This window comes from Pan troglodytes, chromosome 21, assembly GCF_028858775.2.
Source record: "Pan troglodytes isolate AG18354 chromosome 21, NHGRI_mPanTro3-v2.0_pri, whole genome shotgun sequence".
Classification (NCBI taxonomy): Eukaryota; Metazoa; Chordata; class Mammalia; order Primates; family Hominidae; genus Pan; species Pan troglodytes.
Genome location: NC_072419.2, coordinates 43,713,864 through 44,219,909, shown reverse-complemented (window position 1 = coordinate 44,219,909; position 506,046 = coordinate 43,713,864). Strand labels below are relative to the sequence as shown.

The window sequence follows — 506,046 nt, the reverse complement described above, 5'->3', positions numbered from 1 at the left end:
TTGGCACTTCTCCATAAGTGGTGTTACGTACTTCCATCAGGAGGTATGTAAGTCTGATCTTACTGTGTTATTAGCAACCATGGTGATCTCACTGGAATCCACACACTCATTAGGGATTGCAGAGTAATGCTGTTCTAATTCTGCCATGCTGGCTTGCTGTTAACCAGAGTCCTTGTGTAAGGGGAACCTTCCCTTCATCAACCATCTGGTAACCTACCGGTACAGTTTGTATAGAAAAGGCAAGATGGCACCTGCCTGTAATCCCGGCTACTCGGGAGGCTGAGGAGGAGAATGGCATGAACCAGGGAAGGCAGAGGTTGCAGTGAGCAGAGATCGTGCCATTGCACTCCAGCCTGGACGACAGAGCAATACTTCGTCTCAAAAAGAAAAAAAAAAAAAAGAAAAGGCAAGATAAATACTCAATTTTTTTCTAGCTGAGAAATTTAAAACACACAGATTATGTAAATTGAGGTGCACATCCCACCCCAGGGCTCCCATGTTTGCTGAAGGATCCCAGGGATGATGAATGCTTCCTCACAGGTGCATGGTGAGGCACCGGCTAGATCACAATTCCGGTGACATAGATAATCCCCAAACTCTTAAAAAGCCCAGAGGGTGCCTGGCATGGGGACATGGTGTGAGGGTCCCCAGCCAGCTCTGGAGAGGCCCCACTCAATTCCTTCTCCACTCCGCCCTGCAAGGGCCGAGTTATGTCCAGCTCCAGTCTCGGCGGCAGCAGCCTGGCTCTGTCTGGCTCCTGAGCCCTCAGGGAATCCTTCTCTTGGGGCTTTTTTCAGTTCTGCAGCCTGTAAAGTGGAGGGATTGGACCAGAGGGGGAGCTCTTCATCTGTTGGGATTGTGGGGACCCACTCCCCAGAAACTTGCTCCCTTGTTACCCCCAGGAGGGCACTGCATCCTCCAAGACTGCAGTGGGCACTATCTCATCTGCTGAGGATGCTTCACTGACCTCACAAGATTCCATGTACAATTCCAGAGGCTTCACCTGTGACCCCGCAGGGACCCCAAGTTAAGAACCCCCTCAAAGAGCAAGATAATCACTTAACTCTCTTTGAGCTTTAAAATTCTGGGATGATTTCCTTTGGAAAAAGGGAGAGAAATGCCTCTAATTACGGAGATGGTAAAAGCATTCACAGCATTGTTCCTAATTCCACTGGGGACCCAAAGTGATAGGCTAATTCAGTCTCCAGATTCTGACAAATAAGAAAACAGGTCAGGGAGGTGGCATGACTTGCTGAGCATTACTTAGCTCTCCCGGTGAGATTAAAGTAGCCTGCCTTCGCAGAGCATCTGGGTGTGGCAAGCCGCGATGCTGTCCTGAGAGGCCAGGAAGATGTGCACACGCATCCTGATAAAAACTTGGACTCTGCAAAAGCTCTCCAGGAGATAATCAGCATAAGAGGATACACCATGGCTCTCCGAAAACCCACTTCTTCCTCAAAGAGTTAAGCTATCTTGAGTTGCTTTCAGATTGTTGCACTTGATTTAAAAAAAAAAAAAAAAATCTCATTAGAGTGCATCTCCAGTTATGATTATATTCAGGCAACTTTAATTTTGAACCTGTCCAGCTGACTCAGTCTAGTCCTTGTTAACATAAGCTTTGCAAAATACTCCATTCCCCCTGTTAAAACTTGTGGAGTAATAGGGGTTTCTTATTTCACTCAGGGCGCACCAGCACTTCAAGTATTGTTTGGGCTGGGGTTAGGGGTTGGTACAGAATGGATAAGTAGATACTGCAAGGCCTTGAATTTCAGCTTGAGATGTTTGAGCCGTGATCTGCAGGCTGTAGAAGGCTCCTGGAGGATGCAGGAAAGTGTAGACCTGGACCCAGGGGATCCTTGGAGATGGCTGGAGGGGGGTGGCTGTGGTCTTCAGAAGGCACTGTGTTGTGGAAGGAGCATGGATGATTTGGAGTTCCTCAGCACTGGGCTTCATTTCTGACTCCGCCTCTCTGTAACCGTGTGACCTTGGGCAAGTCATTTTACTTCCGAGCTGCATTTTCCCATCTCTGAATTAGAGCTGTTGCCACTGCCTCTTCAGGCAGCTGCATCAGAGGGGATGAATGCGGTAGTGTTTCTAAAGCATCTGACACTGTGCCTGGGGCTCCAGCAACATCTTTCCCCCGCTGCCCATGGCTTTGTTATGGCTGCAATACACACTCCTCTTGACGGTTACAGCCGAGGAAGTAGATGGTTAGGTCTCAGCATGTACCACCCAGAAACTAAAATAGAACCACGGTAGGGGGAGAGAATCAAAGAAGGCTTCTTGGAGGAGGTGACGTCCTAGTGGACAAGTAGATTTCAGCAGACAGAATAATGGGCATTCCAGACAGGAAAAATAACATGCCCAAAGAGCTGCGGGCATACCTGCCAGTATCTGTACACATCATAACTCGGTTGGGAGTGACAAGAGACCCAATTCAAAATTGGCTTGAGCAAAAAAAAATACCTTGGCACACAGAATGAAGAGGCCCCGCAGGCACAGCTCCCCCAGCCTGTCTGTCTTCTGATGCTGCTTTCCCCAGTGGTGGCTTCACTCTGACTCCAGGCTCCTGTTCCTTCAGCGTCACACACCCAAGTGAATGTGCACCTCCTAACAGCTCTAGCCAAAGGCCTAGGATTGGGTTGGATTTTTAGAGATGGGGTCTTGCACTGTTGCCCAGGCTGACCTGGAACTCCCGAGCTCAAGAGATCCTCCCACCTCAGCCTAAATCCTAGGATTTGCTCTCATTGGCTCAGCCGGTGCTTTGCCCAGCCCCAAACCAAACTTGGTCCATCTACAACGGGTGTCAGCAACTTTCTCTGTAAAGGGCCAGAGTGAATCTATTAGGGTTTACAGGCCATACATAAAGGTCTCTGTGGCATCTTCTTTGACTTTTTTTTCTTACAATCTTTTTGTTGTTGTTGTTGTTGTTGTTGTTGTTGCTGCTGCTGTTGTTGAAACAGGGTCTTACTCTGGTAGCACAGGCTGGAGTACAGTGGTATGATCTCAGCTCCCTGCAGCCTCAATCTCTCTGGCTCAGATGATTCTCCCACCTCAGCCTCCCAAGTAATCTGGGTTTACAGGCGCACACCCCCATGCCCGGCTAATTTTTTGTATTTTTAGTAAAGATAGGATTTTGCTGTATTGCGAACCAGGCTGGTTTCAAACTCCTGGACTCAAGCAATCAGCCCACTTCAGCCTCCCAGAGTGCTGGGATTACAGGTGTGAACCACCGTGCTGGGCCGCAATCTTTTAAAAAATGGAAAAATTCTTTTTTTTTTTTGAGACGGGAGTCTCGCTGTGTCGCCCAGGCTGGAGTGCAGTAGTGCAATCTCGGCTCACTGCAAGCTCCACCTCCTGGGTTCATACCACTCTCCTGCCTCAGCCTCCTGAGTAGCAGGGACAACAGGCACCCGCCACCATGCCCGGCTAATTTTTTTGTATTTCTAATAGAGATGGGGTTTCACCGTGTTAGCCAGGATGGTCTCGATCTCCTGACCTCGTGATCCGCCTGCCTCGGCCTCCCAAAGTGCTGGGATTACAGGCGTGAGCCACTGCGCCCGGCCAAAAAAAAAAAAAAAAACGGAAAAGTTATTAGCTCAAGGGCCTCACAAAAAATAAGCCAGGGGCATTTGTTTTTTTGTTCATTGGTGGTTTGTTGTTTTTGCTTTGCCCTCGGACCTTAGTTTGCCAACCCCTGAACTGCAGCAATCTCGGGGACAAGTCTGGAGACACCCACACCATATGGAGAAAGAGTTGAGGTGGAGTGGTTTCCCTAAAAGAAAGCACTGTGTTTGGTTACCAGGAAGAGAGATGCTGGGATCGGGGAGGGCATATATGACAGGCACTCACCACCCTGTATTTGTGGCCTGTGACACGTGTGGTGTGGCAGTCTGGGAGAGTGAATGTGAGGAGGTTGTGGGCGCTGAGGCCACATTTATGGAAGGCCTTGAATGCCAATCTGAGTATCCCAGCCTTAAGGGATCAAGAAGTGGCCTTGGAAGGTCCTTGAACAGGTGAATAATGTATTGAAAGCAGGAGGTTAGGAATATTCATCTCGTGGCAGCATACGGGAGAAATTGGAAGGGAGAGAGACTGGCAATGAAATTGTATTTCTGAAAGTCCCAGGACGAGAAAATGTACCTCTTCCATCAACCCCGAACTGTTTGACATGCCGTGGTTCATGGGCAACTTGAGGCACATAAATATGTGCTTTAAAGTTTAGAAGTAAGAAGTCAGATGAATGGAACCTCTGATGAGGCTTCCTCTGGCTTGTTCCGGAGAGTTGAGGAGCCCTAGAAATGATTTTCCGCAGCTCCAGCTGTGATGAGCAATGCAGGGTCCCTCTCCTTTTGTGTGGCTTACCCAGTCCTGTGCGTCGGGCTTGATTGGAAGCCAGGTGCCCGTACTGCCTTTCCTCCAGAGTAAGGAATAGAGGCCAAATTTCAGAAAATAATTCTGAGTGATGGTGGACTCTGTGGAAGCGTTGATTGCTTTATAAATGGCATGCTCCTCTCTGCGCCGCCCCCCCACCGCCCGTCCCGCCCCCGTCTCTCCCCCCCCCCCCCCCCCCCGCCCCCGTCTCCGCCACTCCACAACTGAAGTTTGGAGGCAGCGGCTTTTCAAATTACGCTTGAAAAGCAGCCTGATTTCCCACAGGAATCATCTCCTAGATTAGGAGCTGTTCTACCTTTTCTGACAGTTTTACCCAGAGTACAAAGCCAGTCTGCAAAGGACAAGGAGGGAGCAGTGCCCTCCTCGCTTCAAAGCTTTCAGCACCAACCGTTTATGAAAATGTCTCTCTCACTGCGGCCGTATCCCGGCATCTGGGGCTGCCTGCTTTTGCAGCAGGAAAGGGTTAAAAAACACTGATGAATGGCTGCCTCCACCACCCGCTTCCGTTTCCCCTCCTTATATAATTTGCCATTCTTTTTGCACAGCAGCTCCTGGGTCTCAACCTGCTCTCTCAATCAGTACCCTCACGTCCTCAGCTTCCTCCCACACAGGCGGACTCAGAAGTAAGGAAAGCACCTTTCAGAATCTCTGAGGCTGTTTCCAAGGAAAAAGATGGGTGGGGGGAGGCAGGGAGAAGAAGTAGTGGAGAAGAGTCAGAAGTTCCTTCATGAAATAAAACATGTTGCGTTACCTGGGCGTAGGTGTGGGGGAGGGATAGGCCTCAGCGCACCCCACCTCTTGTTAGCCCTCCTTCTCGTTGTCTCATGGACCCCACCGGGTGCACTCAAGTGTTTCACCCCAAACCCTGCCCCAGTGCCCTGGAGGGAATCGAACTGTGCCACAGCTCACAGGTGACCTTGGGCGCTCTCTTCCCCTGCCTGTGCCTCAGCCTCCCCATCTACTAGGTAAAGGGTTTGAACCAATCAATCCCCAAGCATCGTTCCACCTCCTCAACATCTATAATTTGATAATATAATGTTGGAAAGTATATGGGGAGACAGGCATGTACATTGGCACAAGGTCTTTGGAGGTCAGTTGGGCAGTATCGACCAAATTTGAATGCACACACTTTCGATCAGTAATTCTGCCTCTTAAGTATTTCATACTCACACATGTGCACAAAGATGTACACGCCTAGGCAGTTCACTGCGACATTGTTCCAAATTTTTAAAAAGTCACAAATATTGAATGCCTAGTATGTGCCAGGCTTTATGCTTGATACTCTTCCTTAATATCCAAAGAATGGAAGCAAAAGATAGGAAATAACCTAATCATGGTGCTGAGCTCTTCATCCAGAAGAGACTGAAATGCCCCCCACAACACAGAAATTCTACTGAGCTATACTGAAGAGTGATACCTCAAATGTCATGAGGCCAGGCATGGTGGCTCATGCCTGTAATCTCGACATGTTGGGAGGCTGAGGCAGGAGGATTGCTGGAGCACAGCAGATTGAGGCTGCGGTGAGCTATGATTGTGCCACTGCACTCCAAAGTCATGAAATATTACTGTTAACTATTCCTCAAAGTAAATAGAAAATTAGAGGCCAGGTGCAGTGGCTCACATCTGTAATCCCAGCACTTTGGGAGGCCGAGGCAGGCGGTTCACCTGAGGTCGGGAGTTCTAGACTAGCCTGACTAGCATGGAGAAACCCTGTCTCTACTAAAAATACAAAATTAGCTGGACGTGGTGGCACATGCCTGTAATCCCAGCTACTTGGGAGCCTGAGGCAGGAGAATCACTTGAACCCGGGAGGTGGAGGTTGTGGTGAGCCAAGATCACACCATTGCACTCCCGCCTGGGAAACAAGAGTGAAACTCAGTCTCAAAAAATAAATAAATTAATTAAATAAAGGAAGAAAAGAAAATTACAAAGAACAGGGGAGGGAGGGAGGGATGGACTAGTTAAATGATCTCCAGTACATTTATATAACAAAATACTGTGCAACATTTTAAAAGAATAAAACAGGATGTAAGGGTGATCTGGCTGCAACATCCATCACCCCATTGATTGCCAGGGTTCATTCGGCTGATCTGGCTGGCTAGGCAGTTGTCCCCTTCCTCCCTCTCCGCTCCATGTGTGTCCCTCCTGAAGCTGCACACTCTGTCGAAGAGGACGACCATCCCCAATAGAGGAAGACTGGTCTTCAGTCAAGGGTATATAAGTAGCTGAGCCCCCCTGCTAGAACCTCCAAACAAGCTCTCAAGGTCCATTTGTAGGAGAACATAGGGCTCCAAGCTTCCAAGGCTCCGGACACATTCAAATGAGGCACTACCTGTGGTAGTCTGCCTTTAAAAGAATAAAAAATAAAATAGCAATAGCTATCAGAGTTTTAAATGCACATACCCTTTGACTCAGCAGTCCTGCTTTTAGGAATTTACTTGCCATGATCAAAGATGATGAATAAAGTGTTGATGCATTGTTTGCATTAATGAAAGATTGGAAACAACCTAAAAGTCCATCAAGAGAGTACTGGCTAAATAAGTGCCTCATAAACATGGGTAGTGTACCACATAGCCTTTCAAAATAATGAGGTAGTTCTCTGTATAGCTCCAAGATACATTATTAAAGAAAAAGACAAGCAGTGGCCGGGCTCTGTGGCTCATACCTGTAATCCCAGCACTTTGGGAGGCCGAGGTGGGTGGATCACCCGAGGTCAGGAGTTTGAGACCAGCCTGACCAACATGGCAAAACCCTGTCTCTACTAAAAATACAAAAATTATCTGATCATGGTGGCAGGTGCCTGTAATCCCAGCTACTTGGGAGGCTGAGGCAGGAGAATTGCTAGAACCCAGGAGGCGGAGGTTGCAGTGAGCCAAGATAGCGCCATCGCACTCCAGCATAGGCAACAGAGCAAGACTCCATCTCAAAAGAAAAAAAGAAAAAGACAAGCAGAACAATACTGCTGTGTATGGGGAAGGGGGACACCTGATGTGTGGATTCTCTCTTAAAGGACACCCAAGTGGCAGCCTTCAGCTTCTAGGAAGGGTGACAGGATCAGTGATGAGAAGTCTTCTCACAAGTACCCCATACACCCTTGACATTTTTTTAAACCCTATTCATGTGTAGCTTATCCACTCACACAAAAAAAGTTATCAAAATAGAAGGTGTTTATGTGTCTATAATCCTATGGCAAACTCACATTTGGTATTAGGGTCCTAACATCATCTTGGGCCCCTCGCTTGTGCTTTGTGTTTCTCGAGGGGAACCAGGGCTGGGAGAAGGGGAAGCAATGCTTAATCCAAATAAGTAGCTGGGCGCAGTGGCTCACGCCTGTAATCCCAGCACTCTGGGAGGCCGAGGTGGGTGGATCACAAGGTCAGGAGTTCCAGACCAGCCTGGCCACGATGGTGAAACCCCGTCTCTACTAAACATACAAAAAAAAAAAATCAGCTGGGCGTGGTGGTGGGCGCCTGTAATCCCAGATACTCAGGAGGCTAAGGCAGAGAATTGCTTCAGATCACACCACTGCACTCCAGCCTGGGCGACAGAGTGAGACTCCGTCTAAAAAATAATAATAATAATAATAATAAGCAAAAAATAAGCAAAGGAATCTTGGAGAGGATGCCTCTCAGGGAATGGGTTGTATCCCTGTGGGCATGCAGGAAGATGATCTCCCGCCCATGCCCTAGCTCATCTGAGCCCCCTCAGAACCCCAAGAGAGGCAGGTCAGGCCTCGGAGGTTTTCCTGACTACCCATGCTGAAATCAGGGCACTGCAATGCCGCCCTCCTCGCCACAGCTCTGCGTGGGGCTTGCAGCCTTTTTCTCGTGTAGGAGTCATATTCCTTTCTGCATCTTCAGCACCTGACAGACACACGACAGGGTCATGACTTGCCGCTTCATCTCATGGTCATGATGACTGACATATCCAGTGACTCCTCCAGAGACATTAAGAGCAAAGACAGGATTCTAACAGGAGGCTACTGATCAGTTGCATGATCAGTTACAACAGGGTTTATGGAACAGGATCTGAAATCTGCTGGTTGGAAATTTCAACAAGTATTTTTTGAGGCTTTCTATGTGCCAGCCCCAGAGATAAAAAGACATGTATACTGCCTCTTAGGAGCTAGGCTTACAGGAGAGCTAAACAAGGCAAGTTCGTGTGAGAAGACAGCAATAAGAGTCTGCATTGGGAGGAGGTAGGGAGCGACAGTTAAGCTCATGGGCTCTGGAGATAAGAAGGCCTGCCATGTGGCCTTGGGAAAGTCTCTTCAGGACTCTTAGCCTTGACGAAATGAAAATAAGAACAGTACCTCCCTGGGAGCATGGGACACCAGAGTGGTAGAGTGATAGACTCAGGGACCGACTGGCCCCTGGGAAGTGCTCTATCAGAGTTGGTCACCACCATGAAGATGATGATATTCAAAAATATAAATGGCAGCCCAGAGGTTGAACCAAAAGGCAATTGGGAGGCTTCATGGAGGAGACACCACCAAGCTGGCATTGCAGTATTTGCCCATCAAGTACACAGGGAAGGCCTGCTCTGGACAGAGGGAACAGCAGGTACAAAGGCTCAAACAACACATTTAAGGTGTTGCTCATGTTGATGTAAGGTGAGGGCAGTGGGCAATGAAGATAAAGAAAAAGGTGAAACTTCAGGAAAGGAGGCCAGTCTGTTCAATACCCGAGAGGTGGGCCTGGGCTGTACATCTGGCGGGCACCCAATAGGTGCGTGAGTAATGGGTGGGTAGCATTGCCATAGGGAAGTTGTTCTCTGGGGCTTTTCTGCAGGGTGGAATAAGGTGGATGAGGAATGATGGGCAGAGCTCACCCTTGCCAGGCCACTCCCAGCCAGAGCTGAAGGGCCTGGTTCCTAAGGTCCCACTGGCAGCAAACACTAGGGTCCTAACTCAGGGTATTTCCAGCTTGTGAGCACCTGCTTTGCTGATTTCTGGAAAGTCTACACAAAAGAGGGGGTGCAGTCCTTGAGTTTACACTCCAGTGTGGGAGGCCAGACTTCCATGAGAAACATTTTCATTTAGTAATGGATTTAATGAGTGCAGAACTTCCTGTTTTAAACAAACAAGTGATTAGCATTGACTATAGATGTGAAAATGGATCCTAATGAATTGCTAATTAGCTGCCTTCTCTTCCTGGGATCTTTAGCTGGTAAATTCCCTCTCTAGCTATAGGGGGCCTTAGTCAATCAGACTGGCATTGATTCATTCATTCATTCAACATACATTTTTTGAGTCCCTACTGTGTGTCACTGTAAACAAGAAAGGGAGGATCCCTTCCTCACAGTCTGATGAAGGAGACAGCATTAATCACCTAAACTTAAAGACCTATAATGACACACTTACAGGCCAGGGAGCTGGGACAATGTGCAACAGGAGGACCTGATCTTGCCCTGGGGTGGGAGGGGGCAAGAGGAAGGGGCATTTGAGCCAAGATCTGAAGAATAAGTAGAACTTAACTCATGGAAGGGGGAACAGAAAGAGTAGAAGAGTGGCTCAGACATCCAGAATGGCATATGCAAAGGTCTTGTGTTGAGAGGGAGCAGTGTGAGTCAGGAAAAATGAAGCCAGTGTAAGAGGTGTGCAAGGGGCATGTGTGTGTGTCACAGAACGAGAGCATGTGTAATTGATGTTGGCTTCATCCTTTGTAGCAGACAGTAAGTACCCAGTGCCCACTCCACATCCGTCAGGGCTTACCACCTCAGTGTGCTCCAGCCAACTTCCAGCTGCCCTGAATTTGATTTCTTTGACTAAGGATTTTCTGCAGGTAAGGAAGGCCTTCTGTCTCCACGCTTGGCAGGCCAGAAGTCCTGGTGAATTAAGCAGGTCTTGGGAGCAACCCTCAGCCAATAACTGATGTGTAAAAATCACAGCTCCCCAGTGTAAGAGTTAAAGAAAGAGGAAAGAAACAGGAAATGAGGCTCAACAGTCAAAGACAGGTTTATCTTAGAGAAATAAACCTGAGAGGGGCTTCTGGCCGATTTAATGTTGAGCCACAGTTCATCTTTCTTTCCTCTTTCTTAAACTCTTAAACCCAACCCCTTGGGCAGGGTAACTTCAAGGTGTGTATTCTACACTGGCTCCCACAGTTCCCTAGTAGGACTGAGCCCCACTTGGGCACAGTGGTATAACTTCCTTGACCCTGCACTCTTTCCCTGTCTCACTTCCCCATGCCCCTACTGGTGCTTCCTGGGATTAGGTCCAAATGAACTACCTGCCCTCAAATCTTTGTCTCAGTACCTGCTTCTGGAAGAACTCATGATAAGATATCCTGGAAACAAAACACAGATACATTTCAAGCCCCTTCCACATCCTAGTTACCCTTGCCTGGATCCCCTCCTCTCTCTCACTTGCTTCCCTTACTGAGTGTATCTGTAGACCATGGTGGCCCAGCTGGGGTCTGCTTAGCACACCAGAGCTTCTTAAGGTAGGTCACTCAGAGGGAGCCATTTGGTTCCCAGAGAGGCCAGTGGTATATGTCCATGTCCCCATCCCATCATTAGCTCCCCCTTCTTTGAATGCACCATCCTTCAAATGCTCCCTGCCCCTTGTAGCTGAAGCAGACCACCTTGAGGAGGAATCCAAGTGGCTGGCCTGTGTGGCCAGGGGCAGGGACAAGAAGTGCTGAGTGAGACACCTTCCGTACTCACCAGCCTTGCTTTCTTTTGTGTATGAATTGAAAGGATTCTCCCTAGAGTTGAAAAATAAACATGTTTTCTGAATAATATGGCATATTGACCTCAAAGTCCCTACAGCAGTTCTGGACAAAGCCAGGCTCAGGTTAGGGCCTGCCATTATTATCATTCATTCAATAGAAGTGATTCATTGTCTGTCCTCCCCTTCTTCTTAGCAACAGGGTCCTGGTATTTAGGCATACAGCTGATCCAAATAAAGACCATGTTTTCCAGTTCTCCCTGCAGCTGGATGTGGCCATATGACCAAGTTCTGGCCCATGACAGATAAGCAGAAATGATCTGCAACTTCAGCCAAGTCTCCATAAAGACAGGGTGTGTTATCTTCCCATGTCTTCCCTTCTGCTGGCTGAAGTGCATACGCAGTGATGGGAGGCAGAGTGGCCATCTCGGGCTGTGAAGGGAAGCCAGACTAGAGTCAGCAGATATTGTAGTAACCAGGTAGAAATGCCAACTAGTTGAAAATTAAGTGTCTTATGAAACTTGGGGAAGGAGAAACCAGGGCTCCTAAAACTTCCTTTGATTAAATAAGATGCAGTAGGTCCCAACTTTGACCCAACCCTTATAAGCTGTTAATGTCTGTCAGAGGCAAATCTTTTATTCACTGATTCATTTATTGAGCGGATGCCAGGAGCCAAGCCCTGTGCTAGTCATTGGGGATGCAGCAGGAAACAGGACACTTGGAGTCTGTGCCCTCCTGGAGCCTTCATTACCATTTCTAGCATTTTATTCTAAAGTGTTTCTGCCATCACCTCCAGTCAAGACGGCATTGGGTTCATGCTTTAAAAATAACCTCTGCTCCCCAGCTGGAACTTGTACATTGCGGATGGGAATGCAAAATGGTATAGCTGCTTAGAAAAACAGTTTGGGAGTTTCTTATAAAGTTAAAGCAACCCCACTCTTAGGTGTTTGCCCAGGACAAATGAAAACATGTCCACACAAAGACTTGTATATGAATGTTCATAGCAGATTTATACGTAACAGCCCAAACTGGAAACAATTCAAATGTCTATCAATAGAAGAATGGTTAAAAATGGTTAAAAAATTGTAACATAACCATACAACAGAATACTACCCAAAAAGGAATACACATATTAAAAGGAATATCCATATTACTGGATATACATAGTAATATGGATTAATCTAAAAATCACTACATGTGACGAGATTAAATGGCAGATAGGAGGCCAGACTAGCTTGCAACTCCCGCTCGGATGGACAGAGCAGCCAGTGGAGACTCACATCGTGAACTTTTGCTCCAAGAACTACTACAGGAACATACCAGGAAAGCCGAGAGAATCCACAGACCCTTTAAAGGAACTGGATCACTGCTGCAGGCTCCCTGAGATGCCAAAAACCTGTGAGTCCGCTTGCTTTCTCAACAGGGAGGCTCGTGGTCTGGGGCAAGTTCTCAGCCCTGGGCACCGGCTGCCTGGAAATCGACTCAGTGCTGTTGGAGGGGCACTGAGTAGGAGTGAGACCAGCCTTTAGGACGGCAGGCTGCATAGGAGTGGGTGAGGCCCATGACTGCCAGCTTTCCCCCATTTCCCTGGTGACCTGTATGACTCAGCAGAGGCAGCCATAATCCCCCTGGGAATATAACTCCACTGGACTGGGAAACAGTCCCCTATCCCCCACAGCAGCTGCAGTAAGCCCTGCCCAAGGAGAAGCTAAACTCAGACATGCCTATCCCTGCCCCCTCCTGGTGGTCTTTCTCTACCTGCCCTGGTAACTGAAGACAAAAGTCGTAATCTCTTGGGAGCTCTGCAGCCCTGCCCACTGCCTGAGAATCCTAAATACTTAACCAGTTGTCTCTAGGGCAAGTTTGCTTCCTCCGTGTAGGACCGCAGCTGATGCACTCTTGAAAGCACCACCTCCTGGCTGGAGGCCAACGAACTCAAAACCAGCACTCTAAACAAAAACACAACCAAAGACCCTCACAGAGCCCACTTCACTCCCCTGCTAGCTCCACAGGAGCAGGTGCTGGTATCCATGGCTGCAACACCTGAAGATGGATCACATTACAGGACTCTGCAGATGCTTCCCAATACCAGCCTAGAGTCCAGTAGCTCCACTGGGTGACTAGACCCAAAAAAGCAAAAGCAATCACTACAGTTTGGCTCTCAGGAAGCCCCATCCCTAGGGGAAGGGGAAGAGCACCACATCAAGGGAGCACCCCATGGGGCCAAAGAGTCTGAACAGCAGCTCCTGAATCCCTAATCATCCCTCTGACATAGTCTACACAAATGAGAAGGAACCAGAAAAACAATTCTGGTAATGTGACAAAACAAGGTTCTTTCACACCCCCAAAAGATTATACCAGCTCACCAGCAATGGATCCAAACCAAGATGAAATCTCTGAATTCCCCCCAAAAAATTCAGAAGGTCAATTATTGAGCTAATCAAGGAGACACCAGAGAAATGTGAAGTCCAACTTAAAGAAATCAAAAACATGATACAGGAAGTGAAAGAAAAATTCTTCAGTGAAATAGCATAAGTAAGAAACAATCACAACTTCTGGAAATCAAAGACACACCTAGCGAAATGCAAAATGCTCTGGAAAGTCTTAGCAATAGGATTGAACAATCAGAAGAAAAAACTTCAGAACTCAAAGACCAGGCTTTCAAATTAACCCAATCTGTCAAAAACAAAGAAAAGAATTTTAAAAAATAAAGCCTCCGAGAAGTTTGGGACTATGTTAAACATCCAAACCTAAGAATAATTAGTGTTCCCGAGGAAAAAGAGAAATCTAAAGGTTTGGAAAACATATTTTAGGGAATAATTGAGGAAAACTTCCCCAGCCTTGCTAGAGATCTAGACGTCCAAATACAAGAAGCTCAAAGAACACCTGGGAAATTTATCGCAAAAAGATCATCATCTAGGTACATAGTCATTGGGTTATCTAAAGTCAAGATGAAGAAAAGGATCTTAAGAGCTGTGAGACAAAAGCATCAGGTAACCTATAAAGGAAAACCTGTCAGATTAACAGCAGATTTCTCAGCAGAAACCCTACAAGCTAAAAGGGATTGGGGTCCTATTTTTAGCCAGCTTAAACAAAACAATTATCAGCCAAGAATTTTGTATCCAGCAAAACTAAACTTCATAAATGAAGGAAAGATACAGTCTTTTTCAGACAAACAAATGCTGACAGAATTCACCACTACCAACCCAGCACTACAAGAACTGTTAAAGGAGCTCTAAATCTTGAAACAAATCCTCAAAATACACTAAAATAGAACCTCCTTAAAGCATAAATCTCACAGGACCTATATTACAATAACACAATGAAGAAAAAGGTATTTAGGCAACAAATAACAGGATGAATAGAATAGTACCTCGCATCTCAATACTAACATTGAATGTAAATGGCCTAAATGCTCCACTTCCAAGATACAGAATGGCATAATGGGTAAGAATTCACCAACCAAGTTTCTGCTGTCTTCAAGACACTCATCTGACACATAAGGTCTCACATAAACTTAAGGTAAAGGGATGGAAAAAGATATTCCATGCAAATGGACACCAAAAGCAAGCAGGAGTAGCTATTCTTATATCAGACAAAACAAACTCTAAAGCAACAGCAGTTTAAAAAGACAAAGAGAGACGTTACATAGATAAAAGGACTAGTCCAACAGGAAAATATCACAGTTCTAAATACATATGTACCTAACACTGGAACTCCCAAATTTATAAAACAATTACTACTAGACCTAAGAAATGAGATAGATGGCAATACAATAATAGTGGGGGTCTTTAATATTCCACTGACAGCACTAGACAGGTCATCAAGACAGAAAGCCAACAAAGAAACAATGGACTTAAATTATACCCTACAACAAATGGACTTAACAGATATTGATATTTACAGAACATTCTACCCAACAACTACAGAATATACATTCTATTCTTCAGCATATGGAACATTCTCCAAGATAGATCATATGATAGACCACAAAACAAGTCTCAGTAAATTTAAGAAAATCGAAGTTACATCAAGTGCTCTCTCAGACCACAGTGTAATAAAATTGGAAGTCAACTCCAAAAGGAACCCTCAAAACCATGCAAATACATGGAAATTAAACAACCTGCTCCTGAATGATCACTGGGTCAACAATGAAATCAAGATGGAAATTTGAAAACATTCTTTGAACTGAAGGATAATAGTGACACAACCTATCAAAACCTCTGGGATACAGTGAAAGCAGTGCTAAAAGGAAAATTCATAGCATTAAATGCCTACATCAAAAAGTCTGAAAAAGCACACATAGATAATCTAAGGTCACAACTTAGATTATAAGATCTCCTAGATAATCTAAGGACAAACAAGAACAATCCAAACCCAAACTCAGCAGAAGAAAAGAAATAACGAAGATCAGAGCAGAACTAAATGAAATTCAAACAAACAAAAAAATACAAAAGATAAACAAAAAACTGGTTCTTTGAAATGATAAATAAAATTGGTAGCCCATTAGTGAGATTAACCAAGAAAAGAAGAGAGAAGATCCAAATAAACTTAATTAGAAATGAAATGGAAGATATTACAACTGATACTACAGAAATACAAAAGATTATTCAAAGCTACTATAAACACCTTTATGCACATAAACTGGAAAACCTAGAGGAGCCGGGCACGGTGGCTCACGCCTGTAATCCCAGCACTTTGGGAGGCCAAGGTGGGCGGATCACGAGGTCAGGAGATTGAGACCATCCTGGCTAACATGGTGAAACCCTGTCTCTACTAAAAATACAAAAACAATTAGCCGGGCGTGGTGGCGGGTGCCTGTAGTCCCAGCTACTCGGGAGGCTGAGGCAGGAGAATGGCGTGAACCCGGGAGGCGGAGCTTGAAGTGAGCCAAGATCGCACCACTGCACTCCAGCCTGGGCAACAGAGCTAGACTCCATCTCAAAAAAAAAAAAAAAAAACCTAGAGGAGGCCAGACACAGTGGCTCACACCTGTAATCCCAGCCAACGCCAAGATTTGGGAGGCCGAAATGGACGGATCACCTGATGTCAGGAGTTTGAGACCAGCCTGGCCAACATGGTGAAACCCTGTCTCTACTAAAAATACAAAAATTGGCCAGGTGTAGTGGTGGGGGCCTGTAATCCCAGCTACTTGGGAGACTGAGGCAGAAGAATCGCTTGAACCTGGGAGGCGGAGGTTGCAGTGAGCTGACTGTGCCATTACACCCTAGCCTGGGCAACAAGAGCTAAACTCCGTCTCCCAAAAAAAAAAAAAAAAAGAAAAAAAAAGAAAAAGAAAAAGAAAGAAAACCTAGAGGAGATGGACAAATTCCTCAAATTCCTGGAAATATGCAATCCTCCCTGATTAAACTAGGAAGATATAGAATCTCTGAACAGATCAATAACAAGCAGGGAGATTGAAATGCTAATTTAAAAACTGCCAACAAAAGAAGTTCAGGACCAAATGTATTCATGGTGAATTATATCAGACACTCAAAGAAGAATTGGTACCAATTGTATTGACACTATTCCAAAAGATAAAGAGGGAATCCTCCATAAATCATTCTATGAAGCCAGTATCACCCTGATACCAAAACTAGGGAAGGACAAAAGAAGAAAAGAAAACTATAGACCAATAACCCTTATGAACATAGATGCAAAAACCTCAACGAAATACTAGCGAACTGAATCCAACAGCATATCAAAAAGATAATCCACCATTATCAAGTGGGCTTCTTACCAGGAATACAGGGATGGTTTAGCATACATAAGTCAATAAATGTGATAAACTACACAAACAGAAAAACAAAAATCACATGATCATCTCAATAGACACATAAAAAGCATTTGACAAAATCCAGCATCCCTTTATAATTAAAACCCTCAGCAAAATTGGCATAGAAGGGACATAAGGTAATACAAGTCATCTACAACCAACCTATAGCCAACATTATACTGAATGGGGAAAAGTTGAAAGCATTTCCCTTGAGAACTGGAACAAGACAAGTATGCCCATTTTCACCACTTTTATTCAACACAGTACTGGAAGTCCTAGCCAGAGAAGTTAGACAAGAGAAAGAAATCAAAGGCATCCAAATTGGTAAAGAGGAAATCAAGCTGTCACTATTTGCTGGTATGATTTGTATATCTAGAGAACCCTAAAGACTAATCCGAAAAGCTCCTAGAACCGGTAAATGAATTCATCAAAGTTTCAGGATACAAAATTAATGTACACTACATCAGTAGCTCTGCAATATACCAACAGCGACCAAGCTGAGAATCAAATCAAGAACTCAACCCATTTCACAATAGCTGCAAAATAAAATAAAATAAAATACTTAGGACTATATTAATACCTAACCAAAGACGTGAAAGACCTCTACAAAGAAAACTACAAAATACTGCTGAAAGAAATCACAGAGAACACAAACAGTGGGAACACATTGCATGCTCATGGATAGATAGAATCAATATTGTGAAAATGACCATACTTCCAAAAGCAGTCTACAAATTTAATGCAATTCCCATCAAAATACTACCATCATTCTTCACAGAACTAGAAAAACAATCCTAAAATTCATATGGAACCAAAAAAGAGCCTGCATAGTCAAAGCAAGACTAAGCAAAAAGAACAAATCTGGAGGCATCACATTACCCATCTTCAAACTATACTACAAGGCAAAAGAAATAATCAGCAGAGTTCACAGACAACCCACAGAGTGGGAGAAAATCTTCACAATCTATACATCTGATGAAGGACTAATATCCCGAATGTACAAAGAACTCAAACAAATCAGCAAGAAAAAAACAACCAATCCCATGAAAAGGTGGGCTAAGGACATGAATAGACAATTCTCAAAAGAAGATATACAAATGGCCAACAAGCATGTGGAAAAATGCTCAACATCACTAATGATCAGGGAAATGCAGATTGAAACCACAATGCGATACCACCTCACTCCTGCAAGAATGGCCGTAATAAAAAATAAAATAAAATAGATGTTGGCATGGATGTGGTGAAAAGGGAACATTTGCACTGTTGGTGGGAATGTAAACTAGACAGTGTGGAGATTCCTTAAAGAACTAAAAATAGATCTACCATTTGATCCAGCAATCCCACTACTTAAGTATCTACCCAGAGGAAAAGAAGTTATCATGCAAAAAAGATACACACACATGCTTATAGCAACATAATTTGCAATTGCAAAAATATGGAGCCAGCCCAAATGCCCATCAATCAATGAGTGGATAAAGAAAATGTGGTATATATATATATATATATATATATATATATATATATATATATATATACCATAAAAAGGAATGAAATAATGGCATTCACAGCAACCTGGATGGAATTGGAGAGTATTATTCTAAGTGAAGCAACTCAAGAATGGAAAACCAAGCATCATAGATTCTCACTTATATGTGAGAGTTAAGCTATGAGGCTACATAAAGGTGTAAGAATGATACACTGGACTTTGGAGACTCCAGGGAAAGGGTTGGGGGTGGCGAGGGATAAAAGACTACACATTCAGTATAGTGTACACTGCTCGGGTGATGGGTGTACCACAATCTCAGAAATCACCACTAAAGAACTTATTCATGTAACCAAACACCACCTGTTCCCCAATAACCTATTGAAATAAAAAATATAAATAAAAATATAAAAAATAAAAATCACTACATTTAGAAAAAGAAGCCAGACACAAAAGAATACATACTGTATGATTTCATTTATATGAAATTCTAGGAAAGCAAACTAATGTATAGAAAGCAGATCGATGGTTACCTGGGGCTGGAGAAGGGGATTATTAACTGCAAAGGGCACAAGGGAAGTTTTTGGGTGATGAAAATATTCTTTTTCTGATTTTAGTGGTGGTTACATGATTGTATGTATTAACCAAAACTCATTGAATAATACGCTTAAATTGGTGATTATGTTGCATGTAAATTATACTTTAACAAAACTGATGTTAAAGAAAATAAGTGTCCTGCTGGGCACTTCCTTGTTTTTATCTAGAATTCTGGTTCCATTATTTATCACAAAATTGAATATGCATCTAATCAGAAATTAGATTTACCAATATTTGAACACCTTCTGTACTTAATGTTTTTCTTCTTTCACTTTTCCTTCTGCCAAAGTATATGCTTTAGTAAACTTTTCATGATGGTATGGGTAACTTGATTTATGAAACTTTGAAAATGTCTTTAATTTTTCTTCTTCAATGTTTATTTAGCTTTGTATTGAAGTAGGTTGATAGTATCTTTCCCAGAGCGAGACTCCGTCTCAAAAAAAAAAAAAACACCAAAAGGAAACAGTTAATTTTGTCTGTTTTTGTTTCATAACTTTTCTCTTTTTACAAGTCATTCCTTCGTTTACCTTTGCTAAGATCTTAAATGTATTTTAAAGTCAGTTCCACATTATTTATCTGGAGCAATCTGGAACTGAATTTATGAAATCACTTATCACTAATGAATCCATCTGTTCAGAGTTGAATTTGTTGGCTTTCTTAGTGTCAGTTTTCTTCCCATGCTTTAGAATTTTGGTTTGTAGGCTTATTTTGAAGAGGACTATTTCTGTCCTTTTTCTTTCTCTGCACTTGTCTAAACCAAGACCCTCAGGACCCCAGTCCCAAACCAGGCTTCCTATTGGCAGCTCAGAATTTCCAGTCTTTGTGATATCAGAGGTATCACAGATACAGTTAACGAGCCAGGGTGGCTTGGCTCAGGTCCCAGCTGCCAGACCTGGGTCTGCACTCTCCTGTTACCTAAGATATGGTTTCAAGCTGTGAGTTTGATGCTAGACTCCCAGCTCTAAAGAACTCTTTTGCTCCCTATTTACTGTGTAGGACTTGAATTCCTAGTCACTTCTGCCTGTCTCCAGATCCACAGCCTGTAGGCCTTGAGGTTTCGATCTCTATTTATCTTAATGTTTCTCTTCCTTTTCTGTTCCAGAGAAGATTGTCTTGTTTAGGAGTGTGGGTTTTATTTATTTAAAACATAAAAATTATCTGTTATTACAGTGTATGAACAAATATTATTTTCCCCCATTAATTCATGGACATTTATTTTTTTTTTTCTTTTTCTTTTTTTTTTTTGAGACAGTTTTGCTCTTGTCACCCAGGCTTGAGTGCAGCGGCGTGATCTCAGCTCACTGTAAGCTCCGCCTCCCGGGTTCGAGCGATTCTCCTGCCTCAGGCTTCCAAGTGGCTGGGATTACAGGTGCCTGCCACCATGCCCAGCTGATTTTTTGTATGTTTAGTAGAGACAGGGTTTCGCCATGTTGAGCAGGCTGGTCTCGAACTCCTGACCTCAGGTGATCTGCCCACTTCAGCCTCCCAAAATGCTGGGATTACAGGCATCTGCCACCATGCCCCGCTAATTTTTGTATTTTTAGTACAGATGGGGTATTGCCATGTTGGCCAGGCTGGTCTCGAACTCCTGAGCTCAGGTGATACACCTGCCTTGGCCTCCCAAAGTGCTGGGATTACAGACGTGAGCCACCACACCCAGCAAAATTAACTGTTGATGTGAAAAAGAGACTATTTGAAATCCTAAAAGTGGGCTGGGTACAGTGGCTCAGATTGCACCGAGATCATGCCACTGCACTCCAGCCTGGGCAACAGAGCAAGGCTTCGTCTCAAAAAACAAAAAGAAATCCTATGGCTGGACGTGGTGGCTCATGCCTGTAATCCCAGCACTTTGGGAGGCTGAGGAGGGCAGATCACAAGGTCATGAGATCGAGACCATCCTGGCTAACACAGTGAAACCCCGTCTCTAATAAAAATACAAAATATTAGCCAGGCGTGGTGGCAGGCGCCTGTAGTCCCAGCTAATTGGGGGGCTGAGGCAGGAGAATCGCTTGAACCCAGGAGGCGGAGGTTGCAGTAAGCCAAGATCGCGCCACTGCACTCTAGCCTGGGCAACAAGAGCGAGACTCTGTCTCAGAAAAAAAAAAGAAAGAAAGAAAAGAAAAAAAAGGAAAAAGAAATCCTAAAAATAAAAAAAAGATTATAATTGAAGTATCAAATGGGATAAGACACAGTTAAAGGGACAATTAGTGAATTAAAAGATATTTCTGAGAAATTCACCTAAAGCAACGCAGAGAGAAAAAGAAATGAAAAACATGAAAGTGCAGCTAAGACACAGTCAACAGATTAAAATGTTTCATTATATACATAACAGAAATACTGGAAAGATAGAATAAAGAATGAAATGGAGATGTAATATGTATGAGATAATGGCTGAGACTATTTCAAAATAAAAAAGTCCTAAGATGGAAAACACATACCGTGTGCTAACATTGCAATGATGAAATCAAAGATAAAGAGATAAATCTCAAGAGTTACAAGAGATTAAAGACCAATTGCCTACAAAGGAATGCCAGTTGAACTGAACAGATTTTTCATTAGCAATAAGGGATGGCATACACAGAGAAGTAATATCATGAACATGCAGAGGGAAAAATACTATCAACCTACTTCAATACAAAGCTAAATGAACACTGAGGAAGAAAAATTACAGACATTTTCAAACTTTCATAAATCAAGTTACCCATACCATCATGAAAGGATTACTATAGCATATACTTTGGCAGAAGGAAAAGTGAAAGAAGGAAAACATCAAGTACAGAAAGTGTTCAAATATTGGTAAATCTAATTTCTGATTACATACATATTCAATTTTGTGATAAATAGTGGAACCAGAATTCTAGACAATAACAAGGAAGACAGCTGGGCATGGTGGCTCACACCTGTAATCCCAGCACTTTGGGATGCCAAGGTGAGTGGATTACCTGAGGTCAGGAGTTTGAGACCAGCCTGACCAACATGGTGAAACCCCATCTCTAATAAATACAAAAAATTAGCTGGGCATGGTGGCACATGCCTGTAATCCCAGCTACTTGGGAGGATGAGGCAGAAGAATTGCTTGAACCTGGGAGGCGGAGGTTGCAGTGAGCCAAGATTGTGCCATTGCACTCCAACCTGGGCAACATGAACAAAACTCTGTCTCAAATAAATAAATAAATAACGAGGAAGACAGAGTGAGGGGAATTCAATTGGTAGTGACATTAGGTTCAAGGGATTGTCTTGTCAGGAGGAAAATAGAGATACTGAATAATTTTACACTGTTGGGAAAATGTATAGCCAAGTAACTATGTTAAAAATTAAAACAAAACCACTAAAAGAAATGTGATATATAACAGCAGTCCCCAGTTTTTTTTGGCCCCAGGGACTGGATTCATGGAAGACAATTTTTCTGTGGACTGGTGGGGGTGGGTGTGTGTGTGTGGGGGGATGGTTTTGGGATGACTCAAGTGCATTACATTTATCATTAGATTCTCATAAGAAATACGCAACCTAGATCCCTCACGTGCACAGTTTACAATAGGGTTTGTGCTCCTATGAGAATCTAATGCCACTGCTGCTCTGACAGGAGGCAGAGCTCAGGCAGTGATGCTCCCTTGCCTGCCACTCACTTCCTGCTGTCTGGCTCATTTCCTAACAGGCCATGGACCAGTACTGGGGGTTGGAGACCCCTGATATATAGCATTCAAATCAGTAGGGAGGAAAAGGGATGGGGTGATAAGGAGCTCTATCCATCAAAAGTAAAGAAGGAAGAAAAAAATTAAAGTAGCCACATATGCCCTCCACCCTCCACCCCCCAAAATATCACTGTAATAGAAAACATACACACACAGAAAGATGTTAGAAAATAAGTTCAAACAAATCAGTAATCACAATAAATGTAAATGGATTAAACTTGCCTCTTAGAGACAGAGACTATCCATGAGATTTTTAAAAATCAAAATCCAGCTGTAAGTGGTGTGTAAGAGATATACTTAAGATGATCATACAGAAATACTGAAAATAGACAGAAAAAGATATCCCAGGAAAATACTAACCAAAGAAAACTAGACTAACAATATTAATGTCAGGCAAAATAGAACATAATGCAAAAAGCACTAGGAGGGATAAAGTGGGTCATTATATTTATGATAAAAGCAAGAATTCCACAAAGAAGGTAAAAAACCATAAACTTACAGGATTCCCTAGCATTTGGATGGAGTTCTTTTGTAGCTACCACTTATTGAAGGATTGGTTGTTCATTAAACTGAATTTTAATGCAAGCCCAAGTCCCTTAATGTGGAAAAGGATGAGGTATGAGGACAAAGGGAGATTAAAAAATAAGGTTGCTTACTAAATTATTAACCATAGAGCTATGGGCTAAATCAACATAACTGCAACTAGAACAATAAAGACCCAGCACACGCTAAATCACTTATGGTACATTTGCATATTAAATTGGAACATTTATATAGATGTAGCCTAGAAAATGGCCTTTATTAAAATGTGCCCACAGTTAACACTTTGAGAAACCAAATTCATGTGGCTCCAAAGGCAACTCAGCAAGCCTCACCTTCTTCTGCTTGGGAGCAGGGGTGGGGGCAGCGAAAGGGATGACTTGCAGATGAAGGAGATAATGGAGGCTCAAGAAACCTGGAGCATTTGACAAAAATCACAAGCAATGACCCTGTGAACAAGAAAGAGAAAGGAGCTGGATGAGGCACAATTAGGTAAATTTGTCTTGAGCCCCGCAGGGCAGCTGATTAATAGATGCTGTTAAGCAGGAGGAATGTTCTCAACTGTAGAGTTCTATAACCCAGACTCAAATCCTGCTCCTGTCACATATTTACCAGCTGGATGACTTTGGTAAGTTTTTTTTCTTTATTTTTATAGTTACCAGTCTCTCCAGAAAGGGATCATCGCCTGTGTCAAAGGTTATTGTGAGAATCAAATGATATAACTCATAAAACACTTAGCACACCATAAGCACTGACAAGTGATAGCCCCCTATTTAAAGAACAGAGAGAGGGTTTAGAAGCCACATGTATGAAATAGGTTTCAGAGTTTTGGTTGGCATAGATTTCAGCAGCATAAGAAAGTAGCTTGTAACTTGGGCTGCAATAATAGGAGCATGCTATCAGTATTGAAGGAGGTGATAGCTCTGCTCTGCTGAACTTGATTAGTGGTTTTATCTTGAGGAACTATGTTTTCATAGGGACCTAGACCAGTGGTTTTCTTTTTTTTTTTTTTTTTTTTTAGACATCGCTCTGTCGCCCAGGATGGAGTGCAGTGGCGTGATCTCGGCTCACTGCAAGCTCCGCCTTCCGGGTTCACACCATTCTCCTGCCTCAGCCTCCTGAGTAGCTGGGACTACAGGCACCCGCCATGACACCCGGCTAATTTTTTGTATTTTTTAGTTGAGACAGAGTTTCACCATGTTAGCCAGGATGGTCTTGATCTCCTGACCTTGTGATCTGCCCGCCTCGGCCTCCTAAAGTGCTGGGATTACAGGCGTGAGCCACCACACCTGGCTGACCAGTGGTTTTCAAACTGTCGTCTCCAACACCAGCAGCATCAGCATTATATGGGAATTTGTTAGAAATGCAAATTATTGGACATCACTCCAGTTCTACTGAATCAGAAACTCTGCAGTGGGTCCCAGAAGTTTGCATTTTAACAAGCTAATTTTAACAAACAGCATGATTCTGATGCATGCTAAAGTTTGAAAACCACTGACCTGGATAGACACACGTAGTAGGGATGGATAAAGGTCTCAAAACCATGCCTCTTGAGTCTAGTTGAAGGACCTGAAGATGTTCAACCTCAAGCAAAAAAGATCTGACCAATCTGAGTAAGGATCAGATAAAAGAAGATGCCAGCTTTGTTCTCTGTCAACCCAGAGATAGGACCAAGAGTGGAAAACACTGGGCAACAAAAATAGCACGATGGATTAGAGAAGGCGCTCTAGGCTGCAAGTAACAGACAACTGACCCAAACTGTACTTCATTGTGAGGGATGTATCCATTGACAACAGGAGTCCAAAGGTAGAGTAGTTCTGTGTCTGGCTAAGCCACCAACTCAACTGTGTCCTCAAAGACCCAGGCTTTTACCATCAATCATCTCTGCCGTCTTCAGTAGGTCAGCAGCTCTCCTCATGGGTGCCTATCAGTGGAAGAAACCCCCAACCTAACATGGTCAGACACCAAGAAGCAGAGGAGGAAAGCATGTCTTCCTTGTGTCTCCTTTTAAAAGTTAAGAAACTTTTTCCACGAGGGACTCCCCCTTCCCTTCAGCAGATGTCCCCTCAGATCACAAGAAACCTTTTCCAAGAGGGACTCCCTTTTCCTTCCAGCACAAGTGCCCTCAAATTTCACCTCAGGTCATATAACACTTGTAAGCCAGTCCTTAGAAAAATGAAAGAAAGATGAAAAAAGCAAGAAAAATGAAATTGTAGGATTGGCTTAGACCAAGGCTTATCAATCTCTTCTGTTTAGTGGACCCGTTGGCAGTCTGGTGAAGCCTATGGATGGATGCCTTCTCATAATACTGTTTTAACTACATAAAATAAAATGAAAAATAAATAAATAAAATGATAGAATTGCAAAGAAAACTAATTATATTGAATACAGTTTTCAAAATATATTTTTAAAAGTATGTTACAGGAACAAATATGCTTCTTTATTAGCATGTTAAATAAAATCTAGCAGCTGATCTAATAACTATAATTTTGAAGCAGCAATGAGGGTAAACAGTATTGTGAGATACCTGCAACAAATGTTTTGTGATATGAAAAAATATTTCACTTCTTTTGGTGACAAAATCACAAGTACTGCTAATGCAACTATGGTTTGTTCCTTACATTCATAAGAGAAGCAAATGCTAAATTTCAGTTAAATGTTAGTGAAAATAAAGGTGTAGCTTCTTTTCCTTTTCCCCCATCCAAGTTTGTGAATCCTATGCATTCCATCCACAGACTCCTTGGTTGAGGTAGTCTGTGGACTGCATGTTAAGAGCCCCTGGCTTAGACCAATCAAGATACACACGCTGAGAGACTAGGCAAGTCTTTTCTGAGACAAGTGGTCTGAAAAGAGTGAAAAAAACCTAAACTAATGGGACTAAATCAAGAAGAAAAAAAAAGAGGAGGAAAGGAGGAGAAGGAAAAAAAAGAATTAGGATTGGGGAGAGGGTGGGAGAGGCTGGAGGCAAAGTAGGACATAGCTCCAGGGTCTGCTCTAGGTCGGGTCAGCAAGGGCTGTTTTCAGAAGGAAAATGCATCTCATCCCTGAAGGGAGAGACATTGTCAAAGGGACTCAGACACCAGATGGTGCACATACTAGGATTCCTGCCAACCCTGGCATTCTTTCATTTCCCCCATTTTATTTACTTTTGTTTCCCGATTGGTTCTCTTTAAATATTTATAGATGTTTCAAGTTACAGATGTAATCCTTGCCCTTTACAAATAGTCAGCCTCCTAGGATGTATGTATTTCTTCTATCCCACTTCTCAGAAATGACCACAGTGCTCAGCGTGGAGTCTGTCTTTTCCAGTCACTTGTTATGCACAAGTGATTTCCAATACCTCACAAACTTTAGCATGAAGGAAACTTATCATTAATGGCCAGGCACAGTGGCTCACGCCTGTAATCCCAGCACTTTGGGAGGCTGAGGCGGGAGGATCACATGAGGTCAGGAGTTTGAGACCAGCCTGGCCAACATGGTGAAACCCCCTCTCTACTACAAATACAATAATTAGCCAGGCGTGGTGTTGTGAACCTATAATCCCAGCTACTTGGGAGGCTGCGGCAGGAGAATCACTTGAAACCGGGAAGCAGAGGTTGCAGTGAGCTGAGATTGCACCATTGCACTCCAGCCTGGGCAACAAGAGTGGGACTCCATCTCAAAATAAATTAATTAATTAATTTTAAAAAAGAAACTTATCATTAATGCAGATCCCCCAGGCCCTGCTCGTCCCACTCCCCATGCTGGTAAATGAGAGCAGCCTTACTGTGCTAGATGCTGAGCTCCGTGTCCCCTCAAATTCTCCAAGGAAACCGAAGTTCAAATGGGAGGAAGTGCATCAAATGCCATCTACCTCAAAGGTGGCAGAGCTTGGATTCGAACCCATGTCTATCAGACCCCAAAGCCCCTGCTCTAAATGTTATACCTGTTGGCTTCCAGGGCTACTCCTGAAGGTGACTAAGGCAAAGTACTGAGTGTCATTCCAAAAATGTTTTCCTTTTGTCTGGAAGGTGGTGGTGGGGTGGGGTTGAGGTGGGGAGTACAGACATAGTCCTAGAACCTGGCTTAAATGGTGCCAGCTTGAAATGAACATTCATACTGAAGTGTTTGTGTGCCTCATCAATCGGGTTTGAGTCTCCTAAAACATTCACAAGAGACTCCAGAAGTATATTCAAAGTCAGCATTACAAACAAAAGAAGCATTCTCATTAAAGTTAAAAGCAAGACAAAGATGTTCTAAAGCAGTTCTATCATTTAACATTGTCTTGGAGATACTGGCCAATTCAATTAGTCCAAAGAAAGAAATAAAAAGTATATAGATTTGGAAAGAAATGAGGGAGATCATCTTGCTTGCAGATATCAGGTACCTGGTGGGGGAGGGAGGAATCAAGTGAAAACCAGTGCAAGCAATACTGAGTCAATAAAGTGGCCGATACATAAGCTAAAATACAGAAGCCAATAGCCTTCACAGTTATACAAAGAACAACTAGTTAGACCACGGACCGGTACCAGTTTGTGACCTGTTAGGAACCGGGCCATATAGCAGGAGGTGAGCAGCAGGCAAGTGAGCATTATCGCCTGAGCTCCGCCTCCTGTCAGATCAGCAGGGGCATTAGAGTCTCATAGGAGCGTGAACCCTATTGTGAACTGCGCATGTAAGAGATCTGGGTTGCGTGCTCCTTATGAGAACTGAATGCCTGATGATCTGAGCTGGAAGAGTTTTATCCCCAAACCATATCCCACCCCGTGCCCCACCACCCGGTCCACGGAAAAATTATTTTCCAAGAAACCGGTCACTGGTGCCAAAATGGTTGGGGACTGCTGAGTTAGAAGACATAATAGAAGAAAACAGTTAATTATAATAGTAACAACAAAAAGTATTTAGGAATTAATTCAACAAAAATATGCAGGGTGTCACCCACAAGACCACCAGGATGGCTAAATAGGAAGGAAAGCTTTATTGGTGATATCAGTTTGCATACCAGGAAGAGAAAGTCTCTAGCACAGGCCAAAGGTGCCCTCTCTTCAAAGAGAAGTACGGGTTGGGTTTTACGACTCACAGTGCTGGTATTGTACATATTCAGCAGGTTTAGGGGAAAAGCTGTACGTATTTATGAGGGGAGCCGAGTGCATGCATAATGGGTAAGCATACATATAACATACATCCCTTGTTCACTTTAGGGTGGGTTGGTTGTTTGTTTGAGATGGAGTCTCGCTCTGTCACCCAGACTGGAGTGTAGTGGTGTGCTCACTGCAACCTCCGCCTCCCAGGTTCAGGCAATTCTCCTGCCTCAGCCTCCCGAGTAGCTGGGATTTCAGGGGCCCGCCACCACGCTGGCTAATTTTTGTATTTTTAGTAGGACAGGGTTTCACCATGTTGGCCAGGCTGGTCTTGAACTCCTGATCTCAAGTGATCTGACCACCTTAGCCTCTCAAAGTGCTGGGATTACAGGTGTGAGCCATCGCACCCAGCTAGGGTGGGTTTTAGCATGAAAAGGAAGTGGAATGTGGCTCTGTTTATCAAAAGATGAAGTATAGGACACAAAGACAGTATGTTTCTGTGTTTGTTTGTTTGTTTTTTGACATAGCATCTTTCTCTGTCGCCAGGCCGTAGTGCAGCGGCGCGATCTCAGCTCACTGCTACCTCCGCCTCCCGGGTTCAAGCAATCCTCCTGCCTCAGCCTCCCGAGTAGCTGGGACTACAGGCGCCCGCCACCATGCTCCGCTAATTTTTGTATTTTTAGTAGAGATGTGGTTTTACCATGTTGGCCAGGATGGTCTCGATCTCCTGACCTTGTGATTCACCCGCTTCGGCCTCCCAAAGTGCTGGGATTACAGGCGTGAGCCACCGCGCCCTGCCTGTTTCTGTATTTTAACTTATGTGTCCAGCCACTGTATTGAATTTGTATTGCTTGTACTGGTTTTTCACCTGATTCCTCCTTCCCCCACCAGGTACATGGTATCTGCAGCCTCTATAAACTGCTGAAACTGGCTTAAGGTCTGCAGATGCTTATCAGAAGATAATGATTGTAAGCTGGGTGCTATGGCTTATGCCTGTAATCCCAGCACTATGGGAGGCCAAGACGGGCGGATCACTTGAGCTCAGGAGTTTGAGACCAGTCTGGCCAACATGGCGAAACCCCATCTCTACGAAAATCACAAAAATTAGCCAGGCTTGGTGGCACAGGCCTGTAATCCCAGCTAATTCGGGAGGCTGAGGCAGGAGAATCTCTTGAACCTGGGAGGTGGAAGTTGCAGTAAGCCGAGATTGTGCCACTGCACTCCAGCCTGGGTGACAGAGCGAAACCCTGTCTCAAAAAACAAAAAACAAAAAACAAAAAATGAATGATTGTAAAGCAGATCCTCTGTCCAATCAGAGTTGCAGTGGTCTGAGTTGTAAATCAGAACTGATAGCTCCGTTAGTTAGGCAGTTTAGCCATAGGAATTTAAAATTTTGCCAGGCCAGCCAGCCCCTGAACCCTCAACCCCTAAGTAACTGTTTCCTTAACCTTTGGGTGCGTCTTAGTTGATGAAGGGGCGCATCACAAAGGGCGATAGGAAGAAAACTTCTAAATGCTCTCTCCTCTGCATCATCTTATAAAAAATTTTAAACATGCATAAAAGTTGAAATAATTTGGTAGAGAGAACATTCTTATACTCACCATTTTGATTCTAAAATTAACATTTTCTATATTCCACACATACTATTATCAATCCATACCTCTATCACATATCTATGCATATCTACTGCCCTCTAGTCATGCAAAAATTTATCTTATTTTTAAAATACTCTTTGGAGAAGCACAAAAATGAAGTCTTTTTTTTTTTTTTTTTTTGAGAGGGAGTCTTGCTCTGTCACCCAGAAAGCAATGGCATGATCTCGGCTCACTGCAACCTCCGCCTCCTGGGTTCAAGCGATTATTTCACCTCAGCCTCCCAAGTAGCTGGGATTACAGGAACCTGCCATCATGCCGGGCTAATTTTTGTATTTTTACAGAGACTGGTTTTCACTATGTTGGCCAGGCTGGTCTTGAACTCCTGACCTCAGGTGATCCACCTGCCTTGGCCTCCCAAAGTGCTGGAATTACAGGCATGAGCCACCGCGCCCAGCCAAGAAGTCTTAAAATAAGAGGGAGTACCAAGGAGGAGAATGTTGAGACAACATAGAAAGACATTGTTATAGGCCAGGCATGGTGGCTCACACTTATAATCCCAGCACTTTGGGAGGCTGAGGCAGGCAGATCACTTGAGCTCAGCAGTTTGAGACCAACCTGGCCAACAGGTGAAATGCCAGGTGTGGTTGCAGGTGCCTGTAATCCCAGCTACTCAGGCGGCTGAGGCAGGAAAATGGCTTGAATCTGGGAGGTGGAAGTTGCAGTGAGCCAAGATCACGCCACTGCTCTTCAGCCTAAGTGACAGGGTGAGACTCCATCTCAAAAGAAAAAAAAAAAGACATTGTCATAAATATATAAGTTTTTCCTGTGTTAATTTATGAATTAACATGATCCCAACTGAAATGACAATTTTTTAAGTGGATAAGATTATTCTAGTTCACATGGAAAAGCAAAGATGAATCCAGGCAAGTTGTGGAAATAAAAATTAAACAGAAAGTGGAGTCAAAAACAGCCTTAAAATGTATTAAAATAAGTTATAAAACTATAATAATTTAAACAGTGTGGTACTGACCTATGAATGAGATCAAAGGAGTAGGAAAGAAAGTTGAGAAGTAGTCCATTTATATGTGGGAGCTTGGAATATAATAATGGTAGCATTTCAAATCAGTGGGGAAAAATAAATCATGCCAAGATGAGATAGAAAAAGTTTAAAATCTAGAAAACAATAAAATTGGGTCCCCCCTCATACCTTAAAACAATTTCAATTCCTGAAGGATCAAATTTACATTTATATAAATGAAAGGAAACACAGAAATGATAAAATGGAAGATTAATATGTACAAACTACTTAATGATTAAAAACATTTACTTGACAAATACAAAAAGACACTGTAAACAAAGCCAAAAGACCAAAAAAAAAAAAAAAGTTTTCAATTCATCTCAGAAGGAACTCCTACAAATCAATAAGATGGCAATCAACAAGCCAGTAAAAAAGATTATGAGGTGTCAGTTCACAGAAAATGGAGCACATGTGGTTTGGTTCTTAAACAAGCAAAAAGATGGCCAATCTCACTCCCAGGAGAAATGTAAATTGAAACCACTGTAAGATTCCATTTTAGGCCTGGCGCAGTGGCTCACACCTGTAATCCCAGCACTTTGGGAGGCGGAGGTGGGCGGATCACCTGAGGTCGGGAGTTCGAGACCAGACTGACCAACATGGAGAAACCCCATTTCTACTAAAAATACAAAATTAGCCAGGCGTGGTGGCACATGCCTGTAGTCCTAGCTACTTGAGAGGTTGAGGCAGGAGAATCACTTGAACCAGGGAGGTGGAGGTTGAGGTGAGCTGAGATCACGCCAGCCACTGCACTCCAGCCTGGACAACAAGAGTGAAACTCCGTCTCAAAAAAAAAAAAAGATTCCATTTTAACCAACAGAGAACTGCACCAACATGTTTGATTCTGGGGTTGAAGAGACTGGGGGAGTCAGGGATTAGGTGCACATTCTCACATATATCTTGTAGGAGTATAAATTGGCCCTGCGTCTGTAGAGAGTAATTTGGCAATATTGACCAAGATTTAAAATGCACAAGTTGGCCGGGTGCCGTGGTTCAAGCTCATAACAAGTTATTCTCATAACAAGAGTAATATTGTCCAGTTACTCTTGGTTGATATTGCCAAATTGCCAAAGACCAGCCTGGGCAACATAGTAAGACCCCTTCTCTACAAAAAATCAAAAAATTAGCTGGGGATGGTGACACATGCCTGTGGTCCCAGCTACTCAGGAGGCTGAGGTGGGAGGACTGCTTGAGCTCAGGAGGTTGAGGTTGCAGTGAGCTGTGATTACACCACTGCACTCTAGTCTGGGTGACGGAGCAAGACCCTGTCCCCTCAAAAACTTAAACATTAAAAATGAAATGCATGACTCTTTGACCCAGCAATGTAACTTCTAGATATTTATCCTACAAACATATTTGCATATGTATGAACAGATTTATCATCTACGAAATTCACTGCAACATTGTTTATAATAGGGCAAAATTGGAAACAAGCTGAATGTTCATTATTTGGGGACTGGCTAAATGGATAATCATTCATCTATGTAATGGGTGATATTAGTTTGGACATTTGGCCCTTCCAAATCTAATGTCGAAATATCATCCCCAGTGTGGGAGGTGGGGCCAGGTGGGAGGTGTTTGGGTCATCGGGGCACATCCCTTATGAATGGCTTGGTGCTGTCCTTGCAATGGTGAGTTCCTGTGAAATCTGGGTGTTTAAAAATGTGGGCACCTCCCCACTCACTCTCTTGCTCCTGCTGTTGCCACATGACGTGCCTGCTTCTGCTTCACCTTCCGCCATGATTGGAAGCTTCCTGAGCCCCTCACCAGAAACCAAGATGATGTTGGTGCTATGCTTATAAGCCCTGCAAAACTGTGAGCCAATTAAACCTCTTTTCTTTTTATAAATCATCCAGTCTCGAGTATTTCTTTATGGCAATGCAAGAACAGCCTAATAAAATGGAATATTCTATAGCAATTAAAAATTCCACGTGGAACCATCACCAAGATGTATTGTCATCTTGAGGGCCACTAGTTAACTATAGGTGCTGGCAGGTGGGAGTCTGAAGGCCAAGATGGGGTCTGGACATCTGAACTTAAAACAAGCACCCCCGGCCCATGCTATTCTTATGCTGGGCACAAAGGGGAAAGCGACCCACAGCTACTCTGGAGGTGCACTGAGGTTTTTCTGAGCCTTCTGAATAGGGCCTGGGGACTCCCTTTAAGAAATTCCTTCCCCCAGCCAGGTGCGGTGGCTTACACCTGTAATCCCAGCACTTGGGAAGCCAAGGTGGGTGGATTACTTGAGGTCAGGAGTTCGAGACCACCCTGGCCAATAGAGTGAAACCCTGTCTCTACTAAAAATACAAAAATTAGCCAGTTGTGCCTGTAATCCCAGCTACTCGGGAGGCTGAGGCAGGAGAATCGCTTGAACCCGGGAAGCGGAGGTTGCTGTGAGCCAAGATCACACCATCCCAGTCCAGTCTGGGTGTCGCAGCAAGACTCCGTCTCAAAAACAAAACAAAAAAGGAATTCCCTCCTCCAGCCTCATGTTTCTCTACCGCTCCCATCTCCACTCCCACCAGCTGCGCCTTGAGGACAGGCAGACTTCGCTCTGGCTTCACGTAAAGATCACAGAAAGGTTAATAGAAGCCAGAATTTCCAAAGCGTCTCCCTATGCCCGATGTGGGCACTGTGGTCAGGAGCATCTTGTTTCATTTAGAATCTTTATTTGGATATCATTCACGTCCCACACAGTTCACCCACTTAGAGTGTGCGTTCAATGGCTTTTTCTATATTCACACAGTTGTGCAACCATCACCACAATCAATTTTAGAACATTTCCATCACCCCCAAAAGAAACTCACACCCATTAGCAGTCACTTCCCACTCTCCTCTCCCCTAGTCCCAGGCAATTACCAATGTGATTTCCATCTCTGTGGATTTGCCTATTCTGGGCATTTCATATAAATGGAATCACACAATATGTGGCCTTTTGTGTCTGGTTGCTTTTGCTTAGCACCGTGTTTTCAAGGCTCAGCCACAGTGTAGCATGTAGTGTCAGAATGTCACTCCTTTTTATTGCCAGATAATATTCCATCGTCTGGATATACCACTTTTTTTTTTTTTTTTTTTTTTTTTTTTGAGACGGAGTCTCACTCTGTCTCCAGGCTGGAGTGCAGTGGGGGTGATCTTGGCTCACTGCAACCTCCAACTCCCTGGTTCAAGCGATTCTCCTGCCTCAGCCTCCCTCTCTTGCCTCAGCCTCAGCAATTCTTCTCCTTCTGAGTAGCTGGGATTACAGGTGTGCACCACCACATCCGGCTAATTTTTGTATTTTTAGTAGCAACAGAGTTTCACCATGTTGGCCAGGGTAGTCTTGATCTCCTGACCTCGTGATCCGCCCGCCTCGGCCTCCCAAAGTGCTGGGATTACAGGCGTGAGCTACTACACCCAGGCTGATATACCACATTTTATTTAGCCATCCATTATTTGATGGACATGGGGGTTGTTTCCATTTCTTGGCTATTATGGATAATGCTGCTATAAACATTCAGGCACGGGTTTTTATGCGGTCATGTGTCTTCAGTCCTCTTGGGCTGATACCTAGGAGCAGAATTGCTCGGTCACTTGGTAACTCTATGATTAACCTTGAGAGGAGCGCCAGACTGTTTTCCAAAGCAGCTACATCCTTTTATATTCCCACCAGCAGTGCATGAGAGTTCCAATGTCTCCACATCCTCGCCAGTATTTGTTAGTGTTTGTCTTTTTTATTCCAGCCGTCCTCATGTGTGTGAAGTGGTAACACATTGTGGTTTTGATTTGCACTTCCCCAGGAGCATCCCCCATGGTACAGAACAGGGAACTGAGGCTCAGAGAGGTGAAGAGCCCTGCCTGCGGCCATGGGGCAAAGATGGGCAGAAGCAGGATTCTAACCCAGGCACCTTCTTCTTCTTTTGTCTGTCTTCCCAGTGGAACAAGAAAAATCCCTCTAAGGAGGTTGGGGGGACCCCTCTATGGGAGTAAAATGGCCAGGGATGGGACAAAGACCCTTGGGAGGGTTGGATGAGACCCTGTGGAATATCAGAACTTCCTGTGGAAAGCCCTTCACTAGTGCCTGGTGCATAGGAGGTGCTCAGGGCTGGTGAGTATCGTTATCACTCTAGCATGACATAGATCCTCCCACACCCTCCTAGAGGGACCTGGGCCTTCCAGAACCAGCCTTGTACGTGGAGATTTCTGGAAGAGACCATATTCATTGAGTTCAGGCTAGCCAGTGGCCTGAGAGGACCACAGATCATAAGACCATCTATCCCTGGCATACCTGGATTCTGCTGCAGGAGCAGAGTCCTGACTACTTCATAGCCTGGTTATTATTCATGTCCTCATCCATCCATCATCTATCTATCCATCTATTCTCCAGCCCACCCTTCTCTGAACCTCATTGTCCTCATCTGAAGACAGAGGATGCAAGGCCTGCTTCAGGGCTACTGTGGTGATCAGCACAGGGCCGGGACACGGGGCCCAGGGCCAAGGTCAATCATCATTTCAACAGTTCCCAATCTCCAAGGGGTGCCTGTGGTTTCTGCATGTTGCAGAGCAAGGACCAGATGGCTACTCTGGCTATGAGGGCTTGACCTGAGAGCCCCAGGTGGACACATCCTCAGGCAGATTCTCAGCAGGACCATAGTGGGTGGGACACTCGGCTGGAATAAGCCAAGGGGAGTCAAGAGCCCAGGGTGTAGTATGGGATGGCAGGGACCGGGGAGGTGGTCCAGACCTGGCAGAAACAAGACAAACAGACTTTACGGCTAAGGGAGGTCTGAGTTCAACAACTCTGTGACTTTGGGCAAGCTACTTAACCTCTCTGAGCCTGTTTCCTCAACTGGAATAAGGGGTTGTTGATACCTCATAAGAGAAAATGAGATCCCAAAGTAAAGTGCCTAAGCCTCTGACCTGATAAATCCACTAGGAGAATCTCAGGCTCATGTGCACCAGGAGATCCCGACCAGTGTGCTCACAGCAGTGTTGTTGGTAAGTCATAGTACCCAGTCGGGAACACACTCCAATTCTTGTCAGCAATACAATGGATAAGTAAGTTGATAGATGGTGAGATAGTCATACAGTGAAATATTATACACCAATAAAGGTGAACAAATTACAGACACATGCAGCAACACAGATGAATCTCACAAATATAAGACATGAGAAATACAGTATGATTCTGTGCATATGCAGGTCAGACAATGGAGGAAACTCACATACATTGTTTAAAATGACATACACAGGGGAGGGCAGAGGAGGGGGAGAACAGTGGGAAAATAGCTCATGCATGCCAAGCTTAACACCTAGGTGATGGGTTGATAGGTGCAGTAAGCCACCATGTCACACATTCACCTATATAACACACCTGCACATCCTGCACATGCACCCCGGAACTTAAAATAAAAAATAAACACAATGACATAAACATAGGTAGTAAGACTACAAAAAGAACATTAAGAATGGGATTATCAGCTGGGCACAGTGGCTCACACCTGTAATCCCAGCACTTTGGGAGGCCGAGGCAGGTGAATCACTTGAGGTCAGGAATTTGAGACCAGCCTGACCAACATGGCGAAACCCTGGTTCTACTAAAAATACAAAAAAAAAAAAAAAAAAAAAAAACTGCTGGGCACAGTGGCTCACGCCTGTAATCCCAGCACTTTGGGAGGCTGAGGCGGGCAGATCACGACGTCAGGAGATTGAGACCATCCTGGCTAATGTGGCGAAACCCTGGCTCTAATAAAAATACAAAAAAATTAGCCAGGTGTGGTGGCACATGCCTATAGTTCCAGCTACTCGGGAGGCTGAGGCAGGAGAATCACTTGAACCCAGGAGATGGTGGTTGCAGTGAACCGAGACTGCACCACTGCACTCCAGCTTGGGTTGCAGAGCGAAACTCTGTCTCAAAAACAAAACAAAAAAAAGAATGAGATTACCTTAACTGTGGGGACAGTGGCTGCCTCTAAGAGGGAGGAGAAGGGATAGATGGAAATGACACATCAGGCTTGGGGAGGTTCTCTTTTGGGGTGCTATGTTTGGTAGGTAGTGGCTACACAAGTATTTGCTTTACATTATTTACAAAACTGTGTAAACATGTTTTATGCAGTCTTCTCTGTAGGTGATTATCTCAGAAGCAAAGAATAATTCGAGTGCCTGGTAACAGGATTGGAGCTGAACAAAAGTTGGTTGTCTCCCACCCTCTCCCTCTGCCCCCACCGGTCCTGTGCTCTGCACTGCGAAGCCAGGCGCTGCTTGGGGTGCAAAGCAGGAGAAAGATGCTGAGTGAGGCGTGGGTGTGAGCTGGCCACCTGCTCTCCTGCCTCCACCCCACACACCACCCCCAGGCACAAATGCCCCAGAAAGACACTGCCCAGAGGTTTTTTTTAAAACCGCTTTATTCAGGTTGGCTGGTAGTCACGGACTGGATCATGTATACAGGGCAACCCACCCCTAGGCAAAGCCCTCGGCCTCTCCCACCTCCCCCACGTCATCACTGAGCTGCGGCAGCCAGAGGTGCCAGCCAATTCCGAGGAGAATTGGGTCCAATAGAAATATTTACAAATAACCAGGGTGCAGGTGTGCCCGTGATCGGGAATCGTGAGGGAACTGAGTACCAGGGGGCCCTTGGCTCCCAACAGCCCCAGGCCCTGGGGTGGACTTGGCACAGGACCCAAGAGGGAGCTGGGGCATTGGGGGGCCGGCAGAGGGGGACTCCTGGGAGAGCCTTGAAGGCCCTCAAAGGGGTCCTGCTGGTGCAAAACTCTGCCTGGGGCCATGGGTCCGAGGGAAAGGCCCCTCCCTTCTGACTCGCCGTGTGACAGGGCAGAGAATCCTGGATCCCCTGCATCCCCGGAGGGTCGCACAGGGAGCTGAACAGGAAGGACTCGCCAGGAGGTGGTGGGGCATCTCGCTGTTCCCCTAGGCCTCCATGAGTGACCCTGCAGAGCCACTGCCCCAGAAGGGCCCTCCTGGGTTCCCTGGGTCTTCACCAGGGGAGAGGCCCTAGTTCTGCTCAGAAGATTCAAGTCCATATTCAGGGAGGGGTCACTGTCCACACCCCCAGGTCCAAGTGAGGGATGGTAGGAGGAGGGAGGCGAGGCTGGGGGGCCCCGGCTCAGGACAGGATGGGGGACAAGCAAGCAAAGCAAAACACTGGACTCCACAGAAGCTGGTGACAGGAAGGGGGTGACCCCGGGCCCCAGCATGGTCCCTGCCCCAGTGTTCAGGGCGGTTGGCCCCTTGGTGCCCAGGGCCACCTTCTCCGAGCCAGGTCACCGCAGGGGTCTGAAAGGGCAGGGGTGGGTGGGGCTTACATGCTGAGCAAGGGGTGGTGGAAAGAGGGCCGACATGATGGCCACAGGCGGCCTTGGGGATGGGGCGCGGCTGGACGCAGGCAGTCCGTCCCCGGTGGTCTGGCGGCTCCTCATGCACTCTGTACAGCGTGGGGGCGGATGGGCGGGGGCAGGGGCATCAGTCTAGAGGCTGCAGGCTTCCTGGTCCACCGAGCGCTTCCTCAGCTCCTTGCCTGGCTTGGGGGGCGGCGGGGCGGGCGCGGCGGGAGGGGCTTCGGGCAGATGCAGGACGGAGTTCTCCCCTGGCTGCACCCGCAGGTAGGCCTTGACCTTGTGGTGCCGGGCCTTGCCGTCGCTGAAGTCGATGACGCGGCACTCGTAGGTGCCTTCGTCCGTGGGCTTCACCCGGGACAGGCGCAGCTTGTGGGAGATGTTGCTGCCCACCACCTTGACCACCTGGGGGTGACAGAGAGACCGTGACCTGTCCATCCAGTGACAGCGGGGGAGAAGAAGAGTCGGGGGGGGGGGTCCCAAGATCGCATGCTAGGACGGGAGCCCCAGAAACACTCCCACAAGGGCCCACCGAGGTTTGCACAAGAGTGAGTTAAATAGCAAAAAAGTAAAAGCAACTGCCATGTCCACCAACAGACCGCATAACTAAGCAGTGGCCGGTTCCCTGCATGAAGCACTGCAGAGCGGTCCGAAAGACGGAGCTAGAACTAGGCACGTGAGCTCAGTGGCAAACAGCAGAGGGAAAGCTCTCACTGCTGCCCACCCCCAGGGGATGCCATTTATGTAAACAAACACAGACACCTACTCTATACTGGTTTTGGGGTCTTCCGGGTGTGGAAGTTTAAAATAGACAGGAGGGAACACCAGGGCCTCCTCACAGCAGTGGTAGACTCTGGGGCAGAACACAGGGGAGGAAGTGGACCTGGTGTAGACTACAAGGCAAAGTCTTCGTTTAGTCTGAAAGTTTACATTTCCTAAAAAAAAAAAAAAAAAAAAAATAGAGGCGCCTGCAGTCCCAGCTACTCAGGAGACTGAGGTGCGAGGACTGTTTGAGCCCAGGAGTTTGAGGCTTGCAGTGAGCCGTGATTGCACCACTGCACTCCAGCCTAGGTGACAGAGTGAGACAGGTCTTTTAAAAACCAAACCAGGCCAAGTGCGGTGGCTCATGCCTGGAATCCCAGCACTTTGGGAGGCCGAGGGAGGCAGATCACTTGAAGTCAGGAGTTTGAGACCTGGGCATGTTGCCTGGGCAACATGGGGAAACCCCGTCTCTACTAAAAATACAGAAACTAGCCGGGGGTGTGGTGGTGCATGCCGGTAATCCCAGCTACTCGTGAGACTGAGGCACGAAAATCACTTGAACAACCCAGGAGGCGGAGGTTGCAGTGAGCTGAGATCGCACCACTGCACTCCAGCCTGGGCGACAGCGCGAGACTCCGTCTCAAAAAAATAAATAAATAAAATAAAATAACATAATAAAAAACAAAACAAAACAATATAAAGGCTGACGACAAATATATCAGGATGCTAATAACTATTCACTCCACTTGGGGGGAGCAAGGATGTTTGTTATATTCGTCTTTGTACTTTGACTTTTTGTTTTATTTGGTTGGGTTTTTACATCTCTATTTTAAAATGGGAGTATTACTTATGTAGAGTAAAGTGCACACAGCCTGAGGAAATATTTCCTGTGTGTACACCTGTGTAACCACCATCCAGAGCAAAGCACGGAACATTCGTGACCCCCTAGAGCACACCCTTCACTGAACAATACTCCCCCTCTGGGGTCCCCCGCTTTCTGACTGACTTCTATCACCATAGATTCGTTTTTTTCTGTTTTGGAACTCTTGTATGGGTGGCTTCTTTCCTGTGCCTGGCTTTTTCGACACAACCTGTTATCGGTGAGATTTCTCCATGTTGCTGCCTGCATCTATTTGTTTGTTTGTTTGAGACAGAGTCTCTGTTACCCAGGCTGGAGTGCAGTGGCACGATCTTAGCTCACTGCAACCTCCACCTCCTGGGTTCAAGCAGTTCTCATGCCTCAGCCTCCCCAGTAGCTGGGATTACAGGCACCCGCCACCATGCTCAGCTAATTTTTGTATTTTTAGTAGAAATGGGGTTTCACCATGTTGGCCAGGCTGGTCCCAAACTCCTGGCCTCAAGTGATCAACCCACCTCAGCCTCCCGAAGTGCCAGGATTATAAGTGTGAGCCACCATGCCCAGCCATCCATTTGTTCTTTTTCATTGCTGTATAGTATTCCATCACATGCATACTGCACGATTTGTTTATGTGATCACCATCGATGGACATTTGTGTGATTTCCAGATTAAAGCTCTTATGAATAAATCTGCCCTGAATATAAAGTTGCTGTGGGTGTTTTTTCAATTAAAAAAGAAAAAGCAGACGGACAGTTACATAAGATACACCACTGGGGAAACTGGCTGATGGGTACAGGAGACTTAATGACCTATTTTTGAAACTTTTCCTGAGACTATAACTCAAAATAAAAGATTAAAAAAAAAAAAAAGGAGTTGGGCCTATGGAGAGGGGTGGTGGTGGTGGGAGGGGGCTTCTTTCATTTCCTGGCCCCTTCTTCTTAGAAAAAAAAAAAACCTTCCTGCAGCCCCTGTCCTGCCTGGACAGAACAGTGGAGATCAATTCTCAGCTGCCAGCCACTGACCTTCTTCCCAGACAGCTTTGTAGGCTCAGGTGAGTGGGCCTCAGACCTGTGGACTACTGGTCCGTCTCTTCTGGAGGGACAACGAGCTGGCCTGTTCCTGCCAAGCCCCAGCTCCTAGAGAGGGAAGCCCAACTTCTGGCTCCAGGTGGGATGCCCCTGCTGGTCACCCCTGCAGTGAGGGGGCCAGGATGAAAAAGCACGCCCTCTGCATGCAGCCTGCAGATGTTTCTGAGCCTGTGCTGGGCACTCACACGTGTGACTTCTAATCGTCTTACCAATCTGCCCTGGGGAGGGCTCTTTCGTCAACACCCCAATGGGAAACTCTTGCTGACCTCACGGCCTTTGCGCGTGCTGGGCCCTCTGCCTGGGTGGGGTTCCCTGTTCATCTTCACCTGCCTGGTTCCCATTCATCCTAAATGTCACCTCCTCCAAGAAATTGACCCCGTCCCCACTCCCTCCTATTTCCTGCATAGCAGTCTTCTCATTTTGAACCGTGTATTTGTCTGTTGACTTGATTTTGGGTTCTCTCCTTGGCTAAACCGTACCCCCCATGAGAGCAGGGACAATATTTATTTTGTCCATGTGAGGGGTTATCACAGAGCCCAGCACTCCATAAATAATCATCAACATTTGTTGAATGAAGGGACCCACCCCATGACCTTCTTTCTCCAACTGAAGTCGTACTCAGATGTCTTGCTTTCTAATTTTAAGTCACATGCACATGATGATATGGTTTGGCTCTGTGTCCCCACCCAAATCTCATCTCAAAGTGTAATCCCCACGTGTTGAGGGCGGGGCCTGGTGGGAGGTGATTGGATCATGGGGACAGTTTTCTCCATGCTGTTCTTGTGATAGTGAGTGAGTTCTCACAAGATGTGATGGTTTAAAAGTAGCAGTTTCCCCTTCGTTCACTCTTCTCCTGCCAACACGTAAGACATGCCTTGCTTCCCTTTAGCCTTACACCATAATTCTAAGTTTTCTGAGGCCTCCCCAGCCATGCAGAACGTTGAGTCAATTTAACCTCTTTTCTTTGTGAATTACCTAGTCTCTGGTAGTTCTTTATAGCAGGGTGAATACACATAATGATATCCACTTTGCAGATGGTGAAACTGAGGCTCCAAAAGAAGTGACTCGCCCAGAGGCATGGAGTCAGTGAGTGGCGGAACTGGGAACAGGCTCCATGCGCTCTCACCCTTCCAGTGGTGTGACAGGCTCACCGAGGGCCACCAGTGCTGGCAGGGCCACAGGGAAGGGAAGAAGAGAGTGTCCAGCAGCAGGGAGCCTGATCTTCCTCCCTCATCCTGAGACTTCCCGGCTGCCCATCGTCCCCTACATGGAGGGAAAGCCTTCGGCAGAGGCACGGAGGTGGGACCCAGGCAGGACTTCCCCATGGCAAGCAGTGGGAAACCCTCCCAGCTGCCCCTCTGGCTGTGGGGGTGCCCCCTCCCTAGCGCCAGGCCCTGCTGGAGCCCACCCCGTCCCTCTGACTCCATCACCTCCGCCCTGTGGTCCTGTGTGCTCTCTCTGGCGAGTTAGGAGATGCTGTTGCAAATGCGCAGCGGGAGCGAATTACCTCAACATCTGCTTCCCTCACGGATATTAATTATCCTTCATTTGTCAACCCTACAAGGCGCTAATGGAGTAATAATGCAAAGTGCTGGGAGCACTCGCTCCTAGGGAGGGAGCACCAAGCGAGGCCCAGCCCTCTGCCCACCCGCTCCCATCCCCCAGATGGGGCCACGAAGGCCTGGACGGCTCCCCAGGCAGCCAGCTCCCTCCTCCCTGTCACCCCCTCTGCCAAGAGACAGATGTGGCCTTCAGGAACACGAGCTCTTCCTCTCTCAGAGAGGAGGAGGGCAGGGAGCACTGCAGGGAGGGATGGGAGGCCAGGCGCTGACCGTGACAAGTCACCAGCACTCTGGCCTCGGTTTTCTTGGGCTAAATTTGTCCGTTCATTCAACAAGCACTTAGCGAGTGCCTACCACAATGGGCCAGCCAGATCCTGGTAATGCTGGCACGAGCTGACAGTCTAACGGAGAACCTAGACCCCTAACCCATAATCAAGCAACTCAGCGAGTGAACTTCCAACAGGATGAAGGGCAAGGACACACGTCAGACACGACTCCCTCCCAGTCCCTGTGGTCCATGCCTCTAAGCACAATCTGGAGAAGGCAAATACGATATTTTTAATAAAAATAATAACAGCAACAGTAGTGCCAGTGGCTAATGTTTATGAAGTGCCTGATCACTGTGAGATGATGTGATAAGTTTCATCAATCTTCCTTTCTTTCTTTCGTTCTTTCTTTTTCTTTTTTTTGAGACAGGGTCTCGTTCTGTCACCTTAGGCTGGAGTGCACTGGCGTGATCATGGCTCACTGCAGCCTCAGCCTCCTGGGCTCAAGCAATCCTCCCGCTTCAGCACCCCCTCCGACCTCCTGAGTAGCTGTGGCCACAGGTGCGCACCACCACTCCTGGCCAATTTGTGTATCTTTCTGTGGAGATGGGGTCTCACTATGTTGCCAAAGCTGGTCTTGAACTCCTGGGCTCAAGCAATCCTCCTGCCTCGGCCTCCCAAAGTGCTGGGATTCTAAGCGTGAGCCACCGCGCCCAGCCAAGCTTCATCACTCTTATTTAAACCTCACAATAACCCTATGATGCAGGTGAAGAAACTGAGACTCAGAGAGGTGAAGCGATTTTCTCAAGGCCACCCAGCTGGTGACAGAGGCCACACCTTACCCACCCCTCTGGGAGCCTTCTGAACAATAAACTACAGATCGGTCTTCTCATGTCTTTCCGAGGCCCCCAATCCTCCATGTCTTGGGAAAACCCAGCCCCAAACCTCATCAGAGGCCTCTCCCACAGGAGGGGGCCCAATATCCCACTCCAGGAGCAGCCTGTTGGATTTCATCCACCACACATTATGCAGAAAGCCCTTCAGCCCAGCCCTCCAGGGCGACTGGAGAGCCCACGAAGAAAGGAGACCCCCGCATGGCGACCCAGCTGTAAATCATAATCACCTCCGCACAGGCATTGACAGGCCTTAGCAGTGCAATTAAGCACCTAATTACGCTGAAAGAGATAAGGCCGAACCCTGGCCAGGGCCAAGTTCAGCCTCCTCCCTGCTCGCCCCACAGCTCAGGCTTTTCCGGGCACTGCAGGGATACTCCGAGGCCAGCTCACATTGGGCAGGCTGGGATCATCTTCCAGCCAAGCCAGAAGAATGGATTTGTACTCATGATGCCAACCCTTGCCTTCACGTGGCCTCCTGGCAGAGGTGGAGGCCCCAGGGAAGGTGCTGGGGTGAGGAATAGGGGTCAGATGGCTCCTGCCCCAGGCTGGGCCCTGCAATCAGCCTCTATCAGCTCCACCCAGCACTTCGCTGGCCCCTCAGCATGTTCAGAACCCAACTCAGGGTCTCCCCAGACCTGGGCCCCAGAAGGCCTTACTGCTGTAGCCAAACTCTGCAATCACCACTTCTGTTTTCTTTCTGCACTCCGCACACTCCACCCCTGAACCCACTGACGTCCTCTAAACACCTTGGACCCCTTCCCCTTCTCTCCAGAATCCACATCCCCCAGCACTGGCGAAAGCAAGGTCCAGGGCTTCTCCCATCCGGGCCATCACCCCAGCCTCCTCCCAGATCTACACAACCTTCCAGCCTCTTCTTCCACAACAGCCAGACCAATTTTTTCAAAATGTCCCTAACTTAAACTCTTCGATGGTCCCCACGGTGGCTGACAAGGCCCTTTGAGGTCTCATCCCGGCCTGCCCCTCAGCCTCATCGGCCACTAGCAATTCCTCCAGTGCACACACCCAGCCAAGTTCCCCACCCTTTGTCAAATCCTCCACACCTCAGTGCTCACTTCAAATAGCACCTCCTCCAGGAAGCCCTCCTGGCCCCCCAGGCTAGATCAGATACCCCATTATGGCAGCTCTCCTCATTTTGGTCACAGTTGTAATTGTATTTTTTATCATGCATGATTATTGGATTAACACCCGTCTCTCACAGTGGACTGAGAGCACCCAGAGGGCAGGAGTGTGTATGTGTGAGACCATGGTCTTTCCAGAGTCATCTTGGTTTAACTCAGCTTCCAACCATGAGCGATTTACAGTGATGAAGTCCCCCAGGAAGGAGGGTATGTGTGGAGAATTTCACCTCGTCTTAAAATTAGGAAGTTGTGGACTATCTTGGTTTGCAAAACTGGTTAAGGGGGAAATTAACCTCAATTTTAGCACAAATGACTTTAGTTAGATCGAAAGAAAAACTTCCAGAACTTGAAAAATGGCCAATAAGCAGAAATGTTTGCCTGAGCCACGGAAATGATTCCACCTAACGGTGGAATCCTTAGCAGATGCAAGTTACCAGCGGAGATATTTTTAGGCCAGGGTCCTTCCCTGGGCCCAAGTTAAACGAGATAATTCATATAAAGTGCTCGTCATGGCTCCTAACATATGGTAAGCACTCAATAAATGTTAGCTGCTATATTATTATTATCATTATTATTTTATTACAGATGCCTGTCCTCCCACATAAATGATCTCCTTATGAGAGCAGTGGTGCGATCTCGGCTCACTGCAGCCTCTGCCTCCTGGGTTCAAGCGATTTTCCCATCTCAGCCTCCCAAGTATCTGGGACTGCAGGCGTGCACCACCACACCTGGCTAATTTTTGTATTTTTAGTAGAGACGGGGTTTCACTGTGTTGGCCAGGCTGGTCAAGAACTCCTGACCTCGGATGATCCGCCCACCTTGGCTTCCCAAAGCGCTGGGATTACAGGTGTGCACTGTGCCCAGCATCTGATTTTTTTTTTTTTAATTCCCTTGCCCACATCCTGCTCGCTTGCTAGGAACAGGAGTTTTACGAGTCACAAATTCACGTTAACAAGTTTCCACCCTAGGAACCACTGTCACTCACATAGCCTAATCCATGGCACTTTACAGTTTCCAAAGCGTTTTCATATATGCCTTCAACAACAGCTAACTGAGGAAAAGGGAGAGTCAAGGAGGTGGCAGAGCTGGAACCAGGACTCAGCTCCTGGGACGCTAAGTGCTGGCCCCACTGTGTCCTCACAGTCCCCGCCTGGCAGTCAGCACAGCCGACTCTTAGAGTCTGAATCTTCACAAGGCCAACATGGCCACCCAGGCAGGTTCACGAAGCCCTCCCCCCACCAAGCCCCTCGAAGCTGACAGCACTTTCTTACCCTCAACCTTGGACCATTATTATTTGATCACAGATGCCTGTCCTCTGACGTAAATGATCTCCCTATGAGATTCTGGGATTCCACCAGCCTGTAGACTGCACTATTTGGCTTAGACACTGTTTTTCAAAAGATCTAATTAGGTCCCAACAGTTAAGACTCAGGAGACATTCCACTAAAATCGGGATTTTTAGAAGTCACGGGAATATGAGGCCTAGGTCCCTGCCTGGCTCAGCTGTTCCCTGTAGACACAGGGTCTGGGTTTCCCGGGCCCCCGCAGGAGCTCTTTCACTCGTTCACGTCATGTCACCGGTACGCATATGTGAACAGACATGGGATCCACACCGGCCAGGCGCGGTGCCTCATGACTGTAATCCCAACACTTTGGGATGCTGAGGCAGGAGGATCACCTGAGGTCAGTAGTTCGAGACCAGCCTGGTCAACATGGTGAAACCCTGTCTCTACTAAAAATACAAAAAAAAAAAAAAAAAAAAAAAATTAGCTAGGCGTGGTGACCTGTTCCTATATCCCCAGCTACTGGGGAAGCTGAAGCAGGAGAATTTCTCGAACTCAGGAGGCGGAGGTTGCAATGAGCCGAGATCTCGCCACTGCACTCCAGCCTGGATGACAACAGTGAAACTCCATCTCAAAAAAAAAAAAAAAAAAAAAATCTGTGTATGGGTTCACACACACATTGGCCTGGGCGTATGTCTGTGTGTGTGATAATTATTCAACAAATATTTATTGGGTACCTACTACACCACGCCAGGCTCTGTGCTGGACTCTGGAAATGCAACAGTGAGTCAGGCAGGCTCAGTCCCAGCACCCCTCATCTCTAGGGGAGACAGTCATGAAGCAAAAACTCACACAAGCGGATAACGACAACCAGAAATACAGCCAGCAGGGAAATGGGAGGGGCACCAGCTGGGTCACAAGTTCAAGGGACGCTTCCCGAGCTGAGCTCTGTGGGAAGAGAGAGAGGAACAGCTTTGCAGGCAGGCGGACCAGCCTGTGCAAAAGCCTGGAGGTGGGAAGGAGTGGGAAGGTGGAAAGGCTGCCAGGGTCGGGAGGGGAAGGGGGGTGAGGTCAGGCAAGAGGTGAGGCTGGAGGGTGGGCAGAGCAATTGTGCAGAGTTCTGAAGGCCATGGAGAAAAGTTTGGGCCACCTCCTCAGACTGCAGGAATCCAGGGAGTACCTGTGTATTAGGAATGGTTTTTCTTGTGGCGCTGTCTGCACGAGGAGCTTGGCCCATGCCTGTTTCTGCATTTCCTAACCAGACCCTCGGAGCCCCAGCTGGTGCAGGAATTGCAGGCGCTGGGGGTGGGGGGCTGGGGGTAATTGCACATTCATGCTGAGCACATTTATTTTATTTAACTAATTAGCATCGTCGCATTTCCCTCATGTGGGACCCAGCAGCCTGGAATTCGAATCCTCTAAATCAATTAGATTATTCTCTCCTTTGCCAGAGCCGCTCCTTAAACCCCAGGCAAAATTATAGGAGAAAGGGTTGTGATGAACGGGGTATTAATATGCACACAGATCTACCTGCCTGGGCTTAACGGATGGGTATTTGGGCCAGAAACGGGGTGTTCGATATGGATGTGCCCTTGGCAGAGGGTGGGGGGTGGACCCACAGCCACCCTGAGCTGGATAAAAATGGCTTGAATTTTCAGACCCCAACTGTGCCCTGGGCCAGACGGCACAAATGATGCTTTGAAGATCCTTGCTCTCTTGCCCACCCACTCCCGCCTGAAGGGGCTGCAGAAGCCTCCTCCCTGGCCTCTCTGCCTCCATGATGCCACCTCTGATGCCCGACATGGCACCCCAATGACTCCCTGTGCCCATTCTCCACATGGTGACCTCGGTTTGGGGGTGCGGCTCCTCTGCTCATCCCTGTCAAATTGGCCTTGGGGTCCTGAGCTCCCCTACAAGTCCTTGAAAAGTTGTGGAAGAATCAAGCAAAAAAGGGTGAATTTAGAAAGGTTTCCCCGCCATGCGCATGCGAGGACACACAAACACACAAGCATGCACGCACACACGCACATTCATACTCCCACGGGCACCTGCCTTTTCTGAGTGTGTTGCTGATAGATGTCTAGCCTCCTGCCAGGCTGGCCTCACGCCCCTGCCAAGCTGACCTCATGCCCCATGCACAAACCTTGCCTCGTTGCATGGCCACATGTGTCCCCGGGCGGGTCCCCTCCACTCCATGTTCTCTCCCCAGTTCACCTCCTGTCTCCTGTCTGCCTCTCCCAGGACTGGTTTTGGGTGCCCCCTCCTTCACAAAAGCCGTCACTCCCTGAACTCCCCTGGGCCCCAGCTGCACTGGCCTGCAGCACAGCCTGGTGACAAAGAGCTTGAGCCCTGAAGCCAGGTAGCTCAGCAACACCAGTCACCCTTGGCGTGACCTCTGGCAAGTCCCTGACCTCCTGAGCCTCAGCTGCCCCACCTGCAAAATGGGTGAATGCTTGGCCCTTCTTACAGAGTGTGGCTATTAACAAATGAGTCAATAAATAAGAAGGCCTGGCCAGTCCTGAAATCCTTTGGCTAGGGTGCCCCCACCCCGTCCCCGGGGCCAGATCACCAAGTGACCCTGAGATGGCATAACACTCAGTCATGATAGGCCAAAAAAAGCTGGCTCAGGCTCATCAGACCTCATTGGTTCCCCAAATAAAAAATGCTGCTGAAACAAGCACGAAGGCACCAGGATGCACACAGCCTTGGCCCTGACAGGAGCAAATGCATCTTCTCTCCCCTGTCATTTTTTGTGCCCATCATTGAATGAACTTGAAAAATCTCCGGCTTTTAAAAAACAGAGCAAGGCCATTTTTTTCCCTTCTCTTTTTCTTCTCTTCCATCTTCTTGCCCAAGTTCCCTGCTGAACTGGACCCCAATTTTTTTTTTAAGTCACAGCTGTGCCCTCCATTAGAGCCCTTTCGAGAAGTCATTATCAAAACTCACACTTATTTTGGTTGCCTCCTTCCCTGCGTCTTCCTGCTGAGATGCTTTTAGCTGTTGGGAGCGGGGAGGGGCGGAGAGAGCAGAGACAAGGTGTTAGCACAGGGTGGGGGTGGGGTGGCAGTGTGGGGAGACACATTATAGGGATACGGACAACCGCTAAGATTCTCACGACAGCAGATGAGGCTCGGGGGCCATGGAGTCTGGAGTTGGGGTCCCTTTCTGTATCCACTCAGGGGAGGAGGGGAGGTCAGAGCAAAAGAAGATAATGGAGGTATGTAGAAAACTGACCACATTTGTGCATTTAGATACACAAGGGTGCTTTGGTATATATTGGAGGGAGTGTGAACAGGCAGAAATCTAAGCATTGGCTTGGTACGTTGCTAGGAGCATGTTTGTACCCTTGAGTCACTCTATCTGAGAGTGTGTTTGTACCTTCAGGTGTGTCACCCATGTGAACGTCTGTGCAGATGCTGTGGGAACCCTGCCCACATTCCCCACCTTTGCAAACTGACCCTGGAAGCTTCCAACCGCAGATACCTGCAACGATTTGCCTAAGGGCTTTCTCTGGCCACTGAAGTCCTCTAAGCCTGCATGTGGCAGGGCTGGAAGTGTCGGGGAGCTGACACCCCCAGGAGCAAGACAAAGTTTGATATGCCCTTGGGCACATGTGAGACACTCTTTCATGAACATGGGGAGTGTATGATGTGCCAATGTGTGTTTGTGAATGTGTGCAGATATATGTGTTCATATATGAATGGGTGGGCAGATCTCCATGTTTGCGTGTTCATTAGTGTATACATACGTGTAAGGATGCAAATGATTCAGATGGGGTTCCTCCAAGAGCTGACCTTGAGACAAAGGTCAAGTAGTTTATTTGGGAGGTGATCCCAGGAAACACAAGTAGGGGAGAAGGGGAGTGAGAAGAAAAAGGGAAGAAAGTTAATAATGGGGGGTATGTTGTTGGTTAGTTACCACAGTAGGCAATTGGAGCTTCGTCCCACTGGGCACTTGGCGAAACAGTGAAGAATATGCTTCGGTTGTCCCAGCTAAGGGCGAGGGAGCTGAGGCATTCATCCTCCAACTTTGCGGGTCATTGGTGGGGGCTGCTCCTGCCTATTGAGTCCCCTGCTCCTCCTGCTTGCCTTGCTGGCCAGCAGGCTCTTGTGTCCAGAGAAAACCCTCAAGCAGAGCCAGAGGAGCTGGCAGTTGGCTGGTCCCAGGGCACGCTGCACACCGGGCATGTGGCAGAGCCCCCACAGTATCTGCTCTACAGGTGTGTACATACGAGCATGCACGTGTAGAGGGGTGAGCCCATGTGCAGCCAAGGGTGTGCTGGGAGCCTGGTGCATGTATGCGTGTGTGCCTGTGAATGAACTCAGCATTTGCAGAGCTCTTTATAAAAAGGCTGCTCGTGTGGCCTGGAGAAGTGGTGGGAAGTGAGTCACAAGACCCACCTTGCTCCATAACCTGAAGCCAGCTTGTCCCTCTGGCCTCAGTTTCCTCACCTGTACCCCGAAGGGAGGCCCTCTGTGCCCTGGAAGGCCCTTCTTGCTGTGGCCATTTCAAGTGCTCAGCCTAGCTCTGCCTCCTGCCCGTTCCCCCAAATAAGCCTCCATGATCACCTAAAACCCCCACCCCAGGCGGAAGAAGGGAGGGAGACAGCTGTGTGGTGTGGAGAACAGCGTTGGAGCCCATATCCCTCAGAGGAGAAGAGGGGCAGAGAAATACCCCTACCCCAGGGACCAGGACTTCCCCAGCCCAGCTTGGGCATCTCCCCAGGGGCATTACCTGGTTCGAGGCCCACGCCTGCTTGTCGGTCCAGTCCCGGTGGCTCCGTACATACCACCACTGGATCTCCAGCGAGTAGGAGGGGGAGCCGCTGCCGCGGAAGGAGCAGGCCATCTCCACGTCCTCGCCCGTCCGTGCTGTCATGTCATGGGGTGTCTCTGTGAACAGGGCTGTGCAAGAAACAGGGGGAAGAATGGCGGGGCTCAGGAAACCACGGGGCTAGTGGGTGAGGGAGGTGGAGAACGTAGGAACAGCTGGCCCTGCACGGTGTGGGATGGGTGGAGGGGGTGGGGTGACCTGCAAGCCCGCTGGTGGGAGTGGTCTGGCTTCAGCTGGGCACCCAAGAAGCTCAGCAAGGCAGGCCAAGGATGTGTGCAGCAGCCAACATAAGATGGCGATGAGGGAGTAGGTGTCGGCCCTGGAGCCACACCAGCAGCCGGGCGCTGTGGGAGAACATGCCAGGGATCAGAGAAGGCCTGGGCTGGATGTGGACAGCAAGAAGGCCAGGAAGGAGCTGCCGCTTCCATCAGCTCTTCCAGGTTCTTCCAGTAACCCAGCTCAGTTCCCCTCCTGAGTTACTCCAGCATCCATGTACAGCGGCCAGCGCCATCTTTGCAAAACCAAATCAGATGTGGCCTCTCCCCTGCTTAGAACCCTCCCCTGGGACCCCAGGTATGGGGATCAGCACCCATTCCCCTGGCTTCCTCCCTGTCCTGTGGACACACCTCCCTTTCTGGCCTCACTCTTGCTCTGGCTGTTCTCCTTCCGGAATGCCCTTCCCTCCACCCCTCTTTGCCCGGCTGGCTCCTTCAGATCTGGCAAAGCTCAGCTCAAATGTCACCCCCCGAAAGGTCCTCCTTGAGGATCCCGAGAAGGTCCCCCACCTCCTGCCCTGCCCTGTTGCCTGCGGCAGCTCCAGGAGGACAGGGACACAGAGCTCCTGCTGCTGGCAGTTGCTGGCGCAGAGTAGCTGCTCGGCGGATGGAATGGGTACGGAATTCTCCACCATCTCAGGGCACCCAGGGTGAGGTGGGAGCCACTCCTGCCTCCTGCCCCATGCAGAGCCCAGCTCTCCACCACAGCCCAGGGCATACGGTTCCCCTGGCCCAGCAGGAGCCCTGCCCCATCCGTCATCCTCCATCCCACCAGGTAAATGAGAAAACATCCCCACTTCATGTGGCCCAGCGCCCCTCCCCACCATATGTTCTGTCTCCCGTCTCCCCAAACAAATATTGTCCTGAGATGTAATTAGAATTCTTTCCTCTTCTCAAGAGAGATTATCGCCCTGGAAAGACGCCTGGCAACGTGCAGGTCACCCAGGAACATTGTGGCTGTCAATCCCCTGGCCCCCACCCTGTCCCTCCTGGCTGCTGCAACCTAACAGGGTCCCCTGGCCCAGAGGGGCAGATTCCCAGCCCCGGGAGTCCTCACCACCCCAGCTCAGCTTAGGGAAGGAGGAACAGGGAGTCCTGGGCTAGGAGGTGAAATCCTAGATTCAGGCCCCTGCTCTGGGGCCACCTCTCTCATCCCCCTGTCCCCAGGATACTGAAGGTGATGCGAATTGACAAACGACTCCATCTGGAAACTTCTGCCGTTTCTCCTCTGCTCATGGGGTTTCCATGTGCAGCCCTACTTGAACAGTGGGTTTCTGGGCTGAGAGCAAGTTTGAGATGTCCCTAATCCTCAAGGTCAAGGGTTTAGAAAGCAGCTCATGGAGGCTCCCCGCTTGCTGAGGCTTGGAAGTCCCAGCCGCTGTTCTGTAAACAAGGCCTGGTTAGTTAATAGGAATAAATGTCTGAGTTCCTGAACATTTGTGAGGGATGGTGTGGGGCGTCATCACACATAGCCCACTTCAAAGCTGTGACCCTTCTTATCCCCACTAAGTAAGAGGCAATGCAGGCACCTGGAAGGAAGATCCCTCCCCCACATCACCGTGAGGGCCACCCCCTCCTTCCAGGGGATCAACCCAGAAACTAGTCACCCTGGGCTCCCTCCCTCCACTCTCCCTTCCCACATTCAGTCTTCAAGGAACCCTGTGGGTCCTGCCTCCCGACACCTCCAGAATCTGGCCCCTTCTCCCCACCTCCCCTGCCTTCCTGGGGCCAAGCTGCCATCCTCTCTCACCTGCAACAGTGGGGAACCCTCACTGGCCTCCCACTTCCACTCTTCCTCCCCAACAAGCTATTTTCACACAGCAGCCAGACGTACCTTGACAAAACATAAATCATCCCTGTCCCTGCTCTACTCACCACTCTCCCAGGGTGTCCTCCTACCCACAGTAACAGCCACAGTCCTCACTGCCTCTGCTTCCCAAAGTGCTGGGATTATAGGTATGAGCCACCATGCCCAGCTAAAAGGATTGCTCGTGCCCAGGAGGTCAAGGCTGCAGCAAGCCTTGAACGCACCACTGCACTCCAGATGGCTGACAGGGCCTTCCATGGGAGGCCATTCCCTCTGGTGTTGGCCTCTGCCTGACTCCCTGCTCCTACTCCTGCCACAGTGGCCTCCTTTCAGCTCCTTCCCCGGGCATCCCAGTTGAGATTCCACCTCAAGACCTTTGCACCTGCTGATTCCTCTGCCTGGAACACCCTTTCCTCAGACTCCCCTGGAACTGCCTTCCCTCACATGGCTCCCTCCCTCCCCTGCCAGAGGACCCTGCTCAAAGTCTGCTTCCTTAGGGAGGCCTGCCCTGACCACCTCATTTAAACCCGGCACTTCAAAACACCCTTCCCTCCAATGCCATCATCAGCACTGGCCAACAGGACTTTCTGCCATGAGGAGGGTGTCCTGTACCTGAGCTAGTACTGTAGCTAGCAGTCACCCGTGTCTGCTGAGCACTTGAAATGTGACTGAGGACCTGAATTTTAAATTTTATTTAATTTTAATTCATGTAAACATAAATGTTAATAGCCACTTGCAGGTAATGGCTACTGTATTGGACAGCACAGCTAATATGCCTATTTTATGTATGTTTATTGTCAGCCTTCCCTCCCAGCTCCTGCGGCAGTGCCTGGCACATAGCAGGTGCTCAATAAATGCATTTTATTTTTGAGACAGGGTCTCGCTCTCTTGTCTAGGCTGGAGTGCAGTGGTGCATTCAAGGCTTGCGGCAGCCTTGACCTCCGGGGCACAAGCAATCCTCTCACCTCAGCCCCCCGAGTAGCTGGAACTACAGGCATGAGCCGCCATGCCCAACTAGTTTTTCAAATTTTTTGTAGAGACACGGTCTTGCTTTTTGCCCAGGCTGGACTTGAACTCCTGGGCTTAAGCAATCTCCCCACCTTGGCCTCCCAAAGTGCTGAGATTACAGGTAAGGTATAAGCCACCACGCCCAGCCAATAAGTGCTTTTTGAATGATGAATAAACAGCCTTGGCTGGGCAGTGGTGGAGCAGGGTCCAGAGCTAGGGGGACCCTGCCCTGAGAGTCCTGGGCAGGTCTCGCCCTTGGAGTCTTCCCTGACACCCACTTGCCACCTCGAGCGGAACACAAGGAGATAGTGAGGAGCCTGCACGGGAAGAGCCCAAGAGGTGATTCTAGTGGGTTGCTTGTCCCTCCCCCAGGATGGCGGATTCTGCCTTGATTCACATCCCTCCTGCCCAGCAGCAGGGCACCAGGGCACTAGGGGCCTTTGCAAACATGAGGAGAGGGGTGAGGACCCTGGTTGGATCTGGTATGACCACCAGTGTGACCCTGGCTGGTCAAAAGACAGTGGAGGGACGTGGCTGTGGCCTCTCCAGGTGCCATTGCCTGAGCCACGGAAATCAGAGAGTGCCTCCACTTCCCCTCTTCCAGTGGGGAAATGGCTCCAGAGCTATCAGGGAACTTGCTCAATGCAGAACACAGAGCAAGAAAGGCTGAAGCCAGCCCTCGGACCCAGCCAGTGTGACTCAGCCACCGCATGCCTCCTTCTCCCAGACACGGGTGAGGTGGGAACCATGTGTGGTGGGCGGGGGCACGGGAGACAATGTGCGTGGGTCTCATGAGTGGGAGGAGAACAGAGAGGGCCGCCCTTGGGTGGAGGCTCCACTGGGGTCTCCTCGGAAAGGGCCAGGCCTCCAATTCATCCCCACTCAGTCTCCTCCTGCCCACGGCCCCCCCGCCCCTGCCAACCGACAGAAAACCCTGACTCTGGCCCACCAGCTCTTCCTACTCATGCAGAAGGCAAGGCTCAGAGAGGGCAGGGGCTAGTATAGGGTAACTCAGCAGCCCGGGTTCAGCCAGGAGAGACCCTCTTATCCCCAAACAGACACCTTCTGGGCCCTGGCATGGCATGGCAGCCTGGGGTGGGCAGGAGCACAGGGGAGGACCCCGCCACATGGCCACTTCTCCACCGGGACACCAGAAGTGGCCATCTAGGGCCTCGCACTCCAACAGAAACAGAATGCAAGCCACACTGCAAGGCGCGCATGGAATATTCCATCTCCTGGGAGCCACATGAAAGGAAAGTAAAAAAAAACACGTGAAATTAATTAATTTTAATAATGTATTTTATTTAAGCCAAGATATCAAAAAATTATTTGAACATGTAATGAAAATTATTAATGAGGCCGGGCACGGTGGCTCATGCCTGTAATCCCAGCATTTTGGGGGACCGAGGCGGGCAGATCACCTAAGGTCAGGAGTTCAAGACCAGCCTGGCCAACATGGCAAAACCTCATCTCTACTAAAAATACAAAAATTAGCTGGGTGTGGTGGCATGTGCCTGTAGTCCCAGCTACTTGGGAGGCTAAGGCAGGAGAGCCACTTGAACCCGGGAGGAGGAGGCGCAGTGAGCCGAGATTGTGTCACTGCACTCCAGCCTGGGCAACAGCAAGACTCCGTCTTGGAAAAAAGAAATTACTAATGAGACATGTTCCACTCTTTTTTGTGTTAAGTCACGGAAAACTGGAGTGCATTTTACATGTTCATGGCACCTTTCAGTCCTGCCATTCCCAGGGCTCAGTGGCCACATGTGTTTGACGTCTTAGCAGGTGGTGAGTGAGCTCTGCCAGCTTCAGGTCCCCCCATCACATGTCTGCATGGCTCAGACCAGGCAGCCAAGGCCCAGTGCCAGGGAGTAACCCTTCCACGGCCACATAGTAGAGTCTGGATTTGAAACCAGCCCTCTGTGACGCCCAAGTCCATGCTCTTCCCAGAGTGTCCAAATGCCTTGTGCTGGTAGAGCTATAGGTTAGTGCAAAAGTAATTGCAGTTTTGCCATGAAAAGTAATGGTCAAAACCGCAATTACTTTTGCGCCAACCTAAATATTTCTCTTTTTTATTTCTTTTTTTAGATGGAGTCTTGCTCTTTCGCCAGGCTAGAGTGCTGGCATGATCTCGGCTCACTGCAACCTCTGCCTCCCGGGTTCAAGCGATTCTTCTGCCTCAGCCTCCCAAGTAGCTGGGATTACAGTGCTGGGATTACAGGTGTGAGCCACCGCGCCTGGCCCTAAATATTTCTTTAAAAGGCTCAGTCCTGCGGCAGGGCACAGTGACAGATGCCTGCAATCCCAGCACTTTGGGAGGCAGAGGCAGGAGGATCACTTGAGGTCAGGAGTTCAAGACCAGCCTGACCAACATGGTGAAACCTCGTCTCTACTAAAAATACAAAAATTAGCCAGGTGTGGTGGCAGGTACCTGTAATCTCAGCTACTTGTTAGGCTGAGGCAGGAGAATTGCTTGAATCTGGGAGGCGGAGGTTGCAGTGAGCTGAGATTGCGCCACTGCACTCCAGCCTGGGCAACAAGAGCGAAACTCCATCTCAAAAAACAAACAAAAAAAGGGCTCAATCTCAAATGGCCAACCTTGCAGAGTCCTGTGGGGCAGGGTAGGGAGTCTGTTTCATTCTGAGTGCAGAGGCCTGGGCAGGCACAGCAGAGGCATTTCACCCAGCTGGAGGCAATCGGGAAAGGCTTCCTGGAGGAGGTGTTGCCCTCGCCTTAGCCCCAGTAGGCTAGGTAGTAGAGCCGGGAGCAGGGAGGGGCTTCAGGTAGGAGGACAGGGAGAGAAGCAGGTTCAAGGCCTCATGGGAGCCAAGCGAGTTAGCTGTGGGTGTGGCCACCAGCTCTCCCACTCCATAGAGGGGCTGTGGTCCCAGGGCTTCTCTGATCCCCAGAGCTGGCCAGGAGCTGCCTACGGGCAGTGGGTTAGGGGAGGCACCCTCAGGGACCTTTTGACTCTGACCTCGGTAGTGAAGGAGGCAGTGTGTCCACAGGACAAGTGGGAAACTCAAGGCTCTGGGCATCTGACGACAAATCTGGGCCTCCCTGTTCACAGTCAGCAGCACCAAGGCCTGTCCCGACCTCCACCCCAAGCTGCCCCGGAGGGAGAAGCCCGCTGTGGACGTAGGTAAGTGCCGGGAGCATTGGACTGCGAGCCAAGGATGGAGGACGGAGCCTGTTTCTGCCGACAGACTTCCTGTGTGACCTCCAGAGACTCTCTCCCCTCTCTGAGCCTCTGCTCCTCTGTACAGTTCGGGTTAGTCCTGATGGTCCTGAGAGCCCCACCAGCTCAGATCATCAGAAGGAGAAAGTGATAGATGTCCTAAGGGCAGAGCCTTGGGCATTGGGAAGGGAAAGGGTCACTTCCACATGGGAGAGGAGGGGCCTTGAAGGATGGGTGGATATTGACAAGCAGAGGCAGGCCTGAAAATGTCAGGAAGCAGGAACCCTGTGAGCAAAGGTAGGGAGGCAGGAAAGAAAGCTTGGTTTAAAAAAAAAAATCCATTTCCTTTCTTAAGCATCTATTGTGTGCCCAACACCATGCAGACATTGTCTCTAACACTCTCACCCACTCCCACTTGACAGATGAGGAAATTGAGGCTCGGAAAGTAAAATGACTTGCCCAAGATTCACACAGAGATGGATTTTAAACATTGGTCTGACTGGCAGTTGTGACCAAGATCCACGGGTCTGCCAGCCCCTACCAGGATTTGGTCTGAGTTATCAGGTAAAATTCAGCTGCTAGGCTCCACACTTCCGCATCCCACTTGCACACCTCCAGAGATGGGGAGCTCAGTTCCTCTCACCCCCACTGAAAGCAGGCAGCTCAATCAGCAACAGGGTCTTCCTCCCTCTCCTAACTCTGAGTGAGGATACTGCACCAGCACCAGAAACCGGAAAATACACAGATTGATGTGTATTTTGATGCTGCTGCTGCTGCTGATTATGATGATGTACTGATAATCTCTAAGAAATAAAGACTATTTGTTTTGTGCCAGGCACCGTGCCTAGCTCTTTGTTTTGTTTGTTTATTTATTTATTATTTTGTTTTGGTTTTTTTTTTTGAGACAGAGTCTCACTCTTGTTACCCAGGCTGGAGTGCAGTGGTGCCATCTCGGCTCACTGCAACCTCTGCTTCCCAGGTTCAAGCGATTCTCCTGCCTCAGCCTCTCGAGTAGCTGGGATTACAGGCACACGTCACCACGCCCAGCTAATTATTGTATTTTTAGTAGAGATGGAGTTTCTCCATGTTGGCCAGGCTGGTCTCAAACTCCTGACCTCAGGTGATCCGCCCACCTCGGCCTCCCAAAGTGCTGGGATTTCAGGCATGAGCCATCGCGCCTGGCCATGTTTATTTATTTTTTGAGACAGGGTCTCACTCTGTCATCCAGGCTGGAGTGCAATGGCACGAACATGGCAGTGAGCTGAACATAGCTCATCGCAGCCATGGACTCCTGGGCTCAAGTGATCCTCCTGCTTCTGCCTCCCAAGTAGCTGAGAGTACAGGTGCATGCCACTACAACAAGCTAATTTTTAAAATTTTTGTAGAGACAGGGTCTCGCTATGTTGCCCAGGCTTGTTTCAAACTCCTGGGCTCAAGCAATCCTTCTGCCTCAGCCTCCCAAAGCACTGGAATTACAGGCGTGAGCCACCACACCCAGGTGCAAGCTCTTTACATACATTTTCTCGTGTTCCCACCATGATGCTATAGAGTGGGTGTGATCATTATTATCCCCCTTTTCAGATAGGGAGGCTGAAGCTCAGAGAGGGTCAGTGACTTGCCCAAGGCCACAGACTGAGTAAATGGTGAAACTGAACCCAGTTCTAGAGGGCTCTAAGTGGAAGCCTGTAACCCCGCCCCCTACCCATACTCTTTCCCTCCAGCTACCCAGACCCTAATCCCCATGTGAGCATCACTGCTGAGCCTGGGACATAGAATCCATCTCTCCTCTTTGACTTACCCTGCCCCTGAGCCCCCCTCCCTGCTCAGGTAACTCCTTGCAGCCAGTCCCCAGGGAGGCTGGTATAGTTATAGATTTTTGAGAAGGATGCAATTGTCTTCTCCAGCCTCAGGGCCTGAGCTGGGCTGGGCTCGCTGGGAAGACAATTAAAACTGGTGTCCACAAATTAGGATTCTGCAGGAGAAGGAGAATGGGACTTGATTGAATGCAACATCTTCTTTCTTTCTGCTTTTAATTGGGGGTGCGATGTATTAATTAACCCCAGGCCTGATTATCGGTGCATCAGCTGCAGGAAATGGCTCTGTGGCTCTGGCCGGAGCCACTGGGTTTGGCTTCTGGGAAAGGCAGGAGATGACCTGGAGGACCTGGCCTGCCGTTTGAGACCAGGGACCTGACCTCCCTAACCTCCCAGGCCCTGGTTCAGCATGAACCGCTTAGAGCTTTGCCTTCAGGCCTGGGTTCAAACTCTATTTCCCCTACTCCCTAGCTGTGTGACCTGGGCAAACCACTTTGCTTCTCAGAGCCTCAGTTCCTTTATCTGGAAAAAGAGGAGAATGAGAGGGCTGATGAGAGGATGACACAAGACAACATGTGCCTCACGCCTCACGGCACATAGTAGGTGCTCAATAAACAGCACTCCTTTCTCTCACCTCCTAGCTCAAACACCCTATCATCTCCAGAAAGGTGGCTAAAGTTGCTTACTTGTCGCCTCATCAGATTATGCATTGGGCGCATCTGTATTTTACTCACGCGTGGGCCCTGCAGCCCCTCACCCACCGGTCCTCTAGCTCTTCTCTGTGCTCATTTCCTCTGGTGCTCCCATGGCCCCTGGGAGCCAGTGGGACTCAGGCAAGCCACAGGGGCTCATCCAGCACAGGCAGCCCCCAGCTCCCTCCATCTCTGAGCCCAGATTCCCCATCCCAGACCCCCTGGTCCAGCCCTGAATCTCCTGTCTCCCTCTGCACAGCCCTCCCTGCCCTTTCAACCTTCAAATCTCTGGTGGGAGGCTGCCTCCTCCAGGATGCCTGCAGAGATTGGTCCTCAGCACACCCATCAGAGTGAAAGCAGGACTCCCCTTGGGGACTGGTGGCAGGGGCAGCTCTATTCAGGAAAACCAAGGCAGAGCTGAGGCTAGAGGGAGGCACAGTGAGAACCAACGTGGCCCCACTGACCCCTTGGTCACCCCTCAGCCCGGCCCCACCTCTCACTAGATCACACTGTGATGCTCCCTACTCAGAAACCTCCAGTGATGAATGGAGTAACAAAATCTAGTCCATCTGTGCAATGGAGTAGTATTCAGCCTTAAAAAGGAGGGAAATTCTGACACACGCCGCAAATAGATGAACCTTGAGGACATTATGCTGAGTGAAACAGGCCAGTCACAGAAAGACAAATATGGTGTGATTCAAACTCACAGAGACAGAAAGCAGAATGGGGGTTGCCAGGGGCTGGGGGCAGGGGAAGGGAGTTGCTATTGAACAGACACAGTTTCTGTTTCGGATGATGAACAATTTCTGGACTGGATGGTGGTGATGGCTGCACAGCAGCCTGAATGTTCTTGATGCGGCTGAACCATATACTTACAAATGGGGAAAATAGGAAACTTTCTGTTATGTATATTTTACCAGAATTTTATTAAAGCCTCTACTGGCTTCCCTGGGCTCACTGCAGCAGTGGATTTACAATAAAAATCTCCTAGAGTGGGAGGATCGCTGGGGCCCAGGAGTTCAAGGCTGCAGTGAGCTATGATCACGCCACTGCACTCCAGCCTGGGCGACAGAGCAAGACTCCGTCTCAAAAAAAAAAAAAAAAAAAAAAAAAGAAAAGAAAGAAAGAAAGAGAGAGAGAAAACAAAAATCCCCTGAACTTGTTCCCAGAATATCCCTCCCCGCATCTTCAACTCCTTCAAACCTCGGCTCCAATGTCACCTCCTCAGTGAGGCCCTCCCTTCTCCCCCACCCTCTCTCAGTTCCCTTTTCTCTACCTCATATTTCTCTTTACCACTCATCACTTCCCTATTACATGTTTGCTCATTTTATTTCTGTGTATCATCTGTACTCCAACTAGAATTGAAGATGGAGATTCTAGTTAAAGGCAGGAGATTCTAGTCTGTTCACTGCCATGTCCCGGCAGCTAGAGCAACACCATGCACATAGTAGATGCTCAGGGAACACTCTGCTCTAGCAGCTCTGGTGGCAGGCAGGGGAAGGATCCCATTTTCCCTACTCCGGGCTGCCTGGGGCCTTTAGGAAGCTCCTGTACTTGGGCCTCATTGGGAAACTACCAGCCCTCAGGGTCAAAATCAGGCTCCCAGGCTCGGCATCCAAAGTCTGCAGGCTCTGGTTCTGCCCAGACCCCAACTGCAGCCCCTCCTGGCCACTTACATGTGTCCCCCTAAGGACACAGCCTGCACACTGTCCCTGGAATCCTGACTCACAGGTAGTCCTCTGCCTAAAGGTGCCCTCCCTCCTCAGGCTAGGGTGGAAGCCCTGCTTGGTGCCCCCAGAGGTCTCCGAGGCTGCCTCTCCCTGCCCTGGAGTGTGTTATATGACAGATGCTGAGTGTGTTATATGACATCTGGAGTGTGTTATATGACAGATGTTATATGACAGGTGTCTGGGTCTCCTGCAAGCTGGGAACTCTCCCAGGTCAGGGACCCTGCATTGCCCAGCCCAGATCAGGCACACAGGAGGTGGCTAGGCATGTACTAAACACATGAGTGAATGAATGAATCAATGAATCAATGAATCAATCAATCAATCAAGTGAGAAAGGAAGGTCAGACAAAAGCCCAGAGGATTGAAGTTCTAAGGAAAAAACCAATAGGCATAGAAATCATTCATTCATTCATCCAGTTCATTCATTCACTCAACATTTATTGGGTACCTACTATGTGCCAGATTGGAGTTTCCTGGGGGGACTGTGCCCACAGGAGCAGGGATAGGGACAGACATGTGGACACTATGGACATGCACAAGCAGGGAGGTCCTAAGTGAGGCTTGGCAGGCTGGCTCCCTCCCCGCTGTCCCTCTCCTCCTGGCCCTTGTGGCCACTGGCTGCCCAAGGCCAGCCTGGCCCACCTGGCCCAGCTGAGGGGCCACCCAGCCAGACTGACAGGCAGGCTGGAGGCTCCCCTGAGATGGCCCATAAAGTCATCTTGTGAAACGCAACCAAGAATGAAACAGGGCAATAAATAAAGGCTGACAGTGCCAGGAGGGGGTGGCTGCTTTGCCAGTAGCTCCCCAACCCTTGTTGGCTACGGGCCAGCCCAGCAGCCCCGTGGCATCATCTTTCTGATTGGAGCCCACGATGCAACAGGAAGGTCATGTGCCTGATCCCATATGATGCTCACAGTGATCCTGCTGGGCAGGGATCATTGTCCCTTTATTGCAGGCAGGGAAACTGAGGCTCAGGGACATGTGTCACAAGGTCACACTGCAAGTCAGGAGCAGGAGCTGGGATTCAAACCCAGACTTTGGGACTCTAGAATTCAAACACTTCCCTGTTTCTGCTGGCTCTGTTGTTGCAGTGATGAAGACAGAGTAAGGGGCATCCACAGCCTCTGCAGCCACTGCCCGCTTCCATACCTGGCCCTTTTCCAGCAGCGTGAGAAAACCAAAGCTCAGAGAACCTGGGGGCCATTGGAGCCAGTCTCCTGCCCCGGGGTTGAAGGAAGGAAGCCCCTCCTCTATGCCAGACACTGTACACAGGACCCCTTTCATCCTCTCAGACTTGATGAGATGGTACTATTATCAGCCCCATTTCACAGAGGAAGTGCCAAGGCTCAGAGAGGGAGAGTCGGTGCCTGAGATCACACAGCATCAAGGGACAAGTTAGAGTTCAGCCTGACTTCAAGCTGGCTGCAAAATTTCCCCCACTGAAGCCTAAATCTTATCTAAGCCGCATCCTTTTCAGCTAGAAAAAGTGTGATTCTCTGGGGCCATTTCCAGGAAGCCTGCTCGATGCCCAGCTCAGCTGGGTGGCAAGGCCACAAGGGTGTGTGTGCTCCAGGTTCAGGAAGGCCTGTGGCCACCTTGCCTCCCAGCTGGGAAGCAGAGTAAGAGCTCTCCCGGGGAAAGGGCTGGAGAGGGAGGATTTAATGAGGTCCCAGCCCAACCGCCTGTAAATCTCAGCTGGCTTCTAAAATCAGGAGACATAAAACCCCCATAAGAGGAAAACCCAGATAAACAGGATGGAAAAGCCCTCCAGAAACAGAGAAGCCTGGCTGTGTCCAGGGCCCTCTCCTCCCCAGGGAGGCACCCGAGGGTTCTCTTTGTTTCTTTCTGGGCAGCCCTTGGCCCCTGACAGGTGCCTGCGGCAGGAGGAATGGAGGTGTGAGTTCATGAAGATTGCTTCACCTTGGGACAGGCAAACAAACGCAGATGGGCTTTCTTCCTAAGAAGCCAAGAAGAAGGCATTTTGTAAGAAAGCTTAGGGAACTGCAGCATGCCTTGGTGGGAGGTGTCTGCCTCAGCATGCAGTAGGAGCTTAAGTCCTCCCTCAAAAGGAATGGAAGAGATCAGCTCTGATGGACCCCCTACCCTAAGCCAGGCCCTGTGCCAGGCTTCCCAGGATGCCACAGATCAGGCCCCTGCCCTCAGGGAGCCTGCAGTCCCCAGGAGAGACACACATGCCAGAGACTGCTATAGGAACAATGGCTGGGATTGAACCTGGACTGCCATGTACAGTTGTTCAGAATGTGCACTGTTCATATGGCCATGAATCATAGTGCTGCCCAGGGTTATGTAGGGCAAACTGCATGTTGGAGCTATGGAAGGAGGTGCAGGTTCTAGAAGATCCTAGGAGAAAGATAGGCTCGTGTCTGCCTGGAGAGTCAGGGGAGGTTACCAGGAGAAGGGGACATGCTTGGACCTGAAGGCTGACTGAGGTTTGCACAGTCAGGGGGGACTCAGAACAGAAAAGGGCATACCAGAGAGGGGTCTCCCAAGCCCAGCCTTTTAGCCGCCATCACCATTTCCACAGGGTCCCTGTACCACATGCACCATTATTTACTTAATATTTATTTTCAAAGCATCTTTCCCCTTTTACTTAAATAAATTCAGGTTAAAAGAAGACTTTTATTACCGCCATAAATGAAAAATCAGCATCACTTGCCATAAATAGAGGGTAACTGTAAAAATAAATGCTAAGAAAACCAAACAGCATTCGTAAATTCTAGCCAAAGAAGCTTGCCTGCTGAAGGCTATGAGCCTCAATCTCCGTTTTTTTCTCATTAACAAGGGAGACTGGCGAGGGTTAGGTGTTAAAGTCGGAGAGGCACCAGCAGAGACTTTCTTCTTAATCACAAGGGGCTTGGGACGCAGGTCCTGCTCAAGTGTGGACACCAGCGGGCACCCAGCACCAGCCCTGGCTTCCGATGGCCATGGCCCAATCTCACAACCCATCACTAGTTCCCACCTCCAAGCCTTGCTCCTGCTGGGCCACATACCTGGAAAGCTTCCCTGCCACTTCTCTATCCCAATCTTGCCGATTCTTCCAGTGTGGCTCTCGGGACAGCATCCTTGCCCATAGTGAGAACTAACACCCACTTAAGGAATGAAAATACCTGAATTGCATACTTGGAGAATGAATGAACAAAGAAATGAATGGATGACCCCTTTATGGTCTGTGCTGCTCAAACCAGGAAAGCAACTTCCTGAGGCATTGACTTCACTCCAGAAACACGGGACAAGAACGTTATTTCTGTATTAAAACAAACATGAATATATTATGGGATAGAATATAGAAGTCATAAATTTTGAATGAAATAGGAGACATCAAAGAAATGTTGCCCCTGGTGAGAGCTGTTTACTCTCCTGCGTGGGCCGCACGCCGTCAACGGCCTCTTGTCCCACCCAGTCCAAAGCCTCCTTCTCTGCAACCCCAGGCTCCGCAGAGCTCAGACTGTGCTCTACCCACAGGAAGTGCTGGTGTGGTGGCTAACAGGGGAAGGGGCCAGGGGGACGGTCGGGCACTAGGGCGAGGGGGAGCCCAGGATTTACGGTGAGGATGCAAGCCACAGCTCTCCCTGACGTGCTGGGTGGCATTGTGCAAGCTGCTTCACTCCTCTGAGCTCTGGTTTCCCACTGTGTCATTGATTACAGGCTTATTTTGAGGATTAAATGCACAAATGCAAGTGAAGAGCCTGTTTCGGTGTGTAGCACCCAGAAGGTCCACAACAACTGCCGTTCCCTGGTGGAACCCACTCCTTGCTGAGCCTTAGACACAAGCACATTCACCCAGGTGGGTCCTTGCCTGTCTCTGGCCGATGGAGGAGGGGCCGCCCTGCCTAGTAAAAATTTAAATAGCTAACATTTTTTTTTTCTTTTTTTCTTTCTTTTTTGAGACAGAGTCTCACACCGTCGCCCAGGTTGGAGTGCAGTGGCATGATCTTTGCTCACTTCAACCTCCGCCTCCCAGGTTCAAGCAATTCTCCTTGCCTAGCCTCCCAAGAAGCTGGGATTACAGGCGGCCTCCACCACGCCTGACTAATTTTTTTGTATTTTTAGTAGAGACAAGCTTTCACTACATTAGCCAGGCTGGTCTTGAACTCCTGACCTCGTGATCCGCCCGTCTTGGCCTCCAGAAGTGCTGGGATTACAGGTGTGAGCCACCGCACCTGGCCAAAATTAACCACTTTAAAGTGAACAATTGAGTCGCATCTAGTGCATTCACAATGTGATGTAACTAGTCCCAACATGCTGTCTTCCCCCCAGAAGGAAACTCCTCACTCCCCACTCTCCCCTAACCCCTGCCAACCTCAAATCTGCATTCTCACATTTGCCTATTCCGGATATTTCATATCATCTGCATCATATAATATGTGGTCTTTTGTGACTGGCTTCCTTCATCTAGCATAGAGTTTTTGAGGTTCATCTACCATTGTTGCACATATCAGCAATTCATTACTTTTCATAGAGGTGTTTCTTTAATACAATAAAATATCCTACCTAATCCCCAAAACAACCTGGGAAGTGGCCACTATCATTGTCCTCTTCTTACAGATGGGGAAACTGAGGCACGGAGTGGGTGGGGACTTGCCCAGGTTCCCTGCCAGACACCCCGACATAGCTGGGCAGGAAGTGCTGGAGCCGGCAAGCTGGAAGCAGGGCGCCTCCCAAGGCCACCAGCACATATTGAGGTAGACAGCAGTAGAATTACAAATCTAGGGAGATTTAAGGAGAACTAAAATATTCTGGCACTTGCAGGATTGTGGGAGTTGAGCAGGTTTCCCCAGTGGAATTCCCGCCTCCTCTTCCCACATGTCTGGGCCACAAGGAGTGAGAGCAGGTGGGAGGGAGAGAGGAAAGCGCGGGAGTGTTCAGGGAGCCAGAGATAGGGCAGGGGCGGGGGCAGGGAGCCAGAAGCCGGGAGCAGGCACACAGGCGTCCCGACGTCTCTACCGATACCATTTATTTTCATTCTCCCCAGTACATCCTGCAAAGCTAGTGGGGTGAGCCCATTGCACGGATGCATAACGAGGCTCAGAGAGGCTGGAGCGGGGCAGGATTTGAGCCTCAGTGTCAGACCCCAAAGCCGAGGCGCATAGCCATCCCCTGCTGCCAGGAGGGGCTAAGAGGGAAGAAGTGGGGTAAGCAAAGGAGGCTGCATCAACCACAGGGATGGAGGTGCTCCAGCACGCCAGAAAGGAGCAGCCTCAGAGCCACTGAGGAGAAAGAAGAGTGAGGGCTGTAGGGGGCGCTGAGGGTGGAGGCAGGAGGGCCAGGGACATGAAGGACGGGGCAAAAGGGGAGGCAGAGACCAACGGACAGGGACAGATGGAGGGAGGCACTTGGGATGTTCCAGAACAGAGGTTCTGAGGGTGCCCAGTGGGTAGGGTGGTGGTGGCCCCACCCTGACCAGAACCTGGCCTCGGTCAAACCTGACCCCCCACCCAGGACCTAGTACATGCCCCAGCCCCAGCCCCTGCCACCCCTGCCCAATCGTGTCTGCGAAATTCAAGGAAGCAGCAGTAAATATGTGGGCTCCGGAGTCAGGCTGACCTGGATTTCAACCCCAACTGCACCTCCTCAAGGTAAGTGAATCTCTGAGCTTCTAGCCCGGTTTCCTCATCTGTAAAATGGGTACTGTGAGCGGTGCTGCAGTGAGATCACGCAGGCACACAGTGGGCTCCCGGACAGGATCAGGCTGCTCTCCTGTCACCTCCCCACGTAGTCTGGCTCTAGCTCCTCCTTCTTCAAGGCTCCGGGCCCCTTGGACTTATTAAACCCTAGGGCTATTCTAGAACCAGAGAATTCATGGCTGAAGGGGTTGGGCCCCACCCCAGGACCTTGGCACTTAGTGTTCCCAGAGCCTGGGAGGGAATTTCACAGGCCAAGAGCACAGAGCAAGAAGGCAGCAGCGCGGGTGGGGCCCGGGGCTTCCCGCACTAGCTGGAGGGTGTCTGAGGGCCACGGAGAGAGGAGCTGGTGGATCTGGGCCCTGTCCCAGGGGCCCTCAGCCGCTGTCCGCCCGCCCCTCCCTCTCCTCCGCTGCCTGCCGGGAGACCATTAGTGAAGCTTTGTTTTGAGCACTATTTCCACTACCCTGCGCTCTGGCCGCCGGGCCTCCATTAGGGACCCTTTCCCGGACCGATGACAGGCGGCAAACAGCTCCCCAGCGAGCAGGCCCTAATTGCCGCCGCCTTCAACGCCGGAAATGATTTTTTTAAAACCTCACAAAGCAAAACAGACACCCCGCCGTCAGCTCTCCGCCTTCCCCACCTCGGGTCCCAGCATGGGGGCTCTGAGGAAGGAGGGGTCAGTCAAGACCCCACCCCCATCCCAAGAGACACCCTTAAAATGCCGGGCTGGGGGAAAATAGGGTTGGGCTCTGCACCCTTGCTTTGAACTAGGTGTGGGGCCCCAGCTCACCACGCCTCTCTAAGCCTCAGTTTTCCCCTCTGCAAGGTGGGCGTGTTGAATGGGAGCCCGATGCCTGATGCGGGCCGTGCGATGCGGCTCTGACAGGTCATGTGCTTCTGGCTTCTCTAAGGGGTCCGTGGAGCACAGGGGAGCCAGGAGCCGGGAGACGGGAAGAGAGCACGAGCGGCAGAGGGAACAGCCAGGGAGAGAAAAGGTCTGGAAGGAACTTGGTGTGTGCAAGGACTAGAAAGGAGGCCAGTGTACACACACAATACACACGCATACACACAATACACACACATACACACACACACAATACACACATATACACACATATATATACACACATATACAGACATACCCACAGACATGCACACACGTACATACACATACGCACACACACCCACTCCCCCCACATACACACACCACATACACACACATACACACCCAAATACTCCCCCCACACACGTACACACACCCACACCCCTACACACATATATACACACATACACAGATACACCCACGTACACATAAACACACATACACATATACTTACATACACACACATATATATACACACACTCCCCCCACACATACATACACACACCCACACATACACCCACACACATATATAAACACCCCACACACACATGCACACATACACCCATACCCCACACACACACAGATGCACACATCCACACACCCACACATCCACACACAGACACCACACATACACAGATATACACACACATAGACATATACATGCACACCACACAATATACACACATACATGCACACACCACACATACACATGTATGCACACACACCACCCACACACATGCACACACACATGCGTGCGCGCGCACACACACACACAAAATTCCCTCTTTTTCTGAGCCCTGGTTCCCACTCTCCCTGGATACCGGCCAGCCCCAGCATCCCATGAACCACAAACTCAGCAAGGCTCACACCAAACTCAGCGCCTTCCCGGGAGCAGCCTCTCCTGTCCGTGCACACCCCCATCCAGCCCCAAGTCCTGCTTCGGCTCCCCATCTCCACTCACCACGGCCAACCCACTCCGACGCCAACCTGGCCGTGCGCCCTCCCCACTCAGAAGGCTTCCAGGGCTGCCCCCTTCTCCAGGGGATAAGACCAAACTCCAGAGCCGATTCTTGGAGGTTCCAGCTGCAGCCTGCTTTTCTAAATACATGCACATGGTTCTCCACATGAGGCCTCTGCCAGACCCAGGCAGCCAGGCACAGCTCCACTCTGGCCTCTGGAGTCCCCTCTCAGTCCCAGCAGTCCCTGGATACAGGCCCAGAAGGAACCTGCCTCCCCCAGGAAGTCTCCCCTGACTGCTCTAGGACACAGTGACCTCCCTCTAGAGACCTCCCTCTCTTGGCCCACCTGCCTATGCACTGTTCCCTGGGATCCTGAAGAGTCCCCCATTATCTCTTCCTGACCCCAACTCTCTGAGTATGCTTACCAAGGACTTAGGAAAAGTGAATGAAGTTTGTTCCCACCCAGCTCGCATGAGAGGGCTGCAGGGAGAGAGAAAGGACTCCAGGATCCAAGCCTGTCCCTGCCACAGACTTGTCCCATGTCCCAGGGCCAGCCCTGACTGCTCTCTGGGCCTCGGTTTCCTCACCCGTGAAATGAAGGCTACTTCTGCCTGGGGCCAGAGACAGGCTTTGGGGGCCTCAAAAAACCCTTTGAAGCTTGTGGGCAAAACTGTGGCATTTTTTTGAGGAAACAATCCATAGTTTCCATAAGCTTCTCAAGAGGAGTGTGACTTCCAAAAAAATTAGTAACCACCAGTGTAGACAAGCGTCAGTGTCCCCTCCAGCTTCGCCATTTGGTCACTCACTCATTCATTCACCTGACATTTACTGAGTGCCTGCTCTGTGTGGGTGTCACCATGATATACGGAATATATGTATGTGTAATCCTGAGATGTCATCGAAGAGAGCTGTGTGCATACCGGAGAGAAAGGAAGGAACGGATGGGGGCGGTGAGAAGAGAGGGGAAGATGGATCCAACAGACACAAAGGAACAAAGAAAGAGGAAAGAGATCGAAAGACAGAGATAGAGAGGAAAAGAGATAGAGAAAGATCAGAGAGACCCAGAGAGAGAGGGGGAGAGAGAAAGAGAGAGACCCAGAGAGCAGTAAGGCAGGGAGAGAGAGAGATCCAGAGAGTAAGGGGCCGGTGGAGGGCACTTCCCAGGTACAGGTGGGCACTGCTGCCCTGCTCGCTGGTAGCTTGCTGGAGAAAGGCCCCCTCTCCCGGCTCTGACTCCTGCTCTAACCTTCCAGATGCTCCCATAGCCTCACCTCCAAGGGCACCAGTGTGCAGGTGGCAGGGAAGGCTGGTATTGAGGCAAACAGGCACAGGGCAGAGGGCACCAGCCCAGCCCTGACCTGCCCCCAGGCTCCCTCTCAGCCTGCACTGCCCCTTCAACCACACACAGTCACCCCCCAGACACAGCCCCCACGCACACAGTCAGACAGAAACACCACTCCATCCACCAGAACCCCCAGGCAGGAACACACAGGGTCCCACACATGCCCCCAGGGCCCCACTGCTTCCCACTAACAGTGCTGGACTCAGACGCAGAGCCTAGACTTTTGGAGCCATGTGCTTGTAGCCAGAACAGGGCATTCTCAGCATTTTGGCATCACTGACCCCTGTGAGAATCTGACCAAGCCAGGAGCGCTGCTCCAGAACAAAGCACCTGCCCACACACACAGCTTGGCAGCCAGGAGCAGACAGATGCGCAGGCTACGAACTCTGGCTCTGTCGTCCCACAAGCTGGGCTCAAGCCCGGCTTTGCTGTTCAGCATCTGTGTGTCCTCAGGCAAGTCGCACCACGCCCCTCAGTGTCCTCCTCTGTAAAATGGGAGTGCCCGCCTCCTAGCGTGGTGGGGAGTAAATGGGAGGAGGCAGGGGAAGTGATGGAAACACAGAGTGCTTGATGAATGCTGGCTGCTGTTTGGTCCGCAGATGCCTGCAGGCCACTGATAGTTAAGGTGCTGATGGAATCCTACCACTCCCACCAGCTCCATCCTCACCTGTACACATACACACATGCACACACACACACACACGCACATACATGCTGGCTGCAGGACAAAAGATGTGGTTTCTAAGTATACAGATGGAAGAATTCTACAGGCTTGGAGCTCAAGCAAACTCACCATTGTTCAGTGGGGAAACTGAGGCCCAGAGAGGGGCAGGGACATGCCAAGTCACCCAGCAAGGCAGGCACAGGGTGGGGGAGAGGGGAGTATAGTAGACAAAAAACAGCATTACCCCAGCCCCTCTCCCCATCCTGGCACTTTAAGAGCTGAAGTGAAGTCACCGAGGAGCCACTGTCCCCCACGCCTCAACACAGGGGACAGAGAAGGCCCCATCCCTGCCATGACCCCTGGGTAGGGCCAGGGCATCCTCGGCGTTGGGTGCTCCACCCACCTGGGCCCTTGTGCCAGCACCATCACTAAATTGCTGTGTGACGGATCTTTATTAGCCGCCCGCTGTGTTCTGGCTGCTCTGCCTACTTCAACAGTCTTTGCTCCTTTGGGAAATAAGGCAGAAATCTCCTCACTAATATCCCCAGCTAATAACGGGTAGGGCTCAGCTTGCACACCTCCTGTGACAGGGAGCTCACTACTGGGTACCCTCACTGCCCCACAGGTGAGTGTCCTTCTCTGTGTTTCTGTGTTTAATATCATCCCAGCTTCTTTTTTTTTTTTTTTGAGATGGAGTCTCACTAGGCTCACTGCTATCTCCGCCTCCCGGATTCAAGCAATTCTCTGCCTCAGCCTCCCGAGTAGCTGGGATTACAGGTGCCCGCCACCATGCCCGGCTAATTTTTGTATTTTTAGTAGAGATGGTGTTTCGCCATCTTGGCCAGGGTGGTCTTGAACTCCTGACCTTGTGATCCACCCGCCTTGGCCTCCCAAAGTGCTGGGATTACAGGTGTGAGCCACTGCGCCCGGCCCCAGCTTCTTAAATCTTATCACAATACGTATATATTCTTCTTCTTCTTCTTCTTTTTCTTTTTTTTTTTTAGGAGACAGGGTCTCACTCTGTCACCCAGGCTGGAGTGCAGTGGTGCAATCACAGCTCACTGCAGCCTTGAACTCTTGGGCTCAAGTGATCTTCCCACCCCAGCCTCCCAAGTAGCTGGGACCACAGGCATGAGCCACTACACCTGGCTAATTCTGTATTTTTTTTGTTTTAGAGACAGGGTCCACTATGTTGTCCAGGCTGGTCTCAATCTCCTGGGTTCCAGTGACCCTCCAGCCCCAGCCTCCTGAGTCATTGGGATTACAGGCGTGAGCCACCGCACCCAGCTCTATACTTATATATTCTTTATGGGTTCAGTTTTCTGTCTCCCCTACTAGACTGAGAACTCTAAGAGAGCAAGAACCTTAGCTGTCTTCTTCACTGATAAGTCCCCAGTGGCTAAAACAGCCTGGCACATGACAGGTGCCCAATTGATATTTGTTGAATGAATAAAAGAATGAATGAATGACCAAGCTTCCCAAACATGGCAGCAGCCTCATTGGGCCAGTAGCTCCCAGTATGAAGAGTATGGAGCATGCAGTGTGACGGGGCAGCCTGTTGGATGCCCCCGGGTCTCCAAGTCATGTCCGCACTGTGGATCCCCACGGACATGCCCATGCACCGCCTGCGCTATTATGTCCTTAATGTTTTTCTATAAACGAACCCACCATTTTTTAATACCCCCATTAGTCTCATCCTAAGCAATCATATCTGTGAAATCGCAGTTTTGATGTGCTAGTTATATTTTTTCAGTACACATTAAAATAAACGCTTAACTATTAAAATGTAAGAGGTTTCTCTAGGTTCTGCCTAAAATCATCTCTCAGGTAGGACCCAATCTTGTTGCGGGCCCTGGGGGGTTTTGAAGAGGGTTGAAACTGGGGGTGAAGTGGAGCTGAGTCCCAGGGACTCCCTGATGGCTTCAAGGAAGCGAAGGGAGGCCTGGCTGTGAGAAGGGAACCTGGATGAGCAGCAGCCCCTCTCTGCCTCCCCACCCCCACCTCACTTCTCTGGAGCAGTGGGAACCAGGGGGAGCCAGTTGGGTGGGCTCTGGACCCCAGGACCAGCAGCTAGGAGAGGAGCAGATTTCTTCCCCAGCTGGACCACTGCTGCTTTTTCTGATGCAAGTGCCTCATCAGGGTCGGGGGAGGAGGGCGCGACCCTTGGACTCGCCCATCCTCATGGCTGCAGCATCGCATATGCACCCCAAGGTCAGAGCCTGGGCCCACCCACTGCAAGGTGCCATCAGCCTTGCCCACTCCAGGATGTCCTTGCTCTGCTCAGCAGGGATAAGGAGGGGGCTCCAATTTTGTGATTTTTCCCCCTATAAACATAGATTCCTTAAGAAATTAAAATCATTTGAATGTTTAAAAATATATTGGAATGAGCAAAGCTTTAAGAATTCAGACCTCATCCCCCGCTTCCTCCTCCTCGTCATCCATTCATTCATTCCCTGCCACCTCCCTGGGCCGGGCATTGTCCTGGGTCCCAGGACACAAGGGAATCTGACCCCAGTGTGCCCAGCGGGCCCCAAACTCCTTTCAGGACTGAGAGAGTCTTCCCACAACACCATCAGCAGCTGGTTTGGTCCCCAAAGTCCAAGGTGATGGCCAAACACTCTCACGTGGGCACCTGTGCCGCTGTTCACACTACACACTCTCCCCATGCTTTCGAAAATCGAGGGAAGTTGGAGGGTCGCTAGGATAGCATTCTGTTCCCACTGCTGCTCGCCCTCCTGGGTGTGGAATGCGGAGGCCATTGCACTCCTTCCACCCCGGAGCCAAGCCTCAAGTCCCAGCCCTGCTCTTCCCCTCTGTGTGATGTGGGCCTCTTCCTCCTCTTTCCTTGGACTCCCAGCCCTGAAGCCAGATACTTCAGTTCAAGTCCAGCCTCTGACACTTGGTAGGTGTGTGACCTTGGGTAAGCCACTTAACCTCCCCGAGCCTCATTTTCTTCATCTAAACAGTGGGCCCGAGACAGTCTTTCCTCTTGGAGTTCTCGTTAGAATTGAATGAGATGATACCATTCAAGGCCCTGGCATGGCACTCAACACACACTTGCTTCCATATGTTTATCTCTCCTGTTTTTATTTTTATTTATTTATTTACTTTTGAGACAGGGTCTCACTTTGTCAACCAGGCTGGAGTGCAGTGGCGCGATCTCAGCTCACTGCAACCTCCGTCTCCTGGGCTCACGTGATCCTCCTGCCTCAGCCTACTGAGTAGCTGGGACTACAGGTGCGTACCCATGCCTGGCTATTTTTTTGTAGAGATGAGTTCTCACTGTGTTGTCCAGGCTGGTCTCAAACTCCTGGGCTCAAGTCATCCACCCACCTCAGCCTCCCAAAGTGCTGGGATTACAGGCATGAGCCGCCGCGCCCAGCCAATCTCTCCATTTGTACAGAGTTGGATGAGGTAATCCCAAAAGCCAAGAAGTACCCTCCAGGACAATTCTGGGCAAATTCTCCCTTGCCCCTGGGTCTCTATCTTCTCATCTGTAAGAGAGAGGCTTGGGACGATGGTCCCAAGGGGCCTTCATGATTCATTCCAAAAGCTCCATCTCCTGCCCCCGCAGCCGGTGGATCAGAAGGGGTCACTTACCCGACTCCCCTCACCCAGCCCACTTGTTTGCCGCAGGAGACTTTGCCCACCATCCTTGCTGTCACCATGGCAAGGAGCCAAATTCCCTGCGTCCTGCTGGCCGCCTGCGGCTTCTCTTGTTTGGGGAAAAGGCTGCAGGAGCTGCTGATGGGCAAGGTGTCAAAACCAATTGGTGTGAAGGACTTGGGGAAAACCGCTTGTGAGGGCCAATTCCCCACAGGAGGCCGGGAAACCCTCAGCCCAAGGCAGAGTGTTTACAGGCGTAATTGATAGAATAATCACCAACGCCCGAGACAAAGACGAACACATTTTTAACATCATAACCTTTGGAAGACAGGACTCAATTTTCTTCATCTTCCAGCCACCAAACTAGCCAGCTTATTGATGGTGAGATACCAACAGTTCAGTAAGGAACGCAAGGAAGCCAGAGTCATTTTTCAGTGCACAGGCTGCTTGCCAAATGGCCTGGTGCCCCCTCCCTCCCCCAGCGCCCTGCTGGTCCCTCCTGGCAACAGAGAGAATCTCAGGACAGTGAATCACTCAATGGACAAAGCCCCCGGCCAAGCCAGGATCTTTGTCTGCATTGGGGTATATGAATAATTGAAGGTGCTGGCCTAGGGGTGGGTGTGGGTGTGTGTGTGTGTAGGGGTGTGTGTGTGTGGCAGGGTGGGGGTGGGAGGGGAGTTGTCTGCTGCAGTGTGAGGCTTCTTGGAGCTCCTCTCAGGGACCATCCACCTGCCCCTGTCTGGACCTCTCCCTCCCCTGTGAAACCAAACCAAGCCAGTCCATAGCGTCAGACATTTCCTGTCCCTACATCTCCCACCAGGTATGGGTAAATACTTAGGCAGTGGCTTCCAAACCCCAGGCTGCATGAGAATCCTCTGGGGAACTTATTAAAATGCAGATTCCACTAGATGCGGTGGCTCATGCCTGTAATCCCAGCACTTTGGAAGGCCGAGGAGGGAGGATGGCTTGAGCCCAGGAGTTCAAGACCAACCTAGGCAATATAATGAGCTCTCATCTCTACAAAAAATTTAAAAATTAGCTGAGGGTGGTAGCACATGCCTGTACTCCCAGCTACTCGGAGGCTGAGGTGAAAGGATCATTTGAACCCAGGAGGCAGAGGTTGCAGTAAGCTGAGATTGTGCCACTGCACTCGAGCCTGGTCAATAGAGCAAGATCTTGTCTCAAGAGAAATTAAAAAAAAATAATAAAATGTACATTCCAGGGTCCCATCAAATAACCATTCTGGCAGCGGGTTTGGGGGATCTGCATTGTAAAAAATTCCCTGGGGGACTCTGCCATCTGAGGCTTCTTGCAAGCTGTAGGGGTCCTCTGCAAGCTGTAGGGGTCTACAGAGATCTTCACAAAGACCCTGCCCTCTGGATCCCTCCCCTGGACAAGATCTGGAAAGATCCTGGGGTCCAGTCCAGCTGCCTGTTTCTAACCTACAGGTATCCTCAGCAAGATCTTGCCACCTTTCTGAGTGGCTGGTTCCTCTTGGTGGAACCCACTGCTTTACTGGTTCCCTGAGAGGCTAGAAGGGAGAAAGCTTGGGTTACGGCTACAAGAAGGAAGACGCCATGGCCAAGCCTGCCTCAAGGCTGTTCTGGAGGAGGCAGTCCCAGAGCTGCCAGATGCATCTTCATCTTAAACACAGCTTTCCAGCTCTCTGTACAGACTCAGCACCCTTGGGTAAGTCACTGGCCCTCTCTGAGCCTCAGTTTCCTCCTATCCCCAACACCAACCTTGCATGAATGGTCAGCCTGAGTGAGTTAACACTGGCAAGGGCTTGGCAGCACGGGGCACACAGTAGGCATTTCATCAATGCTTGCACCTTTTCCTCCCATCCCTGCTGTGCCTATGGGCAATGAGTTAACATTTTCTGATAAGAAAAAAATCAAAATCACTCCTGTTTATTGAGCACCTACTAGGTGCAGACACGGACCATCACCACCCCACCTCCCAGTGCCTGATGCCTCCTTGAGATACATGCTCCCCATTCATTCCTCACACCTCGAAAAAGCCCTCTTCCAAGTACCTTGAGTGGAGGTGGGAGGGAGATGGGAAGCAAAACAGATGTCCTTTCTGACCCATCTGACCGCAGGCTTTCCCTGTGACAAGCTCCAGGGCAGGCAGGTGGAAGGCAGGAGCCCGGCGGCCGGGCTGGGCTCAGATGGAGCTGGAGGGGTGAGCAGCCACCAAGCACTTGGGGTCAATGTGCCCCTCCCCAGGAGCCCCTGCTTCCAGCCCCCACCCCCCACCCCCAGACACAGAGACACCTTCCCGACTGGGCCACATTTCCTGAATCAGCTGAGGACACACGGAGCCCAGGAATAATGAAACGATCAGGCCCCAATCTGCTAAACAGCAATTTCTGAGCTTTTTCAGCACACACAGCTTTTATCAAATTGGTATTCTCCTCCTGAACACAAATGGCTTATTAGACATGACCCACTTATTCGCCGCGTCTCACTATCATTAATAACAGTTTCTTTTTGTGATTAAGTGAGTGGCTCCAAACCCTTCCTGTGGTGGCGGGTGCTTGGCACGGCAGAGGGGCAGCTGTGGGGGCTCCTCGGCAGTCACTACTTGGTGACTTTGAACCTGGCAATGTCGGGGGAAGGCAGCCTGGCCCCTGCAGAGCAGCCTGGCTTCTTTGTTTCTTTAGGGACACAGGGAGACCCAGAGGGGTGGCTCACTTGCCCAGAGCTACACGGGGGTTTCAGGAGAGAAGCCAGGTTCCCCAGCAACTAGGGGTGCCTCCTTCTCATCTAGCCCCTGCCCTGGGCCTTAGCTTGACCCTCCAGGGTGCAGAGGGGAGATTACAGCTGGTTGGGCAGAGCTGTGCCCCTCAGCTTACCTGGCACCAGGGGACAGGTAGAGACTGTCACACAAAGGGCAGACAGACCCTGCTTTTCTATGGGGGGGAGCCACCTTGGGGCCTTGGGAATAACAGACTGGCACCCAAGTCCCTGGGGTCTGGTGCTCTAGGGACAGAACGACCATAAGCCTCAGAGTCCCATTCCTCATACCCCTCGGGACTGCAAACTCAGGGAAGGCCTTCCATGGAAACCCCTCCTAGTGTAAGTTCCAACTGTGCCAAGGGACTGAGTGGAGCGAGGAGAGGAGGGGTGGAGAGGGAGGAATTCCCAGTTTCCCTAGAATGGGAGGGAATCTGACAGGGAGATGAATGTCCTGGAAAAAAGCGCTGTCTTTGCCTGACAGACCCTGGGGCCTGTCCTGGCTCAGTCACTCTCTTACTGTGTGACCTTGGGCAACTTCCTTCACCTCTCTGAGCCTTGGTTTCCCTATCTGTAAGTTGAGGATCAAAAGAACCCTTTCCTTATTTACCACCACTCTAGCCAGGTCGGTAGAAATGAGGTGAGGGGTATGAAGGGTATGTAAATGATGCACACAGCAGTTACTACCAAACATGGTGAGGCAGAAGGGGGCGGGGAGTCATGGTTCCCAAAAAGCAGAGACCCTGAGGATGGCTTCGAAGCCCCCCTCTCCACTGGAGCAATCCCACTCATGTGTCATACCCCAGCAAAACCTTCCCTGATTATCTACCCTGCCTTACCCCCACTCACTCCCATCAGAATAAATCATCCAATTATCTGGCCTTTGTGCAAACCTCCCCACAGCCCTGGGCCCACAGTGCCCAGCACTGGGGCTGCAGCCTCCCCCACAAGGCTGTCAGCCTGTCTAGTGAAGGGCTGCATGGAAGAAAGGTCTCCTTTGGTTTCATCTATGCTCGAGCCTCCATCTCAGAGCCAGGCTCACAGGGGTCAGGGGGAGCCCCCACAGCTGCCGGGCTCATACAGTCCAACTCTGCTGTGCCAACTTGGGCTCCTTCGGGGCTAGCAGGAGCTTCTGACACTCAGCCAGCCAGTGCTGGGAATGCTTGTCTGCTCCCCGGCTTCCACAGCGGCTGGAGTTGAGATTTCCCACATTTCAGTCCTCTAGGGCCGAGGATGAGGATGGGGGTACCCTATGGAAGGATGGCAGCGGCTTCCTGCCCATCCCCAGAGGCAGACAAAAGCACCCGGCATTCCACTTCCACTCCCACTCCCATGCCTCTGGCTGCAAGCAGCAACCCCAACTACTCCGGTGGCTCTGAGGGGCTTCCACCAGGTGCCACCCGCCCAACTGGGAGGCTGCAGCCCCAGGCGACCAGTTCTCAAGAAACAAGGTCTTCTGCCCCCAAGGACTTTTCCAGTGGTATAGGGGTGGGTGTGGAGAGGAAGAGGACAAGGGCCTCTGTGCGGTTAAACCCAGAAGAGTAAAGGCAGATGGGCAGAGAGGAGTGGGTGAGCAAATTGTGTTCATGTGTGTGTATGTGTGTGCCTGTGTGTGTGTGTGCGCGCGCGCACCAGTGTGTCTGCAGGTGGGCAGGCAAGAGTTGTGGCGAAGCGTGTGCGCCAGCTGGCAGAGTGAGCCCACCGGCGCAGTGCCTGATGTGCTTGTGTAGTGGGCATAAGTGTAAAGGCTTGCAGTGAGGAGGGGGACCTGAGGTGTGTGGAGATGTGCAGGGTAGTTGTGAGTGTGAGAAAGCAGCGACTGTGGCTCTGAGTGCGTCCGCGGCTGTGCATATCGGTGTGGCCATGCAGGTGTGCGTATCCGCGCGAGTGTGTGGGGAGGAGGTTCGGGGGTGCGCCCCGGGTGCCCCCTCCTCCGCAGGGCCAGGGTGCCAGGGCGGGTCCACCGCGCCGGCAGGGGGCGCCCCGGGATTCCCGCCACGACTGGCGCCGGTTCGAGCCCCGGGGCGGCCAAGTTGGAGTGGCGCGGCCCGGGTTGGGGTTTGGTGGGGAAGTCCGCGGGGGCGGCGACCGAACTCACCGTGGCCGGAGACGTGGTTGTCCCAGGGCGCGTGGCCGGCGGGCCGCGTGGCGCCGCCGAGTTGCAGGAAAAGTGCCAGGTAGTGGAGGGCGCCCAGCGCTACGGCGAGCGGGGCCCCCATCGTGCGCGCTCGGGCCGGGGGCGCCGCCGCCTCACATCGGGGCCCCGGAGACCGCAGACCCGGCGCCAGCTGTCCCCTGCCCTGAGCGGCCTGGCTGCCCGGCTCCGGCAGCTGCCCCTCGCCCGCTGTCCCCGGGCCCGGCCCAGCTCCCAGCCCTCGCCCGGCTCCGGCCCAGCCCCGGCTTTGGGGAGCGAGCGCACGCCCAGCCGGCCGCCTCCGACTGCGGGACTCTTCCCTTCCGCGGAAGGCCACGCCGCGCCGCCGCCGCACCCTCCTCCCTCCTCCCGCCTCCCTCCTCCCCTCCCTCCTCCCCTCCCTCCTCCCGCTCGGAGCAGGCGGCGGAGGGATCTGCCGCTTGATTTATCATCAAAGTTTTGCCCAGGCTGGGATTTTTAAAGCGGTACCCGCAACTTTCCCCCGCCCGAGTGCGGAGGCGGGGCCGGGATGGGGCGGAGAGAGCCACCCCAGGGACGCGGTTCCCGCAAAGCACGACCCAACGGGCTTCAGCCACAGAAATGCCGTCCAGCGGGGAGAGGGAGAAAAGCCAGGGCACCCGCCGCCAGGCCAGCGCACTCAGAGGCTCCTAACTTTACCGGCAGGGCGGGGCCGGGGTCAGGGGCCAGTGGGGCTGGGGGTGAGGGCGAGGTAGGGTGGGAGCCTGGGCTGAGACCCAGGGGACCTGGTGATAGCTCTGCCGCCGACCTCGGCTCGCTGTGTGATCGCGTCCGGGTGTCTACCCCTCTCTGAACCTCGAAGTCTTCATCTGAGAAATAGGGGTAATAGCTGTCTGCGGGGGTCCTGGTGAGGATTTGCGAAATCGTGCATGCAAAGCGCTTAGCATAATGCCGCCTACGTGGTAGGAGCTCAGTAGTTATTATTGTCGGTGTTCCCCTCTCTGGGACTCAGTTTTCGAGTCTTTGTAATGGGAGAGAGACAGGCCAGTTGTTGCGGCTCCTGGCTCTTGAAGATACTGGACCTTATGTGGTGGATGGGATCGCCCCCTTCTGGACTGTAGGCTCCTTCCCTAGACCAATGAGCCTTGATGGTGTGTGTGTGCATGAGTGTGTGTGTGCGTGTGCGTGTGCGCGCGCGTATGCGTGGGTGTATGTGTGTGTGAGTGTGGCAGGGGAGGGGGATAGGGCACCATTCCCATTCCCAAGAGCAAGAATCCAACAAAGTCCTCCAGTTCCTTCCCAAACCGTGTTACTGGGGCTGATGGGACAGACAGGAGGGCGGAACTGTGGTCGCATTTAAAAGATAAGGAAGCACCTGAAATCAGGTAATTAGCTTCTCTGAGGTCCCACGGCGAGTCGGGCGAGGCCCCTGACTCCTGAGCGGGGTCCCTCCTGCTCTCATCCTTTGCCCTTCCCCAGGCCTCCCTGTTCACACAGCCTGGTCCTCCCGGTTTCAGCACCACGGAGGAGGACAGCGCCAGCCCCCCCCCCGCGCCCGCCCCACCCGGGCCCATCCTTTGGGCACCGCGGACAGCGTCTCAACTGGCCCTTTGATGCTAGGGTTCACACCGTGGACAGACCCTCAGACTTTCTTCCCCGTCCCCGTCGAACAGGGTCAACCCCTCCAACAGCCCACTCCCCACTCCAGAACACAGGTGGATCCCGCGTCCAGCCGTGTGTACAGCGCCCAAGTTTGAGAACAAGGTTAGAGACCAAGGAACATAGCCCCTCGCCGTCTTCCCTCTGTCTTAGCGCCCCCCTTCCAGTATTATGGGGGGGTAGCACACCGGATGGGGCCCGTGGTAGCTAGCAACAATCCAGCTCCTTCCAAACTAAGGACACCTCCTCCACGATGTCCCGCACTTACAAGCACTGTGTTCTAGCACCGTCCACAGCCTCCGCGCTCCCTTCAGTACCGAGGACAGGTCCCAAGCGTCGACCGCTTCCCCCACCCCCCGAACCTTCTGGACCACATGCCTTGGAGGAAGGGGCCGTGTTTGCCTGATTCTCTCACTTCTCACTTTCTTCCCACACAGAGGTGGTGTTTAGGTTATCCTGGGCTGGCCAGGCGTCTTGGACTCTATGCACGTGTTTTCTCATTCATTAACTACCCTGAACCCCGCTCCCAGCGAAATGAACTACTGCTTCCATCATAAAGATATGGAAACTGAGAATCCTCCAGATCACATAGCAGCCACCATGTTAGCCAGACTAAAACCCAGGACTCCTTCAACCCCAGCCTGAGGCCTCACCAGGAGACTGTGGTGACAGAACTGGGACTCAAACCCGGGCTTTCTCCTCTTAAACCACAGATTGGAGGGAGCAGACACAGGCAAGGGGACAGGGAGGGAGAGGAGATTAAAGAGGAGTAAACAAGAGATTGCTCAGGCCTGCAGAGGAAGGGGGTCTGGCGGGATGGCAGCACATTGCTGCTGTGCCCCTAGCCCACCGGCTGACCTTCAGAAATCTTTTCTCTTTGAAGCCTGGAACAAGGTCAAGGTTCCTTCAAGGACAGACATCCAGGGATTGTATGCCTTTGAAAATGCTCGTGATTGGCCAGGTGTGGTGGCTCACACCTGTAATGCCAGCACTTTGAGAGGCCGAGGTGGGCATATCACGAGGTCAGGAGTTCGAGACCAGCCTGACCAACATGGTGAAATCCCATCTCTACTAAAAATACAAAAATTAGCCAGGAGTGGTGGTGGGCACCTGTAATCCCAGCTACTCAGGAGGCTGAGGCAGGAGAATCGCTTGAACCTGGGAGGCGGAGTTTTCAGTAAGCCAAGATCACACCATTGTACTGCAGCCTGGGTGACAGAGTGAGACTTCATCTCAAAAAAAAAAACAAAAAAAGAAAAAAAGAAGAAAATGCTCATGATATAATGGTTCTGCTCAAAACCCTCTGATGGCCTGTTTATGTGAGAAATCCTGACTTCTCTAGTTTGCATTCAGGGTCCCAGACTCACCTCCTGCACATATCCTGTGCTCTCTTGGGCATGCCTTGGCCTCATTACATCCTCAACCTTCCCAGTGCTTCCCCTGTGCTTGTATGCCTTCCCCTCTGTCTAGCTGAGTCCCCATGGGAAGAAATGCCTGCTGCCTTCTCCCAGTCCCCAAGCCTCTGTTGGCTCATCACTGTATGCCCAGCATGGCCCTAAGAACTTTCATTATTCCCCTTAATCCTCAGAACCACCAGGCCATGTAGGGTAGGATGGTGTGGTTAGAAGTGTGGGCTCTAGAGCCATATTCTCTGTTTTGAATCCTGCCATTTGGTAGCTGTGTAACCTTAGACAAGTTGCTTAGCCTCCCTGTGCCTCAATTTTCTCATCTGTAAAATAAGGGTAATAATACCTCCTTCACAGCAGGGTGGTGGGGATTAAATGAGTTGTTACATGGAAAGCACTTAGAACAATGCCAGGCACATAGCAAATACATGATACATGTTGACTAGTGTTCTTGATATCTACAGATGAGGACATAGGTTCAGAAAGTTTAGGTATTTTGCCTAAAGCGACATAGCAAGGCCATGATGTGTTTGATTCCAGAGCCAATCAAACATTTCATATGTTTGATTCCAACCTACCCTCTTGGCACCTTAAGAAACTAAGACCCAGAGAAAGTAATTCACTTTCTCAGAGCCACACAGCCACTCATGACAGAACTGGATCCAGGTCCTTTGTCTCCCAACTCAGGGACCTCCCACTATACTGTACTGTCCCACTTGTATTTCCTGCAGCACCTAAACTACACTTTACAGTTTACAAATCACATTCACACCCATGATCTCCTATAATTCATACAACAACCCCTGAGGCTGCTATTATTCCCTTCCTTCTTTTACAGATGGAGAAACAAAGCTCAGAAAGATGATGTAACCTGCACAAAGTTGCACAGTGAGGTAGGGCAGAGGCTGAATGTGAACGGACACATCCCAGCCCATCCTCCTCCCCTGTGTAATTGTGCCTCTTGTCTGCTTCCCAATGCAAGTGTAATCTCTGGGCACCGTGGAAGCCGAGAGCCTAGTGGAGGCAGAAAAGTAAGCAAAGACTAGCCCAGGAAACAGTCTCTAGGAATTCACTAGAGTGGGTGACGCCTGTCACTCATTTCATTCTGGGAATGCTGCAGGAGATGGAAAGCCTCCCATCCCTGGAGGCAACTAACATGCCTCTAGTGGTCGTGTGGATGCCATGAGGCAAATATCACTGCTATTTCCATTATATAAATGAGGCTCAGAGGTGAGCATCACGTCAAGTATTTCAATTGGGAAAGATGATATTTTTAAACTTCCCTCTAAGCATGGGATCTTGCACTGCCCCTTACTGCTAAGCCAAGCTCCCTGGAGAGTCTCCATACCCTCCCCTTGACTCAGACAGGCCACCCTCCCTCCCCTCCTTGAGAGGTGTCACTTGAGCACTGTGGCTCTGTCAGTGGTAACAGCCGTAAGATTTGTCCTTTTAATCCAGAATCAATAACAAATTTCATTTAAAAATAAATTAAACCAGGCATTGGAAATCATTCACCACGTGGGCTGGAGCCCTATATAGCACCGTCTAAATGGCTTCCTTTCGCTCATCTATCAATGCCAAGAGTGGGGGAAATACCTAGGCTGCCTGATTCATGGAGAAACTACTTAAATGTATCAGCCCCTAACAATGAGCAATGTAAGCCTGGAGTTGCACCTTTTAGCACACCAATAACATGTGGAGTAAGGCTTCATGAGAGCTTATCAGAGCCCCCATGGTCACTGGCTTTGAGAGAGCCCATTTATAAGGGGGAACAATGGCTTTAGTATGTAGCCGCCTAATTTCCAGAATGCATTACTGAGCTCTGAGGAGCAATGGAATTCTATTAAAGTCTTATCTGCCATGGGAGGGTATGAAACCGGTGCGGAACTCCAGGCTTGGCATAGACATGCCCAGAAAGCAGCAGGGCTGACCCTAGGAGGTGGGTGAACAAGCCCAGAGGGAGAGGGGGGAGCAGGAGGGGCCCCGGATGTGTGAAAATATGTGTGTTAATAAGAGCTCCGGTTTCCAGCGATTACGTTTACATCAGTGAATAAAACTTGGCAATAAAACATCGGAGCTGCGTCTCAGACAGCATTTCCTTTTACAGCCTGGTGTATTTCACTCATTATAACAGGAGGCAGGGAGCGCGAGGTGTCCCCATTTCTCCCCCTTTAATTAAATTTTCTAAATTACTGCCCAAGATTTGGATAAAGCGAAAGACTTACAGCTCCCCTAATCGCCATCGAGGCTCCCGCCCCACCACTGTGGTGGCCCTGACTGTACCGGTTTCCAATATTATTAAAGTGAAATACTGTGGGCATTGCCTGCCTGGGCTCTGGTTTTTAAAAAGAGATGCAGCGTCAGGAAGAAATTGGCCCACGGTCAGGAAAGAGGCCTGGGTTTCAGGACGGGCTTTGCCATCACCTCCTTGTGTGACCTTGGGCAAGTTATTTCTCTTATCTGAGACTCATGACTTCTCCTTTTCCCCAGATGTTCATCTTGAGGCTCTTAGAATTGATCTGGAGCTGGGGCAGTCCTTGGACCCACACTGGGACGACTGGGGAGCTTTAAGAATATATGGGTGCCCAGGGCACACCCCAGAGATTCTGACATAATTGGTCTTAGGTGAGATCTGGGTATCAGGGTTTAAAAAAAATTCCCCAGGTGATCGCAGTACACAGCTAGGATTGAACACCATTGGCCTAAACACAGAGTTATTAGATATTACTGGACTTGAGAATCTCTGGAGAGGCTGGCTGTGGCCAGGCCCCACCCCTGGGTGTTCTCTTTCAGACTGGCTTTTCGGGGTGGGTATCTGGGAATCTGCCTGCTCACTAAGCACCCCAGGTGTGTCTCGTGCAGGGATCCAGTGGGCTGCAGTGAGGATTCCAACAGAGGTGGGAGGACAAGGGTTCCTTGAATTGAGCCCAGCCAGCCTCGTGGAATGAGGAGGCCCCTCTGCCCCAGTTCCCCTCTGGAGGGCAGCACAGGGAGCCGACATGTGACCTCCCACTCCGGTCTGGGGTACTTCTCTCCTCTGATGACTGATTTCTTTATCTGTTCCACTCACCGCTGGCAGGAGCCTTGACTGGCCTCCACAGTCACATCATGTTCCCATCATAGGAACCCCAGGTCTGGCCCCTCTGCCCATGTGGTTCACGATCGCCGCAGACCCAGGTTTTCCACATGGATGGACTCTGAGCCTTTATCTGCACTCTGCCTCCCGCAGGGCTCCTGGGCCTCCTAGGAAGGCCTTGTCTAGGCTGAGAGCCATGCTTGGGCCAAGGGCTAGGAGCCAGGGACAGCAGGGGGGCCTGGGCGCAGGAAATTCATTCATTCTGGCTCCTGCCTTTGCCAGAAGTCCTAGGGAGTGTCCCTGACATTTTTCTTCTGGATTCCAGTCTGAGTGGACCACACAGAGTGAAGACATAATCTAAAACCTAAAACTTAAATTTAAAGCATCTTTTTAATTTATTTATTTAAGACAGGGTCTCACTCTACTGCCCGGGCTGGAGTAAAGTGGCAGGCACTATCACAGTTCACTACAGCCTCAAACTCCTGGGCTCAAGCAATTCTCCCGCCTCAGCCCCCGAGTAGCTGGGACTACAGGCATGCACCACCACACCCAGATAATTTTAAAAATATTTTGTAGAGATAGGAGTCTAACAATATTGCCCAGGCTGGTCTTCAACTCCTGGCCTCAAGCGATCCTCCCACTGTGGCGAATGGAATTATAGACGAGAACCACCATGCCCAGCCAGCATCTCTAATTTTTAACGGAGAAGGCCATCAAAGATCAATCCTCATGTCCCTTTTGTGCAGACAGAGGAACTGAGGTCTAGAAAGACATGGAGAGAAGCCTAGGATCTCACAGTGAGGGAACGGCAGAACGAGGCCAAAGACCCAGGTCTCCTGACTCTAGGCCGGGGTCCTTCTTCCACATGCCACTTGCCTGAGGAGGTCAGACAGGATCCATCATCACCTGTGCAGCCAAGCAGCTCCTCAAAAAACATCCAGCTCTGTGGCTTCCCAAAGAGGGAACTTCTCCGAGGCCCAAAGAACCTTTTGTCCTAGTCTGCTCAGGCTGCTGTAACAAAACACTGCAGACTGGTTAAGCAGAAATTAGCAGAAATCTATTTCTCACTGTTCTGGAGGCTGGAAAGTCCAAAATGAAGGTGCCAGCAAGATAGGTTTCACTCTGAGGCCTCTTCTCCTGGCCTGGGGGTGGCTGCTGTCTGGCTGTGTGCTCACAAGGCCTCTTCTTTGTATGTGCAGAGGAAGAGGGTGGGAGAGGGAAGAGGAAGGGAGAAAGGGAGTTCTCTGGTGTCTCTTCTCATTATTTATTTATTTATTATTTATTTATTTATTTTGAGACAGAGTCTCACTCTATTCAGCCCAGGCTGGAGTGCAGTAGTGTGATCTCAGCTCACTGCAACCTCTGCCTCTCAGGTTCAGGCGATTCTCCTGCCTCAGCCTCCTGTGTAGCTGGGATTACAGGCACCTGCCGCCACACTCAGCTAATTTTTGTATTTTTAGTAGAGACGGGGTTTCACCATGTTGGCCAGGCTGGTCTTGAACTCCTGACCTCAAATGATCTGCCTGCCTTGGCCTCCCAAAGTGCTGAGATTACAGGCTTGAGCCGCTGTGCCCAGCCTAATATCTATTGTCTCTTTTATAAGGATACTAATCCTATCAGATCAGAGCTCCACCCTTCCTACTTCATTTAACCTTATTTACTTCCTTACCCCAAATACCGTACAGCCACATTGGGAGTCAGGGCTTCCACATATGAATTTGGGGGACACATTCAGCCCATACTATCCCTCCAGGCTTTGGCCCTCAGATTTGAACCTAAACCCACAAATTGCACCCTACCAAGGCCAGTAAGTACATGTGGCTTGTATCTGTGTTGTCCCAGCAAGAAGCCTAATGACAATCCCCATCAAAGGCAATTAATTGCATCAGGGAGGGGCTCCTAGGGCCCTTCACCCTGCAAACCAAGTGCTTATTAAACACCGCGGGACAGCAGGGTCTCTGCCAATTACAAGGCCCTGCTTGTAGGAGTGTTTTTAAAATCCTGAACTGACTTTAATGGCGTGGTTAATGCCAGTCTAAATATTCCACGGTTGTGAGTAATTAGCTAGGCCGATGCTGTCCAACAGAAGTAAAATGCGAGCCACCTGTGTAATTTTAAATTTTCTAGTAGCCACATTTTAAAAAAGTAAAAGCAATCAGGTGAAATTAACTTTCATAATCTGTTTTATGTCACCCAATACATCAAAAATATTATCATTTCAACACATAATCAATATAAAGCATTATTACTGAGATATGTTACGTTCCTTTTTCCATACCAAGCCACCAGAATCTGGTGTGTGCATTTTATACTTAAAGCACATCTCAATTTTGGACAGCCACATTTTCAGTGCTCAATGGTCCGTGTGGCTCATGACTACCATAGCGGACAGCACAGAGCTAGATGCCTCTAAGGGAGGCCTGGGCCTAGTATCTCCATGGACCCCACACAGGAGAAGGGGATGAGCATCTGTTGAGCGCTTCCTGTGTGCCAGACACCAGGATTTATCTCACCAAATCCTCGTGACAAGGATGGGACTGTTCATTCCATCTTACAACTGAAACCACGAAGATTCAGAGAGATGAAGTGGCTGGGCTGAAGTCACACAGTGGCTGGGACCAAGGTCCACTGCCCCCAGCCTCTGCCATCAGAGCCCTCAGGTGGAGGCAGGCAGAAGACAGGGCCTCAGGCTTGGGGAGGACCTGCCCAGGTGGCTGGTAAAGCTGGGCTTGTTCAAGGATGCCTGCAGCCTCAGGGGTTAATCCTCCTTGCTTTCCCCTTGGGTGACAGCGTCTTCCTGAGATTTCCTGCTGCAGAGCAAAGGGAGCCTCTGAGGGCTGCCCAGCCTTCTCCAGCTTCAGAGAGGAAGCAGGGCCCCAGTGCCAGGGTGGTGGCAGCAGCAGCAGTAACAGCCATCATCCTGGTCACTTTTTTTTTTTAAGTGATGGGGTCTTGCCAGGCACAGTGGTTCACGCCTGTAATCCCAGCACTTTGGGAGCCCGAGACAGGAGGATCGCTTTAGCCCAGGAGTTTGAGACCCACCTGTACAATATAGTGAGACCTCGATTTTACAAAAAAAATATAAAAATTAGCCAAGCGTGGTGGCACGTGCCTGTATTCCCAGCTACTTGGGAGGCGGAGGTGGGAGGATGACTTGAGCCTGGAAGGAAGAGGTTGCAGTGAGCTGAAATTGAGCTGCTGCACTGCACTCCAGCCTGAGGGACAAAAAGACTCTGTGAAAGAAAGAAAGGAAAGAAAGAAAGAGAGAGAGAAAAGAAAAGGAAAGAAAGGAAGAGAAAGAAAGAGAAGAAAGAAACTGAGAGAGGAAGGAAGGAGGGAAGGAAGGAAGGAGAAAAGAAAAAAAGAAAAGAAAAGAAAGGATCCGGCTCTGCCACCCAGATCTCGCTCTGCCTCTCTGCTGCCTTGGAGTGCAGTGGCTCAATCATAGCTCCCCGTAACCTTGAACTCCTAGGTTCAAACGATCCTCCCACCTCTGCTTCCTAGGACCACTGGTGCACACCACCATGTTCAGCTAATTTTATTTTTTGTAGAGATGGAGTCTTGCTATGTTGCCCAGGCTGGTCTTAAACTCCTAGCCTCAAGCAATCCTCCCACCTCGGCATCCCAAAGTGTTGGGATTACAAACGTGCACCACTGCACCTGACCACAATTTTAATCAAATAAGTAGTTGTGCACCTAGCTGTTTAGTTTTTATCTCCCCTACTAGTTCATAAGCTCTATAAGGGCAAAAACACCACTCTCATTCTCTGCTGTATCCTCAAGGTTGCATGTGGCTCCTCCTTTGGCCGGCTGCACCCTGCAGGGTGGGGCTAACTTCTTCCAGGACCTCTCCAATCAGAGGGAGCCCCATACCTCCAGAGGCATCTCCTTCCAAGTCTGAAGCGCACTGTCCCTTAGAAAGGCAGCCCCGGGCCTGGGCTTGAGACCTAGCTCTGCCGTTTACGTACCTGGTGGCTTTGGGCAAATCTCTTAAGTTGGCTCAATCTCGATTTCCTCTTTTGTAAAATGGGGGATAGAAGAGCCAATTTCATGAGGTGCTTGGATTAGAGGCGACGGCGATGGGAAATGCTCTGTCCTCTGCCGTGTCTGCGTTCCTTACCACACACACCTTCATTATCATCATTTGGCTGAAATTGCCTTCCTCCCTGGGACATCCATATGTCGGACCTTGGTGGACCCTCTGGGGCCAGAGAATAGGGACCAGGCCTCCATGTTACTTGTCTGTGCCCTGGGCATCCCCAGGCCCCTCCCCCACCAGAGAGTGCCTTTCTAGATTTTCTTTCCTTCTCTCCTTCCAAGTGTTCTGGAGTGCCCACCATGCTGCATGCTGGAGCTGGGCTGCAGGGGTCCCGAGGCAGATGGCAGGCTCCCACCCTGGCGCCCCCCTTTGCAAAGCTGGTCTCCTCACTCAGGCCAAGACCAGGGTGCTCACCACACCTCACAAGACTTGCCGTGACTGTGACCTGGGCCTGTATCTGCCACCTCTCTGCCTCCTTGCCTCTCAAACGCTCCAGGACCATCTCATCTAAAATGCAGCCCTCATCCCTCTGAAGCCCCTAACCCTTCTATATTTTCCTCAACACCTACCCTTCTCTGCCACATTACATGTCTATTTCTTGGCCGTGTCCTCACTACATGTAAACTCCACGACAACAGGGCTGTGGCTCCTTGTTTCCTAGCAGAGGTCCTGGCGCCGAGTGGGAGCTCCAGAAATAATGATTGAATGAATACACAAATGTGATTTCTGAAACGTGTTTGTGCTGGTCTCCTCCACAGGACTGAGAGGCTTATGAGGAGAGACTGAGTGGATTTTGCTCGTCACTTTGCCACGGCAGAGCCCAGTACGTAGTAGGCCCTCAGCTATGGTTGGCCGGGTGAAGCCGGACACTCCACATCCTGGCAGGGGTTATTACTTCCTCATTGCCACGAGCTGCAGCCATCATTTGCTGAAGGCCTAGAATTTATCAGGCCACGTGCCAAGTGCATAACCTGTTTTTTCATTCAATGCTCACAGCACTGACAGGTAGGGATTTGAATCTCCATTTTACAGATGAGGAGACTGAGGCCCAGAGAGGTGCCCAAGGTCTGACAGCCGGCAAGTGGCAGATCCGGGACCCAGTTTGGATCTTCCTGATTCCAAATCATAAACCACACTTCCTGCATTGGCCGCAGGCTGGTCCCTGAGCTGGGCTCTTGCTCATGTTTCTCCTTGAAGCTTTAGAGTGACCCTGTGAGTGTGCACTGCTAACACCACCCTTTATACATGAGGAACCCAAGACTCAGAGGTGCAGAGGCGGCCCCAGCCTCCAGTCTACAGAGCTGGAGTTTTTAACCACAAGGAGGCCCCTTCGGCTCCAAGGGCATTGTTTAGGGCCAAGATCTCAGCTGAGTGGAGGGGAAAGGGTCAGGCTGGCTACGTTTTTTTGTTTTTGTTTTTGTTTGTTGTTGTTGTTGTTGTTTTGAGACAGGGTCTCACCCTGTCTCACCCAGGCTGGAGTGCAGTGGCATGATCATAACTCACTGCAGCCTCGACCTCCTGGGCCTGAGCTATTCTCCCACCTCAGCCTCCCAAAGTGCTGAGATAACAGGTGTGAGCCACCACTCCCGGCTTGACCAACTTCTGATGCTGGGATTCAGTTTCCTCCATCATGTGGGCTGGGAACTAGGCACACTGAGCCCTAGCCAGTCTCTGCTTCCTCTGCGTTCCAGGTCACCTCTGGTGGCATCCTCTCCATGCGGCTGCTTCTCCATCTCTAGAATGGGAGGGCACAGCTTCCTCATCACCGGGGAGCATTTCCAGCTCAGTGCTCTAAGGTGCAAGAAGGAGAAGAGGGGTAGTGACTTGACCAAAGTGCCCAGGGTTCCAACAGGGGTCTTCAGAGACCCAGGCTAATGTTCTCCCCACTGAAGCAAAGGCTCTTTAAACCCAGGGCTGGGGCATTAAACCAAAGGAATGACATTCTAATGGTGAAAGTTCAGGCAAGGGTGGGGGTTCGGACAGGCTTGACCCACTTGACCCCAGATTGCTGGGCCTGGGTGGGGGACGAGCTGTCTTCTGAGGCTTCAGTGGGCATCCCGGGCCCCCTGTATTCATGATCTACTGGCAGAATCTGGATGGAGGCACCGGGTAATTATATTTAAATGGCTGGAACCTGCTCCGGTCTTCCACGGAACTCGCCAAGGCCTGTAAATCACGCCACAGCAGCTCACGGAGGGGATAAATTCCCCTCTAATCTGGGAACATCTCCAGCTGTGATCCCGAAAGCAGCGCAGCATCAGGGGCTTTCCCAGCCTCTTCACCCGCCCAGGGTACAACAGCCGTCCAGGAGCAGAAGTGGGTGAGCAGGTGGCAACAGGCCCAGGCGCCTGGAGCTGCAGGCCTCCCACCCGCCCTGCCCTCCCTCCATGAGAAACCAGGTAGAGGGCCCCAGGGCAGCTTTGGCAGGAAGAGATTTCCCGGGACTGTGTGCACATTTTCATTTTTCTGGCCATCCACTCATCCATCCATCCGATATTGATAATCTGTTTGATATCTGCTCTTTGCTAGTGTGGGGTAGTGGTGACAGCTCCCCACTGGGTTCAAATCCCAACCCCATGTGGCCTTGTGCAGCTCACTTCTCTCTAAGCCTCAGTTTCCCCATCTGAGAGATGTGCACCTCCCCTTCCCCAACCCCAGGGCTGTTGCAAAGAGCAGATGAGATAGAATCTTCACACCATTTGGCAAACAGGCACTGTGCCCATGACTTTCTCTCATCTCATTTAAACTGCCTGAAGTGGGGGCTGTGACTATCCCCATTTTACTGATGGGCAAACTGAGACTGGAGGTGATAAAGAAACTTGGCCAGAGTTGCATGTTTGCTTAGTCTCGCTTCCTTCCACCCACATTCACTGCGCTGTTCCTCCCATGCTCTGGTGCACCCTTTTCCCTCAAACCCCACTTCTCACACACCTTGCAGGGTGCAGCTCTGACCCAGGCATACACAGCGTCACACACGTGTGCAGTGAGCTGTGGATGGCCTCATCTGAAGCCGGGGAGAGATGGGCATGAGTCCAGCCTCACTGCATCCCAGCTGCGTGATCCTGAGAATCCTTTCTAAGTGACTCATCCTTTCTAAGCCTCAGTTTCCTCACCTCTAAAGTGAAGATTATGATACTTATTTGACTACTTCATGAAAATTATTCTTTTCTTTTTTTTAAAAAAACAGAATCTTGCTCTGTTGCCCAGGCTGGGGCACAGTGGTGTGATCTTGGCTCACTGCAACCTCTGCTTCCGCCGGGTTCAAGTGATTCTCCTGCCTCGGCCTCCTGAGTAGCTGGGATTACAGGCACACACCACCACACCCAGCTAATTTTTGTATAGTAGAGACGGGGTTTCACCATGTTGGCCAGGCTGGTCTTGAACTGCTGGCCTCAAGCGATCCACTTGCCTTGGCCTCCCAAAGTGTTGGGATTACAGGCATGAGCCACAGTGCCTGGCCAGCTTCATAAAAATTAAACGAGATACACATGAGAAGCATGCATTCAGCACCTGGCACAGAGTAGAGGCTCAATAAAGGTTCGCTATTGACTTGTTTGTCCTCTCTGTCTTGGATAATCTATAGCTGTGAGGAATCTGGGCATCATCTTGATGCGCCACCTCATTGTATAGGAGGGGTAACTAAGGCCCAGGGAAGGGCAGGGATTTCTGAGATCACATGTCTCCTAATTTAGGCAGAGACAGGCCTGGATCCTGGGGCTCCACTCCACTCCATCAGTCCTCCATCCTGTGCCACTAGCAGCCAAAGGAACTAGAAGCCCAGCACTGGCCAGGGGAAGAGGCTGGAAGGCCTGTGTCCCAAGGAGGCCACCTCTGGCCAAAGGTCCAGTGTGCATCCTCTGAGCCCCAGCTCGGCCCTGGCCTCAGCATGTCCTGCGTCCACTATTCAGTCACCAAACCTGTGCTTCCCTGGTCCCTGGTGTTTCCAGAGCAGGAGCCAGCTGGGCAGTTCCTGAGGTCACCATTCCTTTGTTCTGCGCTCCTGTCCCCCTCCACTGGATGGGATGTGTAAGGCCCCACTGGCCCCTGAACAGGGGCGCTCTCCCACTCCTCACCCCCACCCCAGTGAGGCTGGAAAGGCCCATTCGGTCGTCAAGAGGCAGCTGGAGGACCCCCCTAGTGTAAGCAGGTTTGAGTGCCGACTGCCTCGTCCAGCCTGTGTGACCTTGGGCCTCTTCCTTCTCTGAGCCTCTATTGCTTCATCTGTAAAATGGGAATAATAACAGTGCTTATTGCAGAGGGTTGTTGGACAAGTTAAACATCATCACTTACTACATATAGCACCCGGCTCGGTAAACGGGAGCAGTGACCACTACCAGCCAGGCCTGATCAGAACCCGGCTTCGTGTGCCACGGGCCTGATTCGGTGGATGTTCTCCTGCTGAACTCCAGCTCAGGGATGGAGGCGTCTGAGGAGTGAGGGAAGTCAAGATGCTGGGCCTCGGGCCCTCGGGAGGACTCCAGCTCCACTGACAGTAGGGACAAGGCCCCTGGCCAGGACATGTGGACCCTGGTGGTGCTGACAGGAGCGCACAGCCTGGAACAGGGGAGCGGTCTCTTCTGCTCCACTGTCTTCTGTCTCCCCATTTAAGAGGGACACTGCTGCACTGACCTGGGAAGGTGGCACCAGGCTGGGAGGGGCCCGCAGACCAGGCACGTTCACCTGGGTGAGCGCATCAGCAGCTGGGGCCACAGTGAAGCCCAAGGCTATGTCCCACTCTCAGCCCTGACCAATGCACCACCCTGTCTATCGCACATCCTCTCCTGACATGCCCCCAACCAAATTCCTGACCTTTCCCATCTCACGAGGGGCACCCCCATCCATCACCCACCCACATCCCCAGATCTAATCCCTCCGAGCCCTGCCCATTGAACCCGGAACTTCTTTCTCATCTGTGCACTTCTTGGGGCGCAGCCCCCTGTCTCTCAGCAACCACAGGAACCTCCTGCCTGCCCTCTGCATGGGAACCCACACCCCGTGGTCTGTTCTGCTTCCAAAGCCAGAGGGTCTTCTTCCACAGATGCAAAACCGACCGCCCTCCCTTGCTGCAAATTCTCAATGACTCTCTCCCATGGCGTAGAATAAAATCCAGACAACTTCTTCCATGACGATCTGGGCTTCCTCCTGTGACCTCACCTCCCACCAGCTCCCCCTCAGGCTCTCTTCCAGCTACTTAGTCTTCTGGCAGTTTCTAGAATGTTCCATCCTCCCTCCCACTACAGTTCCCTCTGCTAAGAACACCCTCGCATCTCCTCCAGAGTTGGCTTCAGTGCCGCTTCCTGGAGGGGCTGTCTCTCCCTCTCACAGGTCTCTTAACCCTCGGCCTCCTTCCCCTTGGCCTCCTTCTTGGCAGGCCTGGCCATCCTGCCTGCCCGCCCCTGACTGAGCTGTGAGCACTGCAAGGGATCCTTCTGCTTTTCTCCTTCTGTCCTCTCCAGCCCTAGTGCACAGTCGGGTCTCAGTAAATCTTGCAGAATGAATGGAGGGAAGTAATGGATGAGCGAATGGAGAGCAGCAACTTCGGCCTGGGGGAGACGTGACGCACAGTGAGGCTGATGCCTGCACTCCAGCCACAGGGAAGGCCCACCCATTAGTGACACCGGCACACTGTGTCCCTCTGGCGTTTTGTATCCCTCTCAGCCTCAGTTTCCCCAGGAGAATGAGAGAGTTGGGTAGGATGACTTCTGAGGCTCCTCCTCACCCTGGAGGTCTGTGTTCTGACATGTGAGGGAGGTAGGGGAGTGGCAAAGCAGGGGCCCTGGAGGTGGCTCTGCAGGGAGTTAGACCAGGTCCACACAAGGACAAAGCTCCCATAATGAGCTATCCTGCCTCTTTGGGCAGAAGTGAGCTCACCACTGCTGGAGGTATGTAAGCAGGGGTGCTGTTGAGAGGGCTCCTGAGGTTGGACCACGTGACCTGGCACACAGCCTGGAACTCAGAAAGGCAGAGGCTCCGCTCTAGAGGTCAGTCTCTCTGTTCCTGTTAGCTGTGTGACCTTGGTAAGCTGGTTCAGCTTTCTGAATCTTGATTACCTAATCTGAAAAATGGTGATACAGCATCAGCCTTGCAGGGTTTTGGGAACATGCACGGGGCCTGGAGCAGCATCAATGTTTAATAAGCACCAGTGCCTTCCCCAGCCCAGCCCGCAGCTCTAAGATGAACGTTCTGGCCATATCAGGGACAGGTTGATGCTTTGTCCCCAGAGTCTAGCAGGGGCCTGGTCGCTAATTATGGGGTTTCATGAGTGCCCCAGTTGGGGCTTCGTACCTGGGGGCCTGGCCTTGACCATGGAGTCCAGAAGAAAGGGCAGCCTTGAGTTGGCCCCTTCAGGTGCTGGGCACCCCTGCAGATCCACCGGCCTATGAATTCTACCCCCTCTCTTCCTCATCCCTCGCCTCCACCCGGGGAGCCCCATCCTTTCCACGCCTCCCAATCACGGCAAACTGCCTCATCAATCATGTTCTCTCTAATTAACTTCTAATTTACCTCTTTAGTCAAATCTGTTTACAATCAGAGACAAGAAAACACGCAGCAGCCCAAGGTACGGACGAGGGGACCAGCTCCGGGGACCATGCAGGATCAATCAGCCCTTGACCGGGGTGGGAGCCACGGGGCTCCCCTCCCTTCCCAGTGAGGGCTGAGGGCACTGCAGGGCAGGGGAGAGGGTTCACGTGGCTCAGTGCCCTGGCCCGTGGCAGCCTGGCAGCCAGCATCTCCATCCCGCCTCCCAGCCCAGAGGCCTCCCCTGCCCAGCCCCCCAGCGCCAAGTCGCCGGCCCCAGCCCTCCCCAGCTCGTTTCGTGTTTTTTTCTCTCCTGACCCTCCCACCTCTCTAGGGAAAGCTCCTCAGGAACACGCATCCTGTCTCTCGCTGGCTGTGTGGACTCGGAAAATGGCTGAACAACTCTAAGCTTTTGTTTCCTCGTTGGCAAAGTGAGGAGTAAAATCACATCACCCGCCCCTCAGGAGCCAGTGAATACAAAACGTGTGTCCATCGGCAGCCCGGCCAGCTCCGTGCCTGGCCTGGGCACTGACCCGGCATGGACGGAGCGCTGGTCCTTGTTTACTTTTATATTTTGGATGTTTTAATTTTTTTTAATTTCCAGTGAATCTCAAACCTATAGAAAAGTTGCAGGTACAGTTCGTGATACATTCTCATCCCTGAATATTTTACTGTGTATTTTCTACAACAAAGACATGCTCTTACATAACCAGAAGACAGGGACCAGAATTGGGAAACTCATGTTGAAATAGCCCTAGTGTCTAGCCCAGCGAAAGCCTGAGTTGTTTTTAATCCCACTGCACCACTTGCTGGACACGTGACCTTGGTCAAGCCACAGTGTCCCTCCTAGGCCTGGTCTCCGCATCTGCGAAGGGTGGTCCAGGTAATGCCCCCATCGGCAGGGAGTTGTGAGAATTGTGAGCCAATGCCTGGGAAGCAGCATGGGGTGGGGGGCGTTGTTACTCTCTTCCTCTCAGGTGCAGAAACAGAGGCTCAGGGCCAAGCCTGGTGGCTCATGCCTGTAATCCCAGCACTTTGGGAGGCCGGGGAGGGCAGGTCACCTGAGGTCAGGAGTTTGAGACCAGCCTGGCCAGCATGATGAAAGCCCGTCTCTACTAAAAATACAAAAATTAGCCGGGTGTGGTGGTGTGTGCCTGTAATCCCAGCTACTTGGGAGGCTGAGAGGCAGTTGAATTGCTTGAACCCAGAAGGCAGAGGTTGCAGTGAGCTGAGATCACACCATTGCATTCCAGACTGGGTGACAGAGTGAGACTCCATCTCAAAAAAACACAAACAAAAACAAACAGAGGCTCAGGGAGAGTGACCACTTGTTGCAGGTCACACACAGGAAGGCTGGAGTCAGAGCCCACGGCCCAGAAGAGGCAGAACCTGGCAGGCGTGGCGGGCACGTTCTCCATTCAGAGAGAGGGAACCCGGGCTCAGAAAGCCCATGGACTTTTTTCTCAGGCCTCCGCCTGTGAGCAGGGAGTCAGGAGGTGGTAAGAAGGGAAAAAGCATGGAGGAAGGAGGATAAAGATTATTCATGGTGCACTAATAACACCAGGAGGAGGGAATGGGCACCTCAGAGGAGGTCACTCGTGGAGGGGCTGGAGGGAGGACACCCCCAACACTGGGGACCCTCAGAGGGGCCTGTGGCCCATCAAGGTGAAGGACCCCGGCAGAGGGGGGCAAGACCTGCCGACTTGGCTGTGGCCCTGGCCTGTCTTTGAAGGAGACCCCTTCTGCCCGCATTTCCATCTATCTACTCGCTGGCTGATACATCCATTCACTGGCTTATTTGGTTTGCACACAGTCTTCCCTGTTTCTGGAACATTCCTCCAGCTCCTCCCACAGCTGTTCCCACTCACCGTTCAGGTCTCAGCTCACACCTCGCCTCCTCAGAGAGGTCTTCCAGGACCATCTGGCCTTGCACAGACCTTCCTACACCCACACTCCAATTTGCTCGATCTCATTAGCTTGTGCATTTGCTTCCTATCGTTTTATTTATTTATTTATTTATTTTTAAGGCAGAGTTTTGCTCCTTTTTGCCCAGGCTGGAGTGCAATGGCGTGATCTCAGCTTACTGCAACCTCCACCTCCTGGGTTCAAGCAATTCTCCTGCCTCAGACTCCTGAGTAGCTGGGATTACAGGCACATGCCACCATGCCTGGCTAAGTTTGTATTTTTAGTAGAGATGGGGTTTCACTATGTTGGCTAGGCTGGTCTCGAACTTCCGACCTCAGGTGATCCACCTCGGCCTCCCAAAGTGCTGGGATTACAGGCATGAATCGCCACGCCTGGCCTCCTATCATTTATTTATTATTTTTTGTAAGAGACAGGGTCTTACTCTCTTGCCCAGGCTGGAGTACAGTGGTGCCATCATGGCTCACTACAGCCTCGAACTCCTTGGCTCAAGCAACCCTCCTGCCTCAGCCTCCTGAGTAGCTGGGACCACAGGCATGCACCACCATGCCTGGCTAATTTTTAAATTTTTGTAGAGATGAGGTCTCACTTTGTTGCCCATGCTGGTCTTGAACTCCTGGGCTCAAGCTATCTGCCCGCCTTGGCTTCCCAGTGCTGGGATTACAGCCATGAAGCACCGCGTCCGACCCTACCATTTATTCCTATCAGAAATCGTATCATTGGATTCCCTCCCTTTGGTTGGTTGGTTAGGTTGTTTAGTGTCCATCTCCTCTTCATGAGTTCTTTGAAAGCAGAGATCTTTGTCTGATTTGCTCATTTCTGTCTCCCTAGAGCCCAGCGTCATTACTGGCACATTCCTTCCTGTCTGCCCTGGTGCCGGCCAATGTGGGGAACACGGAAATGGAATCAGACAGGGGCTCTGCCCTCACCTGCTCGCATCCTCCTGAGATACAATAGCAGAATCTCGCAGCAGGCAGGGACGGCCAAGTCCAGCTTCCTGCCCGTGATGCTACTGGATGGGACTAACCCTCCTGGGGACAGACCTCCAGGTGTGCTGGCCAGAAGAGAGGCAGCACCCACAGGAGGCACCCCAGGCAGAGCCCCGTCTCCAGGGTCAGCAGGTGTGGGCTCAAGCCCAGCTCTGCCCAATCTCGCTGGGCCCCAGCTGGGCTGCCCTGGCTGTCAACCTGAAATGACACCTGAAATGACTTCCACGCCTCCCCATTCATCTCTGGGAGCCCTGGATCAGTGCTGTGGGGAAGAGGGGAGGTCTGTGTGTGAGCCTCCGCCTGGGGAGCGGGGATCTTATTTGAGGACTGGGAGACACATCTTGTCGCAGAGGCTTGAGGGGGAGGGGTGGCAGCTCTGGTGGTGGGGAGGGCGCCCCTGTTGTCTGGCGGTGCTGTTTGTTCATATTTCTATTTCCCTGCCTGTGTTTCTCTTCCAGACTGTGTAATTAGGTGTCCGGAGTGCCTCCGATTCTGTTCCGATAGAATTTGCCTTGTTTAATCGGTAACAGGGTGGCTGCCTCTGACAGCTGTTTTTTCCTGGAAAAAAATAAAGGCAGCTAGAGATGGAGTGAGTTGGGAGACATTTGGGAATCGGGTTTCTTGGCTTCACTCCACCTTCACCATAGACTTGTGGGTGACCTGGCGCCTGTCTCTTCCCCTTCTGGGGCCTCAGTTTGCCCATCTGTAAGACAGGGGAGTTGGGCCTTGTGATGCCTGAGCTGTGAATTTGAACTTAAAGGTTGGCCGAGCACCTGCTACATGTGCTGTGCTGTGACAGGGTGTGGGGCTGAGCTCAGGAAAAAATCACTCACTCCGGTGCCAGAGAAGAGGCATTTAAATCCAAGGTGCCATTTTTGTCACTGTGTTCTTAATTGTAATTACCATTTAAATAGATTAATGATAATTAATAACACTAATAACGTACGGTCCTCTGTCTGGGAGGATGACATTTGCAGACCCACTGTCCCGAGGTGGAGCCGGGCTGCGCTGACCCCTCCCTCCTCTCACCTCCCGCTCTTCCTCCCTCCTGACTCTGTGTCCCCGGTCGCGTGTGCTCGTCACTGGGTTGGGATCGTCTCTTAGCATGAAGGTCTCTCCCATGAGACCATGAGCTGCTCCAGAGAGCAGGGGTCAGTTCAGTCACTCTCAAATCCTCCAAACCAGGGAGGAGCTGCCCCGAGAGGGGACCAGTACACGCTGGATGGATGAACGGCTAGACGAAAGGCTGATGGGAGAGGTGGGTGAATGAATTCAGGAGTGGCCTTCATCTCTGGCCAGGTGAGGTGACTGAGCTGTCTCAAGGATCCCACCTCTGCTTTGAGCCCCCTCGTCTCCCCCTCACTCACACACCCATCTGGCTGCTCCTGGAATATGGGAGGCACACTCGAGGCTTTGCCTCACTGTTTCCTCTGCCTAGAATATTATTCCCAGCTTCCCCCGGCGGCTGCTGCACGCGTCAGTCCACTCTCAATCCGACATCGTCTCCTTCGAGGACCTTCCCTGACTGTCCAGCCCGAGTGGCCACCCTCCCTTCCAGTCACTCTGTTATTTTCAAGCTGCCTGGCTGTGTGTCTGCCTGCCTATTTACTCTGGGTCTCCTGCTCCTCAAAGGCAGCAGGGCTGGGAGCGTTCTGCCTCGTTTGCTGTGAAATCCCCATAGCCCTGCCCAGGGCTGGCTCACACGCTAAGTGCTCAGAAGCGACCTGCTGCAGGCGTGTTGGAGGCACACCTCCAGGGTGGCATGCCCTGTGCTGGGCACCAAGTGCAGAAACGGATGAAAATCAGCCCCGTCGTCCTCAGGCAGCAGGGCCTGTACTCATCACGACCTGGCTGATGGCGGGTTGTGTCTGCATCTGTCTCCCTTGCCAGGGCAGGACTTATGCTCCTGTTTCCCAGAGAGGGCTGCATCCAGCCCAGAGCTAGTCCTGAGCAAGGAACAGAATTGGCCAAGGGGAAATGGGAAGTAGCGGGGCCGGGGAGTAGAAACGGAGGTGGGTGGCCTTGTGAGCCGACAGATGAGGGAGCATCCATGGGGGCCGGAAGCCGTAGCTGGAATCCACTAGCGGCTCAGGCCCACAGCACTTTGGTTTAAAGAGCACTTGTTGTATATATAGGCATACTGCTCACTCTTTGCTCCTAAGGGACTTTGCCTTGGGTGGTTGCTGATGATTGATGTTTTACAGGTTTGTTCAGTTGTTCTGGTATAAGTAATGATGAATCACGTTGTAGTCCAGTGGGGAACAGTCTAGTCTCATCTTACAGTATTTCAAGAATATCAGTAATGACGACATGAGCCTGGATCAGCACTTTATAGTTGGTCAAGCCCTTTGCGTGCATCAGCTTGTGGCAGATCTCCAAAGTGAGGGGTCCCCCCATATCACAGATGAGGAGACTGAGGCTCAGGGAGTGAAGCAACTCACACAGCTGGGGAGCAGCAGGGCTGGGATTTGAGCCCAGGCAGCCTGGCTCCAGCGTCCACGTCCTGTGCTCACTCACCACACGGGTCCACGTGCCCAGCCCGGAGGAGGTCAGGCAGCAGGTGGGCCCAGAGGCCAGCCTGGGGAAGTTCGGTCCGTGTATCTTTGGATCTTCCCCCATGACAGAGAGACTTCTGCTTGCAGCTGCTGAAAGCAAGTGCCTGTCATCAGGCCCTATTCCCAGGAGGGCTGGAGTGGGGTGGGGAGGAAAGACAGCTGGCCCAGGCCATGTCCTGTCACAGCTACTTAATGAGCTTAAGTGATAACCATGGGCCCTGGCATGTTGCCAGCTGGGCCTGTCCATTTGGCCAGTGTTCCTGGCCTCACACTCACGGGCTGGGGGAGGTAGCCATGGGGCCGAGGGAGGGGTCTAAGGGTCTCCAATTCTTTTGAGTGCTGGCAGCCATGGCCAAGGTCAGAGGCAAAGCTGTGTGACCTTGGGCAAATTCCTTGATTTCTCTGTGCTTCCTTTTCTTATCCGTAAGATGGAAGTGAGCATGGCTACCTTGGAAGAAGCTACAGGGATGCAATGAAGTGCTAGGGACAGCATCCTTTATTCAGTTCAGAGACTACCTGGCACACAGTAGGCACTTGGTCAGCTCTTTTTTTTTTTTTGAGATGGGGTCTAGGCTGGACTGCAATGGCACGAACTCGGCTTACTGCAACCTCCGTCTTCCAGGTTCAAGGGATTCTCCTGCCTCAGCCTCCCGAGTAGCTGGGATTACAGGCGCCCGCCACCACACCCAGCTAATTTTGTATTTTTAGTAGCGACAGGGTTTCACCATGTTGGCCAGGTTGGTTTCGGACTTCTGAAGTCGTCCACCCACCTCAGCCTCCCAAAGTTCTAGGATTACAGGTGTGAGCCACTGTGCCTGGCCAGCACTCAGTGAACTTTCTACCCCAAGTTCTTCCAAAGACTCTCACTTTGACAATTTGTAGGTCCAGGAAAACATAATCCCAGCCTCACCATACTTGAAAAAAACAGAAAAAGGCTTCTGTGGCAGGGCAGAGACCTGAATACTCATCTGTGTCTGTCACTAACTGATGGGAAGGTGTGGGTCCTCGTTCTCTCTGAGCCTCAGTGTTCTTATCTGCAAAATGGGCTAGTAATAAGACTCAGTGAGATGGTGCATGCCAAATGCTTAGTATAGAGCCAAGCATTTGATTAATGCTAAAGACTGGAGCTGTCACTTTGGTAGTTTCTGAGTGCCAGACCTGCAGACCCTGTGTGATCTTAGGACAGTCACCTACTCTTTTTTTTTTTTTTTTTTTGAGACAGAGTCTCACTCTATCACCCAGGCTGGAGTGCAATGGTGCAATCTCAGCTCACTGCAACCTCTGCCTCCTGGGTTCAAGTGATTCTCCTGCCTCAGCGTCCCTAGTAACTGGAATTACAGGCATGCGCCACCATGCCCGGCTAATTTTTGTATTTTTAGTAGAGATGGCGTTTCGCTATGTTGGCTAGGCTGGTCTTGAACTCCTGACCTCAGGTGATCCACCTGTCTCCCAAAGTGTTGGGATTACAGGCATGAGCCACTGTGCCTGGCCCAGGACAGTCATCTACTCTCTTGGGGCCTCTGCTCATTTGTAAAACTGGATACCTGCAAGGTATGCTTTGCCCCAGCTCTGCTGTTCCAGGAATCCCTGTGTTGAACACTGCTTCCCCTGAAACTCATCTGCATTAGGTGGGGGCAGAAACTGTCATGCCCATTTCCCAGCTGAGGGGAGTGAGGCCCCTGGTTTTCAGTGACAAGCCACAGCTCTCTGCCACCTCTTGCCTGTTCAATGTGGGAGTGGGGCAGGGAAGGCCCAGGCTCTCCTGGGCCCCAGGAAGGCCTGGGGAGAAGGGTCTGGGTCTGGACTCTCCAGCGAGTGGGGCTGAGCCGACTCAGAGTGGAGGCAGGGCTGAGGGTGGGCGGGCAGATTTATTACAGCCATTCCTCTCCCCTGCAGCGCCTGCTTCTAATGAAATTTTACGGCAGGTGGAAATGATACGACTCCGCCAGCCCTAAAAGCACTTCTATTTATTCATTAAAGATATTTATATACAGAGCAGCTCTCTCTGCTGGCTCCACCCCACTCCTGCGGGGCCAGTGAAGTTGCTCCCAGCCCTCTGTGCTGGGGGAAGGCTCCCAGGGCCAGCCAGGGGCCCCTCTCTGCAGTGACTGGTTGGCTCCGCCTCAATACATCCCAAATCCCCTATCTCCAACCCATGCCCATTCCTGGTCTGAAGCACCAGTGTCTGTCTCCTCCTGGTCCAGCGTGCACCAGACACTTCTTGGATCTCTGCTTCCACGCTGGTCTCCACAGTGTCCTCTGTAGAGCAGCCACAGGCATCTTTCCAAAATCAAATCATGTCCCTTCCAGGCTCAAAACTCCCCTGAAGCCCTCAAGGCCCTGTAAGATCCGTCCTCTGCCTCACTCTTGGGTCCAGCCACAGTGGCCTCTTTGGACTCTTTTCCAGAGGACGGTGCTCTGCCTCAGCTCAGGACCTTTGCCCCTGTGCCTCTGCATAGGCCCCCTCATTCCCCGGCTCTTTGGCTGCCCGACTCCTTGACGTCATTCAGAGCTTAGCTCAAGTTCAAAGGCCCTCATCAAAGAGGGCTTTCCAGGCCACTCAGCCTGAGGTCCCCCGTTCCTTGTTGCATCCCGCTGCACCTTGGTTGCTCCTTCATAACATTCAGTTGCCACTTGATGTAACTGTTTGCATGTTTGTCTTTTGGTCTGTCGCTTGAGGATGCACGCTCCCAGAGGCCAGGGACAATGTCTGTTTTGTTCCCCTATGTGGCTTATGAGGGGTGTTTAGTAACTGATGGAGCCATGAGTGGTGGAGGATCGGCTGGGTACCGTGACCCAGCCACAGGTACTGGTCTACGTGGGACTCCCCAGGCTGGACACTCGCTGTCCTTGAGTGAAGGAGAACCGAGACTGAGTGTGAGGGTCATGCTCATGGCTCACAGCAGCTGGGCTGAGGGCAGGTGACCACCCCTACACTCCTGGGGGTTTCCTGGATGGGGCTGGCTCAAGCAGGCTCCAGGAGCTGCAGGCAGATTGGAGCCTTTTCCAGCCTTTTCCCTGGCCCTGGCCTCTGTCAGTCAGTCCCCTGGTGGCTTTTCCCCAGCTGCTCCCCAGGGGCTGTGGACTTCCTGCGGCTCCTCAGTGCTGCCCGGATGGCCCTGCTTGTCACCCTGCAGTGGAATCTGCTTCCCCCTCATTCAGGGACTGAAAGAGCCTAGGGGAAGTAGACACAGGACTTGTCCAGGAACAAGCTCTGTGACTCTGGACCAGCACAACCCCAGAGCCTGTCACCTTCTGCCATGGCCGGGAGCTCATTGAACCCCCATGCCGTGCCAACGTCAAGGTAGTTGGGGCCTCCAATGAGGCAGCTGAAAGCCCCAAAGTCCCCAGAGCCCTGTGTCTTATTGTGCCCTAGCCTTCTGCCTGGGCAGTTCCCTCTGCCTCAAAAGACTTTCCACCTCTAGCTTTCGAGGCTCACGGCCATCATTAAGACTCTGGTGAAAGTTGCTCAAGACACAGGGTACGTGGTCCCCCAGGCATGGGGCCCTCCTCTGTCCTACAGCCTTTGCTCACCTCTATGAAGCCCCCTGTCACTCTACGGTGATGCCCTGTGTGACTATGCTGAGAGCTCAAACCGCATCTCAAACTTCAGTGTACCCCTCAGCACCCAGCCTGGGCCTGGCACACAGTAGATGCTCAGCAAGTGCTTCCTGGGAGGTGTATGGAAGGAGGCACAACATGGGGTGAGGAGAGCAGACTGATGGGATGATCTGGACGAGAAGGAACCTGGGCTCTGTGCGCAGGCAGGGGTGGGTGGATGGGGTGGGGGGACAGGCAACAATCCTCACTGCAGCAGTGCCAAACAGTGGCTCTCCTCACTGCTGCAGATGGAAAGCCCCACCTTCCAGATGTTTCTCAGATTTCCTCCCTTTCCCATGGGAGAGCAGCCAGGGCCACATCCGTGTGACTGCCCATCCCTAGCCAGGAAACCTGGCCTGGGGCCTCCATGCAGGTGAGGATGACAGCCAGGCACCGAGATGTGGCAGGGACAGGCTGAAGGGCGCTGGGCCTCTGCAGAGCCGCACAGGCTTCAGTCATGGGGTGGGGGAAGGGCTGCCTTGCTGGGGCTTCTGCTCCCAGTGTATTCTGCGCCACCTTCTCCAGCCTCACCAGGCCCTCTCTAGCAACCAGCTGGAAAACAGGGTGGCCCTGAGATTAGGAGCAGGGGTCTGCTTGGGTTCCATTCCCAGCTGTCACTCTAAACCACTGACCCCCTCAGTCTGGTGTCCTCATCTGTGGAATGGACTTGATGAGGCAAGTACCTACACGTCAGGCTGGGTGCTCATGCCTGCAATCCCAGCACCTTAGGAGGCTGAGGCAGGAGGACTCCTTGAGCCCAGGAGTTTGGGACCAGCCTGGGCAACAACAACAAAAGGAAGTACCTACACGTCAGGAACGAGGGTTAAACAAGCTAATCTGAGGAAAGTACTTAGCTCAATGAGTCAAGAGCTCAGTGAATATTAGCTAATATGGTGCACGCGTAATTCGATTCTAGCGCACTAAATGACCTCACTTATAGGAGAAACGCAGATTAAAGCAACAAGCAGGCCACACTGTTCACCCACCGAGGCGAAGCACTGAGCTAACAGCGCGCTGGTGAGGGTGCGTGTGGGCAGAGGACACTCGTGCACGCAGTTGACAAAAGAAGGTCAGTGTGGCAATATATATCACAATGAAAAAGGCACACTGTCTTTGACTTGGCAATGCTACTTGGGAGTTTAAACTCACACACGTGTGAAATGACGCCCTACACAGGATGATCACTGCAGCATTGTAACAGCCAAAGATCGGAAACAGTCTGAATGTCCATTAACGCAATTAACAACATCATGGTACAGCTCTGCGATGGAGTGAGACTATTAAAGGAGTGGGGGCAGCTGTGTGTGGTGACGGGGAATGAGAAGCAAGGTGCACGACAGAGGACACGATGCCACCATTTGTGTTAAAAATATTTTTATTAACTTGAAAACACATAGGAGTCTCTCTGAAAGGGAAAGGGTACTTCCGCTCATGAGCCGTGGTGGCTTCTGAGGAGGGGTGCTGGGCGGCCAGGAGACACACCTGGCAGGGAGATGCGTGCACTGCGTGCCCTTATGCACCCTCTGAGGTTTACACCAAGGGCACGTTACCTAACCAAGGTGACTGAGAAACGCCTGCCATTTTCCCCAGCACAGATAACGAAGGCCCACCGCTGTGCTACCAGCCACTTTCCATGTGTGCCAAAGAGCAAGACAGATTGAAAAATGTGGGTCTACTTTTACCTCTACTGTTGGGTAAGGAAATCTAATCAAGAAGCCTTGCCTTTAGGAAAGCGAGTCTCGTCTCCCTGTTGACACTAAATTGACGCCCTCAGTAATGGCAGAAGATGCCACCTGCGCACTGGTGCTACCGTGGGGGTGACTGAAGGATGCCTTCCAGCGGCCCTGACAATGCGTTTCCCTGGATAAGGAAGGCACGCACCCTGCATGCAAATCTCTGTGAATTAGAGACGGCCCATCTTGCTGCTGCTGATTCCAGGCGTGCGACCACCACAAACGGAGCAGCAAGCAGCCATGGAAAATGAGGGTGGAATCCTATTTCCCCTGTGAAGAAACCCTGGCGAATATTGCTAAAAGGCAATCTGATTGCCATGTTTGGGTTGGAAAAGGAATACTGCCTCTCTGGATGCTATGGTCTGGTCCCACTCAGCTATGGACATGAGGATGAACATGAAGAAGCTTTGTTTGAAGGGGCAAATTTAGACTGAACCCTTTCAGTGGGCAAAGAAGTCAGGTTCGGAGCCACAGGCCAAGGGCAGCCTTTCCTGGAAGCCCAAGAAGTTCCCCCAGAGGAGAGATGCTGCTTTGTGAGTCAGAGGGTTTTTTAGGCAGACAGCGAGCTGCCTGAAAGCTGGGACCATGCCCCAAGAGCCCAGGGTGAGCAATGAGGAGCTCTACCTCGCCCTGAAAAGCTTTGCGGGGCCTTGGGTTGTTGAAATCAGGGAGTGGTGGTGGCTGCTTTCTCCTTACCCTGTCTCCTTGGTCCCTCGGGCCCTGGAACCGTATTCCCCTGCTGCACCCGAAGGGACTACACCTCACATTGCCCCAACCCTCCCCACACAAAACTAATGGAAAAGGGGACCGCTTCCTCAGCTGTCAAGAGAAGAGTTCCAACTTGCTTTTAGCAAAGGGACAGAATCTCAGGAGGCTGCCACATGCGAAGCAGGGCAAGGTGCGGCAACCATGGAGTGCCTGAGCCGCCCCGGCCTTCCCTTCCTATGCTGGCCTCTGGGAGCTGGTGGGGAGGCCTGGGCTTCGAACACGGCTGGCAAAACGCTGGACAGAACTCTGGAGGAGAATCAGATGGCAGCGGCTGCCAAGTCCTAGGCGATGGGAGAGGAGTGGGTGGACTCTTCACTGCCTCGCTTTTTGTTAAATTTTGAACTCCTGTACCGTTTGCAAGCATTACCTGGTTAAAATTAAAATTGAAAAAGAAAATCAAGGTGAAGGACTGATGACGTCTAAAGTACCGATCTTAGCTCTAGAAGTCTGCTTCTCTACGTTACACCTGGACATGCTCTATTTTTTGTGAATTCATTAAACCACATAACAGATGAAAGGATCGGAGCACGGCGTCAGCCGGTACGGTGTGACTCTTCCAGGTAGAGGAGCTCGGCGGGAGAGGGTGTGAACTGCGCCGTCGGACAGGCCTGGCTAGAATGTGCGTTCTGATGCTTGTTGGCCACAGGGCCTTGTGCAGCTACTTACCCTCTCTGAGCCCTCACCCTCAGCTTGCATAAATCGGGGATAACAATGCCACTGGGCATTCGATATGTGCCAGCTACTACAGTTACAGAAAAGTCAAGGAAGAATTAGACCCAAAGTGACGGCACTGCCATCTGATCCTGTGACAGGCCCTGTCGCGCTCTCCTGCCCCTCTCTGTGGGGACGCTTACAGTTATGCATTGTTCTCCCACCAGGCTCTAAGTGAGCACCAGCGGGCAGGGCCTGCCTTACTCTCTGTTCCGTCACCAGCCCAAGGCTGGACACAGAGCAGGTGCCATCTTCTTCAGGGACCTCTCGGTGGCTTCCTGGGATGGCAAACAGGTTTCACCCAGCATGTCAACTCTGGCCTGATGGCAGTGGCCGCTTGGAGCCCTGTCCCTCAGGGTCTAGGGAGCAGCAAGAGGGGCAGGGACACAGTGCGAGGCGTGTAGCATCCCCAGCAGCCTGTCTGTGACCCTGGGCTGCACAATGCATTGGAATGAAATGCTGCTTTCTTCATCTGGCCACTCTTCTGCCTCCTCACTCATGGGGACTCTGTTCTTTGAGGATTGATTAAAAACATGCCAAAGCACTGCTGACTTCTGAGGGGGAAACCAACCTTCTCATCACCTATGTCGAATGAGTAGAATCACAGTTCTTTTTTATTTTTTGAGACAGGGTCTTGCTCTGTTGCCCAGGCTGTAGTACAGTGGAGTGATCATAGCTCACTGCAGCCTTGACCTCCTGGGCTCAAGCAATCCTCCTACCTCAGCCTCCCGTGTAGCCGAGATCATAGGTATGTGCCACCATGCCTGGCTAATTTTTCTATTTTTTGTAGAGATGGGGTTTCACCATGTTGCCCAGGCTGGTCTCAAACTCCTGAGCTCAAAGATCCTCCCTGCCTTGGCCTCCCAAAGTGCTGGGATTACAGGCGAGAGCCATCACATCCGGCCTGAAATCACAATTCTGAAGTCACAAATGTGTGTGGGAAGAACCAAAGGAAGCAGCAGCTACCAAGCCACGACTGTGCCTTCATCACTGCGCTGCAGGCTCGCTGAGCATGCCATCCTCAGCAGCAAATGGGTATTATTGGCCCCACTGTGCATGTTTAAGATGTGAGATTCAGAAAGGTGAAAGTCACTTATCCAAATGTACAGCTAAATCAGCCAGATGTGGTGACACCTCCCTCTCAGCTACCCAGGAGGCTGAGGTGGGAGGATCGCCTGAGCCCAGGAAGTCAAGGCTGCGGTGAGCTGTGGTTGCACCACTGCACTCCAGCCTGGGCCACAGAGTAAGACCCTGTGTCTTAAAAACAAAACAAAACCAAACCGGCCAGGTGCAGTGGCCCACGCCTGTAATCCCAGTACTTTGGGAGGCCGAGGCAGGCAGATCATGAGGTCAGGAGATCGAGACCATCCTGGCTAACACGGTGAAATCCCGTCTCTACTAAAAATACAAAAAAATTAGCCGGGCATGGTGGCGGGCGCCTGTAGTCCTAGCTACTCGGGAGGCTGAGGCGGAAGAATGGTGTGAACTTAGGACGTGGAGCTTGCAGTGAGTCGAGATTGTGCCACTGCACTCCAGCCTGGGCGACAGAGGGAGACTCCATCTCAAAAAAAAAACAAAACCCAAACCAAAACAAAATGTACAGCTGGTAATGATGCAGTGGGGATATGGACCCAAACCTGTCCACTCTAAAGCAGTGGCTCTCACCCTGATGCATGGAACCACCGGGAGCTTTAAACAGCCCAAATGCCAGGGCCTCACTGAGAGACTGGATGCTATTTTTGCGGTGGGGCCCACGTTGGGATCTGGTAATCCTCCATGCAGCCCCCACCCGAGTGGTCTGACACGTGGCAGGGCTCTGCATGCTCTGAGGGCTGTGCTGTGTGGCTGGTCTCCCCAGGGAACTGGAGCATGAGGCCAGGGCCTTGGGTCCCACATCTAGACTCTAGGTGGGTCCCCAGTCCAGCCTCACAGCAGCACCACCTGCGTAGCCACAGTGGCGAAGTTGTCACTGCTACACCCTCTGAGCCTCAGCTTTCTTGCAGGTGGAGTGAGGCTGCCCACGTGCCTTCCCTGGGGGAGTCCTGAAGTAGCTGCTGTGGGGAGGGGGGCAGGGAGGGTCAGCAGGCGAAGCTTAACTACAAAGAAAACTGGCCCGGGGGTACCAAAACTAGCTTTAATTTGTCCAAAAGCCACACAGAGTTGTGTAGAAACTGATGCTGGGAGGGAAGCTGAGTCCACGATGCGCAGGGCCAAGGTGCCTCTAGAAGTTCTCCAGCAAGCCCAGGATGCGCTTTTGCTCGTTCTCCCGGAACTCCGGGCTCCGGCCGTCCCCGATGTTCTCTGCATACTCTAGGGGGACAAAGACAGAGTCAGGAGTGGATCCCAGGCATGGCGTCCACCGTGGCTGCGTCGCTTCATACCTTTCCCAGAACCCCAGCTCCCACAGAGGCGCAAGTCGCCCTAATGCCCCCACTGTAGCCAAATTCCTTGGGGTCTTGCCTTTGAGGCCTCAGTGGAAAGGTCCCAACTTACCTTTCCATGCTTGGATTCCCCTCCTAGCCACACCCTTCACTTCCGCCCTCATGTATTTATTCACTCAACACACACGGCATGGATGCTACTAAGGTCTGAATGTTTGTGACCCCTCCAAAACTCATGCTGAAACCTCATCCTCAACGCAGCGAAGGCCTTTATGGGGTGATTAGGTTCTTACCATCTAATTATAAGATTAGATTAGGTCTAGATTAGGTCTAATCTAGGGGGATTAGACCCTTGCAAAAGGACTCCAGGGAACTCTCAAGACCCTTTGCCCTTCCCCCTTCTGCAATGTGAGGATGCAACAGGACGGCCCTCAGCAGACATCAAAGGTTGGTGCAGTGCTCTTGGACCCCCCGCCTCCAGAATTGTGAGGAAGTACATTTCTGTTCTTCATAAATTACCCAGTCTCAGGGATTTTGTTACAGCAGCACGAACAGACTAAGACAGACACCAGCTGGGCAGGCACTGCTCTGGGCGAGTGGTTCTGAGTGTGGACCCGAGCAGCAGCAGCAGCAGCAGCACTGCATGGAAACTTACTAGAAACACAAATTCTTGGGACCACCCTAGACCCACTTAACAGGAAACAGGTGGGGCCCAGTGATCTGGGTTTTACTGAGTCTCCAGGTGATGCTGATGTATGCTCCAGTTTGAGAACCTTTTTTTGGGAATGGGAATAAAGCAGTGATAGAAACAGATGCAAGTTTCTGCTTGTGTGGAGCCTACTTTCTAGTGAGGGTCACAAACCAAAAAGTGAACAAAATACACAGGTGGCTGTCAGCAGGGAGTATCTGCTTAAAGATCAGAAGGAGATGAGTGTGGAAAGGTCTGGAAGCGAGTGGCAGGGCAGCCAGGGCAGAGGATCTAAGGGGAGGCACTTCTTTGGTTTATCTGAGGGTCAGCGAAGAGGTCAGCGTGGCCACAGTCTGGAGCCACGGGAGGGGGCCATACCCAGATGGTGTGGGTCTGTGCACCACGGTAAGGGCTGTGGCCTCTCTGTGCGGTGGGTCCTGAGCAGAAAGGAATGACGTGATTTGACTTTTGCCAGATCCCTCTCAATGCTGTGTGGGGGACACCATGGGGGAAGCAAAGGCAGGGAAAGGAGATGCGACGTGACAGTGGCCTGGATTGGGCAGGTAGCGGTGGAGGTGAGGTGACGTCTTCAGCTTCTTGATGTTTTCTGAGGGTGGCTCCAATAGGATTTACAGATAGACCGGAAATGGGGTGTGAGAAAGAGATATGGACGTTGCAATCACCAAGAAATATGACAAGAGCATTGGGGAGGCTGACAGTGAGCCCAGAATCCCCACAAGGACTGGGGGCACAGGTGCTGGTGCCAACAACAGGGAGGGGCTGTCGGGGGGTGCAGTCCCCCGACACAAACTTCGACAGCTGGGTGTATTCGGGGAAGGGAGGGAGAGAGAATAGTCTAGAAGTACTGGAGCATGGAAGACCCCTCCCATGTCTCCAGTGGCAGGAGGGGTGTGGGAGCGCCAGGTTTCAGTGAGACCAGGAAGAGAAAGGAAATATTCCTGAGGAGGGTGAGGCTCTGGGCACAGTTCTGGCAACAGATCGGCAGAGGATGCCATCAGAGAGTGTCATGGTGGGCAGGCTTGTGTTCTTGTCTCCCCTGTTGTCCTAGCGCAGTGATCCTTAAGACGCCATTTCTTTTTTTTTAGTGTCCTCGGCCCCCAAAATAACATGGTCACCCTGGTTTTTTTTTTTTTTTAGGAGATGGCGAGGGGTGATTTGGTGACTCTGGACTTCCTGCGGTGGCTCCTAGAGCAAGTGTAGGGGATCTGGTGGGAGGGGAAGGGGGAGGATGGGGTGGTCCAACCCCTCACTGCCCTCTGACTGTCCCCTGCCCACAGCCAGAGAGGAAAAGGCGATCAAATCCTAGCTCTGACTCACAACTGTGCCCTTGGGTGGTCCCCTCTGAAAATGTTCAAATAACAAACGTCCAGGGAACATTAGTTCCCTCCCTGAGCCTCCTTCGCTCAGGCCAGTAATGGCACTGGGGAAGTCCCACACCCCCTCCGGGTCCCCTCCTGAGATGTCTTCTCTGTGAAAGCCTGCCTGGTCACCTCTCACTCCCATGCCCGGCCCCAGGCCACTGCCTCCAGCACATGTGGGCCTGACTGCTAGACCATCCTCCACCCAGCCCCTCTCTCCCTAGACGGAGAGCTGCATGAAGGCAGGGGCTTTCGCCTTCCTCCCAGCTAAGCCTGGCCGAGGGCCCCCCAGCAGAGTGTCGTGCTGAAGGATCTCCTGCAGGGGGTGACTAGGATGGCTGCCTGCACTTCGGCCCCCTGGTCCCTTACTGGGGCCTGGCTTGAGAAAGAAAATGGAGAGAACTCTCTAGTAAGAGGCTTTTGCATAATAAAACATCTGCTGATCCAAACCAGACAAAGACTGGGGAGACAAAACAAAGCATGTGACCTCTCACCCCTCCCCTGTCAGCCCCACCCCTGCCAATGCTGGGGAAGTAATTTTGCTCCTGCTACCTCTTTATTTTGCCCTGTTCCTCTTTATTACTTTGGACGTGTGCCAGAAAATGGGATGTGGGATTCAGGCATGTGCCAGCTGTGTGTCTACCCCCAGAAATCCTCTTCTGTTAGGCCCATCCATCACCTCCAACAGCAAGTGGTTGTGAAGCCTCCTATTAAGGCCCCTTAGAGAGAGGGCCGGGGTGATGGAGACAGGAACTGAGCTTCGGCAGAAGGCTCTGGGGCTGTGTGTAAGTGGTATCTCTTACTCACATGTGAATGATATAGTTGCTGCCCCAGGAGAGAGAGAAATGACCATTATGGCATCTAATATCCCCGGAGGCATGGTCTGGAAGCAGGAGTCTTAATGGATTGAGCTAACACTTTGCTCTCCTAATGTCTTCTCAGACCCAGGAGGGAGGGAAGTGGAGAAACAGTCCGATGCTGTGGGGCAGTGATTTTCCAACAGTAAAGCCGGCTTCCCTGAGTTCTTTCTAGGGATGTACGAAGCAGAGGGAACCCATACCTGCATCAATCCCTTTGCCGAATCACCTGTGCCGAGGCCTCGCTTACACATGCCGACGATACACAGAGCACCCATCCTATGCGCAAGTCTCCTGTGTCACTCCAACTGTGCTAAGAAGCAAACAGTCACATCACCCATTCTCTGGAAAGGGGATATCCGACTGGCCCACAGGCAGTGAATGGCTTAGTGTCCCCTGGAAGAGGGCCTGTCCCATACAGAGCAGAGTGGAACTAACATGTGCTGTGCACTGCTATGTGCCTGCATTTTCTAGGTTGTCTCACATGTAACCTTTGCATCAATCTCACAAGGTAAAGAACACCATCCCTACTTACCCAGGGGGAAACAGAGGCTATCAGAGAACTGAAGCAACCCGCCCAAGTCTAGGATGTAGAGGAGCCAGAATTCAAACCTTGAAATGTGTGGATAGTAAAAAAAAAAAGGCCCCTAAAAAACCACTGGGAGGGGGCCGGTCCTCACAGCAGCATCCTGTTACCTAAGCAACAGGCTACCCCGCCTGGCCCCTGGTCTTTGGGAAAAAAAACTCTGCTCTGTGAGCATTCCAAAACAGGAATGTCTTATGGCACAGGGGCCCTGGTGGCCAGGACAGAGGTGGGTGTGGCTGGGGTCACCCTCTCTTATGCCAAGTTACCAAATATCAGAGTTGGAAGGGTTCTCAGAAATTTATTGCAGCCCTGAGGGGGCACGTGGATGGCCAGGGACCCACAGCGAGCTGGCCACGGAGCCAGGCCCAGAACCAGGTCCGACGACCCGGCCTAGTACTCATCCACTGTCCGGGGAAGCTGCACCCTCAGGCACTTCACCCTCACCCTTTGCCCTTGCTCATTCTTTGTTTCTATGGCAGAGTCCTATTTAGAGCAAATCTTGGTGGCGCCAGCTACCTCTGGTTATTACAGCTGCTGCAGCAGTTTATAAATATTGAACAGAGTCCTCCCAGAGGTCTTGGGAAGGCGTTCTCTCTGCTGCATGTGTGTGTGCGTGTGTGCGTGTGTGCATGTGTATGTAAGAGGAAAAGAGACTGCAGGATGAGGGAAGAGGGAGAAAAGGATGAGGGGAGAGAGGGAAGAGGCTAAGTCAGTGGAGAGTGAGAAAGACGGCATACACGTCAACTCCTTTCTCTACTTCCCCCACATTTTCAAATGCTCTTATAATAAAGGCTTTGATGGAACTCAGAAACAGGCAGCAGTGCTGAACGCATAAATATTAAAGCAAACTTTAGACAGCAGGTTTACTATTCAGACATGGAATACAAGCTGTTCTGTTTATGTTGAGAGGGAGAGGGAGGGGGCACTGGGGCTGGTGGATGGGGAAAAGTCGTCTTCCAGGGCGGAGACCTGGACGAGTATTCACAAGCCTGGTTCAGATCCATGAACCTTAAGCCTTACATGTTCACCTTTTTAAAAATGCAGGAGGAAGAGGGAGGAGAGAGGAGGAATGCCCAATATTTTCACATGGAAAACCCTTGAAGATGTACATATAACCACAAAATAGAAACCGAGAAAGGAAAATCCTTCAGGTCTAACAGAGATTCCTTGACAACAACAATGAACTTGGAAGGTTGAAAGTTGCGCTTCTCCAGAAGTAGAATATTTTGCTAGGCAGTAGGTTCTCATTTCATCAGGGATGCCATTCAAATGAAACCCACTTACAGAGAAAGACCCTTGCTCTTGCTTACAATGCCAATGGTCATGTTCTCAGAGTCCCATGGATGTTTTACACGGTTGGAAAAGCACCCACTGACACCCACCCACCCCCACAAGGCCCCGGGGAAGTCGAGCCTGTGTGCTGGTCCCTGCTTTTCCTGGTGGCATCTCAGTCCAAGCTGCTGCTAACTCCAGGCGAAAGGATTAGGTCAAGGAAGGAAGGAACTTCCATTTACTGAGTATGTAACTTGGTCCCAGGCACCCAACTGAATTTTAACTTTGGAGGCTTCCTGAGAGAGGCAATATTTATTTTAGGTGTTTTTTTGTTTGTGTTTTTTACAGAGGAGGAAACTAAGACTTAAATATGTTACCCACTAACTTGCCCAGAGTTACATGGAGATCCAGAATTTATGTTAGTCTGAGCATCTCTGTTCCTGGGTGAGCTTGGACACTAATTATAACAATAAAGACAGCTAACATGTAACAGGCACTTTCTTCTAGGTGCCAGCCACCATGCGAGCACTGTACATACAGCACTTCACCTCCTTCTCACAGCAGCCTTCTGAGACAGGTTCTCCCCATCTTACAGATGCAGGAGCTATGGCTTGGAGAGGGGAAGAGCTGCCTGAGGTCAGACACTAGAAAGCGACAGAGCTGGCTTGTGAACCTGGGCAACTCACTGCAGGCTCCATGGTCTTAGCACAGTTGGCTCTCCAAGAGTGGTTCCCCCCGACCCCTGCATACCACCACCACACTACCCCGGGCAGCGCTTCCCAAGAGCCCTCTTGGGTGAACTGGGTGTGAGGCCTGGGGGCAGCAATCCTAAGGCAAATGTGACATCTTTGCTGAAAAGCTCTTGAGGTGTCCTTAAGATGCCTCTGAGCCTTGTCAAGGCCGCTGGCTACAGGGCTAACATACTGGCCTCTCTCCATGATCCTTTCCTGCCTCCAAATACCCTGTGGGACACCGTATCCATGACCAGGTGCAAGCCACACACACGCCAACATGTCATCCAAAGATAAATCCTATCAGCCTCTGCAGCTTTAAAATCACACAGACAAATTGGGTTACCAAGAGCCCCAAATCAATATGGAAATACATGTTTATGAGCTACGAGGAGGAGATTTTAAACCATAAAGAATACTCGCAAATCAAAGGGCCATGGGCCAAATTCTAAAAGCATTTAAGTTTCTGGCTCATTCTTTTTGCCCAGCAGTGAGACAGTTTTGAGTCAGTAATCCTCTAAGATTTTCTCTGCAAACCAGCTGCTGTGCAGTAGCCGTGGCTGCTCCCGGGCATCTGTGTGGTCCTCCAACAACTTTCGCCAGGAGACTAAAACATCGACAAGACTGGCCAGTGGCTTCCACTGCAACCCTTGGCACAAATATTTGTATTTCGAAGCATTCTCGGGTCACAGCTCCTACGCCACAGCCAAGGTGATGACTGCTCAACAATGCCCATGCATAGCTGCCTACGGAAACCCTTCCCATGCAGGCAGCCACAGAGACAGAATGCAGAATGGTGGCTGCCAGGGGCTGGGGGGAGGGAGGAACGGGCAATTCCAGTTTTGCAAGATGAAGAAAAGGCCTGTGGATAGATGGTAGTGATGGTAGTAATGGTCAAAACGATAAATTATTACTACAATAATAAAAAATAAAAAAGAAGCCATGCCTTCCGTACAGCTTCCCTGGATCTTTGGGCTCCTTTTCATGTCCAGCCGGATTAACTGTGAGTTAACTGTGCCGTCTTCATTCCCCTTGTACCTCTGCATCCCAGCACTGGCTCCATTCTGCTTTGCGCTATGGTCAGTCACCTCACTTGTGAGAGACGTATGCCTGTTGGGGACAGGGTCTCCTGAGTGTCTCACTTATCTTAGAAGCCTGCCTAGCACCCTGTGATGTCAAATTGGTGCTCTCTAAAGGTGAGTGCCCTGCATTTTTCTTCTCTCCTAAAAGCCCATAGGAGCATATGGGCCAATCAGCAGTTGGCACATTCCTTACCACTGTGCATAGCTCCTTCTGAGTCTGGATCCAGTTTACATCACCAGAGACCCAGGTACCCCCACTAAGCTCAGTGAGTCTCAGTTTCCTTGTTACCCCACTTTCTAGGCCTGTTGTGAGGACCAGAGGTAATGACACTGTACCCCAAAGGCCTGACCCAGAGGAGGTAGGAGCTCGGTAAGTGACTACTCTACCTACCGTGGTCCTGGATTTCTGGAATAGAACAAAGAAGCCTACAGCACCACCTCAGCACGCAGCCCAGTCAGCAGTAACTGACTCCTCCTCTCTGCCAGTCAGGGTGCCGAGCACCACAGAAATAAATGGCAGTAAGTCTGCTGCTGTTCTCATGGAGCACACGGCCCCATCTGCCCTTCTCTTTGTGGGCATCTCAGTCCTCAGACCACGGTTCCCTAGGAGGGCCCACAGTCCTCAGGCCAGAGCTGCTGCTGGTTCTGGGGAAGGCTGGACGTCGGGAGCACTGAGTAAGCAGTGTGCAGAGACAGGGGCTGTAATGAGCCATCAATTATTCCCTGTGCTCTTGGCACCCCCAACAGAGGAGGGAGAAAATTGTGAGAGTGGGGGCTGAAAAATAACGGGAAAAGTCCCCCGCTGGGCTTGCCTCATCAGCGTTTTCCTGAGACCTCAAGGGATACATCAGCTGTCATCCTGCCAGCAAAACTTAGGAAATATGTAGGCCATAAAATCAAAGAAAAAAGCTTGCATCTAATTAGTATGTTAAAGAAAAAAAGGAAGCAACCCAAACTGAAAAACAAAATTAAAATCAAAGAGGACAGACTGATGAGCTGGTTTTCTTTATGAGGCTTTGTTTTCTTGGGCTTTTGATTGAAGGAAGGGTGGGGGGGGGGTGGTATGAAAAGGAGAACCAGATGGGCTTTTTGGACTGGGGTCCCAGAAGAGCCCAGCCTCCCACCCCTTCCACCTCCATGGGAGTCTCAACCTTGTCAACCTCAGCACCACCCTCTCCACCCAAGTGAGGGCTCCTCAGGGTCCTTGCAGCACCCTGTTCAGGGGGTGCTCCCAGAGGCAGGCCACACTGCACAGGCTCCACACCTTGCTGCAGACTGGCTTCCCCTGCCGTGGGTGAGGCAGGACAGGGGCACACCAGCGGGAGGGCTGAGAACTCTTTATGACAACGTTCCATCTAGAGAGAACTCTTTTAATTGCCAGCGTGATGTTTGGGGCCTCTTCAACCTGAGCAATGGCGTTCAATTCCCAGGCTCTAAATATCACCTCCACACTGATGACCTCAAATTTCCCAAACAATTCCCGGGGCACTAATGAGAATGCCCGCTGTCTGCTGGCCAATCAAGGGATGCAGTCACCCCTTGTACCCCAAACTCACTGTGCGCCTAGGAGAACTCAGGAGCCCTGCCCAGCCACACCCCACCCAACACTACAGCCTCCTGCACCTCTTCTTGGCCTCCCTTGAAGGGGCTATAGTCCTCCCCAAGGCCACTGCATCCTGCCCTGTCCTCCTCCAGGCCTCTGCTCCCTCTGTCTGGTTTGGGTACCAGTCCTAGTCCTGAGGAGGAGAAGTGGCTCCCTCCCTGCTTACATAACTGCCTCCGTGCCACTCCCTCCCTCAGCACACTGTTCACAACTTGACGGGTGCTTAGCACGTTCTAATTAGTTTTGAGCCTCTCCCCCTAGACTGTGAACGCCTCAAGGATAGGGATCTCGCTTATTCCTTTAGTATCTCTAGGACTGGACACAGAGCCTGGCACTGAGCAGGGCCAGCTGAGTAGTTCCTGGAGCGTGCATTTCACTGGGCTTGGATTATGGTCAATCATTTATACTCTATGTCCCTGGAAGGCTGTAAACTCCATGAGGGCAGCTGCCGTGTGACACCTCCATAGCACAGCACTTAGCACTGTGCCCAGCTAGTCCCGAAGAGAGTCACAGTCAATGTTTGCCACGTTAAATTCATACAAGGGTAGGGTTTCATTCCGCAATGTCTGAAATTGTTACTGGTTCCCATTATTTGCTTGGCATTGCTCTGGGTGCTGAGGAGACACAGTGAACAAGGCAGACAATGTCCGTCATGGAGCTTATATTTTAATGTATGAGACAGACAAAAGGAGTAAACAAACACATAAATAAAAACAATCATAGGTTGTGATAAGGGCTCGGATGGAAAGAAAAAGGGTGCTACCATGGGAATAATGGATGCAGAGAAGTGGATGGATTCAAGGTTGAGTTCAGAGACAGAAGAGGTGGGATGGACTAAGGAGCTGGCTATGAAGGGTGACGGGGAGAGAAATGAAGGGCTGAGCCCAGGCCTGGAAGTATGGCTGCGAGGGTCTGCATGGAGGTGGGGGAGGTGAGGGTGGGCAGAAAGCAGCGGGGGAGAAAAACAGAGGGGTGGGAATGAAGATGGCGTCTGTGCAGACCCTTCACCGGTTCGCTCACCTGCTCGCTTGCCCAGGCACTCACTCAACAATCATCCACTCAGTATCCAGTATGGGGTCAGCACCTTAAAAGGCACTAGGGAAATAAACCAGGATCCGAGGGAGACAGAGGCTAGGGCTCACAACAATGGAAAACTGTGAATCACTTAGGGTGTGTGTGGCAGGGTTTGAGAAAGAAAAACATCCAACTACTACTACTACTACATGTCAGCACCCATTAAAAATACTTTTCCTTTCTTGGAAGATCACTGTTTTGATTACAAGGATGGAGGTGCAGGGAGAAGGCTCAATGCAAGATAGTAGAGCTGAGGGTAATAAGAAGTTCTAATTGAACATGTGGGCATTAGAAGTAAATGCCATTTAAAGGCTGGAGTTGCAAATCACCACAGCTACACCTTAGGGAGGAGGCGAAATGAGGCTCTGAGCAGTAATTCACGCGAATCTGACACTGAGAATGAGAAGAAGCCCCCAGGGTGTCACCCCGGAAGGCATGAGTGGGGCTAAGTGTGTCCATCAGACCCCTTTACTCTCTTTTTCTCTGAGGAGAAAACAACAGATTCCAATGCCTCATACTCTCCATCTACAAAATGGGTGCAATGGATTTACCATTCCCTGATGGGGAGGGCTGAGCAGACATGAGATTTCCAGCCCCTATGCCTTCACTCACACTGCTGTTTCTTTCTGGACTGTCTCTGTCCTAGCCTCTCAGACCAGCTCAATGCCACCTCTCTCACAAGGCTTCCCACAGGATTTTGGCCATGCCTCACTTAAAATAATAATGACAATGATCTTCCTGGTATTTTGTAACACTCACACTAACGTTCACTGTTAACTTGTGTCACCTCATTCAATCCCCTTGCCCTTTCTAGGAGGTCACAGAGCAACTGGTATCTTGCTTGAGGTAACAGAGTAAACAACAGAGCCAAGATTTGGATCCACAAGCCTCTGACCCTAGAGCCCACGCTCTTAACCGTGCTTCACTTCACTGTGTAGACTATGTTTATCCTCACATTTCATCTGCCACCTGGAATGGGAGCTAAAAGCAACTGAAAGGTAAGCTCTCTGAGTAAATCTAGCCTAGTCCTTCATCTTAGAAATGGGCAGAATGAGGGCCCGAGGTGAACACTGATTTGTCTGCAGTTACCCAGTCCATCTGGACACTCCCTGAACTCCATCATCGTCAGTACTGGAAATTCCCACATGGGCCTCCACTGCCACACGTACCAGCCAGCGCTCTCCAGTTAGTGCCTAGGTGGCTGACGGTGGGGCTGCATTCAGAGCTCAGAACAGGGGCCCCGCCTTGTGACTGGGGGCTTGCTCACCGACTGGAGGCCTCTCCAGCTGAGTCAGGTCCAGTCAAAGATCCAGCAGCATTTGGGGAACTCCATGGGGTGGGTGAGGAGGAGGGAAACCCACACTGACTGAGCACCCGCTGTGTGCCAGGTACAGACTGGATGCTGTAGTACCTCCTGTAACCTTTGCAAAATTTCTCCTAGCTGTGACAGGCTCGCAGCTAGAGGAGGCAGAGCTAGGCCCAGAAGGCAGGCATACTCTCCACCATTCCACATTGCTTCAATTCACTACAGAATTCCAGTTACAGTAGTCCTCTGCATCCCGACGGATGTTCCAAGACCCCCGATGGATGCCTGAAACTGCAGACAGTACTGAAACCTATGTACACTATGTTTTTCCCTATAGATACACACCTATAACTACACAACTATGATAAAGGTTAATTTATAAATTAGGCACAGTACGAGATTAACAACAATAACTAAATAAAACAGAACAATTATAACAATATACTATAAAAAAGTTATATGAATGTGGCCGCTCTCAAAATATCCTATTGTACTGTACTCATCTATTTCTGGACAGTTGACTGTGTGTAACTGAAAGCAAAACTGTGGATAAGAAAGGACGTTTGTATTTCTTGTCATTTCCTTGCTTTTTTTCCCTAAGAAAGCAACTTCCTTCCACTATGTGTAGTTTGGAATTGAATTTTTTGTTTTGCTTTTTAAAAAAATTTTAACAACTGTTTCAAGCCTTTGTGCCTCTTGTTTATGGGTGTAAGTTCTGGAACTGGAGGGTAAGAGGCAGAGAACAACGAGGCTAGTCTTCAGTATTCTGACAAAGACGACCTGGACACACAGTGAAATGGACAACAACTTAAGCTTTCAGTGCAGAAAACGCTCCACATCAAATACCAGGGATACTGACAGAGGCTCAGAAAGTAAGCATCATCTAATCCTCTGGAGCCCCAGACATGAGTAGCATCCAACTCACCCTTGATGATATGCCTGACAATTTTGATGGAGCTTCCTCGCATGTTTAGGATCTGGTGAACCCTCTGGCGAATCTAATAAGGGAAAAAATGGGTAGAGAAAGAAAGACAACCATTTGTCCTGACACACCAGAATGTATCACCTTGAAATGATTTACTTCACCCCATCCCTGAAACAAAAGGCTGATGTAGAGAGTAAAGGAATTCAAGGAGAGCGTGACCCCCTTCTTTCCCTGAGAGTCCACCTAAGCAGCTGGCGAGGAAGGAGGCAGGGATGGATAAGCCCATCCAGGGGAAGACCCTCCTACCTGGGGGACATTGGCATTGCAGATCTCGGCCATGATGTAGCAGATGTGCTGGAGAACAAAGAGCCCCGCATCCAGGCGCCGGAGGTAGAACTCCTCCTCGGTGTCATTGTCGATGATCTCTCCTCGCCGGACCATGTCCTAGAAACAAATGAACGTTTAGGAATAAAAGCTGGACAGTGAATGGGAGGAAAGAATGGACTCCTAGTCTGGCCATAATACACACAACAATAGCAACTATAACAACAGCAAAGGAAAACCACCTCATCTTTCTGATTTGTCTACATCTCCCTTTAAAGTACCTTTCATGTTCTTCGTTCTTAATGGACTATAGAGGCCCCAGGAGGCAAGCTTAAAGCCTATTTTTTCCTATCTGACGAATCAGGGCCAATATGATCTCATCCACATATAAAAAAAGCTAAAAAAAAACAAGCTGAAGGGACACAAATCCAAGCTATTTATCTGCTTCCACTCATTTTTCACTCTTTGGTTTGGGCCTCCATAAATAATCTCTCTGTAAGATACAGTTGGCCCCTGACCTACCATGGATCGACTTTATGATGAGGTAAGAGTGACAGGCATGCAGTAGAAACTGTACTTCTCCTGCAAGGCTGGTAGTGGCAACGAGCCTCAGGTCCCAGTCAGTCAAGCATTTTCTTTTCTTTTTTTTTTTTGAGATGGAGTTTTGCTCTTGTCCCCCAGGCTGGAGTGCAAAGGCGCGATCTCGGCACACTGCAACCTCCGCCTCCCTGGTTCATGCGATTCTCCTGCCTCAGCCTCCTGAGTAGCTGGGATTACAGGCACGTGCCACCACGCCCAGCTAATTTTTGTATTTTTAGTAGAGACGAGATTTCTCCATGTTGGCCAGGCTGGTCTTGAACTCCTGACCTTGGCCTCCCAAAGTGCTAGGATTACAGGTGTGAGACACCACGCCTGGCAGCCACGCATTTTCAACTCATGATATTTTCAATTTATGGTGGGTTTATCAGGATGCAATGTTATCGTAAGCCGAGGAGCATCTGTATACTTAAATCTGCCTTCCAAATCAGGTTAAACACAGGGGAGAAAGGTCCCCTTTCTCCACAACTCTGAAACCAATGGCACAGGCACCCAACTTGCGTACATATGCCCTCTGGCTTAGGTATTTTGTCAGAGGGCATGCTGCATTTCACACGTCCAACACTCCTCAGGCCAAAGCCCTAATTAAGTCACAGAAGTCTCCTTTGTAACCCTAGACCTCTCAGACTTGCTGTCCTCATATCCAGTCCTCCCTAGTAGATTCCTTTAAAAAAACAAAAACAAAAACAAAAAACCCAGCTTTACTGAGCTATAATTCACATACTATACAATTCATCCACTGAAAGTGTACAATCTAACAGCTTTTATATATTGAGTTGTGCAATCAATTTTTAACATCTTTACCATCCCCCAACCCCAATCCTCTCGCCCCTCATCCTGGGCACTGTGAACACTTCTGCCAAGACAGCTCAGAGCCCTACTGCTTTCCCTCCTTGGGATTCTGGGGTATGGTTCAAGTTTACATCATTTTTCAGCTACGTCCATAACAAAGGCTTTCCTGATTTTAAGGCTAACAACTGCTCCTTTCTAAAATTGCTGAGAGCACCTTGACAAACCACTCTGCAACATGACTTCCTCTCCTCCCCATCATCTTCATACTGACTTCAGTCCCCACCAGCTATCTCTGTCTGCAGCCTTTATTTCATGAGAGTGGACTGTGAGCTCTGTGAAGGTAGGGCCCTAGCTCAGTACACATCTATGCAGCCAATGAGACAATGAGAAGAAAAAAGACATCTCTGTTTTTTTGTTTTGTTTCTTTGAGACAGGGTCTTACTGTCATCCAGTCTGGAGTGCAGTGGCATAATGACAGCTCATTGCAGTCTCGACTTTCTGGGCTCCAGTGATCCTCCCACCTTAGCCTCTCAAATAGCTAGGACTACAGGTGCATGCCACCACACTCAGCTAATTAAAACTTTTTTGTGTGTGTAGAGACAGGGTCTCACTATGTTGCCTCAGCTGTTCTTTGAGCTCCTAGGTTCAAGTGATCCTCCCGCCTTGGCCTCCCAAAGTGATGGGATTACAGGTGTGAACGATTGCATCCAGTCAGACATCTGTTTTGGGCTATGAGCTCTCAGGAGTGAGAACTCGGTGTGGGGACTTGTTCTGCGTGACTAGCCCATGGGCCTAAGAAGGCAGGTGCTCAATACATGCTTCTGATGGCAACAATCCATTTCATAATTCTGTTGGTAGCTTTATGGCCACCGTTCCTTCTGACAACTTGGGCTCCTGTCACTGATGGAAGCCCTTGGGATCCTGCTTTCCACTCTTCCACATTCAAAGAACTCACCACTATGGTCATCAATCTCCACCAAGAATCCTTCAGAGACTATTTAGACACAGATAATGCACTTCTTTATTTGCCCGGGGGGCCAGCCTGTAGCAACACAAGGCTACTTTTCATCTCAGCTCCTATGAGGCCTCTATCTTTGATGTGGAAATGAGTGAATCTACTTGGGAGGACTGGATATGAGGACAGCAAGTCTGAGAGGTCTAGGGTTACAAAGGAGACTCCTGTGACTTATCAGAGCTTTGGCCTGGGGGGTATTGGATGTGTGAAATGCAGCATGCGCCCCTGACAAAACCTGAACCCTCTTTGGCCTGCAGACTGCTAGGCCCTGCACTGCCTGGCAAATCACTAACACTAATTCCTAGCTTCATTTAGTAGCAAATTCATTGGTAATCTGGTAATAGCATTAATGTTCACGAGGTAGTCATGGAGCACTGGACTCATGTCCAACGAGTTTAAAAATAGAACGTTCTCTTTAGTTTCTCATTTGCTCATAATCATGACTTCCTGCTCGAGAACTCTGAAGTGTTCAGCAGTTACTATGAAATTTTAAAAGGGCAGAGAAGGGATTATTCATCCCACTGTATGAATTACAAACCAAAGCACACAGAGGTTAAGTTGCTCATAATTACCAGTTGCTAGAAAACGGATTCCCCAGGGATAGGAATCGTGTCTGATTCATCTTTGATATGGAAATGAGTAACTTGGTACAGTGTTGAGAACTCTGGCCCTACTAAGTGCCTAATGGCAAGAACACTACCCTAAGCACTGAATTAGGGCAGAAAAATAAGGAAAATGGAGGTAAGGGAAGCCCTGGTTTTAACCACTGAAGAGGTCGGTGGAAGTCACAAACTTCTTTCTAGGAAATGGCCAGAAAGTAAGTATAGCGTGCCCACATGTTAAAAAAATTGTAAGTGATAGGTGCTGATTGGGGTTGGGTGAAATGTAAAGACGTCCTGGAAGAAGTGACTTTTGGGTAAGGTTTCAGGGCGAGTGATGGGCAGAGACAGCAGAATGGAGCACCTTAGAGGTATGGTCTTCGCGTTGTGTGAGGGCCCTACAAGAAACGACTTGTGTTGGCCATACTCTCTGCTCACTCCCCCTCACCCCAGCCCAGCCCAGACAGGCCTGCGTTCCCTTCCTGGTCTCCTCGCCTTGCTCCTCATCTTGGTACCGCCCACTCCTTAGTCTCTATCATCATATATTGAAAGTCTACAACGTGATGTGCCTCACAAAATGTTCCCTGAGAACCCCGAGCAGATACGATTTTTCAGTCCTTCAACCCCCTACACCCTGGATTTGTATCTCTGTTGTGGTACCTCCCACGGCCTGCCTTGAACTAGCCATTCAGATCTGTGCCTCTTCCTTGTGTGCGTTCCTTGAAAGGAAGAGCTGTACTGTGCTCATCTTTGTACCCTAGGAAGCACCTTGTGCAGCATTTTTTTGCTTAGTAGGCTCTTTTTTTTTTTTTTTTTGAGAAGGAGTTTTGCTCTTGTCACCCAGGCTGGAGTGCCGGGTTCAAGCGACTCTCCTGCCTCAGCCTCCCAAGTAGCTGAGATTACAGGTGCCTGCCACCACACCCAGCTAATTTTTGTATTTTTAGTAGAGATGTGGTTTCACCATGTTGGCCAGGCTGGTCTCCAACCTCTGACCTCAGGTGATCTAACCGCCTCGGCCTCCCAAAGTGCTGGGATTACAGGCGTGAGGCGCTGTGCCCAGCCCTCAGTAGGCTCTTGGAAAGCATTTGCCAAACAGTATTGAAAAAAAAAGAAGGGAGAGGTTCAAAGCTATTTAATGAGCTGTGTGTGCTGAGATTTGCATGGCTGGGGCAGAAGTGAAAACATCAGGAAACGGGGAAGGACTGTGCCTTGGAGGGTGAGCTGATGGTAGGCATACAGGCTGGTCAGAGAAGTCAGATATGATGGGCTACAGAGTGTCAGCCAGCACTGTGCAGGAAAATGTCATGAATCAGAATATGCAAACAGCCAAATGATGAACACATCGGCTTAGAGCATCGAGAGGCAGGTAGAGTGCATAGCTGGAAGACCAGGGCATCAGCCTACATGAGAAGGGGAAGGGAAGAGAAGAGGCCCCTGGAGGTCACAAACACAGGAACCTGGAGTGGAACTCATTCATTTACCCACTCAACAGAGATGTCTTGAACAGCTAACTGTGCCAGGTGCTGTGCTGGGACAGCAATGATAAAACAGTCTACATAATCGAGGTGCTTATAATCTAATGAGGTTAATGAATATGAAATTATTTTTGAAAAATGTAATAATGACTATTATAAAGGACCTTTCAAACTGTACTGAGTGCTGTGGGAACCCAGAAGAAGGCTGGACTAAGTCTATTTGGGGGGTGGGGTCAGGAGTGCTTAAAGAAAATGTAACATCTGAGCTGGATTTTGAAGGAGTTTGACAGGCTGAAAAGGACATTCCAAGCAGAGGAGATAAGAGCATGCACAAAGGCACAGAAAAGTCAACTCGGAGAGAACAACAGTGAGACATCAGTATCACTAATGGAAACGTTAGAAAGGGGTAAGGGGAGGCTTTTTTTTTTGGCTTATTAGATCACAGCTTTCGGTAGATCATATTATTTTTGATTGATTACTACATACTAGGCATTGCGTGAGGCAGTCTGGATAATAACTACTGCTATCATTACCCACCTACCAGAGAGGAGCAGCTAGTGTTACTGGGGATTTACTATGTGTCAGGATAGTGCCAAGGGCCTTCTGTATATTAACTCCTTTACTTCTCAGAAATATTGAGAAGCAGGGGCCAGGCGCTGTGGCTCACACGTGTAATCCTAGCACTTTGGGAGGCTGAGGTGGGCGAATCACTTGAGGCCAGGAGTTTGACAGCAGCCTGGCCAACATGGCGAAACCCTGTTTCTACTAAAAATACAAAAATTAACCAGGAGTGGTGGTGCACACCTGTAACCCCAGGTACTTGGGAGGCTGAGGCAGGAGAATCACTTGAACCTTGGAGGCAGAAGTTGCAGGGAGCCAAGATCACGCCACTGCACTCAGCCTGGGGGACAGAGCAAAACTCCGTCTCAAATAATAATAATAATAATAATAATAATAATATTGAGAGGCAGGGATTCTTACCCCCATTTTAGATGAGGAAGCTGGCTCAGGCAGAACAAGCTCCTCAAGGCTAGTGGGTGGCAGAACTGGGACTCAAACCCTAGTCCATGCTCTTTTCATGCTACCATGTTTGTGTGGGTATAGATTTCGGAGCTGTCTGGAGAACAAAGGAAGACATTAAATATTAGAGTGATAGGGAGGCTCAAGAATGGAGCTTAGCAAAATTAAGTTTCTCTAATTAGGTCAGAAGTACCCCTGGTGATTTTTTCCATTTTCATACTTTTCTCCATCATCTGATCTTCTTTTAACCAGGCAGGTACACACTGCACCTTCTAGTTTCTCTATATTGTCATTTAGAAAGGACAAACTCAAGAGAGCAATGCCAAACTCCACTTTCTTCTCTTTCCTCAGAACTTCAAGACTCTGACAATGTTCAATGCGACATTCTACTTTTAGCCATATGGCCACATGATTTGAAAGTGAAATTTTCAAATGTAGATCTGAGATACGACTATAGCTCATCTCCAAGAAAGGCATCATCATTGCTGCATTGAACATGCACAGAGATGAAACAGAGATTGGCTTCTGAAGATGAAGTTTCTGCCCTGACAGTTTTAGAAGTGCCATAGAAACCAGCATGCAGTGAAGTTGACTGTTGTCAGAACAGCACCTTATCTAGCCTGTTACAACTCTGTGGCATGGAATATTTACTGCTGAATGGATTCAGGGAAGCCAAATATAAATGTGTACTCAGTGTTTAAAAGGAAATAAAATAAGCAGAATGATTACGGAAAACAAGAAAGTGAGAAAGTGTGGGCAGTCCTCTATCTTCTCAAGTTTTGGTCTGTTTTAAAAAGAAGATGGCATCACCTTTATTCTCTGCCCATCTTACTCCATACAGACAGTGTCAACTTCTAAATGGATTAATACACTTCTGACTCCTTTTATGGGTCCCCAAGATGCCACATAGAAAGCTGATCTTCAGATAAGGACTCGAGATGATTCCTTGGCTATCTGTGTGTGATGAGGTAGAGCTGGCCATCTGAAAGAACTTCGAAGGGTGCCTGAAACTCCAAAATGGCTGTTGTCAACTCCACTCATGATCGGATGGCTAGGATTCAGTCTCTGGAGAAGCAATGTAAAAGTTCTAGAAAAAAATTATCATCACAAGCTTCTTCCTGCCTTATATCTTCCCTCATCAAAGGTCCTGGAGGAAGTGAAGGAGTCTGATCTATAATACTCTGACCATTATGCACTAAAGATATATAAGTGGACTTGTTTCTCTAGTGGTAGGGAAAAACTGAATTATGCCCCACTGACCAATAAGACATGTTTTAAAAATGGCTAGACAAAGAACAGAGGGAAGTTAGCTGGCCCGTGTGGAGATCATACCTGCAGCCCAACCTCCTTAGCACATGGGGACTGAACTAACAGGTTACAAATATCCCATTCTAAAGATGGCACCCAGCTTCCCCTTGCCTCCTTTCCCCCTCAAGAGACCTTGTGTGAGTGCAGGAAGCATTCAAATTAGATACTGGAACTCCTCTAAACTATGATATATATTATACATTCTACAAATAAGTTCCTCTGCCAAGGTGGAAAGAGTACTAAGAAGATGGGATCAGATCCCAGCTCAAACACTAATTTACTAGTGTCCTTAGGCGAGTCATTTAACTTTTCTTGGCCTCAGCTTCTTCGCTTGGAAACAGGAAGCCTGCACGAGATCAGGGAAGGCAAACAGGGTTCATCCCAAGTGCCAACTCAACCCACTGCAGTGAGTACAGAGTATGATACAAAAAACCGTCGTGAAGCCGAGGCGAAGCTCAGTGGGAAACAGCCCTGAAATCACTAGCAATGCCCACCCTGACTGCAGGAGGGGAGGGTGGCAGTGTGCCTCACCCCTGTTTCCCTGATCCGGTGCTCTTGAAGGTCCTTTTGGCTTTGATAATCTGTGGCATGTCTAGCCAGCTGTAACGGATTTCTACCTGCATATGGGTATGTGGATGGATTCAGGATGTTGGCTGATGGCGTTCCCAGAGAGAGGAGCCGCTATGAGAAATGCCTCAAGCTGGAGACACACTTCACCACCGCAACAGGACATGATGGCCAACACTGATGATTAGCTCATCCTTTCATCAATAAATTCATCTTCCCTGTGACAAAGACACAACCCCTGGATCTGCTGTGACATTAGGCCATTTTAAGACAACAGGGGCATGCAAATCACGTACGCTTCAAATGGGAATATGATGAACAGAGATTTAAGGGACGTTCCAAGAATCCAGTAACTTCCTTAAGTGTCGTAAATATTTCTCACTTTACAAAACTTCAGAGTGAAAATCTATATGTACGTTGGACTGTATCTGAACAAGACAGGAGAGTTAAGATTTAAAGGGAGTCTTCCACAAATCAATTCACTCAACTCTCACCTTTGAAGAGCCTGAAGGTGACTGCCTTCTTTGTGAAGCAATGACAACTCAGCATTCATGCAGCATTTTTTACTGTGCAAAGCAGGGCACCTGCATTAATCTTACCTGCTGTACATGCCCTGTGTTGGGTATGTACAACAAATACCATTTTCAGATTTCACAGATGGAAAAATTGAGACAGATACCAAATGACTACCATTGGGTTTCAGCTGGAGACTTGAGTGGAATGTGATTCCATAGTCCCAGGCCTTCTCTATTAGTTCTTTCACGCTGGCAAGAGATGACAGCAAAAACCGAATCCTAACAATAGTGAAATTTCTCGAGTCCTTACTAAGCGCCAGTCACCGTGCTAAGCACTTTCACGGATTTCTCATTTTTTCTCGCAAGAATTCCAAGAGGTAAAAACTATTACTATTTCTACTTTTCAAATGGGAAACTGAGGCTTAAAGAGATGAATCTCTCCTAAGGCCAAAAAGCTCACGGGGAACAGGAAACAGAACAGAAACAGGACAGAAACCCATGCAAATTTGGCTCCAAGGCTGTGTTCACTTTCATAGTTCAAAAAAGGAAAAAGTCTATGTTTTATGTACTTTTCATAGTATTAGCATATAAACAAATAGATGGGATATTTTTCTTTATGCCATATCTGGAGACTAACGCAAACCAGTAGCATTAAAATGTAAGGTCACCTAGCTTCTTGGCCTATAGTTTCCCTATAAATTCAAGAAACTTTTAAAAGGGAAACAAAAATCTATAGCTACATCAGCAAATTCCACATGCAATCTGAGACAGCTAAAAAAAAAAAAAAAAAAGAGAGAGATACTCTGATAGGTTTTGTTTTGTTCATTCCATAAGAGAGGGCTAGAATAAAAACTTAGATGGTAATTCAGTGAATGGTGCATTAAGTAGAACAGATTGCAATTCACAGCAGCATAAGCCTGTTTAGGGGCTGCTAAAATAAACAGATTCATCTCCAAAGATACACAAGGAGGTGGTATGTGTAGCGCCAAGGTGCCATTTCCGCAGGGTTGTGTGTGTGTATTTCCCCCTCTTCCAGCCACATACTCACTTTAAATGTTAATCTGTCCTTGGGAGCACTACTAAATCACCATCTTTGCACATGCCTCCATCTCTTTCAGCAGTCAAGTCGCAAGCCCTCCAAATAAGCATGCGGATGTCGTTTCTAATCTGCCCCTGACAGGCAGTGAGCTGCCCCTTGCTGATAAAAGGAGACAGTCATAAAAGAGGCTGCTATGAAGCCAACATGAACCTCTCTTGCCTTAATAACACGGGACATGACTCAGAGCCGAAACCTGAAGCCTCCACTCGGGTCTCCAGTCATGGGTGGGAATTGCCTCACCATTTGGAAAATGCTAGTTTCTTTCTTCCAAAGCAAGGGGAGAAACTTGAACCACGGGAGAGGGAAGTAACTAGAGATGGGAGAAGCATCAACACCAGCAAAACAAATCTTCCTCCAAAAGCTTCTAAAATAGGGCAGACTATTAGAGAAGAATCCTAGAAACTGCAAGTCTTTTAGCTGGGGAAACTGAGGCTGAAGAATCAGTAAAAGAAAATTCTTTCAAAAATGCACTGCTAACTGATGGCAGTTTTGGTAAGAATCCAAGGCTCTCAGGCCACAGCTTTGCCCACAAACAAATGACTGGCTACATGTTAGTTCTGTCTCAGCACATACGCATGTTGCAGGCTTTTACAAACAATCTCATTAATCTTCAAAATGACCCTATAATAAAGCTATCATGAAAACGGACACACACACACAGGGCAAGGCATTTCCCAAGGGAACAAAGATCATGTGCGGCAGAGCTGGGATTTAACCTTGGGCTTGCATGACGCCATACTCATGTTCCTTCCATATTACCATGATGCCGCCATCACAAGTGTGATGCAAATTCTAAATTTACTTAAATTCAGTCAATTTCTAAATTTACATCCCCCGCTAAAAAAAAAACCCAGACTGCTCACTTGAATTTTGACAACTTATACTCTGGTCTTGAGAGAATCAGTACTTCTGTGATAGCGATGCAATAATACAAGGCTGAAAATGACAACCCTACTGGAGAAAAGGAGAAAGTAAGTAAGATTAGTCCCTATTTGTGAAGACTGAGAGTTAGTTTAGAGGGAGAGACAGATAAGCATGCAGGCCCAAAATACTTGTAATAATAGCTACCACTTAGGGCATACTTCCCTGTGCCAGGAAATATTCCAAGTGATTTACATATACTGAATTTACTTAATCCGCCCCACAATCCTACATGATAGGTACTGTTATTCTCATCCTTTCACTGATGAAGAAACTGAAGCAGAGAGTTTAAGTAACTTGCTTGTAATCACCCAGCTGGTAGGAGTCAGAGCCAGGATTTATGTCTACACAGTCTGGCTCCAGCGTCCCTGATCTTCAGCCTGAGGCTGCAGTGCAAGGGTGCACTTGGGGCACACAGGAGGGGCTCCAGGTGGTCTCAGGGAAGATTTTCTGCAGAAACTGTCAGGGAAACGCTAAGCAGAATGCTTAGTATATGACAGACACTCAATACATGTTTATTAACTAATTTGTTTGCCAAAATTCTGAAGGATACAGAGTAATACATTAGCCAGCTTCATGAAAGGGATGTGGAAAAGATGGCACAGAGAGGTATTCTGGGCAGAGCTCAGAGCAATGGGCCAATGTCTAGAAGGTTTGAGAAAGGACAAGGTCAGGAAGCGTGAGTGGTACAGAATGGCTTTTGCACCTCACGAGGGTGAGGGATGTATCTAGAGCAGCCAGCAGGGGCCAAACTGGGCGAGGCACCATGAGGCCGGCGCAGGAGGTTAGACTGCATCCCGAGGGCGATGCAAGGCCACTGTTTACTGTGTTTGGGTGGAGAAGTGCATACATGAATTTACATTTTAGAAAAATCTCTGGTTGCTGTGTAGAAAATGAACTGGAGGGCCCAAACCTACACATAGGCAGACTAGTTAGTTAGGCGGGTGCTGCACTAATGGAAGAAAACAAATGATGGTAGCCTGAATGTAAGTGTTGGTAGTAAAGAGAGAGAAAAGTGGATAGGCTGCAGAGATATGAGAGGTAAAGCTGACCAGATTATGAGAGGTGGGAGGTGGAGGGAGAGGAGTAAACAGATGATGCCTATTTTTGATCTAGTCAAACTGGTAAACTGCCCTAATGTGGGCAGTAGGGGAAGAGATTATACAGGGCTAGGGCCGCAAGCCTGGTTTTGGACTCACTAAGTCAGAAGAGCCTATGGGTGATGTCCGGGTGGCAGCTGGCTACGTGAGTCTGCAGAGATTTGGGAGGCCCTGGCACTTAGCCCCGATCTCATCAGATCTTGCAACCAGCCTATGAGCTTGGTAGGGGGAGAGCCTATTAGCACCACTGAATGAGGACAGAGAGGATCAGGAAGGCAAAACAGTGCCCAAGGTCATACTGCAAGGTAAGTGGCAGAGGTGTGGGACCAGAATTCAGGTCCTCTGACTTCTCTTCCAAGAGTAAAAAGGATGATTGTGATTGGCAAGGGGGCAGGCAGGGAGGCAGTAGAGGGTGAATGAGCAAATGGTTGAAACTGGGTATTAGAGAGGTAAAAGCACGACATCCTCTGCCCCCAGCCCCCCTGTCACAAGTTTTACTGGCTGTAAGCTGTGTTTTGGCAAATCTATGGACTGAGAAAGTTTGGGAACCACAGGTTTAAAGAAGAGCCTAGGCTAGGCGCAGTGGCTCAGGTCTGTAACTCCAGCACTTTGGGAGGCTGAGGCATGAGGTTTGCTTGAGCACAGGAGTTTGAGAACACCCTGGGCAACATAGCAAGACCTCGTCTCTACAAAAAAATGCAAACATTAGCTGGGCGTGGTGGCACGCACCTGAGGTCTCAGCTACTCGGGAGGCTGGGGCAGGAGGATTACTTGAGCCCAGGAGTTTGAGGCTGCAGTGAGCTGTGATCACGCCATGCCACTGTACTCTAGCCTGGGTGACAGAATGAGATCCTGTCTCAGAAAAAAAAAAAAAAAAAGCTGGCAGTGGGAAGGGAGCTGGGAGGAACTCTCAGCAGGATTCTTTTTCAAAGCTTGCCCCAGAATCTTCCAGCAAGTTAGCAGAAGAATCGCTGGCAGCCGCACACTTTCACTGTCTACCATCTCACCCAGTGTGTTAGGTGCACGTACCCCCCACATTCACTCCTGCACTTCACCCCCTTCCATATAAATCTTTAAATGAGCTTCGAATGCAAAGGACAAAGTCTGTTTAAGACATCAAGTCCTGTGGATACTGTTTCATTACAAGGAGTCCATCTTTTTCTTTTCAGGTAAAGCCTGGAATGATTTAACTGTGACAAAATTAGCATGCAATTTGTAAGTCATTACGGTGCAAAGTATGTGGTAAGAACACTTTATTGAACAAACCTGCTGAGTATAATTTTCCCAGGAACTAAAAAAGAGAAAACCTCTCTCCAAGGCTCTCCTCCCTCTTTTAGAAAAATTCCTGCTAGTACCTATATAATCATGTCTTCTTTCTGACAGTCAAAAGCCAGGCATGCTCTGTACACTTAGCCAATGGAAACGGGAAGGAATCAACAAGAAGTCAGGATGCCTTCCCAACAACAGGCATCTTAGTATTTTCTGGGCTTCAAGTCGTTCGGAGAGTCAGGTGAAATCTGCTGAGACAAGAACCCTGGATATTTACAGATCACAAGAACTGCTGCTCACTAGATGGGTCTCAAGAATTACATGCCCTTGAAAAGTTCAGGTCAAATCTTGCTCACCAGAAACCCCTAGGGTATGTCCAGAGACATTATGGCCCTGGAATCTCACAGACTTTGAATACAACATAAAAGCAGAAGGCTACTGCCCAAGACATGGAACTCTTTGCTAGTTACAGATTATTGTAATACGTGATTTGAACTGAATGTGTATAGAATTATCTATCAGTCCTGTTGATTCTTCGAAGTAGTATTTTTCCTTATGAAATATTGCTATAGTTATGCCACAGAATCCACAGAACTGTACTTAAATATTTTTGGTGGCAGGTCTAATCACAGAGAAAACAAAAATCAGGGTTAAAAATTAGTGTTAAGGAATAATGTGGAAAGCGCAGGGTGACTCGCTGTATCTTCCTTAATACTCACAGACAGATATTAATTTCACCTAATGAGCAGTGGTCTTTCATTTACTGAATGTCAGGCACGCTGTCCTGAGAAAACGATGAACAAGAGAGATTACAGTCCCAGAGACAGAGAGTAAACAAATAAATGAAATAATTACAGGTTCTGAAGCAGCTAGGGAGAGAGGGCTCTCTTAAAAATGGTAATCACTGAAAGCCTCTCTGAGGAGGCGACATTTTACTGAGACCTGATAGCAGAGAGGAGGCTCAGGGCAGAAGGGAGTGGCAAATGTAAAGAAGGAAACAAAGGCTGTGTGGCAGGAGGGGCCTAGTGGCAGGAGAAGGGGTTGGAGAAGCAGGGAAGAGTCAAGTCATGCAAAACCTTGCAGCAGCAGGGAATCAGGACAGTGGGTATGTACACGTGTGCGGGGGTGGGGCGGGGGGACACAAACAGTCCTTGTAGAGAAAAGAAAGCTAAAGCTTCTCTGACCACCTTCTGTGTGCCAGGCCCTGTGCAAGCAGCTTTCATGCATAATACATTCACCAACACCATATCCCTACATACATAACTTCTCAAAGTACACAAACTGGGACATACACCTTAAACACAAAACAAACACCATCCAGGAAGAAAATAAGGATAGGGCAGTTCAACTGTTTGCCCACAGTCAGAGAACCAGGATAAAGCCTGGCTATAAAGCCCACGCTCTTCCTCTCACACCCTCCACTCGTGGAAGGTACCCTCTTCTCTCCCCCTTCACTTGGCTTCCCACTGCTGCTCCTTTGCTGTTTCACTCCAGGCTGGAAATGCCCTAGATATCCCTAACTTTTTAGGTTCAGCACGAATGCTCAGCCACAAAACTAGCCCCCCTAGAGTTTAGGGTGACTCTAGCCTTAGATGACCTCTCCCCACTCCCCGGATCCTCCAGCCCTCGTCTGCGGCACCACCCCTAGGCCCATTCTTTTCTTGGCACTTTTGCTTCTCACCCCCAGCTGGTGCCTGGCCTCGCACATTCCCAGAGCGGGCACCTCATCAACATTTGCCAAATGACTAGATTCTCTCTAGTGACCTGGTCAACTGCAAACCATGGGCACTTGCACTGTGCCCAGAGAAGTCTGAAGTTCACAGGGAAGGTGATGGCTGAGACAATAAAAATACCAATACTTGAGCCTGTTATCTTAGGTTTTTTGGTTGCAGACTTGGTGAGGTATGTGAGAGATTATTCACTACTGATCTGATAGTCAATGTCTTCAAAATGCCTGAAAAATAAGCATTCAATTCAAGTCGACAAATATTTGCTAAGCTCCCAATTGGTGTAGGACATTCAAATTTAATGGGGGCAAGGAGGCAAACTGTCTGCAACTTCAGAGAGAAGACGGCATGAGGCAGAGGTGAAAAGGTCGTATTGTTCTAAGTCACTGTGCACCTGTGAGGCGGCTTCATCTGCTAGGATGGCGCCTGAGTGCTGGCAGCAAACACTGCCCACAAACGCATCCCTCACCCCTACCTGCCCTGGCTCTCTGCGTAACACTGAGGCTGCTGAGCACTAATGGCCTTGGAATGTTTGCCAGTGCCCAGCAAAACGGCCTTGGCATCAAGGAGACAGATGTTTGTCAGGGAACAGCACGGCCTTGGTGCCCATGGCACACAGCAGCTCTGTGAATGCTGGGAGAGTGGCTGCAGCGATTACTCTCCGTCAGTGCTAATCAATTTCACACCCTCTTCAATGCTGATAATAGATAATCTTTTGGGAAGCAGGCCAAGTTTCCTAACAGCTATGTGCAAACTGCTCCCTGACACCCAGCCACTTACTCGGTCTCCCTCAAAAAAAGTCTAAGCTGCACCTCAAATAAAGCATCTGATGGTGCCAACGCTCTCTTCTGCTAGGCGACTCCTTCTGGCAAGGAGGATGCTCTCAGGAAAAGGACTGCTTACTAAAAAGGCTTACTAAAAGGCTTACTAAAAAATTACTCAAGAATTCCAAAGGAAGCTAGGAAATTCTAGCAGCAGCAGCGGCGGCAGCTTCTACTTACTGAGCAAAGTACTTTCTATACTTTATGCTTAGTCTTCATAATAACCTTTAACGCGAGGTGTTTTGTTTTTATTTTTTGAGACAGGGTCTCGCTCTGTCACCCAGGCTGGAGTGCAGTGGCACAATCTCGGCTTGTTGCAACCCTTACCTCTCAGGCTCAAGTGACTCTCGTGCCTCAGCCTCCCGAGTAACTGGGATTACACGCGTGCGCCATCATGCCCAGCTAATTTTTGTATTTTTAGTAGAAATGGGGGTTTTGCTTTGTCGGCCAGGCTGGTCTCAAATTTCTGACCTCAAGTGATCTGCCCGCCTTGGCCTCCGAAAATTTTTGGCCTACCCTAAAAAGGTAGGGATGTCTGGCCTCCCAAAGTTCAGGTGTGAGCCATTGTGTCTGGCCCAAAAGGGAGGTGTTTTTATTCTAATTTTACAGATGAGAAAACAAAGCTTAGGAAGGTCACCTCGATTATCCAAAATCTCAGAGCTAGAAGTGGGAAGATTACCTTTTCTACTAGACTGCTGCACCTCTATCTAGAAGACCAGTCAGTCACTGACCAACCTATCACTGCGCTTTTAATTCATTCCATCGTCCAAAAATGGCAGGGTTACCAAAGGTTGTTTAACTTAACCTGAGGGAATGAGGGAAAACATGAAGCTTGAGGGGTTGGATCACCTTGGCTAGTATCACTTTATAGGCCAGAAACTGAGGCTACATGAGGCATAGTGACAAGCAGTGATTTAAAGGTGGTGCTTGCTCTTAAATCCTAGGTCCCCTGACTCCCAGGTCTTCCCTTTGCCACCCCTCAAAACCTCCCTAGCAGATAACATCGGGGATTCCGTCAGGGCTGGAGTTCTAACTGTCTCATGGCTTTTTCCTTACAAAAGTCCAGGGAATTTCAAGTTGTTTCTAATTATCATTCAGATAAAGAGAAGGAGTACATTATTCCCACAATTTAACAACCACTGAGTGTCCTTCATGTCCAAGTTACTGTATAGGGTAGAAAAGATGGAAACGGAAAGTTTAATTAAAGAACAAAGGGGTTGGGGTGAATTGGAATTAAAGAATTGTGGTGGAACATGCTAGTATCTAAAGTGCAGCCTCAGAATTTAGAGTCTCTGCCTTTTATCTTGCAGTAGTATCACTGTACAAAAGAAGAAAGCCCCAGTTAATCAATTCAATCAATCCACAAACTTCTGAGGACTTACTCAGTTTAGGGATCATAGGGAAATCACAAGAATGAAAAGCACAGCTACCTATCTGCTGGTGTTCATGAATGATACCAGCCAAGGTGATCCAACCCCTCAAGCTTCATGTTTTCCCTCATTCCCTCAGGTTAAGTTAAACAACCTTTGGTAACTCTGCCATTTTTGGACGATGGAATGAATTAAAAGCACAGTGATAGGTTGGTCAGTGACTGACTGGTCTTCTAGATAGAGGTGCAGCAGTCTAGTAGAAAAGGTAATCTTGCCACATTTTATGAAAGGGAAGAGGTGGATAAGAAGTGGCAAAGAGAAACAGGACAGATAACAAGGTCACTGTCTCCCCACATCCCCACAGCCCTAGTCTCTCACTCTGGCCTGAGGCATGCCCCGAGGGAAAATGCTGGTGTAATTCCCAGTGCAACACGGTAGCCTTAGCTGGATGGTCCCAACACGGGAAGGTGGGGAGGGCTATACTAAAATCAGTCCTTCCACCAGTGAAGTTCAAAAGCCTCAAGTGTATCTTTAAGAAAAGACTGAAAAGGATGGAGTGATGCGGCAAAACAAGATCACAAGGAAAATGAGGTCTCCTGTAGACTTGGAAAAAAGTAAGCCAGGCGTCATTTTATAATGTGACTGAAGACTTGAGAAGTGTCTTGTAGGGGAGCGAATACAAATTGGACATTAAACAGTGATAGGAAAACTTACCCTGATTAAGGAATACAGATGGAAAGCTACAGTGGCCAGAGATGGTGGAGAACAAAATGGAAGGAGGTGAAAAACACAGAGGGTGGGATAACACCATAGTAAGCACAGCCCCTCAAGAAAAAACATCCAGCAGGTGTCACTTCTCTCAGCAACCATCAACATGAGAAAACAAGGGTCAGCCCTTCAGAACCTGCGGTTTGGCTTGGCTGCAATGCATCTGAGCTTCCGTCCTCTAGGTCTCCAGTTTTCCATCTGTAAATGGGGTAACTGGATTCCAGGACCATTCAGTTTCCTTCCAGCTCCTCTACGCTGTGATCACCCTTCCTCAGCATGCCTCCTTCAGGATTTCAGAAGCCAGCAAGTGTGAGTACTAAGACATGCTCTGCCAACATGGTACCAGGTCACAGCCTTGTACTTTGGCCAGATTTTCGAAGAGAAGCTCTTGTCAAGGGTGCCTGTGCTGTCCACCCAGACTCCCAGGTCAGACCTGGATGGATGCTACACATACTTCTTCCTGAAAGGGTGTCACTCGTGTCAGAAGAGCAGTCATAACCACTTGGCAGACCATCATCTGCTCTACTTCTACAACATGTTAGATGGCACTGCTGCCCTTACCTATCCTGTGGGGTGATGGGAGGAACACAAGGGACCCAAATGGAGGGCAAGTCAATAGCTGGCAAAAGTGAGGCAGGGATACGTACGTGTTTTTCCCCTTCAATCTTCTTGTCCGCCACCTGCATTGCACCCAGATATTTAAAATGCAACTCCATTAGTCTGTCAACCTGAAAGAGAGATTTCACAGGCTTGAGTGAGAAGGAAAGACAACGCACAGCAAGAGAACAGTGGCACTCCTATTCATCTCACTGTCGCTCCCTTACAAAGGGAGACCCGCTCTGGCACTCCTTACAGCGGATGAGAGAAGCTTTGCTTAGGGACACATCAGGAATGGATCAAAGGGCTGGGGTAGAACAAAGCAAACACTTAGGATGAATGCAGTTTGAACCAGGCCCATTCCCGAAAGGAGGCTATGCATTCTCAGCCCTTCTGGAACTCCCAGGAATGCACGTTGTTAAAAACAAATAAATAAATAAAAATTCAAGTCCCTTCTTGCCAAGAGAAGGAGCTTGAAGTTACACACTTGATATTCACTTAGAACTTTACAGAAATTTCTTTTTTCAAACTGAAACCTTTCATGTTCAGATTCTGCCCCAGAGCTGATCTTTTTTTTAAAATGCCTGAGTAAAATCTTTTTAGTTGCTTTTGAGTCAGAAGAGAGAGCAAGAAAACCTCCTTCAGCAACTTTAAAAAAGGCCCTGACTTTTGCTTGGCAATAACTTAAAAATCAGTTTTAAGTTGAGCAAAGTCATGCTTCAAACATGGCTTGAGGAACACTCAGTGGATTTGAAAAAGTTTTGTTTTTTCCCCAGGACTCCAAAATGACTGAAGAAACACTGTGAAGCCAGCCTAGACTCCTGACTTATCTTTTTATCAGGTTGGCACCACCACAGCCCTTGGCAACTCTGGCATTCATTTACCCAGGAGCTGATACTGATTGCTTAATAGGTGATGTTCCTGCAACATGCCATCAGACAGTCTGAGAAGACTGTGGTCAAACCTTCTTTAGCCAACACTGATGACCCTAAGACCTTAATGTTGCAGCTTATAAAGTATTTTCATGACCATTATTTCCTTAAACCTTAAAAAAAACCTGACAAGGTGTGCAGGGAAGACAGGTAGCAAACCCCATTTCAAAGATGAGGAAACCAAAGCACAGATGTTAACTGATGTCACTAGGGTGACGTGACTACTAAGATCTCCGTGTCCTAACTTGATGACCTCTTCATCATGCTATACTCCTGGTGAGGGTAGAAAAAATGGTCAGAGGTAGCTCAAAGAGACAGTCTTAAACCTTTCTTGGGTAAGTTACATAATGTCTCTAAGCTTCAACTGCTTTGCCTGTCAATGCAAATAATAACTATACAAGGATAAATAAGCCACAGTGTTGTAAGAATATATGCAACGATGAAAGTCATCTTCTCTATTATCCAATCCATAGTAGTCACTCAATAAATGGTAGCTCTTATTACTGTTAAAAATCCTATCGTCTGGCATACTAAAGATATAAAATATCCATCTAATCTCATGTCACTGCGTTCCCAGCTTCCATAGCCCAATCCATCTAATGTCATGTAATTGTGTTCCCAGCTTCCATAGCCCGAACCATCTAATCTCATGTAATTGCGTTCCCAGCTTCCATAGCCCGATCCATCTAATCTCATGTAACTGTGTTCCCAGCTTCCATAGCCCGAACCATCTAATCTCATGTAATTGCGTTCCCAGCTTCCATAGCCCGATCCATCTAATCTCATGTAACTGTGTTCCCAGCTTCCATAGCCCGAACCATCTAATCTCATGTAATTGCGTTCCCAGCTTCCATAGCCCAATCCATCTAATTTCATGTAACTGAGTTCCCAGCTTCCATAGCCCATTTAGGGCAGGCTCTACCATTTCCTTATCATTATCTTCATTTTATTACCACCACCTTAGTAAGACCTTATCTAATTCACCTCCCACTGACCCTTCAAGATGCGTATTGATGTCCCCATGTTGAAGCTGGTGAAACTGAGGTTCAGAGTGGCACACATCTCAAAAGCAGCGAAAACAGGTTCAAATCTCAAGTCTGTATCCAAAGCCGATGCTCTTAATCACTTTGCTATGCTGTGCAGCAGCCCTCAACAAAAATCCTAGTCTAATCCATGCTCGTTGGGTCTAAAAATCCCCTCAAGTACTAGTGGTATCGTCCTCAGGTGTTACTACTCCCAGGAGAACGCATTTGGAGATGAAAAGCAGAATAACCAGAAGAGCCTTTGACATGCAAAGCAACAGGGCCCAGGTGCCAGAAAAGAGAATTTTAGGGTAGGACCACTCAACCCAGTATCCCTCAGATCACATCAGGTAAAGAGCCTTTCTATCAGTCCCGGTCCCAGCTTTACAGTCCAACAGTCACCCACCTTCTCACTGTCATTTTCAGTGAATTTATTCAGAAGCCGGGTCCGCTGCTGCCCTCTCAGGTTCCGCAGGAGGGAAGCCAGGATCGAACAGACATGCTCTGGGTTGGGAAAGAGAAAAGAGAACATGCTGAGATCAGAGCAGTAATTATTACCTCTCTTCAAGCCTCGTCTGGTTCTATTGAGGGCAGAATAAGTAGGCCTTTCTGACTGCTGCTATTGATTAATAAGACAAGAACCTAAATTGTGTCACTAAAAAACCGAACCAATCTTCACATTGCACAAAAAACATATTCAAAAGGGATGAGATCCTCAAGGACAACTTGAGTAAGTGAATCAAAACTAAGTTAGAATTCCTTTTCTATCTGGAATTAATTGATTTTTATTGTCCACAACAGAATCTCAAACTAATCCCACCTTTACAGAAATAACCTGTGAATAGAATATGAACACCAGCCATGGCATGAACAAATAATGGAGATAAGACATGCTGTATCGAATTCTCAAATTACCTTATAACTTTCCCAAGTAAACAGCCTGGAATTAAATATGAAATATGATAGGGACCCAGTGCTATCACTTACATTCTGGTGCAGCTAACATCCCCGCTTCAAGTTTAAAGGTGGCTGTACTGTAAGCGCTTCAAAACAGTTAACAGGGCTTTCTGAGTTCAACAACCCAGCGGCTTCTATTATGAAATACTATTCTTCTACTCTTGGAAGAAGAGGGTAATTCAAGGGTATATTATAGGCTTCAGGTGAAAGAGATTCTTTTCTTTAAAAAGAACTTTCAAAAAATCAAGAATAATGACCTTGAAAAGCAGGTGACAAAAGTCTACTCGTGGAGAAATGGCAGAACAAAGTTTATTTTGAAATAAAATGCTCACAGTGTGAACAACAAACAGTTTATTTGAAAACTGATGAGCATCTTCCTATGCCAAAGTTACCTTGGATTCCCAAGAATGTCACCTGACTACTGAGGCCACAAGGAAGCATTCTTACTTCTCTGATTATAGCACGGATATAATTTTGTGCCAGTGTGTTTTTCTTCACTTAATAAGCATTCCCCACCCCCTCGTTTCCCTAATTTCTTAATGTTGGGGTTATTCAGTCCTTAGATTTCTATTTTCTATATATATTCACTTCCCTGGTAATCGCATCTCGTCCTATGGCTTTGAAAACCATTACATGCTGACAACTCACAAATTTGAACCTATAGGTCAGTCCTGTCCTCTGAATGCTGACTCATATATTCAGCTGTCTACCTGCCCTCTCCACTTGGCTGCCTAACATCCTATCAACTTTTTTTTCCTTAATTTTTATTTTGAGACAGATTCTGTCACCCAGGCTGGAGTGCAGCGGCACGATCAGGGCTCACTGCAGCCTCAACCTCTAAGGCTCAATCAATCCTCCTGCCTCAGCCTCCTGAGTAGCTGGGACTACAGGTGCACAACACCATGTCTGGCTAATTTTGTATTTTCTACAGAGATGGGGTTTAGCCATGTTACCCAGGCTGGTGTTGAACTCCTGGCCTCAAGCAATCCACCTGCCTTGGCCTTCCAAAGTGCTGGGATTACAGGTGTGAGCCACTGTGCCTGGCTGGTTCTTTTAAACTTAACGTCCAAAAACAAGCTCCTGATCTTCCTCCCTAAACCTGTTTCCCATAGTTGTTTCCATCTAACTAATGGCAACCAGAATCTCCAGTTTCTCCAGCCAAAACCAGTGAAAATGCCTTTGATTCTCTTCTTTCTCACATCCCACGAGAAACCTCACCAGCTTTACCTTCAAATCATATCCAGTATCCCACCTCTTCTGACTACTACCACCACTGCTACTACATTACCCTCATTCACATCACCACCATTTCTTGCTTGGAATAGTCAATAGCCTACTAGTAAGTCCCTCTCCTTCCACCCTTGTGCCCTTTGGCCTAAACTCCATAGAGCAGCCAGCATGATTCCTTAGGTTAACACCTAAAGTCAGGTCTGTTTAAAACACTCCAGTGACTCCCCAACACAGACTAAATGCTGCTTCTAACGTCAGGCTGTTCCTGCCTCGGGGCTTCTGCACTTGCTGTTTCCTCCACCTGAAATGTTCCGCGGCAGATTATCTGCAGGACTTACTCTTTAAATCTGGTTTTACTCCACTGTCATCCTCTCAGCGAGGCTTTCCTTTGACCACCCTATTGAAAAATGCAATGCCTCACATGGCTATTCTCAAGTCTTATCTGCTTTATTTTTCTCTTCATCATGTGTTACCTTCCAAAATACTGTATCATTTATTTATTTGTTTTGTTCACCATCTCCCTTCAATTAGAATACAAATTCCCTGAAGGCAGATATTTTAAGTCTGCTCTGTTCATTGCCATATCCCCGGTTCTAAAACAATGTCTGGCACATGGTAGATGTTTTGGGAATACTTGCTGAATGAATGGGAAGAAAGCAGGCTATCGATATAAAAGTTTTCAGTGGTGGAGGTGGGCATGGGGGCAAACAGGCCACTTTTGAATTCTGGATATGTTTCAAATGCCTTCAAATACCTTTTGCACTTTTATATATAATGCCTAGCCCAAATTCAGAGCAATACTACCTTTGCATTGCTAATATGCTTTCAAATTGTTCAGTTACAAGATGGTTCTTAAAGAGTTTTTGTACGTGGGAGTAGGTAAACGGCTTTTTCCGAGGGCGCCATCAATTTCAATAACATATTTCTAATTGGTAGAATCCATTTTTTTAGGTATTGAAAATATAACATTTTTCTTAAAATATGCTGTGGACAGAGGTACTATATACCTTCTCAAGACCCCAGGCTCCCCCGGTATCTTCCTTTCAACTTTTATGTAAAGCTGGGATTGAGGTGGTGTAACCTCCGTCTGCCGTAGTCACTCACTGGGGTGGGATGAGGGTAGAAAGTAGTGGAGAGAACGGGCCCTGCCTTCACAGGAAGACAAAAAACCCCATGAACCCAGGGTAAGGATGGTGAGCTAACAGAGCTCAGCTCGGGGTGAGAAAGTAGGATAAGAAAGGAACGTCTGTGAAGATGCACTTCAGGGAAAGTGCTCTGACCTTTGTGTATGCCAACGAGAAAAGGTTAGGGGCAGGAAGAATGAGGGACAGAATCAACTCTGTAACCTTGTGCCAACCAAGTTGGAAGTAGCTGTGATCTCTTCAGCTGGTGAACAGATATGGGACAGGCCATAATAAATGCAGTGAATTCTAACAAGATCAGTTCTAAAACTTTGGAATTACTTAGTATGACAGCTGGTGACAACATCCTGGTATTATATATATGACAATCTGACAACCACAGAGGAAGAAAAAAAAATCAGAGCCAAAGTTCTCATCGATTATTTGAGCCAAATTTCTCATTGTATGATGGAAAAACCGAGGCCAGAGAGAAGTGACTTGTCCACAGAGCTAACTGGTGGAAGAGGCAGAACTCAAACTTCAGATTACTCCCTCATCCACTGACCAGTTTACCTCTGTGCCTAGCAAGTGCTGAGTGTTCAGGGCCATAAACAAACAACACAGCCTCCCTAACCTGAAGAAGCTCCTCATTTAATGAAGAAAACAAAACAATTACAGCACTGTGTAACAAGTTCCATTACTGAGGGAGGCAAACAGGACGTGGGCAACATAGAGGAGGGACAACTGACTTCCAAGGGTTCCTACTGGACATAACCAACAACTGAAAATCTTAAAAAACAAAGAAGAGCCATAGCCAACAACAAGGCAGAGAAAAGGAGAGAAAATTCCAGGCAGAAGGAACAATATATGCAAAAGTCAGTATGAATGGACTGCCATGTCCATGTGGGAGAGGGGAGGCCAGTGAGGTGGGCAAAGGCTGACCATGGAGAACAGGGGCAAGGGCCTACCAGTGAATTTTAAGCTGGGGAGAGACAGCATTGGATCTGAGTTTACACCAATCTCCTCAGCAGCCACAGTCCTTTCAGAGATCAAGATCAAGAAAATGTTTCTCTTTCCTGATAAATTTTTTGTATTTCCTTATCAATGTTCCTTCTTTGCCTGGGCTATTAGGAAGCTCAAAGATGAATTTATACTCAACCACAGAAAGCAATTTCTTTTACTGTTTTGTTGTTACTGATTCCCTTCACCCCCTACCAATGGAGTTTAAAATAAAAGCAATGGATGTATGAGGTAAAAATCAAACTACATGAAAAGGTACAACGTGTACTTGATATTTATTGAGCATCTATACTAATATATTTCTTTTCCCATATTCCTTCCACGAACCCATTCTTCTCTCCCAAGAAAAACTACAAGGTACCTTGTGTACATTTTCAGGGGGAAAATTTTGCATTTCATATATCTATATATTCCCTAATATATATTTCCATATCGGCACCCACACTTCATTTTTTAAAAATGGCTATCGGCCGGGCGCGGTGGCTCACGCCTGTAATCCCAGCACTTTGGGAGGCCGAGGCGGGCGGATCACGAGGTCAGGAGATCGAGACCATCCTGGCTAACACGGTGAAACCCCGTCTCTACTAAAAATACAAAAAATTAGCCGGGCGTGGTAGCGGGCGCCTGTAGTCCCAGCTACTCGGGAGGCTGAGGCAGGAGAATGGCGTGAACCCGGGAGGCGGAGCTTGCAGTGAGCCGAGATCGCGCCACTGCACTCCAGCCTGGGCGACAGGGCGAGACTCCGTCTCAAAAAAAAAAAAAAAAAAAAAAATGGCTATCTAGAATTCCACTGAGCTTATTTATCACAATTTTAACTAGCACCCCATTCATGGGTATTTTAGGTAGTTTCCAGTTTTGCGTTATTTTATTCTTGCTATTAGAAGCAATGCTGCAATGAGTATACAAGCCCACATATTTTGACTTACTTTTGCACAAATATTCTTAAAACATATTCCTAGTAGTGGAATTAAAGCATCAAAAGAAATTTACACATGAAATGTTGAAAGACACTGACAAACTGTCTTCCAAAATGGCTGTACTAATGACATACCCACTATTAGTATATATATGAGCATCTGTCTTCTCATATCCTCACTCAGATTGCATATTATCCAACTTAGTAATTGTGACAGCCCAGTAGGTGAAAAATGAGATCTTCTTTTGATTAGCATGTTTTTGTTCTTGTTACGAATGAGGTTAAACATCTTTTCCTATGTGTATTAGGGTTCTCCAGAGAAACAGAATAGGAAATATAAAAATGTACAGGAAAAGATTTATTATGAGGGATGGGCTTGTGCAATTATGGAGACTGAGAAGGCCCGTGATCTGTTATCTGCAGGTTGAAGGCCCAGGAAAGCCAATGGAGTAGTACCAACCCAAGCCCAAAGGAATAATGTTTTGCCAACGATTTGAGTATCCCACAGCCCAGTCAACTTAACATAAAATTAACCATCACACTATGTTTACTGGCCACTTGTACTGCTTTTTCTTGAACTGCCTGCCCTTATCCTTTGCTCAATTTTGACTTCTATGAACTCTTTATAAATTAAGCATATTACCCTTTTCCAAATATGTTGCAAATAGGTTCCCTAATTTAACATTTGTGTTTTGACAAATTCTTATTCAAAGCTAAGATTTAGTGCCACCATATTGTTTTGGTGAAAGCTCCTTCTAATTCCTATTTGAACATAAGTAGGGTATAATAATAACTGTCATCATTGTTACTGTTTATCTATGCCAGTAGGCTTGAGTCTGTACACAATTTTTTCACTGAATCCTCAAAACTAAGCTGTGGAAAAGGTACTATCCACATCTCCATTTTATAAATGTGGAACCCATGGCTCGGTGAGATTAACTGACTTAAGGTCATGTGCTTGAGTAGGTGGTTGGATCTTAGATCTGAATCTAAGTCACCTGATTCCAAACTGTAAGCTTTTCCTACCATGTTATGCTTCCCACATATAAAAGGCAATCATCAATGCTATTAAGGAAGGAAGGTAAATGAGACCATGCAAAGCCTGAAAATATGCCTCATATTTGGGCTCACTGTGCCCAAAAGACAGACACTATGTAAATGTGGATTAAAAAATTAACAGTTTTAACAAGAGTAAAATGAAGTAAAAGGCCATATGGAGTAAGACATGAATAACAACCCTCTTTCTCTATTTTACAGAATTAGTCTTTGCAGAAGCAATTTCCACCACAGTCTAAATAAAGAAGAGACTTTGAGTTTCAGGCAGTTCCACAAAAATACTGAACCAGAACTTCTCAATAATTTTCCCTTTTAATCTTGCTGATTAAGATGGATGAGAAAGAGTTGCAAGAGAATGTTCTTTATATACCTCAACAAGATGGGGGAGGGAGGGCTGGGTGCTGGTGGCACAAAGAGGGTATCAGAAGCTGTAATTTTCAAAGAGAAAAATGTAATAAATAGAATAACCATCTTCTTTGGCAGCAGATGACACTGGCATGCATTTCCACGGCTCACCCCAGTCTGGAGCAAGGTATACCATGATCAATTGCAATGGTATACTAAGAATAAATGATATTTACCTATTTGGGATTTTAAGTGAAGGATAGGTTGCCAATTGATGCCTATGCCCTTCTACCTCTCTATCTGGATGCTGAGGCACGCCATAGGCTACTGGTGCCGGCCAGATAGGGAAACACTTCAGCCATCCCAAATTTACACATATATACACACACCGAGTTTCATTAGCTACTAATAAATGTAGCTTCCCTAAGAACAGATTTCAGCCCAAGGTGGTGTCAATTTTTCATGCACCAAGGAGACGGGGAGAGCTGCTGGCACAGGGAGCAGGCAAGATAACAGGTTTATCTGCTGGCCAACACTGCTCAGCTGCTCCGTCATTTCGACAGGATAAAATGGAGGTGAAGGATGGTTATGGAGCTGTCAATGCAGATGGGGTGGATGTGGTAGTTCCCACTGCAGAGAACAGCCTCTAAGGGAGGGCCCAGGAAGTGCAGAAAACACACACGCATGTACACACACACACACACACACAGACACGCACACACACACACAGAAGCAACAAGGCTCCACCAAGGGGAAGGCCAGGCAAATCTACATTTTCAAATCACTAGGTAGAGAGGTAGGTAGCCTGGCATCTAGGTGGAGCGTTACAGAGCCAGGATTGAAATTGTGCCAGTGAGAGTCCCTGCCTGCTGGGCTCCCTGCTCAACAGTCAGACAACTAGCTGCCTCAGACAGACACTAATTACTGAAACCGCCTGGAGGGAGGCTCTGGCCCACCCTTCCCCCAGCTCAGCTCTCTTCAGGGCTTCTCAAGGATGATTAGCAAAGGGTTAGATGCCTGTTTCTATGTGAGAGGGCTAAAAGTTTGATTTTCCAGGGGGCAGTTCGAGTTTTATAATTTTCAGAGCTGGAAGGAGGGCTAGAAATCTCTGATCTGATTCTGGGGTTCTGAGTATGGAAACAATAGCCCTGAGAAGGAATGTGATTTACCTCAGGTCCAAAGAACTTTTGTGGGCCACTGGAATCTAAATCTGCTTTTCCCTCCAAATCATGACAGACATTTGAGACTGATAAACACGGAGGCATGCTACCCTCCCGAAACACATACACAAATGTAACATTTTCCATGGAGTTTCAGAGCATTCACATCTCTTAGTGATGGCTCTTTAGTTAAGAACGCTTGATCTAGTACACCCAAATCAGAGGTCCTTCCAGAACAGCACAGACTGTGGCAGTCACTCCAACCAGCCATTTATAGTGTGCACCATTTTTGTGAAGAATGGGATGGACTGGCATTTCTCATCCCTACTCTCAAAAAAAAAAAAGTATGGTCCACATTCCAGCAGGTGTTTGGTTAACATTACCCATTCTCTATGAGGAGAGCTATTTATCCATAGACGGGCCTGCTTATGAGTGGGCCTATTATGGTTCCATTGCTGAAAAAGACACACAGGTACATGGAGAACACTAACTCCTGGGATCTGCTCCAGACATGCCAACAAGTGAATTAATTAACCTTATGTGGGGATTTAGGATCACAGGGACATGGATTCAAATCTTGTCTCTGGCACTCACTAGCTGGTTAAGCCACAAGCATGGAGCTTAGCCTCTGAGCCTCAGTCTTCTTATTTGTAAGCTGGGGCTGTCCCTCCCATCTATTAAACCCATTCTTTCAAATGAGGTATGTGTATAGTAGGCACTCAACAGACAGCAGTTTGAGATCTGTTGTACTGAAAAAGAGAATCACAAGGGATTCGCTCACCTACGCACCTGTCCTAGATCACCAGGTAACTCCTTCCATACTGCAACCTGATCACATGTCTGCCACTGAACATGTTTCAGTCAGCCCTGGTCATCCTAACTGGCTCCTGCTGAGAAAAACAGAAACCTAGATTGCTTGGCTCTCTCAGCTGGTAGGGCTATTTTCTCTAACTCAAGATTTGTTCTAACCCTAAAATGGAGCAAGGCCAACTTCACTCAGACTCTCTAATCCCACAATAAATTAAAATAAAGTGCTTGTGTGTCGCTGGCTATAAAGCCAAATAATACAAGATTCTGGGAGACCTGCAGACAGCGCTAAGGTGGGTAGTGACTATTTACTAGTAAGTTGAAGGACACAGCACATCTAAGTAGAGATGGTCCTACCTTTTAATAAAAAGAAATGTACTTGGCCATGATAATCATTTGCCTTTTGGTCTTCCTGCAAGAACTGAAAATACAATGTGTGATCTGTAAAGAAATGAAGATTAGCTTCTCCTTCTAGAGTTTCATAATCTTATGATAATTATAGGGCATGAAGTGGTACGTCACCAGCCCTCCCTTTTCTCAAAATTCGGAGTACCAACTATGTGCCAGGCAATGTAGCAAGTACTAAGACGACAGTGATGAAAGCTAGCCCACTCTAGAGAAGCTCATCATTTTATGATTAACGCTAAGAAATAAACAACTACAGCTGGGTGCGGTCATTCATGACTGTAATCCCAGCACTTTGGGAGGCCGAGGCGGGCAGATCACAAGGTTAGGAGATCGAGACCACCCGGGCTAACATGGTAAAACCCCGTCACTACTAAAAAATACAAAAAATTAGCTGGGCTTGGTGGCGGGCACCTGTAGTCCCAGCTATTCAGGAGGCTGAGGCAGGAGAATGGCGTGAACCCAGGAGGTGGAGCTTACAGTGAGCCGAGATCGCACCACTGCACTCCAGTCTGGGTGTCAGAGCAGGACTCTTATCTCAAAAAAAAAAAAAAAAGACAAAGAAAAAGAAAAAAGAAATAAACAATTACAATACAGTACACAATTAACTGGCATGCATGGAAAATACTCAGCGCATATGTGAAGGACCCCTAATTCAGTTGGGGTAGGAAAGAGGAGGGCCTGAGTAGGAGTGGCTACACACTGGAAGTTAAGAGGTCAGAACTGAGACAGAAGAAAAACATTTTCCTCCAAGACTCTGGGAGAGATGCAGGGCTGGATGTATTACACTGGCAGGTGAATGGCTATGCGCTAGCAGCTTCATGTTTTCAGTGGTAAAGTTGGTGGACAGAAACCAGGATTTGGGATTCTATGGGCACACTTAGTTTTTGAAGCCTAGAACTGGGCCACATTCTTGGAGTCAGGGATAAATGGAATACAGATGGTTCCTGATTTATGATGGCTTGACTTATTTTTTGTCTTTACGATGGTGCAAATGCAATATGCACTCAGTAGAAACCGTACATCAAGTACCCATGCAACCATTCTTTCACTTTCAGTACAATATTCAATATATTATGTGATACAGTCAACACTTTTTTAAAAAAATAAAATAGGTTTTGTGTTAAATGATTTTGCCCAGCTGTAAGCTAATGTAAGGGTTCTGTGCATGTTTAAGGTAGGTGAGGCTGAGCTATGATGTTTGGTAGGTTAGGTATGTTAAATGCATTTCTGACTTACCATATTTTCAACTCATGATGGGTTTTTTGGGACATAACCCCATGGTACGTTGAGGAGCATGAGTCCTATGTATATTAGCAAGTCTCCCAAGGTGGAAGTGGGAGAATAGAAGGAAAAAAGTGACAAGGTGCACAGTAACAATCCCTAAATTTGACTTTCTCAACCTTCTGTACCAAGAGAGGTGCCTCCAGATTCTAGAGGGGTCCTGCTGGAACCTCTGTTGAAGTTTTAAAATGGCAGGGCAGGGGAAGGCTCCGTTCACCAGAAAGGAAAAGGAGGCCCTAGCAAGTGGAGCTGGGTCACAGGAGGAGGCTTTTAGGAATCTTTGGCACAGGACTCGTTCATTTACTGACAAAATAGGTATAAGAATCCTACAATGTGTTAAGATTCATGACAGAAAATGCTATGTGAGATGATGGATATGTTAATTTGCTTGATTGTGGTCATCGTTTTATAATATATACTATTCATATATCAAAACAAAAAGTGGTATACCTTAAATATACAAATTTTTCACATGTCAGTCTCAATAAAGCTGTTAAAATTAAAAAAAAAATTACAATTGGCTCACGCTTGTAATCCCAGCACTTTGGGAGGTCAAGGCTGGTTAGATTGCTTGAGCCTAGGAGTTTGAGACCACCCTAGGCAACACAGTGAAACTCTGTCTCCTACTAAAAATACCAAAATTAGCTGGGCATGGTGGTACGCTCCTGTGGTCCCAACTACTTGGGGGGCTAAAGTGGGAGGATCATGTGAGCCCAGGAGGTCAAGGCTGCAATGAGCCATGATCGCACTACTGCACTCCAGCCTGGGTGACAGGGCAAGACTCTGTCTCCTAAATAAATACATAAAATCACATTATAGAAAATGACAGCAAATGGGACACGGGCAGAAACTAATGATGGAGAAAATGCTCTCCCAGCCAGAGGAGCTAAGAATGGTAGGAAAGGTAGCATCAGAGTTAAGACTTGAAGGACAGGTACAGGGAAGAGGGGGGAACGACAGCAAGAATATGCCAAGCGGACAGACCAACATGAAGTAAAGAATTAAATTAGAAAGCACAGGATACGGACAAAGAACTGGAAAGAGATCAATGTCGCAGGAGGGAAGGAAGGATGAAAAGTAATGAGGTTGGAAAGATGGGGTGCAGATCAGAGATAAATATGAATGTTGGACTATGAAAAGCAGACCCTCACCATCATCCCAATGGCCTGGCATTTACCTACTGGCCCAGCCTGGTTGGTCGCTCTGCCCACTCGGCTTCAGAACCTGCACCTGCCTTCCACAGCTCAAATGGTTAAGAAAGACACACATGGGTCAGCCAGAGTTCTATTCTTAGGATGGAGATGGTCCCTGCACTCCAACCATCAGGCCCATATCTTGGCAAGATCTTGCAGGGCCACTTTAAAAATTCAAGGCCATGCTGCAGAGCTGCCTTTGTTTCCACAGAACATCTAAGGCCATTAGCTCTTTTGTTTTAAGGAAATCAAACAGCAGTGTTCTTCTCTCACTTCCAAAAGTACAGCCTGTGGTCTCTTTTATTGCTGAACCTTGCCACCCACCTGCCCCCTGCCCCCCAGATGGACAGACGTCCTGGTTTCTGATAAGACTCTAGATGCAAACAGGATGTTTAAAATACCCTAATTAGATCGATCTTGACTTCAGCAGTGGTGTGTTGGAATACAGATTAATCTGTTCCATGTCTGGCACTGGCAGCTGAAGTAGCAGGAGGCCCTGTCAAATCAAGCCATAACATTACACTCCTCTGCCTTTATTATTATTTTTTTCCCTTCTTACATTTCATTATAATGGACATCTGCCTAGCAGGGGATGTGGCAACCCAAGAAGAGTCACGCGTGTGTGCTCAGCCACTCCGGCTGAATATTGATACCCTTCTCAAGACAGATGGATCTGTGTGAGCATCTATATATAGCCCCTTTTAACACATACACGGGGTACATACATCCCTATTCTTCACAAACACTGAATAGTGCATAGGTGGCAGGCACTGGGCTAGGTGCCAGGAACTCCAAGAGGCCACATCGATTGCAAACCTACTATGTGCCTGTGTGTGCTTTACACATGTTATCTCATTTAATTCTCACAACAATCCTATGAAACACATTTTATTAGTCTCCCCATTTTACAGACAAGGAACTAGAGACTCAGTTGGCAAAAGAAATTTGCCTTCCAGGGTCTCACAGCTAGGAGGTGACCTAGTGAGTTCCACCATAATACAACTTGATTGTTTTCCTCAAGAGTTAAAATATACCCAATAGGCATATTTAAAAAAAAAAAAGCATTCAACCTCACTAGTAATGCAAGTAAAGTCATGAGATAGTTTCATGTGGTGAAGCTTTCAAACACCTAATGCTTGGAAGGATGTGCGGAGATGAGCTCTCGTTCTCTGCAACACATGTGAGAGCTTACTGTGTTGTACTGAAACTATCCTGTTACAGGAATCTCAATAGATGGTAAACTCAAAGGCCAGGCCCGTGTCTCAGTCGTATCTGTACCTTCAGTGTCTAGTCCTGTGCTGAGTTCAACGAATGCTGAATGTGATATCACGACAAACCACCGTGGTAAGTTAGCTTGAAGAGGTACGTATGTATAAAAAGGTGTAACTGACTCCCTGAGAGGGTCTGGATGAACCAAATCATGAAGAAACAGTATGGAATTTATCAGGGCAACAAAGGGGTAAACGCATTCCAGACCAAACACAAGAGATTTAGAGGCCCAGAGATATGAAGGAACATGGCATGGGGTGGGCTGCAGGGGATGGGCAATAAGGTGGAAGGTGAGGCAAGAGAAGCAAGAGGCCTGCACACTCAACTACAGAGTCTGGACTTTCTCCCACAGGCCCTGCATGATGGTTGATGGAGATAAGCTGCATGACCAGGTCTACATTCCACAAAGACCATCCTGGAACAGCTGCAGGGATGTACACTGGAGGAGAAGCAGGCTCAGATCCAGATACTACAGAAGCACAGGCATCAAGCACAATCTCCTGCACCCGGGTATATCTAACAGTTAATTCTCCCCAAGCAACAACAGAAAGAGTTAACGATCTTCTGGAAAGAATCCTGATTTCCTTCTTTCTCAGGGGAAAAAGGGAAGTCTGCTGTAGAGAACGCTAGAGTTAGGAGACAAGGGTTTCTAGTCCATACTTTGAGAAAAATCTTCTCTGTAACTTTGAACAGTTCACTTTTCCACCTATTCTCTGGGTCTCAACATCTTTGTCTATAAAATGAGGTGGACTGGATGATTTATAAGGTCCTCTCTCAGTTCAATTATAAGATCTTAGTTATCAAAAGAGATGTGAATAGCTACCCAATGACCTGGCAATTCCATTCCTAGATATTTACCCAAGAGATCATGAAAACATATTACCACAATAAAACTTGTACAAAAAATGTTTATAGCAGCCCTGTTCATAATGGCCTGTCAATAGGAAGAATGGAAAAATAAATCCACACACTGGAATACTACCCAGCAGTAAAAAGGAACAAATTACCAATGGATGTAACAACCTGTGGTGAATCTCAAAAATAGTATGCTGAGTGAAAGCCTAACCCAAAAAGAATATACACTGTATGAGTCCATTGATAGGAGGTTCTACATGAGGTTAACCTAATCTATGGTAAAAACTCAGAACAGTGGTTACCTCTGTGAGGCACAGGGAGGGATCTGCCCAGGAAGGGGCATGAGAGAATGCTCTGGGGTGGTGGGAACGTTCTGTATCTTAACATGGTTTGTATTTATCATCACTCAAATGGTGCACTCAAGAGCCATGCATTTTACTTTTATTTAAAAATACGTATTATACATACGACACTCAGTTAATTTATATTCATGCTAAAGTGTCTAAGGATGAAGTGTAATGCTGTCTGCAACTTACTTTCTGCATCAAAAATAACATGGATGGATGACTGAGACAGACATGGATAAACATGTGGTGAGGGAAATACAGCAAAATGTTAATTGTAGAATCTGGGTGGCAGGTACATGAGTATTTGCCATACAGCTCATCTAACTTTTCTGTATGTTTGAAAATTATCTTAAGAAAATGTTGAGAAGGAGGCAAGAAAAAGTGTGCACTTGGAATATGAATGATGAGATACCCAAAGGCTATTTTTCCAGAAAGCAGTTTTTATGTCTGTTGTTTGAAATTTTGAATGCCTTTTCCATTGAAATAGGTCCACTGAAACCCATTTAATGTGAAATATTGCCAAAATTAACTCAGTAGTCTCATCTTTCAGTTGTGATGAGGCTCCACAAGCATTGTCTAAGCACCTACTGGGTGCAAAGCAACATGATAGCTGTTGCCTTTGGTTAACTCACTTGTTTTCACTGTTCCCATGGTATTCCATTCTCTTCTTTCAGAATATTCCAGCGCATTATGGATTTTAAAAGTGTTTAAGTGTTACCTTAACTAATTTACAGCACTGTATCTGTGGGAAAATGTGCCTTGCAGCAAGAAGTGAGTATGTATGCTTAGGAAATGCTTTTCTGTGCTACATTACTTCTCTCTATGAATGCAGAGGGAACAGGCCGGAATGATGTGGCATCTGACATCACCTTTCAGAGCTTGGGCAGAAGGCATGAAGTTTCCTAGGTCAAGTGTTTGTATATTAGGGAAGGCCCATATCTCAGATGGGTTGAAGGAGAGGTCCACTAAGCCTTCAGTGCTTGCGATGTGTGTACACCGCCGCCTCCTGTGGAAAAGGAGACTCCAGCCTGTAGTTTCCTATCTCATTTTCTATGGCTCCTACAACAGGCTTTGTCAGTGAAACCAACCCCAACGCTACAGTGGCAGCAGTGTGGACTGAGGAAAAATGCTAATTCTGGGGAGCACCATGAAGTATGAGCTGGGCACCAGCGACTTGAGGAACTCAGAGAAGGCCTGGCTAAACTCTGCCCAAGAGAGATGCTCTATACACCAAGGGGCAGCAATCAGACTGGCTGAGACTGCCAGTTGCCTAATATCCATTCTCTTACTACTTTTTTTTTTGAGATGGGGTTTTGCTCTTGTTGCCCAGACTGGAGTGCAATGGCACAATCTCGGCTCCCTGCAATCTCCACTTCTTGGGTTCAAGCAATTCTCCTGCCTCAGCCTCCCGAGCAACTGAGATTGCAGGCGCCCACCACCACGCCCAGCTAATTTTTGTATTTTTAGTAGGGATGGGGTTTCACCACATTGGGCAGGCTTGTCTTGAACTCCTGACTTCAAGTGATTCACCCACCTCGGCCTCCCAAAGTGCTGGGATTACAGGCGTGAGCCATCACGCCCGGCCTCAGTTTCTCTTTTTATTTATTTTATTTCTTATTTTTATTTTTTGAGACGGAGTCTCATTCTGCCGCCCAGGCTGGAGTACAGTGATGCAATCTCAGCTCACTACAACTTCCACCTTCCAGGTTCAAGCGATTATCCTGTCTCAGCCTCCCTAGTAGCTGGGATTACAGGTGCCTGCCACCATGCCCGACTAATTTTTGTATTTTTAGTAGGGATGGGGTTTCACCATGTTGACCAGGCTGGTCTCAAACTCCCGACCTCAGGTGATCTGCCCGCCTTGGTCTCTAAAAGTGCTGGGATTATAGGCATGAGCCACCACGCCCAGTCCATTCTCTTATTTCTTAGTCATAGAACCCATTTTATTTGGAGGGATTACTGTGACCAGCTTAAAAAGCACATACACAACAACCTCCCTTATAGTTAGGTATGATCATGTGATTAATGTCAGGTCAGAGATTCGGGTTGAACTGGTATTTGGGGCTTCCTGGAGGGGACACATGTCCTTCTGCCCTTCCTCCTCCCCATTTTGCTTTCCTGCTGTTTGGAATATAGACGTAATAACTGGAGCTCTAGTAGCCATCTGGGACCATGAGGCAATCTTGAAAATAGAAGCCAGGCACTTTTATAGGTGCTTGGGGCACAGTAAAAAGCAAACAAACATCCCTAGCCCTGTGATAAAAATGGCAGAATAGAATGACAGAAGGAACCTGGGCTCCCAATGACACCACGAAGCTGCCATTCCAGTCCTGCTGACCTCTGGACTTGTTTTTACCTGAGAGAGAAATAAACCTTTATGTGATCTATTTTGTTTAAATCATTGTTATTTCTAGTCTCGTTACTAACAATCAATTGCAATTCCTGATACACTAATCCAGTAGGTTCTTTTCTGGGAAGTCCTAAGTAGGGCCAAAAGAGAGCCTGAGAGTCCTGAGAATTCAGGCGTTTACCCCAAGCAAAGCTGAGTGCACGATCACACTCATTTTTGGAAGCAGCCACACAATCCAGTGAGGAAGGTCCTAGTGCCAAATGCAAGCATTGGTGAAAAGGTGCATTCCCTTCTTTTCGCCTCACTGTCAAGGGTCTCCTCAGAACACTTTCCCATTATTACACATGGACTCCGAAGAACCTTGCTGGAAGCAGCGACACAGTTTTTTCTTATTAACTCACATCCTTGTAATGGCAGAAATATTAATAAGTGCCTGGAGTTTCAGCACCTTTATTTTATCTTTGTATTCCACATTTACTCACCTTAGCAGCACCTACACCTGGCAGTATGCTGAAGAAGTGCTATGAGGCTGGCTTCTGAGCTTCAGCCCGAGTCCTCTAATGAAGATAGCTATACGTCAGCGCAGCTGGTTCCCTTTGGTTTCCTGCAGCGCATCACTTTTAGCAATAGCTCATCTAAAGTAATTTAAACTGACTTTGTGCCCTGGAAGCTCTTTCAGGATTTGAAAAGTATATTATATAGTTACCACTCCTCTCCCTACCCCCACCCAACTAAACACATAAAAAAATCTTTAGATCCTAAAATGAGACTTTGGTCTTTTGTAAGGAGTCCTTTTCAGTGGTTTGCTCACTGTCTTCTCAACTAGCCCTGGATAGCATGCAAGGGCCTGGAGCCCCACACCCAAGGCTGAGCACGAAGGCTCAGCTGGGAATTTCCCTACATTCTCCCTCATCAGCAATGTCTTTGTTCTTCCATTTCCCCACTGTCCAAGCATCAACCTACCCTGGTGCAGGAGAGCCGAACACCACAGTCCCAATGCAAAGAAGGTGTTCACACTCCTCTGAAAATCCTCCCTGGATGCCTGCTTTAGACAGAAATTCAGTTGGTGGGGGAGGGGGCCTGTTTCCAGGGCCTTCCAGCAATGATCTAAACCTACCTCTTCACTGCTTTCATCTTACTCGACAGTCCTGCCTTTCTGCTCTTCAAACAGCCGCTCCCTCCTCCTCCTATTCTTCCCACATTAAGCAGCAAAGTCCTCCTTGAAGCTACTGCAGCCTCACCAACTGTTGAGCTCCACACACACTCACACTCCCTCCAGGCTCCAGGGCTTCAGCTGATTTCCACAGAAACCAGAAAAACTTGCTGCAGACCCAAGGCGGCCTTATGTTCACTTTCTTGAAGTCTGATTTCTTGACCCTTCTTCCTTCAGCCAGTCAGGCGGCAGTTAGAGGACAGGAGGAATTTCAGCGCTGCACTGACATAGCTCTTTCTTTTCTAGTCTCAGACTAACAAATGAAACCATCCTATAATCTTTCATGCTCAGAGACTACTGGAAAAACAGGCAGTCATCTCTGTAGTGAAAATGCTTCAGGACTACATTCTAACAGGGATCAGACTCATCACAGAGAGGAGATAAAATAACCCAGTTAATCCTAAAGAACATATGGCATTTGTGAAGAATGAGTCCATGCTGTTTTATTAACCGGGTACAATCAACAATATATATTGGCAAATATATTAAGTACTTTGTTGCCATTGTCATTTTCTCCAAAGTTAATCTTTCTATACACCCAGTGCAACCATTTTAGAATTGTACAAATAAAGAACTAAGGGCCTGCAAAATCTGTGTGCCTTTCCAGACAGGTCTTTCTGAGGAGCGAAAAACCATTTATTAGTACTGTGTGCTGGATTCACATGCTGGGTGCTTCATATACTCTTTCTCACTTAATATTCATGACCACCCCTGGAGTGAATTATTCTCCCCATTGTACAGATGTGAAAAAATAAGGCCCAGAGAGGTTATGAGCCTTACCCAAGTTTTCAGAGCTACTGAGAGCCAGAGAGTCTTTGATCTCACTTCATGAGCCAGCTTTCTCCCTACCACCCTAAATCTGCCTCCCTAGTGGTAAACTAAATTTACTAGCACCCAACTTTCCAGGGCGCTGCTTAGCAGAATGAGTTGTGAGAAATAAGCAGAGAGTCCATTTTGAACAAAGCTATAAACTGAAACTCCAATGTCCCTTTGCTTTATATAAAACAGATGGTTTCTGGCAAAAACTAACTTCAAAGTTATTTCTGTGAAACAAATTCTACTTGTCTACCACTATGGAATCCAAGATGCATTCCCAAGGAAAGAGCTCTCCAGCCCGCTTCATCATAAATATTTGGTAAAAGGGAATGACGGGCAGCCAAGGCAGATGCTGGGCATGGCTGCAAATCAGCAGCAGTGTGTCCTTGCTGGCAGCAGTATTCCATAACTCCCCTCAGCCTGGCCATGTCATCTTCTCTGTTCAGGGAAGACACCCACACCAGGGCCACAGGAATTCTTCCTGCTCCTAGGCAGCCTCTGACATCACCCTGGTAGCCCCTAGAAACTACGTGTGGTAGAGTTAGACACATGCTGGCACAGGAAGCAGAAAATACAGATTTATTCTCTAGCATGATACTAATAAGCACAGTAATAATCAGAAAGGCACACTTCCTTTCTGGGACTTAGTTTCCCCAACTGTCTAGTGAACAGTCCTGAGATCTGGAAGATCTCAACAGCTATAAAATTCTTCCCTTTCTCTATGACAGTGGTTCTCAGTTGGGGGTTGTGCAGGGGGAGGGGTGGGAGGATTCCACTGTTTGAGATATTCTGCAATTTTTATGTGTGTGTTTGTGATGACTGACTGGGGGTTGCTACTGGCATCCAGCTGTGGCAAGAGGCCAGGGATGCTGCTGAACACTCTACAATATGAAGGGGAGCCCCCCACAACAAAAAATTATCTGGTTCTAAGTGTCAATAGTGCCAAGGGTGAGAAAATCTGATCTAAGTTACTTCTGGCATCTAACAGTACACAGCTGAACTATCAATAGATTCTATTGCTAACATACATATTCCAGCTAGGAAAATGCCTAAATCCAAGGCTCTTGCTCATATCAGTCATTGGTTTTATAAATTAAAAATTCCACATGAGGTAAAATTACATGATGTCTAAGGTTGCCTTAAAATATTACAAGAAAAAAAGAGAGGAGGGGAACAAACAAGACTGGCAAAACGTTATTCACTGAAGCTGAGTGATGGGTACATAAGGATTCAATATATAATTTTCTCTACCTTTGTATATTTCTGAAATTTTCCCTAATAAAAAGATTTATTTTTTCCTTTTGATTAAGTCTATTTAAAGGGATATAAAGGACAAAAGGGATTCCTATCCACCCCCACGCGTAAGGCATAGTTCTTGCCTAGCGGAGCTCACAGCTGAGTGGAAACAAGCAAGCCAACCACCACTGTACAAAACGGATGCTGTCGGGAGCATAAGAAAGGAAGCAGTCTCAGAATAGAAATGGAAAATCAGGAGAGGCTTCAAGGAGGAAGTAGGATGAGGGAGATTTCAAAGAGTAAGTAATCAGTCTTACAGAGACGTGGGTAAAAGAGCATCTCAGTCAGGGGACGCATCCAATGTCAAGATGTGGAGGAGAGAAAAGAGTAACACCGGGAGGGGCTTCCCTAGTTTAGGCTAGGTGGAAACAGGGCAGGGGATGAGCAAGGTGGTACCGGCAAGAGAAGGCCAAAGGGGCAGGTCTTCTGTCATGCAAAAGTCTAGATTTTACCCTAGATCTGTATTAAGAAGACCTGAAAGGATTATGCAGCAAAATCACGTGATCTTTACATACTTTACAGCCACCAGAGGCAGTTCATTTGTGTATTAGTTCACATTCACACTACTATAAAGATACTACCTGAGACTGGGCAATTTACAAAGAAAGGAGGTTTAACTGACTGACAGTTCTGCCTGGCTGGGGAGGCCTCAGGAAACTTACAATCATGGCAGAAAGTGAAGGGGAAGCAAGCACCTTCTTCACAAGGTGGCAGGAGAGACAGAGAGAGCGCGTGGGGGAAGCCGCCACTTTTAAACCATTGGATTTCGTGGGAACTCCCTCATTATCACGAGAAGAGATTGGGGGAAACTGGCCCCAAGATCCAATCACCTTCCACCAAGTCCCTTTCTGGATATGTGAGAATTACAATTTAAGATGAGATTTGGGTTGAGACACAGAGCCAAACCATATCAATCTGTGTCTTCTGGGACACTGGAAGGAGCATAGGATAGACTGTAGAGTGGCAAGAATTCCAATAGTAAGGAGAAGAAGGTTGTCGTTATCTGAGAGAGGAACTAAGGGGAGCAGAGTTCCTACTGGAGATGGTATGAATTGCAAGGAGATTAAATTCAGGAGGTACTTATGTACCTTACTTATGTTATTATGTTATTTCTAACTGATGTCATTAAATGAACTCCAAAGCAGACAGAAGGAAATATTTGCCTTAAGGAGACTGAAACCAGTATCAACACAGAAGAATCTACAAAAGATCTTAAAAGGGCAGGGTGCGGTGGCTCATGCCTGTAATCCCAGCACTTTGGGAGGCCGAGACGGGTGGATCACCTGAGGTCAAGAGTTCAAGACCAGCCTGGCCAATATGCTGAAACCCTGACTCTACTAAAAATACAAAAAAATTAACCGGCTGTGATGGTGCGTGCTTATAGTCCCAGCTACTCAGGAAGCTGAAGCAGGAGAATCGCTTGAACCCGGGATGCGGAGGTTGCAGTGAGCTGAGATCATGCCAGTGCACTCCAGCCTGGGCGACAGAGCGAAACTATGTCTCAAAAAAAAAAAAAAAAGATATTAAAAGATAAAATGAATTTAGTAGATTTTAAAGATGACACTCAAGGAAGACAATAATATGTGGGCTATGGCTCCTTCTTGACTCTCCATTTCTGAAGATCTTAGGCTTATACAAAAGCTATGACACTGTGGCTAGAAGTGTCTGCTCAGGCTGGTGTGGGAGGGAAGCCAATCATAATTCTGAATGTTAAAATCCCAAAAATGTAATTCTGGAAAAAAATACTTTAAAAAATTCTTAAAAGATACTTATTTACATTTTAAAAAGGGGTTTATTTGAGAAACATATAAAAACATGACAGGATACTTCATAGACCACTTTCCACAATAAAATAGGCAATAATTACATATGTATTTTTGCAAGCATAAACACTCAGGTATACCAATGACAGTGGTACCGGTATGACAGTTATGAGCAGACAAACCCTATTCATAATGAGGCAGGTAAGTAAAAAGGAAAATGTACAGGTGAATATCACTAGGGTTGGTGATGGTGTGCACCCAACTTTATAATTTCAGTCATCTGAAATATTGTGATGAATAACCTAAGTCTTGATGAGATCAATCAAAAATAATGATGGGTCACCACTGTACATATGCAGTCACCCAAAGAGCCTAGATCTTGAGAAATTTTACATTGAACAAATGCAGATACACAAAAAGACATCTCTTCATTTACGGGGGAAGTTTCAACATTTTTACACACACACACAATGCTTATACACAAAGGCGATGTGACAATGCACTTTTGTCAAGTCAAATTGCAAAAAATGCATAAAATGAAGTAGAAATCTCTAAAAGCCCCTACACAATTTATACCTGCAGTATTGGAAATGATGCAAAGATGAAATATACAGCAAAGTGAATTGTAAGAAATAATGCTAACAATTTAAAATAGTGGTGAGGGGAGCCTAAAAAAGGAAAAGAACAACAGAAAGAAAACTTGACATATGAAAAGTATATTACAGAGACAGATTATGGGCAGTTACACAAAGCTAGTCCATAAGAGGTGGTCGACTTTCACGATCATTAACTATATTTTCAAGTCTTGTGTCACAATAAATTGCTACTTTTTTCTTTTGGGACATAGCTCTCCTTGGAGAATATATTCACATTCATTTTCTCTGGTGCTGCTCTTTTTGAAGTTATTCTGATTCCTGTGATTCTGATTTTGAGGATTTTAGAGTTCAAGGATTTCAACATTCAGGATTATGGCATTTGGGACTGTATCTTTCGGGATTATGATCCAACCCATTTAGGAGAAGGCTGTCCTAGTCCAGGTCCTCTGCCTGCCTGTTTACGTCTATTAAGTCTTGACATAGACAGTAGTCTGGCTCACTGAGCTTTTAGGTCAAACCCCAAGACCACAAGGCTGGAATACTTGCCTTTCCCAGAGTCCCAACACATTCTCTGTGCCTTTGTATATGCTATTCCCTGGCCTAAAAGCTCTTCTGTTTCTTGTCCACTTGGGAAATTTCTACCTACTTTCAATCTTTCTAATCTCCTCAGGGAGACTGGAGGATCTCCCAAAGTTGACTGGAAGTCTATTTCCTCCTTCAGTGCTTCCAATGACAACTTCATAACCTCTAATGTATGTATTGTAATCATTATTTGCATGCTGTCTCCCCACAGAAAGGTAAGTGCCTCTAGGGTGGGTCTGAGGTGGGTCACTGTCTCCCAGGATCTAAACCTTGCCTGGAATCATTAAGTGTTCAACAGGTATTGTCTGAAGAACTGACGAATGATGAACTCATGGAAGAAGTCAGTTGAGGTTTCCTTTGAGCCACCTTACAAAGGTTTGCACAGAGACTTCCTAAATGACTCCAGTTCTGGGCTAACTCCTTAAGATGAGCCTCTGAATCAGATGTGGGCTTCTTTCATCTTAAAGCTTAATCCTGAGCTCATTACTTTCCAAATGCTTTCTGTCATCTGGGACTTTTGACAGAGATAAGACATGCTAGGAATAGATATTTCCAGATCCACTTCTTAAATAAAGGCCATCCCCAAGAGACTCCCAGGTATGTGAGAAGGGAAGAGGACTTACATTTGTTAAGCATCTACTACATGCCACAGTAAACTTGTGAGGCAGATATCAATATCCCATTTTATAGATTCTTGCTACTTAAAGTGTGGTCAGAGAAGCAGCAGCCTCAGCGTTACCTGGGGGCTGGTTAGAAATACACAATGTTAGGCCTCACCCCAGACCTACTGAAGCACAATCTGCATTTTAACAAGATCTCCAGGTGATTCGTCTGTGATATAAACGTTAAGAAGCACTGTTATAGATGAGGAATCTGGGATCAGTGAAGGTAATTAACATGCCAAAAGTTACACAGCTGGTGTGAGCTGGGATTTGAACTCAAGTCTGCATTTTCTAAAAGGCTGTGTATTTCCCACCACACTGCTACTGAAACTCATGCCAAGCTTGTAGCTTAGAAAAACACATCTAACTTTGTATGAAATATATTTTAAAAACTTTATTATAGCATGGTTCATTATTTCAAAATTGAAGAATAAAGTTATTTTAAAAAGTTCACATCCCACATTACCAAATACAAAAAATCCTGGTCATAGAGGTTTCCTGCTTTGGCATGTCAGAATTAAAAATCTTTCTAGTTTATTTCTAAAACAGCTAAAGGTGCTGGATTGTTGCCTTGGTGATTAAAATTCATGTAACTTCTTAGTTCTCCGACGTCTCCTTAAGAGACTGAAGCCCGGGATCAAGAATACAGGCTTTGGGGGGCCCTAGCAGACATTAAACTGTCTGCACAATTTGAAAAAGTACTTAACTTATTTGGGGCTGTTCTCTCAGTAATAAAGCAGGCTAACGATAACCCACATGGAGTTGATGTTAGGGATAATGACATCATGTATACCCTGGAACACAGCAAATACTCAGTAATGTGAGACACTATCACACTATCGCCATCATCAATATCTACAGTAGCCTCAGACCAGAGGACACATCATCAGGAAAATCACCCAGTTAACTAGGCTAGCAAACATTGCTATTCCAGAAGTTTGCGAGCCAGCAGGCATACTTAACATAGACATGATTTATTAGTAATCAATACATTTAAGAAAGTTGTAGGCTTTTTTTTTTTAGCGATTATCAAAATGACATGCTTAATGTATTTTATGATAACCCTGCAGCAAACAGGGACCAAATTAACCATACTTTTCTTTCTGCTTTGGAGCCAGGGACAAGGAAGGAAAGTGTTACTTAGAAAAAGTATAAGAAATGTAGAAGAGACGGGAAAAACAATGAATGTAATACACACCACAACACTACCATGTCATATATGTGCATAATTTTATAGTATATAAATCACTTTCTCGTATATTATCTTATCCAGTTCTCACATGCTGTGAAACATTGTCTCCATTTTAAAGGTGAGGAAACTGAGGTTCAGAGAACAAACGACACTCAAGTCACAGAACCTAAGCACAACAGTTATGGCAGAAACACAAACCCAAGTCTTCTGAACCCAGCCCAGGGCTACTTTCTACTAGACTACCCAAGTGATTTAAATTTACTACTCTCACAAAGGGAGATGTTCAGCGTCAGAAAATCACCCCCAGGACCAGCTCCCAGCAAGTTTCTACAGCCCCATCCGTAGTGGTGACCTACCCAGCCTAACACACACATCCTTTAATAGACTGCTCCTAAAAGAGAAAAGGACTGCTTCTCTTGAACCTGATACTTAAGAATAATTTCTGTTTGGGGATCCTTTGTTTGGCTACCTGGAAACAATGTTCAACATCTTTTCAACCTCCTTCTTATGCTAATTACAGCTCATCAGCATCTGGACACCCACAAGCAAAATCAATCTGGCTACAAAAGCAAGCCAACAACATTTTCTTACCATAAAAAAAACAAACAAGTAAGACTGCAAGATGATTAAATACACACAGCATTTCCCCAGCAACCTGCAGGCTGCTGCGTATAAAAATCACATCCAATATTACAAGAGTCCAGGAAGGTAGACACTAACAAACACCTCACACACGTAATTGTATTCTTTATGAGCAGTGAAATGTATACAAGTTTATTTTCAGTTTACTCCCTTTCACATTATATCTTCTGTTAGATGCCAACATGTCTAACACATTCAAGTATTCACACATTTTAAAAAAATACCATTTGAAAGGCATCTTCACTTCCCCTTCTTATGCTATAACCCAAATGAACCTAGATGCATTAGTCTTCAGTCTACAACTCACTGTCTTTCTACCCTGAAGTCCCAACACATTCACAACACTTAGAAGAGCCAATGTGGGCCAGGCATGGTGGCTCATGCCTGTAATCCCAGCACTTTGGGAGGCCGAGGGGGGCAGATCACCTGAAGTCAGGAGTTCGAGAGCAGCCTGACCAACATGGTGAAACCCCGTCTCTACTAAAAATACAAAAATTAGCAGGGCATGGTGGTGCATGCCTGTAATCCCAGCTACTTGGGAGGCTGAGGCAGGAGAATCGCTTGAACCCAGGAGGCAGAGGTTGCAGTGAGCTGAGATGGCGCCATTGTACTCCAGCCTGGGCAACAACTGTGCAACTCCGTCTCAGAAAAAAAAAAAGGAGGAGCCAATGTCACCATCTAAGCCCAGCTCACCTCTCCAAACTGCTATTACCTCCACATCCTAATCATTTCACCTGAAATTTACCCTGCCTTCTAAAAATATAGTCTAGCTCCTAACTGTATTAAAAGGCCCACCCTTGCTAAAAAATGCCCAAGATGCAGTGAGTAAAAACAGTATATCCATCATGATTCCCTTTATACAAAATTACACACACACACACACACACAGAGTCCCTAACATAGTGTTTGAATGGATGGTGTCCATGATGTTTTCAGTAATTAACTCTGGCTAGTAGGATTGGGGGTGATTTTTACTTTCCTTTCATCTTTTTTCACAATTTAAAAATTTTCTACATGAGTTTATTTTATTCATACTCAGATAAAGCAATAAAGCTGTGTTGAACAAGTCTTCCCCCAAAGACCCACCACTCAAAAATCTTCTAGTGGCACAGAGAGAAAGTAAAAGGGCTGCTTACCAAGGCTTGTACTGTGAGAATTCTGGCCAGTAGCTCTCAGCACTAGCTGGGCAACAGAATCCAGAGCCCCTACTCCGTTTTTTTTCTTTCATTATTGTCTTTTTATAGAAGGATCTGGAGCTTTTTAAAAATATAGATGCTTGGAGCCCCAGTCCTCAGAATTGCTGGAGGAGGGACATGTATTTTGTCAAAGCTGTTTAGCTGATACTGATCAGTCAAGGTAGAAACTACATATTTATGTCTCATTCTCAAGAGGGGGACAACAGGGAGAAAGGCCAGAATGCTAAGGGAAGTGTTTACCTAAAGGCACGTAACTTTGCAAGGTAACCATGTAGGGAATGGTTAGGAATAGAAACTGAAGGTTGAGCAGTGCTGGGCATCAGGTATGGAAGACCATGAGAAGAGTGGATACAGTGGGTAGATAGATAGGTCTGAAGGCCAACAAGAGGCACACAAAGTGAGCCAGGGAGAAATGTTTGGGATTGAGAGATGAAGGTTATTTATGCAGTACTGGGGCCAGGACTACTGACACCTTAAGGGACTGAAGAGAAAAGACACCAAACAGTTTAAATTAGTCCCACTACAGGTTAGCAACCTTAATTTATGATCTAAAAAAACCAAAACAAACCAAAAGCAGAAGAGCACTGCTTGTGATTCAGTTTTTGGAAGCTGCAGGAAAATCCTAGGTTCAGTTCCTAGGAAGGCCAGGTACTAGCTGTGTGACCTTCAGAAAATGACAAGTTATCTGGGCCTCAGTGTTCTCATCTATAAACTATGGGTAATAATACACAGCTCACAGGGTTATTGTGAGGATTAGGTGAAATTAGCTAATATATTTAAAAGCCTATTAGCGGACAAAGAACAAAAAAGGCCCCCAAATGGCAACATTAGGAAGCATATCTCAGTAAAGATTAAGTGTTCAATTTTAATAAACCAGATCCCACAGTTAATTATTGCCTAGTTCCTAAGTTATTTCCCCATTTGGCACCATCTACAAATGCTGGAGAAATAACTAAAGGAGTCTGGCTATTTCTCTACTTTTGTTTCTACATTGCTGGCATTTGTTTTATCTATAAAAGAGATATACTACACCCTAAACTATTTCTATACAACTTAATCAAGATTATAAATGAAAACTAACAGAGTCCTACTGACACAATAACAGAGCATCAATGGAAAATTCTATTTCTAAAATAAGAATTCTGGTAATGCTGCCCCTAAAGAGCCAAGTTTCTACCTGGCAAAATGAAAAACACAAAAGAAAAACAGGAGTGATACGTGTTTCTCCTTCATACTCCCCAACCAAGCCCTCAATATCAAAACTGAATTTGGGCTAATTAGCGGAAACTATCAAAATAACTGAAATTAGTACTATACCTATGACCTGTAAAACTTTGGAAGAGTCCTCTGTCAGCAGAGCATAGTTAAAATAACTAGCCTAACAGCAATGGCTACTAACACCTAATGAATACTTACTAGGTACCAGGGCACCAGTACCATCCTCAACACTGTCCAGAGATTAACTAAGTCAATCCTTGCAACAGCTCTACAGGTCCTTCCAGGTCTGGCTTCTGCTTAACTATCTAATCTCCATACTCTCCTCAGTAAGGACTGGTACCAGACTGGTCTCAGAGGACACTCCTGTGGAACTTGGTAAAAATACAGATCCATTGACTTTATGCAGACTGCTGGAATCAGAAACTCTGAGAACACGTCCCCAACATTTTCAATGAGATTCCAGATGATTCTGATGGTCAGCTAGGTTTAAGGCTCACTGCAGTTTGTCCCTCCCAACTTTTTTTTTTTTAATACATGCTGCTTTTTCCATTGACTTTCCTTTACCTGGCTAACTTTTACCAAAGGTTTGGCTTGGGGGCCACATTCCTGGGGCGGGGGGGCTGTTTCTAATCACCAGTTCTCTCACTACCCAGGTTGGACAGGGAGCCCCTCCTGTGCTCCCACAGCGCCTCATACTTCCTTCTACATCTTTACCTTGTAACATAAATGCAGGTTTCTGTGTCTTGTCTCCCTAGCTGAGCTGTCAGTTCATTCACCGTACATTTTTACCTCATAATAGAAATGCAGGTTTCTATGTCTCCCTGGCTGGGCTGTGTGAACCTGTTCAGCTTCTAGCTACAGCACCAAGCCTGACACAAAGCAGGGACTGGTGGTTTGTTTAATATAAGAATGAATGAAGCGTCACTGACCTACCTTTGGGACATCTACCCATAGAAATAGACCCTCTGCAAGGGCAGTCTAGAATGGGAGCTTCAAACTGAAACAGAAGAGTCTGGTACCTATTTGAAGACGTAATGAATTTGAAAAGTGCTAGCATAACCAGGATCGTAACTGAGGGTCCAGGGTAATATGCCATCATGAAAAACAGTGGCTGTCCCATTTCCCAGGAAGCTCCTGTTATGACCCAGCCTATCCACATATAAAGTCCTGGGTCACAGCTGGGCTTCACAACCACAAAAGGCAAGAGGTTTATATCCTATATGTAAACATGAAAACTGGAAGAGGTAGGGACCCATTCTTTTTTGAAAGAAGGCAAATGTGCAATAACTATATTACCATATTGAATGCTACCTGCTAGAGACTACGTCAGACACTCATGATCATTATTTGTCACAAAACATTCTAAGAAAGGTTTTATCAGGCTTATTTGACTGAGGAGGAATTCAAGGTCCAGAGAGAAGAAATAACTTGCCCAAGGCCACTAGCTAGCTTGCAGATACTGCTGGGTTTGAAATCAGGCCTATCTGCCTACAAAAGCAATCTGCCTTCTATGACTCTGTGCTGCCTCTGGATTACCAACCAGAAGACCACTGGAGCCACCCTGGTGTTGGAAGAAGCTTTAGAAGTAGACTTAGGCTCAAATTTTGCTTTGTCACTAATGTGCTAAACGGTATTTTGGTAACTGACAAACTCTCTGAAACTCACCTGTGAAAAGACGACAGAAATGCCTAATTCATAAAGGTACTTTATGTGCACCTGTAAAGCCCTGAGGCTTAGTAGACAGATGCCCGATAAATGTGAGGTGACCATTCATCAGTTTTCCCCACTCCCTCGAAAGAGAACAGTTGCTTCCAGAATGGCAAATTCATCCTGTCTCACTGTCTTCTTCAATGGCAGACAGCTATGCTGTGATCTACTTGGGAGCTGGGTAAATCCTTAATATGACTTGAACCAGTTAACAAACCAGATGTGCACCACTCAAAATCATCCCCTCAAGCCTGATGAAAGGAACCCCAAATCCAAACACATTGTTTATTTCAGCATCCCTACATTTTGTCATCCGAGGTCAGGAATGAGACAAGCAGCTGGAGGGAAAGAAAAGGAATTGATCCAGAAACTATTCAATTATAAGATTTTCAAATAGCAACAAAAAACAACAGCAAGACATTTTCATCCTTATTTAACATAAACTGCTGCTAGTACATGGCTTAATGCCATTCTTAAATACTGTTCACTCTTTACTGGCTTATTGTTCTGACCACTATAACCAACTCTGTGACTATCAAGCTTGGAGAATACAAATATGGGCACAGGGGTGGTGGCAGCAGCCTCTGAATCCTCTGTTTATAGCTTAGACAGAGGAGAAATAGGGACCTGAGGTTCCTTGGTATATCCTCTCGGGGAAGGTTTTTATCTTGTATTCCACATAGAACTGGCATATTTACAGCCCGCCTCTAGGACTGGTAGATTCAGGAAGGAAAAGAAGTTCTTCTGGCAAGTACCTCTAAAATTACCAACATAGAAGGAGGAGGAATACAAACTGGAAACTCATCCTCATTCCAGCCACTAATACTAATGAAACAGGGTCTGTGCTAAGCACTTGATTTCTGTATTATTTCATTTAATCTTCACTTGTTACCCTTATGAGATAGATTCTAAGAGTATCTCAATTTTACAACAGAAGAAATTACAGGCTCAAAGAGGCTAAGCAACTTTTCCAAAGTCACAAAGCTGGTAAATGACAGAACCAGGAGACCAACCTAAGTCCTGTCTTAATCCAAAACTCATGTTCTTCATCATCCATATCACAATAACTAGCTATACATGCCTAGTGCCCACTGTCCCCTCTGCCATTTCCTTCACTGGCATAATAATTAAATACTATGTATCCTTCGAAGAGTACTCAAATGTTATCTCATCTCTTAAGCCTTCCCAGAATCCCTAAGGATACTCCTTTCTCTGGGCTTCTTCAACCACTAATGAACATTTATTATAGTGTGAAGTCTGGAGTCAGTATTAAAATGATCTAAACCAACATTTATCAACCCACCTGTTATGGTCTAGATGTGGTTTATCCCCATCAAAACTCATGTTGAAATTTAACTGACAATGTTATGGTGTTGAGAGGTGGTGAGACCTTTACAAGGCACCTGGGCTATGCGAGATCCACCCTCACAAAGGGATTAATGTAGTCTGGTGGGAATGAAGCAAGTCTTGCTCTTGCTGGACTAGATTAGTTACTGCGAGAAGGTTGTTATAAAGCAAGGCTGTCTCTTGTGTTTTCTCTCTGCACACGATCTCTTCCCTTTTTGCCTTCCACCGTGAGTTGACACAGCATGAGGCCCTCACCAGATGGGCTGCCTGATCTTGGACTTCTCAGCCTCCAGAATTGTGAGCCAAATGAACTACTTTTCTTTATACATTATGTAGTCTCAGGTATTCTGTTATAGCAACACAAAATGGACTAAGATACCCCCGACATTGTGTTAGATTTGCATGAGTTACTTCAATTAATTCTTACCCAAGAAGGTAGGTATTAATTTTGATCTTAAAGATAAAAAAAAAAAAACATGTATTGAAAACTACTACAGGACAGATGCTGAGCAGCCTTATGGTACAACCATAAATTGGTTAACTCATTAACAACACTCTTTCATAATGCTCTTAATGACCAGCATGTGTCTCATGTTGATTATAGCCAGTACATGATATAAAGATGTTAAATAAATTCATTTATTCATTCACTCAATATTTACTGAGGACCTACCATGCACCAAGCACTATGATAGGCAGTACAAATGCCAAACAACAATTTCATCAAGTTATTTTGCCATCTGTCCCTAATAACTTCTATAATTTGAAATGGTAAGAGTCCCTACCACGATGATGACTTGTCAAAGCACCAAGGTCTTCTGATCAAGAACTCTTGACTATTAGCAATTCAGAGAAGAGCAGGCTAGTCTGGACCCAGGACAACAAATAACAAAGGCAATGACTTTGTGAAATGAGTGTGACATTTGTGATCACGAGCTCAGGAAGGGTCTGACTCTCAATTTAGCCACTTACCCACTGTATGACCTAAAGCCATGATTTCAATGAGCCTCACAATGACCCCATCTTCAGAATGAGAAATAACACCAAGCTTGAGGGGCTGTTGTAAGGCTCAAACATGATTGGATGTGTAAAGACTCTCCTACAGGTGCTGAATATAGGGAGTAACAAATGAACATATTGGCTGAAATTCTAATGCCTTTTGTTTCAGTCTGTACCATAATCTCCCTCCCACCAGAAGTGTCTTCCTCTGTAAGCATTTCTGTTCTTGTGTTCCCTTTAACAATGAAATATTCTTGTCTAGTATGTCTTTGTAATTGTAATATAGTTTTGTGGTAAATATCTATAAAATTGCTTTTTCCCCCATGTCTATTTTCCTACTTCTTCAAACTGTAAATTTGCTGAGGGCTGGGAGTCTCTCCTACCTTGGTGGTAACTTTGAGAGGACATGAGAATTGGGAGACTAAAGCAGAGACTTATTAAGGTTGCAGTGAAGTTCAGGAGAGATGATGAGGGCAGAGACAGTGGCAACGAAAAGGACTGGTTCAAGAGATTTTCTAAGGTGAATTCATAGGGCTGATGATCAATTACACATGGGGAATATTAGAGTTAAGCATGGCATGTTGATTTCCACAGTGGGTGGTGGGGAGGAGGCTGGTGCCATTTACCAAGGAGAAAAGATGACAGCAGTGAAGGAATGGATATGGTTTTGAACAAGCTGAGTTTGAATATCTGGTGCTGTCTGCTGATTAGTAGCTGTGTCAACCAGAGGTAGGGAGTGAGAACTAGACTGAAGATCTGGGAGTCAACCACAGATAGATGAAGGTTAAAGCTGCAGGAGTAGATGAGATCACCCAAGGAGAATGCATGGAAGGAAAAAAGGGGAACTAGGGGAAGACACTGCCAATCTATTCAAAAACGAATGCCTGAGGGCCAGGCAGAGGAAAAGTATCTGGAGATGGAATACTAGGAAGAGCAGTCTCCCCCAGGACAAGCATTGTATTCTGTTCCTTGTCTCCACTGGATCTGTCACATACTAGGTCTTTGTTATATTTTGAACATAGCAGGAGCCCCAGTAAAAGCTGGCCTCAAACAATGCCATGTCATTACAGCCCAGCACGAAGACTTTTAAAAATGTTTCTTTTTGTCTGTGTTGGCTAAACTCCCTTCTTTTCTGACTGCAGGAAAGGTTCTGCCATTTCCTTCTTCTAATCCTAGGAGGCGGCGTGGGAGCTCTGACCCGATTTCCTCACTGTTAGGAAGATACACAAGGCAGCTGTATGCTTCCTGATATGTGCAGTCCACTGGAATCACTTACAATTCTTTGCTGATGACAGAAAAGTATTCTTTAAAGCACTGACCTATTACCAACTGCTGTCACTGCTGAAAAGGTAAAAATGTGTGTATATACCTAGTGTGCACACCACACACCTACATGCTGCTCGGTGGCTCACCCTCTTAAAGCTCTTAACAGCCTCCAGGGGAACTGTGTTAAAACAGCGCAATTAACTAGAACTGCTACAAACTCAATAACTCACATACCTAATGAAGCAATACGAGGAAAACTGGACCTATATTAATAAGAATTTTTAAAAGAGACAAGAAGTAAAGGTCGGATGCCATTTCTGGATCCCACCTCTTTTCTTCTTCCCTCCTATTCTGAAGCAGTTAATACCAAGGAGACAATATATACTGTGCTATTCTTTTAAAACCAAGGAGGCAGCCAATCATGCTAGTGCACCCAAGGACAAATCATTTCTTTCCAACCCATCCCCCAAGCTTAGTGCCTCCCCTGATCTATTTCTGAAGGTTTTATTATGCAAACCTAAATGGATTTCAATTATAATAATTCTTTTCCTTCCCCACCCCAAGTCACAAAAGAGGAACTAAATTACCAGCATTCTAGGTTGTAAGGGCAGTTTTGCTTTCACTCCCCTCTTTAGAGTCACCTTAATCTAGAAACTCCCATCTCTCAAGCCCTTCTGTTGACTTGGGAACACAGCTGTTTTTATGTCACTCACTACTTAGCATAGTTTGACTCCTGACATTCCCATCAAGAATGGATTTGCCCATTTGCCCACAGTTATCCTGGAGCAATTAGACCACAGGCCAGTAAAACCAACCTACCCTCTCCTGGCCCTCCCACAGTAGAGGTGTGGGCATTTTCTCTGCCTGGCCATCCCCATGGGTATGTGTGACTAAAGCCAGGGTGGGCAGAGGTGGAAACAGTTTAAGGTCTCTTATGGTGCCTGCTTTATTCTGGGGTCTATGCTAAGCATCTACATGTCATCTCATTTGACTCTCGCAAACACCCTTCATGGTAGATTCTAGCCTCATTATCTTACAGATAGGACAAGTGCGGCCCAGGGAGCTTAGGAACTTGCCCAAAATGGCACAACTGATAAGCAGCAGATCCATCTGTATCACCTCAGGCTGCACTGCGACTTTGGGAGTCAGGGGAAGGCCCTAAGAGGTGACAGGGGCTATGACGGGACCAGGATGGACTTAAAGAGGCAAACCAGGATGTGTGATATCATCTGAGGGACCAAAATAGATGCCCCTTTATCAAATAAGATGGACCCTAAGGTTAAGGAAATAAATGTCACCTACAGGTGGAGGGTTCAGGGCTCAGCTGCCATAGCAACTCCCTGAATTCCCATGGCTACAAGAAAAAAACACACTCTTGTGAAACTCCCTAACAATATCAGGCAAATTATCAGACCCCTCCTAACTCTGATTGGACAGAGGATTGGCCTTGCAAACATTATTTTCTGATAAGCAACTGCAGACTTCCAGACAGTTTCAACAAGCTCAGAGAGACTATACACAAACTTTGTGTCTTACAGTTCACCTTTTGATATAAAGAGCCAAATCCTACCTCATTTTAATGCTAAAACCCTGCCCCAGAGTGAACATGGAATGTGTTACATATGTTTACCCATTGCGCATGCACTTGACTCCCCTCATAAATATGTGTAGCTTTCCCCCAAAACCTGCTGAATGTGTATGACTCTTTTGTCTAATACAGACCTTGTGAGGCCTAAAACCCAACCTGCCCTTTCGTTTTTTGAAGACAGATCACCTTTGGTACACGCCACAGACTGTCTCTTTCTAGTTTACAAACTTGTATCATCAACAAACCTCTCCTTTCTACTAGTTAGCCATCCTGGTGCTCTTGTGGACAACAGTGACAAGCCCCTGAAGCTTCACAAGAAAGAAAGGGAAGAGTGTGGGGTAGCTCTCTAGAGCTTCTGGACTGGCGAGCTGATTCCCAGGCCTCAGTGTTCCACCTAGGAGCTGGGCTACCCCTAGGTGCTTGTCACAGGGTAGCCTTGCCTATAGGGAAGGTCAGTGTACAGCAAAGCTCTTAAGGGTGTGGCTCTAAAGTGGGGGTTCTGCCATAATCTCCAAGCCAATGTGACAGAGTTAAAACTTAGGGCTAGCAACCCACTCATTTTAGCATCCAAACAAGCTGGGTGAAAGACCCTTCACTCTAGGTGTATGACTGACTGACAACCATCAATCTGAACTGAAATCAACTGTATTGACTTCAACCTTGTAGGTTTCTGAGGAAAGCCCCAAACCCATGTTTGTCCTCAATGAGCCTTTCAGGGAAATGGTTGTTCATTCACACAGTCAAGAAACATTTACTGTGCATCTATCACATGCCAAGCACCACGGGACCAGGCAATGGGATCTAGAGGGGACAATGCCATTGGTTCCATAATTTCAAGGGCTATGAAGGCAGAGTCCTGAGACCAAGAGTCCACTGAACAGAAGATTCTATCCTAGTCTACGGGTTCATGACATGCTTCCCTGAGAAAGACACATCAAAACTAAGGACCAGGCCGGACACAGTGGTTCCTGTCTATAATCTCAGCATTTTGGGAGGCCAAGGCGGGCGGATCACTTGAGGTCAGGAGTTCGAGACCAGCCTGGCCAACATGGTGAAACCCCATCTCTACTAAAAATACAAAAAGTAGCTAGGTGTGGTGGTGGGTGCCTGTAGTCCCAGCTACTCATGAGGCTGAGGCAGGAGAATCGGTTGAACCTGGGAGGCAGAGGCTGCAGTGAGCCGAGATCGCATCACTGCACTCTAGCCTGGGCAACAGGCCAGGAAAAAAAAAAAAAAAGGGAAAAAAAAAAACAAAAAACAAAACTAAGGACTAAGGACAACTAAAAGATAGCCAGGCAGACAGGTTGGAGAAAAATCACTGCACATGGAGGGAAGAGCATGCTGGAAGCCCGGGGGCAGGAATGAGCTGGGCATGCCCACCAGTATTCCTGATGGTCTGAGGCCACTGTGCTCTAGCTTAGCACACAAATCTGGCCCACTTACATGAGAAGGGCTGGCACACGGAGGCCAACAAAGAGCACAGTCTTACCCAGAGGACAGGACAAAGAAACCCTGCACAGTGCGCACTGCTCTGCTCTGCCTCCATTCTCACTCTGCCATTCATGGCCGAAGGCCGGTTTGTAGGAGTGGCAGCAGCTGGCAGGGGTGGCAGGAGTGGAGGGCTGTGCTTTCTCCTTGGAGTTCACTTCTGCTCTCTGGGTACTGGTCCGCTCAGGATGCAGAGCTCATCCTCCCCAGCCATTACAGCCCGAACATGCCTTCTAGGAGACGTCTTACCAAGCCATTGCCCTCACTAACATAATGTTATCACATTCCTAATGCGGGTACTCTAAAGCAAATGTACTGTTACCAGCACGCCACCGGGCACATTTTTCAGAAGAAAAGCAGCTGCTCACTGAATCTGTCACTTCCTCCTCTTCTCAGTGCCATGACCACAGAGCAGGAGCCTGCTAAGGGCTGTTTTCCTTCACACTCTGTTCCAGCACACTCAAGATGCAGCCTCAGGTCTCTCAGTGGAACCCAGCAGGTCAGCCACAGCATCCACCCTGAGGAGCTTCCTGGCTCACAGGCAACCCTGACAACCAGGGCTTGTTCCTGAGAATCTGAAGGTGTGGCTATCAGAGCTTCTAGTTCACTAGTCCACTTCCCTCATCTGACAGACCAGAAAGGAAAATGCAGTGAAGGGAAGTTAAGCCAAGGTTCCAAAGTCGCACACCTAGTTAGCTGTAGAACCCACAGCTCGGCTGCCTTCCCAGTTCATCTCCTCTAAAAAAAAAAATAAGGATGCCACCAATACTTCATAGGTTGTGAGTTTTAAATATGATAGCGAATAGTGCAGCCGGGCCAGGAAAGTGGCAGGCTTTCACTAAATGGTGACTGTCTGAAAAGTTTATCTCCTAGACCTCCAGGACCCCCTCCATTCCCTCTCCCAGGGACTCATTTTGCTGAATTTTCAGTGGGGAAAATCTAGCACGGGGTTAACATATTTATAGCTAGTGTTTGGTCAAAATGAGTTAAACTGAAGTCTCTACTTGTTCTCAGGTCTCTAGGCCACAGTATTTGCAAGGCCAGTTCCTCTTTTGCTCCAGCCAGATTTCCTGTTGTCTCTGGAGAGTTGATTTGATAAAGATATCACTGAAGATAACCACTGAAGGTAGGTCACACCACCTTCCCTTTAGCCACTCCAAGTTGGGAGAGACTAAGCCAAGTCAACTGGAAAAGAGAGAGGCGGGAATTCTCAAACTTTCATCTACGAGGATGAGGAATGCAAAAGATCCTGCAGATACCCATGCCAATTCCACCAAGCACTGACAAAAAAAAAAAAGCCTCCTAAACCATGGGACGAACATTGCTTCTGAGAAAACAGCCAAATGAGCCAGTCAGCTCAGCTTCTCCTCCTCTCTCAACACACTACCTCCCTACTCCTCTCCACCCGCTCCCCACACTTTAAAATAACCATCCAACCATGTAAATTCCCTGGTGCAAGTGTCTGCCAGCCTCCAGCAGAACTGTCAATGCTCATAAATCCCTGGCCTTCCAGATTGCACTGTGGCTATTTATTGGGGAGAGGGCTGCAACAGGCCACTAGACAACAGCAGGAAGAGACTGGCCTAGCAGTAACTACTCTGGTTACAGCATCACAATTCATGGCAGCATTTTGCTGGGAGTGTGCACCATCAGGGAGGAGAAACATAAAAGGGGAATCTGGGCTATAAATAGTTTATTTCGGCAATTCCTGATGTTGGCTGAATCATACTTTAGTACAGAAATACATGAAAGCACCACTCTGGAGGTGACATGTGTTGCCACCTCATTACTCTTTTCTAAAGGGTCTTCCATCAGAGAGACACCTCGCTACAAATTATAGTGAAGAAAACAAAACCCTCACACACAGACTTATTAACAGTCCAGAAGGAAATGGAATGACCAGGATTCAAACAAGCAGAGAACTGGTGCAACAAAGGCTATCAGTGACCTGGGGTCTCTTTTTCATTCATGAAAAATAAGAAAATAGTAAGAAAAAGGTAGCACTCTTCCCCTCTATCCCCCAAACACGTCAGAATTTTTCAAGGTAGTTCACATTTCCCTATTTCTCCTAATGCACCTAAATTAGGCTGACTCCTCCAGTGAACCCTACCTTCATGTTCCTTCTCAGTGGTTCCCACTTTCTTGATCTTCCTGGGAGATTTCATAAAGAGGGGAAAGATGGTTCTTAAGCCAAGAATGTCAACAAACTTATGGCAGTTGTCTGTGCCTTCAGGGCCAATCATGGCATGGTCCAGCACTTTCAGGGCACTGCTCCGGGAGATCTTCTTTTCCCTGTGAACAAAAGAGGTTTCAGATAAGGTATTTCATGGGGAAATTATAGAGCTTAAAAAAAAAAAGGGTATTTGCTGCTGTACACATTATATATCTAAATGGAAATATTACATACTTGTTAACAATTAGGAGAAGACGTCTACAATAGGGTGGACAAATTCTTACAGTCAGAATGATAAACACAAAAGGCAATACTCAAAATTCTTTATGAAGCATTACCACAATTACACATGAAAAATGTACATTAAAAGTGACTGGAAAGAAAGAGACTAAAATTATAAGAGATTATTTCGGAGTGTTGAGATTATAGACATTTCATTATTCATTTTTTTTTCTTTTTAACAGCTTTATTGAGACAATTCGCATACTATACAATTTCTACCAGTTAAAATGTACAACTCAATGGGTTTTAGAATATTCACAGATATGTCAGCTACCACCACAGTCAATTATAAAACATTTTCATTGCCCTGAGAAGAAACTACATACTCTTAACACCCCCTACCCTCTTCATCCCATCCTGGCCCTAAGCAACCACTGATCTACGTTCTGTCTTATAGATTTGCCTATTCTAGACATTTCATGTAAGTAGATACCATACATTATGTGTTCTCTTATGACTGGCTTCTTTCACTTGGCAATGTTTTCAAGGTTCATCCATGTTGTAGCACATATCAGTACTTCATTCCTTTTTATTGCTGAATAACACATGCCACAATTGGTCCATTTATCAGTTGAAGGACATTTGGTTTGTTTCCACCCTTTGGCTATTATGAATAATGCTGCTATCAACATTGTTTCCTTAGTTTCATTTTTGGATTGCTCATTCCAAGCGTATAGAAATACAATTGGTTTTATTTCCTGCAACCTTGCTAAACTCGTTTGCTAGTTCTAATAATCTTTTAGTAGATTCCTTAGGATTTTCTATATAAACTATGTTATCTGCAAACAGATAGTTTTACTTCTTCCTTTCTAATATAGATGCTTCTTATTTCATTTTATTGCCTAATCGCCCTGGCTAGAACCTCTAGGACAATGCCCAATAGCAGTGATGAGAGTGAAAATCCTAGTCCTTGTCTTAGGGGGGAAACATCCACTCTTTCATCATGAAGTATGACATTAGTTACGGGTTTTTTGTAGAAGCTCTTTATCAATGGTTGAAGAAGTTCTCTTCTATTCCTAGTTGAACTATTGGTATGAAAGAATGTTGGGTTGTGTCAGATGCTTTTTCTGCATCTTATTTTTCCTTTTTCTATATCTCAGTTTCTCATTTTTCCATAATGAACATATAGAATTAAAAAACATAAACTATTTTCAAGAAAAAAAATAAAGGTGTTTTTCCCTCTTGAAGCAAAAGGTCATAGAATAATAGTGCCACTGGCTGCTATTCTTGCAGATACTTCCCTAGGGAGCATAATTTTTCTACAATCTTAAATTATTCTTTTAAATACTCTGAAGTAGAGAGAAGCAAGTCAGTCATTTCCTATCTTGCTACAGCTGGTAAATAAATCAACCAAACCAATATGCAATATTTACTGGGCAACTACTTAGCACTGTGGTAGACACAAGAGAAAACAGTAAGAAATGGGTTCTGCTTCCAAAAAAAAAGCTAAATCTGGGGAGACCAAAGTAATATGAAAGGATCAGAGAAAAGTATAAATCAGCATATAATTTTCCCCATGTATTATTCAATCTACAAATATTTACTGGATAACTCTCACATGATTGGGAAAGACTGCGTCCCAGTTCTCAAGCAATTTACATTCTCAAGGCAGGAGACAAAGAGAAATTGAGATACCTGATAATGGTTAGTGTCAAGGAAGTAAAACAAGGCCATGTGAAGGAATGACTGGCGTGGATCTCTTAGATTCAGTTATTAAGGAAAGCCTCCTAAGGAGTAACATTGTGTTGAGAACTGAGTGATAAGATGAATCAGTCATGTAAATTTTAGGGGCAAAACAACACTCAAGACAGGAGGAACAGCAAGCACAGAGGTCCTGAAATAGAAATGAACTGTAGACAGGCGACTGGTGTGTTTGAGGTACGCCAAGGAGCAGAGTGTTCCTAGCTTCGATCAGGGAGGGAAACATGGGCTGTATCAAAGGCCACAAGGCATCCAAGTGAAGAAGTGATTCCAGGAGTAAAGTGGATGCAATTCAACATGTTGGTTCTGAGATTGCCATGTGTTACATTAAAGTGAGAGAGACAAATTACATGTATTTGGGAGAGTGTGGGGAAAGAATAATATACATGTAAATATTTAAAATAAATGAACAAAAAACTAGGTAACAAAATAATAAGTTAAGTACAGTGGGCACACAAGCAGGGAATACTTTAGTTAGAGGAAGGAGACAGTTTCTGAAGAGATTCCAGTCTGTCAAAAAAGCAAAATAAACGGCCACCAGATTTCACCATCAGGAAGCCACTAGCAACCTTCCAGAGAGCAGTGGTAGGGCAGAAGTGGAGTGAAAAGTAAAAGGAGGTGAGAAAGTAAGAAGGGTGAGTGTAGGTTACGCCTTAGTAAAGCCTGGAGGAGGAACCCCAAGAGAGGGAAGCCGGGTCAAGATTTTTTTAAACTACTATTTTTAAGAAAAGCTAATGGTGATGTGGAGACCAAAGATAAACAAGGGAGAAATAAACAGCTGGAGAGAGGTGACTGGTCTTGCAAGAGAAGGCAGTATTCATCAAAAACAGGGTAACAACCCAGAGCCTTTCATCCAATTTCTCGTGTGAAAGCCAAAGAAAAGGAATCAGAAATAATATCCCCTTTGGACAGTCTTTTGCAGACACAACACTATTAAAACACTGCACTATTAAAGTGCTACTGGTCACAAAGAGTGCTATCCTGGGTCAGACTAGCCAGCCAGGACTGGGTCCCAATAGTGGAGGAAAGGAGAGTAGGTACAAAGCTTGCTGACAGTGCACCTTGGAGCTACAGGCCATCCTGGTTTACTTAGGACTGTTCCACTGAAAGTAACACATCCCAGATTTCTCAATCCTGGGCAAAGAGAGAGCGCTGGCCATCCTACTTCATGCTAACCTATTCCTATCTTTATTTCCCTTGTGGATCAATCAAACAATACAAAGATTCATAAATGCCCATCAATCCAACTACTGAGTTTCAAAGAAAAAAAGGCATATACTATTGAGCATATGTCTTTATGCAGCAGACATTATGCTAGCTGCTAGGAGTTATAAGGTCCTTGTCTTTAAGCAATGTAAGAAGAGGTAAATAAAAATGCTTTCGAAAGTCTGAAGCAATGGAAATTAAGTCCAAGATGATGAGAAGAGGAGATAATTTGCCTTGGGAGAAGTCAGTGAAGGTGTCAAATGGCAGGTGACTTCTGCACCGAGTCTAAGGAATGAGTATTTGCCAGGCAGAGAATGAAGAGCAAGGACACTGTTGGGAGTGGTGGCTGTACAGCATGTGCAAAGGTGTGTGCAGCCTGTAGGAGCGTGCCAGCCAGGGAACTAGAGGTAGTTCCGAATGGCCAGTGGTGGAAGATGACTGAGGAGAGGCGGCGAGGAACACGGTCATGACAGGCTCCACACATGCTGTCAGGGAACCCAGGCTCCATCCTGTAGACGTCGAGAAGGCGTGAGAATTTCAAACAAGGGAGGGCCCTGGACAGATACATTTTAGAAGGCTTAATCTGGCAGCAATGTGAAGAAGGGATGGGAATGACAGCGCTTGGGGGTAAGGGAGGACAGTTAGGAGACTCTGGCAACAACAAAAATGAGAAATGACCAAAGGTTCTGACTACAGCAATGGTATGAAAAAGGCCTATTTGAGAGAAGCATGAAATCTTAAATATGAGGAGCCAGGTAAACAAGGCTCCAAATTCAGTATGAAGGGATTTTTTGTATTAAGATGAAAATTCTAACAAAGACTTGTTTTCACTGCAGCTGGACTTCAGCATCTTACAAGCTTGAATTTATAAAAGTCATGACTAGGACAGATAACCATGTGAGCGAAATTTAGGAAATTGAGATATAATATCTGTATTGTTTAGTCACTCAGGAAAAGGCCTCTTGAAATGAATGGCGGTCATAAAATAGGGCACCTTCAGTTACCATTCAGCATACGCTCAAACCATTTCACAAATAAGACAGAACTGTTTGAAATACAATTCAAAAGACTCTGGTGTAGCCAAGCCTCTCTTTTTTTTTCCTGCCTAAGCAAATTCAACAAACAAAAGATTTTAAAAGTAAAATCCTTCTTGAGGTAGGCAGTGTAAGACACGTTTAGAGGGGGCAGTAATTGCATATTGATCACCATTTAGGCAAGCAGCATGGAGGTGAACTTTGGAATATTCACTGGGCTTGAGTTCAGGCTTTTAGCAATCAATAGCTGTTTGGCCTGCCTTTCTTGGGTTGACTTTATTTGAAATATTTATTCTACTGGAGGACAAGTAGTTTATCTTAGTCTTGTCTGGGTTCATCAGGCTGTCGATCACGCCAGAACCAATGTGAATGCTAGCCTCTATAAAACTGGGGGGTTGTGGGAAATGGAGAGTCATCCACTGCTCCCTATTCTGCTAACAGTGAGCCTTCTGATGTGGGAGAAAACGTTTTCTGTTGTAGTTTTAATTAGCTTATTCTTCTTTATTATGCAAAAACACTTTTGCTATAAACACAGATTCTGAGTATGATTTTCTTTGTTCATTTGTTCCCTCATCAAATATTTATGAGGTACCTAGCAGGTGCCAGATATTAAGTCCAGGATGCAGAGACAAGGCACAGCTCATTGCTTCCAAGGAGTCTGGTCCACAGGGGAGACAGACATGCAGAGAATGGGCAGACTGAGAAAAGCTAAGTCCTACGGTGGAGGTATATACAAAGCAGAGTGAACGCAGGAAGGAGGGCTGACCATGTCTGAGTCAGGGAGGACTTAAAAAGGAGATGATGCCTGAACCAAGCTTCAGGGGATGTTTTTCTTGGATACGCAAAGAGGGAGAGGGTATTTCATGCAGAAGGAAACAAGAGCACATGCAAAGACAGGCGTTAAGCATGGGACATTTAGGGAATTGGAGCATGGTACTGCTAGAATATAAAGAGTAAGAAGAGGGGCAGCAGCAAAACAGAAGACAGGCTGACTTTTGTGTATAAGAAAGATTATGCTTGCCACAGTGTGTTGGACAGTAACGGGGATGGCGGAGCAGAAGGAAGAGAGAAACAATATTAGAGGCAGAAAGACTGGTAAGAAAGGCGGGGGTGCAAAGGGTTGAGTTCTGATTGAACCTGAGATGCCTGTGGAACACGGCAGTGATGTCCAGCTTGAACTTTTATGTCTGAAGCCCAATAATGAAGTCACCAATAGGGAAAATTTTGAAAGAGTCATCAAATCTATGTGCAGTAATTAATCCATGGTGTGAGTAAGATTACCCTGGGAGGGTACAGAAAGTATTCAGAACAGAAGACTAGGACCTTGAAGGAAACTTATTTGAAGGACAAATGAAAGAGGTAAAACCCTCTCCTTTCCTGGACAAGGGAGACTGATTAAAAAAAAAAAAAAAAAAAAAGCAACAAGGTGTTCTTTAAAATATTCTGTGAACCATAAACTAATCGTGGCAAGAAATACAGATAATGCCACATGAGATCATATTTTCTTTGCTTTACAATGTGCATGATGAAGTTCACTTACATTAGAGTCTGAAATACAAGATCACTTTACAGGATTCAGGATTTCTATGAATTAGACAGTAAGATCAATAGGACCACAGCCAGAGGGTGGGGTGGGTGGAAAAAGAAAAACAGAAACAAAAAATAAATAAATAATAAATACGACCACAGGCAATTCAAGTTACTAATATGGTATCACTAAATGCAGTGATAGGAAGAGATGTGCACCATCAGCTCTCATGAACCTACATGAGCTGGCTCCAACACATCACTACTCATATCACCCCCGCCGCCCACCACAGACCTCACACTTGGCCATGTGACTATGCACAGCCAATAAACCGTGAATGTAAGTAACATGTGCACTTCAGAGGAGAAGTTTTAAGATTTATTGCATTATGCGGTCTCTTCCCTCTACCATGAGATAGGCATGTACCATGAAGCACTGCTCCTTCAGCCTGAGTCCTGAAATAAAGAAGGTGTAGAGCTGAGCTTCTGACGGCCAGTGATGAATGAACCATGAGTGAAAAATAAACACCTGTCATTGAAAGTCCTTGAAATTTTGGGCTTCTTATTCCAACAAATAACCATGTTATGACTGAGGCCTGATATGTGATAGAGCAAAGTTGCTAAATATAAGATAAATATACAAGTTAATTGCATTACTATCCACCAGGAATAAAGAATAAGAAAATGTAGCTTAAAAAGTGTCATATACTGCTGGACTTCCACTCTGGGTCAAAATGGGGTAACAAGGACTGGATTTACACCCTCCCTAACCCTGAAAGTTAAAAAAAAAAAAAGATGAACAAAACAATGGTTTTTAGACACTTGACATCAGGAGGGTAACACATGCAATGAACCCAACTGACTGCCTGGAGAGTTTCCAGGCCTCAGAGAAGGGAGGAGACAGAGCTAGGAGTCCAGCAGACCAATGCAGCTAGAGTTCACAGCAGAGAGCTGCACGGAGATCTGCAGAGGGCCCCTTCCAGTCTCCAGTACTGACAAGCGCAAGCATGTGAGGAAACTAATCACTGCTGCAGAGAGAAGCTGCCTAAGAGAAGTAAGAAAAGACAATCCCAGAGCTCACAGAGGGCCAGGAATAGTTTGTATTCTCACCAGTTACGGTAGAAAAATCTTATTAATTCACAGTGCACCTGGCGGAGTAGTAAGATGGGTAGTGCTTCAGTAGCGAGGCATTATTAGCCATAGACTAATCTGGTCCTGCCTAACAGAGCTTAAAAGTAAGTCTCAAAAGGACCAAACTATTTCCAAGTAACTTTACATCTTAGAACAAAGCTCCAGAACATTTACAGAAATACCCCTCCAAAAAAAAAAAAAATTCAACATCTAACAAGGTAAAATTCACAATATTTGAATTTCCATAAAAAATTACTAGGGATTCAAAGAAGGAACATATGACCCACAGAGGGGAGAAAAAAAATCATCAGTAAAAATAACACAGGTGACAGAATTAGAAGATAAAGACAGTAAAAGCATAATTATAACTACAATTGATACGTAAAATGAAGAAAGTCGAGAAAAGCGTCAGCATGTTAACTAAAAACATAGAAGAAAAGCCCAAACTGAGCAGCTACAGAGGAAAAATACAGTAGATGAGATTAACACTGCAGAAGAAACGAAAGACTGAGCTTGAGGACATAATGACAGAAACTGTCCAAAATAAAACACAAAGGAAAAAGAATACAGGAAAAAATGAACAAATCATCAGTGAACTGTGGTTGGAAAATTTCAAATACCCTAATATACATGGAATCATATTTTATAATACACAATTTATAATTATATCATATACATATCATTATACTCCCTTAAAGGTGGATGGGGGCAGGAAAAAATGTTTGAAAACTATAAATGTCCAACTGGGCAACATGGCAAAACTGTATTTCTACTAAAAATATATTTTTTAAATTAGCTGGGCACAGTGGTGCATGCCTGTGTAGTCCCAGCTACTTGGAAGGCTGAGGTGGGAGGATCATTTGCACCCAAGAGGTAGAGGAGGAGGCAGAGGCTTCAGTGAGCTGAGACTGCATCACTGCATGCCAGCCTGGGCAACAGAGAGGGACCTTGTCTCAAAAAAAAAAAAAAAAAATTATAGCTGAAAAATTTCCACCTGTGATGAAAACTATAAACCCAGAGACCCAAGTAGCTCAATGAACCTCAAACACCAGAGACATGAAAAAAACTACATAAACTCAAAACCAATGAAAAAGAGAATATCCTAAAGACAGCCAGAAAAAAGGGACAAATTACAAATAGAGTAACACATATATGAATGATGGGAGACTTCTCATCGAAAACCAAGAAAGCCAGATGCCAGTGGAGCAACTAAGAGTACCGAAAGGAAAAAAACAAAAAAACTCCCAGAAAAACCCTATCAACTTAGAAAGCTATACCTGGTGAAAATATATTTCAAAGATGAAGGCAGTCAGGCACGGTGGCCCACGCCTGTAATCTCAGCACTTTGGGAGACTGAGGCAGGAAGATCACTTGAGGCCAGGAGTTCAAGACCGCCCTGGCCAACATGGTGAGACCCCGTCTCTACTTAAAGTAGAAAAAAAAAAAATTAGCCAGGCGTTGTGGTGGGTACCTGTAATCCCAGCTACTCAAGAAGTTGAGGTAGAAGAATCGCTTGAACCTGGGAGGAAGAGGTTGTAGTGAGCCAAGATCGCACCACTGCACTCCAGCTTGAGTGACAGAGCGAGACTATCTCAAAAAAACACAAACAAAAAGCAAAAACAAATAGCCAGGGGTGGTGGTGCATGCCTGTAATCACAGCTACTCAGGAGGCTGAGGCCCAGGAATCGCTTGAACCCGGGAGGTGGAGGTTGCAGTGAGCTGAGATTGTGCCACTGCACTCCAGCCTGGGTGACACAGCAAGACTGTGTCTCAAAAGAAAAGAAAAGAAAAAGATGAAGGCAAATATTTTTTCAGTCATATACAGCTCACAGAAGTCATCACCAGTAGACCAGCACTACCAGAGATGTTAAAGGAAGTCATTTAGGCAGAAGGAAACTGACCCCGGATGGAAATCTGGATCTACACAAAGGAATGAAGAGCAAGGAAAATGGCAAATAAGTGGGTGAATATAAAAGACTTTTTCTCTTTATTTTCAAAAATCTCTTTTAAAAAGATAACTGACCATTTGGCCGGGTGCGGTGGCTCATGCCTATAATCCCAGCAGTTTGGGAGGCCAAGGCAGGTGGATCACAAGGTCAGGAGTTCAAGACCAGCCTGGCCAACATGGTGAAACCCCGTCTCTACTAAAAATACAAAAATTAGCTGGGCGTGGTGGCACATGCCTGTAGTCCCAGCTACTCAGGAGGCTGAGGCAGGAGAATTGCTTGAACCCTGAAGGCAGAGGTTGCAGTGCGCTGAGATCACGCCACTGCACTCCAGCCTGGGCAACAGAGTGAGACTCTGTCTCAAAGAAAAAGAAAAAAAAGATAACTGACCACTTGACCACTTAAACAAAAACAACAATGTGTAACAGGGCTAATAACATTTTGAAATAAAAATGTATGACAATAGAAGCATAAAAACCTGGAGAGAGAAATAGAAGTTCACTCCTATAAGGTTTTACCCCACAGGTGTGTGCATGCACTTCCGGTGCCTCTTTTTGGATTAGGGTCCCACTCTTACGGCCTCATTTAACCTTAATTACCTTCTTAAAGGCCCTATCTCCAAATTCAACAAATGAATTTTGGTGGGGAGAGGGTCACAGTTTAGTTCATAACAGAAGGTAAAAGATACCATGCATTAGCACTAATTAAGAGAAAGCTGTAGTGGCTATATTAATATAAAACAAAGTAGATTTCAGATCAAAGAACATTACCAGGGATAAAGAAAGTTATTTTCATAATAATAAAAGGGTCGATTAAACAAAAGAACATATAATTCTAAAAGTTTAAGCGGCTAAAAGAACTCAAAATATATGAAGCAAAAGCTGATAGAACTGAAAGGAAAAATAGACATATCCCGAATTACAGTCAGAGGTTTCAATATTCTTCTCTCAATAATCGATAGAATAAGACAGGAAATCTGTACAAATATAGACGATTTGAACAACATGATCAGCAACTTAACCTATTTGACATTTATAAAGCATTCCACCCAACAACAGCAAATACATATTCAAGTATACAATATTTAGCAACATAAGAATGTATTCTGGGCCAAAAACAAGTCTTAATAAATTTTGAAAGGCTGAAATCAAAGTATGTTCTCTGACCACAATGAATGGTATGAAAGTAGAAATCAGTAACAGAAAGATACTCAGAAAATTCCCAAATACTTGGAAACTAAACAACATACTTCTAAATAACTCATTGGTCAAAGATGAACCAGAAAAGAAATTAATATTTTGAATTGAATAAAGATAAAAATACAGCATATCAAAATCTATATGACACAGCTAAAGTAGCAATTAGAGGGAAATTTATAGCAGTAAACACCTACAGGTTGAGTATCCCTTAGGGGTATCCCTTAGGGGTATCCCTTAGGGGTATCCTTTGAGTATCCCTTCGAAATGCTTGGAACAAGTAGTGTTCCAAATTTTGATTTTTTTTTCCAGTTTTGCAATATTTGCATTATACTGGTTGAGCATCCCTAATCAGAAAATCTAAAATTCAAAATGCTCCAACGAGCATTTCCTTTGAAGAGCATGTTGATGTTCAAAAAGTTTCAGATTTTGGAGCAGTTTGTAGGAAAAAGAATAGCAAATTAAACACTGAGTAATGTAAAGAAAATAAATAATGAAGATTAAAAGTCCAGCATCATGGTGCATTCCTATAGTCCCAGCTACTTAGGAGGCTGAGGCAGGAGGATCTTTTGAGTCCAGGAGTTAGAGGTCAGCCTGGGCAATGTAGCAAGAACTGATCTCAAACACACACACACAAATGCACGCACAAACACACAGAGAGAAAGAGAGGGAAAAAAAATACTGACCAGAGCAGAAATCACTGAAATCGGAAACAGAAAAACAATGAAAACAAAAACTGATATTTTGAGATCAATAAAACTGATAAGCCTCTAGCCACACTGATCAGAAAAAAATAGGCACAGATTACTAACATCAAAAATAAGAGCACATCAAATACAGATTCTACTGATTTTAAAAGGATAATAAGAGAATATTTCTGAACATCTTTTTGCCAGTAGACAACAGACAAAATGAATAAATATCTTCAATGACACCAACAGAAAAAGACTACTGGAACAAATAAAAAATTATACTCCATCAAAACAGAAAAATTTTCAAAAGAGTGTTATGAAAAGCAAGACATGAACTGGGAGAAAATATCTGTAAGATGTGTAGGTCTTACATGATATAAATCAGTGTTCCCCAACCGTTTTGGCACCAGGGACCAGTTTAGTGGAAGATAGTTTTTCCACGGGGCAGGGGATGATTTCAGGATGAAACTGTTCCATCTCAGATCATAAGGCATTAGATTCTCATAAGGGGTGCACAACTTAGATCCCTCGCACGTGCAGTTCACAATGGGATCTGCACTCCTATGAGAATCTAATGCCACTGCTGACCTTATAGGAGGCAGAGCTCAGGCAGTAATGCTCATTCACCTGCCGCTCACCTTCTGCTGTGCATTCTGGGGGTGAGGGGGTAACCTCTGATATAAACCATATTATATATAAAGAACTATTAAAATTCAATAAGACAAATAACCCCTTACCCCCAAAATGGACAAAAGATTTGAAGAGATATCACCAAAAAAGATATATGGATGGCAAATTTGGACATGAAGGACACCTGACATCATTAGTCATGAGGGAAAAGCAAATTAAAACTATGGCTAAGACAAAAAAGACTGACTATACTGCTCCATGTGGAGCAACTGGAACTCTCACACACTGCTGTGGAATTTTAAAATGCTATAACCATTTTGTAAACAGTATGGCAGTGCCTTAAAAAGTGAACTGTATACCTAACATATGACCCAGCAATTTAACTAAGTATTTACCTAAGAGCAATTTAAAATGTCTGCCCAAAGATTTGCACATGAAAGCTCACTGCAGAATTATTCATAAGAGCAAAAAACTGAAAACCCAAATATCCTTCAACAAGTGAATAAACAAACTGCAATATATCCATATAATGGAGTGCTACTCAGCAGTGAAAAAGGAACTAATTATTGATACACAACATGGACGAATCTCAAAATAATTACAGTGAGTGAAATAGGTCAGACCAAAAAAAGGAACACACTGTATGACTCCATTTACATAAAATTCTAGAAAATGCAAACTAATACATAATGGACAGAAGGCAAATCAATGGTTGCCTGAAGACACTGAGGTAGGGGGAGAGAATTACAAAGGGGCACAAAGAAACATTTGGGTGTGACAAATATGTTCACTGTCATGCTTGCAGTGGGGGTATGATGGGTCTATACATATTGCAAAATTTGCCAAATTGTATACTTTAAATATGTGCGATTTAAACTACACTGGAATGATGAATAGCTATGAGGTCTGATGGCAGGGCTCAGACAGGCCTTACACCACTTCCTGCCAGGTAATCTTGATTCAGTTTATCTACCTTCTTTGCCACAGCACTTTCCCATTTATTAAAAGGTAACGCCAGCCTGGAGGACTGCTGGAAGGATTACTTTGTGTTTTGGAGTATTTTTCTGGTTCCTAGAGAACAGGTGCAAACTACCACTATCCATCTATGGGAGAATGGTAATATTAAGCTTGAAGAGGAAAGAGAATGCTCCTTGTTAGACAAACAAGCAAGATCTGCATGTGCAGCTTGGAACACAACCTGTATACGGCCCCATCAAGAAGCACAGCTGACTTCTAAAAGATTTCCATTATAATTTTGCTTTTGCACTTGAATCCTGGGAGACTGGAGGTTAGAAGAAAAGACTCTAGTTCTTAAAAAATGTAAAGGATGACAAGAATAAAATGCAATATTGTTTGGACCTTCCGATGTTCATTAGGAACAAAAGCAAAGTAGAGTAAGGAAAAGAACAAGGGAATAAAAATCCAAAGTTCCCCAGGCTGGCCTATCTATATGCTTTGCCACAAGCTCACAGTCCAGAATTGGGCCTGCAAAAACTTACTCTGCACATATTATACCATTGCCATTTTATTTGTTTTCTTTATCAGAGACATTTTTCTTTAGGGTAAGGAAAATCTTATTGAAAACCTTAGAACAACAACAACAACAACAACAACAACAAAAACTGGTGGTTCCTGGAACAGATGTGGCTGTGTATCCTCCTATTTCTCTTTTTGCCTTTACAGTTAATAACCAAGATGGGTTCACTGTATTTATGCTACATAACCCAAAGCTGCATTTGTACACATCCCCTGGGATCACAGTGGTCTCTTCTCTTTCTAACTGGAACAGGGTTTTACAGCAGAAGTAATAAGCTTCATGTCAACATTTTCAAGGAAACTGACAATATAATTCTTTTGTCTCCCACTGGCTCTGTTGCTCCTTACAGAACACTGAAGTATTCTGATACAAGGACATACTGTTAAAAAGTGCTTTGTGGTGGCAAGAAGCAAATGATTTAGAGTGCAGGCTATAATTAAACCTGATATATTGGAATCTTCTATTTGTAGCAACCATCTTACCAAAGAGAGGTATCTGTAACAAAGAAACGGAAGTGGCAAACCAGTCTCCCTCCAGGGACAATGAGGGCACTGTTACAGTTCCATCCTCATTTCCTGACTAATTCTAAAACGGCCACCCCAGGTAAGTATAATTTTGTCTTATTTTTGTGGATTGGAACCTCTGAATCTGATCACTTTGTTAAACAGCACAATAAATTGTGACTTTTCTGAATTTTATTTTACTCTCAAACATCACAGACTACAAAACTACCACTTCGTTCATGTTCATATGTTAATTCTTCTGCTGCTCACCAAAGACCATCCAAACATCCTTACTGTAACCTAACTGTTGACTATCCAACTGAAAGAAGCAGGCTGAGCTGCCCGATGCACAAAGGAGCATTTCCTTCTACATCAGAGACTCTGGTCCTCTCCGCCTTTCAGTACACAGTTGTCCACTGCTTGAGAGGTTCTGCGTCTTCCACCCTTACCTCATCTTTTCTTTTCATTTATCAAGACACTAATGTGAGCAAATGAGAAATTCCTTTTCTTTTTTTTTGGTTCCTGTACTCTAGGATGGCTACCCGCTGCTTTCTTCACAGCACGAGTTCCACTTTTAAACATCACCTCAACAATCTTTTCTTCTTTTCCAAGATGTCTTCATCTGTCCTTTGGCAAAGAGAGAAAAACAAGAAAGCTTTTCTTCTTATTGATTCTGTCAAGCACTGTGAAATCCAGACAGTTTGAACACAGGAATGGAGAAAAGTCACCTGTGTGACAGGGAAAACTAGAGGAGAGAGGGCTGTGAGGTAAGGGCGAGTAGGTAATAGTGCTTCACAAACAGCTCCTGGAAATGAAAGCTCAGAGACTACAAATCTGCATGAAGGACTTCTTAGAACCTTGAGAAGAAAGGTGATAAGAACTGAAAACCTAATATAACCCTAAATACCTGGGAGGATAACGGAAGAAGAGAGTTGAAAGGCAAAGGAGAATAAGCTCATTTGGGGAGCTTGTGCAGCTTCTGTTCTGAAGCCTAGCATGGGCACAGGCCAAACAGGGCAGCGAGCCCAGGACTCGAGTGGACTCCTAGCCTCCCCTGAGCCTCAAGATCAGGATTACAACACACTATGGCCCCGTTTTGTGCTTTCCATGCACTGAAAAATTTGACAGGGAAAACAGAACTAAATATGTTCAGGAAAGAGACTGAGTTCTCGGCAATAGGTTTTTTAACTCCTCTTTCTTTGGGTCTATGAACACGGTTTGCCAAAAATTCCTTGGGCCAATGATCCTAAATAGCAAAATGTTTCTCATTAATTTAGAAAATTAAGAAACCAAACACAGAAAACCAAAGGTGTATCTTTTGCTAGATACTGGAGATACAAAGAGGAAGAAGACTCTGTCTCTACTCTGAAAAGTATTACAGTACAATTGAAGACACAGCCATACAACTTACCATCCATGGTGCAGAAAGTGCTCCGACAGAGGCAGCAAAGGATGCTAGCACCCAACCTTCAAAACTTAGGGGTGGGGATGTGAGGACAGACGTGGGGGAAGAGATATGGAAGAAAATGGCTGCTTAGAGAAGTTTAAGCCTAAACATCAAAAGTGAGTCATCAAAATAATAATAATAACAAAATGTGTCAAGGGATCTAAAATAGTTTGGTTTAGAGAGTGGAATGTAAATGTGCAGAAAGGAAAGAATGAGAGAGATGGCAGTAGGAGGATGAGGCAGAGGCCAGATCTTGAAGGGACTAGAAACAATTTCAAACGTTCATAGACAAAGAAATAAAGCCACATTTCTAAAAAACTAAAGGTAATCACTAATAGAAAGAATAGTATTTTCCAAATCTCCAAAGAAGAAGGAAAATAATGGAAGTGAAAAAAAGATAAGACAAAACAATAAAACAACCAAGGAAACCATAAAACAAACAGGAAAAGGGCTAAACATAATCACTATAAAATCAAATAGCTAAATTCATCTACTGAAAGACAAACTTTCACCCTGGATTAAAAAACACAGTTATGTGTCTTTAACAAGAGTTACGTGTAACACAAAATGACGTAAAAAGTAAAGGTGTGTGGTAGCAGGTGCCTATAGTCTCAGCTACTTGGAAGGATCATCATATCCCAAGACTTCAACGCCGCAGTGCACTGTGATTGCCTCCTGTGAACAGCCACTGCACTTCAGCCTGGACAACATAGTGGAATCCTGTCTCTTAAAAAAAAAAAAATGCTAAAGATATGGGAAGGATCAGAAGAAACAGAAAAAAAAAAATCCACAACCATAGTTAGAGACTAAACAAATTAGGGGATAAAAAGGACAGAAAAGAACGGAATGTGTTTACAAAGTTGATTTATGTTATAATTATAGTACTTTACACCCTAGAAACACAAATTCTATTCAAATGTTCACGGAATATTTATAAAAACTACCCAAGTATAAGGCCACAAACAAAATCTCAAATTCAGAAATGTATTTTATAGCCTCTATTTTCTGTTAATGTAGTAAGAAAATAAGACTTAATCACTTGGGAATAGAGAATAAAACTAAGCAATATTAAAAGGAGATTTTTTAACCTGAAATGTTTTTATTTTTAAATAAAAGAATTATTTTTTAAAGCATTAAGCGTTTAACTCACAAACTTGGAAAAAGGGCAACAGAATAAATAAAAAAGTAGAAAAAAGAATTAAAGGCGGGGGAAAGGTATACAAATACACAAAATGCTACAAGCATTGTAGACCATATATACACACACACACATATGCATATTTATATCACACATATATGCATATATATATATGTACACACACATATGCATATTTATATCAAAATCAAGAGTTGGTTCTCTAAAAAAAGATGCCCTCCAAAAAAACAAATCCAATTGGCGCCAGCTCAGTTGCAATAGAGTAAAGCATCAGGTAGATTTCTAAGGTTCCCAACTCCAGGCTCTGGCTCTCAGATGGCATCTCTAGAGCTGCCTGGGGCTGGGGGGAACTTGCTGTCCTGAAGGGAAGGACACAAGCCTGGCTGGACTTGCCACCTGTTGACTGTAGAGCCTTTGGGCCATGAATGAACACAGGCAGCAGCCAGGCAGTGGTCAATGTGAGCCTTAGGTGAAACCAAGTGCTGTGCTGGCTTCAGGAATGACCCAGCACAGTCCCAGTGGTGGCCACAGTGGTGCTTGCTTGTCTCACCCCTCCCCCAGCACCAGGCAGCTCAGCACAGAGAGAGAGAGAGACTCCACGTGTTTGGGGAAAAGTCAGGGAAGAGAACAAGAGTTTCTGCCTAGTAATCCAGGGAATTCTCTTCGATTTTACCCAACACCACCAAGGTGGTACCTCTACAAGTCTACAAGAGCCAGAGCGTTACTGAACTTGGGGTGCCCCCTAATGCAGACACAGCTGCAGTGACCAAAGACTTAAACCACAACACCCAAGACTCTCTAAATACCTGGAAAGCCTTCCCAAGAAGGATGAATACAAACAAGCCCAGACTGCAAAGACTACAATAAATACCTAACTCTTCAATGCCCAGACACCAACAAAGATCCATAAGCATCAAGACCGTCCAAGAAAACATGACCTCACCAAATGAACTAAATAAGAGACCAGTGACAATGCCAGCAAGACAGAGATATGTGAGCTTTCAGATAAAAAATGCAAAATAGCGTTTTGAGGAAGCTTTATGAAATTTGAGATAACACAGAAGGAACGCAGAATCCTATTACATTTTACGGATATTGAAATAGTTAAAATGAGTCAAGCAGAAAAATACAACATACTGAAGAATGCATTAGAGTCTTTTAACAGCAGAACTGATAAAGGAGAAGAAAGAATTAGTAAGCTTGAAGACAGGCTATTTGAAAATACAGTCAAAGACAAAAGAAAAAAAGAATAAGAAAGAATGAAGCACACCTACAAGATCTAGACAATAGCCTCAAAAGGGCAAATCAAATAGTTACTGGCCTTAAAGAGGAGATAGAGATATTGGGGTAGAAAGTCTATTCCAAGGGATAATCAGAGAGAACTTCCCAAACTTAGAGAAATATATCAATATGCAAGAACAAAAGGTTACAAAACCCCATCAAGCAGATTTAACCCAAAGAAGACTACCTCAAGGCATTTAATAACCAAACTCCCAAATGTCAAGGATAAACAAAGGATCCTAAAAGCAGCAAAAGAAAAGAAACAACATATACAATGGAGTTCCAATATGTCTGGCAGCAGACTTCTCAGTGGAAACCTTACAGGCCAGGGAAGAGTGGCATGACATATTTAAAGGGGAAGAGTGGCATGACATATTTAAAGTGCTGAAGGAACTATATTTTACCCTAGAATAGTATATCTAGTGAAAATATCCTTCAAACATGAGGGAGAAATAAAGACTTTCCCAGACAAACAAAAGCTGAGGGATTTCATCAACACCAGACCCATCCTACAAGAAATGCTAAAGGTAGTTCTTCAATCTGAAAGAAAAGGATGCCAATGAGCAATAAGAAATCATCTGAAGGTACAAAACCCACTGGTAACCATAAGTACATAGAAAAACACAGAATATTATAACACTGTAATTGTGGCGTATAAACTACGCATACCTTGAGCAGAAAGACTAAAAGATGAACCTATTAAAATAATTACAACAACTTTTCAAGACATAGACCGTATAATAAGATATAAACAGAAACAACAAAAAGTTAAAAAGTGGAAGGGTGAAGTTAAAGTGTAGAGTTTTTATTAGTTTTCTCTTTGCTTGTCAGTTTGTTTCTGCAATCAGTGTTAAGCCTGTCATCAGTTTAAAATAATGGGTTATTAAATAGTATTTGCAAGCCTCATGGTAATGTCAAGAGACATGCAACAGATACACAAACAATAAAATGCAAGAAACTAAAACATACCATATGAGAAAATCACCTTCACGAAGAGAAGGAAAGACCACAAAACAACCAGAAAACAAATAACAAAATGGCAGGATTAAGTCCTTACTTATCAATAATAATATGGAATATAAATGGACGAAACTCTCCAATCACAAGATATAGAGTGGCTGAATGGATTAAAAAAATGGGACTCAACAATCCATTGCCTACAAGAAACACACTTCACCTATAAAGACACATATAGGCTGAAAATAAAAGGATGGAAAAAGATATTCTATGCAAATGAAAACCAAAAAAGAGCAAGAGGAACTGGACTTAAATCAGACAAAATAGATAGCAAGACAAAAATTAGACCAAGAGACCAAGAAGGTCATTACATAATGGTAAAGGGGCCCATTCAGCAAAAGAATATAACAATTGTAAATATATATGCACCCAACACTGGAGCACCCAGATAGATAAAGCAAATATGATTAGAGCTAAAGGGAGAGACAGATCCCAATAAAAGCTGGAGACTTCAACACCCCACTTTCAGCACTGGATCAAACATCCAGACAGAAAATCAACAAACATCAAACTTCATCTGCAGTATAGACTAAATGGACTTAATAGATACTGACAAACCATATCATTCAAAAGCTGCAGAATACACATTCTTCTCCTTAGCACATGGGTCATTCTCAAGAATAGTTCATGTGTTAGGCCACAAAACAATTCTTTAAAAATTCAAGAAAATTGAAATTCTGTCAAGTATATTCTCTGATCACAATGGAAAAAAACTAGAAATCAATAACAAGAGGAATTCCAGAAACTATTCAAACAGAAATTAAACAATATGCTCTTGAATAACCAGTGGGCCAATGAAGAAATTAAGAAAGAAATTAAAACAGTCTGAAGCAAATGAAAATGGAAACACAACATACCAAAATTTATGGGATACAACAAAAGCAGTATTAAGAGGAAAGTTTATAGCAATAAGCACCTACAACAAAAAAGTAGAAAAACTTCAAATACACAACCTAACAATACATCTTAAAGAATCAGAAAAGTAAGAGCCAACCAAACCCATAATTAGTAGACGAAGAGAAATAATAAAGATCAGAGCAGAAATAAATGAAACAAACAAAAAAAGATACAAAAGATCAACAAAATGAAAAGTTAGGTTTCAAAAGATAAACAAAATCAATAAACCTTTAGCCAGATTAAGAAAAAAAGAGAGAGGATCAAATAAATAAAAAATGGAAATGAAAAAGGAGGCATTTGGCCAGGTGCAATGGCTCACACATGTAATTCCAGCACTTTGGGAGGCCAAGAAAGGTGGATAGCTTGAGCTCAGGAGTTCAAGATCAGCCTGGGCAACATGGTGAAATCCTGTCTCTGCCAAAAATATTTTTAAAAAATTAGCTAGGCCTGGCGGCATGCAAGGGAACCTTTGGAAGTGATAAAAAGAATCTGTATATACATCATCCTATATGGTAGACACTGTGTAGCTACTGAGCATCTGAAATGTGGCTATTGTAACTGAGAAACTAAATTTTAAATACAATTTAAATAAATATAAGTTTAAAATTTAAAAATTGATACTGGACTTACTGGAAAACATTTAAGTATCTTTGGACAAACTTAAGTATGAGAATCTATGTTTTCAACTCTAAATTTTATGAAATCTAAATACAAATCAAGCATTCTGATGAAAATTTAGCATCTGAATTGGGATGTAAAAGTAAAATGTTCACTGGATTTTGAAAACTTAATCTCAAAAAATGAATGTGAAATGGCTTACTAATAATTTTGTCATATTGATTACATGTTGAAATAATTTTTGACTATGTTAAATAAAATACATTATTAAAATTATTTTTGTTTCTTTTAACCCTTTAAATGTGGTAGCTACTACAAAATGTAAAATTACCTATCTCACATTACATTTCGACTGGATAGTGCTGTTCTACATCTTCACTGTGGTGGTGGAAACATCTGTCAAAACTGTACACTTAAAATGCGTACATTTTGCTGTATAAAAATTATGCCTCAATAAGGTAGATAAAAATATTAAATTGGTAGTGAATATATGCTTGTGTGTGTGTGCACATATGTGTGGGAAGGAGGGAGTATGTATCAATGAATATCTTGTTTGTGATCTTTCTTCATCAATAATCAGAAAGGAAAAAAATTCACTGAGTATATATACATGCAAAAGTAACTGTTCTCCTGAAGCGTCACCATATTAAATTATATTATAGTTATTTAGTGTGTGCATCCCTCACTAGCCTTTGAGCTTCTTGGAGGCAGGAACCCTGTTTTGTTCATCTCTGTATAAACCTAGCACTTAACGTAGAAAGTTAACATAGTACCTTAGCAGTGTTTTGCAACTGTAGAATTCTCCCAGATACTTTATATAGTTTAATTCTGCCAAAATACCTGTAAATTTGGTATTATTAGTGCCAGTTTTCAGATGAAAAACTGAGGGTGAGAAGGTCACAAAGGTTAAAGTAACTCACCAAATATCCAGAGCTAGTAAGTAAAAGAGCATGTTCCAAACCCACACTTACAAGTCCCAGGCCCATTCTTCCACCCTGCTCCATACTGCCACCTCTCCACGTGGGCATTTCACAACTGTCTGATGAATGACTGAGTCAAAGTAAAGATCTATATTTAGGGGCAATGGAACCACAGAAACTTTCCTGAACTTCTAGTGTTACAGCTTCATAGTCTTGAACAGGCTCTCTCTAGACAAAGAGCCACCTGGCAGCTCTTACTAGAAGATCAGAAAGGGTGACTATAGTATGGAAAAAAAATTCCATCCCAATTAAACTTTCCATTTGGGAGTCTGAAGAAAAATAATACAGAACAAAGAGTATGGGAAAGAGAAAAAAGGAAATGCTGAATCTGCTAATATAGCTAATTAATGCCAAAGAATGAATGTAACAGCAACTTCAGCATTCAAAAATGAAAAGTTAGGAGATCTAGAGAGGTACAGTTTCTAAGTTTTTTGGAGCTCTCCTTTAATTAGCCTCCCTGAATGTCAGCATTCCTGTTTGAATAATCCATATTTCTGGTTATTTATTCAGCTCCCCACTGCTATGCAATACCAAGCCATATGCTGCAGAAATATACCACTTCATATTTGCACTCAACCAACCAAAGACACTGGCAATTCAGACCTTTAAGAAGCTTAAGGAAAAGTCCCTTCAGAACATTGTGTTAAGGTTAGAAGATCCAAGAAGCCAAATGCATCTTCTATTTATGCTATTTACTTGAGAGAAGGTGGGTCATTTCAACAAAAGGACAAGAAATTAGAAGGGTAAGGGAGATAAACAAAAGACTCAAGAGAGTAAAGCTAGCAAAAATCAGCTAAACACAAAAGGCCTCTGAGTAATTTCTCATGCTCCTCTCTGCATTTTTTTTAAAATTGTTTTTAAAAGCAATTCCTCAAAGGAAGACTTTTGGTCAACGCAAGGTCTGGTACACACTGGACAAATGAAGAGGTCTACTGTGCCTCCAGCCCTCCAGAAGCCTTTTAAAGATAAGATATTTTAGAAATATACACAGTAAGTCATCACTTAACATCATAGATAGACTTGGAAATGGCAACTTTAAGTAAAACAGGATATAGGAGGTCAGATCCTCAAATAACACCGTTATAACAATGATCAGAAAAACTGGTTTCATTATACATCATTTCGCTTAAAGTTGTGGTTTCCAAGAATGTTACTGATGATGTTAAGTGAGGACTTACTGTACCTGGATAATCCTAACATCATTTTAAACACAAAAATGGTCACTGTAGAATTTGTTATAACGGCAAAACATTGGAAATATCCTCAATGCCAACAACAGAAGAATACTAAGTAAGCTACAGTCCCTTAGAGGCCATGATGCAGTTACTGAAAACTCTCATGAAGATTATTCACAGCATGGGAAACAGCATCTTATGTTTGAAATGTAGCAATACAGAAAATCATATGTGTGGCAGGCTTAAAAAGTTGTTAAAAATTACAGAAAAAAAGACTAGAAGAAAATATACACCCAAAGACAGGCTGTGTTTAGCTCACAGAACTGTTTTCCTAACTTTGTGGAGACAGAAATTCTGTCTTAGGTATTTCTGCGTATGCCCAGTACTTAACATAGTACCTTGTCAATGTTTTAATAGCAGTTTTATATGTTAGTATTCTAAATTCTATTTAACAAATATATATCACATTTATGAAAAACCTTTCCAAAGAAATATCTTAGTTCAACAGAACTTTCAGTATACTTGAAGTTTTAAGACAGCAGACTCTGGCTCCATTTCTTTTTTTCTTGTTTTTTTTTTTTTTTAAATCTCAACTTGCTCCTTCTGTAGGGCACAATTCATAATGACTAGAATCTTCCAACCACATAAACATGCTCGATTTTTTTTTTTAAAGTCCCTTGACCACAGTCTGGTTATCCCCTCAGCCTTCCCCCACACACTTCTCTACTCCCCTTCCTAGACAGGGTCTCAAGAGTTATCAACATAAGCTTCCTCTCCCCTTTTTGCTTCTAACTTTAGGATTCTATAAAATAACTGTGAAACTAATATAAGATCCACTTTCAGGAATTAGCGTATAAATAATAAGACACACAAGGAAAGTACTATAAATAAAAGTTTCTAGAACTGTCTTGCACATTTTCATATTTCCTAAGCTAGGCATACAGCACATGTACAACTCATTACTGAATGAGGAGTGAAAAATACGAATGATACGCTGCTTTCAATAAAAATACAAACATATGGCATAGATAGGTCTATGTGATATATACAAAAAGTTAGTCCAAGTTTAGAAGTAATGGCTAGATTTCCCCAAAACTAACATACTATGGGAAGGAGAGGAAAAACACCAATGTCCTTCAATGGAGTGGACGTATTAGCAACCACCACAGTAGGGCACAAACAGAACACAATATACTTTTTATTCATCTACTCTAACTTCAGGAAAGACCACATACCTACACAAACACATCCCCCCATGCCTGAAGACTTTACTCTTCAGGGTAAAGTCTAGGAAACCCAACAGAATAAATGATCATAGCTACATGCTCTTGAATTCAGGCTAACAGTGAAAAGTCAGGCAAAAAAGGTGGGAGAACTAGGGCATTCGAAACATACCTGAGCATGAGATTCATCAGCTGAAGACCCTCGCCCTTCAGGAAGCGCTCACGATTGGAACTAAGCATTAGACAGGAGCAGAGGGAATCAAACAGATTCTCCATCATCTCCTGCTCCTCAGCCGTGCTGGGATTGTGTCTTTTAAACACCTGTCAAGCAAAAACAGCACAAAGCACAGAGCTATAAGAGAATGTCTTTTCATGAGCCTCCATCCAACAATTCCTAAAACCTGTGGGTCATAACTCTACGACTGAGGAAACAGAAGCTCACCAAACAAAATTCTCATCAGTTTCCATTTTAGAGAAACTAAATGATTCACATATATTAAATACATGCAAAAAAAAAAAAAAAAAAGCCAAAACACTCAACTGACCACTGGGTCCATCAGTAATTGACAGTTCCAGGCAAGCAGATTTTTTTAAAAACCAAAACCCAATAAAAAACAAAATCTTTTTATCGTGAAATATAACACAGATACAGAAAAACTCCATAAAGGACATATAAAACTAAATGAATGAAGTGAACACCCCTGAAATCATTATCCAGGATGAGAAACAACTTTGCCAACTCCCCTCAAAGCCCTCCACTTGCCCAACCCAACCATATCTCATTTCTTTCCCTTCTAAAAGCAACCACAATCCAGAGGGCTGAATCGTGGCTCAATATAAGGAAGCATTTCCTGACAACCAAGGCTACTGAATTCCCTCACAGGGGAGCTGGGGCTTTAATTCATGGGAAGGGCTTACAGCATTAGTTTTCTTTTTGCCAGAGATGTAAGGCATGTTAAGAGAAGCCTTTAAACTGTATATGCATACCCATACAGTCTACTACAAGAAGATCAATAATCTCACAGGAAAAGGACTAAGCACCTTCCCAGAACTGGAAACAGATTCACATTTCAAAGCTCTATTTTTGGGGTGGAGGCCAAGACACTCAGGCTGCTGGCACCAAGATGGAAGCTGTATGCAAACTGACATCTCAGACTCTCCCAACACTCTTAAGATTTTATCCAAATGATCTATTTTCAGTCCTGTTTTTAGAATAACACAGCTAAAACTTGTAAGAGGAAATCTTAACAGTATTTTCAGAATGCCAGCAGAATAACATTTCAACTGGATTTACATTTCTTACAGTGAGAAAATGGCAGTTTCCAAGTTCTCACTCCAGCCTTCAGCACCACATCCTCCCCTATCCTCCCCTTGACCCCCACCCCACTGCAGTGGAACTTGTACTCCTTGAGCTTATTCAGATCCTAAATGAACATACTCCATTTTCACAGCAGATTGAAAGGAAGGTTGGTGAATAATCTCGGGAGTGGGTCAAATGAAAATAATTTGGTATGCTTGGCCCAGAACATACACACTTCAGCATGAGGCACATCTTTTTTGAGTTGACAATATCATATCAGAAGATGAAGAAAGTTCAGATCTGATACACAGTGATGTCTGGTCATAAAGAGCAAATGACTAAGAAAAGGAGGCAAACCATGTCCCTCCGTATAACCCTCAAACCTGCCAACATGCTCCATATGGCTTGCAGCACATGGCTTATTCCTTCCCACAGTTTCCAGCTCCATCTCCCATTCAAAGCAGACCATGTATCTTACAGCAGACAGGAAGCATAAGAATTACTCACGGATAACTGCTGAAGAAGCACATCGATTCCATCCAGCTCCCCAAGCAATTCCCTGTTTTCTAAAAGGGGAAAAAAATAGAGGAAGAAAAAAAATGAACCTAACTGTCAGATTTTACAGCCGTCTAACACGGATACATCAGCAAACAAAATCAATACAGCTTGACAGAGTACAAAAGCAGCACAGGGAGTGAGAGGGAGAGCAAGGGGATGCCAAAGGCAAGAGAGCTTGCTGTCATGATCTGAAACAAGCCTGGCTCCTATCCTAACAGAATATCAATACTGAGAGGGCGCCTCACCATCATTGTCCTGGAGCAATATGGCCAGCACTTCACTGCAATACAGTTTGTTGGCATCGAAAGGCATCTTTGCCTATGGGGAAATAGGAGAAATGAGAAAAATGTTAAGGGGTCTTGCTTCCTTCCCCAGGACAAATTTTTCACGAGTACTACGATCTGAGTTAGAGAGAAAAAGAAGTTAGAAAAGGAAAAGGCAGTTAAGGGTAAAAACGTCTGCCTCTGCTCTCAAGAGACCAGAACCAAGTAAAGTGACAGATTGAAACAATGGCTCTCACACTCTTAATGCCCAGGTATTAAGGTTACCTCCTCGGTGAAGACTTCCAAGATTTCCCATTTTGAGTCCAGAGATTATATCTGTCTAGCCCATAGTACCCAAATGTGAACTAGATGAATGAGAGTTTTGAACTTTTAAGATTAAAACTCACCATGAAGCTTAATTCACAAGTTACAATCATGAAATTAGGCTATAAATTAGTTAATATATGAGCAGAGAAGAAAGCAATTCTTGATTAACTGAATGTATTTATCACAAAGTAGTTCCTTCTGGATTTTTTTAATGCTTAAAATTTAATTTGAAATCACAAACTTATCTGCTTGCATGCCATAATCTGCCTACTATTTAAAACGGAAACCACATTAAATATGCAAAAATGTGTTAATATTTTAACACCCAAATTACTACCCACAATTCTTTCCCCGCTGCATGCTCTGCTATTTGGGAGTTTCAGAGGGGACACATCTACTGCACAGACTATCTTTCATGTCTGTCCTCAGTGTTGCTTCGGTAGTGAGACTTAAATATCTCACCATTATCACTGCCCCTTGGATAAAGGTGCATAGAGAGGAGCGAGTCTCAGTGATGTGTTTTTATTTATGGTGCCCATGATCCTTAAAATGCAGGCACGTAAACAATGATTATTAATCAGCAGCAACCTTTGCTACCTATCTGTGTTTTTGAAATGACAAAGAATTTCTGTACTTGGAAAAGACAAGGGAAGTGTTTATCTTGGAACTAACACTTCCGTCACCTTACCGCCATTCACAGATCTGTTTAGATATTGGTTTTATACTTAAAGAGGAAGAGTTGTACCTAATCAAGCAATACTCAGTATCATTTCAGTTTTCTGTGCACGTCTTCCTCATCAAGCTAAGTGCAGCCTACAGGGTTTCAGGAGGTCAACCAAGTATGACCATCTTAGGTTAAAAGATCTATAAATGCAAGGTCTTACATGTGCTAAATGTAAGGTATGCTCCCTGGGCAAGCTTGAAGCCTTGTTTCAAGAAATTCAGCATAATAGTCAGGGCTTAAATGCAACCTGTGGTATGTTTCACTTAAGAAAAATGGTTTCATATTAACGAAAATCAAAACATGAAGGTGAAAAGCCAAGGAGTAAGCATCTCTATCAAAATCAAGGATTTGCAAATAAAATTTCCCACTCAAATTATGTAAGTTCCAAGTACTGCTATTATATTTTAAAAGATTTAAGCCACACCAACTTATACATTAGCATTGCAAGGGCCATGGTTCTTGTTTAAAACAAGACACTTAACTGAAAGAAGCCAAAAGACAGTAGGTCACTAGAGCCATGGCCTTTCTGTGGATCTAATGCCTCTTGCCCTTTATTCAATTTTGTAAGCTCCTGTTTTCAAGTTGGGGGGAGTTTTTCTTCCTTTCAATAAATACTTATTAGGCACCTGCTATAGGGAAGACACAGAATTAAGCAAGAGAACAAACAGGGGTAACTTAGATCTGAACTCTGTCCACTGTTGTGGCATTTAAAAACCTTACACTGAATTAAAATTAATTTTGTAGAAATATCAAATTTTAAAAAAGGAAAATAAAACACGGATCTGGCATTAGACACACCTAAGGTTGACTCAAATCTGCAGTTCTCCAACTTTGCGCTGTGGCAACTGGGGTGCCATATTGAATTCACCACAGGATACGTTAAATTTTCAAGGAGAACACAGTGAAATGTGACATCTGTTGAACACTGCATTAACCAGGAGCTCAAATTACATTTCTTCTGGTGACATCATATCTTTGTGGAGCTGCGTTTGGATAGCTGCTCTGACAAAAATAACTGTGAAAATCGATGTGAAATCAGAATGATGGTCGTGGCGTTCAATCTGATCCTAAGGTTTAAGGATTTGAGCAGTACCAAAAGGCACACATACCATTAGGAAGTAACTATGATATTTAACAGTGAAATAAAAATATTTTTTCTTTCAATTTGTGTGTATTATCTTCTCAAATGGCTAATAAATTGTAAGGACATAAATATATATTAAATGGTTTGGACATAACTACTTAATAAATGAGACTATTAGGTACTTTTTGGCATAGCGGTGCTGTAAAAACAGAATTACTGAGACACTAAGAATGCCATAAGCTGACAATGGGAATCTATGACCCAAGAAACATTCTCAGTCTCAGTTTCCTCATCTGTAAAATGAAAATAAAAAATAGCACTTTTTTGATTAAGGGCACTGACATGAAAAAAAGAAATAGAAAAAAAAAATCCCACTTATTTGGAGAGTTACTATGAGAATTTAAAAACATAATATGAAAGTACCTAACACACAGTAGGTACCACAAGTTTTTCTGACAACCATAACCAGAAATATCTGCATTAGAATCTCAGCTCTAACAGTTACCAGCTATGAGACTGGCCAAATTAATATCTTCCTCATGAAGTGGCTGTACTAAGGGAACTGGTGTATACATAACAGGCACCGACCAGCTGAGTTTCTTGCTACTGAGAATTCTTGGTTCCACAGGAAATCTCCACCTTTTGCTGTAAGACACTACTAAGAGTTTCCAATTTAACCAAAGTAAGTTTTTAAAAACCAGACTGATAACTTCATCATTTTTAAATTAAAATATAAGTTCTGACTGAGAAATTGTCATGAAGGAAGAATCTAATCAGGAAACCAAAATGATGAGGCCCGATAACTCCCCAACGCTGAGCTCTGCAATGCTTCAGAACCTAAAAGCAGTGCCAGCTGAGAAGCAGCTTGGCAAGAGGAGGTGGCTTCAAAGATGCCAAGGCCCAATGCTCACAGGCTCTCCCACGTGGTTCCCATGTGGTTTGGGCAACACCATTTCCTCTCTCTCTGGGATTTCTTTATCTGTAAATTGGGGATAGCTGCACCCTCTTGGCAGGGCTGTTTGTGAGGATTAGAAATAATGTATGTGGCCAGGCGCAGTGGCTCACACCTGTACTCCCAGCACTTTGGGAAGCTGAGGCGGGAGGATTACTTGACCCCAGGAGTTCAAGACCAGCCTGGGCAACATAGTGAGACCTCATCTCTACAAAAAACTACAAACATTAGCCGGGTGTGGTGGTGTGCACCTGAAGTCCCAGCTACTTGGGAGGCTGAGGTTGGAAAATCACTTGAGCCTGGGAGGTTAAGGCTGCAGTGAGTAGTGATGGCACCAACACTCCGGCCTGGCCAACAGCATGAGACCCTGCCTCAAAAAAAAAAAAAAAAAAAGAGAGAAAGAAAGAAAAAGAAGAAAAAGACAGGAAAGAAAGAAAGAAGGTTCTAGAAAAACACTTTAGCATGTAGTGAGCAGTCAATACATGAAACTCATATCAGATGATGAAAACTTAGTGGTGATGATGATGATGATGATGATGATGATGATGACAACCAAATGTTTTAATCTGGTAGAAAAGAAATAGAAGAAATTAGGCCAGGTGGGAAGAAAGGAAAGTAATCTTTCATGTCTAGCCAAAGACAAAACTTACAAAGCATATTTTATTTCTGTTTAAATCTCAGCCAGAGATTGCACAATACCAAACTGCCAAATTTCAAAGACATTTATTCAAAATCAGGAGAAAGGAGATTTTACTTAGCAGGTATAGTCTCTTGGATTTTGCAAAGTTAATCAGCGGGACTTGGAACTTGTAGGGCTCTCTTCTATCCAGGAGCCTGGCTCTCTTAAATCTTTCAGCTGTCAGAGTAATTATAGAGTCATGCATAGGTTTGTACTCAGCATGTACTAGCCTTGAATAAAATTACACTTCACCTTTTTGGGAGCTGCTGCTTTTCTGGAAAGTACAAAACAATTATGCTACCACTCACAGCCAGAAGCTGCAGGTTATATCTGTAGCTCACCTCTGCTACCTGGAACACATGGGGCAGGTTCAGACATATCTACAGCTCTGTACAATTGTCAAAGCAGATTGTGCCCTACAAAATCCCAACCTCTGGTCATAGAGGCTAAGAACTTTAGCATCAACCAGTTGTACATGTAATATAACTTAACTGAACGCTGCAACTGTTTCTGAAGCATTGATTTAACTGGGTAACAAGAGGGAATCTTATACTTGGTTTTGCTGTTATTTTCAATAGTACGTAATATCTTAATAAGCTTGTATTCCCCATTAAAAACATTAATTGTGATGCAGCATCTCTCACACTACTGTTATCTACTTACCTGTTAATCCATTTAATGCAATCATCTGCAGTGGTTTTTATCCTCATAAGAATAAATTAGTGGGGGTTGATTTGTTGGATGAAGAGATCCATGAATATCTCTATATACTGCTAGGCTACCAGTACAAAAAGGAGAAATCCAACACTAGAATGCTGTCACCAGTGTGCCACTCACTTAAGAATCACTCAAGGATTACTGAATAAATATGAGATGATCAGTCAAATCGTAAGGTTTTATCAAGCAATCTAGACACAATTACTCTAGAACCTTGGTTCTCAGACTTCAGCTTACATCAGAATCATCTTGAGGGCTTACTAAAACTAAGACTGGGCCAGGCGCAGTGGCTTACACTTGTAATTCCAGCACTTTGGGAGGCCAAGGCGGGCGGATCACAAGGTCAGGAGATCGATACCATCCTGGCTAATACAGTGAAACCCCATCTCTACTAAAAATACAAAAAATTAGCCCGATGTGGTAGCGGGCGCCTGTAGTCCCAGCTACTCAGGAGGTTGAGGCAGGAGAATGGCGTGAACCCAGGAGACGGAGCTTGCAGTGAGCCAAGATCGCCACTGCACTCCAGCCTGGGTGACAGAGTGAGACTCCGTCTCAAAAACAACAAAAACAACAACAACAGCAACAAACACAGACTACCAGGCTCCACTCCAACTTTGCAGACTCAGTGGGTCTGGGTGGACCCAAGAATTTGCCTAACAAGGCACTAGGTGATGCTGATGCTCCTGGCTGGGAACCACAGTTTGAGAACAGCTAGGAGGAGGTACAGATATGACAGAGACATGGTCCTTGTAATTATAAAATTTAGAGATATTTGGAGAAAGAAAATCAGCACACATAAGAATATTCAAGTTGGCCAGGTGATGGAGTCATCTCCACTTTACAGATGGAGAGAAGATGCTCCATGAGGGCGAGCGTCACACAGTTACGGGTAGATGCTAGAACCCAGATAGGCCAACTCTCGCAAGAGAACCCATTGGAAAAAGATGAAGGTGTTGATTTTTTATAAAAGAAAGTGGGCAGTATAGGCCGGGGGCAAAGTACTATGGAAAGGGGGCATGAAGAAAATTCTGGAGGCTTGGGTCTTAATCCTAGCTCTATCTCTAACTAGCTACAGGGGTTTGGGCAAGGCACTTAATATCGATAGGTCTCAATTTTAAATTTTTTATCTACAACAGAACTTACAGATTTCCTTTCAGTTCTAAAAGTGATGGAGGCTACACAGAAGATTAGGGATTTAAGCTGTTTCACGAAGGGTGTGTAAAATTTAGAAATACGAATGGAAGAGAGGAGCCAGTCATTCCTGGTAGAGTTGGGAGTATGAACAAAGCCAGACACAGAGGTCAAGATAATTTTGACCTTTGCAGAGCAGGAGATAGGTTTAAAAAAAAAAAGGTATCTAAAAGGTAACAAAGGCCAATGTTTCAAAACTGGAAAATGAAAAGGTCAAACTGGGCCCGGGTAAGAGGCAGAGAAGGTGGGATCTGATGTAGAAGGCACAGCATCACTCCAGGTAAGTTTCTGAATGGGTAATAGCATAGTGAAAATGGAGTTTTAAATTAGTCTCCAGAGTAAAATGGTTAACAAGAAGGTCCACATTTCCAGAGACAAGTGGATCTTAGTGAGAGTTGTACATTAGAATCACATGTGTTTGAAAACTTTCTAAAATATACCAAAGACAGAGACCGAGACAGTAGGTCTAGGGTACAGTGTGGGAATCTGTATTTGTTCAGTTCCATTGGTGATCTTAATACAAATCCCCAGCTGAAACCCACTGCTATAACATCTTTACAATGTAAAAGCATTATCATATTTGATTTCGCAATAACCCTGTGAGATTGGAAGGGCAGGGAGTATGATCCCCATTTTTCAAAGGAGAAAACAGGCCAGAAAAGTTAAGAGGCCGTTACCCACAATTACACAGCTAATAAGGGAAAGTCAGGATCTGGGTCCAGTACTCACTAAGAGTCACCACGATGTTGAAGAGAATGAAGATTATAACATTCCCCAGATTATGAGAAATAAGAGCAAGGCATTGCTGCGAAGGACATGCCCTCTTGCTGGCCTCACCCTTAAGCAGGACTTTATTTCATTAACTAATTAATGAAAGAATTAATTAAGCCTGGGCAGCACAGTTTTCTTCTAAAAGCACTTGCTTACCAGTAAAAAACCCAAATAGCATTTTGATGTTTAAATATCCCTAAAAGCCTGAAAACTGTTTCAGAGACAGCAACATGGCTATTTGTGCCCCGAGGATTACATCAATGCAGTGCCTATGTGGCAAGAGTCAATAGCTTGCTAAACTATCAAATGGGCCCCTTCATTATGATCATAAGGGTAACGGCATCCAAGCCACTCAAAAGTCAATTTCCCTTCCTATGTTACCAATTAAAAAAAAACAAAAGACTCTGGCAGAAGACGTTCTAGTTTAATGAAGATCCCTGAATCAGTATTAAGTCTCAAGTAACTTGGAAAAATCTGTCCCGACATAACAGAGACAAAAAAACTATTGAATTATTTTGTATATTTCAAGGTTGCGTCCCTAACGTGTGGCTACTCCCCCAACAACTCAGGTCCCTGACATCTATGCCATCCCCTTAAAACTCGGTGCTCTACTTTCCTCTCCTCCACTCGTTGTTCCCAAAATGTCTCAAGGCTTTGGAGAATAAAAATGTGTTGAATACTGAGGAAAGAAGAAACTGAGTTTAGGGAGATGTAAAGGAAATTAAATGAGAAACAAGTCTAGTTCTAAAACCAAAGGATATTTAGACTCAAGAGAGGAGGTCAAAAGGAAGTTGCAAATGACAATGCCTGAATTAACTACTTGCTGGATGCAAGACTGAAAGGCAAGAGGGATGGGGTTTGGAGGGAGTTAGAGTTTACTGACCTCTGCTAGGCAAATGTGCTCATACTGATGGTAGCAGCTGGGCTAGCTGAGCATCCTTGGGCCAATATGTTACGTAAATCAAGGTTACAGATTTAATGGGAACAAACGGCTGAATAAGTAGGATTGGAGAAGACCAGAGTGTCAGAAACGGAGAAAACCATGCAGCACATGATATCTTAGGCAGAAGCTTCTCCTTTAGCCCTGCCAAGACAGTGGAGGACAAATCTGACCTGATACACCCCAGACTTTCTGGATGCTTGTGACATTCTGAAGCAGAGCAAGGCCATCACTTAGAGCATTACTTTAGTTACAAACAAGTGCCTCCTTCTCACAAAAAGTTAGGATCCTTGCCTGCCTGAGGGCCATTTCAATAGCATATAAGCAGTTCCAAACTGCCTCCCATCACACCTTTGGTTCAAACTGTTCTGAGAGGAGCTCTTGCCTCTTCTTTTTCTCATTTACTCTATTAGACAATACTAACTGTTAAAAAGACAATCACAAGGACTATGCTAAGAGAACGAACAATTCAATATAAATATGGACAAAGAATATAAATATGAAGCTAAAAGACATGAATACAAATGGCTAATCAACAAGAAGCCAACACACTTCACTTGATGTTAAAATTACAAATTAAAATAATACCAGTTTTCACTATCAGATTAACTAGAAGCAGAGGGAAACAGATAACTCTAAATCAGTGGGGCAGCTGATTTATCAGTGGGATATGATAAATCAGTGGGAATAATTTTGCAATACTACAAAAAATGTTAAGGTGCATAGCTTTTGGCCTATCAATTCTACTTCTATGAATTTATCGTACAGATAAACTGAGACAAATGTATATTTTAAAAAGTCTGTATACAGCAGTCCCTCCCTTATCTGTGGGGGATAGGATCCAAGGCCCCCAGTGGATGCCTGAAACTACAGATAAATTCTGCATTTACTATGTTTTTTTCCTATATATGTACCTATAATAAAGTTTAATTTATAGGCCAGGCACGGTGTTTCACGCCTGTAATCCCAGCACTCTGGGAGACCGAGGCGGGTGGATCACTTGAGATCAGGAGTTCGAGACTAGCCTGGCCAACATGGTGAAACCCCGTCTCTACTAAAAATACAAAGATTAGCCAGGCGTGGTGGCGCACACCTGTAATCCCAGCTACTAGGGAAGCTGAGGCAGGAGAATCACCTTAACCCGGGAGGCGGAGGTTGCAGTGAGCCAAGATCATGCCACTGTACTCCATCCTGGGCAACAGAGTGAGTGAGACTCAGTTTCAAAAGAAAAAACAAAAAAAAGTTTATAAATTAGGCACAGTAAGAAATTAACAACAATAATAAAATAGAACTATTATAACAACATACTGTAATAAAAGTTTTGTGAATGTGGTCTCTCTCTCAAAATACCTTTCAGTACTATATTTACCTGTTTTCAGACCATGGTTAACTGTGAGTAACTAAAACGCAGAAAGCAAAACCACAGATAAGAGGGGACTACTGTATTCACAGCCGCACTGTTTATAACACTACAGACTTACCAGTGGGAATGATGAGATTAATTATGGTACATCAGCATAGTGGAATACTAACTAGGCAATAATTAGTTCAGTGAGAAAATCAACTTGCATAAGAAAATATTACATAATTCTGTTTGTGAAACACACACTCTCTCATATACACAGAAAATTTCTGAGAGAATAGATATAATATTGTTAACAGTGACTGCTTCTGGGAAGTGGAACTACAAGGGATCAGCAGAGGGGATCTTTTCAGTTTTATACCTTTTGTATCACATGAATTTGTATTTATAACGTTTGTATTTTCAGAGGTACTAAAGACTATTTTTAAAGCCTCTTGTTTTAAAACGAACAAAAACGGAGAAGAAAGAAGCAAGAGGTACCAGAAGCTTCCCAAACTAGATCATATGGCCCAGCATAACAGTCTATGCCAATAACCAAGCATCAATCAAGCCCAGAGCAAAGACAGGTGTGAGCTGCAGTTCCCCACAGCCAAACTCACCTTCAGCCTCTTCAACAGCCACTGTAGAAGACCCTGCTGGGCACCCTCTGTACACATCTCAGGCCGGAACTCAGCCATGTTTTCCACAATAGCTGAAGGGAGACAGACACCAGTCATTTGGGAGGACAACTTTGTTTCCATCTGCAACAAGCTTGCTTCCCATGACAGGCATGTTATTCCTCTCCCCACTTCCCTGCATTACTCCCAGCCAGATGCTGGGTTGTCATTTTCAGATTAACCAGGGAGTTGCTGTGGTTTTCTTCTTCCAGTTATGGTACAGGTAAAACTCATAACTGAAAATGATGGAACTCACAAAAGAGCTAAGTGATAGATTTTCCATGCTAATAGGGAACAACACTAGAGCAGAACACACAAAAGGGTGGGTATCTGCCTAAGAAGTCCCACCCAGTCCCTAATGAGTCCCAGAAACCCATAACCAAAGAGATAGGGAGCTAGGCAAAAGCCTTAGGGAAAAATCAGGGTCTGGTGAACTCAAGAGTCGCTTCCTCTCCTGATTCATCCATTTGCAGTTCTATTTCCCTGCATCAGGTGGAAGCAAGAATATTGCAAAGCAGGCAAGCATGGTCTTTTTAATTGAACAAAATAACATGCACAGAGGGGAAAGGCCATGCTGGCAGAGGTAACTCCCAGGTACTAGGAAGCAAATATAATTGGTCCTGCTATCTCCTACAACAGCCAAAGTGTTGCTTAATAGAAAAATTAAAAATTAGGAGGAAAAAAAAGTTATTGCATGACTATGATACGAAAAAGGAGATCTCTTTTTTTTAATCACCTAGAGTCCTTAATATCAAATGGTTTCATTTCTTTCAGCCCCCCTTCCAATCCATATCCTGGAATATGTTACTAGCATGAAACAGATACACTTCTGTGTTCCCTAAACACAATACCCAGAACACATTGGGTGTGAATTTTGAAGGAGAAAGGGCTGAAGAAATCACCACACCTCCTGTCTTCTTTCTCACTCCTTTGCCCACATCAGCCTCCCCAGTGGCAAGTTAAAGGATGACCAGGCAGGGGAAGCACGAAGCTGTGGGAGCAGAGGAGCAAGGCAACCCTGAGAGATGAAGAGCACTACGACACCCTGAATTACTTTCTGCCATTTCCTACAAAAATCAACTCATTCGTTTTAATCTTCCATGACTTTATCCTATTCTTCTGCTTATATTTTAGATGGCTTCCTATTGTTCACTCGAACAAAATCCAAGCTTCCTGCCATGGTTTACAAGGTCTTCCATTATCTGGACAAACTTATTCCTCCAGTTCCATCTCCCACCTCTGACTGTCACAGGCCATTTCTAGTCTTTCCTCAAATCCCAGCCCCATTCATGACTTTGCAAATGATACTCCCCTCATGAAGGCCCTTCTCCCACTCCTCCACCTGTCAAAATGCACCTGTCTTCATATTCAGCCACAGTCATGCACAGGAGCTAGCTGCTCCTATCTAGCAATTTGGAGGCTCTTCCTCTTCATTCCCACAGTGCTTTTCACTGACTCCTATGATACCGTCTGTCACCCAGCATTGTCTTTCCTTTCTTTTCAAGACTCACCTATCTGTCTGCCCTGTCAGGAGCAGAACCATGCCTACTTCACCATAATCTACCCTAGTACCTAGCACAGTGCCTGACAAACATCAGGCACTCAATAAGTGAGAGAGAGGGAAGACTCTCCTGAGCTGTTAGTAGCTGACCGAGCTGCAAATAGATCTCTGTAGACTGGCAGGCTGGTACTTTTTATTAACAGACAGTTAGCAGTCAGTTAACAGACTTTTGATACCGCAAAATCCAGCACTCTGCTAACAAATGGCAATGCCAAATTCTGGCTCTAGACTACAGCCAACCCAAATTACAGAGTGTTGTGTTCCTCCTCTTCCCCCCAGGTGCCCATGTTTCCCCTTCTTTATGATAATCCTCATGGAACAGAGTCCAGAACTACAATAGAAATCTGTGGTACACAAAGAAGCTAAAAAAAAAAAAAAATCTAATCTCATCAAATTTTCTGCTTCCACTGGGCCTTATTCATTTCTCAAGCTCTGTTTACAGATATGTCATCTCTGGTTTTATAAGACAGTGACCAGTAATAAAGAGAGCTACCCCCAAAACACAATTTTAAATAGGATATTGGTTCAACAACTTTACAAAAGGAAAGACTGGGGAGATTCAAGGAGGAGAAGGAAGAGGAGAAATACTACAGAGGAATCCACTTAAATGAAAATCTGATGTAGGGACAGCCAAGTAGTAGCAATATTTCAAATCACAGTTTACGTGGTAGTCTACACCTGAGAAAGAAAAACTCTTTTTCAAATAAAATGTCCTATAAAGGTACAGAATGGTCCAAAAGTTTGCAGTTCCATTAAAGAAAACTGATAAGAAAAAACGACTTAAAAGGATTTAAAATGTTTAAATATACACATTCCAAAGGAAACAAAATTAACCAGCATAGGTTTCATCCTAACTTTTGGAGGCAAAGGCCTGCTAACCAGAGCCACTGGTTTTTTGTTTAGGAAGGTTACCTACTTAGTGGATTTCTGCTTTCATTACCTACAAGCCAAACCAAAGCTGCAGTTATATGAAATTTACACAAAGGTCTTCATTTCTGAGAAGGCAGTTTGGGAGCAGAAAGAAGGAAAACAGGCCTGCTATTGACTCTATTATGAAGAAGGAAGGGAAATGAGCACAGAGTCCCAAAACAAACACAAAGCAACTCAGGCAATGGCAAGCACCCTTCCTCTCACCCAGAGTGTTGTGGACGCCATCTGCCTCCTCTTTCACAGACTCATCCAGGCGCTCCAGATTCTGTACCAGCAGTGCTACCACCTGCCCATCCACCTGCAAGAATAGCGAAGCAAAAGGAGAGAGGGATGTCACAAAATGGTCCCCAAAATGTTCCCGTTCCCATACTTACTTCTCCACTATTTGAATGAACAAAGTAAGTAAATAAGCAGCAATCTATGGTTTACAAGGTGCTCTCCCATCCCATTATCTCTTTTAAGTCTTAAAGTGACCCTGAGGTAAGTAAAAGGCAGGCATCATTATCTCTAACTTCAGATGAGTCAACTGGAGCTCAAGCAGACAAAGTAAAATTCAAGGTTAAAAGGTTGGTGAGTGACAGTGTTAGCACTTGAACACAGACCATCTGAAACCAAGCCCTGTGCTCGTTCTCCTTCTCTGTGGTACTACCTTACGAGAATGCCATCTTAAGTCAGGTCAACGGTTCATTCAAGCCAAAACACGTCTTTAGGCCAATGCACCAAAAGATGTTTCACTAGAATGTGCACCAGCCACATTCTATGTTGACCTCAAAACATTCCTGTTTCCTTGCTAAGCTTTTATGAAACTACTACCTATGAAGAATTTATAGTTCCCTCTTAAAAGGAATAATCAACACAATAAAATATCTTCTATTTGTATGACATTGAATGCACAGAAAGCTACTGTATTTCTCTTAAGGGAGTCACACATGTTGAAACAGGAAACTTTCAGTAGCCACATCATACAGCTGATGTTCAAGACATTAGTGACTCAGCCAAGACTACACAGCTATGGAGCAGTGGAGGCAAAGGCAAAAACCAGGCTTCCTTCTCCTTAGGTGAAACAATGCTTTTACTACTTCATGCTACCTCCTGTGCACAATCTGTGTTCTAAGGAGACTGCCCTTAGGTAGCCCTGAGGCACACCAAGGAAGATAACTAAGGAAACACCTAGTTTTCTATCATCAAGAAGGGATGATCCATCTGGTAATGGATTCTTAGGCAGAGCCAATAAGTAAAGCCACATCTGAAGACACGGTCTGCTGCATATTCGCGTTATCCTCCCTCTCAGTGTTTCGGTTTCCTCACTTATGAAATGGGGATAAGTGCTAAAGAGTAAATGAAAATATGTAACAGGCCTTACCCTAGGTCTAGTTCATGGCAGCTGCTCAAAGAATCAAGCAGAAGGTTTGAATCTAGCCCTTTACCCTGTTGATGCCTGATTATTCACAGTTCCTCTCTTCCACTGGCTAAGAAAAAGCCAAGTTCCTGAAAGGCAGGCACCTTGCTTCATTCATCTTTGTATACCCCAAGTCTACTACAATGCCATATACAGCAGATACTCAGTAAATCTTGCTAGATTTAAATAAACTGATGGAACACATAGTTTGTGCACTGTAATTGCTCCATTTATCCTCATGTAATTCTCACATCTTTCACAGGTGAGAAAGTAAAGGCTCTGAGAGGTTAATTAGCCTGACTGAAGTCACAAAGCTGGTGGCAGAAGTGCCCAACTCCAACTCTACTTTTTCCCATAATCCCCCATTAATTCAATGACGGGAGAGAATGGAGGGAGAAAAAAGAAGGAAACGATCTCATCCAACCAATACTTCCAGAGTCCTTGCATGTAAGGTATTCTATAGACACAATTCAAACCAAGCTTGAGGAGGCAGGCAATGGTAGGTGGCATAGATCTTGAAACATGGACTCTTTACTCTGGGTGAGGCTTAAGGGAAGTACACGGACAAGGGAAAGGTGAAATTATTGACTAATTTGTGATACCTGAATCACAAATGTATTAGATTTTTCTAGGCTCTCCTTTATGCCCCGGTATGAGGAAAAAGGAGGGGATGCTATCTGAAGAAACACTGATGCCAGATTTGGGAGCCTGTAAATACAGGAAAGTGCTGTTTTCCCATCTTGTGCCAAGAGCTATACAATCTTGCTCTCAAATCTCACAGCCAGCAAAAGCTTCACTAAAGAAATCCACTACAGTGTTTTCCTTAATTAACTGGACATTTTGAGTACGTGAGAGAAAACAGAAAAACATCTGGGGGGAAAATATGAACCATGTCACAGTATGTTTTTCCCTAAATCACCCTGATTGACTTATAATCTCCCTGAATCGTAAAGCAGCAGACACCACCACTCCACGGGTATCACACTGCTTGCCAGTTCTACAAACTGCTACACCAATTTCAATTGCTTATTGCCGCTTTACCTGCATTATTTTCCCTCCTTTCTTTGATTCTTAGTTATGTTTCCCATCTCTGCTGTCTAGAAGCTAGTGGGGACACTGTCAGTGAGCAATGCATTTAAGTCCTAGAGCTGAATGGTTATGGATAATGGGCCTCTGTCTGGAGGAAAATCTTTTTTCTTGCTACGGAAATCCAACTTCTAACAGGCAGCCTTTTTAAGCTTGCAAACTGTGAAACTTTATGTTTAGTTGGGTTAAATGCAATTTTATCTGATTGCAGGAAGGCCAAAAGCAGTCAAAATACATTTAGCTCAGAAAACCCTTCGAAAAATATTTATATTATGCATAGCTCTGGATATCGCTCAGTAAAAGTACATATTAGCATTCTATTCTATTCCCTCTAACCCCTTGGGTCTACCTTCAATTTTCTGGACCTGTGACAAAGTCTGAAACTAAAAACAAATCCTGCTTAGGGATTAAAGCATCAGCCGGGGCAACCCTTGCCTTGGAAATCAGTACTGTCTTGGGTGTGATGTTTTCTGCTAAGTCATTTGTTATTTCTGATTGTTAGCAGGCATCCCAAACAATATTCCGGGAGTTAAAGTTCAAGGGCATGATCACACATCATCTTCCACTTGACCAAAGAGGATGGATATAAGAGAAGAGGAGGAAATAAAAAAGAGACAGATGAGAGGGTTTGAAGGAGGCTTCTTTTTCTATCTGGTACGATCTGCCAATAAGCTTTCTCAAGAGTGAGATTAGGATTTTTCTGCCTACTAGGAGTTTCAGGAATTTCATATTTAAAAAACAGTAATGACAATAAAACCCCACACCCACTGAATCTTGATCAAACAAGTTTTGAGAATAATATGGTAACATGGTCATAATGCAAAACTCAGGCCTGTTGTATCCTAGCTGTAACCTTTTAGCTTCCATTCTTGCCCCTCCAGTCCGTTATCCACACAGCAGCTAGATGCTCTGTTTAAAATGCTGGTCAGGCTATGACACCACTCCCCTGCTTATCTTCTAATTACTTCCCTTCACCCTGGCAATGCCACCCAACCTCTTCACCAAGGCCCACAGAGCCCAGCGTGGTCTGGCCCTGACTCTGCTTTCTCCCCTCGCCCCAGCTGCACATTAACAAGACTGGCCCCTTCTCTGTTCCTTGAATATGTCAACCTCAGTCTTGCCTTAGGTCTTCTGCCCTTTTCCCATCCTGCTCTTGATCATTCTGAATGGCTGGTTTCTTCCAGAACTCAGGCCTTGCCTGACTATTTAATCCAACCTGACTTCCCAGCTACTCTACATCACATCACTCTATTTTAATTCTCTTAAACAGAGAACCACTCTCTGATAGTTTTCTTGTTTATGTATCTACTGTCTCTCCCTACACTCATACCTTGTGAGCTCCACAAAAGCAGAGGCTTTGTCAGGCTTGCTCACAGCTATATAGCTGGTTCCTACAATCAGGAACACATCAAGCATTCAATAAACATTTAGTGAACAAATGAACAAATGAATTTTGCTTTGGAACAAATACAGATGAAGGTGAGAACATGAATGGAAATGGGAAGGAATAGAATCCAGGAATTTTCGTAGTAAGTACCCTTACAGCAACATAAACCCGGCCAACCTCAGCCTCACCTGGGCAGCACAAATCCATTGCCAACCAAGTCCAAGGCAAACCGAGATAGGGCTTCAAAGTTTAACATTTCAGTAGACTTAATTTAGTGCAGGAATGGGTATGGAGGGTAGTCCCCTGGCAGTCCACATCAAAGCCACTTTTTGTGGAACTCTATAAAGTATTTCTATAAAGCAAATGCTGGCTCCTAGACACTGGCCAGCTACACCACCCAGCCACACTTCCATCTCTGTTGGCTGGGACACCTCCATATGCTCTCATATTAAAGCCCCCTTTCAGAGGCCATCGCCGATGCCTGCATCTCTGCAGCCCTTCCTGATTATTCCATCATAAACGAGCGCTCTCTCTTCATGTCCACAGAAGCCTGCCCCTCTCATAGCTGTTTTCAATGTTCTGCCTTGTATTATCATTACTTACTTCTTCCTTTTTTTTTTTTTTTAAACTAAAGCTCTATCCTCTCATTTCTTATTTAGGCCCACCCCATCCAAATGTGGTTTTATTGAGTGTTTGTTCAAAATGTTTTTGAAATATTTTTTAAACTGAAAAAAATGTTTGTGAACTCAATATTCACAGACATCTTACTGTGTGGTAGATGATACATACAATTTTAACCTGACATTTGCTAAGTGCTTAATATCTGCCAGGCATAGTACCTTTATAATGATAATGGCCAACATTTATCAGGTGTTTACTCTGTGCCAGACTGTTCTAAAGACTTATTAAATATCTCACTTGTTCATCACTTTGGTACTGTATGATAGGCACTACTGTTATCTCCATTTTACAGAGAAAGAAACAGTATGGAGAGGTTAGTAACTTTCCCAAGGACACAGAATTGGTAAATGACAAAGTCACTGCTCTGACCACTCCCCTGACGGGAATCACACCTCAGGAAGGACAAACTTACAAACAGACATCTATAATCCAATGTGACAAGTGCCAGAATGTACAAAGTGCTAGAACAACACATCCTGCTGAGGTGATGAGTCTGGAAAAAACTCAAAAGGGAAGAGATAAAGGGATGAGAGGTAGTATTCCAGGTAGCCCCAGAGAAGCAAGGCTAGGCAAGTGGAAGGCAAAGCATGAGCGAAGGCATGGGACTACCTAGCACATGGCAAGTTTGGGGACTGGCAAGTAGAAAAATGACTGTAATTTAATCATCATTCTCAAGAAGTCCAAAGTCATCTTTGGAGAGGTAAGCCAGATAATTGCCATCAAAGCAATATACCCTCTCGCTTACCACTCTTCAGAAAAGAGTCCATTTTCCAGGCTACCAGATCAACTTGTTACAAAGCACAAATATTTGCCTTTTGCATAAGTAACAGCAGTGGATATGAACCAAATTTTAAAACCCTGAAGATCCCTGAGAATGCCAGGACAGCGTTCTTTCCCCACAAATGTGCTATCCTATTGCTTAGGACTTCCAACTGGGAAAAAGACCAAAGCAATAACTGCAAACTGCACACCACAATAAATTCTGCCACATGCCCTCTAGCCTCTGCTCGTGCAATTCTAGGCCTCAGATATTGGCCCCAAATTAAAACTACAAAGACAACTCAACCCTTGTAATATGAGAGTACTTATCAAATTTCTTCCTGAATGCAGCCAAGAGTAAAAAAAGTAAATGGAAGACCACCGCTGGTTCTGTTCTCTGATATTTACTGATGACTTCTGACTGGTTGCAGACAAGCAAATAATCTACTGGAGTCCAGGAATGCTCAATGCTTGTGATTCCTACCAGCCCCACCAGGATAAACCTGTAAGAGTCAAAATCTTAAACTAATATAATAATAATCAAAATAAAAACTAAACTAAACAAACAGAACATCCTGTATAGCAGTTACCTAGTGGCTCCCCAGACTGAGGGTGAACTGTTTCTTTCCAAACAAACAATAAAATCTGCCAAGATGCAGCTTTTGTCAGTGGGCTTGGCAACACGGAAAAAACAAAGGGGGCTTTTGTGTGAATTGCTGTTTCTGGGTACGTTTTACATGCAACAGCCAGGCTAGCTGTTCCTCTCTCGTCTTCCCTATTCAGACAGGCAAAGGATGGTAATTAAAATCAGCCCAGGGACCAAGCAGGAAGGCTCATTCAGGGCCATGTAATTAACCTCTGGAAGGTAAGACTGCACAAATGACACTGCAGGGACACAGAGTAGGAGCAAGTGCCACAGTCTTTCCTCAGACGCCCCTCAAAACAAAAGGACATCCCAACATCATCCTTTTCTTTCTGCACAGTGGTTCAAAGGAAAAATAAATGCCCTGAATTCTACAAAAGTAGCAGTTTGCTCTCTAAAGGAGCCTGAAAGAAAAATGGCCATAGAAATTTTCATTATATTCGGTCATAAATGGCCCTGCTGGACACTAGCCTCACTCTCTGTAAGAGCCAGTTCTTCATAACCAGTGGGTTCACAACCCCTTCATTCACACCAAATGCCAGCAGCAAGCATGGCACATGGGAAATTTCTAGTGTCGAGAACATTATGAGAAAGGGTGAGGAGGGGGTGGGCAGTGTAGCAGTGGGGTTTCGGGATCATCTGGGACCCCAGGCCCAGCCATTCTGATTCAGTGGGTCTTGGGTAGGACTAGAAAGCAGCCAAACAAGCAGCCCAGGTGCTTCTAATACAAGTGGCTGGAGTGATCTTTGATCAACTGCTAACTGAGTCAAAACCAATACTAACATTCTTACCAGAGAGAAAAGACAAGAGAAACAACAGAAGAAGAACAATCCACAGAGCCTTGAGGAGGGATACAGCTCTGCAGGTGGACAGAGCTCCACAGGTGGTTATCAGGGTAGGGGCTGGACTAGATGCACTTCTGCCGCTGGCCAGCTGGGGTGCCTTTGCAGCTTTGTGGCCCTTTCTGATCACCAGTGAACTAGGGAATCTGGGGCAGTGGAAACAGAATTGTGTTGGGGATCAGAACATGCAGTCTCTTTTATCAGCTGTCACAGGACGGGCTGAGCGACCCAGCGGAGGCTTCACTTCTGCAGCTGGGTTTCCTCACATGTAAGGCAGTTTGCCTAGCTGGCACCTGGTCACAGCTGCACCTCACAGACCAACTCCTCTGGGTTAGCTGCTGTGTGGATCAATAGCTAAGGAACATTCTGAGGCCTTGCCTAGGCTCCTCAAAAGACGGCAGAAATCAACTGCCTTGTCGTCTACAGGCAGGGAATGCCATTCTGGCCTCAATGAGCTATAAAGTTTGTTCTTATTTTTAACATTCTCCAATTCCTCTCTGATGACCTATCTGTAAAATAAGTAATAATAATAATACCTCTTCTCACTGGCACTTGGGATTAGAAAGTCCAGATGAGAAAAACATTTGTGAAAGCTCTTTGTAAAAAGGCCAGTAGCAACAAAAGAGGAGGGAAAAAAGGGGCAGAAAATATAGAGTCTAGGAGACCACAGGTTCAAATCCTGGCTGTGTGACCATGGGCCATTTGTTTGGCCTAAGTCACAGCTTCATGGCTGTAAATGGAAATAATAGCAATAATGCCCATGTGAGAGGATGTGGTGAGAAGAATGAGAAATGGCCCTGCCCACAGCAGAGACTTAATAAGGGCGAGGCCTCTACCTGACACAGCCCCAAAGCATAAAGCACTGCCCCAGCCACATCTCTACTTTTTTACTCTCCTTATTCACTCCAGCCTCACCACACTCCAGCCTTGCCGTGGAGTTCCACCTGGTGGCCACTCTCCGAGACGATGGTGGTGGCAATGCCAACAATTTATACAAACCTGCAAAACCCCAGAGGATGTGCAACTTACCAGAGCATCGATGAGCACTTCTGCTCCCTCTTCACTCTCATGGAGGGTGTCTATATCTGTTAATTCCTGAAGCAAATCGACCACAGCTATGGACACATGTGAAAAATGTTAAGGGTGTAACACACACACACTGAAACGGTACCGGTGTTTTTCTTAATCCTTGATTCCCTTCCGTTTCCTCATCAATTGCTTTATCACCATCTACCTTTAATAGACTCCGGTTTTATTAACATCTCTTCAACAAGGTTCTACCCACAGTGGGTGTTCATTAAATGTTAACTGACTCACTCAGTCTCTTGCCTTATGCTGCCTTCCTGGCTGCTTAGTCCACAGGTTCACTGAATTTTCACAGATTTCAAAATTTTAAATAGATCACCTGGGAAGTCACTTTTCCAGTGAGAAATAGGCCAACACCCTCAACCTCATCTCATAATTTAAATTCTTGAAACTCGGTATAATCTTAACTACCTTGTACAGTTCACCTTTGAAGGCAGTAATAATTTCTGAGAAGAGGTGGCTGATGTTCACCAAGGAGTCTTCAGAGATCAGGACATGATATAATTGGTTGAAAACAAAGGGAAAAATTTATATGGAATTGGGCTAGTCCCCACCAACCTCTGTCCCTTCAAATGTCACACTGCTGTGACTATAAAAGGAAGAATACAGAATTTAAAATTGTGCAAAAATAGGAAAAGGAAAGGGAAGTACAGGGCCAGGCACAGTGGCTCATGCCTGTAATAACACCCAGCACTTTGGAAGGCCAAGGCAGGAGGACTGCTTGAGCTCAGGAGTTTGAAACCAGCCTGGGCAACATAGTGAGACCTTGTCTCTACTAAACATTTAGAAAAAAAAAAAATCAGCCAGGCCTGGTGGCACATGCCTGTAGTCCCAGAAACTTGGGAGGCTAAGGTGGGAGGCTTGCTTGAGTTCAGGAGATCGAGGCTGCAGTGAGCTATGATCGTGTCACTGCACTCCAGCCTGGGAAAGAGAGTGAGACCCTGTCTCAAAGAAAAAAAAAAAAAGAAAAGAAAAGAAAGGGAGAGAGAGAGAAAAGAAAAGAAAGGGAAGTATAAAGAAAAGAAAACATGAAGGAGAGAAAGAGTTATATTTGGAAACTGGGTGGCAGAACTAAACTTATAACTAAGTTTCCTTTCCCTCACCTTAAAACTCTCTCTCTCTCTCTCTCTCTCTCTCTCTCTGTCTCTCTCTCTCTCTCTCTCTCACACACACACACACACACACACACACGGGTGCACACACACACAATGGGGGAGAGAGAGAGAGAGAGAAACAGACACCTTGTTCCAGCAAACTGCATTTATTGAATGCCCATGATGACTAAAGTACTGAACATGATAAAGGCCAATCCATTCTTCATTCTGGGCCTCAGTTTCCTCATCTGTAAGATGAGAAAGATAGATAATCTAAAACAATTTTAAAAACCATACACCACAGGACATAACCAACATGTAACAAATGAAGAATACACACAGACAATATGAACTGCAGGCGTCCTGAAAAGGAGCAATCAGATGGAGCTGGGGAATTAGTTATGACTTGCTAGAAGAAGACTGCTCAGAAAACAGGCAACTAAAAATATGAGGACAGGGAGACTAGAAAGCAAAACCAAAGGAATAAAAGCAGAGAGACTGGAATGTACAAAGGCATTTGAAGAGAAGAAAGGATTGGAGGAGAGGGGAAGGAAGTGGAAAAGGGAGAGAAAATGGTAACTAGCTGAAGAAAATAGTATTTTGAAAGAAAAAGCTAAAAGCTGTGTGCAGGACGCACTAAAGCACGGTGAGCATGAGGGACGGGGGTGGCACACAGGAGCCACCATCTGGACAGCATGTGTGGGTAGTTGTGGGAGCCAGGCCTGAAGGAGAAAGACCTATTCCAAAGCTACTACATACAACAGAATCCAGAAGATTCAACAAAGGTCAGAATCAGGGCAGTTTCACTCAAAAGAAAAAATAAAAGATGCAGAATATAAGAACAAGAATGACAGGACTTGCTAGCTGATGACTGATGTTCTGGGTATTACATGCAGGTCTTTTGCTGAAAGAAAAGTTACTTGAAGGTTTGCTTTACTCATCTCTAACTGACCAGCTGACCATCACGAATAAGTAACTATGCTTTCTGTGTCTTACTCCTTCACTCTTAAAGGTGATATTTACCCAAAACTTAATATGAGTAAAGAGCTTAAAGGTCTTTGGACAAAAGTCCTTCATGCTTAGCATCTTCATCTAAAAAATAATCAGAAAGCTGTTGACAGAGTCAACATATATGCCTGATACACAGTAAACCGAAACACACAAATTATTTGAATCAATTATAATAAAAAACAGCAAAAATAACCAGGTTAGCAAACCCCTAGAAACCCTAGAGCTACCCTTGACTAGCAGGAATTAGTAGTTCTCCCTCTCTAAAATTAAAAATTGTCATAATAATAGCCGCCATTTTTAAAAGTCACAGCATCATGTCTGGTGCTATGCTACTGGAATTCTTTCAGCAGCATTATAAGATTCGGTGTAAGCACTATTTAACAGATAAGAAAGGTAAAGCTAGTAGTGGTTAAGATCTCTGGCCTGTGGTGGCTCATCCCTATAATTCTAGCACTTTGGGAGGCTGAGGTGGGCGGATTACTTGAGGTCAGGAGTTCAAGACCAGCCTGGCCAATATGGTGAAACCTGTCTCTACTAAAAATACAAAAATCAGACAGGTGTGGTGGCACATGCCTGTAATCCCAGCTACTCAGGAGGCTGAGGCAGGAGAATTGTTTGAACCCAGGAGGTGGAGGCTGCAATGAGCTGAGATTGTGCCACTGCACTCCAGCCTGGGTGATAAAGCGAGACCCTGTCTCAAAAAAAAAAAAAAAAAAGTTATCTAAAGGTCACTGCAATAGTAAGGGAGAATGTTAGGTCCATCTGATTTCAATAACAATGCTATTGCCAACTATACTTCATATTAATGCATAAGGGGATATACACTCAGTTTAAACACGGCTACATTCAGGTTAATTCTAGCTATTCACCCTGCTGTAACCACAGAGAAAAGAACTATCATTTAATTCCACCATAAATTAGTAAAAGACTCAAGGAAAAGAATGTTAACACCTCCCCACTCTTCCAAGAAACTCCCATATTTATTCTCTTGAAAAGTTCATAATCCATTCAAATGCTTATTTAATATGCATAGCAACATTCACCTAAATCCATCCATCCACCCATCCACCCACTGTGGAGTCAGATGTCTACAGGACAACTGGGTTGGGCATGGTGGCTTACACCTGTAATCCCAGCACTTTGGGAGGCCAAGGCAGGAGGATTGCCTGAGTCCAGGAGTTTGAAACCAGCCTGGGCAACATAGTGAGACCCAGTCTCTCAAAAAAAAAAAAAAAAAAAAAAGGCAAATAAATAAATACATAAATAAGATGTCTATAGAACAAGGATCTAAATCAGCATGCAATAATGCAATAAGTAGTGTTATCATTACATCTCTTGAATAACACCATGCATGATTAAATACTTATTAACTAGTATGTGATGATTATTAAACAATAGCCTCAAAAAGACAAGTGGAGTATATCTGAAAGACCAACAAATGAAGAGTCAATGCAAGCTTGAGGACAAGGGTCATGTCATATTCATTTTTGCCTCACATGGTCCCAAAATTATCACCAGCCATGTAATCTTGTGCAAGCCCCTTTATTTCCTTACAGCTTAATTTCCTCATCTGTAAAACTGGGGTCGTGTCATATTCATCTTTGCCTCACATCTTTAGTGACCTGAATGGTCCCAAAATTATCACCAGCCATGTAATCTTGTGCAAGCTCCTTTATTTCCCTACAGCTTAATTTCTCATCTGTAAAACTAGGGTAATAGTCTCTGCCCAGCCTCTTCCACTGAGTAGCTATAAGGAATAAATGAGATCAGGTATGTCAAAGGCCAAGGAAGTTAAAATACTCAAGAACTATGAAAGCACTATAATACAGATTGTCTTCCCACAGAATGCCCAAAGCCCTCACTATTGCCTTCATTTTTCCAAAAGCCTCTAAAATCTGAAGTTTAAGCTAACAAGAGCATGGTCCCCCCTTTCTGGGTCACAATGGGTTGGAAGATCTAATTTCATATTTCAGCTATGCCACAGAGATTCAGATTGATCAAGTCCTTTTTCAGCCTCTAAGGTCTTGTGGGCCAGATATCACATTTTTCTTTGATTAGTCTTATACCATGTTCACAAATGTGTCACATGAAACCTAGAAACTTAAAAAATAAGAAACATTTTAGACAAAAGTGATTTTATAGAAGAGCATAAATGGCTTTTCCAGGAAAACTTGTTTCTTATCATATTTCAGTGGTATCTCCTTGCCTACTTTCCTGCCTCAGTTGAGAAGTCAAACAAGAAATCAGCTACCTACCAGGCCTGGTAAACATCTCATCAATCCTACCACTAACTGATTTTATATAAATTCCCAACTTTCACAAAATAGTATTTCAGCAAGGCAGTAATAAATCTGTAATTGTCATCATCAACTCCTGAGTAATACAATATGACCCAGGAGACAGAGGTCATTTGAAGACCAGAAAGAGGAATGAGAATCAAAACTAAAGGCAGAAAAACTCTCAATCTTGATGAGAAAATTCAGCATGGTTGGCCATCCCTCCAGCATTTCTTCACAAGCAGACTCTGGGCATGGGTGATAGGTTTTTCCACTGTAGTTACAATTTCATTTCACAAGGTAAAAGGCTCTTCTGTCCAAGTATAATAGGAAAAGAGAGAGCCTGTCTCCCTGCGAATTACTAAAACACAGTTTTTGATAGCCTATTTTGTCATGTCGAGTAGAAAGGCCACCCACGCACTCCCTCTGTACCTGTCCACTACTGAGGCAATAAGTTAGTGTAATAATAGGTAAACCAGAAAAGACCAGCTGGGCACGAAATGGTCCATAACACAATGGCTCTTGGAAAAAAAGAGTGGTGTTTACTTCTATTTTTTGGCTGTGGATATTTGTTTTGGAGCCATATCCCACTTAGAGTCTTGGTACAGAAATTAAGCATTAATCTCATTAATCTCCAATGAGATGACTCCACAAGGAACAAAGTTATTAAAAAAAAAAAAAAAAAAGAGAAATAAGATGTATTAAGCAGATGGCTTTTTAAAAGTCATTCAAAAAGGCTTTCTTAAGACAAATAAACCAGTATAGATTCAGAGAATATAAATGATTAATGCAATAAATGTGAGTTAAAAAATATCTTTTCTTTAATTTCTAGACTAGGACAGTAATTAGATATAGCTCAATTAATGCAGATGAATTTCAAAACAGACAAAATGGTCTTTTTCTCCTTTTAAAGCAGCTGGCACAAAGCTACCTAGAATGAACCTGGACTCTTATCCCAATCCTAGATCAAACTAATATGAAGGAGAAAATGTACTCATTCAACATTTATTAAGTCCTTATTAAATGCCAGTGGGGAGTAACATGCCACAAGGGAAATGTCCAAGGCAGGCTACAACCACCCTAATCTTCCAGGGACATAGATTTCACCTAAAACCCATAAACAAGACCAGAAGTTACATTAATATGGTGCCAGGTTTTGTGTGTTTGTCTGTTTGTTTCAAGTTACATTAAAAGATCCTTCTTTTACATTGCCATTTTGGCACTTTTAACCTAAGATGTTTATCTTCAGAGCACATTTAATTGGTTCCAAAAAATAAGTGGCTTATCAATACATATCAAGGAAGTCAGATGACAGATGAGAAAAAGAAGTAAATTCTTCTAAATGTAATTTTAATTCTGGAAATATCAAGACAAATATAGCTCCTAGCAAAATAACAGCTCAAAATATGTAAGTCTTGTTAGACAGTGCTTACGGGAAAGCAATGGAGCAAATACCAACTCCCTCCCAGTCCAATTAGAAGACAGCCCCTTAGGGGGCTCAAATCCTTCCCAGCCCTATTCTTGCTCATTAGCACTGGGTCTGTAACACAAGGCACCCTTGACTATTGTACGCACCTTCTGGGATAACACAGTAAGTCTCAGTCAGTTTGTTCCACTTTAGTATTCTCAGACCCAGACTACTCAAGTTCAGTTGATCCCTGTTGGTCTAAAAAACCTGTCTCCTCCTTATTTTCCAAACTCCCACAGTAATTCTTCACAAAACTCACTTGACAACTCTGTAAGTTCTCCTGGTTTTCTAGAATCAGAAGAAAACTAAACAGTCATTTGGAAAAGAACAGTGTTAATGACCACTCCCTAAATTACTCCACACCAAAAAGAGCTGCCCCATCAGCACAATGATCTACTCTGCCACTTAAAAATTTTTCCCTGCTTAAATATTAGCATGCAACCCAATGTATTGGTGCCTTAAGTTAATATCACAATGAGACCTCATTTTTCTGTCTCACAAAGGGGTGGAGAGAAAGCTGACTTTGAATAAATTGGGTTTAGATTACTGGATTATTATTATTATTATTATTAAAGAAAAAAGGCATTTAGCTGGGAAGCAGTAGTCATGATTTTTTTTTTTAATTAAGCCATGGACCCGATACCTTGATAAATTTGTAGTGACTACATGGGCAGCCAGCAAGACCACATCAGCTTCCATCCAGAGTAGGAGGAATGGCAATTTCCATTGCAAAGGGAGAGACTACAAAAATAAACCTGAAATGCATGCTAATCTCCATGTCTGTCAAAAGCTTACCCATCTCCACTCCCCACACCCCCAAGCCAGAGATGACCCACACCTTCTCAGGGCTCCAATCAGTGGTGCTTCCTGAGCATACTGTTCCCAAGGCACTTTCCACGCACACCATGGTGGGGGAGGGTGGTAATTTGAGAGTTTTTGCTTTAAACTGGAGTTATTATTTTTTATTAGCATCTAACACACTTAACATACAAAGGAGGAACCCAGTAAATAACAGTGATCTACCAAAAAAACTTTAGAAGGGACTCAACTGACCACTCAAATTAAGAACATGGCAAAAGACATACAAAAACAGAATATTTATCAATTTGGTGCCATGTGATCGTTGTTGTGGTTTGTTTTTTTCCCTTTTATTCCTCCTTGTTCCTTTGGGCCAACTGAGTAAATCTGGCTTAAAGCAGTCCACAAAAATGGATTTTTTAGCAATACCTTAAGAAAATATCTTTAAATGTACCTTTGGTTTTATTTTTCCATAGAAACACTCTAAAAGGTTCACAAGAAAGGAGCTCTAAACACATTTAATGAATTACTTTAAAGGAAAAAGTGTTTAAAAAGCATTATTTTGAAAAGGCAGCAGCTGCTGGATTCCACCTTCTGCTGCCTCCGACTGCATTTAGAGTAACCCTCCAAAACCATGTGAGGTGTGTGCTCCCCACCCCCCAAGATATGCTCTCCACAGATCAGAATCCATTCTGCAGCCAACCGATAGCTGGGCTCCAGCCTCTCAAGGGGGCAGATGAGGCACAGAAGCGCTGACAAGCACTCACCAGCAGCAGTGATGCAGAGCGCCAGAATAAACTCTGAAGCTGCTTCTCACGGTTGAAAGGATGAGGCACAAGCTGTTTTCTCACATCCTCTGCCTCTTAAGGTTACAACAAACCAGGCTCTGATCGAATTAAAATCCCTACAGTTTATGTTTTCGCAGAGGAGGATGAAGCAAAGATGACCTGTGCTTGCTGGGAACATAACCAGCCATATATGGTCTTGGTTGATAAATGAAGAGTTAAAAAAGATTAAAAATTTAAGTCATGACTGCCATGAAATTGTTTATTCATGGTAAGGTGTTTTGGGCAGTTACAGCTGTACAACAGTAAATTGCTAACAACCGTTTCCTGAAGAAAAATTTCTATTATAGATCACAGATAAGACAAGCAGCAGAGTGCAGTGTTGCAGGGAGAGCAACATTCCGACCAACAGAGGATATGGTAGATGCAAGTCAAGAGGACCTGCCCTTTCCTGAAATCACTTTCAAGAAAAATCGTACTTTGAGGAGGATGACATTTACCCCTATTTGCTGCCTCTAATTAAAATTAGGTAATTTTAAAAATTTCAAATGCACTTTAAATTTGATGTAAGACATAATTAAAAATCAGATTTTAAAAAATATCGTTAGGGCAGTTGGGTGCAGGTTGGCATACAAGAGGAAAAAAAAAACAGTTTAGCTCTCAGAAAACAGGAGGGAAATGGCAATCTGTCAAAGTTATTATAGGGGGATGTGTTTTTTCCCTTTTTAAAGACCAGAACTTAACAACTTGGAACATCTGTGCCCTTGCCTTTCCCAAATATGCCGATGTCGAGCAGTGTTTTTTGTGTCAGTCTTCTCCCCAGCAGGAGCCAGGCTGGTGAATCAGCAAAATGTCAGTATCTTCCAAAAGCTGCTACTATTATTTTGAGTTAGCAGGAATAGAAAAAAGAATGAGAGTGGTGTTTCCAGAAAGAAAATAAGTCATTTCTGTACTAATATACAGGGTAACAGGTGACCATGCGACTCTGTCAGCAATGTCGTAAATCCCACAGGAAGACCCGAGGTGCACTGGAGGAACACTGGACTGAAAATCACAGACCTGGAGTGCCTGTCTTAACTTCAAGTTAGCTGTCCAACAACTGGACCTCACACTTGTCACTAAGTAGAAACAAACAAGGTACTGAGCTAAGTCCTCTCTAAGGTCTGATCAGATTCTGAAATCTACCCTTCTGTAGGTGAACTGAAATGTGAAGCAACAACCAGAACTCGTAGTCACTGAGTCTGTGAACACCATTAGTGCCCAGAATAGAGCTAGGCATATGGCAGTTACCTGCCAAAGATGGAATGTTTATATCCCCCCACAGATTCATATGTTGAAGCCTATCCCCAATGTGATGGTACTTGGAGGTGGGGCCCTTGGGATTAGTGTCCTAAAAAGAGACACAGCGAGCTCCCTCACTCCTTCCACCATGTGAGGACGCAGTGAGAAAACAGCTATCTACAAACCTGGAAGCAGACCCTCACCAGACACCAAAACTGCTGGTGCCTTGGTCTTGAACTTCCCAGCCTCTAGAACTGTGAGAAATAAATTTTTGTTGTTTATGAGCCACCCAGTTTACGGTATTTTGTTATAGCAGCCCAAACAGACCAAGACAATACCCAATATGTACTTACTGACTGATGCTGCTTGAGCAACCAGCACAGCTTATGGTTCCTAAGGGCCTAGCACAGTGCCTGGTACATCATGAGCACTCACAGCAGGTCTACTGAATGAATTTCATGAGACCATACACTGAGCTCACTCAGCAGCAAGCTAACTAGGGTTCTTATACAACCCAGAACCCCACAGCAAACCCTGGTGAACAAAGTCATAAATCTGGGAGCTAACAGATCAATTCTTGATGCTATCTAACATTACATGAAGCAGCAGAAATGTCTTAAGACTGCCCTTCAAGAAGCCTGCATTAAAATTATTCACTGATTTATTTCTATGAGAATTATCAGCCAGGCAAGAACTTAGTCAGACACGCTCTCAGGAGAGAGATTACCAGAAAGATGAAAATAACATGAAGCAACAGCAGATTCCCTGTGAATATCACTCAAGCAGACTAACTACATTTGTCTCTTACCTTTGGAAATCTGGATTCAAACAGAACAACTACTAGAAGAGAATTTGGTTTAATGAACATAACCCTGTCCACAGGCACATCAAAAGCCTTTGCAATAAAGCTACTGCACACCTGATAGCCAAGATAAAGTATAAAATGGTTTTGGAAGTCACGAATCAGATTCAGTGACAAGTAACATTTACCAAGTGCCTACTATGTATCAGGAACTGTGCTCAGCACTTACACACTCCTTTGATCCTCTCAGTAACATGGAAAGCTACTCCAGAGGCTGAGGCAAAATCACTTGAGGCCAGGAGATTGAGTCCAGCCTGGGGAACATTGCAAGATCCATCTCCAAAAAATTAAATTAAAAAAAATTAGCTAGGCATGGTGATATGCACCTGTAGTCCCTCCTCAGGAGGCTAAGGAGTAGGATCACTTAGGCCTAGGAGTTTGAGGCTGTAGTGAGCTATGATTATGCCACTGCACTTCAGTCAGGGTGACAAAGCAAGACCCTGTCTCTAAAAACAAATAAAAATAAAAATAACACTGAAAGACAAAAGTTATTAACTCTACCTGTGCAAAAAAGAATACAAGTTGTGGAGGGGCACCGTCTTTCACACAAAAATGCGGCTGAGAGTCAAACCTAGATTGTCTGTTTAGGTCCAACATGCACTCAACAAATATTAAATGCTATTTATTGTGTACTCAGTCTTTTTTGTTTGTTTTTTGAGATGGAGTCCCACTCACTCTGTTGCCCAGAGTAGCATACAGTGGCATGATCTCGGCTCACTGCAACCTCTGCCTCCTAGGTTCAACAGTTTTTCCTGCCTCAGCCTCCCGAGTAGCTGGAACTACAGGCGTGCACCACCACGTCCAGTTAATTTTTATATTTTTAGAGATAGGGTTTCGCCATGTTGGCCAGGGTGGTCTCAAACTGCTGACCTTAAGTGATCTAACCACCTTGGCCTCCCAAAGTCTTGGGATTACAGGCACAAGCCACCACACTCAGCCTTGTTTTCAGGAACTGGAAATATAGGAATGAACAAAACAGAACAGCTTCCCTGTCCTCCTGGACATCCAAATGTGCTTTCTACCATGGTTCACTATGTCCTCTAGTCTCAAGTCCACTGGACCATCAGTTAGCAGAAAGATGCCTAGATTTACACATTCAAATCTGTCTGGCTTTGCCCCCATAAGGGGCCTTCCAATCCGGATCCTGAAAAGTAAAGCTGTTAATGTATGAACAGATATATCACAATGAATTCTAGTACTAATAAGAGCAAATAGGACAATTTTAAGGATTGCCCAAGATTTTGCAAGATTTGTTAATAGAGAAAAACCAGGTTTTCAAATGAGTAAAAAGCATTGTGTGTTTCAAGACAGAAGATAATTAGAATGGAAACAGAGCATCAGATTTTATAGTACACATCTACAAAGAGAGACAGGAGAGAGAGTAACAGCACTTCCCCATCATGTCAGCTCTCCTACTGAGGTCAGATCTGAAAGGATATCTGTATTATCGTGTCCGAGCAAGCCGAGAAGCGACTGTACAGCATTCAGCTCCACCAGAAGGTGGTACAGGTCTGGCATGGTGGCCACTACGTGCATCTCCTGAATGATGTCATTTAGGTCCAGCTCGGATTCCATGAACCTAGGAGGGAAAACAAGACATCATTAGAAGGAAAGGGGCACTATCAGCAATGAGGAGCAAACAGCAACAATCTAGACAACAAGACAATCTGTCAAAGTGTCTACAACAGACCAACCAAGAAGTACACTCATCCAAACATCATACTGTCACACAATTTCCTTGGGAAAATCGATTTCCTCATTACAAAAATCAATCTTGGATTCAGATCTCATTACAGGGTTCCCTTACTCTTGCAGTCACAAGCTGCCTTTCAGAGGCTCCCGAAGCATTTTGTAGCACTAAACGATCTGTCCACCAGTCCTATAGATTAGCTACCATTACCCCCTTGGTGTGGCAATTCACTCTGTTGCCCTGAACATAGTTATCCTACTACCCATCCAAAAAGGGTTTCTCTTACTTCCCACTTCAGATCAAGGGCCAGTTATTCCCCTTACCAAAGAAGATAAGATTTTCTGTATCCAAAAATGCCCTCCCTCTTCCTCCTCTTTGGAGCTGATTCAGAGGCAGATACCAAAGAAAAGCAGACCTAGTCTCTGGCATCCTACAATCACCACCAACTTTACACAGCATGATACTTTACTCACATTTCTATACCTGAACCTTTCAACAAACCTATGCCCAGGCACTAAGAACAGAACTACTTTGCATTCACGCTGCATGCCCTCCCCCGGTGTTTGACATACAAGAAATGCCGATTAAGCCTTGGATGAACAAGACAGGAAGGTTTGTTCTGAGATGGAAATGAGCTAATCTGGTGTAAGGCAACTGAACAATACCTGACTGAGAGTGACTGAGAGGAAGCAGTGGTTAAACTGACTCTGGAGTCAGACTACCTGGGTTTGAACCTGGCTTAGCCACCTAATTAGCCTCTCTATGCCTCAGTTTCTTCTGTAAATAGGGACAATAAGGTTATCTGCCTCACAGGGCCACTGTAAAGAGTAAATGAGTAAGGACATATAAAGCACTGAGAACAATGTCTACCATATAAAAAGCACTATGTAAGTATTTGTTCTCATTACTATTGCTGCTACTATTACTGTAATATGTTTGTCTTCTCTTCTAGAAAGTGAACTTCTTAAAGACAGGAAATGTATCTTTGTCTCTTATATCCACAGATGCCTACTGAATTAAATTGAGGGCACAAAGAAAAGGAACACAAGCAGGGACTCTTGAAGTCACACAGGACTCATCAACTTCCAGATGCTGTGGGGCTGGGTAGATACAGCTTCTCCAAAAATCTGGAGTCGGTAAGCAACAAAATCTAGAGACTTAGAATTCTTTAAAACATGCCCATATTTTAGACAATATCTATTACTGTTTTTCTCCATTAATATTTTTAAGTATATGCTTATATATTTTTTCCCAATTACAGTATCCTTTTTGCAGAAAACCGGGGAAAGAAAAGCAAGCCCTCAAAAATGTAAACAAATTATCCATAAGCCTACTAACCAAAAATAACCATTGATAATACTCTGTATGTTTAAGCCTTTTTCTCAACTCACAGACTCTTAAATTCTATTTCAGTGTATGATATAAGGCAAAGATCTAACTTTATTTTCTGTGAATGTTTGACCAACTGCTTCAATACAATGTATGTTTGCCTGTATGTTTAAGTCATTCTTCTCAACTCACAGACTTTCCCCCCAAAAAGTAAGCCTATATAGTATACAGTTCCATATTCATTTTGCTGTTGTTGTTAATATAGGCTAAATAATTCCCCTTATCATTATTCTACTACAATAGGAGAAGCCAATACCTGACAAACTGCTATGGGTCCTTCTCCTTCTCCATGGCAAAATCCCTCACTCACCACAGCACTCTTCCCTGCTGAGCCAAGATGGCTGGCCTCAGAATCCTTCTCAACACAGTGTTCCAAGAAGAGACTATGAATCAATCACAGGCTGGGTGTGGCAGATTAAGCTTATCTACAATCCCTGTTCTAAGTCATAGATTAATGGCCACACAATATTCCCTTGAGTAGACGTACTGTGATTTAATTAACCAATCCCCCTTTGTCAGGCATTCAGATAATTTCCATTTTTTTTCCCTTTAACAAATGACACTAAGATGTATGCATTCCTAATTACTGTGTTAGGATAAATTCCCAGGAAGGAAAGGGACAAGTCAAAGAGTACGCATGACTTAAATAGATTTTGATATATTTTGCCAGAAAAGTACCAATAGTGCATGAAGTGCCTATTTCCCTTTACCCTCTTCACAAACAGTATCTCCTCCAATTTGAGATAGAAAAGACAACTCATTTTGTATTTTGCATTTCTGATAGTAAGATGGTTAACATTCTTCTAATGTTTACTATTTGTATTTCTTCTTTGCCCATTCTTATTAGGATGCTCATTTTGTTTATAGATTTATAAACACCGTATATTAAGGAAATTAATCTCTATCCTACACTGCAAAAAAATTAATCAGAGAAAAGTGTTTGCCCTTTAATTTGTACATTGTGCTTTTTGACATAAAGGTTTTTTTTTTTCCTTTTGACATAAAGGTTTTAAAAAGTTCAAGTAGCAAAATCTTTGCCTTTATGAACTCTATTTTACATGTATCCTGAGCAAAATATTTTCTGTGCTAAAAGAAGATATATTTATGATGTATTTTTATGTTTATATATTTAAATATTTAATCTATCTGAAATTTATTTTAATGTATTGATATAGGGCACAAATCTAACTTTATTTTCTGCAAATGTTTGGCCAAGTGCTCCAATACTATAATCTATCTTTCCCCAGAGATTTAAAGAAATGTCATCTATCATACACAAAATTTTAATGTGTACTTTATTCTGTTTCTGGGTTTTTCACTCCATTTCATTGATTCGTCTGTAAATTCCTGAGTCAGGACCACACTTCCACATTGTTATAGCTTTATAGTATGTTTTATGCGTGTTACTGCAAGCAACTCCCTTGTTGTTTTTATTTTTCAGTGTTTCCTTGCCTGTTCTCATTTATTATTCCAAGTAAATTTCATAACTATTTTAACAAGATTTTCCCCCAATACCTTTTTTTTAAAAGGCTTCCTTCTCTGCTTGCAAATAGATTATTTTTTTAGATCACTTGAAGTGTGGAAGCTAAATCAGAATCATGACTCAGTAAGGCTGGTGCAGAAGGATTCAAATATTCCATGGGCCAGGAGATCTACATAATCCTTGAACCCAAAGGCCTCAGCAAACCTCTAAGGCTTATTTGCCTTATGTGAGTATGTGTATACAAGATTTCTGGAGAACAACCTGACAAAAGGTTTTTCCAGTTCACTTGGAAGAACTGGCAAGGGAGACTGGGCACTAAACAGTAAAAAAAAAAAAAAAAAAAAATTGTGCTGAGTGCAGTATAAGATCTGGTGATTTGGGTGATCGACAGCAAACGTGGTGGCTCATGCCTGTAATCCCAGCACTTTGGGAGGCCAAGGTGGGTGGGTCACTTGAGGTCGGGAGTTTGAGACCTGCCTGGCCAACAGAGTGAAACCCCGTCTCTACTAAAAACACAAAAATTAACTAGGTGTGGTGGCGCATACTTGTAATCCCAGCTACTCGAGAAGCTGAGGCAGGAGAATTGCTTGAACCTGGGAGGTGGAGGTTGCAGTGAGCTAAGATCGTGCCACTGCACTCCAGCCTCGGCAATGCAGCGAGACTCTGTCTCAAAAAATAAATAAATAAAGTAATTGAACGATTGTTAGTCACCTGGAGGGGTCTGTCCTTAGGCCTGTTTAGATCAAGTATTTTATTATATTTTTTTAACCAATAACATGAGCAAAGATACATAAAAGGCAAAATGAAAAAAGGTTATATGACACAAAGCTTAAAGAGACAGTAAGCACAGCAGCTGACAGAATCAATTCAAAAGTTCCTGACAGGCAATAATGATGTGCCAAATCTAACCAAAGGAAAAATACCTGGGATCCACACAGAAAACTGCAGTGAACCAAAAAGTCAAGTACAAATGTAAAGGCTGGGAGAGATACAGTTTCATAAGGGCACATGTGTTTCTTTCTGAACTTGATGGCTTTATTGAACCATAACTGTAATACAAATCAGAACACGAGACAGTTCTGCCAGAGACAATTTCTTATTCATCTCTGGACATCCAGCACCTGACGCAGGCCTTGGTTCAACACAGAAACTTGGGAGATGCCTGTAAATGGGGGCACAGATGAAAACAGCTGCCACAAGTGCTACGGTGGTTTTAGGGTACTTAAAAGAGGACAATACAGAGTTATGCTGATTCAATGACCCTAAAACTTTGTGACATCTGTTCAAGGAACCATCTTTTAGGAGGGATGTGGAAACCAATTCAGGGAAACAACCAAGATTCTAAGGAGTCTAGATACATCTCATATAAGAATTTGTTGAAATGCTTTCTCATTCTGAGTTGAAATTTTAAGAGTCAAAGCTGCCAAATGATGGAATAGCTTTCTTTGGAAAGTTAGATCCTTCTCACTGGGATAGTTAATAATGGATGGCATTAAAAAAAAAAAATACCAAGAGTTAGATGGTAGAATAGACTGTGCTTCTCAGTTCCTTCCAACTTTGAGATTCTTCTTCCAAATATGGTCTTAACCCAGTGCTTTTAAGTTTAGGAAGTCAGAAAATTATCAAAACAAAACAAACAAGCAGAGAATAAAACTGCAAGCAGGGAAATATTACAAAAATATACTGGGTCCAGTGTTATGTGAGTAACAAGATACCGTGAGAAATGCTGGACTTGGGAATGAGACTGACCTGGGTCATACTCCCAGCCATGCTATTTACTAGAGGTGTGGCCATGAACAGTGAATTGACAAATATTTACTAGGCACATACTAGGTGCCAGTCACTGTGTTAGGCACTGAGGATATAACAGATAAAATAATCCCAGTTTCTGGCCTCCATTAAATATAAATAATCTATTACAAACCATTAATTATAAGCGTGTCTAGTACTACCCAAGAGAAGTGTCACTGGAACACAGAGCGTGATGTCCCAACCTGATCAAGGAAGACACAGAATATTAACTAACTTATTGCTAGACCCTGATTTCCTTATCTTCCTATAGTGAGGATTAAAAGAGATAATATATATACAGTGCCTAATAATAGCTGGCACATACAAGTACTCAATGAATCTATGTACCCTCAAGTTTGTTATGCTATAACAGTCATCTTCTGTTTTGCCTGACCAAGCACAGCCTACTCATGAGCCTACTCATTTAAAGCACACACTACTATTTGCAGAGAACCGTCTTTAGGAATTAGGCATACCTTCAGCAATAGATGACTCACAGCTGGGGGAAAGGATCAAGTTAGAGGTGACGGGAGAGCAATAGAGCAACATATTAAAACAGTAACCCAGGCTGAGATGGGGTCATCGATTCCATCTAATATGACAGAGAATATTTTCCTAGGCTGCCCATGTGCATTTGCTTCAGACCAGCAGGATATTCTCCTTCAACCACAAGGGTGAATATCAGCGAATGACCAGCAAAGCTCAAAAACACTGGGAAAGCCACAGAAATTGGTAAGTCCTAAATGCAATCACTGCTGGGGGAACATGATGCTCCCTCCATCCAAGTAAATCAGCAGTTCTCAAAGTGTTGTCCTAGGACCCCAGGATGGGGTAGCGGGGTGGCTGGAGATCCTTTCAGGGAACTATAAGATCAAAACTATTTTATAATAAATCTAAGACACCATTTGCCTTTTTCACTCTCATTCTTTCAGGAGTGTACAATGGAGTTTTCTGAAGGGCTCCATGACATGATGACATCACCGCCCTGATGGCTAATGAAATGTGTGCTTGTCTGTTCTTGTATTTGCCAGAATTTTCTAAGCACTTTGGGATATTCAATAATTTAAGAGTACAAGGAGATCCTGAGACCAAAAAGGTTGAAAATCAGTAAACTAAGTAATTCTGTCCCTGCAAAAATGAAGAGAAGAACTATTAAAGGACTTTCTAGGGAAACAGCACACTCTAGTCAATGTGGTGTTTAGGAGAAAGATCACGCAGTGCAAATTGGAGGGTGCATAAGGAGAACTGTCAACTGAATCTCAAATGCAGTCAAATGAAGAGAGGCATTTTTGGGTATGCGATCAAAATGACAATTGGATATATGGGAAAATAAATTTGAATGTTTCTGATCTCAACCGGAAAGTTTCATCCGAATACACTCTAGCAATTTTCATCTTAATTTCACCTCGCTGATCTAGAGAATTACGAAAGACACTGCACCAGTGAGAATTCAAGAACTCAAGGTTAAAACACAATGTAGTTTCCTAACTGCTTTTCGACATGAAAAAAAAAGTTCTTTATGCACAATTTCCATTTTCATATGCTCAGATTTTAAAACTAAAATAGTATATACATTTTGTCTGAATGGAAAACACTACCGTTTTTTTAAATAAAATCACATTGTCTTAAAACCAGTTAATGAACTGTAACACTAAGGTACCTAAGATGTAGATGGTGAACATAACCTGCAGAAACTCTGCTCCAAATTGAGAGACGTGTATCTACCAAGCAGGCGAAGGAAATACTGGTGTTCAAAGAAGTAAACTGAATTTCTTAAATTTCCAGTGTCATTAGCCCGCAGCATAGCTTCCTCATAATGTATCCTTAGGTTCAAGCAATGGGGATGTAATAAAGACGACAGGGACTACATAAGCTCTCTCATGTTTACTGAACACCTACAGCAAGGCAAGTACTGTGGTAGGCACTAGAGACAAACAAGACACAGTCCATCTCCTAAAAGGAACAGAGTCTAATGCAGGAACCACTGAGTACAGAAATAACAACAAAACAAATGGCAAAAATGTTAAAGACTGATCACATGCATTGTGGGCAAGAACACAAGAAAAGAGATGCTGCTGCTGGGGGGAGAATTTAAAAATACAGTGAGAAAATTGGCAGTAGCTATCATTAAAATGTACATACCCTTCAATCTGGGAATCCAAAATTTAGGTATCTATCCTATGGAAATATATGCACACAAAGACACATGTACAAGTAGGTTCACTATAGCATTTTTCATAAAAGCCGATTTTAAAATAATCAAATGTCCATTAATAGAAAATAATTAAATAAGTCATGGTATTTCCAAACCATGAAATACTATGCACCAATTAAAAAAACACAAGGTAGATATGCATGTACCACCTGGACAGATCTGTTAGATCTGTTAGATGACCCAAAAAATCAAGGTGCAGAATATGCACAGTATCACTTAAGTAGAAACAAATACATTTGCATAATTAACTGTTCACAAGGTTCCTCTAGGCAGAGGAATGGAAAGGGATCAGAGTAGTGAAGGAAAACTTTCATTTTTCACTCTACTTATGTACCACTGGTATTTTCAGAATGACAATCTATTCATGCATTACTTGTGTAATTACACACACACACACACACACACACACACAGTGCTCCTGTATGGTGGAGATCAGTACAAAACCTGATAGGACTCTGATGCTGGATAAGCTGGGCCCTGATCTATTAATAGCTACTCCTACTATCAAAGAGGGCTGTGGCCCTAGGCCCAGTAACCACATTCTCCCCACTCTGCCTTCTCATCCACAGCACAGGGACAACATAGTTGACCATGCTGGCCTCTCTAGGTTGCCATGAAGACTCTGTGCCCGCTGACACCTCTGTGCCTTTGTTCATGCTCCTCATATTGCCTGGCATGCCTTCCTGTGTTCTTTTCCGCCTAATAAAAATGAATCTTCAAGGCCCAGCTCAACTACTATCTTTTCTATGACACCCTCAATAGCCGCCAACTTGGTATTTACTGTTTCTTCTCCTATTATATCTCTTTTAAAGTGTCTATTTCCTTCTACCTTGCCTTTACAGTCAGTCTCCCTAGTAACCTAAAAACTTGAGTGCAAAGCCTGTACTACTCAATTGTTAATTGCCTGGGGGACTTGGGCATATTAAGATTCATTAAAATTGTATGTCCTGGGAGGGACAAAGATAGGGAAAGAAAGAGAGGTTTAGAACATTAAAATCGTATAAATGTGAAAGTCCCCTTGGTTAGGATTCAAGACTGACTGAAAGATGCCAGATTCCTCACATAGCACTTCATAGTGCACCGAGGTGCCAGTGTAGTAAAACTCACGTTAACTATCATCTCATGGGCATCTACTATGTGCCAGGTACTAAGCTAAACACTTACATTATTCTCCTTTAATCTTCATACAACCCTGTGAGGAAGGCATTATTTCCTTATACAGATGAGACACCCAAGGCTAAGAAAGTGGAAGTAACTTATTCAAAGGCATGTGCGTATCACACCAATATCTGTCTAACTTCAGAGCCTCTGACATGATCTCCACAGTAAAGCTATCACTAACGGCAGGCACGATCAGTCTTCTTTGAGCACTGAAAAGAATAATGCAGGAGAGTTAATATGTTAACTGCAGGGCTGATCTTGAAAAGGGCTAGCTTACAAGGCTGGCCCTAGGCTGGCAGCCAGGAATTTGGCTTTTGAAATGTTCCCTAAGTGATAAGGTTGCTGCTTTGTCAGCCCGGGGCACTGAACAGCTGCTTTCCTTCCAGGAGCCTATAATTTTGGTTGTTATTACAGGCAGAGAATGCCTACATGACCAGTCCTCCATAAAAACCCTGAACTCAGAGTCTGAAATGGGCTTCCCTGGACAGCATCACTGCACACATGTTGATGCATTTCATTGCTGAAGAAAGAAGCATGTTTGTATAATCCCACCCACTGGGAAGGAGAAAACATAGGAAGCCTGTATCTGAATTTCTCCAGATGCCACCTGATGTGTCTTTTTCCCTTGCTGATCCTGTTGTGTGCCCTGTGTAATAAACCACAGCCCTGAGTATCACTGACTTTGAATTCCCAAACATGGGGGTCATCCTGGGATTCCTGGCCCAAATCACAAAAGCCAAAACAAACCAAAACCAAAACAAAATTAGCCAACGAAACGCCACAGAGGAGACATGGTATCAGTAGAACAGAACCTTACTTCTCTGGATTGTCTGGAAACTTAATCCGCAATTCTTGGTTTTTATATGATCTCTTTTCAAATGTGAGGATCATTTTCTTCACTGAGCTTTCATCCAATGGCTCCTCCTAGTACAAAGAGACAAATGCAAAAACTTCAGTCCACAGGGGTTTCACATTCATTGTCACTACTTTCCTGTGGCTCTTATACCCCACCTCACTCTGCCATTGACCTTTCTGGGTTCAATGTACAGTACACTTTTTTTGTTTTGTTTTGTTTTGTTTTTTGAGATGGAGTCTTGCTCTGTCGCCCAGGCTGGAGTACAGTGGTATGATCTCAGCTCACTGCAATCTCTGCCTCTCAGGTTCAAGCGATTCTCCTGCCTCAGCTTACCGAGTAGCTGGGACTACAGGCACATGCCCCCATGCCCAGCTAATTTTTTTGTATTTTTAGTAGAGACAGGGTTTCATCGTGTTAGCCAGGATGGTCTCGATCTCCTGACCTCGTGATCTGCCCACCTTGGCCTCCCAAAGTGCTGGGATTACAGGTGTGAGCCACTGTGCCTGGCCACAGTACACACTTTATCTCTCCAATTACAATGAGGAGTAAGGGCCTGTAATCACATGCTTCTTTTCGGGTATATCACATTGGGTGTCTCACACAATGCCCACTATCTGTAACACAGGAAATTCAGTTTGAGGTGTTAAAGACTGGGCACTTCAGCACTTCAGGAGGCCAAGGTGGGCAGATCACTTGAGGTCAGGAGTTCAAGACCAGCCTGGCCAACATGGCAAAACCCCATCTCTACTAAAAATACAGGCACATGCCTGTAGTCCCAGCTACTCGGGAGGTTGAGGCATGAGAATCACTTGAACCTGGGAAGCAGAGGTTGCAGTGAGCCGAGACTGTGCCGCTGCACTCCGGCCTGGGTGAGAGAGGGAGACTCTGTCTCAAAAAAAAAAAGAAAAGGTGTTAAAGACTCACTCATTCAACAAATATTTCTTGAGCACACTGTATGGCAGAGAGTAAGCAACAATATTAGATAATATTATTATACATTTACCTTGTCATCCTTTGCTATACATGTAAGATAAGACTGACAGGTTTAAAAGAATTGTTTAAGGTCAAACTCTGAGTCAGTGACAGTGACCCTTAATCTTTTCCTACAGCAGAAGTTGGCAACTGCAGCCCATGAGCCAAATCCAACCTACTGCCTGTTTTTGCACAGTGCGTAAACTAAGAACGGTTGTTAATTAGCTATAGTCACTGCTTAGCATTTCTTATATATTACTTTGCCTGGTACTTACTAGATGCTGAGAAGGAATTCAGACAGGTACTTTGAATCCTGAAGTAGCATCAAGAATTTAGTAACCTTGCCTAGAGAATGCAAAAAAAAGCTAGTAGACTGTACAGAATTTTCTGGCTTCATACATTGGAATAATACCTATGAAAGCAAATAAAATGAATATTTGAAAACTAAGTCATTTTTTCTCCAAAAAATCTACACTGAAATTTCACACGTTTTATCTTCAGTTTCCTTCCAGTTTAAATTAATGTGCTGCAATGCACCCTGCTTCTCTTCATACTATCCCAACTCAAAGCTTCACAGCTTTGTAGTCATTGACCATAACTCACACCTAAAAGCAATAAAGAAACTGCTATTAAGAGAACCTGAAATAGATCCTTTTGGAAAGCACTGAATCATCCCATAATTTTATAAGTACTCAAAAATGTTAGCTATTATTCTATTATTAAATTTCTATTTCCACATATGGGGTTTTAAGTGGGAGCTATCCATAAATTCATTTTCAGCATGACACATTTCTTAGATTATACCAATGACTCCTAGATCCCAAGGTTCTCTATTGAATCCCCACCTCCTCCCCAGGGTCTACAGCTTAAAGACAGGTTCCCTGACACAGTAAAAACAAGTCAGAGTCCTGGCTCAGTCAAGACTCAGAGCCTAGCTTCACTACTTACTAGCCATGGGACAATGTTACTTTGCTGAATATATTTCTCAAAGCTTCATCAAGTCCAGCTAATTCTATCTCCTAAGTCTTTCCTGAACTCATCCACTACACACTTAGAATAAAATCCCAAATCCCTCACATGATCTACGTAAGGATCTGGCAGGATCTGCCCAGATAATCTCTCCAACCCCAAACCAATGCAAAGACTCCCATTGCTAGCCCATGTCTACTTGTTCTCTGGCATAAGTAGACTCTCCAGTGTCTGGCACACAGCAGGTACTCAGTGAAGATCTGAGGAATGGAGGAAGGGAGGAGGGGAGGGGAGGGGAGGGGAGGGGATGAATGAAAATGTTACCTGTTATCTCTCAAGGTCATAGAGATGACCTAAAGAAAGGATGTACATAAAACTACTTTGTAAACTACATGAATGCAAGCTGTTATGGTTATTATCAGCAACAGGCACAATGTACCCAACATACCACTAGAATTTAACTAAAATAATCAAAACATTTCTAGGAAAGGGTTAAATCACTTTCAAGTAAGCTCAATATCTGCTACTTTTTTTTTCTTAGCTAACATCTTGCCCCACTCTGGAGAAAAACCACATTAGTGTTAACACAGCTCTCACGGGATTTCCGAAGTCCTAGCCTCTCCGGGGTTTGGCCTTCCCTCCTTTAATTTCTCTCCAACACTGGGGGAAAACTGAATTATCAGTCTTAGTCATCAGCCACAGCAGTATCTCTAATAGCTCAACGTCAGAAACCAGAGGGAGATTTCAGAAAGATGAATGCTGATGATGTAGCACAAAAAGGACAATAATATTTTACAAGTTCACGTGACTTTACAGGGGCAAACATCACTTGTTTTTCATCAAATGGGACTTCGGTGGCAGTGAGAAAATAACTCCTGGACTTGTAGCCTTCCATGTGTCATTTTTACAAAGCGATCTCTTTTTCCCTGTCCCTTAACAGAAAGGTTGGTCCCACATTACATTTCTGTCTCCCAGGCTAGAAACCACTTACCCATGACAGCTACTATCCTAATCCTCCAGTACCAGCCTTGCCCTACATGGGAATTATACCTGCCAATTAACTGCTGCTGCAGGGCTAACAGATTGAGCAGAAGCTGGTGAGGAGGGAAGGGAGGGAGGATGTGCTACACACACTGTTTGTCTAAGCCCTGGCAAGGCTGCTGCCCTCAGAGAGGAAATTAAAAAATTCAGGACTGTCTCCCACCACGTATTTCTAAAGTGCCATCATCTTTTAGCGGCAGACCCCCAAATTAGCACTAGTACAAATCCTAATAAAGACAGAGCTATTGTCACAACACAGTAAAGACCTTTTTGGAATATGAATCCATTTTTTCTTCTTCTCAGATTCACAGCCAGCCTCATTTTTTAATCCAAACTTAGCATCGTGTCTTTGAGAGAACCAAAAAACAGCTGGCTCTTAAGACTCTTATTTCTGTAATTCATATTGAACAAAATGCCAGAGTGAAATAACACACAAGTTAACACTTAAAGATTTAAAAAGACACAGAGGTAAGGTCATTTTGTTTTTAATCACTGATATTTTACCTCTACTCTTCCCAGCTTCATTCATTTATTCATTCAATAAATATTTATTAAGGGCCTACCAAGAGCTAGGTATTGCTCTGGGTGCCAAAGATAGAGCTGTGAACAGAACAGAGCCAGTCTCTGTTTTCATGGGCGGCTGGGAGGAGGACAGCAATGAGCAAAATAAACAACTAGAATTTCAAATCATGATACGTGCTATGCAGACAATATACAAAATACAGTAATGAGGAAATGAGAGAATGGCTTGCAGGGCTACATAGGAAAGACTTCTTGGAGGAGGAAACACCTGAACTGAGACCTGAATGTGAAGAAACCAGTCATACAAAGCATTAAGGGAGACGAGCATTCCAACAGAGGACACAGAAGTCCAAAGGTCCAGAGGCAGGAATGAGTGGAAAGGCCCCAACGCATCTTGAGGAACAGCAAAGGGAAAGGCCCAAGGAATCTCCTTCCCTAAGCTGTACTTTTGCAGTCACACCTAAATACCTAATACTGTGGAACCCATTAAACTTCTCCACTTTTGTTGCTTTGCTAATACCATTTTCTCTGCCCAAAAAGCCCTTCCTTCCACTTGGTGAAATTTGACCCCTCTTTCAAAGATAATAATGCAAGTGCCTTCTATGTGTCCTCAGTAAGATCCAGGAAGCCTGCCCTGACCCTCCCCTACAGTACATAATATGGAACAATTTTAAAACTCTGTCACATTCTTTACATCTCATAAGATGCTTTCCCAACTGCACTAGCCCACTTAACCTTCACGTTAACACGATGAAATATGAATTCTTAACCTCATTTTACAGATGAAGATGGGAAGCTCAGACAAGCTGAGTATTTGGCCCAAAATTACGTTTTACAGGGTCAGCCATCTTAGCTCCCACCCAGCGCTGCCACGTTACCTCTTCCTCTTCCTCTTCCCCGTCTCTGTCAATAATCTGAAGCAGCCTTTTTTTGTCATCATCCGCTTCCTCCACCACAGTCATTTCTTCTTCCCGATAGCGGCCGCGTTCTCGAGTACCAGTTTGTTTCCGACGCATCTTCTGCTCCTCCTCTTCATCATCCCGGGGACGTTTTGTGCCCCTATTGGGCTGAGAGAAAAGAAACATAGGATTTTAGAGCTGGATACAGCATAGAAGCCAGGCGTGGTGGCTCATGCCTATAATCCCAGCACTTTGGGAGGCCAAGGCAGGCAGATCTCTTGAGCCCAGGAGTTTGAGACCAGCCTGAGGCAACATGGTAAAACCCTGACTCTACAAAAAATACAAAAAAAGATTTTGCAAGGCATAGACAGCAAATATCCTAAAAGCTTTCAAGAATTCTCTGACTCAAAAGCATCTAGCATACAACTTCTCCCACCACATGGGGTAAAGCTCTATGTGGTCATTTTTCAGATCCTTAATGATTCTATAAATATACCATGAAAGTCAGTGGGAATTTTTTTATACGCAGTTTTGCCATTTCACAAAAGTTCCTATGTATACGGAAATAGCAACAAAGCTATCTTAAGATGGGGATACTGGGTTAGGCTCACATACTAGTCAAGATATAACTCCCAATGCCAGCCTCTTAGCACCTGGTTTTAATTCACATCTACATAAGATTACAAAGCCTTTTTTACAGTTACTCACAAATAGTACAAACATAAAATATTACATATGTAACTTCTGAATGTCTACTGTACTCCCAATTCTATTTTACAGAAGAGTTGAGTAAGGCCCAGAGCCTGGGCAAAGGACCTAAATAGACACTTCTCAAAAGAAGATGTACAAATGGCCAGAAGATATATGAAAAAAATGCTTACCATCACTAATCATCAGGGAAATGCAAAGAAAAATCACAATGAGTTATCATGTCACACCTATCAGAATGGCTATCATGAAAAAGACAGAAGATAAAGTGTTGTTGAGGGTGTAGAGAAAAGAGAACCCTGTGCACTGTTGGTGGAAACACAAATTAATACAGCCATGATGGAAAACAGATGGAGGTTCCTCAAAAAATTAAAAATAGAATTATCATATGATCCAGCAATCCCACTTTTGGGTATGTAACCAACAGAATTGAATTCAGTATGCTGAGAAGATATCTGCCCTGTTCATTGTAGCATTATTCACAATAGCTAAGATATGGAAGCAACCTATGTGTCCGTCACTAGATGAATGGATAAAAAAATGTATACATACACAATAGAATTCTACTCAGCCCTAAAAAGTGGGGAAATTCTGTCATTTGAGACAACCTGGATAAACCTGGAAGACATTAAGCTAAGTGAAATAAGCCAGGCACAGAAAGACAAATACCTCGTAATCTCACTTGTATGTGGAATCTAAAAAAGCTGAACTCATAGAAGTAGAGAGTAGAATGATCGTCACCAGAGGCTGGGGAGGAAGGGAGATGGAGGGAAATGTTGACTAAAGAGTATAAGTTTCTGTAAGGCCGGGTGCGGTGGCTCACACCTGTAATCCCAGCACTTTGGGAGGCTGAGGCGGGTGGGTCACCTGAGGTCAGGAGTTCAAGACCAGCCTGATCAACACGGAGAAACCCCATCTCTGCTAAAAATACAAAATTAGCCAGGCATGGTGGTGCATGCCTGTAATCCCAGCTACTTGGGAGGCTGAGGCAGGAGAATCGCTTGAACCCGGGAGGCAGAGGTTGTGGTGAGCCGAGATCGTGCCATTGCACTCCATCCTGGGCAACAAGAGTGAAACTCCGTCTCAAAAAAAAAAAAAAGTTTCAGTTAAACAGGAAGATAAGCTTTAGTGATCTATTGCACTGAATGCTGAATATAATAAATAATAATGAACTGTACATTTAAAAATTGATAAAACAGATTTTAAATATTTTCACTACAGAAAAAGTATTAAAGGTGATAGATTTGTTAATTAGCCTGATGTAATCATTCCACACTGTAAACATATATCAAAATATCACCTTGTACCCTATAAATATATACAATTATTTGCAAATTAAAAATAAAATTTTAAATCAAATATAATAATAATAATAAAGGCCCAGAAGCCAAGTATTACATAAGATCACAAAACCACTCGTGCACCACTGAAAATAGAACTGGCACTTCCAGACTCCTAGTCCAAGGACCTTTCTACCATACTCTGTTAGGACCTCATGTTGCCTTTTGTTGTTGTTTACTTTTTAGAGATGAGGTTTCACTATGTTGCCTAGGCTGGACCTGAACTTCTGGGCTCCAGCAGTCCTCCTGCCTCAGCCCTCTGAATAGCTGAGACTACAGGTGTGTGCCACTGCAGCCAGCTCATTTTGCCTTTTACAATGCAATCCATGAAGAAGGTCTTACTGTTGTTTTCCATTAAATTAGAATAAAACAGAGCAGTAGTGAAAGGGGCTTCAGAGCTGAAGAGACACAGCACTGCCCAGACACCAAACAGCCCAGTGTCTCCATTCAGCTCAACTTACTCCTGGTTCAACTTTGGGCCCATCACCTACCTCTCTAAACCTTAGTTTCCTCATCTGTAAATGGACATTATAATTCTTTTCTCTGTGAACTTCAAGTGAAAGAACTCTAAACCATAATGGTACTAAACAAATACATAAAATCATCACTGTGAGGTAATCCACATGATTCTGTCTTCTCCAACAAAACATTTGTGTTAGATTCTTCAATGAGATTTCTTTATCTGATATAGTAATCACACCCACCAGCGATATGCTTGGTGCAATGTGGTATGTTACTACCAAACAAAAGAAAATGCCACTTTCACTGCCAGCCTGCTAAGTTGTTTGGTAATAAGAGAAAATTTTCTATTATACATGTTACACATCTCCCCTTTTGACTTGTATTGAACAGTACTCTGCCAGTGGTAGAAAGTCATTCCCCTCTTTATTCATGTTTCCTGCTTGCTCCACATACCAGGTGCTTTAGTAAGTCTGAGCATATGACATTGTTTAGAAAACTCACACTCGACAATTTAGTTTGTAGGGTACCACCTGCTATTTTTCACTCTCTTCCTAGTCTCCCTGAGCTAGATGATAATTTCGTATGAACACACTTTATTTTCCATAAGGACAAAAATTACAAAAATGTACTATCATCATTACTGCTCTACCCTAAAAAAGAAAAATAAAAAGGAAAGCAACATGCCAGTAACCACAGACAGGCTACAATAAAAAAGGAGGTGGTGGTTTTCATGTAAGAAGAGGAAGGGAAGGTAGATTCATCCTAAAGGAGGGCAGGCTTCCAACTGGAAATCTGTAGCTCCTCAGCAGGTAAGGAACTTCAGCCCTCTGGGAACACTAATTCTTTCAAGCTCATAAAATAAGCCCTGCTGCGATTCTGATTAGCGTGAGCCTGCTGCAGCAGCCAAGTTAAGGCATGAGCTCCATAGTTCTCCACGGAAAGGAGATTTCTAGATTGTTTATCTCCGAGGGGAGAAAGAAAAGGCAGTGGGCCACAATTAAAAGGAGAAAGCTAAATATTGCCACAGTTAAGAAATGCAAAATAGAAAAAAAAACCACTAGCTATGTCTCTTTTGAAAACATCTTCCAATCCTCTTCTTTAAAACAAACATTTCAGAAGTCAGGGGAGGAGTTTCATTTATTAAATTCCCATTAAAATAGCACTTTCCTTCTGCAGAACTTCAATCTTCACCACATCTCTGGCAATGAGAAGTAGTCAACAGCTCTATTTCATAAGCAGGGAGACAGGATACCTAAGATCTTTTAATAAACTCTTGCAAAGACAACCTGGTCCCTTCTCAAAGTTGAATCTGATCTCTGGAAAACTGCTAATCTACCAAGATTCCAGGACCCTAACTGAGACAGATCTGAGGAAATTTCAGGCAAAAACATCCACTATAAAGATGTCATATAAGACCCTGGTTAAGTTAAAACAATACTTTTTAAATCATTAATTCAACAAATAACTTACTAAAGAGTTATAAGGTTTGAAGGGTCTTCAAGTAATCAGCTGCCAGTCCCAGGCTTCCAACAGGGTCGTGTATAAATAGGGACACAGGGATAAATAGGGCCAGTGTGGATTCTTGAGACAAGAATAACTCTGTTAACTTTTATCAATAGTGTAAGTATACCAAGTATACTAAGTATATATACTAAGTATACTTGGTATATATACTAAGTATATATACCAAGTATACTTAGTATATATACTAAGAGGGTTACCTTTAAGTTCACCAACTGTTTCTCCAACCTTCTCCCTCACACACAGTATTCAGCTTTATCTTTGGCTCCTCATGACGACTCTATGGCAGAGCCGAACCCATTACAATGCTCTGCTACAGCTCCTTCAGCAACACAGCAGCTCCCACCTCCCTCTCCAACAGAGAGTAAGCCATGCAAAAGCCCTGATATGTTTTATTTCCACATTCTCTTCTAAAGGCAAAAATTGTAAGAACTTCTCTTCATTTCTCTTCTTAACCCTCAAACGTCTCTTTTTCAAACACTAACACTGCAAATAGGGAAGTTTTGAATCATTCCTGAGATTTGACCACTCTGAATAATAAGAGTTAGGATTCATTTCTTCAACAAAGTGCCAACCATATGAGGTACTGTGATGAGTACTGGGCACATAAGTGTGAACAAGACAAACACTGCCTTGTTATCAGAGCTTAACAATCTACAACAGTGTTCAATCAAAATATAGTACAGGCCACAAATGTAATTTAAATTTTTTAGTAGCCACATTTAAAAAGAAACAGGTAATAATATGTTTATTTAATCTAACATACCCAAAATAGTATCATTTCAACATGTAATCTATATTTTAAAATTACTCATTTGTTATTTTACATTCTTTTTTTCACACTAGGTCCTTGGAATCTGGTATGTATTTTACACTTATGGTGTTTCTCAATACAGACTGGCCCAATTTCATGTGCTCAACAGCCATATGAGGCCAGTGGCTATAGTACTGAACAGCACAGGCCTAGGGGATTTCCATCTGAAGGGTTCCAGCTCCCTGATACAAGCTAAAATGGATTTGCCTTTCCAGCAACATTGAATGAAATATGGACTCAAAAAGTTGAAGTCCTGTCTGTTCGTGAAAGAGTCACGCTAAAAATTATGAAGCTAACTCAACACCCTGACCAAGAAATAAACTTCCTAATTTATATTTACCCAATAGTCACCACTGAGAGAGTGACTGCTTATACAAAACAAAACAAGAATTGTAAGCAGGGAAGAAGCTCAGAGCTGTCAAACTGATTTCACCAAAGGGAAGCCAAAGGGCTCTTGATCCACAAAAAGAATGTAACACTCACAGCCTGTCACAGAGGTCAACAGCTCAGGCCGAGCTCTCCCTGTGTCTTACACAACCAATCCCCAGAGGCTTAAGCCATTCTTACCAGTCACCTTTGGAGATTAATTTGTTTTGGTATCCGAAAGGTATTTGGAATCCCTCAAGATGAAGGAATGACAAAAGCAACTGTTCTTAATAAAGTCATTTATCTGCCTCTGCTGCCCACAGGACTAGAGAAAAAATGATTAACTCTTAACTTCTGAACATCAGCCTTTAAGGGTTTTTACAATCTTCTACAATTCCCTGCCTTACTCCCAATAGGTGGTGAGTGGTATAAAAGCTAAGCATTTCCCACCATCCAACCACACAGCTGGTAGCCTTTCTAGGATAAATGATTCCCACTCACTCAAAGCTCAGAGTAGGCTTCACGATAATAGATAGATGCCTTTACTCGCCAATAATCTTGAGGCCTATTGCCTGTGTGTGTGTGTGTGTGTGTCTCCATCCCTGCCCCTGAAAACAGAAATCAAGACATCTTCATGAAAGCTTTGAAGGAGTTAAAAAAATTAAATAAGCAATCTGCCTAGGATACTCCCTGCGTACCCAGACAATATCCAACCTAAGCTTTGGGTTTCATTTTTCCCTCTTTTTTTTTAATTAAAAAGCAGTGAGAAGCTGTAGCTATAATGAGGGGCTGTGGGAACATGCAGTTATATTGAGCTCAAAGTAATGTACCATAGGAAGAGGCTACATCACCAGAACGAATCCTAAATTAAAACTCCACTATGAAAGCAACCCCATTTCCTCTGAGCACGCAATCTATATTATCACATTTATGGGCTGTCTCGACCTCAATTAGGCTTGGGGGCAGTGGGGAAAAAAGAGAACTTCTATAATGAGCAATAATGGTATCATTATGATAAATTATGAAAACACATAATGCAAGTATTAATGTGAAGAGCGCATTTGTATCAGAATATAAAAGTGTAAATGTGTGCATGTGTGTGTGTCTAAATATAGCTCAACATTCCAAGTTCCCTGGCTAAGAAAGGGGATAATTCGTAAAAGGTACTTTTATGAAAAAAGATGTCCAGTTCTAATGAGAAAATGGAAAAAGTCAAAGGAAACCTTCTAAACATTGTAATAAACCAAGAATTCTTCATCTAGAACTTAGGAGCTTGGCTAACTTCAGAAAATGATCTTCCAAATGGGGCATGAAGTACTGTTTCCTAGATATCAAACAACAGGAAAGACAGTAATTTGAGCTAGGAGAAAGAGATAATCTAGTCTCTCTCTCTCTTTATATTAATAGAATAGGGAAATCTGAGGCCAGTGAGTTTAAGCAACTTGCCTATGGTGAGCAAGACCACAAGCCTTCTAAATCCCAATATAGTGCTTTTCCTTTTTATCCATGTTAACTTAAAACTGGTTGGAAAGAAAATAAGAGGACCCTGAAGAAGTCACTAGTAAATAAGTAAACAAAGCTACTATTAAAATAATAAGAACACAGACTAGTGGCTATTTTAGACAGGCTATAACCAGAAACCACCATCAACAGGAAAAGGCTTTCAATTCATTATTGCTAGAGTTAATGATTCCTAACCTGTTTGCAATGGTGATATCCTGTATGGAGAATGAGTTTTGAAGTCAATTTTTCCTAAATTCAAATCCTAGCACCTCTACTCAGCAGTCCTGGAAAGTAAGTTACTCCCTCTACGCTTCAGTTTTCTGTCTATAAGCTGGGAACAATAACCTCTTTCACACAGACATTTATGCATATATGTATGCATGTACATAAAGGCCTATGTTTCTTTTCTTTTCTTTTTTTGAGACGGAGCCTCACTCTGTCACCCAGGCTGGAATGCAGTGGTGTGATCTCGGCTCACTGCAATCTCCTCCTCCAGGGTTCAAGCGATTCTCCTGTCTCAACCTCCTAAGTAGCTGGGACTACAGGCACGTGCCAGCACACCCAGCTCATTTTTTTATTTCTGGTAGGGATGGGGTTACACCATGTTGACGAGGCTGGTCTCGAACGTCTGACCTCAAATGATCAGCCTGCCTCGGCCTCCCAAAGTGCTGAAATTACAGGCATGAGCCACTGCGCCCAGCCTAAAGGCCTGTGTTCCTAAAGTACAGAGCAGTTTGGCCCATAGAAAACAACACACTGAGCTCCCTATTTCTCCTGACATACTTGATTAAGAAATCAAAGAGGCGGGCTGGGCGCAGTGGCTCATGCCTGTAATGCCAGCACTTTGGGAGGCCGAGGCAGGCAGATCACCTGAGTTCAGGAGTTCGAGACCATCTTGACTAACCCGATGAAACCCCATCTCTAGTAAAAATAAAAAATTAGCCAGGTGTGGTGGTGGGTGCCTGTAATCCCAGCTACTGGGGAGCCTGAGGCAGGAGAGTTGCTAGAACTGGGGAGGCAGAGGTTGCGGTGAGCCGAGATTGCGCCATTGCACTCCTGCCTGGGAAAACAAGAGTGAAACTCCGCCTCAAAAAAACAAAAAATCAAAGAGGCTCAAGGTTGGAAAGAACTCTGACCATTAATAGTTAGGTTTTTAAATGTGGGTCCCTTTTTAATGTCAAAATATTTGACAAGACCAACTGGGTGCAGTGGCACACGCCTGTAATCTCAACAATTTGGGAGGCAGAGGCAGGAGGCTCACTTGAGCCCAGGAGTTCGAGACCAGCCTGAGCAACATAGTGAGAACCTGTCTCTATAAAAAATTTAAAAAATTAGCCGAGCATAATGGCACGCACCTGTAGTCCCAACTACTCAGGACGCTGAGGTGAGAGGATCACTTGAGCCCAGGAGGCTGCAGTAAGCCAAGGTCATGCCACTGTATTCCAGTCTGGGTGACACAGAGAGACCCTGTCTCCAAAAAAAAAAAAAAAATTGACAGGACCACCCGCCCTCGGACTTCCATTTTTTGGTACCCAATGATTAAGACATAATGACAACAAACAAATAAATTACTATCTATTATTTGGTAATACTTTTCATTGAATTTGTGTTTTAATGTCCACACTGACAAAGAAAGAGAGGGGAGAGAGAGATTATGTACTCATTTCTCGGAAAATGCTTGTGTACATCTGGATCCACAACTTCTTGCAATAGTTCTGAGGCTCTAGAGACAGTTCAGGCATCAGGCACCCTTGATCTCACCCAGTCATCTATCTTAAGTTTGAATCCTTTTTAACATATCTCTCCCCAGGCATATGCCAGGGCTTTCCTAACACCTCCAGTGACCAGACACTCACCTCCTCCCTAAACTGTGCCCCCTCCACCTTTGAATCACCCAGTTAGGAAGCTCATTCAATTGAGGAGAAACCTTTCCACTTACACTCTCCTTCCATGGTTCCTAATACTTCTAATACTTCCCCTCTTAAGGGAATGTAAAACATTTCTAGTCTCGCTCACATTTAAAAAAAAAAAATACATTTTTCAAGACAGCAATCCTTCTTATTTCTTCCTTCCCAATGCCTTTTCGAGAATAAACACTTTTCAATAAGAAGGTCAGACAGGGGGCAACAGAGGAGAAGAGGGGGTATACACATAATTACATTCCTTCCTACCATTATTTTGGAATTTCATAATTTTAAAGCATTCTAATACCTCTTGGAATAATTAGACATGTGGAATATCGCAAACCCGCTTGTGGATGCATTGGTCTAACCAAATTGAAATGCTCAGAAATCATCTGCGGTTAACCTCTTCTTATTACCTTTTGTTAGAATAAAAGGGAGTTTTCAAACATTCATTTTTACCAGATGGTAGTGAGTGGCCTGACCCAGAAGTTACAGATGAGTTGCAGTAATGAGTTTTCCCTTGCCTTTACTGGCTGCACATTCACTGGTGACATTTTACAACTAGGACTTCTGGCTCAATCAATATTTGCAGGCATGAAACCTGCCAAAGTTAACATCAGGGCTCCCTTGCAAATTTGCTTAAGGCACCACAAATGAAACAGCTCACACTCTAATGCTGCAGCTATCATCAGCCAAAGTTCATAATTAGAGATCAAAGTAATCAGAGACAGAAAATTCCACCCACCTCAAAGGGTTGTTGTGATGATTAAACAATACACCTTACAAAGGTGCCCTAGGTAAACTATAAGTCGCTATACCAATGAAAGGTGTTATCATCATCAAATTTTTAGGAAATGTCTGAGTGAAAATGCCAGATATTCAAATATAAATACATATTACACCTCTGCAAATTTGCAAGACTAGCTTCAAAAAAAGATCAATGAATGATGTCAACCTACTACCTTTTTTTCTGGAGGAAAAAAAGATATCAAGAGCTCCTCAAAATCCCAAAGCAGAGTCTTTGCAAAATATAAAAGAAAAGCACCATTTATTCCCAATTAAAAACAAATTACAGGCAACAAGACCACAGTAATTACTGGAGAATATGGTCTTTATCAATGTTCACAATGAAGGGGAAAATATCAATGTATCAAAAATCAAAATTACAAACAGTCTCACTTATGATCTGTAATCTGATTGGCTGACAGCTAAGATAGATGTGATTTACGATTTAAATCACTAGTCATAAAGACTACTTAATCCATTTTTCCTACCAAAAAATTATTATTCCTTGTTAAAGCCTGAATATATATTCATCTCACCACCAAAGGGTGTATAGATTTCTTTTTTAGAAGTACAAACTATACTTTGATGTCCATGGTTTACTTTGACATCTGCTCTGATTGATTCTACAGCTACATCAGAAAGCTGAATGTTGATTCGGTTTCTTTATCAAAACTAACATAGGCAGATTACTTGTAAAGTTACTGGAAGGCAAACTATCTCCAATTTAGCACACTTATGAATCTGTTTTGTCAGCTACACCAGAACCATCAGCATCCATTCATTCATTAAGGAAGTATTTACTGAGCTAAAAGAACCTGAACATCACTCTATTAGGTGCTGGAGGGACAATTAGACATCAATTTAACAACAAAACAGCACTGATCTAAAAGAAGTTAAGGTGGTACAATGCAAACAGCAGCAAACCAAAAATCAGAAAAATCTGGGTTCTAGTGGTAAATCACTTAAGAGCCACATGACCTTGCATAAGTCATTAGACTTATCAATGCTGCATTTATAAAAAAAATGCTCAGCCCTTGCTTCGCTATCTCACAGGACTAACTTTACTTTAGTAAGCTAAGGGATAGGAAGATTAAAATGAGATAAAAATACAGGACTTTGAAAAGAAAGCACGGAATTCAATTTCTCTTAATGACTGCAAACTGCAAAGCCCTGTATATACAACAGACTTTATTTATTTATTTATTTATTTTAGACGGAGCCTCACTCTGTCTTCCTGGATGGAGTGCAGTGGCGTGATCTTGGCTCACTGAAACCTCCACCTCCCAGGTTCAAGCAATTCCCCTGCCTCAGCCTCCCAAGTGGCTGGGACTACAGGCGTGCACTACCACACCTGGCTAATTTTTGTATTTTTAGTAGAGATGGGGTTTTGCCATGTTGGCCAGGCTGGTCTCAAACTCCTGACCTCAAATGATCCACCTGCCTTGGCCTCCAAAAGTGCTGGGATTACAGGCATGAGCAACCATGCCTGACCAGACTTTAAATAACTTAAAGCCAGCTTTTGACAAAGAACATAAGAAGATGATCGTAGAAGAAAAAATAATGAGTAGCCCATAAGCATATAAAAAGTAGCCCAACCTCATTAGAAATCAGGGAAATGTACATAAAAACCATTAGTTATCATTGGATTGACAAAAATGAAAAAATAAAAAATCTGGTAATACCAAGTGTTGGTGAGGATATGGGGAAACAAGAACTGTTGATACTTGCTGACAGAGGAGTATAAATGAATACAGAGCAAATTGGTGAGGCCTGATACCACTGATGCATATATTCTACGACTATCCCAGTAGTTCTACTCCTAGGGACACAGACACTAGAGAAATGCTTACACATATACACAAGGAGTTATTTAAAGAATGATCACTGGACAATAAGAAACAAAGTTAAATGATCCATGGATGCATGCATAAATAGTAACAGTAAGAAAAAAGTACATGAGAATAATAATCACCAAATTCAGGATACTGATTGCTTCTAAAGGAGGTTAAGAGAGAAACTGGATTAGAGAGGAGTATGTGATGAAATGAGATTAGGGAAGAGTGCAAAGGAGACTTTATCTGTATTTACAATGTTTTATTTCTTAAAGTAAGATCTGAAGTAAATTTGGCAAAATGGTGTGATTATGCACACACTGAAGAGAAAAAAGGTTGGGGGGTACCACCAGAAGCTAGCAGGGATCAGGCAGACCAAGTCATGCCCAACTGGTTGTGCTGCTTTGATATTGTTACTGTTGATTAAGGGTTTATAACACTCACAGGGTACCTTAAAGTCAACAAGATCTCTCACAGAGTTATTCAATGAGTCAACAGGATAACCAGCTTTAATTATTTTTAAAGCTAATGCATATTAAGGGTGCACTTTTTAGAAGTATAAAACCCAATTCACCCTAGCTCCACAGTCGTGAGTTAGCTACTGTGCATTAAAAGAGACACTACCAACAGGGGAATATATGAGCGGGATAGCAGAGGGTCTGGAAGCCTTGCTATAGGAAAAATCAATAATGGAATCCAAGAAGATTCAGGCAGGGACCCAGGAGTGAATCACCATCAGTTATTAACGGATGCCTTAGAATAGAGTACGTGCAAACAGTGCTACAAAAAATGGCAGATCACCTTCCATCCCCCTTCACTGCAGCTAGAGAAGTGCTACTCAGTCTTAAGCCCCCACTCAAATGTCACCTCCCTTGAGAGTCCTCCACATACTCCAGTAAAACTTGTGAGCTTCCTTGGCACTGTATCAGATCTCTCCCAGCACACAATGTATGTGTGAATAAGTCTCTATTTCCTCTACTAAATCATGAGCTAGGTCTTCAAGAGTAGGGATCCTAGCATTTGACCCTTGCTTCTAACAAATATCTCAGCACCTAAGAGTGCCTTGTTCATAGCTGGCACTTAAATCAATGAGAGACAGATTTTTGGCTCTATATATATTAGCATATATATACTCACTAAAGTGAAAAAGAAAAAGACACATTCACTGAAAGTGTCCCAACAGAGTCCAAATTATATGTCATGCTGCTGTCAACAGACCCTCCTGGCTGGACTATTTAGACCTCTAAGAGTCTCGTAGTCAATGTCTGGGCCTTAATCCAGCTTAAATGAAAACTATTTTTCTGTTTTTCAAAACAATAATTTACCACCACCTTTTTTTTAATTTAAAAAATAATTTATTTAATTCATCCTGTCGAAAAGGTTTTTAAGTTGTATAGGCCATGCAATGTGGCTCACACCAGTAATCTTAGCAATCTGGGAGGCCAAATCAAGAGGATTGCAATAGCCTAGGAGTTCAAGACCAGCCTGGGAAACAGTGAGACCCTGTGTCTACAAAAAATAAATTCAGGCCACGCACAGTGGCTCACGCCTGTAATCCCAGCACTTTGGGAGGCTGAGATGGGTGGATCACGAGGTCAGGAGATCGAGACTATCCTGGCTAACACGGTGAAACCCCCTCTCTACTAAAAATACAAAAAAATTAGCCGGGCATGGTGGCAGGCGCCTGTGGTCCCAGCTACTAGGGAGGCTGAGGCAGAAGAATGGCGTGAACCTGGGAGGTGGAGCTTGTAGTGAGCCGAGATTGCGCCACTGCACTCCAGCCTGGGCAACAGAGCGAGACTCCGTCTCAAAAATAAATAAATAAATAAATTTTTAAAAAATTAGCCAGGTGCAGTGATACACGCACATGCCTGTAGTCCCAGCTACTCAGAAGGCTGAGATGGGAGGACTGCTAGAGCCCAGGAGATCAAGGCAGCAGTGAGCCGAGATCACATCACTGCACTCCAGCCTGGGCAACAGAGCAAGACCCTGTCGCAAAAAAAAAAAAAAAAAGAAAAGAAAAGAAAAAGAAAAAAAGAAAAACAAGTTGTATAAATGTCAGCCATGAACAAATGCAGGATGAAAACAAAACAAAATCTTCCTGCCTACAGATTATATCTCATTTCAAATAAAATAAAATATCTTCTAACATTTTTCTAAGGTTATTACATTTAAAAAGTAAGATAAATCCCACTTGATAGCCAATGAGTGTCACGTATATGGGCCCTTGTGAACATGAAGGGGAGATGAGAAAGGAACTGTCCTCATTGAGCTTTGCAGGGCACCCTTACTAAGCAGCTACCTAGCTCCATGCCAAGAGTACAAGGTTTAAGAAACAAAGAAACAAAAAAGGCATGTTCTTTCCTTCAAGGCACTTTCAATCTTGTGAGAACCCCAACATTGACAAGTCAATGGAGGATTATTGAACCTTCCGGTTAGCACTGTGGCTGAGTGGGCATAGAGAACAAAGGGACCACGGATGGGGCATCTGTATCAGACTGGAGATCAAGGAAGGTGGCATAATTCAAGGGAAGAGGACAAGTTAAACCAATGAACTCACCAGGAATCATAATTTACTATTAGCAAATGTATGCAAATTCTCCAAGTCCCTTGGGCCATTAGGGTGACTGCAGCCAAGCAGAATTCATCCAAGCTCCTTGGGCCATTAGGGTAAATTCTCCAAGCAGAATTCATCTCTTCTGAATCTACCTGTCTACTTACTTTATACCACACTGGGCCATATCTATATATAATCTGGTAAATTTTCCAATGGTGGCATCAAGGATATTCAGAGGCTAAGTATAGTAAAACTCGGATTCAGACAAAGATTACTAGTCTAACCCTGTAATTTACAGATGAGTAAACTGAGACTCAAATTAGTGACAATACTTGAGCCCGAAGCCATAGAACTGGGTCTGGAATCTAACTCTCATCTTAGTAGGAGCAGTATTACACAACCTCAAGACTCCTTTCCTCAGTCAAGACCTCAGAAATTATCATCTTCAAGGCAAACTTTGCATCAGCTCTCCCTGCTGCCATCATCTTTCAGCCAACACTAAAATCCCTGTGCTGCTTTTCTGCCCATGCTTTTAGTCAGGTGAGTTCCTTCTGCAGTTGTTCCTTGCCTATCTGCAATTTTGCTATCCAGAAGAGTCTAGTGTCATCTGTCTAAATGGAGATTTCAGTAAGAAATTCCTCCCTCATATCACTTGGAGGAACCCACACTGAGCACTGGGTCACCTGCCATTGACACCAGTCCACCCTGAACCTTTAAATAACAAATTAATATGGGAAAGCTATTTAAAATTATTTATAGGTTTAAACCAAGGCTCAGATACAATAAATTTACTTTGCTATTTAGGATGACACAAATGCTGATACTTTATAAGTTTCTAAGAGAGGAGAATGGAGTATGCATTCTGCAACCAGCGAACTCACACAATGGTTCTGCACGTTACAAGACATACCTGTTAACAGAGAAGTCTCCAGCCAGTGGAATACTGCCTCTAGCAATGCATGATTTTATTAAGACCAAAGTGGGCAAAGAAATATTTAATTATTTTTTCTACAAGTTATCTCTCAGGTCACTGCCAAGACTAAAAACGTAAAACTGCATTCCCTTTTCAAATAGGAGTGGCTGGGGGAAAAGAGTGTATACTACCAGGAATAGAGACAGGAAAAAAAGAGAAAAGATGCTTTGGAAAAATGGGAAGGGGGGAATGAATGATCCAGGACTGAATGAGTGAGAACCGGATCATGTGTGAGAAACTAACCATTTTATTCACTTACAAACACCTGCTCATTCATTCCTTAAGACTTCTTATATGATTTTGGTCTCAGAAGGCTTAGGACCTTAGACATTGCCATTGTTTCTTCAAAAGCTTAAAATGTATCCATATAAGTCTGTTATTCAATAGCTGCCACATTTATTTCAAGGAAGATAGAACGCACATGGAACTTTCCCTTGAGTATCTTGTTAAAGAAGAATATTTTTCAACATTATGGGCAATACTTTAGAGTCTGAAAATGTAGCAAGATTATATAACATACTTTCCAGCACTTGACTGCTGATTTACCTATCCCTCTCAGCTTGAATGAAGTGTCTGGTGTTATGGCCTCAAAACATGCCTGTTGATGGGTCCATCAAAGACAATGAAAAGATATGGTTTCATGTCTGCTTTTGTGTAAGATGCACTTTATTTCCTCAACTCAAAGGAAATAGTAAAATATTTCTAGAAGCTTTACAAACCACTAAAATTAGCAAAATACCTCCATTTCCAACAAAGACAAGGATGGTGAATGAGTTATTCTTAGATAAGACAATTCAGTGTCAGAAATACTTCCCCACCTGGAAAAAAAACAGAGAACCCTGACCTCCTGGCCATGTGGATGATCAAAAGAAATCCTCTGGCAGCCTGGGCAAATGCGTCTTGGCCACCTACAAATTCTCCCTACAAGCTCTATCCATACCATCACAACATTCTCTCAAGGAACCTATAAAGTTGATTTCAAAGTGATTTTTAATTAATACTTGCTCACTTCAAGAACATTTTAAGATACTCAATTTCCTAGCAAGCACATTTAGTAGACCACATAGGCAAAATGCATACCTTGCTGGGCAGGAAGAAGCTCTACCAAAGGTAATACAAATAAGAAAAATAAGTGTCTTATACATAAAAATAAACTGTAGAATAAAATAATTATTTTGACCCATCTTCCCCTATTTAAAGTTTTTTTTGAAGCTTGGCAGGCTTAGGGCATCAAAAATACTTAAGAACTGGTTGCCTTTAAAAAAAAAAATACCCAAAAACAGTGCACAGACAATACTACATATTACTATAGCTTTACTTTCTGATAAAGGAATGTAAAGTGAATTTTCATAAGCAAGTTTCCTCTGTGGGTGAATCTCCAGTCAGTTACAACCAACTCAAAGAGAGCCATCAAGGCAAACTACCCATTAGCTGTCAATTTAGAATGACTTCAGAGAGCTAGCCTCAGAGCTCCACTGATATCTTTTCAACAACCTCTTAATCTTGTTTATAACACCTGTGTTAAAGCAGCCTGACATCAATTCTACTCACTTGTCTCAGACTGAAATTACTTAGAAACCTGAGAATTCCAGTAAACATTCCAAAAAAACACAAAGATGCACGGCCTGAAAAACCCTGTACACAAGGGAATTCGGCCACTTCTTTTAAATAAAGCTGCATAAGTGAGCCAGAATGGGCCTCAAAAGGCAAAGTCAGATATAAATCTCACAAATAACTTCTTAGGAGGCACTGAGGTCGCAGCATTGTGGGGTTTACAGAAACCATGAATTCCTCCTACAGCTTCCTCACCAAACGATTATCCAAACTATTCAACAGTTACCATTAACTATGTGCCTACTCTGTACCAGGAACTTAACATTTTCATTATCTTTTTAACCTTCACACAACTCTTCTAGGTAGGTGATACCATTCTTCATTTCTACAAGTAAGGAAGCCAAAGTGCGGTGGCTTGCTTAGTGAACTGCCAAAGACCAAAGAGCTAGAAAATAGTGGAGATGGGACTCAAATGCTGCCCGTCAGTCTATGCCTAAGGCTCTTTCTACGACATCATACTACCACCATGAGATTGAGAAATCATCTTGCTGTAACTGGTTTCTGTGATTACTACAGATCTGTTTCCTGAGGCTCCTTTAACTCAAGTGAACTGTTAGCAGCTCTAGTACTTTCTGTTTTAGAAACCCATGATTGTCCTAGGTCTGTAAGAAACATAAAACACATAAGAAATTGATGCTAAACTAGTCACATCAATGGGGGGGTGAGGTGCGGTGAAAAGAGAATGGACTTTGGTAGTCAAAATCTCTGGGTTTGTTGTCACTAGTGTGTGACCCTGGACAAATAACCACCATTTCAGCCTTAGTTTCACCCTTGGAAAAAGCCATCCTACTGATGTGGGGTAGCAGTGTTGTGGAAGTACCTAACCCAAAAAAAGCACTCAATAAATGTTTAAAGAAAGAAAGAAAAATATCAAATGGAAATGGATAGGCCAGATCCAACCAACACAAAATAAAACCTAATTTGGTTGTTCTGTACAACCTCTTATTTTTTGCCTATAAGGCTGAGTAAGAGAAAACAGCAATCACGGCCCACAGTAGACTTGCAACAAATCTTTGGCAAATAAATGAATCAATCAATCTCCTGCTTTAGAGTCAGAGACAGCAATAGCCTTTAAAAGAAATGCCAGTCAACTGTCAGATTACAAAATAATAGAATCAGGCTTTTATGAAGATCATCTACTATTACTTAAAGCAAGATTCACTCAACCCCAAGTTATCTATGACTAGGGCTACTATCATTCACAAAAACACCTTAATCTGTTCCCATCAAGGAAAAGGCAAGAAAAAAGGCAACCGGGGAGGTGCTAAGCCTCAATATAAAAAGATACCTAGAGAAGACTCAAATTCAATCACCTAATCATTGATTCACTGCTTCATTCATTCACCCTCATCCTTTCCTTTCTTTAGTCAAGAGATATTTATTGAGCATTTACTCAATGGCAGGCGCTGATCTGGTCACTGTCCTTGAGCAACTCACAGTCCAATAAGAAAAGTATGTAATCAAGAAATTCCAATAGAGAGTGGCAGGCAGAGTAGACTTGGAGGAAAGTACAAAGTAGAGGAATGGCAGGATTCTGCAGCAGTTTATTCTCGAAGGTCTTTCTTCTTGTTTTTTTTTTTTAACGTACTTCATCCATTGGAGCCCTCTTCTAGGAAGAAGATTCCACCATCTACTTACTGGGTATCTTTGGGCAAGTTATCAAACCTCTGTGAGCTTCCTTTCCTCATCTGCAAAATGGAACTAAGAATATTGACTTTCCAGGGTTGCCTTTAGGATGAGATGGGATAACACACATAAGTTGAACAGCACAAAGCCTGGCTCTCAGTGGGCTTTGATACCGAGTAGTCCCCAGCCCTTTGTTTTGTTCTTTTGGCTTGGTTTCATGGGAAGCAGAAAACATATATTCTTTTATTTCATTAAAAGTAGGAAAATTTCCATGCTCCTCTATGAGCTGCTTTGCATTCACTTAAATTCAGGAACACGCCATCCCTGTAAGTGATACCCTTCCCATAAACACAAAGTCAATCTGTCAAATGAAGGGCAAATCTGCCATTAGTGCAGAGGCAATACCTCAAGGCCAGCTGCACACCCACCCCATGATATTATCTGGCTAGGCTTGGTGTCATGCCCCTGAGAAAAGCTATGCTCAGTACATTCAGCAATCGGAAAGTTCACACGGTTAGAGGTGCCTCTGCCTCACACAAGGTGAAGCACAGCTAAAAATTGCTTTTTTAATTAAAATAAGACTTCCTCAAGCGCCTGCTGACAATCACAACTAGAACATGGAGCCCAGAATCAGTTAACCATTCTCCATCCTGCTCTAATGGTGGTTTTAAGCACTCAGAGAGGGGAGGGGGAAAAAATTACCAATTTAAACAAAATGTTTAATCTTCTAATTATGGGACAGGCTCCAAGAGGATGGGAAGTGATTTGCAATCTTCATTATGGAATCCCCACGCAACCAGTGGCACAAGTCATGTCAGCCAGAGGCACATGCCATCTTTTTCCCCCACTGAGCCTTCTGTGTCCTTGCAAGTTTTGTGGGAATGGAAAAAGAAATCTTCAGTCAAAAGAAATGGGGCAGAAGCTTATGAATTTCTGTCTCCAAGTTCATCATGCTGAGTGACGTGTAAGGATCCCCAGTGAGCAGCCAGGGAGATAATATTCAGTGACTTTACATTGGCAAGCTTAGCAGCCCTTTGAAACTCTAAAATCTTATAAAAACTGCCCAGCTCCGGTGGTGCTTAAGCCATTTTTTAAAAAAATTTGCTGAAAAGTCCTGTCATCAGCACTAAGAGATGCACTGAAAATTAGGGTGGTGCCCACCAACAGCACTTCTGGTCGGAAGGAAATCTGTTCCTCTGCAGATATGCTTGTATCTTTGCTAATTTGTGTTATCTCTGCCCGTTCATATCTCTATGTGCTAACTCAGGAGAAAAAGTCCCTGCCAACCAACTCTGACAAGTCTGATGGCAGAACTCCCAGTGGAGATCCAGCAAAGACAGCAGAGGTAGGCAATTATTCCCTTTCATTAGGGACAGTTCTTTTTAAGTTTGGGTGTTTTGTATTAGTATTATTTTGAACACAAAAAGTAGCCATTCACAATCGCTGCTCAATGCAGTCACTTACACAACTGACAGCAACTGTAATTTCTCCATAAGCCAACTGAAAAAGATGGCCTGGAAGTAACTAGAAATGGTTGTGCCCCCTTAATTACCCACTGTAATGTAAAACCAGACATGGAGAGAATGGCCATAGCAGATCTGGGCAAAGTGGCAGTGATATTTAATCATCACTTCAGACCATCTGCAACTGTTTTGCAGAAGCACATCAAGTTTATAGATTCTAAAGCTTCCTACAAGTTACCAGGTGCTGAGGGTCAGCTGCATTGTCCTCAGGCCATGAGGGGATGCTTTCTTCATTCTCTCCAGGCCAGGGCGCTCAACAAAAGGCACCATGCCCACATTTTCTGAGCCAAGCCTGGCACAAGGAGAGCGCTGCTTCTTGATTAAGCCAGAACACAGATTAAATGTTTAGAAGTGGAGATTGTGAAAACAACCTAAGCGGGAAAGCAATTATCCCAGGGACAGCACGGCTTCAGCTCAGGCCCTCTGCAGCACAAAGGTGAATTCCACACCCTTCAACAGCTAAGCTGGCCAGAATGCTCCTCTACAATTCTCCATTCTGTAGATGAAGCCATCTTTTAAAACGTAAACCAAATTGTGTCACTCCACAGCTTAAAACCCCTAATGGCTTCCCGTGGTGCTAGGAATAAAGTTAAAAAATGTTAGGATTCTCCCTCCTCCCCGAAGCTGACCCCTCTGTCCTTATCAACTGTCCCCTCTTCACTCACCAAGCTCTGGCCATACATGACAAGTCTGTTCCCACCTCAGAGTTTTTGTTTTGGCTTTTCCCTTGATCTTTACTGCCAGTCCCACAGCTCTTCATATGTCTGGATCTTTCTCATCATTTGGTTCACAGCTCAAATGTCACCTCTCAAAGAGGCCTTCTAGAACCTTCCAAAATAAACAGCCACTGCTCCCCCCAACACTCTATTACATCAGCCTATTTTTTTCCTTCATATTCCTATTTGAAATTATCTTGTTTTTATTTATCTAGTATGTGTTTGCTTGTTTAGGTATTGTTATTCATTGTCTGTCTTGCCTCCCTGGATATAAGTTCCATAAAGACAGGGACTACAACTGTCCTGTTTAGCACTTTATTCCCAATGTCTAGTATAATACCTTACATTTAGTAGGCATTTAATAAATATGTATGGAATGATTAAAGAATGACAGGTTCAATATGGAGCACTAATCCAAATGAAATTTGCTAACCCCCCCAAAATCTGGATTGTCTCACAGCCTGACTAGCAGCATATGTTACAATGCCCTAGAAACAATGGTAAACAACATCCTATTTCCTTACCAACCCCTGGTGAATGACTAGGAAACTATGGCAAAGGGAGATAAGACGAGAACTCACAGACTGTCAGAGTTGCAGAACTGGAAAGTCTGTAAGCTTCTCAAGCAGGGTTTTGCTCAAACTGTCCTTTCACAGGAGGATCAGATGGGCCAGATAATGGGCTAGGGCCAAAGGTTGGGTCTTAAAGGTCCAGCTAGGGTAGGGCACACCATATGAGGCACACTATATATGGCAGCTCCCATCCCAACCATGCAGAGCCCTTAATAATAGACTCTGGGTTGGGAGCCACAGAGCACATGTACATACCAAGCCTAAAGAAACTGGTGTGTGTGTTGGAGAGGAGACGAAAGGAGAGGTAGGGTATGACAGAGAGCCAAGAGTCAGGCACAAGACAAGAAGTGAGCAGAGGCATAAACTGGTGAAGAACAAGCATACAGGGTCTCAGGTGATCGATACAATTAGATTTCACGGGCCTGTGGGTGTATGTATTTGGATATAAGGCTGACTAAAAGATACAGGGTTAAGGCAATCAGACAGGTAAATGGCTACCTTCCAGAAAGATAAGCAATCATGAAAGAAAGGAGCACCCCACAGAAGGCCAGGTTAAGCCCCTATTTGTGAGTGGCAGTTTCTCTTGAAAGACTCATGATTAGTGGACAACAGTAATTGCTCAGATGTTCTCTAGTTCCCAGGATGGCAGTTGGGGGGGGGGGGGGGGCAAAGAGATGCTAGAGGAAAAGCTACATGGAAAATATAGACTACTCAGGCTAAAATGATTTCTAGTATCTCACAGACTTCGGAATCTAGCAACAGAGCTCTAAAAAGTTTTGCAGTTCATCCAAAAATGACCAAGAATACTAATGCTTCATTCATCCAACAACCTCAACTTTTCAAAACACCATTAAAAGAATGGGCAAAAAAGGCCTTAGAGGTTAGATATCATATCAAACAAACAATAACACTAAGGAGTGACAGCTGACACCAAGGAAAAGAATGTAAACTACACAAAGTAGGCACAAGAACTCAAAATCCCTACTATTCCACAGTGCAGAAGTAAAAGCTTTCCAGATTTCAAAAGGTCATGAGAGAATTCAGGCACAACTAGCATGTATTCATAATGATGCTCCTGAGATCACAGTGTGTCCTACTGAGAAAGGCAAGAATGTTCATGTTTTAGAAAGCTCTCCATACAAAATGATGAAAAATACATGTTTTGCACATGGAAAAGAGGACGCATAATCATGGACACAGCACTGCCTGACCCCGATTTTGTCACCAAGTCGTTGGGGTGCTAAAGTTATTTCCCTCTCTGGGCTCTCTGGTTTACCCATGTGTACAAAGAAGAAGCTGGAATAGATCGTCTCACCACTTAAAAGCTTCAGTTACCTGGAAAGTCTGTTTCTGAAGGGCATCACATTTTCCAAAGACACCAGAGAAACAAGAAGTTAGTACAATTCAATACAATCTGTGCCACCTTTTTTAAAAAAGGAATCTCATTATGGGTTTCTTTCAGCTACAACCCTCAATCAATCGCAATGTCTTTTTCGTGTCCTCCTTTATTGCCGAGTTTCACTATTCTGTTAGTCCTTCGGCATCTCTACCTTCCCTTGCCCAATAGAGGTACTCCTGGCCAGAGCCCCCATTCCGTGTTTCAGCTTCTCTGTGAATAACTATGCAAGCTTGAGATGCTCATAAGTTTCCCCCATCATTAATCCTATTATGGAAGCATTGATGTTGAGAGCGTCTGCTAAAAGATAACATGACAAACTATAGCTACAATTTGTGTCTTTTTATGCAAAGCTGCAAAGAAAATCGCATTCCAACATTATATACCAGCAGAGGACTGACGTGCTGCTAATGTTTAACTCTATCAAGGATCCCAAAAGAAAATTTAAACTGAGATGCTCTTAACTGGAAATAGGGGATTCAAATAAAGAAATGTCATCAACCCTCAAATTTATGTATTAACAGAATGAGCACATGAATAATGCCAAACATGAAGCTAGAATCTGCACTAAAAATAATGCCAGCAAAACTGTTCAAGAATCAATCATGCCTGCTTTTGGAATAAAGTCAGATATATTCAGAGAGAAGCATCATGATACTCTGCTTGGTTTCAATTCCCTCTTTTTTTTGTTTGTTTTTTTGTTTTTTTAGACGGAGTCTCGTTCTGTTGCCAGGCTGGAGTGCAGTGGTGTGATCTCGGCTCACTGCACCCTCCACCTCCCGGGTTCAAGCAATTCTCCTGCCTCAGCCTCCTGAGTAGCTGGCACTACAGGTGCATGCTACCATGCCCAGCTAATTTTTGTATTTTCAGTAGAGACGGGGTTTCACCATGTTGGCCAGGATGGTCTCGATCTCTTGACCTCATAATTCGCCCACCTCGGCCTCCCAAAATGCTGGGATTAGAGGTGTGAGCCACCGTGCCCGGCCAGTTTCAACTCCTTCTTAGTTCAGTGACTCTAGATATTGCTGGGTAGCTGTTGAAAGGAAGTCCAAAGAGCCAGTGCACATAATCTGCTTACAAGCAGCTGATAATCCAAAGTGAGTTAAAAGATAGAAAGGCACTGCAGTAGTCTCACTAGATCCTTCACTGAACTCCAGGATGAAGAAAAGCTAATTTCCATTTACCAACCCACAATGGAGCTGGAATTCTAAAGTTTAGGCTAAAACATTTTTAGATCAGTCACTGCTGGAATTCTATGGAAAAGAAACTAGTTCTGAACTACAAGCATACCTCATTTTTTTCCCCCTTTGCAGATACTGTGATTTTTACAAATTGAAGATTTATAGAAACCCCACATCAAGAAAGTTTATCAACCGGGCGCGGTGGCTCACACCTGTAATCCCAACACTTTGGGAGGCTGAGGCGGGCAGATCACTTGAGCCCAAGAGTTTCAGACCAGACTGGGCAACATGCCAAAACCCCATCTCTACAAAAAATACAAAAATTAGCTGGGCATGGTGGCACACACCTGTAGTCCCAGCTAATCTGGGATTGCTCGAGCCCATGAGGTCAAGGCTGCAGGGAGCCATGATCCTGCTGCTGTACTCCAGCCTGGGCAATAGAGCCAGACTCTACCTCCAAAAAAAAAAAAAAAAAAAAAAAAGAAAGTCTATCGCTGCCATTTTTCCAAAATCATGTGTTCACTTCATGTCTGTGTCACATTTTGATAATTATTGCAATGTTTCAAACTTTCTCATTATTATCATATCTGCTACGGTAATCCGTGATGGGTGACCTTTAATATTACTACTTTGTTTTCAGGCACTACAAACACGCCCATGTGAGACAGCGAACTTAATGAATAAATGTGTGTGTTCTGAGTGCTTAACCAGCCTTTCCTCTTTCTCTCTCTCTCTCTCTCTCCCCTCAGGTCTCCCTATTCTCTGAGACACAACAATACTGCAATTAAGTAATTAATAACCCTACAATGGCCCTAAGTGTTCAAGTGAAAGAAAGAGTCTCACATCTCTCACTTTAAATCAAAAGCTATACATGATTAAGCTTTAGTGAGGAAAGGATGTTGAAAGCAGCAATGGGCCGAAAGCAAGGCCTGTTATACCAGACAGAAAAGCGTGAATGCACAGGAAAAGCCCTTGAAGGATATTAAAAGTGCTACTCCAGTAAACATATGAATAGTAAAAGAGCTAAAGAGCCTTACTGCTTATATGGAGAAAGTCTTAGTGCTCTGGACAGAAGATCAAACCAGTCACAACATTCTCTTGAGCCAAGCCTAATCCAGAGCAAGGCCCTAACTCTCTTCAGTTCTATGAAGGCTAAGAGAGGTGAGGAAGCTGCACACGAAGTTTGAAGCTAGCAGAGGCTTATTCATAAGGCTTAAGGAAAGAAGCCATTTCCATAACATGAAAGTGCAAGGTGAACCCAGAAGTGCTGATGTAGAAGCTGCAGCAAGTTAATCAGAAGAATTAGCTAAGATCATTGATGAAGGTGGCTACACTAAACAACAGATTTTCAATGTAGACAAAACAGCCTTCTGTTGGAAGAAGAGGCCATCTGGGATTTTCATAGCTAGAGAGAAGTCAATGCCTGGCCTCAAAGCTTCAAAGGACAGGCTGATGCTCTTGTTAGGGGCTAATGCAGCAGGTGACTTTTAAATTGAAGCCAATGCTCATTTAGCATTTTGAAATCCTAGGGCCCTTGGGAATTATGCTAAATCTACCCTGCCTGTGTTCTAGAAATGGAATAACAAAGCCTGGATGACAGCATATCTGTTTACAGCATTGTTTACTGAATATTTTAAGCCCACTGTTAAGACCTACTGCTCAGAAAAAAAAAAATTTCTCCCAAAATATTACTGTTCATTGCCAATGCATCTGGTCACCCAAGAGCTCTGATGGAGATGTACAAGGAGATGAATGTTAATTATATGCCTGCACACACAGCATCCATTCTGCAGCCCATGGATCAAAGAGTAATTTCAACTTTCAAGTATTATTATTTAATATTTAAGAAATGCATTCATAAGTCTACAGCTGCCATGGATAGTGATTCTTCTGATGGATCTGGGCAAAATAAATTGAAAAGTTTCTGGAAAAGATTTATCATTCTAGATGCCATCAAGAACATTCATAATTCATGGGAGGAGGACAATATATTAACATTAACAGGAGCTTAGAAGAAATTGATTCCAATCCTCGTGGATGTCTTTGAGGGGTTCAAGATTTCAGTGGAAGAACTAACTGCAGATGTGGTGGAAACAGTAAGATAACTAGAATCCAAAGCAGACCCTGAAGATGTGACTGAATTGCTGCAATCTCATGATCAGACTTGAATGGAATGTTTCCTAAGGATGAGCAAAGAAAGTGGCTTCTAGAGATAAACTCTACTCCTAGTGAAGATGCTGTGGACATTGTTGAAATGACAACAAAGGATTTAGAATATTACATGAACTTAGATGATAAATTGGCAGCACAGTTTAAGAGAACTGACTCTAATTCTGAAAAAAGTTCTACTGTGGGTAAAACGCTATGAAACAGCACAGCTTGCTACAGAGAAATCTTTCATGAAAGGAAGAGCCAACAGATGGAGCAGACTTCACCGTTGTCTTAAGAAATTGCCACAGCCACCCCAACCTTCAGCAAACACCACCCTAATCAGTCAGCAGCCAGCAAAAGGAGGCAAGACCCTCCATCCACCAGCAAAAAGATAACTTGCTGAAGGCTCAGATGATGGTTAGCAGCTTTTAACAACAAAGCATTTTTAATTAAAGTATGTGCATTGTTTAGACACAATACTATTGCACACTTATTAGGCTGCAGTATAGTATAAACAGAACTTTAATATGCACTGGGAAACCAAAAGATTTGTATGACTTGCTTTACTGGAGTGCTTTGGAACCAAACCCTTAGTATCTCCAAGGGATGCCAATATTCAGCTGAAATACTAAAGAGCTAAATGGCTGACCTTGGAGAAGGTAAAAGCAGTATCAGAATTCCTACTACATCTTCTCCTGATTCCAATTTCTCTACAGCTACACAAGACTCAGACCAAACCCAACCACTTCCTTTAGGACACTAAGGGGAAAAAAAGACAAAGGAAGGAGTAATTTGTAAACGAGATTCTTGGCGCTAGAAAATAGGAAAACTGAGATATCTTAGTAATATTAAAGAGACCGTGGGAAAATAACTACTATGGTGATGACATAATTCTTGATATCAATGACTGCTAACTGTAGTGGAATAAGGTTGTATTTTAACCTACTGTGAACATTTCTATACGGTGGCATGTGTGGGTAAAAAACTGTTCTCATTTCTTTACATAGGATTCTGAACCTTAATCTCCAAGGGACCAATGACCTTGGGAATACTGAGGCAGTTTTGTAGGATTAAAAAAAAATTTTTTTTTGCCATGTTGCTGTAGCATGTGTGTTGTTAGTAATGAGATAAATAACGAAAATTAATGGGTAACACTTACTGGGCACTCACTATGTGTCAGGCACTGTACTACTTAGCACTATCCAAATTGTCTCATTTAATCCTTTATTTTTAAGAAAGATGGTAAAGCAGAAATTTTTTTAAAGATGGTTGGGCAGAGATAGACACTATTATACAATCTCTATTTTAAAGATGAAGACCTGAGGCTTAAAGAGGTTAATTAACGGACCCAAGGTCACATAGCTAGCAAGTAGCAGAGCTGAGATTCCAATGCAGGCCATCTGACCCAGAGTTCATGTTCATGCACTAAGCTAAACATTAAGGGATGCCTAACAGGCTTTGAAGTATTTTCTCCCACAGTGCTGACAAGCTATTGTGAACCATCCACATTCTCCAATGAAGTCATTTTTATATAGGAAAACTTCTCTAATTGGTTAAACCTTATAAATTCAATCCCTCAATTTAAACAATGACAACTACTGAGAGACTGCAGAAAGGCACGGCTGTCTTCATCAAATTCACCTTCAAAATTAGCAAGGCAACTTAGTAAGAAGACCTGTCTCCAAGGAAGCTGAACTAGGTAGGACTGAAGTCTATGACTGAAGAACAGTGTTCTCTGTTGGCCTCTGTTGGATCTCACCATGCCAATATGAGATCCACAATGATAAAAGTAAGACCACCCAGGAGGCTACTTATTTGACAGTCTTCCCTTTTTTTTTTTTTTGAGACAGGATCTAGCTCTGTCACTCAGGCTGGAGTGCAGTGGTGTGATCACCGCTCATTGCAACATCAATCTCCTGGTCTCAAGCAATCCTCCCACTTCAGCATCCCCAGTAGCTGGGATTATAAGTGCGCACCTCCAAACCCAGCAAATTTTTTTTTTTTTTTTGAGACGATGTCTCACTGTGTTGCCCAGGCTGGTCTCAAACTCCTGAGCTCAAGAGATCCTCCCACCTCAGCCTCCCAAAGTGCTGGGATTACAGGTGTGAAGCACTACACCCTGTCAACAAAGTTTTAAGAGTCTAAACTAAGGTGGTGGCGGTTGGAACAGAAAGGAAGGGATGGAGAGAAGACTCCTGAAGGTGCAGCGCTCCCTCCATAAAGCCTTTTCCAACTTCCCAGCAGTAGAGCTGCTTGTGTCTTTGTGCCACCACATCTTGTTCATGGCACCATAACAGCCCTGACAGCACTGACACTCTGTACTTGGATTTCAAATCTGGGGTATACCCCATTAGACTGCAAGCTCCAGGAGAGCAAAAACTGTGAGTTAATCATTTTCACATCCTAACACCTTCTTTACTCTGAGAGAGAGGCAGGCTCTGTGCTCATGAGCCTGTACCACCCATGAAGAAAAGAACCATGGCCGGGCGCGGTGGCTCATGCCTGTAATCCCAGCACTTTGGGAGGTCGAGACAGGCGGATCACCTGAGGTCGGGAGTTCGAGACCAACCTGACCAACACGGAGAAACCCCGTTTCTACTAAAAATACAAAATCAGCCAGGCGTGGTGGCGCATGCCTGTAATCCCAGCGACTCGAGAGGCTGAGGCAGGAGAGTCGCTTGAACCCAGGAGGCAGAGGTTGCAGTGAGCTGAGATCATGCCATTGCACTGGGCAACAAGAGCAAAACTCTGTCTCAAAAAAAAAAAAAAAAAAAAGTAAAGAACCTTGTCTTTCATCTTCGAGCCCTTTCATCTTTGAGAAATAGCTCCAAGGCTCCTTTCAAGTCTGCTGAACATCAACACCCCTGACTAAAATGCAAAGCTGGCCATGGGGATAGGCAGGGGAGGAAGCAGAGAATTATGTGATATCTGAACATCTGGCCAGAATGTTCAGTACACACATGAAACGTTAATCAGGGACGGTGAACTAAGAGCTGTCTGCAAAAAGATGCTGAAAGGAAAAGAATGAATGAGTTCTTCTAAAATGATGAAGAAGAGGGTTACAGAGTCAAATTCTAGTGAAGATTCCAGAATAATGAGGCCCAAGAAAATCTTTGGCAAAAGACAGCACTGACAAGTTCAAGAATGTAGGTTTTGGACATTCTACAAAATAGCTGACCAGTACTCTTCAACATGAAAGATAACGGAAGACTAAGGAAATATGACAAACATTATGTGGGATCCTGGATAGAAACCTGAAACAGAAAAATGACCAGACATCTCTGATGGCATCTGAATTAAGTGTGCAGTTTAGTTACTAGTATTACACGAATGTTAATTCCCTAGTTTTGATCTTTACATAATGGTTATATGAGATGTTAGCTTTAGGGGAAGCTGGATGAGGAATATACGGAAACTCTACTATTTTTATAATTTTTTCTAAGTTTAAAATTCAAAATAAAAAGTTAAAAAGCAAAGAATATAGGTTTTGTAGCAAGAGTGGCAAGATATGATAATAAAGAAGAGGAAAATGATTAAGCAACTGAAGTATCAGGTGTGAACCCAATTTTCTTGAAGTCTGACATGAAAGCACAGAGATGTAGGCCAACAAGCTAACAAGATAGTAGAGCAAGAGCTTTCCAGAAGGGGAAACAACCAGGGCATATACAAAGACATGTCCCAGTTCATTCAGTCATTAAACAACCATGTATTAGACATTAACTACAGTTGAGATGCTCTGCTAGGTGCTGGTCCTTGCCTCTAAGTCTACAGTTTAGTAAAAAACGTGTGTAAGGAGGCATATAAATAGAATGTGTTTTGTAAGTGTGAGAAGAATGGGCCAGAAGAAAGAGATGATGAGAAGAATGCAGAGGGAGGAAGTGAACTTAAGGAAAAAAATCACTCATGAGATGGAAGAGAAAAACAGTCTGAAATGTTATCAATGAGAATAGCTCTGTATCTGTTCTGGTCCTCCTTATCTGTTATAGTCACACTTCCAACAAAAAGTAACTTCAAAATGTACTAAACTGACATGCAAAAAGAGCCTATATAAAATGACTTCATGATTAGAATCATATTCTTAGGGCTACTGGGATGAGGCCTTCACAGAATGAAGGATGTATCTGAGCACCAGTTTTCAGATTTTCAGTAATGTTTCTTATACACACAACAACAACAACCAAAAAACCCATAAAACAGAAAAACTCAATTACGAAATTACAACTACTACCTTATGAGGCACATAATAATACAAATGATAAACTCACACAAGAAAAAAATAATGCTTATTAAAGCAACCTTGAACTAGTCTTTAATATACCTAGTAGATTAGTGGAAAAAATAAATTATGAACTAGTACTATCAAGATTGTAATAAAACTGGGGCCAGCCACAGTGGCTCATGCTTGTAATCCCAGCACTTTGGGAGACTGAGGCAGGAGGATAGCTCAAGTCCAAGAGTTCAAGACCAGCCTGGACAACATAGGGAGACCCTGATTCTATTGTTTAAAAAACGGTTGTAATAAAATTGGAACACACACAAACAGTATACTGTTAGCACTGTAAAACAACCAATGATTCACTCCACGTGCGTATGATGTATTACGCCACACGTCTGCAGCTGAGATGACCCCCATCGTCTCCGACCACTCCCTGCTTTTTACCCATTGCTGCATTTACCCTATGTTCTGAACATTTCACTACCCTGCTTTTGCTCTTAATAATCCCAGTCAAGAATCACTGTCTCCAGTATCCTTTACCACCCACAGAATCCCTACCCATTCATCAAGGCTAGGATTCCAGTGTCATCTCCCTTTTCTTCAATGACCAAACCAAATCCATCCCCATCGATATATCCCCTTTCCATATCCAACCGTTCCTTCCACTGTGCTCCCATAATACTTTTATTCATAGAGTTAGTTTTCTAAATGTCTGTCTTGCTCCTTACATTATGAATTCTTCTTTAATGTCCATGGTCCATGTCATAATAATTTTAGTGCATGCAATACTTGGCACAGGAGATGGCACATGGTAATTACTAATGACAGATGGGAAGGAAAAAAATGCTACATGAACAAAGCACTTCACTACAATGTTATCTCCAAGAACAAAAACCGGAAAACCACCTAAACATCCAACTGTAGAAGAACAGTTTAGGGAAAGTGGTCTATCACTCAACCAAAAAGTATGCAAATATTAAAAATAACATGAAGGAGATGTAGAAACACAGAAAATATTGCTGGCAATGTTAAATTAAAAACATAGAACATAAAGTAGTATATATGCAATGGTTCCAGCCTCACAAAATACGTAAGGACTGTGCGAACAGAAAAATATTGATTGAACTAGGATAATAGTTTTCCTCTTCTCAAGCATTTTCTTTAATACTATTTCTATCACTTTATTATAATCTAAAATTTTATTTCAAAAGAAAAAACTAAGAGGGTGAAAGGAGCAAGTTTAGATATTTCTGTAAGCTTCTGCAGTCCAAGAGATATGCTAAGATATTACTGATAGAGGACAAGAGGAGTGGATGTCTGCAATATCACCAAAACCAAGGGTCCCTGACCCCAATTTGCCTCAAAAAGAATACCTCTCATGTCACAAGCCATACTAAATGTGAATTCTTTATTGGAAAACTTCAGAGGTAAGAACTTTTTCCAGACATCTGTGGAATCAGATTTAATGAGAGTGCCCTGGAGTTCATATACGCGCCTATGCCAGCAGAAACTTCTCAGCCAAGGCACTGCTGGGCACACTTCTTGATGAGATGTCTAAGCCTGAAGGCATCAAAAAAGTACATTTCCATATTGGGAACATAACTGGTTTCCTCTTGAAGACTTTTTCCACCACCTCCTGCCCATATTGTAATTCTCCTGTCTTCTCAAATGAATAGTTAACATATGTCAAGGATATACGGCATATACTGAGGCGCTTAGTGCCTATCTCTATTACTTGTAGAAGAACCAATCTCAGCAGAAAATTGGAATCTTCCCACCAAGTTGCCCCAAAAATGAAATGTAGTAAGCACCCAAAAAATGTTAAATACTTTTAATAAACATTTCTTGACACTGCATGATATTTTTCCTGGCTTAGTCTCTGAATTTTAGAAACGGCATCCATCTTAGTCTCTGAATTTTGGAAATGAAAAGAACCAGAAGTCATATCGCTCAGTCTCCTCATTTTACAAGCGATTGAAAAAAAAATGATGTATAGAAAGGGAAAGTGACTTGTCCTGAGTCACCCAGATAAGTAATGATAAAAGTGGGATTAAAACCCAAATCTCCCAGATTCTCAGCCCCACTCAGTCTACCACATGAAGCATTTTTATCCCTTGAAATCTCTGGAGCCCGGGTCTAAATAATTAGTACCACAGAATTTTAAAGCTAGAAGGGGCCTCAGAGAGAGTCGCGTACTTAATCCCCTCATTAGGCATATGAGGAAACTGAGGCCCAGGAAGATTAAGTGATTTGCTCTCAATATCTTGAATGGCAGGGAAAAAGTACAACTTAAGCTCAAAAATCTGCAAACCAATGCCCACAAGAGAGGAAGAGAATGTCTCAGCTGGGGAAAATTTTTCAAGGAAGGGAGATCATTTTAGACCAGGGGATCACAAAGTACAGCATCAGCATCACCTGGGATCTGGTTAGAAATGCAGAATCTAAAGTCCCACAGGAGACTGAATCAAACTCTAGGGATGGGGATGTTCAAATCAGACAATTTTGTTCCCTTATGTCCCCGAGAAGCAAACTTCAGTGGTCGTACTGAGTCTACTTTGTAAATGGTAACTATAACCAAAGGCTCATAAGATGTATGTATTATTCGACATCTGGACTATACCTCAACTTTAAAAAGTTTTCAAATCTGAAAACAAAATGGAAAACTACCTCTGAGTGTTCAGCTGGTTTCAGTTCTGGCCCTGCTCCTTACTGGTTGTCTGGCTTTCGGCAGGCAGCTTGACCTCCCTAGGTTGAGTTTCCTTTCCTATAATACAGGCATGCTGCCAACCTCAGAAGGCATGTTGAGAATTAAATGTGATAACTTGTCTGAAAACACTTTGGTTCTGCATCTGGCATATAGCAGGCAGGCAGTATGGCACAGTGGTTAGGAGCTCCAACTATGAAGTAAGACTGCCCGGGTACCCTGGCCTTGCCTCTACCTAGCTAGATGCCTTAAGGTAGGTGCTCTTTTCTGTACCTCAGTTTCCTTATCTGTACAACAGGGATTAACAACAGTACCTTCCTCATAGGGTTGTTATGAGGATTTAGATAGATCATGCTGGTTAGTAAAGCATCTTTCATGTCTATAAAATGTTACTGTTTTCAAGGAGTTTTTTTGTTTGTTTTTTGTTTTTGAGACAGGGTCTCGCTCTGTCACCCAGGCTAGAGCACAGTGGCACGATCTTGGCTCAGTGTAACTTCTGCTTCCCAGGCTCAAGTAATCCTCCCTCCTCAGCCTCCTAAGTAGCTGGGACCACAGACACACACCACCATGCCCAGCTGATTTTTATACTTTTTGTAGAGACAGGTATTCACCATGTTGCCCAGGCTGGTCTGGAACTCCTGGACTCAAGAGATCCGCCTGCCTTGGCCTCCCAAAGTGCTGGGATTACAGGGGTGAACAACCACGCTTGGCCTCAAAGAACTTTTGCATCCATAAACTCATGACTTTCTGCAAGAGGATGGGTGCAACTGATTACGAACTACATTCCAGCCTTTACCATCTTTTAGGAACAGGAAGAGTGGACATGGATCTTACAAAAAGAAAACTGAATGAACAGAACACATGGGGAATGTACAGAGCTGGAAATAAGGAGACCAGGATTCTGAGATAAGGGCCAGGTGGTATAAGGAAGCCAGGGCCTGAATAAGGTCCTGAGGTGGATTTTGGGACCGGTGCTGCTTTCCAAAGCCATAGACCATGATTCTGAATCTGGGTTCTGAAACTTAGCCTTGAATTGAGGATATTTAGCTGAGCAAAGGCCTAGAGCTGGTTTTTGGTGCCTAAACGGGTGGGCCTCTCACCTCTCGAATGGTTCTAGCCGGCCAATTAACCAAAGTGGGGAACCTGCGATGGGGAAGGAGATGCTCCTGGCTGGCCAGCTGGACATGAGCATACCCGCCCTAGGCTGGCGAGATCAAAGTGCTCTCCAGTAGCAGACTTAGGAGGTTTCAGCCCTGTTACCGGTTCAGTTCAGTGTTGTCAACCTGAATTAAATGAGTTCTACTATTGTAGTTTCTTATTGTGCAACCAACATATTTGCATTTTAAAACTCTTAGGTTGAACCCTCAGATACAATAGAAAATGTAAAGGCCAAGATCCAGGATAAGGAAGGCAAGTAATATTTTGTAGTTCAGGAAAATTAGCCTGTGGCAACCCCAATCTACCTGTAGGCGGTAGGCATATTTGCTCTTGGTGAGGGGGAAAGGGGTCAGATTGACAAAATGAAATACTTTTGGAATAACACAATAAACAAATGTTTATGATCACGAAGCAAAGCTACCTAGATTGGAATCCTTGAGGTACATTTTACTTGTGTGAATCTGGACACGTTTTTTATTCTCTATACCTATTCCCTCATCTTTAAAATGAAGGTTCCTATATTAACATATTAAGTACTGCCATTAAGATTAAATGTGGTAAGATGTGTAAACATTAAAAAATAATAATAAGGAGACCAGGATTCTAGTTTCAACTCTGGCCACCACCTTGGCCCACAACCTCAGGTGAGTCCCTTTATCAGACTAAGGTTCACTTTCATCCGTGAACAAGTGGGTTGAATGAAGGTATCTACCGTATCTCTCAAAGTCAAGGTCTTTATCATGGCCCACAAGGAAGGCCTACATAGTCTTGTCACGTGCCTACATCTTCAGCTTTGTCACTTACCATTCCCCTGCTCACTTCCCGTTTCAGCAACATAGATCCTCTTTCTGGTCCCCTAAGAGGCTGCACCAGCTTCTACCAATAGCCTATGTCCATACTTGCTGTTCTTGCTGCCTCCATCATTCTGCTCCCTTCACATGACTGGCTCCCTCTCAACCTTCAGTCCTTTAATGCCCATTCCTCTGTGTCCTTCCTCGACCACATTACATAAAGTAAAAGGTCCTGTCCCCAACTCCCAGGGGTTATTTTCTACAGGAGTGTTGTCCAATAAAAATACAACAAAAGCCACAAACAAAACACCTAACTTTACATTTTCTTTTTTTTTTTTCTTTGAGAGAGATTTTCGCTCTTGTTGCCCAGGCTGGAGTGCAATGGGACGATCTCAGCTCACTGCAACCTCTACCTCCCAGGTTCAAGCAATTCTCCTGCCTCAGCCTCCCAAGTAGCTGGGATTACAGGCATGCACCACCATGCCCGGCTAATTTTTTATATTTTTAGTAAAGACATGGTTTCTTCATGTTGGTCAGGCTGGTCTCAAACTCCCAACCTCAGGTGACCCACCCGCCTCAGCCTTCCAAAGTGCTGGGATTACAGGCATGAGCTACCACACCCGGCCCACTTTACATTTTCTAGTAGCCACATTTTAAAAGTTTTTTTAAAAGCAACATTAATTTTAATAATATATTTTCTTTAATCCAATATATCGTAAGTGTTATCATTTATTCAACATGTAATCAGCATAAAAGTTAAGATACTGTACATTATTTTCACGTGGCCAGGGGCGGTGGCTCACGCCTGTAATCACAGCACTTTGGGAGGCCAAGGCTGGCAGATCACCTGAGGTTGGGAGTCAAGACCAGCCTGACCAACATGGAGAAACCCCATTGCTACTAAAAATACAAAATTAGCCAGGCGTGGTGGTGCATGCCTGTAATCCCAGCTACTCAGGAGGCTGAGGCAGGAGAATCGCTTGAACCCAAGAGGCAGAGGTTGCAGTCAGCTGAGATCTCACCATTGCACTCCAGCCTGGGCAACAAGAGCGAAACTCCATCTCAAAAAAAAAAAAAAGATATTGTACATTATTTTCATACTAAATCTTTGAAATCCAGTGTGTATTTTGCACATGTAGCAGATCTAAATTCGTAACTAGCCACATTTTAAGTATTCAATAATCACATGTGCCTAGTGGCTACTATACAAAGCAGTGCAATTTTATAGCATACTCTGCTATATTCCCTTCCTAGCACTTACCACAAACTGAATGCATTGTTTACTTATTATCTTGTAACTTCCCACCAGATGCTCCACAAAGGCAAGAATCTTGTCTTTTATTCAGTGTTGTATACCCAGTGGATAGACTGCCTTGCACACAGTAGGTGTTCAATATATATTTGTTGAGCAAATGAATGAAACTTTTCTAGCTTTAATGGGCTAGCCATTCTAGAAATTCCAAGCCGGCATACAATCACTGATTTAATAACTTGCCTATTTCCCTTCATCTTTCACTATCAATTAAACTGTCTTTAAAAGAAAAATCTCTTGGCTATATAGCTCCCCATTGCTGAACTGTTCTTTCCCATGATGTCTTAAGTGTCCAGGGTCAATTTCTTGTACGTTGGCTGAGGGAGCGGTATGAAAATAACTGCTAATATTTACTGAATGTTTACTCTTTGGCAAGCATTGTCTAAGGACTTTCCATTTCTCAACAGCTTCACAACAGCCCTGTGAGGCAGCTACTGTCACTGTCCCCCATTTACAGATGAGGAAACCAAGGCACAGAGAAATTAAGTATTTTGTTCAAGGTTACAGCAGCCAGTTAGTAGCAAAACAGAGACTGCCAGCAATCTAGGCGTCCAGACTCATGGCTCTTAATCACCTATTCTTGACTGCAGGGCTGTCTAACAAAAATATAAGCTGAACTATATACGTGATTTTAAATTTTCTAGTAAACACATTAAAATATCAAGAGGGGCAGTTAAAATTGGTTTTAAACATATTTTATTGGCTGGGCGTGGTGTGTGGTGGCTCATACCTGTAATCCCAGCACTTTGGGAGGCCAAGTGGGAAGACTGCCTGAGGCTAGGAGTTTGAGACCATCTTGGGCAACACAGCAAGACCCTGTCACTACAAAAAATTTAAAAATCAGCCAAGCATAGTGATGCCTGCCTGCAGTCCTAGCTACTTGGGAGGATACCTTAGACCTAGGAGTTTAAGGCTACTGTGAGCAATGATTGTGCCACTGCACTGCAGCATGGACGACAGAGCAAGATCCTGTCTCTAAATAACAATAAAATAAAATTTTAAAAATTAAGTATATTTTATTTCACCCATTATCCAAAATATGATCATTTAATCAATATGACCAATAACCAATGTAATTGATATAATCAGTACGATCATGTAATCAATATAAAATTTTCACTTTTTCCATACTAGTCTCCAACCCAAATGTGACTTTATACTTACAGTATTTCTCAATTCAGACTAGTCACATTTCAAGCAATCAACAGCCTATGTGGCTAGTGGCTACGACATTCAGCAGTGCAGCTCTACTGCCCCTCGCAATGACCCTCCTATGGAATCAAAGCGGGGGAAAAACTTTGGGGTGGAAGTCAGTACGCCTGAGCTCAAATTCCAGCTCCTTGTTTCTGAGTGACTTTGGACAAGCCCTTTCTGCTCTCTAGGTCCCATACAGTTTCCCCACAAGTTTCCTAGGCAAGGGGGACCCTGAGCAAGATTCCTAGAAACTCATTCCATGCTAGAATTCCCAACATCTCCTGCAAATCGCAGTAAACACAAGCACAGCTTTCCACACTTTAAAGCCAGCTTTCATACATACCAGTTGGTACAGTCCTCAAACAACCCTACTAAGGCAGTTATTAGTGTCTCCACCATATAGATACAAAAACTTGGTTCAAAGAGGGGGGGAATGACTTGTCCAAAAGCCACATAGCCAGTCAGTGGAGAAGCTGGAGATCAAATCCAAGTGAGACCAGTGCACTCCCACCGCCACCACCACCATCACCTCAATGACTGGGGGGACATGAGAGCTGAGAGGACATGGTTGTGAAAAAAAGGATAGTCTGGGGTTTCAGAGGAGTTTCAGGGAACCAGGCCCCAGGGGGAGGAAGAGGAGGTGAAGGGCTCAGGTCTTGAGAAGGGATGAATCGAAAGGGCCCAGGAGGGCTTCGGAGAGGAAAGTAAAACGAGGGGCTGAGACCCCGGGTGGCATGAGAAGTTAGAGGGCCCGGGAGTGAGGCGAGAGGAGGTGAGATGAAAGGGCTCTGGCTCCTGCGACCCCTGCCCAGGTGAGAACGCGGTCGCTCAGCCCTCCCTGCCCCTCATACCTGGTAGCTCAGAAGTTCGCCCACGTCCATGGTACCCGGCCCAGCAAATAATCCGGTTGCCTGCACTCACGCCCAGACCGCGGGCCCGTCAGCCGCGGCTCCAGCCACACTGCCGTAAAGTGCGGCGAGCGGAGCCGCAGAGCCAATAGGGCAAAAGTGCGAGCGACAAGCGAGCCGGCCACACCGCGGTAAAAGGACGCGTCGCCGTAAAGCGCGCTGCATTTGGAACAGGGTTGCTTCCGCCTGGAGCCTGAGGGGGCGGGGAAAGGGGGCGGAGACTTAGAGGAGGGGCGGGAGGGGAGAGCAGGGACCAGAAGAAACCGAACTTGATTGCGCGTCCCTGGTGTCCAGGGCGGAGTGCCGGGTGTTTCGTGTGCGCTCTCACGAGCTTCCACTGATTTATCCTCATTTCACTGAAAAGGAAACTGACGCTCCCAACTGCACCATCCAATACTTTACTCACTAGCCACATATGGCTACCGAGCGCTTGAGATATGGCTACTCCGAAGTGAGATGTGCCATAAGTGTAAATAAAATACACACCAGATTTCTAAGACTTACATTGATTACAGGTTGAAATGATATTTTGGGTATACTGGGTCAAATTCATATATTATAAAATGAATTTTACCTGTTTCTCTTTACTTCTTAAATGTGGTTAGTAGAAAGTTTTAAATTACACATGTGGCTCTCATTTGTGGTTCCCATTAATTTCTATCAGATAGTGCTGGCTCAGAAAGTGACTTGTCCCAAGGCTGTACAACTATTACTGGCTGAGAAACTGTTGGTGATCACATGTCCCTCTCTAGGCTTGTGTCTGCTCATCTATGCGAAGTCTAACGGTCACTAGATGATCCCGTTGCTACCCAGGTGATATAAAAAGGTTTCTGGAGGAGAAAGTTGCCCATAATTGGAAGAGAATCATTCAGAGTGCATCTGATCTTAAACAAGATCAGAATGCACCTGGGACTTAAGGCTCCATCTTCAAAGGAAATTAAACCTCCTTCCATAAGCCCCTGTCCTTTATATTTATAATTATATTTATGTATTATATTATATTTATATGCCCTTCATATTTATAATTTTGGTCCCCATCCCATCTGCACTGGCTCCAATTATACAGAAATTATTCTTATTCCTCAGAATGACAAATCCTCTCCCCTTCTGCCTGGCCATCAGCACCATACCTCATCCAATTCTCTCATCTTTCGGGTCTCAAATGTCACTTTCTTACAAGGGCTTCTTCAACTCACCCTGGTCCAGGTAATAAACCTCTCTCCTCATTATTCTTTTTCCAAGTACCTGCTCCACTAGGTATATATCTCATTCTGTAATTTTGTGCTTAATGGTTGACTATTTGTTTCTTGACAGCCTCATTTACTGGATTGCAAGCTCTATGCAAGCAGTACATGTGTGTGTCATGTTCACCACTGTATCCCCCAAGCCTAGTACGGTGCCTGGTAGAGGGAGAGGTTTCATAATGGGCCTTGTGTGCCATGATAAAGAGATTAGATTTTGGCTAGGCGTGGCCGGGCGTGGTGGCTCACGCCTGTAATCCCAGCACTTTAGGATGCCAAGGCGGGCAGATCACTTGAAGTCAGGAGTTTGAGACCAGCCTGACCACCACGGTGAAATCTCGTCTCTACTAAAAATTACAAAAATTAGCTGGGCATGGTGGCACATGCCTCTACTTGGGAGGCTGAAGCAGGAGAATCGCTTGAACCCAGGAGTCAGAGGATGTGGTGAGCTGAGATTCCACCACTGCACTCCAGCCTGGGTGACAGAGCAAGACTCTGTCTCAAAAAAAAAAAAAAAAAAAAAAAAAGAGAGAGGGATTGGATTTTATGCTAACGGCATAAGGAAAGTTTTAGGCAAGGTAGTTTTGTGACTGGGCTTATGTTTTTAAAGGATCACCTATGCAATCTGCATTGAATTCAGTCTATTTGGGTGTCTTTCCCCCTCCTACTTATATAAGAATATGGACTGTGCCCGGCCGGGTGTGGTAGCTCACGCCTGTAATCCCAGCACTTTGGGAGGCCGAGGAGGGCAGATCACAAGGTCAGGAGATTGAGATCTTCCTGGCCCACATGGTGAAAACCCATCTCTACTAAAATACAAAAAATTAGCCGGGTGTGGTGGCACGTGCCTGTAGTCCCAGCTACTTGGGAGGCTGAGGCAGGGGAATCACTTGAACCAGGGAGGTGGAGATTGTAGTGAGCCAAGATGGCACCACTGCACTCCAGCCTGGCGACAGAGCAAGACTACGTCTCAAAAAAAATAGAATATAGACTGTGCCTTGTTTGGGAAGACAGGAGAGAGTAATGGTGAGGGTGTACCCTTTGGACCCAGACCCCTGTGTTCTAGTTCATGGTATGTTGATGCCAGCTTGCATAGACAGGTTTACAAAAGCCCATGGTTAAATTTGTAGGAAACTTGCAAGCTGATTGACACCAGGTTGATAGCTTGAAATCAGCCATGCTAGGAGTATTTATACAATGTAAATCAGCAAATGCTACAAATCAGGGTTGTTAATGTTGTTGTTTTTCCAGAGAGCTACTTGTAGGGTTTTTTTGTTTCTTTGTTTGCTTTTGAGACAAGCTCGGGCTCTATCACCCAGGCTGGAGTGCAGTGGCGGGATCTCAGCTCACAGCAACCTCCCCCTCCCGGGCTGAAGCCCACCTCAGCCTACCAAATAGCTAGGACTACAGGCGTGCGCCACCATGCCTGGCTTATTTTGTTGTTGTTGTTGTTGTTGCTGTTGTTGTAGAAATAGAGTTTCACCATGCTGCCCAGGCTGGTCTCAAACTCATGAGCTCAAGCAATCCCCCCGCCTTGGCCTCACAAAGTGCTGGGATTACAGGCATGAGCCACTGCACCCAGCCGAGCCAGTTGTTAAACATCTACCAACACACCCTGATTCTGGTTCTAGTGGAAGTTTCACCACATCTAGCCATGGGTCCTTGGGTAAGTTACTTTCTCTGTCCCTAAATTACACTTTCCTTATCTGTAACATGACTCATTCATTCATTCATTCATTCAACAAGTATTTACTGAGAGCCTACTCAATGCTAGGCACAAGTATGGGCTCTGAGGATATGGAAGTTTATAAAACAAAGCTCCTGCCTTCTGGAAACCTACATTCTAGTTTGGGAGAAAACCTCATGGAGAAAATGTTGATATGAGTCTTATTTTACAGATGTGGAAACAGTGGCAATGAACTTCACCTCTACATGCCTGATTTTCTCACCTGCAAAGTGGAGATTCAACCAAATCTACCTCATAAGGTTATGGAGGGTTTACATGAAATGCTGTATGCAAAGCACTTGGCACAGTGCCTGGCACAGAAAAGTGCTGTGTGTCTTATATTAATATTGTAAGGAGTTGGCAGCTGGGCACGGTGGCTCACGTCTGTAATCCCAGAGCTTTGGGAGACCAAGGCGGATCCCTTGAGCCCAGGAGTTCGAGACCAGCCTGGGCAACATAGTGAGACCCTGTCTCTACAACAAAATAGAAAAAAAATTTAGCCAGATGTGGTGGCACGTGCCTGTAGTCTCGGCTACTCAGGAGGCTGAGGCTGGAGAATCACTTGAGCCCAGGAGGCAGAGGTTGCAGTGAGCCAAGATTGTGCCACTGCATTCCAGCCTGGGTGACAGAGCAAGACCTTGTCTCTCAAAAAAAAAAAAAAAAAGAAAAGAAAAAAAAAAGGGAGTTGAGTGGGATAGGGGCAAGGGAGAGGGCAGGAAGAATGAGAGAATTCCTTATAACCTTTCCTTTTTAGGCATTCAGTCTTGTCTGTTTTTGTAGAAACCAGTTCTAAAACACAGAATTATAAGGCAAAATCCTATAAGAACCAGGTTTGGTGAGCACCCTGAACTGGGGCTAATGTGCTCTGATAGAGGTTTCCCTGAGAAGTTAACATCTGGACAGGGGTTTAAAGGGAAAGAAGAGTTTACCAAGAAGATACAGTGGGAGAATGGTGACCCAGGCAGAGGGAACAGCATGAGCAAAGACAAGGCAATTGGACCCTTCCTTGTGGACAGATCTTCAAATGTGTGGAAGAAAAGGTGGAGAGTAGGCAAGAGAGGCTGGCTGGAGAAGATCACGAAGAGGGTTAACAGATTTAGCAAATAAAAATACAGGACACCCAGTTAAATCTGAATTTCAGACAAATAATGAATTTTTTATAAATTTGTCTCATGCAATATTTAATAACATACTAAAAATGTTTTCTGTCTGAAATTCAGAATTAAATGGGCATTATTTATTTTATCTGGCAACCCTAATCTTGGAGAAACTTGAATGCCAGATTAAGATATTTTCATTTTATCTTGATGAGAGGGTCCATTAATAATTCTTTGGGAACCTCCAGGAATGAGACTTGGGGCGCTCACCCTTCAGGTCTCAGCTTAATTGCACACATCAGAGGAATCTTTCCTGACCACAAGATTTAAGACAGTTCCTCCCCTTCAAGATTCTCTATCAGCATTCCCGACCATTATTATCTTCAGAACACTTATTGTTTTTGTTTTTATATTTGTTTGCTTTTTACCCATTTGTGGACTGCTTTCCCTTCCAGATTCTAAGCTCCAGAAGGGCAAAGATTGCTGTATCATTTACCACAGTAAACTCAGAACCTAACACAGTACCTGGCACTTGTTACTCACTAAATAGTTGTTGATTTAATAAATGAACCAACTAATCTACTGATTGATTGATTCATTAATTCCTGGTCATAACAATCTCAAATACCTTCAAATTCTCACCCAAAGGCCAGGTGTGATGCCTCCTACCTATAATCCCAGCACTGTGGGAGACCAAGACAGGAGGATCCCTTGAGGCCAGGAGTTTGAAACCAGCCTGAGAAACAAAGTAAGACCCTGTCTCTACAAAATAAAAATAAAAATATTAGCTGGGTGTGGTGGCATGTGCCTGGAATCCCAGCTACTCAGGAGGCTGAGGTGGGAGGATCGCTTGAGCCAATGATGTTGGGGCTGCAGTAAGCCAAGATCACACCACTGCACTCCAGCCTGGGCAACAGAGCAAGATCCTGTCTCAAAAAAAATTTTTTTTTTACTTCTCACCCAAAATCCTAACAATGTGACTATTTCAATTTTAAAGACAAAAAAAGGAATGCTCAGAAGAGTTATGTGCTATGCACCAAGCAGAATGAAATCGTGACGATAATGATTTCAGAGTGGCATCCAGGAGGGAGTTAGGAGAAGAGCACCATTCAAGAGACCAACTGCTGGGCTGTAACCTTTAAAAAAAATGTGGAAGAATTACCCCTTCCAGAAAGCTTTTAAATAGCCATGGGCTGCCTAGGTTCCTTAAACTTCACGCTTTAGTTGCTCCAAAGTGTAATCAGAGTCGCCTTCTCCATTTTTCATTGCCCAGTAAATTATTTATTGGAAGAGCCTTTAAGAAAATATTCTCAAAAACACACTCATAAAATATATTTATCATCAATATTGAGCTCCTACCGTACAATCTTGGGTTGATTTGAAACATACGAGACTGCTGAAGAAATCCTGACTCTTCCAATCAGTGCCTGAATGGGTGGGGAAGAGTTACAGAGTGGGCAATGGAAAGGGGAACCTGTTTTCTGGGGAGCAGAATGCAATTTCTGGGGCTCAGGAAGAGTCTGTTCCCTCTGCTTCTTATTCCCAACATCCAGGTCCATGGGTCCCCTGTACTGTCATATTTTTAAATAATTGTGAAAACTGAGATCTGGAGTTTAGCTACTTGCCCACAGTCATAGTTAGTAACTGGCAAGACTCTAATCCAAGTCTGTCTGACTACGTGTTTCACAGTAGGGATTTGGGCTCAGTTAACCTTTCAAATAGTACTGACACTTATGATCCAGGCACAGGAGATTATTGACTGCTAACGAGTAATTATCTCTCCCAGCAGGCACAGGTCTCAATTAGACACAAGGAGAATTTATGTTCCTAGACAGACTGTGAGCCAAGTAAAAACTCAATAGTCATGGATATGCAACGAAAAGGAATTATTTGGTGTGGGAGGGAAAAAGAGTCTGAGGTATGATAAAGGAATTGTGATTGTGTTAAGAGTCCTCATCTTTTTAAGATACATACTAAAATTTATGTATGAAATAATGTGATGACTAGAATTTGCTTCAAAATTGTCAGAGGTGGGAGAGGTATGGATTTGGGTGGAAGTATAGATGAAAGAATTATTGGTGAGTTGTAATTGCTGAAGGTGGGTGACAGATACATTGGAGCTCATTTTACTATTCTTCTGGAAATAGGATGGCAGCAGCAATTCCAAGAACAACAACAGCAAGAAGAATAAGAGAGATCATCTTTTCCTGGGGCTCTATCTTAGAAAGAAGGGAGAAGGAATGCTGGTAAGGACCAACTATGTCCATTGCACAAAGAAAGTATTCCATGGCCAAGAATGTTGAGCTGTAGAGCAGCCTGGGAAGCATGACAAAACCCCATCTCTACAAAAAATACCAAAATTAGCCAGACGTGGTGGTGCCTACCTGTAGTCTCAGCTACTTGGGAGGCTGAGTAGGAGAGGTGGAGGCTGCAGTGAGCTGTGATTGTACCACTGCACTACAGCCTGGGCGATAGAGACCCTATCTCAAAAAAAAAAAAAAATGTTGGGCTGTCAACCCCAAGAAAGCCAATTTTGAAAAAGAAATTTAAAAAAAAGATGTTGAGCTGGAAAAACCATGAAACCAGACTCACAATGACTCATAAGAATCAAACAAATTTCATAAACCCTAATTCTGAGAAGTGCCAGTCATCAATGCCCCATACCAATGACCCTCATGAGTCAGACCTTTCAGAGATGCTTTAGTATGAAAGGATAGGGAGAACTATTTGTGCTATTACCATTTGGGGTCAGTCAAAGGACATTGGTCAAGACCACTTTTGGCTTGGGAAGTAAGCAGATTCCTTAGCTAGTGAGCTGAATCGGCTGTTTATTACACAGCCTTGGCACTAAGTATGTGTATTAGTTATCTATTGCTGTGTAACAAGTTATCCCAAAATTTAGTGGCTTAAAATAACTAAGAACATGTATTATGTTACAAAATTTTGGTGAATCAGGAATTTAGAAGCAGCTTAGCAGGATAGTTCTGGCTCAGGGTCTCTCATAAAGTTGTAGTCACAATGTCATTCACTTCCAGGATGGCTCATTCACATGGCAAGTAAGTTGTACTGGTTGTTGGCTGGAGACCTCAATTCCTTGATGCATAGGTCTCCTTACCAGGCTGGCTGAGTGTTCTCACGTGGTGGCTGACTTCCTCCAGAGCAGGTGATCCAAGAGAGAACAGGACAGAAGTCAGTGTCTTTTGTGATCTAGCCTCAGAATTCACTGTCCATCATTTCTATGATATCCTATGGAGTGTTCATTACACTCAATGAACTCAGGCCTGTTCATTATGGGAGGGAACCACACAGGGCATGAATACCAGGAGGTGAGATTCACTGGGACCATCCTGGAAGTGGAGCCTTCAACTCCAGTCAAGCCTTCAGGTGACTGCAACCTCATGAGACATACGAAACCAGAATCACCCATTTAAGCCGTCCCTAAATCCCTAATCCACAGAAACAGTGAGATAATAAATGCTTTTTGTTGTTTTTAACCTCCTATGTTTTTAGGCAATTTATTGTGCAGGAAGAGATATACAAAGTCCAAGCAGGTTAGGTACCAAAAAGTGACATTTCTGTTATTGGTAGCCGCTGTGACCTATTGATAAACAGAGCAATTGATAAACACCAATTAGATGCCCTGAATCATTCCCAGCAGCTATCAGTGAAATTAACACCAGCAACAATGAAAGCAAAGAATGTTCCTGCGCCTCAGATTGGGAAGAGGGGCAGCTGTTAAACTCACATCTTCTCATGGAGACTCATTATGCACATGAATATATGAGAAGCTCTGTGCAGTCTTGTAGGAAGAAAACTGTTTAACTGTTTCACCCAATGTTTTCCAAGTCCATTTGATAACAGAAGCCACTTTTCATCTAACACCTATTAGCATCCTGTGGAACTAGTGTTATGAAAGACACACCTTAAGAAAAACTCATCTACCTCAACCTCAGAAGTTTCAGAAAATTGTGCATCTTTTCCTGTTCTTTCATTTTATTAAAAATAAACCTGACATTGAAAACATAGAAATCACAAGTTTTTGTTTAGAAAAAAATTAGCCAGGTGTGGTGGTGCACACATGTAGTCCCAGCTACTCGGGAGGCTGAGGTAGGAGGATGGCTTGAGCCTGAAAGTCAAGGTTACAGCTAGCAGTGCCACTGCACTCCAGCCTGGGCAACAGAGTGAGACCTTGTCTCTAAAGTAATTAATTAAATGCCTATGTATATATTTAAAAGATCTAAATTTTTCCAAGCCTGACATTCTGAGCACTTACATGATGCTACCTTGATGTTCATTAACTTTCTCTGACCCAAGAGCTTCCACATGCACCAGTAAAATAATCTCAGCCCAGCTGTCATGAACAACCGTGTTCTTTCTGCATGTGCTTAAGCTCATGTATACTCCTGTCTTATGTATACTCCTCTCCAGGGGCCCTCTGCTCAGGCGCTGCGTTGGCATCTGCAGCCCCCATGTCACTTGAAAGGGGAGCCTCACCCTTGCCACTGCTTCCTTACCTAGGGCACTGCTCCCAGGCACTTCAGTAGCTGCAGGACCCTGAAGGGGCATGGCCTTCTGCTTGGGTGCCCCTAGCAGCAGAGTCGTACTGTGCCCTGTAGAAACATGGGGTACAGGCAGCCATCCTCAGTGCTGAGTTACAGTTGTCTGGGCACCAAGGCGGTTCTGCTTCTATCCTGTTTCTCACCTCTTCTGTCCACAACATCTCACCCTAGGACTGTTAGATTTCATCCCTGAATCAGACCAGGCAGCAGATACTGTCTGGTCCTCTCAATTCCCAATTTACCCTCATATGCCTCAAAGGCACACACACAAGCCTCAAAGATTCCTTCTGTTCCCATCATTACCTTCTCCCTCTTCCTTCCCTTCCTCCTCCTCCTCTTCTTCCTCCTGTACTCCTTTTCCTTCTCCTCCTCTTCTTCATCATCCCCCATTACCTAGTGGGGGAGCGTTAATCCATCAGACCCAAAGCCCTGCTCCAAGCCCTGCTGGGAACCCCTCTCCAAATCTTGAGTAAAGAAAATGAAAAGGCCGGGTACGAAGGCTCATGCCTGTAATCCCAGCATTTTTGGAGGCTGAGGCAGGAGGATCGCTACCATCCTGGGCAATATGGCAAAACCCCGTCTCTACAAAAAAATACAAAAATTTTACCCCCTATCCAAATTTCACCTAAAGAAGTTAGTGGTGATGATCTCTGACTAGTGAAATATAGATGGCTTTTATTTTGTTCCTTTTTGCTTATTTGTATTTCCTCAATTTCTACCATGAACAAGTATTAGAGAAATAAATAATAAAAGAAATACATTAAATCTATACCTATAAAAGAGTAAATAATGAAAATAATTTTTGGCCAGATGTGGTAGTTTACACCTGTAATCCCAATACTTTGGGAGGCCGAGGCGGGTGGATTGCTTGAGCCCAGCAGTTCCACACCAGGCTGGGCAACATGGCAAAACCCCGTCTCTACTAAAAATGGAAAAAATTAACGAGGCATCATGGCACGCACAAGTAGTCCCAGCTACTGGGGAGGCTAAGGTGGGAGGATCACCTGAGCCCAGGAAGTTGAGGCTGCAGTGAGCCGCGATCGCACCACTACACTCCAGCCTGACTGATGGGTGTGAGACCCTGCCTCAAGATAAATAAATAAATAAATAATAAAGTAGGAAAAAAATAATTTTTTTATCTCCATGGTATTTCTTAAAGTGATCTGTAATGCTTACACTTTGGGTTTCGTAAAATCACACACATCAGCCCCCACAGGATGCACATTTCCCCCCAACACATCTCTAATCATCTTATTTCTTTCTGCAAAAAAACAAGCACTGTTGATATTTTAGGAACAGGTTTTTATAGAGCTTGTTACATTTTATATTTATTTATATTTATGTTGTATGTTTTTATTTATACCACCACATTATTCCAGAAAGAATTTAAGATTGCTGACAAAGATACATAAAGCACAAAAAGGTGGCATAAATGAAAACAAGATATAAGAAAAAGAAAAGCTGGTCAGGCTCAGTGCCTCACACCTGTAAGCACTTGGGAGGCCGAGGCAGTGGATCACCTGAGGCCAGGAGTTCAAGACCAGCCTGGCCAACATGGTGAAACCCCGTCTCTACTAAAAATACAAAAATTAGCTGGGTGTGGTGGCGGGTGCCTATAGTCCCAGCTACTCAGGAGGCTGAGGCAGGAGAATCGCTTGAACCCGGGAGGCAGAGTTTGCAGCGAGTTGACATTGAGCCACTGCACTCCAGTCTGGATGACAGAGTGAGACACTATATCAAAAAAGAAAAAAAGGCTGGGCACGGTGGCTCAAGCTTGTAATCCCAGCACTTTGGGAGGCCGAGACGGGTGGATCACCTGAGGAGGTCAGGAGTTCGAGACCAGCCTGGCCAACATGGCAAAACCCCATCTCTACTAAACATACAAAAATTAGCCGGGCGTGGTGGCATGCGCCTGTAATCCCAGCTACTCAGGATGCTGAGGTGAGAGAATTGCTTGAACCTGGCAGGCAGAAGTTGCAGTGAGCCAAGATCACATCACTGCACTCCAGCCTGGGTGAAAGAGCGAAACTCCCTCTAAAACAAAACAAAACAAACACCCAAATAACTTGAGTCTTTACTCCAAAGAGCAGAGGGAAGCCATCAGCGGGCTTTAAGTCAAAGACTGTGTCTAATAGAAGAGATGCTGCCAGCGCCTCGTCGCCCACACCCCCGACCCTCACATTTAAGTGTGCACTGGGCAGACTTCCAATTGCCAGCACTGTGTCTTTTTTTTTTTTTTTTTTTTTTTTTTTAAGACAGAGTCTCACTCTGTCACCCAGGCTGGAGTGTAGTGGCGCAATCTCGGCTCACTGCAACCTCTGCCTCCCTGGTTCAGGTGATTCTCCTGCCTTAGCCTCCCAAGGAGCTGGGATTACAGGCACCCACCACCACTCCCAGCTGATTTTTGTATTTTTAATAGAGACGGGGTTTCACCATGTTGGTCAGGCTGGTCTTGAACTCCTGACCTCAGGTGATCCACCCGCTTTGGCCTCCCAAAGTGTTGGGATTACAGGCGTGAGCCACTGTGCCCAGCCCACTGTGTCTCTTTACCTAAAGACTTTCTTTAACAACTCTGGAGCACACTCTTCCAGCCTGTGAAGCAGGTCAGAGGTGCCTGAGAATGAACACCCCTGCCCCCATAGGACCTAGTAGATAAATACCCTGCTCCCCAACTCCGCAGGCAGGAGAACTCCGAGGTGTTATTCATGGGCTCCCAGAGGTCTGGTGGAATCAAGCCCCCGTTATCCACAGTGTAACCTGCTCGATAACCCTTTTCCTGGCTGCCTACCCCTCCCTGTCTTCCTTTCCCACTCCCCTACTTCCAAGTGTTTCCTGGGATGGCCATGCAAATAAATTCTGTACATCCAATTCCTTATCTCAGGCTTTTAGGTGAACTCAAATAAGAAAGTCTGTAAGAAGAAGAATGAGTTTGCTGGCGCAGTGGCTCAAGCCTGTAATCCCAGCACTTTGGGAGGCAAAGGCAGGCGGATCACCTGAGGTCAAGAGTTCAAGACCAGCCTGGCCAATATGGTGAAACCCTTTATCTCTACTAAATATACAAAAATTAGCTGGGTGTGGTGGCGCACGCTGTAATCCCAGCTACTTGGGAGGCTGAGGCAAGAGAATCACTTGAACCTGGGAGGCGGAGGTTGCAGTGAGCCGAGATCGTGCCATTGCACCCCAGCCTGGGCATCAAGAGTCTGTCTCAAAAAAAAAAGAAGGAGGAGCTTGAGAGCAGCAGGGGAGGATGGGGTAGAACAACTGTCGAGGCAGGAAATGCTTGGGGACTTGGACTGAGTAACATTGGACATAGAGGAAACGGCAGGTGAAATCAGTAGGACCAAGGGATGTAGCAGATGTGCAGGGAAAGGAAGAGGATGATGCGACAGCTGCCTCCTGGGCTTTTGTCCTCCCTAGAAGAGAGGGGAAGAAGAAGGGTCAATAATACATATGTTAATTTTTTTGTGCGTGTCACAGAACAGCTTGTAACCACCAAATTTTCTGGAACTCTCTTCTGTCTTCTCGCCCTGCCTTGACTCATCAGACTCTAGAACAACGTAGCTGCCATCGTCCGGGGAAGCCTGCATTTTCTCCTGCAGGGCAGGATCCAATAACAGTGTTCTCATCCAATAAAGGAGGCTGGCGCACAGGGACAAAATATTGAATTAAAAACAATACCAGAGTCGCTGAGCTTGCGCCACCCCTGAACTGCCTGTGCATGCCTTTGCTCTGCAAATTGGTAATGGGAGCCCCAGGGAAATACTGTTCAGGAGAGGGGGTGGAAGGCAGGTACACAGAGCAGGGAAGCAAAGTCAACTCTTAGCCACAGTTGGCTGAGCCAATGCCAGGGAGTACAGCATGAATTCAGCAGCCAGAAATCCAACCCTGAGCTCTGGGCCCTGGCCTTGGTGCTGGCTCCTTGAATCTGCCTTCCAGAGGCAGGAGGATGCAACTGTTACACACAGAGCTCTGAGCTGAGGCCTGAGATGCAGCCTGCTTCCACCACACTGGTTGACTCTGTGACCTTGACTAACTCCTTAGACACTCGAATCTTAATTAATTAATTAATTAATTACTTTATTATTTTATTTTTTTGAGATGGAGTCTCACTCTGTCGCCCAGGCTGGAGTGCAGTGACCTGATCTCAGCTCACTGCAAACTCTGCCTCCCAGGTTCAAGCAATTATCTGCCTCAGCCTCCCAAGTAGCTGGGATTACAGGCGCCTGCCACCATACCCGCCTAATTTTTTGTATTTATAGTAGAGCTGGGGTTTCACCATCTTGGCCAGGCTGGTCTTGAACTCCTGAACTTGTGATCCACCCGCCTTGGCCTCCCAAAGTGCTGGGATTACAGGTGTGAGCCACCACACCCGGCCTCAAATCTCAATTTTTTGTGGTTGTTCCACATGCTAGTGCTACGCTCAGCACTTATTTAATCCTAACATCCTCTCTATTTCCATTTTACAGATGATGGAGCCAAGGCTCAGAGGAGTTAAGTAACTTGTCTGGGTCACACAGCCAGGTGTAGTCAGATTTCGGACCAAGGCAATGTGACCGATGCACATGCCCTCCGCTATGGTCCAAATGTTTGTGTCCCCTGAAATTCATATGTTGAAACCTTATCCCCAGTGTGATGGTATTAAGAGGTGGGGGCCGTTAGGAGGCTTGACACCCTCTTTATTTCTTCTATCAGCCAGAATACTTTAGGCTGCAAAAATGAAACCACCAATCCAGCTGGTTAACAGTGAGAAAAATGTATCAACTCAAAGATTAAGTTCTGTGGTTCGGTGGCTGTAGCAGTCATTCATTCAGAGGTTTAATGATGTCCTTCCTATCTTCCCACTGAGTCATCACCCATGTATTAGTTCCATCATGTAGTCACAAGACAGCTGCCACATTTCCAGGCATCGTGCATGCATGTGACCATGTCCTGCAAAAGAGGAGGGGCTTTCTCTTTCAGAAAACAAACCAAAAAAGCTGGGCACAATTGCTCATGCCTGTAATCCCAGCACTTTGGGAGGCTGAGGTAGGCAGATTGCTTCAGACTAGGATTTTGAGACCAGCCTGGGAAATATGACAAACCCCACCCCCCACAAAAAAAATACAATAAATTTGCTGGGTGTGGAGGTGCACACCTTTAGTCCCAGCTACTCAGGAGGCTGAGGGGGGAGCATCACCTGCACCCAGGAGTTGAGGCTGCAGTGAACAGTGATTGTGCCTCTGCAGCACTGGGTGACAGAGTGAGATCCTGTTTAAAAAAAAGAAAACAAACAAACAAAAAGTCTTTTCCAGAAGCCCCTGAGCAAACATTCCTCTTATTTCATTCAGCAGAATTGTTCTCGTTCCTGTTTCCAAACCAGCCACTCACAAGGGAATTAGAACCTCATGAATGGCTTGGTAAAGCCCATGGCTCTTTGTAGAAGGATAGATTACCACCTCCCCCAAAATAGTGGCTCTATTAGAAAGGAGAGGCCAAGTGCAGTGGCTCATGCCTGTAATCCCAGCATTCTGAGAGGCTGAGGAGGGCAGATCGCCTGAGGACAAGAGTTCCAGACCAGCCTGGCCACATGGTGAAACCCTGTCTCTACTAAAAATACAAAAATTAGCCAGGTATGGTGGCGGGCGCCTGTAATCCCCGCTACTTGGGAGGCTGAGGCAGGAGAATTACTTGAGCCTAGGAGGCAGAGGTTGCAGTGAGCCGAGATTGCACCATTGCACTCCAGCGTGGGTGACAAGAGCAAAACTGTCACACTGTCACACACAGGAAAAAAAAATAGAAAGGAGAAAGGGGACAGTGTCTGGTTTTGGGTAAGCAAACAAAAATGTATGCAAATCCTCTCTATTTCTCTTCTCACTCCCAAAACCCTCTCTTCCTAAATTGTTGCCTTATTTTTCTATCATTTAACATTTTACTCCCCCTTTCAGGACCAACTGAAATGTCACCTCTGACAGGCAGCCTTCCCTGACTTCCTCCTGTTGGATTAATTGCTGTCTTCACTGTGCTTCCAGGGAACATGGCACATGCTGCTACTTCTGTGGCTTTTTTTTTTTTTTTTTTTTTTTTTTTTTTTTTTGAGATAGAGTTTCGCTCTTTTTGCCCAGGCTGGAGTGCAATGGCGTGATCTCGGCTCACTGCAACCTCCGCCTCCCAGGTTCAAGTGATTCTCCTGTCTCAGCCTCCCGAGTAGCTAGGATTACAGGTGTGCACCACCATGCCCGGCTAATTTTGTATTTTTAGTAGAGATGGGGTTTCACCATGTTGGCCAGGCTGGTCTCGAACTTCTGACCTCAGGTGATCTGCCCGCCTTGGCCTCCCAAAGTGCTGGGATTACAGGCGTGAGCCACCATGCCTGGCCCTGTGGCCTTTTTATCACATGATTGTGGAGAGAGGTCAGGCTTTAGAGCAACTGGACCCAGGTTCAACTCCCAGGTCTTCCACTTACTTCATGGGGCACTTGGATATGTCATTTCTCCTCTTCAAGCTTAGGTTTCCTCCTCTGTAAAAGTATATGTTCTTTTTAGGGCAGTTTGGAGAATCAAGGTAGACAATGTGTCTGTGATTATTGTCAAAGGAGGGAGGGAAGCAAGAAGGAAGGAAAGAAATGATCAGACTGTCCCAGAAAAAAGTCAACTCTCAGCAAAAAAAAAAAAAAAAAAAAAAAAGCAAAAGTCACTCCAAGGTGCTGACCAGACAGCCCCCTCACCCTCAATGAAGTTCCCCTCCCCCAGCTTCTCCGAAGAAAGTCATTTTTCATCCCCAAAGTCATTTGGCTTAGAGACAGGGGAGAGAGGCAGTGGCAGGGTCTGTATTGTGCCTGCCCTGCCACCATCCATCACCCAGCCGACAGAAACTCACCTCCCACAAATAAAGTTATGACAAGCGTCCCCAACCCATTCTTTCAGCCGTCACCTCCCTGTTTCCATCATCTTTGACATTATAAGCCATCAGCCAAGCTGTTTGTCATGCCTCTGACAGGGCCTTGGCGATGCGGGTAGGAGGGCTGTGCTGAGGTATGGCTGGACTCCAGGGTGCATGTCCTACCCTCGCCCGACATTGGTGATCTTGAACTATGTCACAGGTGCTTTCAAAAAGGGTTTCTCCCCTGTGGGGCAGGAGTCCAGAGGTGGAGCAGAACTGGAAGGGAACATTTGTTCATTGATTCATTCAGCAAACATTAGTGAACACCCGTACTGTGCCTGAACCTGTGCTTGGCACAGCTGCAGCCACAAAGAGGGGCCAAACACAGTCTTTGCCCTTGCAGAGTGCCCAGTCCAGTGGGGAAGTAGAGAGCAAGCCATGTCAACAGACAGTGCCAGCACATCTGTGGCACGGGCAGTCCAGGAAACTGGGAGCACAGAGAAGGGTAGAAAATCAGGGAAGGCTTCTTGGAGGAGGTGCCATTTGAGCTGAGAGCCACAGGACAAGGAGGAGGCAGTAAGAGCAATTCTTTGAAAATGTCTCCTTTCTTCTCTGCAGATATGTCCACTTACAAGCACCAAAGGGCAAAGTTGAGAAACTGTTTGGGAAAGAGAAGAGCATCATGTTCCAGGCAATGGAACAGCATACACTAAGCCTCTGGACTTGTTTCCCAGGGCTGCAGTCGCAAATTACCACAAACTTGGGGGCCTAAGACAACAGTTGTGTATATTCTCTCACAGTTCTACAGTCCAGAAGTCTAAAATCAAGAGATCAGCAGGGTTGGTTTTCTGGAGGCCCTGAGGGAGAATCAGTTTCATGCCTCTTTCCCAGCTTCCAGCTGCTGTGGGCAAGCCTAGGTGTTCCCTGGCTTGCAGATACATCTCTCCTGTCTCAGCCTCTGCTCCCTATATTCACATGGCCTTTCTCTGTGTCTGTGTCTCAACTCTCTCTCCTTTCTCTGATAAGAACACCCGTCATTGGATTGCGAGCTCATCCTAAATCCAGGATGATTTCAACTTGAGATTCTCGACTTAATCACATCATTAAAGACCCCATTTCCAAATAAGATCACATTCACAAGTACCTGGGATTAGGACTCTGACCATTCTCTCTCTGTCTCCCTCTCTCTCTCTCTCTCTCACAGGGTCTCACTCTGTCGCCCAGGCTGGAGTGCAGTGGCACAATCTTGGCTTATGAGAGCCCAATCTGTGATAGATGCCAAATGCTTAACCCAGCACTTGGCATGCAGGATGAAGTGGTGAAAGTTTACTGAGTGAAAATTGGCTCCTTGAGTGAGGAAAGGAAAAAAGGAAAGAGGGGCAGGTGAGGGAAGTTGGTGTGAGGACTGGCAGGCGCTAAGCAACTGTTGTCATGAAAAGGGCCTGCAGGCTGGCACAGCAGCTCCAGTCTCAGAGGGGAGAGGAAGGTCTCTCGGGGGGCATCCTCTCCACCTCCACACACCTGCAGCCCCCTGCTTGCCAAGCAACTGTATCTGTTCTGCGTGAGGCTTCATCTGCCGCGGTAGACCTGAAGATGGGCTGATTTTAGTTTTCCACCAGGTTGATTCCCAACCCACGGTGCTTGCCTGGGGTCCTGAGGCCAGGTGGCCCCTGGAGAGGCAGCAGAGACAGCTCAAGTCCTGAAGCAGAGGCTCTCTCCACTGTTTGTAGAATCTCAGAGTTCTAGAATCTTGGAAGTGAGAATCAGCATTCCAGGACCAGCCATGAACACAAAACTGCGAACAACTCTAGAGTCTTGGATCAAGGGAGTCTCTGGTTTAAAGGATCTCAGTGTTTTCAGGCTAGAAAGGGCCAGGCAGCCTCTTCATTTGAGCTTCTGTCTCCCTGAACTCTGACCCTAACTATGTGGCCTGGAGGCAATCACCATTTTCCTCTAAACAGGGCAGACAAACCCCCAGGCTGCCAGGTCCCAGGCGTGGAGTCAAGAGCACACAGGAAGAATCCAGGAGGACTTAGGAGGCAAGGTTTCCTGGGCAGGAGAAATGGCAGGAGCACAGGCGTCACAGATGGAAAGAGCAGTGTGTGTGTAGGAATGGGATAAGGAGCAGTAGTTATGGTGGGAGGGACTGTATTAAAGTAAGTAAGAGCTTCCAATGAAATAATACACACGTGAAGCACCTGACAGGTGCATTGCAGATACTCAATAAATGCTACTTCCCTTCCCCTTCTCTTCTGCTCACAAATCTCTATTTCCTGCATTTCTGCGTTATCCACATTTATACTGAGGAGTTCTGAGAAATGAAAAGATTTTCTGGAAGAGAGACACAGGACCAATTTCCCCCACCCAGAAACAATCACCTATCACAATGGATAGGGGCTGTGTCCTCAATATAGGCCAAGACTCTCTGCAGGGAGGATGGCTGACTGATTGCAGAGAGAAGCCCAGGAACAGGATATTTGAACTGGGTTTTGAGAGTAGAAGAGGAGTTTCCCCAGCAGAGAAGGTGGTGGTGAGAAGAAAGGAATTCTATGCAGTTTCTGTGACTGTTAAATGAATGAATTGCTAAGATCTCTGGACTTTCTAGTTTATACTTTAGAAATAATTCAAGCAACTACCCAACTTTGCAAATGGAAAAACTGATGGACATGGGCATATACATGCAATTTCACACTTTATCTCCCATTACCAAAATCCCCAAGCCAAGAAAACAAAGAGAATAACAATGTGTCCTGAGCCCTTAAGGTAGACCTTGAGATGGAGAGAAATTTCCAAGAGTTCGGGGACAAAATGAAGAAAAGAAGAGGGTTTTTAATAAAGCTACATTTATTTCACTTAAAAGACTGTCTTTATTCTGAGGTCATGTTCTTCCTACTTTGGGAGTGTTTTAAATGTCCTTTCATTTATGAAATCATGGAGATAGTAAATGGCCATTCATAGTTGAATTGTTTTTTGTTTTTATTTGGCAAAATAGTTAGCAACCCTATATTAGTTCTCAAAAAAAAATTTTTATATTGTATAGTCCCTGAAACCTCACATTTTCAGAACCACTGAGTCACAAGCCATTGGTGGCAGAAGATGTGTATATTCCTTCTCAACAATTTGGGCTGTGCTCAGGGTTCACCTATCAAGAGTGACCCTCCCTGATGGCGCTGCCTAAAGCAGGTCCCCTCCTTTTCCCTATGTTTTCTTTCTATTCCATCTCCCTTGTATTAGTCCACTGTCATGCTGCTAATAAAGACATATTCGAGGCTGGTTGTGATGGCTCACGCCTGTATTCCCAGCACTTTGGGAGGCCGAGGCGGGAGGATCACAAGGTCAGGAGTTCGAGACCATCCTAACCAACATGGCGAAACTCCGTCTCTACTAAAAATACAAAAATTAGTTGGGTATGGTGGCACGTGCCTGTAATGCCAGCTACTCAAGAGGCTGAGGCAGGAGAATTGCTTGAACCCAGGAGGCAGAGGTTGCAGTGAGCCGAGATCGCACCATTGCACTCCAGCCCGGGCGACAGAGCGAAACTCCTTCTCAAACAAAAACAAAAGTAAAAGACATATTCTAGACTGAGTAATTTATAAAGGAAAGATGTTTAATTGACTCACAGTTCAGCATGGCTGGGGAGGTCTCAGGAAACTTACAATCATGGCAGAAGGGGAAGCAAACATGTCCTTCTTCACATGGTGGCAGGAAGGAGAAAATGAGAGCAAGCAGGGAAATTGCCAGACGTTTATAAAATCATCAGATCTCATGAGATTCACTCGTTATTATGAGAAGAGCATGGGGGAAACCACTCCCATGATTCAATTACCTCCACCTGGTCCCATCCTTGACAAGTGGGGATTATTACAATTCAAGGTGAGATTTGGGTGGGGACACAGAGCCAAACCATATCACCCCTGTTTCTTTCTTTTAGAACACTTATCACTCTCTGAAGGCATCTTACTAATTTGCACTTACGTTTATTTATTTCTGCCTTCTGAATTTGAATATAAGCACCGTGTGGTTAGGGGCCATGTTTGTCTTGCTCACACACTCTTCCTGGCACCTAGCACAGTTCTTGGCACAGAGTAGGTGCTCAGGAAGTGTTTGTTGAGTGAATGAAGGAAGGAAAGAATGGCCATGGAGCTTGAGGACTCAGGCTGTGTGCAGCAGGGATAGTAGAGTGTGGTAGATGCTGTGAGTGCCACCATGCTACAGCCTTGTGCCCCACCTCTGACCTCAAGCTGGGCTGCACAGCTCCCATGCACACTGGCAGATTCCCACCTCAAGTGCCTGCCTAGTCTCTCAGCTTTGCAGCCTCAAGGCTGTCTTGGAAGTCCTGGTCCCTGGTTCTGTGACCCATAGGCACAGCTCAGAGGTGTGGAAAGTTAATGACCGACCTGGGGTAATGCTTATCCCTTGGGGGAATAGCAGTAAGAGGATAAATGCCCCAGCCTTCTATCCTCTGGGTGAACAATTCTGAGATGACTTCTGCATAATACTCAGAGGCTATTTGCACAATCGAATCCCAATTATCCACTGCAGCAACCAGCTCCTTCCTTGTCTTGCTCTCTTGGTTCCCTCGTGTCCACTTCCTATGAGCATCTCCCAGATAAAATATGTACCCAAGCATGTACTCAAGTCTTTGTTTTAGTCTCTGCTTTTCAGGGAACCCAACCTAAGACAGGCTGCACCAGTTCCTTGCATCTCTAAAATTCCCTTTCACTCATTCTCCTCTCCGAATCCCACAATCCACCCATCCTGCTGTTCCCATTTGACTTCTAGAGAAATGCCCCCTCCCACAGCCCTCTGAACTTCTCTGGCAGACAGGCTGGCAGGCCTTCATTGTCTTCCAACCCAGCCCCAGTTCTGGGAACTTGTCTGGGCACTTGAGGGTCCAGGTGCTTTGGAGGCAGGAAGGGAGGGAAGGGGCCTCTCTAAATGAGTCTGTAATGATTAAATCATCTGCTGTCCCCTGCGCTCCTCTCTGCCTTTTGTTCTTGGGCTGAGACATGGCCCCCAATCCATTATCTTCTCTTTTATCTCTTGGCCTCCCACTCTGCAGCCACCTCAGCAGAAACACTGATATGGGCTGAAACAGGAAAATCCAATGTGGATGCTGAATTTTACAGTCTACAGAGAAGCTTACAGGCTTAGCATTATTTAGAAAGCATTTTCTTATTTACACATCATTTCTTTAGTATTATTATTATTGATGTTGTTTCTTTTCTTTCTTTCTTTCTTTTTTTTTTTTTTTTTTGAGATGGAGTCTTGCTGTGTCACCCAGGCTGGAGTGCAGTGGCACGATCTCGGCCCACTGCAACCTCTACCTCCCGGGTTCAAGCAATTCTTCTACCTCAGCCTTCCTGAGACTACAGGTGCGTGCCATCACGCCTGGCTAATTTTTGTATTTTTAGTAGACATGGGGTGTCACTATATTGGCCAGGCTGGTCTCGAACTCCTGACCTCGTGATCTGCCCACCTCAGCCTCCCAAAGTGCTGGGATTATAGGCGTGAGCCACTGCGCCTGGCCTAATGTTGTTTCATACAAACATTTGTTAACCCCAGGGAGCAATTCATTTCCTTATGCCTCTTCTCTTTTGCTAAATGAGAGTAGAATCTGGCTAGACAAGCCATGTAATCAAAAGACATTCATTCATTCATTAACCTTTGGGCAGCTTCTCTGTATCCAAGCCCTGGGGATACAAGGCAGGGCCCTTCCCATCAGGAAGCTTGTCACCTGGTAGGGAAGTGTATGGGTCAGTGTCTAACCAGGAAACACTTGAGTATTTACAAAAGAGGAACTTTAATCCAGGGAATGGAAGGTGGCAGAAGGTCTGAGAAGACAACCGGACATGGCAAAGCAGCCCAAAGACGAGTAATAGCAAGAGGCTGCCACCACCCCAGCCCAGGAGGAGGGTCACTTGGTGGAATATGGGACCACGGTGGAACTCCAGGAGAGCTAGAGACATGGAGGAGACACAGCCACTGCTGGAGATGCTGCCCAAGATGGAGATGAGAAATACCTGGACTTCTCCCTTCCTTCTGCCCTGTAGCCCCCAACCAGCGCCTCCCACTGGCCAAACCCAGCCCCTTGGAATACAGAGCAGAGGGGCAGAAGGGTAAGAACCAGGGATAGGTGGGTAAGCAGATGATACCACATGAGAAGTCTGAGGACTGGGTAGGAGCACAGTGCTGGAGAACACAAGGAAAGAATTGTGGCTTTGCCAAGAGATGTCAGAATATTGGACAATCAAGTCATTTGGCTCTGGGCTTTGAAGGATGAGTAGGAGTTTGCTGAGCATCAAGGTAGAAGGGTGTAGTCCAAGTAGTAGGGGTAACATACACAAAGTGTATCAACTGAGGATGCTTTGGCTGTAACAGAAAATCCCCACTGCCAGGTCTATACCTTTGCTGGTTCCTCTTCGTAGGATGCTCCGCCCCCTCACTCTGGCCCAAATTCTTCTTCTTGCCCCAAATGCCACCCCTTCAGTCACCTGTTCCTAAACCTCAGAGCTGGAAGCCACGGTTCCAATGTACCCTCACAGCCTTGGCATTTGCTGATGTGACAGTGAGGGCCTTCCTGACTCACTTTTTCTATCAGCCAGGAGCTCCAGTCCGAGGGAGCTGTGCTTTCTGCACCTCTCTGCTCCCTGTCAGAGCCTAGCACTGGGGCAGGCACCTGGTAAGGGCTAATGAATGCATGCTGAATGCATAACCAAATACATTAGTAAGTGAATCAATAGATAAATACATTCATGCTATTCCCTCTGCCTGGACTCACCACATCTGCCGTAACAGTACCCCTTTTCATTAAGTTCATGTATCAGCTTCCATGCTAAATTGCATGAGGGACCTTACTGAATCTTCCCTAGCAATCCAATAGGTGGCTGCCATTATTATTTTCATTTTACGGAGGAGGAAACTGAGGCTCAGAAAAGTTAAACAACTTGCTAAGGTCATCCAATGCTTAAAAGGATAAGCAGGATGGAGGCTTGACCTCACTAGCTGTGTGAACTTGGGAAAGGCATTTCAAGACGTTGAATCTCAGAGTCTCAAGACTCAGAAGAGCTCCCTCCAAGCCCAGCCTCCTCTGGGTCTACCTAGGCCTCCCACAGTTAACTTGTCTGTGCTCCACCACCATCAGAAATAACAGTAATAATAATAGCATCATATGTGAACTGGGTGTTTATCGTGGGTCAGGGACTGAGCTCAACACTTCACACCGACATCCTCTGCATCCTCTTTACATGGAAAACACTGAGTCCCCACAGCAATCCTACAAGATGAATGTTCTTAGCTTCATTTTGCAGATAAGGAAACAGAGGCTTGAGAATCAGGAGTCAATAGTAGAATCAATCAGTCAAGAAGTTAACAAATACTGTTGAGCATCTCTGTGCTGGGCATTGCTAGATGCTAGGGACACGTGACCAGGACAGCCATGGGACCTACTCCCATGGAACTGACTATTGGGAGAAACAGACCCTGAACAACTAATTAGAAACCACTGTGTGAACACCCACAGTGGGCAAGGTGCTATGACCAAGCCCATCCTGGTTGTAACAGAAGGTGTGTGTAATAGGAAAAGCTAACCTTGTCAGGGGACCAGGAAAGGCTTCTTGGAGGAGGTGACAGTTAAGCGGGGGTTCGAGGATGAGCAGGTGTTATTTAGACCCCATGTCACAAACTCTCGCCTCCACAGGGCCTGTGATCAAAAGTCTGTCCACACTGCATGTCCAGGTTGGGCCAATACCCCAGCATCTCCTGAACACCCTAACTCTGGCTGGCCATGCTCTTGGCTGGGACGGTGCAAGTGGCCCACTGCTGGGCCTTGAGATAACTCCAAGGCTACTGTTGATGAGAGATTCCTGCCGGGGCCAGAGCATCTGGAACACATTCAGCCCCTCACGAGCCAGTTCCTTCAGGAGCTGCCCGGCGGGCACGGAGCCTTGTCCTCTAAGCCCTGCTGGCTGCCTGGAGCATTGGCACACAGTCAGGAAGAGGCGGCTGGGAGGGGAGGACGAAGAGAATTCGATTTTCATTTTGCTCTTGGTTCCCTGTTTCCAGTCCAGATGCCTCCAGATCTAATTCCGAATAAATAATTGTACTGAGTAACCCAGGTCCCTTGGTGATTAAGTAAACACGCTGAGGCGGGTGGAAATTGAATTAGTGCGGTGTGCTCAGCCATTATTACCCGCCCTTTCTCATGCATATTAATGAGGGGTTATTAAGAAATGTAAATGCTGCCTCAGGGGGTTGGGAGATGGGGAGGGGGTCAGGGTTAGAGGACAGACCGTTCAGAAGTCAGCGTGATTGAAGGCATTTTAAAAATTATGTCAGATCTTTCTCTTCTGCACCGTGGCAATGTTTCCGGATGCTTCATTTTTATTAAAACGAGGGTAAGGGAACAAATTTTAATTCGAGGATAAAATTAGCATTTTCCAAGCAGCCTTGTCAGCGGCAAGGACATATTTTGCCAGAAAATGGACATTTGGGGCGGGGCGGTGCGAGGTTGGGGGAGCCTGCGCTGATGGACGATTAGTTCCCTCGGTTCATCTCCAGGCAAGGGAGTAAACAAATTAATCTCTGAGCAGAGAGCAGCCTGGAAGATGATGGAAGCCTGTAGGATCCAGAAGTGTCTTTGCTGGGAAGCCAGGGGGTGTCACCACGACCTAAGATGGCCTTACTGCTGCTCAGAGAGGTTAAGCACTTGTCTGAGGTCACACAGAGGTGGGTGCTCCGGCTGGGTTTTGTGGGCAAGGTGAACGTTGAGAATGAGGCTACTTCTCCCAGGCGAGCTCTAGACAGAGATGCAGCCTCTGCTTCCCCATCTCTCTCACTTGACCTTTAGGCTCCCTGGATAGCTCACCTCTCTGTCTCCAGCTTCTGCCCTCACAGCCCCTTCCCAATCTCTGCTGCCAGGCTCACTTCCCCACTTTCACCACAGCTTGTTTCTGCTCCACCGCAGGCTTTAGTGACTCACTATTGCCCCTAGGCTGAACATCAGACTCCCTCTGACATTCAAGTCCCCCCAGGATCTGACCACACCTCCTTTTCCTGTGTAAGCTCCTGCCGCTCCTTGCAGCTGCAACCAGATGTACCAAGGAAGGATGAGAAGAAAGTGAGAAGAAGGGGAATAAAAGAAGGTGAGAAGACAGGAAGGGAAAAAGGAGAAAGGAAGAAAAGGAGGGAGACGGGTAGGGAGAAAGGAAGAGGAAACAAATGTTAAGTACCAAAATATCCCAGATTTGCTCAATATTTTATATTGTAATGATGTGGTGATGTGATAATGATGATAATGACAATTGCTGCCATCCACTGAGTGCTCAGCCTATGTTAGCCACTGGCTCAGTGCTCCTTTATCCTCCTGCACTGTCCCTAGAAAGTAGATGTTATCTCCACTTTACAGAGGAGGAAACTGAGACTCCTGTAGGTAAAATGATTTGCTCCAGGTCCTATACATTATAAATTATAAATGACAGAACCAGCCTGTTGGACATCAAAACCTGATTTTTTTTTTTTTTTTTTTTTTTTTGAGATGGAGTCTTGCCCTGTCACCCAGGCTGGAGTGCAGTGGTTCAATGTCAGCTCACTGCAACCTCCACCTCCCAGGTTCAAGCAATTCTCCTGCCTCGGCCTCCCAAATAGCTGGGACTACAGGTGTGAGCCACCACGCCCAGCTAAATTTTGTATTTTTAGTAGAGACGGGGTTTCGCCATGTTGGCCAGGTTGGCCTCGGACTCATGATCTCAGGTGATCCGCCTGCCTTGGCCTCCCAAAGTGCTGGGACTATAGGCGTGAGCCACCGCTCTGGGCCCAAAATCTGAATTCTTCACTACTGCTCCTCCCACCTCATGTGGGCAGTTATTATTATCCCTATTTTACAGATGAAGACAAAGAGGCTGGGAGAAATAAGTAGCAGCAAGAGGAATCAAAATTCTCTAAACTCACCTTATTCCATCTTTATAAGCACCTCTTCCAGACAATACAGGGAAAATTCACTGAACAACCTCATCCCTGCTTCCTGCAGTGGATGATGTCAGACACCCCAGGAGAAACTCACAGGATCTCGGAGACCCAGCCCCCGGTAGTGTCCACCAGATGAAGCCTGCAGATTGCCACCGCTGGTTCCCATAGGCCTCCTCACCCTAGGCCATGAGCCCCAGGCCTGCCAAATGAAGCTCAGATGTGGGACCCAGGGACTTAGCCCCCTATGCTCCGGACAGGAAAGAGTGAATATGATCAAACTCATGCATTTTAATGACTTCTTCAGCACGCCTCGCTCCACCCGCTCTCGGTTGCAGGAATAAAGGCTGACAGGTGCAGCTGAGTTAATCAGGGTGGATACTAGAGGGAAAGACAGGAATCACTGGCCAAATTGCAGCAGAGAAAAATGGGGCAAAATCAGCCAGGTGCGGTGGCTCACACCTGTAATCCCAGCACTTTGGGAGGCTGAGGCGGGCAGATCATGAGGTCAAGAGATCGAGACCATCCTGGCCAACATGGTGAAACCCCATCTCTACTAAAAATACAAAAATTAGCGGGGCGTGGTGGTGCATGCCTGTAGTCCCAGCTATTCCAGAGGCTGAGGCAAGAGAATTGCTTGAACCCAGGAGGCAGAGGTTGCAGTGAGCCAAGATCATGCCACTGCACTCCAGCCTGTTGACACAGCGAGACTCCGTCTCAAAAAAAAAAAAAGGGTTGGGGGGCAAAATTATGAGATGCAAGTCAAAAGTGTCCAATTAAAGTGTGATGGTGTTTAAAGGGCAAGAACCACGTTCTCAGACCCTAGGAAGTTCTAAAGCAACGCTTACCACAGGGGATGCATGGTCAGGTGGTACGTGGGATCATTTCTGGTGGTACCCAGATGACTGTCTTTTTAAATTTGAATAGACATTTTTAATGTGCATGAAAAATATATAACTACAAAAATGTTAGCCAGGTGTCATGGCGGGCACCTGTAATCCCATCTACTTGGGAGGCTGGGGCAGGAGAATTGCTTGAACCCAGGAGGCAAAGGTTGCAGTAAGCTGAGATCACACCACTGCACTTCGGCCTGGATGACAGAGCGAGACTCCATCTAAAAAAAAAACATATATATATACAGTATCTAACACCTGTGGTTTGATGTATATTATTGCCTAGAATTAGTCTAAATTTTACCCAAAGATGGGATTTAATTGCTAGTTAATTAAAAGAAAAATATATTTTTAATTGCATAGACGAAAGATGAATATGGCAAAAAAATATGAAATTGGCTCTTATGTGAATGAAGCTTAGGAAACAATATTCTGGTTCCTTGTTACTCAAAGTGGGTCCATAGACCAGCAGCATTAATATTACCCAAGAGCTTGTGAGAGATGCAGAATCTAGATCTACAGAATGAGCATCTGCATTTAAGAGTCCGTGGTGATTCATACACAGTTCATGTGCGCACTGTTTTAAAAGCACTGGTCTCTCTTATTTATCAGCAGGACATTGAAGACCCTTTCAGACTTGATCCCAGGGAAAGAGCCCTGGACTGGGAATACATGCTAGCTATAAAACTCTATAAATTGAGAACAGCTTGTGAGAACAGAAAGAAAAAAAAAGACTAATTTTGAAGAGCTTACAATCTCATAATTACAGAAGAGGAGACTGAAGTCCAGAGAATACGAATTCAAAATTGCACCATGAGATTGTGTTAACACAGGTTCAGGTCCACTCCAGGTCTTCTAACATCTTGGCCAGTGCAGGAGGGAACTGCAGATAACAAACAAAATTGCCATCAACAGTATGATGTGTTCACAGCCAAAGAAATGAAATGAAATAAAATTTCCAAAAATAAAGAAAATCAACTGTAAAAAAAAAGATAGTATGATGTGGCTTTATAAAAATGATGATTAAAGACATTGCAAGGAAAGAAAACTACAGACTAATTTCTTTATTGAAATAAAGATGGAATATATATGGAAAACTCCTCAACAAAGTACTAGCAACACAAATCTAGCAACATACAAAAAGGATAAGACACTATAACCATGTGGGATTTATTCCAGGAATGCAAAGTTGGCTTAATGTATGAAAATCCATTAATATCATACATCATATCAATAGGACAAAGGACGAAAAACCATGATCATCTCAATAAATGCAGGAAAAGCATTTGACAAAATTTAATACCCTTTCATGATAAAAAAACATTCAATAAACTAGGAACAGAAGGGAACTCCAGGCCGAGTGCGGTGGCTCATGCCTGTTATTCCAGCACTTCGGGAGGCCGAGGTAGGCAGATCACCTGAGGTCAGGAGTTTAAGACCAGCCTGGCCAACATGGTGAAATACTTTCTCTACTAAAAATAAAAAAATTAGCCAGGCGTGGTGGTGCGCACCTGTAATCCCAGCTATTCAGGAGGCTGAGGCAGGAAAATCATTTGAACCCAAGGGGCAGAGGTGCAATGAAACAAGATCATGTCACAGCACTCCAACCTGGGTGACAGAGCCAGCCTCTGTCTCAAGTTAAAAAACGAAGGGCACTTACTCGATCTGATAAAGGCTATCTCAAAAAAAAAACCCACACCCAACATATTTAATGTGACTAAAGGCATTTTTCTCCTAAAATCAGGAACAAGACAAGGATGTTTCTCTCATCACTTCTGTTGAAGATTGTATGGGAGGTCCTAGCCATAGCAATCAAGAAAAAGAAAAGGCATCTGGACTGGAAAGGAAGAAGTAAAACTATCTCTATTTGCAGGTGACATGATCTTGTATATAGAAAATCCTAAGAAATCTAAAAACAAACAAAAACAAAAACCTATTAGAACTAATACATGGACCAAGGGATGGTGGCTCACACCTGTAATCCCAGCACTTTGGGAGGCCAAGGCAGGAGGATCACCTGAGGCCAGGAGTTTGAGATCAGCATCATAGCAAGACCTCATCCCTACAAAAAATAAAAAATAGAACTAATAAATGAATCCAGTAAGATTGCAGGATACAAAATCAATATAAAAAATCAATTGTATTTCTGTACTCTAGCAATGAACAGTACAAAATGAAATTTTTAAAAAATCCATTTACAGTAGCATCAGAAAGAATAAAATCCTTAGGAATAACTTTAACAAAAGAACTACAAAACTTGTAGAACTGCAAAACTTATATTTCAACAATACAAAATATTGTTGAAAAAAATTAAATAATACCTGTATAAGTGGAAACATATCCCATGTTCATGGATCAAAAGACTTAATATCGTTAAGATGGTAATATTCTCCAAACGGATCTACAGATTCAATACGATTTCTATCAAAATTCCAGCTGGATTTTTTTTCCGGAAAATGACAAGCTGATCCTAAAATTCATATGGAATTGCAAATTGTCCCAAATCACCAAAAGAATTTTGAAAAAGAAGAACAAAATTAGAGAACTCACACCTTCTGATTTCAAATAATAGATTAACAGAACAGAATCAATAGTCCAGAAATAAACTCTTACTTTTATGATCAATTGATTTTCAACAAAAGTGCCAGTGAAGATATAATCACCTTTTTCACAAAGGGTGCTGGAACAACTGGATATGCACATCTAAAGAATGAAATTGGACCCCTAACTCATACCATATGCAAAATTAACTCAAAGTGAATGATATGGTTTGGCTGTGTCCCCACCCAAATCTCATCTTGAATTCCCATGTGTTGTGGGAGTGACCTGGTGGGAGATAATTGAATCATGGGACAAGTCTTTCCCGTGCTGTTCTCGTGAAAGTGAATAACTCTCATGAGATCTGATGGTTTTATAAAGAGGAGTTCCCCTGCATAAGTTCTCTCTCTTTGCCTGCTGCCATCCATGTAAGACGTCACTTGCTCCTCCTTGCCTTCCGCCATGATTGTGAGGCCTCCTCAGCCATGTGAAACCATTAAACCTCTTTCTTTAGTAAATTGCCCAGTTTTGAGTATGTCTTTATCAGCAGCATGAAAACAGACTAATACAATGGATCATAGCCATAAGTGTAAAAGCTAAAACTATAAAAACTCTTAGAAAAAAATCACAGGAGTAAATCTTTATCACTTTGGGTTAAGCAATGGGCCCATAGACACCTAAAAGCACAAATGACAAAAGAAAAAATAGATACATTTAACTTCCTCAAAACTAAAAAACATTTGTAATACAAATGACATTATCAAGAAAGTGAAAAAGGCCAGGCACAGTGGCTCATGCCTGTAATCCCAGTACTTTGGGAGTCCGAGGCAAGCAGATCACCTGAGCTCAGGAGTTCAAGACCAGCCTGGCCAACATAGTGAAACCCTGTCTCTACTAAAAAGTACAAAAGTTAACCGGGCGTGGTGGCAGGCACCTGTAATCCCAGCTACTCGAGAGGATGAGGCAGGGCGAATTGCTTGAAACTGGGAGGCGGAGGTTGAGCTGAGGTGCACCACTGCATTCTGGCCTAGGCGACAGAGCACAACTCCGTCTCAAAAAACAAAAAAAGAAAAAGAAAAAGAAAGTGAAAAGACACCCCAGAGAATGGGGGAAAATATTTGCAATTCATACATCTGATAAGGAACTTGTATCTGTCAGAAGCGTGTGAACCAGAGCAACTCCATCTTAAACAGGAGCTGGGTAAAATGAGGCTGAAACCTAATGGGCTGCATTCCCAGATGGTTAAGGCATTCTAAGTCACAGGATGAGATAGGAAGTCAGCACAAAATACAGGTCATAAAGACCTTGCTGATAAAACAGGTTTCAGTAAAGGAGCTGGCCAAAACCCTCCAAAACCAAAATGGCCGTGAGAGTGAACTCTGGTTGTCCTCACTGCTACACTCCCACCAGCACCATGACAGTTTACGAATGCCATGACAACATCAGGAAGTACCTTATATGGTCTGAAAATGGAGGGATGAATAATCCACCCCTTGTTTAGCATATCATCAAGAAATAACTATAAAAATGGGCAAGCAGCAGCCCTTGGGGCTGCTCTGTCTATGGAATAGCCATTCTTTTATTCCTTGACTTTCTTAATAAACTTGCTTTCACTTTGCACAGCAGACTCACCCTGGATTCTTTCTTGTGTGAAATCCAAGAACCCTCTCTTGGGATCTGGATCGGGACCCCTTTCCTGTAACATATCCAGAATATATGAAGAATTCTTACAACTCAATAATAAAATAACCAACTCAGTTTTTTAAATGGGTAAGGGTTCTGAATAGGCAGTTCTCCAAAGAAGATATGCAAATGACTAAGCACATGAAAAGATGCTCAACTTCCTTAATCATGAGGAAAATGCAAATTGACACCACGAGATACCACTTCACACCCACTAGGATGGTTATAAGTAAAAAAATAAAAAAATAAAAAAACAGCGAGTGTTTACATGGTTATGAAGAAATTGGATCCCTCATTCACTGCTGGTGGGAATGTAAAATTGTGCATCCACTTTAAAAAATAGTGTGGTGGTTCCTCAAAATATTAAACATAATATTACCATATGACCCAGCAATTCCAATCCTAGGTGTAAACCTAAGAGAAATGAAAACAGGCAGGGCGCAGTGGCTCACAGCTGTAATCCCAGCACTTTGGGAGGCTGAGGCAGGTGGATCATCTGAGGTCAGGAGTTCGAGACCAGTCTGGCCAATATGGTGAAACCCCATCTCTGCTAAAAATGCAAAAATTAGCCAGGCACAGTGGTGTGCACCTGTAATTCCAGCTACACAGGAGGCTGAGACAGGAGAATCACTTGAACCTGGGAGGCAGAGGTTGCAGTGAGCCGAGATCGCGCCACTGCACTCCAGCGTAGGTAACAAAAGCAAAACTCCATCTCAAAAAAAAAAAAAAAAGAAAGAAAAAGAAAAGAAAAGAAATGAAAACATATGCTCACACAAAAATTTGTACACAAATGTTTATAGGACTATTACTCACAATAGTCAAAAAGTGGGAACAACCCATTTGTCTATCAATGATGAATGGATAAATAAAATGTGATATATGCATACAGTGGAATATTATTGGCAATAAAAAGGGATACAGTGCTGCTACATGATACAACATTATGCTAAGTGAAAGAAGCCAGTCACAAAGAACTGCATATTGTATGATTCCATTCATATGAAATGCCTGGCATAGGCAAGTCTATGAGGTAGAAAGTAGACTATCAGCTGCCTAAGGCTGGGGGAGGTGGGAGGAAATAGGAGTGGCTGCTAATCGCTGCATGTCTCTTTTCCAGGTGATGAAAATGTTCTAAACCTGATCGTGTTGGTTGCCAGCAACCCTGTGAATATACTAAAAATCATTGAATTGTACATTTTACGTGAACGAATTGTGTGATGTGGTAGACAGACTAATGTCCCCTTAAAGATGTCTATGTCCTAAACTTCAGAGCCTGTGAACATGTTAGGATACATGGCAAAGAAGAATTAAGTTTGCAGATGAAATTAATTCAGTTGCTAATTAGCTGACTTTAAGACAGGAAGTTTAGCCTGGATTACCCAAGTAAGCCCAATGTAATCACAAACGACCTTAGAAGTAGAAGATGGAATATGAAGAGAGAACCAGAGAGGCAGCATCTTGAGAATGACTCAGCCCAGTGTTGCTGGCCTTGAAGATGGAGGAAGGGAGCCATAAGCCGAGGAGGGCAGGTGGCCTCTAGAAGCTGGGAAGGGCAAGGAAATCCATTCTCCCCTAGGACCTTCAGAAAGAAACTCAGCCCTGCCAATACCTCGACCTTTGTCCAGTGAGATTTGTGTCACGCTTCTGATCCATGGAACAAGATAGTAAATTTGTGTTACTTTAAGCCACTAAGTGTGTGGTAATTTGTTGCAGCGTCAGTAGAAAACTAATATATATGGTATGTGAGTTATATGTAAATAAAGCTGTTTAAAAAAATGATTGTTTTCTTAGGCGGCATAAATAGAAGTATGACGTCTGGAAGGGTGGAGGTGATAGTCTCTTTGCAATCTAAGTGAGGCAGACTCCATCTGGAGCGCAGCTCTGAATGCCACACTGTAAGAGGAATGTGAAAAAAAACTGGGCAGGTCCCAAGAAAGGTCACCGTGATAGACGGTAAAAAGATTTGAAATGATGTTGGGTGAGAAACCATCAGAGAACCTGGGGGTGGTCAGCTTGGAGAAAGGAAGGCCTGTAGGTTGCCATCTGCCTGATCTTAATGGCTATGGTGGGACACCGAAGTGGGGATGAGTTTTTTGGGGACACCAGGGGGCAGACCTAGGGGCAATAAGGAGTGTTACCTGCAGACAGGATGCAGCTTGGGATAAAGACAAGCTTTATCGTTTGTTTTAAAAAATATTTTCCCCAAAATACGTGTTCATAAAAAATTAGGAAATATACAGAAGCAAAAAGAAAAAAACAAGCGAAGCGCAGTGGCTCACGCCTGTAATCCCACCATTTTGAGAGGCCGAGGCCAGTGGATCACTTGAGGTCAGGGGTTTAAGACCAGCCTGGTCAACATGGTGAAACTTCCTCTCTACTAAAAATACAAAAATTAGCTGGCCGTGTTGGTGGGCACCTGTAATCCCAGCTACTCAGGAGACTGAGGCAGAAAAATCTCTTGAACTAGGGAGGCCGAGGTTATAGTGAGCCAAAAGTGCACCACTGCACTCCAGCCTGGATGACAGAGCAAGACTCCGTCTCAAAAAAACAAAACAAGAAGAAAAAACAAATAATCACACACCATTGTGTTGTAAGCTATTCATGTTTCTAGCTGCCCTGCTCTGGGAAGGCAAAAACCATGTCTTTCTTTTTCATTGTTATATTCTCAGAGTCTGGCTCATGGTAGGTGATCATGGAATGCTTGTTGAATGAATATGCAATGCACACACACACACTGACATTTTTAATTTATGAAAATGGGATTCTACTGTATATATTGATTGATAACTTGCTTCCCCCACCTCCATTACTAATATATTATGAGCCTCTTTCCAGTTCAATAAATATACATTTATATCAGGGATGTAATAGATACTGCCAGACTGCAAATAGAACTCTGGGGTCTGTAAACTTGAACGGGAAAAAATTATACCCTCATTTTCACTAACTTCTAACTGAAATTTCTCATTTCCTTCCATTTGAATATAAGCAACAAGCTACAGTAGAATTAACAGTATCTGTGACTTCACTACCATAGTGATTGTAGATATTTTTGTATCAAATTATCATTGTTGCAGCTATCTCGAAATACTGTTTACACTCATCACCGCTTTGAAATTACAGTGGTTATTACACCTGCCACTGCATCTTGTTAATGAATATATTAATAAGAAGCATGTATATTTCTACATAAGAAATTTTAAAATATTTTGATAACTGTGTTTTAAGATAATTGGTCTTCTTGGAAATCTTAAACATCTTATTTTATATGTTTAAAACCATTATTCCGAGAAAAGTTTCATGGGCTTCATCCAAAAGGCCCATGGCATGGCAAAGGTTAAGAAGTCCTGATCTATACCGTCACCTTTACTTTAAACTTTTTGTTTTGAAATAATTTTAAATTTATAGAAAAGCTACAGCCAGGTGCTTTGGCTCATGCCTATAATCCCAGCACTTTGGGAGGCCGGGGCGGGCAGATCACCTGAAGTCAGGAGTTTAAGACCACCCTGGCCAACATGGTGAATGCCCGTCTCTACTAAAAATAACAAAAATTAGCTGGGCGTTGTGGTGAACACCTGTAATTCCAGCTACTCGGGAGGCTGAGGCAGAAGATTCGCTTGAACCCAGGAGGCAGAGGTTGCAGTGAGCCGTGACTGTGCCATTGCACACCAGGCTGGGCGACAAGAGTGAAACTTCGTCACAAAAAACAAACAAAAAATAAAAATAAAAAAAACAGAGAGCTCCCATGTATTCCTCACTCAGCTTCCCCTAATGTCAACATGTTATATAACCATGGAATAGTCATCAAAGCCAGAAAATTAACATTAGTACAATATCATTAAGCAATCTTCAGATCTAATTGGAATTTTGCTTGTTTTTGCCCAACTGTTCTTTTTCTGTTCCAGGAGCCAGTCCAGGATCCTACGCTGTATTTCATTGTCATGTCTCCATGCTCTCCTCCAATCTGTGATAATTCCTCAGACTTTCCTTGTCTTTCATGACCTTGACACTTTTGAAAAGTACTGGTAAGTTAATTTGTAGTGTCCATCAATTTGAGTTTGTCTGATTTTCTCACAATTAGATTAAGCTTATGCCTTTTTGGCAAGCATAACCCAAGAGTGATATTATTCCCATCTCAGGGTGTCATATTAGGGACACGTTATGTTAATACGTCTTATTCCTGTCCATAACAGCTGTAGAGCATCCATTGTATATTTAATAGGATGTAACATGTAATTTACTTCATCAGTCCCTTCCAGTGGCCTTTTTGCTTCTTTTCTTTCTTTCTTTCTTTTTTTGAGATGGAGTCTCACTCTGTCACCCAGGCTAGAGTGCAGGGGCATGATCTTAGCTCACTGCAACCTCCACCTCCCTGGTTCAAGCGATTCTCCTGCCTCAGCCTCCCAAGTAGCTGGGATTACAGGTGTGTGCAATCACACCCAGCTAATTTTTATATTTTTAGTAGAGATGGGGTTTCACCATGTTGGCCAGGCTGGTCTCGAACTCCTGACCTAAAGTGATCCGCCCGTCTCGGCCTCTCAAAGTGCTGGGATTATAGGCGTGAGCCACCGTGCCCAGTCTTTTAGCTTATTTTCACCTTAGGACTGTTACAAACAGTACTACATTGAACAGGATATTGTGTGATGGGCAGAGCTGCCTGGAGAAGCAAACAGCAACCAGGAGTGATGGTGCCCCTCTTGAGGCATACATCAGCAGGGTGGCACCAGATGCTGCTCCCGTTTCCCCACTGAAGAGCATCTGGTGACCCAAAACACTAACACAGTGCACATGGTCAGTAGTAAAGGATGCTTTCCTCCTCTAGCTCTCCACTCAGCCTCTCCATCTGCAAGGCAGGGCCTCAGCCCAGGCAGAGGGAAAAAAATGCTCTCCCAGCTAGGCCAGATCTGGTTAGTATTCTGAGCTCCTTGCTCTACTGAGGGCTAATTGCCCCTAAGAGCTGAGATCATTGGAGGGGAAAATGCAAAGTGACCTAACCTTTGCTGGGCTCAGCAAGCCAGCCAGCCTCTCAGCAGAAAGCGTTGGACTACCCTCACTGAGCCCCTTCTCCCTGCTATGATTGCTAATGGAGCAGGGTAGCTCAGCGTCCCAGCACCTGGTGGAAGTATGGCTATGGGGACTTCAATCTCAGCAAGGCTGGAGCTGCAGGGGAGTCAGCACTGAACCTTCTGGCTGCTGGGATCCTAGAATGCATGAAGTACAACCATTTAGGAAAACTGTCTGGCAGTATTTAGGAAAGCTAACCACATGCCCACTGAAAGACCCAACCACTTCAGTCCTGGGTATATGCCCAAGAGAAATACGTGCGTATGTCTACCAAAAGAATGTTCACAGAAGCTTTATTCATAATTGACAAAACCTGGAAACGGCTCAAGTGCCTATCAACAGAATGGATATAAACAAATTGTGATATATTCATACACTGGAATACTATGTGGCATTTAAAAAACAAGCTACTGCTCCATGCAGCAACATGATGACTCCAGATTTTGTGTTGAGTGAGAGAAGCCAGACACAAGAGGTCATTCTGAACGAGTCCATGAATATGAAGTTCAAAACTAGGCAACTTTAAACTATGGTCATAGAAATGAGAATAATTGTTTCCCTTGGGAGGGGGATGGTATTGACTAGAAGGGGTCCATTATGAAGGATCCCTTCTAAGATGCTAGAAAGGTTCTACATCTTGATCTAGGTGGGTGTTCTGTGAGTGTATACCTAAGCAAAAATCCACCAAACTGTGCACTTGAGATTTTATGGTACTTAAGTTCTACTCTAATTTAACAATGACCAGCACAGAATGATGCGTGAGAGCCAGAGGCAGGCTCTGCTGGCATCGGGAGGTGGACAGGGGGAAGGAAGGGAGTGATAGGTTCCAGCTCAGCCATGATTGGTACGTGACCTGAGCAATCAGATCAACTTCTCCTTCTCCAAGTTCTTTTTTTTTTTTTAATTTTCCCCCGAGATGGAGTTTCACTCTTGTCACTCAAGCTGGAGTTAGTGGCCAGTGGCATGATCTCAGCTCACTGCAACCTATGCCTCCCGGGTTCAAGCAATTCTGCTGCCTCAGCCTTCTGAGTAACTGGGACTACAGGCATGTGCCACCATGACCAGCTAGTTTTGTATTTTTAGTAGAGATGGGGTTTCACCATATTGGCCAGGCTGGTCTTGAACTCCTGACCTCAGGTGATCTGCCCGCCTCGACCTCCCAAAGTGTTGGGATTATAGGCATGAGCCACCATGCTTGGTCAACTTCTCCAAGTTCTTCAGCTGAAGAGGGCACTGATGACACCTTGCTCCCTTGCTGATATTGTGAGAAACAAATGAGAAGGTGCATGAGAAGCCACATTCTGAATTGGATGGTTCATGTATTGATTCAGCCAACACGTGTTAAGCACGTGCATGTGCCTAGCACTGGACTGGGCACCTAGATCATGCAGACAGGTTAGACCTAGCCTTGTCTAACTCTCAACCTAAGCGGGGAGAAAGACAATCGACCCACAAACAAAGGAGCAATTGTGAACCATGATGAGGGTTACAGAGGAACCAACAGGTGCAGAGATGGCAAATAACCAAGGAGTGGAAGTCAGGAACCCATTGGGGTAGAGTCTGGGTAAGGCCATTCAGCAGAAACCCAAAGGACAGGGAGAAATCTGGCCCACAGAAGTTCATTGCACGTAGAAGAATCAGCAAAGGCGAGGACCCCACAGCTGGAAAGAGCTGGGGGCGCTCAAAGAACTGAAGGAAGCTCTGTGTGGCTGGAGAGGACTCCAGCGCAGCTGGTCCATGGTGTGGGTAGGACATGCATAGTTTAGCGGGCAGGGAGAGTGCTTGGGATTCTACTTGAAGCTTACTGAGAAGACATTGGAAGGCTCTTAATCAAGACATGACACGATCTGATTTGTGTTTTTAGAAGATGACTTAAATACCTCACCAACAGCCAAACACAAACAATTACATTCAGGATGACTATTCATAGGAGATCCAAAATCTCACAAAACTAACCTGTGGTGAGAGATGTCAAAATATTAGTTAACTTTCAGGGTTGTGGCCTTGGATGGGGAGTGAGGGAGTAAGAGGGCCTGGAAATGTTTCATACATTGATCTGCATGGGATGTACAAAAATGTAAAAAGTCTTCAAGATGTATACACAAGATTGGGGCTCTTTATGGTGTAGTGTACTATTTGTACACCATACCTCAATTTAAAAAGCAAAATAAATTTTAAAATTAGGCTGTGTACAGTGGCTTACGTCTGTAATCCCAGCACTTTGGGAGGCCGAGGTTGGGAGATTCCTTGAGTCCAGGAGTTCGAGACTAGCCTGCAACATAGTGAAACCCAGTCTGTACAAAAAAATTACAAAAAATTAGCCAGGCATTGTGGCATGTGCCTATGGTCCCACCTCCTCAGGAGGCTGAGGTGGGAGGATGGCTTGAGACTGGATGGCAGAGGTTGCAGTGAGCTAAGATTGTACCATTGTGCTCCAGCCTGGGTGACAGAGTGAGACTCTGTTGATATGGTTAGGCTTTGTGTCCCCACCTAAATCTCATCTTGAATTATAACCCCCATAATTTCTATATATCAAGGGAGTGACCAGGTGGAAGTAATTAGATCATGGGGACGGCTTCCCCCATGCTGTTCTCTTGATAATGAGTGAGTTCTCACAAGATCTGATGGTTTTATAAGTGTTTGGTAGTTCCTCCTGCATAGATTATCCTTCCTGTGACTTGTGAAGAAGGTATCTTGATTCCTTCACCTTTCGCCATGAATGTAAGTTTCCTGAGGCCTCCCAATCCATGTGGAACTGTGAGTCAATTAAACCTCTTTCCTTTATAAATTACCCAGTCTCAGGCAGTTCTTTATAGCAGTGTGAGAACAAACTAATACAGTAAATTGGTACCTCAGAGAGTGGGGTTCTGCTATAAAGATACCTGAAAATGTGGAAGCAACTTTGGAACTGGGTAACAGGCAGAGGTTGAAACAATTTGGAAGGCTCAGAAGAGGATAGAAAGATGTGGAAAAGTTTGAAACTTCCTAGAGACTTGTTGAATGGTTTTGACCAAAATGTTGTTAGTGATATTGACAATGAAGTCCAGGCTGAAGTGGTCTCAGATGGAGATGAGGAACTCATTGGGAACTAGAGCAAAGGTCACTCTTGCTATGCTTCATTTTGCTGCTGCCCTAGAGATCTGTGGAACTTTGAACTTGAGAGAGATGACTTAGGGTACCTGGCAGAAGAAATTTCTAAGCAACAAAGTGTTCAAGAGGTGACTTGCATCCTCTTAAAAGCATTTGGTTTCATGCATTCACAAAGAGATGGTTTGGAATTGGAACTTAGGTTTAAAAGGGAAGCAGAGCATAAAAGTTTGGAAATTTTGCAGCCTGATGATGTGATAGAAAAGAAAAACCATTTTCTGAGGAGAAATTCAAGCAGGCTACAGAAACTTGCATAAATAATGAAGAGCCAAATGTTAATTACCAAGACAATGGGGAAAATGTCTCCAGGGCATGTCAGAGATCTTCACAACAACCCCTCCTATCACAGGCCTGGAGGCCTAGGAGCTAAAAATGGTTTCATGGGCTGGGCCCAGGGTCTTGCTGCTTTGTGCAGTCTCAGGACTTGGTGCCCTACATCCCAGCCATGGCTAAAAGGGGCCAATGTACAGCTCAGTCTGTTGCTTCAGAGAGTGCAAGTCCCAAGCCTTGGTGGCTTACAGGTGGTATTGGGACTGTGGATACTCAGAAGTCAAGAATTGAGGTTTGGGAATCTCTGCCTAGATTTCAGAGGATGTATGGAAATACCTGGGCGTCCAGGCAGAGGTTTGCTGCAGGGATGGAGCTCTCGTAGAGAACCTCTTCTAGGGCAGTGTGGAGGGGAAATGTGAAGTCAGAACCCCCACATAGAGTCCCCACTGGTGCACTACCTAGTAGAGCTGTGAGAAGAGGGCCGCTGTTCTCCAGACCCCAGAATGGTAGATGCACTGACAGCTTGCACCGTCCACCTGGAAAAGCCACAGACACTCAATACCAGCCCTTGAAAGCAGCTGGGAGGGGGGCTGTACCCTGCACAGCCACAGGGATGGAGTTGCCAAAGGCTGTAGGAGCCCATCTCTTGCATCAGTGTGACCTGGATGTGAGACATGGAGTCAAAGGAGATAATTTTGGAGCTTTAACATTTGTCTGCCCCACTGGATTTTAGACTTGCATGGGCCTGTAGCCTCTTTGTTTTGGCCAATTTCTCCCATTTGGAATGGGTGTATTTACCCAATGTCTGTATCCCCATTGTATCTAGGAAGTAACTAACTTGCTTTTGATTTTACTCATAGGCAGAAGGGACTCGCCTTGTCTCAGGTGAAACTTTGGACATGGAGTTTTGGGTTAATGCTGGAATAAATTAAGACTTTGGGGGACTGTTGGGAAGGCATGACTGGTTTTGAAAAGTGAACAGAACATGAGATTTGGGAGGAGCCAGGGGCAGAATGATGTGGTGGGAGGAACCAGGGGCAGAATGATATGGTTAGGCTTTGTGTCCCCCACCCAAATCTCATCTTGAATTGCAATCCATATAATCCCCACGTGTCAAGGGAAAGACCAGGTGGACGTAATTGAATCATGGGGGTGGTTCCCCCATGCTGTTCTTGTGATACTGAGTGAATTCTCCTGTGATCTGATGGTTTTATAAGGGGCTTTTCCCCCTTCACTTGGCACTTCTCCTTCTGCCACCCTGTGAGGAAGGTGGCTTGCTTCCTCTTCATCTTCTGCAATGATTGTAAGATTCCTGAGGCCTCTCCTGCCGTGCTGAACTGTGAGCCAATTAAACCTCTTTCCTTTATAAATTACCCAGTCTTGGGCAGTTCTTTATAGCAGTATGAAAATGGACTGATAATCCCTGTCTAAAAAAAATTAAAATTAACTGACAGTTTTACTGGCTAGCATTATTTTTTAAAGTAAGGTTTACTGGGATATAATTTCCATACAATAAGATTCATCCTTTTAAAGTGTGCACTTGGGTGAGTTTTGAAAGACATATTTACCAGTATACTCACCGCCACAATCAAGATATTGAATATTTGGCTGGGTGCAGAGGCTCACGCCTGTAATCCCAGCTACTCGGGAGGCTGAGGCAGGAGAATAGCTTGAGCCCAGGAAGCGGATGTTGCGGTGAGCTGAGATCGTGCCACTGCCCTCCTGCCTGCACTTGAGCCCAGGAGTTCGAGACCAGCCTCGGCAACATGGCAAGACCCCATCTCTAAACACAACAACAACAAAAAGATATTGAACATTTCTCTAGCCCCAGAAAGTTGCCTGTGCCCCTTTGCAGTGGATCCCCTCCCCCTTCCCTAGCCCCTGGCAACCACTGATTTCATTTCTGTGCCTGCAGTTTGGCTTTTTCCATTTTGTCATTAAACAGAATCACCTGGTATTTAGCCATTGGAGTCTGCTTCCTTCACTTTACAGAATGCTTTTGAAATTAATTCATGTCATTGTGGACATCAGTAGTAGGTTTCTTTTCCCTGCACCTAGTATTCCAACATATGGTCGAACTGCAATTTATTGATCTATTCGCCAGTTGATGGACCTTTGGGTTGTTTCTAGTTCAGGGCAATTATGAATAAAGCTGTTATGGCTGGGCGCGATGGCTCACACCTGTAATCCCAGCACTTTGGGAGGCTGAGGCGGGAGAATTGCTTGAACCCAGGAGGCAGAGGTTGCAGTGAGCCAAGATCATGCCACCGCACCACAGCCTGGGCAACAGAATGAAACTCTGTCTCACAAAAATAAAAATAAAAAAATAAAAAAAATAAAGCTGTTGCAAACATTTGCACACAGATCTTTGATAGACATGTGTTTTTATTTCTCTCGACTAAATAAGTGCACATTTAAGGTTAGAAGAAACTGCCGCCATGTTTTTCAAAGTGGTTGCCAGGCACTAAATACATTATCTCATTTTATTCTCAGAATAGAGGAGGTAAGTCAGGCTAAGAGAGCCTAAGCAACTTTCCCACAGCCCCCTGGTTAGTGAGAGGATCCCAGAAACCCTCACTACCAAGCTCCTCCAGAGACCATGCACATGAGCAGGGCTAGGCTCAGACAAGTCCTAGATGAAAAATTAGGACCGTGATGGAGGAGACAGTGGTGGGCCACATTACCCTTCCAAGTAAGATCAAATGAAAGAAGAAGAAAGAGCCAGGTGACATGAAAGTGGAGAAAATTACCAGTTACAAGCGAAGCATTAATTCACTAGAAGCCAGCCGTTCTCTTCTGCTCCCAACATCCCTCGGTCCCATGGCAAGTTTTCAAATTAAAGTGCTGAAGGCCCCCTCTCTCCTCTTCCCTCCAGGTGGCCAAGGCTGGCAGAACTGGATGTTGTGGCATGAATATTGTCTGGAACCAGCAAACCAGTAGCCCCACCCACCGCTAGCCCCAGACAGCCCTGGACCCTGCCAACTGGGAGGTGGCACCCCCACCCTGAGACAGGTCTGACCCCTGCAGGACCACCAGGAGAATGGAGGTTAATGAGATTTTGATGAACCCGCAGTTTCCATTTTGTGAGGGAAAAGGCTCTGAGCCCTGCTCATTAAAGGGAACTGACCTGTAAAATGAGCCTGGGGATAGATGGCAGGGTAGCAAGGCCAGCCAAGAGAGGAAGGGGGAGAGGCGGGACCCCAGCAGCCTTGTTGAAGCATTCTAGCTGGATGGAGAGAGCAGGCCCAGAGAATGGAAAAGATTTTTGCCCAAGGACACACAGCAAATCAGATTAGACCTGGGTCCTGGAAGGGGTAAGGGGATTGGAGGGGAAAACCTGAGAAACAGGGAGATGGGTAAAGAGACAGACAGAGGGAAATCCACTGACTGTGTATTACATAATAATGTCTACCATTCACTGAAGGCCTACTCCATGCCAGGCACTGGGCTTAGTATTTGTCATCCCATTGTCTCATTTGATCCTCACAACTCTAGGAGCTAGGGATTGTTACCCCCATATGGAGAAACAGGTTCAGAGGAGTTAAGTGACTTGCCCAAGGGCACTAAGCCAGCCAGGTCTACCTGATTCCACGCTCTTGATCACCTGCCCCAGGCTTGGGGTGACCCTAGGTTCCATTTGACACATGCCATCCTGGAAGAGTGCCACTTTCACTGTCCAAAGTGACTCAGTTTAGGAAAAATATTGTAAGACTGCCCTACCTAGGCTGCATCTTATAAATTGCTTCCTGTGTGGTTCGTGTAGCCCAAGATGCAACACACAGCGTGTGCTCAACAAATAGTCAAACCTAGATAAGATGCCATTTTTGTTACATCTCAAAATTGAGGCAGTAGAGTACAGTGGTAAGAGACTTGGGCTCTGGAGGTAGCCAAACCTGGGCTCAGCCCCACCTGCTTGACCTTGGACTAGTCACTTGGCCTCTCTGAGCCTCAGTTCACTCATCTGTAAAGTGAGGATAACCAAGGATTCTTCCCAAGGTTACAGGGATGCCATGAAAAGAGGGGTAGAAGGTACCAACATAGGTTTGCTCTGACTACCCGGCAGATACAGGATTTTAGCCTCCATTTTTTCTGGAGCACAGCATGGATTTCCACGGCGTGCACCCAATCTGTGCTTGCCCTGGGATAAAGCCTGTTCCTTTGTTGACTTCGATGACTTACTTTGCAGTTGCCTGCCCTAGTGCCTTTGCACATGCTGGGGCTTTTTGTTTGCTTACAATAGTGCTGTCCAGGCACCACTGTAGCATATTATCTATGTAAACCCACTTAATCCTCACAATAATCCTCTGTTTACAAATGAGAAAATTAAGGCACAGAGAGGTTAGTTAACTTGTTCCAGGATCACTCAGCTGGCTAGTGACAGAGCTGGAATTTGAACCCAATCAGTCTTGCTTAAGAGTCTAGCCTCTCCAGCACCTCCCTCTGTCCTGGGGGTGCTATCCCACTCCCACCACTGACCCCACCTCTGCCTTTGCCTGGATAACTCCTACCCACCCTTTGTGCCTTTGTTGAAATACCACCTCCTCCAGGAGACCCTCCCTGACTGCTCAGCCTAAATCACAATTCTCACCCGTGCCTATAGAATAATTGCTCACCCCATTCTCCCCGTTTCTTCAGAGCTAAATTCAGTTTGTTATTCTCTATTTATCTGATCATTTGCCTTCCCTGCTAGACAGTGCATTCCAGGAGGGCAGGGGCTATTTGTATATTCTGAAACAGTAGCAGACACATTGCAGATGCTCAATAAATATTGGTTGAAGGAGGGAAGGAATGAATGAAAGAGGAAGAGGAGGAGGGGAGGAACTAGAAGCCCCTAGTTCCCAGGCCCTAGGAGCTGCATCTGATGGTGTTTCATTGTTCTGGGATCCTGGCCAAGGATCTGCGTGGTACATGGTGGGACCCTCGTACTTACGACCGACTGCATCAGTAGCCCGGCAGACCCAACCCCCCCAAGCCCTGGGGCTCAGGGAGGCCCAATGGGGCAAGGCCTAGTGGCAGGCCCAGGGCAGGTAGGGACCAAGCCCTCGATAGCCACAGCCTTTCCTCTCTGGCTAAATCCTCCATCCCCCAACCCAACCCGAGCCCTCCCTTCTCCCTTCTTTTCCTTTCTGAGATGAAGCAGTGAAATGATTTTTCTACTTGAACAGTTTTCAATTAAGATTAAGAAAAATGTGGTCTGCAGTCACTCGGCAAGAGGCCCTGGCAGCCCTGTCCCTTCAGGGACTGGGGTTTTCTAAGCCGTTGACAGAGCTGATTCTGGAATGAAGGGAGTTTGAAAGAGACTTCTCACACCCTCTGCCTTCCCCCGACCCAACCCTCAGCCTCATGACTTGGCCTCCTACTGTCTTCCTGGGTAAGGGCCTGGGATCTGGAATCAGACAGATCTGGGTGGGTTCAGGCTCTATCCCGTGCAAACTGTTTAACCTCACGCAGGTCCTCTACCTCTCTGAGCCTTCTTTCTTCATCTATAAAGTAGGTCAATGGCAAACCCTCTCAAATGGTCCCTGCTTCCCACCCAGATCAAAGGGTCCCCTCCTGGTCTCCCAGACTGTGGAAGAATAAACAGCAAGGGTGACACAAAGATGTTTAGCTGGGGTAGGACAAGGTGGGCCGAGCCTCCCAAACCCCAGGGCCAGGGCAGAAAAGAGGAGACAGAGGCTGAGAGTGAGGGAGGCTTAACTGATACAAGAATACAAGAATAGATGGAAGTGGGCTGGGCGCAGTGGCTCACACCTGTAATCCCAGCACTCCAGCCTGGGAGACAGAGCAAGACTCCATCTCAAAAAAAAAAAAAAAAGAAAAGAGAATAGATGGAAGTGTCCAGGGTGACTCTCAAGGGCATGACTCAGAGGTCAATCAAGGCCAAAGAGAAGGGCAGGGCTTCTATGTGTGTCATTGGGCAGAGGAGGAAGGAGACAGAACTCTGAGGCCACTTAATTCCCTTCTAATTCTGAAATCTTTATGACTGGGGTAGATTCTATGCTGTTTGAGAATGTTGCTTTTCAAAATGGAGTCGCTGTTTTTTATGCAGATGAATGAAAGGCATGTACCAATTGTAGTTAATCCCGGGGTCAGGCATACCCGGTCTCTTTTCCTGCATCTCCCGTCAGTAGTTTTTTGATCCTGGGCAAGTTACTCAACTTCTCTGAGCCTCTCCAAAATAATGTATAATTTTCATACTCCTGTAAAAATTCTTTTGTAAATCGGCTTTATTGGAGTGTAATTTACATATGATAAAACTCATTCATTTAAAGTGTACATTTCAGTGAGTTTTGAAATTTATACAACCATGTAACTACCACCATGATCAAGAAAATAAGCTTTTTAAAAATTTTTTTGAGACGGAGTCTCGCTCTATCACCCAGGCTGGAGTGCAGTGGTGCAATCTCGGCTCACTGCAACCTCTGCCTCCTGGTTTCAAGTAATTCTCCTGCGTCAGCCTCCCAAGTAGCTGGGATTACAGGCACCTGCCACCATGCCCAGCTAATTTTTGTATTTTTACTAGAAATGAGGTCTCGCCTAGTTGGCCAGGCTGATCTTGAACTCCTGACCTAAAGTGATCCACCTGCCTTGGCCTCTGAAAGTGCTGGGATTACAGGCATGAGCCACCGTGCCCAGCCTACAAAAGTGAGCATTTTAATCATCCTAAAACATGCTCTTGTGCCCCTTCCCAGTCCTTCTGTTTCTTTTAATATAAAAACAATAAGTTATTCAGCCCCCATGACAACAAATTTCGGCAACAAATAAGCATCCAGGAAAGTGTTCAGTGCATACTGTGACTTTGCCTATCTGCTCCCTGCCCCCTGCTCACACAGAGACACTGTTATGTGGGCCCAGTGAAACAACTGTCCCTTGTTAGGAAGTATAGCATGTGATGGTTCCCCCAACACCAACTGCCAGTGGTGAGCCACTAGACAGCCTGTCTTTCCCCACAGGGACAATAGCAGCTGGCACAGGGCTCCCTAGACCACTCACTGCATGTCTTCCTATCCCAACACCTCCATGAGGCTGTCAGCCTCTCCAGGGAGGACCTGTGTCTGCCTCGTATCATTCACTATTGACTCCTCAGTGCCCAACAGGTGCCTAGCACACAGTAGGTGCTCAATAAGGGGGTATGGAATGAATGAATGAGAAGGGGGCTGCCAGCCAGAGGATCCCGATGAAGTGTGAGGACCATCAAATGCCTCATGGGAGGTGCAAGTCCCACTTTGCCAAATGTCCCACCTGGCTACTGTTATTTAATATTCTTTAAATTAGCTCAACTAGTTTTTATTCTCTCTACCTTTGCCTCACCTTAAGAAATCAGATCCGTCTGTAACCCTAGCACTTTGGGAGGCCGAGGTGGGCAGATTGCTGAGGTCAAGAGTTCCAGACCAGCCTGGCCAACATGGCAAAACCCCGTCTCTACTAAAAATACAAAAATCAGCCAGGGGTGTTGGCACATGCCTGTAATCCCAGCTACTCAGGAGGCTGAGGCAGGAGAATTGCTTGAACCCAGGAGGTGGAGGTTGCAGTGAGCCGAGACCCAGGCCTGCCAATTGTATGCATTCTGCCATGTTCGTTTTATCATTCTCTCTCTCTTGCTCTCTCTCTATATTTGTACTATATATATGTATAGTCATTTTTTTTTTGGAGACAGAGTCTCACTCTGTTGCCCAGGCTGGAGCAAAGTGGCAAAATCTCAGCTCACTACAACCTCTGCCTCCCATGATCAAGCGATTCTCCTGTCTCAGCCTCCCAAGTAGCTGGAACTACAGGTGTTTCCACCATGCCCAGCTAATTTTTGTATTTTTAGTAGAGATGGGGTTTCACCATGTTGGCCAGGCTGGTCTCAAACTCCTGGACTCAAATGATCCTCCCACCTTGGCTTCCCAGAGTGCTGGGATTATAGGCATGAGCCAACATGCCCCATAGTTAGACAGAGTCTCACTCTGTTGCTGAGGCTGGAGTGCAGTGGCTCTACCTCATCTCACTGCAACCTCTGCCTTCCAGGTTCAAGCGATTCTCATGTCTCAACCTCCCAAGTAGCTGGGATTACAGGTGTGCACCACCGCATCCAGCTAATTTTTGTATTTTTAGTAGAGACAGGGGTTTCTCCATGTTGGCCAGGCTGGTCTCAAACTCCTGACCTCAGGTGATCCACCCACCTCGGCCTCCCAAAGTTCTGGAATTACAGGCCTATTTTTCTAATATGCATGAAAATCAATACTGCACTAGATTGTATTATTATTCAACAATACTCACGGCCCCTCCTTACCAGGTGCCTCCCTGAAAAGGTGTATGCTTCCCACCTCGTCACCATCAGATCTGGCCATGTGACTTGCTTTGGCCAATGAAATTGAGCAGAACTGTTGGATGCCACTTCTGAATGGGAGCTTTAAGAGCCATCGTGGGGTTCCGCTGTTGTTCCTTCTGCTGCCGTGTTACTAGCATGCTCCAGGCAGTGCCACCCCTTCAAATTTGTTCCCAGAATGACAACGTGGAGCAGAATCAAGGCAGATCCAAAGCTACCTGATTGCCAAGTAGCATGTGCAAAAAATAAATCCTTATTGTTGAAAGTCATTGAGATTTAAGGGAAGGTCATTTGATACCCAGCATAAGTTTATTTAAGTTGATGGATAAAAAAGTTTCACTCTTAAAGTAAAAATTTTATGTACCACCTGCAAATATACAGCAAATTTGAGAAACATAGCATTAGCCATGGTGACCCAAAAATGTATAGTTGAGTATCCCCATTTAATAGAGGAGGAACCTGAGGCTTATAATGGTTAAGTAGTTTGCCCAAAGCCTCTCTGCTAGACAAGGCAGCAGAGATGATTCAGGGTACCATTCTCTAGGGGTCTCAGTCTAGTGGACAGGTAATGGAATTTTCCTTTGGCAAAATAGCTCTGTCAGAGATGTCTCTCCTGGACAGTCTTTTCTTCTCTTATAGCCCCCTTGTGCTCCAAGACCACCAAGAGCCCCTCCTGGCCCCATTCCTGAAAGTTCTTCTCGCAGATGAATGCCAGATGATTCCTGTTAAGGAGTTAGCTGCTAACTACAGGTGTTAACTGCTAATGAAAGTGCCAGCACTAAGATATTAGCTAATAAGGATTAACACCTTTCAGAGTGTTGGTATATTAATAAGGGACCTAGGAGGACCAAAACAATTTCAAAAGCCAGAGGAACAGAGCCCAGAAGGTGGCAGAAGAATTTGGTTCAACAATTCTTTCTGCCCCTACTGCGAACTGGGTCTTGAGCCAAGACATGCAGCCAATGTGTTGCATATACATAGAGCTTTGCAGTCTACAGCACTCAGCAGCTTACAAAGCACTTCCTCATCCATCACCTCCCCTGCTCTTCACATCAGCCCAGTGAGGTAAGCTCTGCTAGCCCCAGTTCACTGATGAGAAAGCTGAGGCTCAGAGAGAGGGAGTGAGTTACTCAAGGTCGCATGGTAGTGGGTGACAGACACTGGACTTGCTCCCCGGGCTGCCTGACTCCCAGCCCAGTGCTCCTTTCATGACCCCCCAACCCCCCAGCACAAGTAGAGAAGAAACCACTCGGGGCCAGACCATCTTCTCCCTTCTTGGACCTAAAATTGACTCTGACCCTAAGGAGTCAGGGCCAAGAACAGTGAATACCCATTTCTATAGGGCTCCCTTTCCTAGCTAAACTTCCATTCACCTTTTTAGACTCAACTCAGATAGCGCCTCTTCCTGGAAGCCCTCCCAGATGGTCATAGGCGGCCTCTTTTGGGGCTGCCACAATATACAGGGCGTATCTTGATCCTACACATTGCCTTAGAATCGCTGTGTCCCCAGTGCCACGCAGGCAGCACAGAGTGACAGAAGCTGCCATAAATGCTTGTTGAGTGGATCAATTAATTAATGACTCCATATTTTTCAGAACAAACTCATCAAAGTGAATTCCACTTACTACCCTCCAAGACAAGATTTATACAAAATGTGGTCACTTTAAAATGAAACAAGAGATGAGCTATTCCCATTTCTTCAAAGCCCTATTAATATTTCATTAGCTACCAGAAGTAGTTGATATTTGTATCTTTGTGTGTCTCTGTGTATAAGTGTGTGTATAGACCATATCTGCCCACCTAGCATTTCTAAAATATGTTCTTTGGACCAGTGAGTGCTGCAGCATAGGAATAGGGTACTACTGGGGGGAAAAAGAGGCAGATTTCATGGCCAGATATGTTTGGAAAGTCCTGGATTTAAGACGTATCCATTGCAGGACTTCTCAGAGCCTTTAAGGGTGGCATTTATTGGGCATTTACTATATTCCAGGCAGTGTGCTAAGCACTTTACATTCATTACCTCATTAGCTTATATTCCTCTAGAATGTAAGCTTCTTGAGGACTGATACCATGTCTGTCTTGTTCACCAGCATATCCCTGGAGACTGACACACTGTATCTACTCAATTAATGAATAAATTAACAAATGAATAAATGTCCCTGTAAAGTACATATTGTTACTATTCCCATTTGATAGAGGAGGGAAATGAGTCTGACTACAGAGCCTGGGCTTTTTAACTCTGTTGCTGCTCGTCTTCACTGTAGTAACATGCCTGGCAGATCTGCGGGACAGAGTTCTTGCCTACAGCATTTCCAAGCCTGATTTGCCTAAAAACCTTTTTCTGAAGAAGTATCCTGCAGAATAGGATCATGAGGAACATACCCTACGAAATGATCCTCTGGGCTCTGCAAGCTGGGAGGGCAGGCCTCCTTGTCTCTGATTTGTCTCCCTAGGTGACAGTGCATACAGACTGCAGGGCAGGAGGGAGGGAGAAGCAGGGTATTTTCCTGCTCCCTCTACTCAGGGCAAGGTCTCCACTAGCTGCATCTCCTCCCTGGTTTCTAGTCTTTGGAAAAGCAGCCTCTCCCTCTGTGGTTCCAACTCCTTCTAGGTAGCCCCAACTCCTGGGCTCTTTCTTGTAACATTGCTTCCTCTTTTGGCCAGGTATGGAGGCTCACGCCTGTGAGCACTTTGGGAGGCCGAGGTAGGAGGATTGCTTGAGCCCAGGAGTTTGAGACCAGCCTGGGCATATGGAGAAACCCCATCTCTACAAAAAATACAAAAAACTAGCCGGGCGTGGTGGTGCATGCCTGTAGTCCCAGCTGTTCAGGAGGCTGAGGTGAGAGGATCGCTTGAACCTGGAGGTGGAGGCAGCAGTGAACTGTGATCACGCCACTGCACTCCAGCCTGGGTGACATAAGGAGACCTGTCTTGAAAAAAAATCACTCCTGTCTTTGTTCCTCCAGTCTTGGGGTTCTTTCTCTCACAGCATCCCATTTACTTGTGCAGCACCCCCTAGTCCAAAGAGGATGCCTTCGTCAAATGGTGAATATGGTCTGTAGCATCTTTTCTGCTATTGATAATCTCCAGCCACTGCACTTTCAACTCTTCCAAACCACTAACACGATTTTGCTAGATTCATGCTCTCCACTGAGCTGCCTGATGCAACACTGACTAATACAACCACCTAAAACAGTAATAGCAATAATTTCACAAACACTCACTCAGCAACATGAATGTGTTAGCTCATTTGATCCTTGTGACAATCCCATGAGAGGTATTCTAATTGCCATCCCCGTACTATGGATGAGTAAACTGAGTCCTTGGGAGGTGAAGTAACCTGCTCCAGGTCATACAGTTCATGAATGGGAAGCTGGGATGTGAGCCAGACACACTGGGTCCAGAGCACTATTCCTACCCCCCACCCCGCAGATAACAGTAATAGACAGTTCCTGGGGGTCAGGAAGATCAAACAGAGCCCTTTGTGCCTTTCAGTTCCTGGAGCACAGTAGAGTTCTAGAGGCCTTTCTCCTTGTCTGGTAGTGAGCTTTTCAGCCCTGGAGGTGTGCAAGAAGGGATTGCAGCACTTCTTCACATGGCATTTAAAGGGAACCTCCTTTCATTTGGTCCCCTTCACTAAACCAAAATGAAAAATATTAAATTTGAAAAACAAATGGAAGCAAACCTCCTAGCAGTGGTCATCCAGGTGAACCAGATGGTGTTTAAGGCTCCCCAGGCTTCTCTTCCCAGTCCCCTGAAAGATGAAGCCACTTGTAATGTCATCAAGACAGGATCTTTCGAGATCCTGATGAAATACCACCTCTGCTATGAAGCTGCCCCAGGGGCCCCAGCAGAAAGGAGAATTCCCTTTCTGTCACTCAGCGTGGCTTTTTATCTCTGCTGTATAGAGCCAAGCTTGCATTATCTGGTTTGTGTTTGGGTCTTCTATGGCCTGCTGGACTGGAAGCTCAGGGAAGATAGAAACGGACGCCAATGCATAGACCTCCTTCTATAGCCCAATCCAGTACCTCGTATGCAATAGATACTCAATAAGTGAATAAGCGTTGGGTGAATAGATAGACAGATAGATGGAAGGATGAGAAAATTTTAAAAAGGAAGCAAGAAGGAAGGAGAGAGAGAGAAATGGGATAGGTGGATGGGGGAGGAGGGATGAGCAGATATGGATGGATGGATGGACAGATGGATGATGAAAGTATGGATCAATGGGTGGATGAAAAGATGTATAGATAGAAGAATGTATGTATGGATGGATGGATGGATGGTAGGATGGGAAATGCATATAGATGGCTAGACAATAGATTGAGTGATAGATGTGAGAAGGTGATGGATGGAATGAGTGGATAGATGGATGGATGGGAAGATGGATAGATGAAAGGATGCATGGATGGATAAGTGAAGGGATGCATGGATGGATGGATGGATGGATGGATGGATGGATGGATGGACTGGGTGGATAGTTAGATAAATGTATTTATAGAGACTGTGAGGCGCTGTGCAGTAGACACTCTAGAATTTCTATGTGGGGCCCACAATCTGCCTAGAAGGTGGGCTTGCCACCATATTTGCAGAACACTTTACATAAGATTGAGAAACTAGCTATTGCCCATGTGAAAGAAATGAGAAAGAAGTGACAGAGATTATGGAAGGCTAAAACCCCTGCAGCCGCCACTGCCGGTGTGACCATAATCACCTAAAATAGTAAGATTCTGAAAATCTGTGGCCCTAAGAAGATTCAAAGGTTTTAAAGTTCTGTGTCTCTAAAACTTAGACTTGAAGATTCTGTGTCTTTAAGAACTCTATATCTACCAATATGAGCAACATGCTCTGTGCCAGGCATTGTTCTAAGCACTTTAGATACAAAGATTAGTTCCTATAATCCCCACGGCCACGGGATTGACACTATTACACTATTACCACCCTCATAATGAGGCACAGAGATACTGAGGTGTTTGCCTTAGATAACACAGCTAGTAAGTGGCAGAACTGGGATCTCAACCCAATCAGGTTAGGTGGGATCCAGAGTCCCTGCTTTTAACCACCGCACAATCCTGCCTCAAGGAATGGAGGATTGTACGCATCTAAGTTTCGAAGATTCAGCGCTCAAGACTTGAAGAGTCTGCAATTCTGAGGCTCTAAGCGTCTCCACACCCAGGACTCTTCAGACGCTGAGGGAGAGAAAAGGAGAGAGAGTCTGGCTGGCTCCTGCGAACACCAGCCCTGCTGATGTCAGGCGCCTGGCCGTCACTCTTCCTGTTAACCTTGGGGGGAAAAACACATTTGTGGCAGATAACAGGCATGAGGGTGTGCCGGCCCTCCACTCACTCCCGGGCCTGATGGATGGGCTACATGGGCCCCCCCTGACCTGTGTGTGTACTGTTATCTGCTCAGCCAAGGGAAGCTGTTCATCATGCCGACAGCTTGGCGAGGCACACCTGCTGGGACTGCGTCAACCAGAGCCACCAGCATCCTGGGAGGAAGAAGGGGAGGTGATGGGGGGGCAGTAGGGCAGGGGAGACACAGAGAAAAGGGCCAAGGGCTCAGTATCAGTACCATCCCCAGGCCCAAGATTGGCCCAGAGGGTGGCACTAAATTCTGGGTACCATGGATGTGCTGTGTGACCACAGACTAGTCACTTAACCTCTCTGAGCTGTAAAATAAGATTAAGCTTTGCCAGAAACCTGGGGGTTGTGCTTTCCTCCTTCTCATGCTCCACATCCAATCACCAGTTCTGTCCATTCTACCTCCCAGTCTGTCATGATCCTACCCATTTCTTACCAACAACTCTACTGCAACCACCCTGGTCCAGGCCACCATCATCTCTGCCTGGATGATGCTACAGCCTTCTCCCTGGGTTCCCTCCTTCCTGCCCACTATATTCCATTCTTCACATTTTACAGTTCAGAGACGTTAAGTGACTAGCCTCTGGTCACACAGCACATTCATGGTACTGCCAGGAACGGAAGTCTGGCATCACGCCCAGAAGTCAGTGCCACGGCAGCCAGAGGATCTCTATTACAAAATGAGATCACGTCACTCTCCTGCTTAAAACCCTCTAATAGCTCCCTGTCACACTTAGAAATAAGTCCAAACTCCTTGCCAGAGCCCTGCAAAACCTGGCCTCTCCCGCCCTGTCCATCCTTATGTCACACCTGCCAGCCCCCTTGCGTACCAAGTTTCAACCATGCCACCCATCCCTTTTCCACCTCTTAGCCTTTGCACATGCTGTTCCCTCGGATGTGAACACTCTTCCCCAGCCCTTTGCGTGGCTGGCCAGCTCCCTCTCATCTGCAGCTCTCAGCTCAATTGCCACCCCCTCAGAAAGGTCTTGCCAGCCTGAAGTACTACTCCAGTTCCCAATCTCACTCTGTCACGGCCCCCAGTGTATTCCCTTTCTGGGACTGATTGCAACCTGAAATTATGTTGTTTGTTTCTTTGTGTGTTTATTGTCTGTCTCTCCCACTAGAATGGAAGCTCCAAACGTTATGGGTTGTTGTCTTACTCACTACTGTGTCCCTGAGTGCTTCCTCAGTACAAAACCACACATTCTTTCCACCCCAGGGCCTTTGTGCCAGCTGTCCCTTTGCCTGGAACTCTCTTCTCTGCTTATTTAACGCCTACTCACCCTTCAGATCTATGGCAGGGCATATTTTGCAAAGATAGGCACAACAGCATCTTTTATCTTACGTGTTCTTTGTAAAATATGACCTTGAGACTTGTCCTGGGTAGAAGTGGGGCCCGTGTTCCCTGCCCTTGATTTGGGGCAGGCTATGACTTGTTTGTGGCCAATAGGATGCCATGTAAGTGACACAGGGACACTTCTGGAAGGAGGTCAAGGACATTGGCTCTGGAGCCCTAAGCTACATTTAAGCAGCATGACTGTCCTGAGGATGCCATGCTATGAGGAAGCCCAAGCCGGCCTCTGCAGAAAGACCACATGGAGAATCCCTGAGATCACCTACAGAGAGGGAAAGAGATGTCCAGCATCTTCCAGCTGTTCCAGCTCCAGCCATCATCTAACTGAAACCTCATGAGAGACCCTGAGTCAGAGCTGCACAGCAGAGCCCTTCTGAATCCCTGATCCACAGAAACCACAAGCATCAACAAAAATTGTAGTTTTAAGCTACTAGGTTCATTTGTTATACAGCAATAAATAATCAGAACAAGATCTCAGCTCATGTGCCACCTCCCCAGGAAGCCCTCCATAACTAGGAGCACTAGGTCAGGACCCTGTACTTCCATTTTATTTTATTTTACTTTATTTAGATATAGTGTCCTACTCTGTTTCCCAGGCTGGAGTGCAGTGGCATGATCGCAACTCGCTGCAGCCACCATTCCCCAACTTAAGCGATCCTCCCACCTCAGCCTCCTGAGTAACTGGGACTTCAGGTGTAAACCACCAAGGCCAGCTAATTTTTTAGTTTTTGTAAAGACGGGATCTCCCCATGTTGCCCACGATGGTCTAGCACTCCTGGGCTCGCACTCCTGGGCTCAAGTGATCCTCCCACCTTCGCCTCCCAAAGTGCTGGAATTACAGGTGTGAGCCATCATGCCTAGCCTACTTTTTCTTTATAACATATAGCACAGTTGGTAATTATGTAGTTATTTATGTGATGGCTGATTTTTGTCTCTCTCTCTCTCACTTAAATATAAGCTCTGGGAAGGGGGAGAATAATCCTTATCTTGTTCACCATTGTATCCCCAACAGTGAATAGTGCCTGGCACATAATAAGTGTTCAGCGAATACCACTGATTCAATAATTTCACTAAGTTACTACAACCACCCTGTAATGCTGGCTGTATTACCTCCATTTTTCAGACAAGGAAACTGAGTGAGATTCAGAGATGTTCTGTTCTTGCTCAAGGCTACACAGCAGAGCAGGATCCTAGCCTGTTTCTCTCTGACTTGAAAGCCAGAGCCCACCTCCTGACAGGTGGAGGGATGGGGTACTAGCCTGAGGTCCTCTAAGTGGTAGCTGAGAAGGGCCACAGGTGTCCTTTTATGTAAACTTCTGTCTTACCCTTGCAGAAAAAGAGGCCCAGAGAGGGGAAGGGACTGGCCCAAGGTCACACAGCTCATCAATGTTCAAGCTGGGACAAGACCCGGGGCCCTACATTCTTTACCTAGAGCTCCTCTCACTGCACCCTCAAACCTGCCTTCAACACCTGCCATGCACGGAGCCCAGGACTAGACTCCAGGAGGGACAGACACAAGAAAATCAATGGTCCCTTTGGGGAGAGAACTCAAATGTCTACATAGTAAAGGGGACAAGCAGAACAATTATTTATGAAAATCAACTGTGTTCCAGACAAGCCTAAAAGACACTTTTCATGACAAGCCTGTAAGATACCCTCACAAGATATCCTTTCACAAGAGGAAGCTGAGGCTCAGAGAGATTCGAGGACAAACCCAAGGTCACCAGACTTACAGTTGCCAGCTCAGAATTTGAATCCAGAGTTGTCTGTCTCCAGGATGCCCTCCAGTGTGCCAGGCTGTCTCACCAGAGCTAAGGGAGCCTCGAGGCCATGGAGAATGGGCCGGGCACGGTGGCTCATGCCTGTAGTCCCAGCACCTTGCGAGGCCAAGGCGGGTGGATCACTTGAGCCTAGGAGTTGGAGACCAACCTGGGCAACACGATGAAACCCAGCTCTACTAAAAACATAAAAATTAGCCAGGCATAGTGTTACGTGCCTGTAGTCCCAGTTACTTGGGAGGCTGAGGTGGGAGAATCACCTGAGCCTAGAAGGTAGAGGTTGCAGTGAGCTGTGATTGCATCACTGCACTCCAGCCTGAGTGATAGAGGCCCCATTTCAAAATAAAATAAAAAAATAAGGATTGGGGGCTGGGCACGGTGGCTCACGCCTGTAATCCCAGCACTTTGGGAGACCAAGACGGGCAGATCACGAGGTCAGGAGATCGAGACCATCCTGGCTGACACGGCAAAACCCCGTCTCTACTAAAAATACAAAAAATTAGCCGGGCGTGGTGATGGGCGCCTGTAGTCCCAGCTACTCGAGAGGCTGAGGCAGGAGAATAGCGTGAACTCGGGAGGCGGAGCTTGCAGTGAGCCAAGATCGCACCACTGCACTCCAGCCTGGGCAACAGAGTGAGACTCCGTCTCAAAAAAATAATAATAATAAAATAAAATAAAATAAAAATAAGGATTGGGAATTAAGGAAAGCTGCATGGAGAACTCAGCACCAAGGAGCAACCTGAGTTAGTCCCTGAAAGAAGTAGTGTGGTTTCCAAAGACTGAGCTGGGGAGAGCGTGTTCCAGGCAGAGGTAGGGCATGTGGGCAAAAGTCTAGAGGTGGACAGGGCCAGCAAGTCTGGTGGCCCAAGCTGGAGGCATGCGAGTTGAGGCTTGGAGGGGCGGACTGTGCTGTTCCTGCCCCTCACTGCCTCTGCAGCCCCCAGTCACCTTCCCTGGCAGCCCCCCCATCCCCCATCCACCAGAGCAACGAGTGGAAAATGAATGAGTCTGTTTATGAAGCCCATAATGTTGCCAGCAACACAAGGCACTCAGCGGAGCCGCTCGGCGCCTCTAATGGGATATTATTTATGTCATTTTCCTCCTGGCGCTGGAGCCATTACCGCCCGGAATGGTGCTCCGTCACCCTCCACTCCCCCAGTGATGTGCCAATGTCATGCTGAAGGATGAGCGCTGCAGTTGTCATGGGCAGCACCCCACTGCCAGCCTCTGGACCTGGGCTTCGGAGAAGTGGCAGGGCAGGGGGGTGACGGGCAGCCCCCTACACCCTGCCAACATGAGGCCACTGGGCCCACGCCCGCCAGTGGGATCTAGCTTCTCTTGGGTTGCCCTTGGTGCCAGCCACCCTGCCAGGTGCTGAGAATCCTCCCATGGCTCCTCATTACCCTGCAGACAGAGCCCCATATTTCCATCTGTCAATAAGCCCTCTGGACTTTGGCCCCTGCCCACCTTCCCAGCCTTAGCTCTGGCCTCTTGCATGTAAGTTCTGGAATCAGACAGGCCTGGTCTCGTGTATCGTCCCAGATTGACTCGATCCACCTGTCCCCTCTTGCTCAATGAAGAGCCCGGCTGCTGTCTTTGGCTCTTCTCCTAGTCCAGCTGCCTCAGTTTCCCCCGGGTGAGGACTAGCCTTCTGCAGACACCCCATCAAGCCTGTCAAGCTGCAGCAGCCGACCCCCTGGGTCCAACTCGATCTGAGGGAGGCTCTTTCCACCACTTTCACATTCAGATAAAACACCATGCTTAGGGCAGGGGATCAGGCTTCCCTAGTGGCTTCCTGGAGGGGCTGAGTAACAGCACTCCTTGCAGCAAATCGGGAACATTGACAATCATGAACCAGGAAGGAGCCACAGACAAATGGACTATTCCAAAAATGGGAGGTTCCACATGGCTTGTGTATCTGCCACTCCAAGTGACCCAGCACCCAGTTGCATTGGCTCGAAAAGGTATGTTTCTACGGCCAGCTCAGAAACGTAGCTCTTTGTGTTTGCTTCCTATTCTTCTCTATCTGCCATCCTGTCCCCCTTATTCTTGCTGCCTAAGAATTGCACCTGCCATAAAGTATGTACACTTTGCTCCAGACTTTGTGTTTTAGGAAACCCAGGCTAAGCCACCTGGTTCAATCCCAACTTCATCACTTATTTGCTGAAAGATCTGAGACAAGTTAATGAACCTCTCTGAGCCTCAATGTCCTCAGCTATAAAATGGAGGTGATCATCATCCTCACCTCACAAGGTTGTTGGAAGTACTCACTAAAATCAGGAATGCTTCCATTTCCTCCACTTCGACACAACTTCCCTTGCATCAAACACTGGCATGTACTATTTTCTTGGTCAAGAACACTCTCAATAACAATAACCTTGTTCATCCTCATGTTTACCTTACACACCTCCTTCTGGGGAACAGTCCCTCTCCCCAGGATGGGTCAGGGCCCCTCTGCTAGACCCCACAATGCCCTCTGCTTCTGCCCTGATTTCACTGAACATTGTACTGTATTTACTCATGTATCTGCCTCTGTCGTTAGACTGAAAACTCCATGAGGGCAGGGCTGTGTGTTTTGCTCACTGTTATACCCCTTGTACTCAGCACAATGCCTGGAATATAGTATGCAAGCAAATGAATGAATGATCTTATTTAATTCTTGCCACAACTGTGTTGTAGGCATTATCTCCATTTTGTTTTCTGATTCATCAATTTCTGCTTTTGTCTTTTAAAATTCCTTCTCTCCATTTTCTTTTAATTTACTTTGTTATATTTCTAGTATTTACTTCGTTATATTTCTAGTATCTTGAACTGAAATTTTAATTAATTTATATTTAATCACTCCTGTTTTCTCATAAGTGCATCAAAGGCTATAAATTTCCCTCTGAATACTATTATGCCTGCATGCCATCAGTTTGGAAATGACATACTCTCATTGCCTTTCACTTCTAAATGGCTAGTATTTTACCTCCTACAAATATTATTTCCTACAAATAAGGAGACTGAGAGTCAAAGGGGTGAAGTGACTTGCACAAGGTCATAGAGTGAGAAAGGAGCAGCACTGGGATTTGAGATCCCATGCACCCTTTACCCAGGTTCTCTGACTGGTAACGTCTTGCAAAACCATAGTACAGTATCACAACCAGGTTATTGACTGACTGCTGTAGTCAGTCTGGGCTGCTATAATAAAGTACCACAGACTAGGTAGCTTCAGCCACATTAATTTCTCATAGTTCTGGAGGCTGGACGTCTGAGAATAGTGTGTCAGCGTGGCCAGGTTCTGGTGAGAGCCCTCTTCTGGGTTACAGACTGCTGATTTCCCATTGTGTCCTCATGTGATGGAAACAGCCAGCTAGCTTGGGCCAACCTGTGTCTTCGTCTCACAATTCATTAGTTTTGGAGTCCAGGTCAAGACATTTTCCTTCTCTGAGCCTCCATTTCCTCACTCATAAATTGTGCATTATTGCAAAATAATGAGAACTCAAACAGTAATGAGTGTGAAAATGCCTGGTGCCCAGTAAAGTCGCTCCAGCTACTGTTTCCCCTTCTGCAAAACCAGGAGGCAACACCAGAAGATCTCTTAGTGGAGGGTAAGGTCCAACCCTCAGCTTCCATGAGATCTGCTGAGGCTGACGGGTGGTTCAGGTGTTCTCAAGCCCTCTCAGGCAGGCTCCCAGCCTTATCCAAACTTGTGCCAGCAACGTGCAGAAAGAGGGGGTCAGCTCAGGGGTTGAAAGGTGCGCCACAGGAAAGTTTTGGAGATGCTGACCATCAGTTACCCAAGCACAGGGCTGTGTGCACAGCCTGTCTCTGCCCTGCGATTCCTCCCTCACTGACTGTGGCATCCTGGTGAGCTCGGCCAACAATCTCCCACGGAGGAAGAGCTTGGCCAGGGGATTCAGGCAGCTTGGGCTTTAATATGAGCCCTGCCCCCTGGAGCTGGCAGAACTTTGGGCCTTGTTTTCTGCATCTGTGAAATGGAGGTAATAAGTTGCAGCTCACGGGGTCCAACATAAAGGTTAGAGAGAAGGAACGTGAGAAATGTGGCATGTAGCAGGTATCGACAATCCCAGGTGGATCCTAGGGGCACTGTCTGCCTGTTCCCACACACACTTAGGGGAGGTACTTTGGAGAAGCCAATCACAGAAGAGGGTCCTGCCTTCAGGAAACTCACACGACTGGGGAGGTGGCAAGGCTGGAGGGGAAACCCTTTGGGCTTGGACGCAATAGTCTTGGGTTCAAACCCTACGTGATCTTAGGAGAGTTGCTTAACTTCTCTAAACTTCAGTTTCCTCATCCATACAATGGAACCTAACATTCCTCTAAGACAGAGCTTCCAGTAAGATAATAGGGTTGAAGGTGCTGCATAAACTATAAAGTCCTGTTTATAAGATGTTGATCTCGTTGGCCAGATATTCCAGAGCATCACTGAAAACAGAGCAGGTCCCCTTGAAGTGCTAAGAAAAAAAGGCGGGAGGATGTTGACTGAACCCCCTCTGGGTACCAGGCTCCTTCTGGAGGTTTCACTTAGAATTTTTCCCCCTATGAGTGGCAGGGCTTGATACAGAGTAGGGACTCAGGGGTTATTCTCATCTCAGCCTTTTCCATGTTTTACATAAAGGAGCCTGCCCAGAAAGGTGAAGTGACTTGCCCAAGGTCACACCGTTGGGTGGTAGAGGAGCTGGGATTTTCACCCATCAGGATAGGTGAATGGCTGGGGGATCTGAGGGTCAGAGATATTTCAGGAGGGACCAGGGACATAGGCCCTGAGTTTTCGTCCCCCTGCTCTTCCCTGGAACCCTCTTGGAGACCAGGGGTGGGCAAGACAGGCGGCCTCTGCCCATCAGCAGGGAGTGTGGGTCTGAGTGCCATGGTCAGCACCCAGTTCCCCCCTTGACATTCTGTATAAGCTTCAGCATCTCCCACCTGAAATATCAGCCCTCTTTTGGCTACCCTTTCCGCTTCCTGTCCCCACATCCAAGCCACCTCAGACAGACATGTTAAATCCCAGTGGGCCATGCCCCACCCCTGCTCGAAATCCTTCAGTGGCTCCCACACCTCTGGGACAGGGTTCAAATTCCTCCCTCCAGCATTTAAGTATCCCCTGATCTCACCCCCTCCCCACCCATCTCCTCTCTTTCCTCATCTCCTACCCTAGACACACACACACACACACACACACACACAAAGGATCCTGCAGCTCCTCCCATACCTTGTGCCTTTGCTTCTGCCATTTCCTCCACCAAGAACGCTGGAGCTCCAGGATGCCCAGCTCCTGTGCTGCTGCTTCTGAGACTGTGTCCTTGACCTTCCACAACAGGATCACTTGCTCCTTTCCTGCGGACCCTCGGCACGTGGTTTCTTTCTCCATTAGAGCACTTGCTTACTTGCTTTCATTCTGGGCTGTGTTGTAGTAGTGATCGCAGGTCCATGGCCATCATCCATGGAGCTCCCCTGGTCGCCTGCGCTGTGCTAAAGCACATTTGAATGCAGGGTCTCCTTGCCTCCTTGCAACCCCTTTGACCATCCCCACTTGACAGACTGAGAAACAGAGGCTTAGAGGTATAGAAATCTCTCCCAGGGTCATACACCGAGTAAACCCAGGCATCCTGACTCTGATCAGTAATCGTAATTCCACGATTGCACCACTTCACTGCAGATCCCCCCACTTCAAAGGGGAGGCTGTGCGGTTCGTTTAGATTCCACCAGCACTTAACCCCATGCCCAGAACAGGTAGCTTCATTTATTCACCTCAATGTGTTTTGAATGAAATATTAGATAATAAGAGTGGATGAGTGGATAACCACATTCTGTACTTTATTGAGCACCTACTATGTGCTGGGCACTGTTTTAGGTGCTAGGAATAGAGCAGTAAACAAAACAGGTACAAATCTCTGCCCTCAGAGAGCCTAGTGTGGAGAATCAGTCTGCTGGAGAGAAACAGACAACAACAAAAAAGTAAGTAAATCAATTTTCAAGCATGTCAGAAGGTGACAAGAGCTCTGGAGAGAAATAGAGTGGGGACGGAAATGAGGGCAGGAATGTGAGCCTCAGGTGGAGTCCATAGTAGAGGGCGAAGGTCCTATTTTGGGGTCCTCAGGTGCAGTTCACAGTAGAGGGTGAAGGTCCTATTCTGGGGTCCACCGGGGAAGGTGATTGAAGAGGAGGCGCTCTCCAGCCAGCGGGTGAAAGGACAGAGTCGCAGAGTGGCTGGGTGGAGGGGGGTGAGGCCAAGGTGAAGTCCCACTCCCTCCTCCCCTACTCTCCCTTACCCTCACTCTCCTTACCTCCCTGCCTGGTGTCTAACAGGCTCAGAAAAAATGGCCCAGGGGAGGAGCCATCCAACCTCCCTGCCTCGGCACTAAAAGTAGCAGCGTGATGGGAAATGATGGCGCCGCGGAATTACCACTTTCTCGTTGGCCTTGTTTATGGTCCTCACTGTCTTCACTCCTGCCCGCCAGCCTAGGGCGGGGAGGGAGGGAGAGGGGGCTGCTGGCTGCCTGCCTGGCACATGATGACCTTGGGGACAGCATCCCCAAGAAGTGGGGTGGGCTCTGGGACCTGGATCACTGGTTTTCATCTGGCAGCCCCAGTGCTAAGATCACCTCCTCTAGGAAGTTTCAAATATCCCAGATTTACTCAAGGGGAGTGGGTGCAGGAGAGGTGACTAACCTTTATTGAGACCTCTGTGCCAGGCATTTCATGCATCTAATTTCTTTCAATGCTCACAATCATCCTATTGCTCCACTTTAAAAATAAGGAAACTGAGGCTCAGAGAGGTTAATTAATGGACCCAAGGTCACGCAGCAAGTTAAAGAGATCAAGATCTGAACTCTGGTTAGTGTGATTCAAAGGTCTTCACTTTTCCCTCCAGACCTCTGAGCTCCAAGGTCACTTTTTATCTCTCTTACATCTGTTAGCAAAGTCCAGCGCAAATCATCAGTAGCTGCAGGCAGGGTAGAGTAGTGGTTAGTAGCTTGGGCTGTAAGACCAACCAAGCCTTAAGTCATACTTGTGGTTGTGCCTCATCATAGGTCTGAGACCTCACGCAAGTCTCTTTCCCTTTCTGGGCCCCAGTTTTCCCGGCTGAAAGGTAGACTAATAATAACCTTCTTGTTGATAAGGGTGGATGAGATTCCAGGCAAGAATGTCTTTGGAGATGGCACTGTTTAAAGACAGTGTAGTTGTGGCATAATCAAAATCCAGGAGAGGGTTAAGAAGAAAGAAGCTTTTATTGTTCCAGCAGCAGCAATGTCTTTGCAGCAAACTTCACCTGTTTACAGTCCATTAGAAGCCATTATTGCTGTGTCTGGGGCAGATGCACACCCCTGACCTTGACGCGTGTCTGACAGCTCCAGGCAGCAATCTATGGAGCAGGAGTCATTTTGGCAGCATTTAAAGGGCCACAAGGGGCTGAGGGCCTCTTCCAGAGCCCTTCTCCCTCCCAACTCCTGGGCCACAGCTTCTGCCAGCCAGAAGACTGAGGAAGGTGCTCAGCCTGGATTCCAGGTGCTCAGATATCCCCCAGCTCTCTTGAGGGTCTCCAGAACACCACCTTGAGTTTGCAACCTTAATAGGTTAACTGTGGTGAGGAAAAAACACATAGACAGCTAGGGCTGCAGGGACCTCAGAGGAGATGAATCCAATCTGGCCCTTGCATCCAGAGAAATGAAGGAACATGCCCAAGGTCAGAACAAGACAGCCAGAATGAGAATGGAGCTCCTAGGACCCCCAGCCTAGGCTTTGAGACGCTAATGATGGGAATTTCAGGCAATGAACAGTGGCTGTTGGCAGTAGGGTTGGGCAGAGAGAGAGTAGAGCTGGGCACTTAGATCATGTTGCATAGGCAGCTGCTACCTCTGGCTTCAAATAAGGCAGAGGCTGGACACGGCTGGCTCCAAGCCAAGCTTCTTTCCGCCAGCTCCAAGGTCTGCGAGAGACAGGGAGAGAGGCCCTGACAGAGGGAGGAACGGTGGCTGCAAGATTCAAAATCAGCAAGTTTGTCTCAAAGCCCTTTTCTCCCCAACTCTTATTTTGGGCCATTTTATGGCTTTTCTCCAAAGCATTCCGTGCCCCTCAGGCTTTTTTCTTCATTCCCCTTCAACAAACTATTTGCAGGGAAAAAAACTAAAATGTCATTTATACTCAAGGGTAAATGACCGACAACAGCTCTAAGGCAGTACTCCCTGCCTTAGAGATGCTCTCTCACATTTTTTAGCAGGACTTCCAAAAGCAAGCAAGAAGAGAGCCACACATCTCTCCTTCCCCTCCTAATTATCTCCCTTCTTTCACCAGTGAACTCTTACCCTTCATACCTTCACTCAAAAGTCTCCTCCTCTGGGAAGCCCTCCTAAGTGCCCCAAGCTGAACTGAGTCCCTCTGCTATACACGCACACAGAACTGAGTTCCTTCTCTTCAGAAACCTTTGTCTTTGAAGACAGATCATTTGATGAATATCTTCACCCTTACTAGACTATGAGCTCCCTAAAGATGCCATTTTTTTGCTCTCCAGTATCTCCAGGGCCTACTAAAGTCTCTGGAACAGAGTAGATGTTCAATGAAGATCTTTTGAATGAATACATGAATTATTGCATGAATGAAAATGGAGATATCTATAAAATCTGGGCTCTGCCTCCATTCCATGCAAAACAACCTCTCAGCCTCCTTAAAGCAGTAACTCTCTCAGGACTAGTAGATTCTGTTGACACCGCATTCAAACCCCCTCCCACTGGCAGGCACACCTGTCCCCCTGTTGCTGTAGGCTTCAATGCCCCCCCCAATAGCTGTTCCCTTCTTTGTAGCATCACTCTCAGCTGATGAGGGTCACCTCTTCTGGGAGGTTACACCCTTGTTCACCCACCCTGCATCAGCCCATAGCCAGCTATGGCTGACAAGGGGGTACAGAAGGCAACTCCCTTGTTTCTAGGTAGGGACAACTCTGTGGTGTAACTTATGCTCCAAACCCCCCTTGGATTAGGCCAAGGACAGACTTTACCCTAAACAACATCCTTATTTGTCCCCTTCCCTCTCCTGCTTCCCTCTCTCCTTTCCTTGAGAGCACTTTCTCAATAAACCCTGTGCACAGAATTCCTCTGAGGCTCTGCTTCTAGGACCCTGACCTGAGATAGGGACTTCCCAAGTCTTCCATGGGCTCTAGATTAACAACTTTTCTCTACTGGGAAATTAATATTTATTAAGCTCCTACTGTGTCCCAGGGTACACACTGGATACTTTACACCTATCGTTTAATGATGACATAGGTATTATTATTATCTCCAGGCTATAGAAGAAGAAACTGAGGGCCAGAGAGAGTCCTACAACTTACTGAAGGTCATAGAGCTGAAAAATAATGGAACAGGGATTTGAACCCAATTCTAGCAAGTGAGGGAATGATGGCAACCTGTCACTGTAATACAGGGTGACTGACTATAATGTAACCCCACAGAAGAAAGTGAAATTGACATTGTCAGGAGTGGGGAAGATGGTAAGGAAGACTCCTCAAAGGAGAAACAATATGAGCCTTGAATCTTGAAGAATGAATGCCTTTCAGGTAGAAAAAGGAGAGGAAGGGCCTGCAAGACAGAAGGAACAGCATGTGCAAATGCAAGGAGGCAGAAATAAGCATTTATTTCAGGTGCTTTTGGAAAAGATTGTGAGTAACATTGAGGGATACACTGAAACCAGATCCTTAAAGATTTTGATGCTATGGTAAGGAAACTGGACTTTGTCCTACAGGACATTGAATGCCTACAAGATGTTGGGTTTTAAGCAGAAGAGTGGCATGATATATTTCCATTTAGGAAAATTATTCTGATGACCAGGATGAAAGATGAACTGGAGAAAAAGGCTGGAGCCCAGGTGGCTATTTAGGGGAAGGGGCTGAGGTATTTTAACGCTATAGGGCTAAAAAAAAAAAAAAAGTAGGTGAATTTAAGAGAGAGTGGTTTGGGAGATAAAAATAGCAGGTGTGAGATGCTGGACTTGGGAGATGAGGGGGAAGGAGGAGTCTTGGATAATGCCCAGGTGTTTGCCTTGAGTGGTGTCACTTGCCATAGAGAGCAAAAAGGGCTTGCTTGGATATTCTAACCTAGACTAATTTTGGACATGCAGAATCTGAGGTTTTCTCCAGGGGATGCTCTTCAGGAGACAGTAGATAAATGGTCCAGCTCTCCTGGGGCTCAGGAAGAGGTGGGAGTTGAGTCCTCTATCAAAAACTCTGATTGGCTCTTTGTGACATCATAGAAATGGGGAGTAGTGTAGTAAAAGAAGCCTTTGACCATAAAAATATGGAAGGTAACTTGTCCAAACCAGTTTTTCATGTTGAACTTGCTGTCCCAGGTGAGCTTGCTAGAATTGAATTATTTCAAACTAAGCTCTTTGGACTTTTAAAAAAATTATTTAGCATCATGAGCTTCATGTTGCCAGGCCCCATCAACCCTGTATCCACACCCCCACTACACACACATTGCCTTTCCAAAAAAAGAAAGAAAGGAAATTTAAAAAAGGTGGAATGGATGATTTGGGAGCTGAAAACCTCCAAATGGGGAGGTTATATTCTTGAGACAGCAGCATCAATCACCACATTTTCATTATTAAGTAACATCGCGGTATGCTGGGCTGATTCTGCACCTTATCTGAACCTAGCAGCTGTGCCCTAAATTCCAGCCGTGGCGCCTGTCTGCAGGAATTCAGTTGCCTGTGTTTAAAATGAGTGTTAACATCTATCATTTCCCCACACCAAATGGTTTTGTGTCGGTGGTTGGCAGTGCTAATCTGTCACCAGGGTACTCCACTGCCCGGCTCGATACCCTCTTCTTCACTGTTGTGGGGAGAGGGACGGGAGGCCCCCAGGATGGGGGAAATGTCACTGTGAGGACAATTGCAACATTTGGGACTCTTTTACAGAAAAGGCAGGGGGGAGAGGGAAAGCCATCTGTGTCTGTTGCAGATTCTGACTTCCTATCCCACTGATTTTGGGCACTCAGGGGTCTTGCCTCGTTCATTCTTTGGGTCAGTGTAATAGTTGATGGGACTTTTCTGCAGAAGACGTCGGAGTGTGGCTCTGTCCGTGGTGCTGAATGATATTGGCGCTGTCTGTGGTGCTTCTGCTCTAAGGGTGCAGAATCACAGCATGTGTGTGCTGAAGAGGACCTTAGACCATCTGGTCCGGTTATATCTCAGCCTCTTAGGGGAGTCATAAACCTTTTAGGATATAAACAATCTCATGGGTCTTTTACCAGGAAAAATATTTAAAACTCAAAATTTTGCTCATAAATACCAAAATTAGCCCTCTATTTCATGGGGTTCATGGACCCCTGGTTAAGAATCTCAGATATAACTTAATCTCCTTCTTTAACAGATAGAGAGTCTGAGCCTCAGGGAGGGGAGCTATCTGTCAAGATCTTGAGCGTGATAGGTGGAATTTGGGTTGGGGGAAGGGGTGAAGATATCAAAGGCAATGAGGTGTAGTTAAAAAATGAAGGAATTAAGAGCCAGGAAGACATGGGTTTGAATTAGCTCCACAACTTGCTTGGGGTAAGTTGATACACTCCAAAATTCAGTTTTTGACTGTGATAATAATATCTAGCTTGTAGGACTGCAATAAGGATTAGTGTTAATGGGAGTAGCATGCTATGGTGGGAACTGCAATGTACACCCAGATCCCCCTTCATAATAGAAGGGTTTATTCCACCATCTACTGGTAGCATCACTGGCAGGAAGCCATCAGCTGTCAGTCCCCTACAGGAGTTGCCTCAGCTGAAGAGAGTTGCTTCATTCAAGGTAACACCTCTTCCTGCGGTAGCGTGTATCCAACAACTGATTGATATGGCAATGTAAAGGCCCACTCCAACTCTGGACAACTCTGAAGTATCCCAGCTTCAGAGCCATCTATAGGGATAGCTAAGGTCTCTGTTGAGCTTGTATCACAACTCTACTTCTCCCTTTGCTCAGTCCCACTTCCTTCCCTCTCATCCGCAGGTATTGCGACTAAGAGCATGCCATGATAAGCACCCTACATGCTAGTCTCCATCTCCAAGTCCACCTCCCAGGAAATCCAATCTGTGCTATATGACTAGAGCAGTTCCTGCTAGTTAGAAGGCTCTGGGGTGTCTTCCTGGTGTTCTTGCTTTACATTGACTTGAGTTTAGAAACCAGGACTTCTGACTCCCAATCAAGGGTTTTCCCAGGACAAAAAGCTATTCCTTCCAGTCTTTTCGTGGCCCTAGTCTCTCCTCTTCATCTGCTGGCTTAGTCCCTCTCAGAAGGAGATGATACTTGGGCTGTCAGAAGTTTTTTAGTCCAATACTCTGCCTCTAGGTAGCAGAAAACTTCAAACTAACAAGGCAGAAATTCACAGGCTACTTGACAAAGTGTCATTCAGGTAATCCTCCCCACCCCCGATTCCTGCTCCACCCTGGAGATGACCCCTCCCCTTCAATATCCACTCAGTCCTCAAGAGATGCGTGTGCTGTAGCAGCAATACTGGACACGCAATACTTGCCGCTAGCAAACTCACATATTCAACATTCATTCAGTGGTTGGTGAGCAATACTGTATTGCTCATTGGTGAGCAAGGCTCTGTGTTCTGGGGAAATGGTATCTAGTCTTGTCTTAGGGGGTTCCAGGAATAGAAACCCTCACTCATTTAGTCAGCCACTCAACTAATACTTATGGACCCAGACCCTCTATTGTGCCCTGTGGAGATAATGGTAACCGAGAAAGATGTGATCTCTGCCCTAAAAAGATCACAGCCTGGCACCTCCCATTCCGGTAGGTTTTCCCCAGTGTTTTATTCCCCCTCAGTTGTCAAGGAGATCTTCCTTCTACTAATCACAATCCCTCTGGCTTTGATTTAAATTCATCATATGGTTGTTTTCCCATTCAAGGTGGCTCTTATCTCACCTTTAAAATGGTTTCTACTTCTCTGGCCTTACATGTTTCTCAGCTTCTCCTTTTTTCAAACCAGAATCATTTTCTTAAGACAACTTTAGTTTGAATCAGGCGGACAGTAAAGAGGCCAAGGTCAGAAGGCCATTCACTCCATTGGTTCATTGGCATAACTTGGTGACCAGATGGTGCCTGCTCCTAATCTTTTCCATCTTCCAGGCCCAAACCTAGAGGGTGGGTGAGACTTCCCAGCTCTGGTTAGAAGCATCATTTTACTTTATGAGGTCCTGCTTTGCTTCATACCCCTCTGCAAAAAGTAATTGTACTTCCTATGTAAAGATAGGAAAACAGAAGCACAGAGCTGGGAAACGACTTGACCAAGGTCATACTACTCACCGGCAGTTGCAATTCTGCCACTTAAATAAAAGTGACAGATTGACACATACAAACATGCAGACAGGAAGAGCGAGTGGCAGATAAGAGAGGCAAAGACAGGGATAGAAAGAAATATTGGTAGGGGACAGAATGAAAGAGAGAGGAAATGAAAGAGAGAGAGAAAAAATTCAACCTAAATGATGACTTCTTTGCTTTCCTGAGGCATTTATCTTTCATTTGACCTTAGAAGAGTCTATTTGTGTAGAGATTTTAAATTGAGAATTTTTTTCTTTTTAAAAAACATCCCTGTGCAGTTAGCACAGTTTTATATTAATTTCTATTCATGCCAGTGGCTTCGGTATTTATTCTCCTCCAAAATCACTGAATTGGAAGGGACAGAGTGAAAGTCATTTGGCTTTTTGTGTTTGTTTGGATTCAGAGCCTGAGGCCCAAGGGGAAGGGTGGGGGCTGGGGTCAGTGCATCGGGCTGAAAACTGGGGAGATGGGGGATGCCCAACAGTGTTGTGAAGCATCTGACTTCTGTCCAAACCATACTGCATCTTGGGTTGTCAGCTCTGAAGTCCTTGGGGGTGGGGAGGGAGGCTGGACAGGCCAGAGCCATGAATCCTCTGGCTCCCCAGAGCCATGAATTAGCCATTCAGCATCCTGGAGTTGGTGCCCAAACTGGATCTTGAAGTTTATGGCAAATTGAAAGTCACTGTGGCCAGGAGGTCTAGTTTGGGTCTGGGCATCTATGTGATTGCCTGGGTATGTGTCCCAACTTCACCACTTACTGGTTTCACGGCCTTAGACCAGTCTCTTTACCTCTCTGGGCCTCGGTTGTTCTCATCTGCAAAATGGGATTGGTAAGAATCATCATCTCCTAGGGCTGGTATGAGGATTAAGGAAGTCATTGCTCATGAAGAGGTTGGCACAGTGCCTGGCACTCAAGAAAATATCTGTGAGTTGAATGAATATAGTTCATGCACTTGCATGAGAATTCTGCAAGAAGCATCATGGAGAGGTGACTCCACAGGACATAGGCTCTGGAAACAGAGAGACCTAGGTTCGAATCTGTATTGATGCCTGAATTTGTATCCTAGCTTCACCAGTTACTAGCTGTGACTTATATCAGTCAGTTTACTTTTCTATTTATTCATATTTAAAAGAGATGATAATAATACCTACCTCATAGAGTTGCCAGGAAAACTAAACTAGAACACAGAGCTTAGCAAGGTGCCCGGCATAGTGTAAGAGCTCAGTGAATGTTAGGAAATGAAAGTTAGTTAAAAACAAGCCACAGCCCATGCATAGGAATTCACAAAGCAGAGAAATGCAGTGGCAGGCTTTGCAAACAGAGGGAATAGCAGGTGCAAAGACTCGGAGGCATGAACAGGCACAGCATGATAAGACTGGAGCCAATAAGGCATGGCTGAAGCAAAGAGTGAGTGGTAGGAGCTGTACTGCAAGTGTGGACAGGAGGAAAGCCATGCAGAGCCTTGAATGCCAGCCTAGGGAGCTTCGACTTCTCTCCGAAAGCTATGGAGAGCCACTGAGTGTTTTAAGTAAGGGAGGGACATAGTCATATTTGGACAACCTGAGCTCTTAGTCCCTATGAAGGCTTTGGCAATCAGGGCCAGATGTTTCATTAAGTGGATGGTAAAACTGAGACCCCATATGGAGAAGGGCTTTCCTGGTGCCTAAAGTGAGGCTTCAGCAGGTCCAAGGTTAGAATCCTGGGCTTGGCCCAACCATCTCTCTTCTAGTATTCCTGGGCTTGGGTGAAGGCAGAAAAGACCCAGATCCAGGGACCCCACTGGAGCAAAGAACTGAGTGCTACACACAGAACAGCCAGAAAAATCCCCGTGGTAAACAACAAGCAGCATTTAATTAACTTGTAAGTCTGTGGGTCAGCTGGGTTGGCTTGGCTGGGGTAGCTCAGCTCTGCCCCCTCCTCCTCCCAGGACCAGCAGGCTAGGCTGGGCATGTTCTTGTGGCAGTAGCTGAGGCACAAGCAGGCAAGCCCAACCACGGAAGTGCTTATCAAGCCCCTGCTTGATGCACCTCTGCTCTCATCCCATTGGCCAGAGCAAGTCCCATGGCTGAGCAACGTCCACTCAAGTCGCAATGGGAGGGCACTGCAAAATAACATGGTAAAGAGTGGGAACATACAATTGGGGGCATGCTGGGGAGGAAGTAAGGAGTTGGATTCATCGTCATAGCTACCATAGGTGCTCTTTAGAGGCTTCCCAGGCCTCCAAGCCCCCTTTCTGCCCTCAGAAGTCCATTTGTCACCCTAGCCATGGCCCCCAAGAAGGGGTGGGAAGAAAGGCCACCAGCATTTCCTGAGCACGCACACCAAGCACCGTGCTACGTGCTCTGCAAGCCCATGTTCCTGAATGCACATGTCTTCCCAACCTCTCCTGCCATGCCTCTCTCCCCCTTGCCTGCCCCTCTCTGGCTGGACTGCTAACACCAACATTCAAAGCTCCCTGTGTGCTTCCCACCTCAGGACCTTTGCTCATGCTGTGCCCTCTGACCGACACATTCCCCTCTCTCTTCACCCCCTCCAAGGCAAACTCCTTCACATCTCCTCTGAAATACCTTCCCTGGCCACCCTGTCTCAGTATCTTTTTATTCTTCACCACGGAAGCTCTTGTTTGTTGTCTTCATAGCTCTTATCACTGTCTGCAGTGGTGCATTCATGTATTTGTTTGATTCATGTCTCTCTCTAAAGACTGTAAGTACCATAAGGGAGCATATCTCTCGGACCTTGTGCAGGGCCTTCCACACTGTAGACACTTAGTAAATATTTATCAGAAGGAAGGAAGTGAAAGAGAGGGAGGGAAGAAGGAAGAAAGGGAAGGAGAGAGGGAAGGAGAGATGATGAGGTAAGAGTTCTTCATGCCCATTTTACAGATGAAAAGAGGTTCAAATGCATGAAGTCCCTTATCCATAGGCCCACAGTCACACCATTAGGAAGCTGCAATGTAAACTCAAGCCTAAGAGACCCCTCTCTACTCTCCCCTCTATTCGCCCCTCTAGACCACGAATTATAAAAAATGATCTTAACCATACAAAATATAGTCAATCAGCTGGGTGCGGTGGCTCTCGCCTGTAATTTCAACACTTTGGGAGGCCAAGGTGGGTGGATCACAAGGTCAGGAGTTCGAGACCAGCCTGACCAACATGGTGAAACCCCGTCTCTACTAAAAATGCAAAATTAGCCGGGCATGGTGGTGCACGCCTGTAATCCCAGCTACTCAGGAGGCTGAGGCAGGAGAAGCATTTGAACCCAGGAGGCGGAGGTTGCAGTGAGCCAAGATCATGTCACTGCACTCCAGCCTGGGTGATAGACCATCACAAAAACAAAACAAAACAAACAAACAAACAAAAAAAAAATATAGAGAGAGAGAGAGAAAGTCAATCAGGCCAGCCACAGTGGCTCATGCCTGTAATCCCAGCACTTTCGGGGGCTGAAGGAGAAGGGAGTCCAGGAGTTTGAGAGCAGCCTGGGCAACATAGTGAGACCTCATCTGCACAAAAAAAATTTTTTTAATTAGCCAGGCGTGGTGGCATGCATCTGTAGTACCAGCTACTCAGGACACTGAGGTGGGAGGATCGCTTGAGCCTGGAAGGGAAAGGTTGCAATGAGTCTGCCTGGGTGACAGACTGTATCTAAGAACAAGAAAATAGAGTTAATCACATAACAAATGCTTATCTGCCCAGCACACAGCTTAAGCACTAAAACATTATGAGGAACTCTGAGGGCTCCTGATCTCCCCTCCTGGACCTCATTCCTTCTTCCCTGCCTCCACAGAAGTGGCCATCACCCAAAATGGGCTGTTCATCATTTTCTGTGACCCTCGGCATGCCCCATGCTTATTCTCACCTCAGTACCTTTGTTCATGCTGCCTGGTACACCCTCCCTTCCCTTCCTTAAATCCTACCCATCATTCAAGACCCAGCTCCAGTCCCACCTCCTCCATGACACCTTCTCTGATTGATCCAGCCTGAGATCATTTCTCCTGGACAGTTCATTCTCATCTGCACATTGAGATAAGTAAAAGTTAGGCTTGTTCAAATGCTTGTCGCTGATAAGTTGAGGCTGAAGTCACTGCCTTAGTCTGAACTCTGATCTGCACAACCAACAGCTTGCTCAAATGTTCCTTGTGGACATTTTGCAGCAAGTCTCAAACCAAATGCCCCATCAGCCCTCAAAGCCTGTTGCTCTCCCTGTTTTCTGGGCTCTTGGGGATCAGCCCCACTACCCACCCTCCTACTAAGTCCAAAGCCTGACTCCTCAACACACCCTCCCCACCAGTCAAGATACCATTCATCCCACTCATCCCAGCACTTCTGTCTCCTCCTTCCTCTCTACCACCATGTCCGATGCCCTAGTCCAGCTACCATCCTCTCTCTCCTACAAGACAAAAACCGCCTCTGTGGTCTCCCCGCTTCCACTCTCGCACTCTTACAATCCATTTTCCAGACATCAGCCAAATAATCTTTTAAGAATACAAACGTTATGTTAAGTGAAATAAGCCAGAAACAGAAAATTAAACACCGTGTGTTATCACTCATATGTGGAAGCTAAAAAATGCTAATCTCATAGAAGTAAAAAGTAGAACACAGGCTAGCAGAGGCTGGGCAGGGTTAAGGGGGTGGGGATAGGGAGAGTTTTGTTAAAGGATACAAAATTACAGCTAGATACCAAGAACAAGTTCTAGTGTTCTATACCAGTGTAGGATGACTAGGGTTAACAATAATATATTAGTTTCAAATAACTGCAAGAAGGATATTGAATGTTCCCAACACAAAGAAATGATAAATATTTGAGATGACAGATATGCTAATTACTCTGATCTGATTGCTATACATTATATGTATCAAAACATCACTAATGCTCCATAAATATGCACAATTACTATGTGTCAGTTTAAAAAAAATGTTTAAAGAATACAAACCAGATCATGTTGCACCTGGTTAAACCCCTATGCTGGCTTCCTAGTGTTCTTAGAAAGAAACTAAACTCCTTATCATGGCCTACGAGGTCCTGCATGTTCTGGGCTCTGCTCATCCTTTGGCCTTATTTATTGATTTATTTTTGTAGAGACAGGGTCTCGCTGTGTTGCCCAGGCTGGTCTCAAACTCCTGGCCTCACACAATCCTCCTGTCTTGGCCTCCCAAGTAGCTGGGAGCACAGACGTGAACCACTGCACCCAACACATGGCCTCATCTTCACCACTCCTCCTTGCCCTGCTCACATGTGCCCTGAACCCCCAACCCCCCACACCCAGTAGACCTTGGCCACCTATGTCCCCTGCCTAGACCACTCTCTCTGTCTCTTTGCCTAGTTATCTCCTACCACCTCCACCACTAGGTCTCCACTCAAAAGTTATCTTCTCAGGTCAATGCAAGTCAAACTCCCATTATTATGTGCTAAAAGCCCAAGGGACCTCTTCTGTAAGGCACTTATCATTGAAATTTGACATTTCTTTGTGTGATTCTTGGATTAATGTCTATCTTTTTCTCTAGGATGTGAGTCCCATGATGGCAGGGACTGTGTGTTGTTCACTGCTATATCCTAAGATCTCCATCCAGCAGCCAGTAGCAGGCTCAAAACTATTTGTTAAATCAATGAATGAATAGAACTGCAGTAAATATGTGTGCAGAGGCACACCGCGTGAGGATCACAAGATTATGGAGGGGCAATTGGCAGGAATGGGGTACTGATTAGATGGGGAGGGAGAGCTGGCTCCCATTACCCTCAATGTTTGCTCAGCCTCCTATATGCAAACAATACCCCAACCATGATGACCATGACCATGGCCCCCCTATATCCATGGTCTCCAGCCAGGCTGCTGCCTTCTTGGTCCTGCTGCCTCCTCAGTCCCTGGTAATTCTGGCACCTCCAAGAGAGGGGAAGGAAAGGGAAAGGAGAAAGGGAGAGGAGAGGGGAGAAGAGGATAAGAGGAAGAAGAAAAAGAAGAGGAAGAATCTTCCATTTTCTCTCTTTTTTATTATTTTGAGACAGGGTCTCACTCTGTTGTCCAGGCTGGAGTGCAGTGACACAATCTCGGCTCACTGCAACCTCCAACTCCTGGGCTCAAGTGATCCTCCTACCTCAGCATCCTGAGTAGCTGGGAGCACAGACACGCACCACCATACCTGCTAATTTTTGTATTTTCTGTAGAGATGGGGTTTCACCATGTCATCCATGCTGGTCTCAAACTCCTGGACTCAAGTGATCTGCCTGCCTTAGCCTCCATTCTCTCTTGAGCCCACTCCGATCAGGCTTAATCCCCTACCACCCCTCAAAAACTGACTTGGCCGAAATCCCCAATGACCTCCAGGCTGCTCACCCGATGGTGACTCCTCTGTTTTCATCTTACTGGCCCCTAAAGCAGCAATAGATACAATTGATCATGTTCTTCTTCTGGAAACACTTTCTCCACATGCCTTTGCCTGGTGCTCCTCCCACCTCACCAGCAGCTTCTTCTCTGTACCCTTCCTTGGCTACCCCTTAACTTCCCACCTGTTCAGTCTGGGGCCCCAGGGCTCAGTCCTTGGTCCTCCTCTCCTCTTCATCTACTTTCACTGCTTTGGTGATATTATCTAATCTATGACTTTAAATATTAATGTCAGGCTGGGTGCAGTGGCTCATGCCTGTAATCCCAACACTTTGGGAGGCTGAGGAGGGTGGATCACTTGAGGCCAGGAGTTCAAGACCAGCTGGCCAATATGGTGAAGCCACATCTCTACTAAAAATACAAAAAATTAGCTGAGCGTGGTGGTATGTGCTTGTAATCCCAGCTACTTGGGAGGCTGAGGCAGGCGAATCGCTTGAACCCAGGAGGCGGAGGTTGCAGTGAGCCGAGATCGTGCCACTGCACTCTAGCCTGGGTGACACAGCATAACTCTGTCTCAAAAAAAATTTTAAATTAAAAAATAATATATTAATATCATCTGTGCCCTGATGTGTCCTAAATCATAGCCCCACACAGAGCCCCTCCTGCAGACCTCTAGATCTGTCCTAGCAGATCCCAGCGACCCATGGCATCCCTAGGCTTGATGTTTCCCTCCAGTCTTCGCCTCCATCTTCACATGGTGTTAGTGTCTTCACAGCATCTTCCCTCTGTGTATTTCTCTATGCTCAAATTTCCCCCTTCTTATAAGGACACCAGTCATTGGATTAGGACCCACCTTAATCCAGTCTGACCTCATGTTAACTTTTTGCAGATATAAATCTGACCTCATGTTAACTTTTGCAGATATAAATCTGCAAAAACCTTCACAGGTTCTGGGTAAACACAAATTTTGGAGGGACACTATTTAACCAGTACAGCATCCCATCTCACATCTCCCTGTGGAATGCCTCATAACATTTCAAACTTAAAATACCCAAACCTGAACCCCTGATTTTCCCCTTTCTTCCCCACTAATCCACTCATCCTTACCCTTCTTTATCTCAGTAAATGACTCCTTCATCCTTCCAGCCATTCAGGCCCAAAACCTCAGAGTCAGCTTTGACCCCTCTTTCTTTCACACTCCACGTTTAATCCAACAGGAAGCGTTGCTTGTTCTACCTATAAAATGTGTCTAGAACGTGACTTCTTCTCACCACCACCCTGCTCCAAATCTCCATCATCTCTTACCTGGGTCATTTGTAACGGCCTCTTCATGAGGCCTCTAGCTTCCACCATAAAACCCCTCAGACTGTCTACCACACACTGGCCAGAGAGATCCACTTGAAATCCAAGTCAGACCATGTCACTCCTCTGCTCAAGACCCTCCCATGTTAGTTTGTCAGATAAAATACAAGACACCCAGTTAAATTTGAAGTTCAGATAAACAGCACATAATTTTTATTATAAGCATATCCCATGCGACATTGGGGACATACTTAGATGAAAATTTTTTTGTGTGCTTTATCTGAAATTCAAATTTAACTGGGCATCCTTTTATGGATTTTTTTTTTTTTTTTGAGATTAGGTCTCACATCATTGCCCAGGCTGGAGTGCAGTGGTGCAGTCAAGTCTCACTGCAGCCTCAACTTCCCGGGCTCAGGTGATTCTCTCATCGCAGCCTCCTGAGTAGCTGGGACTACAGGCACATGCGACCACATTCATATTTTTTGTAGGGATGGGGTTTTGCCATGTTGCTAAGGCTGATCTTGAACTCCTGGGCTCAGGCAATCTGCCCACCTCAGCCTCCCAAAGATCTGCAATTACAGGCGTGAGCCACCTCGCCTAGTCGTCATCCTGTATTTTTATTTGGCAAATTCAACACTCATACTCCTGTGGCTCCCATCTCATGCAGAGAAATACCCAGAGTTCTTACAATGGCCTACTTCATGTCTTTCTTCTTTCCTCCTTTCTAACCCAGCAACAACCATGCTGGCCTCCTTCCAAACCTGAAATATACCAAGCTTACACCTACCGCAGGACCTTTGCCTGGTATGCACATCCCCTGAATAGTCATATGACTTCCTCCTCACTTCTTTCTGCTCACTTCATTTCTTGCTCAAATGCCCCTCCCTAAGGCCTTTTCTGACTACTGCATGTACCCATTCCCCCTGGGTCCCTTTCAATCTCTTTTTCTGCTTTATTTTTCTCCACAGCCCTTGTCATCTTCTAATATACCATATATTTTACTCATTTCTCTTCTTTATTATCTATTCCTTGATTAGAATGCCATAGGGCAGGGATTTGCATCTGTCTTGCTCACTGCTGTCTATGCAGACCCTACAGCAGTAACTGCCTTACAAGAGGAGCTCAACGAATACTTGTTGAATGAATAGCTTTCAGTTTCTTCATCTTTAACGTGGAAATACCTCTGTAATCATGGAGAGGTATTATGAGGATCTTGTGAGTTAATAAAAGTAAGGCGGTGCTTATTAAATGCTCCCTTCTAAACTAGGTTCCCGGCCAACTCATAGATTTGATAGGTGTATAGTTATGTCTACCCTGAGTCGTCTACCTCTGAAGTTGCTGCTGTCCTCCTAGCGGCAACTTCTGGGATTACAGGCATAGTGCCCCGGGAATTACTAACCTGCTACTAGGGACCAAGCCTAGCAAATCCCCTTTAAAGGCTGGCACACGTAAGCCCAGGACATCTGAACAGAACTCCCAGGAACAGAGCAGCCACCAACTGTCTCAAAGACCCCTCCCATATCCCCAGGCCCACAACTGCCTGCTGCAGGCTTCCATATTTCCCAGAACTTGCCTCTGTTCACTCCTGAGTCTGGCTTTCAATTCCGTCTCACTGTCTGCCTTTGCCTTCATTATCCTCCACCTGCCATGGAGGGGTTAGTTAAAGTGTCAGGAGCGATGTCATTTACAGCCTCCTGTTGCTAAGCAACAGACCCAGGTGAGCCCCTGAACTTTTTTCTCAGCAGCTGAAATGTATCTAGTGGAGTGATGGGGGCCCTGGCTGAACTAGTTTATCACTTGGGACAAGCTGCCAGCCTGGTGGCCCTGTCCCTCTTGGGACCCAGACAGGACTGATCCAGGGCTCTGGGCTCCACTGTTTTCAGATTTCCCTAATTAATCAGTGCTGGCCGGAGCCTCCTGGGTATCCAGCCCCAGGGAGCACATTCAGGGTGGAGATAATCAGACCTGGGCCTCCCTGTCTCAGTGTGGAGAAAGATTCCCAAACAGGTCATTATAATCTGGGATGGGGTGTCACATGAGGGAGACAGACTTGCTCTGCTTGCCAGGGAAGCTCCCCAGAGTTTCGAAGGATGAATGGGAGTTCATCTGGGAGTTGGCCTGGGACAACTGAGGGGAAAGGGCTTTCCAGGTGGGGACACAGGACGTGAAAATATCTGGAAGCAGGAAAAGCCCTGGCTCCTTCTTTCAGCAAGGGCTCCTACCTTGGAATGGTGGGAACAGTGGAGGGGTCTAGACTCTAGCACCCACCCTGTGGCTAACTCTCTCTGTGACTTCAGTTCTGTCCTTGTTCCTCTCTGGATCTGAGTTTACAATGGGATGCAGGGAGCAGGGATAGGATGAAATCAATGTTTAACTAAGTACAACATGCATGCTGCTGGGGATATGCCCTAGGTTTGGAGGCATTCCGGGATCCAACTTTTTTGTTTGAATACTTTGAATTTACTTTAAGTAGTGCTAGAAAGAAATATATAAGTAGGCCAGGAGTGGTGGCTCATGCCTGTAATACCAGCACTTTGGGAGGCTGAGGCAAGCAGATCACTTGAAGTCAGGAGTTCAAGACCAGCCTGGCCAAAATGGAGAAACCATGTCTGTACTAAAAATACAAAAATTAGCCAGGCATGGTGGCATGCGCCTGTAGTCCCAGCTAGTCGGCAGGCTGAGGCAGGAGAATCACTTGGACCTGGGAGGTGGAGGTTGCAGTGAGCCAAGATCACACCACTGCACTCCAGCCTGGGCAATAGAGCAAGACTCCATCTCAAAAAAAAAAAAAAAAAAATATATATATATATATAAACTAGTACATCATAACAAGTAATGTTTCATATTCCTTTAAAATACTTTAAGTTATTTTAAAGAAATATATTAAGTAACTAATAGTACAGGTGGTAGCTAAGGGGTGATCTGGGAATGCCCAAGATTCCAGACACACTAAAATCAGTCTGTGAAGGCTCTTTCTGCTCTGCTAGCCATACAAGGACTAACGCTACCCACTGCTCTTTGTCACTTAGCCACAGCGCCTGGGGCACCCCAGGCAAGATTATCGCCTTCATTTCACTGATGGGTCACTGAGGCCCAGGGGAGTCACTCAGCAAGTTTGTGGCTTGGGGAGCTGGGCTTTGAGCCTGTGCTCATTCGCCTTGCCACACAAACATCACTCACTTGTCTCCCCCAACCCCTACTCCCAGCATGGGTGTAAACTGAATTTTCACTGAAAGCATCCAGGAGCATATCTGCAAGGTCAGCCATGCTGGAGACAGTCTGCCATGAAACTTTGGGCAAGGGGCTTCCCTCTCTGGGCCTTGGTTTTGCCATCTGTACAGTGGGAGAGTGCCCAGTGAGATTGGGTGAGAATCAGGGTTTTCTCCAGCTACGTGTTCTTGGAGTCAGAGTTTCTGAGAGCCCCTGAATGTCCAAGAAGCTGGAGGGACAGACAGGTGGAGGAGGAGGCAGAAACAGCCTCTCAGGCTTCTTGTTGTACAAATTGCTCTAAACTTCAAAGGGCCCAAGGGCCCAGAAAGTTTCTTCTCAGCATTGTCTTGGGCAAGATTCCTCCATCTTTCTCAGAGATCTGGCTTTGTTCAGGCCTGATTTATGGGATCTTCTGAGAATACTGCTTCCTCCCTGCTGCCCGGTATAGGTGCCTGACTGAGAGGATAGCTGTATTAGTCCGTTTTCACATTGCTATAAAGAAATACCTGAGACTGGGTAATTTATAAAGAAAGGAAGTTTAATTGGCTCACAGTTCTGAAAGCTGTACAGGAAGCATGATGCTGGCATCTGCCCGGCTTCTGGGAGACCTCAGGAAACTTACAATCATGGCAGAAGGCAAAGTGGAAGCAGGCATCTTTACATGGTGGGAGGAGAAGCAAAAGAGTGAGGGGAGAGGTACTACACACTTCTAAACAACCAGATCTCAAGAGAACTCACTCACTATCACAAGGACAGTACCAAGGGGAATGGCGCTCAACCATTCATGAGAAATATGCCCCCATGATCCAGTCACCTCCCACCAGGCCCCACCTCCAACATTGGGGATTACAGTTCACTATGAGATTTGGGAAGGGACACACATCCAAACGACATCCGTAACCAACCATCAGATTTGCCTAGGACAAACAGCTTCCTGGGATGTAAGACTTTAAGTTTGTTTTTCTGTTTGTTTGTTTGTTTGTTTGTTTGTTTGCTGAGATGGGGTCTCATTCTGTCACCCAGGCTGGAGTGCTGTAGTGAGATCTTGGCTCACTGCACCCTTGACCTCCCAGGCTCAAGTGATCCTCCCACCTCAGCCTCCTGAGTGGCTGGGACTACAGGCATGCACCATCATACCCAGCTAATATTTTAATAATTTGCAGAGATGAGGTGTCACTATGTTGCCCAGGCTGGTCTTGAACTCCCGGACACAGGTGATCCTCCTGCCTCAGCCTTCCAAAGTGCTGGGGTTACAAGCACGAGCTACCACAACCAGCCAAGAGTTTAAGTTTTAAAACTGGGATGATCCCAGCCAAACTGGGATGATCCCAGCCTAACTGGGATGAGTTATGGCCTACCACCTCATGCAAGGCCTTGCTAAGAGAGTTACTCTCATCTCCTCCTGGAGTCCTCACAACAACCCAGAAGGTAGGGCTCATTGTCCCATTCTCCAGATGAAAAAAGCAGAGGCTCAGATGAGAAATGACTTGCCAGGGCCACAGCTGCCAAGTGGTGGAGCTGATTTTCAAATCCAGGTCTGGGGTTATGGGAGGTAAACGCACTTGATACAAAACCTTCGGTGGTCCAGGATTCTCAGCATTTGGATAGGATAGAATGGAAGCAGAGAGGAGGTGGGTGACTCTGACTCAGTATCAAGGCCCTTCTCTCTGGGGTTCTCTGTGTCAAAAATAATATTGTCCTTCTTTTCCATGAAGGTTTGAGACTTGGGTTATGGTGTCAGCCCCGCCCCTAACTTGTTGGGTAACCTTGAACAAATCACTTGCTTCTCTGGGCCTCAGTTTTTCCTAACTAGAAAATGAGAAAATTATCTTGGATCCCCTTTAAGACTACATTGCTATAAAGGAGGCTTAGAGAGCAAGAGGTTGAATTGACTCTTTGCTTTACAGATGAGGGAAATTGAGGCCCAGAGAGAGAGGACTAAGTCTTGCATTTGCACTTGACTATGATACAGGAGAATGTGGTCAAAACTGAAAGAGAACCAGAGCCAACATGAAAAAAGATACAGAGAGGCAAAGAGATATACACAGAGAGAAGGAGGATGAGTGAGAGTCAACTGTTGACTTTGTTTGGTTTCTGGATCCAGCCATGCCTGAAGTCTACTTGGACTTCCTAATAATTAAGTCAATACATTTCTTCTTTTGCTTAAGCTAGCTTGAGTTGGGTTTCTGTCACTTACAGTCCTAAGAATTTATATCAGTTTCTATGTCCTTCCATTGAGGGATCCAGGGATACGTGTATTAAGTAATTAATTAATTCATCCATTCAACAAACATTTATTAGCATGCACTCTGTAGTAGATAATGCACGAAGGGCACAGTGTGGATATAGCGATAAACAAGATACATTAGGGCCTCAAAGGACTCACAATCCAGTTGGGGAGGCAGATAGGAAAATAAATGAGTGCGATGGAGTGAGATAGAAGTCTGCAGAGAGAAAGAGAGACAGAGAAACCATGTATCAGAGAACGAGAGGGTGAGACACCCTTAGGGTGGCCAAACAGGCCAGCAAAGAGATGGAAACAGCGGTGTACCTCTCAGAAATGATGTAAAATGCGTGGGCGGTGGGGTGGGAAGAGGTGAGGGGGCAGAAGGAGGAGGAGAGCTCTGTGGTTGGGGCCACAGTGGATTCAAAGGTGGATTAGCACCTGCTGTGTGTTTAGTCCTGGGCGGACCGGGGTATTTCCATAGTGAAGAAGACACGAGAGCAAGTTCTCCATGAGTAGGACCTCCCAGGTTGGTAGGTGGTGCCCAAAGCCCACAAATAAGGGCACTGGGATATGATGGGGGCTGGGGAGAAGTCTGTCTGTTGAGATCCTAAGGGAGTGGTCAATTCTAAGTGGGAAAAAGGATGTCAGTGAAATTTTCTTATGAATATCTATGTAAGGCCGGGTGCGATGGTTCACGCCTGTAATCCCAGCACTTTGGGAGGCCAAGGCGGGTGGATCGCATGAGGTCAGGAGTTCGAGACCAGCCTGGCCAACATGGCCAAACCCCATCTCTACTAAAAATTTAAAAAAAAAAATGTATTGTAATCCCAGCTACTCTGGAGGCTGAAATAGGAGAATCACTTGAACCCGGGAGGCAGAGGTTGCAGTGAGCCAAGATCGTGCCACTGCACTCCAGCCTGGGCGACAGAGCAAGACTCTGTCTCCAAAAAACACAAAAATCTAGGTAAGCAGGGTCTTTTAAACAGAGGAGGGTGGGCAGAGATGGGTGGGGTTTGGGGCAAGATGGACAGGAACATGAAGCCATTGGCACAGCCAGTCATGTCTGGATGTCTGGGCAGCAGAGTGGCCCCAGGCAGGCAGACTGGGTGCAAATTCTACTCTGCTGTTGCTTCCTGTTGGTTTTCCTCAAAACAGATCCTGTGACAAGGATTTGGGTGCACATGGTTTATCTGGGAGGTGGTCCCAGCACGTTGAAAGAGTGGGGATGTGAGACTGGGAAGGGAAAGAGGTCAATATGGGTGTGTTCGTGAGCAGGTAACTGGAGCTTATCCGGCTGAGGACTCAGAGAAAGGGCGTGCAACATTGTCCCTGCAGGGGACGAGGAAGCGGGACTCGTCCCCATTGATTGAGGGCTGCTCCTGAGGTTTGAACTCCGTGACTTCTGGCCTGCCCCTGCTGGCTGAGCAACCTTCAGGAGGCCAAACAATGCCCTCGGGTGTGGCATGTCCAAGAGCCGTCTACTGGTGACCCCCAGGGAAGATGAAAGAGGCAGCAGAGCACCAAAAGCAGCTGCCTCGGCTTCTTGCCGGTTGTGTACACTTAGCTTCTCTGTGCCTTGGTTTTCTTGCCTATAAAATGGGGCTGAAAATGGTACCCCCCACACAGCAATCATGAGGATGTAAAATGCTTAGCACAGGGCCTGAGACATGGCTCCGAAAATGGCAGCTAGTTTGGTTTCTAGAGAACTATGAGTAGCTCTGCATGGCTGGAATAGACAGTGCGGGTAGCAGGGGCAGCAAGAGTGAGGGGGGAGGGGGAGCAGCAGTGTCATGGGGGGGCCTTGATTGTCAGCACAGGTAATGAGGTCTCAACCAGAGCATGGCTGACATGGTTTGGATTTGTATCCCTGCCCAAATCACATTTTGAATTGGGAGAGGGGCCTGGTGGGAGGTGACCATATCATGGGGGCAGATTTCCCCTTTGCTGTTCTCGTGATAGTGAGTGAGTTCTTGCAAGATGTGATGATTTAAAAATGTGTAGCACTGCCCTCTTCGCTCTTTCTCTCTCCAGCCACCATGTGAAGAAGGTCCTTGCTTCCCCTTCACCTTCCGCTGTGACTGTAAGTTTCCTGAGGCCTCCCAGTCATGCCTCCTGTGAAGCCTGCAGAATGGTGAGTCAATTAAACCTCTTTTTCTCATAAATTACCCAGTCTCAGGTAGTTCTTTATAGCAGTGTGAAAACAGACTAATACAGTGGCTGAGGGATGCTAGGGAGGAGGACGAGTGAGGAGGGCTGCTGGGTGTGGGGCAGACAGAGACTAGGATGTTCAGGATGGCTGCCCTCTGGCCCACCAGGACATCCCTGAGTCTGGTGTTCATTCACACAGTGTCTCCATGACTTCTCTGTACCAACCACTTTCCAGGGAGGTGGATCTCAGCCTGAAAAGAGCTCTTTGTGCAGGCAGGGAGATAATACTTGAGCAGAAATAATGATAATTTGGGTAAAACCCATCAGAAAGCCATCAGAAGGAGGCACAGAGGGTGAAGGGAGCTCAAGGGGAGGGAAGCATCACTTCCAGATGGAGAGGTCAGGAGATGCTCTGGAGGACAGGTATTTAGGATCTTGGCCTTATGGGAAGGATGACAAGATAGGCAGGTGAAGTGAGGGTGAGGTCCAGCCTAAGCAAAGTCAGAGAGGTGGGAATGTACAGGAGGTGCTGCAGGTGGGTCAGTGGCAGTGGGTCAGTGACTGCAGCCCCAAAACCCAGACCTCCCTGTGGAACTGTCTTTGGGATTAAAGTTATCTTGGCTTGTCCAGTTCAAGGCTATATTTGCGTGTAAAAGTTTGATGTGCATGGTGTAGGTGAAGCCATGGGGAAAACAGCTCCTCCCCCTCCAAATGCCAACAATGTATATTAGCACAAGCCTATAGGAGTGTGTTGAGTTGGGTTCCCCAGAAGCAGACAAGGATATCTGTGCAGGTGGTGTATTAACAGAGCGCTCCAGGCCGGGCGCAGTGGCTCACGCCTGTAATCCCAGCACTTCAGGAGGCCAAGGCAGGTGGATCACGAGGTCAGGAGTTTGAGACCAGCCTGGCCAAGAAACCCCATCTCTACTAAAAAAAATACAAAAAATTAGCTGGGCGTGGTGGCAGGCGCCTGTAATTCCAGCTACTCAGGAGGCTGAGGCAGGAGAATCACTTGAACCCGGGAGGCGGAGGTTGCAGTGAGCCGAGATTGCCCCATTGCACTCCAGCCTGGACGACAAGAGTGAAACTCCATCTCAAAAAAAAAAAAAAAAAAAAAAGAGTGCTCCCAGTGAAGACTGGTGAGAAAGTGCGGGAGGCAGGACAGGAAAGGGAAGGAAGCCCAGTAAGATGCATTGGTTATTTATTGCTGCATAACAAATTAGCCCAGACTTAGCATCTGAAACAACAAGCAGTGATCATCTCAGTTTCTGTGGTCAGGAACCCAGGAGTGGCTTCACTGAATGGTTGTGTCTCAGGGTATCTTAGGAGCGGGCAGTCAAGGTGTTGGCTGGGGCTCAATCACCCCAAGGCTCAACTGGGAGGCCTGGCGTGGTGACTCACTCCCATAATCCCAGCACTTTGGGAGGCCAAGGCAGGCAGATCGCTTGAGATCAGGAGCTGAAGACCAGCCCGGCCAACATGGTAAAACCCCATCTCTACTAATAATACAAAAATTAGCCATGTGTGGTGGTGCATGCCTGTAATCCCTGCTACTCAGGAGGCTGAGGCACGAGGATCTCTTGAACCTGTGAGGTGGAGGTTGCAGTGAGCCAAGATTGTGCCACTGCCCTCCAGCCTGGGCAACAGAGCAAGACCCTGTCTCAAAAAATCAAAGGCTCAACTTGGGGAAGATCCACTTCTAAACTCACTCTTGTGAGTGTGGACAGGCCTCCAGTCCTCACTGGCTGTAGAGACATCAGTTCCCTGCCACTTCAGACGGCTGAAGTATTATGGCATATCATATAATATCCTATCATAGCCTATATCATATCATATCATGTCATGTCATGTCATGTCATATCATATCATGGCAGCTTGATTGCCCTAGAGAGAGACAGCCCTGAAAGGGAGAGAGAGAAATAGAGGGCCACCCCAAGACAAAAGCCATAGTCTCTTTTTTTTTCTTTTTTTGAGATGGAGTCTTGCTCTTGTTGCCCAGGCTGGAGTGCAGTGGCACGATCTTGGCTCACTGCAAACTCCACCTCCTGGGTTTAAGCAATTCTCTGCCTCAGCCACCCAAGTAGCTGGGATTACAGGTGCCCGCCACCACACCTGGCTAATTTTTGTATTTGTAGTAGAGATGGGGTTTCACCATGTTGGCCAGGCTGGTCTTGAACTCCTGACCTCATGATCTGCCCGCCTTGGCCTCCCAAAGTGCTGGGATTACAGGCATGAGCCACTGCGCCCAGCCCCCCATGGTCTTTTTATCACTTAATCTTGGAAGTGACATCACATCACAGCCTACACTCAAAGGGAAGGGATCACACAAGGGTGTGAGTGCCAGGAGGCAAGCCCCTTAGGGCCATCTTAGAGTGTACGCCTGCCCCAGTGAAACATTCAGCAAAGTCCCAGCCTCAGCCACATCCCACAGGGAGCTCTGGAGTGTAAAACAGTCTCCAGGCAAGGAAACTGGGCTTTCACACTCCTGTCCCAGTCTGTTGTTGACTAAGTCCCCCAGGGTGGGGCTTAACAGCCAGGCATTTCAGGTTCGTTCCATGGACAAGGCAGCTCCAGTAGCTGAAGAACAGGCCTCCAACGAAGGTCACAGGCATGAACTCTTCTCTTACAACAACGCATGGCCAGGCACGGTGGCTCATACCTGTAATCCTAGCACTTTGGGAGGCTGAGGCAGGCAGATCACTTGAGGCCAGGGGTTCGAGACCACCCTAGCCATTATGGGGAAACCCCACCTCTACTAAAAATACAAAAATTAGCAGACCATGGTGGCCCACACCAGTGGTCCCAGCTACTCAGGAGGCTGAGGCACAAGAATCACTTGAACCCAGGAGGTGGAGGTTGCAATGAGCCGAAGTCGTGCCACTGCACTCCAGCCTGGGCAACAGAGCGAGACTCTGTCTCAAAAAAAAAAAAAGCACACAGAGGTCGGGGGAAGCACCCCAAATGTAAAAGATCCAATGGGCTCTAGAGAGAGCATCAATAGTGTCCCCTTAAAAGCGGGTAATTTGGAAACATTTACCAACATCAAGAATGCCTGTATCCTTTAACCATCAACCTCACTTCTAGAAATTTCTCTTACAAACTCACTGAAGAAACAGCCTGAATATCCATTAGTAGGGTCTGGTTAAGTAAATTATGGTCTGTTCATATACTGGATTATTATACAGCTGTTAAAAGAACTAATATGGGCCGGGCATGGTGGCTCATGCCTGTAGTCCCAACACTTTGGGAGGCCGAGAGGGGTGGATCATTTGAGGCCAGGAGTTCGAGACCAGCCTGGCCAACATAGGGAAGCCCTGTCTCTATTAGAAATACAAAAATTAGCCATGTGGGGTGTCGCACACCTGTAATTCCAGCCACTCAGGAGGCTGCGACAGGAGAATCACTTGAACCCAGTAGGCAGAGACTGCAGTGAGCCAAGATCACGCCACTGCACTCCAGCCTGGGCAACAGAGCGAGACTCTGTCTCAGAAACAAACAAACAAACAAACCCTAACATGAAAGATCTCCTAGACACATCATTAAGTAAAAAAAGCAGGGTGTAAAATATTAACTGTATTGGAAACAAAGGAATTATTTGTGTATATCTGGACTTGCAAAGGAATGGGAATTTTCAGGTGAAATAAACAATACGTTATTATTGGTGAAAGGGAGACTGACAGCCTGGGATGGGAGGGAGACTTTTTCATCTTATGTCTTTAGCAATAATTGAATATTTAATTGTGTGCAGTGGCACAATCATAGCTCACTGCAGCCTCAACCTCCTGGGCTCAAGTTATCCTCCCAGCTCAGCCTCCTGAATAGTTGGGACTAAGGTACACACCACCATACCTGGCTAATTTTTAAACTTTTTGTAGAGATGAGGTCTTGCTGTTGCCTAGGCAGGTCTCAAACTCCTAGCCTCATGTGATTCTCCCACCTCTGCCTCTCAAAGTGCTGGGATAACAGGCGTGAGCCACTGCACCCTGCATTGCAATAATTTTTTAATCGATTTTTAAACAAAAGAGAGAGTGAATCTGGCAACTCAAGTCCCTAGAAGCCACACATATGTTTGTGACTCTTCCTGTCACCTGTTCAGTGCTATGGGGGCCCAGCAGCAGTGGTTTCTGACCCAGCCCAGAGTTGTCCCTAGGAAAACTGGTTTGCTTCAATGAGATTGTATTGCCTGTCTAATTTGTTTCTGCTTTGTGTTTTATAATTTACTCTGAAGATTATATTGTATTTTTTATTTTACTCTAAATTTTTTACAATAGCCGTTGGCCAAAAGCATTAATGATCTGATTTTGAGAGCTGTGTAAATTACCAGCCTGCACCAGCCCATTTCTCTCTTGCCCTGTCTAGGTTGTCCTCCCCAGAGCCCCCTCTGGAGATCTGAGGAGCAAATCCAACCCCATGACTCCCACCTCTGCTGAAAGCTGCCATGGCTCCCTACAGCTCTCAGCATAAGCAATAACAATAAGAGCACCCACTCATTGAGTGCTGACTACAGCCCCAGCCCTGAGGCTCGTGCTTTACATGGGTTATTGCCTGGAGATTTCACAAAAGCCCTGGGAAGCAGAGATCATCTAAACCAGCAGTCCCCAATTTTTTTTGGTACCAAGGACCAGTTTCACAGAAGACAATTTTCCCACAGAATGGTGGTGGGGTGGGGGAACGGTTTTGAGATGAAACTGTTTCACCTCAGATCATCAGGCATTGGATTCTCATAAAGAGCACAGAACCTAGATCCTTCACGTGCACAGTTCCCGATGTGGTTCGTGCTCCTATGAGAACGAAATGCTGCTGCTGATGTGACAGGAAGTGGAGCTCAGGTGGTGATACTCGCCTCCTGCCATGCGGCCCAGTTCCTAACAGGCCACAGACCCGTACCAGTCTGTGGCCCCAAGGTTGGGGACCCCTGATCTAAATGATTTTAAAGGTGAGAAAACTGAGTCACAGAGAGGTGGAGTTATTTTCCAAGTTTACACAGCCAGGATCTGGCTGAGCCCAAATCTGACATCCTACTTGGCTCAAAGGGCTGGATCTGGGTTGAGAAAGCATAAATGGGGCTGGAGAGGCCAGTAGGAGCAGATCGCGAAGCACCGGATGCTGAGGGTGAGGATAATGGGAGCCAGAGGAAACAAGGACCCTGAGTCCTCTGATATCTGTTTGGAACGATCTTGGGTGCCCTTTTCAAGACCTGCATGGTCATTTCCCTCCAAAAAGTGTTCCCTGCTTTTGTAGTCCATGGTTATTCATTCATTCAACAAATTCACGTGCCGGACGCTGTTAAGTTTAGGGACACAGACATAGTCCCACCAAATCAGACAAGGTCCCACTCTCCAGGAGCTCTAAACTCTATACTCTAGGAGTATAAACCAACAGTGACAATTCAGAGATCCATGTTTGGGTTAGAGGAAGCTCAGGGAGCCGGGGGGTTGTAGAAGCATAAAGGAAATATCCAAACAGTCTGGGGAGAGGGGTTGGGGTCAAGGGAGACTCCCTAAGCAGGTGCTGCCTCAGTTCAGCTCTGAAGATGGCAGATACCAAGGTGAAAGGAGAAAAAGGGATAGGAAATGGGGCAGAAGAAACATTCCGAACAAAGGGAACAGCATGTACAAAGGCCTGGAGGAGAGATTCTTGAAAGAAGAGACTTGGCCTGAGTTGTCGTCTGCCAGTTCCCCAATGCCTAGAACACTGTCAGGCACACAGTGGATGCTTAATAAATATCAGTTGAGTAAATAGAGCATGGCATGTGCAGGGGGCTGCAGGTGATTCAGGGCAGCTAGATGATAACCTGCAAGGCAAGGAGAGATCATGCAGAGGCTGGGGAGTTCCATAGGGGCCAGGTTAGGAAAGGTCTGGAATAGCAAGTTTATAATTTTGAGCACCAGAGAGCTGCTGACGGGTCTTGATTTGGGACAGGGGTTAGCAGGGAGGGTGCTTCATTGGAATGGTTTTGAAAGACCCTCCGGTTCAATATGTGGAAAATGACCTGGGAGGGGCCAGGCGTGATGGCTCATGCCTGTAATCCCAACATTTTGGGAGGCCAAGACAGGATTGCCTGAGCCCAGGAGTTCGAGACCAGCCTGGGCAACATGGCAAGACCCTGTCTCTATAAAAAATATAAAAATGGGCCAGGCATGGTGGCTCATGCCTGTAGTCCTAGCTACTCAGGAGGCTGAGGTGGGTGGATTGCTTGAGCCCAGAAGTTCAAGGCTGCAGTGAGCTGTGATTGCATCACCGCACTCCAGCCTGGGTAACAGAGTGAGAACAAAGAAAGAAAGAAAGAAAGAAAGAGAGAGAGAGAGGGAGGGAGAGAGGGAGGGAGGGAGGGAGGGAGGAAGGGAGGAAGGAAGGAAGGAAGGAAGGAAGGAAGGAAGGAAGGAAGGAAGGAAGGAAGGAAGGAAGGAAAGAAGGAAATAAATAAGCTCAATACCCCAAGCAATGCCTGCAACTGAGGATTCCTCCCAGGGAGACCACAGCCCATTGGCATGGCTCAATAGTTTGTGAACTGCAAAATCCAGTCTGGGAAGCTGGTTGTGTTCATCAACCCCACCTGCCCATACTGCTGGAAGACCCAAGAGATCCTCAGTCAATTGCCCATCAAACAGGGGCTTCTGGAAGTAGTAGTAGTAGCTGTCGATATCACAGCTTACTAACCACACCAACGAGATTCAAGATTATTTGAAACAGCTCACAGGAGCAAGAACGGTGCCTCGAGTCTTTATTGGTAAAGATTGTATAGGCGGATGCAGTGATCTAGTCACTATGTAACAGAGCAGGGAACTGCTGACATGGCTAAAGCAGATTGGAGCCCTGCAGTAACCACAGAGCAGGCCCCATGCTGATGTCCCTCCTCAAGAGCTGGATGGCATTGCAAATGATGACATCACTTCTTGGTGGATGAATTTGGGGGCACAAACAGCTTTTTTTCTTCTTTTGGCTCAGTATTTGAAAGTTGATCAACTTGTTCTTAACCACAGGGCCAAGAAGGTTGATGGACCATCTTGGTTTTCTTCTGGATGCGCTCTTTGGTTTTCAGAAGACTGTGACAAGTTCTGGCCTAGGATTCGCTCACTGACCCTCAATTGTTCTTTCTCTTTGGCACGCATTTCTTACTGTTCCCCATGTGTTGGCATGCCCCTACCTCTAAGCCGGTGTTTTTCAACTATGTTTATCCAGACTCCTTCTCCACAATAATGAATCCAGTTGGTTTTCTGCTACTGCCCATTAGCTGAAATAATTTCGCTGCTTGACTTTATGGAGTTGGTGTTATTAAATTAGTGGGTATTTTGAATGTGCTCTTTCAAACTACATGCATCTCTCCACTCAACCCCACCCCATCCCATCCTGCCTTGAGAATCACTGCTCTGAACCAGTGTTCTCCACCTTGTCCTCTCACAGATCTCATAGGAAATGTTCAACAATTCTGTGAAGAGTCTCAGGACCCAATTGGAGAAATATGAAAAGTTAAGCTTAGTTGGTCTTGGTATCACATGGATCAGAGGCATAATTGCAGAGGCTGTGATTATGTGGGACATGCTGTTATTTAAGATGGCTATCCAGATAATACTGAACACTGTATTTATTTGATTTAGAGTACCAACAAGAATTAAAGCACAAAATGTAAAATATCTGAGGAAAACTTATAGCCCCCACCCCAAGAGTGTATCTGCGAAAGAGCACCCCACACTTTGAAAACTAAGAATCCCTTATCATGAAGTTTGCCTGTTCTAGAATTGTAAGATTGTTAATTTCCTTCTTCAGTCTCTAGTGAGAACGCTTAATTTATTTTCTAATAAAAAAATACCTATAGATTGAAAAAAACAAAAAGAAAATGACCTGGAAGGGACAAGGCTGGAGGCAGGGTGACCAGTGAGTAGGCTGCTTCCATAATTCAGATAAGAAAAGATGATTTAGAATCTCACTTCTATCTTAGTCCATTTTCTTTTGCTTATAACGGAATACCTGAAACTGAGTAATTTATCAAGAAAAGGAATTTATTTCTTACAGTTATGGAGGCTGAGAAGTCCAAGATCGAGGGGCCACATCTGGTGAGGGCCTTCTTGCTGATAGGGACACTTCACAAGGACCCAAGGTGACACAGAACATCACAGGGAGAAGGGGCTGAGCATGCTAGCTCAGATCTCCTTCTTCTTATAAAGCCACCAGTCCCTCTCCCATGATAACCCATTAATCCATTAGCCCATCAATCCATTAATCCATAAATGGATTAATCCATTTATGAAGGCAGAGCACTCACGACCCAATCACCTCTTAAAGGCCCCACCTCTCAATACTGCCACATTGGGAATTAAATTTCAACATGAGTTTTAAGGGGGCAAATACTTAAAACATAGCACCTTCTAACCAGCTACAATACTGCCCAGCTGCCCATTCAGGATTACTGAGAACCCCAGAATCTTGTCCAGCCCAGTACTGTCCTCCATGTTGACTCTCATTAGCAAAGAGGAAGTCCAGATATCACCTAGGTCTCCTGGAACTATACTCCTAGTAATGCTGCCAAAGATGGCACTTATGTCCAGGTGAGCATACGGTCTTTTTTGTACCTTTCTAATTATCCAAGGTATATCGGTATATCGGTCATTGTCCCATTGGATAAATAGAAGGCCCTTAAGATATTTCAAGGAGAGAGGGACTGAATGCATAAAATTTATTACAAAATTGTTGGCCAGGAGAAGCAGAAGAGCAAACAGGAATAGAAGGTGGCACCCAATTATCAAGAAGCTGGTACACTCCATGCTTGGCCCACAGGCCAGCACTCACTACTGAGCTGCTGCAGGTGCTGCCACTGCCATTGAGCAGGAGCCACTCCCATGGTCACCACTGGAACCACTGACCCTGCTGGAACCCCTGACCCTGCTGGAACCCACACTTGTCTGTGGTCAACTGAAATTGTCTACTGCTACTGCTGCCATGTTTCGTCTCTTGCTAGAACCTCCCATTAGCAGAACCTACTGGTCCCAGCTGATGAGATCATCTGACAAATGTAGTTTGCAGACTTCTAGCCCCCACAATAACTGCAGAGAATGGAAGCCATGAGAGCCATCAGCAAATAATTGGTCCACAAGGTGTCCTCAGTCAACAAAGCAAATAATTGAAGAAACCCTTTGAAACCATAAAACAGAAGTGGATGAATTTCTGTCCCTGTAGCACCAACATGGGTGCCAGAACAAATCTTTGAGATGGATGAGCCTGTAGGACCAAGGTTTTCTGAAGTTTAAGGAGCAGCAAAACTCTTTCCCCAGAAGTGACAGCTATATATGTCCCAGAGAACAGCTCTCGTGAGGCCAGGGAGGGGACCTGTGGCATGCACATCCAAATCCTTCAGAGCAGCCTGCTCCTCCTCTCCACATTCCTCTTGACAACCCCCAAAGGCATACACAAAACCATCTGAGAAACCGATGTCTGCCCAGATCTAAATTTATGAAGTTGACTGAGTAATGACACAGACAGGCTAATACCATTGAAATAATTAATTCCTTACAGTTCCCAAGACAAGGGGGCATGCCACGCCATGCAGGGCCACATGGGAATCACCAGGATTGGTCAGCAGGCAGGAGCAGGAGCAGCTACAGCCTACAGGTTTCCTTGGGAAAGGCAAAGCAGGGTAAATGACTTGAGGATAGTTTGAATAATTCTGGTAGGTGGGAAGCATAAGGGATTTCCGTAGTTGTCTGGTGCCTGGCCCTGGGTTTATTTAGGACAGTGAAAATGATGCCTTGGTGCAAAAGAGTTGAATTTGATTTGATTTGATTTGATTTTTTTGAGACACGGTCTTGATTTGTTGCCCAGGCTAGAATGCAGTGACACAATCACAGCTCACTGCGGCCTCAACCTCTCAGACTCAAGCAATCCTCTTGCTTCAGCTTCCCCAGTAGCTGGGACCACAGGTACGTGCCACCACACCTAGCTCATTTTTAAATTATTTATAGTGACTGGGTCTCCCCATGTTGCCTAAGCTGGTCTGAAATTCCTGGGCCCAAGCAATCCTCCCGCCTCAGCCTCCCAAAGTGCTGGGATTACAGGCATGAGCCACTGCACCTGTCCTGAGAGTTAAATTTTTTAAAGTGGTTCAGAGCACGGACTCTGGATCACAGGGGAAATGTTGGCCTTGTGATTAATGGATGCCAAAGAGACAAGAACAGAATCTAAGAAAACACAGACAGGAAACCACTTTGAAATGACTAACCTTGTCTTATTCTCACGCATACACCCATTTTACAAATGGAAAAGGGAAAAGGACCTCCCCAGAGTTTTACACTGAGTTTGAGTTGAGATGAGGACTCAGGCCACCTCTTGTCTTCCAGCCCAAGCCCCTTTCCCTGGCTCCTTTAGGCTGGTAAGTGTTGGGAAGTATTTGCAAAGCTAAATAAATATTTCCCTTTTTGCTCTATGCTCCCCATGTTAGCTGTCTGCAATGAATCTCTAGTCCCTGTCAGCTTTCTTGCCCCCACGCACCACATGAGCCAAATCCTCTAAACACCACCTCTGCAGTAGGGGTTTCAGAAACCATTCTGGAACTGCTGTTTGTCTAAGAACCAGCTGTGCATGGTAGAAAAAGCACAGGCAAAATGACTGTACTAGAACTACATGTACCAACGTGTCTTCATCTCAGGATTATGTAAGTCCAAACAAGCAAGTTGCAGAATGACAGGTCCATCCGAGACCCTTGCTCATCAGGACTTTTCTGTCCCCCGTCTTAGAGAAGAGGTTCCCCCTGCCCCCATCACTCACACTCTGCCCATTCCCAGTGTTCTGTCCCTCAAGTCTCAGCCGTAATGTCCCTTCCCTAGAGAGGCCTTCCCTGACCACCCCATTTCAGTTGCCTCCCTGCAGATAATGTCTCTCTACAGCATATGTTTGCAATAGCAACTATTAGCTCGTTTATCTCCCCACTGTCTGTTAGCTTCCTGAGGGCGGAACCATGTCTGTCTTTATTTCAACTTTATTTCCAGTGCTTCAAACACATAGGGCACTCAATAAGTGAGTGTTGAATGAATGAATGTGTGAATGAATGAGAGTAAGCTCAAAGAGGGGGAATTACTCAAGCCAAGGGTCCCCCGCCCCCACCCGTGGGCTCTTTCCCGAGCCCCTCCCTCCCCAGGAGTTCAGGCTCCAAGATGGGTTCAACCTGCCTTGGAGAGCTCCCTGGCCCTCTCTTTCCCTCTGTCTGAAGTTTCCCATCCCCCTGAAATGGGAGGGCCCAGGAGACCTCCCCACGACACCTGCCGCTGGAGAGCGTTCTCCCAAGGGAAAAAGGACGGGGGGCGGGGTGGGGGGACCTCCCCGCTCCACGACGTCCTCACACCAGGCCCTGCAGGGGGAGGGAGCGCGCGCAGCCCCCACGCCCACCGCCTCTGCGAAGCAGCCACTGCAATCTGCAGCCTGACCTCAATTAGCCCGGTGCCTACGCGCGCCAATTACCGCGTCAATCACTGCGCCGGCTGCTGCAGAGGGGAGGTGGGGGAAGGAGGAGGGGAGAGGGCCTGGATAAGAGCAGCCCTGGCCGCCCTGGACAGGCTGAAACCGGTCTAGACCTGGGGACGCCACTGCTGAGACCCCTTTCTCTCCTCTAGCCCACCTCAGAGCTCAAGGGATCCCTCTCATCCCTCTCATCAATACTCCGGACTCATTCCAGATGGACTCCCCCACCAAACACCCACCCACCTCCCCATGCTCCACACTGCTCTGCGCAACTGTGCGTGCCTCAGTTTCCCCACCCACTAGATTGTAAACTCCGGGAGAAAGAATTGGTATCTTTTCTCTTGTACACCCTAAACACTTAATAGTAAAAGTAAGATAAATACAATAGCAAACCTATTATATGGGAATCAAAGTAATACCCCGGAAGAGAGGAATCTCCAGTGCCTGAAACACGTGAGGCTAAAGTAAGATGTCCAGGGAATTACGGAGGATTGGCAAACAGTAAGTGCACCGTAAATGCTGTTTTCACCTCCCTCCATTTATTCAAACATCTGATGACACTGATGCAGGACAGGCAAGCCCCAAAATTGGGGCTTAGCCTAGAAGGATTCTTGGCTTCACCCAGGAAAGAATTCAAGGGCGAGCTGGTTGTGTTAGTAACTTTTATTGAAGCGGCAGTGTAGGCAGCCACAGAGGCAGTACTGATCCTTGCAGAGCAGGGCTACCCCATAGGCAGCGTGCCCAGAGTAGCAGCTTAGAGCCAGTTCTGCACTCGTATTTATACCCATTTTTAATTATACGCAAATTAAGGAGCAGTTGATGCAAAAATGTCTAGGATGAGGATAACTTCCGGTTTGTCCAGTGGTTGCCATAAAAAGGGTCAGTAACTTCCAGCTGTTGCCATGGCAATGGTAAACTGACCTGGCGCACTGGTGAGCATATGCTACAGGGTGATGCTTTGTTTGGGGAAGAGCTTCCATCCCAGATCTGTTTTAGCTAGTCCTCAATTTGGCCCAGTGTCCAAGCCTGGCCTCTGGAGTCTAGTGCCGCCTTCTACCACAACACTATCTCTGTGCCAGGCTCTGGGCTGGATGCCATGCCAGGGACCCAACCAGGAGGCTGGCCTGGTGCACACAGGAGGTCATGGTCAGCTGGTTTTGAATCGATTGTTGAGGTTTGTCTTCTCCATATCCTCATTTTTCAAGCCCTGATGCTTTTTTGACCTTGTAAAATATGAGATGGAGGCACGAAGATGGGACCAAAGATTGAGACACTTGGGTCTGAGCTCACTAAGGAGACAAAAGTTCCAGCCCCTATCCTTAGGAACATCCTGCTCTGCAGAGCAGAGAGTCAATTTTTTTTTTTTTTTTTTTTTTTTTTTTTTTTTTGAGACAGAGTCTTACTCTGTCACCCAGGCTGGAGTGCAGTGGTGCGATCATAGCTCACTGCAACCTCCACCTCCCTGGCTCAAGCGATCCTCTGGCCTCAGCCCCCTGAGTAGCTGGGTCCACAGGTGCATGCCACCACGGCCAATTAATTTTAATTTTTATTTTTTATATGGAGATGGGGCACGGGGTGGGGAGTGTCTCTCTAAGTTTCTCAGGCTGGTCGCGAACCTCGGCCTTCCAAAGTGCTGGAATTACAGGCGTGAGCCACCAGCCTAGCCGGACAACATCCTGCTGACTGTGCAGGACAAAGCTGCCCTAGTTAGGTCTCCCCAACACTCTTTCTGTGTTCCTTCTCTGGTGCCTTTGGAACACCTCCCCTCGCCAACTCCCTGCCTCTGGTGCAGCTGTAACCATGAGGCTGCCCCACCATGACTCCAGCTGACCATTTAGAGTCCCCCATCAGCCTAGCCAAGTGATTGGCCCAAGGATGGACATGTGACCCCAGCAAAGCCAATCAGAGTTTGCCCTGGGATTGCTATAGAGAAAGACGCTCTTAGGGTTGCTGAAGCGGGAGATTGAGTCAGGGGTTGCTGGTGGCCACTTTATTGGCCATAGACAGAGCCCGTTTGCATAAATGAAGCCAAGCCTGGGAAAGATGGGGAGAGAGACAGAGACATTGTTTGAGCCCCTGGTTCTCTCAGTTACTTGACACAACCAATTGAATCTTGCTCAAGGCAGTGGAAGTTGGGTTTGTGTCAGTTGCAACCAAGAGTCTTTTGCCTGTTTGTTTTGAGACAAGGTCTCCCTCTGTCACCCAGGTTAGAGTGCAGTGGTGTGATCTCCACTCACTGCAACCTCTGCCTCCCAGGTTCAAGTGGCCCTCCCACCTCAGCCTCCCAAATAGCTGGGACTACAGGCACATACCACCATGCCCAGCTAATTTTTCTATTTTTTGTAGAGACAAGGTTTTGCCATGTTGCTCAGGCTGGTCTCAAACTTCTGAGCTAAAGCAATCTGCCCACGTCAGCCTCCCAAAGTGCTGGGATTACAGACATGAGCCACCACGCCCAGCCCAAGAGTCTTTTACTTTCCAGAATTTCTACATTGGGCACATCAAATTATTATTATCAAACACATAGACAGAGATGCTCTTAGAAGCTCTCAGGTACAAAGGTGATGTCCACCATTTTCTGTTCATTTGTGCTTTTATATCATTTCTACAGTAAGTATTACTTTTGTGATACCAAATAGCAATTGTTTTAAAACATACTTTACCTATGATTTTGGGACATAATGATGAGTCCCAGAAGTAGGTGCTGTATGTTTCTGTTCATGCAACGTTCACGACCAGGCAAACTGGGTCTATTAGTACCAGAGGTCAGAAGGGTGGTTACCTCTGGGGGGATGTGGAATGGGAAGGGTGCAAGGGAGCCCTCAGGGTTGATGGAATCATTATCTTTACCTGGGTAAAAGTTACACAGGTATATGCAAATATAAAGAGTCATTGGCCAGGCGCAGTGGCTCACGCCTGTAATCCCAACACTTTGGGAGGCCAAGGCGGATCACTTGAGGTCAGGAGTTCAAGAACAGCCTGGCCAGACATGGAGTGAAACCCCATCTCTACCAAAAAAAAAAAAAAAGCAAAATATTAGCTGGGCGTGGTGGCACGCACCTGTAATCCCAACTACTCAGGAGGCTGAGGCAAGAGAATTGCTTGAACCCAGGAGATGGAGGTTGCAATGAGCCGAGATCACACCACTGCACTCCAGCCTGGGTGACAAAGCAAGACTCCATCTCAGAAAAAAAAGGAAAAAATGTCATTAGGTTGTATTTAAAGAAGTGTATATTTTACTGAGTATGTACTATACCTCAATAAAAATTTTGGAATAGAATAACATGTATTCATATCTCTGGATACCTTATAGCTCTACAAAGCTCCCTCACTTAGCCCACTATCCCACTCAAATTTCACATGAAGAATAAGAAATTTTTTCTTTATTAAGATTCTGGTATACAATAACAATAAAACAACTTATGTTGCCAAGCATGATGGTATATGCCTGTAATTCCAGCTACTACAGAGGCTGAGGCAGGAAGACTGTCTTCGCCCGGGAGTTCAAAACCAGCCTAAGCAATACAGCAAGACACCTGTCTGAAAATAAATGAATACATAAATTTTTTTAAATAAGTAAATAAAGCAACTTACGACCAGGTGCAGTGGCTGACACCTGTAATCCCAGCACTTTGGGAGGCCGAGGCAGGTGGATCACCTGAGGTCAGGAGTTCAAGACCAGCCTGGCCAACCTGGTGAAACCCCATCTCTACTAAAAATACAAAAGTTAGCTGGGTGGGATGGTGAGCACCTATAATCCCAGCTACTAGGGAGGCTGAGGCAGGAGAATACTTGAACCCGGGAGGTGGAGGGCTGCAGTGAGCTGAGATCACGCCACTGCACTCTAGCCTGGGCAACAGAGCGAGACTCCATCTCAAAAAAAAAGAAAAAAAAACTTAAGTAAAAAATTAAAATAATTGTAGACAAGATCACGGGGGCCACAACCTTCTCCCGTCACCACCTCTGGGAAGCCTTTCTCCCTGTGAGACCCTGCAGGGATTCTCACTGCCCCCACGATACTACGACTATGGCCGAGTAGAAGTGAATCAGTCTGGCAAACCTGACAGAGCTGCATCCTCCTCAAACAGCCTGGCATTTGGAACAGAAAAGCCCGCTTTCCCAGCAAAAGTGATTTCCAGTATTAATGGGTGGAACCTTCTCCTGGATTGATCCCCCTTTTCACAGGACTAATTATAGATTTATTAATATTTATAGGCCTCTAGTCACAGCCGATAGTTCTTGTTTGAGGACATTAAGCCTTATCTCACTACCTCCAGGAAGGGGCACTTGAAGCCAGCTCTAATTGGGTGACCTGCAATCAAGATAGAAGGGAAAAAATGACAATAGCTCGCCTGTTGCCATATATTAAAATACGGTCCGCCCAGCTTAATGATTATCTTTAGAATTAATAATCTTGCTAGTCCAGGTTTGGCCCTAATAGCAGGAAATTGTATTAAATACTTTGCTAAGAGCAATCAGGTTTTTGATAAGGCTAATGGCCCTGCCCCTGGCTGTTTCTCATCCCTGAGCTCTTGGTTTTCCTTCCCCAGCAAAATGCCAGTTTGTCCATATCCCTTGTCATCTAAAGTCACCATCACCTGGTGCTGTCTCCTGATGGGGCTCCTGCTGCCTCTCTCATCCCCATCCCATCCATCTTAGGTGCTGCGACATGATTCATCTTTGGAAGTTGCAGCTCTGGCCCCACCATGCCCCTACTCCACAATCTTCAGTGGCTCCCCATTGTCTACTGTATGAATGGACATCTAGCCCTTTGAAATTCAGTCCCAACTGCTCCATACTTTGTTCTCTGCAAGGACCCTAACCTTTAGCCACACTGGACAGTTCCTTTCTGTTTCCAGAACACACCTACAGTATCAGAAATAACATGGGCTTGGGAATTGGAGCGCCTAGAGTCAGATCCCACTGCCAATTGTTTAACCTTGTACAAAATGCTCAACTGCTTTGAGCCTGTTTCCTCATCTGCAAGATGGAGGTGATAATATTTTCTACCTCATATGGCTTGTAGTAAGGATTGTATGTGATCAAGCAAGCAAAATGTCCCAGCCAGGATCTGGTATACCCTGGTGCACAGTTAACACGTGTACCCACCCTCCCCTAATTCTGCAATTTTACATCCCTCTTCCTGGAGTGCCGAAGAGTGCGGAGCTTCAGAGCTCAGATATCTGAAAATTCAAACTCAGGCTTGGGTGATCTTGGGCAGGTGTCTTAATCTCTTTAAGTCTCACTTTCTTCTTCCATGAAATGGGTGCAATAGTCCCTATTACCTATTGCTGTTAGAATCTTTAAATAAGACCATATAGGTGAAACACCTATAGTACCTGGCACAGAGTAAATTCTCAGTAAATATTAGTTACATTGTTGTTACATTCCCAGCTATTAAAGCAGCATTCAAAAGTCTTCTCTTCCAGGAAGCCCTCCTGCACCTCTTTTTCTGACTCTGTCTTGTGATGTTTTGTACTCTCCATGAGGCATTTGGGTGCTTCCATCCTTCCCCTCGGCCACCCACAACTGGGCTTAGAGTATCCACGGATCAAGTTGTGCCTCTGTCTCGATGTTTTGGGTGCCTGGCATGAAGTTCGGCACAGAGCAGGTGTTCAAACGTTGTCTCAATGACAGTAGCTGCTGCTGAGCGCTGAATGCTCACTATGTGCCAGGCACTGTGGTGGGCACTTTCAAGCAATTAACTCGTATAACAATGGATTTTTAACATTCATAGCAATTAACAAGCAATTAATTCATTCCCTATGGCAATTAATAGCAATCCTTTCTTACAAACAACCCCATAAGGTGGGTTTTATTAGTGTCTCCAGTTTATGGGGCAGGAAACTGAGGTGTGGAGAGGTGAAATGACTTGATAAAAGTCACACAGAACATAAAGGATTCAAGGGTCACGTGCAGCCTGGGGCTGCCAAGAGCCTTCACCCCCAGCAATAAGGAACTGGAGTTGGCAATGTTTCCCTAAGCTTGTCTCGGGCAGCCCCAGTGGCTGCAGCTGTGACTTTTTTTCCCCAAGGTGGAGACCAGTGCCTGCTGTGTGCCCATATCTGGGTTAGGCCCTCCCCAACATTATCTCCTTAAATTGAGCAGTGTTACCTCATGTTGCACTGATGGCAACCAAGGCTCAGATAGGTGAAGTGACTTGCCCACGGTCACACAGCAAATAAGCGGAGGAGTGGGTATTTGAACCTAGGTCCAGGGAGCTCCAGTCTCCTTTAAGACTGGTGAGCTCAATCAGAAGGCTGAAGCTTGAGCTCCAGTTCTTGCTGGACTGCAGTCCAGTCCTGACCTCTGTGCCCCCTTCCTAGAACCTTGGCCCTCTGCCCTGTGGTCAGCAGCCGCTCCTCTTGGAATGAAGGAGGGTTCTGGGCGCTTCTCTATGTCCTCCAGGTCTCTCTCCTCATCACCAGCTGGGGTCTTATTTTAAGAACAACAGAATTATCTTCCTGGGATCCAGACCTTACCCTGCCCAACTCTGACACTTGTCCCCTTGGGTTGAGGTCACCTAACTCCACCTGGTCGCCCTCCTTGAGACTCAAACATTGTGATTGGGAGCCAGAGGCAGGCATTCACCTGAATTCTCCTTCCTGGCAACCAATATGTGTAATGGAAGAGAAACGTGCAAAGGGCTGTGTGGGTTTGGGGAGGAAGGCTCTGCCTGGGCACAGCATGACAGGATGTCTGAAAAAGGGAATTGGAAGCTGGCCTTGGAAAAGGGAAATTCACCAGACAGAGGTGGGAAACCAAAGTCTTTGAGGCAGAGGGACCAGGAAACACAGGGCGGCATGGCATCACACGCTGTCTTAGGAAAACAGCTGGAGTGGAGGCGTGTGGGTGGCATCAGCCAGAGTCAAGACCAGCAAGGAAATCCACTGGAGGTGACGTGGGGAGGAGGTCTGCAATTCCAGAAGATGTACAGGAACTGGGGCTCACCCTTCCATGTAGAGGGGTCAAGGAGCAGTGCAGCAAAGAGCCTCCCAGACCCCAAGAACAACTGCCTCCTGTCACCTTCCCACTCACAGCAGCCATCACTGGGACAGCGTTAAGGTGCTGCTGACAGGTGCTGCCACAGGCGCCGCTATTGCCAGGGAGACCTGACAGCCGCTCCAGCTGTCTCCCATCAGAGAACACACATCTGAGACCAGACTTGATGAGGTTGTCTCCAGACAGGCATCTGCAGAGAAAGAGAGGGCATGCAACAGGCCACTATTATAATGCATTCCCCACCCATCTCCCCAGTGGCACCACCCAACAAGAGGCTCCTAAGCACCAAAGACCCTCTGAGGGTCTTTCTCGGGCTTCCTCGACCTTTCTGGCTCATGCAGGCACAAAAACACACCCTTAAACAGGTCTGAGAGCCCATCTATTGCAATATGACAAATATATACATGTGCACGGACACTGGCACACACAAGCATTCCATAGATGCATCTGCACTGGAGTATAAGTACGCACAAAGGCTGGGTGTGGTGGCACACACCTGTAATCCCAGCACTTTGAGAGGCCAAGGCGGGAGGATCACTCGGGCCCAGAAGTTCTAGACCAGTCTGTGCAACATGGTGAAACCCCATCTCTACAAAAAAATCAAAAAAATTTAGCTGGATGGGGTGACAGGCACCTGTGTTCCCAGCTATTCAGGAGGCTAAGGCAGGAGAATCATTTGAGCCCGGGAGTTTCAGCCTGCAGTGAGCTGTATTCATACCACGGCACTCCAGCCTAGGTGACAGAGCAAGACCCTGTCTGGAAAAAAAAAAAAATTCATGCACAAACATGCACACGTGTACATACACATTCATGCCAATTTCCAAACAGAAATGCTTCCATAGACACACATAGACATGGGTATACACATGTATTCATACTTTGATTCCCATATATTCATGAACACAGATGTGCACACCCCATTCACAGCCATACACACAGTATTTAAATGTGGCTTCTCTCAAAGGAAAAGTCTAAGACTGGGATTTAGGTGCAAATAGTTTATGTGGGATCCTAGGAATCTCAGCAAGGATGACAGGAGACAAATGTGTATTCTGAGTGAGTTAACACCTGGGGTCTCTGGGGCTCCGTCCTGCTAGACATCCTCTGAAAGACCATGTGAGACACACTTCAGAATTGTCTCCGAAGGGCAAGGAAGTTGTTGGTGCTTCTTTAAAATTCCTGGTTGGTTTCTTGTTGTTGTTGTTGTTTTGAGATGGAGTCTTGCTCTGTCGCCCAGGCCAGAGTGCAGTGTCAAGATCTTGGCTCACTGCAACCTCTACCTCCCGGGTTCAAGCGATTCTCCTGCCTCAGTCTCCCAAGTAGCTGGGATTACAGGCATGTGCCACCACAGTCGGCTAATTTTTTTTCTTTTTTTTCTTTTTCTTTTTTCTTTTTTGTATTTTAGCAGTGACACGGTTTCGCCATGTTGGCCAGGCTGGTCTCAAACTCCTGACCTCAAGTGATCTGCCCGCCTCGGCTTCCCAAAGTGCTGGGATTACAGGCGTGAGCCACCACGCCTGGCTTTCTCTACATCTCCTGTTCCTTGCTGACTGAAGGTTGCTCCTGGGCACTAATTCTGCATTTCTGGGCTAAGCGCACCCAGGAAGCACCCTTAGATAAAGACGCAGAAAACCATTACTGTGTGCAGGAGCTGTCTGAAAGGGACCTATGAGGTTCACTGAAAGTATCCACCACATCCAGGATATATCCTGATTCATGAGCTCTCCAAAACACGTAATCAATGTTTGCATTGATTCCAAGAGCCACATGTTAAACATGTTAACATCCCTGAAATTGAGATATGCCTTACAATTAAAATTAATTTTTTCTTCCTTTGTAGTACATAAAATACTGTTTTCATTAATAGAATCTCAGACTTAGTGAAATATTTATTATAGGCTGGGCGCGGTGGCTCACACCTGTAATCCCAGCACTTTGGGAGGCCAAGGCAGGCAGACTACTTAAGGTCAGGAGTTCGAGACCAGCCTGGCCAACATGGTGAAACCCCATCTCTACTAAAAATACAAAATTAGCTGGGTGTTGCAGCACATGCCTGTAATCCCAACTACTCTGGAGGCTGAGGTGGGAGAATCACTTGAACCCAAGAGGAGGAGATTGCAGTGAGCTGAGATCACACCACTGCACTCCAGCCTGGGCGAGAGAGCGAGACTCCATCTCAACAAAACAAAAACAAACAAAAAAAAAACAGAAATATTTACTATATACATATATATGCTGCCACATGCCTAGAGTATCTCTGGAAAGATACGCCAGAAGAAAATAGCATGGCAGAACATTGACTTTTATGACAGTTTTATTGAGATATAATTCATATGCCATAAAATTTATCCTTTTAAAGTGCTCATTCAGTGTCTTTAGTATATTCACAAAGTTGTACAATCACTATTTAATTCCAGAACATTTCCATCACCTCAAAAAGAAAACCCACACCCATTAGCAGTTAGACCTCATTTCTCCCTGCTCCCAGCCCTAGGCAACCACCAATCTACTTCCTGTCTCCATGGAGTTCCTTATTTTAGATCTCTCATATAAATGGAATCATACAATGTGTGGCCTTTTGTGTCTTCTTTCACTTAGCATAATGTTTTCAAGGGTCATCTACGTTGTAGCACCTTTCTTTTCATGACTTAATAATACCCTGTTGTATGGATATACCACATTTTGTTTACACATTCATCAGCTAATGGATATTTGGGTTGCTTACACCTTTTGGCTATTATAAATAATGTAGCTATAAACATACATTAGTAAGTTTTTGTTTGAAAATAGGTTCATTTGACTGGATGTATACCTAAAAGTAAAATTGCTGGGTCCTATAGTAACTCTATGTCCAACTTTTTGAGAAACTGACAAAATGTTTCCATTTTATATTCCCATCAGTAATGTATGAGGGTTTCAATTTCTCCAAATCCTTGCCAAGTAACACCTGTTATTGTCCTTTTTTCATTATTATACCCATCCTACTAGGTATAAAGTGGTACATTCACTTATTTCCTCTTTAATTTTTATTATGTAATTGTCTCTGCTTACTGTGGATTTAGTTTGCCCCTCTTTTTCTAATTTCTTTATGGAGGAAGTTTAGGTGACTGATTCGAGGTCTTTCTTTATTTTAATATAGGTGGTTGTAGCTGTAAACTTTCCTCTAAGCACTGCCTAAGCAACATCCCATAAGTTGTGGTATGTTGTGTCTTCATTTTCATTCATCTCAAAATATTTTCTAGTTTTCCTTGTTATTTCTTTTCTGACTAATTGGCTAGTTAGTAGTGTGTTGTTTATATTTCCACATTTTTTTGGAAAGTGCTTTCCCAAAGTTCTTTCATTATGTTTTTATAATTAATTTCATTTTATGTGGTCAGAAAACATATTTTGTGTGATTTAAATCCTTTTGAACATATGAGACTAGTTCTGTGACCTAACATATTATCTATTTTAGAGAATGATCTATGCATACTTAAGAAAAATGCTGCTGTTGAGAGGAATATTCCATAGGTGTCTGTTAGGTCAAGTTAGTTTTTAATATTGTTCAGGTCTTTCATTTCCTTGTTGATCTTCTGCGTAGGTATTGTATTCATTATTAAAAGTAGAATATTAAAGTTTCCATCTATTATTGTTGAATTGTCTATTTCTGCCTTCAATTCTGTCAGTTTTTGCTTCGTGTATTTTGGAGCTTTATTGTTAGATGCATATGTGTTTATAGCTGTTATGTATACCTGATGGATTGACCATTTTATCATTATAAAACATCCTTTTTTGTCTCTAGTATTAATCTTTATCTTAAAGATTACTGTGTCTAATGTTAGCATAGCCTCTCCAGAACTCTTTTGGTTATGGTTTTCGTGTTATGTATTTTTCCTTTTTTTCTTAACTGATAAGGTAGAATTCGTGTCTGCCATTTTACTTTGCCATGTGTATGTCTTACATTTTTTTGTTCCTCTATACCTCCAATACTACCTTCTTTAGTGTTAAACTGATAATTTCTAGTATACCTTTTTTTTTTTTTTTTTGAGACAGAATGTTGGTCTGTTGCCCAGGCTAGAGTGCAATGGCACAACCTTGGCTCACTGCAACCTCCACCTCCTGGGTTCAAGTGATTCTCATGCCTCAGCCTCCTGAGTAGCTGGGATTACAGGTGCCCACCACCATGTCTGGCTAATTTTTGTATTTTTAGTAGAGACGGGGTTTCACCATGTTGGCCAGGCTGGTCTTGAATGCCTGACCTCAAGTAATCCACCCACTTCAGCCTCCCAGAGTACTGGGATTACAGGTGTGAGCCACCATGCCTGGCTACTAGTATACCATTTTTATTATCTTGTTTTGTTTCTTTTATTTTTTGAGTTATTTTCTTAGTGGCTTCCATGTAGATTACAATCAATATATTAACTTAAAATAATCTAATTTGGTTCAATACCAATATAATTTCCATAGTATACTAAAACATTGCTCCAATATACTTTCATTTCCTCCCTCCTCTTTTATGCTATTGTTGTCATACAAATTACATCTCTATACATTACATTATAAGCCCATCAACATAGCTTTATAATTATTGCTTTGTGCAGTTATCTTTTAAATAAGATTGAAGAAAAAAGTTATAAACAAAATTACATTTATGTAGCCATATATCTACCTATGTAGTTATCGTTCCTCCTTATTTCTATACTTTACTTCTATAACTGTTGTTTCTTCATGCAGATTCCAGTTACTGTTCTTTCATTTCAACCTAAAGGACTCCCTTTAGTATTTCTTGTAAGGCAAGCCTTCTAGTAATAGATTCTCCAATATTTTAAATCTAGGAATGTCTTAATTTCCCATTTTGAAGAATAATTTGCTGGATAAAGAATTCTTACTTAGTAGTCTTTCTTTCAGCACTTCAAATATTCATCCCACTGCTTTCTGGTCTTCGTGGTTTCTCATATAAAGTCAGCCGTTAATCTTCTTGAGGACTGCTTGCACCTGGTAAATCACTTTTATCTTGAGACTTTCAAGATTCTCTCTGCTTTGGGCTTTCAACAGTTTGACAATGAAGTGCCTAGATACAGACCCCTTTAAGTTTATCCTTCTTGGAGTTTGTCGCACTTCTTGGATGTGCAGATTAATGTTTTTTGACTAAATTTGTGGAGGTTTTGGTCATTATTTCTTCAAATATTCTTTCTTCCTCATCTCTCTCTCCCATCTTTCTGAGACTTCCATTTTGCACATGTTGGTACATGGTACACTTGGTGGTATCCTACAGGTCTCTGAGGCTCTAGAGTTCACTTCTGTTTCTCAGACTGGTCCAGTGACCAGATCCCATCCTGAAGCTGTCTAGGGCCCCCCACCTACCTCATGCCATCAGTCATGTCATTAGCATACAAAAGACACTAATTACTCTGGAGATTCCAAAAGTTTTAGGAGCTATATCCCAAGAAACAGGTAGAAAACAAAATACCACTGTTTTCAAAAATATCACAGAGATAGGGAGAGAGAAATGGGATTAAGGCAGGTTAAAACATCATGGAGGTGGATGCCTGTGGTGCCAGCTACTCAGGAGACTGGGAGGTGGGAGGATTGCTTGAGCCCAAGAGGTTATGGCTGCCGTGCCATGATCATGCCACTGCACTCTAGCCTGGGTGACAGAGCAACACCCTGTCTTAGAAAAATGAAAACAAAACATCATAAAGCTCATGGTCTTACCAAGATTCAGCTATTTTAAAATCAACACTCCTCAGATTATAGTAAGCTTTTAATTTCCAGTGTTTCAAAAAACTATATTGGAGAGTTTCTCCAGTATTTTCATTGCTTTTATGAAGGAGCAGATTTTCGGAAGTCCTTCCTCCACCATTCAAAAAGCCACTGGGACATGGACTTTTCTTATGTATCTTTTTTAATTGTGTGAAGCTTTTATCATGTCCAGGTATTACCAAATCAAAAAATAAAGTAAATCTAAAAATGAAATAGGGTACATACACATCTCCATGTGCACACACAGGATCCAGGAGCCCACATGCATAAGCATAGAAATGTGCCTGTAACACACATTCATTCATCCATGCTGTGGAGTGGCAGGGTCAGCTCTGGATTTCAGGAGTCTCCCCAACCCCTGGTTGCAATGGGAAGCTTGGAGGGGATGAGATGGAAGGCAGAGAAGCCAAGAAGAGGCTGGGGAGTCATCTGGCAGCAGTGATCGTGTGGCATGGACTTGGTCCAGGGGGAGCTACACGCATGTCCACAGCTACTAACTCCTCAGGACCCCATGTGCACACCGGTCTAGGCATGTGCATATGTAAATACAGGGTCCCTGTGTTCGGGCATGCATGCATCCGGCAGCATGCTGTTCAAGTTAAAGAGAAATGTAGTACAGATGTCCCAGAAGGGCTGGGGGACTGAATTATAAAACATAAGGGGACTTGGTGAATAGGACAAGATTCTGGAGGGGAGGGGATGAGGAAGATGCAGTTTTCTGGCCTGATGGCCTGGGCCCACCAGCTTCCCTCTATCGGGCAGACCCATGCACCACATTCTGCTCTGGGACCCCCTTTTCTAGCTATGCTGACCCATCCTGGTCATTCCGGAAGCCTATCTCTAGGATAGGGCACAGTTTTGTCAGCCCCTCGTGGAGTTGGCGGAGGGGAGGTGTCATCCTTGGTCACCCTGATTTGTTATCAGCCCTTTCTGTGTCATTCTAGGTCATTTCCCTTCCTTATGAACAATATCTGCAGATGAGAGTAATGTTTGTATCTTGACCTACCCCACCCCTGGAGTTAATCTTATCATGCACTCTGGGTCACTCCACTGCAGAGAGTACACAGGCAAAGGCTGGAAGCTCGCTGGGTAAGCTCCCGGATGTCACAGACATGACTAGCTCATCCCTAACCCCTTCTGACACCAAAGATTACAGGCCTTCTAAGTCCAAGATGCTACAATTCAAGATTTTTCAAAACACGATTTCTTTTTGTTATGAATTACTTCAGACATTCAAAGAATAAATTAATAAAGACCAATGTGCCCACGATCCAGTTTTAACTTATATTAGAATTATGCCTGACTTGCTTCAGTTCTTACCTTTTATTTATTTTTTAAAATGTATTTTGTCAGCAAACAAGCGTATTCATTCCTTCTCGGGTTGATGAGCATTTAGGTTGTTTCCAGGTTTTTGTTATTGTGGACAGAACTGTTATAAGCATTCTTGTCATGTCTGCTGCTGCGTGTGTGCAAGAGTTTCTCTTGGGTATTTACCTGGGAGTGGAATTGCTGAATATTCACCTCCATGAGATACTGCCAAATTGTTTTCCAATGTGGTTGCATCAATTTGCACTCCACCAGCAGTGTCGGGGAGGTCTTGGGGACTTGCATCCTCCGATATCCTTACACAATGGAATGCTATCCAGCAGTCAAAATGAATGAACAACAGCCACAAGCAACAACAAATGTGAATCGTAGCAATGTAATAGGAAGGGAGAGAAGTCAGCTTCGGAAGGATACAGAGGCCATGCTTCTCTTTTAAAAACTTATAAACAACTTACATACAGAAACACATGTATATGTATATTTATATATAATTTATAACTAATAAAAATATATAAATAAAATGTTACAGATACAATTGAATACCCCTGTATATACCACTCACCAACCCAATTCCTTTCTCTTTCTCCTCCCAACCCCTGAAAAGAAAATGCTTGGCCGGGAGTGGTGGCTCACGCCTGTAATCTCAGCACTTTGGGAGGCCAAGGCAGGCAGATCGCTTGAGGTCAGGAGTTCAAGACCAGCCTGGTCAACATGGTGAAACTCCATCTCTACTAAAAATACAAAAAAAAAAAAAAATTAGCCAGATGTGGTGGCACGCACCTGTAATCCCAGCTATTCGGGAGGCTGAGATGACAGAATTGCTTGAACCCAGGAGGCAGAGGTTGCGGTGAGCCAAGATTGCACCACTGCACTCCAGCCTGCGTGACAGAGCAAGACTCCATCTCAAAAAAAAAAAAAAGCAAATGCTCTCAGGGAACAGGATGTGTAGCCTCTCTACCCATCATGTTTATTTTTATTTATTTTTATTTTTATTTTTTTGAGAGTAACTCTAGAGAGTAGCAGAGATTCTTCACTTGACCAAACTTTAGTCAGGCTCCCGAAACTCTGCTAAGCCCATCTGCATACTTTCTTACAAAATCCAGTTTTAGCAAGAACCCTAAGTCAGTTTAGCAAGAACCCCCTATCCTCAATATCTGATCATCCTTCATATCTAATCAGGCTGTTCACCCTCCACCACGGCCCAGATTATGCCTGATCCCCCTGGCCTGTCTTCAGCAAGAATCCTGTTAGATCAGTTGAGTCAGATTCTCCCTCACCCCTGATGCTTCCTCTCAGTCATTTTCCATCCTTGGACCCCTGCACTGCTCCTTAGCCATAAACTCACACTTGCCTATGCTGTATTCGGAGTTGAGCCCGTTCTTTCTCCCCCACCGCAAAATCCCGTTGCAATGGTCCCTGTTGCAGTGGTCCTGAATAAAAAGTCCACCTTATCACTCTTCAACAAGTGTCGTTGAATAAATGTTTCTGGTTTTCTTGTTGTTTTGTTTTGTTTTTTGTTTGTTTGTTTGTTTGTTTAGATAGCTCTGTCTCCCAGGCTGCAATGCAGTGGCACAATCTCGGCTCACTGCAACCTCTGCCTGCCAGGTTCAAGTGATTCTCCAGCCTCAGCCTCCCAAGTAGCTGGGATTACAGGCATGTGCCACCACACCCACCTAATTTTTAGTAGAGACAGGGTTTTGCCACGTTGACCAGGTGGGAATAATTTTTTCTCTAACAGATGTGACCCAGCTCCCAGTCACCCCTAGGATCCCCAGTGCAGTCCCCTCAGCTGGGTTTCAGGAAAGGAGTCGAAGGGAAACCCGGAGCCCTTGAACCTGCAGGCCTCTGAGAAAGGAGTCCTACCCCATCTCCAGGCCTGAGGGTGATGTCAGAATCCACAGCCACATCTAGAAGACTTGAGAGCAACGGTGGCCTGTGCCCTACTCCAGGCTGAGCCCCAGTCTGGGTCCACAGGTCTGATATGGCCCAGCAGAGACCCCTGTGCCCAGCATGGTGTGGGAGCATCAGAGAGACTCAAAAGACCAGAGCAGCCTTGTGGACAGTTGCACGCCATGGTGACCAGCCACTGAGGGTCAGAAGGGGCATCATGTCTTGATAGGCAGACAACTGAGGAGTCACCTCTCCTCTTCCACGACCTGTGGCAGTCCCCCAAGTATCATCCAGCCCCATGAAAGAGGGAAGCCCGGTCCGCCTGGGTTTCTTCCATCCTGGCAGAACGGAGCTTGAAATGCAAGTTCGATGCATTATTTAAAAACAAAGGAAGCTACATTTCTTGCACACCTGGGGTGTGGGTGGAGAGTTACACTGAATGCATTCAGAGCTGAGGAATCTGGGTTTCTAGGAAAACAAGCTTTCCAGGTTCTAAGATTCTAAGCTCCCCAAACCTCTAGGTTCAAGGATAATTTGGAAGCAGGAAATGTGTAGCTTTGGGGCTCCTGAGACTTCTGCCAGAGTTACGTCCATTTTCCTGACTCTCCCAGACCCTACGAGACAGCTAAAGATAAGAGATATGGGAAAAAGCCCACCTACATCCCTCCCCAAGATTCTGCTGGCCTTGACAACTCACTGTACCAGCGGGGAAACTGAGGCCTACAGAGGGCCTGACTTTGCCCTGGTCACACAGTCAGCACTAACCCAGGCCACCTCACACATACCCTCCTCCCACGCCCCCTCAATGCGTCTTCCCCAAGTCTGGGCTGCCCCCTTGCCTCTGCCCAGGACAATAGATTCAGGTGGGAGCCGGGGGTCCGCGGGGAGTGGTTGCCTGTGATCCCCATTGCCCGGGCAGGCATGGCCACTCCCTAGGCCCCAGGTCTCTCGCTGCCAAAGGTTGCCATCAATTTTCTGTCCACCACATTTGTCTGCAAACCATGAAGAAAAATCGCTCCCATCTCTCTGCCTCAGCTGCCACTGTGATATATGACTTCCATCAGAGACCCCTCCTCCCCAGAAGCACCCTCCTTCTCCCCCAGTCTCCCCAAGGCTGGGGGTTAGGGGGCAGGGGGAAATGGAGTGATACTGAACCAGCTAATGGTGGTGTGCTTTCAGAGACCCTTTAGGAGATGATGCCCCATCTTGACTTTGTGGAGGAAAGATGGTGTAGACACTGCAGATCATTGCTGTGCAGCCTGTCACCTCTGCATATAATAACACCTCCCCACCTCCTGGACACAAAAGCCACACAAGGTCTGTTTACAGCTTGGTTTTTTGTTTGTTGCTTGTTTGAGACAGGGTCTCGCCCAGGCTGAGAGCAGTGGCACGATCTCAGCTCACCGCAGCCTCGACCTCCTGGGCTCAAGCGACCCTCCCACCCCAGCCTCCCAAGTAGCTGGGACTATAGGAACATGCCACCACACCCGGTTAAGTTTTTATTTTTTGTTGAGGGAGTGGGTCTCACTATGTTGCCCAAGCTGGTCTCCTGGGCTCAGTGATCCTCCCACTTCGACCTTCCAAAGTGATGGGATTACAGGCATGAGCCCCTGCACCCAGCCTGTTTACAGCTCTTACTTCATTTGCTCCTTCTGTCATCTCTGTGGGGCTCCTGATGAGACCAATCTTAGTTACATTTACCCTTTTTGCCTAGCCTTATGCTGGGAACTGGGAACCCACAGCCACAGTCCTTGACCAGCCTCAGCATCTCATGACAGAGCCAGACATGAGGGAATAAAGGCAGTGTGGAAATGTAATCACCAAAAACGTCCTGGGTCCATGGGAGCCCCAGATGAGGAGGGAGGTCTCGCTGCTGAGAGCAGGAGTGAGGTGGGATGGAGGAGGCTGGCGTTTGTGTGGCTGGGAGAGCTCTGAGGAGGTGGGCTCTGAGCTGGTTCTGAGGCTCTGAGGTTAGGAGCATGGACTCTGGAGTTGCACTGCCTGCCCTGCCATCCTACTGTGTGACCCAGGGCAAGTTGCTTGACTTCTCTGAGCCTCTGCTGACTTCAGGAGATCTGCAAATGGGAATTTCTCTTAGAGGGGCTGTGAGTGCCAAGTGAATAAGGCATATAAAGTGTGAAGTGCGATACCTGGTGCAGAGGGCTAGCTGGTGTCCTCACAATTTGCAGAGAGTGTCTAGGAGTTTGCCTAAAGGACAATGTGGCAAATGGTTTGGGCAAAGGGAACAGCCTCTGCCAAGGTGTGAACATGGGGAAATAGGAGCCACTGGGAGATGCTGGAGCTTAGGAAGAACTGAGAGAGGGGGCTGGTGTGGATAGGGCTTGGAAGGCCAGAAATTTGTACCCAAGCCTGAGGGGAGTGGGGAGCAATGAAAGGGTCTTGAGCAGGAGAGTGGCCAGGTCAAATCGTCTATTAGAAAGACCCCACTAGGTTGGGCTCAGTGGCTCACACCTGTAATCCCAGCACTTTGGGAGGCCAAGGTATGTGGATCACCTGAAGTCAGGAGTTCGAGATCAGCCTGGCCAACATGGCCAAACCCTGTCTCTACTAAAAATACAAAAATTAGCCAGGTATGGTGGTGCATGCCTGTAGTCCCAGCTACTCGGAAGGCTGAGGCAGGAGAATCACTTGAACCCAGAAGGTGGAGGTTGCAGTGAGCCGAGATCACACCACTGCACTCCAGCCTGGGTAAGAGAGTGAGACTCCACCTCAAAACAAAATGAAACAAAACAACACCACTAAAGGTGAATGAAGAAGAGAGGTTGGCGGGACCAAGTTGGGACTCATATTCTGCTCTCTCTGCCCAAATGCTCCTGCATAGCCCTGAAGGATTTCAAATCCTTTATGAAGTCTAGTGCCTGCCCTGCTTACAGGACCCAGGTACTGGCTGGGTTCCCAGTGGCCATCTCTCCAGCTGAGATATGTGTGTTGGAGCCGGGGGAGTGGAGAAGCCAGCTTCGGGGTGGGAAGCCCATCTGGCAGATTCTGGCTGGAGTAGGGGGCAGTGGCGGGGCAGTGGCGGGGCAGCCTCCTGCTCATCAGCCTTTCCACTGTGGAGTTGGTCAAGCGTTCCTCCCTCCAAGGAGTGGTGGCTGTCAGGCGTGTCCAAACTGCACTCCTGGCTGCCTCAATTTTTCATCCCCTAGGTAGCGCAGACACCATGAATGGACCAGAAATTGAATGCAAAATCAAAATGCAGCAAATAAATGGATGCAAAAGTCATTTGGAGCCAATAATAAGAACCACCTCCAGACTCAGAAGCAGGGAAAGTTGCACAGAGGCTGAGCTGGCCTGGCCGCTGGTGGAGAAGGGATGTTAGTTTGGGCACCCCTTCCCCGGCTTCACTGGCCCCAGCACTCCTCTCACTGATCCACGTCGCTGGATGGTCTCCAAGGTTACTCAGGGTACAGACAGGGAAAATGAGACTTGGGGCCAGGTACGATGGCTCATGTCTGTAATCCCAGCACTTTGGGAGGCCAAGCCAGATGGATCACCTGAGGTCAGAAGTTTGAGACCAGCCTGGCCAACATGGTGAAACCCCGTCTCCACGAAAAATACAAAACTTAGGCGTGGTGGCACACACCTGTATTCTCAGCGACTTGGGAAGCTGAGGCAGGAGAATCACTTGGAATCACCTGGAAGGCAGAAGTTGCAGTGAGCCGAGATGGTGCCACTACACTCCAGCCTGGGCAATAGAGCGAGACTCCATCTCAAAAAAAAAAAAAGAGAGAGAGAGAGAGAGACTTGTAAACAGAGGATAGATACAACCCAAGATACCCAAAGAATTAGGGCCCTAGACTCAAACAGATCTGAGTTTTGATTCAGCTCTTCCAATTTCCAGCACACGTGACCTTCAGCAAGTCACCTAATCTGCAATTGCTCTCGTCACTTTAGTTGGGCAGGCCGAAGGTAAAATATTGGAGCGTGGAAAGGCACTAAGCACTGAACAGAGATGGAGCACCAAATATGCACTTGTGAGGGCAGGTCTCATTCACTTCTCCATCCCAAGGCCTCCGCTGTGCCCAGCACACAGTAGGTGCTCAATGCATATCTGTTGAAGTCATGGATGGTGCAATGACTGCGTTAGGAACTAGGAGCAGAGTTCTAATTTGTTTGCTGATATAGCCCTAGAGCCCTAAACAGTGCCTGGCACATAGTAGGTGCTCAGTAACAGTGGTCCCCAATCTTTGTGGCACAAGGGACAGCTTTCATGGAAGACAATTTTTCCAAGGACCGGTGTGGGGTTGGGGGAAGGATGGTTTCAGGATGATTCCTGGATGATTAAAGCACATTACATTTATCGTGCACTCTATTTCTATCACATTGTAATATAGAATGAAATAATTATACAACTCACCATAATGTAGAATCAGTAAGAGCCCTCAGCTTGTTTTCCTACAACTAGAAGGTCCCATCTGGGGGTGATGGGAGACAGTGACAGATCATCAGTCGTTAGATTCTCATAAGGAGTGTGCAACCTAGATCCCTCGCATGCACAGTTCACAATAGGGTTCGCCCTCCTGTGAGAATCTAATGCCACCACTGATCTGACAGGAGGTGGAGCTCAGGCAGTAATGTGAGCAATGGGGAGCAGCTGTAAATACAGATGAAGCTTTGCTTGCTTGTCCCCCGCTCACCTCCTGCTGTGTGGCCTGGGGGTTGAGGATCCCTGCTCAATGATACACACATTAATGAATTTGGTTTTAAACACCAACTTTGTCCTTCCCCTAGTTGCCATCATTGAAGAGCCCCAGCACCCCAAGCACCCCAGCCTGGGCTCCTGGGGGCTGCAAATTGAACTTCATGTGCCTTAGTGCCCAGAGAGGGAAGGAAAACGTTATACTAACATCTGGTAGTCACAGGTACCAACAAGGCACTTCATGGGTTACAAAGCAGGTTCCCATGGAATGTCTTTGCTGATCTCCAGTCAATTTCACAGATGGAGAAAGAGAAACTCAAAAGATGAGGTGACTTGCGCAGGGTCACAAGGTATGTCAAGCAGAGATGGCTGGGATTGAAATGGCAAATCCTTTCTCTTTGTATCATTCATTCCTCTAACCAGTTATAACAAGTACCTCCCAGTGGGATCATGATGGGGCTCAGACAGGCACTGGTCCCCACTATGGAAGGAGTGAGGGTCCTGGGTCAGCAGGCTGAAGGCCAAGGCCCACCCTGGGCCACCAAGAGCTGTGGAGACAGGGAAGTGAAGAGCAGGATGAGAGACAAGTGGAGAAGCCTCTGGCTAGGTCATCCGGGCAGCTAGGACAAAGCAGAGAGACTAGAAGGGGCAGAGAGAAAGGCAATTACACCAGGAACATCTATTAAGCACTCACTGTATGCCAGGCACTGAGGATATAGCAGTGAGCAAGGCAAACAAGGAACTCACATGCTGGTGGGGAGACAGACTCTGGTTTGTAATTACTCATTGCAAGTAGAAGTTGGGGCTCTGAAGGCAAGGAGCATGGTTTCCAGGAGGACACGGGGACATAAGTTAGGCCTGGAGGGTCAGGGAGGGCTTCTTGGAAAAGGCGGTGCTTGGGCAGAGATCTGGAGGATGATAAGAGAAGGAGGGAGGGAGAGACAGAGACAAGGAGTGGGAAAGACGAGAGTAGGGGGAAGAAACTGACAAAGTCAGAGGAAGAGTTTGAGGACCCAGTGCAGTGGCTCACACCCAGCACTCTGGGAGGCCGAGGCAGGTGGATCACCTGAGGCCAGGAGTTTGAGACCAGCCTGACCAACATGGCGAAACCCCATCTCTACTAAAAATACAAAAATTAGCCGGGCGTGGTGGTGCACACGTGTAGTCCCAGCTACTCAGGAGGCTGAGGCATGAGAATCACTTGAACCCAGGAGGCAGAGGCTGCAGTGAGCTGAGATTGTGCCACTGCACTCCAGTCTGGGTGACAGAATGAGGCTCTGTCTCAAAAGAAAAAAAAAGAAAGAGAGAGAGAGAGTTTGAGGAAAGATGATGAGCAAAGAAACGAGATGGTCAGCTGGAGTGCAAGGTAGAGGAGAAAAGGGAGCCCCAGACACAGCCAGCTGGGGGCTAACAGTGAGACCAAGAGCAAGGAGGAAGGGAGGGTGAGAGGAAAGAGAGACATACAAATCACTCCAAGCTCCCCACCTACTCTAGCTCAGACTTTCATCTCTGACACAAAAGAGGAACTTGAGTTCCCCTCCAGGGAAGCACAGGGCACTCAGGCTGAGAATTCACATCCCAGCTGTGGTTTCCTGTTTCCCTCTGTAAGCCAGAGGGCACTACTGCATGGAGGTAGCGTTGTGGGGCTGGTGGGCCAGGCCTAAGGACAGAGCCAGAGGCTGAGCTTCCTCCCTCTCCCAAAACCCTCAGTGAGTGCCTCATCCTAATTTTCTGCCAAAGACCGGCTGTCAGCTAAAGGGCTTGTTGTTGGGTAGGGTGCTAACTGTTAATGAAGGTGTTACCTGTTAACTAGGATGTGTTCACTGTTGACTAACATGTTCACTGTCAACAAAAGTGTGTGTTAAGTAGCATGTCCACAGTTTACTAGGCTGTTAACTGTTAAAAACAATGTTTGCTGTTAACTAGAGTGTTCACTGTTAACTATACTACAGTGTTCAACAAGTAAGCTTTTTGTTAAGTAGGGTGTTTGCAGTTAACTAGGGTGTTAACAGTTAATGAAGATGCTGGCTATTAACTAGGGTGTTTAACTTCAACTAAGGTATCTGTTAATAAGGTGTTTGCAGCCAGGCGTGGTGGCTCATGCCTGTAATCCCAGCACTTTGGGAGGCCAAGGTGGGTGGATCACCTGAGGTCAGGAGTTCAAGACCAGCCTGGTCTTGATAAAGCCCCGTTTCTACTAAATATACAAAAAATTACAGGTGTGGTGGCAGACACCTGTAATCCCAGCTTTTTGGGAGGCTGAGGCAGGAGAATCACTTGAACCCGGGAGGGGGAGGTTGCACTGAGCCAAGATTGTGCCACTGCACCCAGCCTGGGCAACAAGAGCTAAACTTCATCTCAAATAATAATAATAACAATTATAAAGTGTTTGCTTTGGCCCCAGCTTTTGTGCCTCAGTTTACATACTCCACCCTCCTCCCTCTCTCCATCTTATTGGCTGGTGGTGCTGGCATTTCTCTCAAAGCAGAGCTCATCACTGCAAGTACAAGGTCCTAGTTTGACCTCAGGACCTCTCCCCCAGTAACCTGGCCCCATAAAGAGTCCAACTCAACTCCCCGGTCCCAATCTTAATTGACAACCAAGGTGGAAAGTAAAATACTTTCTGAAATTACCTACATTTTAAAAAAGAAACATTTGAAAGATTTACATAGCCAAATGACTGACTCCTTAATGGCGGAATGATAGGCAGAAAAGCTATTCCTTGGCCTTGAAATCCTGCAGAATGGACAGGCTGTGAGCTCTGACGGTGGGATTCCCATGTTGTTTCGAGCTTTGAAGTCATGCCTGGGCATCTGCCAGAACATGAGGGGACAGCATCTATCAGTCCTGTGCCCCAGGCTGGAGTATTGTGCTGGGTGCTGCCTGGAGAAGGGAGGCCCAGGGCTGGTGTTCCAGGATCCCTGCCAGGGCCCTGACTCAGATGGCCACAGGAAGCTGGAGTCTGCCCTCCAAGTAGCCACTGATTTGCTGGGCAACACTCATCAAGTTATTGCCCAGTTTGGGTCTCTGTGTAAGGTGGGGTTCGAGCCAGCAGACATTGGTGGATCTGCCCAGCTGTATCTTTTGGGGCCACTCTTCAAGGCCCACTTCACAGACACAGAAACAGAGGTCCAGGGAGGTGGCCCTCTCCTAGGTCTGCACCCAGCCTTCACCCACCCCACTCCCTTCTCAGTCCTGACTCCTCCAGCCTGCCCCAGGTCCTAAGAGCCCTCCCCCACTGCCAGGGCCATGGCAGTCCTTCTAGATACAGGACAGACTCAGTGCCAGCAGGCCTCCTCGGTCTGGGAGTCAGCTCCTGTGAGAGAGGGGTGGAAGGAGTTCCAAAGCTGCCCATCAGGCCACTGCCAGGCCTTCAGCCCCTCTGCCACCCCAGCCTGCCAGGTTTGGGCCAGACACACACCCACACACATTTGCAAACACGCTCAAGTATGGTAGGCACACTAGTACAATGCATGCCCTCAACTTCACTCCCAGACACACATGCACCATTACACAGACACACAGATGCCCCTACAGACACTCATGACACACACTCAGACCACACACACGTGCCCATGCAGGCCCATGCACAGGGCACACTATGCTACACACCCACAAGCCATGTGTGTCACCCACTGTGCCAGCCCAGCCGCACCACCCTCCTACTGCCTAGACGTTAGCATCGCCCAACCTCAACCATCTCCCCACCTTGTCATCTCTCTGCTGCCCCTCTGAACCCAGCACACACCCCACACTGCAGTCACGACATTCCCGGCTGAAAGCACACTGATGGCTCCCCTCAGGCTCTCGGGGGCAAATCCACTGCCCCACCTCAGCTCACCCCAGCCCTCTCCCCCAGCACACACTCAGCCCTACAGCAGCCCCTCGTCCCCTAGGCCAGAGGCTCAGCTCACATCTAGCACCCCAGCTGGTGCCTCTTGGCCAGGCAGAGGGAAGAGCTGTGGCTGTCAGTCCTCACAGTGGGCCACCCAGAACATGCACTTGACAAGCACTTTCTTATTTAATTCTCTCAACAGCACTATGAGGGAACAGGTACCTCTATTCACCCCATTTTACAGAGAAAAAGACTAAGGCTCAGAGGGCTGGGCTAGGATGTTTGGGGGAGGGGAAGAGAGCGCTGTGTGAGCCTCTTCTCCATACCCCCACCTCCCTACTCCTTCTCTGTCTCATTTACCTTCCTCTGTCCAAACAGGTCTCTCTTTTTCGGAGACAGAGTCTCACTTTGTCACCCAGGCTAGAGTGCAGTGGTGCGATCTGAGCTCACTGCAACCTCTGCCTCTTGGGTTCAAGCGATTCTTCTGCCTCAGCCTCCCAAGTAACTGTAATTACAGGTGCCTACCACCACACTCAGCTAATTTTTGTATTTTTAGTAGAGACGGGGTTTCACCATGTTAGCCAGGCTGGTCTCGAACTCCTGACCTCAAGCGATCCGCCTGACTCAGTCTCCCAAAATGCTGAGATTACAGGCGTGAGCCACTGCACCCAGCCCAAACAGGTCTCTTAAAGCCTCGCCTCTCTTTCCCCCTTCTTCTGAGAGTTGCTGTCCCTGGTCCTGACAGCTTCCCCTGCCTCTGGCCATCTTCTCTTGCTCCTCCAGTCACCAACGTCCCTTCCTCCCAGAAGAGAACAATGGGAACTGTGTACAGGCCTCGGTTTGGCCCAGGCTCCGCCCAGCTCTGACAGTCACTAGCTGTGTGATGCTGGGCAGGTGGCTCCATCTCTCTGTGCCTCATTTTCCCCATCTACAAAGTGGGGGTGATAATAATACCACTTAGCATTGCTGGGAGGAATAATTGAGTTAATACAAGCGAGTGGACACTGTTGATGCCCAGCTCCGATGTGTTTGGATGCTAATAAGAAATCCTTATTCAGGCCGGGCACGTTGGCTCACGCCTGTAATCTCAGCACTTTGGGAGGCCGAGACGGGTGGATCACTTGAGGTCAGGAGTTCGAGACCAGCCTGGCCAATATGGTGAAACCCCATCTCTATTAGTAATACAAAAATTAGCAGGGTGTGGTGGCGTGCACCTATAATCCCAGCTACTCAGGAGGCTGAGGCAGGAGAATCACTTGAACCTGGGAGGCAGAGGTTGCAGTGAGCTGAGATTGCACCACTGCACTCCAACCTGGGTGACAGAGTGAAACTGTGTCAAAAAAAAAAAGAAAGAAAAAGAGAGAGAGAGAAAGAAAGAAAGAAAGAGGAAGGAAGGAAGGGAGAGAGAGAGAAAGAGAGACAGGAAAGAAGGAGAGAGAGAGAAGAAAGAGAGAAAGAAAGAGAGAGAGAGAGAAAGAAAGAAAGAAAGAAAGAAAGAAAGAAAGAAAGAAAGAAAGAAAGAAAGAGAAAAGAAAGAAATCCTTATTCGGAGGCTTGACCTGGGGGCCTGGGAGTCAATGTGTCCCAAGAATGGCCCCCAGCCAATGACTAACAGAGGAGTATGAAAGCCCGGATCTTTTGCTTCCAGCTGGGACAAATTCTGAGGTGCTCCAGACCCACACCCCATTAGGTTAAGGCTAGGACATGGTCTGAACTCACAACCTTGCCTGGCTTCCTCCCCTTCCCTGTTCTGCAGCCCCTCTCCCCCTTACCTGGGCACACCTTTGAAATAAATCTCTTGCACAGGGGACTTTGTCTCAGGATCTGCTTCCAGGGACCCCGACCTAAGCAACAAGTCAAGCTATTTAGCATAGATCTGGCTCAGAGTAAATGCTCAATCTATTTGAGCTACTATCATTTTATTTCCTGGCAACTATGTGACTGGAAACAAATACCTTTTCCTGTCTGGGTCTTAATTTTCTCATCAGCAAAATGAGCATCATGATCTCTGCTCTGCATAAATTTTCATGGAATCACTGCGTGAGGGGGCCGGGTGTGATGGCTCAAGCCTGTAATCCCAGCACTTTGGGAGGCCAAGGCAGATGGATCACCTGAGGTCAGGAATTCCAGACCAGCCTGGCCAACATGGCCATTTCTACTACATGGCCAACATAGTAGAAACCCGTCTCTACTAAAGAAATACAAAAATTAGCCAGGTGCAGTGGCACACACCTGTAATCCCAGCGACTCGGGAGGCTGAGGCTGGAGAATTGTGTGAAGCCGGGAGGTGGAGGTTGCAGTGAGTCGTGATCACACCACTGCACCCCAGCCTGGGTGACAGAGCGAGATTCTGTCAAAAAAAAAAAAAAAAAAGTGTGAGGAAATAGGCGAATGTCCACCTCCACTGAAGGATGGGCCGGGTGAAGGGACAGTTGCGGCTCTTCCTAATCAGTCCCATCACTTACCTGCCCTCCCAGTCTCCATAGCTGGGAGCCCCCACCTCTGCCATTCCATGCATCCCTGGCCCAGAGGAGGCAAAATAGCCCTCTGCTTCCCTCCTCCAGAAGCAGGAAAACTTCACATCAGGATCCCGATGTCATCTTGAGATCTGCACAACCCTCTTCTCACTTGAACAATTGTCCTCAAAGCCACAACCCCTCTGACTCTTCCAGGTTCTATTGCAGAAGCCTGGCCAGCCAGCTTTTGCTAGGTCATAAAAGGGCGATTGTTAGATTTTCGGGAACTTTGAGAACCAATTGTTAAACTGCTGGCAACTTGAAATCAATTGCAGTGGAAGTATTTACACCATGAAAACTGGCAAATGCTACAGACCCCAGCATTCTTTGGAGAGGTGGTTTACTAGCATGCAGCAGACTCCATCCCTTTATCAAACTCCCACCTGAGCTCCAGTCCTTTTAACAGAGAAAATATTTTGTATTTTTCTAAGTTAAGTGAAATCACTTTGCTTTTGCAGATGGTCTTTTTATAGATTTATTTTCTATGGGTAGGTGGTTCACACATTGAAAAAAAGCAAAAAAGTTTCACATTTATTCCTTAGCACTTCCACCCCTAACATACATTCCCCATAGAAAGTCTTATCTTGAACTACCTCTTAAAGATTTCTTGACTTATAGAGTCTTAGAAATATTGACTTTCGGAATCTTCAAGTTATAGAAACTTTAGATTCTGGAATCCTGAACCCTTAAGACTCCTGGCTGTTAGAATTGGAGCATCCCGATTAGGGAAGTCACATCTTATTCAGGGATTTGGTTCTAGAGTTAATGGGTGAGCAAATATCCCAGTCTGGTGTAGTCAAAATGCCCCTTGCCAGTACATATATGCAAAGGAATATTATTCTGCCATAAAAAAAGAATAAAATCCTGTCATTTGCAACAACATGGATAGAACTGAACGACATTATGTTAAGTGAAATAAGCCAGGCACAGAAAGACAAACTTTGCATGTTCTCACTCATTTATGGGAGCTAAAAATGAAAACAATTGAACTTACAGAGACAGAGAGAAGAGTGACAGTTACCAGAGGCTGGGAAGGGTTGCAGGGAGGCAGGGGAAGTGAAGTTGGTTAATGGGTACAAAAACATAGATAGAAGAAATAACGGGAAGCTAAGGCAGGAGAATTGCTTGAACCTGGGAGGCAGAGGTTGCAGTGAGCCAAGATCGCACCACTGCACTCCAGCCTGGGCGACAGAGAGGGACTCTGTCTCAAATAAGATCTAGTAGCACACTAGGAAGACTATAGTCAAAAATAATTTATCGTATATTTTAAAATAACTAAAAAAGTAGAAACGGATTATTCCTTACACAAAGAAATAATAAATGGTTGAGGTGACAGATACCTCAATAACCCTGATGTGATTATTACACATTGTATGCCTGCATCAAAACATCACATGTACCCCGTAAATATATTACACCTATTGTGTACCCAGAATAATGAAAAAATAATTTTTAAAAAAGACAAAATTTCCCTTGCAAATCCTGTAGAGACATTCCATGCTGGAAACCATTCAGCTGTCAGTGAGTCCAGCTCAGTCAGCTTTTCCTCCAGGGACGAAGCAAATCCAGCCAGGCATGGTGGCTCACACCTGTAAGTCTAGCACCTTGGGAGGCCAAGGCAGGCAGATCACTTTAGCCCAGGAGATCGAGAACAGCTTGGGCAACATGGCAAAACCCCATCTCTACAAAAAATACAAAAATTTGCCGGGCATGGTGGCATTCACCTGTGGTCCCAGCTACTAGGGAGGCTGAGGTGGGAGGATCACCTGAGCCCGGGAAGTTGAGACTGTAATGAGCCCTGATTGCATTGCTGCAATCCAGCCTGGGTGACAGGGGACCTTATCTCAAAAAGAAAAGGAAAAGGAAAGGAAAGGAAAGGAAAAAAATCCCTGCGTTTTCAGTGGAGCAGACGATCACAAGTGTTTGGTGTGAGTTTAGGAGCTATGGCAGAGTAAAAGATGTGTATTTAAACCCTGGAATCACTCCACACCACTATGAGAGGTACCTGGAAGGCAAAGCCACACGTCTGCCACTTTACACTCTGGTAGAATATACAGAAACCCCAAACTGCTCTCCCTCTTCCTCTCCTCAGTCATAGTTGAAGTTCTGTGTAGCCTTCAATCATAACAAATTAAAATTATCTGCCCACCAACAGTAGACTGGATAAAGAAAATGTGGTACATATACACCATGGAATACTATGCAGCCGTAAAAAAAAGAATGAGATCATGTCCTTTGCAGGAACATGGATGGAGCTGGAGGTCATTATCCTTAGCAAACTAACATAGGAACAGAAAACCAAATACCCCATGTTCTCAATTATAAGCGGGAGATAAATGATGAGAACACATGGACACATCAAGGGGAGTAAAAGACACTGGTGCTTACCAGAGGGTGGAGGTTGGGAGGAGGGAGAGGATCAGGAGAAATAACTAGTGGGCACAGGTTTAATACCCGGGTGATGAAATAATCAGTACAACAAATCCCTGTGACACAAGTTTACCTTTAGAACAAACCACGTAACATGCAACCCTGAACTTAAAAGTTTTAAAAAATTAAAATTATAAGAAATTTGGAATCAGAAGGGATCTCACAGTCAAACTCTGTCAAATGCTTAAGTATCCCTTACAGCATCCCCAAAAAGAGTTCATTCAGCCTCTGTTTGAATTCCTTCAGTGGCAGGGAGCTCACCACCTTGCAAGATAACCCATGCCACTTCTGGTCACCTTTAATTACAGTGTTGGAACAAGGTGTACCTTCCCATCTCTGATCATTAACAAACATTTACAAAGTGCCTCTCCTGCAGGAACCAGGATGCAGAGGAAATCAGGCCCTACCCGGAGACCTAAAATACCAGCATTGAGATGGAAATCATGGTCTGAACACTCAGAGGGGGGCCAGTCACTCCAGCGAGACTGTGACTCCCTTGACCTCACCCCAATTTTGCATGTAATTTTTGAGGATTCATAGAGTCCTCAAGTCCCACGATCAAGTTTAAATCTCTTACAGTATAGACGAGGTTATTGCAGCCTGAGCTGGGGAGTGATTTCCCCAAGGTCAAGTTCACACAGCACCTAATCAGCAGAGTCAGGATCCAAACCCTTATCTTCTGCCTCAAACCCAGCAGACGCCCCCCAACCCCACTCCCACATCAGATCCCTTTTCCCAGCCGAGCCTAGACAAGCCCAGAATCTGAGATCAGAAGCGGAGCCTCCCCCTCCAACCTCCCAGCCTCTGCCACATCCCCAGGGTTGGGGGGTTAGATCTGCATGGCACCCCACCCCCCCCCCAGCCATTCTGAGCCACAGGAGACCCTGGCAAGAACCCAGGCCACTGAAGGGGGCGGACAGCTGGGCCGGGTGATGGGTGGTTTTAATATTTAAACACAGTTTGCTGCTGCACAGCCAAAGGCAACAGCAGCTGCCTCCTTTTTCTTCTCCTTCGTCTCCTTCCTTCCTTCCCTTTTTTTAAATCTTTAATGTCTCCCGCCAGCCGCCAGTGGGGGAGGCGTTGTTCGAGTGTCATATTTCAAAGGGTCGCCATAGCTGGAGGGATATTCAGAGCATTTCGAGCCAATCCATTGTGTATAAATATATAGATATATATATATAGGTTTCATTATCCCCTTCAGGGCTGCCAGAGAATATATTCTTTTAATATGTATAATATATTTGAGCTGCTACATGGCTCGTAGGAGGAAGGGGAGGTGGGGGTGGCTCACAATTGACATTTCAGAGGCATTTCCAGGGACAGAGAAACAGCTGACTTTGGGGAAGGGGAGGGCTCCGTTCAGCGAAGGTTGGCCTCTGGGGGCCCTGTCGCCAAGTGGATGTGGCGTCCAAAACATAATCCCTACGTCGTGCCTGGACCTAGCACTGGTATTTATTTGGTCCTTTGAGAGGTTTCGTCTGATCCTTTTGGGTAGCCATAGTTTTCTGTTGTTAAGTGGTGTTCAGTTATAACAAAGGACTTGGAGGCAATGTTTTCTGTATCTGTGGCAGCCACAGAAGTTCCAGGCCATGTGCAAGCTGTGTGACCTTGGGCAAACTGCTTAAACTCTCTGAACCTTAGCGCCTTCACCTGTAAAAGGAGACAGCAGGTCTGCCTTGCTGGATGAAAGTGCATCATGCATTGAACATGCCCACGGGAGGAAAGAGAAGGCCAAGTGGGTGTTCACACTGGGGATATGACCCAGTAATGGGGAGCGAGGGAGGCCTCCCCTGAAGAAGTGATGCTTGTGGGGAGACCTACAGGATGACCCCCAGGTGAAGAGGGCCAGTGAGAGAATGTTCCATGAACCTCCCCAGCCTGTCAAGGCAAGGGACACATTTTGGCCATTTGAGCCCCTCTCGTGGGATGGATTCAGAATGAACTGGACTGCCAGCATCTGCCTGACTTATCTTAGCATCATCCTAGGGACCCAAAGGGCCCTCAGAGTCCCAGCCCTCCCCACCTCCATCTCTGCAAGTGCTCGGTGCAAGGACTTCAGCCTCTGGGTCCTGTTTTGCTTGCCAGTTTCTCTTGGTGCTTCCCCCAGCCACTTCCCAGGAGGCAAATTAATATCTTCCTTGGTAGCTGTGATCATTTAGAAATGAGGTCAAAATTAAAAGGTAGCTTGTTTTTCCCTGGCATTTCTCGACATCTCTGACTCTCCAGCAGCCTCTGCTCATGTGTGTCTCTTGGCGCTCCCTCCAAACTCTCCCACCACTGCCTCTTCCCTCACCTGGGTCTGGCCACCTAGAAGAGGAAGACAGGAGTCACCACAGTCCTAGTGGGAAAACAACTACTGGGCTCTGGGGCAGGGATTCCCACATAGGGGCCACCTGAGAGCTTCTGTGTCAAAAGATCTGGGACCTGAGAATCATATTGACCAAAGCTCCCAGGCAATACTGAAGCTGGACCAAGTTTGGAAGCCTTAATCCTTGAGTTCAGAACCACAACCTACCTGCAAAGACAGGGAATACGTAGGGAGGGCTGGATTCCGTCCTGGGATCCCTTACAGCCCATCCCGCGTTTCACACACCTGTCCCCACCTTGGAAAAAGGCACTTCCAACTACCCAAGGCTTCAAGGCAATTTGATTTGATTTGATAAATAAATTAAATAAACCCTATTTATTTATTTATTTGTATTTTTTTGAGACACAGTTTCACTCTGTTGCCCAGGCTGGAGTACAGTGGCATGATCCTGGCTCACTGCAACCTCTGCCTCCTGGGTTTAAGCGATTCTCCTGCCTCAGCCTCTCAAGTAGCTGAGAATACAGATCCGTGCCACGATGCCTGGCTGATTTTTGTATTTTTAGTAGAGACAGGGTTTCGCCATGTTGGCCAGGCTGGTCTCGAATTCCTGACCTCAGTTGATCCACCCACCTCCGCCTCCCAAAGTGCTGGGATTACAGGCATGAGCCACCACGCCCCGCCAATCCTATTTTAAAATACATCCAGAATCCACCACCTCCACAGCCACCACCTTGGTCTGAGCCACCAGCAGCTGTCCCCTGATTCATGGCAACGGCGTCCTCTCTGGCCTTCTGACTGCCCTTCACGCCCTGTCCAGGCCCACTCTCCACCCAGCAGCCTGAGGATCTTATAAAAGGATGAGTCTGATTGTTTTCCTTGCCCTAGCTCACCCTTTCCACTGGCCTCGCCTCTGCACGGCTGACTCCAACTCATCTTTCAGCTCCTGGTTTAAATGCTGCCTCATTAGAGGGAACTCCCCTGACAGCTGCAGCTAAGAGCAGCCTCCCCCTCCTCAGTCGTCCTTTCTGTCTGCCCTTTCTTGGTTTCCTTCACAGGACTTTGTAATTGTTTGTTGGTTTGTTGTTTACTTGCTTGGCACGCTGCCTCCTCTCTCTGGACGGTGGGGTCTCTAGGGGCAGAGCCTCACTTTTCTGTTTACTGCTCTCTCCCGGGCACCCAGCACAAGGCCACGGACAATGGGTGTCCGTATACAGTTCTAGAAGAACAGGAAGGCAATAACTGATTGGTCCAATTCATCGTTTTGAGTCGGGCTGCTTAGGTAAGGATGCTGTAGGCGCGATCACCATCCCATGGTCCAGTAGGCAGGTCTAGGAATGAGCAGGGTCTGGAGGTGGTCATGTCTGGAGAATGCAAGGATGGGATGCCCAGGACGCTGGCCCAGGCTCCCCTTAAGCTTCTGACCTGCGCTAGGATGAAGCCGAAAGCAAGGGAGAAAACTGAACATGCCTGTTCCCTACACACCCATTTTACAGATGAATAAATGGGTCCTCAACCTAGCCCTCACAGTGAGCAACTTCCAGAGGGCCAAGTCCCCCCAGCCCTACCCTCCAGACCTCATCCCTGAGCTGGCGGACCTCCCCACAGCTGGCGAGGGTCTCTGAGGGGACTGAGAGGTCATTGAGTCCAATCCCCCACCTCTGAGCCAGCCTGTGCAGCCCAGGTAGAGAACAGCGCTCCCACTGCATTTCCTAAGTCTAGGGACAAGCTTGGTGCTGTGGAATTTGAGACTGGAATTTAGGAGGTCTGAGTAGCCTCCCTTCTCCTCTCTGGGCCTCAGTTTCCCCTTCCTGGGGGCTCTGGGCGTCAGGCGGCCGGAGCGTGGTCTCTGGGGCCGCAGCCGCTCTCCGCGGAGCGCCGGCGCCCCCTGCGGGAGAGGAACGGAAAGAGCAGGCCGGGCTCTCGCCGCCGCCGCGATTTTCCCACCGTCTCCTCCCAGGCGCCGGGAGGCGGCGGGCGCTGTCTGAAGGCGGAGGGCGGCCTCTTGGGGTCTGCAGCACCACCAGGCCTGGAACCACAGACGAGACAGATTCACAGACACACAGAGACACAAACACCCACCGACCTCAAAGACTCCAGACCCCTAAACCATGCACACAGGTCCACCCACCCTTTCCCCAGGCAACCCCGGCCCCTTCCCGCGGTCCCAGGAGCCCCGAAGAGCAAAGGGCAGCTGTTGGCAGAAGGCGTGGACAGAACTCGGACACGCGGGCCGGGTGTCCTCACGCGAGTGAGTCCTGGAGGCCGCTCAGAGGGTGGGAAGGAGAAGGGGAGGGGCTGGGCCTGCATAAGCCCCCCATACAAGAGACAGCCTGGGTCCCCATGTAACCACCCCGTGGGTTCACCTTGCCCGCTGCCCGGAGACAGCCAGATTTCTCAGAGCTGGCTGGACACGGGAGTTTTATTTGTACTCAAATCGGCCTCCCTGAAGATTCTAAGGCTGGAGTTTTTCAAGGATAGTTTGGCGGGCCAGGAAATGGGTGCTGCTGACTGGCTGGGGATGCAATCCCAGGGGTGCGGAAAATTGTCCTGGGGTGCTGAGTCCGCTTCTGGGTGGGGCCACAGGACTGGGGTGCCACCCGCACCCCCATGCCCCAGCCATTGGTAGTAAGAAATGCCAAAAAACCTGAAAACTTGTCTCAAAAAGTCAATCTTGGACTCTCCAAGAGTGATGTTATTTGCAGGAGTAACCGGGGAAGTTGAGAATCTCGTGGCCTCTGGAATAATGACTGATAATCGGTTACAGCTCCACCTTAGCAGAATGTAGGCACTTCTCATCTTCCTAACCTAGTGCTCTTTCATTATCTTTACAAAGGCGGTTTAGTTTGGGAGATGGGCTATTATCGTTTAAACTATAAACTAAATGTCTCCCAAAGTTAGCTTGGCCCAAGCCCAGGAATGCCTAAGGGCAGTTTAGAGGTGAAAGGCAAGATAGGGGTTAGTTAGATGGGTCTCTTTCACTGTCCTAATTTTCTCACTGTTATAATTTCTGCAAAGGCAGTTTCATCAAGGGAGAAGAGTGGGGCCAGGGACACAGCTGCCCCATCTCAGCATCACGGGAAGCCCTAAGGGAAATTCCAGGTGTGGGATAGAGACCCCTGGCATGACTGTGGTGACCCCTCTCCTTTGTCAACCTCAACAGGGTTCACAAAAGTGTCCAGGCCCCCTCCCCCAACTCCCCTCCCCTCCCAGCCCCCACACCTGCCAGGAACCCCAGCAGTAGCCTGTGGATGGGGAGGAGGCAGAACAACAAATTCCTGGGTGTAGCCCTTATGTTTGGAAATCAGGCTGGCTGGCTTTTTACTCATTCAGGTGGACTTGCAGCACTGGCTACATGCCATGTGTGTGCTGGGCACTGTGCACATTCTGTAATGAGCAGTCTCTGTCCTCCTGGAGCTTACCTGTATAATACCTCATATTATATAGGTAATATAATGCCAGTTGGTAATCCAGCAATTCCACAGTTAGGTATACCCAAGAGACATGAAAACATACAGATGTGTCCCTATATGAGAGGTGTGTAAACCAGAGCAACTCTATCTTGAATGGGGCCAGGTAAAATCAGGCTGAGACCTACTGATCTGCATTCCCAGACGGTTAAGGCATTCTAAGTCATAGGATCAGATAGAAGGTCAGCACAAGATTCAGGTCATAAAGACCTTGCTGATAATAGAGGTTGCAGTAAAGAAGCTGGTCAAAACCTGCCAAAAGCAAGATGGTGACAAGAGTGACCTCTGGTCATCCTCACTGCTACACTCCCACCAGCACCATGACAGTTTACAAATGCCTTGGCAACGTCAGGAAGTTACCCTATGTGGTCTAAAAAAGGGAGGCATAAATAATCCATCCCTTGTTTAGCATATCAAGAAATAACCATAAAACTGGGCAACCCCCAGCCCTCAGGGCTGTTCTGTCTATGGAGTAGTCATCCTTTTATTCCCTTACTTTCCTAATAAACTTGCTTTCACTTTACTCTGTGGACTTGCCCTGAATCCTTCCTTGTGTACGATCCAAGAACCCTCTCTTGGGGTCTGGATCGGGACCCCTTTCCTGTAACACCTATGTTTGCACAAAGACTTGCATGCGAGTGTTCATAGCTGCTTTCTTTCTTTCTTTCTTTTTTTTAGACGGAGTCTCACTCTGTCACCCAGACTGGAGTGCAGTGGCGTGATCTCCGCTCACTGAAACCTCCGCCTCCCGGATTCAAGCAATTCTCCTGCTTCAGCCTCCCAAGTAGCTGGGATTACAGGTGCACGCCACCTTGCCCAGCGAATTTTTTGTATTTTTAGTAGAGACGGGGTTTCACCATGCTGGCCAGGCTGGTCTTGAACTCCTGACTTCATGATCCGCCCACCTAGGCCTCCCAAAGTGCTAGGATTACAGGCATGAGCCACCGTGCCTGGCATGCTGCTTTATTTCTAATAGTTGAAAACTGGAAACAGCCCAGCTGTCCATCATCAAAAGGAGAGTGGATAAGCAACCCGGTGCATTTGTACGATGGGATACAGCTCAGCAATAAAACAGAATGAACCCTTGGTACACGCAACAACATACATGAATCTCAAAAACATCATGCTGAGCAAAAGAAATCAGACACAAAAGAGGACATGCCAGATTATTCCATGGGTGTGAAATTCTAGAAAAGTAAAGCTAAGCTATAGTGATCCAACGCAGATCAGTGAGTGCCTGTGTTACAGGAAAGGGGTCCCGATCCAGACCCCAAGAGAGGGTTCTTGGATCTTGCACAATAAAGAATTCAGGGCGAGTCCACAGTGCAAAGCAAAAACAAGTTTATTAAGAAAGTAAAGGGATGAGACCATCCTGGCCAACGTGGTGAAACCCCGTCTCTACCAAAAATAAAAAAATTAGCAGGGCATGGTGGTGCATGCCTGTAATCCTAGCTACTCGGGAGGCTGAGGCAGGAGAATCGCTTGAACCCGGGAGGCAGAGATTGCAGTGAGCCGAAATCGTGCCGCTGCACTCCAGCCTGGGTGACAGAGCGAGACTCCGTCTCAAAAACAAAACAAAACAAAAAAGTAAGTGGAAGAATGCATCCACCCTAGGTACAATGGTCGTATATATGGGGAGATGTGCTCTGCTACAAGGGTTTGTGATAAAGAATTAATTTTCTTAATTACTATATTGCTCAAGAATCAATATTATCTTTAGAGCAAAATTAGAAATGCCTTTGTTCGGCCGGGCGCAGTGGCTCACGCCTGTAAACCCAGCACTTTGGGAGGCTGAGGCGGGCAGATCACGAGGTCAGGAGATCGAGACCATCCTGGCTAACATGGTAAAACCCCGTCTCTACTAAAAATACAAAAAATTAGCCAGGTGTGGTGGTGGGCGCCTATAATCCCAGCTACTCGGAGGCTGAAGCAGGAGAATCACTCAAACCCAGGAGGTGGAGGTTGCAGTGAGCCGAGATCGCGCCACTGCACTCCAGCCTGAGTGACAGAGCAAGACTCCATCTCAAAAAAAAAAAAAAGAAAGAAAGAAAGAAAAAGAAATGCCTTTTTTGTCCAGATATTGGGATATCTGGACACTCCCAATCTGGGTCTGTTTAGTGAACATTATTAATTTGTTCCCTTAATCATAAACCTCTAGAGGCTAGGAATGCCTGACTTTCTGGGAATGCAGCCCAGCAAGTCTCAGCCTCATTTTCCCAGCCCTCACTCAAAATGGAGTCGCTCCGGTTCAAACACCTCTGACACCTGGGGCAGGGAGGGAACCTTCTAACTGAATCTTTTGGGGTCACGGAAGTGTTGATTGGATGGTGGTTACCAGGAAACACGTATTTGTCAAAACTCCAAACTGTACACTTCAAGTGAATGTATTTTATTGTGGGTGAATTATTCCTCAATAAAGTTGATTTTTAAAAAGATATAATGCCAGGAGCTATAATGACAATAGGATGAAAGAGAAAGGGGTATATTTAAGATAATGTGGTCAGAGAGGCCTCTCTGAGGAGATGTTATTTGAGCCTGAATGAAGTGAGAGATCTGGACTTAGTTAGGGCTATCTTAGGGGGAAACATTCCAGGTGGCAGAATCAGCAGTTGCAAAGGCCCTGAGGCAAGAAAGCCTCTTCCTCCATGCCCCAAATAACTGAAACAAAGGTTATGCTGGTGTCTCCGGAAAGGGGTCCCAATCCAGACCCTAAGAAAGGGCTCTTGGATCTCGAGGCGAATTCATAAAGTGAAAGCAAGTTTCTTAAGAAAGTAAAGGAATAGGGGAGGCGTGGTGGCTCACGCCTGTAATCCCAGCACTTTGGGAAGCCAAGGAGGGTGGATCACTTGAGGTCAGAAGTTTGAAACCAGCCTGGGCAACATAGTGAAACCCCGTCTCTACCAAAAATACAAAAAATTAGCCTGGCGTGGTGGAGCACATCTGTGGTCCCAGCTGCTCTGGAGGCTGAGGCAGGAGGATCACCTGAACCTGGGAGGTGGAGGTTGCAGTGAACTGAGATTGCACCACTGCACACCAGCCTGGGCGACAGAGCGAGACCCAAAAAAACAAAGTAAAGGAATAAAAGAATGGTTACTCCAAAGGCAGAACAGCCCTGAGAGCTACCGGGTGGTTACTTTTTGGTTATTTCTTCATCATATACTAAACATGGATTATTCATGAGTTTTCCAGGAAAGGGGTGGGCAGTTCCTGGAACTCACAGTTCCTCCCCCTTTTAGATCATATAGGGTAACTCCTGGACATTGCCATAGCAATGGTAAACTGTCATGGTGCTGGTGGGCATGTTGTCTAGCATGCTAATATATTATAATTAGTGTATAATGAGCAGTGAGGATGACCAGAGGGCACTTTCATCGCCATCTTGGTTTTGGTGGGATTTGGCCGGCATCTTTACCGCATCCTGTTTTATCAGCAGGGTCTTTGTGACCTGTATCTTGTGCCGACCTCCTGTCTCATCCTGTGACCAAGACTGCCTAACCTCCCGGGAATGCAGCCCAGCAGGTCTCAGCCTCATTTTACCAGCCCGTATTCAAGATGGAGTTGCTCTGGTTCAAACACCTCTGACTCTGGCATGTACCCAAGGGCTGCCAATTGTTGACTTAATTAAAACAATTAAAAAGGGGGACTGCTCTGCCCTCATCCCGATCGTGTGCCTCCAGTTGTGTCCACAAAGACAGCTGCATATGGTGGACTGTGAGGACACACATCAGCTGGAAAAATGACGCCTGCAACTCCAGAGGAAGCTAGGGAAGTAGTGGTGACCCTAACATTTCTTGCTTGTTTTGCTTTGGGGTTCCCATGAAAGCAGACCCTGAGGCAAAAATTTGGGGGCAGGTGGTTTCTTTGGGAGGTGGTTCCAGGAAGCACAATTTGAGAGTCAGGAAGCCATCCAGGGAAGGGAAGGAAGCCAGTACAGGGCGCTAATGAATGGGTTCCTGCTGTGGACAGCTGGGGCTCAGTTTGGCTGAGGTCCCTCTGGGAGACTGCAGACCACACCTCAGAGCTGTGCCACTGAGAGGAGAGGCTGGGCCATTTACCCAGCTCCCATCTTCTGCTGGACCATGGCAAGTCTGGGACGTGTGTAGGCTGAGCTGGCCTTGGCCAGAGAATGCCCTTGGGCAGAGAGACACAGAAAGCTGCTGGTGAGCATGGTACTCTCTGCATGTCAATTCCAAGGTGGGTCAAGGGAAGGGTGTGGACGGGGTGCCAACCACGTCTGCTAGAGCATTTGACTGGGGACACAGGAAGGAACACTTTGTCACACAGAGGTTTGCAAATTTTGTTTCATTGCAGTGAATAAGAATCCAAGTCTTAGAAAAGAGGTTCTGTAACATGGCCAACTGTGCCACCTCCTGTTAGAAGCAGCCTGGTACCTTCAAGCCCCAAACCAGGGCGCCCCTCAACTCCTGGCCCGCTTCATTCCCACATCCAATCAGGCTCCCAGGCCTGTAGATTCTCCCTTCCTCCAGGTCCCACAGGCCCTGGCCTCATGCCTTCCAGACTAGTGCACGTTCCCCAGTCCATCCAGTTGGGCCTTCAACTCCAGCCCCACCGCCCTCTTCCCTCATTCCGTCCTTGCTGTGGCTCCCACCATCCACAGCAGCGTTTGCTAAATGTCTGCCCTGGGGTTTCACCTGTATTTATTATTTACTTAATATATTTCTTCAAGTCGACTTGCCTTTTTGATTTATATACATTTATCTTTAAAAGGAAACTATTAAAATGATTTACTATTTTAAAATCCTTATAAAATTATGAGTTCAGCTGAGCATGGTGGCTCACACCTGTAATCCCAGTACTTTGGGAGGCCGAGTCCGGAAGATCACTTGAGCCCAAGAGTGTGAGATCAGCCTGGGCAACATAGTGAGACCCTGTCTCAAAAGGAAAAAAAAAGAAAAGAAAGAATTATGAGTCCTACATCAAATCACCCAGACAGGTACCACCCACCCTCTCCAGTGAAACTGACTTCACACTAAGAAAACTGCTGGAAGTTAGAATCAATCTTTAGCTGGGTGTTAAAAACCTTTTATTTAATTTTATTTATTTATTTGTTTATTTTTGAGACAGGATATCACTCTGTTGCCCAGGCTGGAGTGCAGTGGCACAATTGTAGCTCACTGCAAACTCAACCTCCCAGGCTTAAGTGATCCTCCTGCCTCAGCCTCCCAAGTAGCTGAGACTACAGGCGCGCCACCATGCTCAGCTAATTTTTCATTTTTTGGGTACAGACGGGGTCTCGCCACGTTGCCCAGGCTGGTCTCCATCTCCTGGGCTCAAGTGATCTCCCTGCCTTGGCCTCCCAAAGCGCTGGGATTACAGGCATGAGCCACCATGCCTGGCCTTAAAAACCTTTTGTGTCCAGGGTTCTACCTGCATCTCCAGATTCACACCCTACCACCCTACACACACACACACACACACACACACATTCATACTCACACACATATGCACACACATGCACTCACACAGCCAGAGGCAGTGGCTCTTATCTATTCCAAACTCTTCTCTATGCTCTTACCTCTGCCTGAGATTTTCTTCCAATGTCCTTACGTACCCAGCACTCTCCTATTCATCCTTCAAAACCCAATTCACATTGCACTTGCTCTCTAGATTTTCTTCCCTCTTTGAGCTCCCAGAATTAATTTCTGCCTCATTTAGCTTCCTGCACTCCTCTGCTCACCTGCCCATCATAGCACAGACCACCTGGTGCCACAGGTGCCTGCCTCAATGCCTCCCTCCCCCACTTAGGAGTGCTTGTTTAGGGGAGCAGGGCCAGGAGTGTGTTGTATTCATAAAGCACCTGACAAGCATTTATTGAGCACCACCTATGTGCCAGGCACAGAGAAGGATATGGTGGATACAGCCACGAGCAAAACAGACCCAGTCCCTCTCTCCTAAATCTCACTGCCTGGTAGGGAAGACAGACACTAAATACTTAGAAAAACAAATGAGTACACACTTTCCAAATGGAGATAAGTGCTATTAAGAAAATATTCTGAGTGTTATGAGAGAGAATAATGGAGAACACTTTGGGACAGGGCAGGAAGAGAAGCCCTCTCTGAGGAGGTGACATTTGGGCTGAGTCCTGAAGGATGAGATAGGAAGGGGGTGGGGACAGTGCTTCAGGGAGGAGAAACAGCCTGTCTGAGGACCCCAGGGTGGGAAAGTGGTATATTCCTTGAAAGAGAACCGAGGCCAGGAGGAGAAGGACAGGGAAGATGGTGGTAGCCAGATGACACCAAGAGTGGCAGATGCTGACAATGCCACAGACATCGGTGGCCATGCAGCCTGATGGCTTCTTGTGTCTTAGCCCAAGGGAGTCACCCGCCCACAGTCCTGAGCTTGGATGGATACAGAGGGCAAGCCAGGAGAGTTAAACCCCAGAATCAGAATTTAGAGGATAAATACCCGCATCTTCCACCAGGTCCAGGACTAGGGTGTAGCAGGGAGGTACAAGGGCACAAAACATGAGGGTCTCACCCTCAGGCTCTGCAAGGGCAGAAGCAGCACCCGATGGTGGGGGCCCTCTTAAATGTTTGTTGTTGTTGTTATTGTTGTCATTGTTTGTTTGTTTGTTTGTTTTGAGATGAGTCTCACTCTGTCGCCCAGGCTGGAGTGTAGTGGTGCACTCTCGGCTCACTTCAACCTCTACCTTCAGGGTTCCAGTGATTCTCCTGCCTCAGCCTCCCAAGTAGCTAGGATTACAGGTGTGCACCAGCACACCTGGCTAATTTTTGTATTTTTAATACAGACAGGGCTTAACCATGTTGGCTAGGCTGGTCTTGAACTCCTGACCTCAAGCGATCCACTCACCTCAGCCTCCCAAAGTGCTGGGAATACAGGCATGAGCCTCTATGCCCAGCTTAAATGTTTTTATAACAACTTTATTGAGATATAATTCACATACCCTAAAGTTCGCCCTTTAAAGTATACAATTCAGTAATTTTGAGTATATTCACAAAGTTTTGCCTTTCTATATAAATTTTAGAACAAGCCTGTCTATGTCTACAAAAACCTCTCTGGGACTTTTACACGAATTGCACTCAATATGTAAATCAATTTAGGGAGAACTGACATCTTTACTATGTTAAGTGATCCAATCCATGAACACAATGTCTCTCTCTTTATTTAGGTCTTCTTTGAATTTGTTCATCAGCATTTTGTAATTTTCAGCATACAGATCCTGTATGTGTTTTGTAAGTTTGTACCTTAGTATTTCATTTTCTTTGAAGATACTTTAAATGGTACCATTGTAATTTGGGGCTTTCACGTGTTCGTTGTTAGTATATAGAAACAAAACGAAGTTACCTGATCTTAGAAAAATTTTAATATGGGATTCCATTTCTGCTTAGGATATAGAAAGCTGCAAGAGAAGGCCAGCCACAGTGGCTCACGCCTGTAATCCCAGCACTTTGGAAGGCCGAGGTGGGTGGATCACTCGAGATCGAGAGCTTGAGACCAGCCTGGCCAACATGGCAAAACCCCATCTCTACTAAATATACAAAAATTAGCCAGGCATGGTGGTGCATGCCTGTAGTCCCAGCTAGTCGGGAGGCTGAGGCAGGAGAATCACTCGAACACAGAAGGCAGAGGTTGCAGTGAGCCGAGATTGCACCACTGCACTGCAGCCTGGGCAACAGAGCGAGACACTGTCTCAAAAAAAAAAGGGCTGCAAGAGAATGGTGCACTCATCCTAAAAAAGAGAAAAAGATAATTTATTTATAAAATCATAACTTTCCTTGAGCTTATCATAGAACTAAGATCACAATGTGAGCAGTGGTAAATCTGTATGGGTCTGCAGCAACCTCAATTCTTGCCTCCTCAGAGGAAAGAATTCAGCTGAGGGCCATAAGACAGAGCGGGAGACCAAGGCAAGTTTTAGAGCAGAAGTAAACGTTTATTAAAAAGCTTTAGAGCAGGAATGAAAGGAAGTAAAGTACACTTGGAAGGGGGCCATGCTGGCGACTTGAGAGAGTCAAGTGTGTGGTCTGACCTTTGACTTGGGGTCTTATACGTTGGCATGCTTCTGGGGTTGCCTGACTTCTCCCCTGATTCTTCCCTTGGGGTGGGCTCTCCGCATGCACAGGGGCCTGCCCGCATTTGGGACGGGCCGCATGCGCAGTGTGTTTACTGGAGTTGTACACATGCTCACTTGAGGCGTTCTTCCCTTACCATTCGAGTGTTCCTAGAAGGCTACGTACCACTTAAACTCCACCATTTTGCCTTTTAGTGCGCATCCTTGAGCCCACCCGCCCAACTCCTGAGGTCTTATCGGTAAGCTGATCACCCATTTCAGGTGTTTTTATCTATTGGGAGACTGCCTTTCCCTGGCGCCGGCTGCAACCAATTATTATTTTAAAGCAACAGTTTTAACAGCTGTCTGACCATCACCTGATGGTTGCCTGACATTCCTGGGTTTGGGGGGCCTCTCCTGCCCTGCTCGTGTCTGAGTAGCTACCTACTTACCTACTGTGACAACAAGGTGACCAAATGAATTGAGTTCTAAAGAGTAATAATCTCCTTGAGGAAGAGACAGGACCTGCCGTAAAGCAGGTTCACTGTGCACTGGTTACCACCTCAGCCCTCTGCATCTTAGTCTGCGCTTTGTTGCTTGCTCAAGTCTATTGAGGCAGAATGCTCACACACACAAGTTACATGAAGATTTATTACTTACAGATAGCAGCAAGGAACAGTTAAAGCCTGGGATTCATGATGAGCTGGTCCTCCAAGGCTCAGGAGAGCTACCCAAGGCAGGTGGAGACTCATAGCCCAAGCCCAAAACATTTCATCCAACTGCTGACGAATATACATTCTACTCATCTGCACGTGGAACATTCTCCAGGATAGGCCACATTTTAGACCACAAAACAAGTCTTAACCAATTTTTAAAAATTTAAATTATACCAAACATCTTTTCTGACCATAATGGAATGACACTAGAAATAAATAACGAGGAATTTTTGAAATTGTACAAATACATGGAAATTAAACAACATGTCCAGGAATTTGTCCATTTCTTCTAGGTTTTCCAATTTGTTGGTATACAGCTGTTCATAATACTCTCTAATGATCCTTTGAATTTCTGTGCTATCAGTTGTAAGGACTCCCTTTTCATCTCTGATTTTATTTATGTAGATCTTCTCTTTTTTTTATAGGTTAGTCTAGATAAAGGTTTGTTAATTTTGTTTATATTTTCAAAAAACCAACTTTTTGTTTCATTGATCTTTTGTATTTTTTTCATTTCAACTTCATTTATTTCTGTTTTTATCACTATTATTTCTTTCCTTCTAGTAATATTGGGTTTGGTTTGTTCTTGCTTTTCTAGTTCTTTAAGGTACATCATTAGGTTGTTTATTTAAAGTCTCTCTACTTTTTTTTTTTTTTTTTTTTTGAGACTGGATCTTGCTTTGTCACCTAGGCTGGAGTACAGTAGCACAATCACAGATCACTGCAACCCCAACTTCCCGGGCTCAAGGAACCCTCCCACCTCAGCCTCCCAAGTAACTAGGACCACAGGCATGGGCCACCATACCCAGCTGATTTATTTTTTATTTTTTGTAGAGACAAGGTCTCACTATGTTGCCCAGGCTGGTCTCAAACTCCTGGACTCAAGTGATCCTCCTGCCTTGGCCTCCCAAAGTACTGGGATTATAGGTGTGAGACAGTGCACCTAGCCCTTTCTACTTTTTTGGATATGGGTGCTTATTGCTATAAACCTCCCTTTTTATACACTATTTTGCTGTATCCCATAGGTTTGGGGATGTTGTGTTTCTATTTTCATTTGTTTCAAAACAATTTAAAATTTTCTTCTTAATTTTTTTATTGACACATTGGTTGTTCAGGAGCACTAACTAATAAAAAAGAGAGAAGACCCACCTAAATAAAAGCAGAGATGAAAAAGGAGGCCTACAACCGATACCAGAGAAATTCAAAGGCTCATTAGAGAGCATCATGAACAACTGTATACCAACAAATTGGAACACTTAGAAGAAATGGACAAATTCCTGGACGTGTACAATCTACCGGTGTTGAACCATGAAACAATACAAAACCTGAACAGAACAATAACGAATAGCAAGATCAAATCAGTAACAAAAAGTCTCCCATCAAACAAAAGCCTAGGAACTGATTGGCTTCACTGCTGAAATTCCACGAAATATTTAAAGAATACCACTTCTACTCAAACTATTCCAAAAAATTGAAGAGGGAATACTTCTAAACTTATTCTGTGAGTCCAGAATTACCTTGATACCAAAACAAGACAAGGACAAAACAAGAAAATAAAACCACAGCCAGTATCTCTATGAACACAGATGCAAAAATCCTCAATGAAATACTAGCAATCAAATCCACCAACACATTAAAAACATCACTCACCATGATCAAGTGGGTTTCATTCCAGAGATACAAGGATGAGTCAACATATGCAAATCAAAAGACATGACACATCACATTAACAGATTCAAGAACAAAAGCCATGTGATCATTTTAATAGATGCTGAAAAAGCATTTGATAAAATTCAACATCCCTTTATAACAAAAACTCAGCACTTTTTGTAGAAGGAACATACCTCAAAACAATAAAGGCTACGTATAACAAACTCAAAGCTAACTTTATACTGAACAGGGAAAATGTGAAAGTATTTCCCCTAAGATCTGGAACAAGGCAGAGATTCTCACTTTAGGTCTCAGCCAGAGCAGTTAGGCAAGAGAAATAAATTAAGGGCATCCAAATTGGAAAGAAAGAAGTCAAATTTTCCTTGTTTGCAGACAACACAATCTTATATTTAGAAAAATGTAAAGATACCAGATATTTTTAGAACTGATAAGGAAATTCAGTAAAGTTGCAGGATACAAAATCAACATACGAGAATCAGTAGCATTTACATATGCCAACAACAAACAATCTGAAAAAAAATTAAGAAAGTGATTCTATTTATAATAGCCACAAAAAATACCTAGGAATAAATTTAACCAAAGAAGTAAAAGATTTTTACAATGAAAACTATAAAACACTGATGAAAGAAATTGAAGAGGAAGGGCTGGCTACAGTGCCTGTAATCCCAGCATTTTGGGAATCCAAGGCAGGAGGATCACTGGAGCCCAGGAGATCAAGGTCAGCCTGGGCAACATAGGGAGATACCATCTCTACAAAAAATAAACACATAAATTAGCTGGGCATGGTGGCACATGCCTGCGGTCCCAGCTACTCATGAGGCTGAGGTAGGAGGATCTCTGGAGCCTGGGAGGTTGAAGCTGCAGTGAGCCATGATCATGCCACCACTGCACTTCAGCCTAAGCAACAGAGTGAGACCCTGTCTCAAAAAAAAAAAAAAAAAAAGAGAGAGAGAAAGAAAGAAAATAGTTGAAGAGTACACACATACACACAAAAAAGGAAAGATTATCACATGTTCATGGATTGGAAGAATTAATATTGTTAAAATATTCATACTACCAAAAGCAATCTACAGATTCAATGTAATCCCCATCAAAATTCCAATGACATTTTTCACAGATATAAGAGAAAACAATACTAAAATGTGTAAAGGGGCTAGGCATGGTGGCTTATGCCCGTAATCCCAGCACTTTGGGAGACCGAGGTGGGCGGATCACCTGAGGTCAGGAGTTCAAGACCAGTCTGACCAACATGGAGAAACCCCATCTCTACTAAAAATACAAAATTAGCTGGGTGTGGTGGTGCATGCCTGTAATCCCAGCTACTCGGGAGGTTGAGGCAGGAGAATCGCTTGAACCCAGGAGGCGGAAGTTGCGGTGACCCAAGATCACACCATTGCACTCCAGCCTGGGCAACAAGAGCGAAACTCCGTCTTAAAAAAAAAAAAAAGTATAAGGAACCACAAAAGACCCCAAATAACCAAAGAAATCCTGAGCAAAAAAACCAGTTGGTAGTATCACACTAGCTGACTTCAAAATATACTACAAAGTTAACCAAAACAGCATGGTACTGGCATAAAAACAGACACTTAGACCAGTGGAACAGAATAGAGAACCCAGAAATAAATCCATGCCTTTACAGCCAACTCATTTTTGACAAAGGCACCAAAAGCATACATTGGAGAAATATTAATAATAGTCTCTTCATTAAATAGTGCTGGGAACACTGAATATTCATATGCTGAAGAATGAAACTAGACAACTTTATATATTTTACCATATATAAAAATCAAATAGAAATAGAGTAAAGGCTTAAATAAAAGACCTGAAACTATGAAACTATTAGAAGAAAACATTGGCCCCGTCCGGGAGGTGGGGGGCAGCCCCCGCCCGGCCAGCGCCCCCGTCCGGGAGGTGGGGGGCGCCTCTGCCCGGCCGCCCCGTCTGGGAAGTGAGGAGCCCCTCTGCCCGGCCACCACCCCGTCTGGGAGGTGTACCCAACAACTCATTGAGAGCGGGCCATGATGACGATGGCGGTTTTGTCGAATAGAAAGGGGGGAAATGTGGGGAAAAGAAAGAGAGATCAGATTGTTACTGTGTCTGTGTGGAAAGAAGTAGACATAGGAGACTCCATTTTGTTCTGTACTAAGAAAAATTCTTCTGCCTTGGGATGCTGTTAATCTATAACCTTACCCCTAACCCCCTGCTCTCTGAAACATGTGCTGTGTCCACTAAGGGTTAAATGGATTAAGGGCGGTGCAAGATGTGCTTTGTTAAACAGATGCTTGAAGGCAGCATACTCGTTAAGAGTCATTACCACTCCCTAATCGCAAGTTCCCAGGGACACAAACACTGCGGAAGGCGGCAGGGCCCTCTGCCTAGGAAAACCAGAGACCTTTGTTCACATGTTTATCTGCTGACCTTCCCTCCACTATTGTCCTATGACCCTGCCAAATCCCCCTCTCCGAGAAACACCCAAGAATGATCAATAAATACTAAAAAAATTTAAAAAAAAAAAAAAAAAAACATTGGGGAAATCCTTCAGGACATTGGTCTGGGCAAATATTTTTTAAGTAAGACTTCAAAAGCACAGGCAACAAAAGTAAAAGTAGACAAGTGGGATTTCATCAAGCTAAAAAGCTTCTGCACAGCAAACGAACAAAGAATCAACAAAGCGAAGAGAAAACATACAGAATGAGAGCGAATATTTGCAAGCTATCCATCCAACAAGGGACTAATAACCAGAAATAAAAGATATTCAAACAACTTAACAGCAAAAAAAAAAAAAAAAATCAAATTATCAGTTTCAAAAATGGGCAAAATACCTAAATAGGCATCTCTATGCCTTCAAAAGAAGACATACGAATGGCTAACAGGTATATGAAAAAATCCTTAACAGCACTAATCATCAGGGAAATCCAAATCACAACCACAATGAGATATCATCTCAACCCATTAAAAATGGCTATTATCAAAATGACAGAATAACAGATGTTGGCAAGGAGGCAGAGAAAGGGGAATGCCCATACACTGTTAGTGGGAATGAAAGTTAGTACAGATACTATGGAAAACAGTATGGAGGCTTCTTAAAAAAACTAAAAATAGGCCGGGTGTGGTGGCTCACGCCTGTAATCCCAGCACTTTGGGAGGCCAAGGAGGGTTGATCATGAGATCAAGAGTTCAAGACCAGCCTGGCCAGCATGGTGAAACCCTGCCTTTACTAAAAATACAAAAAAAAAAAAAAAAAAAAAAATTTTAGCAATTAGCCAGTCATGGTGGCATGCACCTGTAGTCCCAGCTACTCAGGAGGCTGAGACAGGAGAATTGTTTGAACCCAGCAGGTGGAGGTTGCAGTGAGCCGAGATTGAGCCACTGCACTCCAGCCTGGGTGACAGAGCAAGATTCCATTTCAAAAAAAAAAAAAACTAAAAATAGAACTACCATATCATTCAGCAATCCCACTATTGGGTAGCTATCCAAAGGAAAGGAAATCAATATATCAATGAGATACCTGCACTCTCATGTTTATTACAGCACTATTCACAACAGCTGAGATATGGAATCAACCTAAGTGTCCATCAACAGATGAATGGATAAAGAAAATGCAGTATATACACACAATGAAATATTATTCAGCCATAAAAACAATGAAATTCTGTCATTTGCAGCAACATGGATGGAACTGTACGTCATTATGTTAAGTAAAATAATCCAGGCACAGAAAGACAAATATCACATGTTCTCATTCATATGTGGGAGCTAAAAAAATAGACTTGATGGATATAGTGAGTAGAATGTTGGTTACCAGAGGCTGGGAAGGGTAGAGGGAAGGGTGGATAGAGAGAGTTTGGTTACTGGGTATAAAAATACAATTAGACAAAAGGAATAAGTTCTAGTGTTCGACAGCACAGTAGGGTGACTACAGTTAATAAGAATTTGTTATATATTTCAAAATAGCTAAAAGAGAAGATTTGGAATGTCCCCAACACAAGGAAATGATAAATGTTTGAGGTTCCTAATTACCCTCACTCGATCATTATCCATTGTATACATGTATCAAAATGTCATCTGTATTCTATAAATATGTACAACTATTAGGTATCCCAAAAAAAAGACTTTCCAGACAAATAGAAGCAGACATATTTCACTTGCAGTAGACCTTCACTACAAGAAATAATAAAGGAAGTTCTTCAAGCAGAGGAAGTAATAAAGAGCTGAGATTACAGGTGTGAGCCACCACACCCGGCTGACTTTTTTTTTTTAATTACTCTGGTTATTTTAGGTCCTTTCCATTTCTATATAAGGTTTAGAATTATCTCATTAACCTTTACAAAAGTCTTTTGGAATTTTCCTTGGGATTGTGTTTAATTTGTAGATGAATTTGTTAAGAAATAATTTCTTAATATCAAGTCATAAGGCCCATGAACATAGCATGTCTCTCCATTTATTTCAGTCTTTTGAAATTTCTCTCAGCAAGCCTTTTTCGTGTCGAGGTGTGGTGTTGTATATACTTCGGTTTTCGCCCACTGTTCTTGGCTCCTAACTCCCACAGCCCTTGTTCCAATCTTTTGCGATCACGTTTGTGTCAGGCCTCAGGTGGGCCTCTTTCTGGCCTTCTCCTGCCCTCATTGCTCCTGCCCCAAGGCAGGATTCTAATGTTCACCTACTTTTCTGATTTGGGGTCTTAAGACCCTTACATGAGAGGGTCCTACTTAGGGGAAGGAATGCTCTTGTCATGAAGCTTCCAGAAAAACCCAAGAGGACAGGGTCCGTGAGCTTCTAAATAGCTGAACACTGGGAGGTTCCTGGAGGGTGGCGCCCTGGGGAAGGTATGGAAGTGCCTCACCTCTTCCCCCAAATCTCACCCTTCACTCTCTTCATCTGTATCCTATGCAATATCCTTTATAATAAATCAGTAAACATAAGTGTTTCCCTGAGTCCCGTGAGCTGCTCCAGCAAACTAATCGAATCCAAAGAGAGGGTCGTGGGAAGCTCAACTTGAAGCTGATCAGTCAGAAGTTCTGGAGGCCCGGACTGGTGGGCACGGGTGGATGGGCACGGGTGGCAGTCTTGGGGACGGAGCCCTCAACTTGTGTGATCTGACACTGTCTCTGTGTAGACAGTGTCGGAACTGAATTAGAGGACACCCAGCTGGTGTCTGCTGCTTGGTGTGTGGGGACAGAACCCCACACATTTGGTCACAGAAGTCTTCTGCGTTGATGATTGTTGTAGTGTGAGAGCAGAGGAAAAATGCGGTTAGAGAGAGTTTTCCCTACACAAAATGTCTTGGATATCTTTTGTGAAATTCATTCCTAAATATTTTATTTTTTGATGCTAGTGTAAATGGAAGTTTAAAAAATTCATTTCCAATTATTTGCTGCTAGTAGATAGGAATTTACGTCATTTATTCATGTATCTTTTATAGAATTTTTTTAATTTAAGAGTATAGCATCTGAGTGCATAAGCTTCTCAGTAAGGAGAAAGCAATGTTTATGATCAGTCAGAACAAGCCTGTCAGTGCTGCTTAGTTTTGGATGAAGATGAAGTTCTAAGCCAAAGTAATTGGATGCTTTTAGCTTTTAGATTTTTAAAAAATCCAGCAGTAAGAATCTCTCCTCAAATGTATATCCACTCAGAAAGTACTCAGATTCATTCAACAGATATTCACTGAGCACCTGTACTATTTCACCAGGTACTATGCTATAAAGAAAGAGTTACGTCAGTGAACGCAACAGGCAAATATCCCTGCCCACATGGAGCTTTCATTGTAGAGGAGGAGACAGGTAATAAACACTAACCATAGCTGGGAGCGGTGGCTCACGCCTGTAATCCTAGCACTTTGGGAGGCCCAGGCCGGCAGATAACTTGAGGTCAGGAGTTCAAGACCAGCCTAGGCAACTGGTGAAACCCAGTCTCTAACAAAAATACAAAAATTAGCTGCGTGTGGTGGTGTGGGCCTGTGGTCCCAGCTACTCAGGAGGTTGAGGTGGAATCGCTTAAGCCCAGGAGGCATAGGCTGCAGTGAGCCACAATTGTGGCACTGCACTCCAGCCTAGGTGACAGAGTGAAGTCCTGTCTCAAAACAAAAACAAACAAACAAACAAAGCAATAAGCATACTAAATAAAAATTATGTAATATCTTACCAGGCCATCAGTGCTATGGGGAAAAACATAGAGCAGGGAGAGAGGGATTCGAGGGTGGGGGTAGGTTGCAGTTTCAGAAAGGATGGTCAGGGTCAGCCTCTTTATAGGACATACTTAAGTAAAGACTTACAGGACGTGGGCTGGGCACGGTGGCTCATGCCTGTAATCCCAGCACTTTGGGAGGCCAAGGTGGGCAAATCATGAGGTCAGGGGTTCGAGAGCAGCCTGGCCAACATGGTGAAACCCCGTCTCTACTAAAAATACAAAAAATTAGCTGGGTGTGGTGATAGGTGCCTGTAATCCCAGCTACTTGGGAGGCTGAGGCAGGAGAATCGCTTGAACCCGGGAGGCGGAGGTTGCAGTGAGCCGAGATCGCACCACTGCACTCCAGACCGGGCAACAGTGCAAGACTCCGTCTCAACTAAAAAAAATAAAAAACCTTACAGGACGTGAAGAAGTGAGTCATGAAAATATCTGGGAAGAGCATTCCAGCAGAGGGAACGGCCAGTGCAAGTTTGTAAGTGGGGAGCATGTCTGCAATCTTCAAGGAATGACAATGAGGCTGGAGTGGTGTGAAGATAAGGTCAGAGGGATAGCACAGAGCCAATTCGCAGAGAGTATTACAGGATTTAGGATTTAGGATTTAGTTCTGGAAGAGATAGAGGGACAGCGAGGATTTTGAGTACAGTATTGACATAATCTGGTTTTTGGTTTTGTTTTTGCTTCGAGACAAGGTCTCGCTCTATCACCCAGGCTGGAGTGCAATAGGTTGATCCCAGCTCAAGTGATCCTCCCACCTTAGCCTCCCAACTAGCTGGGACTACAGGTGTGTGCCACCACACCTGTCTAGTATTGACATAATCTAATTTATTTTTAACAAAATTACTCTGGCTGCTTGTCTTGACTATAGCAGAGCAAGGCTAGAAACACGAAGGGCAGGAAGAAGGCATTTGCAATAATCCAGGTGAAAGATGATCATACCTTGGACCAGGGTATTAGTCATAGAAATGGTGAGATGTAGTTGGATTCTGGAGATATTTCAAAGGTAGAGTCACAGAGATTGACCAGATGTAGAGAAAGAAGAGTGAAGGATGATTTCAAGGTGTTTCACCTGAGAAAATGGAAGGATAGCATTGCCATCAATGAGACAGGACCACAGGTAGAGCAGTTTGGGATCAAGAAACAAGGGTCAAGATTTCTGTTTTGGACATGTTGGATTTGAGATGCCTGTTAGACATCCAAGTGAAGGTAACTAGTAGACAGTTGAACATACAAACTTGGAATCCAGAAGAATGATATTAACCCCCTTCTCTGATAGAGGTGGACACTGATAATTCATTCCTTATCAAAATGATGTAATGACTTTTGTACAACAACCTTTTGTTTCTGGAAGCCATCTGAAGCAATCTCCAGAATCTGTCCTTCCGTAGACTGTGTCAAGTTATTCACTGATGTCCGCAAAACGATGGAAGAAGGGTTCTTATTTACTCACAGCTGCTTTCCAGCTTGGGAAAATACTTATGAAGACCTTTTAATTCAGTTGTTTAAATGTCTCTTCATCGTGTTCAAAATACTTTCACCAAGTTCTTCAGCTGAGTTTATAACCTGATCGTTGAGACCACAAAAAGGTTTTCAGCATTTGTCTTACGGTTGACAAGTGTGTAGGAATAGAGATCTCCTTCACAGGACCCAGAGGACTGCATGGGATCCCAGGGGTTGCAAGGGCTGCTGCTGCTTCCTGGGTGTTCTCTATGCCATGTCCTGTGCCAAGCACTGCATCTGCATAAACACATTGAACATCACAACCATCCCAGGAGAACAGTGCTATGATTAGACCTGTACAGCTGAGGAATCCGATGCTTCAAGAGGTAAAGTGATTGCCCAAGGTCACACAGGGCATGAATGTTGCAGGCAGGACTGAAATACTCTGAGGGACCACAGAGGTGTCCTTGAATCCAAGCTGCTAAGCTCTGCTGGCTTAGTGCAGTGGGGGCTGATTCAGGGTCAGGGGTATTGGAGGCTCTAGCTTCCCTCTCTGAGCCTTGGCTGAGGGCTGGGCCACCCAGCCCTCTAGGACCTGGAGCCATTCTGGCCTCCTGGGCCTGGCATCAAGATACATATCCCTGCTAGTCTGTAGTCCCCATGGAGGGGCCGTGGGGACAGGACAACCACTGCTAGGTGTGCGTGGGAAGGCACTAAGGATCAAAAAGAGTCCCTCAGACCTCCTGCTCTCATTTCCCCTTCTTTTCAGACCTCCTTCCTTGCACCACCTAGAATGCCCCCGCATCTCCACGTTTTGAAAACAGGTAGGGTGTTGAGGGCAGGAGAGGGTTATTAATCACTTTTCTGAAAAATCAGTTTCTCCGATTATCACCCTGATAATCCTTGAGATCCCCCTCCGTCCTCCTCTCATCACCACCAGCCCCATTCTTAGGAGATGGACAGACAGGGAAGGAGGAGGTCAAGGTGATCATGAAATTGGAGCGAGGCCCAGGAAAGCTGGCAGTGGGGAGTGGTGGCAGGGAGGGTGGCATTCTGTTAGGGACCTTTCTGTTGAGTGTGAGGTGCCCCTCAGACTTGGGGGATAGGTGATACAACCAGCCACAGTCCTCTTACCTATTTGTGTTTGGGCCTGGAAATTAGTGTCTAGCATGCCATGGGCAGTTGAGTGCGATGTATATTGCACAAGCACATTCAGCCAAGGAAGGACAAAAATCTAGCTTTGTTCCCTCGCTGTGAAACTGTATCCAGCCAGAAGAGGGAGTGACTGTTTCTGATTCACACAAACACGCTATATGGGCTGGCAGTCAGTGAATTTTTTTAAAAGTCTTAAAATGCTAGATACAAAGCCTCAGTGTTTCATTTTAACTTAAAACATATAAATGTGTATTCACTCTCCAATCTTTTGAAATGGGGCTAAGGCTTTTCTTTGAGGAGTCCACTGATCAGAATTCCAGTTCGTTGCTACATCTCTGATTTCCAATTTTTGCATCTTTAAAATGGAATAAGAACTCAAGACTTGTAAAGTGACCTGCATGCAGACTTCTTGAAAATTTCTCTCTCACAGTTGCCCTGCTCATGTCTTACTAGAGAGCAGTATTCTAACAACTTGCCAATATTGGGTCTTTTGCTTGTTTTTTTCTCCAACATTTTAAATGAAACATTTCAAACTTACAGAAAATATTAAATAATTTTATAGTTAATACCCTCGTATATCCCACCTAGATTCTGCAAGTAACATTTTGTTATATTTGCTTTATGAAATGTTGACCTCTCTGTCCATCCATTCATCTTATTATTATTATTATTTAGACAGGTTCTCACTCTGTTGCCCAAGCTGAAGTGCAGTGGCACAATCTCAGCGCACTGCAGCCTCAACCTCCTGGGCTCAAGCAATTTTCCTATCTCTGCCTCCTAAGTAGCTGGGACTACTGGCATGTGCTGACACCTGGCTAATTTTTAATTTTTTTTGTAGCGGGGGCAGTCTCACTATGTTGCCCGGACTGGCCTCGAAATTGACCGCCCGGGCTCCTGCTTCTGCCTCCCAAAGTACTAGGATTACAGGCATGAGCCTCCATGCCCGGTCATCTTACTTTTTGATGCATTTCAAAGTAAGTTGCAAATATCAGTACGCTCCTTTCTAAACCTTCAACATCTGTTATTATTATTATTAATTATTATTGAGGCAGAGTCTTGCTCTGTTGCCCAGGCTGGAGTGCAGTGGCGCGATCTTGGGTCACTGCAACCTCTGTCTCCTGGGTTCAAGCAATTCTCCTGTCTCAGCCTCCTGAGTAGCTGGGATTACAGGCATACACCACCACGCCCGGCTAATTTTTGTATTTTTAGTAAAGACGGGGTTTCACCATCTTGGCCAGGATGGTCTCAAAATCCTGACCTCCAGTGATCTGCCTGCCTTGGACTCCCAAAGTGCTGGGATTACATGCATGAGCCACCACACCCGGCCTCAACATCTGTATCATTAACCAGAGTTCAATATTTGCTTATGTAAAAGTTACATGTGGTAGAATGCACAAATCTTAAGTGGATCATTCTGAGCTTTGGCAAATTCACACACCTGTGTAACCCAAATGTGTATGAATGTAGAAAAATACCTGTTGCATGGCAAGAGTGACGCCATCTTGAAGTGAAACCATGATGACCGATGTTTGACTCCTGCATACCAACGTGTTGCTGTAGCATAGACAATCCCTCATAAACACACAATGCCTATAGCACAGGTCACCCCTCATAAAGATGTTTATCTAACCTCCACAGCGGTCACGAGTTTCAAAAGGAAGTCTGAGACGTGACCAGCTGCACAAGCTTTACTCTGAAAGCTTGCTATAAAAAGGATATTTTCAGGAGGGAAGGTGCAGGGAGCCACCATCCTGAGGCTGCCCAAGATACTGCTTTTGCTTGTAAGTCCCTATTAAATGTTTCGGAGAAACTAGATTTGTCTGCCTGTTTCTTGGGTCTCTCAGCTCCCTTGTCCTTCCTGCTCACAGAGGAACAATGAAGATGTAAAACAAGGCCATCAATCCAGAAAGTTCCCTCATGCCCCTTCCCAGCAATCCCTGACCCCAAAACCATCATTCTGATGTTCCACCATGGATTAGTTTTGCCTTTTCTAAAACTTCATATGAATGGAATCAGATGGCATGGACTCTTTTCTGTCTAACTTCTTTCACTCAACATAAATGTTTCTGAGATTCATCTATAATCTATAATTTTGTGGTCTCTTACATTTTGTCAGTTTGCATATTATTTTATTTATTTATTTATTTTTTGAGACAGAGTCTTACTCTGTTGCCCAGGCTGGAGTACAGTGGTGCAATCTTGGCTCACTACAACCTTGGCCTTCCCAGGTTCAAGCAATTCTCCTGCCTCAGCCTCCCGAGTAGCTGGGATTATGGGCACGCACCATGACGCCTGGCTAACGTTTGTATTTTTAGTAGAGATGGGGTTTCACCATGTTGGCCAGGCTGGTCCCAAACTCCTGACCTCAGGTGATCCGCTTGCCTTGGCCTCCAAAAGTGCTGGGATTACAGCCGTGAGCACCATGCCCGGCCTGCATATTAAATTAAATTGGGTGGTTACAATGATTCGATCAACAGCCATAAACAGGTTTGTGAACAAGCACAGCTGACTCTTGGTGAACTTGGAGTTGTCTGGGTGGGGCAGGGCCTCCTGCACATGCCACAGTGCACCAGATGCTCAGAAGGGCACGGTCCCTGTTGCTGTGTTTTACAGGGGACTGGAGAGCATGGGGTAAGTAGAAGTTGGTTTAAAGGAGCTTATAGTAGTTTGTTTTTATCTCTTTGTGGAAGTATAATGGACATACAAGGAACTGTACATATTTAAAAAACAGAGTTTGGTAAGTTTTGACATGTGCATACATATACCTGTGAAACTGTCACCACAATCATGATAATTAATGTATTCATTACCCCAAAAGTTTTCTACTAGTTTTTTAGCTAGCATTTTTAAAGCATTTACTATGTGTCAGCTTAATGCTAAAGATTTTTCATCCATTTTGTGATTTGTACTCAAAGCCACACTAAGAATTATCAGCCCCATTATACAGATGAGAAAACTGAGGCATAGGGAGGCGAAATGAAATGATTTGCTTCACTTTCTGATCACACCCTTTCATGTGTACTCAGTTCTTTTCTTTTCTTTTTTTTTTTTTTTTTTGAGACAGAGTCTTGCTCTGTCATCCAGGCTAGAGTGCAGTAGCACAATCTCAGCTCACTGCAACCTCTGCCTCCTGGGTTCAAGCCATTCTCCTACCTCAGCCTCTTGAGTAGCTGGGACTATAGGTGTGAACCACCACACCTGGCTAATATTGGTTTTTTTTAATAGAGATGGGGTTTCGCCACGTGGGCCAGGCTGGTCTCAAACTCCTAACCTCGGGTGATCCGCCCACCTCGGCCTCCCAAAGTGCTGGGATTACAGGCCTGAGCCACTGCGCCTGGCCACGTGTATTCAGTTCTGACAGTTTTTTTCACATTGCTAAAGTTGGAATTTTGATGAAATATAGACTAGAGAAGCCATGATTTTTTCTTTTTTTCTTTTTATTTTAATTTCTTGTGAACCCAAACTGACAGAAACCATGATTTTTAAATGTGTTGTTTTGTAAGTTTTTAACTTTTATTCTGAAATAATTTCCAACTTAACAAAAACAGTTATGAGAATAGCACAAAGATTTCCCATATACCCTTTACCTCGAATCACTTATTGCTAACATTTTGCCACATCTATTTTAAAATTCTCTCTCTCAGATAAATAGATAGTGTAAACGAGAAAAAAAATTCTAAGTTCCGCGCCCCCAACCATCTGAATGGACTTCCCCCTCAGCCAGGGCTCTTCAAATTTAACTTGAGAGACTGTTTTGGGACGTGATAGGAAGTGGGAATCGAACATGCCTCCTTATACCTCCCCGGCATTAACATCAACACAGACTTTAAGTCTGATAAGAAACATTTTACAACCTGTTCTCTCTGAAGCCTGCTTCCTGAAGGCTTCCTCTGCAAATAAGAACTTTGGTCTCCACAGTATCTTAACCCAGACATTCATTTCTATTGATCCCAGGTCTTTAGATAAACTCAACCAATTGCCAACCAGACAAATTTTAAATCTACCTATAAGCTGGAACACCCCCCTCCCCCAATCTCTGCTTCAAGTTGTCCCGTCTTTCTGGACCAAACCAATGTATTTCTTTTTTTTTTTAACCATGAATATATCCAGTTTATGATATTTTGGGTGATTTTCATTGTCTTTTTGTTGTCTTTATGCAGTAATTTTTTATTGTTATTTTGTAAAATTTTTTTAAAATGTATTTCTTAAATGTATTTGATTGAAGTCTCATGCCTCTCTAAAATGTATGAAACCAAGCTGCACCCCGACAACCTGGGTCACATGTTCTCAGCACCTCCTGAGGGCTGTGTCACGGGCCATGATTACTCATATTTGGTTCAGAATAAGTTTCTTCAAATATTTTACAGTGTGACTCTTTTCATCCATGATTGATTGGTAGATAGATAGATAGATAGATAGATCAATCTGAATCATTTGAAAGTAAGTTGCAGACATCATGCCTCTATTTTTCTAAAGATTTCAGATGAACAAGGATCTAGTCTTTTGTAACCATAGTATAATTAAAATCAGGAAATTTAACAATAAATAATATACTATTATTTAGTTTATCGTCCACGTTCAAGTTTTGCCAACTTTCCCAATAATGTCCTTTGTAGCGAATCTTTTCCAGTGCAGTATTCAGTTCAGAATTACATGTTTCTTTTAGTTATTATATATCTTCTGTCTCCTTTAAACTGGAACAGCTCCTTTCTTTTTCTATCTTAGATAAAGGCATTTTTTAAAGAGACAGGCCAGTTATTTTGTAGACTGTCCCCAAACTTCAGTTCGTCTAATTGTTTTCTCATGACTAGATTATGTACTTTTGGCAGGAATACCAGAGAAGTGTGGTTTGTCCTGTCATTGGTGATGTTAACTTTGATCACTCAGTTAAGGTGCAGCCTGTCAGGTTTCTCCACTATATTGTCATTTTTTTTCCTTTGTAATTAATAAGCTGTTTGGCATTCAACTTGTAAGGAAGAGCTCTCCTTTGCTCCCATTTATTTCTTTATTAACAGCATAGACTCATGGATTCTTATTTTATTCAGTGTGTAATAATGTATTACTATCATTATGCTGATGTTTCATTGTCACAAAGAGGCAGGATTTGAACCCAGGTCTTTCTGATTCCAAAGCCTATGTTCTTAATGTCTGTATTAGTCCGTTTTCACACTGCTATAAAGAACTACCTGAGACTGGGTAATTTATGAAGCAAACAGGTTTAATTGACTCACAGTTCCACAGGCTTAACAGGAAGCCTGACTGGGAGGCCTCAGGAAACTTACAGTAATGGCGGAAGGTGAAGAGGAAGCAAGGACTTTCTTTACATGGTAGCAAGAAGGAGAGAAAGAATGCGAAAGTGCCACACCCTTTTAAACCATCAGATCTCGTGAGAACTCACTCACTATCACAAGAAAAGCAAAGGGGAAATCCGCCCACATGATCCAATCACCTCCCACCAGGTACCCCCCGAACACTGAGAATTACAATTTGATGTGACATTTGGGTAGGGACACAGACCAAACCATATTAACGTCTATGCTACTTGCAGCTGTATTACCTTGAGCAAATCACTTAACCTCTCTAAAACTCAGCTTTATTGGAAGAGGCATGTGTGGTGGATGACAAAGATCCTCAGGGGAAAGTCTGTGTCTTTTACGCTCAGCTATTCTAGGACTAACTCCCTCTTCCCTGCCAGGTCCTCAGCACAATTCTGCTCAACCACCTTCAAGCTGCACCAGCCTCTGCCTTGTCCATTGATAGAGGCTTGCCACACACCAGTGAGTCATACCCAGCCCTTGCCAGATCTGAGGCTGCTCCATCAGACTGGGTCCCAGAGTAAAACAGCATGGAGCAGATACCGCTGAGCTGCAATGCACATGTAGCATGAACGAGAAAGAAACATCTGTCGTCATCGGCCACTGAGGTTTTGGAGTTGTTTGTCCCTGCAGCATAATTTCATCTACCATTCTCTGTGCTAGGTTCTGGAAGTACAACAGGAACCAAGACAAACAGCCCCTGCCCTCATGGAGCTTACAGTCTACTTGGGAAGACAGATGTTAATCAAATGAATAATTATTAAGTCACAATGATATTAAGGGCTACAAAAGAAAAGGACCTGGTACCCGGACAGCATCTGCCAGGGATACCAGCTTCATCAGGAAAACCAGGTAGGGATTTTAAGGAAGCAACATTAAAGCTAAGACCTTAAAAGTGAGCTGGAGTCAGCCAGGTGAAGGTCAGGCAAGATCCTCCAGCAGAGGGAACAGCATGTGCAAAGGCCCTGCAGCAGGAAGAGAGCCTGCTGGGTTCCTGAGCTTTCCAAGTTTGCTTCTTCAATTGCCTCTCAATTCCATGAGCCCCAAGGTCCTGCTGATACATTTCCTTTTTATCTAAATTATCTGTTTTCCACCAAAGGAATAAAATGGGTACACTTAATATTTTAGGTAGGAATTTGGGGCCACATTTCCTACACGCTTTTGTGGGAATCACATTAACCTGAGTCTTTCAAATAAATTTCCACCTCAATGGACTCATTTGCCAGAAAGAAGTTCCTATTCTAATGCATCTGTGGGCCCATCTGTCTTCTCCAAGAAGTAATCAAAAGTATCCTCTTGAGCAATAAGTATTGAAAAGCACTCTGATTTCTGTTATTCTTTTGTTGACTCTTCAGAAAGAGTCATTGGCACTATCCCATACAATGGCCAGGGCAGCAGAAGCCCAGGGGTCTCTTTGAGCAACACTGACACCTATTACCGCCTCCCATTCCTGTGTCAGGGGCAATCTCCTGGGATAATCTGAGACAAACAGAACAAAAAGGATTCTCCATCCTCTGGGCAACTGAACTCAAGATAGTCTGCCTAAATCTGCTCTTCCCTAGGTTTTACTCATTTCAGTAAATCCATCTATTTTTCAAGCCAAAATTCCAAGATTGATCCTTGAGTCCTCTCCTTAACCCATCAAAGATAAAGGAATCTGAGGGCGCACAGACGTAAGCCATCACGGCTGTTGCAGAGACCAAAACAGCAGGTCAGTGTGACTGAACCTCTGAGAATGAGAAGGGAGCAACTTGGGTCATGGTCATATCACACAGGGTCTTACAGGCCAAGGAGAGGAGCAATGGATTGATTTTGTTACTGGTGGTGAATCCATATGGGTCTGCAGCAACTTCAGTTCTTGCCTCCTCAGAAGACAGAACTCAATCCAGGTGGCATAAGTGAGAAACCAAGGCAAGTTTCCAGAGCAGGAGTGAAAGTTTTGTAACTGCCCAAGGGGTTCACCTTGCCTGCTGCCTAGACAGAACCGATATCAAGACACAGGAATTGAAATTGAGAAAGTAATTCACGCGGAGCCAGCTGTGCGGGAGACCGGAGTTTTATTATTACTCAAATCAGTCTCCCCGAGCATTTGGGGAGCAGTTTTTAAGGATAGCTTGATAGGTGGGGGGAAGCCAGTGAGCCAAGAGTGCTGATGGGTCAGAGATGAAATCACAGGGAGTCGGAGCTGTCTTCTTGGGTTCAGTCAGTTCCTGGGTGGGGGCCACACGATCAGATGAGCCAGTTTATTGATTTGAGTGGGGCCAGCTGATCCATCAAGTGCAGGGTCTGCAAAATATCTCAAGCATTGATCTCAAGAGTTCAGAATCTTGAGCCTCCAGCTGCATGACTCCTAAACCATAATTTCTAATCTTGTGGCTAATATTAGTCCTACAAAGGCAATCTAGTCTCCAGGCAAGAAGGAAGTCTGCTTTGGGAAAGGGCTGGTACCATCTTTGTTTAAACTATAAACCATAAACTAAGTTTCTCCCAAAGTTAGTTCGGCCTACACCCAGGAATGAACAAGGACAGCTTGGAGGTTCGAAGCAAGAGTCTGTTAAATTGGATCTCTTTCACTGTCTCAGTCATAATTTTGCAAAGGTGGTTTCAGGTTATTAAAAAGCTTTAGAGCAGGAATGAAAGGAAGTAAAGTACACTTGGAAGGGGGCCAAGCTGGTGACTTGAGAGAGTCAAGTGTGTGGTTTGACCTTTGACTTGGGGTCTTATACGTTGGCATGCTTCTGGAGTTGCGTTACTTCTCCCCTGATTCTTCCCTTGGGGTGGGCTGTCTGCATGCACAGGAGCCTGCCCACACTTGGGACGGGCCGCATGCGCAGTGTGTTTACTGCAGTTGTACACATGCTCACTTGAGGCGTTCTTCCCTTACCATTCGAGTGTTCCTAGAAGACCACATACCACTTAAACCCCACCATTTTGCCTCATAGTGCGCATTCTTGAGCCCACTCACCCAACTCCTGTAATCTTATCAGGAAGCTGCTGATCACCAGTTTCAGGTGTTTCAGTCTACCACCTTTTCTGACGCCAGCTGCAACCAATTACTATTTTAGAGAGACAGTTTTAACAACCACCTGACCATCACCTGATGGTCGCCTGAGAATCCTGGTGGGTGGGGAGGCAGGGGGAAGAGCTCTCCTGCCCTGACCATGTCTGACTATCTACCTACTGAACAATTTAACCCATCAGCAAGTCCTGACAGCCCTGCCTCCAAAGAAAGTCACAAACTAGCCTACTTTCCTATATCACCACTGCCTTCATGCTTAACCAGGCTACCACCACCCAGACCTGCCTCCACCTCCCCACCACCTCCCCACTTCCTCTCTTGCTCTCCAATCCATTTACATCAGCTACAGTGATCTTTTAAAAATGGAAGTCGTGGCCAGGAACGGTGGCTCACGTCTGTAATCCCAGCACTTTGGGAGGCCGAGGTGGGTGGATCACCTGAGGTCAGGAGTTTGAGACCAGCCTGAAGTCTGGCCAACATGGGGAAACCCCGTCTCTACTAAAAAAATACAAAAAATTAGCTGGGCATGGTGGCAGGCACCTATAATCCCAGCTACTCATGAGGTTGAGGCAGTAGAATCGCTTGAACCCGGGAGGTGGAGGTTGCAGTGAGCCGAGATTGCACCATTGCACTCCAGCCTGGGCAACGAGAGCGAGACTCAGTCTCAAAAAAAAAAGCAAGTCAGATCAGATCACTTTCCTCTTTAAAACCTCCCACTGACCCTCCCATTTCTTTAGGAGGATTTAGATGGACTGGAGAGCAAGAGAAGAAGTGGGAAGAGGTGGTGAGGAGGTGGAGGCTGGTGTCTGGGTGGTGGTGGCTTGGTCAAGCATGGAGGCAGTGGTGATATAAGAAGATGGGCTAGGTTGTGACTTATTTTGGAGGCAGGGCTGTCAGGACTTGCTGATTGGTTAAATCAGTCAGCCTAAGCTGTGAACTAAAACAGTTCACACAGCTTTCAGTGTCTGGCACATGGTAAGAGCGTGATATATAGTTATTGCTTGTACTATTAATAGGTTGATGGAAGTTTAGTAAGATCAGGCAGTTCCCCATTTTACCATTAGGTGTCACCACAGACCTGGCTAAAATAGCACACTTGCTTCCCATCTGAGAAAGCCCTGAGAAGTGTGGAACAAAAGGGCCTTAGAGTTGGGAACATTTCCCAAGGTCAGGAAAGTAGGTCAGGGATTTAAACCCAGTTGTCCTGACACCTTAAAAGCCATAGTGGGGAGAGGCCCTCCCTGCCAGGGCTCCCACAGTGCCTCCAGTCCCCAGGATAATTTTACATATTTGTAACAATAGGTAATTAAGGGTACTAACTATGTAACCCGTGCTAGTCTTTTATTTTTTGAGATGGAGTTTTGTTCTTGTTGCCCAGGCTGGAATGCAATGGTGTGATCTCTGCTCACTGCAACCTCTGCCTCCTGGATTCAAGTGATTCTCCTGCCTCAGCCTCCCTAGTAGCTGGGATTACAGGCGTGCATCACCACACCCGGCTAATTTTTGTATTTTTAGTAGAGACGGGGTTTCACCATATTGGCCAGGCTGGTCTCGAACTCCTGACCTTAGGTAATCCACCTGCTCTGGCCTCCCAAAGTGCTGGGATTACAGGTGTGAGCCACTGCACCCGGCCAACCAGTGTTATTCTAAGCATTTTATAATACAAACTCATTGAATTCCCACAAATGATCACATGAGGTAGAGTCAAATGTGTCCCCATTTCACAGATGGAGAAAACTGAGGGAGAGAGAGGTTTATTAACTTGCTCAATGACATACAGCCAGTAAATGTAGAATGGAAATGAACCCTTGCATTCTGGCTGCAGTCTGCGCCATCCTGGAGCTTACTCCATTCTCTGGTCACCTTGGTAATAATGTTTTTTATCCCTTTTAAAATCTTTTGATATCACATAGCTTCCTTAGTGCTTTAACATTTAACTATTGTTCCATTACAGGTAGAATTTCCTGAATATATAAGTATTGGTAAGGAGATAATGTTGATTTTTTTTTAAAGTAATTGTCAAGCAGACTGATGTATAGGAAAGTAAGTATTGTGATTTCACAAAACATTGTTCTATTCATAACATAACCATTTCCTGATTCTTTATCATTTAGCCCCAAATTTGCCATCCAGTCCCAACTGAATTCCATAGACCTGGTTACCAGCTGAATCAGAGACTTGGAGGATACATGACAAAGGGAGGAGCTCGGTCTAGCCTTTCAATCATTCACTTATTCATTCAACAGTTACCGCCTCTTCCTTCCTACCAGACCCAAAATGAACCCTGCCCTCCAAGAGCTCACGATCTCATGGGGGTTAACAGACAGAAAATGCACATGCATTGGCATTGCGTAATTGCCCATCTCTCCAGACTATCTGTAGTGTCTTTTTAGAAAACATCTATATATATATATATTTTTTTTTTTTTTTGAGATAGGGTCTCCCTCTGTCACCCAGGCATTGTCACCAGGCACTGCACCCAGAGTGCAGTGCCATGATCATGACTCACTTGCAGCCTCAACTTCCCGGACTCAAGCAATCCTCCCACTTCAGCCTCCCAAGTAGCTAGGACCACAGATGCGCACCACCACGCCCAGCTAATTTTTTTATTTTTATTTTTTGTAGAGACAAGGTTTCACCATGTCGCCCAGGCTGGTCTCAAACTCCTGAGCTCAAGTGATTCACCTGCCTCGGCCTCCCAAAGTGTTGGGATTAGAGGCACAAGCCACTGTGCCCAGCTCTTATTCTCTTTTCTATCTTCCATGCCTAGCACAGTGCCTGGCACATTTTAGGTAACCAAAAAATATTTGATGAATGAATGCAAAGGCTTCATGGAGGAGGTGGCATTTGATCTGGGCCTTTAAAGACTGGGGAAGATCTTGACAGATGAGGACAGGGGACAGGGGACACCACGTCAAGAAGAGTGACAAAGTCATTTTACAAAGATCATCCTGGGCCAGGCATGGTGGCTCATTCCTGTAATCCCAGCACTTTGGGAGGCCAGGCAGGCCGATCACCTGAGGTCAGGAGTTTGAGACCAGCCTGTCCAACATGGTGAAACCCACCTCTACTAAAAATACAAAAATTAGCTGGGCTTGGTGGTGTGCACCTGAACTCCCAGCTACTTGGGGAAGCTGAGGTGGGAGGATCGCTTGAACCTGGGAGGCAGAGGTCACAGTGAGCTGAGATCGCACCACTGCACTCCAGCCTGGGCTACAAAGTAAGACTCCGTCTCAAAAAAAAAAAAAAGAAAAAATCATCCTGGGTGGAAGATGAAGGTTCTGGGTGAGACAGGCAGCAGAGACACCAGTGAGGAGGTTGCTGCAGGGTTCAGGGGAGAAGGGATGGTGGCCTGGACCAAACTTTGGCAGTGGGGACAGAAAAGGCCTAAAGGAAATTCAGGAGCAATGGGCAAGAGTTGAGGAGTATGGAACAAGAGGGAGCAGGAGTCATGGGTGACTCCAGGTGTCTGGTGGGTGGGAGCAAGTTGGGGAAGCCTTGGTAGGAAGTTGAGTTTGGCTCAGCAAAATTTTAGGGCAGAATGACCTTCCAGGTCTCTCAAGTCAAAGCCGGTGTTGATGGTGTTTCCACAGCCTGGAACTGAGCTGGGAAGGTGGAGCAATCTTGAGGACAGAGGCGAAAGGGTCCAGCTGAGCGGGAGCGAGTTCCATGTGCATTAGAAGCCCTGCCTCAGCTTCCCCAGTTTTCTGGGCCCCAGGGAGAAAGGGTTGGCCACTGAGGCCTTGTACATGCTAACACTCAGCCTGAAGTTACTGGAAGGTGGTATCCCCGCAAAACAGACCTGATCCTTGTTTAGCAGCATGTCACATTCCATGGGATGGCAGGACCCCTTCCTTTCTTCCATTTTTCTTGTTTTTGTTTTTGAGATGGAATCTCGCTCTGTCGCCCAGGCTGGAGTGCAGTGGTGCCATCTTGGCTCACTGCAACCTCCACCTCCCAGGTTCAAGTGATTCTCCTGCCTCAGCCTCCCGGGTAGCTGGGATTACAGGCGCGTGCCACCACACCCAGCTAATTTTTATATTTTTAGTAGAGACGGGGTTTCACCATGTTGGCCAGGCTGGTCTCAAATTCCTGACCTCATGATCCACCTGCCTTGGCCTCCCAAAGTGTTGGGATTACAGGCGTGAGCCACCACACCCAGCCCCTTTCTTCTATTTTTCTTGAGGTATAACATACGTAAAGTATATAAAGCCCCCAGTCTTTTTTCTTTCTTTTTCTTTCCCCCGAAACAGGGTCTCATTCTGTCGCCCAGACTGGAAAGCAGTGGCACGATCTTGGCTCACTGCAGCCTCTGCCTCCCGAAGTCCCCTAGTCTTATGGTGAATTTTTACTTGATGAATTTTCACTTACATAATCACCAGCCAGAAGAAGATATAATCCTTCCAGCACCCCAGAAAAGCTCTTCTTGCTCCTTTCCCATCCCTACTCCTGACCTGACCCAGGTAACTACCATTTTGATTTCTAACCCTATAGATTAGTTGAGCTTTATATGAATGGATTCATATGGTATGTACTGTTTTGTATCTAGCTTCTTTTAGTCCACATACTATATGTGAGATTAACTGGTGCTATTACATGTAACAGTAGTTTGTTCTTTTATATGTAAAACACAGTATTCCATTGCATGAATATGCCACAATTTATCCATTCTCCGGTGATGGACATTGAACTATTTCCAATTTGAGCTATGAATAAGTCTGCTATGAACATTCTTGCACAAGTCTCCATGTAAACATAGGCACTCATTTCTCTCGGGTACATACCTAGGAGTGGAAATTCTAGATCACAGCATAGGTGTATGTTTAGATTTTGTAGATACTGGTTTTCCAAAGTGGCTGTACCAATTTCCTCTGCCGTCAGCAGTGCAAGAATTTGTTGCTCCACAGCCTCTCAACATTCAGCTCTCTTTTTCTTTTTTTGTTAGTTTTTATTTCATAATCATAAACTCTGCAATCCACCTGGGCATGGAAGGGAACAAGGAAAACATGAAACCCAAAGGGAACTGCAGCGAGAGCACAAAGATTCTAGGATACTGGGAGCAAATGGGGTGGAAGGGTGCTCTCCTGAGCTACAGAAGGAATGGTCTGGTGGTGAAGACAAAACACAAGTCAAACTTATTGGAGTTGTCTACAGTCAGCAGTGGTGATCTTCTTGCTGGTCTTGCCATTCCTGGACCCAAAGCGCTCCATGGCCTCCACGATCTTCATGCCTTCTTTCACCTTGCCAAAGACTACATGCTTGCCATCCAACCACTCAGTCTTGGCAGTGCAGATGACAAACTGGGAACCGTTTGTGTTGGGTCCAGCATTTACCACGGACAAGATGCCAGGACCTGTATGCTTTAGGATGAAGTTCTCATCATCAGATTTCTCCCCACAGATGGACTTGCCACCAGTGCCATTATGGCATGTGAAGTCACCACCCTGACATATAAATCCTGGAATAATTCTGTGAAAGCAGGAAACCTTATAACCAAATCCTTTCTCTCCAGTGCTCACAGCACGAAAGTTTTCTGCTGTCTTTGGAATCTTGTCTGCAAATAGCTCGAAGGAGTAGGGGCCTAAGGGCGTGTCATCGACAGTGATGTCAAAGAACAAGGTGGGGCTGACCATGGCTGATAGTATGGGGATCCCAGCGGCATCTGCAAAGCCAGCTCTCTCTTTTTCTAAACAAGAGCTTCCACTACAAGACTCCTCTTGTCATTCAGTGTTGGATACTGGGTGTGGCTGCCATGGATGCATTGATCCTTTAGCCTGTAAGCAGCAGGATGGTGGGAGGCCACATTCAGGCCTGTTTTGAGTCTCAGCTGGAGGAGAAATGGACATCTCCTTGCTTTGGATGTGACCTCAGGAACTGGATAGCCATCTTGTGGCCATGAGCATAAACCAGCACAAGGACAGAAGATAAAATGAACCTCAGTCCTTGATGACACTGCCTAGCCACTGAGTGGCAGGCTACTTATTTTTTTAAGCCACCTGATGTAGTTGTGTGTTTAACTTGCAACATAAAAGATACAGTCCACCAACCTTCTTTATTCCCAAACCCCAACGGCTCCATTTCTGTTCTCTACAGCATCAGCCCCACTGAGCACTCCCTCCTTCCTGAAACCTCCTCTCTAGGACCCACACTCACTTGGTCCTCTTTCTACCCCACTGGCCACTGCTTCTTAGTCTCCTTTCCTGGATCCTCCTCTTCTTTTCTCTCCACCTTCTTTCACTTGCGTTCTCACCCAGCACCATGACCTTTGTATTGATGGCCCCCAGATATGTATCTCCTGCCCCAGCCTCCGTTCGCAGCTCCTGTGTCACATAAACCTGCCTACTCACCCTCTCTGCCTGCATGTTGCCCCGACATTTCAAACTTAACTTCTCAAAGCCGAACTTGATCTTCCCCCTCAGTCCGTTCCTCCTTCAGGCTTTATTGTCTTGGTCAAGGAATCTTTTACCCTTTCATTTACTCAAGGCTAAAACCTAGCGAGGAGTTATTGCCAATGCCTCCACATCCACCCACGTCCAATCTTCCACCCTTCCCTTCACCTCCCCAAGCCACCGCCCTGTCTGAGTCAGCATTGGCTTTTGTCTGGAAAGCTGCAACCACCTTCTAACTGGTCTGCCTACACCCACTCCTGAGTGCTTTCCAAGCCATGCGGCCTGGGTGGCCTTTCAGAAATCCAAATTTGCTATCCTTTTCCTGATGAAAATGGCTTCCCCTGACTCTCAAGAGAAAAGCCAAATTCAGTATGTAGCTGACCTGTTTTCTTCTGTGCTCACCTCACCCCAACTCTGCCGCTTCCCAGCTCCAGATCTGGGACAAATGTTCTTTCTGCCTAGAACATTTCCCCTCTCACTCTTACCCTAATCGCCCTTTGTTTCTCAACCTAAATGCCATCTTCCCAAGGAGGTTCCACCCTTTCCCTACATTAGTACTCCATTAATTTCTCCTAACACTCTCTACTTCTTCTCACAGCACTTCCCATGATGTGTAATCACGTATTGATTAAAGTCACTAATATACAGTGATTATATGACTGTCTCCCCGCCTACCCGCCATTAGACTGGCAGCGCCTTGAGGTCAGGGACACACCCAGGTTACCGACTCTACCTGCCCTTAGCACTGCGCTTGGGTACAGTAAGCGCCCAAGGAATATGCTTAATTAGCTAATAAATGACTACACGGACTCATTCAAGCCTCATAAAAGCCCTAAGGTGGGCATTTCAACAGAAGCCGGGTCGGGGTGGGCGAGGGGCTCGCTGGCCCAAGGTACGGGGCAAGTGGGGGAGCCGAGGCCTGACCCAAGGCAGTCCCAAGTTCTGAGCCCGGACCTTTCAGCTCCTGAGCCTTGGCTGCATGATGAAACGCTAGGGAGGGGGTGGACTTTGAGCCACGAGAAGGTTTTCCCGGAGTCCACGGACCATCCACGCGGGCAAGAACGAAGCGGGTTCACCAACAGGAACACAACCCGGCCCGCCCCGCGCTCACGGAGTAAGGATCACAATCTGCTGCATATGCATAAGGACACCCGGCCGCGCTTCGGGGATGTCCACACTGCGCCTGATAAAAATTATTCGGGCTTGAGGACCTCGGGGCTCCCAGAGTTTTGTAAAAGTGCGCACAAAGTCCTCAAAGGTGGTCTGTGGCGGATATTTACGGGAAATGGGGCGAGGGTGAGCCCCCTGTTCGGGCCGTGTGATCAGGCGTTTGCGGTAGACAGCCCGATCCCAGGATGGGTCCTCGGCCGGCTCGACTAGAAGACTAAGGGGGCGTCTCCCTGGCTTCCTGCGGCGTCGGTGGCGAGCTGAGGTGGAGGCAGGCTGCGGCAGACGGCGACAGTGGCGGCGGCGCCATGGCAGGGCTTGCAGGTACCGTGGCGTCAACCTGCTTGGGGCGGGATGAGAGGCCCTCCATGCGGCCGCGCCGCCATATTGTCCCTTCTGGGTCACCTTAGGCGTCGCCGGGTCCCCGTCACTGGGGTTTTCCTTCCGCATACCCCGGGAAGGCAGGGCGCCCCTGTCCGGCTTCAGGTGATTGCCGTGATTGGACCTAGCCTGGGCCTTGGGGGGTCCCTTCCCAGCCCGGAGGTGGGTCATAGTACTCCTGGGTGCTGGCTCTGGCCTTGTCCAAGGTCAGCGCCCTTGCAGGATGAGACAGGCAGAGCCGGGGGCACGGGGCTGGGAGCGCGACCACCATCTCTGCGGCCCCGGGTTCCACGGCAGGGTGCCCAGCTTGTGAGAGGCCTGTCACTCTGTCCCCATCAGTTTAGTTGCGTTGCTTTAGTTGCTTTTTTGTGGGGGGGGAGGTGGGGGGACGTGGGGGGGAGGGGAGAGAGGGTCTCCTGAGGCTCCGCTTCGGTGTCTGGGGTGATAGGCTGACGCTCTGCTAAGAGTCGCGGGCGCTTCTTACTCCCTCCAACTTTACATCAAGGGTGGACATCCCTTCCCTTTCCTTCTATAGACGTGGGGAGTGGCCCTCAAGGGCAGCTGAAGGAACGGAATGCCTGGCGCACTAATGGCCTGGAAAGGAAGCATGGGGGATGGGGGACAGTTGTTTTTTCCTTCCCCTTTCCAAATCTCCTTTAGTTTCCTTCCAGGCCTCCGTGTCCCATTTCATCGCCGAATGTTGGGAGATTGGGGTCTGTCCTCGGAAAGAAACAGCCTTTCTGTTTATAGGTTTGGATCGTCTATCCCTTTCAGGGAACTGGTGTGTTGGGGACGGCTTCTCTGCCCTGCCTGACATGGTCCAGTCATCCCGTCAGCCTTCTGGACGGCAACACCAAAGCTGGGACCAAAAAAAAGTTCCAGCTTAAGTGCTAATGCCAAGTGTTAGATCTTGTTTGCTTGTTTGTTTTAAATCAGAGACTAATTAATGTCAAGCAAATCTGTTAAAAGATTTGATCACGGGAAGCCTGGTCGGTTTCCAGTGACCAGGTCAATTCCATACCTGAAATTAGTCTTGTTAGAGTTGCTGCCAAAAACAGTTTAACCTTCAATCTGTAATATGTTGTTTCAAGGAGGAATCTGGGTTAGGCTGTCTTTTTTTGTTGTTGTTCTCCTATCTTTGAAACACATGCACTCCATTTCAAGCCTGTCCCTGTGCGATATACCAAGAACCACGCGTTGCCTGCCTCTCTGACTTCCTGCTCTGGAAATGCTCAGGAATCTGGATCCTGCTGGGGCATGCATGGGCCCTGTGGGAGGGCAAGTCGGGGAGGGGAGGATAAACAGGATCACTCCCAGGGAAGATGGTGACAACGTGTCTCTGGGGCATATAGAGGAAGTCAGAGGTTACTGGGGGAAAAGAGATAGTTGTTTGACTAGTGTTTTGTGTATGTGCATGAGTGCACACGTTTAAATCTCTGAGGGGGGGTGGGGGCGGTGGGGGGGGGAAGTTAACTGCAAATTCAGAATCTCCCTTTGGGGTGTTGGCTCCTGAGGAGATACACATTTCAAAATAGATATCTAGTAAATGGCTCACAGCAAACCTGCTCCCCGATCCAACAGTAATCCGTTGCCCAAGCTCAAGGAACTTGCCCCTGCCCTTCCCTGACAGCAGACATCCCTTCCTTCAGTGACAATTCAAATATTCCACAGATAAAGGTAACAGTGTCACATAGCACCCTGCACCCCTAAAAGTCAGGGTACCTAAACACCTCTGGACTTAACTTCAGTTCGTTAGGCTAAGAAACTAACATCCTGGAGTATTAGTCTCAAGGGTCTCTCACCTGTTGCTGGAGTCCCACAGCGCTATTCCCAATTCCTTCCCAACCGATCTGCTCTGTCCTTGGCCTTGTGGGGGCAAAGTCTTCTGGGAGCAATGATGGTTTAGGCAAAGGGGACATTCAGCACTGTGACTAAGGGCTGTGCAGTAAAACACTAGTCATTTTCAATTCTTCGCATTGCTCTCTATCAGAATAAAATGTTTAATGGTATAGTTTGTGGAAAAAATTTTATAAACAAGGTGTGTTTGGACCATCTAGGCATTGCATGGCATTGCACTGGATGGAAAGTGAATGCACTGTCTTCTCTGGTGGGTTAAGTTTGCTGCCAGAACATGAGGTTTTGTGGGTGGAGGATGCAAATGGGGAGTGGACATTGCACATTGAAGCCCACACGTGCAGGTGCAGGCCACCAGGGCAGCCCTTGCCTGGAAATCTGTCATCTCACCTTGCCACACTCACAGCCCTGCTGATGGACGGATGGAGGAAAAGGGCTTTGCCAAGATGATATGGAAAGCTCTGGGGCTACCAGGAGCCTCTTGTCTTCTAAGTGGGGGCACAGGAGGTGCTGTGTCCAGAGCAGCCAGCTCTTACCATGCTGCTTTGGCCTACCTCCCTGAAATCTGCTACCTTGTCACTTGGGCTGAGGTTAGAGCATCAAGAAGGGCAGTGGGGCTATGGGCATACCCCTCAAAAGCTCCGAAGGGAGGGTCAGCCTTCATGGAGAACACATGTTGGTATGTTCATGATTCTGTGGGTTTAGTGTGGAAAACCACAGAAACTCCCAGTTTTGAGGCCTGCCAAGATACGGGGTTCAGAAGGGAGGAGGTGTGGGCATTGCCTGCTAATGAGTCACACTGGGGCGAGAGGAGACCTGCCTCACCTTCAGGCTATGGTAGCAGCTATAGCCACCCAGCCTAAGAAAGATGAAATCTCAGATTGCACATCCTCTTCAAGTCCTGATGAGTCCTGATTGCCACTGCGATGGCAGTTTCTAGCGTGTTAGGGTTCACTGGCATCTCAGAGGCCCTCTTCGAGAGGGAAACTGGAGATGAAGGGTACAAGGTGACATGTCCAGGTTCCCTAGGCTGATTGATGGCAAAGTCAAGACCAGAACCGGGATCTGCACCTCCCCACCCCTATAATTCTCTGATACCGAATGAAGTTTTAGATGCCTTTAGAGGTGCTGGTGACTGGGCTAAGAAACTTAAGGGCTTGCTTAGGGGAGGGAAACATGATCAGGCTTAAGGGGGCAAGGTACTTTGTGCTCCAGAAGTATTTGTGACAGCTGTGACTAAGGGATTCGAAGAAGTGGCAGGAAGAGAGATTTATGGCCCTCCAACTCCCTCCCTTGGTGTTGACCCAGCAACAGGTGTGTAGTGACAGGGACACATAAAGCCAGAGACAAGGCTGAACAGGCGGCAGGGCCATTTGGTGAGACAGTCAGCTGACCCCGTGTAGAAAGAGCCCTGACTCACTGGGGAGTGGGAGAGGAAGACAAGTCCGAGGCCGAGCACTGCCCACCCTGACGTGATGGCAGGGGAGAGCCCAGGGCCACGGACCTGGTAAGCATCCCTAAGAATAAGGAGGCTGGTGCTGGGAAAAGCAGAAACCCAGTATTGGGGAGAGAGGTTTCTGGGGTGAGGTGGGGCCAGGAGACCCTGCAGAGTAGCAAGGTCAGGTAGATTGTCTTTGTAGTGGTCCTGGTGGATGTGGGGCCTGCAGCATTAAGCTGGGTGAAGAAGGCGCCATGCTGCACCTCTTATCCCATACTCATTGTCTAAGCCACTGTCCACCCTGCCCACTACTCATTTCTTTGGGGCTCCTGGATGGAGACCTGAAGTAAGGCTTTGTGTTCTGAAATCACCCCCTTGGTCCCTACTACCTCTTTGGAGGGCTACTCCCACCTTTTTCCCCTCCTCTCATCTTTCCCAAAGTGATACCTGCTTTGGCCCCTTATCCTAAGACCACAAGTAAAGCACCTATCCCTTTGGGGAGGGGGAAGTGGTCCCTTATTCCAGGACCACAAGTGAAGATGTCAGCCTTTCTCTTTGGGGAGAGGGGGAGATGGTCCTTTATCACAGGACAGCATTGAGATGGGGTTGGGTGTGTGAGGGGCCCAGCTTATTGCAATTTTGATGGCCCTCCTTTTTCCTCCCTCCCCCAAGCAGTGTGCCTGTTCCACAGTGGGCACATCAGCTGAGTCTTAGAAGTGCATGTTGATGCCGCTAAAGAAATCACAAGAGACAAAGTTTTGGCGCGCCTCCGCTGCACCGCAGGGTCCTGGGACACTGTGCGAGACAGGGGAGGTACTTTTTTTATTTTTTGTAGAGGTGGTCCCTGTCCTCCAGGAGCTTACAATCTAGCTGGGGAGACACAACTAATGCACACTTAAACAATCAGTACAATTAGCGATTACCACAATATTGACCACAACTGCATGAGACCAGGGAAAAGCAAGATCAGTGAGGGGCAAGGGGGGTTCAGAGAAAGTGTTTTAGTAAAGGTGGGATTCATTTACTTTTACTGCTTGAATAGTTCCAAATCAAGTGACACATTATTTTGGAGTAGGGTGGGCTTGGGAGGCAGTGAGGAGAAAAGGGGAATCGAGAGAGCAAATGCAGCAAGGCTGGAATGCAAGTGCCCTGGGCAAGGGACAGCGAGAGGGCCCCACTGTATTTCTTAACCACCCTCCTTCCTCAACTGTGCCCTCCAGTCCCGCCACACAGGCACGCGGTTGGTGCTGCACCAAGATTCAGGGCGTCGGCTGGCGATGTCAGAATGTCCATTCTGCTGGCTGGTGTGGTGTTTTGATTTCCATGGTGGGGCCTGCTGGCATGGCCCTGGCTTCGGGGCTGGGATGGTGCTGTCCCGACTTTGTCCAGATCAGAATGCGGTGCCTATGCCCAGATCTCAGGGGTCTGCTCCCCCTATCCCCCCTCCTCCCTCGACCCTGCCCCTTAGTGGGACCGGTGCAAAGGGGTTGGGAAGGGATCTGGTATCTTCGTCATTGTCGGTACTGCTTCTCCGGGGGTCTACTGGCCCCTCACTGACCTTGCCAAGTGCTCCTCTGGCGAGGGAACAGAGGGGACCCCACATTCCTGCGCGGCACTGGCTCCCGTGCTGGCCGAGATGCACAGGAGCACCTGATGATACGGCCGCCCAGGGCTGGGAGCTGGGGCCTCAGTTGGGGGCTCGCTGCCTGCGCTCCCCCAACACCTGCCGCCCGGTCCGCGACACCGTGTATGCCAGCTTCTGCAGGGAGTACCTGAACACCTGCGACGAGAAACCCAGGACCCACCCTTAGTGGAGAGCACCCACAGCATGTCTGTGGTGCTGCCGTGCCCACCCCCGCCCCACCCCCTGCCCCGCCCGCCCATCCAGCGTAGGCTGGAGAGGCGGGCGCGGGCGCAGCTTGTCCACGAGTCAGGGCAGCTGGAGCTTTTCCAACTGTGCTGAGAGCTGCATGGCGGCAAGCTGATTGGACCCACAACTTAGGTATACCTCACTTCTCGCAATGGGCTGTGTCCCTGGAGGATTTCGAAAAGCGAATCCTACCCAGTAAATGCAGCATTCCAGGAACACCTTGAAGGAAATATGCGATTCCTTTGGCAAAGGATTCCTTTAGCAGGGAATTCTTCCTGCAAAGGGAGCTTTTAGGGTAAATGATTTTATGGGCAAAGCGCTTTCTTCTGATTTATCTCTTTTTACACAAAGCGCTTTTGCCTCTTTTTGATTTTTTTTTTTTTTTTTGTAAAGCAATTGTCCTTTTTCGGAAGTGCTTTTTTTCCCCTTCTGTTTTTCTCTCGAGGGGCTTTTTCCTCTAATTTTTTTCTTTAAAGCGTTTTTGCCCGATCCATTTTTTTCCGTTAGCTCCCTTGTCTAATTTTTTTCTGCAGTGCGTTTTTAATCTAATGCATTTTTTTCTGCCAAGTGCTTTTCTCCGATTTATTTTTCCTGCAATGCGCGTTTTTCTGTTTTCCTGTGAACTACTTTTTCTCTAATTCGTTGTAGGGTTTTTTTTTTTTTTTTTTGCGAAGTAATTTTTATTTTTTCTGAGAAGTGCCTTTTTCTAACTTATTTTTTGTTCCACCCCCGCAAGCGCTATATGTTTTTTTAAATAAAATTTCTCCGCAATGCGCAATTTTTTAAGGTGGAAAATTTTCACTCTGCGAGCTGTAAAGTCTTGCAACACAGTAGTGCCCCGCCTCCCTCCTGGGGTCGAGTCCGGGTGTAGCGGGTTTTTCTTACCGCGTAGGTCGCTAAATGCCTGGGTGATCGTCCGCAGCGGTCGCCCGCCGCGCCCCGAGTCTTTGTTCCCGGGCAGGCGCGGGCGCACTAGGGAGGGTCAGCGCGAGGAGGACAGCGCAGGGAATGGGCAGGGGGCGCGCGGTGCCGGCAGCGGCACTTGGGCAGGCAAGGATCGCGGCAATCGGAATAGGACGGGTCCGGGAAGCGGCAATCGCGACGCAGTCTTGCGGGTTCTAGGGGCGCGAGTTGGGAACCCTCTCCCACCCGAAACCCCGTCAGACTTACCTGCAGCAGCACGCGGAAGATGTACCAGCCGATGATGAGCAGTTCAGCCGAGGCCGCCGCCACTGCCGCCATGGTTCCAAGAATGGTAGGTGGGTGGTCGAGAAAGAGGGTTTGCCGAGATCCGCTGGTCTCGGAGTCCGCTGTTGGGCGCACTGCCGCAGCCGCGGTGGCCGCGCCTTAAGTACCCGCTCGCCACCTAAGTGCGCATGCGCGCCTTGGGGGGTGTTTATGAGGAGGGGTGGCTGGGGGCGCTCCTCATTCGCCAGGAGAGGAAAAAAATCATCTGCTCTTTCCATACCGACCCCCGCCTCCTGAGTTCCATCTTAGCCCCCTTCCAGAAGATTCCGCCGTGCTTGCTTTTGGATTTTGCTTTAAAATGGAGGGGTACCACGACTCTGGGTAGAGTACAGGGCGAGAATGGGGGTGCAGGTCTTAGTGTGGCGCCCTTCTCCCCAGTCCCTGGCCTGCAAATTTGAGCTCAGTCTCCGGTGCCACTCCAAAGCCTACCTTGGGGATGGATGGAAAACCGAAATTAGGGAGGGGTCATCTGCCCCATAGAGCAAAAAACGTGGTGCCCCTTTCAGAAGCTTTGGCATAATAGGCCCGTGCTCGGCGCTCTTTTCCTAATACTGAATGAGTTTTAAGCCCAGGTCCTCTGCTTCATGAGGGTGCCTGAGCGCGTAACCCGTCTGATTCTTTACATCTCTCTTACGGTAGCGAGGAGATGAGAATCTGCGGTGGAGGTCGCTACTGTAGGGAGCTGAGCCAGAGCACTGCGCTTTGGGCGCAAAAGCAGTAGTCACCCGGTATCTGTGGGAGGGATACAGGAAGGATTGGCGCCCTTCGTATGCACGGAAGGAATGAGCTCTACGGAGAAGTGGTTGGAATATGCTCGGGGACAGTTTTCTGCTGGACAGGTCGTTTCGACCTCTGTCTTCCGCTCCCCTCCCCCAAGCCCTGGTAGGTCGGCCTTAGCCAGTGGGGTTCTTTGTACCCGTTGCGCTGTGCGGCTGGATCACCGAACGGGGTTACGCTACCGCTACCGGAGGGTTGTGGCTACCGCAGCCCCGTTTCCAAGTGAGGCGGGTCCCTTTTAGACCGCCAGTCTTGTGGGTCCCTCGCACAGCGCGGATTTTCGGGCGGGAAGACCGGAATGCGGTTTGTGAGTGTGGTCCCCGCGCACCGGTAGCCAGCCGAAAGCACCTCTTTCCAGCAAGCTGCCTGGCCCAGGGACCAACTGGCATTTGCCCCTATGTGGATAGAAAATTAATTTTCATTAAAAGCTCCCAGAGGTCAGGTTCTATACAGTGCCAGCAGCAGATGGAGGTGTAATGATCCAAACGAGTTCAGTTTGGACAAAGTAGCATAGTGACTTTTTTTCTACATTGACTTTCGGAGAAGTTGGCAGATTCTGGCAAAGTGACGCCGGGCTGTTTGAAAAAGGCAAGCTTAGCCTAGGCTGCCATCTTAAAATATTTCGAGGCTATAGCTGCCTCAGGATCCTTTGCCTGTGGTCTGGTGGCCGGCAGTGCCCCGCTAACAGCTTTAACTCTGCACTTAGTGCCTGAGCACCTATGGCTGTGAGAGATGCTAGATACAGAACCCTGTCCTTACCACGTGGGGGCACAGCAGGGAGCCCTTGGTCGTCCTTTGGCAACTACTGGGCGGTATTGTGAGGTCTGGGCCCCTTGAGGACGGGCTGCAGCCCCAGGAGGCGATACATGATCTCTGCTGGGCAGGGCCCAGGCAAAGCCAGCCCACTGTGTGAAACCGTGCCAAAGAGCCCTCTCCCCGATCCCCCAGGAGAAGCCCCGGGGAGACATCTCAGGAAGCTTCCCGAATTAGTGACTTGGAGAGGAGTAGAACTTTCATGGGTGGGCAGGGAGGAAAGGGCATTTCACATTTGCTGTTGTTAACCATGATCCATTTTCCCAAATAAGTATACATTCTGTTCCTGTTTTTTTTTTCTTTTTCTTTTTCTTTTTTTTTTTTTTTTTTGTCTGTCTGTCTGTTCTTTGTCTGTTTGTCTGTTGTGTTGACTTTTCTCTTCAGGATCCCTGCTGCCTTGGTGATCCCGGGCTGACAGCCAGAGAGCACAGCGGCTCAGCTCCTGGAGAGTGAGGGTTGAAGAAAGCGGAGGGCAGCCGCCTGCGCCCGCTGGCTCCCATTAGGTCGGTTCCTGCAGCGGTGCCCGGCGCCTTGGTGAAGGCCCTGCCCGGCAGAGATCATGTATTGCCTCCAGTGGCTGCTGCCCGTCCTCCTCATCCCCAAGCCCCTCAACCCCGCCCTGTGGTTCAGCCACTCCATGTTCATGGGCTTCTACCTGCTCAGCTTCCTCCTGGAACGGAAGCCTTGCACAATTTGTGCCTTGGTTTTCCTGGCAGCCCTGTTCCTTATCTGCTATAGCTGCTGGGGAAACTGTTTCCTGTACCACTGCTCCGATTCCCCGCTTCCAGAATCGGCGCATGATCCCGGCGTTGTGGGCACCTAACGGCCTGCCCTGTTAGCTTTCCAAGGAAGCAGAAGACGGGAGGGGAGGCATTGACATAGGTCATAAAGCATTGGAGTTTCAAATCCCGCAGCCTCGCGGGTGTCACATTCCTGACGGCGCCTTTTTGGCCTGTGATGTTTTATCCTTACAATGTGAATAATGGCACTGACCGGTGCTTTTATTGTAAAGTCCTATAGTCGTGGGTGGTCTTGTGGTTGTGTGTGTTCTGTCCCCATCTAGGTCCTGGCTGGCCGCATGACCACCCCTCTCGCCTCATTACTGTGAGGAGTCTGGGTCCATCCTGGTCAGCTGCCCCAATGTGACCTGGGGCAGATAAAATGCCAGTCTCATTGTCACCTCTGTGACCCCTCCTTGTCAGGGTCTCCTTCCTTCCCAGAATGTTACTGACTCCTCAGTCCCTCTTCTGGTTTCCCTTTATTTCTCTTCTACCCTTTTCCTTTTTTGGGGAGTACCTGTCCAAGACAGGGCTCATTTTTGCACTTATCTCGAATTTGAAGAGATTGCTGACGCCCGAGAGCCTCGCTTTTTCATCCTTCTTTCCTTGTTCAGCAGGCTAGACAGAAACATGTCTTGACTGTTAGTTGTCCACAAATCTTCAGTATTTTCTCCACTTCATTTTTAAGAAAGGAAGCAACAGATAGATGTTGCTCTTTCACCTGGGTGTCTGGGCTCAAGCTTTCCCGCCCAGCCTCACTTCCTTTGCCCTTCCTCCTGCCTTTCTCAGCTGTCCCAAGGAGGGGGCCTCATTGTGTCTCCCGTGCATGCTCTGCAGCATTGAAGTATGGTGTGTTCACGTAGTTCTAGCAGTCCCCAGCTGAGTGAGTGGGAGAGTACCTGTGTGTTTCGTAACGGCCATGATCCCCTTGATAGATGTTTGGATATTTTTTGGTGTGCCCTGTGCGTGTGTGTGTACAAATACATGTGTATATTCCTTTTAAAGAAGCTTTATCGAACGTGTTCTGATTTTGAGGTTTAGCAATAGCTAGCTATATATGGTAGGTGCCGCTACAGTTTTTATTTAGCATGGGGATTGCAGAGTGACCAGCACACTGGACTCCGAGGTGGTTCAGACAAGACAGAGGGGAGCAGTGGCCATCATCCTCCCGCCAGGAGCTTCTTCGTTCCTGCGCATATAGACTGTACGTTATGAAGAATACCCAGGAAGACTTTGTGACTGTCACTTGCTGCTTTTTCTGCGCTTCAGTAACAAGTGTTGGCAAACGAGACTTTCTCCTGGCCCCTGCCTGCTGGAGATCAGCATGCCTGTCCTTTCAGTCTGATCCATCCATCTCTCTCTTGCCTGAGGGGAAAGAGACATGGGCCAGGCAGAGAACAGAACTGGAGGCAGTCCATCTAGGGAATGGGACTGTGAGGCCATACTTGTGAAACGTTTGGACTGCTATTCTAGAGCTTTTATTTGGTGTGTTCGTTGCACAGCTGTTTGAAATGTTTAATAAAGCTTTATAAACTTTACTTTGTGGTTTTATGTGGCTGCAGTCCATTTGGGTCGTGGTGTTGGATTTCGGAGTTGGTGGGGGGCAGGGGGAAGCATGGAGGGGCTGAGTCTTTGGCGCCAGAGTACCTTAGCCTGAAAATTTGATCTGCTTTCTGGAGAGCAGATGGTGGGGATGGGGGAGGGGGAGCAGGGGGCAGGACAGGCGGTAAACAGGAGGGAGTCTGAAAGTTTTCAGAGATGAGACATTTGCGTTTCTCAGCTCCCATGGCTTCCCGCCTGAAATTGTTTCCCTCCATAGGAGATTTGAGTAACCGATCCCTTGACAAACAACTTAAGACAGCTGGAGCTCTAATCATCAAGGATTTTTATGGTGCTGCTTTTGAAGTAAAAATAGTGAAACCCCTTATGGCATTTCAAGTGGAAAAATAAATAAGACTGGCTGTCCAACCAGCCGGATGTAAGGTGATGGCTGGAAGTGCCAAGAGTGGTGTGGTTCCATGTTGTAGGTATGCACGTGCTCCCATGGCCATGACCTTTGAGACAGTGTAGGCTAGTTTGTCAGGTCCTGTGCTGAGTATTCACCTCTGAATCTCCTTCTTCTAGAAAGCATGGTAGGAATACTGCCTGTCCAAGGCACAGGGCTGTCGTGAGGTTTTATTGAGTCACAGTCGTGAAGGGCTTTGGTAATTTCATAGAAGATCATCTGTTCTACCTAGGCTTTAAATTTGTTGCTATAAAATTGAGTATGGTTTTCTCCTGTTCACTTAAGTCTCCCCATTGTCACTTTATTCCTTTTTTCGTTCAAAACTTGCCAAAGATTTGTCTATTTTAGAGGTATTTTCAAAGAACCAAACTTTTATTGATCATATCTGCTGGGTAATTTTCTTATCTGATTCTTTTATGCTTTTATCTCTGAATTCTTCTTTTCTGTGTTTCTGGATAGATTTCGTGGTTCTGCAAAGTCTTGACAAGCTGAGGAGTCATACCTGGAAAGGATGGTTTGTTCAACAAACATTGAGACCCTGTACTAGGCTTGCTGGGGATTTCAGGGGCAAGACTCAGACCTGACTCTTCAGGAGCTCATGATTGTAGCCTAGTGGGAAGACTTAACAAAATAGACAATTGCAAATTCCAAAAACAAAACAAACAAAAAAAGGCTTTTGTGTCCCTACTCTCCTGTGGCGACACCTGGATGATAAATGAAGCCAAGATTATTGCTTATTTTGCTCTCCCTCGGAAAGCAGCTTTCTGTTTTAGGTCAAGCCCGCTTAAGAGTCACAAACAGGCCTCCCTCTGAAAGATTTGTGGCCCTTTCCAGCAGGGAGCCTGCAGCCCACCCCTTCCCAAGGTGACTGCCAAATCAGCATTCTGTCACCCCACAGTGCTTCCTACCTTGCCAGGCAACCACCCCCTCTTCCTGAACTGCCTTTTAGGAAAATGAAAAGTAGATACCTTTTCTGGAAAAGAGTAGGGGCAGCAGGCCTTAGAAAAACACACAGTTACATTGGTCACTGTGGCTCAGTGTGAAACGGTTGCCCACATGGTACCTAGTGACCACAAGACACCATAAGGCCTAGGTCTGGTCTTCTTTAGGAACTGGTTCTTACCCTGCTGTGGGCCCAGTTTCCAGAGAGGTAAAATGTGGTCTTTGGAGCAGACAGTTTTTCTAGTCCTAATATCCTGGGAGTTCTTTCTCCGAAGATCTAGGGTCTTCCTGGACCCATTTGAGGATGTTAGCTGGGCTCTGAGTAGGTGGCAGTGCACTTTCAGGATGGCATGGGCTTTATGCTTTAGTCAGTGTACCATGTGAGCCCAGGTACTTCCTCTGTCAGGAAGCTTCCCTGGATTTCTTCTCCCTGGGGATCTACTTGACTGGAGCATTTCACTCAGCCTTCTGTTGAGTGCTACTGCTACTGTTACGCAGACTTCCCCTTCTGTAGCGACTGAGTTCATGGGCTCCTCTTGTCTCCCAAGGGGGCCTGCATTGTCAGTCATTTGGCTGGTATTTGGCAGAATCCCATGCAGGAATAGGCCTTGAGACTACAGGGTGGACAGTTCCTGCCATTAGGGAGCCCTCCAGGCTAATGGGAAAGGGCACAACATTGAGCAGATAATGCCAGCGATACACAACCGTGGACTGTGTCAGCTGCTAGAAGAGAAGGTCTAAGAGGGGACCCAATGTAGGCCTGGAAGGATTGACTTTCAGATGGAGCCCTGAAGAACAAATATAAAGGTTTGAGCAGTGAAGTAATGAATGAGATGTTATTATTATTTTACCATCTAATCAAGCATCTCTGCTTACAGATAAAGAGACTGGGATGAAAATAAAATGAAGGACCACCACTATCTGGCTGCCCTAGAATCAGAACCCAAAAAGGCTTTTTGGGATAAAGAGGTCAGTCTATCTAAAGCTAGCAAATTGTTGGGAGATACTAAGGAAATCTAAAGCTGAAATGCTATTGGCAGGCCCCTAAACTCAGCCCTGAGAACTCTTCATTTCCATCCAACTGGGAACCATCACAAACGAGGATCTGATGGGAGTTGGGGAGTAACCCAGTCAGAACAGCCTTTGAGATGGGATTCTGTCAGCAAGAAACAGGACAGCATTTGAGTGGTGAAAGTAGCAGGGCCATGGAGAAGGCTACTGGCTTCTCTAGATCACTGGGAATGGGGAGAAGTAGACATAAGGAGTGAGTGTGGGTGAGGCAGGGACACAGGAGAAAAGGTAGGCTGGGGAGAAGGAAGCAGTGAAAGATGATAGAAGGAAAGCCAACTCCTATTGAATAGCTGCAGGAAAGGAGGCCAGAGAAGGGCTGTCACCTGTGTCCATTTGGTGGGCAGAGCCAGAACCCTGTCTTCTACCATCCAATGCAAAGTTCACTCCCCAACGCACCAAAATGTGTGAAAGGGCCACTGTTCTGAAAAGAGGAATGACTGAAGAAGTGCTCTCCCTGATGGAAGATGGTCCTGCCTAGGGAGCTTGGCCTGTCTCAGCCCAGCAACCCTCCCTCCCCAGTATCTTCCTGAAAGTCCCAGGAAGAACACAGTTTGATCTGCCAGGCTTCAGGGGGAGAATGAAGTATGTTGAGAAAAACTTCTATTGTTAGGCAGGCTTGAGGTGAAGAAGAGAACCTGGCTAAGCAGCAACTGAAGGCTTCAGACAAAAGCCTTGGGTCTCCCTTTGGGATCCTGGAAAAGGGACTCAGAGGCTGGGCAGACATAGACTTTAAGGACTGAAGAACCTTGATGCAAGGCTTGAGGGAGTCCCAGCACTTACGCCCTGCCTTTGTGACTATACCTCACCTGTCTCATAGAGAACACACCACCACTACAGCATCTGCCCCAAGGCACAGTCTCCATAAATGTTATTTCCTCTGTTTTATGGCTCCCTGCCACTGACCTTTACTAAGCTCCAGCCTGTTAGGGATGTGATCTGATCCCCCAGCTCTCCCTCTCATTCATTCATTTGAGGAGCATTTGCCAGGCTCTTTTCCAAGCTCTGAGAAGCTGGTGCAGAATGACTGTGCCCTCCTTGAGGAGCTCAGATCAGCAGGAGGGAGGGCAGAGTCATTCTTGTGGGTAGATAATACCATGTTATTAGGGCTTTAGTGGAGTTAGGTAGAGATTATTTGGGAGACCATATCTTAGTACCTCTGTGTGAAGTCCATTAATTATTTTTTACCTTCTCTGCAAAGGCGGTATCCTGAAAAGGAAAACACCAAGGTGTAGCTTTCTTTCTGGGAGACCAAAGTCCTCAGTTTGAGCCCCTACTTAGCCACCATTTTACCCAGCAACCCTCCATGGATTTCCCTCTCTTGGAGAGTAACCGCTGTCTGTCCAGCCTCCTCCCAACGAGGAACCAGAGGAGGCATATGTTTGAGAGTGCTTTGTCAAATATCCCAAAGGGTCAGATATGAGTCTTCTTCAAAGACTAATCTTCTGGGTGGTTCTGGCCTCTCAGTACTTTTCCTGAGCAGCTTATGTGGAGCCTGTACTTGGACAGCTCAACACCTTTCCCAAAGCCAAACCCTCTGCCAGTCTCCTGCCGCACACTGGTAGTGGTGACCCTCCAAGGAGGGGGCAGGCAGGCAGGTGCTAAGGCCCTGGGACTGATTCTCATCCATTTTCCATGTGGCTTTGCTCTCCTTACTGTTCTCTAGGCCTCTGTTTCCCCATTTATAAGTCAAGGAGGGGGCTGGACCAAGATATCTTTAACATTTCCAAAGCTGTCTTCTGTGAAACATCAGTGACATTTATCTCCTTGTTATTTTAGTCTTAGAGATAGTGGTTGAAAGAAAGTATATTAAGACAATCAAGTGTTTAATCAAAGGATCTTTTGCATTAAAAAATAAACTTGAAGTCTCTTGGGTGCAGAACTGTCAAGGATCTTAGCATAGAGCCAAAGAAGACATGGAAGTGTCTATGAGGCAGGAAAGACAGACAAAGCCCTTCAGTAATTCCATATTGTTTATGGGCCCAATCCCTTGGCTTGGTCATCAAGGCCCTGCACAACCCTTGAAGATAAGGGGCTTAGTCTTTGTTCCTTGGCCAAGCACAGAATTTACCTGACCAGGCCTGGCATAGTACCTGCTGGTTGGCTGACCTGGTGGCTAGATGAATAGGTGGTTCAATCAATTGCTAAGAGTCCCTAAGTAATTGGGTGGGCCAGTCTTTCCTAGAAGGAAAGGAACTCTGTTTGCCTCCCAAATCTCTTGGCAACTCTGAAGTGACAGAGATTATTTTCCAGCCTCCAGACTAGTATTGTGAACAAAGATATGCGAGAAGAACCTTATAAAAGACTGCCCAGCCTGGCATCCTCGCTGTGGCAGCAGCTCACATGTGGTTTAGGAGTAGCCCCACCAGGTGGTAGACACCCTGTAAGGTCTGGATGTAGGTGGACTCCTGGGTCACTTGTAAGCCAAGGGGATTCCCTCTTCTTCCCTCCCTCTACCTTTCCCACACCCTAACCCTGCATATGGGACTTCCCCAGCTTTCCCACTTTTATGAATTCCTCCCCATAGGCTGGCAGGCAGGTGAGCTTGCAGGAGTGCAGATCGTGAACTACTGTTTCACAGAGAGTTGACCGAAGCTCTGCTGAGAGGTTTCTTGACTTGCCCAAGAGTTCACAGCTAGGCCAGGCTGGCCCTTGATTCCTGAACTCTGATCACATCTTAGATGGTCCTCTGCCTTGCTCATTTTCCCATTTCCATCCCCTCTTCCCCTCCTAGATCATGAGTGTCCTCTTTAGAATAACAGTCTGAGAACTCCCTGCAGCCGGGCCCCACTGCCACACACACCCATATGAGCCCATCACCGGGATTTAAGTCCTTTCATCCTATTCCCTCAGACCATTCCAGGGAAAAACTATCCTCAGTCCAACCCCCAGACTTCAGCTACAATACTGTGGGGGTTAGACTACTATTCACAGATGGGGTGGGCCATTTGGGGGGCTGCTTTTTGGTGGTTGGCTTTTGGTTTTGTTTGTTTTTGCTTACTGGCCAAATAGGATCTAGTTCTTCTTTCCACCCTCAGAGCCATTTTTATGAACGCCATATGGTTCCATTTTGTACTGACAGGAACTGGGGACCACAGGCATATAGCACACACCACAGCTACTGTGACTAATAGCCCTGGCAGCTGTGCCCTCCTAACAGTCTGGGTGTGCAGTATGAGTGATGTCCAAAACCAGCAAGATTGGATTGGGCCTCCCGATCCCTGGTCGTGATGACACCACTGCACCTCTAGTCCTGTCTCTCCGGTCCCTTGATCTTTCCTATATCCATCTCCTTTTAATTCAGATCATCTCTTGCTGAACAGTTGCACCAGATGTCTCTCTGCTTTCAATCTTGTCTCTTTCAACCCATCAACCAAATGGCCACCATTGGCCATCTTTACCAGCTTAGGTCATGTTCTGTGGCTCTTGGCTTAACTTTGTCCTTCCCTATTGCCTAGAGGATGGCATTCTCTCTGTTAATGGAGCAGAGCATTTCACAGCCTGGTTCCCTACCCCTAGGTGTTCCTGCTCTGCTTCTGCAGGTGCCCAGCCAGAGGAGCCCACCTGTCCTCCCGGAAGAGATGGCCCCTTTCACTTGAGATTCCAGGAGATTGCCCAGGGAGAAGGTGTGGAGGGAGGGGTTTTGAGAAGGAATATGAAGCCTCCAGTGGTAAGCAGTACCAGCAAGACGACCAAGAAGAGGCAGTTGGGTTGGTCAGTTAGGAGGTCTTGTCATCCATCTTGGGGTTGGCAGAGCAATAGAGACAGACATCACATCACCATGGGAAGAGAAGAGAATAAGAGGAAGAAGTGGAGATGAGAGGAACAGGTCACCTCTTCCAACTATGAAGGGAAAGAGGTGGATGAGTGGAAGTGACCCGTTTGGACTGTTCTTTTTTTATGTAGCTAATATTTGGCCTGTGCTTTTCTGGATCAGGCCCTGATGAGCATTTTGTCAACAATATCTCCCTGAAACCTTAAGAGAACATCCTAGGGTTGACGTGGTTTTGCCCACTATACAGAAGAGCTTCAAAAGATGAAGGCACTTTCCCAAGATGGGGGGCAGAGCTGGGATTTGTGTCCCATTCTGTTGCCCTTCAGAGCCTCACTTTCACCACTGTCCTTGTCTTCCCTGTAGTCATGAGGGGAAGAAGGAGGTGGAGGGCTGCCTGCAGTTAGGGAGCTGGGGCAAAGGCACCAGGGAGGCTCCCGGTGCTCAGATAGGACTGGAAGTCTGGGACACATCATTTTTCAGAGGGGGAAGAGGCCAGGGAAGAGAGAGGCTATTTTTAATAGCCAAATAGATATGAGCCCATTAAAAACCAGGAGGAAAGGAATAAAATGCTTAATAAAATCTTTAAGTACCTGAGTGGAGGACCTCTCTAAGCTGAAAAGCAAGGAAATGACATCAAGAAGAGAAAGGCCAACAGCGAACAGGGATAAGTGATGGCCTGTGTCCCAAGTGGCCTGGAGTGGACGGCACTAGATGGACAGATAGGGGCTTAGCCTTGGATAGCAAGCATGCAACGACCCACCCACCCAAACCTGGGAGGCTTAGCACTCGGCAGGTGACCTCATCTGTTCTCAAGCCATCACTGGGAGGTACTCAATAAATATTTGCTGGGGTGAAATAACTGAAATGGGAAATTAGATCAAAGAGGAAAAATACCAGCATTAAGCTATTGATGATACAAGAAGTGTCCAGGTGCTGTGGCTCACGCCTATAATCCCAGCACTTTGGGAGGCCAAGGCGGGTGGATCACCTGAGGCCAGGAGTTCGAGACTAGCCTGGCCAACATGGCAAAACCCCATCTCTACTAAAAATACAAAAAATTAGCTGGGCATGGTGGCATGCACCTGTAACCCCAGCTACTCGGGTGACTGAGGCATACGAATCGCTTAAACCCGGGAGGCGGAGCTGCAGTGAGCCGAGATCATGCTGCTGCACTCCAGCCTCAGTGGCAGAGCGAGACCCTGTCTCAAAAAAAAAAAAAAAAAAAAAAGATGATAGAGGAAGGCCAGGAACCACCCTTGGCTAGTTAACTTGGGCTGCCTGGAGTATTGAGAATTGACACCTACATGGTGGCCAGTACTAGGATGACCAACCTCTCCTATGGGCACAGTTCTGTACAGTTTACAAGGGTTTTTTTTTTCTTTTTTTTTTTTTTTTTTCGGTGGGGGCGGGTCTCACATACTCATGGTATTACCCATTTAGGGTCTTGAGGTTTGAGGACCCTATGTAGACTTACCCTCAGTCTGTTGGGTGAGTTTGCTTCTATCATCTTGGATTCTTGATTATCCCTATTTTTTAGAGGAGAGGACAAACTTCAGTTCTTCCAGAAAGAACTGGCAAAAATAGGCCTGTACTCCTCTGACTTCACTGTCTTCTTTACACACCATGCCACTTTCCTGAACAATATACAAGTTTACCATGTAATTATTTTAGAACCCAGGGTCCAAATATTTTTGTGGTCAAGATTCGACGGGCAAAGTCCTCACACTGAGTTTTCCCAGCAAGGATGCTTTCCACTCACTTGCTGGATGGCTGTGGGTCACCTCCCCTCACTGGGCTTTGGTTTCCCCATCTGTGAAATGAGGTAGTTGGATTAGATAATTCCACAGTTCCCTTCCAGCTCTAGCATTACCCTCAGATACCTTGAACAAGGAGGATGGGGACCCCAGGTTCTGGGTCAAGAACTCATCTTGCAGCATGGAGGAATCGTGATGATGGCTGCAGCCCCCAGAAGATGAACTTGGCAGGAGCTGGCTGAGATGATTTTTCTGCTGATGGTGAAATGTGCTGGCAGAGTCTATACAGGTAGGTTGGTGTAGGTGAGGAGTGGGGTGGGCATTTTATCTCTTGTGACCCCGAATAATGTTTCCTTGCAGAATTGGAAGCCTCTAGGACAGGTGGATGCCAGCTAGATTTAGCCATTCACATTGGCAAAGTAGGTGATCCATCTTTCCACACGCTCTTCTGTCAGGCTTCCAGAAAGGCTTTCTGCTCCCATCCCTTAAACACCTCCCTGTGTTTCACTGTCGCTGTGCCTGGAATCATACCTTCCTGTAGCCTTCCAGTTCCTGTTCAGGTGGTATGTGCTCTGAGAAGGCTGGGACCATAAATGCTGTAATCAGCCAGGAATAGCTAAGCTCAGAGCCAGAGCCAAGAAGGAAAGGGTTACCCAAAATTGAGGCATGAACTGTTGATTCACTAAAAAGAGAAAAAGTCCATTCCAACTTCACCTCAGAGCACACACCCAAATTCAAAAATTATTTTCAAAGGTCAAAAGGAAAAATGAGCCCATTAAAAACCAGAGGGAAAAGGAATATTTAACAAGTGACTGAATGAGGGAGCCCATTTAAGCTAAAAAGCAGCAAAATGACATCAAGAAGGCAAAGGCCAACCAATTTGACTACATTAAAACTAAATATTTTCAAAGTCAAGTAATATCACAAACAACCAAAAAGCAGAGTGGTTGCAGATTCTTAATGTATAAAAGAACACACCCAAAACTTTAATAGTAAAAGCAAAACAGGTAAGTGTGTGTAAGTCACCTAAATTGAGTTTACAGGAAAAGAAATGGAATTGACTGAAAAACTTTTTGAAAAAACATTCAACTTCACTAATAACCAAAGATCAACAATAAAAACAACAAGGAAATACAAATTTTCCCTAACAAATTAGGGGAAGAAATTTAAGAATACCCAATGTTGATGAGGATAGTGGAATAGGCACTGTTTCACACTACTGGGGGGAATGTGAATTGGTGTACACTTCTTGGAAAGTCGGAAGAAGAGAGAAGTTTTCAGAGAGAGTAAGTGGCCTGTAACTTTACTCAACATTTATTGAGTATCTACTTTGCATCAGGCATGATGATAGGTTTTTAAATATTGGCCAGGCACAGTGGCTAATGCTTGTAATCTCAGCAGTTTAGGAGGCCAAGGCAGGAGGATTGCTTGAGCTCAGAAGTTCAAGACCAGCCTAAGCAACATAGCATGATCGTGTATCTATAAAAGTACACACACACACACACACACACACACCTGAAGATAAATATGATCCTTGCCCTTGGGAGTTCAAAGAGTTAAGAAAAACACACAGACAGACACTAAAATGATACGTAGGAAGGAGAAGGCCAGAGAGGTGCCTGGGACATGGAAGCATGGGCAGCTGGGGTTGGTGGTGCAGGTGTGAAATTTCATGGGAATATCCAAGGAGGTTCCTAGAAGAGGTGACTGGATGGGTAGGAGTTACTCAAGTAGAAGGCAGAGGCAGAGGTGAGAGGCATCATGGATGAACTCTGACAGCTGGGGATTGCTGAAGCATGAAATGAGAGGCTAGGGGTGGAGAAAGCAGAACCAGATCACATAGTGTTACTATGTCTAATTTAAGACTTGGGTCTTCAATTGCAACAGGGAACCCCTGAAGCATTTTGTGCAAGCAGGTGCCATGGTAGGATTTCTCTTTTGAGGTGATTACTCTGGTTGCTTGGAGAAATTTGGAGGCGTGTGGGCCAGAGAGGAGATGATTGCCTTGGTCCAGGTGGGGTCCAGGAGGGATAAGGGTAGGGGCCAAGAGGATGGAAGGAAGTGGTCGGATCCAGGAGGTGAAATTGGGAGAATCTGCTGACTGGTTGGTTGCTGGTGTTAAAGAAAGACAGTAAAGGATACCTTTCCTGTTTTCTGTCGTGAGTGACTGGGTGAATGGAAGAACACCTAGGAGAAAGAGCAGGTTTGGGGGCTAAGAGAAAATTATTGAGCTCAATTTTGGACAGGTTGAGTCAGAGGTGGGCATCCAGGAGGAGGTGGCCTGCAAGGAGCTAGATAGAGGGTCTAGATCCAGCAGGAGATTTAAACAAGAGATTTGGATTGAGACTATGGTCATTGTAGCCATGGGCTTTGGTGAGCTGGCTTTAGCAGAACGTGTCAGCTGAGAAAAGAGGGGTCCAGGAACAAGAAAGAGCCTTGCCCCCATTTAAGGGGTGGGCAGAGAGAGGGGAGCCCACAAAGGTGAAAAAGAAGTCAGAGAGACATAGAAAAAGCACCTGTAGCCTATGTTGGCATGGAAACCTGGGGATGTGGCACTTCCAAAAGAGAGCCAACAGACAAAAGAGAAAGGCCAGCTAGACAGGGACTGAGAGCCCACTGGATGTAGTAATTAGGGGCCACTAGACCCTCATCAAGAACAGTTTCCTGTGAGAGATGGGGCAGAGGAAAATGAAAGGGCAAGGAAAGCAGGCAGCATGGCCACCTCTCAGGGAAAGCTGCTAGAGTAACAGTTTGGGCCAGGGGACAATTTCTGAGCTGGCTCTGGACTGAGATGACCTAAGGATAGATGTGATAGGAGCAGTCCAGAAGGCTATCACCTAGAGTCCTCCCACCTGTCTGAGTCAGAGGCAGGAGCAAAGGGCGAGGGTGGGCAAGGAAGGAAAATGTGCGTAGCTGGCATCAAGTAGGAAAGTGTATGTACCTGTACCGGTTGGGAGCTCACCGAAGAAGGGTGAGCATCTCAACAGGGATAGATGAAGAACCAGAGATGCACTCAAAGAAGGACAAGGCCAGAAACGAGTTCGTGACATTTTAGGAATGGGTACAGGAAGAGAGTCCTGCTGAGGAGACTGAGAAGGAGGGGCCAGAGGAGAAGACCAAAAACATGGGGTTCCTAGAAGCCAGAGGACAGTTTCCAAAAGGACAGAGTGGCCACTGGTGGGCCACATGCACAGAGGTCAGTGGAGGCTCAGGCATCTCCTAGACCTGGCCTTTGGGGACTTTTGTCACAGCAACTTTGGGGCACGGGGCAGAAGCTCCTCTTGGTGTGGGGGGAATGAACTGGGTCTGGCTGAGAAAGGAGGGAGGGGGAGTTGGAGCAGGCAGTGGGTCCAGGAAGGAGCTGATTCTTCCAGGAGACATGGGAGGGAGGAAGCAGTACAAGCCCAGTTGGAAGGGCAGGGCGGGGCAGTGAGAGGGGCCCTGGAGCTCTGGGATTAAGTGTAGAGGTGAAGGGATTAGCAGTGTTGGTGAAAAGGGACAAAAGTAAATTATGTACATTTTAGCAAGTAACCTGATCTCCACGTTCTTTGGGAGGCCTTTTCTCTGCCCTCTGGGTACTGACTCCAGCTCTAATTAGCACGGGTTTGTCTGCCTCGTGGCTAGGGCCATGTCTTTCTCATTTTCTTGTACCTTTCAGCACCTAGCAACAGGCAGCCAGCTAGGTAGGGGCAGAATAATTATTTTCTGCTTGAAATCCAGTGTCTGAAATAGAGATTCAGAAATTTTTCTCTGTATCAAAAAGACTTTGTGACAATATCCAGGGAGCAATGAAGTAGGTAAGGTCCAGGTCACAGGCTTGAATGGGACATTCAGGGTCTCAGTAGCAGTTCTATTTGTTGGTATTGCCTAGACATCAAAGAATTCTATTTCTTCGCTATTTGGACAGAAGTCAAAGTCCAGAGAGAGGCTTGGTTTAGCTGGCTGAGCTTGGGCCTTGTGCCATCCCCGATAGGACCTGGGTGGTAAGAGGCAGGACCTGGAGGAGGGGCCTCCATAGCTTCCATGTGAGAGAACGGCCCAGGTCCCACCACAGCCACATAAGATAGAAAATTTCCCTAGAAGTAATAAGGGGCTTCAGGGAGGAATAAGCCATGCTAAAAAGCCAAAACTCCCAGATATCCATTAGAAGAAGTAGCCAGCTCAGAGGCAGGAGACTTCCAGGTAAGAGAGAGGAAGGCCTGAAGTAGACCAGTGGGGATGGAGAGAGATCAGAACTTGTGGTAGATAAAAACCAGAAATAATTAGTGAGTACTTATCTGTGAGAGTGAGAGAGAAGGTCAAGCCAAAGGTAATTCCCATGTGTCTTGGTTTTGTTTGTTTGTTTGTTCGTTCATAGAGACAGGGTCTCACCATGTTGCCCAGGCTGATCTCCATCTCCAGGGCTCAAGCAATCTTCCCACTTTGACCTCCCAAAGTGCTGCAATTACAGGCATGAGCCACCATGCCCAGTCCCATGTATCTTGAGTGGAGTCCTGGGTGGATGGTGGGGAGGCCCCTGGGGTGGGGAACACAGCATAGAGAGCCAGTTTGAGGGACAGGATAGTGGACTCAGACACAGCCAAGTGAGGCCCAGCAGACACTTAGATCCTGGTGTCCAGGGCTCAGGAAGAGATTTAGCTGGAAGCACTAGCCCAGGGCTGTCACCACTCAGAGTAATGGGGACCCTAAGCATAAGTGAGATTACCGGGGAGAGTGTGTAGAGAAAAAATGGGAGAGGGCTCAGGGCAGAATCATGAGTCATAGTGACATTTGAGGAGCCAGGTGTGGGCAGGCAAAAAAGGAGAAAGAAAAGGAAGGGCCTGAGAGATGCGACAACCAACCAGGAGAGGGGGTTGCCATGACAACCAAGGTAGGGAAGAGTTTCAAGGAGAAAGTAATCAACACTGTCAAATGCAGCAGAGAATTCCAATAAGATAGAGAATTTTTCCTTTGGATTTCATGATTAGTAAGTTTTGATGGCCTTAATAAGAGCATGTTGAGGGAGTGATGGCCTAGGCTGGAATAATGGTGAGATGTGAGAGGACATGGATCTGTCACTAGGAGTCCTCTAAGGAGTCCAGAAGGGAGATTTGGAGATGTGAAGGGTAGGGGCTGGGAGGCTGAGGCTAGGAAAGATGAGCAGGTGTATAGGCTCAGCTCCCAAAGTGTTAAGCATCCATTGTTTAATACGAAACTTGATACATTCCACATAATTCTCTTTTAGCACCTAATTGTGTGCCCAGCCCAGCAGTGTGCCTAGCACTGTGGATACTTGGGTGAATGAATTAAAATAGTCAGAATCCCTGTTCTCATGGAGCGGGCATGGTAGTAGGGGAGAAAGACATAGTCAGATAATCACATATGTAAATGTACAATTTCCAACACCGATAGGCACTCTGAAGGAATCGTACTGAGTACTGAAGGGTATGCCACCAGGGGACCTGCCCTCATCTGACTCTGGGAGGCTTCCCTGAGGAGGTGATCCTCCAAACCAAGATAGAAAGAAGAGAACAAAGTTGACGACAAAGCAAATTGGAAAGCATTCTGAGCAAAGGGCCTGACTAGGGAGGAAGGAGAGGTGAGACCAGAGAGACAGGCAGTTCTGGCTATACAGAGCATTGGAGACCAGGTCTGAGCTCCTGCCAACATCCTGAGAGCGAGGGAAGCAGGGGTTGTGACCTGCCCTGGTATGTTGCTGTAATCTGCCTGGGACTCTGGCTGTTCTGTGGAGAAATCATTAGAGCAGCATGGGTAGACAGGGAGGCTAGTTCGGAAGCTTTGTTGTAGTGGACAGGATTTGGACATGATCTGCATATTCTGGTTAGTCTTGGTGCTGGATGGAATGAAGAGGGGCTGGAAGAGGGCAGCGTTCAGGATGACCCCTGAGCTTCTGGTTTGCCTTACTGGTGAGATGGCAATGCCATTTTCAGAGCTGGGGAGCCCTGGAAAGGGGCCAGGTCTGTAAGGTAGACCCCAAGTCCAGTGGTAAAAGCTGAGACATCCCAATGCAGATGGAGAAGAAACAGCTGAAGGTACAGCTCCAGAGCACAAGGTGAGAAATTATGGAGACCAGTCCAGGGCTCCAGGGGGCTCCCAAATGGAAATATGGATCCAGATGTTGACAGGCTTCTGGGGCATTTTTAGGCGAGGGGATGGCTGAGGACGAAGAAATCAAGCCCAAGGAGCACCAACATTTGGAGATTAGAAAAGAGAAGAAGAATCCTCTGAGAGCACTGAAAAGAAAGAGCCGGGAGGTGTCTCAGCAGAAAGACAGGGTGGTCAGCAGTGGGTGTGTGCAGAGAGGTCAGGAGGACCAGGGCAATCCCTGAACTCCTCCAGTGTGCACCTGCACAACCTCCATGGTGCCTCTGGAATTGGGTAGCATGGTGGCCCTGCTGATGAGCACCCCAAGGGGCCATTGGGGGACCTCTGAGAATCTCTGCCAGAGCAGTTTGGGTGGGAGTCGATTAAGGAAAGAAGAAGCAAGATCCAGGACTTTTAATCTTAAAAGAGAGAGAAATGCTGGCAGATGAACATTCTGAGGATAAGGAGCCTGAGTAATTGAGCTATTAGGGATGGAGACAATTAGTGAGATGAGCTCCCAAAGGGGCTGGGATCAACTATGGAGGTGGATAAATTAGTTTGGGGCAATAATGTGTATTTGACTGAATGGGGCAAAATTAAATTATGTACCTTTTAGAGAGTAACTTGATCTCCATGTTCTTTTGGGAGCTTTTATCTGACCTGTGTACCGACTATAGTTCTAATTAGCACCAGTTTTATCCTGTCTTTTGGCTGGGATTATGTCTTATTATTTTGTGTGTTTCTCAGCACCTAGCAACAGGTAGTAAGCTCCTTGGGTGCCGAATCAGTATTTTCTGCCTTGGAATCAAATGTCAGAAGTCAACACTCAAACGTCTTTTGACCAAAAAGATTCTACGACAATTATCCAGAAGTTACAATGCAAGGAAGAAGAATTGGATGTTAAGTCTTGCGTAGCAGGGGTTATGGGGAGTGGATCAAGACAAAGTAGAGGTATCTGCTCCCCTCATCCTTGTAAGCTCCATGCCATTTATCCATGCTCACATTGATCATCTCATACGAGCTTCACATTTCCCCTCAAGAAATGGAGCGTTACCCCATTACCTACTCATAGAGGAGGAACTGGAAGCCAGAGAGGGAGATGCCTTATTGACACAGAGCACAAGTGGCAGGAGCTGGCTTCAGACCTCAGTCCATCCGGTGTGGCAGTCCCTCTTCCCAGGACCAGGTGGAGCTGGAGAGAAGGAGGAAGAGGAGTCTGTGAGGTCCAGATGGAGATGCTCGGCAGGCCCTTTCCAAAGGTGGGAGGTGAGGTCGGCCTGGAACCCTACTGGATGCTTAAGTGTCCTGCCGCACTGCTGATGAAAGCAGGTCCCCACCGCAGTGTATATACATTGTGTGTTTGCATCTAAAACGTCTATAGTTGTTTGAAATGTTTAAATCTTTAACCCATCTGAGATGTGTTTTCATGTATGGTGTGACACAGAGCTCTAATTTGCTCTTTTTCCAGATATCCAGTTTGCTAAGCACCATTTATTGTTCCAACACCATCTTTTCTCTCAATTCCCTGTCTAGACTCCAGTTCTGTTGATCTATTTGTCTATTTCTGAGCCAACAGTACATATTAATGAGCAAAGCTTAATAAAGTGTCTTATGGCTTGATAAGATAAGCACTCCACCCTTCCCCCAAGGCCTTTATTCCTTTTTTTCTTTTTGAGACGGAGTCTTGCTCTGCCGCCCAGACTGGGGTTCAGTGGTGCAGTCTCCGCTCACTGCAACCTCCACCTCCCAGGTTCAAGTGATTCTCCTGCCTCAGTCTCCTGAGTAGCTGGGACTACAGGCACGCGCCACCATGCCCGGCTAATTTTTGTATTTTTTGGTGCAGATAGGGTTTCACCATGTTGGCCAGGCTAGTCTCGAACTCCTGACCTCAAGTGATCCACCCATCTCGGCCTCCCAAGGTGCTGGGATTATAGGCATGAGCCACCGTGCGCAGCCCCTTATTCTTTTTTAAAATTGTCTTGGTCATATTGCACATTTACTTTTTCAGGTACATTTTATAATCAGCTTGTCAAAGTTCTGTGAACAAAATATCTGTTGGAAGTTTGAGAAGAATTGCATTGAAGGGGAAATTAACATCTTTAGAATATCAGTTCTTCCCATCTGTGGACATGGTGTCTGTCTCTTTTTAATCAGAATTGTATCTGTTTTGTTTTGTTTTGTTTTGTTTTTAATGCCTTTTAATAAAGGTTGGTTGCTTTTGTCATAAAGATTTTTCACAGTTCTTAATAGGTTTATACCTGAAAACCTTATTAGTTTTGTTGCTTTTGTGAGTGGAAAAACTTTCCCTTTTTTCATTTTGCTTTCCAAATTTTAATCAGTTTACTAATCACTATGCTTCATTCACAGACACACACACAGCAAATGTGCTTTGTCCCTGGGCACACAAATGAAAACACAGCACACATGTAAATCAGAGCTAATTGGCTGAAAATGAATTAGAATTTTTGAATTAAATTTTAATTATACAAGTAATACATGAATACATTTTCCTTTAAATAAAATTAGAGCATTTCAGGTAAAGAAGTCTCTACTGGCCTCCCCAGCCTGACCTCAGGCCCCTTCCCCACTTTAGAGGTAGCCGCTGTTAGGCATTTGCTGTTGATCCAAAATGTTTTCCTATGCGCATTGAAACATGTCCTGTGTTCTATTGTTGCTTTTGTTTGCTTGCATAGATGTGGTGGTGTACACACTGGAGGTGCTGCTCCTGAGCTCAGGGCGCCTTACGGGACTCTCCTCATGTCGCGTGTCACCTGCCGCAGCTGGCTCCACTGCCCCTTTCAGCTGGCCGCTGGCAACCAGAACTGATTGTGCTATGATTTATTTAGTTGTTGCTTATTGATCGACTATTAAAAGGCTTCCAGTCTTGTTTCAATAAGACAAACCTGTAACAGCATCCTTGTACATGCCACTTTTGCTCATGTACAAGTGTTTTTCTGGAGCAGATACTTAGAAACAGAATTGATGGGTCATAGAGTCTACACATCTTAAATTCTAATAGTAACTGCTAAAATGTTCTTCAAAGTACCTTTCTGATTTAATTTCATGCCAGCAGTATGTGTGTCCATTTCTCCAGACCATCTCCAAGTTTTACATTTTAACCAATCTGGTGGGTGAAAAATAATATCTTGTTTTAGTTTGCATTTTTCTGAATTACCAGGGTGGCTGAAGTCTGTGTCTCCTATCCATTTATATTTCCTTCTCTGCATTACTTGTCCAAATCTTTTGCCCATTTCTTTTTTTTAGGGTATGTTGTCTTTTCCTTATTGATTTTTTAGAAGTTCTTTATGTATTTTGTATACTTTATGTGTATTGCAAATATTTTCTGTATTGTGATTCTTGTCATTTAATTGTATTGTGTCTTTGGAGAAATCTTAAATTTTGATACAGTCAAATCGATCTATTTTAATTTTATGTCTTTTTTTCAATTTTATTTAAGAAAGCCTTTCCTGTATTGAGGTCATAAGCATTTTTCCTGTATTTCTTCTCTAACATTTATCATTTACATATATGTGTGTGTGTGTGTGTATGTATGCCTTTTTTACCACATGCAAAAAATAAATTCCATATGCATACATGAATCTTAGGATCTAACTTTAGTTCCCTCTCATCTCCCCAACAATGGTTAAATAATTTTAGTCCCAATACTACTTGTGGAGTTCTATATCATTTCCCCACTAATTTAAAATTGCTACCTTTGTCCGATACTAAATCCCAGTAGGAAATCTGGTCCACTGATCTATTTGTCTGCTCCTGAGCTTGATAATATGCTTTGCTAACTGGCAGGACAAATCTCACCCTCTTTGTTGTTTTTGCAAAATTACCTTGGTCATTCTTGCATATTAGTCCTACCACATGAATTTTAAAATAAGCCTTTCAAGTTTCGGGAAAATTTCTGCTGGGATTTTATTGGGGTTACATTGAGTTTATGGATAATTTTTTTTTTTTTAGATGTAGTCGCGCTGTGTTCCCCAGGCTGGAGTGCAGTGGCATGATCTCAGCTTATTGCAACCTCCACTTCCCCGGTTCAAGCGATTCTCCTGCCTCAGCCTCCCAAGTAGCTGGGACTACAGGCGTGCGCCACCATGCCTGGCTAATTTTTGTATTCTTAGTAGAGACTGGGTTTCACCATGCTGGCCAGGCTGGTCTTGAACTCCTGACCTCGTGATTCACTCACCTCAGCCTCCCAAAGTGCTGGGATTACAGGCATGAGCCACTGCACCTGGCCTGAGTTTATGGATAAATTTAAGGAAAACTGACATCTTTATCATATAGAGTCTTCCTACCACGGCACATTGCTCTATTCTCAATTCAGGTCATCTTTTACATCTTTCAGGACAGTTTTATGGTTTTCTCTGGTTAAAGTCTGACATATTTCTTGTTGAATTCATTCCTAGGTATATTATAGGTTTTGCTGTTAACTGTGAATAGGTTGCCCTCTGCTCTTATTTGGCCCTTGTTTTTTCATATCCCATTTCAACCTGTTTACTAATCACTGTGCTTGATTCACAGACACACACAAAGTAAACGTTCTCCCTCTCTGGGCACAAAAATTTGAGCACAGCCAGACGCACAGAGGCAGCATAATTGGCTGAAAACAAATTAGAATCTTTTCAAATTATACTTTAATTAAACAAGTAAAGTGTGCATACATTCTCCTTTTTAAAAGTAGGACAATATGAATATAACTGTAGTCCCCTTTGGCCACCCTCTGGAGTCCTCATTTCCCACCCCCTCCACAGTTTTATGTATCTCCATCCATAGTAACACATAGTCCTGATGTATTTTCAATGAGTCATACCACATTATAGCGATTTTACTATAAGCTGCAGGTTTTTTTCACTCAGTGTTACATTTTTACAATATACTCCTATTGCTACACATAGCTTGCTTTTGCCTTTAATAGCTATGTTGTATTCATTCCCATGAATGTACCACATTTTATCTTCTGTAAGCTCCATGGACATTTAATTGCTTCTTTTTCTTTCCTCCATCATGAGCAGTGCTGCAGAAACCACATTGCATGTTCCTTTGTGGTGGGATATCTCTGGGAGTGATTGGGAAATGGAATGTTGGGTCTCAAGATGTCCACAGTTTTAGTTTTAGCAGATACTACCAGTGTCCTCCATGATTTCTGTACCATTTAAGCTTCCAGCCAGAGGGTATGAGAGGGCTGTAATCCCCACACCCATAGGCGGTTGTTTTAAATATTTGCCAATCTCATGGGTGAAAAATTGAATCCTTTTTAAAATTTGTATTTTCCTGTTTGCTTGTGAGATTTTCATATGTATATTGAGTATTTGTATTTTCTCTTTTCTGAATTGCCTGTTATTTTTTCTCATTTTAAGCATTAGGTTGTCTTTATCCCACTGGCTTGTGGAGTTTTGTAATATAATCTGGATATTGATCTTTTGTAGATATGTGACAAATATTTTCTTCCAGCTTGTCATTGCCTTTAACTCTTTGTAGAATCTTTTGTTAGAAGTTATTAGTTTTGACATAATCCAATTTATCAATCTTTTCCTTTGATCCTTTTTTATACAGATACCATGTTTAGTCCTTCCCTACTCCTAAGATTTAAATATATTATTTCTTCTTTTCTAATAATTTTATAATTTTGTTTTTATTTGGTTCTTTATGCATCTGGAATATATTTTGATTATCATATTGATATATGATCTAACCTTTCTCCAAACGGGCAGCCAATTATTGCAGTATGAGGGGTTCACTACTTCTTCCTTTCCCCTCTGACCTGAAGTAAAACTCGCTGATATTCTGAGACAGGTGTGTCTGAAGCCCCTGTTTTTCCCAACAATCCATTTATTCCTTTCAGTACAAGACTGTTTTCTTTGCCGTCCCACCTTTTGGTATCTGTGAAGTCAAATGCCATGTTTCGTTGTGCTTCCTTCTCAGCTCTCTTAGCTAAGTAGTACCGCACACTAACTCCTCCACATGAATTGTAAAGCCGGCTTGTCAAGTTGGAGAAATTGACATGAATACAATACCGAGCCTTTGAATTCATGAATACAGTAGAGCTCTACGTTTATTCTTATTATCTTGTATGTCCTTCACTCATGCACTGTTGTTCTCCCCATAAAGAACTTGCCCAATTCCTAATGGGTTTATTCCTATAGTTTTTATTATTGTTGTGAATTAGTTTTCTCCAGCCCCCTTTTTTGTTTTGCTTTTGCTTGCTACATTTCTTTTTCATCTGCTTACTAATCACTCTACTTCATTCACAGGCACACACAAAGTAAATATTCCTCCTCCCTGGGCACAAACACGCAAGCACATCCAAACACACGGAGCCCACGTTATTGGCCGAAAATAAATAGTAATTTTTTTAAAAATTGAAGTCGAATGACACAAGCAAAACATGAATACGTTCCCCTTTTTTAAAAAAGAGAACATTGCAGATGAAGCTGGAGTCCCTTTTGGCCACCCACTGCCACCCTATTCCCTTCCTCCTCTCCAGAGGTAACCACAGTAATGGGCTCAATGTGTACTTTTCTAGACGTTTCTAAAAACTTACATATATAGATACCCAGAGGAAATATATGGTATACTTAAATAATGAAAATGTTATCTTTCTAGTTTTCATTAATATTCAACTTTTGTATTGACCTGAATTTTATTATGGTTGCAGAATAGAATGTCAACATTATCATCTGTCACAATGTGAAAGTAAAGATATAAAAGTTGGGAGGTAGCAGTGAAGGGAAGAGGGTAGGAAGGTTGACAGGGACAATAGTGGGGAGGCAAGAGCTTCTGTGGACATGTGGTAGAATAAGGAATGAAGGGGCAAGTAGGTTTCTTAAAAAGATAACCAACAGAGGTACTTAAAGACTGTGTTAGGAGAGGTAGGGATAGAGGGGAGTAGTTTCCAAGTGACCCAATGCCTAATCCACTGGGACATCAGTGGATCTTATGAACTAGAAATGGGGTGTAGCAGATGCTGTCTAGAGGGCTCCCATGACCCAATTTTGACTTGGGACTTGTAAGGGGATATCTTCAGGCAGTTTCAGGGAAACACTTTCCTCCCTAATTAAAGAGATGCATGTGGGGCCAGGCACAGTGGCTGTCGCCTTGTAGTCCCAGCACTTTGGGAGGTTGAGGCGGGCAGACTGCTTGAGCCTGGGAGTTCGAGACTAGCCTGGGCAACATTGTGAAGCCCCATCTCTACAAAAAATACAAAAGTTAACCAGGCGTGGTGGCATGCACCTGTGGTCCCAGCTGCTCAAGAAGCTGAGGTGAGGAGATTGCTTTAGCTTGGGAGGTTGAGGCTTCAGTGAGCTACTACCATGCCATTCTACTCCAGCCTGGGTGGCAGAGTGAGACCGTGTCTCGAAAAAAGAAAAAAAGAAAAAGAGGGATGCACTTGGAGAAGTTTCTTGGCTGCCCCCTTTCTTTCTGCCTAGGTGCTGTTGAGTGAAAACATAGTGCTTGGAGCCCTGACAGTTATCTATCTTGTGACCAGGAGGGGAAGGCCAGGAGACTCATGGTTCTCTGTTCACTCAGATCTCAGATACCTGGAACCACTGACTTTTGAATTTTTCATTACTTGAAATAAATGTTCTTGTTGCTTAGCCACTTTTAGGTGATATATTACGTTCTGGTGAAAGCATTCTTCCTAATACAAGCTGAGAGCTTACAGCTAGGAGACAACCTCCAGGAGCAGAGATCACACACTCTCGGGTAAGAGTTTGGGGTTAGGAGAGGGTCCACCCCGAACTTGCTGCTCTTCATCAAAAGCCCTTCTATTCTCTTGGATTAAAAAAAAAAATTCTGATAAGCCAGGCACATCATGCACCTGTATTCCCACCTACCTGGGAGGCTGAGGCAGGAGGATCACTTGAGCCCAGGAGCTCAAGGCTGCAGTGCGCTGTGATTGTGCCTGTGAATAGCCACTGCATTCCAGCCTGGTCAGCAGAACCAGGCACTGTCCCTAAAAACAAACAATTCTGATAAAAATTGTGTCAAGATGTGAACAGTGGTTGCCTCTGGGTACATTTGGATACTTTGCAGTTTTCTAAGATGTTGTCAAATGTTCTTAGGAGCTGACACATAAGAGAAGCTAAGTTTTGACTCCAGAAAAGGAAAGGCCCACAGCTGGTGAGACTGCCCGGGTGAAATCCTAGATGGATTCAAGGGGCGTTAGAGCTGGGGATGAGGAGCAAGCTGTGGGTGGATCTCACCTCACCTGATCCTGGAGGGCCAGCAACCTTCCTGGGTTCTTAAGGGAACTGCAGGGAGTCCAGCCGATTTGAGACACACAGGGTTGGGGGCATGGGTGTGGCAGGAGGGAGATCAGTGACAGATCAGGCTGGCTGCACCTGCAGTGCTGCTGTGTCATGACAAGAAGTGAGCTTCTATCCAAGGGTAATGAGGAACCAGTGGCCGTTTTTTCTTTTGTTTTGTTTTTTAATGGACAGAGTCTCACTCTGTTGCCCAGGCTGGAGTGCAGTGGCATGATCTCAGCTCACTGCAATGTCTGCCTCCCAGGTCAGCGATTCTCCTGCCTCAGCCTCCCAAGTAGATGGGATTACAGGCGTGTGCCACCACGCCCAGTTAATTTTTATATTTTTAGTACAGACAGGATTTCACCATGTTGGCCAGGATGGTCTCGAACTCCTGACCTCAGGTGATCTGCCCATCTTGGCCTCTCAAAGTGCTGGGATCACAGGCGTGAGCCACCATGCCTGGCCGTGGCTGTTCTTAAGCAGGGAGACAGGTGTGATCACTTTCATTTAGTTAAGTTTCTTTGCCAGTGGAAGAAGCTCAACTCAAACCAGCTCAGGCACAGAAGGAACTTAATTGGCTTCTATACGCAAACCACAGGCCAAGCTAGGTTCAGTTGACCTTCCGGTCCCCCGGGGCCAGGGACTTAACTGGCAGCCTGCCCCTCTCCCATCTCCATGTCTCCACGTCTCTCTGCCTGCCAGCTCCCTCTCTCAGGGATGCCTCTTCCACACACTGGCGTTCGTGACTGCCAATGTTTCACACCTCTCAGGTTCATGACCACAAAGAGATCGAGGTAGGAGCGCAGGAACTTGGTTAAGCATCAGGGCTACTTGCTTACTCATTGTTTTGTCTAATTTCTCTGTCTTCAGTGTCCTCACATAGGAAATGGGGATAACAACAGCACCAGCTTAATGCTGTGAGGGTCAAAGGAGATGATGTCCATCAAGTACTTACCTCGGGGATGGACACTAAGTGCTCCATACATGTTATGAGCTCTCTCTGTTCCCAAGTCCAGAAATCTAGACAAAAGCTTCCATTGGCCCAGTTGAGTTGGGGTTCACCTCTGGCAAATCAATGATGGCCATTAAAGTGGGTTGTGCAATAAATGAGAAGGTGAATTTCAAAGCAAATAGGTTGGGGTGCAGAATGATTTCCAAGAAGGATTGGTGCGGTTCTAGAAAAAGAACAGAGGTCATCCCTCTGGCTGCCAGCAGAAAAGGGTTTGATCAGGCCCCAACAGCCTGGAGGTAGGGAAGTACCTAAGAGGCACCACAGTTGTCCAGGTGAGAAATAATGCAGGTCTGAGCTAAGCAACAGTGCAGATGGAGAGAAGGCGGAGGCAAGAGAAGTTTTGGAGGTAGAAATAGGAGGCATGGTGCCAAGTGCACGGGAGAGATGAGACAGAATGAAAGGTTGAAGGTGGCCCCAGGTGCTAGCCCAGAAACCTACAAACAGAGCCTCTCCAAAATGTCGCTTCATTACTCAGGTTCACTCTTCCTAACACCACTGCCACTCCATTCTGCTCAGTAGCACAAACTTAGTTGAAGGTAAACCCAGCCACATCTGGACATTTCAAAAGACTCTCTTAAGTAGATTCTTGGTCCACTTCCAGCTCCTCTGCTTCCCACTGCTCCTTCTCCTTGTGGGTAGTCAGTGTTCTGGGAGCTTCTATTCTGTCCTGGCACCAGGGGCATACAAGTGATTCAGGTCTGCCAGCAACTATCCACTGCCATCCACTGAGCCACAGAATCCCTACTAAATCTTTGTCCTGACCATGAGGCACCTCCAAGTCCACCGGCTACACTCACCCTCTTCTCTACACCCTCACCATCACCACCGTGTTACAAAGACAAACAGGACCCTGGAGGACACCTCCCAGCCACCTTCTCCCACCAGGGGTCCTCAGCCTCTCTCCAGCCCATGCCAGGAGCTTGTGTTCTCTCAGGCAACACCTGAGGAGCCAGGCAACAGTCCCTTCTGCTCTGGGATACCTCAAATTTACTCTGGGAGCTCTAGTATCTACTATGAGCTACATCTCTTTGTGATTCCTTTATTCCCACTAGCTGGTCAAACTTTTATTTCCTTTTAGGCAGAAAAACAGCTTCTGTATTCTTCCCTGTTTACCATTCTGGCATCAATTTCAAGTGCTCAGTCCCTCAAGCTCTTTCCTCTTTACAAAAGCCCGGCTACTGCAACAAAGCATCCTGTCTGCTGTAAGTTTCAAGAGACTCTTTGAAACTACTGACCATCTTTCTCACTGCATTCATGCTGCAACAACCCAAATCCTGCAAAGCTCTGACTGAATCAGGAAAAAGTGACCTTGGTAGCTAGTCTCCAAAGATGGCCACCACCAATACTTGCCTTCCTGCGATATATATCATACTCCTTGTATCAGGAAGAGAAGTGTAATTCCCTCCCCATGAATCTAGGCTGGCCTTAGTGACTTTCTTGGCCAATAGAATATAGCAGAAGGCACATTCTGGGATTTGTAAGACTAGGTCTCAGGAAGCCTTATGGCCTCTGCCAGGCCTCTTGCAATGCTTGGCGTTGGAACACTCCCTCCTACAAGCCAGCTGCCATGCTATGAGAAGTGCAGGTCCTGTGGTAAATCCACATGTGGTCACTCCAGTCAACAGTCTCAGCAAGCCCCCAGCTGACTGTCAACTATGTGAATGAGCCTGCAGATGACTCCAGCCCCAGCTGCCATCTGACTGCAGCTGCATGAAACACTTAAGCAAGAACCACCTTGCTGAGCCCTATCAACCCCGGAACCATGAGGAATAATAAACTGTTTTTGTTGTTGTTGTTGTTGTTGTTGTTGTTTTTGAGACAGGGTCTTTCTGTGTCATCTAGCCAGAGTACAGTGGCACAATCATGGCTCAATGCAGCGTCGGACCTCCTAAGCTCAGGCAATCCTCCCACTTCAGCCTCCCAAGTGGCTGCAACTATAGGCGTGCACCACTACACTTGGCTAATTTTTGTATTTTTGATAGAGATGGGGCTTCCCCATATTGTCCAGCCTGGTCTCAAACTCCTGAGCTCAAGTAATTTGCCTGCCTCGGCCTCCCGAAGTGCTGGGATTACAGGTGTGAGCCACTGCACCTGGCCAATAAATTGTGTTTGTAAGCCACTAATGTTTGGTGTAGTTTGTTGTGCACCAACATGGTGATGGGCAAGGAAGTGTGGTGGGGGGTGGGGAAGCACATCAAATAATATATAAAATATGATCCTACTACACAGCATTTAAATGGACCATCATAGTACAGTATGGTAAGTGCAGTAACGAAACATAAATATGCACAGAACTTTCCAGAAGAGGTGACCATTGGTCTTAGGGTGACTTATCTCCTTAGAGATGAGCAGGAATGAGCAAGCTAGAAGGAACTGGAAAGACCTTTTAAACAGAGGGAACAGCACAAGCATAGCCTTGGGAATGAGGAGCAGCAAGAGTGAGCTGGAGGGTATTTGGTGTTCCTGGACTATGACAAAAGAAGGAGGGGATGGGAAGAGCAAGATGAAGTGGACAGAGACCAGACCCTGCAGAGCCTTGGATGCCCCCATGTCAAGGAGTTTGGACACTGTCCTGCAGTCACTGGGCACTGTTGAAAGTTTTTACACTAGAGTGATGCATTCAGATTTGTTATTTGGGAAGACCACTGAGATGGTCAGTGTGAAGACTATATTTGGAAGAAGATAGTCTCTAGGCAGGGAGACCAATTTAGAAAATAAAGTCAGAAATGCATAAGGATTGTTGGCTGTTGGGGTGAGAGAGAGGGTAAAACCAAGGGTGATTCTCGTGTGTCTTTGGGTTCCTTGGCAGATGGTGAGGAGGTGCTTGAGATGGGGAACACAGCATGGTAGCCAGTTTGGGTGGGGGGAATGGGCTCAGTCTCAGAGAAGTAGAGATGAGAGGCCCGGGGTACAGCCAGGAGGAGGTTAGCAGACAGCTGGATGCCAGAGCTGGGACTCAGGAAGAAATCTGACTGGAGGGACCAACCTGGGGACAGAAGTTAATGGGACTCCAGGAATGAGCAAGACCATCAGGCAGAGAGTGTAGAGGGAAGATGGGAGGTGGAGAGTGTAGAGGGAAGATGGGAGAGGGCTCATAGCAGCATCATGAATCCCGGAGACATGTGAGGGGCTGACGGAGGTGTGGGTGGGTGACAAAGGAGAGAGGAAAAGGAAGGACCTGAGCAATGAGACAAATAACTAGGAGAGGAGGTTGCCATAGCAACCAAGATAGGGAAGAGTTTCAGGGAGAAAGTAATCACCACAGCTCGATGCCCCGAATCTCAGAAAAATAAGAAGCAGAAAGTCCTTTGAATCCAGCAATCGGGGGCTCCTATGAACCTTGGCAGGAACTGTTTTGGGGGCAAAGGGGTAAAAGCTAGCTTCCCCAGGGTCAACGGACTGAATAGGTGGAGGAGTGGCAGAACCTTAGAGAAGGTTGGATGACTAGGGAAGGAGTTGAATGGTAGCAAGAAAAATGTGAGCGATCAAGGGAGGGTTTTTGAAAACAGGAGAAACCCTAGAATTTCCTGGTCTTGAAAGAGGATGAGGATGAAAAGAAGAAAGACTTGTAAGTGAGCTGGGATCTATCCTCTGAGCCCGGCTGAAAGGAAACAAGTGGGTTTGATTGGAGATGTCTCAAGGGAAGAGAGCAAAGCATGGAAAAGACCTTTGTGGTGCATTTTCTGATCCTGAAAAAGTTAAAATTGATTATCAAATTCTGTAGGGTGGTTAAGAAAGGAAAAGGGTGCATTGAAATGAGTAGCTAGAAGGTCATTTGGTGACTGGTCCGGATAGCCTTTGCTGTCCCCTCCAAGAGCCATACTCTATCCTCCATCCTGTTCTGTGCCTGGGAGGCCAACCTTAATACTACCCAGACTCCACGCCTTCTGGCTTCTATAGAGGGTCCCTGACTTATGATGGTTCAACTTACAAGTTTTCAACTTTATAATGGGTGTACTGGGGGTATTAAAGCATTTAATGGGCCTGGCACAGTGGCTCAAGACTGTAAGTAATCCCAGCACTTTGGGAGGCCGAGGCAGGCGGATCACTGGAGGCCAGAAATTCAAGACCAGCCTGGCCAACACGGAGAAACCCCATCTCTACTGAAAATACAAAAATTAGCTGGGTGTGGTGGCGCATGCCTGTAGGCTCAGCTACTTGGGAGATTGAGGCACTAGAATCGCTTGAACCCGGGAGATGGAGGTTGCATTGAGCCAAGATCACTCCATTGCACTCCAGCCTGGGCGATAATGTGAGACTCTGTCTCAAAATAAAACAAAATAAAAGCATTTAATGACATGATATTTTTGACTTACAGTGGGTTAATTTGAATGTAGCCCCATCATAAGTCAAGAAGCATCTGTAGTTGAGTGTGACCAATGGAGGAAACAAGGAGACGCCGGAGAGAGGGAGGAGAGTGAGCTTCTCTGGCCACCTTCCTTTGGCTGTGGGTTGGCAGTGTCTGCATTCCTTTTCGTATGGCCACAGGTGGGGTCTCTTTCTGAAAGCAGTAGCTTTCTCTCCAGGTTCCGAAAGCCCATATCCTTCTCTCATCTCTTCAAACCTAGAAGTGTGATAGCTTCCAGCTGTTGCTCATCCCTGGGTGCTTGATCAACCCTGGAGCCTGCTACACTCTGTGAATGGTCCTTTCATTAAATTAGCTTCACTTTAATCCTTTGGAATGCACTGTCTCTCTCCCCTACCAGGTCCCTGGCTGAGTAAGTGAACTTGTCTAAGCTCTCTGGCCTTCACAGTGGGAGGGTACACAATGGTGAGCAAAAACAGCCCTAGGCCTTGCCTGTGTAGAGCTGCCACACCAGTGGGGGAGCCAGATGTTAATCAAGCCAGTAAAGAGACCGGGCACCATGGCTCACGCCTGTAATCCCAGCACTTTGGGAGGCCGAAGCGGAAGGATCACTTGAGGCTAGGAGTTCCAGAGCAGTCTGGGCAGCATAGTGAGATATCGTCTCTACTAAAAATCAAAAAAATTAGCTGAGTGTGGTGGCACGCACCTGTAGTCCCAGCTACTTGGGAGGCTGAGATGGGAGGATCACTTGAGCCTGGGAGATGAGGCTGTAGTGAGCTATGATTGTAGCTATGATGTAGAGAGCTACTGCACTCTAGCCTAGGTGACAGAGCAAGACTCTGTCTCAAAAAAAATTATTAAAAAAAAAGTAAAGAAGTCCATAATTTTAAACTGTGATAGGTGGCATGGAGGAACCCTGCTATATCAGAGAACTAACATTCAACCAGGGGCATGGAGGTTAATGAGGATGAGAAGGACACATGAAGAAACAGCAGGGGTGAAGCTCCATGGAAGGGGGGTGGCATGTTCCAGGAGCCAGAAGGCCATTAGGGCTGAGGCACTTATCAGCAAAAGTGATTTTGACACAAGTGGCAGAAAACCTAACTCAAAAATGTTTAAACAGTGAGACATTTATTGTCACATATAATGAGAAGTCCCAAGGGAGACAAATGTAATGTCATTAAGGACCCATGTTCTGTCCATCCTTCAGTTCTCCCAAGCTCAGCATATGGGCTCCTGTCCCCACAGTCACAGGATGGCTGTAGTCACTCCAGGCATTGTGTCCACCATGCCAATGATCAGAAATGAAAGAAACGGGCAGATAATGAGGTCAGGAGATCGAGACCACCCTGGCTAACATGGTGAAACCCCCTCTCTACTAAAAATACAAAAAATTAGCCGGGTGTGGTGGTGGGCGCCTGTAGTCCCAGCTACTTGGGAGGCTGAGGCAGGAGAATCGCTTGAACCTGGGAGGCAGAGGTTGCAGTGAGCCAAGATCGCGCCACTGCACTCCAGCCTGGGTGACAGAGTGGACTCAGTCTCAAAAAAAAAAAAAAAGAATTTGCTTATGGCTGGAGGACAGTGAGTTGGAGCACCCAAGGGGGATGGAAGAGACAGACAGGGCAGAGCAGGTGAGTCTTGCAGGCCTTGAGAAAGAGACCAGAGTTGGTGCTAAGGCCCATGGAAGGTCACTGAAGGCTGGTGATATGAAGGAAAATGACATGATCCTATTTACATCTTAAGAAGTCTGCTCTTCGGTGTGGTAAGTGGATGGGCAAGGAGGAAGAAAAGAAAGTTGTGAGGCCACCACAGTAAGAAGGTGAGAGATGGGAGGTGGCTGGAACCAGGATGGGGCAGTAGGGTGGAGAGAAGGCTATCTTGGGCAAGATTCCCCAAAGACAGAACTGCCAGGATTTGCTGGGATTGGATGGGAGGGGAGAGGACAATGGAAGAGCCAAGGTGATGCTGAAGAACCTGGTTTGGGAAACTGGGTTGAAGGTTGGGCCGTTTGCAGAAAAGGGGAAGACAAGTGAGGGTGGGAGGTGGAGGGAGTCGTTTTGGGGAGCAGTTCACATTCTGATTGAGCTGTCATGGGGTAGTTGGGTATGTGGTATGCCCTTGAGAGGGCAGAGCTGAGGGCATGAAATTGGAGTCATTAGTAATCACTCAGGATGAGAATATAGACAAAGATGCAAAGAGGCTGGGTGTGGTGGCTCACACCTGTAATCCCAGCACTGTAGAAGGCCTAGGCAGGTGGATCACTTGAGGTCAGGAGTTGGAGACCAGCCTGGCCAACATGGTGAAACCTTGTCTCCACTAAAAATACAAAAAATTGATGGGCGTGGTGGCACGTGCCTGTAATCCCAGCTACTCGGGAGGCTGAGGCAGGAGAATCACTTGAACCTGGGAGACAGAGGTTGCAGTGAGCTGAGATTGTGCCACTGCACTCCAGCCTGGGCCACAGAGCGAGACTCTGTTGAAAGAGAGAAAGAGAGGGAGGGAGGGAAGGAGGAAGGAAGGAAGGAAGGGAGGGAGGGATACAAAGAGCCCAGACACAAGCCCCGAGGGAATTCAACATTTACATAGTGGGCAGCAAGTGGCGGAGAGGCAGGAGCAGCAGCCACTAGGGCAGGAGGTTAACTGGGAGATGTTGGTGTCATGGAAGCCAAGGAGAGCCACTCTTATGAGGGAGTGGTTGGCTATGTCAGATGCTCCCGCCAGGCCAAGTGAGTTAAAGACGGAAAAGTCTGTAGGATTGGGCAATGGAGTTTATTGGAAAGAATAGCAGCAGCGAACAGGTTGAGGGAGGCCAGGCCACTGGGCAGCATCGCATCAGCTGTGAAGAGATAGGCCTGTGTGGGGTGAGTAGTCCTAGCCCTTCCTCCCCTGCCAATCACATCTCCCGGTGCCCAGCCATGAAATTAACCTGGTGACATTTCCAGCTCTCCAGCCCTTCCATCCCCATGTACCCCAACACCTCCTTCCCTGTCATCTCACTTCCTCAGGGTTGTCACAAAGTATTTTTGGTACAAAGAAAAACTTCTGAATCTCCATTTCAGACACTGGGTTTCAAGCAGAAAATAATTATTCTGCTCCTACCTAGCTGGCTGCCTGTCGCTAGGTGCTGAAAGGTACAAGAAAATGAGAAAGACATTGCCCTAGCCACGAGGCAGATGAAACCAGTGGTAACTAGAGCTGGAGTCAGTACCCAGAGGGCAGAGAAAAGGCCTCCCAAAGAACATGGAGATCAGGTTACTTGCTAAAATGTACATAATTTACTTTTGTCCCTTTTCACCAACACTGCTAATCCCTTCACCTCTACACTTAATCCCAGAGCTCCAGGGCCCCTCTCACTGCCCCGCCCTGCTCTTCCAACTGGGCTTGTACTGCTTCCTCCCTCCCATGTCTCCTGGAAGAATCAGCTCCTTCCTGGACCTGCTGCCTGCTCCAACCCCCCTCCCTCCTTTCTCAGCCAGACCCAGTTCATTCCCCCCACACCAACAGGGGCTTCTGCCCCTTGCCCCAAAGTTGCTGTGACAAAAGTCCCCAAAGGCCAGGTCTAGGAGATGCCTGAGCCTCCGCTGACCTCTGTGCATGTGGCCCACCAGTGGCCACTCTCTTTCTGGAAATGTTCCTTCATGGGCTTCTGGGACTCTCTTTCCCTGTCTTCCCCTCTTTCTCAGGCTCCCCTTCCCCTGTCCAATGCTGGTGCTGCCCAGGGCTCAGACTCCAGCCTTCCCTCTCACTGTGCACCTTTTCCCTCAACTTCATGCATCCTTGAAGCTTTGCCTCTCTCCTAGAGGCTGATTCCCAAAACTGATAGTCCACACTGGGCTCCTTTAAGCTCCAGTCCAACACACCCATCTTCCTCTCTACATCTTCTTCCAGATCCAGCCCTGATCTCTCGTCTGAGCTCCAGAACCTGATGGCCAACCATCTCAGACATCAACAACATATCCCAAATGAAATTCTTGGTTTGTTATTTTTTCACTTCATTATGCTCTTTAATTCAAATTCCTAATCTTTCTTCTGCAAATTTGTTCTTGACTGATGTCTCCTATTTTGGGAGACACTTAGCAGTCCCCTAGAATCTCTGCCTTCTTCTCTTGCAACATCTCATGGAAAGGTCAGTTGATCTTACCTCCTAACCAACTCCATCATCATGACCAATGGCTCAGTCCAAGCCATCATCTCTTGCTTGGTCACTGCAGGTACTTGCTAACTTTCTTCCCAATAATCCAACCCCCACAGAGCAGCCAGAGTAGCCTTTTTTTGTTTTGTTTTGTTTTGTTTTGTTTTGTTTTTGAGACGGAGTCTTGCTCTGTCGCCCAGCCTGGCGTGCAGTAGTGCGATCTTGGCTCACTGAAACTTCTGCCTCCCAGGTTCAAGGGATTCTCCTGCCTCAGCCTCCTGAGTAGCTGGAATTACAGGCGTGTGCCACCACACCCAGCTAATTTTTGTATTTTTAGTAGAGATGGGGTTTGACCATGTTGGTCAGGCTGGTCTCGAACTCCTGACCTCAGGTGATCCGGCCGCCTCAGCCTCCCAAAGTGCTGGGATTACAGGCATGAGCCACCGCACCCGACCCATAAGCAAATTCTTCTAGTCCTCCAGTGCACCAAGCTCATTCCTCTCTTAGAGCTTTGGCTCCCATTGCTCCTCATACCTGGAAACCACTTTCCCACCACCCTCTTCTCAGACTTTTGGGCTCAGCTGAAATGTTTCCCAAGAGAGACCCTCCCCAACCACCCATCTAAAGTGGGGCTCCTACCCCATGCTCTCTCTCACATTCTGTTTGCTTCCTCCACAGCCTTTGCAGTCACTTCTTTGGCAACTGCCTTTTCCTCTGTTTTAGAGGACTCTCCCCTAATAGACTGTAAGCTCCTTGAAGGCTGTTTCTTCAGAGACAATTTCTACCCTGCCTGCTCTTTTATCCCTGGCACCTAGCACACATTTGTTGAGTGAAGAATAAGGCTGTATTGACATTCTCTATCTCACGTGGTCTTGACAACCCCATTTCACAGAAAAGGAAGCTGAGATGTCCCAAGACAAAGTAGCGTGGGGAGTGCCCAACACAGTGCATGACTGGCAGGGATGTGGCTCAAAGCCACATCTCCTGACCATGCCTCCAAGATTTCAGGATTGAGTGCACCACTGGCCTGCCCCTATGGAGCACAACAATACCATGTGATCTCCAGGGAGAGGAGGTAGCTAGAAAAACATGTATTGTGTAAAAAAGTCATGCTATGGGAAACTCAAGGTTAGATTACCAAAAGGGAAATTGGGTGTGGGAGTTAGATGCTTGGGGAAGTGATCTGATATGAAACAGAGATTTCAAGGGTTCTAACCCTAACAGACATTGCAGAATAAAACAAAACAAAATAACCATTATTTTGTAACAGAAAGAAAGACATCTCAATGAAACAGAATAGAAAGCCCAGATGCAGATCCCTAGAATGTCTAATTCTATGACTTATGAGAGCAGAGGCACTGCAAATGAATGGGGGCAGGCAGGGGGAATGAAGTGATTTGTCACTTAGTGAGGCTGGAAAATTATTTTATCTATTTCAGAAACGAAAAGCAATTATTTATCTCTCTTTATACCAACCACCAACATCAATGCCCTGTGATTTATTTAAATTTTTTTCAATTTTTTTTTTTTTTGTCTTCTTTACTTTTTAATTGATGTCATCTTTTCAGTAAGTGTCAGGTGATTTTTTTTTTTTTTTTTTTTTTTAGACAGAGCTTCACTCTTGTTGCCCAGGCTGGAGTGCAATGGCATGATCTTGGCTCACTGTAACCCCTGCCTCCTGGGTTCAAGTGGTTCTCCTGCCTCAGCCTCCCAAGTAGCTGGGATTACAAGCACCCGCCACCATACCCGGCTAATTTTTTTTGTATTTTTAGTAGAGACAGGGTTTCGCCATGTTGGCCCGGCTGGTCTTGAACTCCTGACTTCAGGTGATCCACCTACCTCAGCCTCCCAAAGTGCTGGGATTACGGGCATGAGCCACCATGTCCGGCCATGTCAGATGATTTAAATGCAAAAAAAAAAAAAAGCATAGTAATAACTAGAAAAAACTGGAAATGATTCATTATCCAAACTATGGTCGAGGAAGGCCATTGTAGCATTTACAGCAATACAGAGAACTGTGCTGGAAAATACAAATATAATTGACTATAGGAAATGTAAAGCTTCTGTGTGTTGGAAATTCTCATAAATAAAACATTCACAGAGGCAGTAAGAATTTTCATAATGAAACATTGGGGTGATAAAAGGCTGTAAGAGCCCATTTATGAAAGATGAAGTTCAAAAGTCAAATTCAGTTGAAAATGTTGAACTTACTCATAATAAAATAAATGTAAATTTGAATGCAGGGATACCACTTTTGGCCCATCGAATGAGTACTTTACAAAGCAAGAGCTCACAGAGCTCATTCAGCCCCGGTGGCATGGGCCCTCTCTTGCACAGCTGGCAGGACTGTGAAGTGGCAAAATCTTTCTACAAGGCAATTTGTTTAAGATGTGTGAAGAGCCTCAAAAAGGTTCATACTGTTTGACTCAGTAATTCCATTTGCAGGAAGCTCATCCCAAGAAGTGCTCTAAAGCAATGCCCAAAGATTTCTGCAGAAAGATGTGCACTGTGGCTTTAGGTATCATAGCAAAAAAGAAAAAAGGAAGTTATCAAAATCTTCAGCTCCAGGAGAACGGTTAACCAAATTATGTTCCATTCATTAACTGGATTATTAGGCAGCCATCAAACATAATAATTACAAAGGATGTTGACTAATATGGGGAGATGTTTAGCATATAATCAGTGGAAAAGGATGGTGCAAAATTACATACAATAAAAGCATCTATTGTAAATAAATGCATTAAAAAGGCTAAGAAGAGATGTGCTTTTCCGGCGCATTTTTACAGAACTTGACAATGGATGTTGGGATTCTTGTCAAGATGTTTTAGTTCTTCATGACTTACTTCTCTCCAAATTTTCTGCCATATTTGGATATCGCTGTTTTTATGATAATATATTTCATTTTTCCCTTATTTATTTTGCTTAGACTGTTAGAGAAATATGATAATATATTTCAAAAGTGCAGAAGAGAACAAGAATAACACAATGAATACAATATACTCACCATCTAACCAATATAATGAATACAATATACTCATCCATCCATGTATTTCTTTTTACAATAGAAAAAGAAGAAAAAAAATAAGAGCTAGGTCTTAAGGAAATGGTACCTGCCTCAGGCAATTTTTGAAGGGGTGAGGGCTTGGAGGGGTTGGGCAGGAAAGGAAAGAAAATGGTTCTGCATGAGGAGGCTGCCTGGGTGGGCCTTCTTCAAAAAACCTCAGAGCTAAAGAACAGGGAGGGAGCTTCAAGCTCCTGGTGACCAATGTCCATCATTTGAAATGCCCTTTCTAGTATATGGCAAATTCCCTCTGGACACAGGTCAAATCCTGAGCTCCTCAGTTCTGTAGGTCAGTGTGTCTATCCCTGTGCCATTGCCACACTGTTTAATCCTTTTGTTGCTTTGTCGTATGCTACCTAGTAGGGCAAATCCAGTCCTTTTTCCCCTACTGTGTTCCACCACTTGTTTTTCTTTCTCAAAATTATCTTGGCTATTCTTGCCCATCTCCTGTACCATATGACTTTTAGAATCAGCTTATTAAGTTCCATTAAAACATCCTAGTGGGATTTTGATGGGAAGACATTGAATTTCTAAATTAATTTTGAGAGAATTGACATCTTTACAATATCAAATGTTCAGGACCCTAACATTTTAAGGGTGGTTGAGTCAGAGGTTCTGATTAATGAGATTGGGAAGGAAAAGTCGTCATAGAGACGGGTTAAAAACAAGGAGAGGGTGTTGTCATGGAAACCAAGAGAGCCCAGCATTTCGAGAAGGCGAGAGTGATCAACAATATCAAACCCTGCAGAGAATTCCAATAAGACAGGGTTGGAAAAACACCCACTCAAGTTGGTAATTAGGAGGTTATCGGAGCCTTCAGCAAGAGCAGTTTCAGGGGTGTGATGGAGCAGAACCCCGACTGCAGTGCCTGAGGATGATAGATAGTCAGTGAAGACAGCCCTTTTACAGAAGTTTAGATAATTAAGTTTTGATAATTAGAAAAGTTTAGAGAAAGATTGTCTGGGAGCTAGAAAGTGAGATGTGGAGTCAAGAGAAAGTTTTCAACTCAATTCCACACATATTTTTTGAGCACCTCTTGTGTGCTGGCTAGTTGTTGGTGAGACCATGTGAAAAAGACAGACACACATCCCTGCCCATGTGGAGCTTATTGTCTAAAAGGGGCTCCTGTTGCTTCCCCTAAAAGGGGAAACAGATGTGAATTAATTACATGAATAAAAGGATAATTAGCAACACTGATACTCATGAAGGACAAGTGTGTGATGCTGAAAACAGTGAGGAGACCCCCAGAAGGGATCTGAAAGATGAGTGGGTATCAACCAGGCTAGGAGGAATCAGAAAGAGCATTCCAGGCAGAGGAAACAGCCCAGACAAAGGCCCAGCAGTGGGAGGGGCAGAGTGTGTTCTAGGAGGGGAAGAAAGCCAGTAAGGCTGGAACACAGTGGATGAGGGGAAGCAGGGTAAAAAATCTGAATGGAAGAGCCAGCCAGCTGGAAAGGTTTGGGGCTTTATTCCAAGAATGCTGGGGAGTCTTTGGAGACATTTAAGCATGGCAATGACTTGTTCCAATTTGCATGTTGAAAGTATCACTCTGGGCTGGGCACCGTGGCTCATGCCTGTAATCCCAGCACTTTGGGACACTGAGGTGGGTGGATCACCTGAGGTCAGGAGTTCGAGACCAGCCTCGCCAACAAGGCAAAACCCCATCTCTACTAAAAAAATACCAAAAAAAAAAAAAAAAAAAGTTAGCTGGGCGTGGTGGCACATGCCTGTAATCCCAGCTACTCAGGAGGCTGAGGCAGGAGAATCACTTGAACCTGGGAGATGGAGAACGCAGTGAGCTGAGACCATGCCATTGCTCTCCAGCCTGGATGACAGAGTGAGACTCTGTCAGAAAGAGGAAGGAAAGAAGGAAAGAGGGAGGGAGGGAGGGAAGGATGGAAGGAAGGAAGGAAGGAAAGAAGGAAGGAAGGAAGGAAGGAAGGAAAATGAAAGAACGAAAGGAAGGAAGGAAAACGAAAGAATGAAAGGAAGGAATGAAGGAAAGAAGGAATCACTCTGGCTTCTAGCGAGGAAGCGATGGCAGGAGTGCAGGAGGGGGTGGAGCTGAAGAGAACTGGAAGGGCCCAGGAGCCACTGGGAGATGAAGTCTCCAGGCTTGAGGCTGGACTGTGGAGGTAGGTGGTGAGAGCCAGTGAGCTGTGGAGGAAGATGCCAGGCGTCTCCTGGGTCTACTGGCTGGTGGCATCTCTCCATGAGATGTGGGACTCTGGTGAAGCACCATATTTGGATGAGAAGAGTTGTCTGTTGAGTCAGTTGAGCATGAGGTGCCTTTGGGACTTGTGGCTTCTGGAGTCCATAGGAGAACTTGGGCTGGAATTGGACATTGCAGAGGCTTTGGGTCCAAGCCGGGGTGGAGGCGGCGTTGAAGCAGCTCAGAGATGGGTGAGATTAAGGAACAGAGTGCAGAGGAATGAGCAGACGACAGAGGCTGAGCCCAGGCGAGCACTCGGGTTCAGGTGGCTGGGTAAGGGAAGAGGACACCAAGAAGGAAGGACCAGAGAGGAAAGCAGCAGGGGGGACTCCCTGGGGCCCATGGAAGAGAGTTTCCAAAAGGACACAGTGGCAGTGGCAGGGAGCTCAGGGGAGGTAAAAGTTGATTGGTGACCCTGGACTTGGCCTTCAGGGCCGTTTGTCAGTTTTTCGGGGATGCGGAGGGGTGGGTCAGGAGTAAGGTTGATACAGGGTCTATCTGTCAAGAGAGGAGAGTCAACAAAGGGGGGCAGAATTTTTTGTTTCATTTTGGTTTTAATAAAAGGGCAACATTTGCATATTAATTTTCCCAAAGGAAGGTGCCTGTGGGATATGAGTTACTGTGGAGCAGAGGCAATTAGCTAAATGAGGCCTCCAAGGAAATGAGGCCACATGGACGAGAGGGATCCACCCTGGCGGTAACACACATCCAACCTCCTGGGACAGCGCTCGATTGGCCTTTTACTGAGTAATCTGCGTCCCACTTTCTGTCTGGGAACTTGTATGTGACCTTTGTGTTTTAACTGTGTCTCCCTTTGGCAGGAATTTCATCCCACTCCATGGCCAGGACCCTGTCTCATTCGTTTTGGAATCCTCCCCAGTCTGGAGCAGCCAACTGGGGCTGTTGAACAAATATTTTCTGATTTGAAATAAAATGTCTGAAATGGGAGGTCAAAAATTTTTAGCCAAAAAGAGTTTGTGATTATTGAAACAAACAAATTCCGTGTGTTTGCTTAATTTTGCACGGCAGAGTGAAGGAGGGGCCAGGAGAGTTGGAGGAGAAGGTTGTGTGGTTGGCATCCTTGTCATGCAGGGATGATGGGGTATGGGACAGGAGGTCTGCTCAGGAGGGAGAACCAGGATCACCCACCCCAGCGTGGGCACAGGACTTCACAGTTTACACAGTTGAGTCAGAGCTAAGTTTTATATGATCCTCACAAACCCCACGAGACTGACAGGGATTCCACGGAGAAGCAAAGCAGGAAAATGAGACTCTGCACAGGGCACTAGCTGTGGAAGGCCTCAGGGCACGCTAGTGGCAGGTAGCGGACTCAACCTCTGTGCCTCTTGCCTCTGACTCCAGCGTCCCAGCCCCTCTACATCCCAGAGTGAGCTCCAACTAGGTTCATGTCCAGAACTTGACTTCGGGGGGAATGTAGTCCACAATCAGAAGTCAAAGTTATGAAAGATGAAAGCAGAGTTTGCAGGTCATGAGGAGAAGGCATTCACCAGAAGGCTGTCTGGAGTGGGAGGTTTGACCAGCCTTCCCAGCTAGCAAAATATAACCCAAAACCACATCAATGAGATGACAGTGGCAGGGTGCAGGTCCAAGCTCCAGGACTCAGGGAAAGGCGACTTGTGTGTGATGGGCGTGAATGCCACAATGTCAACAGGACACATAGACCGCTCTGCTCTGCCTGGCAGGATCTTGCCTCTTCTGGTCCCTCCTCACTTCCTGGTAACCACAGGCTCTGTCTCCCCGAGTTTGGCAAACCCTAGCTTCCCTGGGTCGGCAAGCTCACTCTCGGCCCCAACCAAGCCCAGACACCCTCCAGTGCCAGCTCGGCTCCACAAGGCTGCTCAGGGAATTCTGCTGCCTTTGCTCCCCTTGATGTAACCACCAGGTTAGACTTAAGGCTTCTGCTCTGGAATCCCCCAGACTTGTCTGGGACCCCATCATATTCCTCCTTGGGATTCAGTTCAGGGACTGGAAGATGAGCCTCTTCTGGGGGATCCAGCCAGTACTAATATTCTGCTTGAATTTCCTTGGATTTCTCTCCTTCTGCCCACAGGTTGAACTCTTACCCCCTTCAAGGGGCTCAGGCTCCACCATCATCGTGAACTGTCTTTTCCATCTATTGTCTATGCATAAACTCTTTGCCTCTTCCTTTAGCTTTAACTCCAAATCCTCCAAGCTTTGTAGAATCTAGAATGTCTCCTTTCTCAAGTCCCAGCTCTTGTCCTGAAAAGCTATGGCTTTCATTCCTGTAGACTCCCCTGTGGACAATAGTCCACACAATTGTGGTTTGTGCTACAGATTCACAAAAGCCCACAGAGGAGCTCAAAGGCCAAGCCAGGGACTTTATGTAATGTCAGCACCCCAAAAACCATGCACCCAGGAAGCTTGGACAGTGGGGCGAAGAATGAGGGTGGAGGATATTAAACCCATACACAGTATAACAGAAAAATATTACCATACTCCACAGAGCTAAGAAGGGACACCATGAAGCAGTGAAGAAAGAAGGGATTAGTTAATAAATGGTGTTGGAACGATCGCTAAGCTATTTGGAAAAGCAAATCCACTCATTCTTCACTTCATGTCATACATCAGCATCAAGTTCAGATGGATTAAAGATTTAAATTAAAAACCACACTTGAATAAAGTAGAAGTGAATATTCACCCCAAACTCTCAGTGAGCCTTCTAAGCTTAAAAGCAAGGGAAGCAATCACAAAGAAAATAAGAAGAAAATAGATTAAAAATTTTAGATTTAACTGTGTGGAAATTGAAAACAACTTCCGAGGATGTCATGCAGAGGGTTAATATCCTTGGTGTTTAAGAATCCATACAAATTGAGTTTTAAAAATTCAAATCACTGCTGGGTAAATGTGAAGGGATGAACACTCAATTAACAGAAGATTAATTTTTTATGGCTCATAGGTTGAACCCATTTTCCAATATCTAATTATTTTTTAAAAAGTAAATTAAAACAACAGTGAGATAACACTTTTTGCCCATCACAGAGTGAAGAAAAAAATTTTAATGAGAATACCCCATGCTGGCTAGGGTGTGATGAAACAGACAATACTGCTGATGGGAATGTAAATTACTACAGCCTTTGACCCAGTAATTACACTTATGGTGCTCCATCAGAAGGAAATAATCTCAAATCGACAAAGATTTATGTACAAAGAGATGTAGTATGCCCTTGTTTCTAATAAAAAATGGAAGCAACCCAAAAAACCAACTATAGAGGAAATGTTAAGCAAATTATTTTATATCCACTCAAATGGACAATTATTCATCCACTAATTGTATTTTTACAAAAAGCTCGAAAATTCTTATAATATAAAAAGTGGAGCAGCAACTGAGAAGCCAGGGTGCAAATTATATGCAGGATATAATCTCAGCTGTGGAAAACAGAAAAGAACATCCAAATAAAGACTGGGAGGAAGTGCACTGGGACCCTGAACCTAAGGGCACAGGGCTCAGGATGGGTCAGCTTTGATGGGGGAAAGAGAAATAAATGGAAGATGCTCAAGTGGGGTCCTGGGTGTAGTCTCACATAAAAAACAACTTCATATCTGGAGGAGAGGGGGAATGGAGTCTTGCTTCAGCCTGGCTGTCTGATCCAGCCTGCCCTAAAGCTCCAAGAAAGAATTGCCCTGGGCATTGAGCTCAAGGAATTGCCATTCAGTGTGTACATCCAGAGCACAGGGCACCATGAGGGGCCAGAAAGGAAAAGGTTGGGAATCAGGCCAGGAAGTTCATGCAGGCCCTTTGAGCCATGCTAGGGAGTTTAGGACTTTTATCCCAAGAGCAATGAGGAGCCATTGAAGGTCTTTAAGCTTCACCTTTCAAATAGATTACAATATTAGCAGGGTCTCCCTTCTTTGCAATACCAAAAACCCAACTCTAACTCAGGCATAAAAATATAAGTAAAAAATAAAAAGGGTAAAACCAAAATGATAAAACTTCTAGGATAAAACATATAAGAGAACAACCTTCATAACCTTGGGTCAGGCAAAAATTTCTTAGCCACAACACCATAAAAGAACGAAATGATAAAAGCATGATTCATGAAGCAATAAATTGATCAACTGGACTCCATCAAATTTTTTTTAAGTATGCTCTTTTAATTGCTGAGAGAATGAAGGGACGAACAACAAACTGGGAGAAAACATTTGCAAATCATATATCTGATAAAGAACTTGTATCCAGAATATTTATAAAGGAGTCTTAAAACTCAATGATTAAAAAAAAAAAAACCCAATAAGAAATGAGCAAAAGATTTGAACAAACACTTCCCCAAAGAAGATAAACAGATGGCAAATTAACATACAAAAAGATGCTCAACATCTTGGACTTAATCTTGTAGGCAATAGGATGCCGTGGAAGGGTTTTGAGCAGGTAAGAGCCACAGGCAGATATTTGTCTTATGACGATCTCACTGGGACTTGGAGAAGCAAGTGGATTAGGGAGGGGTAATGGCCACAATTCAAAGTTGACTTTGTGGGGCCTGCGGACACCTGGGGGAGATGGCCAGTGGGAAGTCATGGCCAGTAGGAAGTCATGGCCAGCGGGAAGTCAGGTCCAGCAGTCTGGCTTTCAGGAGGACATCTCAACCAGAGCTGCAGAGTTGGGGTGGC

At 45.9% G+C, this 506,046-nt stretch overlaps 5 protein-coding genes, 5 long non-coding RNA genes and 1 pseudogene across 18 annotated transcripts; 6 read left to right on the top strand and 5 right to left on the bottom strand.

The window, feature by feature from the left end:
• Window positions 1–37,246: 37,246 nt before the first annotated feature.
• On the bottom strand, window positions 37,247–79,699 carry VSTM2L (V-set and transmembrane domain containing 2 like). The gene is made up of 4 exons (XM_016937901.4): window positions 79,335–79,699; window positions 50,801–50,970; window positions 49,013–49,063; window positions 37,247–38,616 (listed from the first exon to the last, which is right to left on the bottom strand). Exons 1-4 carry the CDS (start codon window positions 79,453–79,455, stop codon window positions 38,344–38,346), a joined length of 615 nt encoding a protein of 204 aa, XP_016793390.2. The 5' UTR covers window positions 79,456–79,699; the 3' UTR covers window positions 37,247–38,343.
• LOC134809215 (uncharacterized) lies at window positions 66,646–117,175 on the top strand. Of its 2 annotated transcripts, none has more exons than XR_010154377.1 (3): window positions 66,646–66,996; window positions 75,947–76,187; window positions 96,383–96,531. It is a non-coding gene; the product is annotated as an uncharacterized LOC134809215 (long non-coding RNA). The 2 variants fall into 2 exon arrangements; XR_010154376.1 differs by lacking the exon at window positions 96,383–96,531 and adding an exon at window positions 115,263–117,175 and having other exon boundaries at window positions 66,655–66,996.
• Window positions 110,441–287,631, bottom strand: CTNNBL1 (catenin beta like 1). 2 transcript variants are annotated; one of them, NM_001246652.1, is given in 16 exon segments: window positions 110,441–110,637; window positions 122,212–122,284; window positions 122,518–122,655; window positions 140,146–140,226; window positions 142,456–142,553; window positions 180,046–180,227; window positions 203,460–203,608; window positions 205,095–205,153; window positions 205,391–205,463; window positions 214,756–214,847; window positions 217,508–217,601; window positions 225,130–225,227; window positions 236,201–236,340; window positions 245,308–245,414; window positions 249,729–249,917; window positions 287,521–287,631. In NM_001246652.1, coding segments are annotated over 16 exon segments (1,692 nt in total). In that variant the 5' UTR covers window positions 287,551–287,631; the 3' UTR covers window positions 110,441–110,548.
• A 1,445-nt stretch (window positions 287,632–289,076) lies between these two features.
• Window positions 289,077–295,658, top strand: LOC129138213 (uncharacterized). 2 transcript variants are annotated; one of them, XR_008541307.2, is made up of 5 exons: window positions 289,077–289,148; window positions 290,288–290,484; window positions 290,717–290,804; window positions 293,789–293,887; window positions 295,152–295,658. It is a non-coding gene; the product is annotated as an uncharacterized LOC129138213 (long non-coding RNA). The 2 variants fall into 2 exon arrangements; XR_008541308.1 differs by having other exon boundaries at window positions 289,080–289,262.
• Window positions 295,659–358,544: 62,886 nt separating this feature from the next.
• On the top strand, window positions 358,545–362,362 carry LOC104003575 (uncharacterized). Its single transcript, XR_676232.1, has 3 exons — window positions 358,545–358,835; window positions 359,464–359,573; window positions 362,221–362,362. It is a non-coding gene; the product is annotated as an uncharacterized LOC104003575 (long non-coding RNA).
• Window positions 362,363–378,413: 16,051 nt separating this feature from the next.
• LOC100612842 (glutaredoxin-1-like) lies at window positions 378,414–378,747 on the top strand (annotated as a pseudogene).
• Window positions 378,748–389,153: 10,406 nt separating this feature from the next.
• LOC134809213 (uncharacterized) lies at window positions 389,154–410,486 on the bottom strand. The gene is made up of 5 exons (XR_010154374.1): window positions 410,291–410,486; window positions 410,058–410,175; window positions 409,598–409,669; window positions 397,609–397,752; window positions 389,154–390,562 (listed from the first exon to the last, which is right to left on the bottom strand). It is a non-coding gene; the product is annotated as an uncharacterized LOC134809213 (long non-coding RNA).
• A 39,835-nt stretch (window positions 410,487–450,321) lies between these two features.
• LOC107970015 (peptidyl-prolyl cis-trans isomerase A-like) lies at window positions 450,322–453,580 on the bottom strand. Its single transcript, XM_054674768.2, has one exon. The coding sequence runs from the start codon at window positions 451,705–451,707 to the stop codon at window positions 451,210–451,212; it is 498 nt and encodes a 165-aa protein (XP_054530743.1). The 5' UTR covers window positions 451,708–453,580; the 3' UTR covers window positions 450,322–451,209.
• Window positions 453,581–453,843: 263 nt separating this feature from the next.
• Window positions 453,844–464,328, top strand: BLCAP (BLCAP apoptosis inducing factor). 4 transcript variants are annotated; one of them, XM_530289.9, is made up of 2 exons: window positions 453,844–453,954; window positions 462,396–464,328. In XM_530289.9, exon 2 carries the CDS (start codon window positions 462,571–462,573, stop codon window positions 462,832–462,834), a length of 264 nt encoding a protein of 87 aa, XP_530289.2. In that variant the 5' UTR covers window positions 453,844–453,954; window positions 462,396–462,570; the 3' UTR covers window positions 462,835–464,328. The 4 variants fall into 4 exon arrangements, with proteins under 4 accessions (XP_530289.2, XP_016793388.1, XP_003953777.1 ...); XM_016937899.4 differs by lacking the exon at window positions 453,844–453,954 and adding an exon at window positions 454,015–454,116; XM_003953728.6 differs by lacking the exon at window positions 453,844–453,954 and adding an exon at window positions 454,015–454,173.
• On the bottom strand, window positions 458,060–461,167 carry NNAT (neuronatin). 3 transcript variants are annotated; one of them, XM_063803334.1, is made up of 3 exons: window positions 460,344–461,167; window positions 459,312–459,392; window positions 458,060–459,083 (listed from the first exon to the last, which is right to left on the bottom strand). In XM_063803334.1, exons 1-3 carry the CDS (start codon window positions 460,413–460,415, stop codon window positions 458,991–458,993), a joined length of 246 nt encoding a protein of 81 aa, XP_063659404.1. In that variant the 5' UTR covers window positions 460,416–461,167; the 3' UTR covers window positions 458,060–458,990. The 3 variants fall into 3 exon arrangements, with proteins under 3 accessions (XP_063659404.1, XP_063659405.1, XP_063659406.1); XM_063803336.1 differs by having other exon boundaries at window positions 458,729–459,083; window positions 459,317–459,392; XM_063803335.1 differs by lacking the exon at window positions 459,312–459,392.
• Window positions 464,329–471,107: 6,779 nt separating the features above from the next.
• LOC134809214 (uncharacterized) lies at window positions 471,108–489,480 on the top strand. The gene is made up of 3 exons (XR_010154375.1): window positions 471,108–472,623; window positions 486,024–486,131; window positions 488,767–489,480. It is a non-coding gene; the product is annotated as an uncharacterized LOC134809214 (long non-coding RNA).
• Window positions 489,481–506,046: the final 16,566 nt, after the last annotated feature.

Coding starts and splice junctions, on each gene's coding strand:
- VSTM2L (XM_016937901.4), bottom strand. CDS start 79,455: ATGGGGGCCCCGCTCGCCGTAGCGCTGGGCGCCCTCCACTACCTGGCA. Junction 50,971..79,334: donor CAACCACGTCTCCGGCCACG/GTGAGTTCGGTC, acceptor TTTCTTGCACAG/CCCTGTTCACAGAGACACCC. Junction 49,064..50,800: donor AGGCGTGGGCCTCGAACCAG/GTAATGCCCCTG, acceptor CGCTCCCAACAG/CTAAAAGCATCTCAGCAGGA.
- CTNNBL1 (XM_016937137.4), bottom strand. CDS start 236,336: ATGGAATCCGAGCTGGACCTAAATGACATCATTCAGGAGATGCACGTA. Junction 217,602..225,129: donor AAGTGCTCATCGATGCTCTG/GTAAGTTGCACA, acceptor CTATTCTTGCAG/GTGGATGGGCAGGTGGTAGC. Junction 214,848..217,507: donor TGGCGTCCACAACACTCTGG/GTGAGAGGAAGG, acceptor GTCTCCCTTCAG/CTATTGTGGAAAACATGGCT.
- LOC107970015 (XM_054674768.2), bottom strand. CDS start 451,707: ATGGTCAGCCCCACCTTGTTCTTTGACATCACTGTCGATGACACGCCC.
- NNAT (XM_063803336.1), bottom strand. CDS start 460,415: ATGGCGGCAGTGGCGGCGGCCTCGGCTGAACTGCTCATCATCGGCTGG. Junction 459,393..460,343: donor TCTTCCGCGTGCTGCTGCAG/GTAAGTCTGACG, acceptor ATTTCCTTCAAG/GTGTTCCTGGAATGCTGCAT. Junction 459,084..459,316: donor GACACAGCCCATTGCGAGAA/GTGAGGTATACC, acceptor TTCTCGTCGCAG/GTGTTCAGGTACTCCCTGCA.
- BLCAP (XM_530289.9), top strand. CDS start 462,571: ATGTATTGCCTCCAGTGGCTGCTGCCCGTCCTCCTCATCCCCAAGCCC.